This window comes from Lissotriton vulgaris, chromosome 12 (genome assembly GCF_964263255.1).
Source record: "Lissotriton vulgaris chromosome 12, aLisVul1.2, whole genome shotgun sequence".
Classification (NCBI taxonomy): domain Eukaryota; kingdom Metazoa; phylum Chordata; class Amphibia; order Caudata; family Salamandridae; genus Lissotriton; species Lissotriton vulgaris.
In genome coordinates, this window is record NC_141700.1 from 633,033,326 (window position 1) to 633,610,041 (window position 576,716).

The following is a 576,716-nucleotide window of genomic DNA, read 5'->3' on the forward strand; positions in this document are numbered from 1 at the left end:
AGGTAACTGCAATTGTGACTGCCTGTTTAGTAGTCAAATATAGCAATAATATGTGTTTAGAGGAGTTCTGGCAACTTTTCACCCCGGTGCAACTGCACCTGCTGCACCATTCAAATCAAGTCCCTTTTAACTGCAAGGTAACTGCACTTGTGAGTGCCTCTTTAAGAATAAAATGTGGCAAAGGTAGGTGTTCAGTGGAGTGCCTGGAGCTTTTGGTACTGGTGCCACTGTACCTGCTGCACCATTGACATTATGACTCCAGGGCTTGCTAAATGCATGCACTTGTGACTGCCTGCTTAGTGGTAAAATATAGCAATATTTGGTGTTTAGTGGAGTTATGACAACTTTTTTGCCCCAGCGCCAATACACCTGCTGCACCATTTATATCATGACCCGGTTGTGCACCTGTGACTTCCTGTTTAGTTTAGAATTTTAGCAATAATCTGAGGTTAGTGGGGCCCCTAGAGCTTTTGGCCCCGGTGCCACTTCACCTGCTGCAACATTCAAATCAAGTTCATTTTAACTGCGAGGTAACTGCCTGTTTAGTAGTCAAATATAGCAATATTATGTGTTTAGAGGAGTTCTCACAACTTTTGGCCCTGTGCCATTGCACCTGCTGAACCATTCAAATCAAGTCCCTTTTAACTTCAAGTTAGCTGCACTTGTGGCTGCCCGTTTAGTAGTAACATATAGCAAAGTTCTTGTATATTAACACTATTTTTAACCTGCAATGTTTATTGCAACATTTAGAATTTGATCATAATGACCAAATTGATTACATTGAAAAAATCAACCCGTTAATGGAATTTCCCGAAACGTTCTAAGGCCAAAGCAATTGCTATACACAACTAAGTAATAAAAAGCAAGCATTCCAGCATACTGTTGTGGGAAGAGATCTCATCTTGACATTGAATGGGGCTTAAACAGTATTAACAGCTTTAGTAGAAGTATCGTAAATGCGTGCATCCAGGGGAAGTTAGCAAAAAAAAAGTTCCACACAAAAGCTAATAGACAGTAATTCAGCAATGGGAACTGATAAGATCCCTCTTTTAAGATATATTAAATACAAGACATTTCACAAGCACAGCTCGAGCTCTGCTTTCCAGCTCACATTAGTTCTCACCAGGTGATATTGTCTGTTCGCTGTGTTCTCATGTCAAGTGCACAGGCGCCAGGTGAGTTGGAAGTGAAGCAGAGCCATGAAATGGCAGGGCGGGGATATGTAATAAATAGCTATCCTACCTGCATGGAAGAGAGATGTAGCGGCCTGTCAGGGTTTGTAGATGCAGCTTCCGGCCAGTGGCGTAATGAAACTTGAGGGGCACCCCCTACAAAGTACACAAGCCTCCCCCTCCTTATCTGACATACCCGGGGGCCTCCTGGAGCTCGCCCCACCACAGGGGTTTATGTTACACCACTGCTTCTGGCAGTGTTTTGAATAGAAATATAGAAAGGCTGGTGCCCACTACCCAAAGTACCCATTTTCTCCTGAGTAGTGCTGGTACTCTCCAGGGCACAAGTCCTAAAAAAAGAAGTGGGGGGACGCTGTCACCGGAAGTGACGTCACGACCGAAAGTGACGTCACAAAAGGTGGCTTGCACCATTGCCTCCTCTCGCTCACCCCTTTGATGCAATTGCATCTAAGAAGTCAGCGCGTGAGCAGCGTGCTGTGAGCTCCGATCTCGTCCCAGAGAGGCCAAAGAGTGAAGTCCAGCTGTTTGCAGGGGGGACGCCGTCCAACCGGTAAAATAAGTGGGGGGACGCCGTCCACCATCTCGAGCCCTGGTACTCTCCCATCAAATACTTTGCATCAGTGCTAAAATGTACAGGTGGTCCCTTCCATATTAAAGAAGCGCCGGTACTCAGTACCGGATAGCACCTGCCTATTTAAAGCTCTGGCTTCCGGGATACAAACAGTTTTAATCTGTAGAACCTCACCTGGCTGGAAATGAAAATTAAGGTGACTCATGAAATTTACATTTAATTACTGCTGGTGCGCTAGGTCTGCGACCTAATAATTGTAGGCTCAAGTTTCCCAGGTGCATGCACGATTTACCAATAAAGTCCAGGTATTTCCTTTAGATACTAGTAACTCGGGTGTCTAGTCTCGAATTGAATACAGGATAAACAGAACTACATGTCCCAGAATGCACAGCAAAAGCCTTGGCTGAATGAGCTATTCACCGGTGTACCTCGGAAACGCTCGCTTCGGGTTATAAACAAGCCTAGATAGGCGCAAGTACATCTGCTGTTGACTATGGGTCTGGCACGCAATAAGTTGGCAGCATCTTCTGGGACTGCAGCTGTCAGTTCGAGTCGTGGCAAAGCCAACAATTCCCACCGCGGTCGATGAATCGAGACCCCATAATCAGGGAAAACCGTTCAACTTAATCCAGTTTTGATTGTTTGGGTCATCTGAGTCATGCGGGTAAAATGGGGTTCGGGACATCCAACACTACAACGCCTGGAAAAAAAGGCGTGGTCGAGTTTAGTGTACTGTACACCATACGTGTAGGCGTAGCCAATAATAAGATCATCAGATGACTCCAGGTCACCGGGGAAACCACGCTCCAGGCCGGAGTTTCCTTTTTACAGATCATTGCTTGCTGGCGCGTTCGCTTCATTGGTTCTGGTGAATGGATCAAGACGACGGTTCTCTGCATGCTTTGGGCAGACAAACCAACAAAGCCCAGGACTGGAAACTGGCGTTCTCTGGTGATATGACGTCATCTGATCGACTTACCCGTTCCACAATATGGCAAAGCCCATCAGCGGCAATGCGTCTAGACATCACAGGTCTCGAAGAATAATTTGATCAGCTCTCCGCTTGTGGAATGGATAAGGGGACGAGAAAGAGCTACCGACAATGCAGTACGCTTAACATCCCCAGCTTGTCTAGAGGGCTGATAGCATGTCGGACATATAGACATTTGGTCAGTTGATGACATGTTCCCCAGCACTCCCAGCAGACACAAATGGATTTAAGCAAATGCATATTCTATTCTTTCATGGCAGGTGGGTACACGCCAGGATCAGGGATGAAAAAGGCCTTGAGGAAACTCGAGTAGTCCGAATCATGAGTCGAAGCCTGTCAGCTAATTATTTAGGAAGAAGAACAAACAATCCACCCACGAGGGGCGACCTCTGTGTATTAGAGGGCAGCAAATAGGCGTAAGTAGCTCTCTTCCAGTTGCACAGGGAAACCAACACTGTCAAAGCCAACAGGCCTGCCTTGCATTTTCTGTTTTTAAGCAAGACATATTTTGTTTATTAGCCAAGGGGCGCGCAGTACTTGTGTTTCAGCAGGGGAACTGCGGGGGGCCCTGCATCTTGTCATCAGTCCGGCAGGAGTGATAAAGGTGACTGCCCATTAGTTTGGGGGCAACCATCCACATCTGGATGCATCCTATGCCCTTGCAAGGGCTGATGGCCGAGAAAGGCATTAAGCCAAAGCTGCATCGGTATTATATTTTTCTTGCAAGGATTAAACATTACAGTAGAGAAAGGTCATTTGTCCAACGGGGATTCTAATGGACTTTGACAAAAGTTTATTCCATCAGTTGGCACAGACCCTCTTTGACATAAGTAGCCTCTCAAAGTCCTATGGGGGCAGGAAAGGCTGGAGGGCTATAATTCCCTAGCATACTGTCCATGAGACCACTAGCTCATCTTTTTGTCATTCCGGCTGATGTGGTACATTATAATGTGCAGGGGTCATGAGTCTCTTGGTGGTATTCAAGTTGATTGTGGCACATGTTCTAGAGCTAGTACGATGATAGGGATGCACAGCAAATTGTACACCTGTCAAATGGGTCTCCTACATGTTACACAGATATGTTACCCTGCTCTGAGGGCCTAATTGTATGCGTATTGGCTATCCCAACTTTTATTTTGGCCCTGGTGTCACGCTAATGGAGTATGTGTGTAGACGCCTAGATCGGTATACAACGTTTACAACGGAATTTTTACAACGCACTACCATTAGAACGCAGGCATTACCACGCATACCATTACAACGCATTGCGCTGGGGGGCGCTCTAGGATAGGGAATAAGTATAATTTTATATCCAACACCTTCCCTAGTGTCCACGGGGACTGGAGTTGGAATATAAAATTATACTTACCACTATCCAGCACCTCCTAGCGCTATGCGTTGTAACGGTATTCGTTGTAAATACCGCGTTGTAAAGGTATGCGTGGTAACAGTATGCGTTGTCACGTCATACATCCGCCTAGATCTGTCCATTACTATGAGAGGTCCTGGACCCAGGGCTTTAAGTGGGTCGGGTCTCACGGGGTCTGAGCACCGGCAGTTTTTAAAGGGGGCCTCGAAACGGGTCTCGATCGGGCTCTGTTTTGTGTCCTGGCCCAGGTGGACTGCAGTGACAGCAGGCACATTGATGTGCGCGTGCTCACACTGCTCACTTCTCACTAGTGGAGAAGTTACGGCATGACGTCATGCCAGGTGAGCGTTGTAGGGGGAGGGAAATCCTTAAAGAGAGTCATTTTCTCACTGGATTTCCCTTCTCTTTTTGCAACGCAAGAGCAGCAACATCGTCCTGGTGTCACCTGATACAGTTTAACGGAATCCTGGCACCTTCATTCCTCTCTCGCTTAACCTACCACAAAGCTGCCAGCTCCACAGAGCACACACCACTCACTTGCTCTTATATCCCATATGTTATTGTGTCAATGCAAGCCACACGCATGAATCCACACCTACAAAAGATTACCTTTGAACAGGAGAGTCCTGTTATTTGTCATGTTTATCACATCCAGCCAAAACATTTCACTGGAGCGCGTGGTGAGAGGTCCTCATCTTCCCTATGTGCTTTACAAGGCTGGTTTGGACAGGAAATGTGAAATGTTGCACCTAGCGACCTTGAGCGATTCAACTTTTATATTTGCGAATGAGTTTGTTCGAAATCCATTGCAGAGAAATACATTATATGAAAGTGGGGATAGAGAGCCATATGTATGAACACATTTCCCCATAGACACAGAATGGGTAAAACCCTTTGATACATCTGGCCCTAAGTGACGGAATCATGTGCGAATCGTAAATTGATTGCAGCACATTCTCTGGGGTCAGAAGTGAACAGCGTTTGCAGTTTTTGATGGTTTGTCATTCCCAGAGCTACGGCCATTCAGACCTCAGGCCTAGAACGAGGGGGTCATTGTTGGACCCGTGATTGTCCATTACCGATGGCTGCGTGGATGGTGAGCGGCTGTTCGTGAACAGTGGGGGGGTGTGTACTGTGGTTAAATTAATGTACAGCGATCCCTGTTCAATCGTGGTTTGGTGTTTTATACAATCATTAAATACACAAAGTGATTTCACCACACTAATAGTGATAAACTACGGAGGAAAGCAAGGATGGGTGTGCACATTGCGTTTCGTCCTTCTGGTTTTGTTGGGCGCTCCCAGTTTCAGTCGCAGTTCACAAATTGAATTATTTTAGTATGACTGAGTGCAGGCATTTTTTTTCAATGCACATTTGTAAAACGGAGTAAATACTGTTACACTCCGCATTCCTACCGTGTGCATTGTTTAATAATGTCAATGACCTATTTTAGCCTATTTGATTTGTCAATACTTTAGTTGGATGTAGTCGATGCAGAGATGAAAAAAAGTCCTTATGTTACCATGCTGTAGGCAATACAGTCTTGTGGAAGGGGACCTGTACCCTCTAGGACTAGCCAAACTGTGCGCCAATAATTGCACCAATATATTGATGCGGCACACAATGCTAGCTCTCATCATTTAGGCCACGCCCCTAATCGAATTAGCCACACCTCTTTAAGAGGTTTGCCACGCCCCTTTAAGAGCACCCCCAGTTTTCTTCCCCCCACTTAAAGCCCCACCTGGACCTGTGCTTTGACCTGGACAGTAGCACCAAGCATTCCCTCACGGTAGGCAGAGGACCTGTGCTCCTATCCTGGGTATAGCCCATAAAGTGGTAGAGGTAGGACACTGTACTTTGGAAGGATCAATAATGTGATCTGCCTGCATCACCTGTGTCACTGGGAGTGAGTCCTACCAGCTGCACTCATGTAAAGTTCCACTTTTATGTGTATGCCCAGACCCTTTCAATGGCATCCCTTGTGTATGTTGAGTTTGTGCGTAATGCGCGTGGCACATGCATAGTAATAAGGCTATGTCCGTGTTAATACACAAGCCAGTAACTCCATTTTGGATGCTCCTGGCCTGGCACAACAATATTGGAGGGTGAGGGCTGTCCTACCAGAGAGTAGAAGTGTACTGCCTGCATTCCTGTGGCTGGAGGGAGGAGATCCATTTACTGAAGTGAGGAGGATAGAGGCTGGGTTTTCATTAGAAATTCTACAAGGCACTTTGTTAGCAAGTGGCTGAAAAATGGTCTTCCTGACCACTGCCGATTGGTGAATGGTAGAGGTGAGGGGTGAGAATGCAGTATCAGTTCAATGAGGCAAGGAAGTTTTTACGTTGTAGGTATACAGTTTGGAGACATCCCCAGTGCTACCTGCTGTGAGAAGCATCTCTCTGCACAAAAGCAGTGTCAGGAGAGCAGCCTGTGGATGCTAGAAAAAAGAAGCATCCCAAACTGGTTCTGCAGTTTGAGACTGTGGCTCTACATCCCTTGCCTGGAAAAAGTGGATACAAGTGGGTTCCAAAACACCCCAGTCTGTTACAGTTCCAAGTCCATCATGACCGGGGAAGGGAGTGCTCTGCAGAGTACTCAAGAGACTGATGTTCAACCACAGCTAGTCTTTGCCAGACAGCCAGTCTCACTCAGGTCTGCCCTTTCTGGCAGAGGATCAGAGTTTCTGCCTGGAGTACCTACTAGCCTGCCCGCCTTTCTGTGGAGAAAGGGAAGCACAGGGGATTGAGGAACATCCAGAGAAACCAGGAGCAACCCGCACTGCAGAGGGTCATTCTGGTCTCTGACGACTGGTTCTTGGCAGGAACCAGTTTAATTAGAAACTTCCATTTGCCCGATTGCAGCTGCATCTCCTGTGATCATTGATTTGGCTCGGTTAGGGGTGCAACTGCCATGATCATCGCATCGGCTGGATCGGGGATGTAACAGCCATTGGGCTGGTCGAGGCTGTACCTTCCATGATCATCGTATTGACCTGATTGGGGCTGAAGCCCAGTTAGGGCTGCATTTGCTGGGATCCTCGCGACAGCTCGATCTGGGTTGCAACTAAATCGGTCTGCGTGGGTGCCGCAATGTACCCACTGATTACCCTTTGCTCAAGGAAAAAGCAGCCAATGGAACCACTCCTGCACCAGGGCTACTGCACTTCAGGACAAACCTTGGCAGGTGTTTAAAGCAAGACATATCCCTCATGTGGCCTAACGGGAGGCCTTAGGCCATCTTCGCTTATATCAACCCCCACCTACCTGAGAGTGGAAAAGGAACCGGATTCACCACTAGGTGGTAAGAACTTAGGAAACTGAACTGAATGCACATTTGCCACGGGGCAAACTTAAGACTGCACCCAAGCCTGATTCCTGATTTTATGTGACTACTAGAGGGAGGGGGGGACACACCTAGAACGGGTTCACCTGGGAAGTAAGAGAACTCGACAGGTATATTGCAAAGAGGGAGAAATGTACCTGAAGTTCACTTCCCTGTATACCAAAATTGATAGTGTAGTATTGCGTACTGTGTGATTAGAAGTACTTCCCTTTTCCTAAAAGATTAGCACTGGATATTGAAGTTATTGTGTCTGTTGGTTGATTAGTGAGTGCTGAGCTCGGCACCCCACACTGCCTTCATGAGAAGGCTGTGACTGCTCGTCCTTGCTTCCCTGAGAGTCGAGTGTGGAAGAGGTTGTACTTGCCCCAGTTTGCAGATCCATAAAAGAATGGACGGCAGTGACTCACAACCTCAACCCCGATGGTTGTGGCCCAGTAGCCCCTGTCTGCCCAGTGACACCCCCCCCAACAGGGTCCAACTAGTGGCTTCTGCTCCATGAGCAGGACATCACACCACTAATGGTAGGTGGCAGCTGATTACTGTAGTGTATTACAGGCCTTTTTGACTGCATCTTATGGTGGAGATTGACATTTGCCTCTCCGTGGTAGTCATGACCGGGCCTCCCAATTTCCCCTCTTTGTGTGTTGTATGCCTAAGAGTGCCTGGGTACGAGAGGTGTGGTATCCCTTAGACTGGGGTCTTTCCTAGTTGTACGCAGCTCAGAAGGTTGTAGGGTGGTCCATAGGATTAGTGGAAATCAGTGCTGCTGCCTCCATTTCCACCTGCATAGGCTCCTCCACTGATTCCATTCGGCAGAAATCTTTATAAAGCTCATTGCATCTGCCTGACTTTGAATTCACATGCTTTGAGTGGGTGAGGGAGAACTTCCCATGACCACTGGACTTGGATCAAGCCTGTACTAGCAGCCTATGCGTTGACAAGCGTGATGCTTAAACAATGAACAAGGCCACTGACAAAGAAGACAATTGATTTATAACTTTGCACTTTTAAATGTAAGTTTAACAGCAAAATCATGTCCAGAAAATAGTGTTACTAGTCTCAGGAGGAGCGGTATCCTTCTGAAAAACCTGCAGTGCCCCATTCCTCACGATTGCAGCGTGGGAAGCAATATGGTAGAAACTCGGGGCCTCATTTACGAGAAGTGGCGCATCACTGCAGCCCTCCTTGCGACACCAATGATGCGTCATATTTACAATATGACGCATCATGTCGCAAGGAAGGACAGATACGTCAGTATAACTGACGTATCTGTCAGCGCAAAAAGTGGCGCATTGCTGGAGTTGTGTCGGCAGCCTGACGCAACTCCAGCAATGTTCCTTTCACATCGGGCAAGCCCCATGTGAAAGGGCCTGTGTCACTCTTACGCCTGCCATGAGGCAGGCATAAGGTTTTGACGTATTGGCGTCCTACAAGTGACGCAGCGAAATCTCATAGATTTCGCTGCGCCACTCCTACGACCCTTTCTTGCGGGGTACGCCCACCCTGCATACTTCATACCCGGCGCAGGTATAATGTAGCGCAGGGATTTACGAAGTGACGCATCTACCTAGATGCGCCACTTCGTAAATATGGCGCAACATGGCACATTTTTTACGCCACTGGTGTGTCACAAAATGTGACGCACCTGTGGCGCAAAAGTGACGCAGGGGCTCATAAATAAGCCCCTCAGACTCTAAGGGAATAGACAAGCACTGTGGGCTGTATGTATCAAGATTAGTAGTTGTGATGTTCAAATTGCAATTTTTAGCAAATCACAATCTGTAAATTGCAATTCCTATTCTATGAAATGTAAATGTTAAAATAGCGATTCCTACTGGGTTGCAAATCCACCCACCTGATGAATATGAATGAAGTAGGTTACAATTTGTGACCCACCAGGAATCAGAGAATCACAAAAGTGATGGCCTTCTTCGGTTAGCAGACCACCATGTCTAATTGCTTTTAAATACAGCAGTCTTTTTTACTTTCTCAAATGCAGCCCATTTCTTTTTTTTCCTTTTTTCTACCGACTCCTCTTAGACAAACTTTTTTCTTTACTTTCACAAAGCGAAAGGGTTCCCGCGGGGACACCTTCCCATCTGAGAATGAGTTACCACTGCACGTTTGCAGTTGGTAAATTATTAGCTGCTGTCTGCCTCACTACTTCAATTGTAAAGAGTCCATATCTTTGCTGCACCTGGAGTAGAAGCGGCTGTACACGGCTGTGCAGGTAAAGCACTTGCCATGTTGAGTCAGATCCCAAGTTCAATGTGCCATGGCTTTGCTTTGAACTGGAATGAGCATTCGGAGGTTGGAAGCCTGTGTTCAGTGACAAGCCTAACCCTGTATTTTACATTGTGAGATTTATAATGACAGGATGTGATCCTGTGCATATCAGGGAAATTGCTTCCTTTGCTGAACCAGTAGTCAACATGAGGACCTATGTATGTGCACCCTCCCTCCCCACTGCCATGAGTAACCCTTACTCTAGCTACAGTGGTGTAATTGTGAGGCTTTTGTGTCACCCTCCTCCACTACTCTACCTTATGTGAAAATTCCTCAGCGATGGTAATGTCAGCTGCACTCCTTCATTGTCGTGTGTCACTGGATGTACCATGTTACAACGCATACCGTTACAACTACCTACTATTACAACGCGACCATTACAACGCATACCATTACAACGCATAGCGCTTTGAGGTGCTGGATAGTGGTAAGTATAATTTACTATTCTAACTCCAGTCCCCGTGGACCCTAGGGAAGGTGTTGGATAGTAAATTATACTTATTCCCTATCCTAGAGCGCCCCCCAGCGCAATGCGTTGTAATGGTATGCGTTGTAAAAGTCGCGTTGTAATGGTAGTGCGGAGTAACAAATGCGTTGTAACAGGTGTATACCGTGTCACTCCCGAGCAGCGTGGTCCACTGAATCAGTAAGAATGAATTACTGAAAATGGAGTCCTTTGCCTCCTAGTGATTCTAAACCGGTCACTGACCATTATACTACTGACCATCAGGTCCTCCATGCTAGCCTTCATTCCACTTAGGCATCCCCTGGCTTGGTTCGCTTCCTTCCTTGGGTAGGCATGATGGACAGACAAGCTCATTTACCCCAGTTACAAGTGACTTCCCTCAGAGATTCACACCTGCTCCTTGCTATTTAACCTTTCTATGTCCCTCTCACGGCTAAACAACCACAACAAGATAGCATATAATGCTTCCTAAACATGTTGTGGACTCAACACCACAAACTCCACTGCATGCCTCAACATCATTGAAAAGATCAGAAACTCAATTTGACTATTACGAAGACCAAGTTCATACTCATAAACAGCAAATACCCTCAATTTTCAGATAAAGGCGGGTCACCTGACTTACTGTTGGGACAAAAAAAAGTCCCTTTCAAAAAAGTCCCTTGCATGGTATTGCACGTTGGAGTATTAGTTGAAGGAGGGTGAGTACTCACCTCAAATAATATTCACAATCCTTGTCATGGTGAACCACAAAATTCACAAAGTAAATCATTACTTACGCCTTAGATACCTTGGCACAAAGCCGTTGGGCTTAACTTGGAGGTAATGTGTAAAGTATTTATGCAGTACTCAAACAGCAATCAAGTGAAAACATAACCCAAGAAAAATCCCAAACCAATGTAGAAAAATAGAATACATTTTAATGAAATAAAAAGACACTAAAACAATACAAATCCAATCATTAGATCCGGAGGTAGGACATTTTTAAGTTTAAGGTTCAAAATAGCACAAAAATGTGTTAAGTGCCAACCACCTTTGCTTGTGCATGACTGGGACAAAATCACTTAAGGCCAACTGCATTAATCGTGAGCTAGATACAAGGACCAGGTTTGCCATGGAGAAAAGTTTTACCTTTGGGCTTAGTCCCTGGAATGAAAGTCAAAAATCCTCTGTAGGCAAGCAGCAAGCTGTGGCCAAAGAAGCCTCTACATTGTCAGATAGCCACTGGCCGAGGTTTCGTGAAGCCATTGAATTTTGTTGAGAAAGTGTGAGCTGTGGAAATCTGAAATTCATGCACAGAGAAGGCCCTTTCCCAGCAGGATACATTTTGCATCTTCATCGGATGAAGATTTCAACCTTTTAACGTAGTCATGTTTTTGGAGCTCAGATTCTCCCAGTGGCGTAAAGCGTGCGGCTGTAGCTGAAGAGGATACCATGAGGCTGGACACCTTCTCCGCAAGGTCCCACTGGATCAGATTTGCGGCTGCAGAGAAGGATGTAGCAGAATCAACCTGAATTTTTGGCCCAACGCCGATGCACCCTTATTGGATCAGCTTAGCAGGTTGGTCCCTGTTTCCTGTTAATTTTTAAAGTAAAAAGCTGGCAAACTATTTTTAAGTCCTACATTTCAGGAAATTTCACAAGGAGAACACTTTGACACCAGCCGAGTCCAGGATCTTGGAGACTGCACTGTGGGGTAAATACCCACTTCAACAGGGGCCAGCAGCAGGGTCCTGTGCAGGACCTCTTGAAACTAGACAACTAGAGATGCAGGAAAAGGCCTCCTGGGACTTTTTGTGTCTTTGTAGCCCAAACAGGAGGTCAGCCCAATGACTCTTGGAGGCCAATACTTTGTTTGTCCTGGGTACAAGAGGGAGAGTAGGTCCAGTAGGTCCAGTCTTCAAGGCTCTTCTCAGATCACAGAGAGTAGTCCAGTCCTCTTTTGTTCTCACACAGGTTCAGAAGTGATCTGTTGAAGGTACTGGTGATGCCACATTTGTACCCAATGCCAGCCTTTGGGTGGTGAAACTCCTGCCCACTCCCTAACCAATAAGGTAAATGTTTCTAGGGGTCACCCTACCCACTTTGCGGCATGTCCGATGTGTTTTACTATTAACTATCCTGCAGCACCCACCCTCTACCTAAATCCAACATGACAGAACCCCTTTTCCCTTGGTCAACTTTTCCTGTGCCCACCCAGAGGGCAAACTCTTCCTTGTGGTCACTCCAAACGAGCTCTGGAGCATCTCCCCTCCTACGTTTCCTGGTTTGGAACCAAGCTGACTAGGAAGACAAAGGGAGGCAGGCCTAGGTGGGAGCTACATTTGACAGTGACAGGGTAGGCATAATTTGAAGCTCAGGAAGGGACTGGGCACAACCCCCAGGCCACCCTTCTCAAAGAGGAAAATCACCTCTCCATACACAAGCCATTTTTTCACTGTCTGGGAGCAATACACCTAATACCACAGAAGAATCATTAATAGTCAGTCGACACTGGAAGAAAGGCACTTTTGGTTTAGGCAGATACATTTCAACTTTCTAAAAGTGTAATTTCTAAAACAGTGATATAGAATCCAACTTATCCATTAAGTTAGATTTTAAATCACCATTAAAATGTGTTCTTGAATCATAGCTCCAGCTGCTCCCAAACTGAAGTTAAGCATTATAAATTGTTATAATGCAACCCAGTGTTTTCCTATGGGAATGCTAGACTTGCGACAGTGAAAAACAACTTTAGAGGGTTTTTACTGCTAGTACATGTAAAGCATTAGGTATACAAGTCCTATTTTTTAAATACCATGCACTCTGCCCTATAGGTATTAAGGGTCTAGCTTAAGAGTGACTTATATGTATTAAAAGGAAAGGAAAGGCCTGGGAAGAGCTCGTGGAGTTTCACTGCGGAATTCTGCTGAGTTACCGAAAAACTCCACCAAATTCCGTGGAATTCTGCGAGTGGGCCGAGTATTCCTCATGAGGTCTGCTGCTGCACCCCCTGTTGCAATCCCTTCCTCCGCACTTCCCGTTTCTCCCATGCCTTTCCATTCCTTTCCAGATCTACTCTTTCCTCCGAACCTTTGTTCTGTGTCTCTAATTTTCACTTCTCTGTTTTTCTTCCTTCGCTCTTTCTTCATAATGAAGCCACAAATGCTGGATTATAAAAATGTTGCCAACAAATTATTATGCAAGGGTGTTGGTGTCCTCGAATATCCTTGAAATACATTTCAGATCTGAAATAAAGTGGATTCTGACGAAAGGAATGTAATGCATGGGACAATGAGGTGCACTTGAGTCTCCAGCAGTGACAGACGAGGCAGGCTGTCTTCAAGGAGCTCTGAGGCGGACACCTGTCATACAGCCCCACCCCTGTCTCCCGGATTAAAAGTGCTGTGCAGTACCCAGATGGGGCTTCATCCTCCATCGGTCGACGCTTCACTGTCGCCAGAGGGCCAGAGAAGGTTAGAGAGGGCAGCTTTATTACAGATTGCCATGCGGAGGCTCAGCTACCATTACTTATCAGGGTGGGCAGCAGATAAGCAGGTTTACATCACCCTTAGTTATTAGACCATTCCAATCACATCATTTATTTCCCACCTATCTAGTGGTACCTTATCTTGCCCAAGGGTGAATATCGAACTTTCGTTCATTACAGATTTCACCTGCATCACACACAGGCCCCGAAAAACCACACCAGAGCTTGCAATACTTTGAAGGTAAGATTTGACACCTTACCTGACTTCTATGGTGCACTATCACACCAACAAGAACTGATTTTGTGTATTGTAATATACTTTCAGGGAATCAGCCGTTACAATGCATGCCATTACCCCGCATGCCATTGCAATGCGAAAGGTGTGTAGCAGGGGGTAGAAGGTGTTGGATTCAACTCCCAACACCTTCCCTAGTGTTGCACACACTGGAGTTGGAATAGTAAGTTAAACTATTCCACCTTCCAGCGCACCCCCGACAGCATGTTGGGTTAAAGATTTGCGTTGCAATGGCATGCGGGGTTATGGCATGCATTGTGATGTCATACAACCGTACTTTCACAACAAACTTACTTTTGCTCCTGACCTTTGGAATGTATGCATGTTACAGACCTTGCTTACACGCACTATAAGATTAGGCACATTACATATATGTCAGGGAAGCTACTAACCGCTGATACACTGTCAGATGGTGGCTACTATTCAAGCATGTACTTGAAACAACGTGCTGAGATGATTGGCTTACAATGGCGATCCCACTGCTTATAATATGTACCTGGTGCACTTTTCGTTTTTCATACTCTCAGATTACCTTGGTAAGATCTCATCTAACATATGGAACTCAAAGAAAATGCTTCTTTGAATTTATTGCTATATTTATTTGGCCAACTCTTGGCCATGTACACGAGGCTCGTATCAAAACCACTGTAGGTGCCTTTTGGGTCTCTGACCTTGGTGGCAGGACTATTACAAGCCAGAGCTTTCTCTCTATAATGGTTTTATACTTTGTTTTTGGCCCTGTTATACCTACAGCATATACACGAAACACGTGTTGGCTGGAGGAAGGTCCAATAGTGGGGATATCTCGTGCCATTCGCCTTCCACTCTTTGATCACCCCTCCCCCAGAGAGACACTTACAAGTGAATGATGTCCACTGCTTAGCTTTATTATTTGAGCAAAACACCATTTTTATTTGTTGGTAAAACCTTCAACATTGGCCATTTTATTAAATTCACACATAAATGATGCGCTACATACATATGCTCCACAGGTTACCATGTATTTACAATTCGGCATCTCTGGAGGTGTGTTGTACCAGCAAGACACAAAAACACCCCCTTTTCCAAGCACCGGCTACTAGGGTAGGGCCAGAGAGTCCAGGACCACCAGCAGGACGGCCCCCTCGCCCGCCAGCCCAGAGCCGCCATGACTGCCTCCCTGCTGCAGGGTCATCCATTTTCCGCTCAAAAAAGAGTCCCCCGGCCTTTTCTCTTATCCGGGACCCCGCCTCTCAACTATTGAACTTAGGGATGGGTGGGTGGGCAACTGTTGCTCCGGCTGAGCCTTTCCGGCAATCCCCAGAGGCGAGAGACAAAGAGGGTTACTCCCTCAGGAGCCGCATTTTTATCACCTTCGGGGAGGGATCGTAGACGCCCTCCCTGGCGTCTCACGTTACTTTGCGACCCTCTCCATGAATAAACCTGGGGAAACGAAACCATTCCTCCAGGCCCGGAATTCCCGCTAAAGGCCCCTCTCCCCTAGGCGCGGGGGGTGCCTCTCAGTACAACGGTGGAATTGAACATTGGAATAAAGAGCGATCTCAACGCCTACATCGTTTGTGTGCTCAGAGAATATTGTAATTCGGTTCGGATGTCCCCAGGTAGAGGAAGATTTGCTGGCTCTTCCTCCTCCAGAGCACCGAATGAGATATGGACTCTTGTTGTAAGGACTGAATGGGGCATTTACTTCTCATACTGATTAAGTTGTGTGCGCCCCCACTCCCAGCCACCATCCACACATTGTAACGGAAAAGCAGAGACTGTCAGCCAGACTGGTGGACTTCTACTACAGCAGAGCTCTGTGACCTAACCAAGTGCTGATAAAGCCCAATTACAGGGGCTACCGGCCGCAGGGGTCCAGTGCTGACTGCTGCCCCACTGAACCACCCTGCATGACTCTCCTCGCTGCAGCATCAAGCAATATAAAAACAATAAGAGAAAAAAATAATAAAATCCAGGACATCACTGTAGAAATACTGCACTACAGTGAGGAAATTCAACAATATGAGCCTAGAATACTGCCTCAAAGTAGTACGCTGTAACAGGAATATTACTGTAGAATGCTGCTGCGTGGTGTGCTGAAATCACTGCATTACCTCACAAGTGATGTAGGTGGCATGGTGTTCTGAAAACATAACATTACTGTAGCAATACTAAAGTGTGGCTTGCCATAACATTAGCAATCACCAAACAATACTACAATAACTATTTGCCGAATTTGCAGCATTACCATAGCAAAAATGCAACACCGTAAGCTAAACCGCATCATCAACAGAGCTAAACGGCAGCGCGTTGTGCTAAAAACACAGCAGTAGGATATAGTATTGCACCACAATGTGCTGAAACCACAGCATTCCCTCGACTCCACTTGGTAAAGCAGGATGCTTAGAGCGCTCTTACCTCTATTATGGCTGGTGCTTCCCTCGTGTGGCTGGCTTCCGCTTCACTAGAACTGACAACCACACGAGGGCTGCTGGGTACTATTTATACCTATGTTAATTGATTTATTGAACTACTGGCGGCACTAATTAAGCATTAAGTGTATCATTCATCGCCATTATTGTAGTTTTTTACTCATTGTCACGTCTCAGTGCCCAGGCGAAACTGACGATGCACCGGAGGAACTGGATATTCACGGTGCACGGCGGCCATGACTGTAGTTTGTTGTCAATGCGCAACAACTACGAAAAATAAAGTTACAGAAAACGAGGCCGATATCAGTAAAAGCCAAGTCTTTGTTAGATACACGGCGGCCATGACTGTAGTTTGTTGTCAAATGCGCAGCAACTACGAAAATAAAATTACAAAAAACGAGGCCGATATCCGTGAAAGCCAAGTCTTTGTTATTAAAAGCGGCCCGTTTAGATATTCCTTACATCTGTTGTGTATGTGCGTCCACGCGTTTTACAGTAGTATGCGCACTGCAATATGTGTGCTTTTCTGTATTCACGGATTGTATGGATAGTTAATAGCTCTCCGCGGTTTGTCTTCATTATATTTCGAAATTACCACCGTATATAGTACAGTCCCTGATTTACCGGGGTGTATTATGCACAGTGCCAGTATTTCTATGCGCTCCAACTTGAAATTATTTTTAATTATCTATACACAAAGGATTGATTTCCGCATCGGGTTACTCTCGGAGGTCATAAGGAAAAACTTTCCTGAGGTGTCACTGTCCTATTCACACAATTGCAGAAAATAAGACAGGGAAGTTGCTATACATTCTGGTGTTGACTTTCCTAGGAGTATAAGTGGACACTCTAGCATGTTCCTGATTTTAAAGGGTTAAAATGAATGCATATAATTTTTGAAGTATACTGTCAGGCCACAATGACCTGTGTTTATCCTTTAAGATTGAAGGTGATGATAAGACATTGCATAATCGTCCAAGCTAAATTAACATCTATGCCTCACCCTTGTTATGCCCCACAAATAGCTCTTAAAATCAAGAAAGGAGCGAGGTTGGTCTCAGGCAAACAAAGACTAGTGACAACCAATCAAAGAAACGTCAAGATTACCAATTCAATGAGCTAAAGCCTTGAAAATTGACACGATTCACATGATTGGTATGTATAAATTTGGCATGTTGGATTCCAATATCCCCTAAACAAGACTCAGCTCCTAAAATATATATTATATTTCTTCCATTTAAGAGCATTGTCACGTGACTACATAGAGGAGCATATACTTTATAAAAAACACGCCACTGGGAGATGACATCATCTACTCTGCATCATTGACTATATGCTACTAATAACCCATACAAGTAAGTGCAGCACAGCATACTGTAACTAACCCTAGACTTGAAAGTATAATTAATGGCAAAAAGTAATTAAAAAGGAAATTATGATTCTAGATCACTGACGGCCGTGAATTGATAACACATGTGCTACCAGACAAATTAAGAACAAAACGTCCCAGAAACCACTTGAAGGACGCCTTTTTCTTAAAATTAAAGTAAGAAAATCTTGATGTAATCTTGAAGTATAAAGCCCACTACTAGGATAAAACTCAAATTAGGAATTCCACACTAACTATATGCATTCTATTCATTTTTTCAGAAAGAAGAAGTATACCTGTTTTTAACTTATTCTGTCCTGATGAAGGTGCACCAAGTATAATAAACGCACCGAAACGCGTCGACTTTTTGGACTATTTTAAACTGTGAAAAAATGTTTTTTTATGAATTTACTGCATTGTTGTATTTTAAACATTGAACGCATACTATAAAGTGGTGACTTTGCGATAGAGAACCGTAACACGGAATTGTTAGCCATTAGATATATACTTGTACCAGAGAACCACAGTGTAAAATTATAATGTGTATTTAAAAAGAATTCCGAAATAGGAATTTTTATAAAATAAACTTTGAGCAAAAAGTATAATTACCTAGTGTGGAGATTAAATTTTGACTTCTTGAATTCGTCAATTGCAAATGTTAAATACAGCTAACTGCTATGGATAGGCCTCATGGTCACCTTGTGAAATAATTACCCAGAAAGGAATCTTTTCTTTGATACTACCTATTGACCCAGTCCTTTCTGGTCCTTGGGAAACTCTCTTTTTTTGAGAAATTGTTCAACAGCTCTTGTAGCTGGAGAGTGGGTGCTTAATCAAATGGATACTTTACGTACCTTCGGGTTCACAGAGGACCAATTTAAACAACTAATAGGGGATTCCTCAAAAACGATTAATTCCTTAACATTATCCAATAAGGATGATGAAAAATGGAACAAATTATGGAACCTGAAGAAAAAGATGATACGTACCAAACTTCATTCTGAGTTCATTATCCAATATTGTAGAAAGGGGATTATCCCCGTGGGACTTCAAATTAGGAACGAACCAGGCCTGTTCGTGAATAACGAGAAGTTCAAGGAAAGTTGGACCCTAATCGCGAATAGGTGCAGTCGCGACTGGATGTTGCTTATAATAGAGACCGCTCAGGCCATTATCATTATAGAAAGAGAGGAGATAGAAATCTTAGAGAAACAACTTAATGAGAGCACTGCATTGGAAGATGCGAAAAAAATATTAGACGAGATTAAGGAAGATATCAGTGGCTACCAAGAATATATGATTAACAAAAAAACTAATAAGTTACGCAAAGATGTAGCCAATTACAAAAATGAACTAGTATATCCATATACTCAAAAAGACTATTACGACCAACCAGCCCCCACTGAATATAATGGTAAACATTTCAACTATAATAGAAATAGGTACTTCAGGAAAAATGTCACTTTCTCAGACACCTCATATAATAGCTCGGAATCAGAGGGTGAGAGAAACTCTGACTCCAGAAATAGGACAGAGGATAGAGAAGGAGCACAGGGCTCCAACAGAGAGTACCAACCGTTTTTTTTAGGGCAGCAACAGAGACGCCAGCAGAGGGGTTTCAGAACACGGGGAAGGGGACGTCAAGGCAACCAACAGACAGGGGGGACCATGAGGAGACCCTACATGCGAACCCGCAGCCAAAAAGATTGGGATTAGATCCAGAATACCCAAAAAATGACAGAACTGAACCACTGACCCAAAAAGCCCCGATCATAAATCTCTCTAACAAAACACTCACTGTGCATGAAATTAAAGTTTTAGAGAAAGGCCTGGGATTTGCACCAAGCACCACAGGTAGCAGATTTAATATAGAGAGGGATGTCAGGGACCTTTTTAGGAAAATTCGTTTAAAAAAATTCTTCGAGGGGAAAGAAAATAGAGTGCACAACAACAAATCAGGCCTCAAACCACCATCCAATTGGACACCTAACACAAGTATGGTAGGTCCAGAGGTTGACACTTTTGAAAAAGTGGTAACCATGGGCTTAGAGAAATTATTGGATACAAAAGTGTGGACGCAGAATAATCTACCCAAATCAGAAAGGGAAGCATTAAAATCCCTGTCATCTTATGATGACATAACAATAAAATCCGGAGACAAGGGAGGGAGCATAGTCATCCTTGACACGGAAGACTATGAAACTAGAATGTATAAACTCCTTAACAACGAAATGCATTATAGACCCAGTAGCATTAGTGAATGGGAAAATTTGAAGAAAAAGGTCAAAACAGTGGTAGACTTTGCCAAAGAGGACAATATAATTTGTGAGGAGGAATATCGCTTCCTCATTAATGAAAATCCAAAAGTCCCAGCAATGTATGGACTTCCCAAAGTTCACAAAAACTTGGAAGACCCGCCCATGCGGCCAATAGTATCTGGTATCGAGTCTTTAACTGAGCCCCTTAGTAAATACGTGGACCACTTTATTCAGCCATTAGTGGCAGAATTACCATCCTACATAAAGGATACAACCCACATGATTTCCAGGGTAGAAGGACTAAGTTTTAACAAAGAGACCCAATGGTTAGTATGCATGGATATTGAAGCATTGTATACTAATATCCCCCAGGAGGACACAGTGAAAATGATGGAGGAGATATTGAAAAATGACTTGGGCGACTTGAATGCCCAAAACACTTTCATCCTAGAATGTATTGAGATTATCCTTAAGAACAACATTTTTCTGTTTAAGCGAGACTATTATTGTCAAATCAAGGGCACCAGCATGGGAGCCACCTGTGCTCCCAGTCTCGCCTGCCTTTATGTAGGGAGATTTGAGGCAAAGCACGTATATAATGAAATTTGTCCATATTTCGAAAATATCAAGATATGGTCTAGATTTATAGACGACATTTTCTTTATATGGGACGGTACCGAAGAGGACCTTGACCATTTTCTTGAATGGATAAACTGTGGTGATCCAAACCTAAAATTCACTTTTAACAAAAGTCAATCAACTGTGGATTTTTTGGACATCAAGATTTATGAGAAAGATCAAGTATTAAACATGGAATTATTTGTTAAGCCTACGGATAGAAATACCCTGCTGCACCACACCAGCTATCACCCAAAATGCCAAAAAGATGGCATACCTTTTAGTCAATTCTTACGAATTAGACGAAACTGCAGTGACAGAAATAGTTATGAGAAACATGCACAGATTTTAAAAGAAAAACTTACACTGCGAGGCTACCCCAAACGCTTGATTAAACAAGCCTACAAGCGTGCTAAGTATTATAATCGAGAAAGTCTATTTGAACCAACTGAGAAATCTAACCAACAGAAGGACAATATAATTATGGTATCCGATTATAATAGTTTTAGCAACAAAGTAAAGAACCTGATAAACAAGAACTGGGGAATATTAAACAAAACAGGAGTTACCCCGTTGGCAAAACCCACTTATGCCTTTCGAAGAAATAGAACTATTAGAAACCAGCTAGTGCATACGTACAAAGAACCTAAAAGGAATGGACAGAGAAACGTCCTCAATGATGCTCCTATTAGAGGAAATTTGCCATGTGGGTCTTGTACACACTGTAAAGGCATCATTAAAACTGACAAAGTGGAAGTGAATGGTATTACCCATTGGATGAACGAGCACGTAAATTGCCGGACCTCCAATGTGGTATACCTAATTCTCTGCCCCTGTAACAAATGTTACATAGGAGAAACAGGAAGAGAAATACGCTTGAGACTGACAGAACATCGATCTGCAATAAGGCTCAAGAGGCAAAATGCACCACTAGTCGAACATTGGACCACAGAGAACCACAAACTAGACGATCTAAAATGGTTCATTCTTGAAAAAATCAAGGTCTCTGTGAGAGGCGGAGATGCCAATAAAAAGCGCAAACTGAGAGAACAGTTCTATATGTCAAAATTTAAATCTTATTATCAAGGGCTCAACAACCGTGAAGAGTGGGATAAAATAATCAGATAATGTCCAGGATAAATAGATGCCGCTAGTGATTGTATAATAGTTATTAATACTGTATAGACATCTATTTTGACAGCAATGATGCATAGGATGCATGCCCCCCCTTTTTTTCAAACTGAGTCATGTATATATAGTGACCAATACTGTATTAACAATGATTATGCAAGGGATGGATGCTTTTTTTGTCAAACTGAGATCTATTGTACGGAAATAAATATAGGACTGCATCGGAATGCTTTGCATAAATAATGATGGAGTGTGATTATATTTGTCATAGCATGTGCAATGTCATGAAGGAAAGTCAACACCAGAATGTATAGCAACTTCCCTGTCTTATTTTCTGCAATTGTGTGAATAGGACAGTGACACCGCAGGAAAGTTTTTCCTTATGACCTCCAAGAGTAACCCGATGCGGAAATCAATCCTTTGTGTATAGATAATTAAAAATAATTTCAAGTTGGAGCGCATAGAAATACTGGCACTGTGCATAATACACCCCGGTAAATCAGGGACTGTACTATATACGGTGGTAATTTCGAAATATAATGAAGACAAACCGCGGAGAGCTATTAACTATCCCTACAATCCGTGAATACAGAAAAGCACACATATTGCAGTGCGCATACTACTGTAAAACGCGTGGACGCACATACACAACAGATGTAAGGAATATCTAAACGGGCCGCTTTTAATAACAAAGACTTGGCTTTCACGGATATCGGCCTCGTTTTTTGTAATTTTATTTTCGTAGTTGCTGCGCATTTGACAACAAACTACAGTCATGGCCGCCGTGTATCTAACAAAGACTTGGCTTTTACTGATATCGGCCTCGTTTTCTGTAACTTTATTTTTCGTAGTTGTTGCGCATTGACAACAAACTACAGTCATGGCCGCCGTGCACCGTGAATATCCAATTCCTCCGGTGCATCGTCAGTTTCGCCTGGGCACTGAGACGTGACAATGAGTAAAAAACTACAATAATGGCGATGAATGATACACTTAATGCTTAATTAGTGCCGCCAGTAGTTCAATAAATCAATTAACATAGGTATAAATAGTACCCAGCAGCCCTCGTGTGGTTGTCAGTTCCAGTGAAGCGGAAGCCAGCCACACGAGGGAAGCACCAGCCATAATAGAGGTAAGAGCGCTCTAAGCATCCTGCTTTACCAAGTGGAGTCGAGGGAGAGTAATGAAAGGATTCCCGACATGGAGAGGAGCGACCTCGCAGTTCCAATGGGGTATTAGGAACACAAGCGGACATTTCTCTATGTTATTTAGGGTAAATGGCAAAGGAGCGCCCTCATAGTTTAAATGGGGAACTAGGAGTATAAGTGGACACTCTTGCATGTTCCTGATTTTAAAGGGTTAAAATGAATGCATATAATTTTTGAAGTATACTGTCAGGCCACAATGACCTGTGTTTATCCTTTAAGATTGAAGGTGATGATAAGACATTGCATAATCGTCCAAGCTAAATTAACATCTATGCCTCACCCTTGTTATGCCCCACAAATAGCTCTTAAAATCAAGAAAGGAGCGAGGTTGGTCTCAGGCAAACAAAGACTAGTGACAACCAATCAAAGAAACGTCAAGATTACCAATTCAATGAGCTAAAGCCTTGAAAATTGACACGATTCACATGATTGGTATGTATAAATTTGGCATGTTGGATTCCAATATCCCCTAAACAAGACTCAGCTCCTAAAATATATATTATATTTCTTCCATTTAAGAGCATTGTCACGTGACTACATAGAGGAGCATATACTTTATAAAAAACACGCCACTGGGAGATGACATCATCTACTCTGCATCATTGACTATATGCTACTAATAACCCATACAAGTAAGTGCAGCACAGCATACTGTAACTAACCCTAGACTTGAAAGTATAAATAATGGCAAAAAGTAATTAAAAAGGAAATTATGATTCTAGATCACTGACGGCCGTGAATTGATAACACATGTGCTACCAGACAAATTAAGAACAAAACGTCCCAGAAAGCACTTGAAGGACGCCTTTTTCTTAAAATTAAAGTAAGAAAATCTTGATGTAATCTTGAAGTATAAAGCCCACTACTAGGATAAAACTCAAATTAGGAATTCCACACTAACTATATGCATTCTATTCATTTTTTCAGAAAGAAGAAGTATACCTGTTTTTAACTTATTCTGTCCTGATGAAGGTGCACCAAGTATAATAAACGCACCGAAACGCGTCAACTTTTTGGACTATTTTAAACTGTGAAAAAATGTTTTTTTATGAATTTACTGCATTGTTGTATTTTAAACATTGAACGCATACTATAAAGTGGTGACTTTGCGATAGAGAACCGTAACACGGAATTGTTAGCCATTAGATATATACTTGTACCAGAGAACCACAGTGTAAAATTATAATGTGTATTTAAAAAGAATTCCGAAATATGAATTTTTATAAAATAAACTTTGAGCAAAAAGTATAATTACCTAGTGTGGAGATTAAATTTTGACTTCTTGAATTCGTCAATTGCAAATGTTAAATAAACTTCCTATTGCCATCCGGCTGATCAAAGATGAACAACCTTTCCGGCGAGCACTCAAAACTCACCTGTTCTGCTGAGTTACTTCTGCCTCATTTTACCAGCAAAGGTCTGCATGTAGTTATACAGGAGCGCCGGGACACCCCGTTGGGGTAGCTGTGCGCGATACCAAAACACACTAAATAAATAAATAAATAAATTCCCATTATCTTGAATTATCTCGTACCACTTACGGGTTAGGAGCGATGGTACCCTGCACCTTCAAAAACGGCGTGTATCACTCATCTGAGCTGCGGCATAGTCATTTGACTAGCCGTCTGATGAAACCAACTGAACTTGGTGAGTGTAATCCCGTTCATGACGGAATTCTTTGATAGCTACACCTGGGTTCTCTCCTTTTCAGAACCCGGTCTGGGAATCCTGACGACGCCGCAAACCTCTTTGACCTGGTACAGGCATTTTATAAATATCAGGTATGTTCGTGACCACAATAACGGCAACCTTTTCTTTTGGAACACAATTCAGATGCAGTAAATTAAGGGTATGATGATCATTATTTTTCAGGTTAAATTCGTGGGTTTACACAGATCCAGTTGGCAATATTAAGTGTTTTCCAAACACTCGACAGTTTTAGAAGGTATGATCTTCATTTGTTGAGCGATGAAATACGGTGTTTACTAAGAATGGAGGTCAAAGAACACAAATATCAATCGTGTATAGGTTTTCTCAGTTTAATTCACATGTATCTATACAAAGGTACGGGTGATTCACCACACTCCTACTACGTGCCATGAAGCTTTTTTCACCATGACTTAAAGGGATATAAGGTTTTTTGCAAATTAATTCAGTCTTTGAACTAAACTATGTGTAGATATGGTACGAATATATGACAGTTGTGTTTATTTTCCTTGACAGTGAATCAATGCCCCTGACGAAGGACATAATGCCCGAAATGCAATGGGCCAAGTATAATGTTGATATCTGAACAATAGTGACATTGTGAAAACGAACAATGACAATCAATTAAATTTAATGCTTCAATAAAACTTTATTTGAAAGTACAAAGGAAATCTTTCTGTGTTTTGTGCATTTGAGGACGTCATTCCCGGCTGGAATAACGCTACTACGTTCATCAATTTTAACCTCCACGACTCAGAAGGAGGAACTCATCTAGCACCTTACCACCTTTTGGTATTGTTTTACAATTTCAAGTAACCAAGAGTGCGATGGTTCATTCTCAAATCTTCTGTTCAACAGCAATAGTGTGGCATGGTATGCTGAAAGCTCGAAAACTGCCTAAGTAATATAGCAATACAGTGTGCCGAAACCACAGCGTTGCCGTTCAAGGTGCGACACAATGTGTCAGTCTTTTACCCTAGTACCTTAGTAGCTGAATATGCTGAAACTGCAGAATCATCTATCCTGCAATGCACAGATCCACAAAGTTACCAAACTAAAGGCAAAGCCACTGAATTATGCAATTTTGTTTTTTTTAGCTGTGCCGTTTTCTGCACAACTATTAACTTACCTTTGTCACCGACTTCTTAGAGACCCAGCTGTACAATGGTTTTCACAGTGGCAACGATTATCACCAGAACCACTATCATTTTCAAGTCACACATTGCCCAGCAGTAACGTCAGTGGATGCAAAAAGTGCAACATTTGAAAAAAATGGTCTGAAACGAGGACAACCCACCCACAGTAGATGGAGATGGTTAACACAATGTGATGTTTAAGTCAATAGAATATGATAGCCTGGAACTGGTAAACTCCACTACGCAGCAGTTAGTGGAGTTTTTGCTGAACTCCATGCTCTAAGCAGAGTGCGGAGTGGCAAAACTTTGTGAAGTCCGCAAGCGGAGTTTATCGCCCAGCCAAAGCCTAGAGGCATGTTTTACTATGTAACTATAGTTAGTGGCACACTGCCCCAGGCCACTTGTAGCTCTCAATTGACAGGCATAGGGTCATGTAGTACCATTTACTAGGGACTTATAAGTAAAATAAGTGTGTCAAATAGTTATGTCCAAATGTTATCTATGTTTAGAAGGGAGAACAAAAGTACTGTGTCTCCGGTTGGCAGGGGGGAAGTGCACAGAATCCTGCAAAAATGGACACACCAAAAGGAGATAAAAATCTGGGAAATACAATGCAAAAGATGGTCATGTCCAACAGATGTGTATATTGAAAGGTTACTGCCTTCTTCGGGAGTTAAGGGCCTGTGAAGTGATGCAGCACATGAGTCAGTGCTTCTGGCATGTGAGTGTGTTGGAATGCATGTAGGCCTGTAAAGTGATACAGTACATGGGAGTCAGCACACATAGTTGCTGTGTGTTCCGGGTTGTGTGTGTGTGCTTGCGAAAGGCACAATACCTGGAGGATTCTGGTTTACACTTTGAGAGACCCAATGCTTGCTAGAGAACCATGTGGAGGTAGAGGAGCCTTCCACATAGATTTGTGGATTGTTTCAATACTGAGAACTGGGTCACAGTGGTATATACACAGGAAGAAAGAGTCAGGCTCTTCAGTACACTCCAAAAGGGGCTCTTTGATTCTTCAGAGAAGTCACTGATCAAAGGGGCCTGGGCACATCTCAGGAAGTTGGAATGAGAAGGGATTTGTAATGAGCAGGGCTGGGGCCCTTTGTAACCCCTTTATACACATATCACTGAGGCTGACATTCAGCTGTGATCCTCTCATCATTCCCAGGGGCACAATTTCCCTGGGGCACAATTTGGGGCTTCCGATTTGGCGACACTCCTGCGGGGTAGACTTCTCTCCGGAGAGAAAGCCTGAAAGAGAAATGTAATAGACAATCAAATAAAACAATAGCAACACGGGAAATCTTTATAGAAGAAGATTCTTTTATATATGCAAATATTAAAAAGTTCAAAGGGTACAGATCATATCACAGATTTAATCAAACATTTCAAATGCCTAAAGGAATAAACCGCTCAAACATTTGAATAAAAGTCCAATCAAGATGAATTAATAACAAATGACTCCTATTGTTCTAATAGTGAATATCAAATGCATGATTAGTAGCCAACGTAGAGATGGACTTTAGCAGTCGATGTTTCGGTCTTATGTTGTTAAATCGCAAGACCTTCTTCCGGACAACATATATTTTTAACGGTGACCCCTACAAAGACATAATGTAATACATTACCATCATATTCTTGTTTATCCCATCTTTTAAGAAATAAACAGAAAACATAAAAACACATATAACCTGTGTGCCACCTATATCTAGTTGTGCATTTAGAAAAACATCTCATTTAAAACTCTGGCATGTATCATTTTGTCAAATCCACCTGTTCAGCTTACTGTTGTCAAATTGACAGCAGTTTTATTTGATCTATGACTAAAACACATCTCAGTGAAACATCATATCATTTAATCAAAGGCACACTATTTACAATTGTAATTCATTGCAACCTTATTTACAATTCAAACTCAAAGTGACCATGACTGATTAATGCGACTCATTGCTTAGTGTGTTACCTATTGGCAATACTACAATGTGTCCGGTTCAACGAAATCAAAGGGGCTAGATTTATTCATCTGAATCATCATGTTTATACCTGGCAAGCTCGAGAAATTATGCTATGCCCTTCACTATATCAAAATTGTTCATAATGAAGTCACGTGTAACTTACTCCAAGGGAATAGTAATGGCTGAGATTCCCCAAAATGTGTGCGCACGGAAATTGATACCGCCACTGGTTTCTGACATGTAAATGTCATCGGATCAGGTATTGTATTTTACGTCTCTATAAGATCAAATTATTCTTTTACATAATGTGTAGGACTTACTTGCACAGGAAAAATAACTGTTGTGATTGAAATACCACAAGCCTTAGTCGAACAAAGTATGGGACCGTCGGAATTATTCTGAAACATAAAGTTTTGCGTGTCAGGATTATGACTTGTGTTCTAATGCAAGTTAAAGCTTACGTTTCCATCAGTGAATCTAAAATTTACCTTTGTTCTTTGGTCTCAACTCGTCTGATCTAAGGGCTTTACAATGCAGCTTCTATTGATTATCCGGTTAAGCAGTCATTGTTGTACATCTCTATGTAACAACCATTAAAAGGCTGCTTAGGGGGCTTCATTGTTAACAATGCACTTGTGTTGTATAACAAAACAGTGGCGAGTAGAAGCCTGACTTTGTGGTCAATAACATATGGCTGCAGATATTAATTAAAGCAATTCGACTTCCAATACTCATAAGGGAAAAAGAAGCAGAAAAAGGGTCTCCGTGTAACGGCTTACCTCAAGAGTGCTCATACATGGACGAGAGTCCAATCACGCCTAACCGATAAACGGCAAAGTCGGCGTGTGACGCGGTATATAAAGGCAATAGAAGAAGGCTCGTAAACAGCGGCCATCTTTGAATGGTGCTTTATACTATTATCGTATAGTTCAGAAACTGTCCAATAATCATTGTTTAAAAATTGTTTAGAAAAGCCACGTCGATGTGCATCAAAATAGAAACGTCTGTGCCTGGGAATTACCTACATTGGTGTTCACAGTACATTAATAATCAACCCGGCAGACAAAAGTCGGTGGCAGCCATATTGTGACGGGTCTTTATCCCTAGTTGGGGTGCCCAATACAAAAAATAGTATCTGGTGGCCATCTTTGGCTTGTTATTTCTACTGTCATATTAGGGTGTGTATGGCATTAATCATATGAAGCCAAATAGGGAAAACCATGAGCAATATTTCATATATTGCATCAACAGTCGATGTTAGCAGTATAAGCAAAGGTATTAGATATTGTGGGGAGCTTATACAGAGAAAATCGAAATTGCCCTGTTTGTTGTATAGTAGCAATAATTTAGTCATCACTAAATACCGCGTAGCCCTGCGCTCTTAGGGAGTTGTAGTCATATAAAGCAGTCGTATAAAGCAGACTGTATATCTGCTATTGGGTGGACGAAAAATCTCAACTCGGATTCCAGCAGTTTCAATAAATGTCATATCGTGAACTCATGTGTGTATAGTGTGTGGTTATTACTTAAGTCACATTGCATGCTTATGGATATTCAACGCTGAGACAGAGGTACCTATGTCATGGCTGTCACATAGAGAGTGCTCACTGTCTGTTTTGTTCTTAACATTAGGGTAACACTGTCAATATTTTAATAATTAGTCCTGTTCTCTAGGTACATATGCAATAAAGATGAATGTGTAAATCACATAATATTGGTAATAAAACAATGTTATTTGCAAAATTCTACATCTTTGGGTTTACTAAAGCACAATGTTAACAATTGAAAGAATGGGGATGGATGTTTCTTTATACCATACATGCTAGTGTTTTCCATTCAGTAACAGAGTTCAGACCCCTCTTGATGCTATCTACTGTATCGATCCAGCGATTTTCTTTTAGTGTCAACACTTTGTTGACAATATTCTGTCTGATGGTTGGTTTGACTATTTCTAGTACCCACCATTCCATCTCTTTATCTGTATGTTTCAGTTGGATGTAATGGTCTATAAGCGGTGCATTATCAACTTTGCACCAGATTCTCCATTGGTGTTGGAGAATTCTTTGTTTTATCATTTGGGTCGTTTTCCCTATATAAGGGAGACCGCAGGGGCACTTGATGCAATAAATCACATTAGCGGTTTTGCAATTGAAGAAGTGTTTGATTGTGGTGATTCTTCCATTTAGCTCGAAGCTTTTGATGTTACTCATTGAAGCACAAGCTATACAGCTATTGCATCTAAAATGGCTTTTTATAGGTGCCAGTTGTTTCATGTTGTCTACTGTATTAGTTACTGGTGCTTCATGGGCATGTACTAGTCGGTCGCGTAAATTTGGTCCGCGTTTAAACGCAAACAGTGGTTTTCTCTGAGTTCAGGTAATGTTGTTAGCAAGGACCAATGTTTGCTGACAATCTTCTTCACCTGATTGGTTACTGTGCCAAATGTTGTTAAACACACAAGAGGTTTGTGATCTGATTTCTGCTTGGTTTCTAACAGTGCATCCCTATTGTTGTACCAGGCCCTCTTGAGCGAATTTTTAAGAAGTTTGTTTGGATATCCTCTAGCTTTCAGCTTGTCCTTGAGGATTTTAGCTTCTCTAAAGTAATCCAGCCATCTGGTGCAGTTTCTTCGTAGATGAAGAAACTGCCCGAAGGGCAACCCATCCCTGAGAGCTTTAGGGTGATGGCTGTTTTATTTCAACAATGTGTTCTTGGCTGTTGGCTTAGTAAAAAGAGTGGTGTAGAGAGTGTTTTCATCTCCCACTTTAATTGTTATATCAAGAAAGTTCATTTCTTTGTTGTTACTTTCTATGGTGAACCTGAGGTTAGGGTTTCTACTATTTAGCCAACTATGAAATTCACCCAGGAGTTCCTTACTCCCCTTCCAGATTAGGAATACGTCATCAATATATCTCAGCCAACATGAAATAATGGCTGAGAAAGGATTGAGCAGATGGTAAACCTATTTGTGCTCAATATCTGGGACGTAGATGTTTGCTATGTCGGGGCATACATTGCCCCCATTGCAACTCCTTTGAGTTGCTGGTAGAAGGTTTTTTTTGTAGAGAAAGAAATTCTCACAAAGGGAGATTCTAATGCATTCAATGATGGACTCCGTTGGCACATTGTGAGGTCTCATCCGGGCATCTAGAAGTTCCTCAATTATGGTGATGGTAATGTATTACATAATGTCTTTTAGGGGGTCCCCGTTACAAATATATGTTGTCCTGAAGAAGGTCTTGCGATTTAACAACATGAGACCGAAACGTCGACTGCTAAAGTCCAATTCTACGTTGGCTACTAATCATGCATTTGATATTCACTATTAGAACAATAGGAGTCATTTGTTATTAATTCATCTTGATTGGACTTTTATTCAAATGTTTGAGAGGTCAATTAATTTATTCCTTTAGGCATTTGAAATGTTTGATTAAATCTGTGATATGATCTGTACCCTTTGAACTTTTTAATATTTACATATATAAAATAATCTTCTATAAAGATTTCCTGTGTTGCTATTGTTTTATTTGATTGTCTATTGCTAACAACATTACCTGAACTCAGAGAAGAACCACTGTTTGCGTTTAAACGCGGACCAAATTTACGCGACCGATTAGTACATGCCCATGAAGCACCAGTAACTAATACAGTAGACAACATGAAACAACTGGCACCTATAAAAGGCCATTTTAGATGCAGTACCTGTATAGCTTGTGCTTCAACGAGTAACATCAAAAGCTTCGAGCTAAATGGAAGAATCACCACAATCAAACACTTCTCCAATTGCAAAACCACTAATGTAGTTTATTGCATCAAGTGCCCCTGCGGTCTCCCTTATATAGTGAAAACGACCCAAATGATAAAACAAAGAATTCTCCAACACCAATCGAGAATCCAGTGCAAAGTTGATAATGCGCCGCTTATAGACCATTACATCCAACTGAAACAAACAGATAAAGAGATGGAATGGTGGGTACTAGAAATAGTCAAACCAACCATCAGACAGAATAATGCCAACAAAGTGTTGACACTAAAAGAAAATCGCTGGATCGATACAGTAGATAGCATCAAGAGGGGTCTGAACTCTGTTACTGAATGGCAAACACTAGCATGTATGGTATAAAGATACATCCATCCCCATTCTTTCAATTGTTAACACTGTCCTTTAGTAAACCCATAGATGTAGAATTTTGCAAATAACATTGTTTTATTACCAATATTATGTGATTTACACATTCATCTTTATTGCATATGTACCTAGAGAACAGGACTAATTAGTAAAATATTGACAGTGTTACCCTAATGTTAAGAACAAAACAGACTGTGAGCACTCTCTATGTGACAGCCATGACGTAGGTACCTCTGTCTTTGAATATCCATAAGCATGCAATGTGACTTAAGTAATAATCACACACTATACACACATTAGTTCACAATATAACATTTATTGAAACTGCTGGAATCCGAGTTGAGATTTTTCTTCCACCAAATAGCAGATATACAGTCTGCTTTATACGACTGCTTTATATGACTACAACTCCCTGAGAGCGCAGGGCTACGCGGTATTTAGCGATGACTAAATTATTGCTAATATACAACAAACAGGGCAATTTCGATTTTCTCTGTATAAGCTCACCACAATATCTAATACCTTTGCTTATACTGCTAACATCGACTGTTGATGAAATATATGAAATATTTCTCATGGTTTTCCTCATTTGGCTTCTTATGATTAATGCCATACACACCCTAATATGACAGTAGAAATAACAAGCCAAAGATGGCCGCCGGATACAATTTTTTGTATTGGGCACCCCAACTAGGGATAAAGACCCGTCACAATATGGCCGCCACCGACTTATGTCTGCCGGGTTGATTATTAATGTACTGGGAACACCAATGTAGGTAATTCCCGGGCACAGACGTTTCTATTTTGATGCACATCGACGTGGCTTTTCTAAACAATTTTTTAACAATGATTATTGGACAGTTTCTGAACTATACGATAATAGTATAAAGCCCCATTCAAAGATGGCTGCTGTTTACAAGCCTTCTTCTATTGCCTTTATATACCGCATCACAAGCTGACTTCGCCGTTTATCGGTTAAGCGTGACTGGATTCTCGTCCATGTATGAGCACTCTTTTGAGGTAAGCCGTTACACGGAGCCCCTTTTTCTTCTTCTTGTTTCCTAATGCTTGAGTATTGGAAGTCGAATTGCTTTAATTAATATCTGCAGCCATATGTTATTGACCACAAAGTCAGGCTTCTACTCGCCACCGTTTTGTTATACAACACAAGTGCATTGTTAACAATGAAGCCCCCTAAGCAGCCTTTTAATGGTTGTTACATAGAGATGTACAACAAGGACTGCTTAGCCAGATAATCTCATGGCATATGAACTTAATACAGCTTAACTGTACCTCAGTTAGTTAATTCCCCTGTTGTACTATGTCTCGAAATCTAACTTAATTTCTGAACGAGCATCAAATAGTTCTTTAAACTTTTGTTATAGTGCTATCTTTGCTCTAAATTTTACAGATTCCAACACTGAGATCAACCAATGCTACGAAATCAATAGAAGCTACATTGTATAGCCCTTAGATCAGACGAGTTGAGACCAAAGAACAAAGGTAAATTTTAGATTCACTGACGCAAACTTCGGCTTTAACTTGCATTAGAACACAAGGCATAATCCTGACACGCAAAACTTTATGTTTCAGAATAATTCCGACGGTCCCATACTTTTTTCGACTAAGGCTTGTGGTATTTCAATCACAACAGTTATTTTTCCTGTGCAAGTAAGTCCTACACATAATGTAAAAGAATAATTTGATCTTTTACAGATGTAAAATGCAATACCTGATCCGATGAGGTTTACGTTTCAGAAACCAGTGGCGGTATAAATTTCTGTGTGCACTAATTTTGGGGAATTTCAGCCATTACTATTCCCTTGGAGTAAGTTACACCTGACTTCATTATGCGCAATTTTGATATAGTGAAGGGCATAGCATAATTTCACGAGCTTGCCAGGTATAAACATGATGATTCAGAATAATAAATCTAGCCCCTTTGATTTCGTTGAACCTGACACATTGTAGGATTGCCAATAGGTAACACACTAAGCAATAAGTTGCATTATTCAGTCATGGTCACTATGAGTTTGAATTGTAAATAATGTCGCAATGAATTATAATTGTAAATAATGTGCCTTTGATAAAATGACACGATGTTGCATTGAGATGTGTTTCAGTCATTCTCACTTTGAGTTTGAATTGTAAATAAGGTTGCAATGAATTAGAATTGTAAATTGTGTGCCTTTGATTAAATGATATGATGTTTCGCTGAGATGTGTTTTAGTCTTAGATCAAATAAAACTGCTGTCAATATGACAACAGTAAGGCTGAACAAGTGGATTTGACAAAATGATATATGCCAGATATTTAAATGAGATGTTTTTCTAAATATACAACTAGATATAGGTTGCACATGGGTTATATGTGTTTTTATGTTTTCTGTTTATTTCTTAAAAGATGGGATAAACAAGATATGATGGTAATGTATTACATTATGTCTTTGTAGGGGGTCACCGCTAGAAATATATGTTGTCCTGAAGAAGGTCTTACGATTTTAACAGCATAAGACCGAAACGTCGACTGCTAAAGTCCATCTCTACGTTGGCTACTAATCACGCATTTGATATTCACTATTAGAACAATAGGAGTCATTTGTTATTAATTCATCTTGATTGGACTTTTATTCAAATGTTTGAGAGGTCAATTCATTTATTCCTTTAGGCATTTGAAATGTTTGATTAAATCTGTGATATGATCTGTACCCTTTGAACTTTTAAATATTTACATATATAAAAGAATCTTCTTCTATAAAGATTTCCCGTGTTGCTATTGTTTTATTTGATTTTTGTATGTGTACATGATACAGTCTGACTTCTGTAAATTATCTATTTGTTTGAAACAAATTCCCTTGCAGGTACTTTTTTACTTCACATTATTTGCCCAAGCCCGCAAGGGTATATTGGGTCACCCACCTCTTTTAAATTGAAAGAGAAAGGAGCACTTCAAAGTGGGCAACCCTCAGAACACAAACTTCAAAGACAGAAACACTAAGGGCCATATGTACAACCCTTTTTTGCGGCCGCAAATGGGAGAACCTCCCATTTGCGGCCCCAAAAAAGGGTAATAGCATTTGCGACTCTCGCTATTAGGAAAGGGTGTCCCTTCCTGACAGCGAGTCAACATGCTATGTACTAGTGTTTTGCGACTGCGTTTGCGGACGCAAAACTCTTGCAGTTTACCACCTACTTCGAGTAGGTGGTAAACCACTAGCGAAGGGGTCCCCAGGGGACCCCTTCCCCTTTGTTTGCATGTTGAAAAATATTTTTTAAGAGCAGGCAGTGGTCCCAGAGACCACTGCCTGCCCTTAAATAATGAACTAAAAGGTTTCATTTTTTTTTTAAATGCATCCCGTTTTCCTTTAAGGAAAACGGGCTGCATTAAAAAAAAGCTGCTTTATTATAAAGCAGTCCCAGACATGGTGGTCTGCTGAGCTCAGCAAGCCACCATCCCTAGGAGGGCTGTCATTCCCAATGGGCTCGCAAATTGCGAGAGGCTCATTAATATTGATGAGCCTCGCAATTTGCGACCCCATTGGGAATCGCAAACAGTGTGAAATACACTGTTTTACATTGGAAATTGCGCCTCGCAAATTGCGCCTCGCAAAAAGAGTCACAATTTGCCATGCACAATTTTCTTGGTAGTACAGCTGGCCCTCAATCACATTTGTGTCTGGAAATGGATTATAGAAATAGGAACTTGAACCTCCCAATTTGTCCAACTAAAGCTGCACATCAGTGTGGAGAAGCTCAGCACAGCATGAGTACTGCTGGGTATGACCAGGACTGGAAACTGAGAGCCTGCCAGTCTCCCATTCTGGGTGAGGGTACATCACCCAGGAGAATCAAGAACACTTGACTGGATCCTGGAGCACCAGCTTCTGCCTGACCGGAGACTAGACAACCTATTGACAAGAAGGAGATTGCCTGGAGGGAGCAAGGTCCAGTGGGGATCTTGCCAAGTGGATCCCAGGAGCTAATGTGAAATTCAGGTCCGTCTAGACTTACACACCCATATGGTCCATCTGCATGTGTGTGTTGTTAGTGACGCCCCACAATGCCAGATGGGGTCTGTGGTGAATCTTAAAAGACATCACCTTGGTGCATCGTTTTAGTGAAGATCACCCTGTGCAGTATTGTGACCTAGAGAAGGATGCCACCATAAGTGTGTGGCTCATGATAGCCGTATGCCTTTCACAGCCAGAAGTGAATCTTGAGGGCCCCTCGCCCTGGTGCAGTGCTGTGGTGAAGATAGGTCTGTCGCCCTGTGTAGTGTTGTGACCCTAATGGGACGTACCTTGAATGCACAGAGATACCCCCTGAATTCCTCGTGGGCACTGCAGAGGAAGCCGAGGGCCATTGCCCATGAGCAGTGTGCAACTGTGAACTCAGAGCTACTACTTTTTCATCAGAACTTAATTAGCACCCCATGTCTGCCATCTGAGGCCGACGGTTCCTATGGCAACAATGAAGCAGCATTGCGGTGGTGCATATCTCATGCTAGCCACAAGGAAACTTCTGCTTATCGCTGGCACAAGCTGAAGTACATTGTGAAACACGAACCTCTGAATGCTCCCAGGCCTTATGTATACCTGGAGTAGGTAAAACTGTACCTCAAGTCACAGGACCTTTTTGGGTGGAATCTGCTCTAAATGAAGCGCCAAAGGCAGTGAGACACTTGACTTTAAATAGCCACAGTGGGACTTCTAAGACTTGTATTCTCTAGTGGGGTCTAACCTGGATGTTCCTTCAAGTAAAGGGGGAAAACCTCAATCTATAGTTAGAAGAGCGGGTCACTGGTGCTTGCGCAGACAAATGCTAAAATACAGAAAGTTATGTAGAGTGCGTTAATATTTAGTGTGGATCACACTTCAAGGTTGAGGTTGCTGAATGTATGTTGAGTTGTGAGCATATTTTTGTTCTACACCTACCTCCTCCCCGAGATGCAGTGAATTGTTTGATTCCCTCTACCACTGAGAGTCAAGTGTGGAAGGGCTAAGTGGCCCAGTTACTCTGAGCCTATAGGCTGGGCCCTGGGACATCGGAACTATAAGGCCTCAACCACCATAGTTGGAGCCCAGTACCTCTACCTTGCCCCGTGGCCTTCTGAATGGGGTTCCGACACATGCACTTCAATGACTTTTCCTCCTGCATCACTTTTGGCACCAAATACCATCACCTTCACAGAGACTCCAGTCTGTCTTTCAAGGAGAATATGAAGGAAACCTAGAGTTAGTTGTTCCAACTTAGTCTCCAATGCTCAGTCAAACCATTCCTCCCAACAACTTCTTCTCTGACATCCAGGCATTCACATTGTTACACATTAACACCTTAACTAGAGGCACTAGGAAACAATAGGGTGCTTCGCAACATGTGTTGCATAGTTCCTTTTCTTTCAATTCAATTCAATTCAAATGATCTTTATTCAGATTTAATACATCCATAAAAGTACATACAGAGTGAAAGTACATTAGAAAAACATTAAAAACACGATTCTTACAAAATTAAAAGCAAAGATCCGATTAGGTTAAGCAGCAAGATGACTTAAAATGCATAATATAATGTACAAGGTGCATAGTACGTAATACTAAGGAATATTAATCCATCAATGTCCACAGTTACCCACTACAGAAGTATCTCTTACACACATTCAGTATAATTACTATTTAGTAGCTGGTACACAAATGCATAAACCAGCATAGTGCTATTATCCATTATCCAGATTCCATAGTTGCCCTCGATTTCACACAGGCCTTTATGAAACAGCTAACAGAATAGATAACATCATCCATATGCAGCATTTGCAGAAATTGCAGAGCAGGAATAGATTCACGTAGATTATATTTGCGTAAGATTGGTCTTAAATATTGACAGGTATACAATTTGTAGTGGCCACAAAAGAAGAAATAATGTAATAAGTTTTGTCGTCCACCTTGGGAACAGGGACAATCCAATTCTTCTAAGTTTTTATTGTAGCCAATAGGGAAGCTAAGCAAATAAACCAAGCTTCCCTCCCGGAACCTGAATAAAAGACTCCGATTCCATCTACCTATCGGCATTGTCAAATATCTAATAAAGTTATTAGGGTTAATAACATCTAGATCACAAATGCGTGAATATTTCATGACCACTGGTTTACTAGTTTCTGATCTCATCCTTTCCTCAGTATATAGCTCCATAAATGCCCGTTTAATGCTGTTTTTGTGAGCGGGTACAATTAAGTCAGGGGAACTAAATAGGGATCCTTGTCCCACCTGCTGCAGACTGTTTTTGACTGCTTTTAGCCAAGGTATGTGGTGAGATCTATCACTAGACAGACAGTCAGATATAATACTACGAGTCAATGTTGCTGCTGGATTTAACCAGATTTTAATCCAAAATAGGGCAGGCCTTGACTTTATGAAATCAACAATGTATGGCAGCCTCAATTCATTATGACAGATCAAAGTGGGAGCACAAGGGACTCCCCCTAACACCCTCCTACAGAATCTATTTTCCTCCACCTGGAGGGCCGAGCTGTTGCAATATCCCCATACTTCTGCACCGTAAGTCCCGGTTGGTCGACATTGGGTACGGTAGATGGTAAGAAGAGGGGTAACAACATCAGCCAATTTCGGTTGGCGAAGGGATAGGATCGAGTTAATTGACTTGCCAATTTTGTTGCTTGCAAAGGCAGCATGTTGCTGCCATGAGCCTGAGTTGGAAAATAACAACCCTAAATAGGGAAAAGTGCTGGTGCATTTTAGAATGTTATTACCCGATTTAATGGATGCAATGTTATACTTCTTTGGTCCGCAATTCATTATAAAAGATTTTTTAAAATTAGTGTTTAAACCAAGGTCGGACATGAAGGTAACAAAACCAGAGATTAAAGTGCGTAGTGCATTCGGTGTACGCCCCATCAATACAGCGTCATCCGCATAAAGTAGAGTAGTGATGGGGGAACCGTTAATTATGGGAACATCCTTAATAATCTCACTCAAAGTGTTGCTTAACCTGTTGATATATAAAATAAAAAGCAGTGGGGCGAGTACGCAGCCCTGTCTAACTCCTCTGCTGATAGGGATATCGTCAGACAAATCACCTTCATTATTAATTCGTACTCGTGCTTTTAAATCCCTATGTAAATAGGAAAGGAAATACACCAGTGAGTCGTCTAAACCATAATCGAGCAAAAGTGACCACAACCTAGAACGGTTAACAAAATCAAACGCAGAACTCAAGTCCATAAAACCTAAATAAAGAGGGGATTTTTTAACAATAATATATTTAGCCATAATCAGGTTTAGATTTAAGCATTGTTCTGTGATGCCCACCTTACTTCTAAAACCCAATTGACTACAATGAAGAATATTGTTATCTTCAGCCCAATCCCTTATCCGACTGAAGATTACTCTTCCCAGAATTTTTAACGTGTTGTCGATCAGTGAGATCGGGCGGTAGCAGGCGGGATCCGACCTATCGCCTTTCTTGAATATGGGCACAATAACACTGTTCGACCACGATTCGGGAATTGAGCTGTCATTTAGGTTATTAAATAGGTTGCATAAAAGAGGGGCCCAGAAGTTAATTTCTGATTTTATTTGGTCAATGGAAAGACCATCAGGTCCCGGGGCTTTATTGCTAGCACTGTCAATGATAGCATCCTCGACCTCAAGTAGTGAAAAGGTCAAGGGTTCATCGCTAAAGGATAGAGAGACAGTGTCTGAAGGGGTAGCTGATATGGCATAGATTTGTGAGAAATGCTCTACCCACGCCTCGCCAGTTATATTACTATTAATTTGGTTGATGTTGGAACCAAAAGATCTTAACGACTTGACTTCTTTCCAGAAGCCCATTGAGTCCTTCAGTTTGGCGGTGTGCGTAAGTGATTCCCAGTGATTGATTACTAGGGCTTCAGATCTAATTCGTAAAACCCTTTTATATTGTGATCTTAATGCTCTCACGAGTTGAGGGTCCCTCGGGCTGGTATTAAGTGCGGCCCTCAAATCCCTGTTGGCCCTAGAGCAAGAAGAATCAAACCAACGGGGTCCCTGGGAGATGTTCTGCCTGACAGGTTTAGAGGATTCAATTTTAATTGCCCTGCATAAATCACCAAAAGCGCCAACCACCTCATTGCTGGGACTTATATACGACAGGCAAGTCTCAACTGTCTCGGGGTATTTTTTGATTACTCTGGAAAGTATTCCTTTATTGTCAGCTCCCTTCCATGCTAGTCTCAGTCTATCGGTTGATAATGCTAGATTTTGAGGACCTACATCTGGTTTCACTGCAACCCTTGAGGTCTGGGGATTGTGTATGTTAATTCTAAGCGGGTAATGATCACTATACGCGGAACAGACGACTTCAGCTTTTAAGATTATTTCACTTAACTCAGGGCATGTGAAAATGTAATCAATCGTAGAAGCACAGCCCTGACCTATGAAAGTGGGGGTTGTTACATTATTTGTACTTGTACCTGCAAATTCCATAGCGTTTACTAGGTCATGGGAAGCTATAAAATCTTTCAATTCTACCCCATTCTTACATGTTGGGCTATGGCGATACATGTGTGCATTAAAATCCCCTCCGATGCAAATACCATCGAAAGATCCATGTTTTTGTCCCCCCATAATTTCATCTATAAAATTAAACAATAATGTAAAATTGCCATTTGGGCGGCTAACAAAATCATTATTATAAAAATTGATGATACATAATTTCAGTCTGTTAATGTACTTGATAGCCATAAAACAACAGATACCCGGTGTTGGGATCAACTTAGTATGCACCCCACGTTTTATTTTGGACCAAATGTGTTGCATAGTTCCTTTTCTTTCACGGTTTGCCCTATGTTAGGGTTTTTTGTACCTTAGTTGTTTTCCCCCCTCCTTCTCCCCTTTAGGATTTTATGGCTTTTATTATTGCAAGAGATACCCGCCTTTCCCATTTTGTTGTACACACTCCTAAATCCTCAGACTGTTTCCTGGTACAGTCATCAGCCCAGTATCTGTAGCATGGGGTAAGTTTGTTCACTGTATGATACAAACAATAAGTGAATTTTCAGTACCATATATTTTATTGTGCCTTGTCACTTCAAAGATCACATCTCTCTACTGTCAGCTGTTTATGGAACAAAACAGTTTATGAGGTAATTTGGAAGATGACTCGTTGGTTGCACACAGCTGTATGCCTACAACCACAGGGTACTGTCAGCTGTTTAAAATAATAGCCATTAATTTCAGAACTCCACCCTGAATCCAGTGGACAAGGTGTAGCAGCAGTGTTTTGTCCTCTCGCTCTCAAACCCATAACCCATATTTTCCCTGGATAGGGTCATGTTGGTGACCCTCTACATCAGTGTTTATTACCTGCCCTCCCAGAGAGTTTCCCAGTTAGCTGACACATAACATCATGATCCTGAAGGCTATGGACTAAAAATAAAAGCTCTATGTCACAGGGAGAATCCACTACTCTAAGCACTGCATGCATGTGCCTGGATTCCTGAGGCTGTGCTCTTACCAGCACTTGAATCTGGACAGGTGGTTATCATACTGGCAAAATGAACCAGTTTTAGGGGTTCCTATTGCCTCCCATGCTTTTTGCTTCCATCCTTCTGCTTCCCCTGGTACCTGTGGGTGGGGGGAGATTGTATACATTATCATACTCTCCTGATGATGGGGAGAGCAGTCTTTAGAGTAGCAATGTGGACCTCTTTATGAGCTCCTGAATCGATTAGCCAGTGCTTCCTGCTTTGTGGCAATTGGAGAAGCACTGAGGTGTGTCTCACTCCTGGCACAGCCTGAATGTCCCATGGAGTGAGAAATTACTGGTTGAAGAGGGTGTAACCCTACTCAGGCACACACAACAATTATTGTCAGGGTGTAACAAGTAAACTAAAAGCTAACCTGTGCTTAACCCTCACGTAGCCTGGCACAAAAGCAGTTATGGTCAACTTACAGGCAATGTGCAAAGTTTTTATTCAGTGCACAAACTGTAATAAGGTGAAAAGACAAGAAAAATCCCACGTCAATTTAGAAAAATAGAGTAACGTGCTATAAAATATTTGACACCAAAACAATAAAAATCCAATTAGTATGACTGGAGATATGCAATTTTAAAAGTTACAGGAAAAATAGCACTTAAAAGCACAAAGTGCCACCTATAGTTATTTGATTGAGCTGGATTGGGAAAAATTCACAAATTCTGACCGACTTAATGGATACAGGGACCAAGTTAGTCCAGCTGAGAAATGTATCTTAAATCCTAATTGCGGAGAGTTGCACCACACAGTGATAGTCCCGCAAAGTGATGAAAGGGCTGTATAGAAGATGTGCCACACAGTTGTGCTTCAAATGAACGGAAAGAGCTGTGACGTGGGCTTGCGTCAAGGATGCATCACAGACCACAGCAAAGGCCTTCCTTTCAATAGAACTCTACGTCTATTCCCACGGAAGTTACCTCCTACTGATGAAGGCTACCAGTTGGTCTAAGCCCTGCTGATTTAATGGTGCTAACACAGCACATTTGTATACTTCTGATGGGCAGAGACGACCCATCTGACCCTACTAGAATATGCAGGGGAGGCTGAGAGGATTATGTTTGACCTCACACTCTCACATCTTGCTTGAATGTCAAATCCTGCCTAACAGGTCTTGTATGACACTTGGGGTACAATTCAAAGAGACTTCCCCTATCACAGGCAAATGATAGCTGACACTTAGGCAGGGCCCGTGCTTTGTCTTGCCAGCCAGTCGGGCACCAATCACAGTGAGACTCTCTTTGACATTAAATCTTACAGCCTGTTTGGCCGGTCTGCTTGATTTCCATATAACATTTGGGGTGAACATTAAAGGAGGGAAACAGAATGCCAAAAGACTTTGGATGTATCCACTGTTTGGTTGTTGAATGATCATCTTTGTTTTTATCAAATGACTGTCTTTGAGTTTATCAATTACAGGAGGAAAAATAGAATGCCCAGCGATACTTCTCAGTTCCCTGTTTTCCTTACAGAGAATGCTGCATACATTTGGTCAAAAACTGAGAAAAACACAAATTCCAAATTGAATGTCCATATCAATTCTTCTTTATTGCAGGTCCTTCTTTTGGACACTTGAAATTTATAATTGCAGCTTTTTTTTTGTTTTGTTCAAAAACCTTTAAAAATTGCAGCTTTTTGTTGCTTAATGTGTGGTTCAACTTTGACCTTTTATCCTTGTTGGGTACCCCTTGTGTTGAGTTTATCGTTTTAGCTATATATATACATTTTTGAGTATTGTATTCAATATATGTATGCTATTACTGCTCTGATAATGGTATTGATTTGTTAACTTGCTACCCCAATATTTCTCCATAATGTATAGATTTTCTTAGTTAAATACAAAGTATTTGTAGTTAAATCTGCTTGTCTAATTGGTTTAATTGCCTCAATGGACTCTTTATAACTGTCATCGGCCACAGTATTGCTTATGCTTTCCACTGTCTTTTCTTTCCTACAATGGGATATCTTCAAATTTGCAGTCCCCTTTGGTTAAGATGATATCATAAGAAATGTTGCATTTTTTACTGGTGTCTATAACATAATTACACATGTAATTCCAATTACTAATGATGGTATCTGTGCTCAACAGCCCAGAAGAAGAGAAGTATTTTCGCGAAACACGTGTTGGCTGTTTCATATTATTACATGTATAGGAAGAAGATTACCGTAATGGTTTCAAGTCTCCGAAAGAAGGACATGCAATAAAGAATTTATATGGACATTCAATTTAGAATTTGTGTTTTTCTCAGTTCATGACCAACTGTCTCTGAGATTGTTGATTGTACAGGGACAGTCTAAAATTGTATTTTAGCATTAGATGTGGGACAAAACCAGGATAAAGGATACCCGATGAAAAAGGAATCCCCGGGGGACCGTTTAAGTGAGTGCACATGCCCTGTTCAGGGAGTCAACTATATATAAAGAAGCTAAGCCCGAGAGCCACAAGATTGATATGCCGTCTAATAAATTTCGAGTCAACCTACATCGAAGGTGTTCAAAGTTAAAAAAAAGCTTTATTCGAATTGTAAAAACAGTTCATAAAAGCATACAATAAAATACATCTATTTGAATTTCATCATGATTACAAACAAAGTCATAAAATACATAGTGAGTCATTAAAATACTTCGTATCTAAATTAAAATAGCGAAACCACCTATCAAACTACACAAAAATACATTAAAATTTTGGGATGGGAGGCCAGTTAATCTAATACAATAGAGCGTCGTAATCGTAGTACTACTTTCAAAAAAGCCGTGCCTGTGACAATTGTATGGTGATCGGCCAAACAACGCAATTTATTAGAAGCCTCACGGGACTTTCGCACTCCCCAAGTACGCAATAAGGGCCTTAGAATGTGTCTCCTTGGATGTGCGTAAAAGGTACAATAAAAGGTAAAATGAATGTTAGACTGGAAGGAAGACATGTCACATGGGCAGATTACTTTCTCCTTGGACCATTCCTTACATATTGGGAGCATAATTATCCTAAAAAATGTTTCCAACCTAAAATAAGTTAGTAGTCGACGGTCATAAAGAGGTTGAACTATTAAGAGATAGAGCTGGATAGTGTTATGGAGGATGACAGCATCATGATTTTTTACTGTTAATTTTTAACCTCTCATTACCCCATCTCTTAATTTCCAAGTGCTCCATCAGGAGCTTTTTTAAGGTTGACCTCGACACCAGGTCCAATGATGAGGGATTTTGGAAATATTCTGGGTGGCCGATGTCGTTTACAAAGCTCTTAATGTAGGAGAACCACTTTATGTTTTTTACTCCCTGACTTTGTAGACAGTCCTCTATTATCATTCTATTAAGGGAGGTGGCCGGATTGGTCTAGATGTTATGCCAGAGTAATATTGGTGCCACCCTTATGATGTCAGTGATATACATTACTGCCAGTTCCTCGTGAAGTACGTAAGTAGACGTGCTTGGCGGTAATGCTAAAAGGTAGCGTAAAAATTTGTTTTCTATACATTGAATTACTTCCGCCGATAACCATCCCCACAGGCCAGCACCGTATGTACCTATCGAGACACATTTTGCTCTATATACCTGAAGGAGCTCCCTAGGAGGTCTTGAGCCTATTTTTTTTGAAAAGTTTAAAAGAGCTCCAATGGCTTTATTAAACAAACAAAAGGGCATCGAAGGTGTACTCACTAGAGAGAGAATGGTCAGGAGAGAATCTCTACCTCACATCACTTAGATAGAGAAATCGCAATATAAAATGGTGGCACTTGCATTTTATGAGTAATCCAGAGACATATATATGAAGACTGCAATTAGCAGATACCTGAGAGATTCATGATCAGGAAACCAGGCTCTGCAGTGATAAAGTCATCAACAAGCTACTAGCATATGACCAGAGCATCCATGGATGTTTAGAAATCTTGCTTTGCAGCATTTACAGACCAGTTTTTCCCCCGCCTCGCACCCGTTATAACTTAGGAAATATAAGAGGTCCAGAAGAAGATGTATTACGAATTATAATATTCCATTGAAACGTACATCGACCAGCTAGAGTGACACACCCCAGCTACCAGCACAGCAATCGAGGGTTGAGTTCATCACCCTGATTTTTCCATCTGTGCATGCAGTGCTGTCCTGGGTTGTAGAGTGTGTGTGTATTGTGTGTAAGGGATGTGGTTGTAGATCACAGAGAGGTGTGTTTGTGTGTGGGGATGTGTAGAATGTAACTGTTTAGTCATTTGATATTTTACATGTTGAAATAAATTGTGAAATATGCATTGCATTTGAATAATGATAAACAATTACATTTTTGTTAAAATTGTGATATTTATTGCTAAGAATTATGTATTTTTTTCAATGCAAAATATTTGATAAATAACCCAAACGAAAGGAAAAATATGAAATAAAATTTATAACAATGATATATTGTTCTTTGTGTGGAGAAGAATATTTTCTGATGCCCTTTTCTGAGCTTCATTTAGCCATTAATCAAAGAAATTTAGGTCTAGAGGGACTTCTCTTTTGTAGTGCACAACACCAGGATCACCATAGTACACCTCTCCCCCCAGCCCTCAGAACCCAAGCTAAGGATTCCAGAACACCTTTACCATCTTTAAAATGCCCGAAGTGGGTAGGGTTAGCACTGGGAACCATTATCTTCTTGGTTAAGGCATCCCCAGGGGTCCTTCCTACCCACTAGCTTGTACCAGGCATAAATGTGGCACCTCCAGGCTCCCACTGCCGAAAACTACTGGAATTGTGGAAGTTCTGAAGAGGACTGAACTTGTTGTCTGCAACCTAGAAAGAGCCTTGGACAGCAGCGGTTTCTTAACCCCTTCCATGCTCATGACGAGCTGAGCTCGTCATGAGGCACAGTTGAGCTGTGCTGATGACGAGCTGAGCTCGTCATGAATAGAGAGATTCAAGGAATGTCAGCGCAGGAAGGGAAAACCACTAGAAGCCAAGGTGTTAATTAGGGCTTGGGGGCATTGCCCCCCTGCTCCTGGGCCCCATGTTAAGTAATTATTTTTTCTGATCCCCAGCTGATACCAACCAATTCTTTAACAGCTTCCGCTGCACGTCATGAGCAAAGGTTTCCGTTCTGCAGTTGTTAGGTCAGGCTGGCAGAGTCAGATAGTGGATGGAGGGTGGAGCTTGAATGGCTGAGTCACTGTGACACAGCTGGGCCTCCTTGGGGTGTGCATGTCGGTTGGACCGGTGCCTTTCTCTGCCCAGCCTGACATGCGCACTTGAACCCTCACCTATCCGCAATGCCCTGGGGGCTTCATGCACAGCCCGCAAGTCTCCAAAGGAGTGTTGGAAGCCTCTGACCCAGCCAATCCTTGCGCTGCTCTCGTGCAGGAGAGCAGAGTCTAGATTGGCTCAGGATTTGCGGGGAGGACGGGTGGGATTGGAGGGCCGAGCTGGAACAGTGAACCGAGGCAAAGTCATGAAAGTTCTGTTCTCTGTGGCCGAGACGGAAGGGACAGGTCCGAACAGTGAGTACCTTCTCATTTTTGTTTATAAAACTAAAAAATTGCCTTCCTGATTTAAGAGTACAGCCTGTTAATTTTTAACTGCCGGACTGTGATGTTAATTCCAGTTCACTGCCTGTCCAAACTTGTCACATGTCTTGTTTTTAGTTAAGTACACCAATGCCGCTTTGCTAACTTGAAAATGTAAATTGTTTTGTTTCTGTCAAGTTGCTGTTTTTTCAATTTAAATCTGGAGGTCTGGGTGCAGGGCTGGGGTTGATTGCCATGAATCAAGCCATAGTCCAAGATGACCACAGTAAGAAATGAAGTGGATGCCGGTGCCGGTCATGTTATCTGTTTTCTGTTTCCATGGTGCCCATTCTGACACTCAGCACAGTTTGGGTATTATTATTGTCACTGCAAGGAGAAGACAGGAGCCTCCCGGAGGAGAGGGGAGAACCTTAGTGGTTCTAGAGCCCCTTTATCACACTGCCACCATGGTAAGTCTTTCATGGGGAGACTCTAAGCTTTGACACAACTTGAGGATCTGTGACTTTAACCGGGGGCATCTGATGGCATATATAAGGGATATTAGACGATCTAAAGACATGTGGAGTGGCCGTCTATGGGGTGGGACAATTGCAGGGGAAAGGGTTTTTAGGATCAAGGGGGAAACAAAAGTGGGCCAAATAGAAGACATGGGGAGTCATCTAAGGGACACAGTATGGTAAGGAGAACATGGGGGCCAAATAGGAGAGCAATTGGTGAGAAAAAGTGCCTGCCATTTCCATCATTCACTGAGGCCCCCCAAAACCTTCCTAACCCATCAGGTTTACAGTGGCTGGCCCATGTTTTGGTCCATTGTGGGCTATTTGCGGTCCTACCAATGAACACACTGTCTTGGGAGTCTGATAGGACAGTGGAGCTGGGGCAATGTCGGTAAACTTACAGGCAGGCCTGGAAGTCTGAAGGGACAATGGAGCTGGGGCAGTGACAGTAGACTTACTGGCAGACCTGGGAGTGTGAAAGGGCGGACTACTAGTCTGAAAGAACAGTTGAGCTGGGGCTATGACAGTCGGGCTTACTCTCTACATTCGCTTGCCAGCGGGCACTCACCCCTAAATTTTGCTCCCCACCATCGGATGTACCATGTTACTCCGCATACTTTTACTCCGCATACCGTTACAACGCGACTTTTACAACGCATACCATTACAACGCATAGCGCTTTGGGGTGCTGGATAGTGGTAAGTATAATTTACTATTCTAACTCCAGTCCCCGTGGACCCTAGGGAAGGTGTTGGATAGTAAATTATACTTATTCCCTATCCTAGAGCGCCCCCCAGCGCAATGCGTTGTAATGGTATGCGGAGTAAAAGTCGCGTTGTAATGGTAGTGCGGAGTAAAAGATGCGTTGTAACGGGTGTATACCACAGTTGAGCTGGGGCTATGACAGTCGGGCTTGCTCGCTACATTCGCTTGCCAGCGGGCACTCACCCCTAAATTTTGCTCCCCACCATCTTCAAATGTCACCAGCTGCCACTGGCCTTGGAGGACTTGACCTGCTATCACGACAAAGAAGTGGACATCAAGCGTCATAAGACTAACCTGTTAAAGCTACTGGGGCATAACAGGCTATAAGAAGACCTTTCCTGCAACTGGCCAGCTGACATGTGGCAACTGGACCTGGGCTGGAACCTCCTATTGGCCTCTGCCTGCTGCCCTGTGAGTCTCTAATACCTCCTTTGAGGTCCTGTGGGGCTTTAGAACTGTACTTCTGTGGGAGATTGGGGCTTAAAGGACTAAAGTCAAGATAAAAAATCTTTGACCAGGATGAACATGGTTACTGTATGGGACCTGGGTTCCTGCTTAGTCAGCTTCAAATTTTGACTTAGTCCTGTTCTACCACAACCACTGAATATCATTGTCCCTTTGTGTTTCTGGTGCTATTTCTACTTGAAACATTTATATCTCCTGTTCCCCTATTGGACATTGGAGGATGCTTTTCTGTAATCCATAAAAAACTACAAATAACAGCAATTGGAACCTCCACCATGGACAGCTGTGAATCTTTGATGATAACATGGCACCAGACTCCCACTATAATTTATACTTCCCCTTAAATATATAGACCACCACACAGCAATACCAACTTTAAAGATGTCTTACTTGATACAGTAACCAACACCTATCTGGACCACCCAAACCTATACATTCTAGGAGACTGCAACATATGGTTTGACAAGAAGAATCCAATCACAACCACAGCTATAACAACCAACCTTGAAAGATGTCATATTTGCACCCTTAGACAAGCCACAGTTACAGACAACTCCCTTGTAAGTGAGAGTGACCACAACATAATTACTTTCTAGATTAACACACCCATCAATGACAACACTTCGTGAAAACCAAAAACCAATAAACGTTCAGTCAGACAATGAAAACAACTATACATCTACCAACTTAACTAACACCCAACTTGAAAGAACCCCAGGAAACATGCGGCAGAAATCCATATACATCTTCTACAACTGGATCTCTACTGCACTTGCCAAACAAATACCAACAAAAAACACTTCCATGGTTGACCACAAAAAGAACCCCACAAGGGTTAACCCTTTCCGCGTGCCGGACGTCCGGGAGCCGTCTGACGTCACAGGTGGTGTGTGCGTCGGATGCATCCGGCCGTCCTAGCACCCACCCACGGGGGAAGCCATGGCGCTCCCCCTGTGGGCCGCCGATCCAGGTGCCCCCACCGGGGCGAGGCAGGGGAAGCCCTTCCTCTGCCTCTCCCCACCCCCCCTCCACATCATCAATGATGTCAGCATCCGAGGCGTGCTGATGTCATTGGAGGATTCCCAACGTGGTGGAAGCCATTTGCTTCCAGCGCGTTGGGAAGAGAGGAGGTGAGTTTCTCCTCGGGAGAGGGGTGATTTAATCAAAAGAGGCATTGGGGGAATGGAAAGGGTTTTCCTTTCCCCGATGCCTCTTTTGTGCATTCCTGCTGCACGATCGTGCAGCAGGAATGCCCACTAGACACAGGGATTTTTCTTCTTTTTAAAGTGCCAGTGAGTTTTGCTGTTTGGGGGAGCGTCCCCTTAGGCAATGGTCGCTCCCCTTATGGGGGTAATAATTGTGGCTTTGTCTGCTACCCTGGGGGGGGGGGTGCAGATTTTGAAATTGTTTTAAAAAAAAACGGCCCTCTGGACCACCCTCTGGACCATCTGGACCACCAGGAAGTATTTTGTGGGGAGTGGCCCCTTGGGCAGGGGTCACTCCCCTTTTGGGGTTATGTTCTTCACTGTCTGCCCCCATGGAGGGCAGCTTTTTTTAAATCTAAGGCCCACTAGGCCACCAGGGATTTTTCTTTTTGGGAGAGTGACTCCTTGGGCCAGGGTCGCTCTTGATAGAGCGCAAACTGAACAAAAATGCATGAGTGCACTGTAAGCACATGTTAGTCGCACAATTATAATAGAAGTGCCATTAAGGATTGAAGATATATATGCACCTGTACTTAGACGTGTGTAGTTAACATAGAAAATACATACAGAAGTAGGACTGATGCAGAAATATGTGGTAAATGTATTCTTATTAGACGTGATTAATCATGATCCATGTTATGTAGCTACTAATGGAGAAATGTCATGCTGTGAGGCATTGAAGGGAGCAGGCCTCATGGCCAGGACAGAAGGGTTCAGAGAAGAACGCTCATAAATGGACGTATTGCAATAATGTTATAGTAATTTGTTTACTCGTTAGATTTATATTACATAGAAGTGTTTTCTTATTATTTAAGCATAAGATGCTAACATGTTATTTCAAGTTGAAAATGAAAACAGATTTCATCTTCCACACCTCACGCAGAGCCCAATGGAAAAAAGCGTTCCTAACCCTACTTACCGTCTCCTCCACCAGGAAAACAACTCATGGCCTAACTCTCTCTATCACACCTTCCCACCTCTTCCCTGGCAGGACTACCATTACTATCTATAACAACGGGATTGTCCTTATTCAATCCACGGACAAGAACCTGGAACTACTAGACAACCTATTCCCCAAGTTCAAAGAGCACCTCTCCAATCCGCGGACCCCCACCCTGATCTCCACCAGCACCATCACCCCTGACATCGCAGCCCCCACCTACAACACCTCTACCCCCAGCACCCCAGTAAATAGCCCACCCGCTGTTAACACCCCACATTCCCCAAGGACAGACTCCCCCAGCACCCCAGTAAATGGCCCCCCCACTCACATCCCCTCTATCCCTCTCCTCCCTGACATAACAACCCACACCCGCAACACGCCACCTGTACACACCACCGCTCGGAGTTTATCCACCCTCCCCTCCCATCCCCCCCACGACAGACGCCCCCCCCTCCCCAGCTCCCTCCCCACTCTCACCCGCGACACTCCCACACCTGACAAAATAACTCTCACCCACAGCACGCCACCATCTGATAACATCACCACTCGAAGCCTATCCACCCCCCCTCCCATACCCCCTACGGCGAACACCTTTCGCCCCCCCAGCCCCCTCCCTACTCCCACCCACGACACTCACACCCTCCCAACAACACACACAGAACATACCACCTCTCCTACCTTAGCATCCCCCTCTCTCCCACCGCCTACTCTCAGCCCTCACTACCCTCCGGTCTCCCCCACTGTCTTCGGCCTTCACTCACTCTTCCACTCACCGGCTCCCTCTCCCACTGGCAGCACTACCTATGCCTCCCACCCACCGCCATCACCGCCTGCTTCACTCACACCCCCCGCCAACAACGCCATTATATCCCCCCCTTCGATTCCCTGCCCGCTTTCTAGTTCACTACACACCACCTTCGCCATCCCCAATGCTCCCCCTGACCAGACTTTACCCACCCTCCAACAAGTCAAAGAGGATATTCTACAAATCAAAAAAGATGTCCGCGCAATCAAAGACCTGCTCTCATCACAGCCCAGTCCTCCTCCCATCATCCCTCTACCCTACAAAGGACGCACCCGCCCCACATACCCTCGCCTCCAACGACACCCGCGCTGGCCGACTATCCCAGTTCGCAACAACTCCCACCGCCCCCGCCGTGTCCCCAACCCACTGTCGGACCGCGACCTATGCTCACTACTACGCTCTTATGGCTCGGGTCCGGTAAAACACATACCCAGCACACACATCCCCATACCCACTATTCTTACAAACCCTCTGAGGCTCCCAACACTCAACAACAGAGGTTCCGTCCCTAACAACCTCAGAAAAGTTCCCCTCACTCTAGAAAGCTCGACCACCCCTCTCTCTCCCAAACTCAAATGCATCCTACTCAACTGCAGATCGGCCCAGAGACACTCCTCCGACATCGCAGATCTCGTCTCAGATAGGGATCTGGACCTAGCCATTCTAACAGAAACTTGGCTCACTGAAGCCTCTACTCCGATTATGGACATACTAGTCCCCCCCAACTATCACATCATTAGGTTAGACAGGTCTTCAGACAAGACGGGCGGGGGAATTGCATGCATTTTTAAAAGCAACCTCTCCGTTACTAAAGTCACCTCCCCCTCCCTCTCCTCCTGTGAACTCCTCTGCCTCGACATTACCAGCGAGGGCAAACAAGTTTGTGCTCTACATCTCATCTATCACCCGCCTGGTGACAATCTCATATTCACCCAACAACTCATGGACATGATCACTTCCAATGCCGGTCGGCAGACCACCCAAGTCTACCTGGGTGACTTCAATCTCCACTGGAACGACCAGAAAGACACAGTGGTAAACAGTCTCAAAACTTTCCTTAATGCACTTGACCTCACCCAAATATGCGATAGACCAACACACGACAAAGGCGCGATACTTGATCTCATCATTGCCAAAGAGAATTCTACACAACTGGAGACGATTCTACCCTGCGACTGGTCAGATCACCACATTATCACCTTCTTTATCAATGAAAAAGTTAAACCTAACCCGACTCAACCAATCAAATCCAAAACATGGAAAAGGGACATGAAGAATCTCAACGCCTCTACTCTGCCTCCCCACATCGGCAATCTGCTCCTTCCCCCTTCAGGTGCCACGGATGTTCAATCACTGACTGACCACTACCTTGAATCTATGAATACATTAGTCAATGAAGTCGCCCCACTGCAACTGAAGAGAGTCTCCACCAAAACTTCTAACCCCTGGTATGACGACAGACTCAATGACGACAGGCGTTCGATGCGAATGGCAGAGCGCAATTGGAGAGCGGACCCCTCAGCACTGCACCTCAAAAGGCTCAAAAACAAGAGAAATGCCTACTTCAGGAAAATAAAGCGCACAAAATTGGACTTCTTCAGCCGCCATTTGGACCAAGCAAAAAACAGGCCAAGAAAACTCTTCGAACTAATCAAAACCCAAACAAAGGCACAACCCCTACAATCAAGTAGCACAACAAGCGACACCCCACACTGTGAAGACTTCTCTGCTTTCTTTAAGCTAAAGACTGACAACATAAGAAATGACCTCATCATGGATGTAAGCCGATTCCCCAACCACACAAGAATGGCTAACACTCAACCTAAAAACATGGCTTCCTGGCAGTACTTCGATACCTACTCGGAAGAAGCAATACACAAACTGCTCTGCACCTTGAAGCCATCTAACCACCACACAGACCCTCTACCTGCTAATGCTGTAAAAGACTTCATCCCCTTGCTCCTCCCTCTCTGGACCAAAATCATCAACTGCTCCCTGCAACAAGGCCTCATTCCGGACTCCCTCAAGGTGGGGCAAGTCACACCTATACTCAAGAAACCTACAGCTGATCCGACTGACCTAAACAATTACCGACCCATCACCAATATCCCCACCCTGGCCAAACTGCTGGAGAAATGTGTCCAACTCCAACTAACAAGACACATTGACCAATTTGACCTCCTCAATTCTCATCAATCAGGATTCCGAGCGAAACATAGCACGGAAACAGCTATGACACACATAATTGATGACGCCCTCCAAATTCTTGATCGCAATGAGTCCTGTCTCCTCATCCTTCTTGACCTCTCGTCAGCATTTGACACGGTCAAACATGAGAACCTGCTGGAACTGCTAAGCACTAGAATGGGTCTATCGGGAACGGTTCTCAAATGGTTTTCGTCCTTCCTACACAACCGATCTCAGAAGTTCAAGATCGATAATGTGCTATCTTCACCTGTGCCTGCGGATCTAGGTGTTCCACAAGGATCCTCCCTCTCCCCCACTTTGTTCAACCTCGTCATGGAACCGCTCGCCACCTTGCTCCAAGCTTCTAATGTCCAATTCCATATGTACGCCGACGACACACAACTGTACCTAAAGCTTCAATCTCCGGAAGATATCAAACATCTGAACTCCACGCTTATTAACACTCAATCTTGGCTAGCCGATAATCACCTCAAACTAAATGCTCTGAAAACTGAGTTCCTTCTCATCTCACCCCCGGCGAAAATTTCCACCACCCAAACATGGCTCAACAACCTAACAGCACTCAATGTCCAACCCACCATCGTGGACTCAGCGAAATCCCTAGGCATCACACTGGACGCCAAGCTCAACATGCAGCAACACATCAGCAAAGCCACAAAAGCAGCTAATTTCCAAATAAACACACTGAGGAAAATCAAACCCTTCCTTCCGACTGAAGACTTCCGAACTGCTGTACAAGCGTTAGTCATCCCTCGAATCGACTACGGAATTGTGACCCTCAGCGGACTCCCGCTATCCACAACAGCACCCTTAAGAGCCTCTCTGAACGCTGCCGCAAGACTCATTACTGGCTCAAGAAAACATTCCCATATTTCCCCAGATTTAAGGTCCCTAAAATGGCTGCCGTTTGAAGCCAGAATACAACTAAAAATTGCAGTTATGACACACGCGGCCGTGCACCACAATGCACCCAACTACCTCGCTCAAAAATTGTCCATATCAGGAGGTTCGAGGTCCAATAGAAGCTCAAAAAATCTACTCCTGAAACCCCGTAGATTCAGGAAAGAGAAAACCTACAAGCGCTCCTTCTCAGCAATGGTACCCAGGATCTGGAATGCGCTCCCGCCTGAAACTAGGCGTATCTCCTCCGCTGCACTCTTCAAGAAAGAGGTGAAAACCATCCTTCTGGCCAAGATCTCCTGAACCTTATAGGTAGTGGATCAGAGACTCTACATTGCCTTGTATCAATGCTCACCTTGTCCTTTGGCATTATACCTCTACTTGATGGTGACACTTCTACGCCTCTTTCGTCCTACCGACCAATATATGAGACACATTGGGTCACTGATTCACCCTCCCGATGCCCTCACTCAGTGCGCTCTCTATACTAAAACACTGGTATAAGCCTGCCACACACCCAAGGTGTACCTGAACACCTATGTAATGGGATCCATGACTTGTGCCGTTTTATTATCTGTTCACCTGACTGTATATTGATATGTTTTATGTATTTTATTTTATTATTATCCTTTCATGTTAGTGACTACTACATTGCTCCCATTACCTCTGTTCTTTCCTACTGCCCCTACCCTACCATTGTGAAGCGCTCTGATATCTGTAAGGATCTTGATCGCGCTATATAAAACTTTGAATAAATAAATAAATAAATAAACCTCTGCGAAAAGGGTTGTAGGCCTGAAAAGAGAAATAGGGTTTCTTAAGTTGCACGTGTTGACACATGTCGAGTTGTATTGAGAAATACGTTGCAAACTTCTGTTAAAAGTCTATGAGAACAAGATTCAAGCCGCGGATGTCTGTCTGCAGGTGCGAGGGGGTTCCGATTAAAAGTATAATGAATAGAGCTCTGTTCGAATAGACTGGTACAGACATGGAGGAGGATTCAGGAATGTTTAGGGGGTATCAGCGGGCCGGAGAAGAGCCTGAGAAGCAAGGTCAACGCTGAACACAAGGCCCAGAGGAAGATCATCATGGAAAAAGCCAGAATCGACACCACTTGAGGGGCGTCTTGAGAGGGGCGTTTCAATTGTAAACTGTGTTTTTTTGTATTAGGGTCAGCATCCCTGGGTGGAGTTAGAGCAGATGCCTGAGGACCCTTCAGAGAGCGGATGGGTAGCCAGAGAGAAGTCATGACTGGAGATCATAGGTTTTCGCTTAGAGACTAAGAGTGGGTGATCTTCTCAGGAAGACATTCACGGCTGACACCTTTGATAGGTAGGGACTTTGTTAAGTAGGGATACCATCTAGTACAGGGTAGGGACAGCCTAACCTGATTCTTTCCTTCCTCCTGTAAATGACGGACAGATCGCAGTTCGTGTCTATGCTTGCAGCCCTGTTGATTCTGGAGCTAGTCCTAGTAGTGCTCTTTGCCCCCCTAAGAGCTTTCAGAGAACACATGTTTGTAATAGTGCCTTTGTATCTTTTGAATCTCATTCTGAGATGTCTGTATTTGCAGTTATCAATGACTCTGTAATAAACCTTTAAAACTTAGAAGCAGTCTGTGGTTTTTCAGAGTCGAGCCCATTATTGATTAAGTTAACCTGGTATTGGATGCACTTTCTTTCCTCAATGACAGGCAATAAAGGTTCAGATGACCAGAACGGGGTTTAGATCTGGAGCGATAAGATAGAGGTCTACAATCTCGCCCTTTCACTCTCCTTTGGGGGCTGTGTATTTCCATGTTTGGGCCCACTAGACCACCAGGGATTTATTTGTGGAAAGTGGCTCCTTGGGAAAGGGTCGCTCCCCCTACGGGGTCAATGTGTTTTGGCTTTGTCTACCCCCCTTGGGGGCAGATTTCGCCATTTTTTTAAAAAGTGGCCCACTTGACCACCAAGGAATACTTTGGGGGAGTGTCCCCTTGGGCAAGGGTCACTCTCCTTTGGGGGCTATGTTTTTGGCTGTCTGCCCCCAGGGGGGGGCACGGGGTGAGAAATTTCGCCTTTTTTAAAATCTAGGGTCCAGTAGGCCTCCAGGGATTTTTTGGGGGGAGAGTGCCCCCTTGGGCAAGGGTCGCTCCCCTTTGGGGAATATGAATTTGGCCATTTCTGCCCCCCTGAGGGATAGATTGGCAGATATTTTTTTGTATGGCCAGTATACCACCAGGGTTATTTTTTTTTACGTTGTGGAGCGGCCCCTTGGACAAGAGTTGCTCCCCTTTATGGGAGGATGATTGTGGCCATTTCTGTCCTCTTTAGGTTGCAGATTAGCAGTATGCTTTTTAGGCCCATCTGCCCCTAAGGGGGCTAGAAGCCACTGGACAACAGGGGTTTTTAATTTTTTGTGTTGGGGAGTGGCCTCAAGGGCAAGGGTTGCTCCCCGTTTACGGGGGTGAATATTTTATTTATACTCTTAGGCCCACCTACCCCTTAGCTTGGCTGGTGGATTGTGCGTGGACTGGGTCATTATTTGCATATGTCATTGTAATGTCTTCCTTTTTATTCTAGTGTAAAGCTTTTGATTCCTGTTGCGGTTTTGGCAAAGGTTGTTATGCAGTTTTGCGTATTTGCATTTTTTTTGTCCACCTTCTCATGCCTTTACTGTAAAGCGCTCTGCTACCTTCGGGTCTTGTTAGCGCTATAGAAAACTTCTAAATAAATAAATAATAAAATAAATAAAAATAAATGAGTATTATTGTCATGCATGAATTAATTTTTTTTGTTAGTGGTGTCATAAAGGCAGCATATTTAGTTAGTGAAATTTTAAATTTAAACTTTATTGTTTAGTTAATTAAAACCATAACAATTTTATGTATATTGCACAACCGTAATTAAAATGTATAAGATTGTCATTAAAAAAATCAACAAACAAAAAAAGATGGAGGAAATAAAAAAAAATATCTTGTAGGAACAAGAATTAAAACTCAATTGTTTTCCTACTGTTATTCAGTTCATGATAAAAATCAGAGTGGCAAAAAGTGAAATCATTAACAATTAAAATCTTCATGTTGTTTAAGTTGTTTTTCAAATGCCTGCAAAAACTTAACCAACTTGCAATGTATTCGAGGGGCAGTTACTTCCAATAATGGCAGATCTGCATGTTCGTAGTCTCTCAATTCGAAAAATAGACTTTAAAAAGTATGTCCGTTCCTTGGTCAACATCGTACAATGACAAATTATCTGTATTAGATCTTCTTTGGGGCTACCACACAGTCGGCATGTGACAGCTGCATGCTGTTTCCAAGCAGGTTCCTCAGCCAATGTCGGAAATTTGCCAAATCTCAGTGCCATCAGCTTTCTCTTAATAAAAATGGAATACGTTGTTTCCAAGTACAGTTAGTGATTTGAGCATGAAATTGTTTGCGATGTGTTTTGCATTGTCTTATGTGTAATTTTCTTTTCTTTTTAGTGGGATATTCTTGATCCTTACTGTGTCTGTGTAGAGTAGGTGGTGGTGAGTTTAGCTGCTTCTGGCAAGTGAGTGGTATAGTGTTGGAGTATATAGGTCTTTGTGATAAAGCTAAATTTTGTTCATTTCTTTTTTTACTAAGGGTTTGTTGTTGTTGACTTGTTTGACAAGTTACCTTTATTAGTAAGCATTATGGCTAGCCATAGAATGACTGCTCAGCAGATGGTTGGTATGCTTCTTGAATCTTCCTTTGAGCAGGATTATGAGACTGACAGTGCATCTGAGGGAGAAGAGGGAGGGGAAGATTCAGGCAGTGAGTTTTCTTTCCACATGTAATCATCAGATGATGAAGATACTCTCAGTGCAGATGAAGCTACTCTGAGTGTGGAAGAAGTGCCTGTTTTAGAGGAGGACCCTGCTGTGCCGATGGTGCAAGAGGCATCTGGATTGCAGCATGAGGATGCTAGCTTCCTACTGGAAGTGCTGGACTCTGAGTTGATCCAAACATGGTGCAGCCGGTGCTGCCTGCCTTTAGTGGTGATGCAGGGTGTAGAATGGATTGTGAATTTTTTTGCCTATACAGTTTTGTCAGTTGTTCATGGATGATGTATTTTTGGGTGAGATTGTTGAGCAGACTAATTTGTATGCTGAACAGGTTTTGAGGGACAACAGTGCCACACTTAGGCACCGCTCTAGAGCTACCCGGTGGACTCCCAAAAATCTGGATGAGATGAATACGTTTTTGGGTTTGACTTCTTTGATGGGCTTGATAAGGAAGCTGTCCCTGGCTTCATATTGGTTAACCAGTCCCTTGATGGCAACGGCCATATTTCCTGCAATTATGAGTCGTGATCTGTAATTACTTTTGCTTCGGATGCTGCATTTTGTTGATAATGCTTTGGCGTTGCCATGAGATCAACCTGACTGTGACCGTCTTTTTAAGATTCGGCCTGTTCTTGATCACTTTGTAGATCGATTTTCAGAGATCTATACTCCAGGCAAAGAAATATCTGTTGATGAGTCTTTGGTCCTGCTCAAGGACCGTTTGGTTTTTAGGCAGTACATTCTTAGCAAGAGGGCACATTATGGAATTAAGATGTATATGTTGTCTGAGAGTAGGATAGGATATGTCTTTATTTTCCGGGTGAACACTGGTTGGGATTCCACTATTGACCCCCCTGGTTGTGTGGGATCTTGCTAGAGGACTGTTTAACAGAGGCCACCATTTGTACCTTGATAACTTCTACACTGCTATACAATTGTTTTAGGAATTGTTCAAAGTAGACACTTTTGCTTGTGGCACAATCCGCTCTAACCGTAAAGGTTACTCAAAAAAGCTTGTTTGCAAAAAACTTCAGAGAGGACAGTGCAGTTCCTTGTGTAGTGTGGAACTGCTAGCTGTGAAATTTGTGGACAGGATGGATGTGTACATGCTGACTACCATTCATGATGAGAGTACTTCACCTGTGACTGTTTGGGGTCAGCTTGGTGAAGTGCACAAACTTGTGTGCATTTTAGACTACAATAAGCATATGGGTGGTGTCGATAGAGTAGATCAGAGGTTGGAACCTTACACTGCTATTCGTAAGGCTTACATTTGGTATAAGAAGGCGGCCATCCATCTCTTCAATTTAGCAACTTTCAATGCTTTTGTACAAGGAGAGTTCTCCTGCGTCAAAGATGACTTTTGTTCCGTTTCAGGAGTCTGTGATAGGCAGCCTTGTTGTTGTGGAACAGGCAAGTGTTCCTAGAGTAGGAGTGGTGTAGGATGTGGCTAGAATGAAAGATCGCCACTTTCCTGATTTAATTTCTCCCACACCCAAAATACCCAATCCCTGTAAGATATGTAGAGTCTGCTTGCGAAGAGGTGTGCGGAAGGAGAGTCGTATACATTCTAATCCTGGGCTGTGTGTGCCCGCATGTTTCAGATTGTATCACACTCAAAAGAGTTTTTGGGAGCAACCATGAGTCTAATAGTTTACTGCCTGGTCTGCATGGTTTTATATAGTTGTTCAGTTTAACGTTTGGCAATAGAATGATGCCTTTAGTTACTGCTGTTGTTTTTGTAGTTATCGTTTTGTACTTAGCTGCAATTGGTTTGTGTTTTCTTTCTTGATTAAAAAAAATGTATGATGTTGTGCGTGGACTGGAACTTGGCTGGTGGTGAGTGGACTGGCACTTGGCTGGCGGTGTGTGGACTGGTGCCTGTCTGGTGGTGTGCGTGGACGGGTGCTTGGCTGGCGGAGTGTGAGTAGTGATTTGCTGCTGGTCACTACACACACTGCTAGTTAAATGCCACTCCACGCGATTCGTGAGCTGGTGTGGTTGCTGTGTCAGGAATGTGGGCGTGTTAAAGTGATGGCCCCTTGAATGGCGCTGTCTGCTGGTGTGAGTGTTGTAATGTGCTGGGCCCGCGGTTGGCGGTGTGAATGGTTTTGTATGTGTCACATGTATGAAAGGTGTATGAATGGCATGCCTTGTTGTGGCTTTACAGCTCACGAGCTGTGAGTCAATGGTTCAGTTTCTTGTCCTTTTAATTATCAACAGTCCATTTCATTTTTGTGAAATTTCTGGTTAATATAACTGTATATACTGAACCATCACTCACCCTTATGCCAAATACAACCAGTATGTCTGTGTGCTTGAAGTATAGGTGCTTGTTCAGAAATATTTGTCTTTTCTGTCTTTCTCAAGCAGGGTGTACCTTGTCCCATTTTAGGTCTTGTCTGAGCCAGGGCATGCGCTGCTCTGGCGAGACTTTTAGTTAGTGGGCTTCCAAAAGCCGACCACAGGTTTTTGTTTTTGGCCTAGACCGTGCGGTTACGTGCACAGTTACGCGCGCGCCATCTGGCTTTCCTCGCATCGCATCTCGGGCACCTTTACAGCGCGCTGTAAGGCGCAATCTGGCTTTCCTCTTGCTTGCTCTCCCAAGCGCCTCGCTCCGCCCCTCCCCACCACAGAAGCGCGGCTCACGGCAGCGCATCTTGTTTTACTTTTAGCGCGCGTGCGCACTCCCCCCACCCCTCCCACTTGTTTACTTCATCAAGCCTCAAACATTCTTCTCTGAAAAGGTGTGTGTTTCCTGCAATTGAAGGCTGCAATGCCGTTTTTATGAGGATAATCTGGAGAGTTATTTCAAAGATTTAGAAAACAATGGAGCCTCTATTAGGCTTTCCTCTTTTTTTTTTTTTTAAATATATTTTTATTGCAGGAATCAGTAAAATTTTACAAAGCGGACCAGCATTACAAGTTCAATCAAAATTAATAGAATACATCCCATCGTCCCTCAGCAAGATGGTCCAGTACACAGCCATTCAGCCCACAACCCGAGGGTCGGGCGGCGATTACCAGTGGGGACTCAAAAGAAAGTCAAAGCCGGTCCGCATGATCCACTATCCGTCATCTGCTTTTCTAAATCGTCCTACAAAAAAGGCAAAAGAAAACCCTCCCTCAAAACACTATGAACTAAGCAGAACCCCCCCCCAACCCCGCCATCAGTGCACGGCAATAGCCGTAGGAGGATCTATGAGGGGACCCCCGGGGAAAGCTACAAACATGTAAAGTGCAATCGTCTATCGGGACTCGGGGCGAGCTGCATCCTCACTTTCGGAATCGCTGGGAGCGCAATAATCCCTGAGGGCCTGCACTAATGTCTCCCATTCTAGCGCTGCCTCCTGCGCCTTCTCGCTGTGTTGTCTCCTAGCTAACTGGTACCGCAGCGTGCTTTCCCCCGCCGCCCATTTCAGAAGTTCGCTGTGCCATCGAGCCCCCGTTGGACCAACCCGCGCCTTCCAGTTCCTGGTTACCTCCTGTTTAGCAAGGAGAAGCCCCAGGTCAATGAATTTACTAGTGATTTTATTTTTAGGGGTATGCGGAAACCAGTGCAGGAGCCCCACTGCCGCATCGACCGATAAGGACCTCCCCGTTACCTCCTTCAGGGTATCCCCCACCTCAAGCCAATAGGAGGACAGCCCCGGGCAAGACCACAACATGTGGAGGAGGTCTGCACCAGGCGCACGGCACCTAGGGCAGTCCGCAGAGTCCGTGGCAAAATATTGCTGGATCTTCGCCGGGGTCAAGTATGCCCTGTGGAGTACATAGTAGTGGACCAATTGAAAGCGGGCGTGGCGCGGGCCCTTCCAGGCCCGCCTCACGAGTTGCGACCAGGTCGTCTCCGGGATCTCCTTTCCTATGTCCTCTTCCCAACGGGTTCTTAAGGTAGTGAGGGGAGTCAACCCCTCATTGATCAGTCTGCCGTACAGGCAAGTAACCGACTTAACCGTTCCCGCGGACATCATAACATACTGGCACACCAGAGATGTAGGAGGTTCCCCCAGTCCGTGTTTCCAGTGCGCCTGAATCGCTCGGACCAGGGCAGTGTGCAAAAGAAAATCGCCGCGAGGAACCTCGAAGCGGTCAATGAGCTCCTGAAAGGGCAATAGCGCCCCGTCCTCGTAAAGGTCACCCACCAACTGTAGACCCGCGTCCTTCCAGTTCGCTAGTCGTGACCAATCCCCGCCGTGAGGCAGGGCCGTCAGCATACCCAGAGGCATTTCGGGTGCATATGGTGTCCGCAACTGGCCCCGGGCGTGGGCACGGTTCCAGCATAATCGAATAGTCCTTTCTTCGAGCGATAGGTCCTGCAAGGCCAAGCGTTGTCGCAGCGCTATGAAGGAAATAACATGCCTAGCCATCCCTGTGCCCCTCCTGTCCTCTGGGCCTCGGAACTCTCTGGCGACCTCCTGGGTGAAGGTCTGCAGCTGCGCTGCCAAGTAATACTTCTCAAAGTCCGGCACCGCAAGCCCACCCTCAGCTTTCGGCCTAGTCAGGGTCTTGAGGGCCACTCTCCGGCGGCCCGAACCCCAGAGGAATCCCACCACCATTGACCGTAACAGGCGAAAGGTGGCCGGCGGGATCCAAATCGGCAGTGCCCGGAAATAGTACAGCAACCGGGGGAGCGCCACCATTTTAAGCAGAGCGATCCGCCCCGCCACCGAGAGCGGTAGAGTAGCCCAGAAGTCCATGCTACCACGCAGCGCGCGGGTGCTGCGAGCTATGTTCCCATCCAGGAGGTCAGTCGGTTCGTGGTAGACGTACACCCCCAGGTACTTAAAGCAGTCAGGTTCCCACCTAATCTCCCTGCTGATATCAGGGCTGGGCGTACCCTTGCGAACCGGGAAGAGACAGGTCTTAGCCCAATTCACCCGAAGGCCCGAGACCTCCCCAAATGCCGTGAGCGCCGATGCAGCCCCATTCAAGGCAGCAACCGGATCCTCAAGAAAGAGCAGCAGGTCATCGGCGTACAACGAGATATAATGTGGGCCCGAAGGTGTCCACAAACCGTTAAAATGGGCCCCCGACCGGAGTAGCAGCGCCAGTGGCTCCACCGCTAGCGCAAAGAGAAGCGGGGATAATGAACAACCCTGCCTCGTGCCTCTCTCCACCGGGTATTGCGAGGAGATCAGCGGGCCCGCCCGTACCCCGGCCGACGCCGAGGCATACAGTACCGTGGTCCATCTAACGAAGCCCTCACCGAGGCCGAACCGTAGCAAAACAGTGCGTAGGTAGTCCCATTCCAGGCTGTCAAAAGCCTTCTCCAAGTCCACCGAAAGGACTACCGGGCATGGGGCGTCCACGAGCGGTTCTCCCAGCAAGCGGAACAGCCTACGGATGTTCATGGTCGTGTTTCGCTTGGGAATGAATCCGGCCTGGTCCTCGTGTACCAGAGAGCTCATGTGACCTAGCAACCTCGATGCCAATATGCTGCTCAGTATCTTATAATCGACCGTCAACATTGATAAAGGACGGTAGGACGCCGGATCGGACGAGTCCCTTCCCGGTTTGAGGAGGGGAACCACTAAGGCCTCGCACATCGAGCCGGGGAGCCGACCCAGCCGCTTCGCCTCTCTGTAAACTATCAACAGCCTCGGTGCCAGGAGATCGGCGTAGGCGGCATAAAATTCAATCGGAAGGCCGTCTAGTCCCGGGGTCTTATTCCTCGCCATCTTTTTAATGGCGCTGCGAATTTCCCCCAGTTCGATGTCGGAGCCCAAAGCCTTCGCTACGTCTGGCTCCACCAGTGGGAGCTCCAGGGGTCGCAGGTAGTCATCGATCAGGTCGGGGTCCCTGGCAGAGCGACTGCGGTACAGGCGTTCATAGTAGCGCAGGTAACAACTCAGGATCTCAGGCTGAGTGTGCACTTCGGCCCCTTCCGCCGTGTGCATGGACGTCGTTATAGAGGACTGGCGCGTGGGATTAGCTAGCCACGCCAGCAACGCGCCCGATCTGTCCCCCTCCGCGAGCGATCTAACAGTATAGGCCTTATAGTCGAAGCAGCGCAACCGCTCGACCTCTGCCGCTACCGCCTCCTTCGCCGCTGCCGTGCGCTCCTGAAGTTCGGGACGCCCGGGCGGCTGAGTTCCAACTCACGGAGTTTCTGATCGGCCACAGCCAAATCATCAAGGATGATTCGTCGCATGCCCACCTTTTTAGAAATGCAGTAGCCCCTGACCACCACCTTAAAGGCGTCCCATTCCAACGCCCTCGATCCCGCAGTGCCCCCATTGGACGCGAAGTATTCCGAGATTTTATCCCCTAGGTCCGCTTTGAAGACTATGTCCTCCAAGATATCCGGACGCATTTTCCAGGTGGGTACAGCCGGAACCCCGGGAAACCAACGAAGGTCCAGCAGGAGAGGGTTATGATCTGAGATAGTCCTGGTCAGATATTCAGACCGGACCGCTGCTGAGACTAATTCTGCCAAGCCCAGAAACCCGTCCAGTCGGACGTGCAACTCGTGCAGGCCCGAGAAGTAGGAGTAGTCCCTAGTGTCGGGGTGCTGTGCCCTCCAGATGTCCGTAAGTCCCAAGTGCATCTGCCAGTCCCTCCTACCTTTAGCCATACGGCGAACCGGAGAGTCAGGGAGGGGGGGGGGTGCGAGCGGTCAGCCTCTACATCCACTATTGAATTGAAATCCCCTCCGAGCAGGAGGGGCCCGGAGAAGAAGTGGGCCAACGAGCCCGATAACCTGGGAAGGAAGGCAAGCTGGTCCACATTAGGCGCATAAACACAGCAAACGTTTAGGTCCCTCCCCCCCAGTGTGCCTGAGATGGCCACGTAGCGACCCTCCGGCTCCACCACCGATTTCGTAACCTGAAAAGGAACCCCAGCTCTGATCCAGATCAGCGCCCCCCTGGCATACGCTGAGTACGAAGTGCAAAAGACCTGCCCTCTCCACCTACGCTGTAGCGCCGCCCCTTCCGCCTTGTTAAGATGGGTCTCCTGCAGCAGCGCCATTTGTACCCCTCTACGCACTAAATAAGCCTGGACTTTGTGACGTCTAGACATAGTGTGAAGCCCCCGTACATTCCAGGTGATGCATTTCACATTAGCAACATCAGCCATTGTCCCATATCGTCCGTGCCAAGTCTCTCCACCCGGGTCCCAACAAAGAAAGAGCAACAATCAACCCAGCACTGATGGCGGCCATTTTCCCCAACCAAAAAACAACAACCCCCGTCCGAACCAAACCCTTGCCCACCCTCCCCAGAACAGGACCCAAATAGTACCATCTAGTTCCCATCCAAACCATACCCCCAACAAACCCACAGTCCCCAACTAATCCTGCAGTCGCCACCGCAGGAAGGCCTTAAGGGCTAGGTGCGGGCTGGGTGCCGGCAATGGGCCCTCGATTCTCGGGCTACCGAGACTAAATTGAGCCCAAAACAAAAGACTATGTCATGAGCAGGGCACCCCACCCCCATTTCACCGGAGTCCATGAGCAATCGCCTACCCCCGCCACCCCCGCCGCGGGCCCCCACCCAAATGGAAGTAGCTCACCCCGTCATCCCTGTCCATCCAAAAGGTCCTCAACTGAGTTCGGAGTGATCACCGGCGTGTGGACACTATCGGTCACCGACTCCTCCGAGTCCGTTGGTGCTCCCTCGTCTCCAAGGTCCGCCTCCTCTACAATGGGACCCTCTCGCGAGCCAGACAGCGTAGACAACATCTCCAACACTCCCTTCCGCTCCGCCGACGTCTCCACAGTCGAAGGTCTGCCTGTCTTGCCACGGCGACTCCGAATTCTCTTGGACCGCCGCCGCTGCCCAGGTTCCACTGCCAATTGAGAGGATGAGCCAAAGCCATCCTTTCCAGCCCTATAGAGTTCGAGCCAACTACAGACGTCTTCCGGGGAATCAAAGAACTGAGTCTTGTCATCAACGATTATGCGGAGCCTTGCTGGAAACAGGAGCGAGTATTGGATGCCCTTGCTCCGGAGCTCGCGCTTGACCGCCAGGAAAGAGAACCGCCTGCGCTGGGTCTCATATGTGTAGTCCGGGAAAATATTCACTTGGCTATTCTCCACCTTGTAGGGGCCATTATGTCTGGCGGCATTAAGGATAAGGTCTCTGTCCCGAAAGTGCAGCAAACGTGCCACCACCGGTCGCGGGGCACGGCCCTGCTGCGGCGGCCTCGCTGGGACTCTGTGCGCTCGCTCCAGGGTGTAGAAGGAGGACAGGCCTTCCGGGGCCACCGTGTCCCGGAGCCAGGCTTCCAAGTAGGCCACCATGTCGCCATCTTCAATCTTCTCCGGCAGGCCCACCACTCGAATGTTATTCCGCCTATTGCGCCCCTCCGCATCCTCCGCTCGCCGCTCCAGGGCCTCAATCCGGGATAAGGCATCCTTCATCGTCGCGGCCAGGGCTCTCTGTGCTGGCTCCAAGGTCTTTACCGAGCCCTCCACTTCCTTGACTCTATCCGAAAGCTTGCCATGGTCCGCTCTAAGGAGGCCCAAACTCGTCGCAACCTGGGCAATGTCCTGCTGCAGGGCCAAGCGCGTGGTCGCGATCGCCTCCAGGACCCGGTCAAATTGTTGCTGCAATGGCGCGCCACCAGAGCTCTCCGGGTCCCCGTGATCATCTTTGTCCGGCGCCTCTGAGTCTGAGGCGGCCGGGGTGGTTCCCTTGGCTCCCCTCGGTTTACCCATGGCGCAGGAGTCCCACGGTGGAGAGTCAGTCAGAGGCGCCACTGAGTGCGAACGTCGACTATGTCCCTCTCGGTTGGTGGTCTTTGGGCCGAGGGCCGTCGATCTCCGTCTCCAGGGCCTGTTGGTCCTCCACAACCTCGGGCCACGCCACCACCGCGTCGTCGGAGGGCACTGAGGAGGAGGCGGGGACAATCGGCGCCAGGTCGGGCAGGCCCGTTTGGCCGATGAGGATCTGGAACGAGGGTCACCAACACCACCGGAAATTTTGTGGCGCCAAGGCGCCGTGCTGCCCATGGAGGTTAGTCACTCGGCGGGGTGCAGCCGGGTGCGGCACAGGGGGTCGGCACCACAGACAGGGCCGCCAGGCGTCCGTGAATCGGGGTCCACGATGGTGTGGACCTCCGATCATCCAGGAGCGGTCACCGTGTTCAAATTCCGATCAGAGCGACACCCAGATCATCACATCACAGAGAGATAGGAGGTGGAGGGTGCGCTGTGGGCAACAACGCTCCTCTCGATTAAGGGTCCAGGCCAAGGAGACAAAGAGGTCCGGGCGCCATATTGGGCCGCACTCCGCGGGTCTTCAAACTTCGATTTCCCGTCGCATCAACCCGTGTTCGAGTCGCACCGGGTGCCTCGGCAGGTCCCAATCGGTCCGATCATCGGTTTGCGGGGGCTAGGGTGCCCCGCGGACTCCGATCTGCAGGATAAACACGGGCTCAGTCCCGGAGCCGAGCTCTCAGGCGACCACCGCCATCGGCGTCCAAGCCACGCCCCCCCTATTAGGCTTTCCTCATACCCAGATCTGTGTATGAACTCGTAGATAAAGATATTCTGTTTCTATGTCAGAAAGCGATACAAAAAAGTGTCTCAGGGTCTGCAGGGAATTTCTTTCAAGTGTGACCCTCTGTCCTTCTGTGTTGTTCACTCTGCGTGCAACTGTTATTGTGCAAGTTATTGTCTGTGTGAATTTGTTTGTGTTTGCGTGTCCCTGTTCGCATTATCTATGCACTGGTCCTTTTGTATTTTCTTTACTCTGTGTGCATCTGTCCCTGGGTGTTACTGAGTGCATCCTCCTGTGCAACTGTTACTGTGTGTGTTCTTGTTTCTGTGTGCAGTTTTTTTCCTGTTTGCATGTCCACGCATGCGTTTCTATATGTATTGATCCTTATGTGTTTTCTTTATTCTGTGCATGAGCCTGTCCTTGTGTGTGCATGTGTGCATCCCTCTGTGTCGCTCTTATTGTGTGTGTTCTTGTCTCTGTGTGCATTCATTGCATGTCTCCCTCGATGTACCTGTCTGCGTCTGTAGGTTTGTGCCATGTCTGATTTCCTGTTTGCTAGTACCCTTCTTTGTCCGTGTCCATCCTGTGTGTGGCTGTTTCTTTTTTTATCCATCCCTATTTGCCTGCCGTGCGCTTGTGTATGTACTTATGTCTCTATTATTGTCTCATTCGTTTGTGCTTGCAAGTGTTTCTGCAGTGTTGTTTGCCCCTGTGTAAGTGTCCTTGCTTGTTTGTGTTTGTGCGCTTACATCTATGACTTTGTTTCTGATTGTGTGTGGATGTGTCCCTGTTTATGAATGTAAGTTTATTTTCCTGTGTTTGTTCCCCGTTTGTGTCTCCATGTGTTCTTGTGTCCGTTCCTGTGTGTCTGTCATTGTGTGTGCTTATTTATACGTTGCACTACACCCCTGCTTGATTCCTTGTTTCTGTGTGTGTGTGCATTCTAGTGCTTCTGTTTGTGTGACGACGTGAACTTTCTTTCGCTTTGCGTGTGTCCTATATGTGTTTTTGCATTTTTCACCAGAAACTTGGCAAAATTCACAGGGTCTGTTCCTTTAAACCTTTTCTACACATAAATCTGAGTCGCTCCTGGGAAAATTGCAAAATGTGCTCTCAGGATCCCTAGCCACAAAGTCAGAATCTGCAGAGGTTTCTGTACAGAGATGTACTCTGCGGCTGCACAATATTAACTACATGTTTGAAATGTTGCCAGTAGTGGCACTGAGTGCACAAGAAGTGCTGGTTCCCAGGGTACCAGCCCGTCAAAATATGAGAATCACACACAAGCTGCACTTTTGCTGGTATTCACCAATATGTGCTATGTCTTTCCAACTCTCTTGCGCAGTACTGAGTTCACTCCAATCACAAGGGGGACAGGAACAAAGCTCACACCTATTGCAAGTGGGTCTGAGAAAAATGAGTCTTACCGTGTAAATTGTGTTCTATTTAAGGAAAAAAGGGGATTTAACTTAAGGCTACACCATAGATTTTCCTTGATGATGGTTCACGGTAGCAGTGTTGTGGACTATGTGCATCTTACAGGCAGTCTGTGACAATCACACGTTTACTGGGCGTGTGCATGGGGATTCTGGATAGAGTGTAAGGAGGGGGACATCTGCATAAGTTGCAAACGCATGACTAGGTCTGCGGAGGCTTCAGACAGTGCTGCGATGCTCAAGCTATCACGACTGGTACCCCTCCTATATGACTCCTGGTGGCTCACACCCGCAGAAAGGAAACCATCAGACTAGAGACGAACAAGTGTAACAAAAAAACAAGCATTGGCATAGCCAATAGGTCTCGCCTTTGGGACCTTAAAAGTGTTTAGCCATGCAACAGTTGATGATGTTGCACCAAGGATATTGTGCTGCATAACTAAATACTTATAATGACCCAAAGGCGAGACCTATTGGCTATGCCAATGCTTGTTGTGAATGGTGTAATGTATTGATTTTGTGCCTGGTGGTGTGAATGGTCTTGTATGTATCATGTATGAAAGGTGTGTGAATGGCCAGTAAAGTGGTTGGTGCCTTGTCGTTGCTTTACAGCTCACAAGCTGCGAGTCAATGGTTCCGTTTTTTGTCCTTTCAATTATTGAGAGTGCATTTCATTTTTGTGAAATCTATTGTTAATAACATTTTATATACTGAACCATCACTCGCCCTTGTGCCAAATCCAACCAGTATGTGTGTGTGCTTGAGGAATAGATGGCAGTGCAGTAATCTTTGTCTTTTCTGTCTCTCTGCCAAGGTGTACATTTCATGTAAGAAAAACCTACCAACTTTAGATTTTGTCGTAAACTAAACACTTATGTAAATACATGGTAATGTTTCTCTTGTGGATCCCAACAAGTTATCGTACCCACAATGTCCTGCAAACCTCAAAATGTGACTGTCACATTTTCCTTGCACTATTGTGCTCAAATTTTCACGCTGCAGAACGTAACAACAATTTCCAACCCCGCAGCATTTCTGCAAGTATCCCAATAGAAATGGTACCTCACTTGTATGGGTGGGCCAAGTACCCATGGCAGGGAAGGGCCCAAAATCTATTGATGCAACATCAAAATTACCCATCACAAACCATCCTGGCTTTGGTAGGGGGGTCCCATTAGTTTTTGGCCCGTGGCTCGGCGGCCATCTAGGGAAACCTACCAAACCCACACATTTCTGGAAACTAGACACCTGGGGGAGTCCAGCGAGGTATAGCTTGCGTCGGTCCCCCAACATTCACCTACCCAGAATCCCCTGCAAACCTCAAATTTCGCTGAAAAAAAAATCACTTTTTTCTCAAATACCTGTGGGCAAAAGTTCTGGAATCTGCGTGGATCCACAAATTTCCTCCCACCCAGCGTTCCCCCGGTCTCCCGATAAAAATGGTACCTCACTTGTGTGGGTAGGCATAGTGGCTGCAACAGGAAATGGCCTAAATCGTACTGTGGAGACCTCAGAATTACCTATAACAAAACTACATGGTTTTGGGGGTGGCACCTGAGATTTTGGCCCCGGGCTCGCCAGCCATCTTAGGAGGGTACCAAACCCAACCATTTCTGAAAACTAGACTCCCGTGAGAGTCCAATGAGGTATGGCTTGTGTGGATCCTTCAAGGTTTTCCTACCCAGAATCCCATACAAACCTCAAATTTAGCTGAACAAACCACATTTTCGACATATTTTTGTGTGGAATCACCGAGCTGTACAAATGTCCTACCCCACAGCGTTCTCCTTAGTGTCCCGAGTAAAATGATACCTCACTTGTGTGGCTGTCCAATGCAGAAATGGCTAAAAATGTATTTTTAAACAAATGTATTGCTATACCCTTATTCCCTAAGTTTTGGGCTCTTCCCAGTCACAGGCCCTTTCCCCACCCACACAAGTGAGGTATCATTTTACTCAGGAGACTCAGGAGAATGCTGTTGGGTAGTCCATTTGTGCCAGCACGGTGATTCCACACAAGAATATGTGTTTTGTTCCTGCTAAATTTGAGGTTTGCATGGCATTCTGGGTAGGAAATCATTGGGGGATCCATGCAAGTTATACCTCACTGGACTCCCCTCGGTGCCTAGTTTTCAGAAATGTTTGGGTTTGGTACTTTCCCATGATGGCCACCGAGCCCGGGGCCAAAATCTCAGGTGCCCCCCCACCCAAAAAAAACCCAGGTAGTTTTGTTCTAGGTAATTTTGACATCTCCACAGTATGATTTGGGCCATTTACTGTTGCAGCCACTATGCCTACCCACACAAGTGAGGTACCATTTTTATGGGAGACCTGGGGGAATGCTGGGCGGGAGAAAATATGTGGATCCACGCAGATTTCAGAACTTTCCCACACGGAAATTTGAGAAAAAAATGATTTTTCCAGGAAAATTTGAGGTTTGCAGGGGATTCTGAGTAAGTGAATGTTGGAGGACCCATGCAAGTCATACCTCGCTGGACTGCCCCGGGTGTCTAGTTTCCAGAAATGTATGGGTTTGGTAGGTTTCCCTAGATAGCCGCCGAGTTCCGGGCCAAAAACTCATGGGACCCCCCCTTGCAAAACCAGGTTGGTTTGTGATGGGTAATTTTGATGTTGCCTCAATAGGTTTTGGGGCCTTGCCTGTCGCGGGTCGTTGACCCACCCACATGAGTGAGGTACAATTGTTATCGAAAGACCTGGGGGAACGCTGGGTGGGAGGAAATTTGTGGATCCACACAGATTCCAGAACTTTCCACCACAGAAATGTGAGGAAAATGTGTTTTTTTACAATGTTTTAGGTAACAGAACCTGGTGATAGGCAGTCAAGTCACCCCATCCTGGATTCCCCTGGTTGTCTAGATTTCAAAACTGTATAGGTTTGTTAGGTGTCCCCAGGTTCCGGCAGAGTTAGGGTTAAAAAACTACAGCTAAGCACTTTGCAAAAAAGGGTCATTTTTCAATGTGAAATTGTGGTGTGTCCACGCTGCGTTTTGCACCATTTCGTGTCGCGGGCACTAGGCCTACCCCCTCAAGTGATGAACCATTTTTCTTGGAAGACTTTGGGGAATGCGGGGTGGGTGGAAATTTGTGGATCCACGCAATTTCCAGAACTTTCTACCACAGTAATGTGAGGAAAATGAGGGGTTTTTTGATAATTTTTCAGGTTTGCAAGGGATTCTGGGTAATGGAACCTGGTGAGAGGCAGTCAAGTCACCGTATCCTGGATTCCCCTGGGGTCTAGTTTTCAAAAATGTATATGTTTGCTAGGTTTCCCTTGGTGCCAGCAGAGCTAGGGTTCAAAGACTGCAGCTAGGCACTTTGCCAAAAGAGGGTAATTTTTCACTGTGAAATCGTGGTGTGTCCATGTTACATTTTGCGCCGTTTCCTGTCCCAGGCACTAGGCCTAGCCATACAAGTGAGGTACAATTTTTAATGGAAGACTTTGTGGAACGTGGGGTGGGTGGAAATTTGTGGATCCACTCAGATTCCAGAAGTTTCCACCACAGAAATGTGGGAAAATGTGTTTTTTTGGAACAATTATTTAGGTTTACAAGGGATTCTGGGTAGCAGAACCTGATGAGAGACAGTCAAGTCACCCCATCCTGGATTCCCCTGGGTGTCTAGTTTTCAAAACTGCATAGGTTTGCTAGGTGCCCCTAGGTGCCCGGCAGAGCTAGGGTGCAAAAACTACAGCTAGGCACTTTGCCAAAAAAGGGTCATTTTTCACTGTGAAATTGTGGTGTGTCCATGTTGCATTTTGTGTCGTTTCCTGTCGCGGGCACAAGGCCTACCCCCACAAGTGAGGTACCATTTTTCTTGGAAGACTTTGGGTAATTCAGGGTGGGTGGAAATTGGTGGATCCACACAGATTCCAGAACTTTCCACCACAGAAATGTGAGGAAAATGTGGTTTTTGTGACAAATATTTATGTTTGCAAGGGATTCTGGGAACAGAACCTGGTGAGAGGCAGTCAAGTCCCCCCATCCTGGATTCCCCTGGGTGTCTAGTTTTCAAAAATATAGAGGTTTGCTAGATTTCCCTTGGTGCGGGCAGAGCTAGGGTTCAAAACCTACAGCTAGGCACTTTGCCAAAAAAGGTAATGGCCTACCCCCACAAGTGAGGTACCATTTTTCTCGGAAGACATTGGGGGTGGGTTGAAATGTGTGGATCCACGCAGATTCCAGTACTTTCCACCACAGAAATATGAGGGAAATGTATTTTTTGGACAATTCTTTAGGTTTGCAAGGGATTTTGGGTAACAGAACCTGGTGAGAGGCAGTCAAGTCACCCCATCCTGGATTTACCTGGGTGTCTAGTTTCCAAAAATGTATAGGTTTGCTAGTTTCCCTAGGTGCCAGCAGAGCTAGGGTTAAAAAACTACAGCTATGCACTTTGCAAAAAAAGGGTCCTTTTTCAATGTTAAAATGTGGTATGTTCACGTTGCGTTTCGAGCCATTTCCTGTTGTGGGCACTATGCCTACCCACAAAAGTGAGGTACTATTTGTATCGGGAGACTTAGGGTAATTCAGATTTGTAAAGCAACTGGTATTCCCTATTGACATTTGATGCATTTCTGCCTTCCAAATGAAAGACAATTTGTAACAAAGAAGTCATTTTGAAAAATGCCCGATAATTCTCATGCTAGTATGAGTATTCCCAATTTCGGAATGTGCAAATATCTACTGTTTCTAAACTCTATATTTTGTTCCCATTTCAGAAATACATAGGTGTCTTTCATTCCGATTTTTCCAGGTAAACATTTTCCCAGAATAATTGCTATATACCAGGTACATAATAAAAAACCTTTGCAAGTTGCTGCTCAGTTTTTGGATCTGGGTTCGTCGGGTTCTTGGTGAACCTACAAGTCCTATATATCCCCACACCCAGTACGGTCCATCGGATATAACGGTATATTGCTTTCAAAGACCTGTCATAATTAGAAGAAGTTACAGGTGAAAACGTTGACACAAATAGCTGTTATTTTCAACTAATTTTCAATTTTTCCTATATTTAACTGTCAGTTTCTATATAGAAACCTTGAAGGATCTACAAAAATTACCCCTTGCTTAAATTTAGAATTGTGTCTACTTTTCTAAAATGTATAGCTTTCCAGGATCTATTATTGCTTTCATACCCATTTCTACCATTAACTGGAAGGAGGTTGAAAGCACAAAAATAGCAAAAATAGGCTATGTCCCAGAAAAATTCCTAAACTGTGTACATTTTTTTTGTTTCCTGACAAAAGTCTGTCATTCCCTAAAAGCTGGGAAATGGTGATTTCAGCCCCACAAATCCTTTTTTGATGCCATTTACAGGGAAATAAACAGAAGCTTTAATTTGCAGCACTTTTTTCCCACAAGCCCGGGGTACCTTTAAAATTCCCATGATGTTGGAAGAAAAGGACGCAAATTTGGCATGGATACTTTATGTGGTCATAAAACTGACAGGGGCATAAGCACAAACTACCCCAAAAAGCCAAAAAAAAGGCTTAGCACGGGGGGTGGGGGTGGGTGAGGTCGAAGGCCTAGCAGCCAAGGGGTTAATGACATACAAAAAATGAAAACAAAACTCAACATACTACAACGCAAATGAAGAAAATCAGGAGAGGAAATAGACCAAAGCTCACAACCCCACTATAACAGAGCCTTCATAAGAAGGATCACAACCGCAAAAGACACCCCTACTCCATGCGCATAACTGAAGCAGGCTGCTCTTCTAAAGAACTACACACAATTCTAACAGAATTTTGCAATAAAGAGTGCCAAATTACAAGAATACCCTAATAACAAGATGTCTGTGACAAAATCTCCAATGAATTGATAAAAAAATTGTCAAGCCTAAAAATTACCTTTAGGAGAATGTAAACAACATCAAAACATCGTAAGATTGGATAGGCACCCAAATAAAAAAAAGGGGGTGGCATTGCCTGTATCCACTGCTCCAACCTCATTGTTACAGAACTGCCAGTGGACCCCACAGACTCCTGCGAATACCTCGCGCTCTCCATCTCCAACAACAAGTCTCAGCTGTGCAAACTTCACATCTTTTACCACCCCGAGGCAAGAATGACTCCTTTACGGACCTCCTCATGGAAATCATCACAGCCAAGGTTTCTCCAAACTCTAATGACATTTTCCTTGGCGACTTTAACCTACATTGGAACGATCCTAAGGACCCTCCGGTCAATGCCTTCAGAGACTTCTTGGCCGATCAAGCCCTTACCCAAGCCTGCTCCCTCCCTACTCATTCGAAAGGCGCCACTCTAGACTGGATCATTGCTAAGGAATCAGCGGTCAAACTTCTCTCTATTGACCCTGCGATTGGTCTGATCACTACGCCATCACCTTCCTCCTGCCCAGCACCCACAAAACATGGACACCTCAACCCGTGATTCCCAAAAGATGGGTTAGAGACACTAAGCACCTTGATCATGAGAAACTGGCAGCGCTCTGTGTGTCTGACCTCCTCCCGCCCCCTCAGTGCATCTCGGTTGACAACCTAGCGACTCATTACTCCTCAACCATATCTGACATTCTCGATGACCTGGCACCACTAAAACTAAAAAGAACCCAGGTCAAAGATCGAAACCCTTGGTTCAGCGGATCCCTCAAAAAGGAGAGGCAATCCCTTCGACAGATTGAACGAAAATGGAAAGAACACCCTTCAGCAGCACATCTAAAGCTTCTCCGCCAGGCCTGAAATGCCTAAAATAAGAAAATCCTCAACACTAAAAAGAATTCTTCAGATCTGAACTAGAGAATACCAAAAATCGACCTTGCAAGATGTTTGACTTGGTCAAACACCAATCCAACAAACTAGCGAAAACCACCAAAGAAACACCTAAACCCCTAATATCAAGTGAGGAATTCTCTTCCTTCTTCTGCGACAAAATCACTGCCCTTGGAAATGAACTTAAATCCGCTACTCACAACCAAAACCAAAATCCGCCTGCTCCACCTTCTCTCTCCGCGCTGTCCTCCCAAACCACACCCAAAAACCTAGCGTACTGGTCCAAATTTAAAACCTATGATGAGCACTCTATCTCGAAAACTCTTGCCTCCTTAAAACCGAACAATCACTTCAATGAGCCTCTCGCCTCTAACTGCCTAGCTGCCGCCTCTCAGGCCATCATCCCTTCCAGGACCACAATAATCAACGCCTCTCTCCTACAGGGCTCAATTCCCGACTCGCTCAAGCTTGCCAAGTTATCCCCATCCTAAAAAAAAACAACACTGGACCCTGCCTCTGCTGTGAACTATAGGCCCATATCCATAAATCTTTCTCCTTGACAAAGTTCTGGAAAAATGTGTGCAACAGCAGCTAAGCCTACACATCAACAGCTTTCACCTTCTTGATGACTTCCAATCAAGGTTCAGACCTGGTCATAGCACGGAAACCACCCTCCTCCACATAGTGGTTGACGCCCTCCAATCCCTCGACCTAGGCAAAACTTGTCTTCTAAGCCTCCTAGACCTGTCCTCTGCCTTTGATATGGTTAACCACTAAATTCTCTTAGAACGTCTCAAACTTAGGATAGGGTTGGATGGCACGGTCCTTGAATGATTTAGATCCTTCCTCCAGAACCGCTCACAGAGAGTCCTCATCAACGGTAATCTATCCGCCCCTCGCCGGTTACGGTTGGAGTTCCCCAAGGATCAACCCTCTTCCCTACCCTCTTCAACCTTTACCTTGAACCTCTCACTGAGGTGCTACGTGCCGCCAACATCTCGTACCTTATGTACGCTGACGATACTCAGATCTACATAAAAATCTCTTCCCCTGAGGACATTCTCAGAGTAGCCAGAAGAACTTGATCTGCCAAAGACCTGCTGCTGCAACCAGCACGCTTCCGTAAGAACAAAACCTACAATCGGGCCTTTTCTGAGGCCGCCCCAAGGATCTGGAACTCTCTCCTACCCACCATCAGAAGACTTCCGTCCTTGGCACACTTTAAGAAGGAAACCAAAACCTACTTAATGGGAAACTACCTTGCCTAACGAATACTTTACAATTACTGCATTAACTTACCCAACTCTCCACCTCGGCAATATCCATGGCTTAGATGGAGGATACCTTTTCTGCACGCCTGGACATCCCACCTAGAGCTGAGACTGCATGCCTTCTTATATATTGTATCTACTTGTATTGATTTTCATATCACATGTAGCCTGGACTTTAAACGTGCAGCGTGCTTTTCTTGTATAAGGCACCCCCTACCTTTCCCAATTAATCCCCCTGTCCCTACGCTTGTATACTACCCCTTAATCCTGTAAAGCGCTCTGATACCCTCACGAGTCTGGTTCGCGCTCTATAAAACTATAAAATAAATAAACAACAGCACATGACCTAACCACAGTAGAAAAAGACAATAATCATCTATCAATGCATACTTTCAATACCCTTTCACAAAAGATTTCCTCTATATTGTCATTACAGCCAGACCATCAGGAGCACATTCAGACCCAGCACTGCCAAAAATCTTTAAAGGTATCCTTCACTTAACCTGTGCAGGGGGGAAGACAAATGCCTACTCACCAAGTCACTGGAACTCGGTTCATTCCCACCTGAGCTGAAAACCTACTACATTAGGCTCCTCCTCAAAAAGAAAAACCTTGACCAAGCAAGGTATAGGTCCACAACAAATGGTCTATTGCTAGGAATTCATTTTTGAAAGCGCAGTGTTTACTAAATTCTTTAGCTTTGCAGAACATTATGGCTTAATCTCAGACCAACAGTCCAGTTACAGACCAGGCAGAGGCACAGAGTCTGCCATCATATCTATCTAGGATGATCTAAAACTCACAGTGGGCAAGAACGGAGGAGCTGTCTTGTTGCTTCTGGACGTATTAGCTGCATTTGTCACTGTCCACCACCACACGCTACTACAAAGACTTCACAATCTCCAAATCTGTGAAAATGCTCTAAAATTGATTGCTTTTATCTCACATATTGACAAAGTGTAGTCTACCTTTCACCTTTCACATATACTCCTCACACATAACACCTTGGCATTCCTCAGGGGTCCATCAAATATCTCTATAATTCAACATCTATCTAACCCCTTTACCAAATATGATGTAATCATACAACCTCATCTGTTACAACTATGCAGATAACAACCAAATCATTTTGAAAACATCCCGAAGAGTGCTACAATTCACAACTGATGGTTGCATCCTTGTCATAAATACATGGATGATGAATAACCATCTAAAGGTCAATACTGCAAAGACAGAGATTATGACCTGTGGACAATCATATGGCTAAAGGAACTTTAAATCCCCCCAATACCATCAATAGAAGTTAGAAACCTAGGATTAATCATGGATCGACCTATCCTTGATACTGCATGTTAACATTACAAAAAGGTACCTTCTACACAATGAAAACACTGTGCTATATCTTTCCATACCTGGCATACCATTATAAACTGTAAGCCATTCTCTAACTCGTAATCTAGAAGTCTGACTACCCCTACAGCTTATACTTTGGCACACCCGCATTCATCATACAATTCATACAAAATGCTACTATAGGGCTTCCTCTCCACATTCACCCAAGAGAACATATGACTCCAGTCCTGCAATTGCTCTACAGATTTCCTATAGCCAAAATAGCAATATTCAAGGCCATTAGCATTGTCCACAAAGCCTCCAAAAGAAAAGGACCATTATACCTACAAGTTAAATTCAAGCAATTCAAGGCCATTAGCATTGTCCACAAAGCCTCCAAAAGAAAAGGACCATTATACCTACAAGTTAAATTCAAACAATACAAACCAAATAGAACACTGCTCTCCAGGCTTACATAACTTATCATCATACCAATTTACCATAGGAAAACTGTAGGAGGCACTGTTTTCGTAGTACAATCCGCTAAGCTCCAGAACTCACTACCAGCCACACCCAGGAGCATATACACGTCTGAAAACAGTTGTAAACATGACTATTTCCTAGATATCTGCACCAGCCACACACCAGCAACAGAACACAGAAAACAACTACACCCTCAAGTACAATCCTTATCGTACAGCCCACAAATTGGAAATAACTCAACCAACAAACTGTTTTCGATATGCAGGTAAGATACGAAGAGCTGACCTATGGCTTGCTGTGGCAATATATTGTTATGCACTTGCATGTATACCAGTTATGGTTCATAATATTGCTGAAACCATAATACACAATGGTCAGCAACAAACTGTAACTTATACCTTTTGAAATTACTTAAGACATATCTGCTATGAGGGTTGTCCATCATCAGCACTATACAGCGAACATACCAAGCATCACCAATTGAACAGGCAAGGAATAACTAAAGACACCTGTAACACATTGCTGGACAGTTTAGAGGACTGTAATACAATCTGACCACTTCTTTAAAGCTCACAAAGAGACTCAGATACGGGATGATAATAAAAATGGCCATCATAAAAAGTTTCTTCATTTATCTTCTACTCCAACCATGCCAGTTCAGTGCCACAACTATGCACAAAATCTCAGATTGGACAACCCAGTGCAGTAACCAGCTAAGCAGACTATATAATAAGAAATACCATAAAAGGACGTGTGCAGCTGTTCAAAGCTATGAGCATACTGAAACCCGCCAATCTGCACATCTGTCTCTCACACTTCATCATCCCCCACAGTCCTACATGCACAGCATGGAAACACTTTCCACATACGGCCAAAACAAAGACAACAGTCTTGCAACCACACACCCTACACAGTGTAGCTAGCTTCCCATGTAGTTAGGCCCTTCAGCACCATAGATAGAGTAGTGAGCCCTATATAAATGCTGCAATACAGTACAATTCAAGTTCGTTATTAAGATCAAATAGAAAAAAGTTCACGTTGTGCCAAGTAAATAAAAGTTTTAAAAAAGCTTGCCGTCAATAGAGCTCCGAAGGGATAATGATGCAAAATGCAATCAAATAGGAGCAAATGCAAAATAATTAAAAATATCCTAGCAACAATATTTTCAAGTAGAAAAGTGCAGTGTTGGCCAGCAAGGATTGGAGAAAAAAGGGAGATCTTGCCAAAACCTCAAACCCTTTTATAATGATTTGAACAATAGAAGTGATACAGAAAATATTGTGACATTTTAAAATACACAACAATTATTAGCTAGAATATTACATCAAATTAAACACAGTTATCTTGCTTTCCGTCCAAGCACATATTTGTTGAATACATAAACATTTATTATTAATGCAATATTTTTATAAGAAGAATATCGACTTTAAAATATGTTGCATTGATTCATTTACTTCTTATTTCTTCCTGCATATAATGAGGAGAAGAAACTTCTCAATTGAAATTTTCAATCCTGCCAACTGGCTGCAGAGTTCAGACTTGAAAAGTTACATATTGTCACCTATGAAAAAGATACAGAGACCTTGAGACCCACATTTGTAAATTAATTCACACTATTGTTCTGTTTGACGGAGAAAGAAAAAATGATAATCATTTATTTGGTTTCCTCAATAGTGCCAAAATAGCAAGATTAATCAGGTGCTTGTTAGTTTTCCATTAGGTGAACGAAGACACAGGAAGCAGGAAAAAACTACAAAAGATTCAGTACGCTGCAGCCAGACCACTCCAAAATGTAAAGCCACAAGCCCACATCCCCCTGACTTGAGTGCTCTACATTAGTTACCGGTTCCCTCAAGATCCACATCCAAACTGCTTTGTATCACCCACAAAGCAATGCATGGAACAGGACTGCTTTTCATCAGGAATAAAATCACCAAAGGCATTCAACAAAGGAACCTCCGCTCCAGATTGGCACCTTGCCTCAAAAGCCCACCATACAAGGAAAAAACTTGAGGTGGTACATCTTTCTCGGTTCAAACAGCCAACTGTGGAATTCATTACCCCCAAACATAAGATCCACAGATAACTATCTTATCTTCAGAATACCACTCAAAAATTGGCTCTTTACTACATAACCACCATACTCATACACAAATGTACAGCATATCCCTGTGTATATAAACATTTCATTTGATTATATGTATCTAGATATGTGTATTTCTTGAAATAAATAAGTATAATAATATGTACTCATGTATTTATACTTTTATTAAGCATGGTAGGAGTTTGCTTAGCCGCGCTAAGCTGCAAAAAAACTCTGCTGCGCTACCTGGAGTTACAGCGAGGGGGCAGAGTTGCTTGTTCTGCCCGTTCACGTGACGTTGCTGTATGGCAACATAGATTCCGTGTTCAGGGGGAAATATTGAGGGAACTGCGCCAATGCGGTCTTGTTTTCTTCTGTCTGTTATGGTGCTGGGGCCTACTTCTGAATCCTGCCTTAATCTTTTCAATCCTTCTTTCTAAAAATCTTTTTTCTCACCTTTTTTATTTATCTTTCTCTGTGTCTTGTTCATTGTATATTTTATGGTATTTTCTACTTTTTGTGTTATTTTACTGAATTTTGTACTGTTTTTCTATATTACTGCTTTCTCATTTTTTTACTTCCTTTCTTCTTCCCCTCCCTTACTTTTTTACTTTCTACATTTTCTTTTCCGCCCCCGCAGCCCCCCCCTCATGGCAGAGAGAGCGACCCCGGGAAAAGAGGAGCCGCCTTCCCTACGGAAGGCAGCACCTGAAAGGAGTGAAGCCCGGGCCTTGTTTTTGGAGGTGGGGGTGGTGCTGCATGAAAAAAAGAGCTGGCAGGCCTGGGCCAGGGTACGGGGTCTAGGAGCGTTATAAGCAGTGGGTGAAGGTACGGCGGAAAATGTATTGCTGCTCTGGGGTCTGCGCACCCAAAACCAAGTGATGTACCGGTGGCCCGAAATCCTGGACCGTGAGCAGGACCTGGTAGGTGTTGAGGTCGCAGGGCTTGGTGAGTAGCTAATTGTTATTATTGTAAATGTATGTATGTATGTAAATGTATAGGCATTTATATAGCGCACTACTTATCCAGAGGGTCCCAAGGCGCTTCGACCGCTGCGAAACCCTTCCTGGCTTCCCTGAGAGATGGTCCCTTAATGGGTATCTCCAGGGTGAGACCAGGCATCCCCGGCGGTCTGGTGGGGCCATTAGTGAAGATGAGGCAAGCTAATGCCCAGAGTTGCCGAGTGTGATCGCTGTTCAGAGTGGGCACCGAGGCGAGAGAATTATCGAGTCCGCTGACCCTGGTCCAGAAACCTGCCGTGCCAGGAATCGAACCCTGGTCCCGGGCCGTCCTCTGCTCTCGGGTCTGCCGCCTCTAACCAGTGAGCCACACTACTTCAGTGTTCTATGTTGTTGTAAATGTTATTTGTTTCCCAACATTTAAAAATCTTATATTATGTGATCAGGTTCTTGGCTCTACTAATCGTACTTGGAGTTGTTTGCAACTTTGCTCTCACTTGGGCTGATTAAGTAAGAGAAGTTGGAGAACTTAAGTTAGGTAATGCAGACTAGAGAGACTCCTTTCCTTTGTCCTGTAACTAAGATTGTAATAGTTAATTACTTAGGATTAGTTAGTAATTTAGCGGCCTGCATGACGCGTACTTTCACGTGATGAAGTCACTTCACTCCTTTTGTAGAACCTTTTTTGTAGTTTGTATAGTTAGTAAATAGAAACCAACCAACCAATTTAGTGTATGTAATATGCTTGCGTCCATCTATGCATTTAAGAAGACTAAATGCAGACTTAGTGAATTGGCCCGTCAAAGTGGGTTGAGATGATTGCAAATGAGATCAAAGATTCAGAACTTAGAAGCAAATATCATTTTTTTGCAATTCATTCCAAAGTCTTTGGAATAGGCGGGCTTGGTGGGTTTAGGATTCAGGAATCAGAATGGAACTGTGGAATGATAAATATAGAATGGTTGGCGTCTGTGATACTAGTCGATCTAATTTAGGAAAGGTCAATGTTATTGCAATTGCTGTTTCAAGTAAAAAAATGTTTTTGGAGCGATTATTTAATATTCATTTAACACCAACACTTTTTTGTCTCTTTAATTATGTCTTACGTGATCATCAGCATCCCTGGGCGAGAATACTACGAGCAGGTCTTCCAAGGGGGGTGCGAGAGCTGGAGGGGTCTCCCTGGGGCAGGAATGCTCCTTAGAAGATGGCCCGAGTAAGTACTCTGTCCTGTTGTTAATATTAATATATACTATATATTTCCCTAACTGTTACCGCTCCTTATTTTGAACTATTATTTCCGTTTCCAATTTTTTTTCTCTCAAATCCTCTTTGATCTATCTGGTTTTAAATTCTTGTTATCCCTGATTTACCTAACCTACTAACTTTGTTATTTATATATTTTTAGTGTCTGGTTGTTTTTTGTGTTTACCTTACACTGCCTCTGACTCTGTATTAGTCTGTGTGTAGCTTGCTTTCTTCTGGTTTTTCAGTCAGCTTTCCCTTTATATATTTTGTGGACTGCCCAGTGGTGGTACTGTAAGACTCAGAGAACCCATTGGTCCTTGCTACTACTAGTACTCTGCTGTGCAGATTGCATGCCAGAGTAAGGTATTCTACGCATGTTTGTTGGGATGAGAAGGCTTTCGTCTACTTTCTCATGCTCAATCAGTAAATGATGGTGACGATGGACACCCCAAAGTTATGTCTTCTTCTCGTCTAGGCCTAGTATTATTAGCAGCAGTTGATGGTGAACTGATTACAGTGCAGTGATGTATGTGATGTATGTATTGTATTTTCAATCTTGCTAGTGAATATATAAATAGGGGGAGGCGAATATGGCATCTAAAAAAAAGTAATGTTTTTTCTTGGCATACCGACCACCAATGCTGAGCCAGCGGTTAAGGCGACCCCAGCCAGGAGGGAGCAGCAGATGCAGCAGCTGCAGGGGGTGAGCCAGCAGCAGTGGTGGGCGGTAGTAAGTCATATTCCTTGCTTATTGACAATCAAATTTATACACTCGCTTCGAGGTTGTACAGTCACTTTTCACTGTACTTTTGAGACTAAGTTGTGAACAGTTGCAGAAGACACCCTTTACTTAGCATTAGCGTAAGTTGATGGCCTCTTCTCTTCAATTCAGCAGAGAAAGTTTTATGAAGAAGACTAAGTGTCACACCTTGATTGGTTGATGGAAAAAGAAAAGAAGGATGGAAGGAGGAAGGACGGGCGACATGTAATATATGACTGGCAGAGAAGGATACGTGGATGAAGGGGGACCGGGATGCATATTAGGTGGCTGATAGGATGTATGGGTGATTGAAGGATGGGTGAAAGGTGAAAGAAAGGATGCCTGCCTGGGTAGGTGGGTGAAACTGTATGGGTGAAAGGAATCCTCCGGGGGTTTGATGGGTCAAACCTAAAGGCAAGCAAGGACGCATGGGTTGTTAAATTACAAATATATGTTGGTGCAAGGTTTGTTGAGTATAATAGCCATGTTTGGATGGATGGATGCCCGGATGGTAGTTAATCATAGGTGAAGACTGGATGAAGAGAATGTAAAAGAAAATTAAACTGTGCCTGAGTAGCAAAGCCAAAGGTGAAGAATAAAAATAATGCTAGAAGAACAATGCATACATAAATGGAAAAATTCCTAAGAAGAAGAATAAACAAGGACTATTTTTTCCATGGTTTTTGATTCAAATGTTTGAGGTTGTATATCAGACTACTCCCTTGACTCACAGTAGTTTGCAGCACAACATATATATTATGATGTATGTACCTACCCACCCATCATCAATTGCCTCCATTCGATTCCGAGGCCCACTCCCTCCCTACCAATGTCATTTTGACAGGGTCAGCCATGGGTGGACTATCGGCTGCATGATTGGTTACAATAGTAGTACCTCATGTCATGTGATGTTGTGTGGTATATCACCATTCATATAATCATATCATATGCCTTGTTGTACTAGTCAGGGTGAAAGTGAAATTGAGCATTTGCCATTGATTTAGGAGTGGCCATAACAGAAAATGAGATAATTGTGTAGTACATTTGCCCCACCTGCAGAGATTAGTAAAGTAACGTGAAAGCTGCCTACAACTACACGATTAATTTAGCTAAATAAGAGAGAAGAAGAATGCATGTTTACTCCAAAGTGCCTAAAGCCTGAAACTCTAATCTCATCCAAATATTAGGGGCCGTGGAATTGAGGATACCACAAATGTTATGTACTGCTAGTGCTACTGTGCCTCTATATAATAATGGTATGTGTTACTGTTTTGCTAAGAGTATTGGTTACAATTTAACTTTTTTCTTTCTTGATATAGCTACTCCTACCAAACAAACAACATCTGATAGGCGGGAAAGAGCAACCACGGCCTGACTAAGAAAGCTGGAGGCTATAAGGGCTGAGTATTGGTGGCTGGTGGTGCTGGAGGAGAGGAGGAAGAGGCATCAGCTGCAGCCTCCAATGCAAAGGGCTCCAGCCAGGCCCCAGTAGTGCCTCTGGTTTTACGGTGCAGTGGTCCACGAGCCACCTGCTGCAGGGCAACACAACCACTTCTTCCCACCCCTGCTCTTGTCAAAATTTGAGCGCCACATGCTTCTCAGGTTGGCACACCTAGAGGCCAAGATGGAAGAGTGCTTCGACAATCTTGAGTACGAGATTCGTCACCTAGCCTGCGGCTGGATGACCATAGACTTCAGTTTCTTGCCCCTTTTGTAATCCTTTTTTTGGCCTTTTTTACTGGACATTTGTTGGGGTTAGGGAGAGGGATTGGTCAGGTGTTGTGAGTTTCTTTCTTTCTAGTTTATTTGTTAGGGGAATACATTTATAGTTTTACAAATGATGTAAATCTTTTTTGGGGTGCTACTCTTTTACTTCGCCACTGTAGCCTGGAGCCGACATGGCGGAGTAGTCGCTGTTGCCGGAGCTCCGGCAGCCCGTACCGAATCTAACCAATAATTCTGCCTTTCCAAGTGCCATCAGAATAGGCGAAACAGCATCCTCAACAGCACAAACCCTGTAGAAGAGTAGGTAAGCTGTGGCGTTAAGGATCCGGTCGCCAAACGCTCAAACAGTGGGGACGTAGCGAGGCGTTGCAGCCCAAGATGGTGGGGAGCTGACCCCGGTCGGCCTGACGGACACTGGGGCCCAGGAGATATGGGTAGCACAACAGCACCTGGTGTGGTTGGGGCCCGGGTCTCGATACTGAAACTGAGGTAGTAGCAGCCGGAAAGAAGGAAAGGCGGCAGAGTGGAGACAGCCGGTCGGGCTCTGAAAGAGAGAGCACGGATACCAGCCAGGGCTGACGCGGTGTGCAGGAGTGGCCACGGAGATCCAGCTGTGTTTTTTACAGGCCTTTACTTCAATCGACCAATCTTTAATTAGAACAAAAAACATTTTTTAGAACCAAGGTATGAACATTATCTTACACTGTTTTCTTTTGTGTGTTCTTAAAATGGGGGATCATTGTGCTTCTACTACTTTTTCTTTAACACACATGTACGCGTTTATCTCTCTATAATTGTAATGCCGTTAATAACATGTGTTTCATTCGGGCTACCAGGTATGACTGTGAGTTTATTTTTCAATTGAAGGTTCTCAATGAAGTTACATGAAACTCAATAGTAATTTGAATAACTATTATTCATATATATATTTGTCATTATAGTTGTGTTTATTTTCCTTCCACAGAATAACTATTCCCCTGAAGAAGGGCAAAATTGCCCGGAATGCATTGGGCTATGTATTATAAACGATGAACAATTAACATTGATTGCGAATGAAATGAATGATTCAATGAATTGAAAATTTTGAATAAAACTTTATTTGAAAGTTCAAAACCTTGAAAGGAAATTGTTTCTCTGAGTGCTTTTGAGGACATCATTACTGCTGGAATAACGCTACAAACCACTTTTCATTTCTTCCAAGCCTCAGAAGGAAGATCTCAAATAGCACCTACATACATTAACTACCTTCTTTCACTTTACATTAACTAGGAGTGCAACGGTTCTGCAACAAAATTCTGTTCGTACATTTAATTTAGTCACACCCAAAAAATCACACAGCTCGGGGGAAGAGGGTTAGGGGTTCAATGAATGGTTAGGAATGGGGATTTGAGGGAAAGGTTTGACAAAGACAAACACTACAACACAAGGACAACGACACACATTCATCTTGGCAGCCGACCATCATAAATCTGTTATGGGAGGAAAAGAAAATGCATGCATTATGAAGAGCACTAGACTAGTACGGGTAAATACATTTACTGTCTGCCCCCAGAGAGACGCAAGTCACATTCATGTTCTTATAGTGGGCTTTGAAACACAGCAAAGAAATTTAAAATATCTATAGGAGTCAAGTAAACTAAACAAAAATAAACAGCACACACAGTTGTAATGGTTGAAGAGAAAAATGATACTGTATTTAGTGCCAAATTGGGGAGATGCATCTCTCCAGCACTGCATTCCCCTTGGACTGTCTGTTAATCTTGGGTGCCTGGCGGATGTGGTTCGGTAAGGTAGGTGTGAGTTGTTTTTCCAGCATGGTGCAGGTTAAGGTCTTGTAGATGGATTTAAAAAAATATGTTTAACAACTTAAGGGGTAAAGTTAAACTGCATAAAAGAGTGCAACAAGAAGACTTTGTTTCAGAGGCAGCATGGCTGAATGTCTGTTTCCGGCAGTTACCTCATACAACAGGCTCCTCCAGTGCTTAATTTGTAATGTATTAAGTGCCAGGCCTCTGACCAGGAGGCCACTGCAGCTTGCACCACCCATCGCCCATGTCATTGCTGTCAAAACAACTACTAATCATCTCTCTCGCATGTAAATGTGACAGTTCCAATTATTCCAGCTATCTAAAGCTAAAGGAATGACTGGGGAGGCAGGTATTAGTAATTTTGCTTATGTATATTGTTTTCCTAAACAACTGTCATACTGCTCATCTCTAAAGTACATGAGCAGCGCCACTTTGCGGCAGTCTGCCCTAAGTGTGGTGTTGACAATTAGGTGCGGGTGCCGAGCACCGGAAACCAATTAAGTACCAGTACTCAGCACCGGAAAGCTCCGGCTCAAATTAAACACTGCCCCCACCCAACCTCAACTTAGCTTTAAATGTATTTGATTCAGACATCACTGAGCACAGACACACACAGTAACATAGCATGCCAATTTCCTAATTAAGTAAAAAAATCAATGCAAAGCTATAGAATCAGTCAGACAGTCACACCACCACCACTACACAGACCTCTAGGCCTGGTGTTGTTGTTTACCTTTAGGCCACTTCAAAGTCATCATCATCCAAATTGGTTGGCTTCAGAGAATTTGAAAACGTCCATCTTCTTCTGATGGCAGTTCTCGATGTAGTCATGTTCATGCCCGCACCCTGAGTCATTCCATCATCTCTGAGCCTCCTGAGTCTGACTAACATGAAACAATAAAAAAGCACTGTGGACAGTGTGGAGTGGACCAGGTGAAGGAATCTCGCTGACCGATCTTTCAAAGGGGAAGGAAAAAAAGTAACATTCAGGGAAAAATTGTTGATCAGCCATCGGTAGGCCACCACAACATTGTGAATGTCAATTATATAATCGTCATTAAAACATTAAGCGGAACAAACCATCTTCTCAAGTCTCAAATCAAGTTGACAGACACATGAAACACCACAAAAAAACATTTTGTATTTTTAATCCAATGCCATCCATGGCCAAAATTATGTTTAAAATTCAACAGACACCACAGAAACAGTTGTTTCATGCACCCATGAGTAGCTCTGGACCTATTGGTCGGAAAACCCATTGGCAGGCTAGGACACATAGTGAATCAATTCAAATCACTACACATTTATTAAAAACTTGGAGAAAATGTAGTGAACTGTACTACATTTTTGCTGAATAACATAAGAGAAAATGGCATGCAAAACAACATTTAGCAAGAAGACATTCTCTCCACAAAGAAGGCATGCAGGCCTATGGCAGAAGGACGCTGCCAGCCACATGACAGGCCACAAAAACAAGCAATAAGCCTACAAAGGGAAGGCAATGCAGGCCAATGGCAAAAACACACTGGCTGCCTTCACAAACTGGCCGCCAGCCACATGGCCAGGCCGTAGCTTTTAATCCTTGCCTCTACCACGGTCCATTTTTCTGCTCATTGTGTACGCTTTGCACTGTATTTGAAATTTTTAAATCTTTAGTGTTGTTTTAATTTGTGCTGATCTGTTATCACTGCGTGGGAACACTATTTCAACTTTGCTGTTTGGGAATTTTAATTGGGGAATCTTGTTGGAGGAAGGGGGAATCGAACCCTGACTTTTAGACGCTTCCGACCGTCACCGCCATTTTCCTCTCGACGGTGCGGTCTAGTTGTTCAATGCTGGCCCTCTCAAAACGGGACGCTGCGGTAGCGCGCAGCGGACGCGCCTAAAGCAAGCCCGTCTGCGCCCATCAAGGTCCCGGAAGGGGCCGGGCATGCTGCCGGTTTTGACCTGGAGCCTCTTAAAATGATTAGTTATGGCAGGAACTTTCTGTTAGACATTAACAAACACTTGGTCTGCAAACCTTACCTGGCCGTAACGGGGAATAATCTTCCCCAGAGATGTAAAGACTGTAACTGGACTGTCTGCTCTTCTCTCGGTGAGCATATTCTTGTCAAGGATCCGAATTCCTCCTGCTTTAGTTCAGAGATCTCAGGGAGTTGCCTGAAGGCTTTTTTACTGAATGTTCATTCCTTAATGAAACATGAATTTGAAATTCATGATTTGATAGCTGATTCTATCTCAGACTTTGTGTTCCTTACAGAAACTTGGCTAACGGACAACTCTAATCCCACTATACCCAATGCAGTTCCCCAAGGTTACCAGATAATGAGTCAAGATAGCCCTGTGGGGAGAGGTGGTGGGTTAGCTGTAATATAGAAGAGTTCCATGTCCTGTATTCCTTTAGCTAACTCGGAAATAGAGGGGGCTGAGAGCCTGGGTTTCCTCCTAACGATCTCTGCACGTCAATCCATGGCAGGAATAGTTATTTATCGTCCCCCCGGACCAGCAAAGAGCTTTCTAGATTCCATCAGCCCTATTATTTCCCCTATACAGCTACTGCGTGGTTCTTGGGGACTTTAATATCCATATGGATAAGCCACTTGATCCTGATTCCACTAGACTATGCGAATAATTCAATATTCTGAATTTGAGACCCTATGTCCATCTCCCAACCCATTATAGAGAGCACCTTCTGGATCAGGTCATTTCTTCTAACCCGATTTATGTTGACGCCCCCGTGCCTTAATTTGGTTCGGTCATCATTTGATCATATTTAAAATCAGTTGCGTCAATGTTAGATCCCTGTTTAGATAAAGCTAGGACGAGCCACAGTTCTAGGCCATTCCATCTGATGACCCCTGAGGTGATTCAGTGTGCCTTGAGACACCATCCGATTCCTTTAAATGGCAACTTGGAACATGATGTTCAGGCCTTAGAAGGTTGGCTTAATTGCCAGACATCAGAACTGGCCCGCCCCTCCCTTAGGACTGCTAAGACCACCCGTTATTCTGCTCCTTGGTACATGGAAGCCCTAAGGGTCAGCAAGAAGACATGTAAACATCTTGAAAGAGAGTGGTGGAGGAACTACAGCTCCTCTGACAAATCACTCTATAAAATGGCTCTGAAAAAACACTATAAAAAAGTTTGCTAGGAAAGAAACTTTTTCTAGTAACAAAAATTGACTCTGCAGCCAACAAAAGTAAATCCCTTTTTAACATTGTAAAAAGTTTCTCCTCCTGCACGTCTACCTGTTGCCGTTTGTCCCTTTAAGCAATTGGACTGAGCGTATGGCCTGTTTCTTTTATAAAAAAATTAAAATCATCCAGGATACTTTCTCAGTCCCGCTGTCTAACCAGGAGGATGCCGGAGAATCTCTCATAGATGTGCATCCCCACCCTACCATTTCACTTACAGAGTTCCCTGTGATTTCCCACGAGCAATCCCTGCTGCTTCAGAAATCTTTGAAATCTGGCTCCCCCTCTGACCCTTGCCAAGCCAAAGTCCTGTCTGCTTTAGCGGAAGTGATTAATCACATAGTGAACCCAATTTTGAACACTGCCTTGCAGGAAGGGTCCATGCCACAAGTGTGGAAACATGCCAAAATCCTTCCGCTACTAAAGAAACCTACAGCTGACCCTGAGGTAGCCAGTAACTTCCGGCCAATCTCACTCCTACCTTTCTTTTCTAAGGTAGCAGAGAAATATGCTAATGGAGTTTTAACTAACTTTCTGGAAACCAATCGTTTGTTGCACCCTAGCCAGTCAGGTGTGAGAAGTTGGCCTGGTATATGATGTTCACTATTCTAGTGAGCACCTTGCACCAGTCCAAACACCCCTCATGGTGATGGTTGTAAAGCCAACCTTATAGACCAGCTATCCTAGAGGTAGCATGGACAGAGCAGTCTTAGGCTAAACTCAAGAGGGCATGTGAAGCCAGCAGTTTTACCATAGGTAACCCATTTTAATACCAATTAAAAGGACACCACACAGGATATATATAAAATATATATGCATTTATTTCTAGACATTCCCTCTGAACTCTTTATGAGGTCAGAGGCACACGCACAATACAAGATACTTAATTACAATACAATAAGTTGCACAAAATACAGTAGGGCCCTAGGGGCACGCTAAACCATATACTAAAATAGTGGTATAAGTACCACTGCTCGAAAAAGTAATAGGCCTAGGGCCTAGGGAATCGCTGGGGCTACGCTGTACTACCAAGAGTTAGGAAGCAGGAGACCCACGGGAGGCGTGTGCAAAGTCTTTACTCACACGCAAGTTACCATAGGGAATGAATGGGAACGTAAAAGATAGAAACTAGTTCTTTTAGTGCACTTCTGACTGGACTCGATGAAAGTTACTTGAAACCTAGACAGTTGGATAGTCAATACCCACAGGAGCACCGAAGTACTCGCGTTACCTCACCCACAGGAAGCGGGTGCATAGGTGTCAAAGTGTGTTGGGTTTCATCGCTGAATCCTATGGAGCCTTGAAGAAAGATGCTGCAGGCGACCAGGAGAGAAGTGTCAGGTTGGATCCAAGGGCAGATCGAAGTTGAAGAGGACCTGAAAGTAGACGGGACAGAGTCTGGGTCACTAGCCAGTGACCAGGAAGGAACCAGGAAGGAACCAGGTGATGTCGTGAAGAAATCAGGTGCTGTTGTGAAGCTTGTCTCTGCAGCCACATGGACCAGGAGGCATCGAAGATGACCAGGAGTCAGGCATGGACTGTCCCTCAAAGGCTCTCGCTGTCGGCGGTGTCGGCTTCCGGATTGGAGTCAACAAGCCTTGGCAAAGGCAACCCATGGAGGAATCGAAGTTGGCCTCTTAATCAGACCAGCAAGGTCTGATGGGCTGCTTCTTTTGAGAGAAGCAAGGGCCAGTCTGGAGCAACGAGACCAGCAGTGGAAATTCAAAGATTAGTCATCAAGATGGCCACTAGCCAACGGGCAAGTAACCGGACAGACGCGTCGAGCAGGAAAATGCAGACGGGCCCCACGCAGAACTCGTGGAGTGTGCAGGGCTGATCTTCAGTGCAGATGATGCTCGGGGCTGGGGCTTCTCAATCCCCAATGCATAGCTTCGAGGGTGCCTTGGGTGCTGCACAATTAGCAGGTCGCAGACTTTCCAAGATGGACGGTCCCACGTCTCTCGTCACCTCCACGGGTCTCAGCTCTGCTGGGACTCTGGATCGGGCTGTTGGATGTCTGGAAGTCCGGTTCTTGTTGGGCTCTGTGCTCGGGCTCCGGCGGGAGCATCGACAAAGCAAGCCGTTGATTGCTGGATGGTGCCTGCTTGTGCAGGGTGGTCACTCCTTGACCACAAGGGAGATTCTTCAGTCGTCTTCTTTCAAAGTAGATCATCGAAGGTCCAGAGTTTTGTTTCAGAGTTTCAGTCAGAATAAATCTAAAATCTTGGGACTCAGCTCCTACCTATATACCAAATCTAGGGCTGGATTAACTGCTAGGTCCCTCCTATGGGTGAGACCAGGGAAGGGGGTGGTTACACCCCTTTCCCTTTGTCCAGTTTCGCGCCAGAGCTGGGGCTGGAGTGCCCCAGCACCGGTTTGAACTGGACTATGCATGGGACACCTTGTGTGCCCCAGGCAGTGTCTCATTTCTTTCAGCTCTCCCTGCCCTAATACACAAGCTTGTCTGGGGTGGTGCTTGCACCTCCCAAGACAGGAAACCTATTGTCCAAGCCTCCCTCGCTGGAAGGACTCCCAGCAGCAGGAGGTCATACTTGTGTCTGTGGCAGCAGCATCCATTTTGTGATGCTGAGGCTCTGGTTAACTTTAACCGGGAATAGTAGGAACAAAATGTCTTCTCCCTCTAGAAGGGTGGAATGCTACCCCCGTCGCCAGAACTGGAGAGGGGTTAGTATTCCAAAATGTATGACACCTTACTCAACATGTTTTGATAAAGCCAAACCAGAGTTAGCATCTGACCGCGAGGTTCATAATGCACTTAAGAGTATATGGTATGGCAATATCCTAGAACAGCTATAAGGACATGGTTCCGAAAGCTGCAGATAGGCTCAGCTCATGCTAGAGCACCATCTCACATAAAACCAAGCGCTCTGCCTCCAGGATTGTTAAGGCCTGCCATAGGAGTGACTTATAGGTGTATATGTGTCTAGATATAAGGTTAGATATAGGTATACTATATCTAAACAAGGGGTGATTACACGTCCTTGCCCCAGCTGAGTGATCAGCCAGTTGAGTCAATGTGAGTGGCCAGCCAGGGGTGGCATAATACATACTGCAGCCCCTGGTAGGCCTTGGATGCACCTATGCCCTGGGTACCTATAGTACACTGTACAGGGGCTCATAAGGTGACCCAGTATCCAATTGGTAATGCACCTAAAGTACATTGTAGTGAATTTAGAGAGAGAGCAGCTGGGATGTGGGTCTGATTAGCAGGCCCACAACCACATTAAGTCGAAAACCCGTGAAGCAAAAAGCAAAAAGTGGGGTGACCATAGGAAAGCAGACCCTACTCTCCTACATCATGTTTCAGAGCTAAGTTTAGCACTGAAACAGCTTTGCTAGAGGTGGCTGAAACAATCAAAGCTACCCTGGACAGAGGTGGTAATGCAGTTTTAGTTTTATTGGATCTCTCTGCAGCTTTCGATACCGTTCCCCACAATAGATTACTGCAAAGACTCAGGGAGAGCGGTATTGGTGGCACGGTATTGAGATGGTTTAGATCCTTTATGTCCAACCGCTCCCAAAGCATCTGGTCTCCTGCTTTTGCTGCAGAGATCCCTCCTTTGAATGTGGGTGTCCCTCAGGGCTCCATATTGACCCCTACACTATTTAATTTGTACATGGCCCCACTTGCCTCTCTTGCAGAGGAATCCGGGGCTAAAATAGTGTCTTACGCTGATGACACCCAGTTGTTGATCACATGTGAGAAGGGCGCGAATGTCAATGGCACTCTCATTAATTCCTGTCTTTCTAAAGTTTTCTCCTGGTTTAGTCACAATCATTTAAAATGCAACTCCCAGAAATCGGAGATTATCTTTTTCGAGCCACGTCCCCCTGAAGCTTGGCATACATGGTGACCCCAAGACATATCCCCCCCATGTCATCTGTCTCCACAGTGAAAAATCTAGGAGTCAAGTTGGATGCAACCCTCTCTCTGAAAGCTTAAGTTCAGACTGTAGCTGGGGTCTGTTTTGGACTATTAAGAATGCTTTGGAATTTCCTTCCCTTGCTTTCCATCCCTTACAGGAAAACTGTTGTCCAGGCCTTGTTAGTCTACAGACTGGATTATGTGAATTCCTTGTATCTCAGCCTCCCGGACTATCTCCTGGGCCGACTTCAAGTGATTCAGAATACAGCGGCCAGAGCCATTTTCTTGTTTGGGTCCAGATCCCATACCTCTCAGCTTCTGTCCTCACTGCACTGGCTACCGGTGCGGAAAATAATACACTTCCAGGCCCTGATCCTGGTTTTTAAAGCTTTCCACAAGATTGGAAAACCCTACCTTAGGGACAGATGTCAACCCTATTTTCCCCAGCACACTCTGAGATCTTCTTCCCAACTGCTGATTACCGTCCCAAATGTTCAATTTTCTTGGGTAGGTCCAGATCTATTCATGCTGTGGCCTCTAGGTTGTGGAATAGCCTACCTTTCGCCATCAGACAGAGCCCGACCTCCTCATTTTCAGGAAAAGTCTGAAAACGTGGCTCCTCCAGCTCTGAAGTTCAGAGTTATCGTTGGGCAATGTTTTGATGTTATGTGGTCTATGGGTTTTGCTCTAGCGCCGGGACACTGCTGGAAGTAGCTGTGCGCTATACAAATATAGATTAACATAACATAACAACAACCAGAAATAAGCCTACAAAGGGAAGACAATGCAGGCCTATTGCAAAAGCACACTGGCTGCTTTCACAAAATGGCAGCCAGACAAATGGCCAGGCCACCACAACAACAAGCAATAAGCCAAGAGGAAAAAGGGAAGACATGCAGGCTATGGCAAAAGCACAGTAACTGCCTCCACAAAATGGCCGCCAGCCACATGGTTACAACAACAAGCAGGAGGCCTGGAAAACAATTAACTCAAGCAGGCCTATATGGACTCAGACTTTACAAAATGGTCCCTGGTCACATAGGGAGGCTCAGCCAAGGAAAGTGCTGGCCCACTATTACAATACACTCACACAATGGCCAGAGAAAGGAGACATGCTAAACAACAGATCTTTAATGCCACAATGCCAAAAACGTAAATCCAAAGGGCTAAAAAGGTTTGCACGCAACAGCCACACACACATGCATCAAAGGAATTTAATTTAATGGGAAAAAGGTGAAATACCACAAAAACACATTTTGTATTTTTAATCCAATACCATACATGGCCAAAATGATATTTAAATTTAACAGACACCACAGAAACAGTTGTTTCCTTTACCCATGATGAGTAGCCCTGGGACTACTGGCTGAGAAATGCCTATTTTTGGCAGACTACTGGGCTACATAGTGAACTAAATAAATATTGCAAATTGATTTCAAAACATGGAGAACTATGCAACATGTTTCCTTTATAAAAGAAGAATAATTACTTACACAGAAACAACTTCACCCCTCCTAAAACTATAGGCCACCCACCACAATACATAAAAAAAACCAATGAAAAGTACGAATAAATCTAGGTATATGGCCCAATCAAACAAACAACACCAATTTTCCAACTCACTTGTGAAATTTCAAATTCAAAGACCTCAAATCCAATGATAGATATCATGCAGCAGACACAAAGAGTGATTCTTCCAGCTCCAAATCCAAATAAAAAGTGACCAGGAGATGGATAAAAGAACTGGGAGGAGCCTGCTGGACAGGAACCGGAAGTCGGGCACTTCCTTCTTCTTGAAAGAAAGAAAAAAAGACTCCATGAGCAAAAAAGTATAGCCAAATGTCAATTTGAGGAGTTTTTTACTCCAAACCGTATTTTGAGAAGGTTTTTGCGCTGCTCGGGGAGAGGACCTTCTCCAGATTGTAGTCGCGGTTGATCCTGCGCATTCGGGATCACGATCTTCAAAGAAAAACCTGTGGCAACTATAGTGTGCGCTCGATTGTGCGATTGCAAACTCTCGTGGGACCATGCTGCCACCTTACCAAATCTCATGGTGCTCACGAACAGCTCGGGAAATGTCGTCGGCGATCACAGGAACCCGATAAGTCGCTCCTGCGCGTGCAAAAACGTGAACACAAAAAAACTCTGCTGCGTTGTGGAGTGTGGAGTTTTTCGGCAACTCCATTTTCTATGTGGAACGTGGACTTGCCAAAACTTCGCAAAACCTACTGAGCGGAGCGGAATTTTACACCCAGGGTTAATTTTTAATAATTTACTCCTACTGTAAAAAATAAAACAAAAAAAGCCTTTGACTTTCTCCAATGCACTACCCTATATTTCACCCCAATTCGGAGTGGACAAATACCTGAGGCCCACTGGAGGGCTGTGAAATAACATTGAATTTAATATTGGCAGTGAAACGAAGTTGCTAAACCAACCCTACTGGAAGGGAATAAACAAGGACTACCTCTCCCAGCATGCCGCTTACTGAAAAGCGAATGTTCAAAGTGGAAAATAAGCAGAAGTCCATTACAGGTTTACCAAGTTGCCCACCCTATGATTAAGGTGCAAGCGGCACCGAAACGCGTAAGGGAAAAGTTTTAATTGGGTTTGTTTATGCCGCTTCTGCAATAAAAGGTTCTGGCAGAACGTACCTTCGTGGAGTGCGTCTTTAAAGCTTGGAGGTTGTATTTGGGAATATATATATATAATATATTCACTGAAAAAAACATAGGTTTCACACCAGTTATAGTTAGGAATTAGCATTTAAAAAACCTATTAAATTCACTGAAAAAAACATAGGTTTCACACCAGTTATAGTTACCTGGAAATTTTACTTACATAAAACCATTGAAATTACACGTTATAGTTAGTTGGACTCACTATAACTTGCGCGTGCAATGCACTGCTGATGACGTCACATATTACATCACTCATGACATGGTCAGTGACATCACTCATGACATCACTGATGAGACCATCCAGTGAATGTGTGTATTTTTAAAAAATAAATATGTGTTATATATGTATATGTAAAAGTTGCTTGAAGAATACATGTTTTAATAATAGTTTACATAGATGTTTTAAAAAAAAAAATTGATTGGTTAACTGGCTTATTAAGTGTATCTTAGTGAATACATCTATTAACAAGTAATGTTTAAATATTTAAATATATGTATTCGTGTTTCACTTTGTGTATAAGTGGCTGCATGGGTTGGTGATTAGCTACATGTGTGTGTATATGGGTTATTAGATGTTTGTTTTAATATCATTATGAGTGTCTATATGGTTTGGTGGGGGTATTCCTTAGCACATAGATGCATGAGTGACTAACTCTCTGCTTGTATGTGTTTTGAAGACAGCATATGTGCAGGACTGTATGGGTGGATGAGTGTGTATATGTGTGTGTTAGTGAGTGAATGACTGTATCACTAGAGTCTTTATCAGTAACTACATATGACTTAATCTAATATATGTGAATATTGATGTATATAAGTGAGTATATGTGAGAGTAAGGGATTGCAAGAGTTCCTGTTTAAATAAGTATGTTTTTCTTTAATTGATTGTTTAAGAGAGTAAGTATGTGTAAGTTTCCTTAGAAGTAAGGTGGTAGTGTGTGTATAGCTGTATATGCAAATAAATGGATGTTCAATAGTTTATTTGCATGTGTGAGTATGTGTGAGAGTATCTTTTGGATGACTGTCGGTGTGTAACAGGATGTATAGGTGTATCACTACATATGATGAGTGAGTATATGTATGAGTGACTATATAGAACTGTTGGTCAACGAGTGGCTAGGTATATAGATGGTGGAATTATTGAATTGGTTGTTGTAACTGGTATGGGTATCTCCATTTTTAATTTTTTTTCTTCTATTTTTGAATATGTGTTTCCAGGGTTACATTACAGTGAAAGGAGGTCTGTCACTCTGTCACAAGGATGGTCTCATCAGTGATGTCATGAGTGATGTCACTGACCATGTCATGAGTGATGTAATATTTGACGTCATCAGCAGTGCATTGCACGCGCAAGTTATAGCGAGTCCAACTAACTATAACGTGTAATTTCAATGGTTTTATGTCAGTAAAATTTCCAGGTAACTATAACTGGTGTGAAACCTATGGTTTTTTCAGTGAATTTAATAGGTTTTTTAAATGCTAATTCCTAACTATAACTGGTGTGAAACCTATGGTTTTTTTCAGTGAATTTCAATGGTTTTGTAATAGCAAATTTTTATAGGTATAAAAAGTGTAAAATGTTAAAAAAATTTATATTGTATAAATATGTTAATTTTATTATTTTTTTTAATTTTTGACCCCGAGGCGCTCCCGGGGCGCATACCGGTGAACGCACCGGTAAGCGCAATGTTACGGCGCGCCCCGGGGAGCGTACCGGTGAGCGTCCGGATAGCGCTATTGCCGCAAACAAAAACCACATTGTGACGTATCGCGTAGCCGCCACGACACGCCTTGCGTCATAAGACACGTATCGCGTAGCCGCGAGATGCGTCTTGTGATGCGCCGCGTAAGCGCCCGAGCGTATACGATCACGCAACGTAAGCGCCCCGACGCGCTTACGCTACGCGCCCCGGGACGCGCCCAAGGGTGCGTAGCGTAAGCGCGTCAAGCCATGTGACTTTAAAATAACACTTTTCATTGGTTCAGAAGGGGTTTTTTTTCGAAATTTTGAGAAACCACCCATTTCTCTCACTATTGATTTGCACTTGGAGAGAGCAAGAGGTGTTCGGTGTATTTTCTTCTCATAATTTTCCTGATCTACAGCAATGGCTGCAAGGGAGTCATCCAGCAGTGATTCAGGTGGTTTTTTGCCTGAGGACCCTCCTCTCCAGAAAAAAAGAACCACTTCATCTGGAAATTTTATGACATCCCTGAAGGACAAAAAAAAGTTAATGCTGGTAAAGTAACCTGCAAAATATGTGGCAGTATTTTATCCAGAGGCAATCCTCAAAAAAAATATAGCTTTGGAAATGCCAATTTAATTAGGCATGTCAAAAGAAGACACCCAAATAATTATTCCAGGAAGAGTGTCAGGGAGCTGGCACGGAATTTACCAAGAGATGGCGGCAGCACCTCCACTGGTGGAGCAACACCTTCAGGAACAACACGTGAAAGAATGGTCCCTAACGTGCAGCCGGTCTTTGCAGGCATTAAATTTCTATGCGTGGACTGTGACGAACTGCTCTGTTATGGGGAGCAGAGCGTTGAACTCATTGCTATAAAGAGACAGGAACACCGCTGCTCTCCCAGTCCCTAAATTTTCACATTTTTTTGCTCCTGTTGAGCAGTTTTTGAATCCCTTTTTTTGTTTTTCCCCTGAAAAAAATCCCCAAAAAATATAAAATCGTTTTAAAAAGTATAAAAAAAATAAAACAACAAAAACAAAAAAAAAGTTATTTTCAGAACTACCTCCAATTTATAAAAAAAATGCTATCTTTAAAAAAAAAAGCGTCATTCTTTTTTCTCCATGGTACGCTCCCCGGTACGCGTACCGGGCGCTCCCCCCGCGAAAATTGAAAAATTTTATTTGTCCTACGGGACCCTTTTTTTGCCCCCACATCAAACCTAGGGGGTCAGGGGGGGTGTACCCTGCCCCCTTTTGCTGATTTCCCCCTTTGATTTTTGCCACCTCTTGTGTCTCAATCCTACCGAGACACAAGATGGCGGCCGTTCCGGACTGTTTCGAATGTTTACAGACACCCGTGAGCCAATCAGCTTTCTGTGCGCAAGTCGCGTGGCGCGCCCTGTGCGCATACCGGGGCGCGCCTATAGATATATATATTTTTTTGAACCTAAATTACTCAACATCCACTGGAGCACATATCTTGAGACATAGCAAAGGCACATCGGGCTACCAGTCCCTACAATTTTGCCAAATTTGGTGTAAATCCATTCAGCCGTTCGGGCTAAAAGTGAGGTCGACCGCCCTATGGAAATTAACATGGGGAAAACGCGTTTTGGGACCCCCCTTTTATCTCGGTCCCCACTTCACGCATCCCCCCCAAACTTTCAGGGAAGGACCGGAGCTCGACGAGGCCATTTTGAGGAAAATTTCAGGCAGATTCGTCAACCGGCGCCAAAGTTATTCCAAATAGAATTTTGAGATTTAACATTGAAAAAAATCCTAACTATAACTACCTACTGGCGACCATTTTTTTTTCCCCAGAAGTTTCCCAAAAGCATGAGGACGCACACAGCAGCAGCAGGAGCACCGCAAAAATAAACCGACAAACTTTGGCTTGAAGTGCTTGGAAGGCACATTGCGGCGCCCCCCCAACCTGGAGTGTCTTGAAGGTATTGGGGAGAGGGAGCAGGCATCCTGTCTGCTTAAAGGAATGCCCGGCAGAGAAATAATTCACCCTGGTGTTTCCCGCAACCAAAAAGAGCCAACAAAATAACAGAGGCATTACCATATGCGAGGATGGGTCACTGTACCGACATCTGACTGTGCTGTTTTGTTTGTTTTGGTTCTTAGTGCGGGATTCAGTGCACAGCACCTGAGGCCTCATGGTTGGCGAGTATAGCGACATGTACCATCGGAGGAACTTTCCCTGTCTGCTTTCTATGACAACGACTCCCACCCAATGAGGTCACTCAGATGTTTTAAACAGCAGCCCCGCGAAGAAAGCAACTTGACACTTGCAGCACTGACCTGGCACTGATGAGGCACACGCCGAAACCCGTCTGCCAGACACTGTAATTGTGGACATCGCGTTGAATGGCAATTGTGCACCGGAGGCATTCAATTTCTGTTGTGGCAACCCGAGCATGTGTCAGACCTGGTTTCATGCAATCAGGATTGGAGGAATATATATATATATATATATATATATATATATATATATATATATATATATATATATATATATATATATAATTTTTTTCCCCAGAAGTTTCCCAAAAGCATGAGGACGCACACAGCAGCAGCAGGTTACACCAACCTTTTATTTGAGGGGAACCGGCATAACTGTCCTGAATTATTGTGTGCCTGACCGGTTTCTGAGCCCCCTGCTCCTTAATCATAGGCATGGCGTGTCTGGTGTCAGCCGGTGGGTGTTTTCAAGCATTTTCCGAAGCCGCATGCTGATTGGTTTATGCCCTCTAGTAGGTTGCTCCCGTGCACATGTCCTTGCGAGGCATACTGGTAAGCTTGAAAAAACAAAAATTATAACCCTCCAGAGGGTCCTGCTTAAAACCAGTTCATTAATCCTTAATTGGTCCCCTCAGGTGGGTTTCAGGGCGGCAGATTTCCGGTTCTATTTAACATTTGCTGCTGTTCCATTCAGAGGCTTGCTAGATTTGAGCCCCGTGGTCCTTAACAACAGTGTGATCGGCGGTGCTGTCCTCCACGGCTTGAACTGCTGTGATAAATGTTCAGACCTTTCACCGGTGTCTATAGATATTCAATAACTTCAATAATTTCTACAAATCATCATTGTCCCACAATCAGAAATTATTTTGAAAAAATATATTTTTTTCATTTATTATATCTTTTTCATGTCATTAGTCAAACAATACAATATGTATATATTCAATACATTAACTTATATAAGCCCCAAAGAAAAACATGTTCTCACACACCAAAAATACATACATACCTCTCATCAAGTATACACACACCAATCCTCACACTCTAATACCAAAGAAAAACCACTCCACTTTCATACTCAATACATTTCAACAGATAGTAGTCTAAAAACAGATATACAATTGTATACAATATATACATCAAGAAGAACGAACCAGAAACAAAAGGCGCCAACGAGCGTTTCGGAAAAGGACCAAATGTCCGCAGATCCTTCGTCAGGGCGCAGACAGAATTAATTATAATATGGCAAAAAGTTCTTCATATGTCGAAGATATTTCTTATTTATCCTCTTCTCAATAAATATCCACAGGTACCAGAACTTGTACAGTGGGGCTTAAGACAAGTGGTAACATCCGAATTAAAAAATGTCATCTGTATGAGACAATGGAGCAACAAAATAATACAATTCAATAATGCATTTACAAACTGTTTATCTTCGAATAATGGCTGGTTGAATAATCCATCACCAAAAACCGAAATTAAGTGAAGTGAATAAAGAAAGAGGAAATGGAATAGGGCAAAAAATATATAAAGGAAGAGGTATATTTTCAGATAAATACTCTCATGAAAAGGTACACCGACTGAAAGATATATATAGAAAGTTCCCTTCCCAAGAGACAGAAATTTTGAGAAGTACAGCACAGAAATAGATGTATCTCCTGGGTGCCCCTAGAAATATCAGAGGTGCACACTCCATACTATATCCTAGAAGTGCAGCATGCTTAAGAATATACAGACCAAGGTAAGAGAAATATACCTATTAGTGGTACTTCAATCCCACAGATCACAAATTCATGTTTCTCAAGTCAGAACACTGTAGAGATGGGTCCAACTTAAATAGTAGTCTCTTCCGGGAAAAATCATATATAGATATAGAAAGGGAAGGATAAATACCAAGTCTAACTCGTGGTATATATTTCACATATATAGCCCTTTTGATACGGGAAGGTGTAACTATCCATGTTGAGATAATCAACAGTGGGTAATCGATAAAGGTCACTAACACAGCATGAACCTACTCCCATTCCTTTAGGTGAAGAGCCATAACGGGGACAAATACTGTGAAATTTCCACTTTGCCTGTATGTTGGCTCCAATTACTCCTGAGGTGAAAACAAGGAGGGGCCAAATGGATCATACATATCCCTTAAAGGTAAGGAAAAAACCTCTCTTGTTCATGACCGGAGTACATGTTGTTGTACATAAGCCAGAGGGTGTTTCGCGAGGCTTCCTGAATACGATAAGTGCAAAAGAGACTAAAAAGAACCCTAGGGCATATTATCAAGGGGGTTTATCTCCGCTTGTTTGGCTTTAAAAGCCAAGAAAGCGGAGATAAAATTATCTCCCTGTTACCTAGCTGTCGCTAACACCAATTAGCGACAGCTAGTAGGAGATAGCGACCATCTTGGGACCCGCTTTGCATGCCAGTGATATTTATCACTAATAACATGTAAAGTGGGCGTGCCAAGATGTTAGCGACTGGAAACAGTCGCTAACATCGCTATCTCCTATTACCAACTTTTGGAGATATTCGCGCTAAGCGTGAATATCTCCAAAAGCGAACACATGCCCTGAGCAGTTCTTAGCCATGTTATCCAATGGGAGGTGGATAACATGGCTAAGATTATTAGCTCGGTAATGCATGAATATCGCTAACTTTACAGCAATATTCATGTATTTCGGACAATTTTTATCGCTTAGGAGATAAACCTTGATAATAGCAATGCTCCTAAGCGATAAAAATCGCCGCAGCTCGGCGAAGAAATATTGCCACTAAACCAACATAACAATAATTATCGCTAGTTGTTGGTAATATGCCCCCTATCCTACTCAGAGTAGAAAGGGGAAGTGTCTACCACAGGTGTGGGGACACTCAGTGTTTTGTAAAATACCCCTCACACACCAACATGCCCATTGGTGTCATGCTTCATCATAGGGGTCTTCGCAACCCTCTAACGGGATGCGGCGTGCTGCGACCTATGACTACGTGGGAGCACTGAAAGTATGGACTATGTGTGGTGTGTGTGGTGGAAGTGGTTGGGGTATTTTAATGTGAGTGGGTGAACATAAATGCAACGTCCTCTGCAAGAAGTCCACAACAAAAATGGCGACTCATTACTTGGAAAAGCAACACTGTGTGAACGATTTAAAATGGACTGCAATCGAACACATGCCATCGGAAATAGGTCTTTTCTGAAGGAACAACATTGGGTGTTCCGCCTGGGCACACACACCCACTGTCTGAACGATGATGTCCCTTGGGGTCAGCTGTCCAGCTAACCAAAATGCCCCCTACAGTAATTTGGGTCAAGATCTTAGTACCCTCTACAGGCTGATTGCCACGTTTTACCTACATGACCCTAATGGCAGTTCACACATTGTGATTTTGTAAATAAAGATAAGGGTCTCTCAAATACATTTCTGCCACAATCCACCGATTTAGTACCGCAACTAGGGTACACTCGCGTTGCACTATGACTAGCGTCGCTATAATAATCCCATACGTATGCACATCAGAGTGAATAATCGCGCATGCGCTTTCAAGAGACCTACGAACAGGCACAGACGCTTCCCAATCGCGCATGCGTTTTTAAGAGATCAACACGCTGGAAAGGCCACTTCCCACACGCATGCGCACGTCACAGAACTTTCGCACATGCGCGCCTCTAGCCACCTCCACCGCACCCAGGCTGAATGTTTACGCTGGTTTGCTTAACCGGACATACCATATAAGGTGTGTCATCTAACCATCAAGTGGACGGATTATCCATGTATGGGCATCAGACGCATCCGACAATTAGCCTATGGCTGCCAAACCAATTATGGAATCTTAGCATAAAAACCACATGGCGTGCATCCACAGCCATTACCAGCGGAGCAGCGTGTGGGGCAGCATGGAGGCAAACTCGTCCCGAGTCTGTGAGTATTGGGTAAACATAAACACCATTTCCCATCCAAAAAGTAAGTACTAAATACTGAAACCGATCCTCTATCCTTCTAGATTGCAAAATTAGCAATCAACCCAGACGTTCTTGAATGCTCATGAAGCAAGACAACTTTTTACAATGAGTATGACCAAAATGTTTCAAATAACTTTATGTGTGTTCTATGTTGTGTGTCCTGTCTGCCATTTTCCTTTACAGGGCCAATGTGCCATTTGGTGTTCAAGGTGACTGCACCTGTATGAGCCACCCTAATTAGGGTAACCATATTCATTTTTCTTTTTTGCTCTTTTTAGGTCATGCAAATGCATGGTCAAAAACCGCTGTAGGCACATTATAGCCTTTATTTAGTATTAAGACACTGTAAATAGTCCTGCACTTTTGGTTATTTACACAAACTATAGAGATACATGAGTAAGGTGGGGAAGTTGTGCCCCCGTCCTGAAGAAGGAGCATATGCTCCGAAACATGTCGACGCACACCAGAGGTACTGTCCATAGTCACGACAGATAATTACCTCACACTGCACTTCTTTTAACAGTACCAGCCCGGGGTTGTGAATAAAGTTTTTTCCTATACACCCACGAGCCAGGTACTTTTTAAACCTTCACTATATCCCACCACTCACATTAAAATACCCCAACTACTTCCACCACACACACCACACATAGTCCATACTTTCAGTGCTCCCACGTAGCCGTGGGTCGCAGCACGCCGCATCCCGTTAGAGGGTTGCGAAGACCCCTATGATGAAGCATGACACCAAGGGGCCTGTTGGTGTGTGAGGGGTATTTTACAAAACACTGAGTGTCCCCACACCTGTGGTAGGCACTTCCCCTTTCTACTCTGAGTAGGATTCCTTTTGTTTATGTAACAGTGCCCGTGGAGTAAGAATCCTACCTCTGTACTCTACCTCCCTCCTGATGTTTTTTTAATATGCCCCCTATGTCTAGAATACCTACCTTGGAGGGTACTGGCTTGTCTCTAAATCAAACTCTGCAAATCTTTTAAGCATTCACGGATAAACTGGATTGCGACGCTCTCCATCAGCCGATATATACAGATGGCTACATGCCGGCGTCACATCCCTGACAGAATGAACTGAAATGAAGAGCATTCAAGAGTAAGCGTGGGTGTACGGGATCCTAGATGCACACTAGCCCACCAGCAAACTATGGACGAAAGTCGGACAACAAATCGATAGATCCACTCGACAGAAAATAATCCCCCTAACAACTCCAAACCCACTATTAACTTACTATGCATAACTCTCTCAGGAAACGGAATGGGCGTCCTCCATCGGTACCGGACGATAAAGGATTTTCCAATGGATGCTCGAGTCCTTATAATTGTTGGCGAGCAATACGTGAAGCAGAATCACCTGAATTTCGGAACGGAAGGAAGAGGCATGGAAAGCGGACTTACCCAAAATACATAGCCGCCATGTTGGAATGGTGAAATGGAACATGAAAGATTTATCCAGAAGTAGCACATTCAATATCCACGAATAAGGCGAAACATCTGATTTCATGAAACAAGTTTATATTGGGAAGCGTCAGCAGCGAACTAGATATGAATCATCTACAAGGGACTATGTACTCGTTTTCGACATATTGAAACGCAATGATTCTGTTGAAAAATAAAGGGTTTTCAAGCGGACGAGATCTGTTACAGAAATAGAGCATTCTGGGAGTAATAGTGCGGGTAACTGACTCTAATATATGAACGATGCCAGGTGCGAGTTACGTTGGGTTAATGGGAGGTATAGCTCAGGTACAGGGGAGGGGCTTGTGTGTTTTTTAAGTAGCACGTGGGGGTGTCGTGAACAAAGATTTCTCTGTCGAAAGGAAGGGAGAAGGCTGGAACTGGTTTAGCAGGTACGTGAGGGTTTTAGGGAGGATGCTAAACAAAGTGTGAACGGGTTTCTGGAACTCCATTGTATATGTTATTAGCAGCGGGGAAGAAAAAGCTTAACAAAGCGGGTGCGGAGTTTAAGAGAAACAAAGCATTTTCTCATACGAATCTGGTGCATGATATACTAATGTAACAGAAGGAAGCTTGTTTTTTGAGAGTGGGTACTGATAGTAGTTGGATAGAGGTTTTGATGTCGAAGTATAAGGAAGCAGCGGAACTGAGTTTGGGAGGAATGTGAGCACATGGAAAGGGTACACTGATGGGGGAAAGGTAGTGAGGTTAACGCGCAGGTATTGGGAAGAGACTCAAATCATAATTTGTTTTAAAAAGGAATTTTTTTTAAACGGATTTGAAACATGAAGATACCATCATTACGCTCTCAGTTAAATGAGGTTGAGGTCTATCATTGCGGTACCAATGTCAAAGATGAGAGGCAATTATTAAAGAGTATGTTAAGTTCATAGAGAAAGTGATACATTGTACATATATTAATTGTCGTTTCATTAATCTTTCTAGTTACCCCTGACGAAAGGCCCATGGATGCCTGAAATGCATTGGGTTGTTTAATAAAACTGCTTTTTATGAAAATTGCATCTATACGTATTCTTGATTGAAGAGGCACGGATGGCCCATTGAGAGTATGAGAAACACAGAAAATAAGCATTTCCTTACAAGTGGATGAAAAGTGCCAGAAAATGAAAAAATTAACGTTGGAGAACAAGTGACGAAAACAAGTGTACTCAGGATCAAAAATAGTTAAAGAAAAAAGTGGAACAATAGATTTCTGCAACAGCAGCAGTTACAGTGCCGTGGTTTGGGGCACTACCCAGTGCCCTAGTGTTTGGATGGAATGGTGAAATAGACATGCCTTGAAAAGCAGCAGGAATATGGTAAAAAACCAAATCCAATGGGCAAGTCGGAACTCAATCGTCAGTGATAGACAGTGAAAAAGTGTAAAACCTAAAGGGTTGGTACTATAATATCCCGATGTATTTGGAACAGCGCCTCAAAGTATTATAGGACCATAAAAAATACAGATAGGTAAAAAATACCAAATATCCCATGATGTAGAGATCCTGGAAGAGTAACAACGTCTCTCATCACTTACAAGAGATTTTCTGGACCTAAAACATAATGGGGCATATTATCAAGGGGGTTTATCTCCGCTTTTTTGGCTTTAAAAGCCAAGAAAGCAGAGATAAAATGATCTCCCTATTACCTAGCTGTCGCTAACACCAGTTAGCGACAGCTAGTAGGAGATAGCAACCATCTTGGGCCCTGCTTTGCATGTCAGTGATATTTATCACTAATGACATGCAAAGTGGGCGTGCCAAGATGTTAGCGACTGGAAACAGTCGCTAACATCGCTATCTCCTATTACCAACTTTTGGAGATATTCGCGCTAAGCGCGAATATCTCCAAAAGCTAACACTTGCCCTGAGCAGTTCTTAGCCATGTTATCCAATGGGAGGTGGATAACATGGCTAAGAGCATTAGCTCGGTAATGCATGAATATCGCTGACTTTTAAGCGATATTCATGCATTGTGGCCGATTTTTATCGCATTTGCGATAAACCTTGGTAATACCAAGGTTTATCTGCGATAAAAATCGCCGCAGGTCGGCGATACATTTTTGTCTCTAACCAAGCAATAGCGATAATTATCGCTATTGCTTGGTAATCTGCCCCAATATTGCTTATGAAGGGTACTGGGATTTTATCACACTTCCCTGCGATAGGAAACAGGACGCTTCCTGTCAATTCATTCACCGGCAAATGGCATGCTACAACTAGCACAAGATGCCCATTTTGTCCATCCCAGCCGGAAAGTATAGCACATATATTGTTTATTTGTCCAATGTACAAATATCCTAGGCATACCTGGTTAAAGCCTATCTGCCTGTTCCTGTTGAAGGGCATTACTACAGGTGTAGAGGCACTAAGGTTACTTAAAACAGATTGTTCAGAACCCACTGTTGTTGCTGTTGCAAATTTTTTACATTGGATGTGGGCAATTCGTGCGCGTAAGCTAAGCCAGAACTAAAAAGTGTTTGTAACATATTTATATATGCATATTCTTAAATTAATTCTGTGATGCTCATTGTACTCTGGTCCAGGATTTTTTTTATACCTTTTATAGTTTTAATTCTGTTTTTAGATAAATTATTGTGTAATTGGATGGATTAACTCGATGGCGAATTTTTTTCGCAGTGTTGTTTTGTCACCCATATGAGGATTGAATGCCCACGCTTTGTAAATTTCTTTTTTTAAATTTTTTTAACGTATAGTCTTTTATGATATATGTATCGAAATAAAGACCTTTAGAATTGAACTATTACATACAACTGCCTAGTTCATATCAAACTGCAATAAAAAGTTAAAGTTTTAGGAGGGGGAACAGCAACTAGCTGTAAAGTGCCTGGGCCCGTCACCCTGTTAGCGTCATTTGACTTAGAGTGCTTGTCCTGTTGTTGCATGCGAGTACCAGGGGCGGCCTTAGGCATGTGCAAGCTGTGCACCTGCACAGGACCACCAAACCTCAGGGACCACCACGCTAATATATATCCTTAATATAATAATCCTCTGAGGATGGATACATATTTGTGTGGGGGCCCTGGCAAAGATTTGGCGGCCTCATGCTCTGTTCCACTTCCAAACACCCTGCCCCCCCCCCCCCCCTCTTCACTGGCCTCCGCGCTCCGCCCCGCCCGGACCCCCTCTTCCGGGGCACCCTACCTACTCTCCCTGCCCAGGGCCGCCATGAGCCTAGAGCCGCCCCTGCGAGTACCTAGTAATGATCACGCAGCCTTAAAGGGTAAGTATGGGCAGGGAGCTGACAGTCAACAGTGTGTTGTAGCACTCATAATGTTCAGTAGCTAGCGAAATAAATAAAATGCTGAAAGCAATTGCAAATGCCTCAATAAAAAGGTGAAATTGAACTAAGTGCTATCAGTCCATTTGCGAATATGGTATGGGAGAGCTGCAATTGCTGTTGCAGATTGCATAATAAAGGACAAATATAAGCAAAGTGCAAACAGTGCCTCGACAATAAACTATTTGTCTTTGTAAACTACAAGATGATGAGCAGAAATAAAAAGATTAGATCCTGTCCCGAGCAAAGTGCAATCAGTGATTTGACTGTAAACAAATAGTTTATACAAATTACAATAATGAGCACAGAGCATTAGCAAAAGGAGTGGTTTCCTGTCATTGTGAGGCTCGCTTAGTCAGTTTTCTTTCAGCCACAGACATGAACCTCAGGAGTTTACCCACAGAGCGCCAAATATTCTCCTTGTAAACAGACTATTGCTGCTGAACGGCACATGCGGGTACCATTCCTCACAAAATGTTGTTTCAGTAGTCTCTCTCACTCGGTCTTCAGTGCTGGGCAGATACAAACAATATGGCGTATGCCTTCCTTTGCAAATTGGCACAGCCGGCATATGGTCGCTATGGTTTGTTTCAGCCAAGCAGGGAAGTTGCATAAGGTGTTAAAGCAGCCCATCCGGAAGCTCAACAGCTTTAGCTTTGCGGCAATCCGAACAATTCACCTGTTGGCTGGTTTGAGGATTTGATAAGGCCATTGGGGGCCACTTTTATTTTGGTGGTGGGGCCTATTTCCTGTCCCTATCTGACAATGCATGTTAGGGTAATACATGGCAGAAAATTAGTTCCTGTTTGTAGTTCACATGCTTCACTTGATCTTGCATTTCTTAATAATTCTAGGTATTTCCAGGGTGTGTGTTTCTGTATTTTGTTTCACAGCATATTACTCTTGTATGGCGCCTCCAGGTGTTTATAACAGGCTACAATTGAGAGCTTTGGAGTTGAGGCAGAAGGCAGTACAACATTCTCACTTTGCCTGCCTAGGGGTCAAAAAGGTGTTCAGAATACATGCTCATTCAATACATGGTCTCTCTGCAGAAAACACAGAGCAACAGTACTCTATTCCAGTTGCAGTTGTGATTCTGTGCAAATCTGTGTGAAGGAGGTACTCATTGGTCAAAACAGTGACAAGGTGAAAGTAGAAGAATTTATTGTTGTTGCTCATTAATCCTAAACAGCTAACAACCATTGACAAAATCAATACACCTGCCTGTTTTAGGTGAATGTCAGTTGTTATATTTCTGGATTGAATCACGGAAAGTTCAGAGAGGAAACAAAGTACCAGTCAGATTGAACTCTATGGGAATCACAGAAATTTAGATTACCTCTTTAAGCTACACCCTTAATTACATAGACCACACCCCTTTTAGAGGCCCACTCATTTTTTTCAGCCCTAGGCTGGCAGAAAGCGAGACAGGGAAGATGTGAATTGGATATAATGGGCAGAATCAATGCAAACAGGCTGGTAGAGAGATGAAGAGACAAGGTGAAGGGCATTACATTCAAAAGACAAAGATGCAAGAGGGGTAGAATCCTCGCAAAAGGGTAGGAGAAAGGGAAACTGGTGAACTTTGAAATGCAGAGGCTACTAATGAAACTTTCAATCATTTGTTGTGTGCCCGGCAAGCCTCATCCTTCCTAGAGGTTTTGGGATTTCACCCTCCTCAAGAATACTTTGAAAAATGGCATAAGATAGTATTTTTGGCCCATTTTCCCTAAAAAGTGATCTAGAGGTCCCAATTTAAAGTTTGAGAATAGGTTGAGATCGTTTCGGCCTCAAGACCTCTAATCATTCGCTTTACCAGATAAAACTGGGGGCTCACAAGAATGGGTCACATATGTGACCCATTCTTACCAGTTTGCACCACCTTCTTATGCCTCATTGTCATGTAAGAGCTGCACTCCTGTCTTTTCCCTTCTGTAATCCCCACTTTCCCATATGCTTTATTTTACCCTTTCAATCAACACACTTTCCTGGCTGCAACATTCGCCCCCTCTTTATTGTGTTCTGTTCTCTAGTGCGCAGCATTCTGCTCTCTAAGCTCCTTTTTTAGACACCAGTGTACTGTGTCTGTGTTGTCTCCTCTCTTCATAGTGGACAAAACAGGAGCATGCACCATTTGCATATGGGTCCTATTGTAAACATTACTGCTAAATCGGGGGAAAATTATTTTTGCAACTATTTCTGCCATAATTGCAATGGTCAGCAGGTCACTAGTTTGAATTGGCTATTAATAAAAATATTTTTAAAGCAGAAAATGTGGGAAATTAAGCGATTTATAATAAAAGTTATTGTTCCATTTACTTTTCTTTGCAATTGAAGCATATTCCACCTCTTGGGATGTGTTCCTACTCAAGTGTAGACATTGTCAGACATTGTCAGTCTAAAATAGTTCAATCAAATTCATATATCTATGCTTTATACCAAGTGCTCTCACTGTTTTGCAGAAAATGTACATTATGTTCTAACTCGGAAAACAGGAAATACTGCAACACAGGAGGTGCACTTCATTAAAAAGGTTCTCTCTTTGCACAGCCCTCCTTAAGTTAATTCCAGAATCCTATACCTGTGCCATCCGAAACTTTAGAGGTCCCTGATTAGAAGGAGATCCTTCTCCTTTCTAGATGTGCAAGACTGGAACTCTCTCCCTCTTGAACTATGGTGTAACTTCAATCTTGTGTGAAAACACTCACAACTGTCCTTTCTCCACATTTATAAAGTCTGCACCTCTCCTTTGGAGCTCTCTAAGTGCCAGGATTCCTGATTAGCATATCATTTTCATGTATCCCATTCAATAGAACAAAAACTAATTTTAAATCATGTAATGTATTTCTATTTAATAGAGATGTATATTATATGCCTGCATTTTATAAGTATTATTAATTATATTTTTAACCATTTTATTCCTATCCAAACTAAGTAAGTAGCTTCTTGCAACACAGCATCAACAATGCCATATGTTCTGTAATCTCTGAATAAACTGCAAATTTTACTAAAAGCTACAGCTCGTCTTTTAAGAAGAACTCCAAAGTTCAAATTTGTCTCACATGTATTGTTGGAGCTACACTAGCTTCTCATTAGAAAGGGAGTAGCCTTCAAGGCACTGTGTACTGAGCACAACATAGGTCTAGAATACAATTAAGGGAAAATTCATATGGTGCTCACCTAGGGGAGCTCTTCGATCAGCCCCCTTGAGAACAGTGAAAGCACCTAAAATAAACAAAGGGTCCTAGGGTGGCAGAAGCTTTATCTCCTTACTTGCAAACTTTGAAACAAATACCCTTTGCATTTCAAAACCCAGTCAAAATGTATCTGTTTGAGAAAACAACTTAAAACCTGGCTTTTTTCAACTATGTTGCCTAATTAGCTTTATTTACTGTTACAGCTGCAGACTCCAGGGCCAAGACACCATTGGCACGCTCTATAAACAATATCCATATCAATATATTTAATGTCCAATTGAAATTACTTCCTAAGATGTCACTTCCTGTGAAGTTAAATCTTATTCAAATGATAGTGGCCGGCATGTTCCCATTCTGCCCAGGGCCCCATGAATACTAGGACCAGCCCTGGTGAGGACTGCCCTGGGCACATGGACAGTGTAGGGAATGTTGGGCGTGTGGGCAGGCAGTGTGAGGAACAGGAAGCACATACACAACATGAGGAGATTCGAACACTTGGAACAAATTGTAGAGAGACAGAGTAAAGAGCTTGGGGCGGAAGGATAAACAGTGCGAGAAAGCCTGCACTGATTTTCACAACACTTCAGCGTCAGAGTCCAAGGAGCATCTAATTCTTCCCTGTCAGTGCCATGTGGTTCGAAAACTTTGACATCGTTGGATATCGACACTCAGGAGTTCTTCTGATTGCTCGAGCTCAAAAGACTCTCTTAATAGCATGATGACAAATTGCTTTATATCCGTACCCTCACTTCCCTCCGGTACATTCAAGATTCGTAAGTTACAGCGCCAGGCATTATTTTCCAAGGTCTCCATTCGGTCAGAAAGGACAGTCTCTTCCTTTCTAATTGCTACAATATCCACCTTGGCCTGATCCAAATACATTGAGAGTCCTGCCACTGTTTCTTCCAGGGCCGTAGTTCTAGAATTGAGACCATCAATTTTATTATCTAGTGACTCACCAAAACTCCTTAATTTGGACTGGTTAGCAGCAGAGACCTCGAAACCCCTTTTTATGCCCTATGTAAGAGATAAGAACATAGATTTCAGTGAAATTTCTGTTGGATCACCGATAGTCTCCTCCTGTACCCAATCCGATCCTAAGGCCGATCCTAAGGCCTGGTTCACCAGTAAAGACTGCTGAGTTCGACTGCTCTAAGACAGCGGGTGCCTCTACTGGCAACCACTGTTGTTGCTGTTGTTGCTCTGGGTTACTAACACCATTTGAAACTGTCATATGGATACTTCGTTACATATAGTGCGTTAAGTTAGCATGAGTGTATTACATGCCTAACAGCCATTTTTCCTTCGGCTTCAGTTTTGCACACGACACCTACTTGTTGTTGTCGCTTTCACCCTAGAAGCGGTGATGTGATTTATTTGAGAATAATATGTTATTACTATGCTATCAGTTTTGCTTGGTACACTTGGTACAACTGTCTGCACACTGAGAGCTGCACACTCTAAGAATAACCTAACACAAGGTTGCTGGGAGGCCTGATCCTCGCACCACATTAGACATAACACTAATAATGTTGATGCCAACATTGGGCTCTACGCGGGTTTAAGATAGAGTTACAGGGAATGAATCAACACACTTGGTGCTGCGCATGAAGAGAGCTGGTAGCTGTTGATGTGATCTACTCCTACTGACATTTAGAGGTATGGGTCCGCCCTGCTAAAACCCAAATGAGACCTTCTTAGATATAATATAATATGCTAAATAGGGTGCGCAAAATATAGGTGATATAGATTTCTATAGATTTTGCATTGTAACATGCTATCACCTTTTGCTTACTATGGATTAGTGACTATGCTGCTAACTCTGATTTTTATAATATGCATTTTGGTATTATACAAGATACTGCGTTTGAGAACCTTGCATTGAATAATAAATATTTCAAACTTGCACGTGTGTTCTTTGACTCTCAGTTTTGGTTTGAAATGATTATATAACGAAAGAGTGTTCATGTGTTCCACGATTCCTGAGGTATTCTAAAGATCATGTTCTGGTTTGTCTAAGACATTGATCATTTCATAATGATCCATGAGACACTGTAGCTAGCTAGGTAAGGGGATTTCTGATACTGAGATGAGTTTTGGATCATCCTAACTCACTGAGGTTCTAGATCTTTATGCACAGTTCTGTGGGAGAACGGAAACCCTGCTACATGGCGCCCGTACGTTGTTGGCCTTATATCATGACACTCGAGTAGTATATCATTCAAACCTTAACACCTTCATTCCCGTTTCCGGAAAACGGTGGTGTCGGAAAAACCTACCTATTTTTAAAATAGGTCTTTTCAAGCTTGAATTCTTCTAAAACGGTTTCTTTGACTTGCTACCCAGTTGTGCTACACAGTGTTCTTTGCCTTTTTTCTCTTCCTGTGCTAACATGGCCGTGGACATCCCACAGCATAGCCGCATTGCGGTTCGTGACCACTTGCGGGCATATCCTGTCCCTGTGGATGGCTTAGCTGTGGTTCTAGTGGTGAGTGCGGAACATGCGTACCCGTACGAATTGTTTTATTCATGGGTGACATTTCCGGCAGTGGACGCTAATTCTGGTGTGTTCCATTCATACACTGCCTCGGCTGTACCGGTGGCTTATGCTCCGTACAGGGCACTGGAGGTACCTATAGATGTTTGGCAGCACGGAGTTTGGTTTGGTGGCGCCCTACCCCATTCTTTAACCAATCCGAGGTTAGGTCCTTTGTCCATTCCGGGCACAAATTGGCCCGCTTTGGGTGGATTTACTCCTCACCCTAATCGCGCCACTTGTAATGTGGCTGACCTGCGGCGTCTTCATGAAGTCGCGGTTGGAGTGATTAGGGCGCTTGTTCATTACATTGGTCGTAATGTTCATGGCGCAGCCCCCGCAGGTGCGCAGCTTCGATCAGAACAGGCTGGTTTGAAAATCAGTCCTGTCATGGTGAATTCCGTTATGGGCAAGAAGCCCCAGGATAAGGATGATTTTCCTTTCTGGCTTGCCGAGAAATTCGACCAGCTGGAGGCTGTGTTTCCTAATACGACTCCTGGTGAGAAACACCGGATTCTTACGCTCAGTTTACCGAAAGATTTAGCCCCTGAACTTGTTGACTGTGAGACATGGGGTAAGACTTTTGCAGCGGTTTATTCGAGGTGCTATGGCACCCCGACTGTGTCCCACCTGTCTGCGGTCCTTAAACGTGTTCAAGATGATCACGGACCGGAGTCGGCGGTTGAATTGGGTATGCATCTGAGTGGCTCCGTTGATGTGGTTTGCGAACTCATTCTTGCGAATGTCAAGGGGGATGCAGTGAACTTTCAGGTGGCCAATGCTCTGGCGTTAGTTCCCGATGCCGATAAACCCCGTCAGTTAGCAAGGATTATTGTGGCGGCTTATAAAATGGTTGGCCGCACTTCTAAGGGTGTAAAGGCTTTTTCTGAAAAGGAGAAGAAACAGCCCCAGGGGCAGTCTTCGGAAACGGGTGGACAACCCAAGTCCAAAAAACAAAATTGGCCGAAAAAGGAGAATCAGGGTAAGCAGCAACAACAGCAGACACAGGTTTCTAGTCCTGCGCCTTCGCTGCCTGCGCAGTCAGATAGAGTTTATGATTTGCGCGATCGCGCGACGATTAAATCGCCTGAAAGATTTCAGGCTTCTGACCAACGCTCTCCTCGTTCCTTTCAGGACTCATCGGCTCCGTCAACCGGTGGTGGAGGGGGCGGCAGGGGCAGGGGTGGCCAGCAAGGACGTGGTCAGGCCCGCCCGCGAGGTGAAGGAGAACAGCGGGACGACTCTACGCCCAAGAGACCGCAGTTTGCCAAAAAGAAGGTCGCAGCCTTAACAGCGCATCGATATGCCCCAGATAGTGAGAACGCGGCTTCGGAATCTGACGTGGGCTCTGACCTTGCTGGACAGCGCGGCGGAGATTACCATAGTGAGAGAGGCCCTCCGTCCACTGTTGAAGGTGACAGCGACTGACACTTATGTTGTGATTGAAACGGCTGATACACATGTTGCTCCCCCTGAACGACTTTTTGAAATTGTCCTGTTAATAGAAGGTGACATGCAGCGAACTGTAAAAGGGGTATTTTGGGAAAATCTTTCGTCTACGTATGACATTTTACTTTCGGAGGCTGACTGGCCCCCACCTTTTGTTCTCGCAGCTCCGCGAGGGGAGGAGGTGATCCTCCCCAGTTTCGCGCACACTGTATCGAGAGTGGAAGCGCTGCATTTTGCAGAAGAGTGGGCTCTGGCGCTTGCGCCGGCTGTGTACCGAAATCAGTGTGGCTGGGATAAATTGTCTCCTAGCCATGAGATTCCTTTACGGTCACAGCCGCAGCCACAACCTCAGTATCCCATACGGCGTGAAGCTAAAGCTTCTGTCGCGGCTATCCTTGAACAATTGGAATATCAAGGTGTAATTGAAACGTGTGTGTCACCAATGAATAATCCCCTTTTTACTGTGAACAAGCCGGACGGCTCATATTGTCTGGTTTTGGATTACCGGCATTTGAACTCGCATTGCCGTAACTGTGCAGTACAGAATACTCACGGCTCTGCCCTAGTGAATAGTCTTGAGCGTAAACGGTTCAAAACCACGCTTGACATTTCCAATGGTTTTTATGCACACAGATTAGATGGTCTAAGCTCCCAATGGACCAGTTTTACGTGCGGCGGTGTACAAAAAATGTTTAAACGACTCCCAATGGGCTATAAGAATAGTCCTGGAGTGTTTTCCGCCTGCATAGTCTCTCTTTTGGAGAGCTTCGATCCAGTTGCTTGTTCTCATGTGGATGACATTTATCTCACAGCCGACGAACTTTGGGAGCATCTGTGTTGAGTAAACAGCATAATTTGTAACTTTGCAGACATGGGTTACAAGTTTAACTTTGCAAAATCACACATTGCGGAGTACACAGTGTTGTTTCTGGGTTATAAACTTAACCACAAAGGAAAGGGATTGGCTCCTCACTTCCTGGAGAAGTGCGCGCAGTTGCGCTCTCCGACAACGCTGAAAAAATTACAGTCTTTACTGGGTTTTTTAAATTTCGGGAGGACATACATTCCGGAATATGCCCAGCGTATCAAGCCTTTGTATGCTTTGATACAACCATCTTTTTCCAAATCATGCTGGCTGCCTGAGCATTCAGCCATTCTGCAGTCTTTGCAGGCTGATTTGCTCGCTTCTGACTACTTACAGACTCGTGATAACCAGACCAACCTGGTGATAAGAATTATCCCTGGGGCGGTGGGTTTCACGTACCTGACTTTTAATGAGGGGGATACAGTACCTATTGCTTATAAGTCACACTTGTACACTTCGGCTGAACTGCGTTTTTCCACTGTGGAGAAAGTTTTAACGGCTGTACAGATGGCAATTCTTAAGGAACGTGCCCTGTCACAGGGAAAGCGCATGTTGGTTGTTACCCCGTGTCCTGCCTTGGAGGCAGTCACGAAAGCCAGTTTACCAAATTCTAAAGCTTTGCACCCTCGGTGGATTCAGTGGGCTACATCCTTGACATCCCAGGATGTCACGTTTATTTTTGACGCCGCTTTACGGTCGCAGGAGTATTTACAGTATGAATTTGTTCATCCTGCTCCTTTAGCGATGCGGCCGTTGGAGGATTTCCATTGTATCATTTACACTGATGGTTCGGCGCAGGTTGCGCATGGCTCTAAACATGCCTACGTTTCCGCATGCGCCATTGTGGTCGGTGCCATGGTGAACGATGAGTTCAAGTCCAGTGTCGTGCACACGCAAACACTAGGGGACTGCACCGCACAATTAGCAGAGCTTCGTGCTCTGATGCTCGCATTGGAGTACGCTGATCCTAGTGTGACGACTTTAATCGTAAGTGATTCTTACTACTGTGTCCAGTCTTACAATGAGAACTTGTTCTTTTGGATTCAGAATGATTTTCGTGATTCCAAAGGTAGCACAATAAAACATAAAATGATCTGGGTCCGAGTGGCGGAACTTAAAGAGAAGCTGCCGCTCGTGTTTGTGATTCATACTCTCGGCCATCAGCGCGTGGGGGTCCACGCTGTTGGAAATTCGCTTGCTGATGAGGCAGCGAAGTCTGCGGTATCAAAATACTTAGTTGCATCAGTCACAAGGTCCAAAAGCAAAATAGATGATGACATCTTGGCGGCTGTTGTTGCCACGGAGAAGGGAGGTAAATATCCTGCGGGGTTCCCTTCGAAGTACACATAACACTTAAGTCCCGATAAGGTTCCTTATGTGAAAATTCCTGGTGTTGGCGAACGTCTAGTTCCCAACTCGGATCGCAGGGCTTCTCTGATTACAGCGGCTCATGAAGGTGTGGCGGCTGCGCATGCGGGCGTCTCAGCCACTGTAACTCAGCTACAACAAAGGTTCTGGTGGCGGGGACTGTACAAACAGACGCGCGATTATGTCCTTATGTGTGACATTTGCCAGCAGATTAAGCCTTCTACTGCTCCGCGTCCGCCTCAGACACAGTTGTACATCTCTAATAAACCGCTTGGTTGCGTTTATTTGGATCACTGCGGTCCTTTTTCTTCTGATACTGCGTATAAATACATCTTAGTAGCAGTTGACTCATGCACACGCTTTGTGTGGGTATGGCCACATCGAAGCGCTGATTCGCGGACTGTCATTAAGGATTTGCGTGTCTTTATGGGAATTTTTGCCTGTGGTACTTTCCATTCGGACCAGGGTCCGGCTTTCGCCTCTAAGGCGTACAAGGATGCTATGGTTTCGTTGGGAGTCCAAGTCAAGTTTTCAAGTCCCTACAGGCCCGAGGGCAATAGTGTAGTAGAACGAATGAACCGCGACTTAAAGCAATCTTTGACAGCCCGAGTTATAGGCACTGGTAGAAACTGGCTGGCCCACCTCAATGACGTGCAGCGTGCGCTTAATAATCTCCCTAGAAGGTCTCTGGGTGGGCGGACCCCATACGAAATGCTCTTTGGTATCAAGATGTACGTCCCTGACTTCGATGGTTTAGACTGCCAGGCCCAGGCCGCGGCCTTTGACGTAGATGAACATTGCAATGTTTTACAGGATCTACAAAAGACCAGAGACAGTCTTGCTAAGGAACACTTGCCCTCCACGTCGGATGATGCGTTGCAGATCCCGGTAGTTGGCTGGCTACCCCAAGTTGGAGAACTGGTTTGTGAGAAGATCGATAACAAGAAAGAGTTTGGTCCCTCATATCGAGCACCGGTTCGAGTTCTTGGAGTGAAGGGCACAAGAACAGTCATATTACCACCACTTCCAGGTCGTAAAGAAAACAGATTTATTTCTATTGACAATGTCAAGGCACACAGGGTGGCCGATTCTTCATAGCATGACACCGGCTGTATCCTGTCCTTCCATGGTGAGGCACTCTGTGCTGGCTATTACATCTGGTGCAGAACAGGAGGTGTCCCTCGAGATGCCTGCTATATCCAGTCCTTTATTAAATACTATTCCTGTTACTAACATTGATGAGCTGACCTATGCATATCCTGCTGATTTATCAATGCCTGATTTACAAGCTCGTTTGGCTAACCAGTCCAGATTCTCTTTTGACTCTGATTCGGAACTTTCAAAGAAACCATCGACTATTGCAAAATATACCACGTTATTTAAAAAACATTTTTTAATTCCACCTTGGACATATATTTGGCTGATACTATTTTCATTTTATCTTTTTATGTCAATTGGTTTTGTGTTTTATTTTTTCCGCCTGATCGATGGCCATTATGTAAAAGAAAGAACAGGAATTCGGTACCTTAATGGAACATTGGCCCCTCTTTCCTCCTCACATTCAGCACACAGGCTAAAACGAGACTTAAATACAGTAGAGATTACTGCTTGGCCTGTCCTTGATGGGATTGTGTGGGATGCGGTTAGGTTTCAGATTCATGGCCCCACAGAAGTTATTAATGTTCCTAATGTGCTTAGAGTAAACATGGGAGATGTGATTAAACATAATATTCGTTCTGATGATTGGGATCTTCATGCCGTAGAAGCATTGTTCTCTGATTTGAAATATTATGCGGCCTTTGATGCTGAGGATTTGTACTTAGATTCTGTTAATTATGGTGATTTGTTTTGCTTTCAACACTATGGAAATCATTTCTTACACAAAACAAGTTCCAGGAGGGTTCCTGTGAATTACACACAGTGGGAACATTGCCCTGCTCCTTTACAAGGGGGCTCTAGTACATTTCTGGAAAAATACACTTATTTTACAGACTTTAATCAATCGAATCCTGAGTCGTTTTATTTTAAAGTGACACAGAAATTCATGTCCAAAGTTAGACTTACCGATACAAAATTGCTGTATTCGAAGTCCTTTCTAGACAGGTTAGCTATAGATGGCTATGAGTTATGGAAGGAGGTTATTGACCTTAAATCGGTTTGGGGTACCAAAGATTGGCAGGTACAAGGCACTGAGGCTTTGCATCGTGCATGTCTCATCCCGAATCACATGTTGTTTTTAAATTCTACCATTTCCCAAACAACATGCTTTGGATTGGCTACATCTAAAAAATTGAATGCACCAACTATCCCTGATTTGGAAGAATTTTCAGGTTGGAATAATTTCAGTACATTGTCCATCAGTGAGATACAGGCCCTCTTAGACAATTCCTCCTTTAATATTACCAGTTTTGATCCGGAGGGGTGGCTTTTGGGGCAAAGAAGCTCTGATTCTTGCCAACGTCGTTTTTTGGGTTTGTCTGAAGGTTTTACACACATCAGGCCAGATCCCCGTTTTGAAACAGATCACACTGTTACTACTTATTCAGTGGGAAAATTGTGTCAGAACTGGTTACAACATTCCACTTTGGCTGCAGTTAAACTGCATCTGTCCCAGTTGAATGAGAATATAGAGCTGAATGATTTTATAAAAGGCCCGGCTAAGGGTAGGTCTAAGCGCTGGCTTTATGCTGTGTACAATGAAATTTGGAAATTTTCACAGATTGAGGCAGCTAAACGCCTAAGAGCTATTGATCAAGCAAATTTGGAAAAAGTGCTTGCGGTGGTCGATAACAGTATTAACATGCTTTCTTCCAGAATTTACACGTTGGATAATATTGTTTCTTCTGTTGTTGATATTGTGCATGATGAAGTGTCCACGTTATACCATGGTCAGAATCAATTACGCTCTGTAATGCAGTTTGCATGGACCCTACAGACACTTAAGTCTGGTCGAGTTCCCTGGAACTCATTGAACATTTCGTCCCTTTTCGCCCCTTTTAATCTGACTGAAAAGCAACGCATGCTTTCAATGCGTGATGCATCATTCTCTATGTTACATATTGAAAGGCTAGAATCCTTACCTTTCTCTGTTGCTGAAACCACTACTGCTACATGGCTTATTCATGGATTAATTACATTACCATTTCCCTTATACAAATTTACTAATTGTATGCGGTATATTGCTATAGGACAATATGAACCACTAGGCAATGCATTCCTCCATGAGGCATGGTCGTTACCATACACATACAGATGTCTGAAGGATGGAAAAGAAGTAAATCTTAATGGTGAGGAATGCACACAGTCACCTGACCATTCATTAATATGCAGACACATTCAGTTACACGGTTCTTGTAATCAGGACCGGCCAAATTTAGCATGTGTTTTAAAAGGCACGCCAGTTCCAGCAGTAGTTCCCACATTTACATTATTGACTAATGGTAGTTATTTGCTTTTAAACAACGAGGTATGTTGTGGGTTATTAATTGGTGTGGCTTATGTGGTAACTGTATCAGAGCGTGTGGTGTGTTGCAAAAACGTTTTATACCCACCCATGCATGGGTCTTCAGATGTCTCCATCTGGCCACGGATACCAACCTTGAAAGCGAAGTTCAATGGTTTAAGCAGAATAAGGGCCCTTTTGTCTCAAAAACAAGTGACCCTGAGTTCGGCCCGGGAAAATTATGTCCTTCACATAGCTAACACACGCACAGAGGTGCAGGCACTTTTAAATACTGACTTGCCGTTTCATTTCTGTGAGCTGGTGCACTAGATCTTTAATGCATCTTCCACGACTGGGCTCGCACATTTTTTTTAATTGGTTAGCAGTGGCCTCGTGACTACATTTGAGAAAATTTTTGGTATCATTCCCACGTTTTTCCATTCTATTTTTTCAAGTTTGCTTGGTGGACTACCTGTTTTACTGGCTGTGGCTGCGGGCATTTTGTTATTGTTTTTCTTTATAAAACATGGATGCCCATCCTGCGCAAGAAGCCGTTCAACGCCTCCTGACACTGTGCCGTAATCGGATGCTCAATTACTATGGAACATTGCCGCTTGCAGCATTAAGCACGGCTTATAGATTGTCATTTCGGTTCACTGACTTCACGTGTGTCCAACCTGTGTTTCACTGCCTGAGCTGCGAGTTCGATTGGGCCATTGATTTGTGTTTATGCTTGAAGACCGCTCATGACGTCGATTTTGATCAGCTAATGCGCTCCGTAGTGGCTCACGAGTTGATTTGTTCTGGCGAAAGAGTTATGGCCTTGGCAGCGATAAGTGGAGTACTGGGTCAATGGGAGATCTCTGCAGCGGCGCATGCCTTTCTGACACACAGCGTTCTGGTGAACCCACCGAGTTGTCCTCTGACGTTACAGGAGGATCCGATGCTGGAGGAGCACGTATGTTCTTTCCCATTGCTGAATTGGATTGCTGAACTATTTTCGGATGATGGCAGTGATTTCATACTGGAGGCTGTTGCAGCTTACTTTGCATATACTGTCCAATCGTGAGATGACTGGGAGGATTGCTTTGTTATGGAATATGACTTTCCCCTTGCTGAATTGGAGGGATGAACTGTGTTCGGATGATGGAGAATTCAATCATGAGATGTCGCAGATAATGACATTGATATGGCACATGACTTTGGATATCGGATAAGTGCCTTGTTTTTTCTTACAGACATTTGAATTGATGCGACCTGGTCCTACATTTCATATTTTGGAGACCTGGCGGATAACTTTTGATCTCGAAAGTTTTTATTTTTTTATTTTTGAGGCCACTGTAGGCATTCATACATATTCATTCATACATATTTTTTTTTAGCTTATTTTAGCTCAAAATTATTGAACTTGGCTTTCATTTTATGTATTTGATTTAGTATTGCCTTTCCCTTATATTTGACGGTGTTCGGATCATTGAGGGGGTGTCATATGGATACTTCGTTACATATATTGCGTTAAGTTAGCATGAGTGTATTACATGCCTAACAGCCATTTTTCCTTCGGCTTCAGTTTTGCACACGACACCTACTTGTTGTTGTCGCTTTCACCCTAGAAGCGGTGATGTGATTTATTTGAGAATAATATGTTATTACTATGCTATCAGTTTTGCTTGGTACACTTGGTACAACTGTCTGCACACTGAGAGCTGCACACTCTAAGAATAACCTAACACAAGGTTGCTGGGAGGCCTGATCCTCGCACCAAATTAGACATAACACTAATAATGTTGATGCCAACATTGGGCTCTACGCGGGTTTAAGATAGAGTTACAGGGAATGAATCAACACACTTGGTGCTGCGCATGAAGAGAGCTGGTAGCTGTTGATGTGATCTACTCCTACTGACATTTAGAGGTATGGGTCCGCCCTGCTAAAACCCGAATGAGACCTTCTTAGATATAATATAATATGCTAAATAGGGTGCGCAAAATATAGGTGATATAGATTTCTATAGATTTTGCATTGTAACATGCTATCACCTTTTGCTTACTATGGATTAGTGACTATGCTGCTAACTCTGATTTTTATAATATGCATTTTGGTATTATACAAGATACTGCGTTTGAGAACCTTGCATTGAATAATAAATATTTCAAACTTGCACGTGTGTTCTTTGACTCTCAGTTTTGGTTTGAAATGATTATATAACGAAAGAGTGTTCATGTGTTCCACGATTCCTGAGGTATTCTAAAGATCATGTTCTGGTTTGTCTAAGACATTGATCATTTCATAATGATCCATGAGACACTGTAGCTAGCTAGGTAAGGGGATTTCTGATACTGAGATGAGTTTTGGATCATCCTAACTCACTGAGGTTCTAGATCTTTATGCACAGTTCTGTGGGAGAACGGAAACCCTGCTACAAAACGAGGCTTTACGTGGAATGGTGTACTGCAGAATCTAATTCTAATTCTCCCTGCTCAGCCTGTTCAGCAGAACTACTCTCAGCCGACATTACATTGTCTCTCACCAGCTGAACCTCACTGCTAGCAGACATATTGCTCGTATCAGATGACCTTCCTTCTAAAGAACCCTCTGAGTCTATCATGAAAGGGGAGGCAAAAGCAGGCGGAGGAAGGAGGTAAGGAAAAGGTGAGGCAGGGGAGGGGATAACCTGTACCTCTTTAGCCAGATCTAAAATTTGTGGGACTACTTTAAAATACGAATGCAGAGAAGGTGTTATTTTTTAACCTAACTTTGAGCCAAGAATAACTGCCTTGAAAGCCATAGTAGCCTTGGTGGTTTTTGCTGACTTCCCCCCTTAGAACGCTTTGCTTTAACCTCAGCGCACAAAAAAGAGGACGTTTTATTAATGGTCCTACTGCCAGCGGGGCTCAAACCTTGTGTCCAGGTAACAATACTTGCATTAATGCCCTTAGGTGACTTTGGTGCAGGGAAACTCCCTTTTACACTTTTTACCTGGAGGTCGCCCTTGCTTACACTTTCTCCAAGATCTTTAATTCCTTGTGACCCAGTGGGTATTTTCACTGCGAGTTTACCTTCGGCCTCTCGCTGAGCCCTTCGTTTTTCCCTCTCCCCTGTGCCCACAAGCAGAGAGTCTGAAAGGGCTGAATCAAACTGTTCCTGCCCTTGGTCCTGCTCCGGCTTCTCCTGCTGCTGTTTTGGACCCACGCTCACCTTTAACCCCTTCCATGCTGGTGACGAACCCCAGCCGTCATGCACTACGGTGCTCGTGTGCTGATGACGGCTGGGGTTCGTCATGGCCCGCCCCTGTTCGTTTGTTTACCGCACGGGGGCGGAAACCGGCCAGCAGGGAAGGGGTTAATGTGGTGATCTCCACCTTTTGCCGCCTCCCGATAGCTGGATGGCTCACCTCACCTCTGTCTGCAGAGGAGCCGATAGTACTACCTCACGTGTCCTGGAGAAGGCTCCGTATCTTGCGCCCCCTACGGAGCTCCAGGGCGGCTGACTTCCAATGCAGCAATCCACGCTGCTCACCAGCAGCAACAGCGTAGGAACGATCTTGATCTCCGGCCAGCACATGGAAGACCAGACCAGGCAGCTGAGCGCCGAACGCCGGGGAAAAAAAAAAAAAAAGGCCTCACGGACGCCGGCAGAAACGCCAACGAGACCGGCAAAAACCAGAACCTGCAGACGGGGCTCCAAAAATGCAAAACCCCCCAAAAAAGATCCTCGGAGCAGCTAAAGAAAGGTAAGCCAACCCCTTTTCATTCTACTCGGGCACCAAAATAACGAAATAACACGCAGCAGACGCCTGGATTCCGGGAGCACTACGGCAGCTCCCTCACTGCCGCCATGTTTCCCTGAAAAATCGGAAGAACTCCTGAGTGTCGATATCCAAAGGATCCATAGAGACCCTTTTAGGAAAAGTCCTCAAAGAACTAAACCAAGGAAAATACTTGTCAATTTTCACACCTATAGCCTTAAAGAGCTGATGCTCACCCAAGCCTTGAAACAAAAGTCCTTAAAGTATAAGGGTTTCCAGGTTAGGTCAGATCTGTCCGGGACAACACTAGACAAGCAGTGGGAGTTGGGGAGGAGATTAGATGCCTTCAGGCAGCTAGGTGCTACTGCCCAACTTAAGTTTCCAGCTGCATTGAAGATTTATGCACAACAACAAAATGTACAATGTTAGATCTGTACAAGCAGCAGATGAATTACTGTTGGCCTTGGGTGGCAAGGGTGGGTCGTCGGGTTAATTAAGGTCCCGATACATTCATTCTAATACAACTGCACCCTTTCCCTACCTAATTGGATTTTCTTGGTGGGTTGCTAGTTTTGAACCTGGGTCCTTAGGCTTTAAATGAATTTTTCCTTTTGATTGCTTAATAGTAAAAAAATAATATTAAAGGGAAAATAGAGAATATGTCGATGATAACAATAAAAGAGAAGGAGTACAAAATGGGAAAAAAAAGATATGAAATGAAAGGAAAAAAAAAGGGAAAATATATATAAATAATATGGGAGGCTATACACTTTAATTATTAACCACAAGAAGACGGTAAAATCCCTTAATCACTTTAATTCTTGTGTATTATGGGTTACTCTTTACAAAATTTTAAACACGCTGTGGGCGTTTGGAGGGGGGGGGGTAACTATCTTCTGTACATGTTCCGCTTTGATAGGGCAAGGGTTTCCCAGGGTGGGTGGTGGGGTAGGCATGGGCACGGGTTAGTGGGTGGGTGTTGCTGGGGAAAAAAGTAAAAAAGTTCCTAATTTTTCTCCTGGTTGCTTCTGTTTTTTTTTTTAATCAGTTTTAAAGTGGTCTTTGGCAGGATTTTACTGTTTTCGGTTAGGGTCCCTTCAGAGTTAACAGGCTCATGGAATGTAGTAGGAGAATCACAACCCATTTATGAATAGTTGGCAAGTTCTCTCCTGGAATATCAAAGGCCTCCGCACCAGTCCCTGAAGGGATAAGATTTTACAATATCTGCGTGGTTGTGATGCGCGGGTCATTGTTCTCCAGGAGACACACTTGACTGAGTCAGAACTCCTTGCTCTGGTAAAAAAATCTTTGTGTTGACTTTTATATTTCTACAACACAATCCATACATAACAGGGGAGTTGCGATTTTGTTTAAAAAATCACTAAAAGCCCGCCTATTATCTAAGCTAACAGACCCAGGTGGCAGATGGGTTATCTCTACAGTTATTATTGCAGGGGCTCAAATTACTTTTGTAGGATACTACGGTCCCTCTGTCCTGGAATTTATTTTTCTTCACTTACTTTCTTTTCCAGAGCCCTTTTATTGTTGCAGGGGATTTTAATTTAGTTCTTGATCCCTTGCTAGATAAGTCATCAAGCAGTCGAGCCTTGATTCACTCGAAATCTAGAACTCTCCTACTGGCCAATATGAAACTATATGGCTATGTAGATATATGGAAAATAAGGTCGGGGAAACAATGGGAATTTCATTTCGTAATTATAAGTACCATCATCAATCTAGGATTGACTATGTTTTAATAAGCAGGTCACTGGAAAGTGTAGTGAAGAGCATTATTTATTTCCCCTCACATTTATCCGACCACTCTGCCGTTTTGATGACAATGGCAATTACAGGTTTACCTAGAGTAGCTCTCAGAAGTTGGTCTTTTGATCGTTCATTGCTTTCTATTCCTGAGGAGATTTATTTTTTGCTAAAAGAAAGCGAGAGCTTTATGAATGTTAATATTGGTTCTGCTAACTCAGTAACAATCTGGGATTCTTTTAAGGCCTTTCTTAGGGGTCAAATTACTAGCAGGGTTTCTTATAGGAGTAAGATGTACAAAGAGGTGGTATCCTCTAGCGAGGTCAAAATAGCTAGACTTCAAAGGGAAATAGATTTGTATTCTGCTGCCTCCCCTATCCTCTTACAAGAATTACAGAACAAATTGGTTCGTGTAAAGGGGGTGTTAGACTCTGTGTTGAACGCCCGTGTCCTACAAAGGCGGGAAGCTAGTAAAATTGCCCATTTTCAATATGGCAAAGGCACAGGGAGGCTCTTATCATGGAAATCTAAGACCGATCAGGTCCGGAACAACATTAGTTTAATTAAGCATGACAACGTGTCTTATTCTTCTGATGAGGACATCAGGACAATCTTTCGGTCATTTTTCGAAGATATCTATACTGAGGATAAGACTCTATTGAGGAATGGTTAAATGAGATATCTTTGCCATCATTGACCCTACAACAATCAATCTCTTTAGATCAAATGATCACACTGGAAGAAGTCAAAAAAGCTATTCAGAGTAGCAGGTCCGGGACGGCGGCAGGCCTGGATGGTCTTCCTGCTGAGATTTATAGGGCTCTAGAACAGGTAATTGTAATTGTAATTGTAACAGTATTTGTAAAGCGCGATTGCTGCCCGTGGGCGTCCAAGCGCTGAGCTGACCAGAATAGTGGCGGAGGGGGTGCTAGGGTGCAGAGGGTTTGTCAAACAGCCATGTTTTTAGGTGTTTGCGGAATGAGAGAAGATCTGAGTTGGACCGGAGTGAAAGGGGAAGGTCATTCCAGAGCCTGGCGGTATTCAGCGAGAACAGTCTTCCCCCAGCTCTGGCTTGCTTTACTTTGGGAATGACGGCAAGGAAAGCCTCCTTAGAGTGCAGGTTCCTGTTGGGATGATAGGGGGTGACAAGATTTCTATTGATCGCTGGGCTTGTGTTCCAAAAGGTGCGATGCGCCAGACATAGTGCTTTGAAGGCTACTCTCTGCCTCACTGGCAGCCAGTGGAGGCTTTTTAGAGCAGGTTTAGCAGACTGCGTGCGCGGGATTTCCAGCAGGGAGCGTGCTGCACAGTTTTGGACAACCTGTAGTTTTCGGAGTGTAAACTCAGGTGCCCCCATGTATAGGGCATTGTTCGAGTCAAGACGGGACTGGATTAGCCCTTGGACCGCAACCTTTTTAGCTTCTAGCGGCAGCAGGGGAAGAACCTTCCTCAGGGTTCTCAGTAGGCCAAAGCATGTGGCAGATAGTTTTGTGGCCTGGGTGGAGAAGGAAAGTTTGTTATCCAACCACACTCCCAGGCTCTTCACGCTTTCCTTAGGGGTAGGGGGGGGGCCAGTGCATTGGGCCACAGGGAGGTGAATGGGACTGGGGAGGGTGGGCCTAGGAGCATGAGCTCCGTCTTATCTCCATTTAATTTGAGGGAGGAGTTGGTCATCCAACCCTTTATGTCCTCTAGGCAGTGTAGCAGATCGGCTGAGGAGTGCTTGCTGTTCTCGGTGGCCAACGAGACCACCAGCTGGGTGTCGTCGGCGTATGACACGATTTTAATGCCATGCGGTTCGACGACACTTGCCAGCGGCCTCATGTAGACGTTAAACAGCACAGGGCTCAGGGAGGAGCCCTGTGGTACTCCGCAGCTCAGGGCTTTGCTGGTGGATACTGTTACACCGTCGAAGATCTGAAACGACCTCCCAGACAGAAAGGATTCAAACCACCTTAGTGCGTCACCTGAAACTCCGATGTTGTGGAGACGGTCCAGCAAGGTGGGATGGCTGACCGTATCGAAGGCGGCACTTAGATCAAGGAGGATCACTGCCACTGATCCTCCCTGGTCCAGGATCCTTCTGGTGTCTTCGGTGACTGCTAATAAGGCGGTTTCTGTCCCGTGCTGTGGTCTAAAGCCTGTCTGGGATGTGTGTAGCAGCGAGTGGACCTCCAGGAACTGCACCAGTTGTGCATTTATGTGCTTCTCTAGCACCTTGCTCGTCCAGGGAAGGAGCGAGATGGGACGGTAACTTGACAGGTCGTTTGGGTCTAGGCTAGGTTTTTTTAGCAACGCCCGTACCATGGCCTGCTTCCAGGCTGTAGGGACCGAGCATGCAGAAATGGACGTGTTCAGGAGATCCAAGATTACAGGCAGGGTGGTTTTACTAGCCTGCATCAGGATGTCTGGAGGGGCAGGGTCACGGGGAGATCCGGACTTGACTGAACGGGCCACTTTATTTAAAGTGTCGAGGTCGAGGGGGAGAAAGTGCTCGAGTGACGGCTGGTCTGGACAGGGAAGTGGTCTGAGGGAAGGTGGTTTGATCACTTCTGGGGGAGTGGCTGCAGGTGGGAAGGTGGAATACATTTTTAAAACTTTGTCATGGAAGAAATCTGCAAGCTCGTTGCATTGCTCCTGGGATTTGATGGGGGGGAGCCGTAGTGACACTAGAGCATTGTTTTATGATTTGGAAGATTTCCTTGGGTTTAGATTTCGCTCCCATTATCTTCTCAGAAAAGTAGGTGGCCTGGGCTGCTCTAATCCCTTCTTTATATACCTTGATGGCTTCTTTATAGGAGGTCTTCTTTTCTGGGAGGAAGTCTAGGCGCCAGGCTCTCTCGCGTTGTCTGCAGGTGCGTTTAAGCTGTTTTAGAGAGTCAGAAAACCAGGGGGCAGATTTATGTGGTCTTTTCGAGGAGGATTTACGCAGCGGTAGAGTTGAGTCTAATGAGCGAGTGATCCAATCTCTGTAGATGTCATTTCCCACATTAGGATCTGGGCAGAGTGCAGGGCGGGTGGAGTCCAGTTCGTGCAGCCAGGATTCCAAGGGGAGTTTTGACCAGTTCCTCCTGATGGTAACTTGGGGGGGTGCTTGGGGGGTTTTATGAGTGGCCCAAGAAAAGGGGACCAGAAAGTGGTCTGACCACGGAAGGGGAAAGGGTTGATCGACCGTTAGGTCCAGGCAGTTACTAAATATGGGATCTAGCAAGTTGCCTTTTTCATGGGTCGGAGCAGCCACCAGCTGGGGGAGTTGGAGGGCTTCCAAATCTTCTAGTAATTCCTGTGCGATGTGGTCTGCAGGGGAATTAAAGTGAAGATTGAGGTCCCCTAAAATCGTGTGGTTGGCTGACGTGAGGGTTCTTTCCGCAATGATTTCTGGCAGGGACCTGTGGAACAGTTTTACCGGTTCAGGGGGGCGATAAATCAGGGTACCTGAGAAGGAATTGTTTGCATTGAATTCTAAGCAGAATGCTGCGCTTTCGCAGTCAACAATAGTGTCAGCTGAGATACGGCATTGGTATTGATTTTTCACAATGATCGCCAGACCTCCACCTCTGCCGACCGGTCTATCTACTCTAAGAATGTGATAACCTGCGGGTAGTGCTCGAGCCACGTCTGGATCGGAGTGGGCAGTGAGCCATGTTTCTGTCAGGAAGATTGCGTCAGGCTTTTTCTCCTCGAGCAACATGGCAATCTCCGTATGGTGTTTTGGTAGGGAGCGGCAGTTTAGCGCAAACATATGGAACACTTGTGTCTTGGCCGACGGGGTTTTGCGGAAGAGGTGCTTGCATCCCTGACATAAGCCGGGTAGTTCGGTGGGGGCATATATGCGAGGGCATTGAAGAGTAGCAATCCTACCTATTTTGTGTAGGGCCGCCGAGCTGTATGTCCTGCTCTGGGCGAGGAGGGGGCCAGGGGTTGTGGCCCTGGGTCCCGGCTGGTCGCGGACGGGCGCAGACGGGCTTGCCTTAGGCGCGCCTTCGGCGCGCAAACGGCGCTCCCGCTGCGCTCGTCCGCTGCGCTTCCTGTAGATGCACATTTGTAGAGCGAAGGGGCGTGGCCTCTAGTGGGCGTGTCCGGCGAGCGCGCCTGCTCTAATGGCGGCCGCTTTGTTGTTGTCAAAAGCGCGACAGCGTATGCACCGCTGTGTGCTTAGGGGGTAGTTTGCAGTTATATTTTAAAAACACAGAATGATAAGTGACACCACACAATGTTTAAAACTTGGATTAGCCAAGTGTGCGTTCAGTACCTCCAGCTCCCGGCTTCCGCCTCAGGACTGGGTCAGCTGATCGTTCGTTGCGCTGAGGAGCAGCGTTTAAGTAGTAAGGGGGGGCATGGCCTCTAGTGGGCGTGTCCGGCGAGCGCGCCTGCTCTAATGGCGGCCGCTTTGTTGTTGTCAAAAGCGCGACAGCGTATGCACCGCTGTGTGCTTAGGGGGTAGTTTGCAGTTATATTTTAAAAACACAGAATGATAAGTGACACCACACAATGTTCAAAACTTGGATTAGCCAAGTGTGCGTTCAGTACCTCCAGCTCCCGGCTTCCGCCTCAGGACTGGGTCAGCTGATCGTTCGTTGCGCTGAGGAGCAGCGTTTAAGTAGTAAGGGGGGGCGTGGCCTCTAGTGGGCGTGTCCGGCGAGCGCGCCTGCTCTAATGGCGGCCGCTTTGTTGTTGTCAAAAGCGCGACAGCGTATGCACCGCTGTGTGCTTAGGGGGTAGTTTGCAGTTATATTTTAAAAACACAGAATGATAAGTGACACCACACAATGTTTAAAACTTGGATTAGCCAAGTGTGCGTTCAGTACCTCCAGCTCCCGGCTTCCGCCTCAGGACTGGGTCAGCTGATCGTTCGTTGCGCTGAGGAGCAGCGTTTAAGTAGTAAGGGGGGGCGTGGCCTCTAGTGGGCGTGTCCGGCGAGCGCGCCTGCTCTAATGGCGGCCGCTTTGTTGTTGTCAAAAGCGCGACAGCGTATGCACCGCTGTGTGCTTAGGGGGTAGTTTGCAGTTATATTTTAAAAACACAGAATGATAAGTGACACCACACAATGTTTAAAACTTGGATTAGCCAAGTGTGCGTTCAGTACCTCCAGCTCCCGGCTTCCGCCTCAGGACTGGGTCAGCTGATCGTTCGTTGCGCTGAGGAGCAGCGTTTAAGTAGTAAGGGGGGGCGTGGCCTCTAGTGGGCGTGTCCGGCGAGCGCGCCTGCTCTAATGGCGGCCGCTTTGTTGTTGTCAAAAGCGCGACAGCGTATGCACCGCTGTGTGCTTAGGGGGTAGTTTGCAGTTATATTTTAAAAACACAGAATGATAAGTGACACCACACAATGTTTAAAACTTGGATTAGCCAAGTGTGCGTTCAGTACCTCCAGCTCCCGGCTTCCGCCTCAGGACTGGGTCAGCTGATCGTTCGTTGCGCTGAGGAGCAGCGTTTAAGTAGTAAGGGGGGGCGTGGCCTCTAGTGGGCGTGTCCGGCGAGCGCGCCTGCTCTAATGGCGGCCGCTTTGTTGTTGTCAAAAGCGCGACAGCGTATGCACCGCTGTGTGCTTAGGGGGTAGTTTGCAGTTATATTTTAAAAACACAGAATGATAAGTGACACCACACAATGTTTAAAACTTGGATTAGCCAAGTGTGCGTTCAGTACCTCCAGCTCCCGGCTTCCGCCTCAGGACTGGGTCAGCTGATCGTTCGTTGCGCTGAGGAGCAGCGTTTAAGTAGTAAGGGGGGGCGTGGCCTCTAGTGGGCGTGTCCGGCGAGCGCGCCTGCTCTAATGGCGGCCGCTTTGTTGTTGTCAAAAGCGCGACAGCGTATGCACCGCTGTGTGCTTAGGGGGTAGTTTGCAGTTATATTTTAAAAACACAGAATGATAAGTGACACCACACAATGTTTAAAACTTGGATTAGCCAAGTGTGCGTTCAGTACCTCCAGCTCCCGGCTTCCGCCTCAGGACTGGGTCAGCTGATCGTTCGTTGCGCTGAGGAGCAGCGTTTAAGTAGTAAGGGGGGGCGTGGCCTCTAGTGGGCGTGTCCGGCGAGCGCGCCTGCTCTAATGGCGGCCGCTTTGTTGTTGTCAAAAGCGCGACAGCGTATGCACCGCTGTGTGCTTAGGGGGTAGTTTGCAGTTATATTTTAAAAACACAGAATGATAAGTGACACCACACAATGTTTAAAACTTGGATTAGCCAAGTGTGCGTTCAGTACCTCCAGCTCCCGGCTTCCGCCTCAGGACTGGGTCAGCTGATCGTTCGTTGCGCTGAGGAGCAGCGTTTAAGTAGTAAGGGGGGGCGTGGCCTCTAGTGGGCGTGTCCGGCGAGCGCGCCTGCTCTAATGGCGGCCGCTTTGTTGTTGTCAAAAGCGCGACAGCGTATGCACCGCTGTGTGCTTAGGGGGTAGTTTGCAGTTATATTTTAAAAACACAGAATGATAAGTGACACCACACAATGTTTAAAACTTGGATTAGCCAAGTGTGCGTTCAGTACCTCCAGCTCCCGGCTTCCGCCTCAGGACTGGGTCAGCTGATCGTTCGTTGCGCTGAGGAGCAGCGTTTAAGTAGTAAGGGGGGGCGTGGCCTCTAGTGGGCGTGTCCGGCGAGCGCGCCTGCTCTAATGGCGGCCGCTTTGTTGTTGTCAAAAGCGCGACAGCGTATGCACCGCTGTGTGCTTAGGGGGTAGTTTGCAGTTATATTTTAAAAACACAGAATGATAAGTGACACCACACAATGTTTAAAACTTGGATTAGCCAAGTGTGCGTTCAGTACCTCCAGCTCCCGGCTTCCGCCTCAGGACTGGGTCAGGTGGTAGCGCCTTTTCTAACTATATTATTCAATCAGATTTTTCAGCAAGGGATGTCACCACCAAAATCTTGGGATAACGCCTCAATAACCTTAATCTTAAAGCCAGACAAACCAGCATTGTCATGCGGGTCATATCGACCAATTTCGATTCTAAATGCTGACTATAAGCTATTTGCTTCCATCTTGGCGAATAGGTTGTGTTCAATTGCAGGGGGTATCTTACATCAAGATCAGAGAGGCTTTGTCAAGGGCCGACAACTCTTTGAGTTGACCTACGACCTCATAGGGGCTATTGATATCGCCTCTCATGCCTGTTTACCATTGGCTGTTCTCACACTCGACGCCACCAAGGCCTTCGAAAGGGTGAATTGGTCATACCTGTCGGGGGTCTTGGCTAAGTTCAACATCGGAGTGGGTTTCCGCCGAGCAGTGAGACTACTTTATCAGAACCCTTCAGCCTCTCTTCTGGTGAATGGATCATTGACTGACCCCTTTAACATCTCACGAGGAACACGGCAGGGCTGCCCTCTTTCCCCTCTTTTGTTCGATCTGTATATTGAGCCCTTCGCTCAGCGGTTGAGGGACGATATTAACATCAAACCCTTTAGTTACAGGGGTTGGGACAAGAGGGTGGCCCTGTACGCAGATGATATCCTGATCTTTTCTTCAGAACTTAGCTCTGCCCTGCCTGGCGTCATCAATTTGGCTCAGAATTTTGGCGAAATCTCCGTATATGAGGTCAATGCCTCTAAAACGGAGATTATGACCTGGAACCACAAGTATTTACCAGTCAGGGTTCAACTCAGTGTACGAATGCGATACTTGGGGTTAGAAATTGTCCAGGACATTATTAAAATGGTCAACATCAACTTTTCAAGCATCGCAAAGGAGTGCAGGCGACTAATGAGATCCTGGGCAACGTTGCCATTGTCTATCATGGGAAGGGTTAACCTCATAAAGATGACGGTCTTGCCAAAGATCACTTTTTTGTTTAATACCATCCCGCTTTATTTTGAACCTTCATTGTTTGTTAATTTACAGAGTGATACTAATTATTTTATTTGGGCCCAGCACTTATCGAGAATAAGTTGGGAAAAGTTAAGAAGTCGTAGAGAAAAGGGAGGGTTAGCAGCCCCAGACCTTCAATTATATGCATGGGCATTTCAACTTATCCACTCTCGTATGTTATTGAAAGTACCTACTGTCTTTGGGATTGGGGGTATGTTTAGTGCCATGCTCAGCGGGGAAGGTTTTGCCAGGAAGGGTTTCTTTTTAAGTTTGGAAATCCCAAATTAAAAAAAGAATTTAATTGAAGGATCTGCAGAGCATATCCACAACATGGGCCAAGGTCAATCCTATTACAAAGATTGGTTACTATTTAAACAAGGCGCCCATGTGAGATTCACCAGGGAGCCCGGGTTGGCTCATGGACAGTCTTGCTCTACCCTTGAGAGAGGCCGGCTTGGAAGTCTGGGGCAATTTGTTCCTTGATGGAGTATTAATCCCTTGGGAATCCTTGAGTGCTAGAGTCGGCCCTAATCTTTCCAGATTCAAATATATACAAATAGCTAGCTGGGCTCATACACAGGCCACCGACAGGTCCAAATTCCAATTGGTTGGGGGTACTTGGTTAGAATCTCAACTTTTTAACAAAACTCCAGCTAAAAAGGAGATATCACTTTGGTACCACTTAATCTTGGAGGAGATTGACGGCGATTTCCAACTGGCCGAAATTCTCTGGGCGACATCTTTTCCAGACCTAGAGGTGGGAAGCCTTTGGACTGCCTCTTTCAAATTATTATGGGAGATTGTTAAACCAGCATGGCTCCGAAGAAACCATCTTTTTGTATTACATAGGGCTTACTATTCGCCACAAAGACTCTCTACATTTTCTAAAGATCGTCTAGTTTCCTGTGCAAGGTGTGGGGCAATTGCAGCATCAGACTTACATATGTTTTACGAATGTCCACTTTTAACTCAATTTTGGAATGCTATAAGCACTTTACTTACAGCTAGTTTGGGTTGCCCGGTTACGATGAATCATGCTTTAATAATCTTTGGAGATATGGAGGGGGTAGTGGGTCTCTCAAAAAATCTGCTCTTTTATTACATCCTTCTGGCCAGGAGGGAGCTCTGTAAAAAATGGAAGGATCCAGCACCTCCCTCCTTTTTCGACTGGCAGGTCTTAATATTGCAGGTTTCGAGACTCGATTTACTAAGATCTGGCAATCCAAATAAAAGAGCTTTTTGGCACCTTTTAAAGTGGACATAGCTTATGACTAATCACGGGTTTGTTTGTTTTTTCCCCCGGATGGTCCAATGATTACGCTGCTTTTGGTTATCCCCCTCACCTCTGCTGGCATAACCCAGACCTGTTAGACTTTGCCTAGGTTGTGGGTATTCCCGTGCAGCAAAACATTACCCTTAAGGTCTCTGTGTGTGGGTCTAGGAGAGTTCAACTTCACTAATTTGTAGGCAGGTTCATATCATGCCTTCCAAACCAGACTTCTGAGGTAGTGTGTCACTCTCGATTGATTCTAACAACGTGACCAGGGTAGAAAATGAGGACCAAAAAGAAAAAAAAATATTCACGTCATGCTCAACAGGAATACCACTTAATTGTCCCATACTTTGGGACAATCTTATCCTTTTGAAGATTACAGGATGTTCTTTATAAAAACGCATGAAGATAAGTTAACATTGAAATCAAAGTTGTGTGGGCGGTGGATCTGCTGGTGCAGAAACCATCAGATTACCGGCAGGGGTGGTGCAGAGCCAGTCGCATTACTTGCACACAGATCTGAAGACATCAGGGGTGAGGTTTTCTGCCATGGAATAGGAAGGTGTGCCAGCAGGTGGGAGCGACTGTGGTCAACAGTAGAGCTCATCCACTATAAGAAAGGGCTGGAGGAGATTCTAAGGTTAAAAAATGGTGCATGGTTGCCATGGCTGAAGCATGTCCATGACTGTTTTCATAAATTAGGCCTTAGGTAATTTTGGGAGGATCCTGCTGGACTGTCTATGGCATCAAAGTACTTAAGATAGCTTTTTGGGCCTACATTTAAGACAGCTATCATCATAATTCAGCCATTGGTACTTTAACAGTACGATTCCTCTCGATGAAACCAACCTGGGGTTTCGAGCCCTTTTTGGACGAGGTGCAGCCCCAGGTAGCAACATCTTTATATTTGAAATTTCGATACGGTGTATTACAGATAAAGTCGAATACATCAAAATTGGTCCAGAAACAAGGGGATGAAGGTTTGGAGTCTTGTGTATTATGCAACACGGGTGCTAAAGAAAATGATGTGCATATATTGTTATTCTGCCCAGCTTATAAAAAATATAGAAATAAATGGATCAAACCCATCTGCCGATTGTTGGGCATAAGATCCTGCTATGATGCAGGAAGAATATTAAAAAACTGACACATCTCAAACTGTGGTGTTTAGTGTTAGTAGGTAACTGTTTGGAGTGAGTTTATTAAGAAGAAAAAAAGGCTTGAAATTTTAACTTACTATTCCAAAACCACATTGGTCTTCTGCACTTGCACTTTAGCTAGTACATGAATAATACTATTAGCATTATTATGTTTGCCATATGGTATTAAAAAGGAAAAACAGTTGGAACATCATATAGGGCATATATATTTTGTTTTGTACTAATAGTAATTTTAAGATTATGAAGTAAACTTGGATGCTAGTATCTTTTAATAACATTTTTGTAAATCCTCAATGCCTACAAATTTTATGATCTTTTTTAAAACTTTTAAAAAGAGTTTTTAGGATATTTATCTTTTTAGGATTAACAAAGGTCTTTGTTTAGAAACACGATTCTAAAATGTGTGCATTGGTCCAGCAGTACTTTTTTTGGAAGATTATGTTACGAAGTGTTTTTATTGTGATGTGTAATTTGTTAATGTGTATCTTTTATGGTTTGTCAAACCGAAATAAAGATTAAGTGAACTGAATTTAACACTTCAGCCTCAGAGTCCAAGGAGCATCTAATCCTTTCCTGTCAGTGCCATGTGGTTATAAAACTTTCACGTCATGCTGAACAGGAACACCACTTTATTGTACCATACTTTTGGACAATCTTATCCTTCTGAAGGTTACAGGATGTTCTTTATAAAAACGCATGAAGATAAGTTAACATTGAAATCAAAGTTGTGTGGGCGGTGCATGTGCAGGTGGGGAAACCATCAGATTGCCAGCAGGGATGGTGCAGAGCCAGTCGAATTACCTGCACAGATCTGAAGACATCAGGGGTGTGGTTTTCTTCCGTGGAATAGGTAGGTGTGCCAGGAGGTGGGGAGCCTGTCCAAGGCCAACAGAACTGTGGTGTGCGTTAGTGTCACGCGCAAATGAAAGTACTGACTTACTCTGCTGGCTTTTCAGAGGCAACGTGCTGTCGAAGTTCTTCCGAATTCCCTAAAGATTGCTAAGTACAGACCCACCCAACTTCCTAACTGAGTTGCTGTAAAGAGTCTGATATTGGCTCCGATTCATTCCGTTCTTGGCGTAATAATAGCCCAGGGGCGTGTACTTTACGGGAGGGGCTCAAGTTTCGTTACGCCAGTGATTCTGTTTACGTCCATGGTTGCTAACAGCCTTATTCATGAAGCCGAAATCGACTCGCAAAGGGCCAGATTCTGAGAATCTGGCCCTTTGCGAGTGCGATTTTTGCATTTGGGATTCATCATCCCAAATGCAAAAATCGCTAATTGCGAACTCGCAATTTTGCGAGGAATTACATTTAAGGAATCTCCATTTGAGATTCCTTAAATGCAATTCATCATCCAATTTTGTTTTGCGAATTCGCAATTTCTGGCCGCAATTTACCGCGAGGTCAAACCTCGTGGTAAATTGCGAAAACTCAGAAAAATGCTTTTAAATGCATTTTTCTGAGTTGCATGTTACACACACACATGTCCTTTGGACATGTGTGTGTGCAACACTTGTGTAAAATTTTATTTGAGGGGTGCTACAGGGTGTCCTTTGGACACCCCTGGCACCCTTCAAATCGCTATCTTATTTGCGAATAGCTAATTGCTAATCGCAAATAAGGAATACTCCCCATTCATTCCTATGGGCCTTTTGGCCCATAGGAATGAATGGCGAGTTATTCCTTATTTGCGATTAGCAATTTGCTAATCGCAAATAAGGATTATGTAGGAATCGCATTTCTTTATGCAATTTCTACATGAATCCCGTTTTGCGAGTCCTTAATAGCGATTCGCTATGAATCGCTATTAGGGGCTCGCAAAACAGGAGAATGATGAATCAGGCTGTAAGAGTTTAATGGGGTGTTTGGAATTGTTGACCAAGACGTTTCCTTGATTTATGATATGTTCATCGCTGTGTCCTTCAGGTCTGGGCCTAGTGGGTGTGGGGCTGACGCCAGACAAGACTGGGTGTTTCCTGTTTTCTACGATGATGTAGCAGCCGAGGCATGCTATCTGGCCTCTATTTGACCATAGAGCAACCTTTGCTGGCTGGTGGAACAACAGTCAGCCCTTTTTCGCAAGAAAAGAGTTGTGTTCAACTGAAAGGGCCTATAACAAAGATGCAGCTACCAAGATGGTGGCCAGTGCGACCATCAGCACCACATCCAAGAAAATTTCCCATGAAGCACAGGTTATTTTGCGGAGGGACAGAGCCTGCAGCGGGTGTCTCCAGTACTGGCGGCAAAGTACAGAATGCTTAACCCACTGTAGCATCACCATGGGCGTATGGGAAACAAGCATTGGCATAGCCAATAGGTCTTGCTTTTGGGACCGTATAAGTATTTAGTTATGCAGCACAATATCCTTGGTGCAACAATATCAACTGTGGCATGGCTAAAAACGTATAAGGTCCCAAAGGCGAGACCTATTGGCTATGCCAATGCTTGCTATATTTGTAACGGGCGAGCAGTTTCCCAGTAATAACAGTTTAAAACAACGACAAAACATGAACAGGCCCTGACAAAGCCAAAGGGCTGCCAGCCAACGACAGGCCTAGTATTGTCTATAAAAAATGCAGCCAGCAGTGAAAACGAAGCATAGCATTTACTTTGTTGGTTTTCTGCAGCGCGGTCCGATTCCCCAGCAGAGGTACACACTGTGAGCTCCTAAAGCGCTCTATCGAGTTGCCTGACTCGTGAATGAAACCAGCCCTTCATGGCTTTTAAGTCATTCGCACTAGGCATTGTGGGACTTGTGGTTTTATTTTTAACATTGTTATGTTATGGGCACTTACTATAGTGCAGAGACTCACGCTAGAAGGGGAATTTTGGCGCTATGCTACTCGGGGTCAGGCTGCGTCACAAAACTTTCTGAAAGGTGAGCAAGCCCTCTGGAAATATTAACAGTGGAGTGTCAAATTAATAAGGTAGGTTGACTAAATTACACGGGCGAACAATGCAACAGTTATGTCTGATGGCTGCAATCAACAACTGAGGGTGACCAGTTCTCTTTGGTGGTAAAGTGTTGCAGCACTGACACCTCACCCCATGCCGAGCAATTTTCTCACTTTTTATCCGCTGGAGATAGAAATAGGTTATGCAGAAGATGATACATTATGTGGTGAGTGTGGCAAACTCATAAATATATGGAATAACACTGGGGCAGCACGTTTTTCATTGGCCCTTGGTGTTGTGTAAGTCAATCTCCACTGAAAGTGATAACATATGCATGCACACACTGCACATAATTTACAAAAAAGATCCTGTTGAATATGTAAATAATGTACATAACCCTAGGCATCTTTAAACTTATTTCGCATTTCTCATTTGGAGAGTGTCAATGCTGCTTAAGAAAGCGCACTGCAAATTCATGCACGCCCACAATATAGTAACTACTTAGTAGTTGCAATTTGAGGGAAACGTTTTTACATGTATCTGAGCTCCCAGTGTACACCAAAATCGGCCCTGTGCAACATGTGCACCAATAAAAGTAGAATATTCCCACCCCATGATCCACCCCTTGTCAGTGGATTCCATATTGCTAGGAGAAGGGTGGGACTTAGCAGCTACAGTAGACGATATTGCTGTGCACGTGGACAGCCAGACAGGAAGTGGTGGTAAGCAACTACTTGTCAACAGACAGAGCCCCAAGAGACAGGACTAGGACAGAGTTCAAGATGGCGAAGGGTGCATGTGAGACAAGGCAGTGATTGCGGGACTGGCTGCGCGCGCCTGGGCCTCTCTGCTGTTGCATTCAGTTTCCATGGTGCCGCTAAGGCAGTGATCTGCACTATGCAGATGACAGTTAGGCAAGCAATGGGGGAGGGGTGCGGAGGAGGAGAAGGCAGGTCACCCGGACTATAATAGCAGATCAAGCCATAGTTAAGTAGGTAGTTTAAGTGTAAACCCTTTTTCGCAGAGACACAGCGTGAGAGCAGCAGCCAAAGCAGGACTTTGGAATAGGGGCAGACTTCTAAAAAAAAAACACTGGACGCCACAAGCAGCTACTCCTCGCGTTTCCCGCTTTGCGGGAAACGCTCACATTGGGACCAGCGAGTAGTCACTGCCTAATTGACTACATCTCCCATAAGGCAGTGGGGGACCTCGAACATCGCCGGCAACGCCCAGAGCCGACCAGGTGCTTCAAATTAGCACCGGAGGAAGAACTTTTGGGAAACCTTTTTCGCAGAGACACAGCGTGAGAGCAGCAGCCAAATCAAGACTTTGGAATAGGGGCAGACTTCTAAAAAACCCCACTGGACGCCACAAGCAGCTACTCCTCGTGTTTCCCGCTTCCGCTCGCATTGGGACCAGCGAGTAGTCACTGCCTAATTGACTACATCTCACATAAGGCAGTGGGGGACCTCGAACATCGCCGGCAACGCCCAGAGCCGACCAGGTGCTTCAGATTAGCACTGGAAACGCGCATTGCGGGACGAGCCGGGCAAAGCCCGGGCAAAGGGAGGGCCCTCTGAGGCCCTCAGAGGCTCGAGGAGGCCGGGCTGGGCCCATACCCTAACACGTTGCAAAGGATTATTTGGGTATACTCTTTGGTTGCTTAACCGTCATGGCCGCGACTCTTGATAAATCCACACCCGTAAACGTAGGGGGGATTAGTAAAGGTACATTAGACAACTACTTTACTAAGGTTGACTCAGATTTAGATAGGGAGAGTGCTTTGGACGAGCGTAGGGCTGAGCGACGTCGCTCTATTGATTGTATGAAAAGTAGACCTCCCTTGGACTTTTTGCATCAAACCATTTCATTTGATGCAGGTTCCCACACTGAAAAGGAGGACCCTTTATCCACAGATAGTGTCCCTATACTTTTGCGAGACACGCCCCCTCTACTTGATACTTCCAACACTTTGTACACGGATAATGTATCCCTCTCTAGCAATTCTATCATAGGAGTAGATGTGATAGTTGAGCCTCCTTTACCAGTAGTTGAGACCATTAAAAAAAAGAAGGTTAGGAAACCAGCCATGCCCAAAATTCATGGTCCGCCACCAAATAAAAGAAGAAAGAGGGGTGGCGAACCGCAAAGAAGCAAGATTAGCCACTCAGACTTTGGTAAAACCATAAAGGCCACTGTAACAACTGCACCTACCTCAAAAGCCACTGTAACAACTGTCCCAACAATAACGGCTCCCACGGAAACAACACTAATTCCAAAAGCCCCTGTTTTGACTGTACTAACTCCACCAGGTCTAGTTACTCCTCTACACTGTCCGCCTAAGGAAGCACTGTCTGCTGTCCCTCTTGAAAGTATTGAATACTTAATTAGGTCATTTATATTACCCATAATAGAGAGGTTGAAGAGGGTAGAGCAACGGCTGGGGAATCTAGAACTGGCTATAAGTAACAATGTTGGGTTACTTAAGGACCTTGTGAAGCCAGTGCCACCCCCGCAGTTATAGTGCCATCTCCTACCCCTGTTGCCCGTAAGGGTACAAACAAAATTAGCAAGCCTATGAACCCTAAACAACACAGGGCAATACCCCCTAAATCAGTCCAACAACCAGTACCGCATGTTGCTAGTGAAGCTCTGAAGGCAGGGAATAAATCTTCCACAGGAAACATGCGAGATGAGAGGGGAACTACCAGCCCAGTTAGGGCAGAGAAGCATAGGGGGCGCCAAGTTGAACTACCCCCAGAGGCAGTTCCTTTTGTGGTTGTGCTCACGGGAGTCCCGACATTAGAGGATGGCAGGAGGGAAGGGTTTCCTCAGCTAAAAAATAAAACCATGCACTGGCTTAGCCAAAACCGACCACTTCCTTTTAATATCAATGGAGAGATTATGCATGTTCGGTGACTCCCCTGGTTGGGAAGTAGAGTGAAAGACATAAAGGGGGACCTAATTGTTATCAATTTTAGAGATCCTGGAGCTGTTAGACATATCTAAACTGGATTCCAGGGAACGTTGGTAATTCCATCGTTACATGTGACTTGACTTATTTTTATCCGAGATCTCTAGTGACCCCAATAATCTACCCTGGGGCTCTAGCCTGCCCGCAGATCAAAGCGTCTATACCATCTAACAACCGGTATATGATGCATGCACCTAATCCTATGACTGCTGAAAATGTATTTGGGTGGGATACCGTACCTTTCAGGAGCTATAGAAACGGAAATAGGAGGATGGACCATTTGCTAGGAAATAGGAGGATGGACCATTTGTTACCATTTACCCCGCTGGAAGTCGCAAATAGATTTGATGACTTCTCAGGCTTTGATGACTGCGATTGACAAACGGGGCACCCTATCAACATGCCACCTGCTACTGAGACCCAAGATGCAAATGCTAAACCAAGCCCCCTAGCGCAAGTCCAGGCATCAGAACAAACTACTCATCCCGCAATTGCCACGTCTTCTGATGACCGACATCTACTGAATTGTGAGCCTAAGCTGGGGACTGATCTTAGCCCTTTTGTTATCAATGACCTCTCTGGTTCTTTGGATTGTGAACCAATTAAGCAAGACTTGTCGGTTGCCCATGTCAAAATCCTCTCTTGGAATGTGGCGGGTCTTAAGAGTAAATTGCCCATTCCAGAGTGGGGCTTCTTTATGGCTTTACATGATATTTGTATGTTGCAGGAAACCTGGGCGTTAAAAGAAAGTAGGGTTCAGGGTTTTGCAACATACGATGTCTTGGCAAGTATGGTTGAGAGGGGTAGGCCTTCGGGTGGGCTGTCCATATGGGTTGGTACGCACCTAGGAGTTAAAGCATCACAAATCCCAACTAATTCACTGGATGTCCAGTGTGTATTGCTGAGTATGTCAAATGGGCCAAACATTGCTTTGATCAATGTATACTCAAGGCCAGTTAGGCGGGGCCTTAAGTCAGAGGCTATTGAAACCTTGTTAACCTTCATTCAGTCGATTGACTCCTCCACCGTGTTAATCCTGGGTGGAGATTTTAACTGTCACTTTGAGCCACTCATGGATCCGAATCTGGGTGACCCTGATGAGGTTGATTTGCTGTGGGCCATCCCTGAGCCACTGACTACCCGGGTCAAGGCATGGACCCCTCTAGTTCTGCAATTGCAGTCATTTGCGTCAGCGACATCATTACGAGCATGCAACGGGAGGGTGGAGCCTGATAGACCAGGGAAAGACACGTTTAACTGATTAAAACTCAGTACCTCAGTAATAGATTATATCTTCATAGAGGCCAGGCACTGGGACAGGCTGTATGAGCTCAGGGTCATTGAAAGATCTGACAGTGACCATAATGCCCTGGTCCTGTCACTTAAGCCGGGGAGCTTTGGGTTGAAATGCCAAACTCCGGTTGAACATTGCGCCACTGTGCCTTTAATAATAACAAACTGTAGGTGTAGGGTTAAATGGCCAGACCTCCAGATGTCCACTAGTAAACTCGCCGAATTATATGAGACTGTCATTCCACTCATTGAAGATATGGGGAAATTTGGCCATCTGGGTAGGGCATCTGAAATACACATTCAATTGGTTGCCATACTAAAAGATATTTTGTATCCAGTGAGAAGGGCAAACCAGCCCCGAACCACGACTTCTCGATGGTTTAATACCTCTTATCGGAAGGCCAAAAATGCCCTTCTTACAGCAATAAAAACCAATAATAGGGAGGCAATCAGGGCCCATCGCATCATGTATAAAACGGCAATCTGTGATGCCAAGAAGGAACGGGAGGCCACCATGTGGGAGGAAATGGGATCTGCACTTAGATCCAAAGACTCCAAATTATTCTGGTTTATTGTCGCAACTGGACTTAGTGGGCATACCCCGCACTTGCCCCCAGCATTGCCCCTTCAATCTGGGAAAGCCACTTTTGTGCTCTTTATGGCACCTCTGAGTTTGATTGAATGCCTGTTAGTACTCTTGAACTCCAGCAACCTCAAAGTGTCAGCGGGGCTGAAGAGCGGGGATGGTTAATTGCAGTCCCCTCACGCCTTGCCCAAGTTGAACTTTTCACCTTGACTGAGGTAGAGACAGCTATAGGTAAATTGCTTCCTAATAAGGCTCCAGGTTTGGACAAATTGCCAGGGGATTTGTTTAGGACACAACCGAAAATCTGGGCCCCCTATTTGGTTGTTTTATTCAATGGCATTCTGCAGGGAGACGATCTGCCACCTACCTGGTTAGGAGCAGAAATCGTGCCTATTCTAAAAAAGGGCTGCCCATTAACCCCCTCTAACTATAGACCCATCAGCCTAATTGGTACATGTCAAAAGCTGATGGGGAGGGTTATCCTTGATAGGATTCTCGGGTGGATCAAGGAAAATGGGATATTGTCTATACTCCAGGCAGGTTTTAGGTCCGGCACCTCCACCCTAGATCAGATATTTCGCCTGCAGGTCTTGTACTGGAAAACAGCAAAGGTGGAGGGTGGCAGCCTCTACCTTGTGTTCGTGGACCTGCGGGCAGCATTTCATCCAGTCCCGCGTGATAAATTGTGGAGAGTACTAAGCCGACCTGGGCCTCCCGCCCTATTTGTTAGCCATTCTTTCTAGGCTACATGTAAACAACTTTGCCCAGGTCAGGTGCAGTAGGCATGGCGAACTCACAGATCAATTTCCTGTCCAAAAAGGAGTTTGCCAAGGGTGCGTGTTGGCACCAACGTTATTTAGCCTCTACATAAATGGCCTTGTGGAACATCTGAATGGTGTGGTAAACAATGATGCCCCTAAATTGGCTACAGGTAGAGTGCCCGCTCTGATGTTCGCAGACGACACTTTGTTGTTATCTAGAACATCATCGGGCATTCAAAAAACACTTGATGGCTTTGTGGAGTTTTGCGACCTTCGGGGATTGGAAATCAATTTAGAAAAAAACAAAGTTTATGATTTTTAACCCCCCTAAGCGCGTACGCCCAAACCCTGTTTTACATGCTACCCCCTTTGAAAGGGTTAAAACATTTGTTTATTTGGGTGTCACTCTGACCGAGAATTTTGATTGGAACATGCAGATTGCTAAATCTACACTCAAGCTATCCCAGTTAGCGGGGGGCATAAGTAAAGTTTTTAAGGAGTCTACTTTCAGGCCGGTGACCCCAGCCCTGGAGATATATTGTCACCAGGCTAGATTGGCAGCAACTTATGGGGCTGAACTCTGGGGGCACAATCAGATAACGAATCTTGAAAAGGTGGAGCAGTCTTTTGTTAGAAACCTAGTTGGGTTACCATCTAGCACGCCTTTGATCCCTCTTAGATTTGATCTTGGCATGCTGCCAATAGAGGAGATCACAAGTGCTAGACCAATTATGTACTGGAAGAGGTTGTGGTCAGTCCCTGAATTGGCTGCGTACAGAGCAGAATTTTCTGAGATTTGGTCTCTTCTTAAAAACAAAAAGATCCCTTGACTGCAGCACATTAGTGCTGTTAGCACCCGGCTAGGTTTTCTTGGATTGTGGGAAACCCCTGAGATCTTTTGCCCCGGGATATCTAAGAATGAACTCCTTTCTCAGATACGTATGTTAAATTACCAAACACTAATGAGCTCTGCATCACTGGGCAGGTTGACATCTGAGTTCCTCCTAGTTAAACCAGAACCTAAAGTTGAGGAATTCATGGACCTAATTGAACCCCCAGTCGCTCGAAAGCTATATCTACAGTTAAGGCATGGCACTCTTCCCATTAGGTCCTTTACATCTAAATGGTTAAAACCCAACAATGAAGTTTGCCCTGCATGTAGCTATAAAACTGAGAATGTAACCCATGTACTGTTCTTCTGCCCTGCCTATTCTGCAATTACAAAATGCTGGTTGACACCTATTTGTAAGAACTTGGGACTTTTGCATTTCACACAGGCCTGTAGGATATTGACTCATGATACTCATCCTCCCATTGTGTTTGCGGTTTCTCGTTATCTATTTAAGATGTGGCGTAGGAGACAAACCTTTTTAACTTAATTGCTGTATATACTGTTTTAATGTCTTATATTGCGATAACTTCTAGTTTAATTCTTTCTTAAACATTTTATGATTATTTATTGTTTTAATGTTTGTGATGATGTATTTTATATGCATTTTTTATGGCCTTTTGACCGAAATAAAGTTATCAAGCTAAGCTAAGTGTACAAATTGTTTCGCACGTGCTTGGAAGGAAGAATGGTGGAGTGTTGTCTTTTATATGTAAATGAGGGAGTCAGAGGAGACACATACTCAAAGTCAACATAAAACCAACAATTAGAAAATACACACGGTTTAATTAAAACCACTAGATGGTGGAAAAGCACATCTTGTGCATCTATAAAATATTCACGGTGCAAACGCAAGTCACATCAACAGAATGTTCGTACATGGCCATTCAATATCCAAACTGCATGTAAAAAATTGACACTCCCGTTTCCTCAACAAATACAAAATTTACCCCAATTAAACGCCATGGCCAAACCTACCCAATGTGCGCTTATTGATGCTCGGTCACTTACAAAACATAAAGAGGATATATATGAACTCATACTAAGCCAAGACCTAGATCTCCTCTTTATAACAGAAACATGGACAAATCAATCATCCGGTCCCGATCTCCGCACAGCTGTCCCGGATGGATATTATGTGGTCAGGCAGGATAGACCCCCAGGGAAAAGAGGAGGCGGTATCGCCATTGTATATAGAAACAATCTGGTCACAAGGATAGAACCAACTAACCTTGATTCAGCTGAAGCACTAAGTTTCTGCATTAGACTCTCCCCCATGCAATCCTTCAATGGCACTCTTATTTACCGCCCACCCTCCCTTCGAACCCCCTTTCTAGCATCCCTTAATACCCTATTAGAGCCCATAGCAGCTTATCCGGACTACACAATATTAGGTGACTTCAACTTTCATCTAGAAAATCTCAATGACAGAGATTCGTCAACTTTAGTCTCTGACCTTTCCTCAGCAGGTCTCAAATTATTGATTACCGCTCCTACCCATCAGGCTGGGCATACATTGGATGGCATTGTTTCCAATAATCCTCACATCACCTCACTTTCAGTAAAACCATTAACATGTACAGACCATGCTGCATTAATGTTCACCATTATAACCAGGAATGTCAAAAACACACACTTGACAAACCGTTCTACACAATTCAGAGACTGGAAGAATTTGGATGATCTAATTTTACAGTCCACCCTGCTCGCTACCCAACCAGGGGATAAAACGGATCCTCACATTGCCTCAGAAAATTACACGGCCTGGCTCAATAATGCCTTCAATGCGTTGGCCCCTGTAAAATCTATACGGCCAAATCGCAATACACCCTCCGCTCCTTGGTTTTCCGAAACCCTCAGACTGGAAAGGCAACGTTGTCGAAATTTAGAAAGACGTTGGCGTAAACTCTATGATAACAACAATAGAGATGCCTACAAAAAAGCTTTAGCCATTTACAGAACGCTGTTAACTACAGAAAAACAAAAATATTATATGGAGCAAATAGAGTTAGGCAAAAATTCCACTAAACAACTCTACCAAGTGGTCTCGAATCTGTCCACCCCACCTATGTGCACTACCATCGAACCATCTCAAAATCTGTGTAATGACCTGGCAGATTTTTTCAAACTTAAGGTTAATGACATCTTTCTAACTTTTCCACAAAATTAACTTCAGAACCCACCAGTCCCAATACAAATCACTCCCCTACTTCCACAGCTTTGTCTGAATTTACTCAAATCACCCCTACACAGATAAAGGAAATTATAACAACTATCAAATCAGGATCACCACTGGATCCATGTCCACCTATGATCATTAAGCCAGTGACCAACCTGATAGCTCCCATTCTGACAAACATTTGCAACGCTATGTTTCGTTCAGGTTCTTATCCTTCGGTTTGGAAGAAGGCAATCATCAAACCCTTATTGAAAAAACCAAGCCTGGACCCCTCAGAATCCAAAAGCTATTGACCTATCGCATCCCTCCCCTTTCCGTCAAAAATATTCGAAAAAATTATGAATCATCAGTTGGCCAATTACATCGACCAGAATAATCTTCTTGATGATACCCAATTCGGATTCAGGAAGGGTCATGGGACTGAAACTGCCCTGATAAAGGCGGCAGATGAGGTCAGAGTGATCATGGATCAAGGAGGCGCAGCAGTCCTGATATTATTGGACCTGCCTGCGGCCTTCGACACGGTCGATCATAACATCTTGATCGACCGTGTTGGAAAGATCGGCATTCAGAACAAAGCCAAATCACTGCTGACTTCTTTTCTCTCTGGCCGTGAGCAATCAGTTAAACTGGGTGATTTCTTCTCCCCTGTTTTCACCTTACCGTGTGGTGTTCCCCAGGGATCCTCGCTAAGTCCGAGGCTATTTAACATCTATGTGTCGGACTTGGCGAGGGTCATTAAATCATACGGTATTGGGTTAACATCCTATGCTGATGATACCCAGTTGGTGCTGGCTGTTCATAACAACGGAGGAGCAGTTGCGGCCAATTTTCAGGATGGTATTATGGCCATCAGTTCCTGGATGGACCACAATTGTTTAAAATTAAACTCAGACAAGACGGAGGTCATGATATTTGGTAGCTTGACTCCGTCTTGGTCTCCAGCATCGTGGCCTTCTGACCTAGGCCCTCCCCCGACACCGGGTAATAAAGTCAGGAATTTAGGGGTTCTATTTGACAACAAGCTGTCATTTGTAAGCCATGCCAATGCAGTAGTCTACGCATCTTTTTATACTTTGAGGATGATCAAGAAACTACTGCCGTTTTTGCCAGCCAGCGCGGGCAAAACCTTGATGTCAACTTTAGTTTTATCTAAGGTTGACTACTGTAATGGATTACTACTAAATGCCCAAGAACAAGTTCTGAATAAGCTACAACTTTTCCAAAATGCTCCTGCCAGAATCGTGACCCATACTCCAAAATTCTCGTCCATCTCTCCAATTATCCGACAACTGCACTGGCTCCCGGTTAGGAGCCGCACCAAATTCAAGGCGCTATGTATCACCTACAAGGCTAGGAATAGCATAGGGCCAGAATAAAAAAAAAAAAAGCCTTGTCTGTTGATACGCCCAAAAGAGCCTTGCGCTCTTCTACAGCTAATTTGCTTCCAATTCCTCGCACTAAAAAAGTGAATTGGGGGGACAGACGCTTCACAGTCGCTGCCTCCAGGCTGTGGAACACTCTCCCCCTCCATATAAAATCCTGCCCTTCCCTGATGACGTTCCGGAGACAATTAAAAACATGGCTTTTTAAAATCAGTAAGAACTTGATCTCTCTCTGCACTTGATCTGAACAGCGCCGAGACACCTTAGGGTATTTGTGCGCTATATAAATTGCATAAATAAATAAAATAAATAAATATGAAAAGTTAAAAATACTTCAAGTCTACAAATCAAAATCCAAGCTCAAACTCCAAGAGACATAGCAATGTGACCCGTACTACTGCTCACAAGCTTGAATAAAGGAAGGTTAAAGAGAGAGCAAAGGTGAAGAGCAAACGCGGCGTGGAGAAAAGGAGGAGCAAATACGGCAAGGAGAAAGGGAAGGAAACGCGAGACGCGCACTGTGGTGGTGGAGGGGCGGAGCAAGGTGCTTGGGAGGGTGCCGCAAGGAAAGCCAGATGGCGGCTGCACACGTGCCCTTACGCATAACCGCAAGCTTTAAGATACAAGCAAAAGCTTGTGATCAGATTTCTAAAGCCCACTTACTAAATGTCTCGCCAGAGTAGCGCATGCGCTGGCTCAGACGAGACCTAAAAATGACGCCTGTCCCTGGTAGTGTTGCTTCTGACGCCATCACGTGTGATACGTAGGAAGGGTAGAAAAGAATACCCCAAAGAGAAGAAAAAAGTTTCACCAGGAGGTCAAATAAGTGGAGCCTGTGCTTGAAAATGACATTTCTATTTTTTTTATTTTGACTTAACATTTCAAACATAAGAATTACTGTCTTTGATTTTCTACAATTTATTTACCAGACTGAATATAACAAAATAGCATCCACATTGTTAAATACTGGGGAGATGACAATACTAAATCCTATAGAGACGTTTCCCAGGTGTTTTTCAAAAAATAGATGCACTTTACAACTTTTTTCACAGTTCGCTAGCGTATCACTTTACTTGCTGTTACGTTTCATGCTTGAAAATAGCTTTCGTGATTGAAACATTCATATGTTCAGAAGTAAACGTTAATACTTTGTTGCATAAGCTTTTTGGAATTAAATTAAAGCTGCTTTAGGCTCTATGATGATTAGTGAGCCTGTTTGTAAACTTTTTATGTGCCAAACATGGGTCATATATTCCTCACTACAATTTTGGACCGTAACATTTCAGCTAACAGACACCTATAATCTTTAAAAAATTACATTCATTTTATTACATAGGCAGCGTCTCCTCTCTCTGTATTGGCGGACGAGAGTCGCCCCACTGGTGAGAGCTAGCATAAGAAAAATGACGATAGAACAATTTTATTATCATTTTATTTTTCACTGTGAGCCAAGTCCGCCAAGTCTGCTGAGGTTTGGGCGGTGCCATCCTCAATGGAGAGCAGAAGGAAGAAGAAGTGGTGGACACTGTAAGTGCGCATGTAGGTTTGTCCGGCAGTCGTAGGACGGGCAAACTGACATGTGCACTTAGATTTCTCCAACACAGCTGTGTTGGACAGCCAGGTGGAGAAAAGGCACAGACTCCATGTACCTGAGCGAGCGGCAGACCAACCCGCCTAGGGTAGGGAGTCTGTGCAGAAACCAAGAAGCTGTGAAGGAGCGCTGATGTGGCGTGTGGCAGGGGCAGGCAAGTGCTTTTTAAAAATTATAATCCCCCCCCATGCTGCCCACCACTCTTTATTGACAGCAGCTGCTGCTGGTAAGGATTTTAATCTAAAATATTTTAAACAGAAACTGTTAGGCTGGAAATCTCCACTGCATAGAAAACGGTGTGTGGCCTTGCCCCAAGTTACGTGTCTAAATATTAAACTGGTATCCTGACTTTCTGTTGCCTCAGCTGTCGTGTTAATCTAGAGTGTGCACTGAGGCCCAAGCCTGTCCATGGCAAATCTGAGGTCCAGAACCTGTTCTGTAACCTTGAGGGACACACCAAGCATGTACTCTTTTCTGACAAGCGGGTACTGTTCATGTCCTGGGTTATTGACATAAAGCGGTGTTGGCAGCATATCCATGTTTGTGGATTAATAGCCCTGAGCAGACCTTTTTCTATTCCATGGAATAATGAAATACATTAGTGATTGCCTGTAGTTAATATGGCACAAGATGGAGAACAGGCTACTCTGCCACAGACAGTGGACATGTATCGCCTGCATTCCTGAAGCTGGAGGATAGAAACCCTGATACTAACATGAGAGAGGCTGGAGACTGGGCTACTCTTAGAAATGAAATTCTAAGATCTTTTGTAGGGGTTGTCTGATTCGTCCTTCCTCAGCACTGTCCTTTGGTGGATGATCGTGAGAGGAGAGGGGTGAGCCAGTATATTCTGTTGTGGAGGGTGAGGAAGTTTCTATGCAAATCCTGCCATTGTGCCTTTCCCTGATTGCTAGGTCAGAAAGGTTGGTGATCACCATGTGTAGGGTCTTCACACTTCAGTTTTACTGTGTCTTGAGATACTACTGGTTTGATCCATCATCACCAATACCTGCTGTGTGGGACATCACTAAGCATGGGCGAATTTTGCGGATCTCGCGTTCGCGGATTTTGCGGATTTGCGAACTCGCAATCCGCAAAATCCGCGAATTCTCGCGAATTTGCGGTTTTTTTTTATGTTTGCACGGGTTTCTGCAAGTTCGCGAGGGTTTTGTACAATTTCGCAAATTGCGAAATTGTACAAAACGCGTGCAAACTTGCAGCAACCCGTGCGAACACAATAATATGAAGAGAAAGAAGCTCCTGGTCACAGGAACAGCACGGGGATTGCGCTCATGAAAGTCAAGGATGCAAAGGCCTCTACCCAGCATCACAGCTGATTTTCCACAGTAGATTTGGGAAGAGGCACACCTGTCCCGCCTCGAAGACGCTCATGATTGTTTTTGGGCTAATGAATGAGTCACTGATTTTGAGCATCAACTAGTTCTAGCGACCATGTGCGTGTTACTATGCAATCGCCCCGAAGGGCGCAGGGGTCCCTTGAGTGAGCTGTCCATCATAGTGGGTGAATGGCGGGAAGACGGTGCAAACCGCGAGTGTGTGGGCTGGGCCAAACGGGCAGGGCTACCATGTGAGTTCACACATGCTTTTAGTGTGTATAAAAGGTCAGAGAAAGATCAGTTCAGCAGATGAAGAGAAATAAGCTCCTGGTCACAGAAACAGCACAGGTATTGCGCTCGTGAAAGTCACGGATGCAAAAGCCTTTATCCAGCATCACAGCTGATTTTCCACGGTAGATTGTGAAGAAGTCACAGGAAGGGCATGGTAAATATTTTAGGATGGCGCCGGCAAGCTGCCAGCGCCATCCTAAAATAGTTACTAAATTAGCTTCAACAGGAAGCTCTAATAGATAAAATCGAGCACCTGCTTTATTTTATCTATTAGAGCTTCCTGTTGAAGCTAACTTAGTAACTATTTTTGGATGGCGCTGGCAGCTTGCCGGCGCCATCCTAAAATAGTTACAACAGGCAGGCTTCAACTTTTGCCCCCGGAAAAATCCGCCGCTTGCGGATTTGCGAATTCTCGGTAAATTCGCGGGAGTTCGCGGATCGCGAATTTACCGAAAATTCGCAAAATCCACGAGCGGAACGGATTTTCCGCTCATACTTAGACATCACCTTGCATAAAGGCTGTGTCAGCACTGCATCCAGGAAATTGAGTTCGCGGATCGCGAATTTACCGAAAATTCGCAAAATCCGCGAGCGGAACGGATTTTCCGCTCATACTTAGACATCACCTTGCATAAAGGCTGTGTCAGCACTGCATCCAGGAAATTACATTTGAATGACATTTGAAAAGCAGGGGCTTACCCTGCAGATAAAATCCTATGAGACAGGCATGACTATGCAGCTAAGATATGTAGACCGCCCTCATCGCCGCCACCGATGACATCCGAGCCCTGATGGACAATGGAGAAACAGCGGCCCTCATCCTCCTAGACCGCTCCGCGGCATTCGACACGGTCTGCCACCGCACCCTAGTACGGCGCCTCAGCAACATCGGAATCCAGGACAAGGCGCTGGAATGGATCATCTCCTTCCTCGACGGAAGAACACAGAGAGTCCGCCTACCACCGTACAAGTCAGAGGCCTCCGAAGTCATCTGCGGCGTCCCCCAAGGATCATCCCTGAGCCCCACCCTCTTCAACGTCTACATGAGCCCCCTCGCGGCCATCGTACGCAAACACTACCTCAGCATAATCTCCTACGCCGACGACACCCAGCTGATCCTCTCCCTGACCAACGACCCCGCCGCCGCCAGAGCCAACCTGCACGAAGGGATGAAAGAGGTAGCCGAGTGGATGACGACCAGCCGCCTGAAACTGAACTCGGACAAGACGGAGGTCCTCATCCTGGGCTCCTCACCCTCCGCCTGGGACGACTCCTGGTGGCCTCCCGCCCTGGGCACCGCACCCAAACCGACAGACCATGCACGAAACCTGGGCTTCATCCTGGACTCCTCCCTCTCCATGACCAGGCAAGTCAACAACGTCTCCTCGGCGTGCTTCAACATCCTACGCATGCTACGGAAGATCTTCTGGTGGATCCCCACAGAGACCAGGAAGACCGTCACCCAGGCCCTCGTCACCAGCCGACTGGACTACGGCAACGCCCTCTACGCCGGTACCACCGCCAAGCTCCAGAAGAGACTCCAGCGGATCCAAAACGCCTCAGCCAGACTCATCCTCGACATCCCACGATCCAGCCACATCTCCGGACATCTGAGAGACCTTCACTGGCTCCCCGTCAACAAGAGAATCACCTTCCGCCTCCTCACCCACGCACACAAAGCCCTACACGACCAAGGCCCGAGCTACCTCAACAGCCGAGTCAACTTCTACGCTCCCAAACGCCACCTCCGATCAGCCAACCACGCCCTCGCCGCCGTCCCCCGCATCCGAAGAGCGACTACAGGAGGAAGGTCCTTCTCCTACCTGGCCGCCAAGACCTGGAACTCCCTCCCGTCCGACCTGCGCCTGACCCAAGACCACCTCTCCTTCAGGAAGAAGCTGAAGACCTGGCTGTTCGAGCAGTAGCGGCACCCCCCCCCCCCCCCCCCAGCGCCTTGAGACCCTACGGGTATGTAGCGCGCTTTATAAGTGTCACTGATTGATTGATTGATTGATAGGTTTATAAACATCTAAGCGTGAAGCTCCTCTTCTAGGTGCACAGATTGAAATTGTATCATATGTGCAAACTCATGAAAGTCTTAGCATTACAGTGATGATATTCTTCTGTTGTTAGTTTTGAGATGACACGTACAACTAAGGCGAACCCTACAGTTGACCATCAATATAGGTGGACACATGATCTATAGAGTTCCTGCAGATGAGACTGCATTGATAAAATAGCGTTTTCTGTAAATGAACAGCTACATTGAGATTCTATTATTTAGAAGTGTGTTTTTATTTGTGTTCTCTAGAAAAAGGTGTCCACTATTGAGTAGAAGATTACATACATGGTACACTCACGGAGGGGCAGATAAAGCGAATTGAGGTATGTCTTGTGCTCCTCTCAATAGTGATTTCACTCTCCTTACAGGGCGGGGTCTCACATTCCTGAGTTGTTACTGGGTGAGGTGAGGTTCACACAAGACAGGTGAGTGCACCGGTTAAACAGTGATTAAGCAGTGTAATAAACAGAATTTATTGGAATAGATAAAGCCAGCAATGATCATCTGTTTATGATGAATAAGTTGTGGTGAGCATTTAAAACTGTTTTATTATTTCACAACACAGATTTGTGTGCTTATCTTTTACAGGTGTGAAGAACACTCCCCTTGTATTGAGGCATTATCAAGTAAAAGGTTGTATTTGATGACAACTATGAGCATGTTTCACTAATTTAAGAATGCAGTAGCAATCTATTGTCTAGGTCCTGAAGAAAGCCTGGGCAAGTGGCCCAGAAGGCTGAAACTAGTTGACCATATTGTGAAGTGGCCTATTTGTTGAAAGCTGCTTCTGCTCTATTTTAATAGGATTGGTAGAGATATTTTGTGTTAAAGGTAGTTTTTCTCTCCCGAATCCTTTTTAATCTCACTCACATGCACTGCACTGACAAATCCCTCAGCCAAGTAATCGATATCCAGTCTGAAATCTGGAAGCAGGTGACCTAAGTGGTCTCTCTCTTTTCAATCTTTTTTCTTCCCCCTCCTGTTGTGATTTCTGTAGCCTGGTTGAAATCCGAACCACATGACTTCCCTCTATGATCAAGAGGTGTTGTGGTAGGAAGGAAGGATATCCAAGTGATGATTTTGACCTCTCTTGGTAGTTGATGGAAATCCGATTATTTTGCGAAGGTCTTTTTCCCGCATATATGTACATATCTTGTTTCATTACACTTTGAATACTCGCTGGGTGTTTGTACTCTTGTGCATCAGGATAACTTGGTTTTTGCTCCCGTTTCAGAGACCACCAGATTCTGTTGTAGTTACTATTTGAAAAGCAGCCCCATGAAACCATTTCCAGGTCCTTAGACATCCTGTATCTGGAAAGTGAGTGCAAAAGTGGAATGCAAACTATCCCAGTTTGTTTCAGTTCCAAGTTCTTCTTCATCACGGAAGGAAGTTATTTGCAGAGAGCTGTGAAACTAGGACTGTTGTCCTGCATGAAAGAGGTGAGGGAACATCAGCTGAAGTCTGCACATCTTACTAGAGAAGCTGTGGGTCTTTCTAGAGCCTAGAAGCTTTCTTGCCTGTGTATTCACAGAGGGAAGGAGAGTGCCTGGCCCAGGTAGGAGGGGAGACTGTCTTGGAGGAGATGACCAGTTCCACTTCCGATATGAGGAACACCCAGAACAGATGACTGACATCCCAATGTAGTGAAGTTTCACTTGGTCCTCCTCTGCTGTTCTGTGGTAAACTGTGTGAATTGCCACGAGTCTGCTCAAAAGCATGCTGTCCTGCACCCCTGCTCGATGATTTCAAGAGACTTATTCTGCCACTTCCTCAATGTATGGCACAACACTGCCATCAACATCACCATCATAGCTGATAACCTACCAGTGAAGGCTGCAACTGCTAAAGATTGGCACATGCCAACCAGGCCTGCTGCGCTGTGTTCAAGTTCAAAAGACCTTTATTCGAATTTCATAAAATTCATAAAAGTACCACATAAAAACAATTCATTTACATTACACATTATTACAAAAATTCATGATTAAAAAATGTAATGTGCATTTCCAGTGGCATGAGCAAAGGGCAAAGCTACCATCCTAGATGACAACAGTGCAACTTAGTTAAGTGCAGCATCCCTCGCCAAATCAACCCATGTTGCTGCTGAAACAAAGGTGAGGATTGAGATGAAAAGATGAAGAAACTTGTCTTGATCACACAAAGATACTTAATGATTGCCAGTGTGAACTCTTTTGCTCAAGGACTAAATGAGCCTACTTATGTGTTACCAGAGATGGTTATTGCTGAGTGAATGCAGATGTGCCTAATAATTGCCTATAACCTAGTATCTCTGCAAAGTCACCAGAGATAAACGGGGCACCCTTAGAGTTTGAACAGGTCACTGTAAATGGTGTGGAGATTCACTAACAATTGTAGTCGTGACTGTAGAACCCTGTAGTAGAACCACCATTAATATGCGATGTACTTTGTTTTGCTGTGATATAAAAAAACTGTTTTTGTAGTAAGGCAAGCTCTGGGCTAGACAGTGAATTATTGCGTCTGTTATTTGACTGTTTAAGCTCTGAGTCTTTGCCCCCTGCACCTCCCTGAGAAGCCTTGGACTGTATGCTCCTGCTACCCTCAGTGTCAAGCATGGAAAGGGTGTACTTGGCCCAGTTTTCAGACATCCCAGATCTCCACGAGCAAATGTCCACAACCTCACACCTGTGGCACTGAAGCCTGTCTGCCTCGTTCTCCCCTTCCTACACACAGAGTCTAATGCAAACACATTTCAAGATATTTAAGACACAAACACATGCACACATAAACATATACACAAATATTCCAACGTATTACTTAAACATCATACTATTCACACACATAAGATGTTTTATGGTTGATCAGCAGTCTTCAAATCACACCCAAAATGCAAACATGTTAAAGAATTATTAGATTAGCACTATTCTCCCAGGTGTGAATGTTTTCGCTATTACAAAGAAAGGGCATATTTTCAATTAACATAATTACATACTGAGCTGAAAAAAACACCCAAAAATGTATCGATGCATTACACTTCTAAAAGTTTAAGTTAGAATTAATGGAAACTATATATGCTTTAGTGGTGGTGATTGCAAACAAAACAGGTGATGGACAGAATGTGGATCAATGCCACACATTCACCCCAGTCCAAAGATCTGGGCCCAAATCCATCGTTTTTTTGCACTCCACACCACCCTGGGTTAGACAATGGCGATATGCAAATCAGCTCTGACCCTGTGCCCCATGGGAACAGTCCAGTCCGAACTACAAAAGCCATGTCCTTCCCAGAACGGAATCAAGCATCCGAGGACCGGACCGGTTTCGAGGTAACACCTCTCATCAGCCCGGCTAGCTTGACTCCAGTGGCGTGGAGTGCCTGGGACCCACGTCTGAGCATCCCCAGCGCACTTATGGCGGCAATTGCAAACAAAACAGGTGATGGACAGAATGTGGATCAATGTCACACATTCACCCCAGTCCAAAGATCTGGGCCCAAATCCATCGTTTATTTGCACTCCACACCACCCTGGGTTAGACAATGGCGATATGCAAATCAGCTCTGACCCTCTGCCCCATGGGAACAGTCCAGTCCGAACTACAAAAGCCATGTCCTTCCCAGAACGGAATCAAGCATCCGAGGACCGGACCGGTTTCGAGGTAACACCTCTCATCAGCCCGGCTAGCTTGACTCCAGTGGTGTGAAGTGCCTGGGACCCACGTCTGAGCATCCCCAGCGTACTTATGGCGGCAATAGCAAACAAAACAGGTGATGGACAGAATGTGGATCAATGTCACACATTCACCCCAGTCCAAAGATCTGGGCCCAAATCCATCGTTTATTTGCACTCCACACCACCCTGGGTTAGACAATGGCGATATGCAAATCAGCTCTGACCCTGTGCCCCATGGGAACAGTCTAGTCCGAACTACAAAAGCCATGTCCTTCCCAGAACGGAATCAAGCATCCGAGGACCGGACCGGTTTCGAGGTAACACCTCTCATCAGCCCGGCTAGCTTGACTCCAGTGGTGTGGAGTCCCTAGGACCCACGTCTGAGCATCCCCAGCGTACTTATGGCGGCAATTGCAAACAAAACAGGTGATGGACAGAATGCGGATCAATGTCACACATTCACCCCAGTCCAAAGATCTGGGCCCAAATCCATCGTTTTTTTGCACTCCACACCACCCTGGGTTAGACAATGGCGATATGCAAATCAGCTCTGACCCTGTGCCCCATGGGAACAGTCCAGTCCGAACTACAAAAGCCATGTCCTTCCCAGAACGGAATCAAGCATCCGAGGACCGGACCGGTTTCGAGGTAACACCTCTCATCAGCCCCGCTAGCTTGACTCCAGTGGTGTGGAGTGCCTGGGACCCACGTCTGAGCATCCCCAGCGCACTTATGGCGGCAATTGCAAACAAAACAGGTGATGGACAGAATGTGGATCAATGTCACACATTCACCCCAGTCCAAAGATCTGGGCCCAAATCCATCATTTTTTTGCACTCCACACCACCCTGGGTTAGACAATGGCGATATGCAAATCAGCTCTGACCCTGTGCCCCATGGGAACAGTCCAGTCCGAACTACAAAAGCCATGTCCTTCCCAGAACGGAATCAAGCATCCGAGGACCGGACCGGTTTCGAGGTAACACCTCTCATCAGCCCGGCTAGCTTGACTCCAGTGGTGTGGAGTGCCTGGGACCCACGTCTGAGCATCCCCAGCGCACTTATGGCGGCAATTGCAAACAAAACAGGTGATGGACAGAATGTGGATCAATGTCACACATTCACCCCAGTCCAAAGATCTGGGCCCAAATCCATCGTTTTTTTGCACTCCACACCACCCTGGGTTAGACAATGGCGATATGCAAATCAGCTCTGACCCTGTGCCCCATGGGAACAGTCCAGTCCGAACTACAAAAGCCATGTCCTTCCCAGAACGGAATCAAGCATCCGAGGACCGGACCGGTTTCGAGGTAACACCTCTCATCAGCCCGGCTAGCTTGACTCCAGTGGTGTGGAGTGCCTGGGACCCACGTCCGAGCATCCCCGGCGCACTTATGGCGGCAATTGCAAACAAAACAGGTGATGGACAGAATGTGGATCAATGTCACACATTCACCCCAGTCCAAAGATCTGGGCCCAAATCCATCGTTTTTTTGCACTCCACACCACCCTGGGTTAGACAATGGCGATATGCAAATCAGCTCTGACCCTGTGCCCCATGGGAACAGTCCAGTCCGAACTACAAAAGCCATGTCCTTCCCAGAACGGAATCAAGCATCCGAGGACCGGACCGGTTTCGAGGTAACACCTCTCATCAGCCCGGCTAGCTTGACTCCAGTGGTGTGGAGTGCCTGGGACCCACGTCTGAGCATTCCCAGCGCACTTATGGCGGCAATTGCAAACAAAACAGGTGATGGACAGAATGTGGATCAATGTCACACATTCACCCCAGTCCAAAGATCTGGGCCCAAATCCATCGTTTTTTTGCACTCCACACCACCCTGGGTTAGACAATGGCGATATGCAAATCAGCTCTGACCCTGTGCCCCATGGGAACAGTCCAGTCCGAACTACAAAAGCCATGTCCTTCCCAGAACGGAATCAAGCATCCGAGGACCGGACCGGTTTCGAGGTAACACCTCTCATCAGCCCGGCTAGCTTGACTCCAGTGGTGTGGAGTGCCTGGGACCCACGTCTGAGCATCCCCAGCGCACTTATGGCGGCAATTGCAAACAAAACAGGTGATGGACAGAATGTGGATCAATGTCACACATTCACCCCAGTCCAAAGATCTGGGCCCAAATCCATCGTTTTTTTGCACTCCACACCACCCTGGGTTAGACAATGGCGATATGCAAATCAGCTCTGACCCTGTGCCCCATGGGAACAGTCCAGTCCGAACTACAAAAGCCATGTCCTTCCCAGAACGGAATCAAGCATCCGAGGACCGGACCGGTTTCGAGGTAACACCTCTCTTCAGCCCGGCTAGCTTGACTCCAGTGGTGTGGAGTGCCTGGGACCCACGTCCGAGCATCCCCGGCGCACTTATGGCGGCAATTGCAAACAAAACAGGTGATGGACAGAATGTGGATCAATGTCACACATTCACCCCAGTCCAAAGATCTGGGCCCAAATCCATCGTTTTTTTGAACTCCATACCACCCTGGGTTAGACAATGGCGATATGCAAATCAGCTCTGACCCTGTGCCCCATGGGAACAGTCCAGTCCGAACTACAAAAGCCATGTCCTTCCCAGAACGGAATCAAGCATCCGAGGACCGGACCGGTTTCGAGGTAACACCTCTCATCAGCCCGGCTAGCTTGACTCCAGTGGTGTGGAGTGCCTGGGACCCACGTCTGAGCATTCCCAGCGCACTTATGGCGGCAATTGCAAACAAAACAGGTGATGGACAGAATGTGGATCAATGTCACACATTCACCCCAGTCCAAAGATATGGGCCCAAATCCATCGTTTTTTTGCACTCCACACCACCCTGGGTTAGACAATGGTGATATGCAAATCAGCTCTGACCCTGTGCCCCATGGGAACCCTCCAGTCCGAACTACAAAAGCCATGTCCTTCCCAGAACGGAATCAAGCATCCGAGGACCGGACCGGTTTTGAGGTAACACCTCTCATCAGCCCGGCTAGCTTGACTCCAGTGGTGTGGAGTGCCTGGGACCCACGTCTGAGCATCCCCAGCGCACTTATGGCGGCAATTGCAAACAAAACAGGTGATGGACAGAATGTGGATCAATGTTACACATTCACCCCAGTCCAAAGATCTGGGCCCAAATCCATCGTTTTTTTGCACTCCACACCACCCTGGGTTAGACAATGGCGATATGCAAATCAGCTCTGACCCTGTGCCCCATGGGAACAGTCCAGTCCGAACTACAAAAGCCATGTCCTTCCCAGAACGGAATCAAGCATCCGAGGACCGGACCGGTTTCGAGGTAACACCTCTCATCAGCCCGGCTAGCTTAACTCCTGTGGTGTGGAGTGCCTGGGACCCACGCCTGAGCATCCCCAGCGCACTTATGGCGGCAATTGCAAACAAAACAGGTGATGGACAGAATGTGGATCAATGTCACACATTCACCCCAGTCCAAAGATCTGGGCCCAAATCCATCGTTTTTTTGCACTCCACACCACCCTGGGTTAGACAATGGCGATATGCAAATCAGCTCTGACCCTGTGCCCCATGGGAACAGTCCAGTTCGAACTACAAAAGCCATGTCCTTCCCAGAACGGAATCAAGCATCCGAGGACCGGACCGGTTTCGAGGTAACACCTCTCATCAGCCCGGCTAGCTTGACTCCAGTGGCGTGGAGTGCCTGGGACCCACGTCTGAGCATCCCCGGCGCACTTATGGCGGCAATTGCAAACAAAACAGGTGATGGACAGAATGTGGATCAATGTCACACATTCACCCCAGTCCAAAGATCTGGGCCCAAATCCATCGTTTTTTTGCACTCCACACCACCCTGGGTTAGACAATGGCGATATGCAAATCAGCTCTGACCCTGTGCCCCATGGGAACAGTCCAGTCCGAACTACAAAAGCCATGTCCTTCCCAGAACGGAATCAAGCATCCGAGGACCGGACCGGTTTCGAGGTAACACCTCTCATCAGCCCGGCTAGCTTGACTCCAGTGGTGTGGAGTGCCTGGGACCCACGCCTGAGCATCCCCAGCGCACTTATGGCGGCAATTGCAAACAAAACAGGTGATGGACAGAATGTGGATCAATGTCACACATTCACACCAGTCCAAAGATCTGGGCCCAAATCCATCGTTTTTTTGCACTCCACACCACCCTGGGTTAGACAATGGCGATATGCAAATCAGCTCTGACCCTGTGCCCCATGGGAACAGTCCAGTCCGAACTACAAAAGCCATGTCCTTCCCAGAACGAAATCAAGCATCCGAGGACCGGACCGGCTTCGAGGTAACACCTCATCAGCCCGGCTAGCTTGACTCCAGTGGTGTGGAGTGCCTGGGACCCACGTCTGAGCATCCCCAGCGCACTTATGGCGGCAATTGCAAACAAAACAGGTGATGGACAGAATGTGGATCAATGTCACACATTCACCCCAGTCCAAAGATCTGGGCCCAAATCCATCGTTTTTTTGCACGCCACACCACCCTGGGTTAGACAATGGCGATATGCAAATCAGCTCTGACCCTGTGCCCCATGGGAACAGTCCAGTCCGAACTACAAAAGCCATGTCCTTCCCAGAACGGAATCAAGCATCCGAGGACCGGACCGGTTTCGAGGTAACACCTCTCATCAGTCCGGCTAGCTTGACTCCAGTGGTGTGGAGTGCCTGGGACCCACGTCTGAGCATCCCCAGCGCACTTATGGCGGCAATTGCAAACAAAACAGGTGATGGACAGAATGTGGATCAATGTCACACATTCACCCCAGTCCAAAGATCTGTGGTGGTGAAGCATGTCACTACTTCCACCTCCGCTCTAGCTAGAAATAGCTTTAGATCAGTGCTTAATTTGAGCCAGTTGTTTCCAGTGTTCGTAGCCAGTAGTTATTTGTCATCACTGGCACTTATGCCAGCCAGCCACAAGGGGTGCTCTTTGTCCAATTTTACCTTGAACACAACAACAGTTCTTTAGTAATTCAATAATAATTAAAAATCACTAACACCTGCCACTCAAAGCTCTACGAATAGAATGGGCGTCAGGTATCAGTCATGCTTAATGTACGTTAAAAGTATGAGGTGTCACACTTGTAGGAGTGTGATGGTTAGTAGTTGTGTTGGTACTGTCATTGGTGGTGCTGGCAGAGGCAATGAGTGGAGCAAGCTGCAGTAGCCTCCTTACAAAGGCTTATGCACTTACGTTTATTTTTTTATTTTTTACACATTAAGCTCTGCTTTAGAGAGCTACCAGAGTTCAGGCAATCAAAAAGATGAATCAGTATGTAGAGAGATGCTTTGGCTCCGACCCTTTGTTAATCTTTTGGCTTTGGCTCCACTCTATGTTGATCTTCTTTATGGACATTTGATTGGGTAGCAATTGTGTTGATCTTGTAGAAAAAGGTAGAGCTATGACCTTTCTCAAGATTTGCCCGGCGCTAACCGCCTTTGTACCATTCAAATTTCCAAGCAATGAGGCAGGCGCCGGAGACCAGAAGGCAGGAAACAGAAGTTTTATTCCGACGGAGCAGAACACATCAGATCAGACAACAAGGTATCGTCTCGAGGTGCTCTAACAGCCTCTCTGAGGCCTGGCCTCTTATACACTGGTTTATGGCATGTGACCTTTCTTTATTACAATCATAACATTGTGAAGTAAGGAAAAAGACATCCCCATAATCCTCGTGTCAATCCCACCCCCATATACCTTCACAATAGAGGTCCTCAACCTGCTGATATGAGGAGGGGGTCATCACGCAGCTGAGTGTTTCGCCAAGTCTTAGGATGTGTGCGCCTGATCATATCCCAGGGGGTGGGGAGGCCCTGATCAACAGTGTGTCCTTTGAAGAGGGGCGATTCCATACAATGAGGGGCAGTAAATGGTATCTCCCGGCTTAGGCGATGGCCTCGGACCTGTGTGGACAGTCGGACACGGGGTAAGGGGTCATCAAAGGAGTGGTATTCATGCCGCGTGGACAATTGAGCGCGGAGGGAAGGTTTATCAACAGAGGGGCATTCATGGGAGGAGAGGAGGTGCTGGTCAGGCGCAGGCGTGACTCCCAAGGACAGGGTCATGCAGAAGGGTTAGGCTCATGAGAGGGAGGGAGGGGGAGCCAGGATGCGCGGAGGATGCTTGCTGGGTCAGAGGGGCGCGCTGGCGATAGATCGCGGACAGGGAGACCATGATACCAAAATGGCCGTTGTGCGCGCTGTACGTGGGTGACAAGCTGGCGCAGATGATGTTCAGCCCGTAAACTAAAATTCCACAGTCCTCCCTTTTAACATGTCTCGCCAACTTGTCAGTTCGGATTTATCCCCATAAGGCCACGTATTTCTACTTCATAGAGGGGACTCTGTCGGGATCTAGCCCGGCGCGCCTGCTTAGGACTACAATTCCCGGCGGTCCTGGGCGCGGAACTACCTTTCCCAGAGTTCCCGGCGGCTTCCGGATATCTGCCGGTCGCCCAGGAACGCCGGTGTCAGTGATTCTTCGGTGTTGTCGAGGACGCGGCTGCTCCTTGACTTCTACTCTTGTTCGTGGCTTGGGGTTTTCGTTGGACATCCTGTTTGGAGTTTCAGGTTAGGCGGATGCCGAATTCAGCGCGCTGGCTAGCGTGCGGCGCAATGCAAGTACTTTAAAGTTTCCTAAGTTGCACGGAAACAGAGTTGGTTAATGGTGGAAACTATTCTCGCGGCTGCGAGGGATAACGTTGCTGGGGTTAAGCACTACGCTCTCCTGGAACCAGCTTCTTGGAGGGAGAGTGGAGAATTATAGGGTTCATCCTTACTAGTGGCGGAGTGCAGGGGGGGATTGAAGGACCTCCGCACTGCCGTCACGAACCCAAGACATAGGGTTCAAGTGCCTAGTGGATTCTGTAAAAGGAAAATACCAAAGCGGAGTGTGGTAGTGATGGAACTACACACTGCCGTATTTGGGTAGTTACAACTAACCAGTCTTGCAAGTAGCGGAGTGTAGGGGGGTATTGCTGGACCTCCACACTGCCGTTACGAACTCAAAGCCTATGGTTCAGTGGCATGTAATAATTGTTTGACATGGCAAATACCAAAGCGGAGTGTAGTAGTGAGTGAACTACACACTGCCGTGTTTGGGTACTCTGTGGGGATTTGGCATTTGTTGAAAGAACGACTAGTTGCTGTGTAACCCGAATAACAGTATTTAGTTACAGCATTTATTCAAGCACAGGAAGTGACTTTTCATTTCACGTTTTTGGGTCCTTGTTTCAAGCTCATACGTTTCCACCTTGGGTATGTGTATGTCTGCTATATTTAGGTTTTATGCTTCCCAAATATAGGCTTGTCTGTAACTCTGTTCTTTTGTGTTGATCAGGGAGGAAGACGGGAGTTACAGCAAAAGGGAGGTTTAGTGTCAATCACATTCAGGTGAATTCATGTTGGTGTGGTGTTATTAAGAATTTATGAGAATAGGGTTTAGCAGTGTACTAACCTGTGTATTTTTGTCTTTCAGTTTCTTTATCCCTGCTGCCCCTTCCTTCTCCTCTTTATTCTTTTGGGTTTTTCCCCTTTTGGGGTTTTTTCCCTCGCCGTATCGTCTGAACACCCTGTGTTTGTACTTCAGGGTGTTCGGAGGGTCCGGAGGTGGAGCATTGTTGCTGCACGTGAATCCTGCGGAGTGCCAAGCCTTACAGAATCACTGACCCAAGAAATACACTCTGCCCGATTCATATGTAGCAACAATGGCGTCCATGGAGGATGTGTTACAAGCCTTGGTTTTGGTACAACAGGAGCTGGCCTCCTCCAAGGCTGAGACCGCAGCTTTGCGGGAGAAGGTGGAGCGTTTGAGTGGTAACCCGTTCAACGCTTCCGCATCTTCTTCTAACGTTCAGGTTACTGTACCCCCACCCATTCCATTGGCTACTCCTGAACGGTTTTCAGGGGATCCACGTAAGGTGCATGTGTTTATGACGCAGGTGCTCATGCATTTTTCCTGTAAACCATCCTCGTTCCCCACAAATCATTCAAGGGTGGCATTTTTAATTTCGTATTTAATTGGGGATGCAGCTGATTGGGTGGTACCATTGGTGAAACTTGATGATGCCCTTTTATCTAATTGGGCAGAGTTCAAAAAGGAATTTGAAAGGGTCTTTGACCGAAGAGCCACCACTTTCTGTGCTGATCGTGAGTTGTTGACATTAAGACAAGGTAGAGGAGAGTTGATAACATACCTAACGGCCTTCAATAGGCTGGTAGTAGAAGCATCATGGCCAGAGGAGAAAAAACTATCTTTGTTTTATCAGGGGTTACATGATGATTTAAAGGATGTAGTAGCGCAGGTGGAGCCTCAGCCCACTACTTTTGAGGACATGGTAAACCTGGTGTTAAGGTTAGACAGTAGATTAACAGACAGGGGTAGTAATAGGAGACGGTGGGAAAGAGGAGCGTACTTTGTTGAAAGAAATCCTAAGAAAGCATCCGGGGGTACGGACGCTACGTCTGAACCAATGGAAATAGGGGCTCTTAGAGCACCATTGTCTAGAGAAGAGAGAGAAGCCAGAAGGGTACAGGGCTTGTGCATGTACTGTGGTAAGAAGGGGCATTACGTCCGGGAATGTCGTTCTAAACCAAAAGCATCAGGGACTTTCAGTAGATTTAAGAAGGTTGCGGTGTCTAAGACTATATCAGATAACGAGCAGAAGGAAGACCGCATAGCGGGAGTAGAGGGAGAACAAGCCTGGAAACTTACCTCCCTGTCCTCTTCGGGTGATGAGGAAACTGAGCCTCACCTGGTGGTGGTGATGACGCTAGAATACGAGCTAGAGAGGTGTCCGGTAATGGTGATGGTGGACTCAGGAGCGACTGGTAATTTCGTAGATGAAGGTCTGGTAAGACGTCTAGAATTGCCGCGAGTTCCTAGGGAGACGCCGGAAGATGTGTTGGCAGTGGATGGGCAGCCTTTAACCTCAGGTCAGACAACGGAGAGAACTGGTGAATTGGGGCTGTCAATGGTGACGCATGGGTGTGTGCATTCTGAGGTGTTGACGTTAAATATCATTGATGCCCCTCAGTACGAGATCATTTTGGGCATGCCATGGCTGCATAAACATAACCCTGTGGTGAATTGGCAGGAAAAAACTGTTACGTTCGAACCAGAGACCTGTAGGGACCATTTAGCTCCTTGTATGTCTGCTAATGTCACCGTGTTGGCCACACCGTTTTTGGCTGCCACTGCTGCGGAAAAGGATGTCAAGCTACCATTAGTATATGCTTCTTACAGTGATGTGTTCAGTGAGGTGAAGGCAGAAACACTGCCCCCTCATCGAGAATACGATTGTCGAATTGATTTAGTAGAGGGGGCATCATTACCATCATGTAGGGTGTATGCTTTGTCTGTGCCAGAGACCTCCCATTTGAAGCAGTACATTGAGCATTATTCTCGATTGGGCTTTATTCGCCCCTCTCGCTCTCCCGCAGCTTCCCCTCTTTTCTTTATATCAAAAGCCAACGGGGACTTGAGAGCGTGTGTGGACTACAGAGCATTGAACAAGAACACCATTCGTAATCGATACCCTCTTCCGCTCATTTCAGTCTTGCTCGACCAGGTGAGAGAGGCCAGGATTTACACCCGTTTAGATCTACGTGGGGCCTATCACCTGGTTAGAGTAAGAGAAGGGGATGAGTGGAAGACGGCGTTCAAAACACGGTTTGGGTTATACGAATACCTAGTGATGCCTTTTGGGCTTTGTAACGCCCCTGCAGCTTTTCAGTTTTTTATAAACGATGTGCTAAAGGAATACGTGGATCAATTCGTGGTGATGTATATAGACGACATCTTGATCTACTCTCAGGATGTTTCATGCCACAACAACCATGTTTGCAAGGTTCTGGATAAATTGAGAGAACACCATCTATATGTAAAATTGAGTAAATGTGAGTTCGGGGTGCATGAAGTAGAATTTTTGGGTGTGAACCTAAGTCCCGAAGGATTACAGATGTCAGAGAGGAAAGTACAGGCGGTGAGGGATTGGCCAGCCCCCAAGAATGTAAAAGAGGTACAGAGCTTTTTGGGGTTTGCCAATTATTACCGCAGGTTTATCGTACATTTTTCCCAAACCGCTGTCCCTATCACTAGGCTATTACGGAAAGGGAGGTCTTTTGAGTGGACCGTGGAGGCTGAGCAAGCTTTCCAGACATTAAAAAAGGCTTTTACCGCCGCTCCTGTGTTGGCACATCCGGTTTTGGAACATCCATTCATTGTTGAAGCAGACGCCTCGGATGAGGCCATAGGGGCAATCCTGTCCCAGAGAGATGTACAAACAGGTCAGCTTCATCCTGTGGCCTACTTGTCGAAAAAACTGAGTCCTGCTGAGGTCAACTATTCAATCGCAGAAAAAGAGCTCTTGGCAATAAAAAAGGCTTTCCAGGAGTGGAGGCCGTATCTGTGGGGAGCAAAACAGGCAGTAACTGTGTACACAGATCACAGGAATCTCCAGTACATGTCCGCAGCTAGGCACCTTACACAACGGCAGATGCGGTGGATGCTTTTTTTTCCCGAGTACAACTTTGTTGTGACATTTCGTCCTGGCTCGGAGAATCGAAAAGCGGATGCTCTTTCAAGACAGGGAACCCCCAACAGACAATGTGCAGAGGAACAGTCCATACTCCCTTCCACGAAGGTGGTTTGTGTAGTGAGAGCCGAGAGGTTTCTGGAGGACATCAAAGACTCTAGGTCCATGGACTGTTGGGTTCGTTGGGCTTCCGCCAAACCAGACAGGAAGATTAGGCAGGGTTTACCCTTCCAGGGAGAGTGCTTGTTTTTGCCTAATATGGAGATTAGGAAGAAGGCATTCAGTTGGTGTCATGAAGCGCCTGCGGCTGGACATCCAGGAATCACAAAGACTGTGGATTTGCTTAGAAGGCATTTCTGGTGGGAATCTCTAGTGAAGGACACCACTCGATGGGTAGGCAGCTGCGAAGTCTGTGCTAGAAGCAAGGGGGAAACATCAAAAAAGAAAGGGTTGTTAATGCCAATGCCCACGCCTGATCGCCCATGGTCAAACATTAGTTTGGATTTCATCACGGGCCTCCCAAAAGATCAAGGGAACACCGCAGCACTGGTGGTTGTAGACAACTCGACAAAGATGGGCCATTTCGTACCTTGTGTGAACCTCCCTACAGCTAGTCAAACAGCACAGATAATGGCATCACAAATTTTTCGTTTACATGGCATTCCAAGAGTCATTGTGTCCGATAGGGGGCCACAATTCATTGCTCGTTTTTGGAGAGCATGGTGTAGTGCCTTGGGCATAGAAGCCGCACTATCTACTAGCTTCCACCCACAAACTGATGGACAGACAGAACGTCTGAATCAGACTCTAAAGAAGTACTTGCGGTGTTACTCAAAGGAGGCTCATGGGTCTTGGGTGGAGTTGTTATGGATGGCGGAGATGGCATACAACAACGCTTGGCATAGCTCCATAGGTATGTCCCCATTCAAAGCCAATTATGGGTATGATGTACGTACTTTGCCGATTGACATACCAGAAGAGGTGAACGATCAGCCCTCGGTGAAGGAGCGGGTGCTTCTGATGAGGAAAATACACTGCGCCGTGCAAAAACATCTGCTTAAGGCCAAAGACACATACAAAAGGTGGGAGGACAGACATAGGATACCTGGTCCTCAGTTCGAGGTAGGAGATAAGGTGTGGCTCTCAACAAAAAATATATGTTTCAAGCTCCGAAGCGTGTTTCATCCGCGCTTCATTGGACCATATCCTGTGGTGCGTCGCATCAATCCTGTGGCGTACAAACTGAAGTTGCCAAACACGTTACGAATTCACCCCGTGTTCCATGTCCAGTTGCTAAAAAAGGCTCTTACCTCACGCAGAACTGCACCTCCGGTGCTGGCCAAGGATGGGAATCTGGAATATGAGGTGAGATCTATCAAAGACTCCAAGTATCGCAGGGGTGTCTTGTGGTACCTGGTGTCCTGGAAAGGTTACGGGGCAGAGGAGGACTCTTGGGAACCCGTGCACAATGTCCATGCTCCCAGAGCTGTGAGAACATTCCATGTCAAAAACCCCGCCAAGCCTGGGCCTAGGAGGCGCTTGGGAGGAGGGCGTACTGTCGGGATCTAGCCCGGCGCGCCTGCTTAGGACTACAATTCCCGGCGGTCCTGGGCGCGGAACTACCTTTCCCAGAGTTCCCGGCGGCTTCCGGATATCTGCCGGTCGCCCAGGAACGCCGGTGTCAGTGATTCTTCGGTGTTGTCGAGGACGCGGCTGCTCCTTGACTTCTACTCTTGTTCGTGGCTTGGGGTTTTCGTTGGACATCCTGTTTGGAGTTTCAGGTTAGGCGGATGCCGAATTCAGCGCGCTGGCTAGCGTGCGGCGCAATGCAAGTACTTTAAAGTTTCCTAAGTTGCACGGAAACAGAGTTGGTTTATGGTGGAAACTATTCTCGCGGCTGCGAGGGATAACGTTGCTGGGGTTAAGCACTACGCTCTCCTGGAACCAGCTTCTTGGAGGGAGAGTGGAGAATTATAGGGTTCATCCTTACTAGTGGCGGAGCGCAGGGGGGGATTGAAGGACCTCCGCACTGCCGTCACGAACCCAAGACATAGGGTTCAAGTGCCTAGTGGATTCTGTAAAAGGAAAATACCAAAGCGGAGTGTGGTAGTGATGGAACTACACACTGCCGTATTTGGGTAGTTACAACTAACCAGTCTTGCAAGTAGCGGAGTGTAGGGGGGTATTGCTGGACCTCCACACTGCCGTTACGAACTCAAAGCCTATGGTTCAGTGGCATGTAATAATTGTTTGACATGGCAAATACCAAAGCGGAGTGTAGTAGTGAGTGAACTACACACTGCCGTGTTTGGGTACTCTGTGGGGATTTGGCATTTGTTGAAAGAACGACTAGTTGCTGTGTAACCCGAATAACAGTATTTAGTTACAGCATTTATTCAAGCACAGGAAGTGACTTTTCATTTCACGTTTTTGGGTCCTTGTTTCAAGCTCATACGTTTCCACCTTGGGTATGTGTATGTCTGCTATATTTAGGTTTTATGCTTCCCAAATATAGGCTTGTCTGTAACTCTGTTCTTTTGTGTTGATCAGGGAGGAAGACGGGAGTTACAGCAAAAGGGAGGTTTAGTGTCAATCACATTCAGGTGAATTCATGTTGGTGTGGTGTTATTAAGAATTTATGAGAATAGGGTTTAGCAGTGTACTAACCTGTGTATTTTTGTCTTTCAGTTTCTTTATCCCTGCTGCCCCTTCCTTCTCCTCTTTATTCTTTTGGGTTTTTCCCCTTTTGGGGTTTTTTCCCTCGCTGTATCGTCTGAACACCCTGTGTTTGTACTTCAGGGTGTTCGGAGGGTCCGGAGGTGGAGCATTGTTGCTGCACGTGAATCCTGCGGAGTGCCAAGCCTTACAGACTCATGTGCTCATTTCGGAAGTCCAAAGTCTTTGGGCACATACAGTTAGAAACAAGGCCGCACAAAGATGGCAGACATTGGATACCTAAGCAACACCCACATAATATCACAACGGGTATCAGTATGAAGGAAAACAACCTCCAACCCCAGTTCTTCAAAGTGTCCCAAAACCAGCTCCCAAGCGACCATCCTTCTTGTTCTTGGTGAACCTCCGAGGAAAGTCTGTGGAGGTGCTCAATTGCTTTGTAGACGGAAGGCGAGTTATCTGGCACGTAGGTGCAGCAGCTAGATCCGATGATGCGGCATGCTCCTCCTCGATCGGCTAGGACCACATCTAGAACAAGGCGGTTTTGAAGGGTCACGAGGCGGACCGCCTGAAGCTCCGCCGTGTTGTTAGCGAGGATGCCAGCCGTGATGTTGATCGTTGTTTCTACTGCCTGGGTCAGGTGTCGGATAGCGCGGCTGTTTGCCATTGGGCCCCACAGGGGAACGAGTCCCTTTGCTGCATCCAAGAACTGAGCTCCAGTGGAGTCGGCTTGTTCAATGTCATCTGCACGCCTCTGCCGGTGATGGTTAGCAGGGGCTACATACGTGGGGGGAAGAATGAAGGCAATGTAGCAGATACCCTTCCAACCTTTCGGGAGCCAGGTGTAAGCTTTGGTGCCACACACAAAGTACATATTTGGAGAAGCAACAAAGGAAGGGGGATCTACTGAGTCCAATGTTCTGGTGATTCGGCAGGAACTGTGACCCACCAGCTGTGTTCCCTGGCCTTCGAGACACACAAGTCCTGTGACATTGATAACAGACAGAGCCACAGTCAGAGTGGCGGTAGTTTGTTTTTGCAGATGAGAGAAGGTGGTTCTGGCTGGATTGTGGAGCACCTGTACTTCGACTCGTTCTTTGGCTGGAATGTCTTTAAGGAAGGTGGCGCCTGTGAGCGCAGGACACAGGGCAGCAGAGGTCTTTCCGGTTTTGTTCAGCCAGAACCCAGAGTAGAAGTGCGACACTGTCTGGCTGGAGGTGGCGTTATCCTTGTGGCTCTCTTGCATGAGGATCAACCAGGCGAGGCAGGAGCCGTGAACTGAGAAAGGAGAAGGGATGAAGGGGATGGAGTGTCCAGTGGCACGCGGGAGCAACCCGCAGGTCCAGCAGTTCGTCGCATTTGCAGCAAGGTTGTGTTGGTGCAACAGTTGCACGAAGGAATTGTTCCAGAATTCCCTGCGCCTTTCTCGGAGCTGAGGCGACAGGGAGATCAGGTGATGCTCTTTCATGGGGGTCGGTTGTGCAGTAGGTAGCAATGCCTCATGAGCCGGTGTGCTTTCCTCCAGAATCCAGAAGGAGGTCATGAGGAGGAGGCAGAAGAGGAAGACGATAAAGAGGGCGATTGTCTTTGATTTGTGCAAATTGTCAGTCCTTGGGTTTCTATAGTGGGTATTTCCTGTTGCTTCCATCATCTTCTTATCTGGCGCTTCCATCATCTTCTTATCTGGCGCTTCCATCATCTTCAAGGGGGCTCGGTAGCGGGCAGGACCACAGACTTCGTTTAGCTTCTCTCCCGGTAACCCTTGGTTGTGTTTAGGTCACCGTTCTGAGATTCAACTTAGTCCGTGGCCTACTTAGCCGAAGCTCCCTCCTTTCGACGCAGGAAATACCCTTCTCTGGTTGGCACAGTGGGGTCAGAGAATTTTGCAAGTTCAAGTGCCCCAGTATCGGGATAACAGTTCAATGTTGGTCGGTCTCTGATCAGGAGCTCTTCTTGGGTGTTGACGTTTTCGGTCGTGGCCAGGTTCGCAGAGACCTTCCGGCAGTGATGTGCGTGCAGCCAGTGCCTCTTCCCCTCCACTCGAAGCGCCGTCCGTGTGGTAATCAGCACTTGCCAGGGGCCCGTCCACCGGGGTTCTAGGCTCTTGGTCCGTTGAAAGTTGCGGACTAGAACGAAATCTCCCGGTTGGATGTCGTGGCCAGGGCCCCTGGAAGCATCGGGGATGGCCTGCTGCACCTGTTGATGGATGACAGACAACGTCTTAGTTAATTTGCACAAATAATCAGACAGTAGGACGTCCGGGATGTCATGAATGGAGGTTGGTTTGGGAGCAGTCCAGAGGTTCATCGGTCGCCCGAACACAACCTCGTAGGGGGTCAAATGGTGTTTGGTGGGAGTGGAGCGCATCGATAGCAGGGCCAAAGGGAGAGCGTCTGGCCATTTAAGTCCGGTGGTTGCCACTATTTTTGACAATTTCAACTTCAGTGTGGCATTATGGCGTTCCACCAGACCGGCGGATTGGGGGTGGAAGACCGCATGAAACCTTTGCTTCACCCCCAACCCCTTTAAGATTAATTGGATAACCTCAGCTATGAAGTGGGGGCCATTGTCGCTCCATAAAATTCGACAAAGGCCATAGCGAGGAAAGAATTCTTTCAGTAGTACTTTGGCAGTAGTCATGGCAGTGTTGTCACGGGTTGGATAGGCCTCTACCCATTTGCTGAAGGCACATACAATGACTAGTACATACTTCAAGCCCTGGCATCTCTCTATTTGGATGTAGTCCATCTGAAGGACCTCAAAGGGGTGATTGGGGGTCCCAAACCCTCCCCGGGGTACCACAGTTCCTTTCCCGGGGTTGTGTTGCAAACAGATAAGGCACTGCTGGACTAGGCGTCTAGCTGAGTCGGGGATTTTGTCGTTGTGCCAGACTTTGGAAATGAGTTCGATCATGGGTGCAGATCCTATGTGTGCGGGGGAATGTGCCATAGTCAGTATGGGGATCAGGTATGAGTCAGGCAGCAACCATTTGTTTGCATCTTTTGTTCGCCAGCAGCCCTCATCATCCTTCAAACCCACCCCTGCCCATTCGGTCAGTTCGTGAGGGGTGCTGGCCGACTGGATGTCTCTGATCATTTTCCTTGCGTCAGTCCATTTCTCTGCTTGTGACCTGGTCACATACATGCGTGTCACTGTCCTATTCTCAGCTGTGGTTCGTGCAGTGATGTCGGCCAGTGCATTCCCTTGTCCGACTAAGTCTGTCACCTTCTTGTGTGCCTGGCATTTGATCACCGCTAGTCGTGTGGGGAGGAGAACCGCTTCAATCAGGGCAGAAACCAGATCTCCATGAAGGATGGGGGTGCCGTGGGACGTCAGGAATCCCCTTTCCCTCCACAGGAGCCCAAAGTGGTGAACCACCCCGAAGGCATACTGGCTGTCCGTATACACGTTCGCGGTGGTCCCTGTGGCTATGATGCATGCTCGTGTGAGGGCTATCAGTTCCGCTGCCTGGGCAGATCGTTGTGCGATGCAGGCTGTCTCAACTACTGTTCGGGCTGTCGTTACTGCATAGGCAGCTGAAGTGGTGCCATCTGGGAGTTTGATGCAGGAGCCGTCTACCCATAGCTCTCCATCAGGGTCTGTAAAAGCAATGTCTCGGAGATCAACTCTACTCCTAGTCTGTTCGTCCGTGAGGGTCACACAGTCGTGTATGGGAGGCACGTCGGGGTCATTTTCAGGCAGGGGCAACAATGTGGCAGGATTCAAAGTCGTGCATCTCTTTAGTGTGATGTGGGGTGCAAGTAGAGTCAACTCGTACCCTGTCAGTCGTGCGCTAGTCAGGTGTTGGGTCTTTGTCTGGTTCAAAAGGGTGTCGACTGCATGGGGTACTAACACAGTGAGGGAGTTTGAAAGTACGATTCCTTCGCTCTGGCGGATAGAGACAGCAGCGGCAGCTACTGCTCGAAGGCAGGCAGGCAAAGCTCTGGCTACAGGATCAAGAGTGGCGGAGAAGTAGGCACAAGGGCGCTGCTTGGGACCAATTGATTGAGTTAGGACAGACAATGCACACCCCTCCCTTTCGTGGGTGAAGAGGGAGAAGGGTTTGGAGTAATCCGGGGTTCCTAGGACGGGTGCTGAACAGAGTGCATCCCGTAATTCCTTAAAGGATGCTTGACACTCAGTGGTCCAAGGAAGCGGTGAGGGGACATCTTTGGTCAACAGGGCAAGTAGTGGTTTCACGATGAGGCTGTAATTAGGTAACCACTGTCTGCAAAAAGAAGTTAGGCCAACCAAAGAGCGGACTTGCTTTTGTGTTTTTGGGAAGGGGGTGTCTAGGATGGTTTGGATTCGGTCGGGTGTGAGTTTCCTCCCTTCTTTGGACAGGAGATGGCCTAGGTATGTCACTTGTGGCTGGCAGAACTGCAATTTCTTTTTGGAAACTTTATGGCCATTTTCTGCAAGAAAGTGTAGGAGTTGGACAGAGGCTGTGGTTGCGAGGGGGGTGGTGTCGGCCGCCAAAAGGATATCATCGACATATTGGATCAACACCACTCCATCTGGTAGCCGGAAGGCATCCAGCTGTCTTTTGAGGGCCTGGCTGTAAATGCTCGGGCTTTCAGTGTACCCCTGGGGAGCTCTACAAAATCGGTACGAGCGGGATTTTAAAGTGAAGCCGAAGAGATAACGGCTGTCTGGATGGATGGGGATAGAGAAAAATGCATTCTTGAGGTCGATAACAGTGAAGGTGGTGGCAGTGGACGGGATGAGGGTCAGAATGGTGGTGATATCTGAGACTACGGGGTATTGGGGTACAACCACTTTGTTAATCTCTCGCAGGTCGATGATGAAGCGGTACGCTTTCTCATCTCCTTCACCTTGTTTCTTAACAATAGGTAGGATTGGGCTGTTGCAGACGTTGCTAACCACTTCTTCAACCACTCCTGCATCCACCAGAGATTGAATAATCGCTACCAGTGCCTTCTCGCCCTCGGGGGATATCCGATATTGTGGGAGTTTCGGGAGCATAGCATCCTGTCTTACAGTTATATGAATAGGGTCAATCATCATTCGTCCCACATCAGAGTCATTTTTGGCCCATAGATACGGAGGCAGGGTATCAAGCAAGGACAGGTCAGCATCAGTTATGGAGCACATGTGTCGTGCAGGGCAAGTTTTGGGTATGTCTGGGTTGTCGTACAGGATGACTCGGATTCCATCTGGGGAACACCTAATGGTGGCTCGAAAATGTTTCAGTAAGTCAATGCCCATAATGGCATCAGGGGAGTTGGAGGAGAGCAGAAATGTTGTGTCAGTAGTGTTGTTTTCTAGGTCAAAGGTGATAGGTACGGACAGAGGGTTAGTGGAGGGCGTCCCATCGAAACCTATCGATGTAATGTGTGAGCCAGACAAGGGTGCCCTTGGAATCAGTCGTTTTGATAACACACTACGTGTCGCCCCAGTGTCTACCAAAAATGGAGACTCTGTACCCAGGACCTTAGCGGTGACATAAGGACCTTGCTGGTCAACACAGAGCTCGACTGGATCCCTCCCTTGCCCCTGGCGGTCCTATGCAAAATCAGGGGCATTCTCACCATCGGACAGTTGATATTGGTTCTGTCGGGGCGGTCAAATGTGTTCAATCTCCCTGATCTGTCATTGTTGGTGTCGTTTGTGTGCCCTCGTCCTTGTACTCTATTTCTCGGTCCACCCGCTACGTCCTTGGGGTCCCTATCTCTGTTCATCTCTAGCAGAACCGGACACTGGGATTTCCAATGGCCGAATCCTTTGCAAAAGGCACACTGGTCATTGCTAATGTCTCTACGTCCAGTGTGGGGTGTTGGGGTGTGGTCTTTAGGAGGTGGATTTCTAGGGGTGGTCGATTGGTAGTTCCTCCTGTGGAGTTCCCGTCCGACCGCTATACCTTGTATCTGGGATATCATTACCCTTTCTTTCAAATCTTTCTTCTTTTTCTCGGACGCCCTATCATTCTAATTTTTCTGGTGCTCGTAATACTGAGCCATCTGAAGGATAGCTGCGGGTTTGGAGGCCCCCCAACTACTCTCACTCGTCTGCAGTTTTTGGGAGACCTCTTGTGATAGCCCCTTCACATAATTCTGTACAAACAGGTGTTGTCCGGTTGCGGTGGTCATGTCTTGGCCACTGTAGTCGGAGAACACTGTCTCGAATCGGGAGAAGTATTCTGACACATCTTCCTGGGGTTTCTGACGACAGGCCGTGACTATCGACCAATCTACCTTTTTCTCTGGGATCAGTGTCTTTAATTTCTGAACTAATTTGTCTGGGAGTTCTAATATGTCTTTTACTGGCTTCCTTCCGGGCTCTCGCTGTCTGTCTAGGTCACTGAGTTGCTTCCAGGTATGTCCGAACAGATCCGTGTGGTCAGCCTTCTGGATTTGCTTCCACACGTCAGCTGGCAGGCATAACCCGAAAAACAAGTCAATGTCCGCTAAAGTCATTATCGTCGAACCCAAGGCTGTGGCTATTTCGGTATAAAATGCTGTCGGGTTCTTTCTCAAATCAGGCAGAGTTTGTCTAAACGTTAAGATATCTTGTCGGTCCCATGGTTGGTAAACCCAATTGTACACAACCCTTCCTTTTGCATCTGCGTGATTAATATCATCGCTTGTTCCCTGACCACGTGGTGGGATCCAGTAAGGGGCCGCTTCTCTGATGGGCATCATAGTATTGGCTACTTCTACTGAGGTCGTTTCAGGGACTGTAACCTTGGCTTCTGGTTTTTGTTCCGTGAGGTGGCGGAAGACCTCAAGCGTCTGCATGAAGAGCTCCGTCGCCTCACGTTCAGTCCCATCTCCAACATCAATCTTCCTATATAGCATTGTCAGTTTAGCGGGGCCCTTACTCTGATACTTATCCTCATATGCGTTCAGGGTGTGGTAGCTGAATCGCAAAATGAAATGCCGTCTGTGGCTGTCGGCATGCGAGTTATACATGCTCATTGTGTATTCTTCGCTTTCCCTTCGTTCTACTAGTGTCTTTGCTATTTTGTCGATCCCATCCCGCTCATCTTTGCTCAATCTATTTGCTCTGGCTGGTGGTTGCTTGCTAGCCTCGGGGTCATCTAGCGATGTTGTTAACGTGGCTGGTGCGGAGGCCGTGAGGGCTGGTGCACTAGCGCTGAGGTCACTTTCGCTTGCACTCGGGGCTTGCAAGCTTTGTTGGCAGGGGGCATATGGAGGGGGCATATAGATGATTGGGGGACCTAGCAGTAGCTCATCGTTCGCCCGCTGTTTGGAGGGCAATTCAGGGTAGAGCGCAGAGGGAGTCCTAATAGGGCATTGACCCCGTTGACCCATATTCTTGGTTTTGTGCAGCTTCTTTTCTTTCTTTTATTTCTTCTTCTAGTTGCTTAGCGGCTAGGTGGGCTGCCTTTCGTAATTCTTTCCCTATTTTTGCTTCTTCTCTTTTCTTCCGCTGTTCCGTTTCTTTGCGCCACATGCCAAGACTATCGAGCATAGTGGGCGTAGTCTTATTTTTCTGGAGCGCCATTTCCAATGTTTTTATTTTATTTTCATCAAAGGAACCTATCAGTGGCCACTGACTTTTGAGGTCCGTTTTTGTGTATTTATGCCATAACCTAGTATAGGCAATAGCGACTAGTCCATGCTTGGTGAACATGTCCTTATTAGGGGTGCCTTCCAGTGGAGCTGGATGGTTCATCTCTAATAAGCGGTCCGGGCTGAACAGGCTACCAATCAGTGGGGAGAAGATAGGCATGACGGGTTACAACGGGGACAAAGGTCTGCACTACCTATCTTATCACGGCGGGCAAAGACTAGACAGAATATTTCTATTCTCCGTTGTTTGCCGGCGTTGAATACCTCAAAAGAACCAATACCGAACAATCAGTGTTCGGTCAATCAAACAATCAGTGGGGAGAATAAGTGGGTACGACGTGTTAAAGGTTTGCGTTACCCACTCTTTCTCTACCTGCAAAGAGAGACCTTGTTCTTCCCTGTTTGCAGACAGAGAATCTCCAGACAACAATCCACGAACGACGGTTCGGGAAAACAGTGGGGGAGGAAGATAGGCACGACGGATTACAATGGGGACAAAAGTCTGCGTTACCTATCCTTCACTGTTTGCAAAGAGAGAGCCTGTTGTTTTCTCCGTTTGCAGACGGTGAATCTCCAGAGGGATCAACAAAGCGTAATACTAGTATTATCCAAACCAAACAATCATTTCTTAATTTGTCGTGTTTACACGACCTTACCCGGACCGCATGGACGGTTTCCTGTCTTCCGAATCCAGCGCCCGATCGTCCTCTATTCTTCGAGATGTTCGCGGCACTCCTGATGGTTCCCAGTCAGGACCGTAGATCACTCGAGAGAGGTCTGTTCGGAACTAGTGAAGGTCGGATAATCGGCTGTCAGACGAGGGTCTATCGGACACGAGCTCTCCCGATCGTTGCAGTCGTTCACTCTGTCGTCGGGACCTCTCCCACTGGATCCACGTGTCGCTGATGGGCCCCACGCTTTGGGACGCCAATTGTAGAAAAAGGTAGAGCTATGACCTTTCTCAAGATTTGCCCGGCGCTAACCGCCTTTGTACCATTCAAATTACCAAGCAATGAGGCAGGCGCCGGAGACCAGAAGGCAGGAAACAGAAGTTTTATTCCGACGGAGCAGAACACATCAGATCAGACAACAAGGTATCGTCTCGAGGTGCTCTAACAGCCTCTCTGAGGCCTGGCCTCTTATACACTGGTTTATGGCATGTGACCTTTCTTTATTACAATCATAACATTGTGAAGTAAGGAAAAAGACATCCCCATAATCCTCGTGTCAATCCCACCCCCATATACCATCACAATAGAGGTCCTCAACCTGCTGATAAGAAGAGGGGGTCATCACGCAGCTGAGTGTTTCGCCAAGTCTTAGGATGTGTGGGCCTGATCATATCCCAGGGGGTGGGGAGGCCCTGATCAACAGTGTGTCCTTTGAAGAGGGGCGATTCCATACAATGAGGGGCAGTAAATGGTATCTCCCGGCTTAGGCGATGGCCTCGGACCTGTGTGGACAGTCGGACACGGGGTAAGGGGTCATCAAAGGAGTGGTATTCATGCCGCGTGGACAATTGAGCGCGGAGGGAAGGTTTATCAACAGAGGGGCATTCATGGGAGGAGAGGAGGTGCTGGTCAGGCGCAGGCGTGACTCCCAAGGACAGGCTCATGCAGAAGGGTTAGGCTCATGAGAGGGAGGGAGGGGGAGCCAGGATGCGCGGAGGATGCTTGCTGGGTCAGAGGGGCGCGCTGGCGATAGATCGCGGACAGGGAGACCATGATACCAAAATGGCCGTTGTGCGCGCTGTACGTGGGTGACAAGCTGGCGCAGATGATGTTCAGCCCGTAAACTAAAATTCCACAATCTATCTAGGAGTAGTTCCATTGCTCATCATGGATTGAGACATTGTTTATACAGATCCTGTGTTAAATATAATTGGAAGGAACTTTGCATGGTGCATCCTGTGAAGGCTACATTTGAGATACCTGCGAAGCCTATACAATAAATGCATCAAATGCTCGAAGGACACTTTTTCAGATCTCAACTAGAACAAGCAAAAAAACATCTAAAAAAACTATTTGAACTCATTAAGGCCCAAGCTAACAGCCATTCTAACCTCTTGTCACTGGATCAAGGGTCTTTGCCAAACTGTGAGGAATTTGCGGACTTCTTCACTGATAAGACTATTAAGATTGAGACTGAATTACTCTCTGCCCTTGACCACCTTTCGATCAGTTCACTGATCACCCTATGTCCCCCAGGTTTGGATTTCACTGACCCTGACCAGCCCTACCTTCCCAAAAACACGCATCTTTGAGCTTGTGCCAAACCTCAGATGAACGGTACAAAAGGGGGTGGTGATGGACGGAACATCTGAATCAATCAAACACTCACACCCAGTCAAAAGATCTGGGTTTAATCCAACACCGTTCTTTAGCCCACTCTGCCACCCCAGTTCAGACATGGCTATATGCAAATCAGTCTGACCCTGTGCCTCATGGGAACAGTCCAGCCCGAACTGCCAAGCCATGTCTTCCCTGGACCAGAAACAAGCTTCCGAGGACCGGTTTCTGGCATTCCAGCCGTCTTCAGCCCGGCTTGCTTGAATCCAGTGGCAAAGTGAGCAAGGGACTCACGTCTGAGCATACCCTGCCACACTTATGGCAGCCAAAAGCGGTACAAAGGGGGGTGGTGATGGACGGAGCATCTGAATCAATCAAACACTCACACCCATTCAAAAGATCTGGGTTTAATCCAACACCGTTCTTTAGCCCACTCTGCCGCCCCAGTTCAGACATGGCTATATGCAAATCAGTCTGACCCTGTGCCTCATGGGAATCAAGAATTGTGTGATAACCTTGCTCAGAATTTTAGAAATAAGGTTGATCAAATCTTTGATCTATTCGTTAAATCTAATGTCAACATGGATTTAAATGACCAGGAAGTAACCAATGACTTTTTACTTACAAAATGTACTCCAACATCTCCAAATCGAGAAGCCTCTCTTCATTTAGCTGCCAAATCTGATTCTCTTGATGATCCATGTCCACCTAAGATTTCAAAGCTTGCAAATCAGCAAATTGCTTCTCATCTTTCATCAGTGTTTAATCCAATGTTCTTGTAAGGGTATTTTCCTATACTTTGGAAACAAGCTAGTATTCTTCCTCTTATTAAAAAAACACAACTCTTGGTTCTAGTGATCCTGCCAAATTCCTTTGCCAGCTAAAGTTGTGGAAAAAATTATTAATGCATAGCTATCCAATTTTATTCTTGAGACTCAGCTTCTAGACTCCAGTCAGTTTTAGAGTGAATCACAGTATGGAGACTGCGCTGATAAAAACCACAGAACAGATCAGAATGGCAGTGGAAGGCGGAGGGTCAGCAGCTCTTATTTTATTGGACCTATCCCCACCATTCAGCACTGTGGACCATGGTTTATTGGTCCACTGTCTACACTCAATAGGAGTTAGAGGTAAAGCTCTTACGTTATTAATATCTTTCCTATCAGAGAGATCCCAAACTCTGAATCTTGGTCATTTTAAATCCTCACCCTTTACTTTGCCAAGTGGGGTTCCACAGGGCTCTTCATTGAGCTCAACACTTTTAATATCTAAGTCTCAGAACTTGCCCCTTTAATTAAAAGTTTCAATTTAAATCCAACATCTTATGCTGATGACACCCAATTGGTTGTATCAACTGTAGACAATGATATCAACTACTGTCTAAGATTACTACATGACTGCATGACTGCCCCGAGCAGCTGGATGAGAAGACATTGCCTAAAACTGAACTCGAGTAAAACAGAGGTTATTCTGTTTGGAAATCTCTGTCCAGCCTGGTCTCCTGCCTGATGGCCTGACTGCCTGGGCTCACCTCCCCTTCCGGTGACTAAAGCCAAAAACCTAGGCTTTATCATGGATAATAAGCTCAAATACGGGGCCCAGGTGTCTAAGGTAGTGTCCTCCCCTTTTTATATCATTAGAATCTTGATGAAATCTTTACTTTTATCCCCAGAAATACTAGGAATTCTCCTCACTAATCATGTCGAAGTTGGACTATTTTAAAGGCTTGTATATGAATCTTCAGGTAAAACTATTAGGGAAGCTCCAGGCGGTGCAGAACGCAGCAGCCATACTGACTCTGGATATCCCCAAATGCCAACTGATATCCACAGGCATTCGGGAACTTTATTGGCTCCCGGTGCAGCAGCGAATTAAATTTAAGGCGCTCTGTGTGGCCCATAAAGCCTTGCACAGAGAAGGACCGAAATTTCTTTGGAAAGTTTTTAACTGCCATACTCCAATCAGACATCTGCGATCTACTAACGCAAGATTGAATACCACCACAAGAATCAGGAAAGTGAACTGGGGAGAAAGGAGTTTCATTAACAGCACAGGTAGGCTGTGGAACTCTTTGCCATTGCATCTTAGGACCATACTTACTCTTCTTGCTTTCAGAAAGGAACTCAAGACTTGGCTGTTTAGCAATTAGTAATACCCCGGCTCAGTATGCTCATGTTTCTGCAAGCGCCAAGACACCTATGGGTAGACGCGTGCTATATAAGTCTCTATAACATATAACATACCTCATTTGAAGTTTTCCTCTTTTTGCTGATATATGTTGTAATCACTTTAAAATTACTTTGCAAGTATTTACATTTTTTGGTGTGTTAGAAAACAATTAACATCTTAGACTCTTTTTTTCATGCTTCCTGTAATGCAGCAAGATTATCACTTGGCTCACATTACAAAAGACATCATTTTGCAACCAAGGAAAGGAAAAATAAATACCAATCCCCAGGTTAAATAAGCAGTTTGCAAGAAGACATGGCATGACACATGTTCTCGGTTTTTGAGCTCACAGCAAATGAGACAAGAAAAAAACAAACCCTGTGGCCTCTTTCATCCCCTTCTGAATTCCTTCAAGGTTTTTTAAGGGTGCAGCAACACCTTCTGCACCACAAGTTCCTGCATTCATGCGAAAGGTATGGACTGTTTTTATTATTATTATTATTATTATATTCTTATATAGCGCCAGAATCGACCCACGAAGGGGTATCTCCGCGCTTGCCTTGGGAACCCATCCTGGTTTTTCCCTGTGAGATAGCCCCTACAAGGCATCCCCAAGGTGAAAGCCAGGCATCCCGCCGCAGGGGGGCCATTGTGGAGATTAAGCAAGCTTAATGCCCAGAGTTGCAGAGTGTGAACCCATGATTAGGTCAGGCACCGAAGCGAGAATTATCGAGTCCATGGACATTTGAGCTCAAGACCCTGCCGCGTCGGGAATTGAACCCTGGTCTGACCTCTGCTTCAGGGTCTGCCTGCTCTAACCAGTGAGCCACACTTCTCCCATGTCTCTGCCGAGTAAATACTTCAGCCCTCACCTGTAGCTCCCTGACAAAGATCTGCTTTCCTTGCTCCTAATATAATAGGCTTTAGGCATGGCATTAAGTGGAATGAATAAACTAGGGGGTCTCTACAAGGAGTGTGGCCGAAGTGATTAAAGGCGTGGATTAAAAATACGCAAGCTAAAAATCTATGCTTATCATAGTGTGCAATTTTGGCATATCTGTCATTGCACCCAGATATATAATACAACAAGTAACATTACAACTACAACAAGTCAGGGCTATTGACTTTGCCAATGGTTGTTAGTTGTGTAAGATAAATAAGCAACAACTGTGGCATCATTGTATAGAATATTGAAAATACTTCAGTTTTGAAATGATGAGGCTGTGAAAGAACTATAAGAAGTCTCTTTGAAGTTGCATTAAAGGCAGTGAAGGGTGATACTGCTGCAGAGTTAAGATTTTTTTTCCATCCTGACGGTGAGGGTAAAAATGAAGAGCCCGATTGAGACCATATCAACATCTGCTTTTCAGAACTGCCAGAGCTGAGCACCGGCAGGACCCAGCACATTTAAAGCTCCGCTTTAGACCATGGCAATATTCTGTACTTGACACTGCCTGCGGCACACACAGTGTGCCTCTCTAGAGGGTGTCCACTCTAGTGCCACATTAGGCACAGCAACTTATCTAGTGGTTGGAACCCTCCAGGAGTCCCGAAAGTCCGACGCAGGCCGCACATCACTTCCGGCGCATCAGAGGGTGGGTGCAAGGTACTTACACCTGCCCCCTCCTATCTGGCTTTCCTTTTGTGCCTTCTGGTCATGCCGTCTTGCCTTGACACGCTCTTCCCCTAAAAAGGCATGAATAAAGGGATAGACTGGTGGTCCACAGTATTCAAATGGAATAACCCCCAATAAATGGTAGCACCGATTAGGTTGGCCACGATGCAGTTGACTCATCATGCGGGCAGGGCCGCTTAGGTTAGTCACCTCTGCCTGCCCTTGGATAGCCCGTACGTTGACCCACCACATTGGAATATTTCTTGTATGATATAAACCTGCAGCAAAGGTTTTCCAACAAACATGTCTTGTGTGTTTATTTATTGATGTGCACACTATGTTCTTGATGTTAGGTGAGTTGCCTATATTGGCACTATGTGTCTTATCGTTGAGCCTGGCGTAAAACATAAGGGTATGCCATGCTTTGAAGACGGTCCGCTGGGGCTTCGTGAAACACCAAGCAGTCTTCTCTCCCCCACCATTGCTATAAAAAGTTGTTACACATCATGAAAAAGATTTTCCTACTTAAATCCAGTATTCAACTTTTTTCCATGCTAGTGGCGCCATTTTGTTACCTGATGACCGTCTCGCACAAACAAGTTCTACAGACTTTTGAATGACTTGCCAGAAAGAATATTTTGTTGCCTTGTGGTCAGATATTAATGATTGTCTTGAAACTTTGAACTTAAAAAATAAATTGCCAGTGAGGCACATGCGTCCAAAACATGCCAGGCTGTGAGAGGATAGGAAGACAGAATCAACAGCTTTATTCAGGCGGCAAGGGCCCTAAAGAGCACGAAAGGAGATTTTTTCCTTGATGGGTGGGGGAGGGTGGGGTGCCAAGAAGTGTATGACCTGTAATATTTATTTATCTGTGGTTTAGCGGTTACAGTCAAATATTTCTCAAAGGCCCTTTCTGGAAAGCAAAATGTTAATGCAACGCATCTATCTTGAGAAGCATGCCACTTACAAACGCCAGCAAAGAGACGGAACAAAAACTCTGTTGTGGGCATTTTAAAGCAAGCATACACATAAATACAGACCTGCGTTTGTAATCTGAATGGTATATGGTCGTATCTATCCAGGCCCACTCAGACGTACCCCCTAGCTAGTAACACGAGTACCCTTGAGGTAATAACATTAAGAAAACTGGATATCAGAGTGTTCTTACACAAGTGTAGCCACATTACTAATGGAAAATAATTTTATGATTCTGTAATGATATAGCGCTATCACAGCTTGTGGTTTCCCAGCGCTTGACAGCATGAAAGGGTACACCAGCAAGTGACATTTGAACGCAAGTACCATGAACAGTGTCAGAGTGGGAGATGGTGTACCAATGCTATGCTGGGACTTTAGAGCATAGAAGGGCCTGGAGCAATCCCACTCTCTGCTGGAGATAGTTGTGCAAGCAATCCCATCTCAAGTAGCAACTCTTGTAGGCACCCATGCATCCTTGGAAGAAGTGTGGACAGTCACATGGGAGTTGCTGCCAGTTTGTGGCTACTGGAGTCACCTGCTGGCTCCAGTTGCCTCCAACTTCTGAGTCGTTCTAGAAGCCTTATGGAAAGCCTGCTCTGCTCTACAGGGGATGTGCCTTTAGGGGTAGGTATGAGGAGTGGAATAACAGGGAGAGGGAAGCAAAATGTGGTGGGATAGAAAAGTGAAAAACAGCACACAAGGGAGAAACAACACAAAGTACATGGATGAGAGAGCCGGAAGGGAAAGGAGAAGCCCATTGGACCATAGACCACAACACGAATGGGTAGAGAAACACATATGCACTCTTGAGAGTGCTTAAGCAAAATGAAGAAAAAAAACAGTTCTGTAAAAGTGAAGAGTATAGGATATAAGTAAGTAGGCTATGCTCCAGGCAAGGGACAAACACAAGATAGACAAGGCAAACCATTGCATAAGACACAAACAAATGAAAGAGACAATAAAGCCAACAAATGGTAAGTGATTGGTGGGCTGCTGGCCCACTGTAAGATGTTGGTATACTGACAACAGGCTTTTTGCAACCAGACAGCTGATGATGTCTGACAGGCTCGATCTAAAAATGACTACTTAACTAAAATTCGCTCAAACACCAAACATTACCTGAACCCCACAAACTAAATCCAATAAATAACCAAAACCTTAAAGCAACCCAAATGCACCGAGATTGCCTATAACCCAAAACAAATCCCACTACCCAAAAAGCCCATACATAATATAATTTTTTTAAAAACCTATCCCACAAAGCCTACTACCCATCCATACCCTATATTAACCCAACGTCCTAAAATACAGGAACTCCAAAACAATCCCCAATAAAATCTCATGCACCAATAAAAAAGAATCCCCAAAAGCTGCCTGTATCCCCAAATCAAAATAAACAAAAATCACCATTTTATATTGCAAAATGCACAAAATTAATTGAATCTCAAAATACAAAATGTGAAAACAGCCCAAATGCCCCAAAATAACATAAAAATCAAAACTAACCCCAATACCCACCTTTTGCCCTACCATAACCCCACACGGCAAAAGTTCCTATGCCTCAATGCCTACCAATACTATTATAATTACCTCAAACTTTGTGTGCTTTCTGTTATGTACTGTGGTTAGTTTTAGTATTCAGGTTGTTTGTGGATATGTGATATTTAAGGACTATGTGTGGGTATTGTGTTAGTTTTAGGTGTTATGGATGGAAAACAGCAATATGGAGCAAGAGAAAGGGGAGAGAAGCACATAGGGGCGATGGCTGGAACACACAAGCTCTTGTGGCGTGCTTACGCAAATGAAAACAAGAGAGAGAAGTGTGGAGGAAAGAAAATCAGATGGACATGAGAGCAACACGGAATGCTAGACAGCATGAAAGGGTATGACACCAAGAGTCAGATTTTACATTTGAACGAAAGTCCAGTGAATAGAACCAGATTGGGAAACAGTGTTTGATACAAAAGGCCTGCTCAGGTGTGTGAGAATTAGCTATGCTGGGCAGCCTTATACTGCCCACCGACCATCATAGAATCAGCCAAATCTCTGGGAGTAACCCTGGACTGCAATCTAAACATGCGAGATAACATCAACTCGATGGCCAAATCAGCCAGGTTCCACCTGAGCTACCTTAGGAAACTGAAACCATTCCTTGATGCCCCTGACCTAAAAATGGCAGTCCAAGCACTTGTCATCTCTAGACTGGAATATGGCTGTTCCACTCTCTCTGGGTTACCCTTGACCTCCCTGGCACCTTTGAAAGCCTACCTCAACGTGGCCGCCAGACTACTTACCGACACAAGGAAGTTCGACCACATTACTCCACACCTGAAAGCTCTGAACTGACTTCCTCTTGAGGCCAGGATACAGCTGAAATTGGCATGCATCACGCACAAGGCGCTATACGCAAACCCCTCAGCATATCTTGCACAGAAACGTGTGATATCTGGAGGAAGCAGAATCTCCCGGTCCGCTAGCGACCTCCTCCTCCAACCTGCACGTTTTCGGAAAAAAAAACATACAATCGAGCCTTCTCTGGGGCAGCACCAAGAATATGGAACTCTCTCCCACCCGCTGTTAGAAGAATATCTTCTCTATTACACGTCAAGAAGGAAGCCAAACCCTACCTTATGGGTAAATTCCTTGTTTAAATTTTGCCACCAACCACCACAGAGACCCTGTCTAACGTCCGGCTTTGGCCTCCCTCCTGACAACCTAATTTTTCTCCCAAGATACCTGGAGCCCGTTTCTTGTGTAATTGTAAATATAATCTGTACATATTTGTCCTCTTTCCATCATATTTCCTGCACTGTGTGAATGTTATGTGATGCTTAACCTTTGTATAACTCTATGACCCTTGTAAAGTCCTCTGATACCCTAACGGGTCAAGTTTGCGCTCTATAAAAAACTAAATAAATAAATATTTGGCGAGGAGAAGGTCCAGGAAGCGATCCCAGGGGCGATAGCAGTGTAAGCAATCCTGTGATTAAAAGTCATGTTTCAAGGCATGCATCCTGGAAATAACTTTTGACACAAATGAGAGTTGGCTCCAGTCTGTGTCTTCTTTGAACACCTGTGGGCCCTAAAAACCTCTGACTTCTCAGGCCTGCTATAAGCCTTATGAGGAGCCTGCTGTGCTTTGGACGAGGGTTTGTCTTTTGTGGAGGGTGTGGGATGTGGAGGTACAGAAGCAGGCAGGGGTGGTGAGCAACATGGAGTAGGTGGTAAACAAACTGCAGAGTGTGGGAGGGAGGGGAAAGGCAGCACACGAGGTAGAGGGACAACCACAGATGCAAACAGACGAGAGAGAGCAACATGGATCATGGGATGGGGCAGAGAAGTACATAGATGAGAGAGCAGCAGGGAGGGAGAGAAGCATATGGACAAGAGAAAGCAACATGGAGCAGGAGAGAGAAACGAGAAAAACAGCTGGCATACACATGCACTCTCAGGGAATGCTTTATTTTATTTTTATTTTATGTTCTTATAGAGCGCCTGAATAGACCCCCGAAGGGGTATCTCCGCGCTTTTGCCAATGGAAGGAATACAGATTGTGCTGGTCCATGTTCAGAAGTGACTGATTAGATTGAAAGGGTGTTTTAACTATTTATGAAGAGATGGGTTTTGAGGGTTTTTCGAAAGGTTAGATGATTGGTGATTTGTTTTAATGTCTGGGGCAGAGAGTTCCAGAGAACAGGTCCAGTGTGAGCTAGGGCACGACCTCCCTGCCTGGATTTTTTGATTCTGGGTACCTGTAATAGCTGGAGGTTGCTGGAACATAGGGACCGCCCTGGGACATAGGGTAAGAAGGCTTTTGTGAGGTACTTAGGCCCCGTACCTGTCAGGCATTTGCGGATGGTAAATAGGATTTTAAACTTAATGCGTTGCCGCACTGGGAGCCAGTGTAGTTTAGCCAGTAGGGGGCGGGAGGGAGTCCTAGGTGGAGCGTTGAGGACTAGCCTAGCCGCAGTGTTTTGGACTATTTGCAGTTTATTAAGCTGTTCTTCATTAGTTGATAAAAGAAGACCATTGCAATTGTCCAATCTTCTAATGACTAATGCCTGGAGCAAGGTCTTCCTATGTCTGTCAGGTAGGTATGGAAACACCCTTCTCAGCAGTCCAATGGCCCTAAAACATGTACCGGCAACTTGGTTAACATGATCTTTAAATGTAAGGGCTTGATCTAGTAGCACTCCCAAGTTTTTCACGGTCTGTTTGGGATTGGGAACAGGTCCCAGTTCTAGGGGCCACCATTCGGGGGACCACAGTGTCACTGCCTCCCCGAACAACAGTACTTCCGTTTTACCTACGTTGCACTGTAGGCAGTTTTTGGCCATCCACTCTGACACTGCCCTCATTCCATCTGCAAAAGATTTTATTAGAGCAGGTGTGAAGGTTTTAAAAGGGAACAGAAGTTGGGTGTCATCGGCGTATGACACCGGGGTGAACCCAAAGGATCTCACTAGGTCAGCCAGGGGGGGCCACATACACATTAAATAATGTGGGGCTTAGGCATGAGCCCTGTGGCACTCCCCTGGTGAGCTCTCTAGAGATGGATTTATGGGAGCCCAACCTGACTTCTTGGAAGCGGCCTGAAAGAAAACTCTCCATCCAGGACAGAGCTACACCCCCTAATCCCACATCCCTCAGACGGCCGAGAAGCACTTCATGTGACACCATATCAAAGGCAGCGGATAAATCCAACAGCACCAGAATCATCGATCCCCCTCCATCCAGTGTCATCCTGATGTTGTTGGTCACTGCTAGGAGGGCTGATTCGGTGCTGTGGTTGGGCCTGAAACCAGATTGTGAGTGGTCCAGGCCCTCCGTTGCCTCGATATGATTTGATAGATGGGTGTTCACATGCTTCTCAGTCATCTTACTGATGTGTGGCAAGAGGGAGATGGGCCGAAGGTTTGAAAGATCTGTCCATGGGGATGTCGCTTTTTTCCTTATTGGGTTCACCACCACTATCTTCCACTCCATTGGGACTTGTCCTTCTGTCAATGAGATGTTCATCACCGACTGGATGGAGGGTCCTAAGAGGGTGATCAGAGGGGTGACCATTTTTGCAGGGAGGAAGTCATTGGGGGACCCAGATTTTATGTGGCTGATGAGAGGGGGGAGATCTAAGTCACTAATTTGTGGGAAGGTCAGTAATAAGTTTTTGTTTTGATTGGGTGAGTTATTTGGGAGGGAGATCATGGTTCCTGCGCCACTAGAGGCCATAATTTTATCATAGATAAGATTAATTTTATCCCCAAAGAACACCGAAATCTCATCACAGAGTGTTTGGGAGAATTCATCGGGCTCTCACAGGCTGTGGGTTTGACAAAGCTCTGCAGTATTTTAAACAGCTCCCTAGGACTGTTGCCCGCCTCTGCTAGTTGTAAGGTGAGGTTGTTTTTCCTAGCTTGCTTTATGTTTTTATAGTAGGTAGACTGGGCTTCTTGAAAAAATTTCCTTTCCTCCTCAGTTTTCGATTTCCTCCATGCTTTTTCCAGTCGCCTACATTTCTGCTTCTCTGTTCTAAGATCTTGTGTATACCAGTTTTCTTGCTTGGTAGAGGGATATTGCTTATGAAGCTTTAGTGGGGCCAGAGTGTCAATGGCTAACTTAAGTGAATCATTACATTTTACTAATGCAGTGTCTGCTGAGTCCTTATCTGTAAACGTTGGTTGTATCCAGCTTTCCCGCAACTTTTCCACCGATATTTTGTGCCACTGTTGGCGCCAAATTGGCGGGAGTGGCGTCTTGTGCAAGGATTTAATCTGGCCCATTAAAAGAAATTCTATCAGAAAATGATCTGACCATTGGATTTCTTTAGCAGGTGAGCATCTTATTTTAGTACAGTTAGAAAATAGTGAGTCTAAAGTATGACCACCTATGTGGGTGGCACCGCTATTTATGGCTTTTAACCCCAGGTTAGACAAATCTGCAGTTAATGAGATAGTTTCAGGATGAGTCGGATTGTCCATGTGTACATTAAAATCTCCAAGGAGGATAAAATCCTCCTTGGATTTAAAGTGTGGGGCTAATAACTCCAGAAGGGAGAGAGCAAAATCCGGATTGGATCCTGGTGGGCGGTAAGCTAAAGCACCTTTCCAGGAGATATGGCCAGCCAAATCGATCTTGAAGATCATTATTTCCAGTTGTGGACAGGATCTTTGTTCTAATATTGTTACTTTAAGTACGTCTCTGTATATAATGGCTAAGCCACCACCTGTTTTATTGATTCGGTCAAAGTGTAGGATCTTGTAGCCTGATGGAACCCCTAGTGTTATTGCTGTAACCTTGTGAGGTTTCATCCATGTTTCGGTTAGAAAACAAATATCAGGCTGCATGGTATAAACAAGATCCCATACCTGAAGCTGATGTTTTGGGAGAGACCGTACATTTAAAAGAAAACACTTTAGTCCCTCTGGGGGTGTTATCTTTGGAGTGTTTTCGTTCGTGCTCATCCTTATTACTGATGATTGGTAGCGACATTTTAAACATGAAAAACAGCCCTCAAGATTTTGCCAGGGTATTCGGGTGCAGCAATCTCCAGTAGGTTGTAAATCTAGGAGAAATTGGGCAGGGTATATAATTTTATTTGTACCTGTAGTATCGAAGTCCACAGGGGTAGAGTCCATTGCCCCTATGCCTCGTACTGTCGCGGACGGGCGCAGACGGGCAGCTCTTTGGCTGGTCTTCGGCGACGCTTCGGCGCCGCTGCGCGCGATCGCTGCACGCTTGTAGGGGGCGATGGCTAAATAGGCCAGCAAAAAGCATACACTAGAGCGCTAACCGCTCAGGAAGTGCCCCCACAGGAAGTGCCTGGCTCTCCCTGACCCGCACTCCGCGCAACGGTATTGGCTACCGCGTCGGACCGGGGCGGGCAGGAGTCAAAGACGAGCACAGGCTTCCTTTGCAAACAGTGAGTGTTTCCTCCCCCTTTTGATCAGGATAGGAAGGTGGTACAGATAGCACCAGCAGGTGTGGCGTTTTAACAGTGTGTGCTGATTAAGTGAAGGAAAAGGAAACAAATATTTCCCTAAAAATCAGTAGTGGAAAGATACAAGTAAAGGCGATATGGTCCAAGGGAGGGAGAAACACAAGATAGACAAGTCAAACCATCAAATAAGGTGCAAGCAAATAAGAGAGACAATAATTCCAACCAATGGTAAGCAATTGGTGGGCTCCTGGCCCACTGTTAGGTCTTGGTAAACTGACAACAGGTCTTTTGTAACCAGACAGCTTAAGCTGCTTGGTAGGTTTAACCTAAAAGTTATGATGTGATCCAAAAATTACCTGAACCTCAAAACTAACACCTGTCCCCTTTGTTACACCTGTAATAATGCAACATTGAAAAAATTACTAAACCCTAAAATTAACCCAAATTCCCAACCATAGCCCTAAAATAGCCAAACACTCCAAAAATAAATGTAATACCCACCCATAACCCTATGACAAAAGCCCAACAATTACTGTACCCCCAAACTAACCCCAAAAATCTTTAAAAGAACCAAAATTCATAAAAGTATTACCTCAAGACCATCCCTGATATCTGCCAAAAGCCATAGCATATCCAAAAAAACTAAAATTCCAAAAACCCACCCTCAAACAAACCACAATACCCACACACATTCCTCACGCAGCTCAAAACTGAAAAAATAAATCATAAACCCCAAAGCTAACGCCAAAACACCCATAAAAATACCTCTATAATAACCCCAAACCCAAACAGTTACAACATTACCCACCCATAGCCATAACATAAGCTAAAAACTTAAGAAACCTACCCCCAAAAAACCCACAGCAACAACAAACAACACTCAGCTAATTAAACTAAGTCTGTGAATATTACCCACATCAAACACAAAACATATACCAGTTATTTTAAAGCAAGCAATATTTTGCCACATGATATTATAATCTTATCTACCCCACAAAAATACAATGTACCTAGCAACAGTGTGATATTTTACCCTAAACAATATTCTGCCTATGATATGATGGAAAGCAATATAAAAACCTTGATATGCTGGGCTTGTAACTCAGCCAAGGAAAGCATCTGCTAGAAACTGCTGTGGGGCTGATAGGCCTGAGGCTGGAGGCACAGTCCTAGAGCACAGAATGAGTGCCTGCGAGTCCTTAGGGACCAAGGTGTGGTGGAACAAGCGCTCTTCACATGTGTAATTGGTATTAGTGATCTGAGATGGAACTGTTGATGGGTGAGGATGGCCTGCCAGCAGCCACTTGTCAAGGGTTTCTGAAAGTAGATAAATGGACAGCCTGGGCCCCAAATCTTTGATCAGCTTCATGAGGGAAAGCAGGTTCAAGACATGCAACCAGAGAAACAGACCTCTGCACATAGTTTCTGCAGAGTTGTTTCAAGGTAAAGACTCCTCCATTATTAAATAAGTGCACAGCATGGCCACAGTCATAGCATCAACCAAAAACGTGAGTGGAACTGTTAACACCCTTTTCAGCCCCCATTTGCAGGATCACCGGCAGTGCATAATTTGTAAAATAATAAGTTCCAGGGCCCAAAGTTTGGCCAGCACTATTGGATGTCAGCATGTCAAATACCACGACAGTATAGTCTTGATTCCACCTCTTGCCTCTTTATTTCACCACCAGACACTCCCTGTCACTTTATCTCCCTCTTTTAGGTTCCTGCTTTGTCATGTCTTAATCCGGGGTCATATCCACTTTGTTTTCCCCTAAGCATTTTTCGCTCTATTACTCTGATCCAAAGGCTGATGAGAAAAAATAAGCGCTAGTCACTAAATATTAGTGCATGTGGGCCCCACTGCAACTAATGGCTTATATTAGGCACTGGTCACAGGGCAAATGGGCTACTGGGCCCCAACTGCAATGTGTAAGTCCAGCTTTGGAAGTGCTTTAATTTTTCTCCCGGAAAATAATTGAGATGAAGCCGATAATGGTATTATAATCATAAATGTAATCCTAATAAATCCTAATACACCCACTGTGGAGTCCCATGCAGTGTCAATGACTGACTGGAGGGACACAGGGTTCTCAAAGCAGTGAACTGTTACTGTATTGTGATGTAGTGCTCTTTAAAGAGGTGTGTCTTTAGCTCGTTCCCGAGCAGGGTTTGTGAGGTCCTGATAGATGCAGGAATGTTGTTTTAGATGCTGGTACATTGATAGAGAAGGCCTGCATCTGCTGTCTATTTTTTCTGTTTTGCACATTATTGCCTCTTGTCTGATGGTACAAATTGGGCCTCAACACTAGGTAGCAGAGCACTGTAGAAAGACAATATAACATTTACAATACAAGTCCACAATTTCATGTTGCAAGCAAAATCCTTCCTCAGGCAGTCACATGTAAATCCCTAAACAAGGTGGGTTCACTCCAAAATAGTTTGGAAAATGCCACAGGAGAAACGTGTGTGAATTGGAGTCCCTCCCACAGTTGATTACCTACTTGGAGGGAGTGTAGGGGGACAGAGGTTGGGTCACCCCTGGGCTCTGCCTAACAGAGAGAGGTAAACTCCTAAGTTTCTCTTAGAGCCAACATGGAGCAGGCTGTGGATGTACAGCAATACACACTGGTAGCGAATTCCAGATGTGTAAATACATGATTGCAAGGCTCCATGTTATGGAAGTCCAGCAGTAATCAAGACAACAGAAGGTCTTGTTCTACACCAGGTGCTTTGCTGGCACGAGAACAAGGATGAAAGGTAAAGCCCAGGGTAAAGGAGGGGAGATCAGTAGCACTAATCTCTTCCTGTGAGAAAAAAAAATCCCTTACAGTCCAAAGTTACATACACATTCACATGTAGATGATGGACAGTAGGCCTTGTAACTCACCAATGAAAAAGGGCAGCTCTGACCAATAGTACAGGGGTCACATAAAACAAACCCTATTATGGATAGCGTATCAAGGTACTAGTAGGAGGGTAACCCAACCTAAAGGGATCAATTAGGACTGATCAAACTTTGCCCTTTCCACGTGTGAAAGGACAGGGCTTTTTTACTATTCTTGGATCACCCCAGAACAATTTCAGATCTGACAACATCCCCACAGACGTCCACCGGACTCTGAGGAAGCTACCCCTCCTCCAGCAGCAGGCAGGTCAATGTTTGCCTTCAAGGAGAAAAAATGGCAGCACAAGCCTCTGAGCACATTTCAAGATGGCTATCCGAGCCCTGCACCCTACTCCTACCCTCGCATTTCTCGCACATACAAAGCTGCAGCACTTGAAGCTCCCATCTCCCTCTTTGCTGAAATGCAAGTCAGAGCTGGAATCTCTGGTGCAGGCAGGAGGGACTAGTAACATTCACTTCTGCACTCTTTATAAATAATGTTCTGCTGCCACCCTGTGGCAAACTTTAGAAGTTTTATGATTTTAATGAAAAATTCACATCTCCGCGATTTTAACCGACAATTATCACTTGGCACAGGAGTGCCGCGGCGCACAGATTGGGAACCACTGGTCGGGACCACGCGCAAGCATGAAGAAATTGCCAGTATCCTCGGGCCAGACATGCCTCGCGCCAGTCCTCATCATCCAGCTCAACCTTATGACGGTGGGGTTCGAAAAGATACGGCGCATTGATCATTAGAAAGCAATAAAGCACAGAGATTGCACTCCCGGCCAGACGTTCGGTCATGAGTTTTGCCTCAAAGAGGCTGTATTCAGGGATCTGTTTGCCTGCCGGGCGGTGAGCCAGCAGAGCATGGCGCAGCTGGAGATAACGGACGAATTGTGTCTGAGATAGACTGTATTGGCCCCAGTGGCGTCACTAGGGTTGGTGTCACCCGGTGCGGGTAACTCATGGTGTCACCCCCTCACGACTTACCGCATGGACCTCCTCCGCTCCGAGTCTGCCAGTGGAACACAGATGGCAAATATATATATGTTCATACAGTTTCTCTTTACTGCGTCATGTGATGAAATCACAGAACCATATTTTCATCTTGTGATTGACTGTCTCTTTCACTTTAAAATCTGGTTCCTCTCTTCTCTTTGTGGGGACTTGAAAGGCGCAGCATGAATGCTCTAACTGGTAACCCCATAACGCCTCCAACAGGCCAGAAACCCAAAAGAGAAATGGCACAGCCAGTGTACCCAGAGAAGCAGGTCCCCAACCGAGGAAATGACCAAAATAACAAATCACAAGTCAGCAGAAACACAAATCCACAGCCAAAAGCACAGGGACATAAAACCTGCCACTGCCAAGATGGACAATAAGGCAGCAGGATGAAGACCGGCCAGCAAAGCAGGCATATTTCAGCCAAAGCAGTTCACTTCATAGTATACCTATGAGGTGAACTAACTGTGAAGTGAACCACCTGCAAGTGAAGTGACGAGTTCAAGGAAAGGCCTGGCCAGCTCCCTGCCTTGAGCAATGAATCAAGCAGCCGGCCGTGTGCAACTGCAAGCACAATGCACTGCCCGGGTCAGGACTAGCCTAGGAGGCTGGAAGGGCGGGGCCGGACAGGGTCTTCTATTTATGTATGCGTTTTTATATAGCGCAGACTTTACCCAAAGGCGTCAGAGCGCTTCACATAGGAACAGTAATGAAACATGAGTAGAAAATTACAAGTGAACAAATTACAAAAGCAAACGTTAAGTTACATGAATCAAAAGTGACAATAGTGAGCAACCAAAATACATGAGGTTGCAAACGGTGCATTACAGGAGGAAAAAGTGACATCTGTGTGCAGGTTACAAGAGAAAACAAAGTATAATTAGAGGTATAATACTGCAATATAGGTTTGACGCACAAGAACAAATGTTACGTAGGCAATGGTGGCACTTGTGCAAGTATCGAAAGCAAACAAAATGTACACCCCTGCAATACAGTCCGCTTCAATGAACAAAGCAACCTTTCCCGAGCCGAAAGCTTAATAGGCACGCAGCAGCTCATTAAAAACCCATCCCTGCCTTTGAAGGGTTAGAAACCCTCGAAACCGGCCGCACGCTTTCTGATTATATAATGCAATGTCGCAATGTTTGGCAAATTTGGCAATAAAGGCACTGGAAGCGCTGGAGGGTCGGCCAAAGATTGTGTGTGATTCACGAGCTGGCGTGTGATTCTTTTGAAAGCTAGATACATTAAAAAAAGCAAACAGTACTAACACTGTGTTAGCATCCTGCCTTTTGCCACTGATGACATCTGGGCTGTGATGACCTGCATTCAGAGAGCAGCGGCTTAAAGAAAACATTTCAAATGCAGGACGATGTCTTTTTCTAAAGGATCCCAACTCATTAGAAACCATTTTCCTGCCTTAGGTGATTACAGTGCGTGAACTTGAAAGGGTATGACATTTTAAATTGATAAACAATAATGAAATGATAATGTTTCACAAGCTGTGTTGATAGAACTTACTGATTTATTATGAATGAAAAACAAGTCCTTGGAAATGTGTGAGTCGTGCCCTTTTCCATTCTCATAGGTTTGAATCATTTAAATTATAAAAACTCCATTTAAATCCCTTTAAACTTTTATTTAGAGGTTTTACAAAGTGCCACTGTCAGTGCCACATTCTATGGAGCATTGTGATCTACAGAACTCATTAGTGAAATGAAGCCCGTGGTGCAGACTGCCGTGATGTGTTAGGTACAATCAGATAGGGAGGCGCTCTGTGTGTAATCTGCATACAGCTCATGCCATTGCCTGTAATATGCATGCATAACTGGGTTCGTCTTCGGTTTCGTCACACTCACGCACAGAACAATTGCAAACCCTCCGTTGTGTGACAATGACTGTGACCCATCCGTGCAGAATACAGATGGCGGATGATGGTCTCATGGTGCACGTGCGATCAGCTACGGGCCGGGTTGGTGACGGTGGTGCGCTTGACTTGCACTAAAGCAGGTAGGCGTAGTCAGTGAGTGTAGTAGATTGGTGTCACCCCCAGATGGGGTGACACCCGGTGCGGTCCGCACCCCCCGCACCCCCCTAGTGACGCCACTGATTGGCCCCGCAGTTCCTGTAAGGACACCAGGAAGCCCCGTTAGTGAATGTCACTCAGATAGTTAATACCTATGCAAACCCTCTGAAAAAAGCCCGCAGGTCCCGCCCGCCACCTGAACCAGCCAGGTACCACACCAAAGCTCTGTCATGTCCGTGAGGCGGCAAGTTCATTGAGTGAGGCGCAAGGCTGCTCTCCATCTCCAACAGGCCAGCTTCACTCAAGTACAGGAGGGTGCCATGGAGAGCAGGGGGCTACCATAAAGCAGATTGAGAAGCACAGCAAGACCCATGAAGTGTAGTTTGAGACGATAAGCGGGATCATCCCCCCTCCCCCCCCCCCATAGACCATCCATTCACAGGGACTAGCCCCCAGATGCATCAAGCATCCATTTTGCGATTCCTTATTAGCGAACAATAAGGAATCGCTAATAAGGAATAGCAAAATGCTATGCAAGAAGAAATCACTTTAAAAATAGCTATTTCTTAAAGGCCCACATGCATCAAAGTCCGATTTTGCGATTCCTAATTTGCGATTTTTACCGAATCGCAAATAAGGAATCGCAAAACGGGATGCATGATTGAAAGTGCATAATATTTGCGATTCGGTAAAAATCGCATTTTTTACCGAATCGCAAATATTATGCGAATTCCAATTTGCGATTTCGCAATTCCCATTGATTCCTATGGGCCAAAAGGCCCATAGGAATCAATGGGAATTGCGAATTCGCAAATTGGAATTCGCAAAATGTTAATGCATTCCATGGGTGCAGGGGGGGTCCAAAGGCCCCCCCCTGCACCCCTGAAATGTATTTTTAAATGGATGTTTCACACACACATGTCCTAAGGACATGTGTGTCTGTAACATGACAGTGTTTAAAATGCTAATTTGAGCATTTTAAACCTTTTTTTTGCAAATTACCACGAGGTTCACCCTCGTGGTAATTTGCCCCCCCTAAATGCGAATTCGCAATTTTAAAATTAATCATGCATTGCTTTTAAGGAGTCGCAAATGTGCGATTCCTTAAGAACAATCGCATTTTTGGAATTCGCTAAAAAGAGCGATTTTTCCAAAAATGCTTGATGAATACTAAAAAGGTATTTAGGAATCGCAAACGGCCGATTTTACCGAATCGCATCGTTTGCGATTCCTAAACAGCTTGATGCATGTGGCCCAAAATTCCTTAATTGCGAATCGCAAATTGCGAGTCGCAATTAAGGAATACCTCCCCATTCATTCCTATGGGCCTAGAGGCCCATAGGAAGGAATGGGAAGACATTCTCAATTTGCGAATCGCAATTATCGAATCGCATAATGAGAATGCGATTTCAAGGGGGGAGGGGTGTCAAAAGGACACCCTGTTGCACCCCTGAAATTAATCTGTGCACATATGTTGCACACACACATGCCCTTAGGGCATGTGTGTGCGCAACATGTAACTTTGAAAAAATTCACTTTAGTGCATTTTTCAAAGTTTTTGCAAATTACCATGAAAAAAAAAAGTTTGTACGTTGCTGATAGGATGCGAAATGGCCACCACAATCCAACTCAGGGAAACAAGGCTCCCAATAATAATGAATAATACTCCAAAGCTTTGTAATAATAAACATCAGAGTTCAAATTGTTCCAAAGTTGTCCTTTTAATTTTCTTCTCTTCCTCTAATGCATCCAGTTATACTTTCAGTTCTGCTGCCAATAATTTCAGTTCTGTAGCCAACACGTGTTTCATCATATAAGTACATCAATCGATGACTACCTTAGGGCTACAACAACAAATTAAAAGTTGTACGTCAGTATCAAAACCAACTCCCAAATGTACCCCATCACATCACAGTACCAACTGTGTCAGGTTGTTAGGATTATTGTGTTCAGAAACAAAGGCACTGAATCAGGCATGAGTCTGCACATGAAAAGGAAACTTAAATAACATATATGATTTCGTGTTCAGGCAGAAAAATAATCATATCCAGTAAGAAAAAGGAAAAGGACATAACTACCTAATATCCCCATAGTAAGCATGTGTGTTCATGCTAAGACAAAGACCATGAAATCCATGTGGATCGTGTGTGAATAAAGGTGATGACCCCACAATCGCCACTATTGCACAACCATCTTACCTAACTCAGATTCCAATATCGTGTATTAGAGAAGCTATCCATAATATGGTGGTATCCAGCATCTATACCCTAAAACGGTACAAATACCTCACAAACTACAGTAATGACTTATGTTAGGGTGCCATCATATCCAAATGTTTTGCCTCCTGTATCAGTTAGCCAGACTTCTTCACAATGTCAATGTCACTGGTATAAAGTTCATATCTAAAAGGCACAGTTATGACAGAGTAACCATCCTATAGACAAAGACAACAGTGGCCAACAGAGCCAATACGATCATTAGCTCCATATTTTCCAGCAAATTCAACCCAATTCATACACATCCCGGTGTTAATGGGTGTCACATATTTTTTTAAACCGCAGCCCAGGTAATTCAACGGCATACATATCATTTTATATGCTCACATCCTTCAATTTATATTGCAATTCTTATGTCTACCAAACCTCATGTTTACATCCTATCAAGTATCTCGTAATATTAAAAACAAAGTCCAGGTAAAGCTAGTGTTATATATCGCATACATTCCAGTCCTGTTATCCTTACAAGAGAAAACACACGATCGGTCCCCTAGCAACCAAAAATCAGTGATATTATAATTTACCAGATCCACAAGAGTACTTCAACTCGTGTCATTGTTCCTTTTGATTTATATCAGATTTGCTGGTGTTAACACACAAGCCGGATGCCTCTGCGTAGAGTCAGAGGACCTCAAGGCACTTAGGACCCAATGCCTGTGGCTCACTAAGGAAAAGAAGGACCTCGTCTGCGTACAGGGCTATTCAGTTTTCGATACACCCCCAAAATCAGTCCCAAACCTGCACATCGCACCTCATCAGGTGCGCCAGAGGTTCCATGGGGAAGAGCAGCAGGGACAAGGGGCAACCCTGACGTGTTCCCCTCAGATCAGGGAAGGCGGGGAGAGGATCCTTTTTACCCAAACCTGAACAGCGAGGGTACTGTACTGCAGCCCCACCAGTCTGCAAAAGGTAGGTCCAAAGCCCGCCCGTTGGGGTACGGCCTTAAGGAAGGTTAGGGGAGACTTTGTCAAAAGCCTTTTGAAAATCGACCAGAAGGAGAGCCAGATCGTCCTCCAGACGGCATGTTTGAGAGAGGGCCTGCTGCACCCTCATAATAGAGTGGCTGGTGCTAACACTCGGCATGAAGCTGCACTAGTCTAAGTCTATGAGACATGTGAGAGTTCAACTAAGCCTGGTCGCCATCGACCTTTGCAAAACTCTTGATGTCTGTGTTGATAAGGGAAATCGGGCAATATGAGGCGCAACAGTCTGCAGGTTGTCCCGCCTTAGGTATGATTACAATGGTGGCAATATCAAAATCTGGTGGAAAAGGGCCACGCTCCAGCACCTCAGTATAAAGGGCCAATAGAGTTGGAGTCAAGAGATCTTGGTAATGTTTAAAATATTTGATGGGGAGCGCATCAGGACCAGACTTCTTACCACCAGACTGATGATCAGTTTTCCTGCCCAACTTCCTCCACAGATAGAGCCAGGTCCAGCTCTCAGGCCAAGGAGGGCGAGATAGATAGCAGGTGCACATCTCTAAGAAAGGGGTGGTCAAGCTCACCCGGTGGAGTCGGGTGTGCTGTATACAGTCCCTGTTAAAAGGTCACATACGTTTAAGCAATTGTAGGCAGTTCCTTACAGAGGATGCCAGAGGAGTCTCTAATGACTGGGACCACTCTGTTAGAGACCTCTGAGTCGCTAGCAAATATAACAGTTTGCCCAATTTGTCTAACAAGCTGTATACTCTCTGGGTAGATGCCCTCCAGCAGGGCTGCATCTCATTTAGAGAGACCTGATGCAGTTTGGTCCTCACCTGTGCCTGCCGTTGCTTCTCTCTGTGCTCCACATAACCCCCCAGAGAATACCTCATATGGTGGGTTTACTCACCTTCCATAAGGTCCCTGCAGAAGGCACTAAGTGCAAATTATTTTTTAAAAAGGTGTGTATCTCTTCCTCCACAAAATCTGCGCTGTCTTGGTCAGTCAGGTGTAACGCATTGAATCTACACATTGGATGAAGGGAGCCAGCAGAAACACCCCACTCAAAAAAAAGATAGGAGCATGATCAGAAATGCCTCTTGGTAAGATTCAGACATACTGCACTTACAGTAAGTCACATGGCGGCAGCCAGAAAATATCAATTCTGGATTCTATTTTATGTGCTTAGGATAGATGTGTGAAAGAGTTCCAGGATCACCAGTCATCACAGAGACCAAGGAGTCTGCCCATGAAGTGAGGCTTGCAGAATGTGCCACCACAGGACAAGGAAAGGCCAATGGGGGAGGCCTCTTGGTCAGGGCTCGGTGTGCACGCTCCACCACAAAGCAGCAGGACAGCTTATCAGCTGGAACCCAGGACTGGCACAATTCCTCCAGAACATCATCCACCCTGGAGCCTTCAACCCCTTTGGGTATGCCAATTAGGTGCAGATTATTTCGCCTTTAGCGATTCTTAGTGTCTTCTGCCAGCTCACTGAGAACAGTCACTATGGCCAGCATTTGGGAGACCTGACACCTGAGAGATCCCAACATAATCTTTGGTTGTTGAAATCTGCACCTCAGCTTCGGTGACTCTCTTCGCCACCTTACGGAGGTCCTTTTGCAAACAAGGAGAGGTTGATGAGGATGCCATCTACTTTAGACTCAACCACCTCCCTGGAATCTTGGATACATTTAAGGATGGCTGAGAGATCTATAGAGGGTTTGGCCTGGGGTACAGGCAGGAACTCCCCTGCAGCACCCCTTTTGTCAGGTACTGATGTGGTGTACTGGTCCATTTTAGTTTGGGTTGCCTTTGATTGCGGGGGCTTATTGCGGCCCATCCTCAGTTACAAGGGGACAGGCTAGACAGATCAGAAGAACGTCAGAAAGTGGACCCACCTGCCCAGGGGCAGCACTAGCCGCCTGCTCTACCAATCTTGGGGGGCTGATCCCAGATAATGGGTGTGTCTCCCGTGCGTTCACATCAAAGGTGAGGCTCGACAGCAAAGTAGTTGTAGATACATGTGGTGATGACCCGCTTGTCCTGGGGGGCAGCACAAGCAGTCAGTGGCTAGTAGTCTAGGGGGACACTCTGGTCGGAGAAGGTCTCAATGTTATCCAGATAGAGAAGCTCAGGGGTTGAACTTCAGGCAGGGGCCCCTCCAGTCTCTCCCAGCAGCAATCGTGGGGAACAGAAGTCGTGCGAGCCAATACACTCCAGGACACAAATCCCCCAGATACTCCAAGGGAACCACACAATCCAATGAGTGTCAGTCCAGGGACACAATGGCTTTTACCGCACAGGGGTTTTTACCCTCCTGAGGGAAGTGAGTCCAGTAGGGTGGATGGTATCACTCAGGCAGCAGGGGACCAAAAGCATCTCAGGGGGTGCACCACCCTCAGCACCATCAGACACACTCCCACAATAGCTGATTCCTCACACTAGGTCCCATGGCCAGTCAGGGCACAGCCACGTACATCTCCCCTGCAGTCTAACTGGTCCTGCAATATCCAGTTGTCAGGGCCCCAGACCACTCCTTCAAATAGTGCCGCAGTCATTGATCAAGTGGGTCCCAAAAATTGACCTGCAGGTGGCCGCCGCACCGTTGGTGCCCTCTAGACAAGTCCACCAGTCATGGGGGTACATTCCTAGATGGGAGACAGTCTGGCAACATCGCACAGCCACCTACCTAAATGAAGAGCTGGGGGAGCGGGGTCCAGCAGACGTCACAATTTGAGTCTCCTACCTCCGCACGATGAAATTGCAGCACCAGGTGAACGAGTGTTAGGGAGTCCCACTCAATACACCTCATCCGCACCCCACAGTGGTCAAGCCACCCTAAATCTCCGCCTGGCCCCACTGGCTCTTCTTTGGCCCCTTTCCATTGCAAAGGGGGGGGCTTTATTCCTCACAGCACATACAGGCAGCCTGCAATTAACCCATGGGGTTCGTGTGGTGGGTCTGGGAGTTCCGAGAGCTCATTGACCAATCGCTGAATATTAACGCCTTGGCTGCCATTTTGAGTGCCCCTCTCAAAGCTCAGGCCATGCCACACAGTCATTGCCAGTCCGTCAGTCTCAAAAGAAGGCACATGGGTTACCCAATTTGTCTCAGCGGTGGGGGGTCAAAAGGAGGGGGTTCCAACTGGTGCATCAGGCAGGATGTCGGGTGACTGCAGTCGGGCATTGGGAGCTCTATTACGATCTGACCATCATCTTGATCTCCTTGGCCACGCCCCGGCTTAGCTTTTACCTAGTGGTTGCGGTTACAGTTCTAGCAGTGGCAGCAGCAGCTTCACTTCTGTTGGGTGTGCTGAGGTAACCTCACGTTGTAAAATGGACTGCTGCATGGAGTCAGTGCGACAGGCTTGTGTAAATGCATTAGTCTTCAGCAGTTGTGGCCTCTCTATCCAAGTGCAGACAGACGCTCAGGGAGAGCAGTTGTGGTTTACACATCGAATTGTTCCTGATTGTTTCTCTTCATCAGTTGCAACGGGTTGATGAGAGCTTCTGCTTTAGTGATATTGCAGCTCCTCCTTCCTATGCAGGGGGCACCGGTCTCTCAGGCTCACATAAGACTGATGGACAACACAATGACGCTTGCTCTCACAAAGTCAAGATGCAGTTCACAGTGGAAACAGTGCAGAATGACCAGCAGACAGGAGACTAATAGCATCAGTTGCTTCTGGCATTGCTCCCTGTTGTAGATGGCTTTCTCTGGGTTTTCTTTATACTGGGAACACAGTGGGCTTCTCTTTCTGGACTGTGTCTGCTCCTGTTGTGCAAGGCAGTCTCCGTCCCTCTTTCAGAAGGAAGGCTTGTTTCTACTAGACAGACACTCAGTTCCTCCAGCAGAATGTGCAGACTTCTGATGATGTTCCCATGCCTCTGGGACAATGGCTGTCAGACAGACACCATTTCTAATTTCCATGGAGCACTCCCTTCCTTGGTCAAGAAAAACTTAGAACAGGAACCAAGTGTGATGGTTTGGATCCCGCTTTTATACACATATCAAAAACAGGGACTGTGGATCCACTATCTAAGACTTCAAAACTGGTTTGGGTTTGTTCTCTTTCAAATTTCATTTTCTGGTTGCTCCTCAAATGCAACCTTTTGCGCAACGTGATGACTCTTTAAGCAGGTAGTAAAAGGAACGGCTCCAAGTAGGTATATCCAAAACAGGGTCTCCCCCTCGCTGTCATCAGCCTTCCTACAGCTACAGTCAGGGACAAATAAAAGGACAGGGACAGCTGAGAATCTTCCTCTCTTTGAGAAACAGAAGTTTCAGTCCTACCCTTCACCAGCAACCAAAATGCAGTGCTCAGGAAGAACTTATCAGCAGCCTTTTGCAAATAAGGTCTTCATTGACTTTCTAAGGGCAGTCTTATCTTGTTCCTTCCTTCCTCACTTCAGTGTATGGGTCTACACCATGCAGCCACAGGAATGCAGTAAATACGCTTCCACTGTCTGAGGAATAAGGTCTCATCCTCCATCTTGTGCCATGCTAAACTGGGAGCATCCAAAATAAATCCCCCTGGCCCTAGTACTCAGACTCATACCACACAGTCTTACTACCATATATGCTACACATTCACCCCATACATGTGCTCAACATGTAAAAAGGATATCAGCACAAGGTTCTGGGAGTTCAAATAACAGTAGCCCTTTACACGAGAATCGTCAGTAGACTGCTCTCTCCCTGACAAATATGAAAAGGCCTAGTCTGGTCACACTAAAGATTCACAAAACACAGCATGCTGCTACTACAAAGGTTTGTGAGTCACTTAAGGCAGGGACATCAGTCCAATGCACACTATGAGGGTCTGCCCTCTAGGTCACAGAACAGGTCCTGGACCTCTCTGCACATGCTAGATTAGACAGTTTAGTTGATGGCAGGGGCAACTAAATAGTCAGGGTACCTAATTCACATGCAGTCAGGCAATCAGGGAATGGGTACACGCCTGATAACAATGTAGGGTATGTTCCCATCCCAACAGACGACTCTCCCAGATAAGACTACCCGGAAACTTATTCCACTGTTGGAGAAGCAGGGGGGTCAGTTTTGCATAACCTGAAGGAAAGTTAATATCATTCCAATGATTCAGTCCAGCTTTGTGCTCTATCGTGACATTAGACCTTATAATGAGATAGGCCAGCTTGGCAAGTTGTAACACTTAGTGCAACCTTCCAGGTCACAGAATAGGTTCTTGACCTTTACCAATAGGGAGGTACTAGGACGAATTTCCCATCTTTTTAGTTGACTTCAGGGTTGACAACTGCCTGTGTGAGTTACATAGATACAGTGGATAGTTTGCCAGTAAAGAGTAAGGGATATATGGTTTCACAAATGTCAGACAGAGTTTAGGAATGTATCAAAGCAGCGGTTGCTATGACAGCCTTGGGGGTTATTGAGTATTCCCATTGTTCTTGGGTCAGTCTAGTAGTATTGGTGGCCAAACAAGGATCCACAAAATGTTTCTGTGGACTACTATGCACTAAATAAGGTCAACATGACAAATCACAGTTCTGATGAGCTAGTGGACAAGTTGGGTGCTGGTCGCTTCTTGAGTACCTTTGACGGACGTATGCTGTTACAACGCATGCTTTTTCCACGCATGCCTTTACAACGCAGGTTTTACAATGCAAGTCGTTACAACGACTTGCGTTGGGGGGCGCTGGATAGTGAATAGTTTAATTTACTATTCCAACTCCAGTCCCCGTGGATAGTAGGGAAGGTTTTGGATAGTAAATGAAACTATTCCCTATCTTACAGCGCCCTCCAGCGCAAGTCGTTGTAACAACTTGCGTTGTAAATCCTGCGTTGTAAAGGTACTGCGTGGAAAAAGTTTCGTTGTAAAGGATGTTTCCCACCTTTGACTTGACCAGTGCTTATTGCCAGTGAGCATTAGCGCCTAGTGCCAAGAATAGGCCTTGAATCTAATCAGAGGGATTTTCCAGTTTACGGTCATGACTTTTAAGATTAGGAACGCTTCTGCCATTTTTCATCTCCCTCTGTACCATGCTTTCTTAGGCCTTGAAACGGTCTGCATGGCCTACCTGGATGACACTGCCATTTTTATCAATTTCTGTGAAGACCATCTGAGGAACCTAGAAGAGGTGTTGGTTAGGGTATAGACAGCAAAAATGACCAACAAGACAACTAAGTACCAAGTGGGACAGTCCACTGTAGTCTACCTTGGACAGTAGATAGGCAATAGGATGATTCATCTGTTGACTGCTGAGGTGGAGTCTGTGTTAGAGTGGGAGGTTTTCACCACCCAGTCAAGTGACAGCCTTTCTAGGGCTCACTGGATATTATACAACCTTTGTGGCCAATTAAGGCACCATATTTGTGCCCTTGGCAGGCCTGACATCCAAGAATCAGCCTAAGAAAGTGATCTGGACTGTGGAGTACCAATGACCCTTTGAGGACCCTCAGGTAGTGCTATGAAATGTTCCTATGTTGAAGGCTGTGGACCATGGTCAGCCCTTCATTGTAAAGACTGATGCCTCGGATAAATGAGTTGGAGCAGCACCGCCTCAACTTGATGACAATGGCAGAGAGTGTCTAGCGGCATTTATCAGCCACAGACTGCTTCCTATGGACCAGAATTTGGCGGCAATTGAAAAACAATGCTTTGTGATAGTGTGGGTCCTGAGGAGGTTCCTGCTTTACTTGTTTGGTACCAGGTTTGTATGACAGACGCACTATAGGCCACTCAAGTGGTTGATGGAAAGCGTGAGAATTCCAAGCTGCTCTTTGCTGCTCTACCGTCAGTTTAGGGGCAAGTTGTACCCTGTCTACAGAACCATCCTTCTTACCACTATACAAAAGGTCAGGAAGTGGTTCACTATCTTCCCCAACCGTCTCTGTCATTGCCATGATGTTTTCAGAAAAATCTCTCTGGAGATATAGTTTATGTTGGTTCACACTGAATACCCTCTTTGATTCTTGTGTGGTACCTGTGTCTATCAAGTAGTTCACTTCAGAAACTTTCTGCACTACCTTTGTGCGACTCACACCACATATCCTCCATAAATAGGCTTCAGCACCACCACCTCCTGGTATCCAGTTAGCGACACTTTCTGGTCATACCACTTCTTCATTAGCTTTTGGCTTGCCTGAAGTTTAGCCTTCACCTGACTCATGTATTGTGCCGCAATCATTTGAGGCCAATAGCACAGTCTTCTACTTCCTTTTGAGGTGACTCTGAAGTTCATTCCCACCATTCCCTGAAATAAGATGAGTGAGCAACGCACTCAATGCCCAAGGAGAGGTTCGAAGGGACTTTACCCAGCTCCTTTCTGTGGAATTTCTCTCTAGGTGAACAAGAAACATGGTGTGAGAAAGTTCTCTAACAGCGTTCCCATCCTGCTCTTAAGGGTATTGTTAAACATTTCCACTGATTTGCTCATGACATAACATGGAGAAATAGAACATCATACTGACTTGTTCCCACATCACTCAAATGTAAGATGATATAAAGTGTGTTCCCTGGTCAGAAATCACTGCTTTAGGAAATCCATAGTTAGAAAGGATCTCTAGGAGTACCATAGTTACTACCATCTTAAACGTGTTCTTTAGAGGTACCAAAACCAAGATGTTCTTGATGCCTATTACGGAGCGGGAGTCAGGTGGGCCCATAATGTGAATGCCCATCCGCTTGAAAGGAACACCTACTACTTTCGGGGGCACTAATGGTGCCTTGGTCTTATCTTCTGATATACCACTCAATCGGTAAGTAGGACAGATTGTACTGAACCTCTCTGTTCTCTGGACATCTCTTGCCAGTAGGTAGAACAACGAGTTCAAATGATCCAGTACAGTGCAGTATTTCTCTCTAAGGACACCTTATCAGCCTGTGGGATCAGAAAATTCAATTTCACTATTGGTTTAACAGGCCATTTACTAGTTCCCGGCTCAGGATTTGTGGCCTCACTATATAGCAGTCCGTCTTCCCAGCTAAGATAATGCTGTTCAACCACTCTCTTGCTGACCTATTCCTGAGCTTACTTCTGAAGTCCCAGAAGGGAAGGCCACTCAACTTGTACCTGGTGGGTTTCCTCCTGGGTAAGTTCTCCAGCAACTAATCCTGTAGCTCTCACAGTAACAAGCTGTAACAACTGGTCGGCTTCTGGTGTATTCCCCACCCTCCTACCCCCAGTGCAGTGGTGATAGACGCCACAGGATATGTTTCCTTAGAGTCCTTCTATATATTCTCACTACCTTTCTGTGCTCCTTGAAAATCTGGGATAGTCCCAGTCTCTTCCTGAAACTAGTGTGCAGCCTCTACTCTGATCAACACTAAACCAGGGGCAATCAAATTGTTGCATAAGACACATCCAGCACCTTGATTCTTTTTCTTTCTCCTTTTATAATTTTTATTGAGAGAGCAAACAGCAGAAAAACTTACAGCAAGTAGAATATTAATCTTATGACATATTGAAAAATAAATATTTTATAACCCTGGATGACATAAAAATCAATATAGAAATCATAGGCACTTATCAATATTCAAATAAATCCTTAACCCCTTCCGTGCTCATTACGAGCTCAGCTCGTCATGATGCACGGTGCTCGTGTGCTCATGACGAGCTGAGCTCGTCATGACCACACCCATTAACATTATGGCCCAGCACAACAGAAGATGATCTCAAGCAGCCAAGGTGTTAAGCAGCAAACAATCAACATAAGCAGAGTAAACATCGATTGCTTAGTCTGACACTACATACTCTCTTAAATTCCCCCAGATACGATAATACTTCACCATATATCCTCTAACTTTCGCTATCTGGTCTTCCAACTCACATGCTTCCATTTCCTCTTTCCGCCACTCCTCACATTTGGATGGGAAAACAGATTTCCAGTTATTTGAAATATTTAACCTAGTCAGGGAAAGGACATAAAAGACCCAGTCAGTAGTGCCTATACCCAACAACATCGTCTTTGGAGTACTTATCCATCAACGAGTTTGTGCAAGAGATATTTGCCACTCAACCGAGGACCCGAATGATAAGAGTTTGGGGCAAGTAACAAACAAATAGATAGTATTGGCTGCTCCGGCTGAGCAATGTGGGCAGCTATACGATCTATTGTACCATTTGCTCAGTTGGGAGAGGCTGATGTAAAAACCAACAGTGAAAGATAGATCAGGCCTCTCAGTCTGGTAGGAGTAATGACCTTACACAATCGTCCTAAAATACAAATGCTTTCTTGCTCTGTGACCTCCTCGCCTAAGCTAAGAGTCCACTTATCGGCCCATACTCCCAAGTCCTTTGAAAGAGACTGAGTAAGACAGCTATATTTTTCCGAGATACTATTCAGATGTTTGCAAAAGATCATTTGTGTAATATCAGGTCGAACCAGCAGAATTATATTAGTGTCCCTACTGAGTAAAAATTGTCTGGTTCTGTAGATACTTAAAAAAGTCACCACTGGCAATGGCAGATTCTACCTGAAGATCTGAGAATGGCTTACCCCAAACTCATCCATCAAATCAGCTAACCACTTAATACCCAAGTTTCCCCAGGTGCCAAAATATGGAGAGGCAAAGCAGTGGGGTAGATCCGGGTTATCTAGCAGCGGTGTAAAGGCATGAAGGGATGCAATTTTAAGAATACTCCTCATATTGCTCCAGATCTTGTCAACAACAGACGTGGTCTTAAATCTCACTCTTTTGAAGAATTCTCTACTTTGAAATTTGGTAGGGCTAGTGTTAGACTCCTTCGCAAATGAAATGGCATGACGCCAGTTCTCCCGGTAGGGTTCACCCAGCATGCAAATACAATTAGTCATACTGGCCCAATAATAGAAACGCCAGTCAAGGAGTGTCTATCCACCTTCGGATATTTTATGTTTTAAACTTTTTAAAGACCTCCACTCTTTCTTTCTCTTCCAAATACATTTTGACACTGTAGAATCAAGCATTGTAAAATACCTATGAGGAATGAAAAGAGGCAATGAATGAAAAAGATACAGGATTTTGGGAAGGATATTCATTTTAACTAGGTTATTTAGTCCAATTAGGGAGATGGGTAAATACATTCATCTGCCAACAGTAGCCTAATCAGCCGTAGCTGAGCAGTATAGTTATACTCAAAGCATGCTTAATGGTAGGTGCCAAAATAATGCCTAGATACCTAGCTTGAGGTGTCACTCTCTGATTGCAACTGATTGTTCCCCCTGATAGAATAAGTTGGGCTTTATGGACATTTAGTCTATACCCAGAAACGCAAGTTCTGAACAGTGTGAAGAGTGAAGTGGGAAGCAAGCATCAGGAACAGATTGCTGGGGATGTTTCTACCTAAAAGCCTGATATATGGCTCCATATAAAGAGCATAGAGAGCAGGAGTGAGTGGGCAACCTTGTTAAGTGCTCCGCAAAATAGGAAGAGAAAAAGTTAGTTCCTGATTTATGCTGATCTGAGCTCTTGGCCACATTAATAAATTTGGTGCTGAAATTGAATTGGGCAAGTAGTTCCCAGAGAAATTTCCAGGAAACCCAGGCAAATGCTTTCTCAGCATCGAGTAGCAAATAATCAGGGGTTCCTGGAGAGTCTCTGCACATTCTATTAGCGCACTCATTAAGTTAGTATGAGAGGTCGTATCCATTCCTTCCCTGGATTGAAGCCATGTTGTTCAGGTGATACAATCTGACTGATAATCTTATTACCTGATTTTCATAAAGCCTGTTAAATATTTTTGAATTGGCGTTGAGAAGTGAGATCGGACAATATGAACTACACAGACAGGCTTCCGAAAATATTTTAGCATTCTTCTTTCCCCCTTTCAAAACATTAATATTCCATGATGTAATAAACCTTCTGTTCCTCCCGTCTACAATCTGAAAACTGAAACATGGGTGCTCTCTCTATTTTCTACCACCTACCCCCTACCCCTTTAGCCGCCACCACTCTCCTCCCATTCCTCTCCCTTTCCCTCCTAACCTTCGCCTTCCATCTTCTAACACCTTTCCTCCCTTCTTCTTCCCACCTTTCCCTGACCTTCCCATACCCCTCTGGGTTTTCAGAAAACCCCAAACCGGGCATGGCCTGGAAGTGGAAGCCCCTCCTGTTCTTGGGATGTTGCACTAGACATTCAGAAGTAATATCTCCCCATCTTCAACAAATCAATAGAAATCAAATTTCTAACCTTCACTCGCGAAGTTAGTTGAGATCCCCATTATCACATATCGGTGTCAGAATGGTCAAAATAACCAGGGTGCTTTACATTCAACATCTAAGAAAAGTCTAGCTTGCTCTAAAAACTAATCAAGAATATGTTTTCTTTAACATTAAAGTCTTTAAAATAGGCAATGATGATACAAAGCTTACTCCCTGCCTTGTAGGGCCCTCTTGGGACCCAATGTGCAATAGAGAGTAGATCTGTAGGGCGCTGTTCCCTTTCACAGTGATGGCCCAGAACATGTGTTGAAATATGTTTGGCTATCAGAGCTAATCATAGTTGCTGCTGAGTGATCAGTAGCACCTTCCATTTCTAGACGCTCTGGTACTCTTACGATGAGCAAAATTAATCTACGAGAATGATTCCCTAGGTCCTCACATTTTCATTTAAGGGCCTTAATTTGATCAGAAATATTTGCTTGTTTCCTTTCTACTTGAGTTGACAAGCCCTCAAAATGCTGAATCTTGTTTTCAATTGTTTTTTAAGTATCCACAAATTCCCTGAACTGTTGCTCAATAGACGATACTTTCAGCAAAGCATTTTCAAATTTATCAGCTTGTGCCGCCTGGTTACTTTTAACTGCCTGTATTTCTTTTAATATGGGTTTGAGCATAAATGTTTTTGGTGTCATAGTGTAGGTTAAGGAATGGGTTGAATTCTCCTCTGATTCTTCGATCTCGAATATTTAAGGAGTAAGGGTGGTGTTATGAGGCATAACAGCCTTGTCTGAATCAATAGGTGCTTCTTTACTCTCTTAGAAAGCACACAGGTAGGCTCAGATGGTGGCTGGCCACTTGTACCACTTGGTGCATGGAACGATGATTTTAATGCAAAGGAGGCATATCTTACAGAAAGATTTTAATTCAAGTGAGCCTCTTTTTGATTACACCTTTTTAATCTCTGCCTCCTGAGCTTTAGACAGAATATATAGCACCGTTTACGTCTTTGAATTACAGTTCTCTAGGTCTTACAAGCCACAGCTCACAATATTGGGCAGACTCTATTTAGTGAGAAGGGAATAAGTCCTCTCTTGCCCTTGGGCAGTTGAAGATCGGTGGTATCTGATCGTTCTAGACCCACCGCCTGCATCTGCTCATCACCCTGAGAGGGTTGGGATGGCAGCGTGCTCCCTAGGGCAGATACACTGATTACCAATCTGGGCAGAGGTTCACTATTGACTGAGGCAGCTAATTCAGGAGACCTGATAGCTATTGCTGCCAGCTTTCCATTCTTGGTGCTGTTCTGTTGGGTCATCATCGAGTGAGTTGCAGTCCTTTGGGGAGCTATTTGTATAGGAGCATAAGGTTTGGCTTCAGTTTCGACAGTACCAATAGGGCTGCTCCCTTGACTGGGCAACAAAGAAGATACTAACAGGGAACTGGAGTCTGCAGCTATGGGAGCTAAAAGAGTGTTGTGACCAGTGGGCGAAGAAGGATCCTCCAACAACCCCTCGATGCATGTTCCCCGCTTTATCTCCACTGCAGCAACCTGTGACCTGGAAAGGAGGGTCGTCTGACGCTGCCACTGAACTCCGAGAGGAGGAGGGTGACTGTTACTTTAACTGGGCGGAGTTCCAGTCCGAACCCGCCCCCTGGTCAGCCGGGGCTCCGGAAGTAAAAGACGGCTCTCCCGAAACAGAAGTGTGTACATCACCCGGAGGAGAGGAGGAGGTGCAGAGAGGAGACGGAGGCGTGCGGAAGGGAAGAACAGACGAGGAACGACGAGAGGCGGAAGCAGAAGCGGAGGACGAGACGAGGCCAACGACTGGGGAGCCAGGAGGCCAACGACAAGGCGCTTCGCCCAGCCGCGCTTCAAACGAAGTGTGGCTCAACCAGGTACAGGACCGTATCGTGGGCTGGGCGGGGAGAAGGGGTTTTAGACCTCCCTGAGAGCACTCGACGCCGTTATCCCTACACAGTACCCCATCCCCGTGAGAGCACACTCGGCACGACGTAGAGTCTTTGTTAGTTTTCTGCACGCGTGACTCCTCACTCCCTTTTCCCTATCAGACTGAGGGAAACAGAGCAAGTTTACTCAGAGCCTTTTTCTTTCCTTTTCATGCGAGCGGAGACCGGCTCCCAAGACAGACGAGACGGCGACTACAACTCCCAGAAGTCCACAGGAGGGAGGAAAACCAGGCGGGGACCAGAGGAAAGAGAGGAGTTCGTCAGCGCATCGGGACACCGATCCACCTCTACCATACTATCGCAATGTGACTAGGCGAAGGCGTTTGATAAAAGGAATAAAACCTGCGTTACCCTAAACTAAAGCCTACGAGTTTTCTTCGATCCCGCCACAAGCGTCTAAGAGCAGAAGAGAGTAATCAGGGGTCAAAATGTCTTTGTTGACAGAGGTATTGGTGTCTGCGAAGAAGTGAGGTGCCACAAGCACATTGTCCCGGGATACAAAGATTGTGTTGTTTTCTCCCCACTCATTAGCTAGCTCTTGGGTTTGCCTTATTTGGGAGGAATTCCCCCCGGCAGATTGGCACTATTTTCAACACCAGCAAGGTGTCTCTTGGGTTTCAGCAAGCTGGGGCCAGTGCAGGTAGTAAGGGAAGTCCAATGTCCAGTTGCCGGTATTAGCCTATCAGGGCTAACCCTATGCTTTTCACATCACCCTCTACTTTGGTCATACCTTTGTCTTAAACATTGCTGAGTTTCTTGGATTGTTAGCCCTGGATTTGAACCCAGCCATTGTACTCCCCAGTAAGAGTAAATAGCCCGCAGCCGAGGCCACCCTCCTTGCGCCCCAACCCCCACCCAATAAGCAGTGGCAGCCTAGAGAAGCAAAAAATAGTCATTAATGGGCCCTGGAGTACTCAACTTACAATGTTAAGGCTGGGAAAGGTATATGAAAGTTATGTAAACACTTGGAGAGTTCTTTCAATCCCAATCCCGTACAAAAGACACAAAGATGCAGCCACTTTGCTCCTGGTTTCCAGTTGCCAGCACAGAGAGAGAAAGCCCCTTCTCCCACTATAAAGCATATGAACAGCTTGGCAGAGAACACAAATGGTATTCAAACACCCAAAATATTGCCAACATGGATGGACATTGGAAACAATTGAAGGCAGCGGGCTTACTCAATAACTCATTCAGTTGGAGGAGGCGCTACTCTGGCAAACAAGATGGCTGCTTAGGCTCCCGGCTCCGCCAACCTCCGTATCCCGCCACAAGATCCTGTACATTATCCTGAATTTACGCCCAGCCCCTGTGTGAATGAACTGTTCCTCACTCCGATGGTGAAATCCAGAAACTTTTATCGACTGGTTTGACGAAGTTACATCGAGTTGAAGATTGTGGCCTACTCCAGCGGTGAAGCCGGGGCCTCGAGTATCTGCAAAGCCAGGCTGCAATACAACAACATCGGCTGAGAGACCCAGGCAGGGTCCGGTCAATCATAGTGGAGGCTTCTTTTACGCCCGAATTTGGCGGCGATTGTTTTCTTTGCTCTTCATTGATGGAGGAGTGACTTTGCTTGCTTCTGACTGTGGGTGGGGGTCCCCGTCCCACAGACCCGGTGTTGGCCCCTGCCGGGGTTTGGTGGGTCGGGGCCCCGGCCTGCGGCGTTAAGCCGTGTGAACGCGGCTGCAGATAACGACGGGTCACCCTCCACATTTGCCCTTTCGTGATCCTGTTTGTCCCCCTGGAGATGCCAGATTCCCCCGGGGAGGTGATTGTGATTGGTATCGGGCGTGAGACTATGGATCGAATGGTGACTGAGCCATCGCTGAGATCAATATTGGCAGAAATTTGGGCGTTTCACTCACAAGTGGATGTTTTATTGAACAATTTGGATGCAAGCCTATCTGGGATGCTGCCTATGGTACCGGACCCTGCCCCACTGTTGGAACAGCAATCTACAGCCATTCAAGCCGCGGCCATTTTGACTCCATGCGAGGACCCACTGGGGAAGCGAGTATTGAAACCATTGGATGGTGCCCTGGAAGACAGTGTTCCCGAGGTCGCGAGTGTACCACCGAACCTTCCATCACTATTGACTTTGGAGGTATCGAAAGGCGTTCCCCCCCCCGGAGACTTGTGTTGTAGACTTTTCTTTCATCTTGGGGTCGTCTTCTCCCTTCTTGGAGATTTTACGACTCCGGGGCAGGATACATCGGGACTGTCCATCTAGGAGTAGGAGACTTTCTGCGTCTAAAGTTCTCGTGGACTTACTATCTACGAGTGGTAACGGATTGACTCTCGATGATTTCCTTCTCCTCTATGACTCCTTTGTGTGCTTTTGGGTCTCGCGGGGGGGGGGTTCGTGTGCTGGTTGGGAAGGGTCAAGGTTAAGATCAATTAGATCGGGACGGTTTGGAGTGGCTATTATGGATGTTTGATCTGCAATTGTTTGATTTAAGAGGCTGGGCGGTGTATCACGGTGCCCCCCTAATTTCTTTTATAAGGGTTGTTCTACATAGGTCTTTTTGCGACAGGGGGTGTCTGTTTCTGGCACAGGGGGACTAAAGGGGCTGGGAGCACATACGGATATGCCCTCCTCCATTCTTTCTCCTACTTTTAGGATTTTAGTTACTTGGGGCGACAGGCACGCTGCTAGTGGGGTTAGGCTGTAGCCATCTGCAGGGGTGCAGGGTGGGGGGTTGGAGGTTTTTTTTATTTTGCCTTTATTATTTTCTATGGCCTTTTTCTTCCTTCCCTTTCTTTCCTTTAGGATCAGTATTGCTCGCGAATTATTCTGATTTTTATTGTGTTCTGGAGTTTAGTGCTCATGCTTCTTACGTCATCCGGATTTCCGGGTAGGCAGGCCCTGAGAACTGGCGCTTACAAAAACGTATATTGTATTGTTGTTTACTCTGATTCATATGCCTTGGCGCCAGAGTTCCAATTATAGCTGTTCCTAGGTGCATATCCTGTCTCTTGGCCTGTCCCCCGTATTCTTTTGTTTGATTGTATGGCACCTGATCCATTTACTTAGATAATATAAAATAAAACCTCTATCTCATCCTGTGATTTATTTATGCGTTCTAATACAAGTTCTATCCTGAATCGCTGCCGAACCTCAGGGTTGTCGGTTGATGAGCTGTGTTGTACCGTGATATAATGGGTTCTAATTATGTTTAGCGGCCGGTCCCTGCGGTTGTAGGTCCATGCTTGTATTTTTTGAACGCTGCAATAAAGGTTTTTAAAAATAAATAAATAAATAACTCATTGAGTTCTTGAAGGCTCTTATCGCTATCTCAGGTCACTGAAAAACCATGTTAACTGGCTGAAAGCTTTACTGAGCCCTCCATGTCCTCTGACCATCAAGTGGCTCACTACACCACTCTCGGACTGCTACAGATCGGCAGCCAGGCGCAGTTCTTATGGTATTCAGGGCACCCATTCCCGAGGGACGCACTGCACTCTGCACTAGGATGGAAGCTCGCCGGATCAGGCTCTGCAGCAAATCAGACAGGTAGCCCAATCGTAATGGAGGTCTCAAGGTGCTTGATGTGGGAGAGCAAGAGTAGACATAGATGGAGGTATTGCTCATGGGAGTTGCAGAGCTCCCGTAGCGGCATTCATACTGCCGGCCGCCATATTGCCTATTGCTTCCCGGTTTTTTGCACATTTAAAAAGGTCCGGTCACATTAAACATTCACAAAACTTGGAACGTTGCCACTGCCATTTTATGGGATTCGCCCAGGGCAGGAACAGTAGTCCAGTGTTCGCCATGAGGGCACACTTAATGCACCCCTCCAGGACAAACACAGGTTCCGGTCCTTACATTACTGGGAAAGGCCAAGGTCTCTGCACACATACTCAGTGGTGGCTGCTGTGAAATATAAGTGGGGGTTAGCGTGGGGGAGAAAAAGAAGAAAAAAATAAAACAGTACTTACTTGGCAGCGGATGCTTTGGTGCTCTTCTGTTCTTCTGCTCCTCTCGACTCCCGACACTCCAAGCACAGGTTCCCAGACCCCCTACACTAATCCAGACGCTGCTCTCATGCTGGTAATACTCCGCATGAGAGAAGTGCCGGAATTGGTCTGAGCGGTCTGGTGCTCAGTCAGGCCCTTGGAGCCTGGGTCTGATCTCCACCCAGCTGTGTAACACAGCTTGGTGGAGAGATCTTAGTGCGCATGTTGATTTGGCCATCCTAAGACAGCCAGCCAAACCAACATGCACACTTGCAGCAGTGCCAACCACTCCTCCTCCTTGCTGCTGCTACTGTCCAATAGGATGGTCCGGCCCGTCTGCTCTAGACTTGGCTCAGCGAGGAAAATAAAATGTTAATAAGCTGTTTTATTCTCATTTTATTTTCCATGTTTTTACTGCTGATAGAGCAGTGGGGCGACGTAGTGAGAGCACTAGGTCAAAGCGAGACTGTTGTTGCAGAAAATGTTACCAATTTGAGGAGGCTTGCTTCTACATGCAAATTTGGAGCAGTACTGGAAGAGAGAATAAGATCCTAATTTTTGTTAAAGTGTAGTAGTGATAAAATAAGTGAAGAATTGTGGCTCAAAGATGAACTGCCACTTGATGAAGTGATTATAGTGGAAAAAAGGGTGGAACACGGTAGAATTTGTAAAGGAATTGAGTGTTCAAAGAAAGTAGAACAAAAGGAGGAAAAAATTAGTTCTCACGCAAGTCTGATTGATAATGATAAGGTGGAAAACAAAGGGCCTGCAAGTAAGTTTTTGGGTACATGTTTCAGATGTGGCAGATCAGGTCATAAGGCAAATTCAAGCACCTGCCTAGCTTTGCATGTGATTTGTAATAAATGTAAAAAGAAAGGACATTTTAGCAGGTGTTTTAATAGTAAAGCTGTGAATAGAATGCTACCAAGGGTGGTAAAGGGAATAACACAAAAAGTTATTTTTATGGTTGAGGAGATGGACATAAACAGAAAAAGTAATGACCCAAGTGAATTGGTTCTAATCAATGAGACAGTGATTCTCATGCATTTTGATTCATGTTCCTAACTAAGCATTGCATCAAAATCTGTGTTTGAGGGAAACTTTGAGGGAAAAGTTAAGTTAAAAAAGACGGATTTTAACCCAGGTGGATATGGAGGGCTTCCGATAGAAATGTTGGAATATTTTCAGGTGGAGTTGAAAATCTAGGTATGCACACAACTGTTGAAAAGGTATATGTGTCAGTCAAAGGAGATGAATTAATAGGTTGGCCACACCAATGACAATTGGGTATTAAACTGGATCCTAATGCTGACCCACAGGTGCAGATACAGACAGTCTCTCAGGATAATGCTGTATATTAACCGGAGTACAGTAGTCTGTTTGAGGATTCTTGGGTTGTTTGGTGGGATACAAGCATCACATTAAACTAAAGAAAGGTACTGTACCTGTAGTGGCTATAGTAACATGTAAAAAAGTATGCTTGCGAAACAGAGTTAGAAAAGAAGGGAGTGATTGAAACTGTGGAAGCCAAGAGTGGTTGGCTCCTATAGTCGTTGCCAAAAAAACAAGTGGGGCCATTAGATTATGTGTGGATCTGAGAGCTTTAAATCGGGACGTTGTTGTAGAGAAGTTTCCTCTAACAGATATAGATTAAATGTTTATGACACTAAAAGGAGCAGAATATTTTACGACCCTAAATCTTGCATCAGCTTTTCATCAAACTGAGCTCAAAGAGGAGTCTCAAGATCTAACAGCTTTTAAAACACCATTTGGTGCCTTTAAGTTTTAAAGGATGCCTTTCGGACTCATATCTGCGGCCTCTGTATTTCAAACAATGATGGGAATAGTGTTGAGGGTGTAGAAGGCATACAGTGTTATCAGGATGATTTATTAATATTTGGAAAGGATAAAAAAGAACATGATGACAGAGTTAATTTAGTACAGGAGAGGTTGATACAAGTAGGATTGACATTAAGAAGAGAGAAGTGTAGGTTTGCGATCTCAGAAGTAAACTATCTTGGGCACAAAGTATCTAGTTCAGATGTGTAACCTCAAAAGGACTTACAGCCCGAATCATGAAGCTAAATTGTGCTCGCAAAGGACCAGATTCTGAGAATCTGGCCCTTTGCGAGTGCAATTTTTGCATTAGGGATTCATCATCCCAAATGCAAAAATCGCTATTTGCGAAATCGCATATTTGCGAGGAATTGGATTTAAGGAATCTCTATTAGAGATTCCTTAAATGCAATTCATTAACCAATTAGAAATTGCGAATTCGCAATAGTTGGTCGCTATTTACCACGAAGTCTGACTTAGTGGTAAATAGCGAAAAAATAGTAAAAAGCACTTTAGTGCATTTTTTTCTGTTGCATGTTACACACACACATGTCCTTTGGACATGTGTGTGCGCAGCACCTGTTTAAATTTGCATTTCAGGGGTGCTACAGAGTGTCCTTTGGACACCCCTGGCACCCTTGAAATTGCTATCTTATTTGCGATTAGCTAATTGTTAATCGCAAATAAGGAATACTCCCCATTATGAATGGGGAGTTATTCCTTATTTGCGATTAGCAATTTGCTAATCGCTAATAAGGAATGTGTAGGAATCGCAATTTATTTTGCGATTCCTACATGAATCCCGTTTTGCGAGTCTGTAATAGAGATTCCTTATGAATCACTATTAAAGACTCGCAAAACGGGTCTTGATGAATCTAGCAGTTAGTGGACACTGTTCTCAATTTGCAGCCACCAACATGCAAGAAGGAATTAGTTTCTTTTATAGGTATGGTGGAATATTATGGAAAATGTATAAAGGATTTTGCTCAGAAATCAGCCTCCTTGATGAAGCTTCTAGTCAAAAAAGCAGAATTTGTGTGGTCTGAGGTTTGTGCATTAGAATTTGAAACCTTATAGAGAGATTTAAAAAAGGCACCTAACCTGCAAACATTTATACCTGGGAAGGATACAAGTGTGATAACTGATGAAAGCTCCAAAGACTTAGGAGCTATTCAGGTACAGAGGAGAGAAGGAAAAGAACAGCTAATGACCCGTTTCTCCAGAGGTTTAAGAGGATAAGAGAATAATTATTCCGTCTTGAGCAATACATTAGGTGTTAAATAGATTCAGGAATTTAATTATGGATATGCCAGTTACTGTATGAACCAATCATAAACCCCTGAAAGAAGTGTTCTTAAAAAAGAGTTTAGATCAGATATCCCTCAAGTTTCAGGAGATGGATGGTTGCCTTCCAAGACTGATTTCTCTGTGGAGTATGTTCCAGGCATAATGAATCAACCTGCAGATTGTTTATCAAGGTTGGTTGAACCAGTTGAAGAGAAAATGGGAAACGGAAATGATTAGGACAAAGAAGTTGAAGAAGATGTGAGCAAATGTGAAGTGATTGATGGAGCGATTTCAGAGGACGAATAAAATTCAGCTCTTATGCAAGATGAGATGTTAAATGCAGTATTGTGTGAGCTGAGAAAGGTGAAAGGTGAATGGAGTAAACTAGGAAAGGTGTGGAGTTTCAGAAAAGAAGAACTGGCAGTAGATAATAACATTCTCTTAATAGGCACAAGATTGATTCCACCTAGTTCCATGAGAAACAGAGTAATGGCATTAGATCGCATAGGACATCTAGGGATTGTTAAAACGAAGGAGAGGTTGAGGTCTCATTTTGGTGGCCTGGAATGGATGTGGAATTGGAAAGGGTAGTCCATGAATGTATGGAGTGTAATGGCAGTTCTAAAATTCCTAAAACTGAAAATATACCAATGGTGTTGAGGGATCTACCTAAACATCCATGGGACGAATTATCAATTAACATTATAAGTCCTCTTAGTGGGGAACAATGTACACCATATTTGGTTATATTACTGGATTTATAGTCGAGGTGAGTGGAAGTGAAGTTTGTGTGTGTGACATAACCTCCACTAGTATTTTGACGTTTTTAAAAGAGAAAGTTTTCCCAATTTGTAATTGTCTGATAATTGTCCTCAGTTTTGTTCAAAAGAGTTTGAGAGTTAAAAAAAAAAGGGTGGTACACAAAAAGTGTTCAGGATATCATCCTGTGATAAAAGGTGCCATTGAAAGGTTGAATACAACTCTCAAGTAGAGTATACAATTGGCCAAAGCAAATGGTTTGGATTGGAAGCAAGCCTTACAGGATAGGATCACTGCATATAGAATAACTCCTCATTCATCGACAGGGAAAATTCCATTTGAATTATTTAAAGGGAGGTCAGCACACACTTTGTTGTGTCCAAGGTGGATGCTGTGGAACAAAGGTGAAAAGACCATGAGAGTGGGAGTTTGGAGAGAAAGAGAGAAACTAAATCAAGAAATGAGGAAAAACTGTATGATGAACAAAAGAGAGTAAAGGAGGTATTGGTTAGAGTGGGTGATTTGGTAAAAATAAAGGCACCAGTGGGTCGTGCACCATGGTCAAAATACACAAAAGTACATAAAGTCATAAATCTGTTTAAAAATACAGTGAAAATTGATGATGGTAGCATGTGGAATCTAAGTCGCATTGTGGTTGTAAAACCTATGTAAAATGAAGAAGTGACCAAGAGTATGAGTGAAAACATAGATTCTCCAAGTCAAAGTGGCCATGTAGGACAATATTCAAGCTTACACAAAGGAAGAGTATGAGAAAAAAGAAACGTCCAGAAAATCTTTAAGCCTGGGAGGAGTTCACAGAGTTGCGCAACGCAGAACTCCGTGAAGTGGCCAAAAAACTCCACTGCGATACGCGGAGATCCGCAAGCGGCGGAGTTCCATAGAAAAATGCTGTTCGCGGTCATTGCACAGTATGGATGCTTGTCTGCACTGTGCAATCATCGCGAACGGTACCTTGCTCAACGCAAACAAGCAATTTCTCATCACGAGCGATCGTGAGCATAAGTAACCACTCGCAATGTGAAACCTGACCACTCGCAATGAGAAACCTGACCACCCCGCATTGAGAAATCTCGCCGGGATGTTTATTTTCCACGCTCGCGTTTGACAATTTGATGTGGACGATCACGAATGAGGAAAAATCTCGCCGTGAGGATGATTTTCCTAGCTTGCAGTCGCCAACTTGACGATTGCGAGCGAGGAAAACAACTCTGCTCCGCTATGCGAAGCAGAGTTTTTTGGGAACTCCGCAAGCTCCGCGTGACGCGGATTGCGGGAAACTCCTCAAACTACGCAAGCAGAGTGTAGTTCACCTCCCAGGGTTAAATATCTTAAGGATTTTGTAGACATGTAACTTGTTGTACTTTCATCAAAAGGTTTCTTGAATTATTCAAACATGTATATAATAGGTTTATGTATGTGATCTAATCGAATATTGAAGTTTTATGCATAGATCACTATAGGCACTGGATATTGTGCACGGGAGGAGGTGTGTGGTATTCTTCCATGCATAACTCGTGATGTAACATATGTTTTGAGGCGAGCACAAGAAGGAGAATGTCAATTATATTTTATTTATTTATTTTAGTGTTTTATAGAGCGCGAACTTGACCCGTGAGGGTATCAGAGCGATTTACACGGTATACAGAGGTGAACAAACAAAACAAAAAGTCTAAAGTACAGAAATATACAAAAAAAAAAAGTTTGCGAGGGGTAGGGGTGCTGTGAACAGGGGAAACAAAAGCCCCACATATTCTCGGCGGGGTGAATGAGGAAGAGGCGATAGTCTTGGATTCGTCAGGCATATTGTGGTGGTTGAGGGTAGGCCTTAGACGAGGAATTTACCCATGAGGAAAGTTTTGGCCTCATTCTTGAAACGTGCAAGAGAAGGGATTCGTCTGATGGCTGGTGGGAAAGATTTCCAAATTCTTGGTGCTGCCCCGGTGTACGCCCTATTGTAGGTTCTTTTTGTCTGAAAAAAGGCAGGTTGGAGCAAGAGGTTCCTAGCGGACCGGGAGTACCTGCTTCCTCCAGATACCACTAGTTTTGGTGCCAGATAGGCAGGGGGGTTCGCGTATTGAGCCTTGTGTGTAATGCATGCCAGTTTCAACTGAATTCTGGCCTCTAGAGGGAGCCAGTTCAGTGCCTTCATATGTGGAGAGATGTGGGCAAATTTCCTGGTGCCGGTGAGTAGTCTGGAGGCCACGTTGAGGCAGGCTTTTAGAGGTGCCAAGGAGATTTGGGTAATCCTGTGAGGGTGAAACATCCATATTTTAGTCAGGAGAATCTATGAAAGGTTTCAGCTTCCATAGGTAGCTCAGGTGGAATCTGGATGATTTAGCCATTGAGTTAATGTGGTCTTGCATGTTCAGGTTACAGTCGAGGATTATGTCCAGGGATTTGGCAGAATCCACAATGGTCGGCGTGTGGTTTAAGGCTGTGATGGCCTTGATCCACATCTGAATCTCCAGGTTGGCTTTTGAAGGGGAGATTTGGGGAAATTCAGTTGTCTTTGTGTTGAGTTTGAGTTGGTTAGCAGCTAGCCATTGGACAGTCAGTTTCAGGGTCTCATTCAGGGAGATTATCTCCTCGAGCAATGAAATATTGATGTATATTTGGGTATCGTCCTTGTACATATGGTAGGAGATATTGCCGGTACAAAGAACTTCGGTGAGTGGCTCTAAGTAAAGATTAAAGAGGGTGGGGGACAGGGTTGAGCCTTGGGGGACTCCAACCGTGACCGGGGTCGGAGCTGATAGGTTGCCGTTAATGAGGAATCTCTGAGATCGTTGTGGAGGAAGGACCTGAACCATTCTAGGACCACACCATCCAGACTCATTCTGAGTTTGAGGCGTTTGAGTAGTTTTTGATGGTTGATGGTATCAAAGGCGAAGGATAGATCTAAGAGGATTAGATGGCAGGTTTTGCTTTGGTCTAGGGCTTGGAGGGCGTCGTCCACGATGTGGAGCATAGTAGTTTCAGTGCTGTGCCCCGGTCTGAATCCAGATTGGAAGTCATCAAGTAGGTGGAAGTTGTTGATGTGCTGACTTAGTTGCTGTTGTACACACTTCTCTAATACTTTGGCTAACAGAGGGATATTGGAGATAGGTCTGAAATTGTCGGGAGGCTGGATTCAAAGATGTTTTTTTTAAATAGGGAGGACTTGGCCAGCTTTCAAGGGGTCCAGAATCGATCCCTGCTGGAGAGAGGCGTTGATTATTGCAGTCCAGCAACAAACAATGGATTGGGAGGCAGCAGCGAGGCAGTTGGATGGTAACAGGCCATTAAAGTGGTTATTTGGGTTTAAGGTAGAGAGAATTTTGGAGATGGAGTCTTCATCATAGTATCGAAGTCAGACCAGCGGGCTTGGTTTTTAGGTGAAGCCAGAGGGGGTGGTGCAGAAAAGGGGGGCAGGTCCGGAAGGGGTTGAGAGTAAGTGGAGTTCAAATCCTAATGCCGTGATTTTATCAGCGAATAAAGAGGAGAATTCCTCCGACGATATTAGAGATTTGGGAGATTCATTTGGTGTTTTAGCCAGTTTATTTGATTGGCGTTTGACCAGTTCAAAGAGCTTGCAGGGTCTATTCTTGCCATTCCCCAATTCCAATCTGAAATGTCCTTTTTTAGGTCGAGTTTACTCGAACCTATTGTTGTCAACCCAAAAGCTGAATTTTTATGATCCGGATTCTCAACAGTTCACGTGAAATCACGTGACCACAAGCTCCTTCGTGCACGAGCTTGCATTTCCCCACAGGCTTTCCCCTGCCAGCAGCAATTGCCACATCAAAGGCTTCCCCCGCTGTCACGTATTCACGGCCGCAGGCCGTGACTTTAAAGGGTTCCGCTGCCCCGCCCCTGCTTCACGGCCATCTGTTCCCCAGCACCTCCCCTCTCTCTCCCCTAATTATTCACTGCTGGCCGGCCGGCACATCTAGTTTTCCATGGCTTTCGTTTTCCGCTTGATTGGTTGCTTTGCGAATGCTTGTTTTCTTTGCTGCTTGCATTTCCACATCTGGCAGCTTCCTTAACTTACCCGACCCGTTTATTTATTTACGTTTAATTTATTCATAATTAAATCACGCTTAAATGATGCAGCCCACGCCGAGGTTCGAACCCTGTTTTCCTACTCCAAAGTCAACAGCGGTATTTGTTGAGCCACCTCCTCGCACCGTTTGTTGTACTTGGTTTCAGATGTTACATTTGTTCATCTCAGCCGTGTTTTTTTTATTGTTCTTCTCAGCCGTGTTTTTTTTTATTGTATCTGTCTCCCCCTCAGTGTGTATTATTATATTTTATTTGTTTCTCCCCACCCCCACCCCGAGATTGCCGTTTACTTGTTTAATAATTAAATAACAGTGCCCACGCCGAGGCTCGAACCCTGGTCTCCAGCTCCAAAGTCAGCAGCTTCAGCAGAGCGCGCAGCCGGGCATCTGTTTTAGGTCAGGTTACAAATGGCAGCTTCGCTGCCGCGCTTGTTTTCCCCAGCGAGCGCACACCACTCGTTCACTTTCTTGTTGTCCTTAGCGGTCACAGAGATGCAGTAAACTGCCTCATCTGAAATAGCTGCAAACACATTTCCCGAATAAAGGCATTGTAGCCATCTCTGTAATGTTAATACGAAACTCCGATGAATGTACCTAATCCCGCGCTATCTCGCGCACTGCTCATTAGAGCCACCATCACCTCTTCATTAGAATGAAAGTAGTTGAATTCCATGAGCCAGTCACAACAGAGCCACCTTCCTGCCACGGTGTCATCCTGCAGATGACAACGTTGGCTATTATGAATGACACTCCAAAACCCGGGGCAGCGCGGGCCCAGTGCAGGCTCAACATTAACATCCGCAGAGCCGCAGCCTGGCCCCTGATGGAGCTCCAGACTGCGGCTTCTGCTAGGTTGGCGCTATATAGCTCCCTGGTGCACACATAGAACAGTGTGCAGCCATTCAGCTTTACCACCACAGTCTGCTTTAGTTTGATCCCGCCTAACTCCCTCCTCACTCTGGGTCCCTCGCGGCGGTACCTGGGCTGAGATACTGCAGTAAAATATTCCCTGGCTCTACCGTATCAAAAGATGAACATGCCCGGGCTCCCACTTTGGAGAACACTTGTTTATCTCTCTTGGATAAGTAACCGTTATTGGTCTTTAGCCATCTAATGTGCTTCAGTCAGTTTGAGTGGTGACAGTGTTCTTTCTGCTGTTTCGTGTGAGAATCCTTCGTTCCACAGTCTGTTGCAGTGCCGTATCTGTCAGGCACCTGCAGGGCTGTGCGCACTGAAGGCAGCACTGTGCAGCGACCCCACCCAGATGGCTTCAGCAGGGAGGGAATCCGTGCGTGTTCCCCCAGGGATGGGGAGTGTTCACACATGTATCAATACCCAGGGCATGCTTGCTATGCACAAATAAATGGCTATATAGCTGCACAAGTATGTGTTTGTGCTTAACAATAAGACTGTAAATTTAATGTTTAAGGTCCAAGATATAACAGTGCAATTCAATTAACCTTGTGCTTTGATTCACTGCTCTCATTCGCAGAACAACCTGTTTCCACATAAGGTGGTGCGGAGTGGCACCCCCTGTGTGTGCACGTTTACAATGTATTTAACTATCCTGCTGGCAGCTGGAGGTTTTCTGTTTATGTTATTTAAGTCTGCTGAAGAAGGGAGACACTGTTTTTTAGTGGCGTTGTCTGGCAATGTGCAGTACAGGCAATGGTAAAATGCGCCCTCTCCGTTCTGCACCATGCCCTCTACCGCATACAGCCGCGCGCCTGCTCTGTGTATTGGTCTAGATGTTTGCCACAGATGTTTTGCTCAGATAGGAAGCTGTGCTGTCTGCGTTGGTCTGTGGTGTCTGTGTGCCTTTGGGAGGACCAGTGTGTATGTATTTTGTGAGAATGTGTTTGTGCGCACCTCCAGTGAACGGGTGTGTGTATCTCTGTGTCTCTTTTCATATGTGTGTGTCGGTGTAACTTTCCGGGAGCGTTCAGTATCAATGCTTGCAGTGCTGTTTGAGTTGTCTTTGTGTGATGTAAAAAACAAGCACAAGTGTGTACATGTGTTATTCGTGTATACATTTGTAGGTGCAGGTGCTATGTGTGGATTGCAGGTACTGGAAAGGGATATTCCACGGCGCGGTTTAAAATTCTCTTGAACTCCTCATATGTACTCCTGTGCTCTGTGAGGGTTACCAGCCTGTGATGGCTGGAAGCCGGTCGCCCCTCCATCAGTGGACGTAGCAGAGGGCACTTGATCGCACACAAGACAGGCAAAGATTAAATAGGGCCCTGCACCAGCCTGATACCCGAATTTCCAGGAGACTAGCTTAATTTGTTAAATAGGAAGTGCCAGGTAAGTAAGTTCTCAGGGGGCCACTGTACCTTGAGGCCCCAATGCCCCCGCCAGTGCTGCCAGTGACAATACCAACACAGTTACTAACCATTGCACTCCTACAATTTAGCCTATTCTAGGCCACCTACAACTATAAGAGTGGCATGGCGTCCGATATTATTTATTTTCAATGTATTGTGAGTTGTTAAACACTTGTTTTACTCATCTCAAAATCAAACACACAGCGCCTCCATGGTCTGTGGCGTGGGAATGAGACATTGTATACTGTCTGTTGCCATGCGATGACTTTTAAATGAATGTTCGTTTGGGAATTTTCTATCGCCTTTGTGGTGCATGTAAATCCCAGAACATTATCTCAGAGGTATAGTGTTTCTGCCTGCTCATTACTAGAGTACAGTACAGGTGTGCACTCAGCATTAAAAAGGGTAGATAGCTATTCGAAAATGATTGCACTGCCTGAAAATACTGTCAGACTCGTCTTGCTTAGTACAACTTAACAATGCTCTAATACACTCAAAAACTATACTCCACTCTATTTACTGCAAACAACACTACACCCTTCAACTAAACACTATACTCCATATATATTACAAAACATAACATGCAAATCCATTACATACCATACCACTCATCTTAAATCAACGCCACTATACTACACACCACTCCATAATACTACACTCTACTCAAATTTACCACACTCAACATCCCTGTACAACAAATAGGTATACACTAAATACCACATAATTACTATCCACATAATTCCACTGCACACCATGCCACATAATTCCACTCCACACTGCACAAGTCAACGCCACACAATTCCACAGCTAACAATTCCAAGACAACCCACATAATTCCACTACACACCACATACATACACTCCATAACACATAGGCAAAAGACATTGCCATTTGCAGTGCCAATATCTCTGACTCAAACAAATGCGAGACCTATTGCATTTCCAATGCTTGTTTTAATTAAGGATGTGCTTGTTGTAGGAGTTTCTCGCCTGGCGGAGAAGTTTTAGATGCGCAACAGAGTGGTGCTGTCTCCATATTCTTTCAGATTGCCTTAGGGATCTCCTCTCCAAGTTGAGGGAACCAGTGAACCAGGGGTTTCTGCTTTGATTTGTGTTCTTTTTAGTTTTAGAGTGGCAAGGTTGTCCAGAATGTTTGATATAGACGACGAGTAATGTTCATTGAGGTCACTGACCGTGGTCATGTGCAAGGGGGGGTCAGATTTGCAGCGAGCCTCCAGTTTCATAAGATCAAGGTTCTTAGTTCTCTGATCCGGCGATTGGGAATCACCAGTTGTGGTGTCTTTGGCTTGTGGGTCCCAGGTAAAACGAAGGAGATTGTGTGGTGGCCAGATCAGTCACATGGGTCTATGGAGATAAGCTTGACTGAGGATTCCTTAGAAATGATCCAGTCAAGGGTGGCCCCTTTTGAGTGGGTTGGTAGAGAGCAGGCTTGAGTCAGGGCTTGATCGGTTAGGAGGTCTTTGATGGCGTTGACGTAGGGATCTTTAGGGTCATTCCAATGCAGGTTGAAATCACCCAGGAAAATCTTTTTGGCATTGGAGGAAATCTTAGTGATGGAATGTTGTGGTAGAATGCGGAAGACCGCTGTGACGGTTAGAGAAAGAGTTTGGTGAGTCACAGCCGGTTGGGGTGTTCAATAAACATACTCTCTCTTCTTAAACCTACTTCGTTTTGAGAACGGATTCTTGTAACATCACACCGCTGCTGCATATACTAGAGTAGTGTGATGCCAGTTCAAAACATAAAGTCAGGATTCTACTTTCATGTGCCGGTGTGCAACATTGAGTAACTAGTGTGCATGGAAAGAAATGGAAGCATTCAGGCACTTTATTTATAAGCCAAACCTATTGGGTTTGCCGAATGCTTATTACTTTTTAGCCTTTGAAAAATATAAAGTCTAATAGGCATCTTACGTAGCACTAGTTAAGTAACTTAGCAACGTTTTGCTGACATACAGATTGTTTCTTTTCTTTTCACAGTAAAGCACATTTACAGGTATACAAACCTAAAATAAAACAGTCCAAGATTAATATATATCACGTCAAAATAACACACTGCATTTTAACTGGTATCATAGTTGGTTATTTCACCATCAATTTTTCCTTTCAGTAAGTTAGGCTCCTATTTAGTATTGTATGCAAATCTCAAATACACCCTCCTAAACCATTGTATCTTAAACACAAATAATTAGATACACCATCAGTAATAATAAGCACTTACTCCGTAATATAAAAGAAGTCAGCTGCTGTTATAGAATGTACAACTTTACATATTAATAAGATAAGGAATAAGCAACACATTTTTATCTCAAGAATTATTTATGCTACATTTACATTCATACGCAGGACAATGGCAGCAGCAGAACTTAGGGGCACATGCATCAAAGGAAATTCGATTTGCAAATAGTGCGAATCGCAAAATTCGGCCGTTTGCGAATGCAATTCCCATTTTTAGGATGCATTAACATTTTTGTAATTTTCGCAATTTAAGAAATCGCAAAATTGCGATTTCTTAAATTGCGATTGCATTTAAGGAATCTCAAATTTAGATTCCTTAAATGCAATGCATCAAACTCTAAAAATTTACGAATTCGCAAATAAGGGGAGCAAATTACCATGAAGTTGACCTTCATGGTAATTTGCGAAAACTTTGAAAAATGCACTAAAGTGCATTTTTCAAAGTTCCATTTCACAAACACACATGATCTTGGGGCATGTGAGTGTGCAAAATGTACTTCTGAGCAGATTTCAGGGGTGCAACAGGGTGTCCTTTGGACACCCTTGAAATTGCATTCTTAATTTGCGAATTTCTAATGGTGAATTGCAAATTAAGAATGTCTTTCCATTCATTCCTATGGGCCTCTAGGCCCATAGGAATGGATGGGGAGGTATTCCTTAATTGTGATTCTCAGTTAGAGAATCGCAATTAAGGAATTTTAAGAAATCGCTATTTTTTATAGCGATTTCTTGATGCATTGCAGTTTGCAATTCCTTAATTGCGATTCCTTATATATCGCAATAAAGGAATCGCAAAATGCAATATTGATGCATGTGCCAGCTAATCTTTAACCTTTGAGACCTCAAACTTTATTCCACAAGTCATACTCATATTCAAAGTTATTACTAAATTAAACATTTTGCAACGTCTACTAGTACCGTCCTAATAACTGAACACATACTTATTGTAAGTAACACTGCTTGCTTTAAGTCTAATAAAGGGAAATGGAAACATGTATGGCTACAAAGATACAAACAACAAATATTGTAACCACATGTTTGAAGAAAGAAGACAAAGCCAAATCTAAAATTAAACATAACTGAGATTTCTGCGAGGGGTTTCAGTATTCAGAAATAATTGGCGCACATCAGGTAGCGGTGAAAGTAGAAAGGTACAAAAATAAGAATGGTGCTACTTGGTCAGGGGGAACCCAAAACCCCTGAGAAAGAGTGGATCAAGACCCACCCTATGAATTGTAAACACAGGGTCCAGAGCACACGTAGAGAGTCTTTTGTAATGTAATAACATAAGTAAAGTAAACAAGATCGACAATCAATAGTTAATGTTTTTGGTTTTATATGTGATTGTGGTATTCCTTCAAGAGGAGATCCAAAGAGAAAACCAGCCGACACGTGTTTCATCACACGGGTAGTTACCCGTGACTCTTCAGGGCTGAAAAAGTCTCAAAGGAACGGTATCGGGGAGCAGGTGATAATTCCAACCAGGTCCTGATCGGGGTATTAAGTTGCGAAAGGCCACTTAAAGCCAAAATCGTAACGAGTATACAAATGTGGTCAAAAAGTCACGTGGAGTTGTGAGTGCTGTAACTGTATCCGGTTCCAGCACTCACAACTCCACACTGCATTTCAACGTTGACCACTTGGGAATATCGACGGCAGAACTCGCCTGTCATTACGTGACTTTTTGACCACATTTGAATACTCGTTACGATTTTGGCTTTAAGTGGCCTTTCGCAACCTAATAACCCGATCAGGACCGGGTTGAAATTATCACCAGCTCCCCGATACCGCTCCTTTGAGACTTTTTCAGCCCTGAAGAGTCACGGGTAACTACCCGTCTGACGAAACATGTGTCGGCTGGTTTCCTCTTTGGATCTCCTCTTGAAGAAATACCACAATCACATATAAAACCAAAAACATTAACTATTGATTGTCAATCTTGTTTACTTTACTTGTGTTATTACATTACAAAAGACTCTCTACGTGTGCTCTGGGCCCTGTGTTTAAAATTAAACATAAGTAACGTAATCCACTACCTACATCTAGAAACATAAAAAGTGTAATAGCAAGAAACATTTCATAACTAACCCCAAAACAGCAGCAAAGGAAAGAAATATATTTAAAATAAAAATACAGGCCTCATGTACAGCAAACATCGGCAATCCCAAAAGATGTTTCTATTTGCTAAGTGAAATACATTTTTCATTGATTGCCATGTTTGTGTGCGTGTTTGACTGAATGAATAGCTGATTGTGAAAATGGAAAAACATTTTGATGGATGTGTGAGTGCATGGATGTGTGAATGCATAATTGACTATAGCTAGTTAATGGTTAAGTGCGTGCATAGATGACTAAATGGGCGTGTTCATGATTGAATAAGTCGGTGCATGGATAAATGTCTGTAGGAACGAATGAGTACATCAATCAATTCAGACAGGTTGCATCAATGTTATAGGCCGAAGCCATGATATAAGGGATAGTTATTAAAATGTTATGTTATGTTAAATGATTTTACATAGCACTACATATACCCGAGGGTGGCTTGGCACTAATTAATAGCTATACATGTGCAAGATAATTTACAGGTTAAAAAGCCAGGTTTTGAGAAGCCTTCTAAAAGCCAGCAGGGAGGATGAAGATCTAATATGGGTGAGGGGGGTAGAGTATTCCAACATCTGGTGGCTCCTGCATGGAAGCTACTGCCACCCCATCTGGTTTTCTTGAATCTAGATGGTGCAACTGTAAAGGTACACAGAGATTTACGGTTCCTGTTAGAAGTATACCATGAAATCGAGTTTCTCAGAAATTCTGGACCTGTGCAATGTAAGACCTTCAAAGTACGACAGAAAGTTTTGAATTTGATGCAATTACTGACTGTCAGCCAGAGTAGTCCTTTAATGGCCTAATTGACAAACTGATGTTTTGTAAGGTTGAGCAGCAGTCAGCAGCTGAGCTCTGCAAAACCTCCAATTTATTTAGATATTGTTTCTGCAGATTGGTGTGAAGGTCATGACAATAGTCAATTTTCGATAAAATGAGAGAGGAGATAACAGTTGTTCTTGTGCTAACTGGAATATAAGGAAGAATCTTTCTGATGATTCTTAATGTATTTTAGGGGGTGGATATGATGGAATTAACTTGTATACTGAAATTAAGTTTGTTGTACAGAATCACTCCTTGTCGTTTAACCTTGGTAGAAGGAGTAGGAAGTGGGCCTATCTCCGGTGGTCAGCAGTAAAGAGTCTAAAAGCAAGCGTCATTTCTGAAGAACATCACTTCAGTCTTCTCTGTATTCAGCTTGAGGGAATGCCTGTCCATCCAGGCGCAGATTTCGTTTCATACAGCTGTGAAGCTGAACGCTTGCATTATTGGATTTATTGGCCGCGGAGACCACGATTTGTGTGTCATCTGCGTAGCAGGTGAGTGAAAGACCAAAAGATTGAATCAGCGAGGCAAGCTCTTCCACATAAAGATTGAATAAAGAGGGGCTGAGCAAGGACCCCTGCAGCATTCCATACGGATGTGAGAAGGTTTTTGATCTGAACTTGTCTAGCATCACAGTGTTCTCCCTTTTAATTAGGAATGATCTAAATAGGGCTGCTCCTTTAATACCCATGGTCTCAAGATGAAGGCAAAGTATTGAGTGATCCACCGTATCAAAGGCCACAGATAGATCCAACAGGATCAGAGCTGCTTTTCCTCCATCATCAAGAGTATTTTTAAGTTTGTCTGTAGCTTTGATCAGTGCTGTCTCAGTGCTGTGTTCTGATCTAAACCCAATTGAGTTGGGACTAGCAAGTTGCTTAGCCGAGAATGGGAGTCTAGAATAGGTTGATACTTTGAGGGGGTGTCAGGGTCGAGGTTATACTTTTTTAGGAGTGTAGGAATTTACGCCTTGTTCCAAGCCGTGGGAAAGATGCCTGATAGGAACATGGAATTAAAGACTTTGACTAGGCACTTTTCTATTGGCTCATGAATTTGTTTGAGCACCGAGGGAGGACAGGGATCGCTCGTGGATCCTGTTTTAGTAGACAGGATAAAATGTTCTACTTGCATTGTAGAGACTGGACTGAAACTGAACATGCCAGAATGGGAGGCATTGTTTACTAAGGTTTGTTGTGACGTAGGGTAATGATTCCCTGATGCTCTGAATGTATTATAAATATGCTCTATATTATTCCTAAAATGATGGGCGACATCGTCACAAAAGGTTCGACTGCTGGTACATCCTTTGGCTACTGAGACTTTAGTGAGTTTATTGATCTCTTTAAAGAGTCCCCTGGGTGAATTTAGTGACAATTCTATTTTAGTTGTGAAATAACTTGTTTTTTCCTGGACCAATAGATTTTTATATTTGGCCAGGGAGCGTTTGTATAATTCTTTTTCCTGAGTTTCATAATTAGGCCTCCATCTTCTCTCCTGTTGTCTAAATTTTTTTTTCTAGTCGGAGTACCTCTGAGTACCAGGGGTCCGTGGGCTTAGTTCTCTTACTTTATTAGGTTTCCAAAGGGAACATTGGGAGAGGGCACAGTTAAGCCAAGTTGAAAAGTCCTGGGTAGCCTTTTCGGGATCAGATAAAGGCAAGGGTAGGTCCTCAGATAGTTGGGCTTGAAATAGACTAACGTTTATGCTCTTCCATGCTCCTTAGAGGGATGGACCATCTAGCTAGTTGGGATTACCTTGGTATCTTTAAGCTCAAAGATAATGGCATAGTGATCAGACCAAGGGAGAGGTAAAGCCTCTGGACTAACGACCAAATCAAATGCTAGGAATTACCAATAGTATGCCATCAGAAACAGTATACCAGGGCTAGGCACCACTATGCCTACAAAATATAAAGTATTACCACTGTTTTGCCAGTACAAACATTACTCCGAAGTGGACACCATTATTCCATGGTTGTCAATAGTATTCAAGAATTACCGCCATTATGCCACAGCAGCTTGTGCTCATGGTGGCCATGAATATAGTGGTGATGGCCATAGTCTGTCGCAAATCCCCCCCTCCATTGTGGTAAGAACTCACACTATAATGCCAGGAAAGTATTAAGTGAAGGGGTGGGCAGTAAACTCCACCCCGCCAGCGGAGTGCATGAAATTTTGCCAAGCAGAGCAGGAAGTTCAGAAAAAACTCGCCCAACCACTGCGTGGCTGAGTTTACTGGAGCCCCACTGAAGAGCTGTTGTTTTTTATACTCTAACTTTTCCCCCGCTCGGATATTCTTATAGTAAAATCCGTGCAGTCTTGTCTTTTCCGCTAAATGGAATAACCAATAGACTTCTGAAGGTTACTCATTGGACAGTGGGGGGCTGAGAATTGACTATTAGCCAATGAGCATGGGAACACCAAATATGAGCGCTTTCTCCCTGCACCTTTCAAACCAAAAGACAAGTGCTTTGTAGGAACGCAGTGTTTACAACGAGCTGATTATTCATCTGTCTGTCAGCTGCTTCTATCTACGTGGTTGCCTGTTCTATGGCTTGCTCCCTGTCACACTCCAGGACTCTGGAGCCGGACTCCGCATCTGCAACCTGTTGCCCTCTCCGCCATTGGGCCTGTGTAGAAAACGAAAACCACAAATACAGTGGGGTGAGGCTGAGTCCCAGCATAGGTAGGAGGAAGAAAGACTGTAGCTGTGCAATTTGTCCCTCTCCATGCTAGCAGTTTATTTCTGTTTGATAGTGCTCCTAAGGGACATAGGGCCATATGTATCAAGCACTAATGCATTCACAAACGCCAAAATTCGCAAAATGTCGGCGTTTGAGAACGCATTAGTGCTAAATAGTATGTATGAAAGAAAACTCTGTGCAAAATAAGGAATCGCAAAATTTGCGATTCCTTACTTTGCTATTGCATTTAAGGAATCGCAAATTTTGCAATTCCTTAATTGCAATGTAAGAAGCAAAAAAAAATGCAAATTGGCCTTAAGGAATCGCAAATTACCACCAACTTCAAGTTGGTGGCAATTTGCGAATTCCTTGAAAAATGCACTTTTTTGCATTTTTCAAAGTGCAACGTGAAGCACATACATGTATGTGCGCCACATGTGCACCCATGCTAATTTCAAGGGTGCAACAGGGTGTCCTTTGGACACCCCTGCACCCTTGAAATTATTCTCAATTTGCGATTCTCAAATTGCGAATCGCAAATTGAGAATAACTTCCCATTCATTCCTATGGGCCACCTGGCCAATAGAAATGAATGGGAAAGTATTCCTTAAATGCGATTCACAATTTGATAATCGCAATTAAGGAATACTAAGAAATCGCTCAAAAATTGCGATTTTGTACATACATCCCTATTTGCGATTCTCAAATAGCGATTTCTAAAAAATCCCTATTTGAGAATCGCAGATCAGGTTGTTGATACATATGGCCCTAAGTTTGTAAATAATGCCGTCATCAGTGCTGTAATATGCACTATGCTATAATATGAGGATCTGCACCACCCTTAAATGCATAGATCTGTGTTGTGCTACAAATGTCTTTGCGTTAATATTTGGGTATTATTGGCAGCTACTACTACACACGCTGATGGCCCCATTTCCTGTCACAGGAGCAACTCCCGCTGAGCTGGACTCATTAAATACTCAATTCCAGGCCCAGCCTCGAGCTGCTCATTAGCTCTGTTATGAGCAGAGAGGCTGGAGCGGTGAGCCCTGTCCTTAGTCCTCATCACCACGCACGCGCTACTGGGAGCCCTCAATGTGCTCTGGTTAAGTGCCTTCTCTATGATGACCAGCCTGTGCTTTTTTCTTTGCTTTAAGTACAGGTACATTACTGCCAACCTCTTAAATATGTACTCTCCTGTTCGTTGTGCACGACTTGTTCTTCTTCCCCACCCGAGGGCCAGCTATAGAAATATTTGTTGTACCATGCCCTCTGTACTTTTGCAAACAGCTCTGCATCTAATGGAGAGGTGCATTTCCAAGCTAATGTAGCCGTGCATCTGATCTGATTAGGAATGTGTTTCAAAGACCATAAAGGTGACTGCTGCGTGTCTTTTGTGCTTATATTTTTGTATTTGTAAACTTCCCTGCTGCGTTGTGCATTCCAAGCTCCTGCAAAGTGTTGTGCTAAGCTGTCAAAACCCACCTTAATACCTAGGCAGACATAATTAGATGTGCAGAATATTGGTGCCTGAGTTTTTCTATATTGGATTTGCTAGTTGTCGAAATTGCACATTTTTACATATTTGCATGACAAACGTATTATTATTTAGACACTAGTGGGACACAGAAGCTACTATATATGGTCACACAGTATGAACGTTCCTGTATACAAAACCCAGGAAACTAAAATAGTTAACTGATGGCAAATGAACAAGCTTGTTTCTAAATTATACTTTTGAATACGGTTGGGCGAAACTCCGTGGAATCTCGCTGAGTTTATATGTAACTCTGGGGAATTCCATAGAGTAAAGCTCCATGAGTTCCGCCCACCCCTAATAAAGTTCCATCATCTCATGACTGTCCGCAGTATGTAAAGAACTCGGAGTGCATTACACAATGAATGATAAAGGAGTGTGATCCAGTTGAGGACAATGGGGGCTAGGAACAAGTCATAATGTATCATCAAAAAGTTACCCCCAGAAACCATCAATCTGATGTTGCCTAACTTGAAAAAACCAACATGTTGTTTCTCCAAACGTCAGTGACTTGACTTATTATTACTTAAGACATTCTTCAATGTAGTACACTAAAATATATCGCACCAATAGAATTAATCTTAAACTAAATAAATGAGAGTAAACAAGGAGTCCTATTTTCTTTTTTTGAGCCACTTATAAATAGAACAAACATCAAACATGTAATGGTTTACACACCTTAAAAAGGATTACACTGATAACCACAAAGAATTGAAACAAAACATGTATGGACCAAAAACAATACATCACATTAGTCATTGGACATACAAAAAAGATTAATCATGAAACATAAACAAACAAAAAAACACATTTAAGTGTCTAGTGTCCTACACTGTCAAATTACTGGGCATTTCTCAATTTACACCCTCTTGTTTGCAGTCCAAAACGGTACTGCGTGGCCCTATCTAAAAAAGTGGTCAGATTATGGAATATTATACAAATTAGATCATAAATTCATCACTAGTAATACACAACTATGTGCGCAGATTATACATATCATGATAGCTCCTGGCCACATGCGTTTCAACCTTCACGGTTGGCCTGTGATGCATTTCAAAGGAGGTCTTCCTCAGGGCTGTGAACTTTGTGGACACGTAAAGGCAACTGGTTCCTGTTATTTTTCTAGGCGGTCTAAAAGTTTCTTGGTAGATAGGTCACTCCTCTATCTTATTTCAGCGTGTGGCACTTTTTATGATACCAGACTATAGTATTGGTGACTTTGGATGCCATTTATTCCTCTACGCTCACACAGGCTTGCTTTTAGGCTCTTCTAGTGCATAGTAGGTGCCATTCTTATCTCTTCCATCTGGGATCTAAGTTTAGCCAGTAGAAAGGTGCTTTGTAGGTTTCAAATGCTCTAGGCATCCGCATACCATGAGGTCTTCGCTGAAACCTTTGTTTCCTGGAATGCTGGCTTGGCTGTGCTCTTGGAGATGAGGGGGGTTAACCGAGTAGGGGCTCCCCCCTTGCAGCACTCGTGCCACCAAATAACTTTATCTAGAGTGGGCGATCGAAGCCAGAGCGACACCGTCTGCAGACTTACGAATACTGCTGGCGTCAGACCGGGACACACAGGAACTACCGCTACGAGCCTAAGATATTTGGTGGACGAGCATTGTTACGCCTTGAAGGGAAAGCGAGAATCTCATCTGTTATTTGCACTGTAATGAAACACTGGCTCCTAATGCCACTGTGAGTGTATGTCAAAGCCATATTTTGAAGATCAAAAAACTAAGTAAAGGCACATATAGGGTTATTTATGATCTACGAGCCATTAATGCTGTCTCATCATTGTTGTGTCATGGCCAATGATGACCTGACTTGGTACTTTCAGTATGTTGGTACCACCTGTGCTGAGGCACTTAAAGATGAAACAGACATAGGTGATGTACTGCGGAGTACAGCTTCAGGTGGTCTCTCCCTGACCATGCCTTGCCATACCCTCACTTATTTCCTTGACCACGTGGTCCCTGGGGTCAAACTATATTTGCACACTCAAAGAGGAAGATTACATATAACCCCCATTCCCCTTAACTCTTTAAGTAATTCTGCACTCTAGTTACGTCACTGGTGCAATGTTACAATCATTATGCAGATGGGAACTAACATTCCCACGTTGATGAGCCCACAGGAGGGTGAAGTAGTGCTACCTCTGTGGAAGATAGGCTGCTGAGGAGGAGCTGCAGAGGGGTGAAGTGTTGGCCCTATGCCAGATGATGACACTGTGGCACGTGAGCAAGGGACAAGTGAGTGTTATCGATGACACTAGTGGTAGGTGTGTCTCCCTCCTAAACATGAAGGAACAACAAAACTCCAGAAATACGCACCACCTACAGAACAGCCACCACAGAGCACCACCAACTCATCAAATCCACAAAGAAGCTATTCTTCCAAGACAGAATCTGCACCAAAGCCGATAACTCCAAAGAACTCTTCTCCATCATCAAGGAATTTGCCAAACCCTGCAGTGAAACAACAGATGTCCCACCATCCCAATACCTCTGCAACAGACTCAGCACATTCTTTCACCTCAAGATCAAGATGATCTACTTCAACAACCAAGACCACTGCACCGCTCCAGCTCCCACCCCAGCTACGCCACCCAACAGACCCTGCTCACATGGGATCCAGTCACTACAGAAGACACCATGAAGACCATGAGCAGTGTCCACTCCATAGTACCCTCAGACCCCTACCCACCCCACATCTTCCACAGAGCTGCCACGGCCATTGCACCTGAACTTAACCGGACGATCAACTGCTCCCTCGAAACTGCCACATTCCAAGATGACTGGAAACACGCTGAAGTCAACCCCCTCTTGAAGAAACCCTCCGCAGACCCGGACGACCTCAAGAAGCACAGTCCCATCTCCCTGCTTCCTTTTGCAGCCAAAGTTATGTAAAAGGCCGTCAACACCCAGCTAGCAAACTTCATTTAAGCCGACAACATCCTGGACATCTCCCAAACTGGATTCTGCAGCAACCACAGCACAGAGACTGCCCTACTCGCCGCCACCGACGACATCAGCTTCCTCCTCGACCAGGGCCAAACGGCAGCCCTCATCCCCGTGGAGCTCTCGTCTTCCTTTCTCACTGTCTCCCAACGCACACTAGCCACCAGACTCCACGACGTTGACAACCGCGGAAAGGCCCTTGACTGGATATGCTAATTTCTTACAGGCAGAACCCAGCAAGTCAGACTCCCGCTCTAACTCTTGGAACCAACGGAGACCAAATGTGGAGTGCCCCAGGGATCCTCCCTCAGCCCCATCCTCTTCAACATCTACATGGCCCCCCTCACAACCATCATCAGAAACCATGGGCTCAACATATTCTCCTACACTGACAACTCCCAGCTCATCCTCTCCCTCACCAAAGAACTCAACATCACCAAGCACAAGAAGGGATGAAAGTCTTTGCCACCTCAATGAAGAAAAGCTATCTGAAACTCAACCCAGAGAAAAAAGAAGTCCTTATCCTTTGCTCCAACCCACATATGGGATGACAGACCATGCACAAACCCTCAGCATAATACTAGACTCTTCGCTCACAATGAACCGCCAGATCTACGCCGTATCCTCGGCCTGCTTCAACACCCTGTGCATACTCCGAAAGACATTCAGATGGATCCCATCCGAATCCAGAAAAACAGTCACCCACGTCCTCACAGGAGTAACAGACTGGACTACGGCAAGGCTCTCTACGTCGGAATCAACCAGAAACTACTACGCAAACTCCAAACCATCCTGAACACCGCATTCAGACTGATCCTAGACATCCCCGCCGCAACCACATCACTCAACACCTCCGAGATCTCCTCTGGCTCCCCAGCGAAAGAAGAATAACCTTCAAGCTCCTCACCAAAGCATACAAGGCTCTCCACAACATCCGACCAGCATACCTAAACAACCGCCTCTCCTTCCACGCACTCAAGAGACACCTTCGATCTCCTGACCTTTCTCTGGCCACCATCCCATGCATCTACAAGACCAGAGAGATGGAGGAAAGTCCTTCTCCTACTTCGCAGCCAGGCATGGAAGGACCTTCCCCTCCACCTCTGGCAAATCCCTACAATGCTCCAGTCAGGAAGGACCTCAAGACCTGAATTTTTCGGATGATCCAGCACTCAATGAAGCCGTTCTCTCTCCCCCAGTGCCTTGCCACCTTTCCGAATGAGTTGTTGCCCTTTACCAACCCTGATAGATTGATTGATTGATTGATTGGAGCGAGGAGGGGCCTTTGTGCCCTCACAACATATGCGGACCTACACCTTTAGTATTATGAGTAGGAGTTAGCAGTTTGGTCCCCAGAAAAGGGTGGTCACAGGTCTCAAAGGTGCCACGGGGAGACTGTATCATAAATAAGGATACAGGTGAAGTATTCTCAATAAATCCAGGATAGATTATGGTTCATAAAATGAAGTTTAATCCAGGAATGAAAGATCCCATCCACATACAATGCCAGCAGACATCAACTGACACCAATTAGAACATTTCCATGTCACATAAGGTGACATAGCTAGTGATGTCCTTAAGATTCTATTAAAGCTGCAGTGTTAAATATCACACATCCTCTTCCCTCCAAAACAAACAAAGAAGAGAAGAAAAAAATAAGTTATGCAAAATACACAAAATTATCAAGATACACAGATTATACAAAATCAGTAAGATAACTAGGCCTTTTGGACACACGTGTAGAAGACCTAATATTTCCAGAAACAATTGCTTTACTATTTTCCAAATCCTTTTCCTTGGAATCAAAAGTCTGTCCTTCTTGCAATTTCCTTCTAACAATGACAACTCTATTTAAGTTCCAAATGCGATGATCTTGAGTTTGCACTGCATTGTTGAAAATTTTGATTACTTTGATAGGCTTCATGAACTTTGTTTCAGAACAGCCCACCATGCCAGGTTGTCTCACCATGACCATATCGCCAACACAGACAACAGTTTTTTTGACATTTTTTTTTAACATCAAAATATGCTTTTCTACGTTCAGCTTTATCCTTCTCATTTTCAACAATTTCATCTTTGTTGCACACACATTCTTTACCCTTTGACACTTCATACTTATTAACCCAAAAAGGTTCAACATGCGTGTTAGGAATTCTCCCACGAAACAACAAAAATGGAGTCTTCCCAGTTGTAGCATGAGGAGTATAACGGTATTCTTCTATTTTAGCCAAAACACATTTTTTCCAATCAGATGACACGTTTTTAGCTAAACTAATAGTGTCCTTGATTACTCTGTTAAATCTCTCGACCATACCATTGGCCTCAGGGTGGTAAAGAGAACAGGTCTTATGTGCAATACCCCTAGAAGATAAATAATGTTCCATTTCCTTGGAAATAAATTGAACACCATTATCTGATAAGATGGTTGCAGGAAGACCTTCTCTACAAAATAACTCACTCAAACATTGGATAATCTTACCCGAATCAATTCCTGACAAAAAAAGTTATAGTATTATAGTATTCACCATAATGTGGCTGTGTCTCGGTAAACTCGCTGTGTCAGGATTACATTCAATTAGAGGCACGAGTGCATTTTTTTAACAATCGGGTCACGAGCTAGAGCGCAAGGGAGAGCACGCGTTCCAAGAAGAAGATTGATTAATGAAATCAGCGCACAATGACAGCTTCTTCACGCGCGCACAATGACAGCTTCTTCACGCTTGGGTGCTCGCGCATTACAAGTATGTTTTTAATTGAATTGTTTCAGATTGGGCTGCTCGCGCTTGGCTTTAACTGAGCTCTTTCATGCTGGTATGCACGCGCTTGGCTGTCCGACCAATATAAACAAGCATTAAATTTAGAGTAAACTGAAGGCGCAATGCAATAACAAAGAGTCAGTTCAATTAGAGTCAGTTCAAAGAAGTTGCCAAGTTGAAATAAATTAACGATGTTCACTTTGCAGACAGCACACGAGAACAATTTATGAAGAAAATGCAGATAAACAAAACGGAGAAAAGTCAAAAGTCAAACAGATATTACTCACAAGTTGATTGGTGAGAATAGTAAGAGCCTTTAGTCTTGATTGATGTTACTAGGCAGTTAAGTGAGGGTTGACATTTTTAAGTCAAGAAAGAATAAAAATTGATTCTTCTCCTCACGAAGATTTATGTTGGGATCTTCTCCTGTTGATTCCAAAGAGTTATCCTGCCGACTACGCCAGTGAAGTATTCTCAATAAATCCAGGATAGATTATGGTTCATAAAATGAAGGTTAATCCAGGAATGAAAGATCTCATCCACATACAATGCCAGCAGCCATCAACTGACACCAATTAGAACATTTCCATGTCACATAAGGTGACATAGCTAGTGATGTCCTTAAGATTCTATTAAAGCTGCAGTGTTAAATATCACAACAGGTTTCCTGTTTTTACTGATAAATACAGAAAGAAAACAATGTATGTCCTATCTGCATTTATTTTAAAAATGGGAAAATGAGGCTTCTTTTGAGTGACTCTCCATGTAGTCGATGAATTCCAGATCAACAGCTGAGTAGATAGGTGGCATGGGGTGTTAATAAGGAGGATGAGATATCCTTATATAACCGCATGAACCAACATTTATTTAAAGTATAATGCTAATAATTATCCGTGGGTGTATTATTTTGTTATATTTGGCTGCTTCATTTGCTAAAACATGACAGGTATCAAAGCATGAGTGCACGTTTATCAGTTTAATAAATGTGGAAATAGATGATTTTACATATTATGTATTCACAAAATAAATATGGATGAGTACCGAAATAATGGCAAAAAATAAATATGGATAAACACATGCAGAAATGTTAAAGAAATAAATACCATAAAATCAGGAGCCCTAATCATAAACTAAAGACTGCCTATGCCCATATGCCAAGGGGCCACAGATCTCAGGCATGGGAGCTCAGGTGGCACAGCAGTCACTGACTCACAAACCGATCCACAAAGGTGGGTCCCCAAGAAACTAATGGCAGACACAATGCTTCTTCTGACTCAGTAGTCCAACAGTGGAGAACACAAAGTAGCAACACTTTCAGTTAGACAGACAATGGATGAGGAGCTGAAACAGCTCCTAGCAGAAGCGGTACATCTGGAGACATGGCTATGTAAGGTATAAGGGTACATGGCACATGTAAAAAGGTGGGAGGAACAGGCACATCTAGCAGAAAAAACACCAAGATAAGGTCAAGAGTACCCAGAGGGAGAGCAGACTTACAGGTGTGCCCCGCTATCACTGAATGGGATACAGTGTGGCAGCAAGGAGCAGCAGCTACATTTTGTTCAAAGCTGGTGGAGGATGCTGGAGCACCCCTCACTTACAGAAGTCTTATTGTAGATGGGTCATGCAGCTGGTATGGGACAGAGCCAAGTTTGGACAGTTTTTTTGACGAAATAGCCCTGAAAGGAACAACAGTGCTGGGGATCCACAGGGTGAGCCCTGTACCAGGGCAGGCGCTTTTCCAGTGCACATAGTCCATAGGACAGCTGAGGAGGTGTGTGGTAAAGAGGACTAGGGCAATAGGAGTAGAGGGTTGGTCATCATACAAGGAAGTGGACCAGTCTGAGAGAAAGAGGAGTTGCTGGAGGCAAGGGCCTCAGGTACATGGGTCAGGTGGTAAGTTTTGTCTGTGGTGTTTGGCCTCAGAGAAAGAGATGGGACTGCAAAGCAGAGGTGACAGATGGCCATGAGGGATGCAGGAAAACAAACTACAGTCTATGTTGGATGGTAGGGGGATTAGTTTGGGAGAAGTGCCAATTTTCAATTGCCAGCGAGGAGGGATGCTGGTGAGGAGTGGCCAAGACGGGCCGATAAAACATTCTCACAAGTGGTGGGGACTGAATATTAGTGTGTTGCCAAAGGGACTTGGAAGGAGAGGACAAGGTAGAAGATTGTAAGGCTTTTACAACTGCATTATTTTGGAAAAAATAATGGCAAATGTGGGATACATTTTGTGGGGAAGATGGACCAGGCAGTTATGGGCATGGGAAATAGAAGGGATGGTACTTAGGAGGACAGGGAAGGTGAGGCATCAGGGGCGATGGGGAGGAGCAGGGACAGGGAATCGACTGCCAGGAAGATGGTGACAGGGACCAGAATGTGCCTGGCATGATAGTGGTTGGGTTGGAGGTTGAGAAGGGCATAGCCACTGCAGGTATGGGTAGCATAGAGGAGAACTCTGAGAAGGAAGGTGAGTTACCCTAAAAGACCATTACGGTGTCATGAGAGCGGGGGCATTTGATGATCAGTGCATAGAGCAGGTGCTTATGGTGGTCATGCTTAAATACTATAGACAAAGTCATGTTGTAAGTAAGGGTCTATGGAGTTATGGGTAGAACTGGTGAAGCAGCGTAGAGTGCCCAACAACAGAGTTTTCTGGGTGCTGGCACTTACCGTAGTTGATGGTATTTGCTGTTAAACATCCTGAGAGTAGTGTAGCATTGTCTAATTGTCTAGCTGTTTTTCAACAGCGTAGGTGATTGGCAGATGGCTAGAGTGCCAGTGGGTAAGCTGATGTATAGAGCCAAGGCAGGCAAGTTCAGGAGAGAGATAGACAGCAAATTTTGGCAGCGACTGATGACCGGGACCCGTGGCACATGATGCAAGCGGGTTATTTCTATTCCCATGTGCCCTTCCAGAGTCGCCCACCTGGGATGACCAGGGAATAAGAGTAAGGGAGGAAGCAGTGCAGCAGATTATAATTTTGAGAGGAGAGAGGGCTTGAGATACCATGCAGTTAAGGCACCAGCAGTTAAAAGTGCAGGGCCAAAGACTCACTGGTGTGATACTTCAGTGGACAAGAAAGTGGTGGAGGCAGACATGGTAGAGGACATGAAATTGGGGCAGTAATGAAATAGCAATAGTTTGGTTAGGTTGGAGGCTATGGTTCTGTAGTTGGAATAATACCCAGACAGAGGTGCTGCAGAGAGGTTGAAGGCAGGATTTTGGAAAGACTGCCAAGATGCTTGTTTCCGATCCAGGGAGGACCCGGCTTGGCTATTCAGGCTGGACTGTTCCCATGAGGAGCAGGGTCAAGACTGATTTGCATATGGCTGTTGTTAAACCGGGGTGGCGTAGTGAGCTAAAAAACAATAGATTTAACCCAGATATCTTGACTGGGGTAAAGGCTTGATTTATTCAGCATTCTGTCCATCATTCGTTACCGCAGCAGGTTTCTTACTCCAGCATCGATGGGGCATTTGGAATGGGGTGAAAGATGTGGAAAGTTGGTAATTATGGGTGATGCAGACATGCAAGTAGAAGTCAATTTCCTGCCAGAACACCTGTAAGACTTTCCTCTGGTGGCCATGCTATTTAAAAGGATGTTTTTGGTTGCCAGGGTGATACCAATAGGTTGGTAGGTGGTATGTATTAACCCTGGGCGGAGTTCACGGAATTGCGCTATGCGAAAGTCCTCGAAGTGGTAAACTCCGCTGCACTACGTGGATCTCCGTGAGCAGCGGAGTTTGTTCGAAAAATGCTGTTTGGGGTGATTGCACAGTGCTGGGTGCTTGTTCGCACTGTGCTATCATTGCGAACGGCACCATGCACAGGCAGATAGCCAGCAAATTTTGGCAGCGACTGATGACTGGAACCCGTGGCACATGATGCAAGCTGGGTATTTCTATTCCCATGTGCCCTTCCAGAGTCACCCACCTAGGATGACCAGGGAATAAGAGTAAGGGAGGAAGCAGTGCAGCAGATTAGAATTTTGAGAGGGGAGAGGGCTTGAGATACCATGCAGTTAAGGCACCAGTAGTTAAAAGTGCAGGGCCAAAGACTCACTGGTATGATACTTCAGTGGACAAGGAAGTGGTGGAGGCAGACATGGTAGAGGACATGAAATTGGGGCAGTAATGAAATAGCAATAGTCTGGTTAGGTTGGCGGCTATGGTTCTGTAGTTGGAATAATACCCAGACAGAGGTGCTCCAGAGAGGTTGAAGGCAGGATTTTGGAAAGACTGCCAAGATGCTTGTTTCCGATCCAAGGAGGACCCGGCTTGGCTATTCAGGCTGGACTGTTCCCATGAGAAGCACGGTCAAGACTGATTTGCATGTGGCTGGGGTTAAACCGGGGTGGCGTTGTGAGCTAAAAAACAATAGATTTAACCCAGATCTCTTGACTGGGGTAAAGGCTTGATTTATTCAGCGTTCTGTCCATCATTCGTTGCCGCAGCGGGTTTCTTACTCCAGCATCGATGGGGCATTTGGAATGGGGTGAAAGATGTGGAAAGTTGGTAATTATGGGTGATGCAGACATGCAAGTAGAAGTCAATTTCCTGCTAGAACACCTGTAAGACTTTCCTCTGGTGGCCATGCTATTTAAGAGGATGTTTTTGGTTGCCAGGGTGATACCAATAGGTTGGTAGGTGGTATGTATTAACCCTGGGCGGAGTTCGCGGAATTGCGCTATGCGAAACTCTTTGAAGTGGTAAACTCCGCTGCACTAAGTGGATCTCCGTGAACAGCGGCGTTTGATTGAAAAATGCTGTTTGGGGTGATTGCACAGTGCTGGGTGCTTGTCCGCACTGTGCTATCATTGCGAACAGCACCATGCACAGCGCAGGTTTTTCTTTTCTGCCGCTCGAGTCGATTTTTACTCGAGCAGCAGCTTTCTCAATGCGAATGGGAAGTTTCTCAACACGAGCGGACGCGGACATACGCAACCACTTGCAATGAGAAACCTGACCCCTGTGTTGAGAAATCTCGCTGGGAGGTTTATTTTCAACGCTCGCGCTCGCCAACTTGATGTTGGCGATTGCGAACGAGGAAAAATCTCACAGGGAAGTTGATTTTCCTTGCGTGCGCTCACCAACTTGCCTTTGGTGAATGCGAGCGAGGAAAACAACTCCACTTCGCTGCGCGAAGCGGAGTTTTTGGGAACTCCGCGATCTCCGCCTAAAGCGGAGTGCGGAAAATTCTGCAAACTCCACGAGCGGAGCGGAGTTCACTGCCCAGGCCTAGGGCGGATGTGGAGAATGTACAAATCTAATGAGTGTGAGACAGCAAGGAAATTGGCATGGTGAAGTTGATGGGTCCTTTGCAGAAAAAGGACTATCAGTAGTAACCATGTTTGGGGAGGATGCCAAGAATGGCCTTCTTTGGTGAATATTTTGAGGATATTGGCCAAATAGGGAGGAATTGGAGAGATGCATGCTGGGCAGATAAAAATGAGAGAAATCAGATAAAGATACACAAAAGGCTTTTGGCGGTGAAGAGTTAAAGTAAGGGAAGCAGGTTTATTCATGGGGATAGGAGCATGGTGTTGGATACACATGTTTCGAGAGTATTGAAGAAATACTGCCAAAAGAAAGGGTGCATGACCCATTCTTTTAGGACTGAGCAAACATCAACAGTGTATGCTTTAGTATGGGGATTAAACATTCTAAAGAAAATTGGCGCTAGAGGTATAATAGGATGTAGGAACATGGTGGGGTTTGGGTGGATGGCTGCACGGTGGGCCTTTATGCTAATGGGATTGTGATTTTCTTCAAAGAAAGGGCTAGCAGGCAGCTGAAAGAAGTCTGGATATGTGCCAGTCCTGCAGTAGAAAGGGTGGGGGAGCACACAAAGAGGTGTTAATTCTGTAGTCAGATTGGGAGGTGGTAGAGAGTATAGAGATGATCGTGTGGCATGGATCTGGTGAAGTCAGTGGTGGAATATGCTTTGGGAGTTAAGTGGGGACATGCTTAGGCCTATCATAATGGTTTAACTGAGAGGAAAAGACATGGGACAGATGAAAAAGAGAGATGTTATAAATGATAAAAAGCATTGGCTTAGCTAATAGGTCTCACCTTTGGGACCTTATATTTGTTTAGCCATGCAACGGTTGATGTTGTTGCACCAAGGATATTGTTCTGCATAACTAAATACTACAATGTCCCAAAAGCAAGACCTATTGGCTACTCCTATCACACAAGCTGGTATCACACCACAAACGTTCTTTAATACTAGGCCTTCCGACTAAGGGGTGGAGGCCCTACTCAGTCCCAATTGCATACTGTCCAAATCCAAGTAGGTGTTATGCAAAACCATACATACATAAATAACATAGTAAATTAAAGGATGTAACAGACAGATAAAAGGGGGGGAAAGTATTGGAAGTGTGCTCACGAAAATAATGGCGGGGCTGGATGTAAGGTGGACAGTTAAGAGATCTCCAAAGCAGGAGCCAAACAGGAGAGAAACGAAGAGAGAGATGAAATTAAGAGATAAATGGGCCCTGAGGCCACTGTGGAGTGGTTAGTAGTGCTTTATAATAATCCAGCATAAAACAAATTAAACTCAAATAAAGAGAGGGGGATGAATGCTTGAATTGGTGCCCTCTGGAAAGCACTTCATCCATATCTTCTGGGGAAAAAACGAGATTAAAGTAAAGAAACCTCATTAAAATAGTAAGAGGTGCAGTCAGAGCGATAAAAAAAATATGTCGACAGTCAGGGAAACAAGTATACAGTTGTCAGAATGATTAACAGTAAAATGCAGTACATGATGCGTGTAGCCTTTAAATTGTGTATATTCTTTGTACAAAACGCTGGCGTTACCCGGGGCGGCTTAAAAGCGCAGCTTTGTCTACTCACAAATCACTGAAATCTGCAGTCTCTCACTCTGCTACTCCACTCAGTCTCAGACAGTCCCGATAAGGTGCCTCAGTTTAAGAGCTTCAGGGTGTACACGCTGTGATTGTGCGCAGCGCGTCAGAATTCAGTGGAGCAGCGTAGAAAAGTGACAGGTTCCTTCAGGAAAGCGGAGACCACGCTTGCAGTCCGGAGATAGTAAAAACTCTGTGAGCAGAGCTGTAGTGTAGTTCCTATTTTCCCAATAGGCTCTGCGCATTGGAATAACATAAACAGCAGTGTAGACGTAGGACTGAGGTCTTCTAGATCTCTACTGACTATGTTAGACTTAATTTAGGTTTGCGCCAGCTAGCTCAGAGGTCACTGGAAACTTTCTTGAATGAATAGGAAGGAATCAGCTTCCCTGGCTCAGACAAGAAGGGATTCAGCTTCCCACAACCATATAACATGACAACTTTGCTCCCTCAGAAAATCTCTAGAGTGGTGTGAAAACAATAGACAGCTATTTCACTCAGTCAGATGTGCATTCTTAGTTTCACCAGAGTGCAGAGAATAGAGAGACGGGCGTTTTCAATAAAAGGTATTATTTATTGAGCAGTCTTCCTTCTCATGCAAGAGAAATTAATTGCCACAATTGCAATACTTAATATAAAGTAAAGTACGTACAGTAAAAGGAGTATTATGAAATAATACTGTAAAAGCATTGATATGGTTTTTTAGCCATAAGACACTTTAAAATGAATAAAATGGATAAAATATATACATACATATATACATTGGCTAACGTGCTCAACTGGTGCTTCTAAAATACACCTACCCCGGTGTACCTGACCTAAGCCTAATACGTGGGAAGGAGTAAGTAAGTAGCAGTTTAAGTTAAGATGGTTTTGCCAAGAATCTGACTCAAGAATTCTCTCTAAGGGTTTAGTCAGCACTGTACCTTGGGAATAGAATGTAGGAGGTCTGGTATCTCTCTCTCAGGACTCGATATCCCAGTCACCCACAAGGGTAGGCTGGAAACGCCAGAGCTGGATTTTCTCGGCAGGAGAAAAGACAGCGTCTTTCTCAGCGCGTCAAAGAGGAGGGGCAGCGTCCGTGGGCTTTTCGCGTATGCCGGGCTTTCGGCAAGTAGATAGCTGTTCCGCTCCAAAACCACCACCGTGTGTTTGCTTAAGGCAACGTTGATATATTTATACCTGAAAGGTGCCGAGTTTGACGTAAGGTTTGGACATAAGACGTCAATAAAGATGTCACTAAGAACTGGCCATTCTTACAGTACTCGCAGGAGTTCTATTACAAATCAAAACAAAGCACATGGGGATTTCCCAGGTTGCTGGAGGTTTGGTGTGTTGAAAGAACTCGTTGTGCTTTCTAGGAATCTAAGGAAGTAGCTTTTGCCGTGCCTTGGACTGCAAGGGCGATTTACTGAAATATGGATCCGATTCTTATGCCATTATATGGATATTATTGATTATAGCCGTACAAGGGCATAAAATGGTAATATTGATTCTGGTTCCTAGATAAAACACAATACCCACTCCACGATCTAATGTCCATCATTACTAAAACTAAGCAATATTAAAAATGTAAAGGTGCATGTGTATTCCAACCCACCCCAAAATACATTTTTGCATTCGAAATGTTGCATGCAAAATACACGAAAGATTATAGGTACTGTACGTTTTTAAGCAGTGTAATCATTGATTAAAAAAAAGGATGCATATATATTTAGCTGAACGATTTGCGAAAATTACACAGGAAATGTCTCTTAATGCAGAAAAGAAGGTCGAGACTATTTCATCACATATAAATGCAATTACTTGTAAGTGTGCTAGAGGCTGAGGTAATATTTTGTCTCTAGAATTTCTAAAAATAGAAGCTCTGTTCTTTATGAATAGTTCTACTGTAAGCAGAGTACATGTGCCAAAAAAAGGGTAAATATTTTGGAATTTGGACAAAATAATTTCGTTTTCAGGGGAAAAAATAGTTCCAAATGTTTTCAGTAGCTTTTGTTTATAAAAGCTGAAGGCCGAATTCAGAGTTCAGGGGAACGCTGTGTACCGGTTTGCTTAAAAGTTAATCTTTCGGTTCAGGGGAGAACATTACTTCAGACAGATGTGCAAAAAAACAGTCTACAGCTTCAGGTGAAAGTTCGACCAAGGATAATAATGCTGTAACCGGGCAGTCATGAGAATGATTGCTATCATCGATGTTAGGATCAGCAATGCTCACAGAAGGTCGTACCTGGGTGATGTTGCTCTCATTTTTTACTTCACTCCCACCTAATCGTAGTGGTGAAGTTTCAACGAATGCCGTCATCAGGATTGGTAACCGCTGGGGACAACACGATGCATGAGCCGTTACAGGACTTAGCAAAGTATTGATATCCATTGGTACTGCTGATTGTAGTGTAAGATAGGTGTCCAACACGCATTCTTCTCCGCATAGCATACATCGAAGCACAGGTAAGATGCAGTTCTGCCATATAGGTCTGAATGAAAGAAACCAGGTCATATTCAGATCTCTTAGCCGGGCGAATCCAAGGACTTTTGTAATGCAGTCCCGATAGCGTATACCTAGGATCGTTTCTTCCATTGTTGCTGGAGTCTTGTCTGCGTTTTGGCTTGCCATGTCGGAGCAGAAGGGTAAAAAATAAAATTCCTGCTACGAGTCCCAAAAGTAGTGGTAGGCCGCCAAAGACCGAATGGACAAAATTGGGAAAGATGCCCAGGACTGCTTCGAAGGGTGTTAACAGTCCCGAAAAAATTGTCTTAAATACATGTGCGATACCACTGGCATCTGACATATTTAGGATTTGGCTTAGCATTTCTACGAAATGCACGGGGCAATTAGTTGATAAAAGTGTATGTATCTCTGCAGTTGTCCTTGCAACTTGAAGATCATACATTTCTTTTGATGACGTAATAGGCACTATTGTCTGTAAAAGCACAGACTTCATTCTGCCTAAAGTATCAATTTGTATAGAAGAGATATTCAAGGGAGGCCAAATCGTCGCCTCTGTATCAGTAGGGACGTTTGGATACAATGCTTGCATACAGCAAGTGACCATGGAACTAACGCTTACGAGATATGCTTTCCCTGGCACCATGCCACAACATCTGTGATCCGTTATTAGAATGTAACTCCCGTTAGAAAGTTGTCTAAAGAATGGCTCTATCTGTTTTGCAGGTGTGCCGTGCTGGTGGCATGAAAGGTTATTTGAAGTCCCCTCACTTGCCCCATGCAAATTAATACCTTGGCTCAGAAGTATACCGCTTAGTGATCGTTTACAATTATTACCACTAAGAAATACATTCTGGTTTTTGTCACTATAACATGTGTGTGTATAAGGTAATTTCCATGATGACTTAATGTACCCTTTACCCAACCTTTCATACTGGCCTGCTGGTATATACTCTTGAAAACAAAATGGGGCTGGCTCTAATCAGCAAGGCTGAGCCTATATCATAAACAACAAAAAGGGGATGCCAGTGCTGATAATAATAACTTAGAACTGTGATAAATCCTCCACAAACTGAAAATCAAATTCAGAAAAGGGAATGCTTCTTAGTCGCAATTTTATTATATGTTCAATAATATTTTATAAAATCCATTTTTACATTTGAGAAAGAAACATTGAAAGGAAAACAAGAATGCAAAACGGACACAGGAAAATGCAATCAATTTAGAACGAACCACCATTCAATACTGCAATCATATCACTTTCACCATACATTCAAAACATGCAAACTACTCTCACACATACCATATGTACATTATCTACAACAGGAAAACATAAAACTGGTACTGCCTTAGTATGAACACAGTGTTTGCAATTTGTATTGAAAAATAGAACACTACCAAAAGTTTTTACAATTTCAAGCAATCTTAGCAAATTAAACGAAAATAGATAGTGTGCAACAAATGGCAAGAGATCTATACAATGATGTAACTCATAGATCAGTTGGCAAACCAGTAGAGGGATGGGCCTACGCGTTTCGAATCTCCTTTAATTCTTTGGAGATTCTCATCAGGGCCTCGGGCAACTGAACAAAAGGAAAGAAAGAAAACAAAAGTGTTTCTTTTAAACAAAGGGAATTCCAAGGATAACAATTGCATAACAGGTAGACACATTTGTAAATATCATAAGCTAGTAACACATTTCAGAATCTCTAAAACTCAGTGGGTCCCCAGTCTCGATGGATCTCTTGAAAGGAACAGAATCGGTGGAAAACATAGGTTCAGAACACTCCAGACGGGACTCTGTGCTACTAACACAATGGACAGCTGCAGATTAACACTCAGAAGTCTACAGTGCAACCATACTCTATTTAGCTGCTAAGAAGGATGGTCAGTGTAGAGGTAGACTTACCACCTAAGTTGCTAGCGGTGGTCCAGGACAGAGAAATGCTAAGGGCGGTGACCAATCAATCTGTGGATGTATGGATAATAATTAGTCTCAACGGAGAAGTTAATATGGAGACATAAAATCATGAAGTATAAGCCTCATAGGACTCTCTTACCGCTCTAGGGAGAGCAAAGTGTCCTAGCGCTGGGAAACAAAATGGATAATGCCGAGGTAAGAGATGCCGAGGTGAAAGAATTCCACGGGGGCCGGGGGCTGTTGGGCGTCATGTCTTTATAGTAAGGAAGGCTCAAAGTCCTGTGTGACCAAAAGGCAGGAATTAATCAAAAAAAAAAAAACCTTTAAGTTTCACATCGCCGCTACATAGCATGCGGCATTGCAGTGTTGGGAGTTATTGGCCCGCCAAGGACCGCCCTTGAGCCAACCCCCGACTGTGGCGAGGTTCACTATAAAACATCCAGTCACTCGCGATAGGGTAACGCGCATGCGCGAGTGACTAGTGCACGCCGCGACGCCGACCGGTTGCAGTGATCCGATGCCTTCGTCTTCGTATTCGGTAAGAGTATGCTGCATGCCTCCCGGGCCTCTTAGCCCGTCGTTCTAGTTGTGTGGAGCCTATGGTACCTGTTTCCTACCCTAACTCCTGCCGCCATGTTTTTTGTTTACACAGCACACCCGACTTTTGCCTGCTTGTGCTGACGCTGCCACCGCCGCCGAGTATGCTTGATTGAGACAGGCATTTCACCTTCGTGATTCTAAGGTGATGTTTCACACCCCGTCCATGCCAATTTTGCAGTGCGATACTCTGATATGTGGCTTTTTTTTAATTAATTCCTGCCTTTTGGTCACACAGGACTTTGAGCCTTCCTTACTATAAAGACACGACGCCCAACAGCCCCCGGCCCCCGTGGAATTCTTTCACCTCGGCATCTCTTACCTCGGCATTATCCATTTTGTTTCCCAGCGCTAGGACACTTTGCTCTCCCTAGAGCGGTAAGAGAGTCCTATGAGGCTTATACTTCATGATTTTATGTCTCCATATTAACTTCTCCGTTGAGACTAATTATTATCCATACATCCACAGATTGATTGGTCACCGCCCTTAGCATTTCTCTGTCCTGGACCACCGCTAGCAACTTAGGTGGTAAGTCTACCTCTACACTGACCATCCTTCTTAGCAGCTAAATAGAGTATGGTTGCACTGTAGACTTCTGAGTGTTAATCTGCAGCTGTCCATTGTGTTAGTAGCACAGAGTCCCGTCTGGAGTGTTCTGAACCTATGTTTTCCACCGATTCTGTTCCTTTCAAGAGATCCATCGAGACTGGGGACCCACTGAGTTTTAGAGATTCTGAAATGTGTTACTAGCTTATGATATTTACAAATGTGTCTACCTGTTATGCAATTGTTATCCTTGGAATTCCCTTTGTTTAAAAGAAACACTTTTGTTTTCTTTCTTTCCTTTTGTTCAGTTGCCCGAGGCCCTGATGAGAATCTCCAAAGAATTAAAGGAGATTCGAAACGCGTAGGCCCATCCCTCTACTGGTCTGCCAACTGATCTATGAGTTACATCATTGTATAGATCTCTTGCCATTTGTTGCACACTATCTATTTTCGTTTAATTTGCTAAGATTGCTTGAAATTGTAAAAACTTTTGGTAGTGTTCTATTTTTCAATACAAATTGCAAACACTGTGTTCATACTAAGGCAGTACCAGTTTTATGTTTTCCTGTTGTAGATAATGTACATATGGTATGTGTGAGAGTAGTTTGCATGTTTTGAATGTATGGTGAAAGTGATATGATTACAGTATTGAATGGTGGTTCGTTCTAAATTGATTGCATTTTCCTGTGTCCGTTTTGCATTCTTGTTTTCCCTTCAATGTTTCTTTCTCAAATGTAAAAATGGATTTTATAAAATATTATTGAACATATAATAAAATTGCGATTAAGAAGCATTCCCTTTTCTGAATTTGATTTTCAGTTTGTGGAGGATTTATCACAGTTCAAAGTTATTATTATCAGCACCGGTATATACTCTTGGCAATTTTTAAATTGGAAAGTTGTTACCGGAATTGTGATTATTCCGTGTATTATCCATTCAATGACAGGTCTTTCTGACATTGTCAACGGTAATCTCTCAAGTTTTTCAATGCTCAGAATCGTATAGTCTGCTCCTTTTTGTGCCAAACTGATTTGTTTATCAGTAAGGTTAAAGATAGAGAACAATGACATTGTGTTGATTTAACGCCAAGGCACATAGCTTGAACGCAGATTTTGCAACGTCCAGCCTAGCTGTACAATAGAACGTAATTGGGACTGACCATGTTTTAACATTAGTAAGTCCTGATCTATTAGATCTATAGCAGATGATACAATACTGTCCAGGGAATATATTCTGGCGGACAGAGTCATTAACCCATTGTCCACAACATAAAGTGATTTTTCCAAATTAATACAATCAATTTCTCGTATTTTCTCTGCTGTCTCAATTTGAGTCACTTTCCAAGCTTTGTTGTAGGCAGCCTATATACTGGCCGCTATGAAACGTTTTTGACGCTGTTTGCGTGGTCCCATTATGAAATCACGCAAGTCAGCACCGTCTTTAAGTAAAGTCAAGTGTTGCTTAATTTCTGCCAGTGTGGATGTTTGTAGTCATTCAAGGCATAGTTTCCCTACACTGTATGTTGTTACTATCCCTGGATGTTGTCTCTGGGAGTATCTAGGGTCTGGTCTGGTCATTTTTAACCCCTGTATTTTGCTCAGGAATCTATCTTGACAGTTATTTGTGTCTGTTGGCCAGATTAACCACTTTTTCCAATCAGGATGTGTTCTGTTTTGATGTAAAATTTGGGATACGTCTATCTCAATATCTGTGGTTGTATTATCAGGTATTGGCTTTGGAATAGACGGTTTGTTTAAGTCTTTGATCTTGGCTAGGCCAAGACAGGTAGTCTGTTGAATGGTATCATTCAAGAACATTATTTGTTCTGGGATCATGCAGGCTCGAAATAATGCTTCTAAACCTTGGACTTGCCATTCTTTTGTACCCCAGATGGTTTTTGTTTCAATGTTGTTTTTCCAGAAATCAAAACCAAATGTAATAACTTTTTCATAAAATGTTTCCGAATAAATCAATTTAGTATTTGTCAGCATGGTTTTTGTCCCTGTTTTATATAACAGTTTGTAATAAAATGTTTCTGCATCACTTGTGTAAAACCCTGAGAAGTATGGGAATTTCTCATAGAATGTTTTCGAACTGCTTTTAGGTGGAGTTGCACAATGTTCCCATTGATTATATTTAAAAACATTTCTAGGTTGAGCAGATTTATGCAAGTAGTGATGTGCATAGTGGTTATAGCAATACATTTGTTCATAGTTCGATGAACCCTGTAAATAATCATGTTCTGTAAATTTTTCTGACATTACTAGATCTGACATCATATTATTTATGCTTTCAAAGTCCCAATCATCAGAGAATGTACTTGGTTTTACAAAGTCACTTAATGAAACCTTAAACTGGTGAGGATATTTCAAGAGTTCGACCGGTCCATAGATTTCGTGATCCGTTTTGTCCCAAACTATCACGCCGGGTATTGGAATGGCTGTGACATTCACTGATGATAGTTCATCTCGATTTTCTCGATGTGAGATGACTTGTGTGGCTTTAGGACCAAGTTGATGTTCTGACTTGCTGTGTCCATTGTACTGTAATAAATTTTCCTAAAATTAGAACTAAAATTAGGCAGAGTAGGAGTATGAGTACGCCTAAAACAATCCAAAATTCAATCAATGGTGCATTCAGATAGGTTTCTTTGAGTTAATGACAGAGTTTTGTTGCTTTGTCTTTAAAAGTTTTTGTTGCTGGCGTTAGTTCAGGGTCGCTTTGATCTTCAGAAAAGTTATCGAAATTGATGAAGTAGCCAGATGCAGTTCTGTCAATTGTTGGAATTGCTTTTTCAATTTTACTTTCATTAGCACAGTCTGAGGCTACATCGTTGTAGACTGGTGTTTCTTGACGAACTGTTTCCATTTGGGTTTCAAGAGGCACATGTTCCATGGCATTGTTGCATAGTCCTTTTGTATTCACTGCAGGTTTATCAAATGTGATTAGTCTCTCAGTTTGAACCTCTTGGATTGTAGCAAATTTTGGTATTCTGCTATTTCTTGGGAGTCCACTGGGCCTACTACTTATTATTGGCCACATGATTGTGGTTTTACCAGGTCGATGGATACAACTCGGTTCTCCTTTTTACCAGCAAGGGGCGGTAGTACAACTGATCTCGTTCCGTTGACAGCTAAGACAGGTACTGCTTTTCTGTAAGATGGCCCAAATTCCTTCTTCACCGCTATCTTCTCTCTGACCAGATCCCCAATCTTTGGAATCCAGACAGGTCTTGCTGGGACAGGTGGTGTATCTTCAGTGGTTGTTGGCTGTTGTTTTAACTTTATGTTGCTCAGGGCTTTTCTTGTTTCATTTAAGTCCTATAAAACAGCCAAACGATCTTTGATGTCAAAGCATTTTTCTTATCTTCTACCACTGAAGTTTGACTATCTAAATCCTGAATATACATTCTAGTTCCGCACAATAGTTCGTACGGGCTGAAACCTTTTAGAGAATTTCTTGGCAGATTGTTAAGACTACGTTGGACACTTATTAAATGCTGGACCCACCCATCACCCAAACCTAGTACCTTTGCCGTTATAGATTGCTTTATGTCTCGTTTTTTTCTTTCCACAATCCCGTTTCCCTCAGGATGGAAGGGACAAGAGTACCGCAACCCAATGCCCATGCTGGTCATGGCCTCCTTATAAGCTCGAGAGCTAAAAGCAGGACCCTGGTCAGAATGTAGCATGGCAATTGCGTATGTGCCGATAAAGACTCGCAAATCTTTTATAACAGTTCTGGCATCAGCCGAGCGCTGGGGCCACATTTTTAAGTGAATCTAATCTTAAAAGGAATTAAAGGGACGCTGGATATTACGTATAGGTAGCCTTATGCTAACTACAGAAATGGCCATGGCAATACTCCGGTTGGCTCGTTACTGCGATCTCTGTTGCAGTCTGGACAGCTTTTTGCAAATTTATAATGTTGCAGGCTCATCCCGGCCACCAGTATTCTGATTGTAATTCTGTCAGAGATTCCTTGATCTGTTTGTGACTCGGACCTTCACCCATGTGTGCGTCTGCTATTAATAAGACTCTCCTGTTCATGTTTGGAATTACTCTATCCCCCACTCCAGGGATTTGAGCAAAAAAAAAAACGGAGTTTGCGTCAATTACGTATGTATAATTGAGTGGATAGTTCACGGGTAGTGCTGCACAGTTGCCTTTTGAAGACGTTTTTACCACCAGCATGGTTTCCCTGTCTATGTATTTTTCGGAACGCTTTTTTGTGGCTACGGAAGCCGGTTTAGTTGCTTCCGCTGTGGCTGTATTAGCCAATGAATTCCCTGCAACGTGAACGCCATCACGTTGATGACTCAGAGTATGTATCACATGAGTCTTCTGTAGTTCTTTCTGTAAAAGAACTACCTGTTCCCAAAGCATTTTATGCTTGATTGTGGTACCTGTGTCATCTTTGTAATCGTTTTGAACCCAGTTCTGCAAGTCATTATTGTAAGATTTGACGCGGAAATACGAATCACACACTATTAGTGTCGGGAATTCATGATCGGAATTTTCAAGCGCCATCTTTAAAGATCTGATTTCAGCTCGCTGAGCCGAACAGTTTCTCAATGATTCAGTTTTTGTTATTTTTGGTCTGAATTCACCACAGAGCCAGCGACCTTTAACAATCGCGCATGCTGCATTGCAGGATTTATTATCCACATTGTAATGTTGTACAAATCTGTCCATATAGATTATACAAGAGTACTGTTGGAGAGGCAGAATTTCGATTGGCAGAGGATATTCTTCTTCATATTTCAAATCATTCAGTTTTTTCATGTTCGGGACAAAATAGTATGTCACGTCTTCTGCAGCAAGATAATTTTCCCACTGTATCCATTTTGGATCTAGTGCCATCGTTTTTAGATTAACTGGGCTGAATAATGCCTCAAAGGCTGATTCTGCTGTAAAAACAGTTATTCTTTTGCCTTGGGCTAGGGCTCTTTCTTTTGCTACAGCCGTTTGAACCGCCTTTACAGTATTTTCTGTAAGACTGAATGCTTTTTCTGCTTGTGTGTACAAATGTGATTTGTAAGCTATTGGTACCGTTTCTCCCTCATTAGAGGTCAGGTACGTGAATCCGCATCTTCCTGGGATGACTCGGATTTTAAGGTTGCGTGTTTCGTCGCGAGTTTCTAATTTTGTTTTAGCTAACATGTCTGTTTGCAGTGATCTCAAAATTTCTGTGTGTTTCTGAGTCCAATTTATTGGTTTGAAATCAGGTTTTATTAATTCGTAGAGAGGTTTAACCCTCTCTACATAATTTAGAATGTAAGTTCTTCCGAAATTCAGGAAGCCTAATATTGATTGTAAGTTCTTCAGCGTTTTTGATGCTTGGAGTACAGTGCACTTATCTAAGAAGTTGTCTGCTAAGCTTTTGCCTTCACTTGATAATTCATATCCTAAAAATAGGACAGTTAGATGGGCAATTTGAGACTTTTTAAAGTTGAATTTGTAACCCTCTGCTGTGAACCCAAGTATTATGGTGTTCACTCTTTTCAAGTGAGTATCCAGGTCGTCGTCTGTGAGATAGATGTCATCGACATAAGATAATGCCTCATCATCATACATTTGTAATAACTCTGTTACTCTTGCTGAGAATAATCCTGGGCTGTTCTTGAATCCCTGTGGGAGTCGACAGAAATTTTTCTGTGACCCCATTATTGAGAAAGCGGTTAAATACCTGCTTTCCGGCGCGATATTTTGACAAAAGAACCCATTAGAAATGTCTAATGTTGTTTTGTATTTTTTGCGAACTATGTTATTCATTAGTGCCGCACTGTGCGAATTTTTTACCGCAAATGTTTTGCAACATGAGTTAAGGTGTCTGTAGTCCAAGACTAGACGATATGAATCGTCTGGTTTGGAGACAGGAAACAAAGGATTGTTCATTTGAGAGTTGCATGTTTCAATCATCCCTGGGTATTCAAGTTGATCTAAGATCTCCCTGACCTGTTTTTTAGCTTCTTGCTTAATTGGGTACTGTCTTTGTGCAGTTGGTTGACTTTTTAACTGGATTTTGTGAGGAGGAGAGTCTTCATCCCATCCTACATGATTCTTATATAATGCAGGTGCTTGAGCTACTGCCCATTTTCTGGCATATATATATTTTCTATGTATTGGAATATGATTTGAGAAGGCAGGCATAATCATTTCTTCGCCATGAGGGCACTCCCTGACAAACTCTGGTGGCCAGTCTTTCTCAGCTAATAGGATGTCATAGCCTTTTGAGAGGTTATCCCAAAACAGACCCCTTACCTTCCTAGTCTTATCTCCCTCTATACGTAATGTTATTTTGTATATTTTATGAGGTTCGCTAACTCTGGTATCTGCAGTTTCCACCTGAATGTATTCATTCGTGTCCACTGTCTCTAGATGATTCATCAGGATCTTGCGAGCTATGGTGACTTCTGCTGCGCTGTCTAGCATTGTCTGTACCCACTCTCCGTTTTTCAGCTGTGTCCTTAGTATCCTCGGCATGTTCAATTATTTTAATACTGGCTACCTTCTTTCTTGGAAATTGTAATTTTTTACTTTGAGCAGGTTCCTTGTCTTTGGACTTGACGTGCTCTTCCCTGTGTTCTGACCGTCCTCTTCTTTCCGATTTCTGCGAAAAAGATCGAGAGGGACGTGTATCAATATCTTGATATCTATCAGGTTTTTTCAAATTATCCCTATTTCTAAGGTTGTATCTTTTCTCAGAGGGCTCCCTTTGGGGAGACTTGTGTTCTCGGTTTGGAGTTCTTTTCCTCCGCCGAGGAGACCTTCCTCTGGACTGGAATCTTTTTTCTTTGGGAGTGGATTGTTTATTTCCATCCCAGCTCTTTTTTGGAGTGTTTAGATTATTTTTAATAAATATCTTTTCAGGATTTTCAAGTAGTTGGGGTTTTACCGGTCTCCCACCCAAACTATCTGTACCTAGTTCTTCATAGGATTTTTCTATGATTCTGGCAAGTTCAATTGGTTGATCTGCTATATCTGTTTCTTTCAATTTTTGGCGGATCGCCACAGATGCTGCTTCTCCTTTTATGTTGGCTAATAATATAGCCGAGACCTGCTTGAAGTCTTTCAGTAATTTCATACCAAGAGTTAAAGCAGGTTCTGGACTGTATTCATTTTGAATCTGTCTTAGCACATCTGGTATTACCGCCAGAGACAGAACACCATGTGTTTTTGTGTAAATGGAAGCAAAGACTGTGCCCCGAGTGTCACAGTCCTCCACATGTGATGTGACCCCCATTGGAAGGCAGATAGTCAGAATTCTGTGTTTCTCACTAGGGGTAGTATTTGGGAATACTGCCTCTATTTGAGTTATTTTTTGTGCTAGCCAGAATGGAATTTGTTCCCGTTTTGCGGGTGTTTTACTAAGACATGATTGTATGTTTTGTGGTGTAATTTTATTTGTGTTCCCCTGATGAGGGGTCAGCTGTGGAATGTTAACAGCTGGTTGGACTTTTGCAGTCCGCATTACATATTGGACTAACTGTCTGTGAATTTTAATTAGTAATTTTAGCTGGGCTAAAAGTTCCTTGTCTGACATTTTTTAGATGTCTGGATGTGGTGTGTAGCTGGCTAGAACCGGCCACGTTGCTCCTGATCTACCTAGTGGACCGAGCCTGGTGATGTGATCATTATGTTTTAGGGCGCCTTTAAACCAGAGCAGGTGCTCTTGGTAATTTAGTGGAATTTCCACATCATCGAAAGGAGTGTATTCGTCCGGAGGTTCCTCTATTTTGTAATAGTGGAATTCGTGTGTTGTAGCGTTTGCCACTGGAAAGTTTATCCATGAATAGAATACCTCTGTCTGCCGATACTCATGTGCCTCTATCACGAAAATGACTGTACCACCTAGTGATGTCAGTCCGTTTTTCTATAAGTTTTAAAGTTATAGTTTTTCTTATGTTGACCGGAATGAGGATAGCATTCTGGTCATTCTGTAGGAGACTCGTGTCATCCTCCATTAGTTGGGCTGCTAATCTAGCTGCTTCCCTTTCGTCTTCACTATCTGGCATTTTTACTGGCAGAAAGGTTTTTTTGTTGCAGATCAAGTTTTAAGGAAACAAAGATTAGGTGCACAATATTTTGGAACACTGTATCCTTCAACGTTGACTAAACCAAAAACTCTACATAGGAATCTCTTCCTACTAAGTTCCGGCGGATTTTAACCTTTCACCCACTCCAGACGTCTATTGGAGTATTTACGGGAAAAAGGGTCTGCGTGAAAAAGCACGACTGAGTTACTCTAACGTCTTGCGTTAGTTTTATCGCCTTACCAAACGTTGGGCGCCATGTAGTGTAGTTCCTATTTTCCCAATAGGCTCTGCGCATTGGAATAACATAAACAGCAGTGTAGACGTAGGACTGAGGTCTTCTAGGTCTCTACTGACTATGTTAGACTTAATTTAGGTTTGCGCCAGCTAGCTCAGAGGTCACTGGAAACTTTCTTGAATGAATAGGAAGGGATCAGCTTCCCTGGCTCAGACAAGAAGGGATTCAGCTCCCGACAACCATATAACATGACAACTATGCTCCCTCAGAATAAGAGTAAATGAAAACAATAGACAGCTATTTCACTCAGTCAGATGTGCATTCTTAGTTTCACCAGAGTGCAGAGAATAGAGAGTCGGGCATTTTCAATTAAAGGTATTATTTATTGAGCAGTCTTCCTTCTCATGCAAGAGAAATGAATTGCCACAATTGCAATACTTAATATAAAGTAAAGTACATACAGTAAAAGGAGTATTATAAAATAATACTGTAAAAGCATTGATATGGTTTTTTAGCCATAAGACACTTTAAAATGAATAAAATGAATAAAATATATACATACATATATACATTGGCTAACGTGCTCAACTGGTGCTTCTAAAAAACACCTACCCCGGTGTACCTGACCTAAGCCTAATACGTGGGAAGGAGTAAGTAAGTAGCAGTTTAAGTTAAGATGGTTTTGCCAAAAATCTGACTCAAGAATTCTCTCTAAGGGTTTAGTCAGCACTGTACCTTGGGAATAGAATGTAGGAGGTCTGGTATCTCTCTCTCAGGACTCGATATCCCAGTCACCCGCAAGGGTAGGCTGGAAATGCCGGAGCTGGATTTTCTCAGCAGGAGAAAACACAACGTCTTTCTCAGCGCGTCAAAGAGGAGGGGCAGTGTCCGTGGGCTTTTTTCGCGTCTGCTGGGCTTTCGGCAAGTAGATAGCTGCTCGGCTCCAAAACCACCACTGTGTGTTTGCTTAAGGCAACGTTGGTATATTCATACCTGAAAGGTGCCGAGTTTGACGTAAGGTTTGGACATAAGATGTCAATAAAGATGTCACTAATAACTGGCCGTTCTTACAGTGCTTGCAGGAGTTCTATTACAAATCAAAACAAAGCACATGGGGATTTCCCAGGTTGCTGGAGGTTTGGTGTGTTGAAAGAACTCGTTGTGCTTTCTAGGAATCTAAGGAAGTAGCTTTTGCCGTGCCTTGGACTGCAAGGGCGATTTACTGAAATATGGATCCGATTCTTATGCCATTATATGGATATTATTGATTATGGCCGTACAAGGGCATAAATTGGTAATATTGATTCTGGTTCCTAGATAAAAACACAATAGAGCTAGGCCAACACAGCACAAGCCCCCGGACAAAGTGAGGATCAAAAGACACCATTAAACGCCCTGAGCTAGAACAAACATCACCCGGCAGGCAGAGACCCCTAGCACCAGCTCAGGTGGGACCGAGGCGGCTCGAGGAGCATTTGATGCTTACAACAACCTAAAAATGTAATCTTCTTTAATGATTAAAGCGGGCATTAAAGAAATGTTCGAACAGACATCCCTTCCGTTGGCTGACGCTTCACCCTTCGAGCACGGAGGTGCTTGAGGGATTATTGTTAATAAATAACAAGCAAAAGCGAAAACACAGCGCGTTGTAACCTGACCATTCAGGAATGCGATCCCCAACAACAAGGGAAGAATGCAGCTGCCAGCTTGCACGCCACTGCTCGCTCCCAAGACCTAAAGGCCATGGGAGTGAACGTTTAGAGAAAAGGCGGGACATGCACCCGCCTTTGGCCATTTCCGTGCTTTCATATTTGAAAGCCACATGCACTGGCCAATAAAATATGTGGGAGTTAACAAAATCACACTGAGAATTATGTGGGAAGTTTGGAGTGCTTACAAGAAGCCTCCCCATAGAGCAGTGCATGCACGCTGCGCTAGGCTCGACCTAAAAAGGATTTCAATTTCACACAGGATAGCACTAATAGAATGGACATATTTTGCGCTGATATGGTATATGTGGGTTACGCAAAGCCTGGGTCATAAACAGCAGCAGCCTGTGCAGGTAAGAGCAGTGGAGTGGTAGGGCTGGGTGGGGAGAGCGATTTCGACAGACGACGATGAGGAAAAATTAGTGATTTTGGGGCACATGCATCAACATTGTAAATTGCAAATACCTAATTGCTAATTCCTGAGAATCACAATTAGGTAATCACAATTTGCAATGCATTTCAGATTGCCATTCCTAGGGGGTTGCAAATCGCTCTACCTCATTAATATTAATGAGGTAGATCGTGCTTTGCGACCCCCTAGAAATCTCAAAAATCACAGGGAAGGTGGCCTGCTGAGGTCAGCAGACCACCATGTCCGTGACTGTTTGTAAATAAAGCACTATTTTTTGTGTCAAGCAGCCTGATTTCCTTAAATGAAATCGAGATACGTTACAAAAATTAAAAGATTTTTTTTTCATTTTGTAAGAGCAGGCAGTGGTCGGTGGGACCACTGCCTGCTCTGAAAAATGCTTTTGCAACCACTCACAAAGAGGAAGGGGTCCCTCGGGGACCCCTTTGCATTTGCGAATGGGTTACCACCTACTTGAAATAGGCGGTAATATGTGAATGTTTTGCGACCGCATTCGTGGTCACAAAACATTCATGCATACTGTTAGGATTCGGTATTTGTAAGGGACGCCCTTAACACGCCCCTTCCAAATACCAAATTGCAAAACCCAACTTGCGATTCAGTAACAGGTTACTGAATGGCAATTTGGGTTTGATGCATGTGAAAAGCCTTTTTTGTATTTGCAAATGGGCTGATTCTGCGAATGGCTCCTTTTGCGAATGCAAAAATGCTTCATGCATTTTTTACTTAATGGCCCACTTAATGGCTACAAAAGGGGGTGGTAATGGACGGAGCATCTGAACCAATCAAACACTCACACCCAGTCAAAAGATCTGGGTTTAATCCATCACCGTTATTTAGCCCACTCTGCCACCCCAGTTCAGACATGGCTATATGCAAATCAGTCTGACCCTGTGCCTCATGGGAACAGTCCAGCCCGAACTGCCAAGCCATGCCTTCCCTGGACCGGAAACAAGCTTCCGAGGACCGGTTTCTGGCATTCCAGCCGTCTTCAGCCCGGCTTTCTTTAATCCAGTGGCAAAGTGAGCAAGTGACTCACGTCTGAGCATACCCTGCCACACTTATGGCGGCCAAAAGCGGCACAAAAGGGGGTGGTAATGGACGGAGCATCTGAACCAATCAAACACTCACACCCAGTCAAAAGATCTGGGTTTAATTCATCACCGTTCTTTAGCCCACTCTGCCACCCCAGTTCAGACATGGCTATATGCAAATCAGTCTGACCCTGTGCCTCATGGGACCAGTCCAGCCCGAACTGCCAAGCCATGCCTTCCCTGGACCGGAAACAAGCTTCCGAGGACCGGTTTCTGGCATTCCAGCCGTCTTCAGCCCGGCTTGCTTGAATCCAGTGGCAAAGTGAGCAAGGGACTCACGTCTGAGCATACCCTGCAACACTTATGGCGGCCAAAAGCGGTACAAAAGGGGGTGGTAATGGACGGAGCATCTGAACCAATCAAACACTCACACCCAGTCAAAAGATCTGGGTTTAATCCATTACCGTTCTTTAGCCCACTCTGCCACCCCAGTTCAGACATGGCTATATGCAAATCAGTCTGACCCTGTGCCTCATGGGAATAGTCCAGCCCGAACTGCCAAGCCATGCCTTCCCTGGACCGGAAACAAGCTTCCGAGGACCGGTTTCTGGCATTCCAGCCATCTTTAGCCCGGCTTGCTTGAATCCAGTGGCAAAGTGAGCAAGGGACTCACGTCTGAGCATACCCTGCCACACTTATGGCGGCCAAAAGCGGTACAAAAGGGGGTGGTAATGACGGAGCATCTGAACCAATCAAACACTCACACCCAGTCAAAAGATCTGGGTTTAATTCATCACCGTTCTTTAGCCCACTCTGCCACCCCAGTTCAGACATGGCTATATGCAAATCAGTCTGACCCTGTGCCTCATGGGAACAGTCCAGCCCGAACTGCCAAGCCATGCCTTCCCTGGACCGGAAACAAGCTTACGAGGACCGGTTTCTGGCATTCCAGCCGTCTTCAGCCCGGCTTGCTTGAATCCAGTGGCAAAGTGAGCAAGGGACTCACGTCTGAGCATACCCTGCCACACTTATTGCGGCCAAAAGCGGTACCAAAGGGGGTGGTAATGGACGGAGCATCTTAACCAATCAAACACTCACACCCAGTCAAAAGATCTGGGTTTAATCCATCACCGTTCTTTAGCCCACTCTGCCACCCCAGTTCAGACATGGCATATGCAAATCAGTCTGACCTGTGCTTGATTTATTCGGATGCTCCGTCCATCACCATCCCCTTTTGTACCGCTTTTGGCCGCCATAAGTGTGGCAGGGTATGCTCAGACGTGAGTCCCTTGCTCACTTTGCCACTGGATTTAAGCAAGCCGGGCTGAAGATGGCTGGAATGCCAGAAACCGGTCCTTGGAAGCTTGTTTCCGGTCCAGGGAAGACATGGCTTGGCAGTTCGGGCTGGACTGTTCTCCTGAGGCACATGGTCAGACTGATTTGCATATAGCCATGTCTGAACTGGGGTGGCAGAGTGGGCTAAAGAACGGTGATGGATTAAACCCAGATCTTTTGACTGGGTGTGAGTGTTTGATTGATTCGGATGTTCTGTCCATCACCACCCCCTTTTGTACCACTTAATGGGTAGACATTCCTTTTTGATTGTGGTATATCGTGTTTCTCTGGGAAATAGCTTTCTACTGAGATAAACAATGGGCCGTAGATCACCGGAGTCATCATCAGGTTGTGAAAGGATGGCACCAAGTCCCCTCCCTGATGCATTTGTCTGCAGAATGATGGTCTTCTTAAAATTGGGGCATGTAAGGACAGGTGCAGTACACAAAGAGTCTTTTAACCTATGGAAACTCTGTTCCTGAGGTTCGGACCAATGAAATTGTTTACCTGAATACATTTTTGTGTGGAGGTCTGTGAGGGGGCTAGCTATGTCTGAGAAGTGTGGAATGAATCGCCTATAGTACCCCACTAGGCCCAGTAAGGATCGGACATCTTTTCTGGTGCCAGGGCGGGGAATATTTGAGTTGGCCTCTAATTTGTTCACTTGTGGTCTGATTTTACCTGCCTGGATGTCATAACCTAAATACTCAATATGATCAGCACCAAATGTTGTTTTCTTTGGGTTGATTGTGAGACCTGCTTGTTGTAGGGTGTGTAAGACTTTTTCTAGGTGTATGAGGTGTGTTTTCCAGTCCGGACTATATACAACTATGTCATCTAAATAAGCGACAGCATAGGACTGGTGTGAGGACAGGATAACGTCCAACAATCTCTGAAGCATGGCAGGGGCGCCATGGAGACCATAGGGGAGCACCTTAATGTGAAACAAAGCAGATGTGTAGAAAAAGCAGTTTTCTCTTGGGCTTCAAGAGATAGTAGGATTTGCCCATATCCTTTTGTGAGATCTATGGGGGATATAATCTTGGCATCCCCAAGACGTTCAATGAGTTTGTTGACTCGTGGCATGGGATAGGTATCGAACTTTGATATGGCGTTCAGTTGGCAAAAGTCGATACAAAATCTTATACTCTCGTTGGTTTTGGGAACAAGGATGACTGGGGAGGACCAGGCACTGTGGGATGATTCGCTGATGTTTGCTTCTAACATGGATTTTATCTCTTATTCAACAGCCTGTCTTCTTGTGGCTGGAATACGATAAGGTCTCAACTTAATTGGTCATGAGGTATTGGTGATGATATTGTGCTCAACCAGGGACATTCTGCCGGGTACTCCAGAGAGCACAGAGGAGAAAGAAGCACATAGGGTATGTAGCTGTTGGTTCTGTTCCTCTGTTATCTGTTTACTCACTTGGAGGTGTGAATTTTCCACCGGGAATGGGGGTCCAAGGATATTTCTAGAGTTTTATCTATGGCTACATGATGTATGTGAGTTGACTTACATAGGAAAACTGGTACAGGACCATCCCATGCTTTTAGTAAGTTGACGTGGTATATTTGATCTGTCTTATTATTTTGGGGTACGGCTATGCGATAGGTAACCGGAGTGATCTTATCTAATATCTGATAGGGTCCCTGCCAAGTGGTTAACAGTTTTTTTTATCAGTTGTGGGTAGTAGTATCAGTATCTGATCTCCCGCCACAAAATTCTCTTAGTTTAGTGTTCCGATCATATAATCTTTTTTGTTTTGCCTGTGCTTTTTCCATATTTACATGGACCTCCTCCCATAATATTGTTAAGGTATCCTTAAGGGAAGTGCTACATTGCAGCAGAGGTTTTCCCTTAACCTCTTCCTTTGTCCACTGCCATATCTAGGAGTGTACGAGGCTTCCTCCTGAACAATAGTTCAAATAGCGAGAAGCCCGTGGACTTTTGTTTGTGTGTCCTGATGGCAAATATTACTAGGGCTAAATGTCGAATCCAGTTCCTCCCGGCCTTGTCTATACTTTTCCTCAACATTGTTTTTATAGTTTTATTGTATTTCTCGACTAAACTATCTGTTTGAGGGTGGTAGACTGACATGCTTATTTGTTTTACCCCCAATAACTCACAAACCTGCTTCATCCATCGAGACATGAATGGTGTACAATTGGTCAGCTTGCAGTTCATGGGGAAAACCAATCCGAGAGAGGAAAGTGATCATGGTCTGTGCTACTGTGTTGCTGGTTGCAGTGGTTAAGGGAAACTCTTCCGGATACCGGGTGGCGTAGTCCACAAGCACGATGATATATTGATGAACCTGGGCAGAGGGAATAGGGTGTCCTACTATATCCATAACTACCATTTTAATAGGAATTTCTATAATCTGGAGTGATTGCAGTGGAGCACGTGGAAAAACAGGTACATTAACTAACTGGCTCCGGGTACAGGAAGCACAGTATCTAGCTACTTCCTTTTCCACGTCCCGAAAATAGAACGTATCCAACAAATACTAAAGTGTGTGTTCATTCCCATAATGTCCACCCCCTGTTTGACTATGGGCCAGGCATGGGGCCTTTCCCGAAAAGCCTTGGGGATCAGTAACTGTTCTTTGATATGAATGTTCACCCGAGATATCCTATATAAGAAGCCTTTCTTTACACAAAAGTAGGGGCCTACCTTCTCCGGACAGTCCTTTTGTGTTTTTCCCTGGCGTGCTGTAACGTTGTATTGTCTCTTTGCGCCATACTAAAGCACTGGGCTGGCGTCCGCGGCATATCTGAGGAAGCAAAGACATGAGTGGGCATACTCATAGTATGATATAGTCGGGTATATTCTTCTCACTCTTCTCTTTTTTCCCTACATGTTTTTATCCTTTTGTTGAGGGGTTCTTCTATGTTGTCCCTAGAGAATGGGGTGCTTTGTAACCAATTTACTATTGGAGATGGGGGATCAAGGGACTGTAAATACACATGGAACTTGGGAAGATCGGTTCCTAATAGAACGGTTTCAGGGCAAGAGGGTACTACCCCGACCTTTCTCAATTGGGGTTCTCCATCAATTTCTAGCAATACTTCCGCTAATGGATACAACTTCTTCTCGCCATAGACACATGTGACCTGTATATATTTTCCTACAATCTGGGACTTGGTTATGAGTTCTTTAGTGAGAATACTGTGGTGACATCCAGTATCTAATAGGGCAACCACGGTTTACAAATGTACATATCTTTTTCCTATATCACTCAGGGGGTTCTCCTGTCAACAATACCTGCCCATGGGTATACCCTACTTCCATGGGCTCTGGGGGAGGGTTGGGGGCAGGGCAGTGATGGCCTATGTGTCTCTACTTTGCACAGTACAAACACTGTGGGCCTTGTACAGGACCCTTAACAGGGTTTGGCTTAGGTGGGTATTTTAAGAAAAAGGAACCCTTATTCTCTACAGGGGGTGTGGGTAATCTGTTCGTGGTTTTGGGTGGAGCTACAGGAGTTCGTTGAGGTGGTGTTTTTGGATTCAGGGGATAGGTCATAGGCCATTGTGACAGTGAGATTGAGGTGTTGTTTGATCCATGACCTAGTATTAAAGGGGAGAGCTTCCAGGTATTATTCTAGGTAGATCTTTTCAGTTAGTTCATCTAGGGAAGACGAGGAGGGTTGTAGCCAACGGTTCCCCAGATCCCTAATGCAGTAGCATAAAGTGCGAAGGCTGTCCCCTATTGTCCATTTCTCTTTCCTAAAGTGATTGCATAAGTATTCCTGGTCACAGCCTAAGTGTTCTAGAATCGCTTTCTTTTTCTCCATATAGCTAGTTACTTCTGCGGGGTTGGCTGCCTGATAGGCGGCTTGTAATTCTCCCGATAACAAGGGGGCTTTATATTGTCCTCATCTTTCACGTAGCCAGGTAAGCGGTGGAGGCAACCCATTCAAAATAAAAAATAAAAAAGTCCAGATCATCTCCGCTCTGAAATTTCTGAAGTACCCACCCAGGTACATTGGGATGGACACGGGCACTCGAAATGGCATCTGTTAAGCGGAAAATAGCAGTGTCCTGTACTTGCTGATTCATAGTCAGGAGGGAGGCTTGATCTTTTATGGTGTAGTGAAGAGCCTCCCGTTCTTTTTGAGCTTGTTTGGTCTGTTGTTCTAGGACTAGTTGTAGGTGGCGCTGGCCCTCTGCTAGTTGAGTGATAATGGGAGTTCCATCGTGATGGGTTGGGTCATTATGTCTGGCCCAGGATCCCACTCCTGACACCACTGGCCTCGTGTGAGCCCGTCTGGGAGTCCCTGAACCCTCCTTTTAACACAAATAGCTATATGCCACTTGAAGGATGTTTATCATTTATTTTGGCGTTATTTATCACCAACGTAGGGAGACAGTTTCTTTTTCAACAGAGTAATAGTTTTTGATGTATTTAAGGCAGTCTCTGAACAAACATAGGTGGTTTATCCTCTCCTCTTGCTGCTTGTGCCTCCTTCGTGCGTTTTTCAGCAGGGATGATGAAAACTAGGGGAAAAAACACAAAGGAAACAAAATAAGTTCAGGCTATTGCCTTTTTTGGTCATAGAGATTTGGGGTTTTGTGCACCACCACCAGTGCCCTATCCGTGATGTGCCTAGGTGAGGGGTTTTGTGTATTTCTAGGTGAGGAATTTTGTGTTTTTAAGTTGGTGTGGCTCGTAAACCTGTCCACCAACCCTTTAAAGAAAATAACTGAGCAGCTGGCACTTGCCTGAGTCCACAACCTTCCTGTGCCGTGGTGAGCCTCCTTGTTGCCCTTTGGAGTACCGGTCTCGAGAGCAGTGCTCTGGGAGCGTCTTAGGTCTTCCGTGGTCTCTTCCTACTCTTGTGAACCCTCCAAGGGTTTGTCCTCTCCAATTCAGGCCTTCGCATTCTCGTCTGCTTCTCGGTCTCTCTCTAGAGACTCCTCGCCTTCTCCACTCTCCATCTTCTGTGATGCCTCGCCTTCTTCACTCACCATCCGCCAAAGAACAAGCGCTTCCCTCTCCGCTGCTCCCTCTTGTCTCTCGTTAATTGCAGTCACGTACTCATTACATGACTAGTGGCCTAGACCACCTCCTTCACTTCCTGGTTGGCACGTATCCTCTGCCATTTTGGCGTTCATCAGCAGGGAACTCCTCACAAGGATATAAGTAAACAGACACAGGTTGCAAGGGTTGGGAATTAAAGGGGCAGGGGGGTCTTCTAATGGGTTGGTAATGTTTAGGGGGTAGGGTGATGGCCTAGACTTTATTGTTAGAAGATTGTTTATGGTTTTTTTGAAGGTTTGACTACGCAAAGGATTATCAGTTATCGTGAGCGGTGCTTGCTTCCAATAAGGGCCTTTTGCACAAAAATAGAAGCTTCAGAGTAGGTCATTCTCAACAGCAAGTCGAGGAAGATTGGTGCAGATGATTTAGGGGCGAATGTGACCTCCCAATTTGTATAACATATCACCCCTCTGCTTGTTTTCCTAACTTGTTCTGCCTTTGGAACCAGTTCTTTGCAGTTAACAATGTGTCAGAAGCAGGCTCTGTTGTTAAAATATGCGTACTTTTAAAGCGCACTATCACATGCGAGGCAGGGGTGTGGGGGAATCCCCCTCTTACTTAAGAAGCTTAAGCGGGGGCTGCCACTGGGACCATAAAAAGTTAATTTATATTCAATAGAACCTCATTCAGCACCCTCATAGATAAGTAAACATAACCATCAAAGTCATGGACATATTGAAGACATGAATACAGTTATTCAAGATATCAATCTTAGTACAAAAATTCTGAAGTCATTGATCTCTCTTCTCTAGAACGAAGACAACACAAGAGTCCGATTGATACTTCAATTTATTTTCCACTGTTGGTTTATTCTTTATATCGGTACTTCCAGCATAGATCAGCCAACACGTGTTTAGTCTTTAAAGACTTTTTCAAGGCTGATATGTACATATAGTACATATTGTTTTTGTTCATACAGGATGGTGGTAAAAGTACAAATACTTGTTAGCTCATTTTCTTAACAAAACTAACAGCCACTTTTCTAAACATTAGGGGCCAGATGTACGACCCATTTTTGCAAGCGCAAACAGATTTGAGAACCCGTTTGCGCATGCAGAAACATATTGTACTATGTACATAGCCTATTTAGTGAGTCACAATTTTTTTGCGATTCGCTAAATACGTTTTGCGACTCGCTATTTGAGAGGGGTGTTCCCTTCCAAATAGCGATGTCAGGGTTTAGACACGGTGTGCGCCTACCTGAACTACAATTCCCATGTTTTATGGGTCTCGAACTACATTTCCCATGATCCCTTGCGGTACCACCGGATATAGCGAGGTGGAACCTGGAGATCGGGGCTCGTGATTTTGGAGTGTTTGCGGGAGCGCCTTGTTCCCGATTTCCTTGGATCCTGTCTGTGTGTTGGATATTAAGAACACGGAGTCTGTTCAGCCCAAGGAAGGACTCGCTTGGGGTAACATTTGTTCGCGCTTGCTATACGCGTTGCATCAGCCCAAGGTAGGACTCGCTTGGGTTAAAATTGTTCGCGCTTGCTATGCGCGTTGCTTTTATTATTAGTAACGGCTCGGTGCAAGTCTGCACGAGCCCGCCAGTACCTCCCGGCTGTGAGGACTGGAAAGGAGTTGAACAGAACACTCGTGGAGAGTGATCTAGTTGTTTGGTCATTCGGGGATGTTACTTTCTAATATTCAAGTGGCGGAATGCAGGGGGGGGGGTCCTCCGCATTGCCGTCATGAAGACATGACGATGTATTGTTTTATTTACTTTGTGGATTACAAATGCCAAAGCGGATGGCCGTAGTGTAGGAACTACATCATACCGTGTTTGGTTTGACATTGATACCGGTTGTGCGGAATTGGGCACTTTTGTACATGTCATAGCAGAGGAAAGAATCTGCTTACAGTGACTGAGGATATTCGTTTCTAAAGGTCTGTTTGTATTACGCTTCATTAATTTTCAATTTGGATTAAGCACTGGTTTTCATGCCAGTTGGATTTCGCTTCAGAGGTTTCGCTTTATACCTTTGGGGTAGGTATTTAGTAAGAGCTTTTGCTTTAGTAGAGTAGCGTTTTCATCATATATGTTAATAGAGCTCATTGTGTTGTTTAGGGCAGGAGGGAGCCAGAAGAAACAGCAGTATGAAGGTTAAGACACAGACTTACTACAGGTGTATCATACTGCCCGCCATTTAGTGAGAATGTAATGAGAGTAGGGTTAAGAATATTAACCAGTTGTGTGCTTTCTTTTTCAGCTTCCTTTTCCCTACTGTCCCTTCCCTTTCCCTTTTCCCGGGTTTTTTCCCCTTTTGTTTTTTTTCCCTCACTGTATCGCTTGAACACCCTGTGATACTCATTCAGGGTGTTCGGGAGGCCCGGAGGTGGAGCATTACTGCTGCATGCGGATCCTGCGGAGTGCAATCCTGACAAGCGAAGTCTCAAAACAATGTACTAATGTTTTGCGAAGGACAAAACAGATTCCCTTCTCCTATTTTAAGAGAAGGGAATCGGTTTTGTTTTTTGCCTATATACCCATACCTTTTCCCAGCATTAGGGTACCTCCTATACATTTTAATACTAATGTTTTGCAACCGCAATAGCGGTCGCAAAACACTCGCAATTACCACCTACTTCAAGTAGGTGGTAATGCATTTGCAAATGGGAAGGGGTACCCAGGGACCACTGCCTGCACTTAAAAAATTAAATGAAAAAGTTGAATTAAAATTTTTTTTTAGGTCTCGCCTATGCAGCGCACATGCGCTGCTTAGGAGGACCTTTAGCCGTTGTTCTGCTCTTTTTGGAAGCAAACACTCATGCTTGTGGTGGCATCCAGCTTGCTGGAGCGAGCAGGGGGCCCGCCACAAGCAGAGAGTGCAGTGCTTCAAAAAAGATCAGACTGTGTGTGCACACACGCACGCACCACTACCAGGTTTGTTAGGTCTGGCCTAGGCCAATCGCGGCACCCGCGCTTTACTTTGGTAAAGCTCGGGTGCGCGATTGCTGCAAAAGTAAAGAAATAGATTTTTTTTACATTTCTTTACTTTTGTAGCAATCGCGGGTGAATCGCGGCACCCCCGCTTTACTTTAACCATGTTAAAGGTAAAGCAGGGTTGCCGCGATTGCTACAAAAGTAAAGAAATAGTAAAAAACATCTATTTCTTTACTTTTGCAGCAATCCAAAGCTTATTTCTTTTATATCTGTTGTACAGACATTAGCCTAATATGCAAATATACATACATCAGAGGAACGGACGTACACACTCGAATACACAAAATGTTACCTTTATGTGTTGCAAAGGGGAATGCTTCATAAAAGCTTCCATTATAGTGATGCCCTACAAAATATATTGTTATTTTCTATAAAACAGAATTAGATGTTTTGCGGACCAAATAATCCATTATACGTCCTTACCTATACCTTATGCATTGTATTGTCAACAAGAGTTGTAATAGATGAACCAATTTGTGTATTACTATCTGGAAAAGTGATCTAGCACAAACCCTACATGGACACAAGAATGCATTCTTCCGTCACACTGCTAATCACTGACAAGTGAGAGTGGGAACGCACAACTCGGATCACTGAGCCCCTCTCCATGGACGACCTTGTCCTTAACTGTGTCAATTATTGACTTATTCTTTAATGTTATTCTGCAGATGCCAGAAGTTGTAAAGCCCGTTTTTCATACGCAGGTCTTCATCCCTGCAAATAGCGGTATTTCAACCAACGGGGACCCCCCAAAAAAGAACATTTTATTATTAATTTCTCATAAAAGTTATCTTAATTTTTATTGTTGTCCTATAGTGCAATCTCATAGTCCTAGGGACAATAAAGAGCCACCATGGTTCTGGCCTCTTGACTGACCGTGTATCTAATTTCCCATATGCAGTTATAGAACCATAATGGCTGAAATGTTCAATTCACGCCCTCGTTTTTCTGTGCCACTGTGTCTCTCTTTCGGAATCTGTCTCGCGCTATCGCTCTCTCGCTCCCACTCACTTTATCTATTCCCACCTTCTATATTTCTGACTACCATTTGCTCTAAAACAATGCATTTCCATTTCACAGTCCCTTTCTCTCCATCTTTTTCTCCCCCCCCACACACACACATTTTCCCCCTCTCGTTTCTTCTTCTTTTCCTCTCTCTCTCTCTCTTTTTTTCCGATGCCCTCCCTTAGACACGGTCTTCATTTCTGTCTCTCTCACTCTCTGTTTGAACCTCTCGCCATCCTCGCTCTGACTCGCACTCTGTCTCTTTGAAGGTCTCCACTGTCTCCCTTCTTCTCAGTTCTCTCTCTCTCACACGGACTCTCACTCTCCCCTCTTTTCTTCTCACTCTATGGTTTTTACTCTCTCTCTCTCTCTCTCTTTGTCATGGTCTCCGTACAAATGTACTCACATAAACACACGTAAACATTCATACACACACCTGTGTACATGCATGGATAGTCACCCCTATCTGAGAGTCCTGAGATCAATTTTATCCTCTAATATAGCCTATACATTTCCTGCTCTTTCTATATAATATTGACATCTTTAGTGTATGTAAATATGGACCTGTGCAGATAAAGGCAAGAAGCCTTCCTATAGGTTCAGTATACCACTTCCGCTGTCAACACACACATGCATATACACACACACACACACACACACGGATACACGCTTGCACTCACACAGCAATTGCGGGTGCCGCGATTGCTGCAAGAGTAAAGAAATAGATTTTTTTTTAAATTTCCTTACTTTTGTAGCAATCGCGGCACCCACGCTTTACCTTCAACATGGTTAAAGTAAAGCGCGGGTGTCGCAATTGTAGCAAAAGTAAACAAATAGAAACAAGCATTGGCATAGCCAATAGGTCTCGCCTTTAGCTAAACACTTATAAGATCACAAAGGCGAGACCTAGTGGCTATGCCAATGTTTGTTTTAAATGCATCCCGTTTACCTTTAAGGAAGGTGTTTTTAGATTTGAACTATCACCCAATTATATTTGTATATATGTTATAAATATATCATATATAGCTTAAGACCGATGAAGGCTTACAGCATTTTCCATGTTACACAGGACAATTTCTTTCGGCCATTACGCACTATGTTATCACTTTAAAATGGCGCTGCCTTTCATTTTGAGTTTCAGAGCTGGGCACTCTAGCATACTAACCTGAAGCATAATAGCCACATGACTAGGATGGCTTTAAAATAACAGAGGGAATTGGATGCTCAGCTTCATTGCGAGGTGCACAGGCTTGCGTTTTAATCACGCTTGCAGTGATTTTCGGGTAAGTGCGGTTCACTAGAGATTGAGTTAAAGATTGATATTGGAATAGTATATGGAAATGGCCTTTAACAAATAGAGGTTTATATCTAGTTTCTTTTGTTTAATTCTCATTTACAGCGAGGAAGCTGATCAGGGACTTCTCACTACGTTTGCAACACATTCCTTAATATCGTGATTTAAACAACAGCCTAAAATTGCCTCAGGATTGCATTTCTTTTATACGATAAATATGGTATCCTTTCTACTAATTTATGACTTTTAACCCAAACAACTTTATTGCTTGGTCCAATTCGGAACAATATGGGCCATTCACCAACGTTATTAATGTATATTATGAGCTCCATTCTAGGGAACTACTTGATTTATAAAAACAAGTTGCTTTTGCTCTCCATATCAGTAGTCTATTGGCATTGTTCATGACTACATGAATTCTTAATTAACGATCATATACTTAAATAAATGAAGATTAGGGGTCTTGATAGGATATCACTAAGAGATAATATTGACATTATTCTTTGCTTATAGACAACAGTATATTGTTACGGATACCATAATATGGATTGGACCATGGACTTTTAACTGGGATGTAAGACTGACCAATCAACTATTTTACAAGTATGTGAACCGCATAATTCTGGCATATTATAATAACCTTTTGTGCGATGCTATGGGCTTATGTTCAGTATTTGCCAGGTACATGGATTACTGAATTTAGCCATTACAGGTTTAGCTTAAGTTGTATTTTTCTATTGGCTATACTATGATCTATATATGTTGCAATCTCAATGGGTTTCATTTACAATAGTCCAGCATTTGATTTATTTTACTCTCATTGTTGCAGAGCTTTGGTCGAGTAATACTTGTCCGGGCGCGAATCATGGCGTAGTGTCGGTGGAATATTACAAATAAAAAAAATGTCCCAACCTGGACATCCAATGACCATAGCCCAACACTAGTTGCTTTTGTTAGGCACTACCTACAGCATAGTATATACCACACATTTGTTACACAAAAACCTTCAAACACATTAGTACGTCAGTACAACAGTTTTCTATACAATAAAAGACTGCAAGAACCAATAAAAAATTTAGGATTATAAACGATAGATGTGTCTTTTGTTAATATGTCCTTTTGATAGGTTACAATACGGAAGATTTTCCTGAACCTTCATATTGCTGAACCTTTCTGATATTTTTAAAGCTTGACAACTAGTCCTTAGTAGAAGGCTAGAGGTATGTAGTTTATATGTTTGCAGTAAAGCTTAAATCTGAGGTCTTTTTTCATCACAATTGTGTTTAATTTAGTTTTAGTTTAATGATTTAGTTTAATGAAAATATGAAAAATGAAAAATGACCTAGCCTATATGCAATGTGGGGGAGCTGTTTGTAGATTAAATACAATGTGATAATTATCATGAAATATAATAGGGGATTGATCAATGTATCAGTCATTTTAGATCCAGTGTAAAAAGAATGTTCCTTTTAATCTGTACGTCAGTATGACTTTGAGCCTGTAAAATAATTGGTCTGTTAATGTATAGAAAACTGTCCTGAAGAAGGTGACACATCAAAATTTCACCAAAACGCCCCGCCGACTTACTGTTTTCTTTTTTATGTATATGGGCTGTATATTGTTTTGAAACTGTGGAGGTTTATCCCTCTTTTTATTGTGATTAGAATAAAAATATCATGTTTTTTTTAATCAATTGTATTTTGTTTGGCTGCTTTAATGTGCTCTACTGACGTACTAATGTGTTTGAAGGTTTTTGTGTAACAAATGTATGGTATATACTATGTTATAGGTAGTGCCTAACAATAGCAATTAGTGTTGGGCTATGGTCATTGAATGTCCAGGTTGGGGCATTTTTTTATTTGTAATATATTACCCTGTCCCGGTTGGATTTAAGGGTATCTCCCTTTTCTTTGTGGTGGTAGTGTCGGTCGAAACATATTGGGAAGAACATCTAGATACGTAATTTAGAACTGGGGGGTTTATAATTATACTACCTTAGTACAACAACATGGTAGAATCACGCTTATATTCTTAGACACAACTTTTGGAGAAGGATTGATCTGCCAAGCCATGCCTTCCCTGGACCGGACTCCGTCAATCACCACCCCCTTTTGTACCGCTTTGTTCGCCATAATCTGCCTGGGTATGCTCAGATGTGAGTCCCTTGCTCAGTTTGCAACTGGATTCAAGCAAGCCTGGCTGAAGACGGCTGAAATGCCAGAAACCGGTCCTAGGAAGCTTGTTTCCGGTCCAAGGAAGGCATGGCTTGGCAGTTCGGGCTGGACTGTTCCCATGAGGCACAGGGTCAGACTGATTTGCATATGGCCATGTCTGAACTGGGGTGGCAGAGTGGGCTAAAGAACGGTGATGAATCAAACCCAGATCTGTTGACTGGGTAGGATTGTTTGATTGGTTCAGATGCTCCGTCTATCACCACCCCCTTTTGTACCGCCTAGTGAACAGCAGCACTCAGCTGCTGTTCACTTGACAGAGCAGGAACAAACAGTTATACTTTATTTACACATTAGATAAAGTAACCATAAGAAAGAAAATAATGTTTGTACCATACATACCCTGATATTGTAAGGGACTCTCATATGTGTTAATGAAAAAATAGGAGGCAAAGTGAATTGAACACATTGCCTAGGATCACACAATTTTGTCAAGTGGGGAAGCCAGGACTGATACCAGGTTTTCTGATTTTATATTTTACAATTCAGTCACCAGATGAGTATCTCTTTCCCCGTCATGTTTTGCATTTGAAGTTAATGCTTTGACTTTAATTCTTGGTACATGGGAATGGAGCGTAGATGGCAGACAGAAGTCACTGGAAGGCTCGGTTTGTTGTCCACACCAATGCATCTGCTTCGCGTCCCCCTACGCCCACCTTTCATCCCCGACCTCACATTGCTGGCATTGGTGCGGCCCTCAGGCATGCCACCGGCAGTACTTTGTGGCCCCTGGGGAAATGTTTGTGAGTACCCATGCTCTAGGGTATCCTTGGCTCTTGCAAGTCTAACTTTTATTAGGGTATACACGACCCAGGAAAATCTTACCTGTACTTGGTTTCTGTTTAATCCGCTGTCCAAGGTGAAGAAAACATTTTTTAAGAACAGTTGTGTCTCTCTCTCTGGTGCAGTAACTAAACCTAAAAGCCATTTTGTAACTGGTCTCCTGCAATTTCAGCAGGGGTGCAAATACAATGGGACAAGGCCGTAACCCTAATAATGTATACAGTAGCAGTCAGACACACCAAACGAGAGTCGAGACCAATGCTCACCCTGACGCACGAAGGATGGTGCATGTGTGATAAAGAAATGCAGGTCTTCAACTTACTTTCTTTTGGAAATCTCCAAAAAACACCTATTACGAAATGTAGGTTTTGTGGTGACCCTCTGCAAAAAAAAGTATGGTTGCGCAAAAATGTTGCCACCGTTTTTTGGAAAAACAAAACCCTGATATTATCATATTTGTAAACCTGCCATGATCTCAGACACACAGGTTTGTCGAAGAGACTGCTCAGAGAACATGGGCGGGGTTGGAGGTTTCCGTTGCGGGCTGAGCTGCAGCTCTCGAAAGTTTCAGACAGCATCTCGCGACCTTGTGTGAGCAGAGAGGAAGATGGCTCGGCTGGACGTCACAGAAAGCTTCGCCGGCGTCAACTTCCCCGGTGAACTCCACACGCTCGAGTCACTGGAGCGTGCCCGGAACTTCGACTTCCAGGTCAACGACATCGTCATCGTAACCTACCCCAAGTCAGGTAAGTGTCCGCGCGCACCGAGGTGAGACTGGGACGCTGCACGTGTGACAGAACGAAGACGCTTTGTACTGGGTTGCATTTCTATGAACACTTCACCTTTAGTCAGACATTCCTTTGTTTGTTTCCTGTAAAGCTCACATATGATCGCCGAGGGGTTTGGGGCGCTTTAGAGTAACATGGATTTTCAGAGTACAAGTAACAATTTAAGTCTTACATTTCTAGTGGTGGTAACAGTTGTAAAATTGTAGCCGTTTTACGGGTTACGCTGTAGATTGTAGTTAAGAGTATTTGGAGAAGAGCGGATGCAGTGAAAGTCTAGGGTACCACCCTGATTGGTGAGGTTACTTAGATGCAGCGGAAATAAGTGGTGTGCGGCCAACAACTGGGTAGAGGAGGAAAAGGGGTTACTAAACTGACAGTGCAACATCCAAAAAAACGTTGCAGCACAGCAGTCCTGGTCTCTTCCCCATTTCAGGGTGCCTTTCACCAGGAATGGTTCCAGGATTTTTGTGGCCCTGGGTAGATGGGGAATGTGCGAGGCACCTCTAATTTGCATAGGCTTGACCCATTCAAGGTTTGTCTGCATAAAAAAAAAATCTTAATAGATGCCCCTCCTCCTGAAGCTGCAGCCCCTCTCTCTCAGCTACCTACAGGGACATCTTACCAGCTCATGAAGGCCTGAAGGTCCGTCCAGGCAAATACACTACTCCAGACAAGATTTGATGGATTTACAGACCTATCCACCTCCTCTTAGCCGGATAGAGATCTGGCCAGACCCTGACGGCCCTTTTTCTTGTCGAGCATGCCGATTCCAGGCACACTATGGGGCACATTAGCAAGGGCAATATTGCCGCTTTAGCTGCACTTTTTGCCGCTAAAGTGCCAATATTTTTATCGCCCTATCAGCAAGCTATCGCTAACAGCAGTTAGCGACAGCTTTTAGGCGATAGTGACCGGTTTGTGGCCCGCTTTGCATGTCAGCGATATTTATCGCTAATGAAATGCAAAGTGGGCGTACCCAAAATGTCAGCGACTGAAAGCAGTTGCTAACACAGCTATCGCCTTTTAGCAACGCAGGCTTAGCGATAAATGTCGCCCTAAGCGCGATTTTCGCTAGAATCTAAAGCCTGCTAAAAGGATGACTTACCTGTGTATTCAATGGGAGGGGGATTGTCAGGGTAAGCCCCCAATGGCATTAATGTGTGAATATCGCTGGATTTCCAGCGATATTCACGCATTTTGCCGCTATCGCTGGATATTTTAGCACATTGGAGATAAACGTTGCTAATAGCATGTTTTCTCCGCTAACATATCCAGCGATAGGCAGCGGTACAAAAAACGCACTAAGCGCGTTTTGCGATAAATATCGCCATTCCTTGCTAATATGCCCCTTAATCTCTCCTGGTCGGCATACGGACACTCCCGTGGATAATTCATGGAAAGGATGGAAAAATCTGTTGCGCAATATTCGCTCCCTGCCTAAACACTCTATTGAGGTGTGGGACCTACTGTCCTCAGTTCAACCTGAACTGGGCTTTCTAACCGAAACCTGGCTCAAGCCCCATTCTGTGCCCTCTATAGCGTTGGGTATACCAGAGGGGTATAAAATGGTTAGATTGGATAGATCTATGAAGATGGGGGTGGAATCGCCATTGTGCATAAGAATAGAATTAAGGTCTCTATACTAGATCAATGTTATGATGCCGCTATGGAAATGCTGGTTTTCAGGATAGATATCTCTCCGCAAGCTAGTTTGAAGGGGGCGTTAGTCTACTGTCCCCCTGGACCTTTAGCCAATTTTTCTTTACAATTGGTCGAATTATTAGCCCCTCATATGAACGCATGCAATAACTTCCTACTTTTAGGAGATTTTAATATCCATAGCGAATGCCTCTCCAATCCAAATGCACAGACCTTCTTGGCAGACTTATCCCTTTTGGGCCTATCCAAGCTTAATGAAGGCCCGACATACAGCGGGTCATACTTTAGACATCATATTTTCCGATTCATCTAGGATCCAGTGTGATCCCCCCCCCAATAACTTACCTGGTCTGATCATTCAGTTATCAAATTTTTTATTCAGGACCCAACAGAACCTAAAAAACCTAAACAGTTACATTTCATATTCGCAGGCAGTGGCAGAAAGTCTCCTTGGAGAGTTTTCAGACCTCTTTTTTAAGGCCTCAAAATTCTGTATCGGACAATATAGAGGAAGCATTGGCTAAATATAACTTGGCTGTCTCAATGACCATTGATCACATTGCACCTCTAAAATCTCTCCTGAGTTATCCAAAACGCCCACAGGAAGTTTGGTTCTCAACTCAGTTGCGAGTCCTAAAACAACTTTGTAGGAAATATGAGAGAATCTGGCGTGCTTCCCATGATGAGAAGGCCAGAGATCGGTTTTATACTAATCTGTCCAGCTATCATAAGAACATAAAAATAGCACGGAAAACCCATATAGCATCGCAATTAGCCCAGTCCGGCAACTCTCCTAAAACTCTGCATCAAATTCTTCAGGCCCTCTTCAGCCCCAAGGCATGTGAACGCTTGGAGGCCCCTTCCCAATTACTTTGTAATGATAAGCTCTATTTTTTGTGAACAATAGAGAGCAATATCTATGAAAAAATCACCTCAGTAGGAAACCAGTTGCAGAACTCAATGGCTTTTAACCAATTGAATCCGAGAAATCCTCAACTGTTAGAGCATTTTCCCACACTTGTATTAGCAGAGGTCGAACTATTGATTCACAAGATAAAATCAGGATCCCCTTCTGATCTTATTCCAGCTAAAGGTATCCCTTCCCTGGCTAAACATCTGTCTCCTTCTATGCAATCCCTTATTAATCTCTCCCTAAAAGAAGGCCATGTTCTGTTGGAATGGAAAGTTGCACAGGTTAGACCAATCCGCAAGAACACTAAAGTTCAGTGAGCAGATCTTTCCAACCTTCGCCCTATCTTGCTCCTTCTGTTTCTGAGCAAATTAATGGAGAAAAATGTCAACACTCATCTCTCCAGCCATGTCAAATTTACTGGCTGTTTAGATCCCTCTCAGTCCGGCTTTAGGGCCAAATACAGCACCAAATCAGTACTACTAGTGGTCACAGACAACATCAGGATGACCCTAGATAAAGGCCACTCTATGATTTTGGTGCTGTTGGACATATCCGCGGCGTTCAACACAGTTTCACACAGAATTTTGCTCAGAAAACTAAAAGAGATCGGACTAAGAAAATCAGCCTTACAGTGAATGACAAGCTTGCTATTGCTCCCAGATTGTCAACAATTGTCCAAGTGAGTTCCTCAAGGCTCGTGTTTGAGCCCTACATTGTACGTGAAGCTGACATGCCGCCGCATATTTAGACGACTAGCTGACAAAGCCCAAGTGAAGCAGACAATTATCCTTGCACGTCTATGAAATTGACATAAAGTCAGGACGGTCGACTCACTCTAAAGACTAGCAGTACTACCAGATTGTATGACCAGCAATAGGACTGAGAAGCCAGTTAACCCCTGAAATTACCCAAGCTGTGAGACTAGAATCTTACTCTCTTGTCATAGATCTTTTATCGGTGCCTCTTGTTTAGAAGTTCCTTGATGTATTAGGATCAGTCATCCGTTGCAATTACCCCACGAAGCTTTCCAACGTAGGCGGTGTTTTGAATTTCGATTCAATCTCTAAGCTTCTATATCCAGCTATCAATGGTACAGAATATATACAGAATTCCTGAGGAAGGCCATGCCGAAACGCGTTGAAGGAATCCTTTCTGTATATAGCTATGAATAATGATACTGTATCAATTGAACACTGTATTTTGTAGATGTAAATAAGATGTGATATTTTGCACATAAGAATATAATATATAAAAAGCAGAAAAAAGGATACAAATATATTTAATAAAGTAAAATTCTATCAGAAATATAATTGTCATTTGAATTACATTAGTTTAAATCATGCGTCTTGAGGATGTCTGAAAATATGCACAAAACCCGGTGCTAACTGTGCTTTTCTTACAAAAACCGATTCCTTCCTTGCCAGGGTTTATCCTTTGAGGCAGGGGCCCCAAATTATTCCTAATACATGACCCTAGATAAGGGCCACTCTATGATTTTGGTGCTGTTGGACATATCCGCGACGTTCGACACAGTTTCACACAGAATTTTGCTCAGAAAACTAAAAGAGATCGGACTAAGAAAATCAGCCTTACAGTGAATGACAAGCTTTCTATCGACTCGCTCCCAGAATGTCAACAATTGTGCAAGTGAGTTCCTCAGGGCTCGTGTTTGAGCCCTACATTGTTTAACATCTGTATTGCTCCCTTGGCTAATCTTCTGAGAATGCATGGGTTTATCCCCATATCCTATGCCGACGACTCTCAGTTGCTCTTTCCACTCGACAAATTTACCTCTTCTGTGCTGCTGGCCTTCTCCAATGGTATGAAAGCTATATCCCACTGGATGAAGAGCAATTTCCTCCAGTGTAATTTGGGAAAAACAGAGATTATGCTCTTCGGAGAGGCCCCCTTCCTATGGACACCAGAATGGTGGCCGATCGATCTAGGCCCCCATCCTACTCCCAAGCTTACAGTTAAAAACCTGGGTATCCGTCTGGATCAAGCCCTCATCCTGAAGGAGCATGATGCCCAGACAGCAGGCTCCTGTTTTCATATAATAGGCCTGCTCCGTCGAGTCTTCCCTTTGCTCCCTGACTCTACCCAGAAAACTTTAGTCCAGGCACTTGTACTAAGCTGTCTAGACTGCTGTAACGGCCTGCTGATCCCTGCCAATGATGCCTCACTCAGCAGACTGCAGGTAGTCCAGACTACGGCGGCTCAGTTGGTCCTCGATGCTCCCTCCAGGACCCCTTCTCGCCCTCTTCTTATGAAGCTGCACTGGCTTCCTATCCGCCAAGGAGTCAGATTTAAAATCTGCTGCACTATTCATAAGTCATTGTTTAATCTGGGTCCCTTTTACCTCTCGGAGAAATTCACGTCATATGTACATTCTAGATCTCTCCGCTCGAGTGCCAAACATCTTCTAGTGGTGTCTCGAGTGAGAAAGGCTAGAGTAGGAGTAATAGCTCTTTCCCGTCTTGGCCCTCGATACTGGAATGAGATTCCTATGATTTTGAGACAATGCATGAATCTACATGGACCTACAATTTAGGAAGCTGCTCAAGACCACTTTTATGCGTTTGATTTTGCTGTAGCTGCAACACACCCTCACGGCCTGTTCTAAGCTCAGAGATACCCCTTTGGGGGTTGATTCAAGCTATATAAGAAATAAACGAATAAATAAAGGTGTGATGATTGCTTATCTCCAGAGAGGGTTGACTGCCAGAGAGCTAAACAGCAGGGTAATAGTCCTCCCTGTGTGCCTCTGCTTGGGTGAAGGGGGCCTCTTGAAACTGGGACTGCCCCCCACCCCCAGGGTTCGCCTTCCTACACCATAGCAAGGAGGCCAGGGAAGCGGGTCCCCTAGCGTGGCGCACTTGCAAGGTGACACCTTTCATGCAGTGCCCTGACTGTGTCGCATTGATTCGAGGCCCCACGTTGGAGGGCTGACTGCGAGGCCCTGGGCAGCGGCCCACACTGCCCACGTCCAGCTCCCGCCCTGCCTAGCACCATGCACACCATAGTGCAAAGTTGCATGTATGAAGCCTAGCATAGATTTTGTACTGGAAAGATACGTTTTAAGCACACATTACTACACTTATGCATACTTTGAAATATTTCCCACGTTGTGCGTATGCCATACAGTGCAGCACACTTGCAATGTGTGAAAAGTTAGGAGAATTAAAAACATTTATTTTCTGTCAGCATCTGCCAGAGCTTTAAATGGGATGAAAAAACTGGGGGATTCTCTCAAATGGGCGTGACCAATGTAATTAAGGGCGTTTCTTAAAAGCACCTAAGCTGAAAATCTGTGCTTAGCATAGTGTGCCACACAACTGGTATTTTGCTATTTCTGTCATTACATCCAAATGTATAATACAGCTGTAGCATTACACTTACAACAAGCCAGAACTATTGTAATGGTAATTGTAATTGTAAGCGGTACTTGTAAAGCGCTACTGTCACTCCGAAAGGGGCATCCTGGTGCTGAAAAAGTGTACAATACAATAGTAGGAGCTAAATGGCAGCCATTACGAGGGCATCTGGAAGATTAAAAATCCAGGTCTTTAAGTGTTTCCTGAAGACGTTCTCTTGCTCCAGGAGTCTAAGATCTTTGGGCATTGCATTCCAGGCCTTAGAGGCCAGGACCATCAAAGTCTTCCCCCCCTTGGTTTTATAGTGGAATCTAGGGATGTTAATCAGGTTTCCCCCAGATGACCTCAACTTTCTGGGGGGATTATAGGGGGTGCATCTCCTGGAGAGGTATTTTGGACCTGTATTGTTTCGAGCTCGAAAGGCCGTCACCAGGATTTTAAACAAAATCCTCTTATGCAACGGAAGCCAATGCAGGTTCTTAAGGGCAGCCGATGCAGATGATTTCCTCGGGAGTTTCAGTACCAGTCTGGCAGCGGCGTGTTGCACACTCTGGAGTTTCTTTAAAGTGACCTTTTTGGCCCCGACAATCAGACTGTTACAGTAGTCGAGACGGGAGAGAAATTAGGGCAACCGCCACCGCCTTTCTAGAATCAGTAGGGAGGAAGTCAACATTTTTTTAAAGGATTTAATAATGCTAAAACAGCTTCCAGCCACCATCCTCACGTGCTGGTCAAAAGAAAGTGCCGAGTCAAATAAGACTCTCAAGTTTCTGGTAGATTCTACTGTATGCGGCGGAGCGGCTGAATCGTCTGGCCACCACTTGCTGGGGCAGAAGTAGGCATTTTTCCCCACGGGCAAGGTCTTCGTCTTATTAGCATTGCATTTTAGAGGGTTGTTTTCCATCCACTGAAAAACATCCGTCAGACAGTTCTTTAGATTCTGTTCCGCATCAGTGGAGTTCCTATCAAGGGGTACAATTAATTGGGTGTCATCGGCATATGATGTTACAAATATGCCGTATGACTCAATTAAGATAATGAGAGGCACCATATAAATGTTAAATAATAAAGGACTCAAAATAGAGCCTTGCGGTACTCCAGATGGGACCTTTTTTTCCTTGGAAAGATAGGGGCCCAAGGAGATAATTTGAGATCTGTCTGACAAGAAAGAAATAATCCACGTGAGGGCCACATCTGTAATACCGATGTCTCTCAGCCTACTAATCAATATTGTATGGGAGATGGTGTTGAACGCCGCTGTGAGGTCCAACAAGATCAAAACGGCGTTCTTGCCTTTGTCCTGCAGAAATTTTATGGAGTCGGTAAGTTTGATAAGGGCCGTTTCCGTCGAGTGCCTTGGGCGGAAGCCCGATTGCTGAGAATGAAGGATGTTGTGTGTTTCCATTTTAGCTGTTGGTAGACCATTTGTTCTGTAACCTTGCCCAGAACAGGAAGGAGGGATATTGGACGTAAATTAGAGAGGCCTGTAGTGGATTTATTGAGTTTTTTCATGAGAGGTTTAACTATAACCTTTTTCCAATCAGAGAGTACCTTGCCTGTGCTAAGTGAAGCATTGATGATCACGTTAATTGTGGGATTAACTACATCAATTATCTGGTGGAGTATCCGTGGTGGGCAGGAATCGGACGGGGATCCCGATTTGCAGGCCAAAATAGTTTCGCGCGTTTGAAGCAGAAAGACTGATTTGAAGGCACTAAAAGTGTGAGCCTTAGTCTCCGGCTTACCCTGACAGTCATACATGGGGAGGACGGAGGGGGGCGAGAAATCCCTCTGAATCAGTTCGATTTTCTCCTCAAAGTAGTCCGCTATTTGGTTACAAAAGCCTAAGGACGACGGAATTTCGGGATGGAGAGCTTTGGGGTGTATGAAAGTTTTAACAATGGAGAAGACCATTTTTTGCTTTTGATGGGCTTCTTTGATGGCTTTTATGTAATAATCCTTCTTCGCCAATTTAATGCTAAAGAGATATAATTTCCTTTGTTGGATGTAAAAGGTTTTAGCTGAGTGATCATACATTTTTCGCCATTTACGTTCACTTTGTTTACACAGTAGATGTTTTTCAGCCAAATCTAGTGAAAACCAAGGGGCATTGATCTTTCCTCTTTTCTCCTTTCTAGAAGGGCACTTGGGAGAAACCCGTTCTTTAATCACTTGATGCATCCAAGTGTGAAATAATTTGGAATCATGGGCCACTTCACCAGACAAACAAGGAATCTGTGACTGATGGATTGGGCTGCGCTTAATGCTATCTTCCACTGCACTATTGGCTTTGTCATTGGGTGTTAGTTGCATAACATGAATAAGTAGTATCCATGGCTTGTAGAATAGCATATTGAACATTTTTCAGTTCTGAAATGGTGGAACTGCGAAAGTACTATAACCAGTTACTTTGAAGTTACATTAGAGGCAGCGAAGTGTGGTACTGCTGAAAAGTTAAGATTGATTTTTTTTCAGCCTAAGGGCAAAATTGGAGCGTGTGATAGGGACCCGTCTCAGCACATGCTGTTTAGAACTGCCGGTGCTGAGCACCAGCAAGACCTTGCCCACTTAAAGCCCTTGCATCTACCTTGCGGAAGTGTTATTTTTGGCAGAAAGGCCTGTATACAATTTTTGGCAGAACGGGCTTTTTATCCAAAGCCATTAGTGGTAGTGTGGGATCTACCACCCTCGGGATGACCCTTAATGCAAAGTAGCGTACTCCTTTCTAGTGCAAACAAGCATTGACATAGCCAATAGGTCTCCCCTTTGGGACCTTCTAAGTGCTTAGCCAGAGCTATTGGCTTTGCCTATGTGTTTAAGTTATGTTGTGGAGCATTGTGGGTGCTGTCAAGTATGCTGAAAGTAATAACAAAAAAGTGTTGCTACTGAGAATGAAGGAACTGCGTGGCATTCTGTCTCTTAAGAACTTTACCTTTGTAGTGACCTTACCAAGCATTGACCGCCATCCAATAACTGGTCTCACACCGTTGTTTCAAAGCCATTGGCAAGAGAACACAGATGTGATATTTAGAAATAGGATACAGATGCTCAGTTTAGAAACTGGTCACAGCAGCATGAACATCATCAGCGCATAAATTAGGGCTGATGAGTCAGTCTTCAGCAACCTACCTGTGAGCATACATCAAAGAAAACTAAAAGTGAAAAACTATCATCACCCTCCTTTTGCCTTTTTACCTTTGATTGAACAGTAGCTTCTATATATACAAAGAAGCGAGGGAAAAACCTTCAGAGCTTCCGACTTCTGACATTGGGAACCGGGTTTGAGTCTTCGCATCGCTAAAACTGTGCCTAATTATAAAGTATATTTCTATATAACATGCATTTTAATTTAGGAATGTGGTATAGTGTCGACCCTACTTAAAAGTACATTTTAGTGCTTACAAAGAGCATTTTTATTGGAGCAGGGACATCACAAGCATGCAGCGACAGCTCCTCCCCTGTGGTGGAGGAGCGTCACCCCCTTCTGCCGCAGCCTCAAAATTTCCAAAAATAAAATGATAAAAAACTGGGTTTATTATTTCATTTTTATTTTCCGGGCTGAGTCTTGGGGGCGGGGCCTAATCAGTGACTGGATGCAGGAGGAGTGGTGCATACTGCTGTTAGTGAGCATTTCGGTTTGGCTGTCTTTCTTAGGACGGCCAAAACTGACATGCGCACTGAGCAATCTCAAACCTGAGCTGCATTGCTGAGTTGTAGACAGGAGGCACAGCCTTGCAGTGTCTCTGATAGAGCAAATCCAGTGCACTCAGGCCAATCCTGACACTGCTCTCATACTGCCAGCCACATGAAAGCAGTGTCTGGATTGGCCGCAGGGAAGTCTGAGAGCCTGTGATGCAGCAAACTAGAGCCAGAGAGGAGCAGAAGAGTGGCGATGCAGCAGCCAGCAGATAAATGCAAATTCAATAAAAGAACTTTTGTCGTCATCCCTCCCCCCATCACTCTGCCCTGACACCTGCCGCTACTGCAAGCGTGGTGTGTTCCAGTTAGAAGCCTTTGCTATTAGTGTTAGGTTTTACATTGTATAACTGAATCTGAGATCTGATGTGGCTGGGGGAGGGATGTAGTAATTCGGGCCTCAGTGTACAAGCACCCATATTTACAGTTTTGTGCAGACAGACATCAGGTAGGACGCTCAGTATTTCGTGCTTTAATTAGTGAAATGTTGAAGTTGGGATTATAAATAATCTATGTAGACTATTAGGTACAATTGTCATGTGAAAGATATTTATGATCAGTACAGAATATACTGATATAAAACGGGCTACCCTCACCCTTCTGTCATATCTCAGTCACAAATGTCTAATATTATCACAATGTTAAACCGCTGAATAAGTGTTCTAAATCAGTTCATGTGCTGTGTGATCTAGGTGTAGTTAGAACTTTATAATTGCAGGTTTAAAGTGAGAATTCCATTAGAAAATCATTTAGAATGTATATGTTATTTTAGGAGACATGGAAATCCTACCTTGGCGTCAACAGGTATATAACTAAATTTATTTTTAGAGCAATCCATTAAAAATCCGAAATATTGGCAGGTCCTACCTCTGAGTCCCATACTGTACATCATGCAAAACGACCTTCACACATTACTTCTTTTTGTTGGAGCAAAAAACTGGGAGAAGTGTTATCTACAGACCAAAGGCCACTCTTCAGGCTCAGTAAATACTCTGAGTTGTAAATGTTTGTGTATAGCGCTTACCACCCCTGACGAGGCATTGAAGTGATAATCAGAGTTATCATCCAGAATCTATGATATTGAATTGTAGCATTTGCATACCAGATAATGCCTCACAACCCTGGAGGGCCAGTAGCACCCCGAAGGGACCATTTGGGAGGCTGCAAAGTCCTAAATATATGTGCGTGTATCTATCTATCTATCTATCTATCTATCTATCTATCTATCTATCTATCTATCTATCTATCTATCTATCTATCTATCTATCTATCTATCTATCTATCTATCTATCAATATCTATATATATATCTATACGCTACGCAAATCTTTTCGAGGGCTGGTGGGAGAAGCACAAGGCCTGGGCGGATACCAATGAAAAGTGGGTTGACAACGTGGTTTTGTGGACACGCTATATTGAGGACTTATTCATCATTTGGCGTGGCCCACAAAAAGAATATATTGAAGCATTAAATAACAACAACTGTAATCTTCACTTCACAGGCACCATAAGTAAAAAGGAAGTTGTATACTTGGATTTGAGAGTATATGTTGAGGGAGGTGGACTTCAGACTGCACTTTAGCCTAAACCTACAGCTGGAAATTCTATTCTATATGCGGGAAGTTATCACCCAAGGAGTGTAGTAAACAACATCCCCTTTGGGGAATTCTTAAGGATGAAGCGAAATTGTTCAACCGAAGCAGAATATGAAGCGGCTAAAAAACAAGCTTGATTGAGATTTGATAAACAAGGGTATAAAAAGGCAGTTTTGGACAGATCAGAAGTGAGAAGTGACAATCTAGAACGCAGTTCATTGTTAGTTGATAAATCTGAGACAGAAGAATTGAACAAAGAAGGAGTGCATGAACACACCCAAGTGACATTCATAACAGATTTTTTACAGATAAATCACCACAGATAACACAGATTTTGAGAAAGAATTGGAGATTACTGAAGGCGGACAATATTGTAGGAAATCTAATTCCAGACAATCCACTACTGCCCTATCGGAGAGGAACATAATCTAAAGATCACCTAGTCAGGAGCCATTATAGAGCCAAACCGAAAAGGAAAGATGCATTCAGGGTACTAAATACAAGGTATGTAAGAGAAGCAAAAAGGTGAAGGATTACATAGTACCAGGTGTAAAAGCTAAAGTGCAAATTGTCAGATTTCTGAATTGCAATTCAGAATACACCGTATACTGATTAGAATGTCCCTGTGGGAAACGATACGTAGGGAGCACCATTCATCCCACCAAAAAGAGAATCTTAGAGCACCTCCGGGCGATTAGAAATAAAGATCAAATGTACCCTGTCGCTTGTCATTTTGAAACACATCATGATAGTTATAGTGATCAGTTGAAATTCTTCTGCCTAGACCAAGTAGAGATAGGAGAAAGAGGTGGAGATCGAGTAAAACGCCTACGTACCCTTGAGTCTAGGTATATAATACAATTACAGAGTAAGGCTCCAGGAGGTTTGAACAACGAGGAAGAAATGTGGGTCCATATAGGTTAGTGTTATGATGTTCTGAAGTTAAGTAATGGTATATATGGTAATAAGATCCACCAAATTTTGAGTTTCTGCTACCCTACTGTAAATAATTGGATGAAGAATTTCTTTAACATATTCTCTTTTATTTTCTTGGTTTTTTCTTTTTCATTGAAGTCTTATGGGCATAAGCAGTTTATAACAGTATTATGACGAGGCAGCATATGGATGGATAATGCCCATTCAGGGCAGAATAAGTTTGCATAATGAAATGTTCAATTTAAAGATGTGATGTAAGCCCATCAGGGCATAATAAGTTGATCACGAGGAACCATGACACATTTATTGATATATATCTTACACTTTTATTGTTTTTTATCATGAGTTGCAGTGTATAAATACAACACTGTTGAGATGCCCCAATAGTATTAATATATGTAAAATGAATTACAATTATTATTTAGCATCTCTGTAAATATGTAAAAATTTAAATATGTTGTTGTTAAAAAGATAAACTTGATGAAAAGAGTAATCCAAGATGTCTGCCCGTTTGGAGTGAATTTGCGAACAACGCGAGGGTCTCTTTCTATGTCACTGACGCTTTGAATTTGATTTGAGAAATTTAACTTTATTTAAACACATGAAATGTAATGTGGAACTGACACTGAGGAAGGAGGAGACGCCGACACGCCTTTGGCAGTCTGACACCGGATTAAATTAAAAAATATAATTATCGGCTCCAGTGTGCACTTGTTTTAGGCAACTTTGATATTGTTTAGTTGCAGTGAAGATATATATACATACTTGCAGGCGCCATGAACTCGGGCGCGCAATACATCAACAGGTATGACTCAACTTACCTGGGGGAGGAGCGGCATGCTTTGCACCAAGATGGGGCGGGATATTTAAATCCGGAAGTGACGCCTGCATCTTGTTAGCACCCCAGGCGCTGAGGAAGGCAAGACGCCAAAATGCATTTGCCATTACCTGTGCCATCAATAAAGTCCTCCTGTGCCTCCCCACTTGGGCCTCTTCTCTTTCTTGTGGAGGAGTGTTGTCGGATTTCTAGCGCGGGTGCCAGTATCGCGCATAAGAGGCCCCCACAGTGTCAAGTTGGCCGTGGCATATTGGCTTCTACTTCGGTGGAGTTTTTTTGCATCCAGGTGACTGGAACGACCTTGGCCCACCTCCAGGCACCGGGACGAATCACAGCAGTGTTGTGGCTATTAGCTGCACGTCGGGCGGGGTACATTGCTGCATTGCCCCTGCTTATTGGACTCCTGGGACTCTGGGGGTTGTTGTGGTTTTGGGGACTCGGGAGGACGATATTTGAAGGACACAATGAAGGGATTGCCTACAGCATCACGCCAATCCACCCCTGCTACATGATGCATCAAGTTAAGTGCATTATGGGACTTGCAGGCGCCATGAAATTGGGCGCGCAATACATCAACAGGCATGACTCAACTTACCTGGGGGAGGAGCGGCATGCTTTGCACCAAGATGGGGCGGGATATTAAAATCCGAAAGTGACACCTGCATCTTGTTAGCACCCCAGGCTCTGAGGAAGGCAAGACGCCGAAATGCATTCGCCATTACCTGTGCTATCGGTAAAGTCCTCCTGTGCTTCCCCACTTGGGCCTCTTCTCTTTCTTGTGGAGGAGTGTTGTCAGATATATATATATATATATATATATATATATATATATATATATATATATATATATATATATATATATTCACTGAAAAAAACATAGGTTTCAGGCCTTATATAGTTAGGAATTAGCATTTAAAAAACCTTTGAAATTCACTCAAAAAACTATAAGTTTTAGGGGTGTTATAGTTAGCTGGACATTTCTCTCATACAAAACCATTGAAATTGCTCCTATATAGTTAGTTGTACTAACTATATTTCGCGCACCCGCAATCCACTGCTGATGATGTCACATATTAGATCATTCATGACATGGTCAGTGACATCACTGATGACATCTCAAATGACCACCGTCCTTTAGAGACCCCATGACAAAACCTAGGGGGATCAGGAATCTCTACCCTGCCCCCTTTTCAAGTACTAGCCCTCTGTTTACAGCTACCTTCTGCCACAAAAACAAAATGGTGGACAGCACTTCCTCATCTCGACTGACTGGAATGTTAACAGACATTCAAAAGCCAATCAGAATAATGCTCACGCACGCTAGGGTCAGCGCACAGTGCAAGGACCGTGCGCGGACGGTGTCCCTCCCATAGATATATAATTTGGGAACATTTCATTTTCTCAACAACTACTGGAGTGATTTCACCAAATATAAAAGGCACTACTGCATACCAGTCCCTACCATTTGCCAAGTTTGGTGTAATTTCATTCAGCCGTTCGGGCTGTAGCCTTGTCTAAAGGTCCTTTGGAAAATTACATTGGGCTACATTTCACATTCAATTTTTGCAAAAACTACTGGAGGGATTTTCACCAAACATAGCAAAGGCACATCTCCATACCAGTCCCTACCATTTTGCCAAGTTTGGTCTAATTCCATTCAGCCTTTCGGGCTGTAGCCGTGTCTAAAGTTTCCTATGGAAATTAACATGGGAAAAGCACGTTTTGTGACCCTCCTTTTTTCTCGGCCCCCGCTTGACGAATCCCCCTGAAACTTTCAGGGAAGGAGCGGAGCGAGGCAATTTTAAGGAAAATTGCACACAGATTCCTCAATCGGCGCCAAAGTTATTCCCAATAGAATGTTGGGGATTTCCTATGGTAACTAGGTCCTATCTATATATACCTACTGGCTATCGCCAGTAGGATGTGTATATATATATATATATATATATATATATATATATATATATATATATATATATATATATATATATATATATATATATATATATATATATATATATATATATATATATATATATATATATATAGCTACACACTCCTTCCTCCATCCTCGAGTTAAGGAAAAATTGGTCGGCACTCTGGTATTCCATTGCAAAATTTATTCAAATTAAAAAAATATATATATATATATATATATATAAATATATATATATATATACACAATTCCCCCTTTGCAGGGCGAAAAACGGGACGAACTTGCGTGTTAAGGTTATTTTGCTTTTTTTATTTGATTTTTAAGCCTTCAAATAGAATCTTTGCAGATAGGGACAAACACTGATCTACGCGTTTCGGGAGAGCTTCTCCCTTACTCACGATCACCTGATCACAGGAAGTGAGTTCTTTTAAAGCAACATAGTGTCCTTTCCTGTTCGATGTTCCCATTGTCTCTAAGCTTTCTGGAGGTTGTAGTTTTTAGGTCTCGCGCCTGCGATGCATATGGCGAAGCCATATGCCATCGCGCAGGCGCGATACTATTGTTGCTGGGTCTGCTTCCCAGGAGACAGGAGATGTCACGCGCACGCTCTGGAAAGCGATCGGTGCCGGCCGCGCGCGCGCGTTTCCCAATCTCCTGTCTCTCTGGGAAGCACACAAGCAAGCCCAGCAAGCCCCTTCCCTGCTTCAGAGCCTTCAGTTTCTTCCATACCTTGTTGTTAATGAATTCGCCTCTCCTGACTCCACCCTCGCTCCTCTGACACACCTTGACCGCAATTAAGTGGTTTCCAGGGTTATTTTGCTCCAATTCCAGCACTGCCGTTGAAAGAACATACGCTGTGTCCCATTTACGGCATGCTAACTGTCTGGAAATCCACATTCCGGAACTGTACACAGCACGGATCATTCGGGAATTCAAGCAGAGAATATCAACCAAGATAAATCTTTCAGTGGAAACACAGGAAGCAAAACATATCAAAATGCAGTTTGAAAGGGGCCTGGAGGGAGCTGCTTTACAACACCTCGCTAGAAGGCACGCGCCTCCTGTTAATTTGAAGGTCACGCATAGGTGTCTGAGCGCAGCTGGGCATTATGCAAGATGCATATCGTCTACCTGGAATGAAATCCCTGATGATGTGGGAATAAGCGCCTGTACCTCGAAAGGGTTTAGACATCTCGTCGCCTGAAACTCTCCGAATGCCGCGCCGTGCGGCCACTGCTCGAATTCTAATAAGACTCGACAAAAGAGGACAGCTTCATGCAGTATTTTTTATTTCTTGAACTTGTTTGTTTTGCTGTAGCCCGACTCAACGGTATATGAGCCTATACATGAGCACCAGTTGCATCACACCAGGACAAATTCATTTTTGTGGTACTCACGGGGAGATTAAATAATTTGCCCAGGATCATAGCATGTTGAGCCACGCTGAGATTCAATCCTAAATCCCCAATCCAAAATTGGCAGCCCGAGCATAAGGGCCACCTCCCTTCCCCCTTAGTCTCTGCTATTGTCTACTGTTTTCTTCTGTAACATTGTGCTCCTGAGCCCCATTACCTTGGCTGCTTCGCAACTCCTAAACTGAGCATCCGGCTGTCCGAGAAACTGCCCCTCATGAGCGGTATCCCTGCACCCCAGTCTTCCTGCGCCCCCACGTATGCATTATTTTACTATTATTCACCCCTCGCCCCCTAAATTGTACCCGGAGCTCCCTACGCCCCACGTGCTGTCCGAGCGCATTTAAACTTCACTGGACTCGTCCCTTCTACCTGCACCTCAAAGCTCTCGGGTCGTGGCATGTGTGTGGCCTGAACCTGCACACTTTCAAACGCCACTGGAGGGCACTTGAATCCCCGCGGTGCTATCTCTGGTATTTGGGAGCCCCGCCCCCTACATTGCACTGATACCACCAACCCTACCGCACGTTGAAGCAACCCGATCATGCTCCCCCCCCCCCCCCGCCCCCCCAACCACCCCTACTGATCCGGTGACTATTACATAAAGGTAATTACGAGAACTGCATGCTGTGTTTGTCCGCTTGGCTCCATTGGTTGCCCCTGAACCACACCTCCGGTGTATGAAATCGCATCGTTGTATCTTTTAGACTACTCAGCAGGCCCTCTCGAATATTCTGACGGAATTGCCCCCTAGAGTGCATCTTTTGCTTATGTTAAATGAGGATTACGATGAAGAATGTGATTTTGTGGATAGCATATACCTCCCTTGAAGAACTGTTTTTCCAGATCCGTGAGGAGTTCCTCTCCTCAGTCTAAAATATACAATCCTATATCTTTTATCTGGAGCCACCGTCCCATTCAGAGCCATATGTTAAAAAGAAACCACAATACGCTATGTAATATATCAGAACAAATGTTTTTTTGATATCGCGGATGTCAATGTATCTATATATCCATATGTATGTTTTGTATTTTCAGATATTCAGTCCCCTTCCCCGTGGTACATTGTCGCCCTGAGGAAGGTGTGGCCCTGTCGGGTCGATACACCGAAACGCGCGTCAGCGTGGTTCTTGTGGGCAACAGGATTGTTTATTCCATCTCCAATCCTCATTATCTTTGCTTTTGCCTAACACCCCTTTGTTTAATAAATTATATTCCATCTATATCAATTCATGCGATGGCGTTGATGTACTAGTGGGATTATTTTTGTTTGATGTGTGAAAGATTGGCTGTGTGTTTGTTTATGGAATATGTGGAAGTCTGAGTATGAGAGTTACACGGGTTGTGTGGTATTGCATATGTATGTTTTAACTTAATGTGGAATGATGAACCTGTATTTTTTTTTGTTGCAAAAATGATCCAGCACACAAATCAATATATTGAAAATCTGTACAATAGTAGTCACTGTTCATGAGTCGAAAGATGGAAAATAGTAGGCTACATGTGTGAAGAATCAAATAAAGATTGAACTTCTTAAAAACATCCAAAGATTCTGCTACTGAATGATTTTCCATCTTTCGACTCATGAACAGTGACTACTATTGTACAGATTTTCAATATATTGATTTGTGTGCTGGATCATTTTTGCAACAAAAAAAAGGTTCATCATTCCACATTAAATTGTATGTTAGAACAAACTTTTTGTTCTGGGAGGTCTAGGGAAAAGAATCTCCGATCCGTGGCACCATAAACAAGCATTGGCAAAGCCAATAGGTTTCTCCTATGTGAAATCTTTTGCCTTTAGCAATGTTTTTCTTTTTTACATACTGCGTAGCAGTTGAATTTTTGTGAAACATGACTTCATGTAAAAAAAAGTTCTATGATGCGCACACATTTGACTGAGTCATAGTGCTTTTGTTTCTACTATAAGCCATGTTGCACAGCAGCTCAAGTGCTGTGTAATATTTAAAACAATTGACAGAGGCAATAAATTATGTGAAGACGAAACCTGCTGGCTTTGCCATTGCTTGTTTAAAAAGCCTGTGCTACCCACTTTCCACCCGTAGCACGTAAGCTACTGCACACCTCCTCACAGTCATGATGGAGAAATCCCCCACTATAAATCCACTTGCATTGGGCAGAATCCCTTTTATGAATTCCTGGAAGGCATTTTCGACTGTAAACATATGTTTATGGTCAAAAATGCCTTTGTGTGTAACACTGTACTATTTCTTAGACTTGGAGTGTTTTTATTGCTAGAAAATAAACACAGGTAACAATCATCTCTAGCTGTGGCTTCTGAATATTTATTAACATATGTATTTGTTGCATGCACATTGCCTATACATGGCTCGAATTTTCTCAGAATCATTGAAACTAAAAAGTGAGTGCTTCCTTCTTTATGTTGTAGTGAAATTTCTCAAAGAATAACATCAACTGTTACATGTAAAGAAAATAAGTCAAGTTACTTTTTTAATAAACTCTACTCTTCAGCAAAAACTTCAATTGCCAGATGGAATTATGTTATGAATGGATAATTTTTCAACAAGTCCTCGAACAGATCAGAGACTAAACGTGTGACTCATTGGCATTTTAAAAAAGAAATACCCAGGGCAAAATTGTTTTTTCTCCTCAATAACCCACTGGGGCAAGGGAGTGGAATGCCAAAGTGACAGTGGTTTATTGCTTCTCTGAAATATTTATGGAACATGTGTCGCTCCTAATATAGGTGTGGCCTAGAGACTCCTGTACGCTGTTTCAATGGCTTCATGTAATCAAACAAAATCATAATAATATATGCATGCATAATTACATAAAGTCTTTTGGTGAGCACTCTTTACCCACTGGCCTGTTCAACAGTCATTTAAATGTTGTTTTCACCCAACACAGCAGGTAGTATTGGACCGTCGGTCAGAATACTTCAGCATATTGGTTATCTTGTCCTGGGCTTCTCAGCATTTTCCTGATCACGTGTGCATCACACTTCCACACACCCTCACCCTCACTCACCCTCTCACCCTCACACACCCTCTCACCCTCACACACCCTCTCACCCTCACACCCCCTCACCCTCACACCCCCACACCCTCACACCCCCTCACCCTCACACCCCCTCACACACCATACCCTCACACACCCTCACCCACCCTCACCCTCACACACCGTCACCCCCATCACCCTCACCTCGTCACCCTCAACCTCCCTCACCCTCACACCCTTCATCCTCACACCCTCTCACCCACACACTCTCACACCCCCTCAAACTCCCCCTCACAACCCCACACCCTCCCCCTCACACCCCCTCACCTCCCCTCACCCTCACACCCCCACACACACCCTCACACACCCCTCACCTTCACACCCCTCACCCTGTCTCCCCCTCATCCTCACATCCCCTCACCCTCACACCCCCTCACCCTCACACCCCCTCACACACCATACCCTCACACACCCTCACCCACCCTCACCCTCACACACCGTCACCCCCATCACCCTCACCTCGTCACCCTCAACCTCCCTCACCCTCACACCCCTCATCCTCACACCCTCTCACCCACACACTCTCACACCGTCACACCCCCTCAAACTCCCCCTCACAACCCCACACCCTCCCCCTCACACCCCCTCACCTCCCCTCACCCTCACACCCCCACACACACCCTCACACACCCCTCACCTTCACACCCCTCACCCTGTCTCCCCCTCATCCTCACATCCCCTCACCCTCACACCCCCTCACCCTCACACCCCTTCACCCTCATACCCCCTCACCATCACACAACCTCACACCCTCTCACCCTCACACCCCCACACCCTCACACACCCTCACTCTCAAACACCCTCACAACCCTCACTCACCCTCACACACGCTCACTAACCCTCACCCACCTTCGCCCTCTCACCTTCACACACCCTCACTCACCCTCACCCTCACACACTCTCATCCCCCTCACCCCCACACCCCTTTACACCCTCACTCACCTTCATCCTCCTACCCCCTCACACCCCCTCACCCTCACACCCTCACACCCCTCACCCTCACACACCCTCACTCACACACCCTCATCCTCACACCCCTATTGCCGTTATAAATTACAATAACTTTTATTTAACCCGTTAAGCACGCCGAAAATTCCGCCCCAGTGCGGACGTTCGATTGCGCTAACGGGAATGGAACGTTCAGCGGACGTGCGCAGCACTAGCGAGGTAGTGCACGCGACGACCGCTGAACGTTCCCCGCACTTAAGGGGTTAAGTATTAATTATTGAAAAAAAAAACATTGATATTTGTAATATATCAATACACGTAAGTACAACACATATTGCATTACAAATGCTATAGGTGTCACATTTGCGAAAGTTATAACTATTGGCATTGTAAATGACAAAGCTATTAATTTTGCTATTTTCAAAAACAAAACATAAATAAAAAATGTCATTTACAATACCAATAGCTCAAACTTTCCTAATGCGAGACCTATTGCATTGCAAATGCTTGTTATTAAAATGTCTTTCACTTTAATCAATCATGCTTATTTATTTTATGAACTTTTTGGTTATTTACAACATTGTTCCTGTTATTTATTTTTCTCTTATCAGTCCAACAATCCACAAATTCAACAATTATTTCTGTACAGTCTTGATTTTCTTCGTTTGTCAAAATTTATTTTTGCTTCCTCCACTTTTGTTTTAACTGTGTGTTCAGATTCAGCTATATATATTCGTCCGCCAGCCACAATCCTGCTCTGAATGAAGACGAGGCAAACCCAAGTAGATGGTGCTAATTTTATTGTTTCAAGCCCGACACAATGACGCGTTTCAGCCTGCGTAGGGCCTTGTTTTCCCTGCCGCGAGTGCGATGCAAATAAACCTGATGTTTTCTTCAAGAAGCCTCCTGTGTGTTCGCCTCACTCTTTTGGGGATTCTGGTAATCGACTGATGTTTTGCGGCCACCCATGGTCGCGAGGAGGACCCTCCGTTGAAACGGACCTGCAGCACCAACTGGCAGTCTGCTTGGGAGGAGAGCCGCTTGAGCACTTTACCAGCGAGGGCTCATGCGAACATGATTTGCATCAGTGAAACTGCGCGATATGGGAGACATAGGCGGTTGTCTCAGCCTGATGGAAAAGACTTGAACATTATTTTATAGAAACTGACTCACCCACTTGGGAGTTATCAAAGGACACTGCAACTCCCAGAAAGCCGTAGGTACGGTGAAGCTCCTCCCCAGGAGCAGGAGTTGACCATCTACATAAAAAGTCACGAGGAAGTTTCTTACTCGAAACCACGCCATTGAGAAAGGGAAGTGGGTGTTCCAGAAACGTGTTTGGCAAATATGAACTTGTGAGGCAGCTGCGCCTTGTTTTCCCTGCCGCGAGTGCGATGCAAATAAACCTGATGTTTTCTTCAAGAAGCCTCCTGTGTGTTCGCCTCACTCTTTTGGGGATTCTGGTAATCGACTGATAAATATATATATATATATATATATATATATATATCTGTGTATATGGCGAATAAATAGGAGTCAGGCGGCAGTAGACGAGTGCGTGTTTTAGGTTAAATAAGTAAAATGGACCATTGCGATGGTAGAGTCAGACAAAATATTCAATCACTCAACTTCCTGTGCAGTTTGACAACTCTTCCAATTGAAGCAATGAATGAAACACAAAAAAAAGGGCGTGTGCAGTTTTTGTTATGGATAATAAACACAGGAAGCTCAGGCACTCAAGTATTCCTCTGAATGTTCAAGTTGCAACATGTATCTAATAAATAGAATATGTGTGCAAAGAAAAAATAATAATACGCAGAAAATTGAAAAGAACAATACATCATACATCGAAAACTGCAAAACATGGATGAATAAGCGACAAAGCTTGACAATAGGGCACTGTGTTACCCAGCGCTGGAAGTGCTTGGTGTGATAAAGTGCAGCCCTTGTGAAACTGGCGCAACTCTGAGATTTAAAGTATGTTAAAAAATAATAAAAAATGAGGTGGATGAGCCGTGCAGAACAAAAGTAAGTTGCCATGCTAAAAGAAAAAGTGCAGCATGCTGTGCTGTAAGTTCTCGCTGGCAATGTAAAAAAAAAAAAATTACAAAGACAAGATATACAATAGCACAAGTGGAAGAGAACAAGTCCCGTGGGCGATCCATGGGAGTAAACAATTAGAAGAAAAGGTGGGACAAGCAGGAACCATATCCGATTAGAAGCAACCCTTTTAAAAGACACTGACAAAAGCCAATCAGATGCTGGAGGCGGGCTGCAAGCCCATAGACTGAATACAGCATGTCAACAGATAGCGCATGTGCTGCCTAGGCTCAACCTAAAAAGGTTTGTACTGTAAAGTAAATACTTTATCACCACTTTGCACCGGTTTACATCACGTGTATCTTTGCACTGGTGCAAAGTATTGATAAATCTACCCCTTGGTATTAGCACCGAGCACAAACCTCACATCCCACGAGTCTTTGTCTGATTTTTGCCCGATCTAGGTTAGCACAAGTATAGACAGAAGAAGGGTGCAAATACAGTTTCCGTATTGAGAATAATGTTATTTTTTTATGGTGGTTAGTGTATATAAGAGCTGTGCAACATTAGTGAGGAGGGAGTTTGGTGTAATAATCATCTCAAGGGAAAAAGGAATTACATTTTCTCAAGTTGTGTGCGGTTTCTCATTGGACTATGAATGGTTGCCCACTTTGCATCGGGTGGGTTGGCAAATTCACATCCAGAATTATCACTGCCCAGTGCTTAATTTGAGCCAGTGGTTACAGGTGGGATCTAGCAGTACTTATTTGTGGTGTTTTATATACTACAAATTCCACCACACAGGGTTTAGGAAGACGGTACAATACATATTTACACACAGCATTTAGCCATATATTAACTGCGCCAACATATAAATAAAACATTTTAGCATAAGTGGCAGATACATAACATTTTTCACAATTTTACAAAAATAAAGCTCAATTATGCAAAATTGACATTGGCAACATTTGTCTTCTACAACATGGCAAATTTACACCATACCCCAAATAAGAGACAGAGTGGAGAAAGGGGAACAAGGCTAAGAAATAAAAAATGCTGCAGCAGTGTAAATACTGTAGAAAGAGAATTTCGTTTGTGGTCACAGAATCGGAAGTTTGAGACAGACTTCCTACACATATTAGAAAACCATTATGAGTTATTGAGGTTGTATGTCAAAATATCATTGACAAAAATATTGGCAGAAGTAAATATAGTGTTCCAAGTATCGCTTACAAAAATAGTGTTCCGCTTGGTTTATATTTTATTTTGTTAACTCAGATGAGGCGATATTTTTTTGAAATGGCACTTAAGACGCTATTTTTGTCACACGATATTTCATCCAGCATAGTCTGGTATCACACCACTACAGTGGTGACAACCACAAAAGTTCATGTCTATAGGTATTTATAAACTGTTTTCTGACCTGGAAAAAGGCCAGCGATTTACTCGTCAAGTGTATGAGTAATTTGTTTTCCATGGTGGGAGGGGAAGTGAACATCCTCAACATCTGTGGGCGTACAGGGGTAGAATAAAAGAAGAAAAAGTATCGCATTTTGCACTTGCACTGTTGTTTTTTTATGTAAATAATATGCACATTTTGTATATTTTCACATGAAAGTGAATTTCCCAAAAGTAAAAAAATCTGCAGCCATGCAAAGTTGGAAACCTGCAGGTTCATATTTGAGAGCAATCTGCTGATAAGCAGCCTAGATGTAAACTTTTCTTGTGTTTTAATTTGATATACTGCTAGTATTATGTTTTTTTTGTATCTTTTCATTATAATAGTTCTAATTGAGTATATTCTCCTTTTTTACATTTTCCCTATTTTACTTTATGAAGATCCATACGACTCCCTCCAAGTGCTTCTTCTCGTCACAGTAGAACTTTTCAATTTCCACTGAGGCTGGATCCCTCACTCTAAAGTACTATCAGATGTAATGAGGCAGCCAGTGAACAAAGGTCATTAACTAACACTCTATGAGAACAAAGTTTTGAAAAAGAATAAATCACAAACAAGTACTTCAACACACTGTTATTTAATCACAATGTGCTTATTCATGATTAGGGCTCCCGGTTTTATGGTATTTATTTTTTTGCCATTTCCGTCTGTATTTATCCATATTTATTTTTTTGCCATTTTTTCTGTATTTATCCACATTTATTTTTGCCACAAGCAAAAGACGATGCTACAGCTAGTATTTTTCCACATTTATTTAAACTGAAAACACAGCGAAAATAAAATGTCTTTCTACACTTTAAGTTGAAGGTATTGAGTAAACTTAGTGCTGCACTACTTCGATAACATACAAGAAATGCATTGCATTTGTTAATATCACAGTATCAATTGATCCAACTTTCGAGTGCCATGCTACATACATTAGCAATGTATGTAATTACAATTCCCACAGTAAAAACGTCTGCATTTTTCATAGTAATTTGTTTTAATGTTTCCTTACTGGTGCTTTCATAGCCACAATTCATTCAGGGCCCTGTTCTCTTTTAAACTGCTTGTCATTGGATTACAAATAAAATCAAACAGCCTTGAGCACACCAAGCAAGTACTGAAAATCTACAGAGCTGGATGTGCCCGCAATGTTGAACCCCTACTGATTTTTAATTGCTGGACGCCGAGACTGGCTGACTGACTGGGGAAAGCTTCTCTGCTACACTCTACAGGTGCGAAGTGAGTCACTCGCCTCAGACACTCCCTTGTGGTGCACATGTCATGTTCAAGGCAGACGGCCCAATGTCATTCTAAATGTGATAATCACCTGATGTCAGAATGACAATGGGCTGTCCACAGCATGTGTGAGGGTGGGGAGGGGCTGATGCATCCCATGGATTTCCTAAGAGAGATGCGAAGTGCGAGCTGGCCCCAAGAACTTTTTAACTCCTGGGGCTTATCACAGGGGAACAGCAGTTTGCTGAAATTCTCAGAAGCCCTGAATTTAGAACAAAAGACAACCGTAAAAGGAATGATGGAAACCAGTCATTGGAGGTGCATTAGTATGCATTAACAAGCCTACCCCACCTACTCCCTTAAACAATTTAACTCAGACTGCGAGCAGGGACGGCGGCTTCTGCTCTGCAGATCCGCAGGTCAGAAGCCCTCCAAAGTCTGATATTTATTTCGGTTTTTGAAATGCTTTCAGGCCAACTCAGTGATGCGATACCCCTGCAGGAGGAGCTCTTTTTTTAGATCAGTTTTCAAATCGAGACTAAAATGTAATAAAGAAGGAAATATCCTTAACGTGCGCCGAGGTGTGCTTTTTCACTGATTAGCACATGCCAGAGGTGACCTCATCCATGCAGTTTTACTAGTATTTTACCGTTTTTACATATAAATACAGACAAATGAAAAATAGTTTTCTGTCTGTATTTATATGTAAAAATCCGTTTAAACGGAAAACCGGGAGCCCTATTCATGATACATAAAGCAGATTACTAGCACAATTCTCATAGTGCCCCAAGGAAGGGAAAGGTAAGGGACGGTGTTTGTGTAAGGGAGGGATGTGCAAGGTCGGTCATAGTGAAAACATTAGTAACAGTACATAATTCATAAAAAAACGATACAGCTGGCTTCAGAGCACTGAGCCAGTGGAATAAGGGAGCAACTAATGCTCAACAATTAAAAAGAAACCATGTTATTGATGCTAATATTTAATATTTATAATGGTGGTTGCATCGACTGGTGTGTAGTAGTAGCCGTCGATGTTTCGACCCCAACACTATAATGGTAGGTATACGTCACACCTTAAAGAGGGGTCTTCATCAGGACAAAAGAGACCCAGGGGAACACTGATTTCTCTGTGAAAATTGAAATAAAATGTGTATTACTATTTACAGTGGTGTAAAAGTGTTAAAAAACGCGCCAGAGAGCGCTACAACACAATCAGATGAAACTGAAATGTAATCACCATGGAAAGTTGGGCTGTTTAGCTCTCAACACAGGCAGGAGAACGAAGAAAAAGTATGTCCAATTAACAGAATGAAATTGCAAGGATCAATATATATTGGATCCGATAGATTCACTTGTGAATACCAAGTTCAGAGAAATGCCAGAGTGGTCATCAACTTTTCTGCAGAGGAAAACAAAGAACATGGGGGACATATAAATTGTACCCTTCAAACGCGAAATTCAGAGGCAGTTCAGACATTGTGGCTGACCAGAGACTCCAATGACATATTACTTACATATTTTCAAAGTTGGCTCGAATCTTAACATATTAGGAGGTAGTTATTCCATCCTAGGTATTCCATCACTATAAAGACATCCAGGAGACAACTGTAACTATAAATAGTCCAGGACCAACTCGTAGTGTCATATTACACATATCATCAAACTCACGACTTACATGCACGGGCCAAAAGGGGATGTATCCCTGCCCCATCAAAGTGAAATGTCCGCAGCCGCGGTATTCATATGCTAGAAGGTGTACAATTGCTTTGGGACTGGAATGCAGTGGCAAAACAATCACAGTTTACTGCCTACTTCAAGTACGTGGTAAGCCACTCGCATCCAGGAAGGGGTCCCTAAGGGACCCCTTCCCTGTTTGTGATTGGTAGCGAAAAATGTTTTTAAGAGCAAGCAGTGGTCCCACAGACCACTGCCTACTCTTAAAAATTTAAACTGAAACGTTTGATTTTTGTTTTTGAAATGCTTCCCATTTTCTTTTAAGGTAAATTGTTGCTTTATTTAAAAAGCAAGCACAGATATGGGGGTCTGCTGTCCCCAGCAGGGCACCATCCCTGTGCTATTACCTATTCCCAACGGGTCACAAATTGCAACCTGCCTCATGAATATTGATGAGAAGGTAATTTGCGACCCAACTTGGAATCTCTAAATGTTTGAGACACATTAGTACATTTCCTTGTTTGCAAATTGCGCGTCACAAAAGGAACTGGTAGTACATGTGTCCCTAAAATTCCTGCATAAACGACAAACGACGAGGTGCACTCCCTTCCCTCCTCTAATGCTTCAGCACCTGAGGTGCCTTGAGAGGAGAATGTTGGGATACAATACTTATGCAATACTGAGGGTTATGAACTGTGATAACCTGCTTGCTACTCTGTGTCAATTGTTTTTTTTCCAATATTGTTTACATATTGAAAACAATAAAATATGTCTTTAAAAAAAGGCAGCATACCAAAAATCTACTAATGGATGGCAACGGATAATGGAGCAGACATGTTTTCTCATAAATTTGATTTGGGGGGAACATGACGAAGTCCCGCTAGTAGTTCTTACACAGGCCTGCAGAAACAACTGACAGGCCTGGTCGAAACAGATGCTAAGAAAGCTCTCAGGCCAGTCAGTGTACCTGAAATGTATTAGGACATCTCTGGTTGTTTGGGGTAAGTTTCTCTTCTCTTTAGACTCCACCTGCATACTGAAGATGTGAGGCACTAGTACTTTCTAGCAGGTTTTGTAAAGCGTGCTTATTAGAAATTACTCTAAAAAACTCCCTACCTGTTCTGTGGGGTTCGAGTGTCCTGGCAGAGCTAACTCTTCATGACCCCTTGAAAAGACCGATTTCATGCCTACCTCCTTGACAAGCATTCCCTCAGTCTCACTAATACTGAATATGTTTCATGAAAATTATTTATTTTCTGGTAGCTAAGCAAGCCTGCGACCTGGTCCACCACAATCACCTGGCTGTGCACCGGCAATTCATAAAATGATTCCCCCATCTAGCACCCTAACTAAACATTGCTAGACTCACTTTAAGATATTTCAAGTACAGATTTGTTTCAAGTAGCCTCACATTTTGGTTCGAGCTTAAGACAGGCCTCTAAATTCTAGAGTGTCCCTGGTAAGAGCTTCAGTAGACTCTTCTCTTTGGTGAAGCAGAATCTTCTCTTGTAGGTCTGAAAGGGCTCCCACATATTGAGTTGACTCTTTATTATCGACACACTGGCCATATTGTCAAACATCAGTGACGTGAAATAGGTCATGAAGTTGCAACAGCGCCTAGTTTAGTGCTCTTTACCCAGATCTATAATGTTGCTTAAATCGCCTGCACATACCAGCAACATTTCTTAGAATTCGACACTTGTCTATGAATATCTCATAGTCCACACATATGTGTTAACAAGCATCCTTGAGTGACCTGTCAGATTGTCATGCACTAGGACAAATCTGGGTGCATCATCAGAAACATGAAAACAACTTTAACACGTTCGCTGCTTCTGTTGGCCAAACGGCCGTCGCAAGCACTACCTGGCTAGTGCTGCGCACGTCCGTTGGCTGAGGCGGCCCCGCCCACTCTTTAAAACCGCTGCACCGCGGCCAAATTTCCGCCGCGGTAAAGGGGTTAAGTCCGACTTAATGAGGCATTTTTGTGATCATTCCCTATAGTCTCTGTAGTGCAGGAGAAATAAGATCTATAGAAGCCCTCTTTGACCCCCAAAACTAGTATGGCCTCCATGAGATGGACTGTTCCTTCAATGCTCCAATTAATTACTTTAAGCTGTAGCTTAAAGTGAGTGGGCTACATTATTACTGTGTGCAGCACACAATACATAATTTATAATGCATATTAACTTCCCACTTTATCACCTGTCCTGCTATATTCCACAATTTCGGCTTCAACTGTGTATCATCGCCATGCCCCCTTAATACTTGATACCACCACACACTGAAACCTTCCCTCCAGCAGTGTGTATTCTCATCTTTAACTACTAAAACTCTAATTTTTAATGCCCTAATGCACACTATAGGAACCAACGGTTATAACAGATAGTTTATGGTAGGGTATGATTACACAAGGTATATAAGGCACAACGGACCACTGAAGCCAGACACAACATATCAAATGTAGGTGGGGTCATACCTTGTTCTTGCTTGGATGGTGCTCTACCCAGATCATGACCAGAAGCCACACTCACCCAGCAGGCACTGAAATATTACTGCACGCAAATATCCTATCATGCTCTAAAATTTCAAACTAAATATCAGTCATGGGTCAACATCCCTTACTAGGTTAGTGCTTTAGTTTAGACCATGTCAAGCCATGTTGAAGGATGAACACCTCTTTGCTAGGGTTCAAAGTGGCGATCCCTTTGTTTCTGTTCACTGTTTCCAATAGACCATCATTCCTGTAAAAGAAGTGTTTTCTATTTCAGCTCCCATAAGAACTTTAGCTCCCACTACAGCACAAAATGAGAAGAGGTTTATACTAAACTTAGCATCCAAGTAAACCTTTAGTCAAAAGTGTAGTTTTTGATGTCCAGTGTAAATCCATTTAGTGGTTTTTGACATATTTTCATTTAAAAATAGAAGTCAGTGTGCTTTGAAGGATTAATCGGCAGGCAATGAGCATGTTTAGTCTTCTGTTTACATGTCAAATATTGTGCAGATCAAGGAAAGGACCAAAAATGATAGGTGCTGTTTTGATTTGCTAATAACGCTAATAACCTTGGCACAGTTTAATGAATCTGCATGAAAATTGGTAGGTAAGACCAGTGATAGAATTACTGCTCTTATATTGATCCAAAGAGGGCATCATAGTTAATATGAGTGTGGGGGTGTTGGACATCATTGATTTGTTAATAACATTTGTGGAACTTCACAGATCTGTACAAAATGTGTAGGACACTCAGCATGTTTAGCTAAGGCTTGATAGGTTGACTTTCATGAATATCTGTAAGAGGGCAGAGTTAAAGGAGTTTAAAAAAGTGTTCACAAATTTGTAACTGTTAAATAAATCTACATGAAATTTGATAGCCTGGTAGCAAATTAAGCCCAGCGGGGTGTTTCAGAGAGCTCTAATCAGGTGAAGGCACAGTTGATGAGGAGGTAAAAAAACTTTTTTAAAATTTGTTCATAACATTGGAAGTGGTGCTCAGGAAGGGTTATTATTATTTATTTATTTATTTATTTTATTTTTTTGAAAAACTTTATTGTGCAAAAAATATCATTACGAGTATGGGCCTACAACCACAAGGGCCGGCCGCTAGAACATGTGAAGCAATTGTATAAACTTACACAGCAGCAACCGCTTTCCAGTGGTCCGACATAATACAGGATACCCTTTCCGGCAACACAGGATGTAGGCAGGATAGAGATGTTTTGAATTTTTTAGAAACAGAACAGAAAGGAAAACAAAGGAACAAAACTCAAGGCGAAAGGCGTTCTAAACAATGTCGAGCTCCGATGGGGGGGACCTACAGTACCAAATAACGAATCAGGACGGCATAAAAGATGATCAGGGGGGGAGTCAGTGGGGAAGTCAGACAATAGGAAAAAGGAGTAAATCGTTCCAGGAACTTCAGGATCAGGGGGAAAGTGGAATGTCCGGAGTGTCTTCGAAGGGGGGTGTGCAGATGTTCCCTCGGTAGGCGTTCCATTGACCCCAAATTTTACTCCACGCCCTAGGCTTGCCCCTAGCCAAATATACCGTCTTCTCTCTAAACATGCACCAGCCCATATTCTCCTTCCATACCGACACAGTGGGAGGCCGTGGGGAACCCCACAACTGCGCAATATCTCTTTTTGCGATCATGTTCCCCAGTGCCGCCCACCGGGCCTGAGCAACGTTGTAATCATTCGGCTCCCACACATTCAACAGACATCTACGAGCCTCAGGCAGCAGAGAGACCCCGGTTACACATTCCATGACCGCATGCACCCGCTGCCAATACGCCGCCACCTCCCGACACTCCAAGAGGATGTGGAGAAAGGTGGCACTCATTCCATATCCGCGCTTACACAACCCATCCAAGGAAAAACCCATCGTAACCAAACGAGGACCCGTAACATACACACGATGAAGAATCTTGAGCAGGACGAGACGGAGACGGGCAGGAATGGCGACCTCTTTCGGGGAGGATAAGGCGGACTGCCAGTCTTCGTCATCCAACTCCAACCCGTCTCCGGTCCAGACCTCTCTGAGACGCACAAGGAGATCTGCCCGATTGTTAATTAGTTTCTTCTAGATCAAGGAGATCGTACTATCGGGCAGATGACCGTCAAGTATACGGTCCTCGAGTGGGGAAGATTCAGGAACCAGAACACCAGCTGTGAAGACAGACAGCAAAGCGTGACGAACCTGCGCATATCTGAAGAACTCCTGATCCCCCAACTCGTACTCACTTTGAAGCATCGCAAAGGTCTTCACCGCGCCTTTCACCCAATGATCACCCACTCTGCTAATACCAATCATATCCCAGTTCTCAAAACCCTTCGTTGTCCAGAGCATTCCCAATTGTTCAGAAGCATACAAAGGGGTCGCTTGCGTCAAGCGATCATTCCATCCCATGGCCACATTGGCATCTTTCCACACATGCACCGCAATCTTAGTGGGTCCCATTAGGTTCCTCCCCACCGTCCGAGAGTAGAGCGCTCTATTGAAATTACCACCGGGCAACTGATATTTGTCCATCTCGAAAGCAGGAGTCGGACCGGGTGCATACGTAGCATGGTTGATGGCGGACAACTGGGAGGCCCAGTAATACCTCCTGATGTCCAGGAGCGCGATGCCCCCGTCATACCAGGGGAGAGTTAGCTTTGCAAGAGCGATGCGTGCACGACCGTCCCAAACGAGCCTCCTCTGCAAACCTTCCACTTCCCGAAAGTACGCCGCCGGAATAACGTCAAAAGAATTTTGAAGCGCGTAGAGAAATCGAGGCAGAGACATCATTTTAAAAAGTGCCGCTCGACCGAGTGGCGACAACGGCAATCTACGCCACCGAGCCACGTCCAACTTTAATCGTCGGAAAGGAGGAAGGAGATTATGCTCGTAGCGGGCAACTGGGTCCAATGATATATGAACTCCCAAGTACTTGAAGCCTGCTTGCGAGATTTGAATGGGAAACCTACTCGGTAAGGGGGGAAGGCTGCCCGAGATGACATATACACACGATTTGGACCAATTAATAATCAAGCCGGAGTTCTTACCGAAAGAAGTGAGAACGTCGAACAGGACGTTAAGGGATTTACGAGGGGAGGTGAGGTACAGGAGGATATCGTCGGCGTACAACGAAACACGATCTTCAAAATCGGGGGTCCACTGAATGCCCTTTATCGACGGCTCCCATCGGAGCCAGGCTGCGAGCGGTTCTAGAGCAAGAGCAAAAAGCAAGGGGGACAGCGGGCATCCCTGCCTAGTACCCCTCCCGAGAGCAAAGGACTGGGACATTCTGCCATTAACGACGACCTGAGTTAACGGATCCGAATATAAAAGTCTAACCCAACTGATAAATTCCGTACCGAAACCAAACTTCGCCAGAGTGGCCCGAAGATATGGCCATTCAATCGTGTCAAAGGCCATTGTGGCGTCCAAGGAAGCCAAGATGGCCGGCTCCGATAGAGACTCTGCCCTAGCGAGAACACCATGTAGGCGCCGCAAATTAAGAGCAGTGTTCCGGTGCGGAATGAAACCGGATTGATCCGGGTGGATCAGGACACAAATTACAGTGAGTAAACGATTAGCGAGAACCTTGGCAAGAATCTTCGGCTCGGCATTCAATAGGGAAATAGGCCTATACGACGCACAGCGATCACGAGGCTTGCCCTCCTTAGGAATTACAACTATAGTAGCCAAACGCTGGTCACAAGGGAGGGTGCCAAGCTCACGTGACTTCCTGAGCATTGCGCGAAGATAAGGCGCGACTTTGTCCGGGCGCAGTTTATACAGTTCGATAGGCAGGCCATTAGGGCCCATAGCCTTGCCAGAACGGAGGGAACGGATTGCGGTAGCAATCTCATCGACCGACAACGGGGCCTCCATGCGCTCTCGATCCTCCTCCTCAGACAGACAAGGCAGTGCGATGTCCCTCAGCAGCAAACGAGAGTCATCTTCGTCTCTGTCGGACACCGGGGAGTAGACCACACGAAAATAGTCGGCAAAACACTCCACAATCTCGCCAGGGTCAGTCACGCACACACCATCTGAAGTCTGAATCACAGGGACCACACGATTCACTCTTTCCTTTTTATCAAGCCAGGCGATCAATTTACCCGCCTTATCCCCAACATCGTACAATCTACCCTGCTGTTCCCTGTACATTGTCTTGGCAGCATCCGTAACATGGGATTTATAATCAAACTGCTTCAAACTAAGGGCGTGGAGTCTCTCCCGGGTAACGCATAATTCTAGATCAGCCTCCAACTCCAGTATTTCTGCCTCCAGACTCACAACCTCCACATTTCTGGCCTTCTTGGTCTCAGCTATTAAAGGTAGGGCCTGTCCACGAATAACAGTTTTGAAGGCTTCCCACAGGGACACAGAGGACAAAACGGACCCCTCATTTTCCAGGAAGTAGTGATCTAGGGACTTTATCAGGCTGCTACGGGTCTTGGGGTTGCGCAAGTACCATGGATTGATAGGGGCGATCCGCCTCGCAGCGTGTATCCCCGTATCAAAACTAAGCCACAAAGGAGAATGATCTGAAATGCCTCGGGCCAAGTATCTGATCTCCCTAACGTAGGAAGACTGGACAGCAGGCACAAGGATATAATCAAGCCTGAATAGACTCCCATGAGCCCCGGAGTAAAAGGTATATTGACATTGCGTCGGATGCATTAACCTCCAGCAGTCCACCAGACCAAAGGTGTCTATGAACCCACCGAGCCAAGACTGGGAAGTGGGAAGATTCCTGGGAGGGTGGCGATCCAAACCACCTGAAAGCACAGAATTAAAATCCCCACCCATGAGGAGAAGACTGTCAGGGAGGTCCAGCATCATCCGGCCAACATCCGAGAAAGTAGAGGTCTGGAGACCCGGGGAAACGTATACAGTAACCAATGAAAGAGTCTTACACTCCCACCTACCAGTGAGGGCGGCGTAGCGCCCTCTGTCATCAAGGATAACATTATCGATCTCTATAGGGAGAGAAGACCGGATCAAAATGCCAACCCCTCTGGAGCCAGTGGTGAACCCCGCGTGAGCAACCAATCGGTAACCCCACCTATTCATAGCATGACACATATTTCCCACCAAATGCGTCTCCTGCAAGAGTACCACATCAGGAGACAAACGACGCAAATATTGCAGTACAACACCCCATTTTATACGATCCCCCAATCCATTGACTTTCCATGATACCAACCTCAACCCACTACCCCCCATCCCCACAAGTGATGCATAAGTCACCCCACAAAGAGCCGGACACCTGAAGCAAAGAAAAAACTAATATGCCGCCTTGAGAGAAAAAAGCACACACACAAACACCCCATCCCACCCCCCAACCAACACCCGTTACAACTCCCCCCTCCCTGCACCCCTGCAGTAGACTAAGAAGCCACCCCAACATGCAGTGTGCCTGTCGCCCTAACAACCCCATTCTACAAAAAGACCCCGGAGGAGGAAAGAGGCCCGTCACCACCCGCCACCCAGATGTGGACAACAATGAAACATACTATAAAAAGAAATAGAACCCAGCTGAGAAATGTCCAATGTTCGGAGGTCAGGGACCGAAAAGTCACTTCTGTGTAGGCTCACCACCCTCGGCACCGCCAGGGTGCTCCGTCCGATCGCCTCGGCCAGGCAGGGAATCCAACCAGTCACTCACATTGTCCGGTCGATCGAAAAAGAAGGTCCGCTCCTCATACTCCACTCGAAGCCTAGTAGGAAAAAGCATCGCGTACTTTAGTACCAGGTCCCGAAGACGTCGTTTTACCCCTTGAAAACCCATCCTTTGTCTCTGGACAAGTTGAGTGAAGTCCGGGAAAAAATTGACAGAGGAGTTCTCAAATTTTACCGGGCCGTGCACTCTCGATGCCTGCAGGATCACATCCCGGTCTCTGAAGTGGAAAAGTTTTGCGATGATAGGCCGCGGAGGAGCGCCCGGCTTGGGCTTACCACCCGGAACACGATGTGCACGCTTCACTGCGAAAAACTTTCTGAGTCCAGAGGGGGAGAGATGGTTCAGGACGAGATCCTCGACCAGGAGATCCACCGAGTGAGGCTCGGGATTTTCTGGAACACCTATGACGCGAATGTTGTTGTGTCGCGCCCTGTTCTCAAAATCCTCCAGCCGGTGGGACATCAAGTCATTGGCCGATTTCAGATTGCCAAGTTCTGTTTGGAGTTCCGACACATCGGCCGTGAGGCTGGAAGTCTTCAGGTCCAATGACTTCACTTTCTCATTGGTCTTGGACAGGTCGGCCCTGATCAAGGTGACATCAATGGCGACTGTGTCGATTTTACGAGCCAGAGCCTCATATTGCTGGCCGATGGTCTCCTTCATATTGGAGATGGCGCCCATAATGTCCTGCAGGGACAGATCAACAGGAGCGGACGGGTCCTCTTTGGCATCCTCTGGGGTACGACTGGAGAGTCCGGGGGATCCTTTGGACTGAGTGTATCGGTCCATAACATTTGTCTGGACCGGTCCCCCACAAAGAGGTGTCTTCGTCTTCCGCTTCTCAGCATCACCCCTGCCAGCCATGTTGGTAGATGCGCCCCGGAGGGGCCCGCGAGACCTGGTGAAAATGGCCACCGGCAGGCTGGGCACCAACAGACCACAAAAGCTGGCTCGTACGGCCAAAACAAAGTCACAAAATGATCCAAAAGGCCGTGATGTTAAAGCAGTGCTTGCATTAAATGGAGGCTGGACTGGCCCGCAGCCGAGCAAAACGGTCTCTCAATCAAACCGTGCCGGGATCCAGAAACGAAACCGAAAGTTGTGATGGGGCTACCAAGGAAACCCCACTGCCGTTGTTGTTCAACTTCGTCCCGGATCTACAAGTCGCCCAGTCCCCGGCTCGCCTCCAGGTGGGCCCAAAAAGTCATCAGGATATCATCAGGATAGATTGCAAAGGGTGTCGAGGGTCCGGGGAACCCTGTGCTCACGCGACCATCTTGGATGCGCGCTAAGCTCCTCCCCCCGGGTTATTATTATAATATTGTTTTTATTATTATTAGCTTTTATAAAGCACGTAGCTACCTGGAGGCGTCCCATCGCTTACGACTAGGCAGGAGTTTACAACAGGCTATACAACGGGTTGTTGGAAAAGCCAGGTCTTAAGAAGTTTCCGGAAGGGAAGCAGATGGGATTCAGCTCGGAGGAAGGGGGGCATTGCGTTCCACAGTCTAGCCACATTGTAGACAAATGACCTGCCGCCACTTCTTGCCCTATTTATTTTCGGGGTGACTGCTAAATGGAGATGGGTAGAACGGAGGCATCTTCGAGGGCAATAGGGGGTAATCAGAGGTCTATTATTATCTGGGCCAGTGCCCCAGAATGTCCTATAGGTTATGCACAGGGCCTCAAATTTAACTCTATTGGAGCCAGGTGGCCAGTGTAGCGCTCTCAGGGCTGGCTTGGCTGAATAATTTTTCAGTACTCCCAGTAGTAGGCTGGCTGCACAGTTCTGGACCACTTGGAGTTTCCTTAACGTTGCAACAGGAGCTCCAAGGTATAAGGAGTTTCAATAGTCCAAGCGTGATAGGACCAGGGAAAGAATCGGGATTCACCTGGCAATTAATGGCAGGAGGGGAAGAATGTTGCTCAGAAGTCTCGTAGAACCAAAGCATGTTACTCTTACTGCTTGGTCTTCAAATTTAAAGGAACTGTCTAGCCAAACACCCAAGCTTTTTATTTTGGACTTTCGGACCGGGGGGCAGGTCCTAGGAAGTTTGCCTAGACCTGTTTAAGGTCCAGGCCGGAGGTGTTACCCAGAAGCAATAGTTCGGTCTTTCCACAGTTTAGTTTGAGGCAGAAGTGTTCCATCCATGAAGCCACTCCTTCCAGGCAGGTGTCCAAGTCTGAGGAATGATTACGTGAGCCATTAAGGGAGATTACCAGTTGGTTATCATCTGCATAGGTGACTTATTTTAATCCCGTATGGCAAGATGATATCTGCCAGTGGCTGCATTTACACGTTGAACAGTGTGGGGCTCAGAGAGGATCCCTGAGGGACCCTGCAGCTAGGTTTAATTTGTTAATATTAATTGTGCTATTTGCCAGACATGCATGAAAGCTGAGAGCCCTTAATTAGACTTAACATGCTAACTGCATATCCTGGGGTGGGGTGGGGAGGGGCGGGGTTGGCCACAAAGGAATGTGGCTGCTTGCTACAAACCTAAACCAAGGGGGATGATGGGCAAACCTCTGCTGCAGGTGCATGTTAAGGGGGGATAGGAGTTAGCCGCAAGGTGGGATTGGTGAAGTGCCACCACACAAAAGCCTCCTACGAGATGATTTTATTCTAATAATATGAAGAATTAAGTATATGCAACTCGAGTCCTAACTTAGATACAGAATTTGAGTCAGGGACCAAGTTTGATAGAGCAGATTGCACATCCTGCCTTATTGCACTGCTCCACTCAATCGTATTTCCCAACTGCTCACAGCTCGCAATGTCAGGCCAGCTCACTAAATTGACAGTAAAGTGACCTTTATTACTATAAAACACCTAAAATCAACAGATACATAAACATAGTCTGGAGTGTATGTTTTTTCAGCAGGGGTTTCAGCCTCTACACGAGTTTGGGGAATTTCATGCTCTGAAGCATACAAGATACAGGCCCCTGAAGCATGCAAGACACAGGCCCCTGAAGCATGCAAGACACAGGCCATTGAACAAAAGACCAGTTCTCTACATCCTGGTTTTCTGGATCACTGAAGCTCTCTTGATCAGCATTCGTCCATCGCAGCACCTGCTCCACCGGGACTGTCCTGGGGTGCCAAACAGTCTTGCACTAGGATTTACATGAAGGTTCTGAAAATGTGTTACAAAACTCTTCTGCCACTGGATGATCTGGGTTTGCGCCCTCAATGTCTGGCACCAATGTTTCTTTTTTTAATCTTTTAAATTTTTATATAGCGCAAACTCAACCCAAGAAGATATTGGAGTGCATTACATGAACATCAGTTACTTTACACAAGGTCACATGTATTTTTCGGCAAGAGGAGATTTAGTGATTTGCTGAGAATCACAGGCTTTTGAGCTGATGCTGAGACGCGGACCTGGTCCTCAGTTCTGAAGTCGGCAGCTATGGCCGTAACACCACATCCTAGTTCTTCTTTTCTCTGCATCCTGCAGACATGTGACAGTGATCACAATGACCAAAATAGGCCCTTTTATATCAAATAAACAGTAAATGGTAATAGAGTGCTTTCAGCCCTCTAAATTGTACGGTGCATTGTACTCGTGGTTTAAACGCACTCACATGTATTTTTATAATTTGCAGTGTTTTATGCTTATTAAGGTGCATTAATTCATGCTATATAAGTATTGAAATGTAGTGTGCACATTCAAGCAGGATTTTACATTTATTAGAGACACTTATAACTCCTGTCTGCATAATGTGCAGGATGACATTATATTCATATAATATAATTGTGTGTTGTTTAAGTTGCCTGCACTATAGGCCCAACATTGCAGGTTGTTGTTAGTTTGGTTCTCCTTGGTTGATCAAGAATTAATTAAATGAATCCTTTTTATATGCGAAGACAGTATGTTCTCATCCTACTGCAGGTACAGGAATTGAACCTCGTTAATCTTAGATTTAAGGAGATACACGGAATGTCTTTGAAAAAGACTAGAAGGCGAAAAGGGAGGACGCCTTTCGTGTCTGGCTGAGCTGGGAATCAAGGCCACTGGAGTAGGAGCTGAACTACACGGCTCCTGTGGAAAAGTACAGAAATGTTGCAATTAAATAGACTAACATGTGACGTATGATGGGCGGAATATTGTCTTTTTGTATGATGCGCAGGGACAGTGTAGGGAGACTTCTTGCATTTTCGGAGGAGAAGGAGCATCTTAGAGCAAGCTCCATAACCTTAAGTTATAAAACTCATTTGACGTGACTACTTCTTAGGAAGTCAACAAATGCTGACACCTTTGGGGTATGATATAAGGGAAATAGGCAGGACCCTCAGTGAGAGCAGTGTAGGGAAAGATAACATTTGTTTCCCTTCCTCATGAAAAAGGATTTTGACTCTGCTTCAATTCTGTGTTTTATTTTGATTTTGGAGTTCATCACTTTATGCCTTTTATGCCGAAAGAATTATATTCATAGACTCGGCTCTGTATTGATTTTCATGTATCTATATACTCTGATTTTAAGGTGCAATTATATTCAATTATTTTTGGCCTTATAATAAAATCCATAAACTGGAATTCGGAGTCTGTGGCCTTTTAAACATGACTACATTGTAAGTATAATTTTGGATTGTTTTCTCCCCTCAGCCACTTTCAGCAGGCAAATAAAAGACCATCTGTGCTGAATTTAGTAGGGAAGGCAAGGACTAAATTTAGCATAATCAAATGGTAGCAGAGGATTGTTTGCCTCTAAAGTGAGGGGAGAAAGAGCAATTAGAGTAGAAGTGGAAGAGAATTTGGGCTCTGAACTCGGAGTAGACGACGGCAAAAACGAAGATTGATGGAGGTCGGCGGATGCTGACGGTGCAGCGAAAACAGTGGTAGCATGAGTATGAAACTGTGTGGTGTGTTAGATTGCGGTGGTGAATTAATTGTGTGAGGTCTTGCGAAGTTGGGATGCCAGTTGAGTGATTGTGGGTTAATTGGTTTACTGGTCCGGACACGTGCGGATCAGGAAGTTTGGTGAGCGGACTCAAGAGAAGTCCAAAATCCCGGGATAGTTTTGTATATGTGATTGTCCGATTAAAATTGTGGGTGTCTGTTTTAGCTGTGGGTTTATTGCACCCTTTTTTCCCCCCCCCTTTTTCAGGATATTTTGTCTTCATGATTCCGAGACTTTGTTTAGCACACGCGAACTGACTGCATTACTTTTGCACACCGAACTATGGTCAGGAGTGTCAGCACCTGTATTACCTATCCTCTCTTTTTGATATCAGCCATTAGCCGTTTCCACAACACGGTTTTGTTTTTGTGTCTTTCTTTCCTATAAGTGCGCCGCCAGGCCTCCGGGATACTGGCATTACGGCTGTGTATATGACCTCTGCTCAGGGATCTGGGTGCTATCTATTGTTGCCGCCGGCCTCCGGGTTGTAGGCGATGAGTGCTGTGTGCAAACTTCGAAGGTGTAATAAAGTACAAATTTAACAACAAAAAAAATTGTGGGTGTCGCAAAGAGCTGTCGACGATTCACTTGTGATAGGGAACTTTGTGTGAATGTAAGAGTATGTTGCAGTAGAAAACCTCAGGTACCAGAGGTAGACTACGGCGATTGAGTGACCAACGCAGGTCGGGGGTCACAGTGGACGATGTTCTTGTAGGAGTGTTCTATCGATCTTTTAGCAGACGGACAACTACTTTTTTATATAACTGTAAGTTATTGTGGCTGTGCTAGGAAGCAGTTACTTAGTTTAATAGCTTTTGGATATACAGTTACTTGTAGTACGAATGTGTGAGCGGGTGTACGAAGTGAAATTGTAAAGGAGGGTGAGCCGCTGCAAAGAGGGAGGTGTGACGTCAGTGCGCGCTGCGCTGCGCTGGGATAGGTCGGTTGGTGTAATGCCACGCTGGGATTGGTGGAAGTTTGTCTGGCATTGAATATTGAAGTTTGGATGGCAAATAATTGATTTTTACAATGAGATGTTTTAAGGTGTTGCGTGATTTGTGTCAAGGTGACACAGGGGTGGTAACTATGTTGGAGAAGAAGCTCCATCAGAGGATACCCCGGCACATTACATGGCAACCAATGTAGGACTGCATACTATAGTGTGGCTGCAAAATTGGCATGAAATCACAGATAAAGAGGGAGAATTGGCTTTCCCTCATTATGGGTCTTTTCGAATGGAGGTGCTGTTCCAGCTGAGAGGAGTGATGACTTCTCTGAAACCTCCACCTAGACCAACACAATTTGAAGCATTAGATGCATAGATGAGAGCAGCAATGGCAAAGAGAAGAGAAGCTTCACAGGGAAGAATGAAGAAAGCAATGAAGGCATATCAGGATGCCAGGTGAGATGCACAGCTGAAGAGATGGAGAGTAGACACCATAGAGGAAGAACGAGTATATCCATTCAAGTTGCTAGAAGAAGGGTCTGGAGGGAAGAGTTAGAAAGAGGAGGATAGTGATACAGATGATAGCTTTCTAGAAAGACTGCTAGCAGAACGCACTCCACCTTATGACTCCAGGTCGAACCGGAGAAAACGCAGCAAATGGGGAAGCTTTCGGAGTGGGACGACTGGGTTCAGAGAAGCAGACTGCTAGAGTAGGATGGAGAATGTCAGTGGGAATAAGAATTGTGTGTATAAATTTCTAGGCAACAATATAACAATGAAAAAGGACAAGGTTGCAAAAAAATAACATGCATAAAAAAACTATCAGAAGGAGTTAATATTTATTACATATTTAAAATAACAGATCATATATTACATATTCATCATCAATGAATACAGTGTTAATTAAAAACAGACAGTAAATGATAACCAATCAATAGAAAAACATATGAATACAAAAGGGAAGACTATTAATATACTCGACGCGCGTTTCGGCGTTAAAAGAACGCCTTCTTCAGGAGCCACAAAGTATTCTGAAATATACAATAGAGATAAAAAGAAAAATAATCAATATACACCATTGGGATAAAATCTATATATACAGTATAAAAACATACAATTCATCTAATTTATATATACCGTGTAACATTTCAAAACACCTATTTGCAAAGAAAACCTTATCCTAATTTCATAAATAGAAAGCATAAATAGCTGTTATTTTAAATATGTAATAAATATTAACTCCTTCTGGTAGTTTTTTTTACATGTTATTTTTTTGCAACCTTGTCCTTTTTCATTGTTATATTGTTGTCTAGGAATTTATACAAAAAATTGTTTTCCCTGTCCTAGGAATATTGTTATTTCTCATTCAGGGGGTCCTTGTTTCTCACATAGTGGGAATAGGAATTCCAGGAGGATCTGGAGGGTCAGGATATGCAGACCTTGAGTAAGAAGGAAGTGCATGTACGATGCAGTTACCAGACTCCCTTACGGTACCAATTACCATTGGACCTGTGGTTCGATCTATAACCTTAAAGAGAGAGCAGATGAAAGTCAACAGCAAACAAGAGGAGGGGAAGAGACTAAATCTGGAGGGAGCCTTACAATGAGTGGGACAGGTATGGGCCAGATGCCAGTGGAAGCTAGTACTCCATTGCCAGCTACTGCTGATCCATCAAGAATGGACAGTGGGTCGGAGCGAATAAGAACAGAAGCCTTGGCAAATTCTAGGTCAGACATCAGAATGTGGGTTCCAACAGTGAGGGAGTCAATGATACAAAGAGAGAGGAACTGGAGATGAGACGAGAAGCACCTAGAGTACTGTTCGAACCACAGGGTTTGTGTGAAGGTAACCATTGGAGAACTCGAAGTTGTGAGAGAGAAAGTCGCCCAATGTTGAGAATGGAGGAGAGTGTAGGTCCAAGGAGAAGACAAAGTTGTGGCAGGGAAAAATCAGGAAGTGAGAGAGGTCAGAGAATCATACAAGTGGCAATGAAGGCGCCATTGATAGATGTGGTAAGACTAAAAGCAGAAATAGATGAGGTGATTGAAGGGAATTTGCCATTGGACAGGATTGAAACATATGACCCAAGCGAGTTGCTATTTGTAGCGAAGGATGTTAATAAAAAGGGAAAGTGAGCTTATGAAGCATTAGTACAGTTGGCACGAAGGTATGAGGTGGATTTGACCAAGACAAAACTGATGTAGGGAAGCTGTATATTGAATTACACTAAACAAGACTTGGAGGAAAAGTGAATGATAGGATTAAATGCACAAATTAGAGATTTGATAATATCATTGCAACCATGGAGAGAACTAGGTAAATGGGAAGAAAGATGGTCTAAAAAGAAAAGTGCCAAGAAAGTGATAGGTAATACTCCGCCTCCAGGTGAAGGGATGGGAACACGCTGAGAGAAGTACAAAATGGGGGGTATGTACATGTGCCATGGAGCAGGGGTGATTTGGCAGCTTTCACTAATAATTTTCCTCATCTGAGGGAGAAACCTGCCGACTGGTATAAAAAATTGATTGGTTTGTCAAGATTTCTAAGGTGTTATGGATTGATTTGAATACCTTGTTTGAGATAGTGGTTCCAGGTGATTTATGGACAGCATGTAAGGTTGCAGGTGATTGGCCCACTGCAGAACCAGCTAGAGATGATGTGAATCATGGTTCTTTACCCGATGTAATGAAGAAATATGACCAAGTGATTATGTGGTTGCAATCTAAAGTACCTCCTCAGATTGTTGATTGGCTTAAAATCGATCGTACAACTCAAGATCCTAAAGAATCGGTACATGACTATTATGAAAGACTTTTGGTGGCCTTTAAACAATGGATTGGATACCGTCGAGCCAAAAATATGGGACAGTTTGTTTCGAAGTTTGTGTTAGGATTGAGATCTGATATCAGTTTGATGATACAGCACCAATTGATATGTTGGCAGAACAAATCTGTAGACGACATCTTGCGTTATGCAAAATATTGCAGTGAACAGGTAGAGGCAGCACAAAAGAAAACAAAAGAGAAATTAATGTTGGTACAGTTGAGGAATGCGTAAAGGCCTGATTGGATGCAAGGGGTTGGAGGAGCAATGGGTCAAGGAAGAGGAAGTGGTAGAGGAGTAAATCAACAGTTGGTATCTCAACCTGGACAGGGAAGAGGAAGGGGTATGGATGCCGATAGGGGAGGTGTTTGGGTGGCAAATCAAAAGAGGGTCACAGTGTGTCAATATTGCCACAAAATCGGGCATTGGAAGCATGAGTGTCAATTGAATCCAGCAAATCTAATGTAATATGAGGGAGAGGGACAGATGACAGTAGGTTTGAACACTGTAACAAGACCAAGGTCCATGTATGGGGGAGGTTGTGAGTCACATATGCAGATTCCACAACCTCTGAGACTACCCACAAGTAATCATGTGTGCAAACAAATAACTTATTTTGAAATACAAGACAGATTAGATCAAATTCAAGGTCCTCGTGAGTATCAGAGGGGAAGGGGGTGCAGGGAGAGTGCACTTTGGGTGGTGCCCTAAAAGTGGTCAAAGTGGACCATTTGTAGAGGCAGAGGTGAATGGACATCCTGTTATCTTTTTGCTAGATACTGGAGCTGCACACTCCACAGTTAGGACAGAAGAGGTCCCAGATTTATCCCTTTCTGGAAAATTGATTCAAGTGGTGAGAGTTACCAATCTGAGAATGACTAACCCATTGTCAAATGAGTTACCTGTGAGAATAGGACCGTTCCAAGACAAACATCAATTTGTGGTGTGAGATTCAAGCCTAGTCTGTCTATTGGGACGGGATCTTCTGTGTAAGCTAAATTGTATTACATCTTGCACTCCGAAGGGTGTGGAGTTGCAAACCTATGATGACGATGGTGATTTTAAGATGGCCAATATAAGCTTTGTGGTTCTTACAATAGAGGACCTACCACATGACTTGAGAGATTTGGTCTCTCCGAAAATGTGGGATTTCACAGATGAGGTGATAGGATTGATTTGAGGGGTTGTTAAGGTTAAGATACAGTGCAAACCAAATGCTGAATTCCGATGAATTCGGCAGTATAAATTGTCTCCAGAAAATGTGGCTGGAATAAGACCTATAATCGAGTCTATGATTGCACAAGGCATTCTGAAAGAGATAAGAGGAAGTCCTTGTAACTCAGCTATTATGGGGCTGCAGAAGCCTAGTGGCAAGTACAGAATAGTGCAGGATTTGAACAGGGTCAATGAAATTGTGATCCCATGTTGTCCTGTGGTACTGAATCCAGCTGTTATATTATTTCAGATACCATGTGAGGCAGAATGGTTTACAGTCATAGATCTCTGCCAGGCACTTTTCTCCATACCATTGTACGAAGATAGCCAATATATTTTTGCATTTAGGATGGACGACCGTGTGTTTTTTCATAGAAAAGGGGACCCCCTCTAATTATACTTTAAGGTCAGGGAAAGAGAGGAACATAACAATAACACAGAGAAAGATTCCCTCATGACCTAGATTATTTATTTTGTACTAGACACTTCTCATATTTTCATCAAAAAGCTTTTAACACAAGGTGACAACATTACATTTTATCATATTTTTGAGTTTTATTTCTTTTTTTAAAGAGATTATATTTTTCACAGTATTTCTTAATTTCATAACAATTATTTTATCAAAAGGACATATAAATCATCAGTAAGTAAAAAGATACAGATACCATACAGAGAAAAAAAATCCAAATACACTCTCACAAGTCTCTCATACATACACTCTCATACACTAAACATTAATTCTTAAATCTGTGGCTGAGGGGTCACAAGTTGTTATGTGATCTATTACGCAAGGTCGACGCGTTTCGGTGGGATGGGACCACCTTCCTCAGGACCTTTAGCAGAACAGACGCTCTTTCCAATAAGTTATAAATTCTGTATGAGTATCTGTAATAATAAATAGCATATCATATATCTGAGATATTATCAGGATTGCCTGTCCGAAATTAGACTGATAATCGAAAATAGGAATCTGTGAACACATTCTATCAGGGTAAGAACACATTTGACTCGATTCTACTCTGAGATTGATATAGAATGTCCCTGCACTTTCTCTGAAATAACAAACATCAGCAGGAATAAACGACTATATGAGGTTAATTCATGTGAGACCTTTATTGGTTCTTCTTTTTACCAGTTTTCATCCTTACAGTCATACGATCTAATAGACTTATTAGCCGTTATTTTCTCTCTTTTTCTGTCTTTCTCCATATTCTTTGACTTTAACTGCCAAATGTTAGTTTCATTCTCCTGGGAAATGACAGAGGCCTTAGTGCTGACTTGCATCTGAAATGGAGTAACCACAAAAGACATGAAATGTTAATTTAAAATTGTAATGAACTATGTTCTGTGAGTCTTATACAAGGAGTTTAAAGACAACAACAAAAGTTTATGAATTTTGTAATACTTGATAATTCATGTTTAGATAATATCTCAGATACATGAAGTTTGGAAAAATGCTTCAAAGGGTGCTAACAGTCTTGAAAAACTCGTCTTAAATACATGTACAATACCACTGGTATCAGACATGTTTAAGATACGACCTAACATTTCTGCGAAATGTATGGGCAGTTTGTTGATAATAAGGCATGTATCTCCGCAGAGGACCTTGCAACTTGCATATCATACGTCTCTGGACGAGGTCAGTGGCACAGTTTTTTGTAAAAGAATGGCTTTCATTCTGCTTAAAGTATCAATTCGTATAGAAGAGATGTTCAGTGAAGGCCATAGCGGCGACTCCCTGTCTGTCTTAGTTTTAGGAAACAATACTTGCATACAACAAGTAACCCTGGCTGACACACTAACGAGATAGGCTATTCCTGGCATCATTCCACAACAGCTGTGATCATTCAACGTTATGTAGCTCCCATTGGAAAGCTGCCTAAAAATTGGATCTATCACTGCTGCCGGAGAACCTTGCAGGTGGGATGATAAGTTGTTTGAAGAACCATCGCAGGCTCCATGCAAATTAATACCTTGACAAAAAAGTATACCGCTCAGTGTGGTTTTGCAATTTTTACCACTAAGAAATACCTCCTTTTTCCCACTCCAACATTTGTGTGTGTATGGTAAATCCCAGGTCGAATTTATGTACTCTTTACCCAACCTTTTCATACAGGCCTGCTGGTGTGTGTTTCAAGCAATACTGAAACTGGAAAATCGTTACTGGTATCGTGATGGTGCCATGTATTATCCATTGAACGGCTGGTTTCTCAGAAACGGTTAATGGTAATCTTTCCAGTTTTTCTATTGTGGAAATAAAATTGACAATTGTGCCCCATCATTTCCCTGTTTCTGCCTGACAGCCATTTTTTCATTCAGACAAGCACCCATTTTGTGTGACATCCATTTTGTCTTCAGACCCACAAGCAAGACACCCTGCCTCTGGCACCCCCGTTCATTGACCACACATTTCTGTGGTTCTGCCAATTCTGGGAACCAGCAGCAGATAGTTCCTGTTTTCTTAACTGTAAGACACCCTGCACGTGGCATCTTAGTTCATTGACCACCCCTTCCTGTGCTTCAGCCAATTCCCAGAACCAGCAGACAGTTCCTGTCTTAAGAAATAGTTCCTGTCCTTGACTACAAGCCAGAGAGCAGATGGTCTCTGTTTTACACAAGATAGTTCCTCTTTTTGACTCTTGTGGTTCAGCCAATTCCCAGAACCAGCAAGATAGTTCCTGTTTTACACAAGATGGTTCCTGTTCTTGACTCTAAGCCAGAGATAAACCCCCGAATGAGTAAGGGCCTTCAACTGAAAGAGAACACATTTCCACACATCACATGCCCTCTCACGAGACACAAGACACGCCCCTACCTTGACACATCTGTTGAAAATTACTGCTTGTCACTTCCCTTTTTCTTGTCACTTCTCTTTTCTTCTTTTGCCTATTGACTGAAAACTGTATAAATATTCTGTTGTGTGAATAAAGCTGCAGACCACTCCTGTACCCGCTTGGTGCTGGAGCTCTCCCCTTAACTCGAGTTACTGGACCCTTTTTTTTACTCAAGCACCACAGACTCCTCTCATTGCTTTGACTGGAATTATGATTATTAAGTATAGAAATTCTGAGGTGAGGTAATATTGAATTAATTTACCACATTAATTGGCGCCTAAACAGGGACGTTCCCTTTTCCCCACGCGCCGGCGATACTGGACCCGGTACTGTCCCCTCCTGACCTTTGACGGACTTCAAAGTGCACAACGCGGGGAATTCCCGCTAAATCCCTCGAGGCAAAGAGGGGGACCAACTGCGGCCCGGCATCCACACGAGGCGGTGAGGAAAATTGCGGAACGTCGTGAACCAGAGCCCAACCTGTGAAGAGACGAGTCCGAGGTTCTGCGAGTCCCACCTTAGAAGCTGCGCGCCTTCCAGTTATTTTTTCGGTGAGTACTGCTGAAAAGTATAAAGACGAACCCACAACTTTTGTGGTTTGGTAAAGATACATGTTTTTGTTGGTTTCTCACCTATCTTTGGTGAGGACTGCTAAACTAGTATGAAAGACGGACTCACCACTTTGTGGGTGCTGTAAAGATACAGGTTTTTGTTGGTTTCTCACTTATTTTGTGAGGATTGCTAAACTAGTATAAAAGACGGACTCACCACTTTCTTGGGTACGGTAAAGATATATGTTCTGTTTGTTTTTCTTTTTCTCTCAATTTTAATCTTTGAAAAGTCTTGCCATCATGCCTATTTTCTCGAAAATATGTAAGATAGCAACCAAAAGGAGTATTCTTGAGAAGGATATTCCCCTTCCTCCTCGGGATACTCCAGGACACTTCATGTATGCAAAACATGGTGTTGGTGCAATTATTTATTGTGATTTATGGATGGATTATACTAAAGACCTAGAAGACAGATATAGATGGCCTGAAAATGGTACTTTTGACATGGAATGTATTATAAAATTAGAGGAACAGTTGTGGAAGAAAAAGGGAGTCCGCCAGTCACAAAGTGACTCAGTGGAATTATGGAGAAAAGAAGCCCATAGGAGGAAACAGAAGGAATTGCATGAAGTTGAAAAGGGTAAGAGAATGTCAGAGCAGGCCAAGAAAGAACAGTTACAAGAAATAGGGAAAGAAGTAGTTAGTGAAAGGAATAAAAGGGAACAATCAGCCATTTCTACTGGTTTTTATCCTGTATTGCCATCTGCACCTGAAAACCTTAAAATTGCACCACCTAAGACACAACCTACCGCCCCATCACCAGAGGATACTTTCACCAATTTCCTCTTAGATACTCTACCTCCATATGAGGTTCCAGTAATTCAACACCCTCTGCCTCCGCCACCCCTTTTACAACATAACACACCACCTCTCACTCCAGAAGGGGGTGCCGTAGGTCCAGACCCAGGTAAAACAATTCCCGACTGCCCCTATGACCCGACTCCGAGCAACACAGTGGAGGCGGGCCGAATAAGTAAAATACTTCATGACTCCTTGGAAGAAATAAGACATCTACCAGCAATTGACACGTTTCTTCAAGCGGCCTCTGAGTTTCTTCGTACTGGAGAGAACTCACGAGCCATTAACGCTATGACTACAAGAAGATCACACCCTGTAAAAATGCACATGTATAGGTTCCTCCTTTGCTGTTTCATAAAACACATACAAACAGAGGAAAGAAATGTACCAGTTTCACTTTTTGACTTATTAGATTCCGCATCCGACCACACTAGTCTAGAACTTATAAATGATGCACTAGACAGGTTCACCCGTAAGGTGACCCGTATTCTGCAAAACTTGCAAACAAATGAAGAGAATAGGAAACTTGAGGAGGAAATTACTGAACCTACTGAAAAAGTCCTACCCGTTCGTTCTTCCGCCCCTAATTCACGAACACCCCCGCCTACATTCCTCCAAGGTCACTCTGAACGGTCATCTCCAGATGAGTTATTTGAAAAAAACATCCAATGCATTAGTCTACTGGTTAGACCAGGAACCTCCGCTTACACCGGAGGAGGAGGAAATAGCCAGAACTGCGACCCTATGCGTCTCTCAATATAAGATATATGACAATGATCTCATAGCCCAACTTTTTCTAGCATTACCACGCTCACATCAAAGATTAACAAGTCTCTACATGGTACAACATCTCATTACACTCAATGACACTCATTTTAAGCATGATCCAAGACTCGAAGATTTTCTGTCTGACTGCGCTGATAACATGTTCCTCCACAATAGTTCAGTTTTTCTCAACACATTTATAGATTTTAGACAGAAATACCAGAAAACGACTGAATATAAATCTTTCAATAATACTTGTGGACCAATTAATAGACTTCCTCAAACACGCCAGTTCCCCATGAGAGAGGCCCACCCCAGAGCTGACACGAATGGCGCGCTACAACGCGTTTTTATTTATGTACCCTTTATAAAACTTGAGTTACTAAGGATAAAAGAGATGGTTCCCTCCCACTCAAAGGATCCTGCTGGATTCTTTAAAGAATTAGGAGATGTATTAATGATGGGAACATATACTCTTTCTGATATCACAGCAATTCTGAAATTATTGTTGCCATCGGGTATATATGACAAACTAAGAGAAAAAGATTGGGAAGTAGCAGGTGAACACATTAGATGGACCGAACTTCAGAATGACGAAAATACTAGAGTAGCAGGTCAAGGTATAGGAAACAGACTAAAAGCACTTCCTGGCACTATTTTAAAGGTGCTTCCACAGTTACTGACAGTGAAAAAGGAGGACTGGGATACCATTTCCTCCTGCAAACAGAAACATGGTGAAGACATAGGAGATTATTACACCAGATTTGAAAAATGTTTTGCAGTAAATAGCGGCTTTACGCCGACAAGCAAAGCTTACCCGCATCTGTTTGTTTCCAAATTAGTAGACAATGCCTTGCCAGCTATTAAGGAAAGAGTACTAAAAGTAGAAAGTACCTGGCAAGCACATACACCACCACAGGTGTTACAAATGCTACAATATCACCAAAATCGCATTAGGGATGAAGAAGAAAATGATAAGAAACGCATGAAAGATGAAAGCATTAGTAGCCCAAACTGCACCCCAGCGCCAACAGACACCAGGTAGCCAGACAAACGTGAAGAGCACTTGTAATTATTGCAAAAAGACGGGACACTTCGTTAAAGACTGCCCTGTGTTAAAGCACAATTTGGCTACTGGTAAGACACAGCCTCGTCCATATCAGCCAAAACAGAAGGTTTCCCAAGGCAGTTCAACACCTTCAGTTCCACCGACAACACAAATGGCCCAAATGAACATTATAGACAGCGACTACACTGAATACTACCCAGATTTTTCATGATGTTGCCCAGGGAGAGAAGATGACAAACTGCCCCTAATCCCCATCTCAGTAGATCAGAAAGGCCCATTTATAGAGGTCCGACTTCTTGGGGAGGATAGAAAGTTTCTACTAGACACTGGGGCCAGTAAAACAACAATAAGCCATCAAGAGGTCCCAGAGGCTCCTCTCTCGGGTTCAAAAAGTATTTCTCGAGGGGCGTGGCCAAGATGGCGGGCTGAGAGGTCGCACTCGCCGAGAGCTCCCGGACCCCTGACTCCCTGCACCGCTTGTAACCGCTGATTCCCCCCCGGATCACGCGGCGACTGAGCCTGGTGCCCGTGGTGGAGGTGTGGAGCGACTACTGAGCCCGGTTTGCGCCGTCGGGGGTGAGATCCTGACCGGTGAAGCCCGGGTCGGGGCCCGCTGCATGGCCCGTGTGTGAGCCGGAAGCCGCGAGTCTCCCGACCCTCGGAGCGTGACGGAGCGCCCAGCCGCCTGTGTGTGAAGCCCGCAGCGGCGCATGAACTGTCGGAGTGGGAGTCAGCAGCGGCTTCGCGAACGGCTCGGAGTTGTCCGACGGCGGTTGTGCGGAGCGGAGCAGAGCGGAGGTGAAGAGCGGAGGCGGAGTCGACATCGCCTCACTACGCCAGCCCGTGGATTGAAGAGGCCCGCTGGGAGAGGCCGCTCCGGCCGGTTGTCTGAGCGGAACAGAGGAACGGGGCTCCCGGGGCAGATCTCCCCCTGAGGCTACGGGCCCCGGTGACCATCGCACCGTGACTTTGCCCACTGGCCGGATTTTTGGGTCCCGGATCAGAGACAGAGAGGGGTTCTCCATCTTGGGCGTTGGCCCCTCGACATCACAGAGCGGCCATTTTGTGGTCTCCGGCCGGACAGCTCGGCCTTCCTGGTGCTCTTTGTGTGGCGCTGCCCCCGGCTGGCATATAGCTGCTTTCTTTGCCCTCAACGTCCTCTACACAGCTGCGATGTCGAACGCTAGAGGACAGCGACGGGGCGACCGAACCTTGCCGGACATGCTGGGTCGCGGCGCCCTATGCAGCGGTGGAACCCAACCCACCACGACCTCCCCGGCCCCGACCAGGGGAGCAGATGGCGGAGAACCCCCGGTGACGAGATCATTTCTCGAATCGCTCTTTAGCTCCCTTCGGGAGGACTTTCAAACGCTCAAGCGTGAGGTGGCCGGGGAGGTCCGCGAAGTAAGGAGGGAGATGGACTCCCTGGGGGAACGTGTGAACACAGTGGAGGAAGCGGGTCACTCCAGGGATGAAGAGATCACCCATCTGCAGCAGGAGGTCTTGCGACTGCGGGAGCAGCAGATTGAGCTACAGGCCCACGCCGAGGACCTTGAAAATCGGTCCAGGCGGAACAACATACGGGTCCGCGGTGTGCCGTCCGGTGAGGAGGGTGAGGACGTGACTGCATATCTGGTGGCCCTCTTTCGTGCGATCCTGGGAGAGTCGGAGGACTTTCGGATCCGCATAGACCGAGCACATCGGGTGGGCCGCCCCTGCAGAGCTACGGCGCCCGCCCCGGACATTCTGGCCTTCCTCCCGAACTTTCCCTTGAAGGAGCGGATCCTCCGAGAAGCACGAGGGCAGCAATCTTTCCGATTCCGGGACCACCCTGTGACCCTGTTTCAGGACTTATCTACAGTCACGCTGCAGAAGAGGAAGTCATTCAAGATCGCCACTGACTTCCTCCGGGAGCAAGGGACACAGTACTCTTGGGGGCACCCCTTCCGTCTGATATTTCGATGGAACGGTGTTTTACATCAGCTTCGGTCCCTCCAGGATGTCTGCGCGGTGTTGGGCCTCACAGCATCGGATACAGATACCCCGGCTCCGCGGCGGAGGCGAAGCACTCGTGACGGATGGCAGCAAGCTGGAGGGGGGACCTCTCCTCCGTCGGAGCGTCCGGGCTCACCCATGATCGGGGCGGACATGGCGGCCGCCATCCAGGAGGCCTCCAGAGTGGCGGCGAACGGCGAAGTGGCCCTGACGGCCTGAACTCACTCCGGGGGGAGTCTACTCTAGCTTATTCCTCTTGCAGGTGCGGGGATCCGGGGGGTGGGCTGGGAGGAATGGCGAGTGCTGGAGGAGGTGGCTGGACGTCCACTAGACTGCTTTACCACGGCCCTGCCCGTTACGGGCCGGACTGGGACAATGTCTTTTTTGGAAAGTTTGAGTTGCAGGGAATGGGGATGGGACAGGCGGGCAGATGTTTTGATTCTGGGGCCTAGAGGGGGGGCCAGTTGCGGGGGATGGTGTAGATTTGGTTGTGTGGGGACATGGGTTTTTTTTCTGGTTGTGGGGTGTTGGGGTTCGGGGACTGTACTGTGCCAGTGGACGGTTCAAAGTTGCTCTGTTTTGAGGCCTCGAGTTGTGCCTTCTGTGTTTGCCTGCGGGGCTTTGCCTCTTGACATGTGCTCCATGGATCCCCCTCCTTGATGGCTCTTAAGGTGCTTACTCTCAATGTGAAAGGGCTGAATAATCCGGTTAAGAGGCGGGCAGTGTTATCCTTGTTAGAAAACTCACAGGCGGATATCTGTCTGTTGCAGGAGACCCATTTGCTGGCTAAGGACTGCTCGAGGCTGCGTACCCCTAAGTTCCCCACGCAGCTGTTCTCCTCTAGCGCCTCCAAGACGGCAGGGGTGGCGATCTTGTTTTCTAGGGGGTTCAGGGGAGAGGTCGTGTGCAAGGTAGCAGAACAGAAAGGGAGGCTTCTAGTGTACAGGATTAAGATGGGGGGTTTAGCACTGACTGTTGGCACCATCTACTGCCCCAATGATCACCAGGACCAATTCTTACACAGGGCTTTGGAGGACGTAGCATCCACCTCTGATAGGCACATAGTGTTGGGGGGTGATTTGAACCTGGTTTTCGACGCGGCGATGGACAGGTCTGTGCAGCGGCGCCACCAGTTGGGTGAGCTTTCGGGCTCGATTCGAACTCGACTTGAGGAGCTGGATCTGCATGACGTGTGGCGCCACCTCCACCCCGCCACCCGCGCATACTCTTACTTTTCACATGCCCATAGATCTTATGCGCGATTAGACCATCTCCTTGTATCGGGCCCAATGCTCCCTTTGGCTTCGAGTGTGGACATGGGGGTCCTCTCTCTTTCTGACCACGCCCCGGTGGAGGGCGCTTTCACTCTGCCCCCGGTGGTTCGGCCGAGAGGGGTCTGGCGGCTCCGGGACACGCTTTTGCACAGGCGGTCGGTGGTGGATCAGATCCGGGCGGCCATTTTGGATTTTCAGACCATAAACGATACTGGGGATACTTCTCGTGCGACACAGTGGGCAGCCCTGAAGGCGGTGCTCCGAGGCGAATTTATAGCGATTTCCTCGGCCGAGAATAGGGACCGACAGCTCAAGAGAGATGAGCTCACCCAGCAGGTGAGGGAGCTGGAGCAGGTTCATCACAGGACAGGGGCCCCCAGGGTGTGGCGGCAGCTGAAGGCGGCACGGAAGCTCCTGGCGGCCCTTGACACGGACCGGGCGGAGTATGCGATGCTTCGCCTGAAACACAAATATTATACAGGGGGCGATCGGTGTGGGCGGCTCCTGGCTAATAAACTTAGGGTGCAACACCAGCAGCACCGAGTGAAGGAATTGGTGGACCCGACCAGTGGTAGGGTCACGACTGATGAGCAAATAGCAGACATCTTTTGCAGCTTTTATGCTGACCTCTACACCGGGGAGGCCCCTTCGGCCCGGGCTGAGATGGCCTATCTGGACTCTGTCCCGCTCCCGTCGTTGTCTCAGGAGCAGGCCCAGTATCTGGAGCGTGACATCCGTATCGAGGAGGTGGTCACGGCGATATCCCGGCTTAAAATTGGGCAAGGCCCCGGGTCCGGATGGGTTTATCCCGCTGTTCTATAAAACTTTCTGTCAGGAACTGGCGCCTCTACTGACCCGCCTTTTTAACTCCTTCGCAGAGCCGGGAGCTATCCCCTCCGAATTTCTCCAGGCCACGGTTTCCGTGATTCCGAAGCCGGGTAAGGACAGGACCGCCTGTGGGTCTTACCGTCCCATTTCGCTACTGAACACAGATTTGAAAGTGTTCACCAGTATATTAGCTGCACGCCTGGCGTTGCACCTCCCAGGCCTGGTTGACTCGGACCAAGCGGGCTTCGTGCCCGGTAGGCAAACAGTAGATAACACAAAGAGGGTGACGCACATCCTCGAGAAGGCTTCCAGGATCCCTGGGGAGAGGATGCTCCTGTCCATAGACGCGGAGAAGGCTTTCGACAGGGTGCACTGGCCCTACCTAGAGAAGGTCCTGAGTAAATTCGGGATTGGGGAGAAGTTCCGTCATCTGATCTTCAACTGTTACCGGTTCCCCTCTGCGGTAGTCCGGGTGAACGGCGGCAGCTCTCGACCCTTCCCCATTGAGCGGGGTACGAGACAGGGGTGCCCTCTCTCCCCTCTGCTCTTTGCCCTGTACATGGAGCCTTTTGCTCAGAGGGTTAGGCAGAACCCCGACATTGTCGGTGTCAAGATGGGTGAATTCCATCATGCGATCAGCCTGTACGCGGATGATGTCATTCTGACGCTGGATGATCCGCGGAGATCGCTGCCGGCCTGTGTAGAGGAACTGAACTTATTCGCCGACGTGGCGGGCTTCAAGGTGAACCTGGGGAAGTCGGCCGCCCTTGACATTTCGCTTACTAACGCCACTAGAGCGGAACTACAGAGGCTTTACCCTCTGAGCTGGTCCAGGGACCGGATCCCGTACTTGGGGATCCTATTGGCGCCCTCCCTCCCGGAGATGGTCACGGCCAACTACGCGGCTCTGGGCGCGAAAATCAGGGAGGAATTGGGCCGGTGGAATAAGGGCACGCTGTCGTTACTGGGTAGGGTGGCCGCGGTGAAGATGACCCTCCTGCCTCAGGTGCTTTACCTCTTCAGAGCGTTGCCGCTCCAGCCCCCCGTGGGGTGGCTTGCGGAGACACAGACTGCCATTGCGCGGTTCGTGTGGCAGGGTCGCAGGCCGAGGATCAAGAGAAGCATCGCTATGCTGTCACCGGAAGCCGGGGGACTGGGGATACCGGACTTGCGGAAATATTTCCAGGCCGCTCAGCTCCGCTATCTAGTGGAATGGAGCCGGTGGGAGTCTGATAAGCACTGGCTGTTCCAGGACCAGGCGGTGGCGGGTAGGACGCTGCAGGAAGTACCATTCTTGAAGCGAGCCCATCGACCCCCCAATCTCTATGCGTCCCTGGTAACGCGGGTCCCGCTCCGGACGTGGGACTCGGTGGCTGCCAGGTGCGAGCTTACCACCTTCCCCTCTCCCTTTACGCCGCTCATCGGCAACCCGGACTTCGGCCCCGGGATGGAGCAGGGCGCTTAGGAGCGCTGGCGGGTGGCCCGCTGCTGCACTCTGTATCACTTGTACTGCCCTGAGGGAATTGTCCCCTTCCCGGACCTGAGGAGGGATTATGGCCTCCCGGAAACGGAGCGCATGCGATACATGCAGGCGCGCCACTGGGCATTACAACCCCAAGTGCGCGACGCGGCACACCGGGAAATCACGGCGTATGAGCGTTGGTTAATTACTCGCACGTCGGACGCTAAACTGATCTCAGACCTGTATAAAATGCTGCAGCCCCCCTCCTTTCATATTCACAACCCCGGTCGGGAACGTTGGGAGCGTGAGCTCGGGCGCGTGTTGAGCCATAAAGAATGGGAACACATCTCCTTCCGCGCACGTCATTCGGCCTACCACACGGGTCTTACGGAGACCTTCACTAAAATCTCGACCTACTGGTACCGTACTCCGGAGAAACTGCACAAGATGGACAGGGCAATACCAGGGACGTGCTGGCGCAACTGTGGCAATACTGGTACCCTAACACACATACTATGGGAATGTCCCCTGCTGGCTCCTTACTGGGAAGAGGTTTTGGGCGAGGTAGACAAATGCTTTGGGATAGAACTGCCTAGATTCCCGGCCTATGTTCTGCTAGGGTTGCCGAATGGGCTGATGTATCCCCTTAGATCTAAGAGAGGTAGACAGATCGCAATTGCGCTGGGGTCAGCGGTGCAGAATGTTCTCATACACTGGCGCACTACCACACTTCCCTCTGTAGTTGGTTGGCTGCACAGATTATGGCATGTCCTTGGAATGGAGAAGATGTCCTTAGTAGCCTTGGGGGATACTGATACCTTTGAGGAACTGTGGGAACCCTTTCACAGCCTGTTATGTTCCGAGTTTCGGGAGATCACCTGCCCTAGATACCTTAGGTTGTTAAGACTGACACCGCCACCGGACCCGCCTGCTTGATTGGATGGGGTCGGTACTGTATAGCGGGGATTTTCGGAGAGTTGCATGTAGTGGAGACTGTAGATATTGGCACAGTACAGGGGGTGGGTTAGGGTTAGGTAGTTGGGGGTTCTGTTTGGTTAGGTAGGTTCTTGGAGCGGGGTTGCTTCTCCTCCCTTCACCCCTCCCTTTTTTCCCCTCCCCTCTTCCCCCCCCTTTTTTCTTTTCTTTTTTTCTTCCGTTCTTTCTCGGTCCCCCCCCCCCCCCTGATTTTCTTTCCTCCCCCCCATCCCGTCCCCCCCTCCTTTTCTCCCCCCCCCCCTTGTTGTTTGTATGTGACCACAGGTGCGAAAGCTATGCTCCCGAGTCGGATGGGGCCTCTTGCAAACTTGTAACTGCATTACTGTACTTGCTGTCTGATGCACATTGCTGTGCGGTTCCTGTGGTTTATTTGTTCCTTGCCCCCTTGTGTCCTACCCCACCCTGCTTCAATAAAATACTTTAAACCTAAAAAGTATTTCTCTGGGTTTCTCCGGACAACCTGTGACAAACGCCACGTCAAAACCACCGCCCTTGCAGGTTGGTCCCCACACGACAACTACAGATCTTATATTGACAAAATCATGTCCAGAAAATTTGCTTGGTATAAAAACATTGAAAGAATTAGGAGCCGTTATTGTTTGCTCACCTAAAGATGTCAGATTATTTCTACAAGATTTTAAGGGCCACTACACAAGTAGAGAATTAGACGAGCGTTTGAAAGATTTGCCACACACCCTTTGGGCCACTGATTTCACCACAGTAGGATGTATGGAAATAACACCTCACAAGGTTACACTGAAAGAGGGAGCCCAACTACCACGTATAAGACAATACAAAATTCCACCTCAAGCTGAACAAGCATTAATGTTAATTATTCAGGACCTAATACAGTCAGGTGTGATTAAAGAAACAACTTCGAACATTTGCAATTCCCCTGTTTTACCAGTTCATAAAAAAGTGGAACCAGGAACACCACCTGTCTACAGACTAGTGGTGGATTTGAGAGAGCTCAATAAATGTGTCATTCCACAACACCCTATGGTCCCAGACATCTCCACTTTACTCACAGCCATAGATGCAGAAGCAACGCATTTTTCTGTCATTGACTTAAAAAAAGGATTCTTCAGTATACCCATTCACCCAGACAGTCAATACCTTTTCGGCTTCTCCTTACAAGGACGAAGTTTCCAATTCACAAGAACTCCTCAAGGTTTCACCGAAAGTCCAAGTGTATATAGCCAAGTGCTAAAAAGACAATTGGATACTATTCAAATGCCCATGGATACAGCCATACTACAATATGTTGATGATATCCTCATTACGGCCAGATCTGACGCAGCATGTGCTGAAGCATCACTACTAGTACTAGAATTCCTAGCTGCAAATGGCCATAAAGTTTCCCCTGGTAAGCTCCAATTTTGTTTACAGCAATTGGCATACTTAGGGCACTTGCTGTCAAAGGAGGGTAGGCAGCTTACACAGGAACGCATCCAGCTCATACAACAAATACCACAACCAACAACACAGAAACAAGTTCGAGCTTTTGTTGGTCTCACCTCATATTGTAGACAGTGGATCCCGCAATTTGCACTAATTTCTAAACCATTAGTGCAGCTGACAACACTCGAAGCTGGCGCTACTCCACAATTACCCTGGACAGATGAACACATGCAAGCTTTTCAGTCTCTTAAAAAGGCTATGTGTCAAGCCCCAGTGTTAGCAACACCTGATTACACCAAAGATTTTACCTTGTTTGTAACAGAAAACTCAGGTACAGCACTATCAGTCCTGACCCAACTTCAAGTAGACAGACATAGACCATGTGGTTATTTTTCAAGTACATTAGATCCAGTAGCACACGCATTACCTACATGTCTAAAATCAGAAGCAGCTACTGCACAAGCTATTAGACAAAGCGATGCTATTGTATTGGGATATCATCTGATAGTCCAGGTCCCACACGCTGTAGAACTTCTGCTAAACAGAACGCAAACACAGCATCAGAAGTAGTGTGGCTCACTGGTTAGAGGCGGCAGACCCGAGAGCAAAGGACGGCCCGGGACCAGGGTTCGATTCCCGGCGTGGCAGGTTTCTGGACCAGGGTCAGCGGACTCGATAATTCTCTCGCCTCGGTGCCCACTCTGATCAGCGATCACTCTCGGCAACTCTGGGCATTAGCTTGCCTCATCTTCACTAACGGCCCCACCAGACCGCCGGGGATGCCTGGTCTCACCCTGGAGATACCCATTAAGGGACCATCTCTCAGGGAAGCCAGGAAGGGTTTCGCAGCGGTCGAAGCGCCTTGGGACCCTACGGGTAAGTAGTGCGCTATATAAATGCCTATACATTTACATCTGACAATAGCCAGACTCACCGATATGAGAGGATGCTTTTTCAGCCATATATTGAGATTAGACGATGCAACCTTTTAAACCCAGCAACACTGTTGCCACTGACCTCTCCTACTGAACAACCTCATGATTGTATTGACATATTGATTTAGTGACCAAACCCAGACCAGATTTACAAGATACTCCCCTTTCTAAGGCAGAAATGACACTTTTTGTTGATGGTTCTTGCATGAGACTCCCCACTGGAGAACTAGCAGCAGCCTATGCCGTCACAAATGGTACAAACACCTTGGAAGCACACAAGATAGAGATACTGTCGGCACAAGCAGCCAAACTCATAGCACTAACACAAGCATGTCACTTAGCAAAAGGAAAATCAGTTAACATTTACACTGATTCACAGTACGCTTTCGGGGTTGTAAACAACTTTGGCACATTGTGGAAAGAGAGAGGATTCACCACATCACATGGGTCTAAAATACAGCATGCTACACTCATCACTGCCCTCCTAGAAGCCAGTCAGTTACCAGCGAAAGTTGCAGTATTAAAGTGTAAAGCACACACAAAAGGAACCGATGAAATAGCAAAAGGAAATGATTCCGCAGACAGTGCAGCCAAATTAGCAGCAAACACAGAATTGAATATACTACACCGCCAATACGCAATACGAGACCCCTTTTCTGACATCCAGGATGTCCAAAGTCACACCACACCACAGGAACTGCTAGAATGGAAGGAAAAAAGAGGGGTCCTTACAGATCAGGGTTGGATGACACCTGACAGAGCAGTATGGTTTCTGCCGGATGCTATGGTACAGGTTATAATAAGCACCATACATGGACCAGTGCATCTGGGAGAAAAAGCAATGTTAGAGCATACAGAACATATGGCACAACAAACATTTGAGAGCTGCAGCCAAACAAAAAGTCAAAACGTGAATGATTTGTAATCAGTTCAACCCAGGTAAAGGCACAAAGGTGGAGCAGGGTAGATTCCAACCCCCTGACCATCCATTTGAAGTTCTCCAAATGGACTACATCCAGATGGAGAGATGTAGAGGTCACAAGTATGTGCTAGTTGTAGTATGTGCTCTGACCAGATGGACAGAAGCCTATCCCGTCCCAGATTACACTGCAACGACAACTGCTAAGCAACTAGTAAGAGAATATTTCCCGAGATATGGGTTGCCCCGCGTCATCTACTCAGACAACGGCCAGCCCTTCTCCTCTGAACTCATGAAGCAAGTGTGTCTTCTGTTAGGGTACACTTGGAAATTTCACTGTGTAAGACATCCTCAAGCAGTAGGTCTAGTAGAGAGACACAACCAGACTTTGAAGACAAAATTGGCCAAGATATGTACAGACAAAGGCGTGGACTGGATGGTAGCCTTACCAGTTGCCCTTTTCTACATGCATATGGTAGCACATTTCAGAACTGGTCTATCTCCGTATGAGGTGGTCTCTGGCAGTCCACCAAATGTGTGGGGTACGCCAATGCCTAAAAGAATTACTGATGTAGATAGTACAATATTGACTGATTACCTGGCTTCCTTGATGTCTGTACTCCAATCTTGTCGTTCACAGGTCGCTGCAGCCTTCCCTGACAAAACCGCCCCTGGAGAACACACCATCTGACCCGGCGACTGGGTGATGATAAGAAACTTCGACAGGACCAGTCCTCTTCAGCCCAGGTGGAAGACTCCAAAACTCGCGCTCCTAACCACGCGGACGGCGGTGAAGGTCGAAGGCAGGAAGGGCTGGCTACACGCGAGCCACTGCCGGAAATATTTTGGACAAAGAGGCACTGTTGCCGGGGACGCTGCCAACCCTAGTGACATTGTACCGGAACAATCTGTTGTGCCCTTGGAACTGACCCCACAACAAGAATATAAATCAAAGTTGAGGTCTGCCATCCGGACTCTGGCTAATTAAGTCCACTGGGCGCAGGTCCAGTGGTGAAGCGGTTGTAGCATGGGGATGGATTTAAACACCTTGACTATGTGGAAAAAAGATAGAATGAAACGCAGAAACAAGAACTTTAAGAACTTGCGTAGTGGTTCTATCATATGTTTAATTATATTGTTTTTCTTCATAACCATTATGACGTGTCTTGGTTGGATCCTCTACACTGTTTTTCCTCCAACACCATACACCTCTCATACACCCAACAGCACTCAGGAACACACATATCATGACCTACCCCCTCATGAACAAGCCCATAGACTAGCCTTGCAAAACAATACCTTTATACAGATGTTACACTACACTCATCAGGCCAGCAATAGCACAAATTGCTGGATATGTGGCCGCCTCCCACCTCATCAGAAAAAGGGAGGGATGCCTCTTTTCCCCTTTCCATTTTCCTATATTGGGACTTGTGAAGCCTGGTTCGCCCTAATAACAGCTGACGATACTACCCCCACCTCCTGCCCTGACGGAAATAATTCATGCAAGAATGGGTGGCCTTGGGGGGACTTAAACAAGGTACTTAATGCTGCCTGTTACCCAAATAAGGATGGAAATCCTCAGGCGACAGGTACAGTCCTAGAAAGTGAAGAATACAAGCAAGGGAACATGACCATGTCCTACAAGATGTTAAATACCAAACCTAAAAAGAATGCTGGTCCCCCTTCCATCTCGCTCTCACCAGTAAAAGGACACCTGTGCATCCAGAAAAATGGCTCTGTTCCATTAGGGCACAGTGACTGTCATACCACTATAAGTTTTGAAGACAGAGGAAAGTCCTCATTTCTAGCATCTCGCCATACTTATTTCGTCTGTGGCCAAATGGCCTATGTGCAGCTGCCCTTGAACTGGGGGGGAACTTGCTATATAGCATTCCTGTTACCCCCTGTCTTTGTGGCCCCATCCACTTACCACTGAGACCTCCTGGTGCCCCATGTCAGACTTAAAAGAACGATCAATACCTCCTTGGTTGACCAAACAGAAACCTCATGGGAACAGTATACAGATTTTAACAAAGGGTTCTTCTTCTTTGTTGGCCCTGTACAGAACAGCAAGCTTATACGCAGGTTGACAAGGACCTTAGAGGCTGTTGTAAACCAGACGGCGTCTGCCCTGGGGAGCTTAACCCAGGAGCAGTCCGCCATACGATTGGTTACTCTCCAAAATCGCCTTGTCCTTGACATCATCCTGGCTGACAGAGGCGGAGCCTGTAAAATTATAGGCTCTAGCTGCTGTATATTTATTCCTGATAATTCCCCATCTGTATACACGGCCATAACAAAATTACACAAGATAGCCGTAAGTTTACATGAAGGACCTGGCACTTGGACGTGGTCTGATTGGTTCTGGAAGATAATATCGTCCTGGGGATGGCAACTGCTGTCAGCAGCAGGTATAATATTCCTGATAATAACTGGATGCTGCCTTTGCATCCAATGTGGTCCTGCCCTGTGCGGTCTATGCGTTGCAAACTGCATTCCTAAACCACTTGTCCAGCAGAGAGAAAGGGAAAGAATTATGCTACAAGAATGTATAGATGATCTCATGCAAATTGAGATCTAATGTAGGTACACTCTGGGGCAAGGAGGGAATGTGGAAATAAAATTGACAATTGTGCCCCATCATTTCCCTGTTTCTGCCTGACAGCCATTTTTTCATTCAGACAAGCACCCATTTTGTGTGACATCCATTTTGTCTTCAGACCCACAAGCAAGACACCCTGCCTCTGGCACCCCCGTTCATTGACCACACATTTCTGTGGTTCTGCCAATTCTGGGAACCAGCAGCAGATAGTTCCTGTTTTCTTAACTGTAAGACACCCGGCACCTGGCATCTTAGTTCATTGACCACCCCTTCCTGTGCTTCAGCCAATTCCCAGAACCAGCAGACAGTTCCTGTCTTAAGAAATAGTTCCTGTCCTTGACTACAAGCCAGAGAGCAGATGGTTTCTGTTTTACACAATATAGTTCCTCTTGTTGACTCTTGTGGTTCAGCCAATTCCCAGAACCAGCAAGATAGTTCCTGTTTTACACAAGATGGTTCCTGTTCTTGACTCTAAGCCAGAGATAAACCTCAGAATGAGTAAGGGCCTTCAACTGAAAGAGAGCACATTTCCACACATCATATGCCCTCTCACGAGACACAAGACACGCCCCTACCTTGACACATCTGTTGAAAATTATTGCTTGTCACTTCCCTTTTTCTTGTCACTTCTCTTTTCTTCTTTTGCCTATTGACTGAAAACTGTATAAATATTCTGATGTGTGAATAAAGCTGCCAACCACTCCTGTACCCGCTTGGTGCTGGAGCCCTCCCCTTAACTCGAGTTACTTGACCCTTTTTTTACTCGAGCACCACGGACTCCTCTCCTTGCTTTGACTGAAATTATGATTATTAAGTATAAAAATTCTGAGATGAGGTAATATTGAATTAATTTACCACACTATGCACTATGCTCAGCACCGTATAGTCTGCTCCCCTCTGTGCCAAAGAGATTTGTTTATCTGTAAGGTTAAATCCAGTAAACAATGACGTGGTGTTGATTAGACGCCAAGGCACAGAGCCTGAACAAAGGTTTTGTAACGTCCAGCCTAGCAACATTATAGAACATCATTGAGACTGGCCATGTTGTAACATGAGCAGGTCCTGTCCCATTATGTCTATGGCAGAGGATACAATGCTGTCCAAAGAATAAATCCTAGATGACAGAGTTGTTAAACCAATGTCAAATACAGAGAGATCTTTCTCTAAATTAATACAATCAATTTCTTGTATTCGTTCTGCAGTTTCCATTAGCGTGATTTTCCATTCTTCATTATAAGCAGTGTATATACCGGCGTATATGAACCGTTTATGACGTGGTTTATGAGGCTCTAGTAAGAAGTCTTTCAAATCAAAGCCATCTTTAAGTCAAGTTAAGTGTTGTTTTATATCTGGAAGTGTGGATTTCTGTAGCCACTCAAGGCATAGTTTTCCTACACTGTAAGTTGTTATTATCCCTGGATGTTGTCTCTGGACATATCTGGGATCTGGAATTGTTATTGTAAACCCTTGTGTCTTGTTCAGGAATCTATCTTAACAGTTATTAGTGTCTGTGGACCAGATTACCCATTTTTTCCAATCAGGATTAGTTCTGTTCTGTTGTAAAATATAGTTTCCGTCTACCTCCTCATCTGTCGTTCCATTACTATCAGGTGTGAGCTTAGGTATGGACGGTTTGTTTAAGTATTTTATCTTAGCCAGTCCAAGACAAGATGTCTGTTGAACAGTGTCATTTAAAAACATCATTTGTTCTGGGATGATGCAGGCTCTGAATAAGACTTCTAAACCTTGCACCTGCCAGTCTTTTGTGCCCCAGACAGTTTTTGTCTCAATGTTGTCTTTCCAATTGTCCTAACCTAATGTGGACGATTGAGCATAAAAGGCTGCAGAATAAATTTGCTTAGTATTAGTCAACATACTTTTCATTCCTGCTTAATTTACATTTTTAATGTAAAATTTTCTGAATCTGTGACATTAAAAACTGAGAAGTATGAACATTTTTCATAAAATGTTTTAGAGCTACCCTTTGGTGGCGTCGGACAATGTTTCCATTGTTCATAAGTAAAAACATTTCTAGGGTTTGCAGATTTGTGCAAAAAATGATGACCAAAATTATTAAAACAATACATTTCTTCATAATCTGATGAACCTTCTAAGTATTCATGTGTTTTAAATTTTGCTGACATTTCTAAGTCTGCCATCATGTTATTAACAGTCTCAAAGTCCCAATCATCAGAAAATTTGCCGGGTGAAACAAAGTCACTTAAGGAAACCTTAAATTGATGTGGAATCTTCAACAGCTCAACCGGACCATAAATGTCATAATCAGTTCTGTCCCATGCTATACAACCAGGTAGAGGATTGGCTGTGATGTTCACCGATGACAGGTCTCTTTGTTCACGATGAGATGATTTGTGTGGCTTCAGGAGCAAGTTGATGTTCTTACTTGCTGTGTCCATTTTACGATATTTTCCATCTATCAGCTTTCCCAAACTTAAAACAAGAATGAGCCAAAGTAGGAGAAAAAGTACACCTAACACAATCCAAAATTCAACCCATGGTGAAACCAGATATGTATTTGCAAGCTGGTGAAAAAGTTCTGTTACTTGTTCCTTGAAAGTTTTATTTGATGGCGTTGTTTTGGGCTCACTGGGGTCCTCAGAAAACGTATCAAAGTTGATAAAATAGCCAGAGACAGTTCTGTCAATTGTTGGTATTGCATCTGGATTACTTGAAATCGCTGGAGCTGCTTGGTCCCTTGACATATTAGTTTAGTCAGATGCTACATCATTGTAGACGGGATTTTCTTGATGAACCGGTATTTGGTTTCAAGAGGCACAAGTTCCATGGCTTTGTTGCATAGTCCTTCTTTTCTCACTGCAGATTCTTCAAAGGTGATGAGTCTTTCAGTTTGAATCTCTTAGATAGTAGCAAGATTTGGTCATCTGCTACATCTTTGGAGTTCACTGGGCCTACTACTTATTATCAGCCACATGATGTGGTTTGACCAGGTCGATTGATACGAACTGGTTCTCCTTTCGTCCAGCAAGGGGCGACAGTAACACTGTTCTTGATCCGTGGATTGCTAACATAGGTACTGGTGTTCTGTAAGAAGGCCCACATTTCCTCTTATCTGCTATTTTTTCTCTGACTAGATCCCCAATCTTTGGAATCCAGACCGGTCTTGCTGGAACAGGTGTTTTTTCTTCAGTGGCCGTTAGCTTCTGTATTGTGTTGCTTAGAATTCTTCGTGTTTCATTTAAGTCCTGCAAAACAGCCAAACGGTCTTTGATATCAAAGGATTTTTGTTCTACCACTGAAGTGTGATGATCAAGATCCTGGACAAGCATTCTAGTACCAAAAAGTAATTCATATGGAGTGATTCCACCCAGAGAATGTTTTGGCAGATTGTTAAGACTACGTTGAACACTTATTAGATGTTTGACCCACCCGTCACCCGAGCCTAATACCCTGGCTGTTATAGATTGCTTTATGTCACGTTTTTTTCTTTCCACTACAGAATTTCCCTCAGGATGGAATGGACTCGAAAACCGAAATGCAACGCCCAGACTGGCCATTGCCTCCTTGTAAGCTCGAGAGCTAAACACAGGACCCTGGTCAGAGTGTAGCGTGACGATTGCGTATGTGCCGATAAAGACTCGCAAATCTTTTATAACAGTTTGGGCATCAGCAAAGCGCTGAGGTCACAACCAAATGAATCTTGAGCATGAATACACTGAGACCATGATATATTTATAGTTTCCATCCCTCTGTAAGGGACCGCAGTGGTCCGGATAAACGCACGTTAGTGGTTTATCTGAAATAAGAAGGGGCGTCTGTGCAGGACGTTTCACTGTTGAAACCTTCATTTTTTTGCAGATTTCACATTCCATAACATAGTTTCTGGTCTGCTTCCTCATGCGCGGCCACCAGTATCTTTGTTTTAATAACGACACTGTGGCGGAAAACCTGCGTGTGCAGAGGCGAGTCCTTCATGTGCTGCTAAGATTAGTCCTAATCTATGTTCCATGTTTGGAATTACTCTATCCCCCACTCCAGGGATTCGAGCAATAGGAACATTATTTGCATCAGGTATATATGAGTACTTGAGTGGAAAACCTTTTGAAAGTGTTTTACCACGGTCTTTTACTCAGGCAGTGACAGCTTGCATTATTTCGCTGTCTATTTTTGTTTTTGAACGAGTGATTGCAGTTAGGGAGGCCGTTTGCACAGCTGCCTTCGGGGCTTCATCAGCCAATGAATTCCCTGCAACATGAACGCCATCACGCTGATGACTCAGTGTATGGATCACGTGAGTCTTTTGTAGTTCTTTCTGTAATAGAACTACTTGTTCCCAAAGCAACTTATGCTTGATTGTGCCACCTTTTACATCTTTGAAACCGTTTTGAACCCAGTTCTGCAAGTATTCATTGTAAGACTGGATGCATTAATATGAATCGCACACTATGAGTGTGGGGAATTCGCGATTGGTATTTTCCAGCTCCATCTTGAAAGCCTGTAGTTCAGTTCGCTGAGCTGTACAGTCTCCTAGTGATTGAGTTTTTGTGACCATAGGTCTGAATTTACCATTGCGCCAGCAACCTTTAACAATTGCGCACGCAGCACTATAGGCTTGTTTACCCCCATTTGCGGGCTGTGCTGATCCGTCTGTATATATTATACATCCGTAATGCTCTAGAGGCAGAATCTCAGTGGGCAGAGGACATTCTTGTTCGTATTGTAGAAATTCTTGTGTTTTCAAGTACGGGTCAAAAACGTATTCAACGTCTGTTGCAGCAAGAGAGTTAACCCATTGTATTCATCTCAGATGTAAAGCTTTTGCATTTGGAATGCTCGCTTTTGTCACTGCCTCTAAGGCAGGTACAGGCGTAACGACCTTTATGTGTTTTCCCTGCGCGAGGGCTCCCTCTTTTGCTTTTGCAGTTTGAACCGCTGTCAGAATTTTCTCTGTAGAAGTGAATTCTATTTCAGCTTGTGTGTACAAGTGTGATTTGTATGCTATTGGTACCTTTTCACCTTCATTAAAGGTTAGGTATGTGAATCCGCATCTTCCTGAAATGATTCGGGTTACAAGGTTGCGTCCATTACGAGTGTCTGTAAATGTGTTGTTGCTAACAGGTCTGTTTGCACTGAATGCAAAATTTCTGTGTGTTTTTTAGTCCAATTAGTTGTTTTAAAATCAGGTTTGATTAATTCATAGAGAGGTTTAACCCTTTCTGTGTAATTTATAATGTAAGTTCTTCTGAAATTCAGGAAACCTAGAATTGACTAAGTTTTCCAGCGTTTTTGGAGGTTGGAGCAGCGCACACTTTTCTAAAAAGTTGGCTGCCAGGCTTTTGCCTTCACTTGATAAGTTGTATATCAAGAATAGGACGTTGAGGTGGGCAATTCGTGATTTCTTAAAATTGAATTGATACCCTTCAAATGTGAAGCCAAGTATTATGGTGTTCACTCTATTCAAGTGCCTGCCCATATCATCGTCTGTAAGATAGATGCAATCGACATAAGATAATGTCTCATCATTATACGTTTGTAGTAACTCTCTTACTCTGGCTGAAACTAACTCTGGACTATTCTTGAATCCCTGGGGGAGACGACAGAACTGAATTGAGAGAGCGGTCAAATACCTGCTTTCAGGTGGAATATTTTGACAGAAGAAACCTTTTGAAATATCTAATGTGGTTTTATATTTTTTGCGCACAATGTTATTCATCAGTGCTGCACTGTGTGCATTTTGTACTGCAAAGGTTTAGCAACAAGAGTTTAAATGTCTGTAATCCAAAACTAGACGATATGTATTGTCTGGTTTGGAGACAGGAAACAAAGGATTGTTCATTGACAAGGTGCATGTTTCAATCATCCCTTGGTATTCAAGTTGATCCAAGATCTCTCTGACCTGTTTTTTAGCTTCTTGCTTAACGGGATACTGCCTCTGAGCAGGTGGTTGATTTTTTTAACTGGATTTTATGGTGAGGAGAGTCCTCATCCCATCCCACATGATTTTTATATAATGCTGGAGCCTGGGCGACAGCCCATTTTCTGGCATAGGTGTATTTTTTATGAATAGGAATATGATTGGAGAAGGCTGGCATAATGATCTCTTCGCCATGTGGGCACTCCCTGACAAATTCAGGTGTCCAGTCTTTTTCAGCCAGAAGGATGTCATAACCCTTTGATAGCTTTTCCCAAAAGAGTGCTTTTATTTTTCTAGTTATGTCCCCCTCTACCCGGAGTGTTACTTCATATAACTTATGGGGTACGCTAACCCTGCTATCGGCAGTTTCCACCTGAATGCATTCATTCAGGTCCACTGTCTCCAGATGATCCTTCAGGATCCTGCGAGCTATGGTAACTTCTGCTGCGCTGTCCAGCATTGTCTGGGCCCCCTCCCCGTTCTTGAGTTGCGTCCTAAAGATCCTTGGCATGTCTGATTTTAAGACTTGCTACCTTCTTTTTGGTGAATTGAGTTTTCTTGTTTTTTTTTTAACGTGTTGATCGTCTTTGGACTTCACGCGTTCTTCCTTGTGTTCTGATCATCCTCTTCTTTCGGATTTCTGCGAGGAAGTCTGAAAGGTACGAGCGGAACGTGTACCAGTATCTTGATATCTATCAGGTTTTCTCAAATTATCCATATTTCTGAGGTTATATCTCTTTTCAGAGTGCTCCTTTTGAGGAAACCTACCTCTGGATTGAGAACGCTTCTCTTTAGGGAGTGTCTGACTAGTATTTTCCCACTTCTTTTTAGGAGTAGTGAGTGTGTTTTTGATAAAAACTTTTTCAGGATTTTCTGTCAGTTCAGGTTTCACTGGTTTCCCTCCCAAACTATCTCTACCTAGTTTTTCATAAGAATTTTCTATTATTCTGGCCAGTTCATATGGTTGCTCAGTTACATCAAGTTCTTTTAGTTTTTGACAGATTGCCACTGATGCTGCTTCACCTTTAATATTAGCTAATATTATAGCTGAGACCGGTTTGAAATCCTTCAGTAACTTGATACCGAGATTTAAAGCAGGCCCTGCCCCGTATTCATTTTGAATCTGTTTCAGGACTTCTGGTATTACCGCCATGGACGGTACACCATGTGTTTTTTGTATAGATTGTATAGATTTGACGTAGGACTAAGGTCAACTAGGTCTCTATCGAATATATTAGACTTAATTGTGAGTGCCAGCTAGCTCAGAGGTCACTAGAAACTTTCTTGGATAAACAAGAAGAGATTAGTTTCTGACAACCGCCTAAACATGACAACTTTGTTTCCCCAAGATCAAACTGATCTTCAGAGTCGTGGAAACAATAGATAGATATTTTACTCAGTCAATCGTGCATGCTTCGTTTCATCAGAGGTGCAGGGAAATAGAGAGACGGGCGTTTTCAATAAAAAGTATTTATTGAACAGTCTTCTTTCTCTTGTAAGTAAAGTGAACTTCTGGAATTGTAATACTGGTTGCAAATTATAATGCGTACAGCAAGAAGAGTATTATAAAATAATCCTGTAAAAGCATGGTATGGTTTTTAAGCCATAAAATACATACATTAATAAATAAAGACTAAAAGTACTAAAGTTGGATATAATAACGTCATCAAAGAGTCTCAGTTCTTTGAAAACTCCATGAGTTCTTGGACAAATCAATATTCAAGCAAGGGGAAGTCCCTAACTGCTGAAGCCGAGTTTTCCAAGAAATCGTTGTGGATTTTCGGAACTAGTGGAAGTAGCCATGCCGTGTTTGGACCGCATGAGCTATGTCTAAATATGGTTATGATTTCTGTGCCTGTATAAGGATAAGATGATTTATACCTATATAAGGGCATGAATCTGGAAAATTACACTAGGGTCCTAAAATGCTATACAACACTATGGCATCACATGTAGTGTGTTGTTGAGCATGTTCTATAGTAAGGCTCATTTTGAGTACTACTTCTCAAATTACGAAGTGGTACTCTCAGAAGTCCCAGTTCTTAAGTACATGAATAAATATGATTACTATAAGGAAGTAGAGAGGATGTCTAAGTATTTTGTACCCACTATTACATTGAATACATCGTATGCTCATAGCCACAATGTGACTTCCATGTTATCTGATATCGAAAAGAAGTTCATAGATCAAATAGAAGATCAACATAGGCAGCCTTTATTTAGGCCAGACCAAAAACATAAGGTTATCCCATTGACACAGGAAGAATCAGATCATAAGGCAAAGGGAAGTTCTGGTCCAATAGCTTTGGACTTTCAGCAAAAAGGAAAACTGTGCATTAGACACCCATCACCGTATTATGACAAAATAATTGTGGGTAAGAGTGATTGCGAACACATTTTCTTGATTGAGGAGTCAATAAGAAAGGTGCTATTGGATAAATTAACCATAGTACCTAATGTGTATTTTGTGTGTGGAAAGTGTGCTTATGTGAAATTGCCCAAAAATTGTTATGGTACATGTTATTTGGCTGTGGTATTTCCTAAAATATTCCATGTGGATAATTTATGGCCTTTGGAAGGAAAAGGGCCTCATAGAGTGAAACGTGGTGCAAGTGCTGGAGAAATTATTGGAGATGTATTTGGAGCCATGATACCCAGTGTGGGAGTGATTATGAATGATGTGAAAATCAGAAAATTGGGAACAAAAGTGGATAAGCGCTCCGTGAATGCAGCTCAAATCTTGTTACTTGTTGATGGGGAGATGGTTTCGATAAGGGCTATGGTACTTCAAAATCATCTTGCTTTAGACGTCTTATTAGCAAAAGCTGGAGGAGTCTGTAAATTATCAAAAGTTCAACAGTGCTGCACGTATATTCCTGACAATAGATATATTAGTAACATTTCAAAGATACATCAAGATTTACGTGATTTGGCTGCAGATGGGATTTGGGAACAAATTGGCAAGGGATTTAGGAAGATTGGAAGCTGGTTTGGAAGTCTGGGACAAGGAATAATGGGATACATCTTGAAACCTATCATAATAGCGGCCATTTGTATAATTGTACTATTGGGAGCCAGCAAAGCTTATCAATGGCAAAAGGCACGTCATAATGAAAACTCCTTGAAGAAACGAGAGCAGCAGTTAGACCGACTGCAGGACAGTCATTATCTGCACCTGAAAGGGTTAGAGAGATTTAGACAGGGACGGCAAGCTATAACGTCTGTTTAGGTCGGTCTTTTCTACAAGGAGAAACTTATGAGAAAGTAATTTGTTGGTGTTATAACACTAGTCATAAGAGGGGGGGACTGATAGAGCACTCCAAATTGTACGGGTGCATTATACTCATGGTTTAAACGCACTCATATATTTTTATCGTTTGCAGTGTTTTATGCTTATTATGGTGCATTAATTCACGCTATATAAGCATTGAAATGTAATGTGCACATTCAAGCAGGATTTTACATGTATTAGAGACCCATAATTCCTGTATGCATAATGTGCAGGATGACATTATATTCATACTAGCAGCCCGCCCCAGCGTTGCCCGGGGCAGAAGGGGGCTGGGGGCAGCGTTTCAGGCTTACGTGCACTCCCGCCCCGGCCCCCGCCCGCCATGACATTGTCTGTGTCCCGTACAATGTCGTGGCTGCCGGGGCCCGGGGCGGGAGTGCACGCAAGCCTGAAATGCTTCCCCAGACCCTGAGCCTTACCGCAGTTGTTCCGGGCCAACCTCCCGCACCGGCTCCCTCCCGTCCCGTGTCCCACAGCCTTACCTGAGCCGCCGCTCCTCCCCGAGCTCCTCACTTCACCGCCGCTCCTCCTCGTCATCACGTATGTTGCGGCCAGCGCTACGTCGTGGCAGTCAGCGTCGCGGCCGGCGCTACTTTCAGGGCACTACTTTTTTTTTTAAGTTATATTTTTAAATTTACGTTTTTTAAAATTTTCTATAGCCTATGTCCATCTGCACACCCTGAGGATTACAACAATGTACTGGGTGTGTGGATTGGCGCTGTGGTACCCGAGTTTACCTTGTGTTCTCTCTTTATAATAGTAGTATAGATAATGTAATTGTGTGTCGTTTAAGCTGCCTGCACCATAGGCCCAACATTGCAGGTTGTTGTTAGTTTCGTTTTCCTTGGTTGCTCAAGAATTAATTAAATGAATCCTTTTTGTATGCGAAGACAATATGTTCTCATCCTACTGCAGGTGCAGGAATTTAACCATGTTATTCTTAGATTTAAAGAGATACCTGGAATGTCTTTGTAGAAGACTAGAAGGCGAAAAGGGAGGACGCCTTTCGTGTCTGGCCGAGCTGGGAATCAGGGCCACTGGAGAAGGGGATGAACAACACGGCTCCTATGGAAAAGTACAGAAATGTTGCAATTAAATAGACTAACATGCGACGTATGATTGGCGGAATATTGTCTTTGTGTATGATGCGCAGGGAGAGCATAGGGAGACTTCTTGCATTTTCGGAGGAGAAGGAGCATTTTAGAGTGAGCTCCATAACCTTAAGCTATCAGACCCATTTGAAGTGAGTACTTCTTTGGAAGTCAACACGTGCTGACTCCTTTGGGGTATGATATAAGGGAAATAGGCAGGGCCCTCAGTGAGAGCCGTGTAGGGAAAGATAACTTTTCTTTTCCTTCCTCATGAAAAAGGATTTGGACTCAACTTCAATTCTGTGTTGTATTTTGATTTTGGAGTTCATCCCTTTGTGCCCTTTATGCCCAATGAATTATATTTGTAGACTCAGCTCTGTATTGATTTTCATGTATCTATATATTCTGATTTTAAGGTGCGTTTATATTCAATTATTTTTGGCCTGATAAGAAAATCCATAAACTGGAATTTGGAGTCTGTGGTCTGTTAATCATGACTACGTTGTAAGTATAATTTTGGATTGTTTAATAAACTTAACCACTTTCAGCAGGCAAATAAAAGACTATCTGTGCTGAATTTAGTAGGGAATGCAAGGACTAAATTTAGCGTAATGAAAGGCATATGGACATTTTTAGGAATTGTAGGTTTTGGTCTGCTTTGGTGATGCTTTCCGTTTTGAGGGTCTGATCAGGTTTGACCTGTATTTCATGTAGAAAATGACCATTGGAGGGTTTTGAAACTCATGGAATGTCATTGATTCAATACACATGAAATTCGGTGGGTTTGGGTGCATGGAGAAGTCACAATATCCTCATGGAGGGCATCTTCCTGGATTATAGAAGGAAACAGCCCTTTTGCAGCTGATCTAAAGAAGCATCTATGTTTTTAATCATGGTGTGTCCTTCTGGATATCATCTATAAAGCTGTGACTGGGCAACTCAAAAATGTTTCCTAAGAATTACCTATTCATTTACATTTCTAGAATGGATAATTAATGTGTCCATTTCTCGCTCATGAGTCTTTTTGGGTGCTCTCCACATCATTGGCTCATGCTATGTCCTTTCCAACAGGTTCAAGTTTGATTTTAACCTTCATGTTACTATGGAGACAGCTGGATGGATTAGAGAAGCACAGCCGCCCACTAAGAGCAATAGTAACTCTTAGTGCCTTGCTACAAGTGTATGCGCCCAATTCAGGATTCAGAGTAGTGTTCAATTAGCGAACTCCTGCCCCTTTTCTCAAACATATTCCATCAGAAAAAACTGACACAAATGCCTGAAGAACAAGCATCGGCAAAGCCTTTAGGTTTCACCAGTGGTGTAGCTTGGCCTTTTGCCACCCGTGACGGTCCCAGCCTTTGACGCCCTCGCGTAAGAGCAGGGGGCGTGCTGGCGCTCGATTCCTTCTATTGCTGCCCATGCGGCTGCAGGTCAGATGTGAGGTAGAGGCCGCTGGCCCCAAAACTTGCGCCACTCTGGGCAGACCGCCCCAACCCTCCGTTGCTATGCCACTGGTTTCACCTATGCAAGATACATTGGCTTTGTCCAATTTTTTTTTTTTAAAGTTGCACCACATCTAGAGCTGCTGTGCAGCATGGCTTAAAGTAAATTAAAAAAACACTATCATGCAACCAGCAATGGCTGTGTCATAGCGCTTTCTTCCCTTTAATCCATGTTTCAAAGCAGCCAGAGATGCTCTGCAATATGTCTAAAAACAGAGCAGGTGGGTTGAACAACCCGAGGGAGGAGGGTGGGAATCAGCGGAGAGCAGAAGAGGTGTGTGAAACAGGGGAGTGCTGCACAATAATGTAATTGCAGGCCTTTCGCATAATGCATTTCGTTTTTTGAAGTTTTATATAGTGCAAACGCATTACAAAGGTATTGGAGTGGTTTACATGAGCACCAGTTACATTACACAAGGACACATTCATTTTCTTTTGATAGGCATAGGGAGATTAAGTGAGTTGCCCAGAATCAAAGGATGTGTAGCCGAAGCCGAGACTCGAACCTGGTTCCCCAGCTCCAAAGTCAGCAGTTCTAGCTGTCATGTCACATTCAATCCTCTTACTCTTCGCGCTATTGTCCGTTCAGGAACAACTTATGGAGCTTTTGCAGATATAGTGATTTCACAAAGTACAAAACATAATGGACCAAGCAAAAATAAAAAAAATACTTTGTAAAATGTTACTTTGCCAGTTTTCGCAAAATGGCACCAGTCGAATTCGGTGTCTAGATCTGGAGAAGGTGAAGAGGGGAATGAAGGGGAGGGCTTTGTTATCTATCGCTTTGCTTGAGATAATGGACTTTCCACCCTCCACTGAAAGACAAATTCACTTGCCGCTTCAAGCATGGAAATAGACATGCAGGGAGAGTCATCTGACAACATCTTGTCATGGTGCTGTGCACTTCCAGGTACATCAGAGTGGTCTTTAAAGTTTTCTGGCACTCTAGAGTGCATTAACGCATGGATGCCACTAACAGCGGGTGATTAAACAAATAGAATTTTCTAAAAGAAATAAAAAGACGCTGCTGGATGAGATTTTAGGAAGACATTTATTCAGTCGGAAAAACATTGGAGACCACAAGTAAGTATTTGCTAAATAGACAGAAATGGTCAGGAATGACAACACAACCCAGAGCGGGAGGAGGGCGTGGGTTAAGGAGAGCAACTGCAAAGACATGCACTCTAGGAGTGCATACCGAAAAGTAAGTTAAAAAAAAGAGTACCTGGATGAGCCTTTGGAAGAACACAGGCCACAGGAAGCAGTACTGCTGGAAAGGGACCCAAGACGTAGCCCAAGGAGGAAGCATGAGAGGAGTTGGCACTGACCAATAGGAATCAAGTAAACAAGAGTGATGTCGGACCGAACCAATGATAAGTAATAGGTTGGCTCTAAGTCCGTTTTAAGCTTTGTTTCATTTACGAGAGACTTTGCAAGCACAGCTCGAGCGCTGTGCAGGTGAATTCTGAAAATGGTCACAGTAAGATAATACATGCGTTTATCTGGTGTGCATGTTATGCCTCAATCTGACCTCACCATCTCTGAATAATGTGCAAATCATGTTTCTGCTAAATAACTCACGCTGCAGTATCATTATTTGATGGGTATGCTATTTGAGTACATAATAATGGGTATTTCATAATAAATGAAAAATGGTTGCACATGCACTCCTTATAAAGTACAGAAGGGTAGATTCAAGAAGGTAACATAACTTTGTGCGTGGTACCAGGGTATCGCTTGCTGATCCAACAGCGTAATTAGAAAGTAGAAGAGAGCGTTTCCCTGATTGCACAGTCGAGATTCCAAAGGAAGAATTAATCAAATGTTAATTCAAGAGTAGAAGCAAAAGCAAAACTCGAGTCACATTTTGATATTATTTATCACTGTGATTGTTCAAAGTTCAAATTTTATGGCGTTTGCAAAATCAGCAACTTGGGTGAATCATGCTTACGCAAACCCAATGCATTTCGAGCAAGCCCTTCATCTGGAGAAATTATATCGCCATGGTAAACAAAGAGAATGTTCAAGGAGCATGGAAAGTTCCCAAAATGCATTGGGTTTGCGTAAGCATGATTCGCCCAAGTTGCTGATGGGGTGACGCTCTCTTCTACTTTGAATTCATAACAAAGCCCTTGGTTGTTCTTTTTCCAGGCAATACTTCCAAAGTCCACCCTTTTTCTGTATATAGGTTTTTGGACTTTGGGACAGATATAGCTATATGTCTCATATTGTGAGGTATCCAGAGTGAAACGGGGTCCCCACCCTCGATACAGACTCCATCATTCCAGTATTGGACATTAGAATTTATAATACAGGAAACTTGTTCCCCCTGTTTGTTTGCCTGTGTGATACTGTGCTTGATTTGGACAAGGTCTTGAAGAAGGTGGTTCACGTCTTGTGTTAACCCACCGAAACACGCGTCAACCTTGTGTTTCCAGACCTTATTGTTTTTTCATCTTGGTGGAAATGATTTACATCTTATGTTTCCCTCTTAATCCAGATGTGCATAAGTGTCTTGTATGAGTATGTTCGATTGTGAGGAATGTATGAGTTGTAAGAAGGTTTGTTATTTTCGGGATCAACAAAATTGTATTTAATTTTGCATGATTGTCTACATGTATATACATTTTTACAAAAAAACGGAAAAGGTTTTGTATCTATTTAAAAAATGACATTCAATGCATTGGTAAAAAAAGGAAAAATGAAGTTAACGAAAATAATAAATATGACCTCATAAAATCAATCATGTTGTTGTAATGTTATAAATATTTGATGTTTGGCATATATTTATACCCATACTAGATTTAATCTCTTGTAGAAGAAATATAGGTAGTAGCAAAGCGTCTCAGTTTCTGTTTCTCTATAGCTTCTTTTTCCAAGGAAGCATGAACTTCCTTCCGTAAAATGTACAAGTGCCCTCAAGAAGATAATGTGCATGTCGTGTGTGTGTAGGGGGGTGTATAGGAAAGCTAGAGTATATTCATCCTGGAGTACTTGAAGCACCTATCTATCTGATGTGATGCTTTGCCACCCAGGAAAAAATAAAAGGTACTGTCTGAGCCATATCCCTCACTACTGCTGCACTCCCTCTTATCATTAACTCCCACAACCACCATCACATGTGAAAGGTGAAAATGAGATTTCAATGCCAGATGAGGAAGTATGTTGATAACAGTGCAAAACATTCTGTGACTGCATGGCGAAGAAGCAGAAGTGAGACTTAACAGAAATGTTGATTGAGCAAGTGTTTGTTTTTGGGGGCATTTTCTTTTTTTTTGTATGAAAGCATCTTCCATTGAGGACCGTCATGAGGTCTTATGGTACATCATAACATACTACTTCTGTGTTAGAGCATGATAGCCCTTTTTATTTATTGTACTGGGATGTTAGAATTTTTTATTCCATCCACTAGTCATCATTATGGATGTAATTCATGACATGGAGAATTACATAATGTTGTAGTTTATGTATACAAATGTTTGACATTGGTAAAAGTTTGTGGATGGCATGGAAGTTAAGGTTACGTTGGTACAACCGTGGTGGGTGAAAAGATGGTTCTTTCGATGAATTCAATAGCTTTTTAGGTTTTGCATTGTAGAAGTTATCAAAACTCAATCAACCTTAACTTCCCTTTAACTTTAGTTTTGGCATAGAATTTATTTGGTCAACGTATCTTAACAGTGCAGAATATATACCATTTTAAACTACTTGGGTTTATAATATGAGAAGTCTTGACAATTAGAAGTTTTTTACCTGTATTTCAACTTCTCTCTCTAAATGTCAAAGGTCAGTACACCAACCCTGTGCTTAGCAGTCGGTCTTTAACACACTTTGTAGGTATGGGAACATTATCCATTACCCCACTGTATCACTATAACATCTTGTATGTATTTACTGCTTGACCCAATAAGCGCAACATAACAGTACCACACTGCTGTAAAGCACCCAACCCTTTAATATGCAATATTTTATAGCTGCTACACAGTGGCAACTCCACAGCCTTGTGATAGAAAATGCTAAGTCTCTCTGTGTCCATTTGCTTATTGTGTTATATAAACTCATTACAACTGCTTTCTTGTCACGTAGGCACAACATGGATGCAGGAAGTCCTAACACTCATATACAGTAAGGGAGATGCAGATTTGGCCACGACCATCCCAAACTGGGTGCGGGCTCCCTGGCTGGAACACACTTACTTCCCCGGTGTGCTGACGGTTGGTGGAGGTCCCCGTTTCCTCACAAGTCACCTCCAGTACGAGATCTTGGGGCCTGCGCTGAAGCGGTCAAAGGCAAAGGTGGGGACAGTGTTAACCTTGAAGGTTGAATTTATACTGTGTCAATTATGTAATATCTTTGCTGCCCTTGATAGGAATGAGTGATGCCCTACCCACATCTACTGCTATTGAGCACACTCATTTCTAGACCTCGGACAAGCGAAGCGTATGACATCACTTGTCCTAGAACAGTAAGACCCCTAGGAATGCCTCATTGACCCAGATTACTTTCAAAATGAAGTTCCATTCCTTTAAATATATATTTCTTGTATCATTTCCAACAGAAAGTATCTGCAACTGTTGTTCGAACACTAGCCCTATCTTGGTTAAATTGCTTAAGCTATAGAAGTGCCATATATCTATGTATGTATGTATATATTTGTTAACTAACACAAACCTTGTTGGGAAAAATGGAGAAGTGAACACAGGCAATGTACCCCTGCACAAGAGAAAAGTTCTAAATATGCAGAGATAATTCTAGTCCTGAAGAAAGTGTCTTCAGTGCCTATGGATTTGAGCATTTACCAGCCCTTCTCAAAAACCCTTTTCCCAAGTGAGATCGCAGATGGTGAGCTAGCATGCCCGTTCCAAGAGCACGCACAACCAACAATCTATCTTCTGGTGTCTAATGGTCACCAAATAGAAGTAGCCTATATTAGGGGAGATCTAATATCTGTGCTCTGCACAGAGCAATTAGAAAATGCATTCGAATATTTCCTCCTCTTTTGTTAGTCAGTGATCAATAAGACAGTAAGTGACAACAGCTGCAGGTCATGATACCACTTGGTTGGGGTCCTATGTCTACTGATATTGGTATAATCCTTGATACATACAAATTGTAATACCATATCCAGCCGCAGCCAAGTGAATTACACTCTGATTATTGAGGAGCTCTGTGCATATGGGCTAGCAGTCATGTGCACCATTTTAAAGCGATATAGACACATCTGCTGAGGTCTATATTTCCCTACATGTGCTGTCCCGAATGGTCGGTTTTCTGCACACACATTGATGTACAGATCAGTGCCCACATTTGTGGATGCAGGGTGTGACACAAGATCTTGTTTTTTACAGAGCTGGGCCCCCTTCCCTGAGCTCTCGCCAGGTAGAGGTGTGGCCGCTTATTCTAAATATATTGGTAAGTGTATTTTCTCTAACAAACGTATGAGAACCTGCTAATGCGGTTAAGGCTGGTCCTCATAGCACTACATGCACCACAGAAACCCATATGATGAATCATGCAACCTATGGTGGGTGAGGGTTTTCGTCCTAAAAGGGATTGTCCCCCTGCTTATATGGGAGATTTTGGGCCAGATGTAGGTGTCCAAATACTGGTCGGAAACGGCCGAAAATACCGATTTTCGGCCGTTTCCGACCGCTATTTGGACATTGGTATGTAGGGGTTTGAAAAACTTACAGATTCGGTAATTTTACCGAATCGGTACAATTACAGAATCGGTAAATTTACTGAATCTGTAAATTTTACCGCTTCGGTAAAATTACCAATCGGTAAACATACCGAATCTGTAATTTGCTATGTAGGTAGCACTGTTAACAGTGCTACAGGACATTCAGGATTCGGTATTTACCATGTAATACTATTAAATGGTAAATAACGAATTCCTGTGTACATGCACATCTGTGCATGTACACCTGTGCCATGTGGCACACAGACATGCCCTAAGGGCATGTATGTGTGTCACATGGCACACAAGCCTGAAACAGGGGTGCAACAGGGTGTCAAAGTGACACCCTGTTCCCCATGTCAATTCAGTAAATTTACTGATTCGGTAATTACCGAATCGGTATTTGATATTGATTCCTATGGGCTTCAAGGCCCATAGGAATCAATGGCAAATACCGATTCGGTAATTACCGATTCGGTAAATACCGAATCTTTCAGAATCGGTATTTTTTAACGATTTTTTACCTACATATGTTTTACCGATTCTTAAATACCGAATCAGTAAAATTCGGTATTTAAGAATCGGTTCAAACCTATTTACCTACATCTAGCCCTTTGTCTCCAATCCTTCTATCTACTGATGCATATTTGTTGATGCATATTTGTGTGCTAACATTGTCCTAAGGATTTCTTGTGTTACACTTGTATTTTATTAGGGGATACTCTCCTCGTCGGTCTTTAAATTAGTTCCCTTGGACCCTTCCCCCTCCCTTTGTGTGTTGGCCATTGATTGACTGGCAGAAGCACGGTGACACACTTTAAATTGGGAAAATGGCTAAGAAATGTAGTTTAATAAGGCATTTGTAATGCATACAACACAGTATATTTCAGTACTAGTTTAATTTTTAAAGTTGCATTTCCCTTACCCAAACAATCTTGCTTTATCACTATTCTTCCAAACACACAGGGTGTCTTTTCCTTCCTTATTGTTTTTTGTGCACAGTGTATATGAAGAATAGTTGATGGACGGCAGCGCTTTTAATTTGTCAGGATCACTTTTAGAACTAATACTAAATCACGAAAGTGGTTCTCAAGTGGAATGAACTGCTAAATGTACCAAATAGTGCTTTAAAATACTTATCTTTTGAAGGTTTGTAGGAAATAGGGATAAAAGTCACCATAGTGGGTTTGTACCAATGCTGGTCCGGTAATTTCCAAAAGAATATGTGATTAAAAAAATCACACCTACTGTGCAATAGAAGAAGAAATACATTATGTTAGACAGTGGAATATTACTTTTGATAATGTGAATTCAGTTTAAAGAGGGAGTAATTATGACTGATCAGTAGTATTTATTACATAAAGGATCATCAATGTTATATCACCCTAACCTCATACTCGCCCTGAAGGGTTATGGTAAAAATTTCAGATTTCAGTCTCCAACATTGATCCGGGAATGTTTGCCTGCTAGAAGCGTACCAGCAGTGATGGGGATTAAATGTTAAAGTTAAAGACATTTACATGCCCAAAATAGGCACACGCCAACAGGAAATAGCCTCTGAAAACACAGGTCTTAAGGTTCCTCAAAAATGTATCAACGTTACTTTCCTATTCCCCAGCAGGCTCTCTGACCACAAAAGAGGACATTTCGAAAGGTGTCTGAAGCAGAATATGGTGGCCAGCAGATGCTAATGTTTTAGTCAGTAGATAAGGCAGCATTTGTATTTATAAATAAGCATGATCCATTGTGTGTCTGCTCTTGAAGATAGTACAGTGGCATTTAAATAGTTTCCTTAGTTGAACAGGCAAATAAAGAGGTACAGTAGTCTTTGTAATATGAAATGTAAGTGGGAGTCCAAAACCAATGTGAGTCATTGATAAGGCAAGGATTTGCATGACTGATGCAATTGAAGGCTTTTAATGTTACATGATATGCATCAGATTGTGGTGAACCGATGCTTCCCTGGGTATCAAAAACATGGGCATCACCTTAAATCACAAAGATGATTCTTAAAGCCAGTCAGTTACACTGATGGTCATTGCTGCAACCTACAGAGAATGCCACCTTGCTTTCAGAGCTACTTATGCTATGCTGAAAAATGGGGAACCCTAGAGCCATCTCTAATGAAGGGGAGCAGGGCTTATTTTATGACTTTATCATACTCAGGTTAGAAAGACTGAGTAGGAGTCACACAGCATTCCCAGACTGTGTACCAGTTCCCATGAAGTAGAGCTCAGTGAAAGCGACGTAAATTATTGATATCAGATTTTTCGGATTGGCTGGAACTGGCCTCGCCCCTTGAGGCGGACTATTTCAGGATGGCCGCGGCACAGACGTGCCAGATCTAACCTCCGGTAGGAGCAGTTTCTTAAACGTGCATTCCACTCCCATCTGAGTGTCTTATCACTCAGACTGGAGTGTTCTAACTATTTAGTTACTTGTAGCACTTAATGCGGGGAGGTGCATGGCTCCCTTCTATTATATTTTTAATTTTACTTTCCTTGTAGCACCTCGGTGCAGGAGTTGCCTGGCTCCGCTTTTCTGACCCCTTTTAACTTAACTGCTGGTATTTTGCACACTACTTCGCTGCGATTGATCTTACCTGCTGAGCCACCGACTGCAGGTCACGGTGAGTGTACTCACTCCCTGCCCTACTGCCTCTGGATTAGCTGGAACTGGCCACACCCCTGTAGGCAGACTATGTCAGGATGGCCGCAGCACGCACGCATGCAGCGGGCGCTCTGCTGGTGCACCAAAGGCAAACCTGCTTGCACCCGTATGCATATGGCTAGGGCCAGGGTCCTTGCCATTTTTACTGTCTGTCAACTCCTAAAATACTTCGTTAACTAACTTAGAGACCTAGCACCTCCTAAAACCCCTGAAGCATGATGGCACAATCTAATCTTAGATGTCGACTTACTTAACTGCCCTCACTGTAACTACAACCCGGAACATATAAAGCTGATGCCCACTAGTAAGTACAAAGTGCAGTCTCTGACTAAACACAAAAATGAAATCCTGGCGTACTAAGACAAGACTGCCCTATTAAAAGAGGAGGAGGATAGCATTAATCAACAAACTGTCCTAAAATGCACCATTAAGGCCGCTAACATTGAAAACGGTGAGGCCATCTTTTTCACCCTGACCGCAGTAGAAGACTACGCTTTAGCGGGCTTTTTGATCTATCGGCCACCAGGACAAGCGGCACAGTTCATATCCAGTCTCGCTGAGAGTATTGTCCAGCCAGCACTTATCCATAACAGCCTGATAATCCTAGGTGACCTTAACTTGCAGTTTGGCAATAACTCCAATTTAGAAGCCCAATCTCTATGTAAGCAACTTATAACTATGAATCTAACTCAAAAAGTGAACACCCACCAATTAGGACATTTCCTAGACCTGATATTTACCAACTTTCCTTAGATTGATGTGGACACCCCAGTAATAGTTCCCTGGTCAGACCACCACTTGGTGGCCTTTGGCATGCTTCTTGACAGACCACCCCTTTCCTTTATGCCTAGTCAGATGATCACCCAAAGGAAGCGAACTAAGTTTAACACTGAAACCTTCACTCCGAATCTCTCGAGTACCAACCTCCAACTTGGGGATGACTTCAATAAAGCAAACTCAGATTTCGAAAAATGGATATTAGGTGCTATAACCAAACTAGCACTGTAGACCTCTCAGAACACGGCGGAATCCTGCCCCTGATTCAACAAAACTCTGATTACAGCAAAAAAAAATTGTAAAAACCTCGAGCATAAGTGGAGGACGGATTGTTGCCCCACTAGTAAAACCATCTATAAAAATGAGCTTAAACAGTACCATGCACTCATTAAGAAAACACACTGCTGTGCTTTCTATACTGATAAAATTGAGCAAGCCAACAATTCATCTAAAGAACTTTTCTCTAGTCTCAAATCACTGTCATCGCTAGAAAGCGCATTGGCCCCTCCACTGATATCTTTGAAAATTGTAATAAAATTGCTGACTTCTTTGCGTCTAAAGCAGTGAAGATCTGACACATTCCCGTCAGAAGCATGTAGCTGTATCAATTTTGACACCTCTCATGAAGCAGCATTTGGAGGGATTGGCCTCTCTAAATTCAAAACCCCCACGCTGGATGACCTGAAGGGTCTGGCCATGAGCATCAAATCTGGCTCCCCTCTTGATCCAGCTCCGCCTAAACTCCTGATGCAAGTAATGGATTTTTTTCTACCCTATGTCCAACAGCTTATAGATATATCCTTTCGCTCAGGTGAGGTTCCACTAAAAATGGAAGCAAGCAATAGTTCTCCCTCTGCATAAAAAAACCTTCCGCCGACCCTATGCTGCTAGATAACCTACGGCCAATTTCTATCCTACCATTCTTTGCCAAAATTACAGCGACAGTAGTGAATAATCAACTTGTAAATAACTTCAAACTTAATAATCTATTTCACTCTTCACAATCTGACTTTAGAGTCTCCTACTCTATGGAGTCAGCCCTACTTCTCGCTATGGAAACCTTGAGGAAATGTGCAGATGCAGGACATATTGCAGCACTGGTCCTGTTGGACCCAAGTGCAGCATTCAACACCATATCGCATAACCTACTTCTCCAAAGGCTAGGGCTTTGTGGGGTTAGGGGCTCAGCTCTTCGCTTGATGACCTCCTTTCTCACAGCTTCCAAGTCGCTCAGCACCCACATACATCTAAGAGCATTCTTCTCAGCCAGGGGGCCCCTCAGGGATCAATACTGAGCCCCACTCTATTCAATCTTTATATTGGCCCCCTTGCAGAAATTGTAGATAATACAAATTCACTATTGTGTCATATGCGGATGACACGCAACTTATTGTCACTCTATTTCAGGACACGGAGACAGTGGCTAATCAGGTCTCCTCTTGTCTAGGGAAGCTCACTTCATGGATGAACAATTGCCTTAAACTTAACGGCAATAAAACCAAAGTAACGCCAGTCGGGAAAACACCTTCAATCTGATCATCGGCATGGTGGCCCCAGGCTCTGGAGCAAACTTCTGCCCCTAAAGAGGAAACTAAAAATCTGGGGGTCTGGTTTGATCCCAAACTCTCGTTTGAGAATCAAATCAGTAAGACAACCGGAAACTGCTTTGGGACTCTTAAAGACCTAAGGAAACTCCTATATCTACTACCTATCAAGGCTAGAAAAACCCTTGTGCACACTCTAGTCACACCCCAATAGACTATGGTAACATTCTCTATCTAGGAGTCTCCAAAAAAGCCTCAGCAACCTGCAACGTATTCAAAATGCTGCCACACGATTGGTCCTGAATCTTCCTAGAAGAACATCCATTTCTAAAGCTCTGTCTACTTTTTACTGGCTGCCAGTGGAAAAGAGGATCACCTGCAAAGCCATGTTCTCTTGTCACAGAATTCTGTGGAATAGAGGTCCAAGTTACCTCCACTAGATGATAACATCTTACACTCCTGCAATCTTAGATCTGCGGGAGCCCATCTGGTCATAGTGCCCAAAATCCAAAGAGCCAGGATGAGAGCTTGATCTTTTGGCTATCTCGCAGCCAAAAAGTGGAACACTTTACCATTGACTCTGAGAGCCGAACCCATTGAAAGCATCTTTCACAAAGGAATAAAAACGTAACAATTTCTCCCCTAATTTAGGATTTTCTGTATGTCTTTCTCAGAATCCCATTTCCTCCTAGTCTAGATACAGTCTTTCCTTTTTATTTTCCTCTGGGAGTCTTTATCCTAGCGGGGGGACACACCGTTGGATGTAACCAGGTGCTTTACAAATGGAATAATTATTATTATGGTAGTAAGTTTCTTGGAAGCAGATTTCTGCATATTCTATTTCTACTAGGTAATGTCTTCCACAGCCTTTTAGCGTTCAATATCTGAGACCCTGGTCCCGGATCACATAAGCCATTTCGAAATTGTGAATGGTGAACAAAAGGGACAGAGAGGTAGGCTTTTTAGGACCACTTGTAACCAAAACTTCCATGACATAAATATATGACCTGTTCACTGTTGCGAAATAGGAGGGAGTAGTTTCAGGCTGTTCGCAAAGTGCCCTAGTGGTCCTGTAAGACAGTAGTTCTTTTTTAAAAAAAAACTTTTTATTGAGGTCCTAGTTTTAATAACAAGAGCTAAGTCTCGCACAAACCATGCAAAAAAAAAAAAACAAGCAAATCTTAGCTGTCACAACACAAGTATACTCCGAGCATTGTGCATTGACACTGGTAACACTATGAGCAGTGGCACACTCAAACACAGTGCCCGTAAAGCCAAGAACCACCCCCCCTCCCTGCGAACTCAACATTATACGACCTTGAAGGAGCATATCTCATTGTCAATGGATCAGGTCCTAGACTGACAGGGTTTAACATGTATCCTCTGGTGGTCAACGCAGCCCTTCCATATCTTAAAGTGTTTATGAGGGTACCCCCAAACCTGATATATCGGGTGCACCAGGTCCATACAGAAATCCATGCCCTTTTCTCACCCGTCCCAAGAGGGGGCCTCTGCGTCCATCTATGCTTTTGCAATATCTTGTTTAACTATGAGCAGCCCCAGCCAGAGCAGTACTCTCTGGCATCTATTGCCCTCCAGATCATCCTCAATATGCAGCAAGATCATCCTCCAACCCAGCATCATCCCCAGAGCCCCCATCACCCTCTCCCAGAAATGTAGAAGCACTGGGCATCCCCAAAAGGTGTGTAGTAAATCCCCAGTGGCATCACCACAGCACAGGTAACCCCTGGAGTCAATCAACCCCATTCTGAACAGCAGTGTGCTTGCAGTGCAGTATTTTAAGTTGGATAAGTCAGAATTGAGCGGCCACCAAAGCTTCTATTGGGTCGGCCACCACCTCCCTCTAATCCTCTTTCTGGAGCTGGCCATGGTCCTGTGACCATGCCTCCTTCATTAATGGGTCTGGTTGTTGACATAGCAGTGTTTGATAAAGTACTGACAGTATATGTGTTTTAAAATCAGTCAGTAAGAGTTTCGCCTCCAGGGGTGAGTAGGCCGAAACTTCGGTGCTTAATGGCAAGTATGTGGTGAGTGCATGTCGGAGCTGGAGATTTGAAAACACTGGGTACGATGCAATGGTATTCCTCCTGCAGCTCTGGAAAGGACTTAAGAAACCAGTCTGTGAGCACATCTCCAAGTGTCACATTGCCTAATGCACCACATGAAAAGCAGCAGAATGCAGCCACTTGCAGGAGTCTAGTCCCTTTCCACAACAGTGTCTCCAATGCTCATCCCATGGCTTTCATTGCCTCTCTCCATGCGGTCAGCATCACCCCTGTGGAGGTGAGAGTAAGACAATAGTTCTTAGCCTGTGGGCCGGGGCCCTTGTGGATCCATAAAGCTTATCGAAAGGGTCTGTGACTGCTTAGAAAATGACATAATAATTAACAAATCAATAAAGTGTATGTAGATCGAGAAGAAAAATATAAACTTGAAAACTTTAAAACGTCAAGTGAATGTGAAAGAGATTTCAACTGAAGGCTAAAAATTAGGTTGGTGTCCTGAGAGTGATTTGTGCATCATACAGAAGAAAGTATGGATGGTGGGTGGCCTCAGGTGAATATAGAAAGCCATAACTTCCCCATTAAATTGTAAAATTTCTATTCTCCACATTTGTTTGTGAATTACAAACAATATTCCATTATTTGTGTATTTGCTTGATGAATGCTTGATTCTATGATTGTGTGTATTATTTTGAGGTTCAAATCACAGAAATAGATTTAGCTGGGCTTCCTGGCATCCAGTGACGCCTCAGTGAGGGTTCTTAGATTACAATAATGATTCATTGGGGATCCCCGGATTCCAGTAATGATTAAGTGGGGGTCCGCAGAAGTCAGAAGTTTAGGAACAAGTGCTGTAAGAGATTGATTAGCACTAAGAATGCAAACCTATTAAATCTCACAGCAAAATTGTACAAGCTACTACAGCTAGGTACTCACTCTCCTTTCCACATGAATGATTGTGGCTCCTGAGCAAATACTTGAGTGGCTTTGGTACCTTATGTATGTTGGAAATCCCATTGACAATGTGCCACAGAACTGTCAAACTCTAAAAAGCATCACACATTTACCCTGGTAGTGTTGCAGTCAGTTCCTCCTCCAGCATAAACCTTACACTGTGTGAAGGTATACAATCATTAAAAGAAATACAAGACCTTATTAAAACTCAAATGTACTTTGCAAGAAAAGAGTTAGCATTCGAGTAATAATTGTTAATGTCAAAAAGAGCAGGTCTGATGACCCTACAGCTTGTTTGTGTGGTAGTTTAAATACCGCTGCCTTGGGGAATGGTAGTTGGGGGTTCTAGATAACGGTATCACATCCACAAGAATAGTATGGACAAGGGCCTTGAGATGGGGAAGCAGATGGAGTTGTACAGAAGGATTCAAGTGGTTCTAGGGGTGGTGTAAAACCCAGAGAAAAAGACAAAATAACAGCTGTTCTGATATACACTTACATAAAATAAATCAATAGATAACCACTCGTAACCTGGAAACTGAGGGGAATGGGCAATAGCATTATGTGCTTTCAAGTGCATACCTTTTTAAAATGTAGGACACACAAATATCGTTTCTTCATGAGACCTACTTTACGAATCACAAAATACACAAACTCTAACATAGATAGAGAGGCCAAAATATAATAATTCTGCAATTATTCCATGGAAAGGGTGTGTTCATATAGGTTATATATTGCACTATATGACATCTGTATAGATCAGGAAGGGCGGAGAACTAGCTTTGTCTGTCTAGATGGGATAGCTATAACATTGGGTCATATATATGCACCAAAATTCAGATCAGGCCACCACCTTCCTCACGGAGCTATCGGAGCTATCACCCTGCGGGGGGGATTTAACACAACCTTTAACAATAATTTAGATAAATTTCACCCTCAACTCCAAGATATATTGGTGGAGAGAACTGGATGAACCTTAGCACACTGTGCATCACAATGTAACGTAGACGACAGCTGGTGTCGATTGAGCCTGAACACAAGAAAGTTTGCATTCTATTCACCAGTTTATAACTTACATGTATGACTGCACATAAGGCATTCAACAACGCATCAGAAGTGTTGAGTACTTAGGAAGGACCATTTTGGAACATAGGGCCAGATGTACGAAATCCTTATTTTGCATTTCCTAAATAGCGATTCCTTAGGAATCACTATTTAGGAAATGCAAAATGGTATGTACAAAATTTGCGATTTCCTAATAGTGATTCCTACAAATTAGGAATCACTATTAGGAAATCACAAATAGGAAATGTGAATGCATTCCTACCTATGGGCCAAATAGGAAATTATTTGCTTTCCTGAATTGCGATTTCCTAATAGTAAATCGCAGTTTAGGAAACCCAAACCCAAGGGTGCCTGGAGGCACCCCGAAATTCGTAGTGCACATGTTAGTGCACATATGCCCCATGGGCATTGTGCGCTTCATGTCACATAAATAAACCATTTTTAAAAGTGGTTTTTAATTTTGCACATGGTTACCTTCGACTTTGAGTTGATGGTAACAGCATTTCCTAAATACCCAATTCTCATTTAGGAAATGCTTTGTACATGTGCTTTAGGAATCGCAAATAGGCAATCCCTATTTGAGTTTCCTATATGGCTGTTGCAATTTGCGATTTCTACCGAGTAGAAATCACAACTTGTGACCAGTTTTTTGGCCTTTCTTCATATGAAAAGGCTGTTTGGCATTTCTTAATGGGACGAAATTGCGATTTGGCCCATTAAGAAATGCAAAAGGCTTTCATACATCTTGCCCATAATCCCTTACTACAAACACTGGGCTTGAGTAGGTAATGCTCTGCCATACCTGTCTGGAGAAACCAAGGAAGCATGCTTGAAAATAGAGCTGTAAGGGAAATGCTCAGAGACACAATCAAATACTACTTCATGGAAATGGAACACAGCATCTGGTGCACTAATAGCATGGGAAGGATTTAAAGTTATAATTAGAGGTCATTGCATTAATCAAAAGTAGGGTCAAGAAAAGCACGTGAAAAGACCTTAATATACTAGAAGCATATATTAAAATACTTGAAAGGGAATCCATAACTAATACACTTAAAATGGAACAAATAATAGCATACAAAGAAAAATATGCAATGCTTCTTGAGTGTCTGTGATGTCTAAACTATAGAGGATATCTAGAAAAAACAAACACAGATCGGGGACAAAAAGGCTGCCTAATGACCTAGATGTCTACATCAGAACGGGGAGGCTCCCCTTTAGCAGGAATGAAAAAGGAATTGAACCATCCCATATGTACTCAAAAATAAAGAAATAGGTCATTTGCTACCTACTATTTTCGATGGTATAAAAAAATTCTGAAACAACAACACAATCAGACATAATTGGAACCCTTATACACATTGAATCATCCCTTAACTGAGGGTGAAATAGAAGCGGACATACGAGATATGAAACCCAGCAAGATGCCAGGTGTGGAAGGCCTTCCCATGGAATTTTGTCAGACAAGTAGTAACTTACTTGCCCTGAAACTACTGGACATGTACATGGTAGTATTAGAAGAAAGATATCTCCTCAAATTGACCTAAGGGTCCTAACATTTCCCTTTCCCAATCCCAGACTTGACCATATGGACAAAATTCCATACCGGCTGCTATCTTTGTTAAACTTAGATTATAAAATAATCAGTAAATTATTAGCTATGGGACTGTATGAACTGTTACCATCTCTGGTCCATGTGAACCAGACTGAGTTTATCCCTGGTCTTCATACTGCCCTCAACACAAAAAGCCTATATAGAGTCATTAGTGACCTGGCTGACCTTATAATCATATCTATAGACCTAGAAAAGGCTTTTGATACTTTACATTGGAACTATCTTCTAACAGTCCAAGGACTGGGAACGGAAGAGCATATGATAGTGCTGGTCCAGCTTCTATAAACTGCTCGAACAGCAAGGGCATGCACAGAGTAACTAATGACAGAATAATTTAAGGTATATAGATGCACCAAAAAAGGCTATTAACTGTCTCCTATAATATTTGGTGTCACTGTGGAGCCATTGGCAGAACAAAGTAGACAGACTAAAAGCATTGAGACCCTAACGGGTGAGTAGCGCACTTTACAAATTCCTGATTGATTGATTGATTGAAAGCATAAAAGGCATCCTACACAAACATAAAATTCACAAAATCTTGCTTTACACAGATAATCTGTTATTTTTCATACAGGACAGCACTTAGAAGTAGGTACTACAGCTCAGGCATTAGAAGATTTTAGACACATATCTGACTTACAGGAAAATTTGCTTAAGTTGTTCATATTCCTACTCAGAACAACAGACTTGACAGCTCCTCCCACAATAGAATCTGAGGAAAGGAGCTTGTTAATATATAGGAGTGCAAATTTTCCACACAGATGTACATAGAAATGGGCAACCTGAACAAGGCACTCACTTTGATTAGGGGTTGCATTAAGTTTTGCAAGACGCTCCCTTTTCCGGTGATGAGTCAAATAGCCCACATTTCCATGCTCCCACGCTTTTTATACTACTTTAGTGTACTTCCCATCTGGATTCCCAGATAGAACATCTTGGATTTAGACGTAATATTGACTCATTAGATCTGGAATTTTAACAATTATAGACTAGCACTTTTAACATTTAAATTACTCAGGGAGGAAGGAGGCCTAGTACCCTGGATTTTGAGATCTATTATTCTGTTAAACAAATTCAGTGGGTGGCTAGCTGGTTAGAGGGTAGACACAGAGAGGCCATCTCAAACATCCCTTTCCCAAGTGAGATCATAAAAGGTGAGATGCATGCTTGTTCCCACGTGCATGGAGTTGAATAATATCCTGCACTATCAACAATTTGGCTTTCTTTGTCTTAGGGGCACCAAACAGAAGTGGCCGATATTAGGGGAGATCTACTCACGTTGCTCGACACAGGCCAACTGGAAATTCTAATTCTGTTATTGCAAGTTACAAAAGTGCAAAATAGAGCATAATCTAGAAATGTAAATAAATCACATACCTCTCAAGACCTATACAGATAGCAATAAGACAATTTATTTAATGACTTGCTGCTCTTGTCATCCTCCGCGATACTTAAGACAGTAAGTGACAACAGAGACATTTGTAGGGTACCAACTTCTAGGTCACTTTGCCACCCAACTACACACTGCAACAAAGACCTGAAACAGTATTTATTATGTTTTCAGTAAAAAATATTTGAAACTTATTTTAATAAACTTATTTTGCATTTAGTCTATTTACCTATTGTTATCAGGCAGCAAGCTGAAACGACTTAACACACAAGAAGGTGAATGGTCTAGATATCTTCTTTTAATAGGGCATTTGTATTGCATACTCTCAAATACATCCCAGTATAGTACAGTGCAAGGTTAATTTTTAACCCACGCAGGCATACTTTATAACTATTCTTCAGAGAACTGGGTGTTATTCAATTCCTTATTAACTTACAAAATGAAGAATAGTTAATAGGTGGCTCCACTTTTCCTTAGTCAGGATAAATGCAACACACAATTGACAGACAGCCCAGGAAAACTGGATTTCACATGAAGAAATGGAGGCCTTTTTTAGAGTTTATTTCTGTGAATTAGACCCGACCACAAATAAGGGGACTATGGATGAGAGAAAAATCATTAAACTAATGAAGATCCTTAAATTTACTGGGTGGAAGACACTTGCTGCTTTATAGCTCCTCATTAGCGTTTACTCACGATAGTGGTTGGACAAAGGAACAGAACGGCTAACCTTACCCTCTGGTACTCTAAAATATCTCCTTTTTGAAGGCTTTGTAGGAAAAAAGATCAAAGTTACTATAGAGGTTCTGTATCAATGCTGGCCTATGACGTTCAAAAGTATATGCTATTAAGAATATTCATATTGTCTATGCAATAGCCAAAGAAATACATTATGCTTGGTAGTGAGAAATAATTTTTAATTGGGCTTCAGTTAAAAAATTGAGTAATTCTAACTGATTATTATCTCTGAACATGTACACACAAAAACAGCGCTATAACGGCAACCGCATACTACCCATGACAGGCTAAAATCTAATCTTCTGATGCTACCCTCCAATGTTTTTCCAGGAATCTTTGCCTACTAGAAGGCTGACAGAAGCACTGCTTAATAATGAGTGTATTCACAAAGGTAAAATAAACTTATGAGTAATTTACCTGTGTAATTTACTCTTACACTTTTGAGTAACTTTTACTGCTTTTGGCTATTCACAAACTCTGAGTGTAAATCTAGTGAAAGCTGTAGGTGCAGTTGCTCAAAGGTATAGTATTGCATGCCTCCACCCCCTCAAAAAGGGGGAGGAGCCAAATGTATGAGTGTAAGTTACTACTGGCAAAAAGAATAGTAAGTCGAGCAACACACATCACCAACAATTGTTACTACAATGCCCTCCCATTGAATATAATGGAGACAGGGAATTAAATTAAAAACCCTGATAAAGTACATCAATTGCATATATTTATTTCAAATGTAGAACAAAATAAAAAAATACTGCTCACTATTAAATCAGTTTCAAATTAAAGGTTTAATTTAAATATATCAAAGCAAAGTAACATTATTTGCCTGAAGTTTAAATAAAAAAAACAAATATTCGCCTAAGAATAAAATTGATGTATAGAAATAATTAAAAGTAACGTAATTATGTTTTAATAAAAACAAATGCTTCATTAATTTAAATGTTATAAACATTCTGTTTACATATTTATTAATTAAATAAATGTTTTATTTTTAGATTTTTTTAAAACATTAATTTATATTGATTTATATTTTTAGCTATTTAAAATAATGTGATTTAACATTATTTCATATGAGGCTTAGTTTTAACTCCCTATGTCCATTATTGACTATGGAAGAGTGTTGCAGTAGAAGAAATTGTGCATGCATGGTGCTAGAATTACTCCAGGCTCTGAGCTGGAGTAATTCAATTCGGTTTTGTGTCCCTTTTTGACTGTAGTAACTTTAGAAGTGCAGTTTAGCAATGGACTTATGTCTTTGTGGGTGGGTGCATGTCTTTCCCTGAATCCCTACCAGTTAGTAGTATGCATGCCCCTTTTTCCAGCCACTTCCCATGGTCCCACCTACATTTACTACTAAATAGTAAACTTACATGTGTGAGGATCTCCTCATAGAAAAGATAGGAGTGGGGGAGATTTACACTTCGGTTTGTTAACAGCATTTTGGAGTACCTTTGTAGTACTACTAAACATACTACAAAATATAGTTTATGAATAGTCCACTAAATGTTGGTTATACATGTACAGTTAAAGACAAAGTTAAAGATATTTACACAGGCCAGACTAGGTGCCCGCCATCAGGAAGGCACCTCCGAAAAGATAGGTTTTGAGGTTCCTCTTAAATGTGTCAGTATTTATTTCCTATTCCCAAGGAGCAGACTCTATGACCACAAAAGATTACATTTAAGAGGTGTCTAAAGTGGAAGATAGTGATCATCGGATAATAATGATTTATGGCCTGATTGCGAGCTGAACCTGTGGTGGCAGTCCCTGGACTGCCAGACTGGTGGTCCACCTGCCGTATTACGAATACGGCGGTGGGATCGCTACAAGGCCACCACTACCCCCGGGGATTACAGATCCAGCAGCGGTGGCACAGCGGTGAGAGGCTCTAATGTGCATGTAGTGCTGTAGCGGCACCGCCAAGCATATTAGGAGTTTCCTCACTGCCAGAGTTTTCATGGTGGTGAGGCTGCCACGAAAACTGTGGTAGTGAGGAAAACAAAGGGGGTCCTACAGGGCCCCTGTTGCCTCAGGGCCATGGTGTGCCTGCAAGGGGGTACATGTTGTGCCCCCCGTGTTCAGTCACCCCCTTTCTTGCACGACATGGACTTTAAAGTCCATGCCATGCACGAACAGGTTTTGGCGTTCCCATTGTGGTGCCTTTTTAATAGGCACCACTGTGGGAACATCAAAGGACAGCCGGCCAGACCACGAGATTAGTCATAATCTGGCGGGGCAGCGGTTGAGTTTGGCAGTCCTGGGTCGGGACGCTGGCGTGGCAGCCTTGCTCCAGGACTGCCAAATTTAATCAGACCCATAGTCAGTGGATAAGGCTGAATTTGTATTTGCAATGAATGAGCCATTGCCTGCCTGCTCTTATAGAAAATACAGAAGCATTTGAATTGTATCCTAAACTGGCATACAATAACAAGGTATAGTAGTCTTTGTAATATGAAATTTACACGAGAGTTCAAAAACCAAGAGAGCCAGGTGAGTCATCAATAAGGCAAAGGCTGTCATGACTAATACAATTCAAGGATTTGAATGCTATATGGAGTGCATCAGATTTGATTAGCCAAGGTTTTTCTGGGTGTCAGAAACATGATCATCAGCTTAAACAGCAAAGTCAATTCTTAAGGACAACGTTACACTGATAGCCATTGCTGCAGATTACCACAAATGTCGCCTTACTCATCAGCTATTTATGCCATGTTGGAAAATGGGGTTTCCCATGGACATCTAATGAAGGGAAGCAAGGATGCTTTTATGACTTCATGAAACTCAGGTTTGAAAGCTTAGGTCTGAGATAAACAACAGCACTCTCAGACTGTGTACCGGTTCCAATGCAGTTGAGTTGAGTGTAAGAGATGTAAATTACTGTTACCAGATTCATACATCAGTAAGTTTGTTAGAGGCTGTTTTTTTTGTTATTACTTTTTACTCAGGGTAATGGGTAATGTCTTCCACATCACATGCATCACCACCTTTAGGCTTCTGATATCTAAGACCCTAGTTCCCGTCTTCTCATGCAACGCATGGAAGTTCTGGGTATTGCCTGTGTGCATCTGAAAATGAAGACTAGAGAATGGGATCATCTGGGCTGGATCACAATTTTGTTTGGTGGAACAAAAGCGGCGAAGAGTTAAGCTTTAAGGAATACCTTTAGCCCTTACTCTATGATGTAAAAATGTGACCTGTTCACTCCTGCTAAGCAGGGGAGAGCAGATTCAGGTTAAATCTGTTCCTCAGAGTCCCTTGTGATCCTGTAAATGATAGATTAGCACTGAGTATGCTGACCTATTAAATACCAAGTGAAATTGTGCAAGTTAGTGCAGGTTCTCACTTTCGTTTCCACATGAATGATAGCCGCACACAAGTACATACACGAGTGGCTTTGGTACCTCCTGTATGTCTGAAATCCAACTGGCAGTGTGCCAAAGAATGGTCTAACTCTAAAATGTGTTGTAAGTTTGCATAAGCAATGTTGTGGTTAGCTTGTCTTCTTGCATAACTCCTACAAACATTGTAAGTGACAATTACAACACATATGTACTTTTACATCAAATCATTTAAGATCCCAATAACAACTGTTATATCTAATGGATGTTTATTTTGCAAAGTTATAGTGGTGTGTTCTTCCAATGAAATAGTCATACAATACTGAGACAAAACTGCAAAATGGAGTATGTAACTGTGAAACAAGGTTTCCAATGTTTGCTTAGAGTGCACCAGAACTTGCACAATCCGTTAAAGGCTGTGGGGCTTTGCTACATCTTGTGTTATGTTATGTTAATGTTATGTTAAGAACAATTTCTTAAGCGCACGTACACCCTTGGGGTTCTTGGCGCTATTGGTTCAAGATACTAGGCACAATTCTAAGCATAAGCCTGTTGGAAGAGCCACGTTTTTAAAGACTTTCGAAATGCCAGTAAATCATTGCTTTGTCTAATCTAATAGGAAGTGGAAGAGCGTTCCAAAGAGAGGCAGCCAGGTGGTGAAAACAGCTGCCACCCTGGCGTTTCTTCTTAAATAAAGAGACATTTGCAAGGCTTAGATGTGTAGAGCGTGATTTGCGCTGAGGTGTATAGTTAGTAATGCACTTCCTAATGAATATAGGGCCATTATCATGGAGCGCCCTGAAGGGGATGCACTCTGCCTTGAAAGCAATTCACTGGGCCACAGGCAACCAGTGGAGTTTTTCCAACCCAGCTCTGATTGCAGTTGTGTGCAGTTCCTGTAGCTACCAAATCAGCGGTGGACTGTCTTTGTCCACATTCAGAAACAGATTTACAGACGCAGTTGTTTTTCCCTTAAGGGTGTGCACAACAGCACTGTTGGCTTACTGCTTTTTTTTAATCCACTGAACTTATATTGGATCCAGTCATCAAAACCGCATACAGGATCTGCTAGGTTTCATGGTTCTTTAGGATCTGCAATTTTGCGTTTGAAACCGTGGATCCCACAGTAGATTTGGTTTTAATTTTTAAGGAGAAACTTTTCATTTTCTTCATCTCACAAAATCTCTTGCACTGAGAAATGCTCATTAGCCCCTTCCCAACCCCATCCACATTAATTGTTCTGCCTTATTGGATCCACAAATGTATCTGCAAACGCACAATTTTAGAAAATGGCACCTGAAAAATGTGAAACCTTTTTTGCCATTTTTGAGGGTATTATTCGTCACTATGGCACCTCCACATGTTCACTGTGGTCAGGAGATGGTCCACCTAACATCCACCAATTATTTTGTCGGTGACATGGAATCGACAAAAGTGTCTGGATCTATTGCATCATCTAATGGGAGCTGTTACAAAAATACTGGGTCATGGTCAGTCAATCAGATCACCTGGGTCTGTGGATCCATGTAGGATCCACAGACTCTCCATTGGTCAAAGGGAAATAAACCCCCTTCTTCAATCAGATTTGTTTATTTTTTAAGTATTTCACTCTTGAATCCAGATCTACAAATAATTCACCAGTTAACAGTCTAGATATCCGTTAAAAGAATCCCCCTGAGTACAAATGACACATTGTTAGCTAAATATTTCCAAAACTACTAAAATAAGGCCAATCCAGAGGACAGTTTTATTTTCATGGCAACTTTGATGTAATTCCATTTACAGATGTTTCTATATTGGAGAGCATAATGTTGATGTAAAAATTAAAATACCCATTTAAGTTCTATTTGATGGAGCTACATGAAATTTGACTCGATAAAGCTAAGAAGAATTTGCTAATTGTCTAAGTATGTGCAACTTTGTCAAATGGTGTACAAGTCAATAATACATCAAAACTTTTTTGACCCACACATTTAGCTTTGCCCTTCTCTGACAGATCTCAATGCAAAACTTGTTATAAGAAAATAAAATAAAGCTGAACACGCTCATTGTATGCCAAATTATGTTAGTCAAGCTGGGTCAACGCAATTACACTAACTTTTTTCAATAAAACCTGCAGCTTAATTCTATAAATTGCACGGTTAAAAAATCAACATTGTATTGCAACTTTGGAGCCTGACAATTGCTACTATCATGCTTTGAAACAAAATCCTCCATTCTTTTGGAAACTAACTCCCACAAAGTTAAATACTTCTCATAAAAACACTAGAAGGATATGATATGAACAGCAGTTGGGTGACTATTTCTCTGGGTTCACTATGGTATTCCTTATTGTCGGGATAGTGTACCACAGAATCTAGACTTTGGACTGGTGCTTCAAGGGAAAGAGGAATCACCCTACCTCTTTAAATATAGACCACAAGGATCATCTGAACATCTAATCAATACCCTAAGCACACAACAAATGTTAACACAATTCATGAAATTATACAAAAGCACATACGTTTCTTCCTTGTTCTTTTATTCCTTAATCTTCATAAGCCCTGACAACACGTGTTTCATCATAATGGGGAGTTCCCCACAAGTTCATCAGGGCTGTCTATAAAATATAACAAACAGGTGGTTGTAGTTTGCATACTACATGTAAACTACATCACACCTGTGCATCTGGTGCTTAATATTCTTAGTGTATCTTGAATCACGTAACGGGTGACTTAAGTGGAACCCTCACACAAACGTGTCCCTCAAGTGCAGCAAAATGCAAGGCACATTCCTGCCTTCCTATCTTGCCTCACCGATGAAATTCATCTAAATAGTAATTGGCCCAGTCAGTCAGAACCTAATCATGCTATCAAATGAATTTTATATCTTTCATAATGCCCATCTATATAAATCCTACTTGGTGTCCGGCTCTAATTCCGTTCTGGTATATGATTTCTGTATTCACTTAAAGATATCCATCTGTGTGCCAAAATGTATACACAAGTCCCTTTCTTTCATTACAAAAACCACCCATATGTCTAATCATCGTCAAACTCATCCCTACTCACCTGTATTAATCCAAATGATTAATTCACAATGTTACGATATCCATTATATCGGGTTCATTACCCTTCTCACAGTTGAGATTTCAAGTAATTTCCTCCTGAAACAATTACATTGCTGTCAGTTATCAGCATTAATGCCCATTTCCTGTGTTAAAATCCTCTGTATGTTGCACCCACCTATTTTGCGAGCACACTCTTGTGTCTAATTTTTCCGCCCAGTCGGTTTCATTTCCTGTGCGAGCACCAGCAGGAAGCAGTTCCTTTAACCTTTTCCGACTACCGGTTTGTATTCAACTGACGTGTTTTCCCTTAGTGATGTGATAACAACCCCTAACGATTGCCATATTTGATCAGTCCTGCATAGAAAGAATAAGCTGCGATTTTTATGCACATAAAACAAAGCAATGTAACCAGCATTGTGAACATGGTGCAAAGAATAAACAGTCCAACCATGGAAGTCTGATTATTATTTATCTGTACCCATTACTACCCCTACTCTGAGAGCATAGTGGATGTGCCCCCTTCTGCCTGATCTCTTAGGTTAGCCTGATCCCCCATACCTGGATAACTAGGCCAGGAAATTGGCCTGAAGTGGAATTGGCATTCCTTCTATACAGGATTGAAGATGAGCGCCAGCAGAGCTGCATGTCGAACACTGGAGTTGTTCCAGGATAGTCATGGCCATAACGCTCCTCTGATCCATAAAGGGCAGTGCACCATTTATATAATAAGAACCCCACTGTGTTAGAGGCAAAGCTCTGATGCAATGATATGTCTAGATTTTAGAAGCTGTCCCTGAACGGGCAATGCAAGCACTAGAATATCTAGTTCAATGCTCCTATTCTTGAATGAAGTGTACAGATGTCAATCGTGTGGTCAGAAGAGCAAGTGGGGAGGAGGATTCCAACTCTATTCCCTGGTGCCCAAGGGTGGAGAACACTGAAAATGCTCTTCTAATTTTGCACCCGAATACCTGAAGTCAGGCAAAAGGAGCCAGCATTGATAGCCTGTTAACGCTTCCTAAGTATGGAAGCATATGGGGAGAAAATAACCAAAACATTTTGAGGATTCCTTTAAAATCTCTGGGCTAGAGAATCATGTGATCGCAACCCGATCCAAAGAAAGAAAGCCAGCTGACATACGTTGCTTTGTCATACCAAAAAAGGAAGGAGGTGAAGCAAGCGAGTAGACGCCAAAGCGGGAAGAAGATGCCAGCCTGAGTAGGATTACTACCATTCCGTAGAGCTCCAGACCATAGGAAGAAGATAAAAGAAAGCTGGGAGACCATTCCTCTCATGGGCCGCCCATCACATTCCTGGAGGAACGTGGCTAGCTAAGGTACATGCTGATTGGCAGAAGAAGCAGGAGGTTAGTGAGTAAGCGAATGCCAGGGTTGTAGACACAGAGAGCTCTCCAGTGTAAAAGGGCAGAGACCAGTTAGAAGTCCACAATTGAATGTAGTATAGACAAACAACCTTGGAGTAATTCCCCAATTGTATACCAATTATTTTATTTTATTACCTTTTCTCTTGGCATACATAACATTTACTTACTACCCTTCTGTCCTAGTGCTGCTAAACAGGAAAAAAATTGAATTTTTAAAGATTCACTGGCACACCTGGTGGTAGACTAATTGGGTTCCATCCCACACAACCCTTTCCCAATAGATAATTTTCAGTTAAAATGTAGGCACTTACCTGTGGCTTTTCTTCTTCATTTGAGGGGCATATTTCCAAGATGGCCTTGGCTTCCTAGTTCCTGAAATAAGCAGATCAGAAGATGTTGTCCACACCTAGTTTGCTCAGACTAAAACAAGAAAAATAAACCTATCTCAAAATATAAAGAATAATGTCTCAAACCTGTTGTATCCCGAAAAAAAAATACAACAGACTACATAGCGAGAAATCCTGTCTTAAAAAAAGCAACATGTACATTTTCTCCGAATAATATTGTGCTAGCATATACTTGTAAAACAATATTGCTACAACAATGCCAGCCTAAAACATGCAAAATGTAAAACTAAAATGGAGAACCAAAGTGAGCCAAGAAGGCCTCCAGACACCTTCAGCCATTTTTTCTGTAGCTTAGTCAAATAATTCCTATGGCAGTTAAACTGAGAAATGTCAATTTTTTGTGTCCTCTTCCGCTGACCATTTGACTGGTCTGCACGAAAGTTGCCATGCTAAACTCAACTCGAACTTTGAGCAAGTTTTTAAAGCACGTTAGAGTTACTCAGTTCAGTATTTGCACCATACAAACACCCCATTTATACATGGTTTAATAAGCAATAATAAAGCTTCAAATATAACAACATCAACCATATAGAGTTCATATAACTGAAGTCATAATCTTCTGCAAGACCAATACTCTCACCATGAACCTTGGGATCATCATTGACTGCAACGTGATATAACAGCCCAAATCAACATCATCACTACCTCATGTCTCCACACTTTGCAGAAACCGAGGAAGATTTTTAAACGGCTCTTAATCAACAACGGGAAAGCCGTCACCCACACCCTAGTCACAAGGAAAAGGTACTATGGGATGACCCTCTCAGTCAAGATCAACATCAGGGGACATGATCACTCTCAGCCTCCTGGGGCCCACATACATCTGAACCTCACTACAAGGAGCTACACTGGCTACCCATACACAAATGAATACTTTTCAAATCTCTCACCCACACCTTCAAGTCGCTACATAAATCTGTCTCCTCATACCTCAACAATCACATCCTCTTTCACAAACTTTCCAGACACTTTCACTCAGCTGGGCTGGAGTCCTACTTGGACACATCCCATAAATAAAAATAAAAAACAGATCTGACAGTTGAGCCCCCTTCTACATCACTTCCAATGCATGGAATGACCTTCCGCTACACATTAGAGTCTCCTCGTTTGTTCTTGAATTCCGCAAGAAGCTTAAGACCTTGATTTTCGAATAGTCACTAGTAGCATTAGGCTTGCTAAACTCACACCTGCTCAGTGCCAGGTTACCCTACCGGCTGATAGTGCACTTTACAAATTACCATAACATGACATAGCTATTTCTCAGTTCACTTATGGCTGTGCCGTCAGGGTTTAGAGGCTTTCTTGAATGGACAAGGAACGAGTCCTTTCAATAAATCTTCCTAAACCTGGAACACTAATGTTACAAAAAAAGTACTGATTAAAAACATTTCTTTTTAGTTTTATCATATTGTTTACATGATGTTTGTTGCATGATTCATAAGTATAATATTTTTATGGCTCAGCTTGTGCACTGGTTGTAAAAGCCAGGCCAGACCCCTGACTCGGCCTACACATTTGCTGGCTTGCCCACCTCTAAATGAGAGAACGGGTTATCATATGTCAACTTAAGCTCTTTAAAGGACTTGAAGAAAATGAAAATAAGTAGGCAAATCTGAATCAAGCTGCATCTCCATTGACTTCATTCAATTGTTTTCTTCTTTGTTTTTACAGGTCATTTATGTGACCAGGAACCCAAAAGACGTGGCAGTTTCTTTTTACCATTTCCATAAAATGGCGAAATTCCTTCCAGACCCCGGGTCATTTGAGGAGTTTCTGAATAAATTCCTGGAGGGCACAGGTCAGTATCTCAGGTTCCTATGGGCCTTCCCAGGGAGAGTTATGATTGTGGTCCATTGTGTCCAATGAAATAGCCTGTGCATTATGGGTCATAGAGCATGGAAGCAAGAAAAGGTCCTATACTCACTGTGACACTGGATTCAAGTTATCCTGCCTGATGAGGGGTGATACCCTGAAACCGGCCCTAGGATGCTGGTTTCCAGTCCAGGGAAAACCAGGTCTGGTAGATCGGGATAGACTGTTCCCACGAAGAACTGGGTCAAGACTGACTTGCATATGGCTGGGTCCAAACTGGGGTGGCGTGGTGAGCAAAAAACAATGGATTAAACCCAGATCTGTGACTGGGGGTGAATGTTTGCATTATTCAGCATTCCGTCTATCATCTGTTCTTTTTGCTTTTGCCGCCCTAAATGGGAAGGGTATGCCGAGATGTCGGTCCCGTGCTCACTGTGCCACTGGATTGAAGCTAACCTGGCTGATGATGTGTGATGCCCTAAAACTGGTCTCAGGATGCTTGTTTCTGGTCCAGGGAGAACCTGGCTTGGCAGCTATGGATGGACTGTCCCCATGAGGAACAGGGGCAAGACTAATTTGCATATGTCTGGGTCCATTCTGGGGTGGCATGTTGAGCAAAAATATAATGGATCAAACCCGGATCCGTGACTTGGGGGGAATATTTGTATTGTTCAACATTCCATTCATCAACTGTTCTTTTTGCTTTTGCCGCCCTAAGTCGGAAGGGTATGTCCAGACGTATGTCCTGTGCTCACTGTGTCACTGGATTCAAGCTAGCCTGGCTGATATGGGGTGATACCCCGGAACAGGTCACAGGATGCTTTTTTCCAGTCCAGGGAGGATCTGGCCTGGCAGTTCGGCTGGACTGTTCCCATGAGGAGTAGGGTCAAGACTGATTTGCTTATGGTTGGGTCAAACTGGGGTAGTATGGTGAGCAAACAAACAATGGATTAAACCCAGATATGTGTTGGGGGTGAATGTTTGCATTGTTCAGCTTTCTGTCCATCATCTGTTATTTTTGCTTTTGTTGCCCTAAGTGGGGAGGGCATGCCCGACATGGATCCTGGGCTTACTGTGCCACTGAATTCAAATTAGCCTGGCTCATATGGGGTGATACCCTTACATCAGTCTTGCTTGTTTCTGGTCCAGGGAGAACCTGGCCTGGCAGTTCGGACTGGACTGTTCCCATGATCAGGGTCAAGACTGATTTGCATATGGCTTGGTCCAAACTGGGGTGGTGTGGTGAATAAAAAAACAATTGGTTAAACCCAGACCTGTTACTGGGGTGAATGTTTGCTTTGTTCAACATTTTGTCCATCATCTTTCTTTTTGCTTTTGTCGCCCTAAGTGGGAAGGGTATTCCCAGGCGTGGGTCCCATACTCACTGTGCCACTGGATTGAAGCTAGCCAGGCTGATGAGGGGTGATGCCCTAAAACCGGTTGCAGGATACTTGTTTCTGGTCCAGGGAGAACCTGGCCTGGCAGTTCTGGCTGGACTGTTCCCATGAGGAACAGGGTCAAAACTGAGTTGAATATGGCTGGGTCCAATCTGGGGTGGCGTGGTGAACAAAAAGACAATGGATCAAACCCAGATCTGTGACTGGGGGGTGAATATTGGTATTGTTCAGCATGTCATCCATCATCTGTTCTTTTTGCTTTTGTCGCCCTAAGTGGGAAGGGTATGCCCAGAAATGGGTCCCGTGCTCATGGTGCCACTGGACTCAAGCTATCCTCACTAATGAGTGGTGATGCCCCAAAACCAGTCCCAGGATGCTTGTTTCTAGTCCAGGAAGGACCTGTCCTGGCTGTTCGGGATGAATGTTCCCATGAGCAGGAGAATCAAGAATGATTTGTATATGACTGGGTCCAAACTGGGGTGACGTGGTGAGCAAAAAAACAATGAATTAAACCCAGATCTGTGAATGGGAGTGAATGTTTGCATTATTCAGCATTCCGTCCATCATCTTTTCTTTTTATAAAGTACGGAAGTGCCAATTAGCACAAAGAATATATAAACAATGGGGTTATCTGCAGTCAGGATTATTGAGATTAATGCTCATGCGCCTTATATTGAAGACCCAGAATTCCATATAGAAGCAGTAAATACATTTCCTTAGTTCATAGGTACAAACACAGCATGAGAGGGGATGATGTTCGCATCACTACCAGAATTAGCTAGACTAAGATGTAAAACTCATGACTGAATGAATGGTTATGATATCAACGTAGGTATATTGACCTTAGCAGTCAATATAACTTGGTTGCTAGGCAATACATATATATATATATATATATATATATATATATATATATATATATATATATATATATATATATATATATATATATATATATATATATATATATATATATATATATATATATATATATATATATAACTCTCCTACTGGTGGTCGCCAGTGGGTAGTTATAGTTAGGACCTATTTTCCATAGGAAATTCGCAACATTCTATTCCTAATAACTTTGGCGCCGATTGACGATTCTTCGTGAAATTTTCAAAACTTATGGTCAGCTCCTGTCTGCTCCTATCTTAAAGGTTTCGGGGTGATTCGTCAAGCGGGGGCTGAGAAAAAAGGGTGTCCCAAAACGTGTTTTCCCCTTGCAATTTCCCATAGGAAACTTTAGACACGGCTACAGCCCGAACTGCTAAACGGAATTACACTAAATTTAGCAAAAAGGTAGATCTTGGTTCAGAAAGAACATTATTTGTTAAATGGTGTAAATCCGTTCAGTAGTTCCTGAGAAATTCGGAATGAAAAAAGTTTCGATATCTATGGCCGTGCAGAAACCGTGCACCCTCCCAATCACGAGCTTTATGCTAATTGGCTGTCAACACTCCAAACCAGGAAGTGTTGGCAGCCATCTTGTGCTGAGGCACAAGAAATCAGTGAAACAAGTGCGCAAAAAGGGGTAGGGTAGAAACACCCGACCCCCTAGGCCTGCTTAGGTGGGTACCCAAAATTGAATTTAAAAAAAAAGAAAATCTGCAAAATCCGTGCAGGGTGCACAGATCCAGCAGAGAAAAAAAACAATATTGAGCCCCCTGATTGGCCAAATCCAGGGGGCTGGAGGCCCCCCAAGCCCCGGGGACCGCCACCCCCTGGGGCTTGTGTTTTTTAAAATAAAAAGTAAAAATAACCTGTGTGAGGGGCTTGAGCCCCCCACACGCCCCGGGGACCGCCACCTACCCGGGGCTCTAAATATTATAATTGGGGGTCTGGCCCCGGGGACCACCACCTCCCCGGGGCTTTCGTAATATTGGGAGGGAGCAGCGCAGCCCCCCTCCTGAAGCCCTGTCATGGCCCTGGGGACTGCCAGCCCCAGGGCTGGCTCCAGCAGTGTCCCGGGGTACCCACCCTCGCGACACTGTAGTTTGCTATGGCAGGGTGGGAGCCTCGCAGCTCCCACCCTGCCGTAGCAATCTCTGCTTTGGTATTGGGAAGAGAGAGCAGAAAACCTGCTCTCTCTTCCAAATACCAAAGCAGATTGCTTTTCCACAGGGGGAGCTGCATCTTAGCAGCTCCCAGTGTGGAAAAGCAATGCCAGCTCCTGCAGGATGCAGGGAGCCAGCGGGACCTGGGGGGATTGGGGACCACCCCACGGTACCCAACGGAGAGGGGCAGCCCCGGGGGATGGGGTCCCCGGGGCTATTAGTGGCCCGGGAGGGGGGCAAGGCAGCCCCCTCCAAAAACAAACACAAAAAAATGCCATGCCCCGAGAGATGGGTTCCCTGGGGCCGATTATGGCCCCAGAAGGGGGGCCACGCGGCCCCCTTCCTGAATTTTTGGTTATAAAAAAGAACATTAGGGGCAGGCCCTTGGGGATGGGGTCCCCAGGGCGAATAATTTTAGGAAAAGAAGGGGGACACAGAGCCCCCCTACAAAAAAAAAGGCCGGCATCGGGCCGGAGACCATGCCCCCTCCTTGCAGCACTCTGCAAACGCGCCCCCTGGCGCGTTTGCAGTTGGGGAACTAATTCCCCTTAAATACTGGGGGGCCCTGGGGGCAAACTAGCCCACCAGGAACCTCCAGTATGCGCCAGGAAGCTGCCTTGCAGAGAGGTGTTCTGAGGTAACGCCCCTTTTTACACCTCTCCGCAACGCAGCTCTGTGGCACTTAATGGAGGTGCATGGTGGGCTAGTTGCACCCCAGGGACCCTCAGGATTCAAGGGGAGTTAATCCCCCAACTTAAAATGTGCCACAGGGTGCGTTTGCACAGTGGTGAAGGGAGGGGGCGGGGCCTGAGTTGACATGTGTGCAAACACACCCTGTGTCGCATTTTAAGTTGGGAAATTAATTCATCTTCAATCCTGAGGGTCCCTGGGGGCCAACTAGCCCACCAGGTACCTCCAGTAAGCGCAACGGAGCTGCGTTGCAGAGTGTTGTAAAAAGGGGCGTGGCTTCTGAACACCTCTTTGCAACGCAGCTCTATGGCGCATACTAGAGGTACCTGGTGGGCTTGTTGGCCCCCAGGGACCCTCAGGATTGAAGAGGAATTAATTCTCCAACTTAAAACTCGCCATAGGGTGTATTTGCAGATATGTCACCTAAGGCCCGCCCCCTTCCTTCACCATTGTGCAAACACGCACCCTGTCGAGTTGTAAATTGGGGAATTAATTCCCCTTCAATAGTGAGGGTCCCTGAGGGACACATAGTCCTCCAGGTTCCTCCAGTTTGCACCGGGGAGCTGCGTTGCAGAGATGTGTTCCGAGGCCACGCCCCTTTTTACACCTCTCGGCAACGCAGCTCTGTGGCGCTTACTGAGGAGGTTCCTAGTGCGCTAGTTTGACCCTAGGGACCGTCAGAATTCAAGGGGACTTAATCTCCCAAATTAAAACGGCCACAGGGCGCGTTTACACAGTGGTGAAGGGAGGGGACTGGGCCTGAGGTGATGTGTGCAAACACGCACTGTGGCGTGTTTTAAATTGGGGAAATAATTCCCTTTCAATCCTGAGAGCTCCTGGGGGCCAACCATCCCACAAGGTGCTTGCAGTAAGCGCCATTGTGCTGCGTTGCAGAGAAGTGGGTCAGGCTGTGTCCCTTTTTACACCTGTCTGCAACGGTGCTTATTGGTGGTACCTATTGGGCTACTTTGACCCTAGGGACCCTCAGGATTCAAGGGGACTTAATCTCCCAACTTAAATTGGCCACAGGGCGTTTTTACACAGTGGTGAAGGGAGGGGACAGAGCCTGATGTGACATGTGCAAACACGCACTGTGGTGCGTTTTAAGTTGGGGAAATCATTCCCTGTGAATCCTGAGGGCCCCTGGGGGCTAACTAGCCCACCAGATGCTTCCAGTAAGCGCCACTGCTCTGCGTTGCAGAGAGGTTGTCCAGGCCATGCCCCTTTATACACCTCTCTGCAACGCAGCTCTGTGAAGCTTACTGAAGGTACCTAGTGGGCTAGTTGGAGCCTAGGGACCCTTAGGATTCAAGGGGACTTAATCTCCCAACTCAAAACTGCCTCTGGGCGCGTTTACCCAGTGGTGAAGGGAGGGGGCGGGGCCTGAGGTGACATGTGTAAACACACCCTGTGGCGCGTTTTAAGTTGGGGAAATAGTTCACCTTCAATCCTGATGGCGGGAAGGAGACGGTGGCAGCATCTCCGACCCGCTTGCCGGTCAGTTACGCTCCTAAAGGGTCTGCATACAATGTGACTGTGATTGTGACATTTTAAATCCTGAATTCGCGCTGATACTTTTAATTTGTGTATTTTTTTAAAATTGGAATCCACATTGCCCGCACTCACCCAGCATCAACAGCTGCTTTCAGCCACACTCGTGTGCCTCTACAGTCGCGTACTAGCGCTGGTTGCCGCCTCCCACCTCCCATTGTTGCTAGGGGGTGGTAGGCTTTTGCGGCACTTCCTGTCCCACTAGGAGCGGTTAGCGCTCTAGTGGTTGTACACAGGGCTATTTAGGCGGAGCACCAGAGGAGCTCGCGGCGGGAAGGAGACAGTGGCAGCATCTCCGACCCGCTTGCCGGTCAGTTACGCTCCTAAAGGGTCTGCATACAATGTGACTGTGATTGTGACATTTTAAATCCTGAATTCGCGCTGATACTTTTAATTTGTGTATTTTTTTAAAATTGGAATCCACATTGCCCGCACTCACCCAGCATCAACAGCTGCTTTCAGCCACACTCGTGTGCCTCTACAGTCGCGTACTAGCGCTGGTTGCCGCCTCCCACCTCCCATTGTTGCTAGGGGGTGGTAGGCTTTTGCGGCACTTCCTGTCCCACTAGGAGCGGTTAGCGCTCTAGTGGTTGTACACAGGGCTATTTAGCCCTCGCACCTCCCAGAGCGCGCAGCGATCGCGCGCAGCCCCGCCTAAGACCCGCCAAAGAGCTGCCCGTCTGCGCCCATCCGCGACAGGACGGGGCCAGGGGCCCTTTACTCTGCCGCTTCGCTTTCTGGTATGATGGTTGTGCCTTCAACCGCCCCTTATGTAAGGTATTCTGGACATGATCTACGTGCCCTACAACCCCTGGGCAAACATAATTGTACCAATAGATTGTCAGTATGTCCTGAAGGGCCTTTTTCATGCATTTCATGTGGCTTTCAAGCCACTCATTCCCATATTATAGTTGGGCGCCCCTGTGATAATCCTGATATTCCTAAAGGTTGGAAAAGTTTTCTACTAAATGCAAGGTCCCTCCCTAAACATTATGTACAACTCTGGGACACCATACACAGCATTAAACCAGAGATTTGTTTCATTACTGAAACCTGGCTTAAACCCCACACTATCCCTACCATCACCTTAGGTATACCTATGGGATACAAAATTCTTCGCCAGGATCGGCTCGAGAAAGTAGGAGGCGGGATCGCCATTATATACAAAGACACTCTGCATATTAGGGTTCTAGAACAAATTATGCTACCTACTATGGAAGTAATAATCTTCCACTTAAAAGCCAGCACTAAGGTACACTGGAAAGGGGCACTAGTATACCGCCCACCCGGACCTAATGCTGGGTTCTCCCTAGCCCTGACTGAACTTTTAGCTCCTTACATTAAAACTAATGAAAATGTTATTTTACTTGGAGACTTCAATTTTCACATTGACACTGCAGACCACCCTGATACAATAGCACTTTTGACAGATCTCGCTCTACTGGGCCTTCATCTTCGTAACAACGGTCCCACCCACACAGGTGGCCACACCTTGGACTTAATTTTTACTTCCCTTCCTAAAGTTTACTGTCATCCCCCTAAGTACATCTACTGGTCTGATCATAAAATGCTAGACTTTTCTTTCCTGCATCTTCCTGAACCCATTAACCACCCTACTACACAGCCCGTTAAACGCAGACCATGGCATAAAGTCACTCCTGCCAGATTTGCACAAGTCTGGAAGCAGCCAGTACTTTTAAACTCGGATGACGTTGAGACATCCCTCTCCAAACTTAACTCCACTTTGGTGACAGCCATTAACACACTGGCTCCTCAGAAAACTGTTAAACAGCCAATCATGGCTAAGAGGGAAATATGGTACACTGAGGCCCTCAAAGTAGAAAAGCAGGGATGTAGGAAATTAGAGAAGCATTGGAGACGGACACGTAAGGGGGAAGACAAGGAACGATACCTGGTAGCTATGACTACTTACTACAAAAACATCAAAAAAGCGAGGAAACTCAGTCTTACCTCCCAAATAACAGAGGCAGGCAATTCTACTCGAGAGCTATTTAAGGTTATACAGGCCTTCACCAACCCAGTAATGTGTGAGAGCCCGGATATTTTACCCAAGATCTCTGTAATAAAATCTCCCAGTTTTTCGGAGAGAAAATTGAGGGGATATATAAGAAAATCATTAAAGTCTCAGGTCCTTTAGAGACTGTGGCCTCTGGAATCTCCCCAACGGTGACCCTTGGGAACACCCTCCATGTAATCCCTGAAATTACCCTACAACAACTTACCACACTTATTAACAAAATAAAGACTGGCTCCCCCAATGACTTGATTCCTGCTAAAATGATTTCCTCCCTGTCGGAATCTCTAGGCCCCACTATTCTAGAACTAATGAATCTCTCCTTTGCCGAAGGACAACTCCCACAACCCTGGAAAGAAGCAGTTGTGAACCCCATACGTAAAAATACAACCCTACCTTGGTCAGAGCTCTCCAACCTCCGCCCTATTTCCCTCCTCCCTTTTATTAGCAAATTGGCTGAGAAACACGTTAATACCATCATTTCCAACTTTATCGAGGCGACAGGGGGCCTGGACCAATCACAATCTGGGTTCAGGCCCAACCACAGCACTGAATCGGCCCTCCTCTCGGTGACTGACAAGATCAAAATGTCACAGGATAGAGGGGGTTCCATGATTCTAGTGCTGTTGGACCTGTCAGCGGCCTTTGATACCGTGTCCCATAACATCCTTCTCAGCCGATTGCAGGGAGTGGGGATCGGAGGCTCAGCATTGTCCAGGCTGGAGAGCTTCCTTTCCGGGAGTTCGCAATCTATTAGCCTGGGCCCCTACCGCTCCACCTCGAGGGCGCTCACGAAGGGGGTGCCACAGGGCTCATGCCTTAGCCCTACATTGTTTAATGTATATGTGGCCCCCCTTGCTGAGATTGTGCGGAAGTACGGGTTCACACCAGTCTCCTACGCTGATGACACCCAGCTCCTCTACCCTTTCAGCTCCCTTGGCCCTAAAGTCAAGGAAAATTTTGCTGAGGTATGAGGGCAGTGTCACATTGGATGGCCGCAAACTGCCTCCAATGTAACGTTGCAAAAACAGAGGTTATGCTCTTCGGCAAAGCAAATCTTCTGTGGTCTCCAGATTGGTGGCCGCTGGATCTGGGTCCAGTTCCAACATCAAAGCCACACGTTAAAAATCTAGGGGTAAAAATTGATCAAAAACTGACCCTTAAGGAACATACCAACCACATCGCAGGACTGTGCTTCCACACCATTGGCCTCCTAAGACGAGTCTTCCCGTATCTTCCGGACACCTACAGGAAGACACTCGTACAGGCCCTGGTCACTAGCCGCCTGGACTACTGCAACGGCCTGCTGACACTAGCAAACGCAGATGCAGTAGGCCGTTTGCAGGTAGTCCAGAACACTGCGGCAAGACTGGTCATGAGTGCACCGGCTAGGACTCCCTCGAAGCCCTTGCTGGATGAGCTGCATTGGCTCCCTATACGGCAGCGCATCAGTTTTAAGATATGCTGTACGGTCCACAAGTGCCTATATGGGGATAGTCCTAAATACCTCTCTCAGTCACTGGAGCTGTCTCAAACTAGCCGGTCACTCCGCTCAAGCAACCAAGCTCTTCTGAAACCCCCTGCAACAAAAAAATCCAGACAGGGAGACCGAGCATTCTCATCAGTCGGCCCTGCTCTATGGAATAAGCTCCCAACAGATTTGAGAATGACCACTAACCATCTGTCCTTTAGAAAGACATTAAAAACTCTACTTTTCCGGGAAGCATTCCAGTTCCACTAACTACTCTCACTGACCCTATCAATTAATGTCCTGGCTGGCAAAGCGCGGAGATACCCTTACGGGATTGATTCCTGCGCGATATAAGAAATTAAATAAAATAAATAAATAAATAAATGGCCCCTGGGGGCCAATTAGTCCACCAGGTGCTTCCAGTAAGCGTCACTACGCTGCAGAGAGGTGGTCCAGGCCGTGCCCATTTTACACCTCTCTGCAACGCAGCTCTGTGTCGCTAACTGGAGATACCTGGTGGGCTAGTTGTACCCAAGGGACACTCAGGATTCAAGGGGACTTTATCCACCAAATTAACACGGCCACAGGGCATGTTTGCACACATCAGCTCAGCTCCCTCCTCCCTTCACGAGTGTGCAAACGCACCCTGTGGCGCGTTTTAGGAAGTTGTTTTAATCCACCTGCCCTGTTATGTACTAGGTACTAGGGTATTACAGAGGAGGCCATGGTAATCACAGGGGGACCCCAACGCATGGTGTTCCCTAGTGTATGTAGGTGTTTTAACTGTATTCTAAGTGTCTTATAGCATAGCACTGGCTCTAGGACTGGTTAGTCAGAGTCAGTTACCACCAGTACCCATCTGAAAAAGTTAAGGGTACAGGATGATTTTGCAACAAGGCCTCTTTCTGCTCCTCTGTTTGTTCTTTCTGCACATCTTTCTTTTTCCTGCACTTTTCTTCGTCTTCGTCTTCTTTCTGCATTTCTTTTTCTTCTTTCTGTGTGTTTTTCTTCTTTCTTCACATGTCCTACCTCTGTAGGCATAGTTAGAAACTAGCATTTAAAAAACCTCAAAAATTAACTGAAAAAACCATAGGTTTCAGGCACATTATAGTTACAAATTAGCATTTAAAAACCTTTGAAATTCACTGAGAAAACCATAGGTTTTCAGGCACATTATAGTTAGGAATTAGCATTTAAAAAACCTTAGAAATTCACTGAAAAAAACATAGGTTTCAGGGGCGTTATAGTTAGCTGGACGTTTCACTCATACAAAACCCTAGAAATTCCCCCGTTATAGTTAGTTCAGCTAACTATAACTTGCGCCCCCGCAATGCACTGCTGATGATGTCACATATTACATCACTCATGACATGGTCAGTGACATCACTTATGCCATCACTGATGATATCATCCTTGTGATAGAGTGGCAGACCTCCTCCCTCCCTAATGTAACCATTGATACACACATTCAAAAATAGAAACTACAATTTTCAAAACAATGGACATACTAATACCAGTTACAACAACCTGTTCAGTAATTTCAAGATCTCCATCCACATCCACTCATTCACCAACAGTCCTATACACTCACTCATACATATACTCACTCATCATATGTACTCATACACCTATACATCCTGTTACACAACCCCACTCGTCCAAAGAGTTACTCACACACATAGTCACACATGCAAATAAAGTATCAAACATCCATTCACTTGCATATAGAGTTATACACACACCACCACACTTACTTCTACAGAAACGTACACATTATTATTATTATTATTATTATTAAATTAGTTTTGAACACGCGCAGCTACCCAAAAAGGGTTTCCCGGCGCCTACCACACAAACTGCTAGGAAAGGAGCAGTCAAGAACCATTTGCTACTAAAAGAGCCAAGTTTTAAGATTTCTTCGAAAGCTGAGATAGGACGGGTCATTCTTCAAGGACACCGGAAGAGAATTCCAGATTTTGGGGCCAAGACAAGCAAAGGAACGGCCTCCCATTCTTGCAAGTTTAAATCTGGGAATCACAAAGTCTCCGTGGGCTGTAGAGCGGAGGAGACGAGAAGGAATGTAAGGATGGATGAGCTCTTGCAGATACGCTGGTGCCACACCTTGTTTGATTTTAAAGATGTAACACAGGGTTTTAAATGTAACTCTTTGATCAATTCGATGCCAGTGAAGGTCGCGTAAATACGGTGAGATGGAAGCCTTTCTAGGAACTTGACAAAGAAGGCGTACTGCAGAGTTCTGAACTAACTGTAGCTTTTTCAGTACCATTTGGCAGCTACCGAGCTAGAGAACATTGCCGTAAACGAGGGAGAGGTGATGAGTGCCTGGACTAACGTGCATTGGGTTGAGGCAGGAAGCATCCAAATGATCTTACGAAGCCACCTCAAGTTTGTAAAACAGATGGCAGCGACACTCGCCACCTGTTGTCTCATAGAGAGACTACCATCAATAATGATGCCCAGATTACGGACATGGGTGACAGGTAGGGGAAAGGAACCCATTTCCTGAGGCCAATGGTGAGGGCCCCATAGGTCCTTGTGCTTGCCCAGGATAAGGACCTCAGTCTTATCCCCATTTAGCTTCAAAAAGTTAAGGCGCATCCACTTTGTCACTTGCCTTGGGCCGCACTGAAGGGCAGAGTTCGTAGCGTGTTTAGTGGTGGAAAGCGAGAAGACAATCTGCGTATCATCCACATACGAATATAGGGAAAAAACCGCCTCTTCCACAATCTCTGCCAGAGGTTTGACATAGATGTTGAAGAGCAAGGGGCTTAAAATGGATCTCTGTGGGACTCCATGTGCTGATACGCAGATCTTAGATGATGCCTTAGCAGAAAAGACTAGAAAAGTGCAACCCTCAAGGAATGAAGCAAACCAGGATAGGGAAGTGCCGTCCAGCCCAAGAGACCTAAGGGCGTTAAGCAAGATGTTATGCGACACAGTGTCGAAAGCGGCACTCAAATCTAATAGAATGAGTGCCGCAGTTTCCCCTTGATCTAAATGCTGGCGCAGTTTCTCAGTAACCCCAAGCAGAGTGGTTTCAGTTGAAAAGTTGGCTCTGAACCCGGATTGTGAATAATGAAGAAAGCCAAGCTATGTGTTGTGTCAGTTGAGTATTGATATGTTTCTCCAAAATTTTGGAGAAAACCGGAAGCAGAAATATAGGTCTAAAGTTAGATAGTACAGAAGGATCTGCTCCGGCCTTTTTTTCAACAAAGGGGTGACCATGGCTCGCTTCCACTCGAGGGGTACCAAGGCCTCCCGCATAGAGGCGTTAAGAAGATCGATAAGGACGCCTTTAGATGTGGCAAAGAGCTGACAAAGGATGTTAATAGGCAAAGGATCAAGAGGAGACCCAGATTAATACTGTTTAAACAATTTTGGAAAGACACCACTTCAAAAGGGTGCCAGGAAGAAATCTCGGCTATCCACAATTACTGTGATATGTAGGGTCAAATGCAGAAGCCATACTACACAAGGAAGGGTAAGGAGCAGAGAGTGACTTGTAAATAAGTTCAACCTTCTGAATAAAGAAGTCAGCAATGTTGTTACATTGATTTTCATCAAGGACAGAAGGAGGAGGGATGGTATCAGAGCCAGCTAACTTCTTCACATATATTTACTCTCTTAAACAATCACTTATAGAAACACATACATATTTATACAGAAACTCTTCCAATCTCACTCTCACATATACTCACTTATATACACTAATACTCACATATACTACTTTAAAACATATGTAGTTACTCATAAAGACACTATTGAGACAGTCATTCACTCACTAACACACCCATACACACACTCATCCACCCATACAGTCCTGCACACATGCTGGCTGTATTCAACACATACAAACAGTGAGTCACTCATTCATGTTTCTATGCGCTAAGTAATACCCCCACCTAACCATACAGACACTCAGACACTCATACTGATACTAAAAAAACAACTAATTACCCATATAGACACTCATGTAGCTACTCACCAACCCATGCAGCCACTTCTACACAAAGTGAGAGACTGATACAGATATGTACATATTTAAACATTACTTGCTAACCCATCCATTTAGACACTTATGTACCAATTTATTTTTCCATTGACCTTGAGATATACATATATAAAACATATTTAATTTTCAGAAAAACACACATTCACTGGATGATGCCATCAGTGATGTCATTTGAGATGTATCAGTGATGTCACTGACCATGTCATGAGTGATGTAATATGGGACATCATCATCAGTGCATTGCAGGCTCGCGAGTTATAGTTAGCTGAACTAACTATATAACGGGGGAATTTCTAGGGTTTTGTACAAGTGAAATGTCCAGCTAACTATAACGCCCCTGAAACCTATGGTTTTTTCGGTGAATTTCTAAGGTTTTTTAAATGCTAATTCCTAACTATAACATGCCTGAAACCTATGGTTTTTTCAGTGAATATATATATATATATATATTCTCCACACTTTCCTGGTGAAAAGCTACGGATCGCACCACAGCAAGCTTCTTGATAAATCTCAGATTTTTAATATTATATTCCGAACAAACAAACAACAACGCGTTTCGTTCTAACCTAGAACTTGATCACGTTCTAGGTTAGAACGGAACGCGTTGGTGTTTGTTTGTTCGGAATATAATAATAAAAATCTGAGATTTACCAAGAAGCTTGCTGTGGTGTGATCCGTTGCTTTTCACCAGGAAAGTGTGGAGAATATGGAGCAGGTTGCTCACCCGCGGGACACCGCACGGCCATAAGTAGCGCCAAGCCGCGAAATTGAGCAAAACGTGGAAAAAAAAGATATATATATATTACCTACTGGCGATAGCCAGTAGGTATATATAGTTAGGACCTAGTTTCCATAGGAAATTCCAAACATTCTATTGGGAATAACTTTGGCACCAATTGAGGGATCTGCCTGTAATTTTCCTTACATTTGCCTCGCTGCGCTCTGCTCCTTCCCTGAAGGTTTCGGGGGGATTCGTCAAGCGGGGGCTGAGAAAAAAGGGGGTTCCCAAAACGTGTTTTCCCCATGTTAATTTCCATAGGGACATTCTGACAAGGCTACAGCTCAAACGGCTGAACGGAATTACACCAGATTTGGTAAAATGGTAGGGACTGGTATGCAGCAGTGCCTTTTGTATGTTTGGTGAAAATCCCTCCAGTAGTTCTTGAGAAAATTGAATTTGAAATTTTTCAAATGGCATTTTCTATGGGACCTTCAGACACGGCTACAGCCCGAACGGCTGAATGGAATTACACCAAACTTGGCAAAATGGTAGGGACAGGTATGCAGTAGTGCCTTTTCTATATTTGGTGAAAATCCCTACAGTAGTTGTTGAGAAAATTGAATTTGAGCAAATTATATATCTATATGCGCTCACCATACGCGTACGTGCGCGTGCCCTTACGTGATTGAGCGAGTTTCTGATTGGCTGGCAGTCGACTGTCAACATTCCAAACTGTCCAAACCAGGAAGTGTTGGCCACCATCTTGTTTTTTCAGGAGAACTGAGGCACAAGAGAGCCCAAAACAAGAGTGGAAAACACGAAAAAGGGGCAGGGTAGAGACCCCCAACCCTCTAGCCCTTCTCAGGGGGTCCCAAAAGGACCCCCAAGGGCAAAAAACCCCCAAAAAATGCAGGGTACGCACTTGCACCTTGTGGTCCTTCTGGGACCCTCTGAGAAGGGCTAGGGGGTCAGGGGGTCTCAACCCTGCCCCCTTTTCGCGTTTCCCACTCTTGTTTTGTGCTCTCTTGTGCCTCACTTCTCCTGAGAAACAAAATGGCTGCTCAGGTGGTCCCAGAAGGATAATAACATTTATAAACGTTATCCGCTAATAGAATTAGCATTTACAAAACCTTTGAAATGTATTGAAATAAAATATAGGTTTCAAGTCTTATATAGTTAGGAATTAGCATTTAAAAAACCTTGCAAATTCACTCAAAAAACCATAGATTTCAGGCCTTATATAGTTAGGAATTAGCATTTAAAAAACCATTGAAATTGCTCCTATATAGTTAGTTGTACTAACTATATTTCGCGCACCCGCAATCCACTGCTGATGATGTCACAAATTACATCATTCATGACATGGTCAGTGACATCACTGATGACATCACTGATAACATCACTGACGACATCTCATTTGACATCACTGATCACATCACTGATGATATCATTCATGTGATAATACGATGCACCTCCTCACACTCTAATATAACCTTTGATACACCCACTGTTAAATACAGACTACCATTCATGAAACCATTGACACACCAATACCAGTTACTACATACGCACTCACTGATTCCTAGTCTACACACACATTCACTCATTCACCCATAGAATCACTCATACATACAGTCACTCATCAATACAACACTATCATATGCACTCATACACCTATACAGACACTCACACACTGCCACTCATCCATGGAGTTACTCACACACCTAGTCAGTCATGCAAAGAATCTATCACACTTCCATTTCCTCAACTATACAGTTATACACACAACACCTTACTTATTCAAACATATACTAACACATACTTACTCAATTATACAATCCCTGATACAAGTACACAATGATCCATATAGCCACTCACACATTCACTGGCTCTCATGTATAGTCATTTATATATGCCAACTCTCACATGCACTTTGTTTCACATATGTACTTACTTGGACATGTAGCACTGAGATCCATTCACTCACCAACACACCCATGCACACAGTCAACCACCAATATAGCTGTTTCAACATGCACTCTTGAACTCATACACCTAGTAAATCAACTGCTCACACATCTATGCACAAAGTCACACACCTCCCAGCCACCCACACACACACTCAGTCTCCAATTCAAATACTTGGGCAACCAATCAATAATCCATATAGCCACTCATATAGCTACTGATCAACACATGCAGCAGCTTACACAACAACAGACATACTGATGCACACATTCAGACAGTTTAGTCACTAACCCATGCATTTAGTAAGACACATTTAATCACTCACTCATACAGTCAGACAGGCACCTACTAAATCCTTCATCCTGACACTTATACATCCACTCATTCTTCAATATGTAAAACATATTTAAACTTTACAGAAACACACAGTCACTGGATGATGTCATCAGTGATGTCAAATGAGATGTCATCAGTGATGTCATCAGTGAAGTCATTTGAGATGTCATCAGTGATGTCATCAGTGATGTCACTGACCATGTCATGAATGATGTAATATGTGACATCATCAGCAGTGGATTGCGGTGCGCGAAATATAGTTAGTATAACTAACTATATAGGAGCAATTTCAATGGTTTTTTAAATGCTAATTCCTAACTATATAAGGCCTGAAACCTATGTTTTTGTAAGTGAATATATATATTGATATAGATATTACCTAATGGCGGTCTCCAGTGGGTAGTTATAGTTAGGACCTAGTTTCCATAGGAAAAGCGTTTTTTCTTTTCCCAATAACTTTGGCTCTGGTTGATGAATCTTTGCAAAATTCTCAATAAAAGTGGCCTGCTCTGATCAGCTTCTGTCTTGAAAGTTTCGGGGTGATTCGTCAAGCAGTGGCTGAGAGAAAAGGGGGGTTCCCAAAATGCATTTTCCCCATGTTAATTTCCGTAGGAAACTTTAGACAAAGCTACAGCCCGAACTGCTGAACGGAATTACACCAAACTTGGCAAAAAAGGTAAGTCTTGGTTCAGAAATAGCCCTTTTTTTAAATGGTGTAAATCCGTTCAGTAGTTCCCGAGAAATATGAAAAAGAAAAGGTTCGATATCTGTCCTCCATAGGAAACTTTAGACAAAGCTACAGCCCAAACTGCTGAACGGAATTACAGCAAATTTGGTAAAAAGGTAGCCTTGGATCAGAAAGAGCCCTTTTTTAGGTCTCGCCTGAGCCAGCGCATACGTTGCTCTGGCGAGACATTTAGTAACTGGGTTTTCAAAGTGCTACCCAAGGCTTTTGCCGGCCTCCAGTGTGCGGTTACGCACGTGTGGACGTGCACAGCTTCCACCTGGCTTTCTGTAATGGCTCATTAAGCCTTACAGCACATGAATTCCCTCCCCCACCCCCTCCCTTCTCCCACTCCCTCCTCGTCAGCTTCATTTTCCTTTCAGTGGCCAGCTTTCAGTGCTCTCTCAATGCTCCTCCGCTGTGTCTGTGTTAATTTGAAACATATGTGCTTTCACTTTCGCTGCAGCGGGCGCTCGCGCCTGCACCACTTTCAAAGCCGGGCTTGTTTACAAATTATCTCGATTCATTCACTTTAGAGGCCTGCCTCTATGTTTTTCACCTTCTTTGCTAAATACAAAGGTGTCTTGGTGTGGCCTAATGGCTTGAATTGTTAAGTTTGGAAATGGGAACTTGGGTTTGAATCCTGTCCCGACTCGCCATCTTGTGAGTCAAGACAAGCCGCTTAATTCTCCAGTCATTAAAAAACAGCAATCTTTGTCAGGCAGCCAAGTTTTGAACCCAGCATTCCTTCCCTGACCTCAAGTGTGCATCCGGGGTGCAGCTGTGGCTGGGTAGCCCCTCATGTCTCACAGCTATAGTCCTGTGGTGGCAGCTTACATGTGGGGCGGTGCCATGGTGGCGGTTGATAGGCGTTCCTTTCCATGACTTCACATACATGCAGACTCCAGACCAAGCCCTGCTGCCTCCTCTTATGCGCCCATGTTCAGTGCAATTCTCGAGCTGCTAATAATGGGGCATCACCCCCCTCCTAGTCAGGGCCTATCACAGCCCCCTCATTTTTTAAACCTTTATTTATAGATTTCCCAACATAAATCAGAAGTTTAGATTCTATTACACATACCATATTTCTCCAATAGCATAACTCCTAACAACAAAGGTTCCATGTGCACATTCTACTCAGTTGTCTGGGATAACCTTTGGCCTTTTCCTAAACGCCAGAGTATACTTTAAACACGCACCTCTGTTAATCTGATAAACATCTTTATAGGTAGTCCACGGTACGGCGTCTGTGTCCGTAAAATCCAAACTAGTCCATTAAGTTTGTTTTCAGGCACACTCTGTTGTGATGCAGTCTGCGCCTCACACAAAGTACTCTGCAATAAAATACCACATTGTGACATTTAGCACACAATCATTGACCCATCTCAGAAATAATGTGCTTAGGTTGGACTCCTTATTCCCATTTTAGTGACAGAACCAAAGGGAATGCTACCAATTGCGCCTTGATAATCGAGTGTGAGCAGCAGGGCTGGTACTTGATGTACTCCCTGCAGGCGTTTCTAGGCGCTTTAGGCGGGATATGCCTGGCACTCAATTTCCTAATTCTATCTGCCTCTCTCTACAACCCCCTCCACCCAGACTCCTCCACCCGCCTCATGGTCCTCTCTGCTATTCTTCACTCTTTCTTCCTCTTTCTTTACTTCTGTTTCTTGCTCTCTATCGCCCACTCTTTTCCAGTTTTCTGATTGTTTCTTCATGTCTCTTCTTCTACTCTTTGTTTCTGGGTCTTTCCTGCCGCTCTGTGTGTGTGTGTGTGTGTGTGTCCGTCTCTCCCCCACACTTGTTCCTCACTCCTCTTATGCCCATCTCTCATCTCTTCGCTTCTCTCCTCTACCCTTGCCCCTCTCCTGTCCCATTGCCCCCTCTCCCTTCTCTGAATCCACTTTCCCTCGCTCCCTCTCCCATCTTTCCTATTCTCATCTTTACTCCTAATGTAAATCAATAAAAAGCGCATTATTGATCTAATTTGAGGTTCCTCGTCCCACTGGTTTCTACTTCTGAACACATTTCTCCTTCCTGCCCTGGTGGGTGCACTTTGAGGGGTCAGGGGTCTCACCCTGCTGACCTCAACCATGCCAGGAGGAGCATAAGGCAGTCAGTGGGGCAGGGGCATCTGTTGGGGGGTCCTGCCTCCCTCTACTCCAGTCCTGCTGAGGATGGAGACAGTTTCTACCAGACATACCCTCTCATTACTGACATCCTAGTTGTTTGTGTGGTCTATTTAAACATTTTGAGGAATCCTATCTTCCAAACTCCAAGGGCTGGTGAACAATAGACCACTGTGCACACCGTACAATGTTAACCATTTACTCCCACACAGGAGAGGACATCCTGACAGTAACATGACCACGCTTGGCCGTCAGTGCACACAAGTACTGCCTGTGCGTGTGCGTAGGGGATCAGGCGGGCTCGGTTGTGCTGGCAGGCCCTAGAGGAGGCCTTGTGTCCGTCAGCCTGGCCACCTCCGGGTGCTGGCAGAACAGGAGACAGGCAGGGAATCTGCGGATCACAAGCTCACAGCATTACTCGTCAGGCAGCTCCTGCTGATACAAGTTTGTGCGTTTTGCAGAACACTGCAGGGCACATCTGGATGCTGTTTTTCGGCCACCTAGACATCCGGTAGTGAGGTTGTTGAGCGCATTTGGCTTATTCTGCACTGATTTGTTAAGAAAATGTTTCCCTATGGACTATGCTATTATCAATCTAAATCATGCACACCACACTCATAAATTTGGAACCACACAAAAGGCAATATACTGTCCGTCTTATCAAATTTATTCAATACCATACAATTGTTAAAAAAGATATATATAATATCTAAAGAAAAACCACTTGATATCACATTACAAAAAAATTTCATTACACAAGACATCTTATCAGTACATGTTAAAATTCCTATGAAGATAGGCAAAAAGACATAAAAATAATATCAAAACAATTAAAACAACATAAGGAGGGAAAACAAAAACAAGGCCATCAGTTTCGGCCCTTGCAGTGTTAATCTGTGTGACGCTATAAACACATCCAAAGACCGAAGTTAAGTTATTCTACTCTGTGTCCTGCTTCAGATTTAACATCAATTTAAGCGTTGAGGCGTTTCGGTGGGGTTCATCTAGCAAAGAACCTAGTACAATCAATATATTGTTGTGCAAATCTTGTGGTTAAAACATAAAAACACTACATTTACTCTATCCATAATCGCTACCCCTATACTAAACATGTGTAAGCCAAATCATGTGTCAATACAATGTTGTTCAAAATATCATGAGCAGTTAAAACATTAGTCACCTTTGTGGTTTCTAATTTACATTAAAAGAGGTTCCAAAGTCACTCAGTACTTCTCATCACTCATACTCACTCTCATTATTAAATGATTGGGCTTAATCGTTAGTTTCAGATTCGTTTATATAATCAGATGTAGGATCCTGATTGAATTCCTGGTGTTCTATTGGAACAGCTGTGGAACGTAGATCTACTACTGATTATAAATAACATACGCAGTCTCAGTTCTCTGTCCCTAGATTTAGGATCCTCATTCAATGTCTGGTGTCATATTGCACCCTATCTCCATAAATTTGATAAGACGGACATTATATTGGCTTTTGAGTGGTTCCAAATTTATGAGTGTGGTGTGCATGATTTAGATTGATAATAGCATAGTCCATAGGGAAAACATTTCTTAACAAAACTGTTACTGGTGCTCTGTCCCTATTGGACCATACGAGCCCCTCTCCTTGGTTTCAAGGTTATTCTGCACTGACACAATAGTCACAAGCATTGGCATAGCCAATAGGTCTCGTATTTGGGACCTTATACGTGTTTAGCCATGCAACAGTTGATGTTTTTGCACCAAGGATATTGTGCTGCATAACTAAATACTTATAAGGTCCCAAAAGCGAGGCTATTGGCTATGCCAATGCTTGTTTTAAATGGTGTAAATCCTTTCAGTAGTTCTTGAGAAATTAGAAAAAGAAAGTTTTGATATATGAGCACCGAGGAGGGTTTGGGTACCCTCCTGGGCACAAGCTACACTCTGATTGGCTGCCAACACTCCAAACCAGGAAGTGTTGGCAGCCATCTTGTGACTCAGTAGAACCGAGTCACAAGTAAAAGGGTAAACAAAAGTTAAAAAACAAGAAAAGATGGCATGGTAGAAACATCTTGACCCCCTAGGCCTGCTTAGGGGGTTCCAAAGGGACCAAATAAAGCATTTCTTTTAAAAAAATCAGCAGAATTTGCACTGGGTGTACGAATCCTGCTGAAAATAAAAACATGAAGAGGAGGGCTCCCGCGCTTCATTGTATTTAAGCCCTCGTGGGCCAGGTTCCAGGGGCATTGACAAAAAATAAAAGGGCCCCAGCAGCCCCAGGGACCCCCACCACGTCGGGGCTCTTGTTTTAAACAAAATAGATGTGTGGGGGGCCAGAGCCCCCCCACACATCCCGAGGACTACCACCTCCCCGGGGCACATACTTATTTAAATTCGGGGGTCCGTAGCTGACCCCCAGCCCTGGGGACCAATACCTCCCTTGGGGTATTTTGACAAAGGGTGGAGGGCCATGCAGCACCCTCCTGGAGACCTTGACGGCACTGGGGACCGCCACCCCCCAGGACTGTCTCCTGCAATGTCCCGGGGAGCCCACCCTGGTACATTGTTGTTTGCTATGACAGGGTGGAAGCACGCCTCCCGTCCTGTTACAGCAAACCCTGGTTTGCTTAGTTGAAGCAAGCTCCCCTTGTCAAAAATCAATGCCGGCTCCCGCAGGAGATGGCGAGCCAGCAGGGGCCGCAGGGGCATTGGGGCTCCCCCCACTGTCCCCAACGAAGAGGCCAGGCCCTGGGGAAAGGGGGTCCCTGATTCCAAAATTGGACAAGGGAAGGGGGACCACGCAGCCCCCTTCCTAATGATTAATAAAAACATTCAAGAATTGCGCCTGCCCAAGGGGATGGGGTCTTCAGGGTGCATAATAAATTAATGGAAGTGGACCGTTTATTTTAGAAAAGTTTGGAGTGGCAATCCTAGCGTGGCACTCAGCACGGCCCCCTAGTCTGAACGTACTGGGTGCGCGGCTCTCAGCATGACCCCCCTAATGTGAACGCACTGGGTGCGTAGCTAACAGCGCGGCCCCCTAGTGTGAACTCGCTGGGTGGGCGGCTCTCATCCCGGTACTTCACAGGTCTTTAAAAGACCATTTACCTGTTATTGATGCTTTGTTGTGTTTTCAGCCCTTCTTAGAGCCCCTGCATCTCCACTCTGCCTATGACTGGAAGAATTATCCACACCTGAAATTTTTATCAGCCTCCCCCGAAATGTGGCTCTGGTTGCGCTCCTGACTGGCGGGCGTACGCCGGCTCTGCCGACTCCGCTTATGCTTGCAGAATTCCATAGATTCTCTCCGCCGTATGTCAATGATCCAGCTGTGGGCAGGGAGTATCTTGCAGACAGGATTCTGGGCCTTTTATTACTGGTGCTCAACGGACCCAGCAGTTCGCTTTAGGGTGTCCAGTGGTAAAGGACTCCGAGGATCCAACAGTCAGAATTCCTTGATCCAGAGATCAACGACCTGTGAGGGTATCCACTGAATGAGAAGGCAGTATACCAGAATGAGAATTCCAAGCTCTTGGACTCGTGTTTTCCAGGCATCAGTGCGGTATTCCCGCTAGCCAGTGGCCCAGATTTTAGAGGGCGGGAACCCAGGGTACTAGAGCAAAGGCTGTGGGGATCCCGTAGCAAAGAACCGGCGCAGTGCCTACTCATGCTCCTTGCGTAGCGTCAGCTCTCCAGAGGCTTGGTTTGCAATCTTTTTTTTTTTAATATCTTTATTTGATTTTACAACAAAAATACAATACAACAGATAATACACCCCCCTCCCCTCCCCCCGGTCGAGCAATTCAGAAAGGGAAAAGTATGGAAAAAAGCGTAAAAAAAAAGAGATTAGTAATAGTGAAAATAATAAGGAAAAGAAAAATATCAAAAGAAAACTGATGAGTCATTCAGAGATAGATGAACATAAGAATACAAAGATACAGGTGGCAGTTAAAACATTACAACCAAATTGCTACTGCATATCACTGAGATTGAGACCATTCTATTAATGGTGACCACATTTTTAGTCCTTTTATCCGACGCTTCCTGCTTTTAGTTTTATATATTGCCATTTCTAAGTTGAAAATTGCTAACAGTCTTGAAAACCACTGTTGATATGATGGGGCCATGGGATCTAGCCAGGCTGAAGCTATACAAATTCTTAATACGGCCATCGCGATAAAAATCAATTCATGACCGACCTTTGGGTTGGTAAGATTTGTTACACCCAAGACAACTGTTTCGTCAGGTAGGGTAATCACTATTTTGAGAATCAGTGAGAGGAAGCGTTCAATTCTTGACTTAAGAGGAGTTAGACAGGGACAGGAAGAAACAATGTGTACACAGTCCGCATTTTGTAAATGACATCGGAAGCAGCGGGTACCTCTCCCACTACCCCATTTGGAGATTCTGTCCGGAGTATAATACATAAAGAAGCATATTTTATAAAATTGGGTTTGGAGTTTGGTTGACATAAGGGCTGATTGAGATAGCCCATATGCGTATTGAAATTCTTCTGTGGAAATAGTAATTTTACTTTGCCATTTCTGAGTGGTTTTCTGTATATCGTCCGTTAAATACATCATTAATAGAGAATATAACCCCCCAATCCTGAAAGAGTGACTTAGAATGTCGGCTATGGCATTTTTATTCAAGATGCCCTCTCCTCTTGTACGTCATGATAGAAAATCTCTAATTTGGAGATACTTGAAGAAGTCTCTCCATTCCAAATGATACTTATCTTTCAAAGCTTCAAAAGAATATAACCCCTCTGAGGAGAAAAAACATCCTATATGAGTGATTCCGGCTGTATTCCACCTATTGATGTAGGTATCTTTAAATATTTCTGGTAGGGAGGGATTATTTTGAATAGGTGTGTAAAAAGATAAGCGTCCCAGACCTATCATTTTCCTCACAGATTTCCAAACCTTGAATGCTCCTATGAGTGTTTTTAATCTCACTTTTTTGTGATAGCTATCGAAGAGATATCTCCAAAAATAGCCAGTATTATTTGGTGGATTGAAGGGGCATCATTATCCACCGCTGACCATGTCCCATCAAGATGAAAGAGCTCATGATTATGTAGCAAAACTGTTGCCCAATAATATGTCTTAAGATTTGGAAGGGCTAGTCCTCCTCTTTCTTTGGGGAGCTTCAGCAGTTTGTAGGCGCGGCGGGGCTGTGTGTACAACCAGATAAAGTTTGTGAAGATACGCTCCATTATTTTAATCCACTGGTCTGAAATTTCCAAATTAATGGCTCTAAATATGTACAGAAGTTTGGGAAAATAGACCATTTTTAATGCGTTCACCCGTCCAATCAGAGAAAGATGTAAATCATTGATACGGCGGAGATCTTTTTGCATTTTTTTTATTGAGGGTTTCAAATTCAAGTCAACAAGGTTTTCTAAATGTGATGTGATAGTGACCCCTAGATAAGTAGCTGATTCTGTTATGCGTGGATCTGTCATATCACATGTGTTATTAATAATTATTTGAGTTTTCCCTTGGTTCAGCGCATACCCTGCAGCTTTCCCAAATATCTCGGCCTCTGACTCAATGATAGGCATAGCAACGCTTGGCTTCGCAGTGACAATGGCAATATCATCGGCGTATGCAAGGGCCTTTGTTAGATATCCTTGTGTCGATATAGGGATTATGTTCCTATTGCATTCCAATCTACGAATAAATGGGTCGATGTAGATAGCGAACAGCAACGGGGAGCACGGACATCCCTGCCTAGTTCCTCTCGAGATTATTAGTTCTTTAGAGAGGCAACCATTAACCATCACCATAGCCCGAGGATTGATGTAGAGTTTCTGAATTGCCTGTATAAAATCCTGCTTGAATCCCACCCGGGACATAGCCTGCCAGAGGAATGGCCAGGATTCCCTGTCGAAGGCCTTCTCGGCGTTGAGTAGTATTAACGCCATCGGGTCTCCTGTCACCTGGGTACTGTTTGCAATCTTGATGCTCCGCCGGGGTTGCCACTGGTTGGTAGTCAATTAGAACCAAGCTCGTGCTCGGAGGTTAGGCTCCGCCAACGTATGTACTTATTCAATCACTCCACCAACCACCAAGCACTTATAAATTCACTCTCCTTGCAGTACTCTAATCACCCAGTCTCTACCCATGTATTCATAGAATGACCCAGACAAAGTTACATAACCGAGGTCTTCCCTACTGCTAGAGTTAACATGGTTGCGTGCGCAGTCAACAGCACAATGTAATGTGGTAGGGCCCAGGGCCATCAGGCATACATAATGAACACACGGACACATTTAGATAGATAGAGAAACTGGCTACGGGCATGTGCGCTCGGCCCCTTTTTACTAACATTGTCACATGTCCAGTGATGCCTGTGCTGGATACGTGTGCGGTGAGTGTAAGCCAGCCCACAGGGAATGGTTGGTGCTGGCAACAACTACAACAGTGATCATCGGATCAACACACAGAGGTTCAATCATAAAGGGTCCATGACTTGTGGTGTACTAAGGTAGGGGCACCAGATCTTAAATCACACACAAAAGATTGTATTGTAAAGGGTCCTTGACTTGTGGTGCACTGAGGTAGGGGCACCAGAGATGAGCGTGCTCATGTGAAGAAATTGTTAATGTCCCTTTGGGATATTCCTGTTGCCTGAGGTGACATTGTTGCGCCCGGTGTCTACAGCATGAAAGTAAATCATAAAGGGTCCATGAGTTGTGATGCACAGAGTTAGTGGCAGCTGAAGAGCTCAGCGTGTGCGCAGCCAGTAAGGATGTGTCGTCCGGGTGGGCGGCACTGGATGCAATGTCTGTTGCCTACTGGACTCTGCAATTAATAAATGAAGACTCCATTTTAATTGTGAGCCTTGCTGACCGCAGTTTAGGCTGGAGGCAGTGGTCAGCAAGGGTACACAGCCACATGGCGTTGACTTGAGCTGCACAGTTAGTGGCACCTGAAACACTCAACTTGTGCGCAGGCAGCAACTCTGCAATTAATGAATTAAGTCTGAATTTGAATTGTGAGCCCTGTTGACCGCAGCATAGGCGTATGGAACAAAAGATGAAATAAATATGGAATGCATTGTCGAAATATTCGATCTTCTGAGTACAATCCTGTTGTACGATATTCTGAAGCTGGAATCTGTACTGGTCGTTTGTCATATCGTCCACCTTTTCCAGGGAAGATCTGTGGAAAACAACGAGCTTTCAAACTTCTTTCCCAAACACTCATGGGAGTTCCCTTTGTTTTCTTCTTTTTGAACACTTCAATAGTATTTCCAATCATTTCCTGTGAATGTAAAGAATGTACACTATAATGTTCATAAATTTCTTCACTTTTGGAGATGTCCACTTTTTCAATTTGTCCACTTGAAATTTCCCTATCATCAACTCAATCGATTTCTTCTTCCTCCACATACACTTTTTTGTAGTAAACATTGTTTTTTGTGAGCTAAAACGTAGCCTTTTGCACTTTGGTGACATTTGCGAACTCTTGCCATATTCTTCGACTCATTGTAGGAACACCATTAACTAGAATAACTACAGGTTCAGTTTCCTCTTTCTCTACAGCAATAGTTTCAAGATTTTTTTTAAATCTAAAGGTAAATAGCAACTCTTCCTTTTAAGCTTCATTGTAAATCTGATGGAGGCAGCCTACCTGTTTTAGGCTCCATACAAACAATAGCCTGAAACGGGTGTACTTTTGCCTAATGAATTCTACCTCAATAAGGCCACATGGAGGTGACTTGTGGTGCACTGAGTTAGTGGCACCTGAAGCGTTCAGTGTGTGTGTAGCCAGCGATGATGCCTGATCTGAGCGGGCCGCACTGGGAGCAATGCCTTTTGCCTACTGCACTGCGTCATCTGCAATCGCGACTAGATCTGAATTGTGAGCCCTGCTGACAGTAGTGTAGGCCGGAGGCAGAGGTCAGCAATGGCCCACAGCCACATGGCATTGAGTTGAGCTGCACAGTTAGTGGCACCAAAAGCATTCAGCGTGTGCGCAGCCTCAGATGATGCGTGCTCCGGGCAGGCCACACTGGGAGCAATGTCTCTTGCCTACTGGACTGCGTCATCTGCAATCACTCCTCGATCTGAATTGTGAGCCCTGCTGTCCGCTGTGTACATCAAAGGCAGTAGTCTGTACAGACACATCTCTGCGGTGCTCTGCCGCTGGTGGTCACGGTGGCGGCCTCGTGGCATGGTGAGGGCCGCCGCTCTGGCAGAAACATTGGCCTTCCCAGAAGTGAACCACGCCCAGAGCCCCGGCCTATTTATCCACACTCCTACGCTGGAGTGGCGTACTTTGGACCAACCTACTCTGCCTCCGCTTAGAGGGGGGGCAACACAGCCACATGACTGAGATCTTCCCCACTGCCTGAGGTAGCATGGTTGCGTCCACTATCCACAACACTACAAGCACCAGCAGTATATTTACCCATGGAGAGGCCTGTGCTCTGCATAGTGAGGTCAGTCCAGCACTGGGTGACTTGCCTCCTTCACACATACTTGGTTGCCACTTCTCCCAAAATTCAGATATTGTGTGGCTGAGGGGCCATGCTGTTTTGGGTAGGTCCACGGTCCTGTTCTACGCTGCTTCAGTGGTTGTAGGGGGGTGGTCCGGGGGGGGAGGTCCTTGGAGTGGTGGCGGTAGGTGTTGTGGCCTTCCTGGGTGTCGGAGCTGCATGGATTAGTAGCTCTGACATGTGTTGGTCTTCAGATGTGGCTCTGGGCTGGGTTCCCTTTTATACTGTAGGTAGTTGTCCTGCTTTACACCAGTAAAAGGCAAATGTTAAATTCTTACTTCTAACACAGCTCATCGCCTATTTTTGGATTGCATCGCAGATTTGGCTGGTCTTTGAAAATATTGGGCAGTGGTGTTTTCGTGTTTTTTTTTGCATGAGAACGCCTGCTCTGCATACCATTAGTGTTAGTTGTCGATCTCATTCGTAGCAATGTTTTTTGTGCGGAAGCTATCACTGGAAAACTGGCTATATCGGCAGTTTTCACCTGGTTGGGAATGGGATGATAATTTAGTCGCTGCGCTAAAGTGCTAATAACTCAGCGATAAGTCCTTGAGAATACACCCCATTATTTTTTTTGTTTTTTTTGTCCAGATTTGTGCACCCAGCCGCTTTTTAAAAAACATCGTACTTTTGTGCCCCTGGGGCTCTTTGTGCGATTCCCTGAGCAGGCCTAGGGGGTCAGGGTGTTTGTACCCTGCCCACTTTTCTTGTTTTTTCATCTTTTTTCTTGTGATTCGCATGTAGCTACAACAAAGTCCTAATAATCACTAAGAATCATTTTAGAGTCACCCTATAACCTAACAGTGGGGACTTATCGCCGAGTTATTGGCACTACAGCGCAGCAAAATTGGCGAAAGAATAATTGCCTCATTTTCAAGTTGGTGCACACTGCCACATTGCCCACAGGCTGACGGTACCAATACAGCGGACAATCAACATCCTTAAACAGACAAAGCTGCTGGCTGTGCTGCACCTGTTGGCCTCTGGTACCTTCCAACTAACAACTGCAAGAGTCAGAGGAGTCTCACAGCCAGCCCTATTAAACTTCCTTACACGTCTTGGATGCATGTCTACAAAAGCAGCTTAGGGTCCCTGTATCTGCACCACCTGCTCGTCCCAATTCGTAGTATTCCTGCACAACCAACCCCAGCCATTGCTTGATGCCTCTGTGCTTCAGATCCAAGATTGTAGTCACTGAAATGGGGGTTTGCCAGGTCATGAAGTTAAGTAGTCAACAGTAGTGGAAAAACAGTACTTTATTTGAAAAACTTGAATTAACAACACAAAAACATCAAACGAGTGGCATTGCCAACGGGGAACATCAACTTGTGGATCAAAATATCTGTAGATCATCCTGGAAATCCCAAAAGCCTGTATTCAGAAACCTGTTGGATAAATTAAGACAATGGTCAAGCGTTAGTATGGTCACAAATGTAGTATGGTACGATATAGTGCACTTTGACAAACCAGAATGCTTACAGGTATGATCAATCCTGCACAAAATGACTGTAACAGACGTTCGTGTGGTCATAACCTTCGTAGGAAACAAAAGGAACGTTACAACCACACAAACCTCTGTTACGGTCTAATTATGCCAGATTTATCACACCTGTAAGCATCACGTTCATTTCAGCTTGATACACCTGCATGTTCACTTCAGCCACACTGCGTAGGAACAGCTGGAGACCAAGCAAGGGAACCACGCCATAGCAAGCTTCCTGCACGTGTTCGGGGCAACTGACTGCACACATGTACTACTTGTGCTCCCTGCCGACTCTGCACACAATCACCGCAACAGAAACCACCCGCATTCCAACAATGTGCAGGCAAAACTGGACGACCGGAGCCTGTACACTAATGTTGTCGCAAACTTCTCAGTCAGTGTGCATGATTCCTAAAACTTTTGCAAACATCCGAGCCCTGGTCCCCAGACCAGTCTTCCGCCCAGCGATGACTGCTCGACCCTGTGCACCCAGACCTCAATGCTAACCTGCCGTCACCGGCGTGTCTCCAAAAGGGCCCACCATGTGCTGGAGATACTTCCTCAGCCATCGCTGGATTCCGCGGCACAGACCCCCAGCGCATCCTGCTGCACCGCGCCGAGAAGTCATGTCTGTACAGCCAGCTGCCTTTGGCGTACATGCGGTGCAGCCAAGCTCACAATTCAAATCGGGTCTTGATTGGCAGGATGATGCAACGAGACCTACGCATCATCACAGGCTGCACACCCGCTCAGCTCTGGTGGCATAAACTCAGTGCCGCTCAAGCCATCGCCACGTGGCAGGAGGCCATTGTCCGGCAAAGTGCTTTGGCTGCCACCAACTCTGTGCACCTCAAGTCATCGCCACATTGCGGGAGGCCTGTGTCGGCCAAAGTGCCTTTGCTGCCATCAACATAATAAGCACACGGATACACCAGATAGAGAGTGGACATGGCATTGAGCATGTGCCCCTGACCCTTTTTATTGGCAGAGTCACATGTCCTTTTTATTGGCAGGGTCACATGTCCTGTGATGCTTGTGCTCCATGGGTGTGGTGCGTGTATAAACCAGCCGTGAGGGAGTGGCTGTGGCATGCTGACAACTAGACCTGTGATCAGCAGATCACTACAGGGAAGACCTGGGACATGTAGCCTTGTGGTTCCCTCCCTGTAAGTGTAAGCGGAGTGGGCTGGCTGAAACGCGCATCCTTCACGACTTTACCACTATGGCGGTTTGAATCCGCACACCCACCTCAATAGGTACACGATGGGTGAGCGACTCCACTTTTTTCTCAAAAATGTTTTTTTTATTAATATTTAAGAAAACAGAAGACATTATAGTATTTTAATAACAAACAAAAAAAATTACAAAAGCTATTTTTAGGATAGTAAAGTTACAAAATATCACAAAACAATTTCAAAATTACCAAAAGTTGCTTATATGGTGTAAATCTTTCAGTAGGTCCTGAGAAAATTACAATTAAAAGTACATATATATCTATGACCCATCTATGAATGCGCAGATTAAAAGCGCACCATCCCGATCACGCGCAGAATGCTGATTGGCTGTAAAGTGGTTGTCAACATCCGAAACGAGGAAGTGTTGGCAGGGGGCAGGTAAGAAATATTTTGACCCTCTAGACCTGCTTAGGGGGGTCCCTCAAGGACCCCTAGGGACCAAAAAAATATTTTTTATTTTTATTTTTTATAACGGAGAAATGTGCGGTGGGTGTATGGATCCGCCGTACAAAAATAAAAACAAAGTGCGGGCTCCTGTGCTTGTTTAAAAATTAGCTACGTGGGAAGGAGAAATCCCGGGTCTAAAATATTGCATTTGAAGCAGGGGCCGAGAAAAAAGGGGGTCCCAAAACGTGTTTTCCCCATGCAATTTTCCATAGGAATCGTTCATCACGGCTCCAGCCCGAACGGTTGAACAGAATTACACCAAATTTGGCAAAGAGGTAGTTCTCGGTTCAGACTTGTGCCTTTTGCTTAAATGGTGTAAATATGTTAGGTAGTTTCTGAGAAGATTACAAGTAAAAGTACATATATATCTATGGCCACGGTGGATGCGCGTATCCTGCGTGCACACTAAGCGCACTGTCCCGATCACTCACTGAATGCTAATTGACTGTCAAGTGGTTGTCAACTGTCAAAACCAGGAATTGTTGGTAGCCATTTTGTGAATCGGTAGAAGCGAGGATCTAAAAAATTGTGTTTAAAAGGTATATTTAGACCTGTTTATGGGATCCCACTAAAAACACATTTTGGGGGGGGGGGCGGGGGGGGGGCATTGAGAAATGTGCGTTGGGTGCATGGATCCGCTGTAATAAAAATAAATAGGAAGCGGAGCTCCTGTACTTGTTTAAGCATTATCTACCAGGGAGGGCCAAATCCCTGGTCTAAAATATTACATTTCATGGGGGTCCAGAGGGGCCCTGTAGCCCGGGGACCACCATTCCTCAGTGCTACAAAATAAATGGGTGATGGAGCTCAAAGGTCCGTCTAAGCCCAGGGGATTACCACCGTCCGGGGTTTTTTATATTTTGGGAGGTGGGCCGCGTGGTCTGCATTCTGGAGCAGTCGAAAGCCTTGGGGAACACCACCCCCCAGGAGCGGCTCCTGCTGTGTCTCGGGGTGTCTACCTCCAGGACACTGCTGTTTGCCATGGCAGGGCGGGAGTCGAGGTTCTCGCTCTGACGTAGGAAAATTGTGGGCATATTAACAAGTGCCATTTAGCCGCAATTTTTTAAAAAAAGCCAAAAATGCAGTGACAATTATATCGCCCTATTTTCTAGGCGACGCTAAGATGCATTCATGCATCTTAACAGCCGGTTTGCTAAGGGCTCGTCTCGTATCTCCAATGAGTTGCAATGTAGGTGTTGTCAGTGGAAAGGTAGGTATTTCTATATGAATATAAAAAGGAAGAGGGAGGTATGACAATAGCATTGTATTTACAAGGGGGCCCTGGATTTGAGGACTGATTGGAAAACTCTTGCTAATTGCTGTTTATTGCGGATCCTAACATCTGTTCTGAAGTAGACTTGAGTATGTTTAATATGCGATGTGGAAGATTTACAAGCTCCTTGCGTCACTATTGCATCACTTTTAATATGGGAAAAGTGATATGAAAGTGGTGCAAGGGGCTTGTAAATCTGCTACATAGTGTTCTGTCTTAGTTTGCTTTTCTTTCTGTCATGTAGAGGATCCTGGGTAAATATAACTGTTTCTGTACAGCCAGTACCTTTCAACCCTACCCCCAAACTGCTTACTGCCAGTTACCATAACAACAGTTCATGGAATACTTAAGTGAGCACACAGGTTACAAGTTCACCACACAATGGGGCTAATCCAGTAAGCACACAGGTTACAAGTTCACCACACAATGTTGCTAATCCAAAAAGTTACTGTGCTGGAGTTTTTACATTTTTCCATAGGAACTGTTAATCCCAGGTGCAGACTTTGGTAAAGAGCTGGTAAAGAGTTAGCCTCAGTATTATACTTCTGGTTATAAACATCATTTCTATTTTAATTGTTAAATGTTTTGTAAGCATATGATTATCACACTAAATAATAGTGAAATGTTGTCAGAAAAAGAAGACTCATATACTTTTTTAAATTAACTTTTATTAAAACAACAATAACTAGAAACGTAACTTTAAACAAACAATATAATAAAGAACTAGAAACATAACTTTAACATAACAATATAATAAACAAAATGTTCGATGGACTCCAATGCAAGGAGGGTAGATAATCTGCAAAACGAAAATGAAAATAAGTGTTTAAAATTAGATAGATGTGACTGAATGAGGTCAACGATCACAAATTAAGGTAACAATTGGCAATATTTGTTAATTTGCACGTCTGTAGTGTGCCTGATACATTCCACCTCTCTTATAGCCCGCGTTGAAGAGGTGTCTGTGCGGAAGTGCCTACTGCGTTAGATTTACAGTATGGACCAACAGGTCTTTAAAATGATTCAGAGATGAGACAGAATTAAGTGAGAGATCACGTCATTATACAGGACAATATTATTTATTTGGAATTTAAATCTGAGGCATTGTGTATCTAGGCCGCTCTGCTTACCTTATGTAAACACTGTGGCGAACAGTTCACAACTTCAACTCAGCTTTGGTTCTACACTGCAGTCTGTATTAAATTCATCCTTGATTTTTTTTATCGGCAGAGTGGACAGCAGCATCCATAACTTTAAAAGAAAAAGAGAAACAATGTGTGAGAGAGAGAAAAAGAGAAAAAACAACATTAAAAGTGTGAGAGAGAGAAAGTAATAGATGGAGCAGTTAAAATCTTTGTAGCTCACCGTTTGCCTTCGTTATGTGTTCAAGCACGTGCCGGTTCATAGTGCACCCTCCTGTCTAGTGATCTGAAAGATAGTATAGAGTAAGTAATAACATAGTACACACAACTGCACAAGTATATTTTGCTTTATGTCTCTGTACACTCAGAATATTGTATTTCATCAAATTCCACTGCAATGAGGTGTTTGTGCGATGTTTTTCTTCCAAAGTACTATACCCCATGCACTCCCACTGCATAGCAGTGAGTTCTCATTACTGCGTACCCAGACTGTTGCATCCCATTGATTCCCAGAGTACGGAGGTGAGTGCTTCTTCTTGTGCACTCAGGGGCAGATTTATAAGCTCCTTGCGCCACTTTTGCGTCACTTTTCCCATGTTAAAAGTAATGCAAAAGTGGCGCAAGGGGCTTGTAAATCTGCCCTGCAGACTGTTGCAACCTATCCACTCCCAGTGGCCGGAGGTAATTGTACATTCGTACGCAGTCAAACTGCTGCACACTACCCACTCTCTCCGCACACAGGTGACTTCTCGTTGCTTCAGAAACAAGCTTCTTTGCTCACCTGTGCCATTGGCGTGATTCAAAGTGGGTGTGCCACCTGTTGAAGTACCCTTCTCAGACGTTGTTACGAAGGCTATGCATCATCGCAGAATCTTCGAACGTTGAGCTTTGCAGGTGTTGGGGGGGACGCCTATTTGTGAAACACAACCTGTAAGATAAAAAGGAAGTTAAGATTGTGTGTCATTTCTTTATCAAACAAGAGAGGAAGTGAAAGAGGGACTGAAAAAAATATCCGCGGCTCACCTTTCTGTCACCGGTGTGTCTTTCACCACGTGCCGGGACATAATGCACCCTGAAGCTTTACATCTAAAAGATAGTAAAAGAAAGATGTTATGATTGGTAATTGTTACTATCTTAATGTGGAGTCGAATTACATCGCCCTTTCACACACCTTCCCTCCCGTATTTAAAAAACAACTATTTGTACAGATCCAACTTGTTTAATAGGCTTTGATTTTTATAAAATTACTATAGTAATGTTTTTTATCCGGTTGTGAAAGCAAGTGGTGCGCAGTGATACACGTGCTTTCGATCATCACAAGCGACGTACATTTGACCGATCATAAAAGCTTTTCTGCTATTGTAAAAAATACAAATGCAATAAGATACGGTATATACGACTGCGTATGCCTAAATCGCTGCGTCGCCTTTTTGTATCCAGTCTGCTGCACCCCATCTACTCCCTCCGCTGCGCACTCAGGCTTGACTGCTCACCTTTTTGTGGACAGGGCACCTTCTACATCATGCAGTCCCGCTCTGCAACCAAGAAATGTAACATATAGTGTTGAGTCTTGATATCGCTATGGCTAACAACAAACTCGTGCTCCCATCATCATTTCAGGTTACTCACCCGCTCAGTCCTTGCGGTACCACTAACTCAGTGACCAAAGAGGCCACGGACATAGTGGTGGGCCCCCCTGCTCTGTGGTTCGCCCCTGCATGAGACGTCGGAACCACTAGGACGGGCCATCACAGCGCTTGCGATGGGAGCAACTCTAAAATGGCGTAGACCTGGAAGTAAGAAATCACTACAATGGAAATATGGGCCATGTAGCGTTGTTGTGTGGGCTGGACTGATGTATGCCAGTGCTGCGCAAGGCTGTGAACGATGACTCCGGAGCTATGGGTGTGGTTCCATCGTGAGCTATAAGAAAAATCTACTGATTTGGGTGTCCGTGTTGTAGTGCTGCCGTGACCCAGGTCTTACACGCAAATGTGTCATTATGTCTGTAAAGTTCTACAATATGGCTAACATGGAAGGTACAGGGTATCACTGAACCTATATTCATCCATGCACACATGAAAGATGGTGGACATGACACATTTCTGCGAATATGATTGTTTGTTGTACATTTAGTGGAGTGTTGTAGCTGTAGTAATACAGGGTTGTGAGAAGTTTAGGTTGCAGTTTTTAGCACATGAAGGACAGATAATATATGTACATAAGTGGTCATTCAGGGATACTGTCCAACTTGGTGCTGCAAATCACTGTTCGAGGCTCGGAGTCGCGTCCACATTCTGTTATTGTAGAGTAATGACGTAATCAACGCATGCCTGAAAATGTACTCTAAATACGGTGCTCATGTAAATTGTTGATATCGTTTTAGGTCGACTTCGCGCTATATAAATATGCTAAAAAAAAGTGAAATAGCACACCTTTATAAATTGACTATACAGTTTCTTTGCAGTATTGTAATGATCCACTTTGTACATTTGTATTTGTAGAATGAGCGAGAGAAAGTTATATAATCTACGTTTTTGTTATTGGCAGAGGTAAGATGGTTGCATACGCTATTTACAGCACAATATAATGTGTTAGGGCGCAGGAGCAGCATATTACAAATATAATAAGTATACAGACACAGATAGATAGTTGAAGTGGGTACAGGCATGTGTGCTCAACTCCATTTCATTACGTTGCTGTTGGTAACGAGTAGAATAATAATCATGATATCATACACAGATATTCAATCATAAACGGTTTATGACTTCTGCTGTACAAAGGTAGGAGAACTGAATGTGAAATTATACACAGAAGATTCTATCGTAAAGGGTTCATGAGTTGTGGTACACTGAGGTAGGAGCGGTTTATGAAGAGCCTTCGATGATGCGTGGTTCAAGCAGAATGCACTGGTAAGAATGTCTTTTGGCAACTGAATGTTGCCTTAATAAGGCAACGTGGTGATTATTTATGGTGCACTGAGTAAGTGGTATGTCTGATGCTCAGTGTGTGCTCACCCTGCGATGATGCGTGGTTCTAGCGGTCTGTACTTAAAGCATTGACTGTTGTATACTAGACTGCATGAACTTTGAGGGCGAAAAAAAACCTACTATCAATGGTTATCAATTGCTCTGCAAACTAGGTCTAGTGATTTCTCCCCATAACAAATTAAATGATTGCATTTCATGCAGTGCATTCTAACTTTCTCAAAATGGGGACGTATGTCTGGTGGCGATGTTGAAGGTGATGCCCTAGAGGTACTTGGTATTGCCGGTGGTGGAGGTACATTTAGGCGCAGCCTTCTGCATTCTTTGTGAGCCTGGTTCACAGGATGCAGGGTTTAAAGGTGCTTGTGCATACTAGCAGTGCCATAAGAGTATTTTGTGTTTGCGTCTTAAATAAATCAAGGCTAAATTCCCTACTGTCTGTAGTGCAGATAGAAAGCTGAATTCAAGTTGTTAATCCTACTGTCCGCAGTGTACATCGAAGCCACTAGTCAGCACAGTTATAGAAGAATGCTTTTTTCACTTATTTAAACAAAATCTGAATACATACAGTAGAATTGTCGCTGCATTAAGTAAATCGAGGCTGAATTCTCTACTGTCTATAGTGTAGATCCAAAGCTGAATTCAAGTTGTAGACCCTCCTGTCCGCAATGTAGATGTTAGGGTGGACTGCATCATCTGCAATCTTGATTGAAATGAAAGATCGAACATGTATAGAATACATTATTAAAATATGTATGTTTCAGGGACATTTAAAAGTGACAGTATGTCTCACCGTGACATAAAACTGTTCACTCTTCATTGCGATGATTTATGGTGCACGGAGTTAGTACTATCTTTGCTGTTGAGCATGTACGTATCCTGCGATAATGCGTAGTGCAGGACTTGCGGTGCAGTGAGGTAGTGGTACCGAAAGAACTCAGTGTGTACGCACTCTGTGATGATTTGTGGTTCGAAGGGGGTTGCAGTGGTATAATGTCTCTTGTCTACTGAAATGCGTCATGTACAATCGCCATTCTACCTGAATCGTGAGCCCTCACAATGAAGATCGAAGGCAGTAGTGATCACTGACATCAAGAAATTCTGTTTGTCGTACCTTTTAACAAAATCTGAGGACATAAAGTACAATTATCTCTACCTCAAAAAAATCAAGGCTACATTTCATGCTGTTCGTAGTATAGATTAAAAGCTAAATTAAAGATGTGACCACACTGTAGATCGAATGCAGTATTCAGCAGAGATATCAACAAATGATTTTTTTCACTTATTTTAACAAAATGAACACATACAGTAAAATGTTCTCTGTATTAAATAAATCAAGCTTGAATTCCCTACTGTCCGTAGTGTACATGCAAAGTTGACTTCAAGTTGTGAACCCTACTGCCCGCAGTGTAGATTGAAGGCAGTAGTTAACACAGACATCGAGGAATGCTTTTTTTTGTCACATACTTTAACAAAATCTGAGGACACAGTACAATTGTCTCTGCCTCAAATAAATCGACACTGAATTCAAAGTTGTCTGTAGTGCTGATGCACCACAGGTATCAAGTGGTAAACTCTGTTGACCGCAGTGTACATTTGAAGGTAGTAGTTAGTATAGCTATTGAGCAATGTTTTTTGTGGCATCCTTTAATAAAATTATCTCTGCCTTACATAAATCAAGGATAATTTGAATGCTGTCCGGAGTGTAGATGGAAAGCTGAATTTAAGTTGTGAACCCTGCTGTTCGCACTGTAGATCTTAGGTTGCACTGCATTATCTGTAATGTACTCCATACATTGACTGTTGCATACGGAACCAATGAACTGGTATCAAGTGGTGAACTCTGTTGATCGCAGTGTACATTTGAAGGCAGTACTCAGTACAGACATTGAGGAATGTTTTTTGTCGCATCATTTAACAAAATTGTCTCTGCCTTAAGTAAATGAAAGCTAACTTGAATGCTGTCCGTAGTGTAGATGGAAAGCTGAATTGAAGTTGTGAACCCTGCTGTCCACAGTGTAGATCAAAGACAGAAATTGACACAGACATGGAGGAATGCTTTTAGTCACTTATTTAAACAAAATCTGAAGACATATAGTAGAATTGTATCTGCATTAAATAAAAGAAGGCTGAATTTCCTACTGTTCATACTTTAACAAAATCTGAGGACATGTACAATTGTCTCAGCTTTAAATAAATCGAGACTGAATTCAATGTTCTCTGTAGTGCTGATGCGCCACAAGTATCAAGTTGTAAACTCTACTGACCGCACTGTAGATCGAAGGCAGTTGTCAGCACAGATACCAACGAAGAATTTTTCTCACTTATTTTAACAAAGTCTGAGGACATAGAGTAGAATTGTCTCTGCCTTACATAAATGAAGGATAACTTCAATGCTGTGCGTAGTGTAGATCCAAAGCTGAATTGAAGTTGTGAACCCTACTGTCCCCAGTGTAGTTCGAAGGCAGTAGTAGATACAGACATATGTCTGCAGTGAGTGGTGCTGAGTTTGCAATTGGCCTGTATCAAGGAGGCACGTTGTCATGGCGGCAGCCACGCGGCAGGGTGAGGACCTTCGCTGTGGCAGAGTCTTTTCTCTTTGCAGAAGTGAACCACGCCCAAGGCGTAGGCTAGTTATTTATAGTCTTATGCTGGAGTTGCGTACGTTGGATCAGCCCACTCCACTTCTGCTTCAAGGGGGGGAGACAACACAGCAACATGACCGAGATATTCCCCAGAGTCTGAGATAATAAGGTTGCGCTCACTGTTCAGTTCACACGTATCAATGGTATATCTACACACAGAAAAGTTTTTGGTTTCTATAGTGAGTTGTGTATAGCATTCCACCGGTAGTCTTGGCAATGTGTAAATTATTGTTGATGTGCGAGTTCCTTTCCTTATACATAGTTGGTTGCCACATCTCTGAACATTCAGCTAGTGTGCTGTTGAGGGGATTTTGGGAAGGTCTGTTATCCTGTTTTGCACTGCCTCTGAGGTACTAGAGGGGGAGGGGTCAGGAGGGGTGGTTGTAGTGGTGGTGGCGCTGGGTATTGTGATTTTGTTGGGTGTCAGAAGTGTATAATTAGTACCTCTAAAACATATTGCTCTTTACATATGGATGTGAGTTGGATGTAATTCACACAGTACATAGTCAATGTCCTTACACTAGTTAAATGTTGATGTTAATTTGTTAGTGTTAAGTGGAAATATTGCCTGTTTTTTAGGTAGCATTGCAGATTTGGTTTCTTGTTGAAGATATGGGGAAGTGGTCAATATTATAATTAGTAATTGTCATTTAAAAAACCTTTGGAATTCACTGAAAAAAACATAGGTTTCAAGAAGGGTATAGTTAGGAAGTTTAATTTAAAAAACCTCAGATATTCACTGAAAAAAACATAGGTTTCAAGGGTGTTATAGTTAGCTGGACATTTCACTCATACAAAACCATTGAAGTTCCTCCGTTATAGTTAGTTGTACTAACTGTAACTCTCGGGCCCGCAATCCACTGGTGATGATGTCACATATTACATCATTCATGACATGGTCAGTGACATCACTGATAACATCACTGATGACATCATCCAGTGAATGTGGTTTGGTTCTTTATTTAAATATGTATTATACATACACCAAACTGCATTGAAGAATCAGTGGATATATAAATATCTGGATGGAGGATTTAGTAGCAGTGTGATTGAATGTTTACTTGACTAATTTATAGTGTCTCACTAAATATATTAGATAGTGACTAAACTGTATGAATATCTATATTACTTGGTAAGTTGTTGTGTAAACTGCTGCACCAGTTGGGTACTAGCTACGTGAAAGACTATATCAGTTATTGATTAGTTAACTAACTATTTGTATGGGAGAGTGAATGTGTGTGTGAATCGGTGGGGGATCTGTGACTGCCCAACGATATGTGAATAGTTAATTCAGTAGGTGCTTCACAGATATCTAAACGCCAGACGCGTTTCGGGGTAGAACATCCCTTCTTCAATGGCGTGATGTCTTTGAAAGAATGAACAGCGCTGCTGCTTGGCGCACCTTTAATCTACAACACCTGTCCATGTGGGCGTGACCGAACCTACGGCCTCCTGGGTGTTGTAGTGCATTGCATGTCTTTCCCAAAGTGGGTGCGCTGATCACCTTAAAATAAAACAGGTACAGTCCCAAGTGGGTGGAGGCGGGCATCCGCTGTCATTTGCCCCGCTTTGCTGCTGGCATTGTGAATGGGTTGGCACTTCCCTGCAAAGATACCAACCGATCTCTCTTCCATGTACACAAGCGCCGAATGCGCACTTGCAGGACCCGCCTGGACCAGCGGTGAGCCTCCTTCCACGGCCGGAAAAAGCCGTTATTCAATTAAACACACTGACAGGAATCCTTCGGAAATTGAGGCCACAGAGAGAGCAAGTTAAAATTCAGCTTTTAATGTCAGCATGCCGGCAAATGGCAGCACGGGGCCCGTGCTTCACAGATATCTAAACGCCAGACGCGTTTCGGGGTAGAACATCCCTTCTTCAATGGCGTGATGTCTTTGAAAGAATGAACAGCGCTGCTGCTTGGCGCACCTTTAATCTACAACACCTGTCCATGTGGGCGTGACCGAACCTACGGCCTCCTGGGTGTTGTAGTGCATTGCATGTCTTTCCCAAAGTGGGTGCGCTGATCACCTTAAAATAAAACAGGTACAGTCCCAAGTGGGTGGAGGCGGGCATCCGCTGTCATTTGCCCCGCTTTGCTGCTGGCATTGTGAATGGGTTGGCACTTCCCTGCAAAGATACCAACCGATCTCTCTTCCATGTACACAAGCGCCGAATGCGCACTTGCAGGACCCGCCTGGACCAGCGGTGAGCCTCCTTCCACGGCCGGAAAAAGCCGTTATTCAATTAAACACACTGACAGGAATCCTTCGGAAATTGAGGCCACAGAGAGAGCAAGTTAAAATTCAGCTTTTAATGTCAGCATGCCGGCAAATGGCAGCACGGGGCCCGTGCTTCACAGATATCTAAACGCCAGACGCGTTTCGGGGTAGAACATCCCTTCTTCAATGGCGTGATGTCTTTGAAAGAATGAACAGCGCTATACATCTATTTTACACAGGTGCTCTGGACACAATGTGAAATAGCCACTACAGTTCCTTGTGTGTGCAAATCCTACCATGTGCAGTTTGAATGCACAAATTAAGGAGATCAAGGGAATGAACACGTTTTACAATCATGTAAAACGTGTTCATTCCCTTGATCTCCTTAATTTGTGCATTCAAACTGCACATGGTAGGATTTGCACACACAAGGTACTGTAGTGGCTATTTCACATTGTATCCAGAGCACCCGTGTAAAATAGAACTCTGAAATCTATGAAATCTATGAAACAAATGTGGCCATGGATTGAAAGAGCTTGGTTATTTGGGAAGTCTTTAACATTTATGTAAGTAAGCTATGTTTATTGCAGAAGTCTGGTATCTTTGAATACACAGCACATATTTGGGCAACAAGCATTAGCTAAGCCAATAGCATTTGCGACCCACTGGCTTTGCCAATGCTTCATTGCCACATTGCATAGCATCTGTGATGGCTAAAGCTGAAAAAAGATTGGAAAAAACAAAGCCTTTGACAAAGCTGGCCGCATCATTTTCTTGGAGCGTGCACCATGCATGCCAGCAAAATGAGCAGGCACTTTTTTAATTTAGTTATTAATCTGAGTTAGATCAGTAACTAAACATAACATAAAATAAAATGTGTAATACCATTATTTTTAAAGCGGGGATATGTGGAGACTGAAAGCAATATGAGAATGGTGAAGCAACACAGGCAAGTGTGGCAGGGCGAAAGGTGAAGCAACAAAAGGGAAGGTGGGGGGGAGAATGGCAAGGCAACACTAGAGGGGACGCAAAAGCAACCAGTGGGAGAGGTCTGGATAGGGCATAAAATCAACTTGGGAGGGTGGAAGAAAAAGCAACAGAGGTTGAGGGGAAGCGCACTGGCGAGAGGGAGGGGTGGAGCAAGCAGTCAAGCAATACAGAGTGCAGGGGAAGTAAAAACATTCACTCTCTAATGGATTGCTGCACACAAAAAAAGTAGTGCTTGAAAAGCAAGCAGCGTAAGCAGCAATGCAGCCAATTATGTTCCATGGGAGGAACAAACACATCATGGACAAGCTGGGACACAAATAAGAAACAGGTGAATGAGAGTGACAAATAAAAGCAAAGAATAGTCAGTCTCCAAGCCTTTCTATGTTCTTGGTAAGCTATAGTATGCCTTGCATCAGACAGTGCATGCACTTAATAATAGGCTCAACCTAAAAAAGCAACCATGTGTGAAGAAGCTGAAAAGTGAATGCACTGCTCAGCAGCAGTAAAATGCATGCTCAGATAAGGGAAAGGCTTAATGATTATCAGAAAACAGACGAAAGGGAGACCACATCTTGGGAACACAAAATTACAGCTAGACAATACGTGTCAATGAGAATAATAATATTGGGCTATTTGATATGGATTGTAGGGGAGAAAATGATATTCAAACATTGATTATCATAGTTGGCAAAAATACACTGGAAGAGCTAAATTTGTATATAGACCAAATAGATCCGGTCTGAATAGAAGGGGCACACAAATCTACCCCAGATAGGAAGATTAAATGGTTGTACGACGGAACAACGCAGGGTAATAGGTCACAAGCCTTAACCACACATCTGTTAACACACATTTGTTTACAACGTGGATGTTTTTACAATGGATGCCAATACTACACATTGTTTAACCCGTTCCGTGCTCGTGACGGAACCACTCCGTCACGAGCCATGGGTGCGCTGTGCTAATGACAGGGTGGTTCCATCACGCCCCGGCCGCTCCGCCCACGATGCATCAATTCCGCGGCTGAATCAATGAGCGGGCGGGCCGTGAAGGAACCACTCCGTCATGAGCACCGCGCCCGTGGCTCGTGATGGAGTGGTTCCGTCACAAGCATGGCGGCGCCGAGCGACCCCCCTCCCATCCCCAGCGCCGCAGCGGAATTACCTCCGCGGCAAAGGGGTTAATCATTTAAAAGCAATATATTTGGCGGGGAGACCCCGAATCCCCCAACTGACCCTCAATGCGTGGTAAAGGCATCCCTTGTAGAAACATGCACGTTGTAAAACATGCATGCTTAAAAATGTGTGGTAAAGTCACAACATGGTTAAAATCTCGTTGTAAAAGTTGTTTCCCTATTAGATTGTCAATTACCTGGTTTGCTTTCAGCAACATCACACTGCAGATGGCCTCTACTGAATGCTACAAAGCAGTGTGATAAGTGCTTTTTCTACTATATGTAAAAAAGGCTTCAGGGTACGAGTGCTGCACCATCATTTTGAAAAGCTTTAAGTACAGACTGATTAAATCTGAGCAGCCCAGCTACATGTGCTTCATGTGTGTCGCTAATCAAACTCAACAACACAATTTTGACCTAAGATCATAAGCTATAGATGGTTTCCTCTCATTTCATTGTTGTGACTGGAACATTTTGGTTTTATCCCTTGTAGCTCCCTGCGCCTTTATTTTCATCCACTGCACCAGCTGAGGCTGACTAATAGCTGTGCATTTCATGCGAGATGCAGAGAAAGCCTTCCATTTCTCCAAATAGCCCTTTTGTGTGAGGATCTCTAGTAATGGACCGAGCAAGTACTTTTGCCTTGTGTTACAATACCGAGATCACCACAATTTTGCTGCCTGTTTAAAGAAATTTATGGGCCTTTGCCTCTCACTTTTTCTCTATCCTCTGGCCCTCATGAATACAGGCTGCTGACTCAGTCACCATTGGAGAATCTACCAGCCACTGGTTCCAAGAGGGCTAAATACCGGTTGTCCGAATTGGGTCTTGTGTAAGCCAACACTCTGGGCCTACCGGAGTCTCCTACATCAGTTCACTGCTAACCATGCTGAACCTCGGAGGGAAGAGTCCCTCATTGACTGCTCTTTCGGCATGACCAAAAGGCATCTGTTCTCCTTAGAGATCATCTCTCAAATGATGCTGGAACTTTACACCCACAACACGAATCCTGACATAGACAAGCAACTAGTGAAGACCACAGTATCTTGTATCCTGGAATCAGTTACATAACCACTGCTTTCATTATTTTTTAATCCAGAATTAAATGTTGTGTCAGTTGTCTCTACAGCCTCTAAGCATGTGGCCTACCTTTTGCTCTTTCAGGGCAATGCTAGTGAGTAAATTGGCTAGGTGCCAAAGTCATGAAGAATAGACCCGCCATCTTCAGTGTCAGTTCTGGCAGTACTGATGTATGAGCTGCCAGCCACCATGACCGGGGGCTTAACACAGGCCCCTGCCGTGTGGGGGGGCCCTACCCTTTAAGGGCCTCCTCAGTCCATCAGAGAGCCCCCATTCAGCTCAAAGCCAATGATTATCTGTGAGATATGAGAGACTCTGGAGCTCACCATTTTGTGTTGCACCACTAACTATGACAGGAGGACAGAATAAGAAAGTGAATGTATAAGTGGCTACACCTGCAGGAGCAGCTACAGAGTACAAATGGACATGATGGTTATATAACCCCAAGAAAAGACAATCTGAGGCAAAAAGGAGGCCAGGATGAGTCCAGAGGGGCACATGCAGCGGCTACATAGCAAAGAGTGCCATAGAAGCATGTAAAATGTCCTCCATAACCTCAGGCTGTGTTGTACAAGAAAGTCATTATTGGGTTGGAGTGGGACTACAACACCTTTGTCCTTGGAGCCATTGCTTCTCTTGCACTAATGGTCACTGTGCACCTAACATGGAGGGGGTATCAAAGAAGGGCGAGCACGGCCAATGAAGTACTGATGTAGTCTGTTCAGGGATAAAGTAGATCCATGAAATCTGGTATGGCAGTTTTGTCCAGGGCACAGCATCATGGAAGGAGAGGTGATAAAGTGTACAGGGCATATGGCAGAAAATTCCCACAAGCAGACTACACGACTTGGTACTGAAGAGCAGGAAAATGGGATTCGGGCATGGAGGGTTGGGAAGTGTGCAATGCTAGTCAAGGAGTGCAGAGGTTGGAAGAAGGAAAGATGGCTTGAGCGCCCACTTTCCAGACAAGGAATTATGAAGTTGATAAGCCAACAGTGACTGCTCGATGCAGTATGTTGAAGGGAGATTTGGGATGCTCCCTTTGCCTAAGGTAAAGCAGACAGGCAGGCTATGGTAGCTCCATGCAAGGAATATAAATGGATTAAAAATAGCTGAAAGAACAATGGCCTTGAAAGACAATGCGTCACAGGTGTGTGTAAGGGTACGAATATTGGAGCGAGGTGTGCAGTGAGGGTGCCCATCATGAAATTCTAAAATCATTTGCTCTAAGTTGCAAAGACAAACTGGGTGCATAAGACCACCAGGGAGGCCTGTGAGCATGATAGACATTGTAACTCTGCAACTCCCTCGCCTCCTACTTCCACAACAAGATCACGGACATACACAACAGCTTCAGCACTCAACCGACGCACGCCACGACTGAACCACCGCCCCCCACCACCACACCCTCCGCGCCTGGACCCCGATCAGCACCGAAGACACCATCCGCACGATGAACTCCATCCACTCCGGATCCCCGACTGACCCCTGCCCTCACCACGTCTTCAACAAGGCCGACGCTGTCATCGCACTCCACCTGCGGGACATCATCAACACCTCCTTCGACACCGCTACCTTCCCGGAGAGCTGGAAACACGCCGAACTCAGCACTCTACTAAAGAAGCCATCAGCCGACCCCACCGACCTCAAGAACTACCGCCCCATCTCGCTGCTCCCGTTTCCTGCAAAAGTCATCGAGAAGACCGTCAACAAGCAGCTGGCCGCCTTCCTCGAGACGAACGGATCCCTTGACCTCTCGCAGTCTGGCTTCCGGGACAACCACAGCACCGAGACCGCCCTGATCGCAGCCACCGATGACATCCGAGCCCTGCTCGACAACAGAGAAACAGCGGTCCTCATCCTCCTAGACCTCTCCGCGGCCTTCGACACTGTCTGCCACCGTACCCTAGTGCGGCGCCTCAGCAACGTCGGAATCCAGGAGAAGGCACTGGAATGGATGATCTCGTTCCTCACCGGAAGGACACAGAGAGTCCGCCTCCCCCCGTTCAGATCAGAAGCCACCGAAGTCATCTGCGGCGTTCCTCAAGGCTCCTCGCTCAGCCCAACCCTCTTCAACGTCTACATGAGTCCCCTCGCAGCCATCGCACGCCAACACAACCTCAACATCATCTCCTACGCCGACGACACCCAGCTGATCCTCTCCCTCACCAACGACCCCACCACCGCAAGAGCCAACCTACACGAAGGGATGACAGACGTAGCCAAGTGGATGACGAACAGCCGCCTGAAACTGAACTCTGACAAGACGGAAGTCCTCATCCTGGGATCTTCACCCTCCGCCTGGGACGACTCCTGGTGGCCCCCCGCCCTGGGCAGCACACCCAAACCAACAGACCACGCACGCAACCTGGGCTTCATCCTGGACTCCTCCCTCTCCATGACCAAACAAGTCAACGCCGTCTCCTGGTCGTGCTTCAACATCCTGCGCATGCTACGTAAGATCTTCCGGTGGATCCCCACCGAGACCAGGAAGACGGTCACCCAGGCCCTCGTCACCAGCTGTCTGGACTACGGCAACTCCCTCTACGCCGGAACCACCGCCAAACTCCAGAAGAGACTCCAGCGGATTCAGAACGCCTCAGCACGACTCATCCTGGACATCCCCCGTCGCAGCCACATCTCCGGACAGCTGAGAGATCTGCACTGGCTCCCGGTCAACAAGAGAATCACCTTCCGTCTCCTCACCCACGTGCACAAAGCCCTACACAACCAAGGCCCAGGATACCTCAACAGCCGCCTCAACTTCTACGCTCCCACACGCCAGATTCGATCGACCGGCCACACCCTCGCAGCCGTCCCCCGCATCCGAAGAGCCACCACAGGAGGAAGGCCCTTCTCCTACCTGGCTGCCAAGACTTGGAACTCCCTCCCGACCCACCTCCGCCTGACCCAGGACCACCTTGCCTTCAGGAAGCAGCTCAAGACCTGGCTGTTCGAGCAGTAGCGGACCCCCCCTCCCCTAGCGCCTTGAGACCCTCCGGGTGAGTAGTGCGTTATATAAATGCTTTGATTGATTGATTGATAAGACAAGTTTGCAGAAGGATAATAGCTGGAGTAAAGAGTCAAGCAAGAGAGGGTAGCCTTCACAGTCTTGAGGGAATGTTTCAATAGAGGTGAGACCCCAGAGAACCATGGTAATCGCAAAGACATTGTAACACAGGTCTGTTCAAAGGTTAGACCAGGATCAAGGTGAGGGCTTAGAGCAGGTACCTTTGAAAACGTCCTGAGTGAAGCTGCTCAAGGTGCTAAAAAATAGTGGGGATTCAGATTTAGGAGCTTTAAAACTGAGAAGAGGCTGGTGTGGAAATTAACCTTTTTAGGGGTCCACCGGTGCAGGGGTTCACCCTTCTCTGTCCACTGGTTCTTAAACCACCAAAGACGAGATTGGCACGCAAGCTGTAATATCAAAGAAATAGATTTATTAACCTCTAATGAGTGGGACTTCATCTATACTAAGTATGGGTGCAAAATCCCTCCGCTCGCGGATTTTGCAGATTTTGCGGATTTTCTGTATTTTCCCGATCCGCGAATCTCGTGAAATTGCCCAAAAATTCGCAAATCCGCTCACAGGTGGATTATTTTTAGAAGCCCCGCAAGTTTGGCAGTTGAGTAGAGGTATCGCACGAACCGGTGGCATCTTCTTGGATAAATATGAAGGGCAGGGTTCATTCTGGCATGATGCTCCTGTCACAAAAATTAAACCTCTACAGGAAGCACTTACAGATATAAATAAAGCAGGGGCCCGAGTTGAAGCTCAAATTCAGTAACAAATTCATCAGCCCAAAAACAATCGTAAACTTTGTCGAGGCTGGGCAGGTGTGCTTTCTCCCAGTATCTGCCGTCAATGCAGTATCTGCTGTGATGCTTGATGGAGGCCTCTGCATCCTTCACTTTCACGAGTGCAATCCTCGTGCAGTTCCTGTGACAGGAGCTTCTTTCTCCTCGTCTGCTGCTCTGATCAGTCTCTGACCTTTTATACACACAAGAGGCATGTGAACTCGCATAGAAGCCCCGACCTTTGGCCCCGCCGCACACACTAGCGGTGTGCACTATTTTCCCACCCTGACCCACTATGATGGACAGCTCACTCAAGGGACCCCAGTGCTGGGCAGGTGTGCTTTCTCCCAGTATCTGCTGTTGATGCAGTATCTGCTGTGATGCTTGATGGAGGCCTCTGCATCCTTCACTTTCACAAGTGCAATCCCCGTGCAGTTCCTGTGACTAGGAGCTTCTTTCTCCTCATCTGCTGCTCTGATCGGTCTCTGACCTTTTATACACACTAGAGGCATGTGAACTTGCATAGAAGCCCTGCCCTTTGGCCCCCCACACACACTAGCAGTGTGCACCATCTTCCCACCATTTACCCACTATGATGGGCAGCTCACTCAAGGGACCCCTGCGCCCTTCGGCGCGATGGCATAGTAACACACACATGGCCACTGGAGACAACTCTTCTGGCCCTTTACGCAGCTGCAGTGTAGAAAAAGCACTATACATTTACCCAAGGAGCTAGCACTTAATGATTAGCCAGTAGAAAGTACTCCAGTATATATTTCTGCAAATCCGCGAGTTCACAGATTTTTACGCGAACTTGTGGATTTTTTTGCAATTTTGCAAGAATTTGCGGACCGCAGATCTGAGGTTCCGTGACGATTTGAACCCGTGTTTTCAACATTGTCGTAAATACATAATTTTGGTATCAGTGAACCGCAAATGATCCATTTAGCATATCCTGGTGTTTTCGCTATGCTACGAGCAAGAGCACTCCTGTTATGAACACATTTCTGATCTACCCATGGCATCCATCTTAGATCACGGAAGCCATTTTGTGTTTCTTGCCCTCACGTAGACAATGGACACGCAGTGACCCCTTTCACCTAAGGACACGTAAGCTTTAGCCGGAGATTCACCTTGCTAGTAACACGTGCACCTTAGAACAGAACACGCCAAGGCTGCATGACTCGGCAGAAGCTGCATCCCCAGCCTGAGGCCAGTCCGGCTATACTGGTTCTCGTATTCGTTGGCCTGATCATGATTAGGCGGCCGAAGCTGGTAGCCTTGCCCATTTACGACCCACAAACATCTCTTATCCTGCTTTTCTATCTTCTGCACCTGGCTCTGCTCCTTTCCTTCTGGGCTTTTATTAGGGGGAGGTAACGAAATTTATGATGAGGCGGTCCGGGTCTTGAATGAAAAGTTGACATGAGATTATGATGGAACAGTGGGAACCCCTCGTTCGTAATGTTTTGACATCAGATATTGTTGACGATTCCTGTGCAACGCCAAATATTTATTGTTTAGGACACAAAGGTTTGGGAATGTACTAACATGTAAAGAATTTGCCTCAAGCCCAATATTTCGTATATAAGGAGCAACCCTCTCTGTACAATTCGAACAGACTCCTAGATTCTGCCCGTATGTAGTTTCTGTGACTTCTGTGTCCCTGCAGTAATAAACCTTTGGTCTTTGACGCCACCATCGAGAAGCCCGTGTTTCTGTTTATTTGTGCACCGAGACAGGTAGAACTCCGGGGTCTTCGGGTGTTATCCCTGACACCTCTGGACGGAACCAAAAAAGTCCAGAACTCCAATTAGCGCCCAACGTGGGGCGACGTCATTCGGTACCGGTCCAAAAGCCTGAAGAGTTCGAGAAGCTTCGTGTGAAGATTCCTGAGGGAGGCGCCCCACTTCATCGATCCCGGCATATCGCAAAAGTGGCCCGACGTTCTCTTCCACGAGGGTTCCCGTTCAGGACGGCTGCAGTGGTCCGTTGCCTTGACCGTCGCCCTGTCTTGGACCCGAGGTGCAGTCCTTAGTACGGCGAGACGTGACGGGTTTCTCCTTGGTGACGTCTTCAGTGCCTCAGTTAAGTATTAAGTGGTTGCTAGTTGGTTACTTCGTAAGGGTTGTTCTTGTTTGGATAATCCTTTTTCAGTTCTTGGTTTGGTTTGGTTTCGTAAGATTATCACTGTTTGTACTAGTCACGATAATTATTTGGTTTAGTTTTGGGTATCGATACATTTGTTCGCTTTGGTAGGCCTAAATTCTTGGTTCGAGTGCGCACCTTTGTTCGTGTTTTTGTCTGTTCTGTGTTCCGGGTTATAAAATGGTAAGTCGGAAAAATTGTATGTTGTCGTGTTTTGGTTGCAACAGTGATTCCCGGTTGGAGGACTCATGTCTGGTTCCTCCGATCGGAACTCCTCTTTATGATCTATATTGTAAGTTTGGAGTGGGTCCTATATCTTATAATGAGGTATGGGTCCGATATACAGAGAAAGACGGTGTCCTTAGTTGGCCACTGCATGGTAGTTTTGAACCCCAAGTTATTGATAATTTAGAAACTAAATTGTTCAAGAAGAAAGCCCGGCCGGCAATGTTTGATTCTCTTCGTTATTGGCGAAAAGAATCTAAACAGAGAGAAATTAAAAAGTTGAAGAAAGAACAGAAAGAACAAGAGTTGACTTTAAAGCAGCTGCAACTCAACGAATCCGAGAAAGCAATGGAGGTGGCCAACAGAGAGCGTAATTTAGCGATAGACAAGTGCTATCCTGTCTTACCATCGAGCACAGCTAAGATTGAAGAGGACCCCGAAAATGATCCTCTGTTGTCTTACTTGTTACGGTCACCCCCACCGTATGCACAAGGTGCTACGGTTCCACCTTCACCGGTTGCTGGACAGCCTGGTATTCCTGCTCCTGCTCCCCAGAATCTAGTTCCTGTACCTCCTGTGGTCAATGTTAATGTTCCTTCGGCACCCCCTCTTCCAGGGTTGCCGGCTTCTTTACCTTTACATGTATCGCTTACACCTGTTGTTTCACAGGCTACTCTGCCTGCTACTCCAACTGTTCCTGTTCTATCTGTCCCAACTGCTACTTTATTCTCTGCTTCTGCTAGTATTATGACTCCACTTTCTGTTCGTCGGAGAATCACTGATTCTGTCTCTTATATTCTATCTCCCTTCTATAAAACTCTAATTAAGACTCCCACTTCTGACTCTGTGCAGAGACGTAGTCAGCTTCCCAGTACTGAAGAACGGGGAATATTAGATTCCACAGCTCTTAGATGGATTTCGAAGAGTAGGAGATATAGTACTAGAGATGTATTAGATACATTTATGCAGTGGAAGGAACCGACACAAAGATATGTGTTCGACGAAATGTGCTCCCTTCTACGTGAGGAATTAGAAGAAGATGACTCTGAATCAAATTTAGAAGAATTAATTAGTGTTCAGAAAGAGTTTGCTGCTGGTACGATAGTTGGTCAGAATATAGAAGAAGCGATGGAACTAATTTTAAGTTATAGGAATGATCCATCACTTCGTTCACCGAGGGAGTTAGAGAAACATAGTACGAAACAGAATCGCCAATATCCAATGAGGGAGGTTCCTCCAATTTGGCGCGAAGCTGTGCAAGCAGATGCGGTTAATGGTATTGCAGCCGCTCCGGCCCAGTTCCAGAGAGTGTGGATACACATTCCGTGGAAGCGAGCTGAAGTATTAGCAGTAAAGCAGGCCTTGCCAGATCCGCGTAAAAATCCAGCCGGATATTATAAGGAGTTAGCACAGACAGTTGAGGCTTGTGTGATGAATCTAGCGGACATTGACATGTTATTTGGGAATGTAGTTCCGCAACCAATTTGGGCTAAAATTCGTAAAGAAAATCATCCAGTTGCTCTAGGTGGTGATTGGGCAGCTATAATTGCGGCAGATGGTCAGCAAATAGGTGGTTCCAAACCTGAACCTCTAATTGCTAATTTGCCTGGTAGAATAATTGACTTAATGAAGACTCTGATGCCGGCATTGCGCGTTAACTGGGACAAGTTGTCCGCATGCAGGCAAAAGAAAGACGAAAGTGTCTCCGACTTTTTCACAAGGTTCGAAGAGACCTTCGTAGATCACAGTGGTCAGGATATGAGCACAGAAGGAGGACAGAGACTATTCGTTGATAAATTCGTACATAATTTGTTGCCAGACCTTAGTAATAAATTAAAAGATTCCGAGAGTGCGTGGGCTCTCTACGACTGCGCAAATTCTTGCGACTGCTCAGTACTATGAAAATAGGGAAATAGGGATAAAGAGGAGAAGGAAAAGTCAGAGAAGAAGACGAAAGATTTAAAAACTAAAGTTCTTTTACAGCAAGCATATCCGCCTCGCACGAATCAGACTAATATGCAGCAAGGGTCATATCAAAGGACAGATTATGGTTCTCAGAGACCGCAATACCAATGGAATCAATGTGCGTATTGTAAGAAAGAAGGTCATTATAAAAATGAGTGTCCTGTCTTAGCGCAGAATAACGCTGCGGCAGTTCAGAGAGGTCGTGGTGGTTTTGCGCAAAATTCTAGGGGTCGAGGACGAGTTGCTATGCCTCCACAAATGAATGATCGCCCTTCTAATCACTTTGATCAGCGAAATGGACAGTCTGCTCAACAAAATAGATCTCAGCAGTATCATGTTGAAGACTATTGTGAAACGGGTGAAGGATTTCAACAAAGTGAGTACTAGGACAGCCAAAGACAAAGAGAGGGAGTAGTATCAGTTCCAGTAGATCAGAGTGGGCCTTATGTCGCAGTAGCAACATCAGGTGTAGTCGAACCGTTTCTGTTGGATACTGGTGCAGCAAAAAGTTCTATTATACATGAGAAACTCCCTGGCGCACCTTTGTCTGGCTTAACAAATGTTTCTGTAGGTTTTTCAGGCGCCCCTGTTTACAACCCCGTATCTGGTCCTTTGTCTATTTCTGTTGGACCTCGTCAATTGAGAGCACCTTTGATTTTGACGACAGGTTGTAATGAAAATCTGCTTGGTTTAGACTTGTTAAAACGACTATATGCGACATTGTACTGTTCTCCGGAAGGAGTACAGCTTACGTTGGGTAAAAGAATCATCTCTCCAATGTACTTGTCGATGGATGCGCTCCCACCAGAGCTGCGTTCTCTCCCTGATACTCTTTGGGCGACTGGTCCTAACGATGTAGGTCTTTTAGAAATTCCACCGTATGTAGTTACTTTGAAAGCGAATGTCAAATTTCCACGAATCCCACAATACAAAATCTCTAGTGAAGGTGAACGTGCACTTTTATTGATTGTGCAAGATTTAATCGAGAAAGGTGTAGTAGAAGAAACTAGAGGAAATGTCTGTAACAGTCCTGTATTGCCAATTCTGAAACGTACTGATCCTTCAAAGCCTCCAGTCTATAGGTTTGTAATAGATCTTAGGGAGGTTAACAAGATTGTGATTCCACAGTTTCCTGTGGTTCCAGACATAACTGCATTGTTAACATTAATTCCTGCTACAGCCACATGGTTTTCAGTTATCGACTTGAAGAATGCCTTTTTCAGCATTCCGATAGCCGAGGAAAGCAGAGATATTTTCGGCTTCACTTTAGGAGGACGAAGCTTCAGGTTTAAACGTGCTCCACAAGGGTATTGTGAAAGTCCGTCCATTTACAGTCAGGCACTAAAAGGTCAGTTAGACTCCTTTGTACTTCCTCCTGGTTCTGCTTTAGTGCAGTATGTAGATGATCTTCTAGTGGCAGCCGATGACAAGGAAACTTGCAAAGCAGCTACAATTTCGTTATTGCATCATTTGTCTAATTTGAATCATAAGGTGTCACCTTCAAAAATGCAATACTGTTGCCAAGAAGTGACCTACCTAGGTCATCTCTTGTCAAAGGAGGGAAGGAAGTTGACCCCAGAGAGAATAAAAGCCATTACGCAGATGAATGTCCCCCGCACACAGAGAGAAGTACGTGCCTTTTTAGGTATTACCTCTTACTGTAGGCAGTGGATCCCAAATTTTTCTCTTTTGGCAAAACCGTTGGTAGTTTTGACTGGGAAAAATGTTCTGAGTCCGGTGCCATGGTCTGCTGAATGTCAGGAGAGTTTTTCTGAGCTACGAAATGCACTATGTTCAGCTCCTGTATTGGGTACACCCGATTACAGTAAACCATTCACGCTCTATGTCCACGAGAGAGAAGGTTGCGCGTTGAGTGTTCTGACACAGAGATTTGGTGATAAACAACGCCCTTGTGCGTATTTTTCATCAACATTAGATCCGGTAGCTAGAGCGTTGCCTAGTTGTTTGAGAGCTACAGCGGCAGCTGCGGCTTCCATTCGACAATCTGCTGGTTTGGTGATGAACAACATGCTAGTGGTCATGGTTCCTCATGCTGTAGACACACTCATGAATCGAACCAAGACACAACACCTTACCAGTGCCAGATTATCTGGCTACGAGCTGACACTGCTAGCGAGTCATATTCAGATCAAAAGATGCAATGTATTGAATCCAGCAACATTGTTGCCGACTAATCAGGAGTCGAGTGATTCTGAACCTCATGATTGTTGTTTCAGAACCAAGGAAGAGACAAAAGGACGAATTGATTTAAAAGACACTCCGTTGTCAGATCTAGATGGCACGTTGTATGTTGATGGGTCTTGTTTTAAATTGGAGAATGGTGATGTGACTGCTGCCTATGCAGTAACGACTTTGAGTACGATTGTGGAGACTGCAAGAGTGAGTCAGAATTCTGCCCAAGCTGCGGAATTAATTGCCCTAACGAGAGCGTGTGTTTTAGCTAAGGGAAAGAGAGTGAATGTGTTCACAGATAGTCAGTACGCGTTCGGCGTGGCCCATAGTTTTGGCCGTTTGTGGAAAGAGAGAGGTTTCATTACGTCCCATGGGACTAAGATTCAACATGGTCAGCTAGTTAATGACTTGTTGGAATCTCTAACCTTGCCGACTGAAGTTGCGATTGTGAAGTGCAGCGCTCATAAAGCAATCACGGATGATGTTGGTCGTGGGAATGCTTTTGCTGATGAGACTGCTAAACAGACAGCTAGAAATATGATGAGTAGAATGTATGTTGCTACGTCTGCAAGATGGATTTCTGAGTCTGGAATGTGTGAGGACACAGTGGAAAGCGTGAAAGAAATTCAGAAGGAGGCGACTGAGGAGGAAAAGCTTGCGTGGAAAGAGAGTACGGGTAAATTGGACTCGAGTGGGTGTTGGATTGATTTGTCGGAACAACAGCGTTGGATGTTGCCTGATGCGTATGTGCTTGCAGTAGTAACGATGGCACATGGAGCAGCGCATATTAGTTCTAAAGGAATTTGTAAGATGTTGGCTCCAGTTTGGAAGAATGATGGGATTAGTAAATGTGCAGAGAGAGTGGTGAGAAATTGCATGGTATGCCTGATGCATAATCCTGGCAAGGGAATCCCCACACCTGCAGGTCACTTCGCTCCTCCTTCTTGCTCCTTTGAAGTGATCCAGTTAGACTTCATTCACATGGATCGTTGCAACAATCTAAAATACGTCCTAGTGGTAGTTTGTGCTTTCTCCAGATGGATCGAAGCATATCCACTGAAGGACAATACTGCCTTGTCCACTGCCAAAATTCTTCTCAAAGAATACTTCCCTAGGTATGGAATGCCACTGATTGTATGGTCAGATAACGGAAGTGAGTTCGTAGGGAAAGTTATGCAGAGTGTATGTGCCGGTCTAGGGATCAAACAAAAGTTCCACAGTGCTAACCATCCCCAGTCCGCTGGTTTAGTTGAGGGTTACAATGGCACCCTCAAACTAAAACTTGCTAAAATACAGGCATCCACGGGTTTGTCCTGGCCAGATGCACTGCCTTTGGCTTTGTTATCAACGAGAGCAACTGTACATTCTAGAGTAGGGCTCAGTCCCTATGAAATAGTCTTTGGTCGTTCCGCCAATGTTTGGGGGGTGCCTAGGCCAAAAGAGTTTAGACAGCTGGAATATCCAATGTTAATTGATTACCTTTTCGACTTGACTGCTAAATTGAGTCTTATTCATCAACAGGTTTTCGATGCATTGCCAAAGCCACCGGAGAGTCCAGGTCATCAGCTGAAACCTGGGGATCAAGTCGTCATCAGAAATTTTGCAAGAACGAAAAATCTTCAGCCCAGATTCGTTGGCCCCTTCCAGGTGTTATTGGCGACGAGAACTGCTATTCGTGTGGCCGGACGGAAGAATTGGATACATACAACACACGTCAAACTTGTGCCTCTGCCACTTCCTTACGATAACTGGGTGAAGAAGGGAATCGGTGCCTCTGAAGCAGAACAGATACCCAGGTTTCTTCCTTTCAGCGATGCAGAACTAATCACTGACACGTCAAACTTTGACTCTCCTCCTGAAACTGCTCTTTCGAACTCTGAACATTTGCCATCTATAACAAAAGAACATTTGCCACCTGCGAACCTGAACATTGCAACACCTGCTGAAAATACACTGTTTCCAGATCAAACAGCTCCTGCAAAACTGAGATACAATTTACGATCTCGCAATATGGACAAATAAAGCAGGAAACTGCCTTTTTTTTCACATTTTGAATTTGAATACCGTACATTGCCTCCAGCCAGGAAGTTTGCTATTGTTTTATTGTTTTAAAATTGCCTTGCCGTCTGGGTAGCCGTAGGGTCGTGGCTGTGTGCCTAGTTGAATCTGCGGGGGTCAGACACAAGGTCGATCTTTCTGTTAGTTCTGGGAACTCCCAGGGCTGATAGAGGCATTTTCATCTACGTACACATCATCAGTGGTCGCGAGCGGATTGTAGAAGATGGAGCTTCCTGAGCTGCAACGGGAGAATGTAATTTATGTTCGCAGAAATAGACTGTACAAAATTCTTCACAGCAAATGCTTTCTAATGCAATGTGCAGTTACGTTTTTAATTGTTTTGATAACATTGGTGGGTGGAATCGTTTTTGGTGTGCATTTGATTTTTATGCCGGTAACTACAGTACCTCCCCTTGATCCTGCTACTTCTACTATTTCTTCTATGCATTCTTTTCACTCGTTTCCTGAACACGAGCAAGCTCGACGCTCAGAATTTATTAATAACACTTTTGTACAGCTCTTGCATCAACACCAACTGGTAGTTAACACTACAGACTGCTGGGTGTGTGGCTTGATACCCCACACTATGGATAAAGGCATTCCCTATCTAGTCTTGCCTTTTAGCTATAATGGATCATTTCAGGCCCTTCAGACCATTTTTGCCTATGCCCTTGAGACCTATCCTCCGCGTCCACCACGTTCCACGAAATACAACTCTGCCAACAAAGCTTTAGTCCAGGGAATTATTGACATGATTAAAGACGTCAATAATACTCCATCTTACCCTAGAGATGAATTACGGGTATATTTGAGTTGGAATTCTACAGAGTATCGCCTTAGTTTGGGAGAAAGCAAACGTAAAAGCTCCACTCCAGTCTGGGTCGTGCCTCACCAAGGTCAGGTCTGTTTGCAAGGAAATGGGAGAAATCCGAGAGCTCAGCTAGGGAGGAGTGAGTGCGTTGAGACTTACGTGTTTCCGTCTAACTCTTCCCCTGCCTTCCTTACCGCTAGGGGTACCTACTTCATCTGTCAAGACAGAGCATATACATGGCTGCCTGCTGACTTTTCAGGTTCATGTTATATTGCTCGACTGTTACCTCCAACGTACACTGCTTCTTCAGACTATCACAAGACCAGAGTAGCGAGAGGTGTTTTCAGCAAGGAAGATACCGCTGGTCAGGAAGCTGGAGACTTCTTCAAAGGTTTCCTTCCGTTCTGGGGGCCTATGGCCAATAGTAGAAATCTACGTCAGCTAACACGGGTAGTTCAATCTACTATTACAGAAACTGCTGGTGCCCTTAGTAACCTAACAGCTGAGCTTCAGGCGGATCGACTCATGACGTTGCAGAACCGTATGGTTCTAGACGTAATACTTGCAGATCGAGGTGGGGTATGCAGAAGGATCCAATCAAGCTGCTGTGTTTTTATTCCCAATAACGCTCCAACTGTCTATGAGGCGATCTCTAAACTGCACAAGATTTCCGACTCTATACACGTAGACAAGGGAAACTGGTCCTTTATGGAGTGGTTTTGGACTCTGATATCAGCGTGGGGATGGAAGGTTCTGATGGTCATTGGTGTCATCTTAGTATTTCTATTCTCATGCTGCCTGATTATCCAGTGTGGTCCCGCTTTGTGTAGTCTCTGTGCTGCAACATGTTTCAGAAAACCACCTGCGTTTGGAGAAAAGGCGCGAGATAGAATGGTGATGCAGCAACATGTCACTGACCTGATGAGCATAGAGATAGACTCAGACATAGAGTAATTGCCTACGTTAGGGCAAAAGGAGGGTCTGAGGTTCCGTGACGATTTGAACCCGTGTTTTCAACATTGTCGTAAATACATAATTTTGGTATCAGTGAACCGCAAATGATCCATTTAGCATTTCCTGGTGTTTTCGCTATGCTACGAGCAAGAGCACTCCTGTTATGAACACATTTCTGATCTACCCATGGCATCCATCTTAGATCACGGAAGCCATTTTGTGTTTCTTGCCCTCACGTAGACAATGGACGCGCAGTGACCCCTTTCACCTAAGGACACGGAAGCTTTAGCCGGAGATTCACCTTGCTAGTAACACGTGCACCTTAGAACAGAACACGCCAAGGCTGCATGACTCGGCAGAAGCTGCCTCCCCAGCCTGAGGCCAGTCCTGCTATACTGGTTCTCGTATTCGTTGGCCTGATCATGATTAGGCGGCCGAAGCTGGTAGCCTTGCCCATTTACGACCCACAAACATCTCTTATCCTGCTTTTCTATCTTCTGCACCTGGCTCTGCTCCTTTCCTTCTGGGCTTTTATTAGGGGGAGGTAACGAAATTTATGATGAGGCGGTCCGGGTCTTGAATGAAAAGTTGACATGAGATTATGATGGAACAGTGGGAACCCCTCGTTCGTAATGTTTTGACATCAGATATTGTTGACGATTCCTGTGCAACGCCAAATATTTATTGTTTAGGACACAAAGGTTTGGGAATGTACTAACATGTAAAGAATTTGCCTCAAGCCCAATATTTCGTATATAAGGAGCAACCCTCTTTGTACAATTCGAACAGACTCCTAGATTCTGCCCGTGTGTAGTTTCTGTGACTTCTGTGTCCCTGCAGTAATAAACCTTTGGTCTTTGACGCCACCATCGAGAAGCCCGTGTTTCTGTTTATTTGTGCACCGAGACAGGTAGAACTCCGGGGTCTTCGGGTGTTATCCCTGACACCTCTGGACGGAACCAAAAAAGTCCAGAACTCCAGATCCGCAAAATTCGCCCATACTTAATCTATACAACACCCTCGAGCACTGTATGAGGTAGTCCATAGAATACAGAGGACATGGGCCTTCTATATCCAGTTTACAGCTGAGTAAGCATGGAGACTCAAAGAGGAGGTACAGCCATATACAGGAATAGTTATTGACTAACATGGGCATACAAATATTTCTTGGTCAGCAAAGTGGGAGGGGAAACATTACTGCTTACTTCAGTCTAAACAGCCTGACAGTTAGTCTAAGAAAGGTGCATTCTAGCAGCTACAGGCCCTTCTGAGCATGCACAGTGCTCTGGCTCAGTACTGAAAGAGTTAACTATAGTTGATGACTCAAGCAGAATAGTAAAGCAGGCAACAGTGAAGACGGAAGAAGCACATGGCTAACACATGGCGAACTAAAATGGATGCCACAAACAAAATAGCTTCAGCTTATGCTATTGGTAACTTCTGCGATTTCCACACTGGGAGAAAGAGCAGTTAAATATAGAGCTGTATGTTCTTGCCAAGGAGAAGTCAGGGTTAGATAAGATGCTCAAGAGTGTTTTAAAACTGAGGTATGTCAGAATGCAGAGGGGACTGGCCCCTGCAAATAAATAATATTGGTGAGGCGGGATGAAGAATGCCAAAGGGGGGGACCAGGGAAGGATTGCTAGGAGAGAAATAAAGGGATTGCCTGTGATATTTCAGGGAGAAAGGAGAACCACAAGAGGGAGGAGCTACATAGCTAGGGCCGAAAAATAGATAAACATCAGACAGAGTAGTGCCAGATAAGTAGTGGATCTAGGGGATAATCAAAAAGAAAGGTTGAGTCAAATGGGGATAAAATAAGAGTAAACAGGGTAATTGGAACCTCTTAAGTTTTTATATGAAATGGACTCAAATGTGGGTGCTGTTGGCTCAAGGAGAGGAGCCGGAAGGAGGATCGACCAATAGGTGCAGCATCAGTTATTTCACATGGGGATGAAAAGGCAAGAAATGTAAGCATTTGAGAGTTCCACATTTCACCTACCATGATAAAATTGCACAGTGACAAACTTGAATGTGAAATGTTTGATTTGATCCAGTAAGTGTTAATACAGGAAGGTGGGACTCAGTTTGAAAAAGACCCTTACCAGAACGTTATTCCGGACATCGCCATCACAACAAGAAGCAGAGCGGGTAAGCGCCATCTAGCCCTGCAGCCTCCCTGTGTCCCAGGAGGGATTGACCGCCAGCTCGCCAATTCACAACTTGCAGCACCCGCTTCGCGGGTGCCGCTGCGCGGCGACTGGTGTGGGGTTGAGGCTGCAGGCACACCAGAGAACAACACCCGGGAGGAAGAGAGACCAGCGGGAGGCGACTGTGAGCGCGTGGGGCAGGGACTCCAAAGACCAGGAGTCCCCGCGTTGCACAGGTGTGCACGGCCGCGCCCACAGCAAGACACGCCCCCAGCCGGCCAATCTGTGGTAAAAGCAAGCACGTCCAGAGGGCAGTGGGACTCAGTTTGAAAAAGACCCTTACCAGAACGTTATTCCGGACATCGCCATCACAACAAGAAGCAGAGCGGGTAAGCGCCATCTAGCCCTGCAGCCTCCCTGTGTCCCAGGAGGGATTGACCGCCAGCGCTCCAATTCACAACTTGCAGCACCCGCTTCGCGGGTGCCGCTGCGCGGCGACTGGCGTGGGGTTGAGGCTGCAGGCACACCAGAGAACAACACCCGGGAGGAAGAGAGACCAGCGGGAGGCGACTGTGAGCGCGTGGGGCAGGGACTCCAAAGACCAGGAGTCCCCGCGTTGCACAGGTGTGCACGGCCGCGCCCACAGCAAGACACGCCCCCAGCCGGCCAATCTGTGGTAAAAGCAAGCACGTCCAGAGGGCAGTGGGACTCAGTTTGAAAAAGACCCTTACCAGAACGTTATTCCGGACATCGCCATCACAACAAGAAGCAGAGCGGGTAAGCGCCATCTAGCCCTGCAGCCTCCCTGTGTCCCAGGAGGGATTGACCGCCAGCTCGCCAATTCACAACTTGCAGCACCCGCTTCGCGGGTGCCGCTGCGCGGCGACTGGCGTGGGGTTGAGGCTGCATGCACACCAGAGAACAACACCCGGGAGGAAGAGAGACCAGCGGGAGGCGACTGTGAGCGCGTGGGGCAGGGACTCCAAAGACCAGGAGTCCCCGCGTTGCACAGGTGTGCACGGCCGCGCCCACAGCAAGACACGCCCCCAGCCGGCCAATCTGTGGTAAAAGCAAGCACGTCCAGAGGGCAGTGGGACTCAGTTTGAAAAAGACCCTTACCAGAACGTTATTCCGGACATCGCCATCACAACAAGAAGCAGAGCGGGTAAGCGCCATCTAGCCCTGCAGCCTCCCTGTGTCCCAGGAGGGATTGACCGCCAGCTCGCCAATTCACAACTTGCAGCACCCGCTTCGCGGGTGCCGCTGCGCGGCGACTGGCGTGGGGTTGAGGCTGCAGGCACACCAGAGAACAACACCCGGGAGGAAGAGAGACCAGCGGGAGGCGACTGTGAGCGCGTGGGGCAGGGACTCCAAAGACCAGGAGTCCCCGCGTTGCACAGGTGTGCACGGCCGCGCCCACAGCAAGACACGCCCCCAGCCGCAACGCCCCATTTAAGAATAGCAAAACACCGCTTAGCGGGACGCGAGCGGGACGCCCGGAGCGAAGCCCGGGCAAAGGGCGGGCCCTCTGTGGCCCTCAGGGGCCAGAAGAGGCCGGGCTGGGCCAGTCCCCTAAAAATTGCCCCCCCAAATACCTCACAACCGGCTACTACCATCTAATACAGCACCCCCTGCAATGAGGAAAACTGCGAAGAAGACCAGGATGCCCACTCTAAGATCGAGCACAAAAGCTAAATCGGATCAACCACCATCCCTACCGACCCTAACTGCCATTGATAAAATGCTTAAACAGACCATAGGGGCGGTTTCCGATGCCATAGCTAATACTGAGAGAAGATTGTCTTTACCACCTGTAACCATCATCCAAGACACTCAGGAATCACTCTTCAACTTGTCAGAAGCAACTGAGAACTCGGTAGAGGAGACTTACACCAGCCGGCCCATAACTCCACCATCTTTCGCTGACCTTCCCTGTGCCCAGGCGGTCGCTGAAACCAGCAGGGTCAGTCCAGGTGCACAATTAAGCAGTCAAACAACTATAAAGGACTTAGATGCACATACGGAGGAGAAAATGTCGCATAGGGATGGCCGCAAGCAAGGGAGGAAAAAAGGTCATGTAAAGTCCAGCAACCATAATCTGGTCACACCCATCACCCCGCCTACACCGGGAATACCATGCTGGATAACCAACATGGTGGCGGATTTGAAATCTGACCTAGAGCACTCCATCACGGTACTGTTAAAGCCCCTTATAGCAAAAATAGACAGATTAACATCATTGGTCAATAACAAGGGGATAAACCCGAAATCTCATCCCGTGCAGGAACGAGATGTGACAAATCCCAAGGCTCCCGCTACAACAAATCTACTGAAAGATAAGGCCCCTTTAGTGCAAAATGGTGCCCCCAAACCCAATAATGCTAATAACATCAGTGTCATGCAGAAAGGAGCCAAGGAAATACAGAAGGCCGCCTCCACCCCACAAGCAGGTAAAAATAAAAATAAAAATCAATCTTTAATCGGTAACAATAAACCTTTACCTAGCTCTTCTCTAACACTTGAAGAAAATAAGGCCCAAACCCCGAAGGCAGACCCCAAGACCCTCCCCACTCCCACCGTGGCAACTAACAACGACAAGAAAACAGCCACACGCTTCCGGACAATTAATCTCCCCCCTGAGGCATTGCCATTTGTGGTTGTCCTTACAGGAGTGCCCCCATTAAAGGAGGGCCAAAGGGAATCACAAATTGAACTAAAAAACAAATGTGCTCAGTGGCTGCAAATACATAGGCCCTTACCCCCAAACATCTATGGGGAAATCCTCTCAGTGAGAAGGGGCGAGTGGATTGGCAAAGGCACCAAGACCATCGCAGGAGACATCATTACGGTGAATTTCAGAGACATGACAGCAGTCAACTTCATCTGCAACGCCCCCCCGAGTTATACCCGCTCACAAATCCACCCGGTCCACCTATCTTATTTTTATCCCCTGGCACTTCAAAGGCCCAGGCAGAACTTCATTCAGAACAGAACACCACACCCGGGTTTCCAATATTGCCCCCCCCAATGGCAAAGGCCAAACCCTGTATTCCCAGTATTTCCTACTTATGATTCCTCATTGATGCAGTACAACCATTGGAACAGGTTCAGTACACTCGAAGGGGTGGACTGACAGAGAAGGACTTGCTTCCCACCATCAAACCAAAGCAGGAACGAGCCAAGCCTTACATCATTAGGGGATAAAGAGGGAGCAACCCACGGACAACTTGACTCTATGGACCCTGTGTACACCACAGAAGGTAGGAGTATACCACCATCCAGTACCCAGGGCACAGGGGAGGGGACATACTACGAGAACAAAATCGTTAACCCCCCCGGGCTGCAACCTAGCAGGGCTGTCGCACCCGCTAAGGACAAACAACTAAGTCCACCAAAAGGCGAAGGTAGAGGGACACTCAAGGCAACAACTTATGATAACCTACTCATAGCTACCTGGAACATCGCAGGGTTAGCGACAAAGTTCACATCTCAGGACTGGCTCAGCTACATAAGGAAATTCCACATCCTATGCCTCCAAGAGACCTGGGCTACTGAACCGCATGAATATAGCATGGAGGGCTATAAAAGCTTTTTCGTACCTGCAAAAAAAGCTACCTCAGGAAGAGCGAGCGGGGGGCTCGCGATTTATGTCCATTTAGACATTGATGGCACCTGGTCCAACACCAAATGGGTCACACGTAACCTTCAGGTTCTAAGGTTCACTTCGTCAAGCCTAACCTTCTTGTTAATGAATTGGTATAACACACCGGCCATAACGGAGAAGGGAGTAGCTATAAAAGAACTTGAGACTTGCCTGAACTTTTTAGCTAAGACACCAGAGCCCATGAATTTAATTTTAATGGGAGATTTTAATTGTCATCTCTGTGAAAATCTGTTACCTGCCAATAATGACTGGTCAAATTGCACAATCATGAAAGGCCCACACTTCACCCACTCACCAGAGGGCTGGGACCTAGAGAGACTAATGAAAAGGAACAATCTCGCCCATACTATGGATCTTGCCACTTTAAATGAGAGAGGAGAACTGACCCCGACATTCAAAGGCAGGGGCTGCTATTCTTATATTGACTTTGCACTAGTCTCTGCTCATCTAAAAAGACTTATCAGCACAAACCTCATAGAGGCCAGCAGCTTCAGCGATCACAACCCGGTGATCATCAAAATGGAAGGATTTGTCTTTGCAGCGGTAAAGGGAAAGGTCACATTGGAAAGAGTGGTAGACCAGGGTAGAAGAATCAAATGGGCCAAAATTGATGGGAACTGCTTCTATAAAAAACTGTTATGTGAAGCCTCAGCAGCGCTCGACAAATGTCTCGACCCCTGCGTAACTGGAGGTGCGGTGGTGAAAGCATTTGAAGAAATCGCACAGGTAGTAAATAACTCCCTTCGAACCAAGGGAGTGAATAATAACATCTCTTCAAATCCCCGCTGGTTCGACTCCAAATGCACAAAGGCGCTGAAAAACCTGAAGGACAGCCTACATGCCCAACCAAGGGACAAAATAAAGGTGATAAGGAACAGAGCCGAATACAAAAAAGCCGTGAAGGCACGAAAAAAGAGTATACAAAACCAGGCCTGGGTAGATCTAAGGGACGCCGCAGAAAGAAAGGACCCTACTGCCTTCTGGAAAGTGATCAATGCCCCATGTTTTCAGGACCAAGGAGCCCCAAAAATCTTGAATACCATCTTGCCGGAGCAATGGCAGAAACACTTCCACAGTCTGTATAACCATTCAAATCATACACCCCAAGAGGAGTTTCAGAAGGTCCACCAGCCCACTAAACCAAATTTCACCTTAAAGGAGGTCGAATTGGGAATAACCGGACTAAGCAAAAACAAGGCGCCGGGTCCGGACGGAATACCACCAGACTTATTCCTAAGCAAACCAGAGCTATGGGCTCCGTTACTCACGAGGGTGCTAAATGAGGCAGCGGAGGTAGGCCTCCCCCAGTCCTGGTCAACGGCGACCATAGTCCCTATCTACAAAAAAGGCAATCGGGACGACCCCCAATGTTATCGACCCATCTCACTCATTGATGTGACAGCTAAGGTCCTGGGTCGAGTCATCCTATCAAGATTGCAAGATTGGGCAGAGGAGCACCAAATCCTATCTGAAACCCAATATGGCTTCAGGAAAGGCAGATCTACCACCGACCAATGCCTAAATTTATATCTCCTGATCGCAAAATATACCATCGCCGGGAGGGGGTCAATACATATGGGGTTCATGGACCTCTCTGCGGCTTTCGACCGCGTAAACAGGAAAAAACTCTGGGCTATGCTAATGGATCTAGGTGTGGATCACTCCCTAGTTGACACTCTACAAAACCTACATCGTAACACCTCAGCATGTGTGAGATACAGTCAGGAAGGAAAAAAGACCGACCCCTTTAGTTGCAATAGTGGAGTAAGACAGGGGTGTATCCTCGCCCCATTCCTTTTCTCCATTTATATCAACGCATTGGAACAGGACCTTCTCAAACTTAAAGTTGACTCACCCCAAATCGGTCATCGAGCTGTACCTGTACTACTTTACGCCGATGACGCGGTTTTGCTCTCGAGAACACCCCTGGGTCTACAAAGATTAATCGATGGGTTCGTCAAATTTATGGACAAATTGGACTTGGCAACAAACCTGGAAAAGTCCTTTATTATGACATCAGGGAAACCTACAAAAGGATCTTTTTCTTATAACATCGGGTCACACAAAATAGACCAGGTCAAGTCCTTTACATATCTGGGGGTATTATTCGACCACGACCTATCGTTCAAACCCCTGATTGAAAAACACTCGACCAAACTGGCGGCCGCAGTAGGAGCAATCATGGGGTTCGGGCAGAGACTAGGGAAATGGTCCCCGGAACAAATCTTGACCTTATATAGATCCATTTGCTGTGCAAAAGTAAGTTATGGAGCGGAAGTGTGGGGCTTTTTGGGAAAAAAAACCCAGCCACTCCAGACGGAAGAAAATAAATTTTTACGAAGAATACTAAAAGTCCCACAGAGTGTATCGGCCCACATCATACACGAAGAGCTGGGAGAACCCTTCCTGGAGGATAAAATTAAAATTAAACCCCTTCTGGCTTGGGTGAAGGTATGGACCAACCCCGAGGCGGCCCTAACTAGACAAATTATCGAGGATTGCCTCAAAAGAGACAAGGGCCATGCAATCCCCTGGCTGAAATTTGTTAAAGATTCGCTAACAGAGATTGGTTGCTCTGAATATTTTTCAGCCCCCGACTCTTTAACCCCGGAGTGTAAAACCTCGGTTAAAAAACTTTTGCTCGCACAGCTGAAATTGACAAGGGCAGAAAAAGAGAGGCTCAAATCTACCAATCTCTCTTACAACAATCTCACCCCGAAGCAAGGTATGGAACCTTATCTACGGGTCATGTACAATGCGCAGGATCGCTACCTCATAACCCGATTCAGAATTAATATGTTACATCACATCCTTGCAGTACCATCTGGATTTACCCGCACAGTGGAGGAGAAGGGTACCTGCGGCTGCGATCATAGATCTCCGCAGGATACCCTTCATTTTGTCCTCCTGTGCCCATTCTACGCGATACCAAGACGCAAGTTCCTGGTGGGTATCCTGAAGGAGCAAAGATTTAAGCAAGCGAAATTGGCGTTGAGATTCCTAATGGAAGCAGAGGACGCTCACACTTTATTCTGCACGATAAATTTCATTCGGGTCGCAACAAGACTGAGGACTACCAGAGACATTGTCCCTTAAAAAAATTGCATTGGACATTTAAATTTACCAAAACTATCCTGGCCCTCCCATTAAGTACATAAAATCTTAAACATTTATATTTTTTAGACTAAATATTTTTAACATTGCTTTTTAACCTGTGTATGTTGTATCTGTGCTTTTATGGTGTCTTTTTAAGAACCGAATAAAGTTTATAAATTGTAAATTGTAAATTGAGATATAGTTTGCATATAATTAAGAAGGTAGATCCTGCAGAGGGAGAACTAGGGTGTGTTTGGGAAAGGGACAAAAACAGAAGGTCTTAAAGGCCACTTCTTTGGAGTGGAATTGGAGAGCAAAAGGTGACCATGACCACTTACCCCTGAACTTTGTTGCCTATCCTGGTGTTGTAATACCCAAGCAACAATATCCAGTGTGCCAGGAGCAGATCAGGTCCTAGGTGAAGAAGAGAGCATAAGGCAGGCAGGTTAGCACAAAACACATTTTTGCAGGAGTGGGGCGGTCATTCATTACAGAGTACAGTTTACCGATAGCAGGGCCTCCTTTACAGAGAGTGGGATACATTAGTGGAGGGGAAGAAAAATGTGGATGGTTAAAGTAAAGATTCACAGACTCTGGGATCAGGAGAGAGGAGGTAAAGCTGCACATTACCCAAACGAATGGGCATAAAGGGTTTGGGAGAGATTCATGGTCAGTGATGGCACGCCTTATTATGGAATACAGTTGGTTGTTGAAAGAATGGGTTAAAAGAAAGAGACAAGTGGGGTTGTTTGTTTGTTGCAGTGTGTGGTGTTGGAGGCCTCAACAAGTTCTACTTTGGGCTTCGAATCCCTTGAGGCACCCAGGCGGCATGCAGGGGTAATTTTCCACCTCTATGGTGATGAGGGCGTTGCCAGGGAAAATAATATTTGGGCCATGGCAACAGCTCCGTTGTTTTGCAACATAGACTGAAGACGGGGTCAATGTGATAGAGGTTACTGAGACGACCTACTGGATATTAAGTTGCTTTCTGTTCTATTTGTTTCCTCCCCGCGCACCCGAAGGTATCTTATCTAATGGAACATTAGGACAAGGTTTTATGGTCTTCAAGGGAATGTTCCATGATGGGTTAGGTTGACGGCTACCAGGTTGGATTTTTCTGTCCTGGTTGCAATGGAGGGTTTTAAAGGTGGGGATTCAGGAAAAAACGACTGGAAGAGGCACTCTGCAATACAGATTCAGGGAGTTATCATGGGTGTGGGGACAAACATATGGGGAGGACTTTTACAAGTTAGTTTAGATTGCCAAGAGAAGGAAAGTTAGATTATATTTTTTTAATGTTTTGAGGTTTTTTTAAGGGTTGCATGAGTACAGGGTTATCCGATAGGGCAGCCCTGTGACTATGAAGGATAAGGCATGCCTAGCAAGGATGCACCCTGTTGAGGAAAGAGATGGTAAGTGACAGGCAAACACCAATCCAATGGGTGGGCAGGCATGCAGAGGAGCAGAAGGTCCATCTGAGGAAGGATTGATAGGGTGGTAAATGATAATGGTTTGATGGCTGAAGAGGCCTGCTGGAGTACCGAAGTTAGAAACAACCAGTGCGAAATTAGGCAGCCTTGGTCCAAGGAGTTAGCCAGCATCATGGAGAATCTGATCCTTCAGTTTTTTTTTTTTGTATGTTCTTATATAGCGCTCGACTACCCGGAGGCATCTCGGCGCTTGCCTTGGGAACCCATCCTGGCTTTTCCCTGTGAGATAGCCCCTAACGGGCATCCCCAAGGTGAAAGCCAGGCATCCCGCCGCGGGGGGGCCGTTGTGGAGATTAAGCAAGCTTAATGCCCAGAGTTGCAGAGTGTGAACCCATGATTAGGTCAGGCACCGAAGCGAGAATTATTGAGTCCGTGGACATTTGAGCTCAAGACCCTGCCGCGTCGGGAATTGAACACTGGTCCCGGGTCTGACCTCTGCTGCAGGGTCTGCCTGCTCTAACCAGTGAGCCACACTTCTCCACTTACAGTTAGTAAAGATCAGTAGGTCAGTGGGGATCCAGTGAGCAGGTAGGCTTGGAAGCAAAGCAGTTGGACAAAGAGAGGGAAAGATTGGTAGTTTAGTAGAAAGTAATGGGTCAGCAATCCTGGCAGGGGACCGATTGGTCTAGACAAGGAAGAAAGTCTGGCAGGTTGTAGATGCTAATCAGAAGAAGGTAGTTAGAAACAAGGAGTGGGTTGATATGTTTACTGGTGGGCAAGTTGATATAGACAAAGGGCCAGATGTATGGCCATTCAGTGTAGTGAGTCACAAATTGCGCAGAATTGCGACTCAGAATTTGCGACTCGCTAAACTCAATGTACAACTGTGTCTCAGACACTGTTTGCGATTTCCAATGGGTTCACAAATTGCATGCCTCATCAATATTCATGGGGCAAGCACAATTTGCGACCCCATTTGGAATGGCTAGTACTCACAGGGATGGTGGCCTGCTGGGGTCAACAGACCACCATGTCTGTGACTGCTTTATTATTAAAGCAGTTCTTTTTTTTTTTTTAAGGAAAACGGGATGCATCTAAAAAAGTAAAATTAAACTTTTCAGTTTCTTTTTTTAAGGGCATGCAGTAGACCCTGGGACCACTGCCTGCTCTTAAAAAATACTTTCGTACCCATTGACAAAAGGGTCCCCTGGGGACCCCTTCCCGTTTGCGAGTGGTTTACCACCTACTTGAAGAAGGTGGTAAACTGCGATTGTTTTGGCACCGCAAATGTGGATGTGATGTTGGGACGCCACATTAAGGGGACATTTTATCAATAGTAAAGTGAGTCCATGGCTTATTCTCAGTATCCTCCAAGGCAGAAATTACGACAAATACTTGTCCTAAACTTCTCACTTTAGAAGGACATAGTTTGTGAGAAAATGCAAGAACCAAAGAATAAAACATGAAGAAAATATCTGCTTAGCGAAGGCTAAAAAATGCCAGTGCGTGCCACGAATACCGCAGCGCAAAGACAACACCACCCACTTACAAAATTCAGGAACACCAATATCCAAGAATGCAGTTTTGGTAATTTTACGTTTTCGCTTTCTTTAGTTTGGCAGATTTGCTCAAACTTGCCATGAACGGTACAATACTTTGTGATATAGTGACTGGTTGAATGTATAATTTACATCCTTTCCTGTTTCAGTGCATTTTGGCTCCTGGTTCGAGCATGTGAAGGGCTGGTGGAGCCACAGGGAGGAAATAAAGCTTTTGCACATGAGCTACGAGGATATGAAAAAGGTAGGGAAATCTCGTACTTGCAGAGGAAAAATAAAATAAAAGTATTGAAACAGCACAAGTATTTATGGGATGGTGTCTGATTTCCCATGCACAAATTCACAAATCATCATTCTAATGCCTCTATTTGGACTTTTGCAGTTAAGTAACAAAAAAGTAATTGGTGGGATGTTTGAATTAACCTGAGCCACTAATGATTATTTACTCTAGCAGCATCCCCTTCCATAATTACTTTGTCCATCACAACAACTGAGATTACAACCAGCCATATGCAAATCAGCCTCGATCCTGCTCCAATAGGAACAGCCCAACCAGTACTGCCAAGCCAGCTCCTCTATGAACCAGAACACAAACAACCCAACACCATTTCTCCAACGCTTGGGCTTTTCGGTTGGGTGCAGCTTGCCTCCAGTTCAGAGAGGATCTGCCTTTCAATTTGTGCTCAACTGTTTCCATTGGAGCAGGGTCAAGACTGCGTAAGGCTGGGTCCATGGTGTGCAAAATAAAGATGGATGGGATGTGGCCAGACATGGGTCTCATGCTCACTCTACCACTGGAACCAAGTGATACATGATTGAAGAGCCCCAATTAAGGTGAAAACAGTGTTGAGTTGCTTGAGTTTTGGTTCAGGGAGGACATGGCCTAGTCTGGCCTGGCCTGAGTAATTACCAGTGGCCGAGATTAATTCAAGCATTACATCCATGACTTTTTTAATACTTCATACCCATTTCTTCCAAAGAGGACAGTAATAGCCAGTGAGTGGCAGACACCTTCATTAATGGCTTCCATCAGAGGGCACAGCTGACACCACAGTGAGGAGCAAGTGCAAGCATTCAAACCAAAAAAAGAAGAAAAAAGAAAACTAGCATCTTCTACAAGTAGAAGCCATATTATTGTAATAAAAACCCGAAGAAGAAAAAATAGCCATCTGTTAAAATTGGGGGTCTCTAATTGGCAGAGGTAGGTACCTTTGTCCAAGTAGGGGCCCTTGCTTCTAGTCAGGATAAGGGGGATACACACTTTAGATAACCCCTGCTCACCCCCTTGATAGCTTTGCATGAACAGACAGGCTTATCCCAAAGGCAATGTGTAAAGTATTTGTACTTAAAACACACAGTAATACAGTGATAACACCACAAATGGACACCATAGCAGTTTAGAAAAATAAAGTATCTTTATCTAAACTCAACAAGATCGAAACGACAAGAATCCAACATACAGGTAGTAAAATAGCACTTAAAAACGGTTACTTCTAAAATAAAGCATGTAGAATACAAATAGTTTTACCTGGGGCTATTATGATGTTGTGACAGCAATAAGTCCAAAGTACAGCGCCAAAGGCGAGGTGTGCAGCATCAGGCACGGAGTCACAAGGACCCCTAAACAAGCAGTACCTTTGGATAATGAAGTCTATGACAATGCACAGCGTCGTGGAGGTGAGGTGTTGGTGGCAAGGTCACAGCCAGCTCCCTGGCTGCCACTGGGGAGGCGATGCGTCGTGTCCGCAAGGGTGCAATGCAGCAAATCCATGACCGGGAAAAGTGGGTTGCATCGGCGGTGAGGCGTCAGTTCCGGTGACTTTGCGAAGTCGGCAAGTCCCTGGAGTCACCCATGGCGATTATCGGTGCTGTGATAAGAGGATGCAGGCATTGGCGGTGATGGAGTCAGTGCGAGCACTTGCTTCTGGAAGGCTGATAACTGCAGACGTTGGCAGGTGTCGGAGATGTGGTGCAGGCGGGCAGTGTGTTGTGCAGGTCACTGCATCATGGCGGCGGCGCTGACGGCATCAGAGATTGCCTTTCTTGCTTCTCTTGGGTTTCTTCCAGCTCCCAACAGCAGGAATAACCTCCAGAGGCACAAAACTGGAATTAGCACCTCCTGCCAGGTCAGAACTCTCAGCAATAGAGTTCAGGGGAACTAGGGGTGAAGTCTTTGTGTCCCTGAGACTCGGAACAAGAGAGCAGCACACACAGACCCTTGAAGATTCTTTTTCAATCAGGTTCACAGCAGAGCTCCAGTATTTGTCCTTTCATTGGCAGAAGCAGCAACTGCAGGCCAACCCCACACAGCACACAGCACACAGCAAAGGGGGAGTACTGCGCCTCACAGCTCTCCCGCTCTTCTCCGTGGAAAATATTCCTTTTGAGTTCAGAAGTGATTTAAAGTTCTGGAGTTTAAGGTCCACTACTTATTGCTCATTTTGTATTTGTTCTTCTTTGTGCAAGGGTTTCTGAACCCAGTCCATACTAGATCTGTCCTCACAAGTGCAGTATGGCCACAGGGGAAGAAGACAGCATTGTGTAAGGGAGGCTGACCCTATTCAGGTGCAAGGAAAGCTCTTCCAACTACTCGAAATGCAACCAAGCTCCATTCAGCTCAGGTCTAGGTAATCAAGGAAGGGCCAGGCACACCCTAGCCCCCCTTTGGCTGTCTCCAGTGAATGCACATCCCTAGCCCCTGTCACTCCAAAACCAGACAGTCAATCCACAAACAGGCTGAGGTACACAGAATGGTTAAACAAGAAAATGCCTACTTTCTCAAAGTGGCATTTTCAAATACAACATTTTAAAACCATCTTTACTAAAAGATGTGTCATTAAATTCTGAGTTCAGAGAGCCAAAACTTTATTTCTCTATCTTGTTCCAATGGGAATTTATTCTTGCAGGATGTTACAGCCTACCTTCCATGTTATCATCTTGGGACAGATAGCCTTTCAACTGTAAAAACGAAATACACTGTATTTCACCATCAGGACATGTCACACACACCAGTACATGTCCTACCTTTTACATACACTGCACCCTGCCCATGGGGGTACCTTGGGCCTACCATAGGGGAGCATTACATGTAAGAAAATGGAAGGCTAGAGCCTGGCAAATCGACATGGCAGTTTCAAACTGCGCACAGACACTGCAGTGGCAGGTCTGAGATACCTTTTCAGGGCTTCTCAATCAGTGCTGCAGGCCCACTCGCTGCATTTGATTTACTGTACCTGGCACACTCAGTACACTTTACTAGGGAAGTACCAGTACATTTTAAATATGCCAATCAGGGACAGCCAATTGTAATAACAATTTACACAGGGAGCACTTGCACTTTGACACTGATCAGATGTGGCAAAGTGCCCAGAGCATCTAAGCCAAGAATGAAAAAGTCCAGTACATCATCAAAAATACAGGACGTAGAGGCAAAAAGTGAGCGGAAACCATGCCAAAGATGCCAAGTCTAACACTATCGCTTATAATTATAACACAACCGAACTGGTACTTCCTAGTAAACAGGAGTACTCAGAAAATACACAGAAACCTTTTAATACACAGGACAGCAGTGCTTAATTTGAGCTGGTGATTTCCAGTGCTGGGCACCGGCACTTAATTGTCAACACCGGAGCTTGTGATAGTCTGCCGCAAGGTGGCACTGCCTGTCTAATTTAGAGAAGACCTCAACAAGGGTTAATTATTAATTCAATATACATTGAAAATGACTATTACCTGCCACGCAAGCTATTCTTATATCTTTGGTGGCCTGAAATACTCCAAATTGTCACACTTGTTGAAGTGCGATCGTTAGTAGTTGTGTTTTTACTATCATTGGAAGCGTAGCAGGGGCAATTTGTGGTGCAAGCTGCAGTGGCCTCCTGACTAAAGCCCAGAATTCTTTTTGTTTATTTATTTTTTTACAAATAAAGCACTACATGACAGGATAATCTTATTGGGACAAATGAAAGGTACACCAGAATAGGTAAAAAATGAATGAAGGATAATGAAAGAAAAGAAACATTTACAAAATAAAGCACACCAGCGCTGGCACTGAAACGCTCTTTTGCATATGTAATCAGGCGAAATATCGTCACTCATAGTGCAAATCAGCCAAAGGCTGAAGTGAGATGAACTATTGCCCCATTCTGTATGCAAATTTATTTTTTTATTTAGGATTTTTGATTACACGAGGCTGGCAAAACATCTAAGGCTGTCTCTACTAAACCAGTCCTAAAAGCAATACACGGTGCTAAATATCCTTACCCATGAAGAGGATAGAGGGGCTAGGGACTACCCATTATCTCCTTCTGTTTGTTCTCATTCTGGGTCACCCAGGCTATCATATTTCATATTCTCTTTTCATTTTATTAATTTCATTCTACTATACATAATCAATCAAATGCATGTTGTTCAAAATATATGAACTATTTAAATATAACACCAAGACAGTTAATAAAGATTACTTTTTTATTGTTTTAAAGTACCCAAATCTATCAGTAAAAAATACTAATTTCCTCAAAATATCCCTGTTGCACTTGCCCCCCAACCACATAACCCACCACAAGGCATACGCCTTGAGTCTTCCCTGCCAGACCCTCCTCTGTGCCAAGGGGGGGTGCCAAGATTCTTAAACCGAAATATGTCTATGCCTACAGTTGGCTTATTACCTACTCCTGGGGTCAAGCATTCACTGGGGACCCAGTACCCAGACCACACCCTCAGGGCTGGTGGCTCTATAGTTGTGACCCAGCATGTTTGCGCTACCTCAAGAGTCCCAAGCGCCAAGTGGCTAATGTGAAAGACCACTTCTTCGTCACAATAGTGGGAAACAAGGTATCCACATGAGATCATCTCAGAGCGACTTAGGGCTGGGCGTAGTATGCGAAGTAGCGCTTCCCGAAGCTACGCAAAATGCACTTTGCACTACGCAAGCAACTGCGTAGTAGCCTGTTCGCACTGTGCAAGATGCTGTTTTCAATGATTGCACAGTGCGGACAAGCATCCGGCACTGTGCAATCATTGAAAACGGCATCTTGCACAGTGCGAGCTGTAGTTTTCTGCCGCCCGAGTAGATTTTTACTCGAGCGGCAGCTTTCTCAACGCGGATTCGCAGTTTCTCATTGCGAGCAGTCGCAAGCATAAGCGATCACTTGCAATGAGAAACCTGACCTCCCCGTGTTGAGAATCTCGCCGGGAGGTTTATTTTCCACGCTCGCGATCAGTAACTTGATGTTGCTGATCGTGAACGAGGAAAAAGTCTCGCCGGGATGTCATTTTATTTGCTCGCGGTCACCAACTTGACGTTCAGGAGCACGAGCAAGCAAAAAATTACTGCTGAACTACGCTACACTATTTGTGTTTGCACCGTGCTACGTGCAGTTCGCGTAGTGCGAAGTAGCGCAAACTTCGCAAACTACGCGAGCATAGCGTAGTGCTTTTCCCAGGCCTACTCAGGATGGACCTATTGCTCATACCCACCAGTGGTATTTTTGGGCTTCTCGCTGGGTCTTGCCCCAGAAATTAAAGGGCACCATCTAAGCTGCCTCCTCCCCCACCCAAGCGGTGCACACCCCTGCAGGTGCTAACAACCACTTCCCTTATCAGATTTCTCCTCTGGAGGCACTTCACCGTGACAGATTCATTCTCCTGGAACATTCTAGATCAGAGGTTCTTAACCCGTGGTCCAAGGACCCCTGGGAGTCCATGAGGCCTACTCAGGGGGGTGCGTGACTGTGTTACAAAATTACATTTTAAAATTCATACACTAAAGCTAATAAATTATATATAAATACAGAAGCAAAATCAATAATGTGATGCTTTGTCTAGATTTGATTGTGAAGTAAATAGAATATTTCAATATTTGAGTATTTGTTTGATGTATACTTGTTTTTGTAGTTGTGAATATTGTTTTGAGGTCCAAGTCATAGAAATTGCTTAGGCTGGGGGTCCCCGGCTTCCAATAATGACTAAGTGGAGGTCCCTGGAATCCAGTCGTGATTCAGTGGGGGTCCACAGAAATCAAAAGGTTAAGAACCACTGTTCTAGACCAAGTAGATTTCAATTATACTGATCCCTCCACCTAGCTTCTCTTAATAGGAGAAAGCTTTCTCTCCCCGCAATATGCAGCACTCCTGTCTATGGAAGGCATTAGGAGCACCCACACAGCTCTTACTTCGTGCAAATAATGTCATTCACTGCAGTGACTCAGCCAACTACACTCACTCTGTATACAGGCACAACCATATCCCTATTTATTATAATGTAAAACAATTTCCACAATTTACGGATTTGTGGGTAGGCTTGTCAGTGAGTAGTTTGCAGCAGAATTTAAACCTTATCCACCACAGTAAGCCATCAGAGTCTTCCGAACAGAAATAGACATTGCTGCTCATTTAAAGTAGGGTGCTAAATCCAGGGCTCATACACCGGTTTGATGGTAGAATCACTGTATTTTTCATGTGTAGTATTCAACACAGGGACTTGGGAGCATACATTGCATTTTTTGAGAATTGCTGTGTTTGTGGGTTTTTCAAAGAATCATATATATCGCTGACCATATTACCTTTCGAAATCAGTGCCTCAGCTTAAACTATCTGCTACATCAATTAATGCCCATACCTACTCTAACTACCTTACTATTAATGAGGGACTTCATCTGATCATGTACTCCCCCATAAAACCATTATTACTTGTTCCAAGCTCATATAGGTTTTGAAGCAGATTTTGGGATTCGTAGCAGATTGGATGGGATTTTGATTTTGTTGAAATATTAGGCCTGCGTGGAGTTTATACAGAGTGAGCAAAAAAACTCTGCCGTGCTATGTGCAGTTCCGCAAGCAGTGGAGTGCGCTTGTTAATGACTGTTCATGTTGACTTTCAGCGCAGGGTGTTTGTCCTGCGCTGGAAAATCAACACAAACAGCATCATGCATAGCACAAGAGGGTGCTGCTTCTTTTCTGTCGCTCAAGTAGATTTTCTACCCGAGCTGCAACTTTCTCAATGCAAACAGAATGTTTCTCAACGCTAGCGGTTGCGACAACCTGCATTAAGAAATACGATCACCTGCTTTGAGAAATCTCGCCGGGGTGGATTTTGCTCATGATCACCAACTTGACGTTGGGGAGTGTGAGCGAAGAAAAAAACTCAGCTTTGCGGAACTGAGTTTGTTCCGTGGAGTGTGGAAAACTCTGCAAACTCCACGAGCAGAGCGGAGTTCACTGCCCAAGCTTAGAAAATACCTCTTGTTGAATTGAAATGTCATGCCACCTATGCTCAGCTGTGCATCATTGCCACCACTGGTAGTTTTAACTTGAAACAAGATTTTGATGAATGGTTTATCACTGCCCTCCAGCACCCTATCTCAAACCAAGCGAGTAAGATATACATTTGCCCTCTCTCTGCTTTCAGGATCTCAGGCACTCCATCGAGAGGGTATGCAAGTTTCTGGGCTGCCCGATGTATCAGGAGGAGTTAGAGGGCATTGAGAAGCATTGCACCTTCACCACCATGAGTCAGAACAGTATGGTGAACTACACTCTGATAGCCCCTGAGATCTTGGACCACAACCAAGGAAAATTCATGAGGAAAGGTAAGCAACAGACTAAGCAGAAATCCCCTATGGGGATCAGGGGAGGACCGGTAATCTCTAGAGCTCTGTGTGATGCCTCAAGCAACCAGCGGGATGCAGTACACAAGGCTTCCTGCACTAAGAAGCAGTTGTAAAAACACATTCTTATCTTTAGTGAAGCCAATAAGGAGTGTGGACACACATAATGAAGCAACCATAAATGAGCAGGGCATTGACAGAAAAGCCTTTTATACAGATTGTGGGCCCAGCAGTAGCCAGACAGAGTGGAGGTCAGTTCAGCCTTACCAGATATGCAACTACTTATTGGTATTGAAAGAGAATCCTAGCATGATCAGTTAAAATGACAAGTAACCTGTTGCTCCCCTTTTGGCATCAAAATGCTTTCAGAATGTAAATTGTTCAGGGGGGAGTAATAATAAGTCTTAATCATCTTGCATGCATTAAAGTATCTGTGAGATTCCAAGTGAAAAGTGCTGCTTCACAGGTACCATACTTTATTTTACATGGGTCCCTTGCTTTTTATCCAAATAGTGTGCAGGTGTTAAAGAAATGGAATCATACTGTTGTGATTCAGCAATCGACATACATAGCTTTGGGTCAATATCATTGACATCAGACAAGATGACCATGGGTAGCAACTGCTGCCGGCCCCGGCTTCCTCTTTGGAACCCATGAAACCACTCTCATTAGCCCTAGTTTTAGGGACATGAAAGCAGTGACCAGGTCAGAAACAGGCTTTAAAACCACGATTTACTTTCTGTAATTTCCACTTCTTGCATTAGCAAATAAAAGGCATTTAAGGACAAGGGTCAACCATGTGATATCATTATGGATCATTGAGGGTGTGCTGTTACCTCCTCTTTTCAGTGAACCGACATCCATGGACAATATCCCCATCCCTTTTCTTTTAGTTATTTGTTGAGCACAAGATTAGTTTTGGAAAACAGGGTATTTTGACATGTTCTGGGCAGCGTGAGGGCCAGACAACAAGATATTTGATGAGGGAATGAGGGCAAGCTGGGGTTGCGGGGAACAAAGGAAACACATGCTCCTTGTGCAGATCTTTAAAGGTAAGAGAGCAGAGGCAAAGGCTCCAGGAGAGCAGTGACAGAGGTGCTCCTTGAAGAGGTATCCTATGAGTTATTTTCTGAAATGTTGGAGGGAGTCTGAGACGGACTACTTCCCAAGAGTAGTGGCATAGATGGACAATATTTGCCTTCACAAAAGAAAATGTACCGCTACGGTCCATAAGTGGTCTTGAGTTTTTCTAAAGCACAACACAGAGGGCCCACTAAAGGATTTTGTAGGCTGAGCAATGTGTTTGTATTTGGATACCATTACATTTATATTTATGGACAAACTTGTCCAGACACAAACAATTTCAGATAATCCTAGTATGGGCTGGACCATGATACACACTTGTGATGAGATCCACAGGTATTGAGATACCAGTTAAGGCTTTGGGCTCCAAGTAGGAAGTTGCCCACAGATTTCTATTTAAATTGTAAGGTGGTAGAGGTCTGTGTTGACATGTAGCTTATTTGTCCAATAGTGCAGGCCACAATAAATCATTTGCCAGGGAGATTCCAGTCATTGGGAAATCTGCTTAGGCAAGAAACTGAAATGCAGCCATCCCACTTCAAATAAGGTAGAGCTGCTCATGTGGTAATTAACCTTTTCCCTAAAGCTTAAATTAAGGCATGGTTATGTGTACTAGTGAATCTTTCCAAGCATATCTGCATAAAGCTGTGGGTCACAAATGTCATTACTGTACCTCAGAAGTAAAGTAAATTAACAAATAAATTGTACTTATTTTATCGACCCTGTGAATGAACTCCACTGGGCTGAATGGACTTCACTGGCATGTCAATCTGTGACCATGTGGAAAAACAGATCCTACAGTGGATATATTATGCCACCAAGGCACCAAATCCAGACAGAATTATGTCTATTGAAGCCCAGCAGACACATAATGTATCAATTCGTATCAAACCTGGCTAAAGAGGGTGACTTAAGGAGATGTATGTATGAACGGGTACCTTTTGTAAAGTATTAATAGTTTAGTAGAGTGATGTGGCACTGACATATTGGGATAGGTAACAGTTAGCTACAAAATAGCAACAAAGACAGAGGCAACACCATAACAGAGTGTCCTCCGTTAGCTCTTTGCCGCACTGTCAAAATTGGAACAAGAACGAACGAGGCAAATCTCAGACACAGGAAGGCACACAAAGAACGATGATGCACATGCATCAAAATAGGCAGTTGCGATTTTTAAGGAATCACAATTATAGAATAACAATTGCCTATGCATGTAGGAATCGCAAAATAAATGTGCAATTCCTACACATTCCTTAATTGCGACTCGCAAATTGTAAGTCGCAAATAAAAGAATGCGAGTACCCAATAGGTACTCGCAAATTGCGCATGCAATTTCAAGGGTGCCAACACTGTTACACCCCTAACATTTCCATTTTACCACATGTTTCGCACACACATGCGTAACATGGGACTTCGAAAAATGCACTTTAGTGCATTTTTCAAAGAATTCGCAAATTACCATCAACTTGAGTATGACGGTAATTTGCAAATCCTATTCGCGAAATCGCAATTTTTTTTAGGTTAATACATTGCATTTAAGGAATCACAATTTGGGATTACTTAAATTGTGATTTTTGCAATTAGGATGATGAATCCCAAATGCAAATCTGCGAATCTGCACGTTTGCTACCGGTTTTTAGGTTAATGCATGTGGCCGTAGTGTCTTGGGTGAACTCTAGGGCTTTCCTAACAATAGATCTATGCATCATAGAGACCACGTACAAGTTGCCCTGCAATAAACTGGTTGCCAAAGTTGAGTCCTCAAAAAGAGGAACCAGAATAAAACCTTCAGGCTCCTTTCAGTAATCAGACAACCGGGCTCAAGCACTAAAGAAGGCACATCAGTAGATACTGGACCTAATAGTATCCTAATTTTCAGGCAATGCAGTTGTTACTGCATAAATCCTACTCTGTATTGTCAACATGGAAGGATCTTTCTCAGAAGCAACAGGTAGTAGAAAAAAAGGAGATAATGACAGGAAACTGGGCCTTTTAAGTTACATTGCAATCAATTTTTGCAGAATATCACTGATGGGGTCAGTGTGCAGCGTACTAAATGTTATTGCTACCTCCCACTATCATCACACCACCCTTCAGATTTGCATTTTATGCAATGCGGCTCATCCATTCCTGTTCCTCTGTTATCCTCCTGTGCAAAGGAGAGCCCCAAAAGATGGATGAGGCAACCCCAGAAGCTCAACGTAAAGGATAATGAGGCAGAAACACAAATCAGTGTCCTCAGGAATCTCACAAGTCAATATGTGCATGTCAAAAAAAAAGAGGTAGTGCCACCACCAGGGAGTGGTCTGTTAATTTGGATCAAAAGCACTGTTGGACCGAGGCCCCACAACAACGAGCTAGAGATGGTTATGCAAGATGACATGATCAAAGGTAACAAATGTCACTGTGGATCATTGATTCATTGATTCAAAGCAGTGACCCAGCCTCCATCAGCTGGAGGTCCTCCAGCACAAACAGTAGGAATGAATAATTATATGAATGAATAATTATATCAGAATGGTCTAAAGTCCACCTCACCATCCACATGACTGTCACCAAAGAAGTTCACACCATCTAACCATCTCTAGGATCTTAGAAACTGCAAAAATGAGAGCCTGGAAGAAGGTTTTATGGTTCCACTGACTCAGTGATGACTTCTTTGACATGATGGAATCCACCATCTGCTTCAGGAGAAAGTGGATCCTTACAAGAAACTGACTGCACAGATTGCGATGTGCCTCGTGTTTGTAACACTCAACCAGACAAGAGTGTAAGAAGGAACTCAATATCAAACTCATGATTAGATTACTAAGTGGAGTCAAGGGCAAAGCAAACCCAAAAACGTTTGGACTTGGCAAGATCACATACCAAAATCCTGAAGGTTTGCCTTCTGAAGAAACTGCTTTGCTAACCTTTAAGACTTATGACTCAAATGAAGTGGAGAGTAAGTGGACCAACAGAGTTTGGGTAAAAGTGAGACTAGAAGTCTTTACTATAGATTTAGAAAGTTCTTCAACAATTCTGAAAGTTTCAGCTAAGTGGTGGACATGCTAATACGGTTATAAAAATAATTTCGAGGCAGGAACAATTCGGATTTATACAGTCTGAGTAGTACAATATTGGGCTCCAAATTAAAATCCTAAATTTTTTGGCAGAGGCATTTAACCAATCTTATCAACGACTAGGCAACCAGGTAGCAGGCAGAGGGTGAAGCTGCCATATTGCACTTCATAATGTGCTTCAGCAAGGACTGCATATTTTGCCACTTTTACAGCCGTAGCCAAACTGGTAATGCAAGATTTTAGTTTACAAACCAGATGAAACAATACTTTCAACTTCTATAAACAAGTGAGGAAAATGTAGACAGACAAGGGAACTTCAAAGATTAAAAACAACCTTTACCACCCAAGTTTAGTTAAAGTTTAAATCAAAAAGATAGTGTGTGGACTTGGCATACTCAATGATGGATGTAAACACAATAATTTTCTCTGATATTGAATAATTTCAAGGCATAAGCACTGCATTTTCCTTGTTTTGTTGTAACTGATCATACGTGCTCATTTTAAAATCTATTCTTCTCACGTACACATACCAGACTATCCTATGTACTGCTTATTCAAATAATCGCATAGAGCCATTAACACCCTGCATTTCACATCCTTGGAGTTCCATCAAGTAATGGTTTTACTTGCAATTTATAAACTTATTTGCGGAACAGGACATCTCTTCTTCATAGATTTCTAATTTGGTATATAAATCTGCTCAACATATAGCAGTGTCCCCTGATTCCAACAGGGCATCACATAGAAACGTGTAGCTATCTTTCTAAAAAACAATTAAAGTGGACATTCCTTTCAATAACCTGAGCAATTCCACAGAGGGAAATGGAGATTCATTCAATTTGCACTTTCTAAATGCCATGCCACTATTTTCAGTGCCCAGTATCTACAAATTAATAATATAGTCGTAGCTGCTAACCGCATGATGACAGTAGATCTACATTTTTAATTAATTAATTAACTCTCCTGCACAAGGCTGTGCCAAGCATAGTTCACAAAGAAGGATCTACCCACTTTATTGTACCTCCATGTTGTACCTAGGACTAATTTTGCATTATCTTCATGTTCTTTTTTTTCCGTACTGAATACTTTGTGTGTGTTGGCAAAGGGGTTCTACACACTTTATCTTGTCAATTAGGTGACAAGATAAATGGCCCGATGTAGGTAAATTCTACCACTTCTTAAATACCGAATCATACCGATTCGGTATTTAAGAAGTGATAAAATGGAGGGGTGGGGATGTAGGTATTTCAGATTTGGTAAATACCGAATCGTTAAGAATCGGTATTTACCGATTCTGTAAATACCGAATCGGTAAAGCCCATTGATTCCTATGGGCATTGAAGCCCATAGGAATCAATGGTCATTACCGAATCGGTATTTACCGATTCGGTAAATACCGATTTCTGCAAGGGTGCAGGGGGTGTCACTTTGACACCCTCTAGCACCCCGAATTCAGGCATGTGTGACATGTGGCACACAGACATGCCCTAAGGGCATGTCTGTCTGTCACAGGGCACATGTGTGCATGCACACATGTGCATTCACACCTGGATTCGGTATTTTACCACCCAATTGGATTGGGTGGTAAAATACAGATTCTGTAGGGCCTGTGGGACTCAGAAGAGTCCCACCTACATCTCCAATTTACGGAATCGGTAAAAATACCGATTCGGTATTTTACCGATTCGGTAAGTTTACCGAATCGGTAAAATAGGGCACCTACATCAGGAATGACCATTTACCGGTCGGTAACGGCCGAAATCGGCCGTTACCGGTCGGTAACTGGACACCTACATCGGGCCCTTTAGTGTGTAGAACCCCTTTGCCAACACACACAAAGTTTTCAGTACGGAAAAAAAGAACATGAAGATAATGCAAAATTATGGACAATTAGAAATGTTCCTAGATGTTCCATAGGAGTGGTACTTCTTTAAGGTGTGGCAGTATAATTAAAGAAAATGTTATTTGAGTACCATGTCATTATAACTAACAGGTGTAAATCTGGCTCTGACATAACTGTCTTCCCTGTGCTTTTGAGTCAAAGCTGAAAGCATGATTAAAAAACAAATCTAACTTGGCACTGATTCAAAATCTAAGCATGTGGATTCTAAGGGTGTGGTTATGAACTGGGTTTCCCTGATGCTCCCTCACTTCCCTTGATTTCAATGAGATAATGAGGTATTAGTATTTCATAAGATCCCTATCTGTTAGGGGAACTATATTACACTGTTCATCAATGGTGATTCATGAAGGTTTTATCGGTGACCTAGAATGAATCCTTCCTCTTACAGTGCTACTGGTCTAACATGACTATGCATAGGCTCTTTGCATTCTAAAACAACAAGTTATATTATATATAAAATGACAGCAAATCTCGATTTGCCTCTGTTTTCACCAGGAACACTGAGCAGGTACAACCTCCACTGTTATTGATGTTTTGTTATCATGAATGTTATGTTCTTCATCGGATCAACTTTCTTTTTCCTCATGAACCAGAGATATGACCTGTAAGAATACACAAACGTACAAAAAAGCATGATAGGCACACAAAACAGTTCACCACTTGTGATCTCACACTTGTGGAAAATGTCTGATTCGTCTCAGTGACAAATCAGCAACCCCCCACTAAACAGACATCTTGTGGATTAATAATATCCAAGAGAGGAGGTAATATTTGGAAGTGGGCTGAAAATGAATGCTGATTGACAACTATGTACGAGGCTGGACTGCTCACTACAGATATTGCTCCACATTAAAAGCAACATTTCAACCTACTAAAAGCAGCATGGGCACATTGGTAGAGTTTGGTAGCACCTTAAGACAGAGAGGGTTCTGATGGAGGAGTACAGGGCATAAGAGGAGTGTTAGGGAGAGCTCTACAGGAAGTAGGTTGGTTGGTCATTTATTTTTGGATATGCTTTAAAGGTTACAATTTAAGCCTTAAATATCTCCCGGCAGGACAGCTATACGCTCACCTGTCTTGGCTAGCAGTACAAATAGTGAGATTTCTATACCAAGGAGATATTGCAATTTTGGGCAGAAATAAAATAGAAGAAAATATTCTTATATGGTCTAAAAATCGCCATCCTATGAAGTGACCTCTCACAAGTAATGTTTTGTGTGTTCTTTTCTAGGTAATGTTGGAGACTGGAAGGAATACTTCACCTTAGAGCAGAATGCACATTTCGACGAGGTATATAAAGAAAAGATGCAGGACCTGGACATCAGCTTTCAGTGGGAGCTGGACTAACGTTTTGACTGGGCCATGAATGTCACTGCAGACCACAGCAAGTCCAGAGGGAAGACGTACACAGCTGAATGAATTGGAAACTTTTTTTATTATTATCTTTTGTCCCAGGCACAAAACCTCACAGAAAGATGGTGCAATAATTAAAAATCAGTAACAGGAGTTGCCTCGCATTTTCTACAAGTTACACAATACCCATCAACAGCACAAACTCATGGGCAGGCTGGTTGGTATATTTCAATATTGTGCAACATTAAGTACTAGCTTCTTTGTAAGGCATGTAACCTTTAGTTCTTCCAGTACTGTTATTCGTACTAAGGGAGGGGAGAGAAGAAGGAGGTGCCATTGTGATTTTTTTTTTTAAATCATAAATGCATTGCCTACTGTTTAAGATGTGATTCAATAGGGCCTATTGCTATCCTTTTTTGTTAAATATAACAGGCATGTCTCATTCCCACCTCCCCATACATGCCAGTCGCTGCGCGGTCACGCCGCTGGCGTACGGCAAACCCCTTTGCGCCCGTCCACGCCTGAACCGCGCCCATCACCAGAACCCTGGCCCCCGCACCAGCCACGACGACTGCCGCCACTACGACACCAGCACTCTGCACGCTCTCAACCCCGGACTGACCCACAACTGCTTCAAGGCCGCCCCTAAACACACACACAGTCCTTTCACAGCTACATCAGCCACAGAGCCGACGAACCACCCGCAAAGAAAGACCTCAACCACCTCCGATGCATACTACTGAACACCCGCTCTGCACGCAAACACGCCATCGAGCTCTGGGACCTGCTCAACACAACCTCTCGGGCGTCGCCTTTCTGACAGAGACCTGGTTGAACATCTCCTCCGCACCCGACATCGCCATAGCCATCCCAGATGGCTACAAGATCACCCGCAGAGACCGCACCAACGGAGTCGGAATCACCATCGTCCACAAGAACAGCATCAGGGTCTCGACTAGCACTGACGACGCGCTCTGCACCACCGAACACATGCATTTCCAGATCCGCACAGACCCTGACTCCACCCTCAGAGGTACCCTCGTCTACCGACCCCCCGGACCCCGCCCACAGTTCAGCGACTCTATCACCGACTTCATCAGCACGCACGCCCTGACCTCCACCGGCTACATCCTCCTCGGAGACCTGAACTTTCACCTTGAGAACAACAATGACAGCAACTCCACCACCCTGATCGACAACCTCGCCAACCTCGGACTGAGGCAACTCGTCACAACGTTCACCCACTCTGCCGGCCACACGCTCGACCCCGTCTTCTCCTCAAGCCCTCACATCTCCGTCAGCCACACCACCAAACTCCTCTGGACCGACCACCGCTGCATCCACTTCACCTTCCAAAAACCCTCCACGTACCACCGCACCCAACAGATCCCCCGCCGCCGCTGGAGCAAAATCACCGAAGACCAACTACATGCAAACCTCGCTCTCAGCCCACCCACCGAACCCTCCAAACCCGACGTCACTGCCCACAACCTCAGACGCTGGATCGAGGACTGCGCCAACTCCCTCGCCCCGCTGAAGAAACCCCCCCACAGAAACACCAGCAAGAGGGCCAGCTCGTTCACCCCATAACTCATAGATTCCAAGCAAGCCTGCCAGAAACTAGAGAAGAAATGGCACAGTGAACAAACTCCGGACAGCCACGCAGCACAGAAGGACGCCGTCCGCAACCAACACCACTTCATCAGGGCTGCCAAGAAGACCTCCTTCAAAGACCGCCTCGACAATAACGCACACGACAGCAAGGAGCTATTCAACATCGTGAAGGAACTCTCCAACCCAAGCTCCAACACCAACGACATCCCGCCGTCGCAAGTCCTGTGCCACTCCCTCGCCACCTTCTTCCACCCCACGACAGATTCAACAGCCAGACAGTCCCAACAGACAGCATCACAACAGACCCTCCACACACCATCGACCACATCCCCTTACTAGCCTGGACCAGCGTGAGCGTCAATGACACCATCAAGACCATGAGCACAATCCAATCCGGCTCTCCATCAGACCCATTCCTGTACCACGTCTTCAACAAAGCAAGTAGCTCCATCGCACCCCACCTACGCAACGTCATCAATCTCTCCCTTGAGAGCTGCAAACACGCCGAGATCAACACCCTACTCAAAAAACCCAAGGCACACCCAAGAGACCTCAAGAACTTCCGACCCATCTCTCTGCTCCCCTTCCTGGCCAAGGTCATCGAGAAAATGGTTAACAGACAGCTAACCCCACCTCGAAGAGAACATAATCTTGGACCCATCCTAGTCAGGGTTCCATAGCAACCACAGCACCGAGACCACCCTCATCGCCGCCACCGACGTCAGGACTCTGCTGGACAACGGCGAGACCGCAGCACTGATCCTTATAGACCTCTCTGCCGCCTTCAACACCGTCTGCCACCGCACACTACGTGCACACCTCCATGCTGCAGGGATCCGAGACAAGGCTCTGGATTGGACCACCACCTTCCTCTCTGTCAGAACCCAGAGCGTCTGCCTCCCCATTCCGTTCCAAAGCCTCCGAGATCATCTGCGGCGTACCCCAGGGATCCTCCCTCAGCCCAACGCTGTTCAACATTTACATGACCCCGCTCGCACACGTCGCCCGACAGCATGACCTCAACATAATCTCCTACGTCGATGACACTCAACTGATCCTCTCCCTCACCAAGGACCCCATCACCACCAAAGCCAACCTCCATGAAGGAATGAAGGACGTCTCCGACTGTATGAAGATCAGCCATCTGAAGCTGAACTCGGATAAGATGGAGGTCCTCATCCTCGGCGCCAAGCCGTCAGCCTGGGACGACTCCTGGTGGCCATCGGCACTGGGGTCAGCCCCAACCCCCACCGACCACTCATGCAACCTGGGAATCATCCTCGACTCAACGCTCTCAATGACCATGCAAGTCAACGATGTCTTCTCCTCCTGCTTCAACACCCTCCGCATGCTCCGCAAGATCTACAGATGGGTCCCGACTGATTCAAGAAAGACAGTCACCCAGGCCCTCGTCAGCAGCAGACTCGACTACGGAAACACCCTCTACGCGGGAGCCCCGACCAAGCTCATTAATCGACTACAACGCATCCAAAACGCCTCGACAGGACTGATCCTCGATGTACCACGACACTGCCACATCACCCCCCACCTGAGAAACCTGCACTGGTTCCCCGTCAAAGAGAGGATATCCTTCAAGCTCCTCATCCATGCACACAAGGCACTCCACAAGAGCGGCCCAGCCTACCTCGACAGATGGCTCTCCTTCTACACCCCCAACAGCCAGCTCCGCTCCGCTGACCTCTCACTTGTAACCGTCCCACGCATCTGAAGAACAACCACCAGCGGCAGATCCTTCTCCCACCTCGCCGCCAAGACATGGAACACCCTCCCACCGAGCCTACAACAGACCCAAGACCTGCTGACCTTCAGGAAGATACTAAAGACCTGGCTGTTTGATCAATAGCGCCCCCCACCTCCCGCCCCCAGCGCCTCGAGACCCTTGTGGGTATGTAGTGCACTTAACAAATGATTGATTGATTCCGTAACCTGTGTTTGCCCGCATTCCATTGCTTGTTGCTGACCTAATACTGTTCCTTCAGCTTTCACCGATTTGGAAAGTTGCCTTTTTCATTGCCATATCTGGTGTGCAATATTCCCCGAGAAGGCAAATAGATTTTTAGCCAGGATCAGGGCAAGTGCAACAATCGCAGGTCATTCTTTCCATTTGGTTCTCTTTGCTAGATCGAGGAAGAATGCTTTGAGGTCTGCCAGCTGTTCTGTGAAGCTCAGAGAGTGAGGTCCGTAGAAGGTCAGCGTTGGCAGCTTTGCACCTTAGACATGTGTCTGGTTCTGAGGAGTAAATTTATGAAGACGACTTTGTGAGAGAAAAGGAAGATGTGCTTTATATTATACTGGATCTTTTTTGTTTTAATACCCAATTTTATTACATTTTTACAAGGGGAAAATGCACTTAAGAAACGCAAGAAGGTACGCATCAGTTATAACATAAAACAAAAGTACACAACACAGTTTTTTATATATTGGATCTTTATTAGATCAGATTAAACCTAGTATTCTTGGGATAAGCCTTAGGCAACCGACCACAGTTTGACGTTCCCCCTTAGTCAGCTTCCCTCAGTTAAATCCCCGGCCCATGCCAATAACCTCGGTCCTGCACAGTGCGAAAAGTCCAGCTAGACAGGTGGAACCTTAAGAAATTGTTGTCGTTTGAATGGACAAAGGAGTGATTACAATTGACCCCTAGTCTGTGGAAGACCATGTAGGAAAGTTTTGGCCTGCTACTGCAGCAATGCAACGAGAACTTTGAACGTAGCAAGTGGATGGATTATCTTGGTAAAGGAGATTGACCAATAAACAACCTCAACAGTACAGGGATTGTAGGGACTAACTGATAACTTTGTATGGGCATCGAAGAACGCACGACTACCGAAGACCCTCATGCAGAAGCAACCAAAGAAGGTCTGGGCCTACTGGAGGTTAAGCTAGAACAGGTATTTTATTGTGGGGTATCAACATCCGGTGCGTCGGCTGACCTACATACTGGAATAGGGACAAGCCTATAGCAGGAACAGTGAACGTTTCAGAGCTACTACGGAAACACAGGCCATGGGAGCTGTATTCCCCCTGATCACTAGAGCAACTCTGGCAGGTTGGGACAGAATAGCAGGGGACATTTCACTCTCTCTTAAAGTCTGTTAAGAAATCAAGACTTTAGCTTAGCTGCAGATGTTGGGAAGTTTGAATAATGGAAAAACAGGGTTGTAGAGCGCTACATCTGAGCATATCTCAGGCTCTGATTAAGCTGCAGCTCGGTTACTGATGCATGTTCCCAAGCCCCATTCGATCTCAGCCCATTTATCTGATCTGCATTGGCTCCCAACTGCTAAACGGGTCAAATTCAAAGACCTTTGCTTTGCCTACTTTGCTTTTGTTAAGACTGGCCCGTCTACTTGCAACATCTTATTAAGCTCTATATTCCTTCCAGTGCACTTAGGTGTTCTGACCATTAGGCTAGCCCAGGTTCCCAGAATAAGAAAAGCCAGATAGGGCAGGTGGTCTTCCAGCTATCTAGCCCCAAAATTGCAGAACATTTTCCCACTCCATCTAAGCATGTGCCCTAATTAGGTGAACTTTAGGAAACAACTTAGACATGACACTTTTAGGATGACCATTGGCTAATATGTCTGCCGGTGATGCTGCTTTGGTTCTTTAGCTCTGGGGTACCTTATTTTGGGCAGCTATGCACCTTTTAAACTCAAACCTGTAGAAGAACAGGAGAACTATTCTATAAAGAGTGCATGCCAACTTTTGACAACTTGAAGAACGAAAAGACTATGGTCTCCCTGAAACCGAACAATTTCACTGCAAGCAAGCGCAGTACTGGCCAATGCACCTCACAATAAAGCTGATGACTTCCAGAAAGATAACAGCTTTGAAGGGATGTTTAAATACAAAAGAGACAGAAGAAATGGTGGTCCCAGATCAATACAGACACCTGTTATACCTTGAGCTGACACACACAACACCAGTGCAGAGAAAGTGGAGAGAGATCAGTTGACGATGAATGGGGATAGGTTCACATTTGTACCACACCACTGCCCGAACATCTGTGGCACAATGAGCTCAGCTGACACAGCTGTTTGGGTCACAGAAATAGGTAAACCAGTGGGAAAGTGTATGCAAATGAGAATGGGAGAGACAAGCTATCCTTACCTTTTGACATGGAATAGAAACTCTGAACTAGTGAAGGGTTGGGGGCAGAGTAATAGAGTTTCTACAGGTTAGGGTGTTGATATTTCTTGTGGCTCAGTGGGTGTAGCTAAGTATATGTTTAAAGTTGGGATAAAAAACACTTGAACCATAAAGGTTAGAATTTAGAGCCAGGCGTTGTTCAGAATAGCCAGGGCTGCTCCTAATCCCTCTTCCAGTTTGCTACAATATCTCTGTCACTTCCCATCTACTACTCACATCTTTCTCTTTACAGAAATTCGTTACGGTTAGACATGTGCTCTCTGTCATGTCTTGAGATCAATGAGGACAGACAATTATATTATTTTATAAGGAGCTTTATTCTATGCTTCCTCTGGTGTCCCGGTCCCTACTCTAACTGCCCTTTCCTTTCGCGGCCCCTCCTCTTCCTCCAACGCCATTACTCCTCCCATCCCAACTACTAGACTGCTCACATTATCACATCTCCCCCTTTGTTACAAAAGAAACACAACTGACTTGATTATAGTTCTTCAATCAGTCTCTTGGGCTTGTGGATGTCTCTTCGAGGTCGGAGATTCATTTCAAACTCTGCAGACACAACTTCTGCTTGTCGATCAGGTCTCTGGGTTGGACTTGAGTGACTAGGTCCTTCTGCCTCTCGTTGAACCGGATCTCCGTCCAGTATCTCCTTCATGGCCAGGGTGCATTTCTGAAAGTGAGACACATTTCGAGTGATCCGTCTGTTCGCAGACTCAGCAGTGATCATGGTACCCTTCTGATGAGTGATAGTCAATGGTTCTTCCTTGAACCTACAGTCCGTTTTCTTCGACTGCTCTTGTTTGACCACCACACAATCCCCTGTATGAAGAGATGAAACCTTGGCTCTCCGTTTCGTGTCTGCATACGCTTTCATTTTGTCCTTGCCAGCTTGATCAGCTACAGAGAGTTCTCGATGGATACGTGTCGGATACACCGGTCTCAGAGCTCCTTCCCAGGTTGGGATCCTCATTCGGATGGGTCGCCCCAACATGAGAGTGGCAGGACACTTTCCGGTAGTAGCATGTGGTGTTGTCCGATAGGCTCTTAAGACCTCATTGAGAGCCACTTGTAAGTCTTTTTTCTCTAGGGTGGCTTGTTGGAAAGTCTTTTTTAAGGTGGCCATAAATCGTTCAATGGTACCATTGGCTTGTGGCCACAGGGGCGTGACCTTCCGATGTCGAAAGTTGAGATGCTTTGCGAACTCACTGAACTCATGTCCGTTAAAGGAGGACCATTGTCTGTCTTGAGTTCCTTGGGAACACCCCAGGCGGCAAACACCTCGTCTAGCACGGCAATTGTGCTGGAGGTGTTGGTAGATGACACAAACTGGGCTATCGGGAATCTCGAGTACTCATCCATGATAGCCACAACATACCTGCCTGACTGGAGCGGTCCATAAAAGTCCATGGCAAGCAATGCCATACCCCACTAGGTAACTTAGTCATTTGAAGGGGAGCTGGAGAATCTCCAGACTTCATTAGTTGACACTGAGGGCAATCCTTTAATGTGAGCTCCACCATTTGATCAAGTTGGGGGAACCAGACTCGCTCCCATAGGGCTCTCTTGGTGGCCACAACTCCCCGATGACCCTTATGGGCAAGATTAACGACACCTTGACGCAACTGCCTCGGAATGACGATCCGATGGTCTCTCAATAGGAGTCCCTCCGAGGTAGCGGAGAACTCTTCACTGACGTGTCGGAAAGCTTGCATCTCTTGCTGGAGTTGCGGATCACTCTGTTCCTCCTCGCTGTCATGTCTCCAGCGATGTGTGCGCAGGCGTCGCACTACCTTCAGAAGAGTGATGTCCTGTGCAGTAGCTTCCAGTATCGCTTCCAATGGGACTGCCGGTGGTCGGGCCACACCTACCACGAAGTGGATGTACTCCTCAGCTATCGACGGAAGTGAGGCCTGAGATGCTTGAGAGTGTCTGGACATATAGTCCGCCGGATTCTCTTCTTTTCCGGGTTTATGAATGATTGTGTAAGTATATTCCAGCAAGCGTAATCCCCACCTTTCGATGTGAGGCGGCATCTTGGCCTTGGGATTACCGAAGATGGTGACAAGTGCTTGGTGATCCGTAATCATGGTGAAATGTTTACCGTAGATGAATACGTGGAAATGCTCGCAAGCCCACACGACCGCTGGGCTCTCTTTCTCGGGCTGAGAATAAGCCTTCTCAGTGTCTGACAGGCTGCGACTGGCGTAAGCCACAATGTGTCGCCGATCAGTGTCATTGTCATATTGAGCCAGAATAGCACCCAACCCAACTGGACTGGCATCCGCTGTTATCTCTGTCTTCCTTTTGGGATTAAAATAGGCTAGATTATCCGCCGATTCCACTGCCTGCTTGATCACTTGAAATGCCCGCTCAGACTGAGGGCTCCACACAAACGGTTGTCCTTGCTTGGTGAGGGCACGGAGTGGGTGACTGATAGTGGCGTAGTCCTTGATATATGTAGAGCAATAGCTCGCCATGCACAGAAACGATCTGACGTCGCTAACATCTTGAGGGCTCTTGGTGGTGTTGAGCTCTGTCACTTTCTCAGGGTCAGGCTTCATCCCAGCCCCTAAGAACACATGTCCGAAAAACTTGAGGGTGGACTGATGGAACTCACACTTGGCTTGTTGAGGGTCAGATTCGCTTCTAAGAGAGCATGGCATACTCGATCCAGAGCTTGATCATGTTCCTGTGTGTTTGACCCATACACCAGAATATCATCACTATAGTTCAGTGAATTAGGTATGTGTTTGATTGTCTGACGGATGACCTCCTGGAATAGTTCTGCTGCAGAGGAGATACCGAAACTCAGTCGCTTATATCTAAACAAACCCAGATGGGTGGCAAAAGTTGTTATGTACCTTGATTTTTCGTGTAATTCCAGCTGATGGTATCCCTTGTTTAGGTCAAGTTTAGAGAATACCCTGGCACCATTTAATGCCGAAATCATATCACTCAGGTGAGGTCCAGGGTGCCGCTCTCTTTCTATGGCTGTATTGGGGAGCCTCATGTCCACACACAACCGTACATTTTCAGGGGTGCCCTTCTTCGGAACTATGACCACTGGTGACACCCATGGTGTGGGACCATCCGTTTTCTCAATGATGTCAGCCTGTAAAAGTTCCTGAATTTCCTTCTCTACAGCCTGTTGCAGGTGAAAAGGCACCCGCCTTGGATGTTGAGCAACGGGGCGCACTTGATCATTGATGTGCAAGCGAATCAGGCATTTGTTCATTTTCCCGAGCCCGGTAAACAACTTGGGGAACTTACGGGCAATGTCTGGATCATCACTGACCCGGTATAAGATTTCAACCAGTCTAAGGCGTTCCGCTGTAGGCAGACTGAGGAGACAATCAGCCTCTGGACCTTCTATGACGTGGATGAATGCCGACACTGAGGTAGACTCATGCTTGAGTGTTGTTGCAAACTTCCCCAGGCATGGAAGTGGTTTCTTTGCCATCCACGTAAACACCCTGACATGTGCTGGACTCAGGACAGGTGGTGGCCTCATCTTGTTATACTCTGTCACTGGCATGTAGTTCAAGGATGCACCACTGTCTAACACAAATTTTGTCGCATGTGTCCCCACTTTGATGTCTAGTGGCGGATATTTCTTTAGCTGATCCGGGTACCATGCAGATGTATTCGTCCGTATATGCAGACTCTTGAGAGGTCGACCTTGATTCCCTCAATGGTGATCTCCTCGGCGACCTTCTTGTCCATTGGGATCTGCGAGACTCCCTGCTGGAATGCGACGAGCCCGAAGATGATATAGCTCTGTCCTGTACAGCTTTCACATGCTGTCGCTTGTCCTCTGTGCGAAACAACTTTGTTGTCTCTCTCCTTCTCTCCTTGCTATATACTCCGCACATCACCTCAAAATGATTCTTTTGTCCACACTTGACCCATCGCAGGACAGGCATCTGTATGCGGGCAGTCATACCCACAGCGATAACATTTTCGTGAGCGCTCTGGCTTCCTAGCATAACTTGATTTAACATCTCTATTTCCTGCCTCATAGCGCCGACGACCTCTGTGTTGGTGATGGGACGCGGGACGAGACCTTCTCTGTCGCTCGTTTGACCTTCTCTGAGCGCTGTTGCTTTGCGTCCAATACGCATGTTCTCTCTTCTCACTACGCCCCGTCTCCATGTTCTTGGCATGTTCTTCCGCTTGGTCATATACTCTCGTCATTTCCTCTATTTCGTCGAGATCATGACTCTTTCTCAGCATCCGCCTTCGGAGTGTCTCTGAGTGGCAGCCCTCAATGACTCTGAGGCGGATGGCATCCTCCGTCGAGAACGCGTCAAAATTGCAATACTGAGCCAATCGGCGTAGTCTGGATATGAATGTGCTCATCATTTCTTCCTTGTCTTGACGAGCCTGATGGAATACATATCTCTCGTAGTCCACATTTCTCTTGTGCACAAATTTTCTGTTTAAAGCGTCTCGCACCTTGTCATAGGTTCCTTTGTCATCCGTCGGCAATTCTTTGATTACCTTGCAAACCTCTTTGCCGACCAGATTTTGGAGTGCAATTAGTTTGTCTCTGTCTCCTGTGACTTTGGGCCCTTCCAGATAGTCCTCTAAATCCTCCAGCCACTCCTGCCATCTAGGGCCCATACTTCCGCCAGCCACCAGGGTCAGTGGTTCCGGGGGGCGTAGATGCGAGACGATAGGCGCGACAGGGGCGGCCACCGCTGCACCGACTCCGTTCCGGTTCGGTGAGTTCGACATGGCTGGACTGATGTGGTAGTGTCACGTCTATGCACTGGCTAACGCTTGCTCTTGCAGTGACCAATGCTTGTTTTGTGATTATCAACGCTTGTTTTGCAGTCGTCAAGGCTTGTTTTGCAGTTATCAATGGTTGTTCTTGCGCTTACCAATGCTTGTTTTGCAATTGTCAATGCTTGTTTTTTCTTTCTTTACAGTTATCAATGCTTGTTTTGCAGCTCGCACACAGCTCGTTGTGCGCCGGGGATGCACTCCTGGCTTTTTTTTGGCGCGAAACTAGCGCTCAGTTTAAATGTCATGCAGCGCTCGGCCACACTGATTCAGCGGAGCTCCACGCGATCGATGAATCGCGGAGCGGGTAATTACCGCTAGCCTTGAGCTGCAGGCGGCGGCTTCGTTGGGGCACACGTGTCTCACGGACAACTCTCTCCTCGTGATGCCCAGGGACCGGACGCTTCTTCTGGGGTTCTATGGGCGGTTGGCTACACCATCCCACCCTCGTCGCCAGTTGTCATGTCTTGAGATCGATGAGGACAGACAATTATATTATTTTATAAGGAGCTTTATTCTATGCTTCCTCTGGTGTCCCGGTCCCTACTCTAACTGCCCTTTCCTTTCGCGGCCCCTCCTCTTCCTCCAACCCCATAAATCCTCCCATCCCGACTACTAGACTGCTCACATTATCACACTGTCTGACTGCTAAACAGCTGTCTTTGCCTAGCTTTTATACTATGGCCACTTCTGCGACTGGTTCTCTTTCATGTTCTCCCTCAGCTATGCTGTTCATTTTTTAAAGTTAATACAAGGTGCATCCTATGCAGCATTTATCATTTTTTTAAAACATATTTAGAGTGTGAATTTGTTTATAATGAGAATGTATTGCTTGTAGACAGAGCGCTTTCTTTTCAAGATGGCTTCTGCATACAGAAACCAGTCCCTGCCACATGCTGAAAACACATCTCATGCACTAGAATCAAAACAATTTCTGGGATTTGGAATGATATACTAAACAACCGAAAGCATGAGTTGAGACCTATTTGCTACGTTAAAGCCCTCTTTATGTATTTTTTATTTGGTAGCAAAGTGACAAAAGTTCTGACGTTTAGTGAGATGGAAACATTTTATTTCACAGTATTTAGAGAACTATTGTCCACATTTAAAAATGATACAGATAAAGTCCTGCTATTCTCTGTGTGGACTTCTTCCAGTTTTAGAAAACGTATTCCTGTTTAAATTACGAAGCCTCTGAGTTTACCCCTGTGCTAAATTGGCTGACAAATAAACAATAGTCACCCAAACAGCACACCAGCAGCAGAAGCAGCACAAATCCATTTGCCTTTAATGACTATGCAGAATATATTATGCAGAATACAAGACATGCCAAAACATTCCCCAGGTAGGTTGTTGAAAATTAAAGCTCTCTGACTTTTTATGGACGCTATCCATAGGCTTGAAAAACTCAAGTAGTTGGAAACAATAAAACTTTGATGAAACTTACAAAATGTAGATAGACAATGCATTTTATTATTAAAATGCAACAGAAATGCCTTTAATCAATCTACCAAATAATTACAATCACTTTCTCCATTTGATTTTGTCATTAAAGGAATCACCAAGAATGAGTGGAAAAAATAAAACAAGTACCTTGTTTTACAAGCTATGGGCATCATTTGTAGTTTTTTTTTCTATTAACACTAGGCCAGAAAGGGGTGGCCTTCGAGAGGGTGTGCAGTGTGGTTATCTTGTAAACTGAAAGGCAAGATAGAGCAATTGGGCCAGAGGGTAGCTCATTTGTCATCTACTGTACAAAATGTGAGGGTCTGGTTCACGGGCCCTGAAGGTGGTGTGGTCGATATTTTTAAAGTATAGATTTCACCTGGGTGGTCCCCACAGTTTCAGGCGGAATTTTGTTTCCTATATTTTAAGCATTTTGGGAGGATGTAGCCGACTGTAAGTTAGTCAGTCAGTCAGAATAACTTTATTTCGCCAACACAATGTATACATAAAAAGTATACTACAATAAAAAGACACGTTTGCAGTGTTTCACAACATTACAGTATGGTTAACATATATACAAATAGTAATATAAAACTATAAATTCATAATTATTTACACAATACAATAAAATCAGTTAATTGTTCGGTATATCATTTTAGCAAATTGTTTGTCTCTTTTTTAATGGAGATAGCAAAAAGGACGCCAGAGAACAACAAACAAAAGGGTCAGGTAGTGATTGGAGGTAATAAAGGGCTACATGACACTGTCTGAACTTCATTTTACGCATAATGGGGATAATGAATCGCTTTCTTTCATCACAATAAAATTTACAGAAAAACTAAAAGTGTATTTCATTCTGAGCAGATTGCTGATCACATGGACACAATGGGAGGTAAGAAGCAACATAAACATTACAGGGAAAAACCCAGCATTAAAGGTATATAATTCCGACAAAATCTCACCAGAATGTACCTATGCAGTAGATTAGTGACGAAGGTTAAATATATGGTATTTGTATCCTTTTGCATTATGTTAGGAGAAGTCAAGTATGCCTTTACTGTCGACAGATGAATATTTTTAGCCTCCCTTTTTATCTACCGATTAGAAAGCAATTGCATTTTTAGGTCTTTTTTTTTAAATTGAACAACAAGTAGTAGGGACCAAAAAAAGGTGATGTAGCCCAACCGCTTTCTATGTGGATTCAACATAAGTTAACCAAGTGATATTACCCACCCCATCTAATCTCAAAACATCCTTTACAATGTCTCTTGTTAAGGCAAGGGTCTATTTTCACCATACTGAATGCCACATAAGAATCGGCGCCACTGCAATGTGTCAGTGATGTAAGGTGCTCTCAGTTCCATGTGGCACTTATTAGTTGGCACATGAGCTTGGTAAAGATAGAACCCTTTTTAAGAAATGATCTTCAATTATCTGCAGTTTTGTACAATCCCTTGTTCCCGAAAGAGCTGCCCCATAAGTGGCAGCAGACACAGTCTTTGTTTGATACACTGTTTTTATCATATCTATAGGTTTTAGGCCAGTTTTTTAAATGAATTTTGTTAGTGCCCCAATGTTCTTCTCCATCTGGCACCCTCTGTTAGCAATCGTCTTCTGCCAATTAGTTTGGGTATCAAACATAATCCCTAAATATTTAAAGAGTCAACAACTCCCAGTTTGCCCCATTCAGTATTGATTTGTGAATACCTTCTCTGTTTAGTACCTGCCACTAAAATAAAAGATTTTGAATAATTAACCTTCATATATAGGTTATTCATGAATTGGGTATACTCCAGAACTAGGCGGTGCAGTGCGTTGCCCGTACAAGCTAAAAGCACTGCGTCATCCGCATACAATAAAATTGGCACCTGTGCTGACTTTGGAACCTGACAGAGCAGATTGTACGCCGTTGGTATAAAGAGCAAATAAGAAGGGGGGCACTCCTGCCTGACGCCTCTTGCAATTTCGAAGGATCTAGTACACTCGCCGTCCCGTCCATAGCGAACACATGCTGTGGCACCTGAATACAGGTCACGAATAATACTAATGATATTCAGGTCGATTCCCATGGCCTGCATCATCTGCCACAGCCTAGGCTGTGCCACGCAGTCAAAGGCTGCAGACAGATCAATGAAGGCCAGGTGAAGATTACCTTTTTTTGCAGCAGTGTATTTCGCTATAATAAGGCTCAATTTCAGACACTGTTCCACAGTGCTTTTCCCTTTTCTAAAGCCAAACTGGCAGAGAATAATAATATTTGTTTCCAGGGCCCAATCTTCTAATCTATTTAAAATCAAATGGCCCATTAACTTTGCAGTAGAATCGATCAGAGAGATTGGTCTATAGTTTTTCGCAATTGACCTGTCCCCCTTTTTATATATTGGGACAGTTACAGTTGTCTTCCACGATGGTGGGGCACATGTTTGGGCAATTTTATTAAAAACATTTGTAAGGAGTGGGGCCCACAGGTCTTGATTATCTAGAAACCGGTCAATAGGGACTCCATCTGGTCCTGGTGCTTTTCACTCATTTACATTGGTTTAGGGCGTGCTTAGTTTCAGCAAGTGTAAAACTAGCAGGAGTTTCATTACTTTCTATAGATTGGGAATCAGATTGTAAAGTTGGCATATCACCCACTCCGAAAAGCCCTTCAAAGTGGGTCACCCATTCTTCCTGATCTACGTTGGTATCTGTGGTCATAGCCTGTTCGTCTTTTAAGAACGGAGCATTGATCAAAGACCAAAATGCTTGCAAGCTTTTTATTTTTGCTGCCTTCTGCAGGTTTTCCCACCATTCTTCTTTTAAGGTTTTAAGCCTGGTAATTCTTGCTTTTTTATAGGCTGTACGTAGATGTTTAACTAATATTGTATCTCGGGATTTGGACTTCAAAGCTGCATGTAAACTTTTCAGTGTTTTATCACAATCGTCATCAAGCCAACTATATTTTTTACGTCGGCCATTACGAATAATGCGAGTTAAATTATTTTTAACACCAGATACAATTAGCTCAAAATCCAAAATAATTCTCGCATGTAAAACTGAATCCAAGCAAAGCATTATCTCGGCAAGGCGTTTGGACACTAGGTTGGCCAAAAAACTCAGTGTCTATTTTTTCCCATTTTAGGACAATCCCGTTTTCTCTTGCAATTACGGGGTTTATAAGGAGTTTAAAAGCTCAATCGTCTTTCTTTACGGATTGCGTGAAAAAGGTTATTGCAGCGTGATCACTAAATGGGTAGAACACAATCTCAAAACGAGAAAAAAGGCCTTTTATAGAGTCAGAGACCAACACAAAGTCAAGGGTAGAAGTAGAAAAATGATTTAGAAAGGTAAATTCTAACTGACCAGTTACATTTCCAGACTTATTTAAAAATACAAGATTATTTATTATTAATAATCTATTCAAGGTATTACCATACTCCGTGTGACAAAAGTGAAAAACGCTCTCCCCATCATCATCCTGTATTCCACAAGCTAACACATTTATCTTATCACATGGGTGAGTGTGGAATTCGCCAAGCCAAATTATATTGCAAGGATTAGTACATTTATCTTGTAGCTCATTAATATCTTTTTCCAAAGGGAGCAGCACATCCGCTTGATTACTTCCAAATATATGATGGTTATCAAAGATTGCTATGATACAGTCTCCTGTGATACTTTTAGGAGCACTTCCTACCCAGGAGACCCTCCTAGCTATATGATGTTATGGAAGGCATTAACATTATCCCCTAGGGAATTAGATAACCAATGCTTGGATTCATTTATTAGCTGCTCTGTATTTTCTATCACATTTGATTTCAGTTCTGGGATATTAGCTAGCACTATAACATATGGACAAGCTGCTGGAGGGAGATCTAATCTTTTTTTTGTTGTTGTTGTTGTAAGACTTTATTAGCAGTTGTCAATTACACAATACATCATTCGCGTGTTCAGATATCGGTTGCCACGCCATAGTCATTTTGGTGTTTGTAATACACAGCTATTTAGCCGACAGCCTTCCGGTCCGGCAGCATGTAAGTATATTGTGTTTGAGACATTCCATCAATAGATAAAGAAATCGATTGTCTTACTTTTTTCATTTTTTGTTTGAACCAAAACACAGACTCATTAGGAATAGTAAACGATATAACAAGATATCTTTATACAGTCAATCGTTCATATCAGTGGGTTTTCCCTATGTACTATTCTATTCCTTCCTAGTGAGCTTTTTAAAATCCCCCCCTTTCAAGCCCGTATCCCTCCCAGTATTCCGTCAACGGGTATTTATCAATCCCCCAACTCATTTTCCTCATCGGAGCTGTCCTCTTCCTCTTCCGGTAAAGGCTCACACAGATCACCCCTATACTTATTCCAAGGTAACCATATCCTGTTCCATTTGCGAGGGTTGGCTCTTATTTTATAAACCGCTCGGTCACCATCAACCTATCCATGTGCTTGCACCATTGTGTCGACGTCGGTGCGTCCGCTGCTTCCCATTTCTGCGCTATATCACGCTTGGCCGCCATCGCTCCTATTGTCACCCACAGCTGTCCCTGACGTGTTAGATCAGTCTTCCCCCATACATTCAGCAAACAGACTCTCGGGTCCGGTGTGAGCGACACTTCTAGTGTTTGAGAAATGGTCCTCATAATACGTTTCCAGTATTCACTAATGATCGGGCATCCCCAGAGTGTGTGTAGCAGTGTCCCTTCCTCTCCGCAGCCTCTCAGACAATTTGGATGATCAGTCCTATGTATTCTGTATAAGGTAGTTCTGGTGTAATACACTCTGTGCAGTATTTTAAATTGTATCAATCGAAAGCGGGCCGACACTCCTGCCTCCCGCGGGGATGCCAGTGCGGCATTCCAGTCTGTTTTGTCCATTTCCCCTAATTCCTCCTCCCATTTATCTCGTAGTTTAGTTAATGGATCAGGTAGGTTGTTTAGCAGCTTTCGATAAGTGAGTGATGTAGCCCCCATTTGCATAAAATCAGTGAGTAGGCGGTCTTCCAACGGTGACGATTTGGGGACCTTTGTCCCCGGCTCGATGGCCGCCATTAATGCATGTCTTATCTGTATATACCTATAGGTCTCAGTAGGTCCTAGGTCATATTGTTGTTGTAAGAGTGAGAATGGGATCATGCCAGTACTAGTCCATAAGTCTCCCACTGTGGAAATTCCTATATTGTCCCATTGGGTGAATCCCTTGCTGTATCTCAGACACCCCAGTGATTTAGTGTCCCACAAAGGTGTAAGTTTAGTTATTACACCCCCCCACTTCAGTCTAGTCTGTGCCTTGTGCCAAAGTACTACCGTATTTTTGTCGGGCCCATCAGTTTTGCCAGTAGACTTTTATTATATAATGGTGCCAGTAGACTGTGCGTGCCTAGATGTGTTCTGTCCGCCAAATAAGCTGGGTCTTCTTGTGATGCGCGGATTTATTGGTTTATCACCTTGAGTTGGGATGCCCAGTAATACAACTGTATATTCGGCAGTGCTATCCCACCGTCATACCACCCACGGTTGAGTTTTATATGTGCCACCCGAGCCGGGCGTTCTCCCCATAACAAACCTGAAAGTACCGCTGTCACCTTTTTAAAATATAAGGGTGGAACTAGGGTTGGCGTATTTTCCAGTACATACAAAAAACATGGAAGTGCCTTCATTTTAAACAGGGCCGCTCTACCTAAAAGTGTCAATGGTAAATTTGTCCAGTATCGTGCATCTGCCTTTAAGCGAGTGAGTGGAGGTAACAGGTTTTGAGTAAAATGGATCAAGGCATCTCGGGCGACGTAGATTCCGAAGTATTTAAACGAGGAGTCTGCAATTGTCAACGGGCATTCGTTGGGTAGATGTGGCAGAGGACCTTTTAGTTCATAAATGACCGATTTCGACCAATTTATGGTGTAGCCAGAATGGATACCATGTGTATTGCATAAATCTAGTAATATAGGGATGCCAGTGGCTGGGTCGGAAAGGTATATTAACATGTCATCAGCGTAGAGGGAAACTCTGTCTTCCCAGTGCTCCCCCCAACTCACCCCTTTCAGCAATAGAGTGTCTCTAATGACCGTTGCCAGTGGCTCTAGGACTAACGCAAACAGCAAGGGGGAGAGTGGGCAGCCCTGCCTCGTTCCTCTGGCCAATGTTATTTCTCGTGAAATGTGTCCATTGGCCGCCACATGCGCAACAGGTTCTGTGTATAGGAGTTTTATCCAAGCAATACATTTAGGGCCGAAGCCCATGTGTGCCAAGACTGCGAAGAGGTACGGCTACTCCACTAAGTCGAACGCCATCCTGGCGTCTAGTGATAGAATGACTGCTGGTTCCATCAATAGGGGGGCCCGCGCCAGTGCGCCATGGACTCGTCAGAGGTTCAGTGACGTGCTCCTATGGGGCATAAAACCGGATTGATCTGGATGGATCAGTCAGGATAGGTGAGGCATCAATCTGGTCGCCAATGTTTTCGCCAATACCTTGGCTTCCGCATTGAGCAACGAGATTGGGCGGTACGATGTACACTCAGCGGGAGGCTTTCCAGGTTTCGGGATGGCAACTATAGTTGCCATCCGTTGATCCAGAGGCATTATCCCTCGCTCCAAGCTATCCTTATACATGGCCAATAACGGCCCACTAAATGTATCCACCATCGTTTGGTACCATTCAACCGGGATACCATTGGGGCCTACCGCTTTCCCTGTGTGTAGTGCGTTGATTGCTGCCTGTACCTCTTGTATCGTCAGGTCCGCCTCCAGTTCATCTACTGCATCTTGGGGTAAAGTCGGGGTGTGCACCGTTTGGAGGGCCAGTGTCGTATCACTCGTCGTGACTTCCCTTTCCGGAGTATATACTCCATGAAAGTGGTCCGCGAGGATATCAATTATTTCTGATGGGTGCGAATGCAGCTGCCCACTCGGGTCTGCCAATTGTAGTATGGTCCTGCTACCCTCTTTTTTTTTTATCCAGCCACGCCAGTAATTTACTGGCCTTATCACCTATGTCGTATACTCTAGTTGCCTTCGCTGTTATATTCTCAATCGTTTGCTGCCGCACATGATCATTATGCGCTTGTTGGCATAGATTAAGTGTGTGTAGTGCGTCCTCTGTTGGGTGTTCCATGTGTGCCGCGTTTGCTGCTTCAAGTTCCAGTTCCAGCTCCCGCAATTCCCTTTGCCGCGTGCGCTTATGCCCTGTTATAGTTGTAATGGCATGACCTCTCAGAACCGTTTTGTACGCTTCCCATAGGGTAGTGGGGGATGATACCGAGTCAGTGTTCTCTACTAAGTAATTCTGGGTCGCTTTTTTCAACTCTTTCTGGACATGTGGTATCTTAATATAACCCGGATAGATTGGGTATAGCCTTTTGCGAACCCTTCCTGAACTCGAGAGGTTTAGTGTGAGGGGGGAGTGGTCCGAGATACCCCTGGGCCTAATCTGTACATCACTAATTGTAAGGTGGCCGTCCCCTAGTGTGAGAAAGGAATCTATGCGGGACAGACTATTATGAGTTGCAGAGTAGGAAGTGTACTGGCGGCCCTCAGGGCTGAGGTGCCGCCAAACATCCAACAGCCCTTGCGCCTCGATGAAGTCGTGAAAACGGGACGGGCCAAGCGTGTGTGCTCGGGTCTGGTACCTATCTTGTGTGTTGTGCGCCACTGCATTGAAATCCCCTCCCACTACTAGATCACCTTTCGGAAGATCTAACGGTAATTTCCCTAACTCGGGTAGAGTAGTCGCATGCAATGCTGGAGGAATATACACAGAAACAATGTTGAGTGGTTTGCCTTCCCATTGCCCAATTGCCACTGCAAAACGGCCATACTCATCGGCTCTCGTGGAATGCAGTGTAAAGCGAGACGCCTTTTTCATTAGAATGCCCGTTCCACGAGACCCGGAGGTAAAGTTCGAGTGCACCACCATACTATACCCACGTCTGTCCAGTGCTTTGCTCACCGTCCCTACCAAGTGTGGCTCCTGAAGAAGGATTAGATCCGGATTCAGTCTTTTAATACCCTGTAGGACCAACCCCCTCTTTATCTTGTCTCCTAGGCCCCTCACATTCCAGGACATCAATTGTAATGGAGTAACCGGACCTGCGCACGTGTTCCCATTTATAGTAGCTGATTGTATGTTGTGTGTCATTGCATATCCACTAGGTCTAACTTGTTTACTTTAGGATCTATTTGCCATAGTGTTCGGTATATACCCATCTGAGTGTTCAATTCGTCGTGTTGCACATTATTTCCTTGAGTCAAACAGAACAAATAACAAAAAACCCCTCCTATACCCCAAACAACCCCCCTCCCTGCCCCCCTGCTATTCGGACATAAAACCGCCCGCCCCCCCAACTTAGCAGAGTGCCTGTCCCATCCCCCACACCAAATTCTTGCTCGCGGGGGTGAAGATTCTCCGGAGCCGGCAGCCCCTCATACACTCCTCGGAAGCCCTCAGCCCAGTGTCCTGTAGCCAACCTTCAGACAGATCGCAAAGTATAAGGTCAAGTCTTTGATTGTCCTCCAGGAGATTAGTGTTCTTTGCTGGCGCCATCGTCCATTATATCCCAGTCTTGTGAGAGTTCTTCCTCCGTTCTGTGAGACGTTTGTGAGCTCTCCGGAAGTCCCGCGCTTTTGTCCTTTTTCGATCTGTTCGATCTGCGGGGCTGTGTTGCCGGTCTCCATCCATCGAGCCAGTCTCTCGCTAGTTCAGGAGTGTCAAAAAACCTTGTTGTCTGATACCACTCTCAGTTTAGCCGAGAAAAGCATGGAGTATGGGATCTCTCTCGCTCTTAGTTCCTTCTTGACCTCCAAAAACGTCCTCCTGCGGCACGCAACTTCTGCCGTATAGTCTGTTGAAAAGGCCAGTGTGGAGTTGAGGATCTTCACCGGAGGGGACACACTAGCTGCCTGCAAAATGGCGTCTCTGTCACAGAAGTTGAAGAGACGGGCCAAGATGGGTCTTGGGTTCGCGCCCTGCTTAGGTTTACCCCCCGGTACTCGATGCGCTCTTTCCACAGAGAAAAAGGCAGATAGTCCCTTTGGTTGGAGGTCTTTTTTAATCAGGTCCTCCACATACAGGTCTGTTGCTGTATTGCCTTCAGATTCCGGTACACCAAGAATTCTTATGTTATTCCTTCTCGAGCGACCTTCCTGATCGTCCAGTTTCTCGCGCAGTGATTTGTTTTCCACCGCCATTTGTTGCATTGCCGTTTGAAGCTCGGAGACGTCTTCCACTAGGGACTTCGTGACCACCCCCATCGATTTCACTTTTTCGGACATTTTTTGAAAGTCGGCACGGATCAATGTTATTTCAGTGGATATTGAGCCCACCGTGGCCTGTACTTGAGTTAGCGCTCTCATGATATCTTCCAAAGTTGTCTTCTGCGTGTTCGTCCCTTCTGCCATCTTGCCGGCTGGGGCCGACGGGGAGGATGATGCTCCACCACTGGCAAATCTATCAATACGGGTCTGCGTTGTGCCTCCCCTTGCATTTTTTCCAGCCATCCTTGCCCCTTCGTACCCCAAGAGTCTTGCAGGTTATGTCTCCCAGTCTTCCGGGGTTCCGTGGATTCTGGCGTGCAACTGGTCTACACCTTTCTCTTCGCATGGACAGTAGGCCCATACCACCCGTTACGCTCAGGTTCTCGCAGAGTGTAGTTCTACAAGTTCCTGAGCTAGTTGGGAGCAGGTACTATAAAGGCCAGAGGTCCCACTTTCAAAAGGTCGGTCTCAGTACTGTGGCGATGATGTTCAAAGGCGGCTAATGCACTGAACACTATGTGCTAAGATGGCGGACCGACCCTTTGTTCTTCTTTGGTTTCGGTTTCACCTGTTCGTCGTCTGAAAGAATTCTTTTCTGACCGTATTTATTTTGTCCTTTTAGATGTGGCAGAGTCTAATCATAACTGCTCGAGCAATCCTCGCTGTTATCGAGCCCTTGACCAACTTTTCGGACCGTGGTCGTGCGTTTCCGGTGGGGTCGAACCGAGTTGCCCTCGCTCCTTCTCGGTCGATCATTCAGGAGATGTCCCGGCTTGTTGTGGTTTTCCAGGCCTCAGGGCCGCCACGACATAAGTTTCGTCTCCGGTGTCGGACAGTTGTCAAAGTTGCTGTCCTCGGTTCCGCCCGGTCCTAGGCTTCGGGACCCTCCGTTAGAGCATCTTTCCTGCACGGATAAGTGGTCGGATATTAGGAGAGGCCGTCCGATCTACGGAGCTCTTCTTTTAGGCTGCCGCCATGCTCGGCTGCTAGCCACGCCCCTCCCGGGAGATCTAATCTCGACTCGGTGTCGCCACTATCATCTTGGTGCTGAGACACTCTAACTTCTGAGCATGATGGATTTGACTTTTCCTCCAGACAAATTAAAGGAAGAGATGGGATTATACGTGGGCGAGGAGCTGTCAGACTAATGGATGTCTGTGATTCACCTTGTGGCCTTAAACAACCAATGTTTTCGAGGCTACCTTGTGCCACTTTCTGTGTCTGTGACCTACCATTTTTTATGTGTACATTGGGGCTCAACATTCTGGGAGTGTCATGTGTAGAGCCTGGAAGAGCTATAGGAGCCCCCATTGTTTGGCGTCGGATATGACTACCCACACTATTAGTAATTACATTTGTTCTGTTAGATGAAGAACAAATGGCGGGAGGGGATTTAGGGATTGCAGGGTTACACAAAACGTTTGTTAAAATTCCAGGTGGGTGATTAATTGTTCCCAAAGTATCCTCAATAGTGCTAAAATTAGATACAACAAACATTTAAAAGTTGGTTAGTCTTTCCTCTATCAATATCAGTCTATCGAGGATTGTGGATAAGGATGACGAGATAAGAGCCCCCACTTTAACCAACAAAACCTCATAGGCATCGGACGGGGGAGCACCCAATAAATCTGCATTTGAGGCAAAAAAGGTAGAGGTTACGGGCGGAGGCACTGATGTCAGTGGGGATACAATCCCACCATTCCTGTTAGTCTTTTGCATTTTTCTGCCTTTGAGGGCCCCCTCCCCTCTTCCTCATTGTAGCCGGCTCCGGAGTTAGGTCCACAGTTGGAATTAAGGGTTTGGGTGCCGACCTTGTGGCAATGCGTGGAGGTATACCACAAGGAGCGCCCTCTTTGGCCATCTCCACAGGTGGCGGGCTGATCGGAGCCTCCATTATTGTTAAACTTTCCAGAGGCACCTGCGGATCCTGACTAGTGCCTCTTGCTAGATCAAGGGAGTCAATGTCTGTGGCCAAGGGGCATTCAGGAGTGCGTGCAGACACTAAGCCACCCAATGATGAACGCTTAGATTGCAAGGGATCTAGGGAAAGTCAACGCTCGGTCAATGCAATCTCGTGGGCTAGGACCGAGCTGGCTCTGATTAAAAATGATGCTTCCCCCAGTCAGAGCAGATCTACTCTTTCCCTCATGGGTGTTCATTTTAGCGGGGCACGATAAATGCAATGCTCCCAGGAAGTTTATATCCTCAATATATCAATAATAAGTGGGCAACGAGTAACCTGGGCTGTCGCAGAAGTTGGAGGGGGGCCCGGCTCGGCCTCTTCCGGTCTCTAGCGAGCTAAAACGGGCCCGCCCTTGGCCTAGGCTTCGCCCGGCATGTCCTGCGGTGCTTTGAACCCCTCCGACGCGGGAAACTGGCGTCGGCACCTCCCGGCGCAGCAGGGTCTCTTGGGGCTTGTAGTCCCCCTGGCAGGTTAACAACTGTAGGCAAGCGGCTCCCTCGGATGCGGTTGCCGCAAGTGCTTGAACCCCTCGGGCGCGGGAAACTGGTGTCAGCAACTCCCGGTGCAGCAGGGTCTCTTGGGGCTTGTAGTCCCCCTGGCAGGTCAACAACTGTAGGCAAGCAGCTCCTGCAGATGCGGGTGCCGCGAGTGCTTGAACCCCTCCAGCGCGGGAAACTGGCATCGGCGCCTCCCGGCACAGCAGGGTCTCTTGGGGCTTGTAGTCCCCCTGGCAGGTCAACAACTGTATGCTTGTTTAAGTTTGATTTCAAATCCAGGCGTAAGACTCGCACATGTCAAGGTAGGAGATGTGAACCTGTTTTTCCCTTCTTTTTTTTTTTGAGATGTGAAGGCGAGGTGAAGGCGATGTGAAGGCGAGGGTCTGAGTGGGATTAATGAGTTTAAAGCAGCTGCTGATACCAACACTAATAAAGTCTCAGACCTGTTAAACATAGGCAGTACATGTAAAATAAAAGTGCTACTTTGAGGCCTTGGAATTTGTATGTAGCGTGCTTGTCCTCACCACTTGCAAAGACGCGCGCCTACTGAATCGGAGCAGGAGTTTGGACATGGTGCTGAAAGCTACGAGATGACTCACTCAACTCACGGTTGGCAGCGGTGAGGCGGAGCAGGAGTTTGGACGTGGCCCTTCGCCGGGGACCTCAGCCCCATACTGCATGCGGTGTGGAGAGGCGGTGTCCTTGACCCCGCTGCTGTTACTGGGGGTCGGGCCAGGGCCAAGTGGGGCGTGTTGCAGCGGTTGCTCGTCTCCGTTCGCGGAGGCTGGGGCCGCAGTCTGCCAGAGTTTGAGCCGTGCATTGCTCCAGCTCCCGCTCACAACGCCAACCAATGTGTCACTCAGGCTTTAGGGCTTGACCCACATTTTGGGAGGATGTAGCCGACTGTAAGTTGATTAAGGAGTGCAAAGGGGTGAAGTATTTGCTATTGGTTTGTGGAGATTTTCATACACAATCATTTGATGCTATCATCAACAGTGAGGTCCTAACAGAAGAGGGTTGCCTAGGTATCCCTGCGTCAACGATGAGCTATTTTAAATCAACCAAGAAAGGTGGTGCATTTTCTGATAAATTAGCAGCTGCGTTTTATTAATGACCATACTGCGTCAGATAGCACTGCTTTAGTGACTTTTGACAACGGCAGAAGATTATCATTAATTAACGACATTATAGTCAATATGGAGAGTTGGGAATGTGTGCGTGATAAGACCGTTATCAGAAGAGAGGAGAGTGACCATGATCCTGTGGTACTCTGCTTGAAGTTGTGTCCCAAGTGGTGTGCTAGCACGAACGACCTGGGTGAGGGGAGTAATGGGCATGTGATCGTTCCAACCAACAGTAGGAGGAGAATAAGATGGAGTAGTGAGAAGTACCTACTTGAACTCCCACTGCTCGAGCGGATAGTGGCCAAGTATGGATCCATAATAATGAACACCTTGACAGATGATAGTGCAAAAAGCTTAGCAGCCTATGATGAAATTGTAAATAAGCTGAAGGTTTTGTGGTCCAAGCATATTGGGCCTAAAACCATTGGTCCTACTGGAGGGAGATGGATCGCTGGGGATAGTTGGTATGAGAATGTTTTAGAATAAAGAGAGTTGACTCACATGCCCTAACACAGTGACACTGCAGCCCCCAGAGTGAAGCATTATTCTGAAAATGTAGAGTACAAACGCCGTCTAAAAGCTAAGAAATTGCTTCTCAAAATGGCACTATGGGCAGAACTGAGCAAGGCCTTGTATGACAAAAACACCAGAAAATTCAGTGAACTTGCAGTGCGGGTGGAGAAGGAGTAGTTATTCACGTATCTATAAGCAAGAGGAGCCAGGCATCAACAGGACGCACTATGCTAGGCTCTCCCTATGTAACAATATGGGATAAGTATCTCCCTCTGCATGTTTGTGGTTGACCGGTTAAATTTCCCTATTAAGGTGTCGACCTGCTATCTCTCTGAAGGCCTCCAGGATTGTCAGAAGCAACAGTACTGAGACTGCTTTCGCTGCAGGTAACACAGCACATCATCCTCATATAGGGACATCAGGTGTGTGGTATCCCTGATCTCAATAACAAAGTCCCCCATGTTGTTTTGAACCTTTGACACAAATCTCTTCATTGCCAGGGCAAAGAGGAGCAGTGAAAGTGGGCAGCCCTGTCATGTGCCCTACTGCACACTCCATCTATCTGCCCCCCACTCTTTGTACCCTAGCGGTAGGCGCCATGTAAAGTATTTTCACCCATTTACAAAAGACTGGACCTTATCCCATCTTCTGGAGTGCAAGCTGCAAATAGGGCAACTCCACTACTGTGTCAAACACCTTAGTAACGTCTGAGACCAGGACCAGTTCCCTGTCACTTCCCTACATGCAATGTATTCAATGTGCGAGTCTCTACAAATTTAAAGCTGTGCTTCGTTTGGGCATAAATCTGAACTGGTCTTCATGCACCAGTGTTCCCATTACACAATTCAACCATCCTGCCAGGACCTCACACAATACCTTAGTGGCTACATTGAGCATGGTGAGAGGTCTGTAGGAAGACTAGTTTGTAACGTCGCTTCCAGGTTTGGGGACCATAAACAGCACTCACTCCCTAAGGGTCAGGGGCAGCGTTCCACTCTCCCACCCCTCGCGATATACCTCAAGGAATGGCTCCACCAATTGCACTGCATATGCCTAGTAAAACTCCAATAGGAGGCTGTAAACCCCCTTGGCAATTTCCACCTATTCATTTTGCTCGCTCTTAGCTTCCCAAATCTCTTCCAGAGAGATATCCATCTTCAGTTCTTCTTGTGGCATAGGCAGCAGCATCGGCAGGAACACCCCCGATACTCAGCCACAGGCACATTGTCAGCCGCCTCCGCCTCACCCCCATTAGAGAGCAGATAAGTGGTTCCCAAAGGTATCATAGATAGTCCATTGTGAGGTGGCCATTGTCCCATCCCGGTGGGGTTCCTTCTGTCTCTCATTTAATTAGCCAGGCCAGCAATTTACTAGGCTTGTCCCCCTCCTGGTGCAGCCATTGTCTGTATTCCTGATGCGTGAACTTGTCCAGCCTGTCCCAAGTATCCCCTATGCGCCACTCCACTCCAACAGTAGGGGGGGATTGGTCAGATAAAAACCTGCCTAGATCGGTGCTCCTTCTTTGTCGGATGTCGTTCCCACCACATGTCTTCACACCCCAAGTTGTGCATGACTTCGGTCAATCTATTATTCACCATTCCTGGTTTGGCCAGCCTACCGGGGTGGTCGTCTGTCCATGTTTGGGTATAAGATACAATTAGTCTCCCACCCATAGCAGCCGTTCAACCATATTGTCCATCACAAGTCATTACATTTGTGGAGAAAAATCCATATAATCGATATTGGGGCATAAACATTCAGAATAGCTATACCCACTCCATCCAGCACCCCCTGCACCAGTATGTACGAGCCCTGCATGTCTGCCTCTGTGTAGATCATGCAAACGGGGACCCCAGTTGCCATACAGACCACAACCCTGCGAGCTTAGGAGGAGAAAGTAGACATCCTGTTGCCCCCTCCATCTTTTCTTCATTTTGTCTGCATCGCTCTCTGTGAGCTGCATTTCCTGTAGATACGCAATACTCACTTTGATGCGTCTTACATATGAGTGCACCCTATATCATTTTACATAGCTACCCAGGCCCCTGACATTCCATGTGACAAACTTTTAGGTCTGTACCATTTAGGCAAATAGTACCCTACCCCCACCCACTTCTCATATACGCACTTTCCCATGTGCGAAACCTCAGTCTCTGCCCAATCTGCATCTTTGTATGTGTTATGAATGCTCCACCTCATTCCGATGGACTCTCGAAAAACGGTTGTCCATGCTTTGGTCTCAGCTAAATTCGACTATGCTAACTGTCTTTCTTTGGGAATTCCAGCCTTTTTTCTGCAATGGCTTTAATTCATCCAGAATTCAGCCGCTAGCCTCATTTTGAAAATTTCCACCCATTTTTTCATTTCTCCTCATTTACAACATCTTCACTGGCTTACCTTGAGCAAGAGAAATCAATTTAAAGCTCTTACTTTAGTCTTTAGAGCCTACAACCACAAGGGCCCTCTATATTTGAGACCTTATTTCCCGTTCAGAGGCTTGAGCTTAAAACTTCTCCATATTCCTCACATTTATAAAGGTAGACGAGGTGATTGTTCCTTTACCTACTTGGCTTCTGAATTGTGGAAGGCCTGATGCATCCCTTCGAAATCAGCTTTAAGAAGCAAGCTCAAACCTTTCTTGTTTGATACTGATCGCTAAGTAATTTGTTCACTTCCTCTTTTCCATTTGGACTGGTCGCTAGTGCTGGGACACCTCTACGGAGGTAGCTGTGTGCTTTACAAATAACCTGAATTGAACTGAATTATTCAAACCTTCCATAGTATAACATGTACCTTAACATGAACAAATCCCTCTCCCCTTACCACCACTGACAATCTTACGACAAGATTAAACAAACCGGTCATGATCGCCCACCTTTCTGTGCCAGATTGGCCCACATATCCCCTACTCCCTCCCCACTGTGATCAAACTGGCTGGTATGCTATCTCAGCGACCAGTCCCCAGCCTTTGCACAGTCAACTTATCAATACCCCCTGTAATGTAGGGCAAGTGAAGACAGTGTTTTACCCACACCAGAAGGGGCGAGGTTCCACACCAGGTCTCGCTATGGCTACCCTAACAGGATTCCCTTACAGCAGTCAGAACTCAGGAGCAATACAGTTCAGACTCACACATAATAAATTGTTCAGATGAAACACACCATTGTCAGCCATGCCGCAGTCTTATGTGGCTGTCTCACAATGTGCTCTTCCCCCCTTCAATGTGCTTACACATCAGGACCAAGACCGGGCAGCCACACCAAGATCTGGACAACATTATCACTTGGTTTGGGGTTCGGTAGTCCCATTTGGGGCCGGCCATCCTCCCCACTGCTCTGTGTGAATATCAGGCTGGCACCGCACATCTGTGACTGTGTCATCCACCTGCACTATAATTCTTGATTCTGTAGCATCTCCAGCCAAAGACTGTCTCTGGGATATATTTCAGTGTGCTGCTCTTTGCTGCTTTGTACATCTACCCTGTCCAGTCCTTAGAGAACCACGTGGTTCCTTGTCTCATTGTTCAAGCAAGGCCCAGGCCTCTTCAGGTTGCTCAAATAAATTAGTTTTACCCTGCATGACTAAACAGCAGCATGTATGACAAATCCATGGATCTTTGTTTCTGCTTGACATCCATGAATTACTTTCTTGGAGATTGTACTTTCCTAGTTTAGTCTGGAAAAATAGTGATGCTGTGGTTGTCATATTTCAGCATCACTGCCTCCCGGGCCATTTTTGAGGATGCAGGCTCTGTCGCAATAGTTAAATATCCATGCAATGAGGGTCTTCTTGGAGGTCCCCCGGCTGGGATCACATTGCCAGTGCCTTGTGAGCTTGCTCTTCTACGAACATAGGAGCTAAGCCCTCTGGTTTGAGAGTAGTAAAGTTTCAGTTATCCTGGAAGAATTCTGCCTAGGTACCCTCTGCCCTCTCTGGAGACCCCACCAGATGCAGGTTGTTACGGCAGTCCCAGCCTAAGCAACCTCAACCTCGTTTAGGCTTCCCAGGGTGCAGTCTTCTAGTTTTCCCCGGTTCAGGCCACGTCTATCTGAAGTCGTTCGCTGAAGTGCACAACCCAAGCCTGTGTGTTCCGTTAGACTGCTTCCCACAGTGCACCACACACCCATGGTTCAGCCGGGTCCTGCTTTTACAATCCCATTGGGCTCTCCCTGCCCCACTCTACGGGGTTCCCCAGACCACCGCCGCTCAGTGCTCACCGACCTTAAGGTCTGATTCTCCACCCGAGGCACCCTCACCTGCTCTCATTAATGTCTCCACCGAGTGCTCCTGCATCACCCACCAGTCCCCGGCAGTATCTCCAGTTGGCTGCAGCCACCCCTGCATTCCCTTTGCCTTTTAGGCCTGCAGCGGGCCTGGACGCTGCCAGTCCACATTCTCAGAGGAAGGCTGGTCATCAAGGTGCTCATCTCCAAACAGGGCTGGGGAGTCCAATCATCTCCCTGTGTCAGTTTCATCAGCAATATATTTCATGCTGTTGGGGTGACCCGCAGCCGCCTCCTAGTCCCCCATGTGGGGTTTAGGGCCTCAACTGCAGCACATTTTGTGTGTCTCTTTCAATTTGTTATACATGGGAGCTCTGCCTCAGAAGCTGCCTTCGGTTACTGCCGCTTCCAATGGGTAGTGTGTGATTTTTGTTTTTCGGTCTCTGCCCTGCCCAAATACTCCTGGCCACTGATGCTGATTCATGAATACTTTGCCTCCCCCTCTAGGGGTTCGCCACCTGGTCCTGGCTGTATTGCCACTACTGTGGGGGCCCCGCACGCAGAGGGCATTACCTCTCTCACATGTACTCGTGTCCCTGCCTGCCAGGGCCCTCTTTACCAAACAAAGTGCTCCAACAAGGTCTCAGCTTGCAGCGGTTGCTTTCCTCAACTCGTTTCAGGGCTTCGGGAGGAGTCTTTAGGTGCCAGTTGCTTCTCGTTCCAAGTCATGAAGTGGGACCCACCACCCCCGGGGCACTGCTTCAACCCTGGGCCTCTCTGCTTCTTCGTTCACGGGCACCCGGATTCGACCAGCTCTGAGCTCCCTTGGGCTCCCACACTGCCAGATTTCACTGCCGGGTGCCTCCATGGGATCTCAGATGTCCCGGCGGTTCACCTCGTAGGCCGTCTGCTGCAGCACCTATCATCTCACACCACTCTATTAGGTAAGGGGCGCCGTCTTTCCACGCGGCCTCCCCTGTAGGATGGCGGCTTAGTCTTTGACAGAGCTATTTGTTCCTCCAGACAACCAAATCCCCAGTCAGGGGTGTGAGCATGATGGGCTCCTCTTCAGGAGTGTGTGTGTGTCTGCATATTGAGGTTTTAGCACTTCTACGGGGAGAATGCTGCAGGATTGATGACTTGCACGACAAAGCCCAGGCTTAGAGCATATGATCGGCCATCTTGGCTCCGTCAGTACATCCCTCCAAACTCACAGTTTCTTAGTCCTGGCTACTTGGATGTTTCAGCAGCACGGAGACCCCAAGCGTAGTCCTTGAGTCTCTGACTGGGGGTCGGGTTTGGTCTGAGAAGATATCTTTGGCTGCGTTGCCCTCCGGCCATTTCTTCTTCCATTGGCACTTCGGCACTGCTTGCGGGACTTTCCTGGGTGACGCTTGGATCTGTTGCTTGCGTGGGCGGCGACAGTTCCCGGTCTTGTTGGCTCGCCGGCGTCCCGGGGAGAATTGGGTCTTCATCACCGCACTCCATCTCTTCCGGCGTCAGTCCCCTCGGGGTCCCTTCTGCGTAGACACGCTTAAAGCACAACACATTCCTTGTCACGGCTCTGGTGCCATGGGAGGCTGACACCATTGTGCCGTGAATGTTCACGATCTCCCACACTTCGGGTTCGAACGTCGTCTGGTACTTCCAGTTGCGGTGTCAGGTCTTCAGCACCACAAGGTCTCCAACCGCCAGTGGTCTAACACGGGCTCCTTGCGCCCGGCTCGCTCTTTCGTTAGTGTGTCGCCTCCTGTCTTGGGTTGCCTCATGGTTCAGCTCTGGGGACTGCCACGCCGGGCTCATTGGAATACAGTCTTGTGGTGTTCTCCGAAACATGACATGCGCCGGAGCACATTTGGTGGTGCAATGTGGTGTTTACCTGTAGGTGCTTAGAAACTGCGCCACACACTCTTCTGGCGCTTCCCCTTGCTCCACGCCGATCTGCTACGCCCGGTTCATTGTCCGCATGAACCTTTCGACCTCGCCGTTGGCTTGAGGCCACTGTGGTGTGATTTTCCAATGGTTTATTCCTCGCCTATTTAGATATGCCCTGAAGTCGCTGCCCTGAAAGGGTGGCCCGTTGTCGGACCTTATTTCATCAGGAAAACCTAGCATGGCGAATATCCTGTCTAACGCTGGCTTCACGTGGCTGAATGAGGTGGAAGGTATCACCTCCACCACTGGGAATCTGGAGCACGAGTCGATCAGCACCAGGGCTTGTCGTCCATCGGGAAATGAGCCAAAATCGATGCTTATCTTTGACCATGGAATGTCACAAAGGTCTTCCGTGATGACGGGTGTGGCGCCGGCTCCTGGCTTGTGATGACACACGAATGGCAGTTGCGGATCTCTTCCTCCACAGCACCGTCGATGCCCGGGTACAACACCCTGCCGCGCAATCGAGCCTTCGTCTTGGCCACTCCCTGATGACCTTGATGGGCGAGGCGAACTACTTCCCGCTGGAGGCTCGAAGGGATAACAATGGTAGCACCACGCAGGACCACCCCGTGGGGTCCCGTGCAGAGTTTGCTTTGGGCCCTCCACATCTGTTGTCGAAATGTCTGTTCCTCCTGCGTTAACGTGCTGGCTCCATCCAGGAAGCGCTTCCAGTTGCGATTCTCGAGCGTGGCCTTCACCCGGCGGAGACATTCATCCCGGTCCGTGGCTGCCCCAATCTCTTCCAGCGTGAGGGCCTTGGGGCATGCATCTTGCGACAGCACCCTGACGAACTCCTCCACGTCTTCCAGATCATCCAGCTCTGATGCGAGGGAGAGGTGCCCCGGATGGCGCGACAGGAAGTCCGCCGGGTTGTCTGCTCCTGGGCGGAAAATGACTTTGAACCTGTATGTTTGAAGTTGGACGGTATGTTTGAAGTTGGACGGCCCACCTTTCGATCCGGGGCGGCGCCAGCCTGGCCGACCCCCCGAATAGCGGCACCAGTGGCTTATGGTCCGTGACCACCTTGAACTCGTGACCGAACATGTACAAATGAAAATGTTGACATGCTTATTTTATGGCGAGCGCCTCCCTTTCTATCTGCGCGTAGCGCATCTCTGTCGCTGTCAGCGCTCGGCAGGAATAGGCCGTGGGTACCCATTCTTGGTCTTCTGTCTTCTGCATCAGGACTACCCCTAGTCCTACCGGACTAGCGTCCATAACGACCTCCGTCTGTCTGTGTGGCCTGAAGTACGCCATGACCTTGTCGTCTATGAGGGCGTCCTTTACAGCCCGGAATGCCTCGTCCTCTTTCACGGACCACGTCCATGGGTGGCCCGACTTGGTGAGTTCCGATAGGGACGCCAGGTTGGGGATGAAGCGGCCACAGTACGTGGCCACCCCCAAGAAGCTGCGGACTTCGGTTGCGGACGTCGACTTCGGTGCTGCACGGATGGCGTCAGCCTTCTTCGGGTCTACTCTCAGACCGCCACGGGAGAATATGTACCCAAAGAACTCCGACTCATTGTAAAATGAGCATTTCTCGCGGTGTAGCGTGAGTCTGTGGTCAGCCAGCCTTCGAAGTGTAGCTCGAAGGTGTCCATGATGCTCTTCATGCGTCTTGGAGAAGGCCAGAATATCGTCACTTAAGTTGATCACCCCTGGGAGCCCCGATAGTGTCTCTTTGATTGCATTTTGGAACACTTCGGCAGCCGAAGAGACGCCAAAACTCAGGCGCTTGTACTTGCGGAGGCCAACGTGGGTCAAAAACGTTGTGATATTCTGGCTATCTGGGTGTAGCTCAAGCTGGTGGTAGCCTGCGTTTAGGTCCAGTTTGGAGAACCACCGGGCCCTGTTTAGATCTGCCACTATATTGTCCATAGTTGGCGTGAGGTGTCGCTCCCTCTTGACTGCCTTGTTGGGGAGGCGCATGTCCACACAGAGTCTTATGGCGCCTGGTTGTTTGGGCTTGGGGGCTGCCACGAGGGGCAACACCCAGGGTGTAGGGCCAGACACTTTTTCGATTACCCCAAGTTCCTCAAACTTTTTCAGTTCCTCTTCCACCTGCGGCCGCAAGTGGGAGGGCACTCTCCTGTGGCGCAATGCTGTCGGCTTCACAGTGTGGTCGATGTGAAGCTTGAACATCTTCCCTTTTAGGTGGCCTAGTCCTTGGAAGAGCGCCGGGAACTCACTCAGCATGGCATCCGCGTGCCGTTTGTGAATCTGGTTGGCGAAAAATACTAATCGAAGGTCCTCTGCGGTGTGGCAGCTGAGGAGCGTGCCTCGCTTGCCTCCGGTCACGTGAAATTTCGTGTTCACCTCTTGGCCGTTGCAGGTTACCTTCACGTCGATTACTCCTCGTAGAGGCAAAGGATCGTCACTGTCATACGTGTATATCCTGGCTTTTGATGGCGACAGCGGTGGGCGGGGGGACAGTTGTTCATACTGTGAGTTGTCCATCACGTTCACTGACGCCCCCGTGTCAATCAACGCTTGTACCGGGGAGCTCTCGATCTGGACTTCGCACATTGGTGGGGGTCATCTCCTTGATCCGTCACGGCCCACGAAAGAGACGAAGAATACGTCATCGTCCTCATCCATGCGAAATGCTGCTTGTGCGGTGTCGCCGCAGGGTCCGGGGTCTTCGAGTGAGATCTGACGCACTCCTTGACTGACACCCCTTCCACTCGGGCCAGCACGTCGGTTGCCACTGCTGCGGCATACTTTCGCGAAATGATTCATCTTTCCACAGTTGGAGCATGTTTTCCCTCGTACGAAGCACCGGCCATTCCGCAGTTCCCGCATGTGGAGCGCGAGGCTCCCGGTTGTTGTTGGCCTTTCTGGGCGGACGGAAAAGATCTTCTGCGGATGACGTCGACGTGCTCCTCCTTAACGGACACGTGTTTGGCTGGCATCGCAGGCCTGTCCAGTGCGGCCTGCATCGCTTCTGCTCAGGCATTTGAGAGTTCGTGCGACCTGGCCAACACCAGAATCTCATCCAGGCTTATTCGGGGCTGTCGTGGGATGAGGCGTCTCAACTGAACTGACCGACAGCCTTGGATGAGCTGCGCTCTGATTTCCAGTGTTCTGTCCGGCAACTCACAGGAGGTTGCCAACCTGCGAAGCCACGCGTAGTAGACGTCGATCGATTCGCCTTCCGCTTGGCGGGCCTGGTGCAACTTGAACCACTCATAGTCTGGGTTAGCGCAGGGGTCAAAATGGCGATTGAGCGCCGTGATTGCGGCCATGTAATGGTTGTTGTCCCTTCTGTCTGGTAGGGCCTCGAATAGTTCGTATAGCTCGTCGCCCCCGTAGCACATGAGTAGCGAGCGCTTGACTTTTGCGTCTGTTTCTCTGACCCCAACAAAATAATGTTCCAGCCGGCCTAACCAAAGGCGCCACCGTGTGGCGGCTGTGGGCGGGTCTGACAGCTCGCTGAATGGCGGGAGCGGAGCCACCCTGGCGTGTCCCGGCAGGGCTGGCGTGGCGTTGACAACTGGGGCAGGAGACTGCACGTTTTGAGGTACTACCGGCTGTTGAGCCGGGGCTTGCAGGGTCGGGTCGGCTGCTGCATTGCCTGCATCTGCCTGTCGATTCATTCTTGGCGCGTGGTGGCGCGTGAGCTACGCGCTGACGTAGGCCCCGCGGTGACGGCACTTGCCTAGTTGCTGTGACGGCTGTATGGGGCGCTGACCGTGCTTCAGGCGCGTGTTGTCTCCCTACTGGGTTCCCTGGCCTCTGTGTCGGCGTGTCCGAAATGCCGGAGCTGTACTACCCTTCTCAACAAGGGAAATCCGGGCCTCTGCGAGATGCGTGTGGAATGGCAGGGCGAGGTACCCGCGTCCGCGTGATGCATGCGCGGAGGCGGGGTGAGTGTCGAGGGCCGAAATAGTCCCCCCGGCTGACGCCTGGTGTATTGCCGCGTGCTCCCTTCCCCAGGCAAAGTAGATCGGGCGGCCGGGCCGTCAAGGAGACAGGGCTGGGCTCGAGTGTAGGCGCCACCCGCGCGGAGTGTCCTGCACTGCAAGCGGCGGACGCAGTCCCCCCCAGGGGGGGGGCTCACCTGAGTGCCAAATGCAGGGGCGGCAGGCGACCAGGTAGGGCCGGACAGGCCAATTCGGCGGGACTGCACCCGCGAGGATTACGGGCTGCAGCCGCGGGCTCGAGCGCAGGCAGCGCGAGCGCGGCACCCAGAGCGCCGCGGGACGCGGCAAGCGCATCCGCGGCGGCGAGGCGTGGGCAAGGTACCCGCCTCGTCGCCAGTGTAGTGTTCGCTAGGGGCAGGGAACGCCTATGCCTCAGAGTGGGGCCTACGATGCATTTTATAAATGAAGACACTGGAGCCTGGCTACTTGCTAGGGGCCAAAGACCACGAGACGGTCTCGCGCCCGTTTATTTATACCTGAGGGCTTGACCCACCCCCAGGCTGTGTGCGTGTGTGTGTGCATGTGTGGACTGGCCGGGTGGCTCCATCAGTACAACACCCTACGACTTCATCAGCGCTGGAATGTTAAATAGGATTGTTTTAAAATACATCCAATATTTATAGTTGTCTAAAAAGGCATCTCCCAAGTGCTTTTGGATGTTCTCACCACACTGTGAAACACCTGAGAAAAAAGAAAACAAGCTTGCAGATTCATGTCAAGATACATATCTGATTCTGTTAATGGAGTGTGCTTGCAACAATTACTATCTCGCGTTGTAAGTACCACAGGGGTGCACTTGAATTCAAATTATGAGCATGGTTTTCTCCGATGTACTTGACATGAATCGGCATGCATGTTTTCTTTTCTCTCCGGTGTTTCACAGTGTGGGGGATAACACCCTAAAGCACTTGGGAGATACCTTTGTGGACAACTGTAAATATTAGCTGTATTTTAAGACAATCCTTTTTAACATTCCAGCCCTGAGGAAGTCGTAGGATGACTTTACCCAAAGACGAAATGCGTGTTGGCTGGTGCAAGAAGTGCAGATTGTTAAAAGAAAAGATTGCAGAAAATGACGACTGTCGGATGAATTTGTTTGGACTGAAATTTGCATTGTGCTTGGAGCTTTTGTTTCATTTGTTGTCTAAATTAGAGATGGGGTTGACATCCCTCCTCTTTTGAGCACTCATTGATTATCTGCAATTGAACACATTGGGTACTGTATTTTTGGTGCGCCCAACTTCCCTTATTCACCCACTTTAACTTAATAGAATACAGAAGGAGCCTAAATTAAGATTGCTGTGTTCAATTTTTATTGTTTTGTCATTACAGTGCTTTAAAGTGGAGTGTTCTTTAAAGTGCTGCAGAGGGGTGAATAAAGGAAGTTATGTATAATGTTAGCTACCGTGCTTAATACAATCAAATTCTCTCATTACACTAGCTTAGAGAATCTCAATTTTCCATACCATCAGAATATGGGCCATTTTTCAGCAGCTGGTCTGTGATAAAGCTATCATTATCCAGCAAGAATTCCATTATCAAGCAAAATATGGGTCACCTGCTACAGAAGCATGATTTGATTCTTCCTTTTATTAATATTGAACCCCTGGTAAAACTCGAAATTACTTCAAATATTTAAGCACCTGCACTAAACTCATCAAAATGCAATTTCTGGCATTGACGTTTTTCATGGTAAAAAAATCAAAAACATTTGTGCATGGAGCAATGGACTTGAGCTTATTGCGACTGACTGGTAAACTTTAAACTCCAACTTGCTCCTGCTTTCCTGTTTCCCTGCCCATCCCAGTACCGTTTGACATTTTTTCTACCCACCTGTCTTGTTTCCCTGCCCCTGTGCTTTTATTATTTCCTTCAAAAATTCACAGTGAGGGTAGGATGTACACCATCTTTATAATTCATCCAAATTTGTCCATTTTCTTATCAGAGTGGTGCAAATTGGTTGTGTGCCATGCCCAATTGGCACCAGGGTAAATAATAAGACATGAACTGGGGCGTCATTTACGGCCCTACCAATTGCACAGCTAAGGTGCCTTTTTGGCTATATTTTATTCCAAATTAGTCCCAGTACTCCAAGTAATCCAGTTTCCTGGACTTATATGAAATATCTATCTATATATATATCTATCTATCTATCTATATATATATTTTCACTGAAAAAACCTTAGGTTTCAAGCAGGTTATAGTTAGGAATTAGCATTTAAAAAACCTTAGAAATTCACTGAAAAACCATAGGTTTTAGTGGTGTTCTAGTTAGCTGGACATTTCACTCACACAAAACCATTGAAATTCCTCCGTTATAGTTAGTTGTACTAACTAACTCTCGTGCCCGCAATCCACTAGTGATGATGTCACATATTACATCATTCATGACATGGTCAGTGCATTACTGATGACATCATCCAGTGAATGTGGTTTGGTTCCATATATCAATTTATATTATTTATATAGCAATCTGCATTGAAGAATGAGTGGATGTGTAAGTGTCTGGATGGAGGATTTAGTAGCAGTGTGATTGACTATTTACTTGACTAATTTATAGTGTCTCACTAAATATATTGGATAGTGACTAAACTGTGTGAATATCTGTATTATTTTCTAAGTTGTTGTGTAAACTGCTGCACCATTTGGTTACTAGCTACGTGAAAGTGTATATTAGTTATTGATTAGTTAACTGATTATTTGTATGGGAGAGTGAATGTGTGTGTGGTTCGGTGGGGGGTGTGTGACTGCCCAAAGATGTGTCAATAGTTGATTCAGTAGGTATATGGCGTTAAGAGTACATATTATAATAGTTGTTTGGGTGAATTAATATGTATATGGATGTGCTGACGAGCAAATATAGCTCTCAATGGTACATGTCCAACAAACTAGAATAATAAAAGGCAGTGTATGTTACATTTGGTGTTTATAAATAAGTATACATAAGACTCATTGATTGCATGAGTAACTGTATGGATAACTGTATACTTGTAATAGTGATTTTATAACACACTAAGTATGAGTTACTATCTATAAGAATAAATGAAGTGGTGTTTGTATAAGTGTGTATATGAGTAAATGTAAGTATGATCCATTGTTTGCATAAGTGAGTAGGATGATTGTATAAGTAAATAGGATGTGTGCTGGTGTGTAATGTCAATATAGTATATTTGATAGTGTGCTATTGATCATTGACATCATGTATGAGTGAATCTATAGGTAATTGATTACATGTTGGTGTAGATCTTGCAATGACTGAGTGGGTTTTTAGATACTTGTATTGGTGTGTCAATGGATTTAAATATGGTACTCTGTATTTTACAGTGAGTGATGAAAGATTATAGTAGTGTATGATGAAGTGTATCTGATTGTCACATGGATGATGTCATCAGTGATGTCATTTGAGATGTCATCAGTGATGTCACTGACCATGTCATGAATGATGTAATATGTGACATCATCACTAGTGGATTGCGGGCGCGAGAGTTATAGTTAGTACAACTAACTATAACAGAGGAATTTCAATGGTTTTGCATGAGTGACATGTCCAAGCTAACTATAACACCCCTAAAACCTATGTTTTTTTTCAGTGAATTACTAAGGTTTTTTAAATGATAATTACTAATTATAACCTGCTTAAAACCTATGTTTTTTTCAGTGAATTTCGAAAGTTTTTTAGATGATAATTCCAAAGTATAACCTGCCTGAAACCCAAGGTTTTTTTCAGTGATTTTGAAAGATTTATTCAATAACAATTTTTAAATCTATGAATTGTTATATTTATTTATTTGATACTGATTTACAAATTTATTTTAAATATATTCATTTTTAGATATCTTATTTTTAAGATTACATTACACATTTTTAATATATATTTTTAAGAAAAATTTAATATATATATTTTTTATATTTGAAAAATATTTTTAACATTTTTTGAGCAGTCCTGCACCCAAAGCGCTCCTCTCTTGATTGCTGCGCAGAACGTAGCCGCCATTTTACAATTGTTCTGTAGGATGCGCGTAGGGTGTGCGAAGGGTACATATTATAAGCGCGATTGCTATGCGACCCGAATGTGACTTGAAGCGCATACACAACATATACATAGCACGCCACACCGCGCATGCATTTCTGCATGACGTCATGTATGTGTTCAACGCTGTGCGCGTGCGACTTACGCAAAATTTTTCGATATAGAAAAAGATATCAATACAAATATAATAAAGAGAGAGCCCAAACCTTTTAGGCGGGTAATCTCAGAACCACAGCACCAATCACAACACCCAATACAGTGTTGGAAAGGGCAGTTGCAGCAGAAGGACATAGGCTATGCAGACGCCCACCATATACATTTAAAAGGTAAAAGAATCGTGCCAGCAAAGTAGTCCCTTGTGGGCGTGTCTGCGTTGTGCTGTGGGCGTGTGCTGGGGGCGTCACAAACGCTGGAACCCTTAAAATACCCCTGTACCCCAAAACCCAAACTGACCCCTGAACCCTAAAAATACCCCTGAACCCTAAAAATACCCCTGTACCCCAAAACACAAACCTAGCCCTGAAGCCTAAAAATAACCCTGTACCCCAAAACCCAAACCTACCCCTGAACCCTAAAATAACCCCAAACCTAGCCCTGAACCATAAAAATACCCCTGTACCCCAAAACCCAAACCTATCCCTGAACCCTTAAAATACCCCTGTACCCCAAAACCCAAACCTAGCCATGAACCCTTAAAATACCCCTGTACCCCAAAACCCAAACCTACCCCTGAACCCTAAAAATACCCCTATACCCCAAAACCCAAACCTACCCCTGAACCCTAAAAATACCCCTGTACCCCAAACCCCATATCTATCCCTAAACCCTAAAACTACCTCTGTACCCCATAACCCAAAACTATATCTGAACCCTTAAAATACCCAAACACCCCAAAACATATACCTCAGTACCCCAAAACATATACCCCTATTCCCATACTTACCTTATCCAAACATTAAGAAAAAAACATGCTTTTACCATTCATGCATTTACAACGAATTTCGTTGTAAATGTATGCGTGGTAAAAGCATATAAAATGTAATGCAAGGCATTATAATGGCATTGCAGAGTCATGGTACTTTCGTAATGAAAGTATGCGGAGTGATGGTATGCGGAAAGAAAGTTGCGGAATAATGGGTGTTTACCCTCCCTCGGTAAGTACATTGGTGGCACGGCGGCCCACATCTCCAGCAACATACTCATATTTTGTCACCACCCATTTGAAAAATGCACAGGTCTCTCTCATTGGTGGCCAGCACAGACATACACTTTTGGACACACCTCCCGCCACAAGTTCTAGAATTGCGAACTTTAGAGCTGGGGAGCTACGTTCGAATCTCGGCATCAGCTCAACATCCTGTGATTCCAGGCAAATCGCTTTGTCTCCCTGTGCCTACCACAAATTAATGTGTTCTTCTGTAATGTAAATTGTGCTCATCATGCCATGTTGTCGAGTTCACGCTATATAATATTGCAAGGAAAAATAAAGTAGGGAAACTCGAGTTCACACACTACTGAAGCGCACTCTTAAGTGCATCAGCAGTGCACTGTGAATCGGAGCGTTTCACAGGCCTGTCACAGATAAGAAATGCTAACAAAACGCAATCCTACAACACAATATACTACTGGCCGGCAGCAATTCATACCCGGACAAAGTCGGGACGGGAGATATATATATATATATATATATATATATATATATATATATATTACCTACTGGCGGTCGCCAGTAGTATATATAGTTAGGATTTTTTCTCTATGGGATTTTTGAAAATTCTATGTCTAATAACTTTGGCGTTTGTGGACGGAATTGGCTGAAATTTTCAGGAAAATGGAACATTTTGTTTCTGAGCAGCCCCTGACAATTTGGGGGGGTTTCATCAAGGGGGGGCCGAGAATAAAGGGGGGTCCCAAAACGCGTTTTTCCCATGTTAATTTTCATAGGGCGGTTGGCCTCACTTTTAGCTCGAACGGCTGAATGGATTTGCACGAAACTTGGCAAAATTGTAGGGACTGTTAGCCCGATGTGCCTTTGCTAGGTCTCAATATATGTGCTCCAGTGGATTTTGAGTAATTTAGGTTCAAAAAAAGATATATATCTGGGCGGAGCCTAACCACACATCTGATCTGATTGGCTGTCAGCACTTCATCCAAGAAGTGTTGGCAGCCATCTTGGGACCAATATACATGATAGCACCTCATTAAAAAGCATTGTAGTTAATAGAGGGTTTTAGGACTTTAGTTACATTATAAATCATTTGTTGATGGTACCATACTCGTTTTAGGAATTGTGGTGGGTTCTAAGGTGATTTTACCATGTGAAAAAACCTTCTGCTGTGATATCATGAATATTGTTTGAAAGAAAACTAATATCTCATGATTTTCCCACAGTGGTTTGGAAGGGGATCTATAAGCTAAACTGAAAGCATATTTTCTGTAAATTCACATTATCTTTCTCAGTCATGTGAAAATGAAGTCTGACATTCTCAGTAAAACATGTACATCCAACAAGGACAGAGACTGTCAGTTGATTCCTTTGTGTTCTACTGCAGCCTCCTAGAGTGTTCTAAAGAACAACTAGAGCGCTAACAGTCCTACTTATTACAAAGGTATGGCACACCTGAAGCCATCTTGATTGGAATAAAGTGGTAACTCTTAAAACATTTAATTTAAAAAGAAACAACATGAGGGGGTATATTTTGCCATAGAAAGTATGATTAGTGCTGCAGAATGAAAAATTAGGGCACATTTTGAGTGACTTCTCAAATCCTTTTCTATTTCATTAAAACATTCTGACATGCAGTCTCCCAAAATGGCCACCAGAGACAAAAGAGCCCAAATGTAGCCCAAATATCACCCAGATGTAGCCCAAGTATAGCCCAATGACAGAATGTCCCAGAGTGTTCTAAAGAACAACTAGAGCGCTAACAGTCCTACTTATTACAAAGGTATGGCACACCTGAAGCCATCTTGATTGGAATAAAGTGGTAACTCTTAAAACATTTAATTTAAAAAGAAACAACATGAGGGGGTATATTTTGCCATAGAAAGTATGATTAGTGCTGCAGAATGAAAAATTAGGGCACATTTTGAGTGACTTCTCAAATCCTTTTCTATTTCATTAAAACATTCTGACATGCAGTCTCCCAAAATGGCCACCAGAGACAAAAGAGCCCAAATGTAGGCCAAATATCACCCAGATGTAGCCCAAGTATAGCCCAATGACAGAATGTCCCAGAGTGCTCTAAAGAACAACTAGAGCGCTAACAGTCCTACTTATTACAAAGGTATAGCACACCTGGAGCCATCGTGATGGGAATAAAGTGGTAACTCTTAAAACATTTAATTTAAAAAGGAACAAAATGAGGGGGTATATTATGCAATAGAAGGTATTATTAGTGCTGCAGAAAGAAAAATTAGGGCACATTTTGAGTGACTTTTCAAATCCTATTCTATTTCATTAAAAAATTCTGACATGCAGTCTCCCAAAATGGCCACCAGAGACAAAAGAGCCCAAATGTAGCCCAAATATCACCCAGATGTAGCCCAAGTATAGCCCAATGACAGAATGTCCCAGAGTGTTCTAAAGAACAACTAGAGCGCTAACAGTCCTACTTATTACAAAGGTATGGCACACCTGAAGCCATCTTGATTGGAATAAAGTGGTAACTCTTAAAACATTTAATTTAAAAAGGAACAAAATGAGGGGGTATATTTTGCCATATGAATTATGATTAGTGCTGCAGAAAGAAAAATTAGGGCACATTTTGAGTGACTTCTCAAACCCTCTTCAATTTCATTAAAAAATTCTGACATACAGTCTCCCAAGATGGCCACCAGAGACAAAAGAGCCTAAATGTAGCCCAAATATCACCCAGATGTACCCCAAGTATAGCCCAATGACAGAATGTCCCAGAGTGTTCTAAAGAACAACTAGAGCGCTAACAGTCTTACTTATGACAAAAGTATGGCACACCAGAAGCCATCTTGATTGGAATGAAGTGGTAAGTCTGAAAACACTCAATTTAAAAAGGAACAACATGAGGGGGTTAATTTTGCCATAGAAAGTATGATTAGTGCTTCAGAAAGAAAAATTAAGGATCATTTTGAGTGACTTCTCAAATCCTCTTCTATTTCATTAAAAAAATTCTGACATGCAGACTGAAACATGCACTTTGAATACCAGCAGCAGACGTCCCTGGTGAGCAGTAGCTTTACTACAGTGATCTAATGTGCAACTAGAGTGCTAACATTCAGAATTTATGGCAAATGTGTGACACATCTGAATGCCTTCTTGATGGAACCAAAGTAAACAAGCATTGAAAATGCAATAGATCTCGCCCTCGTTTAAGTTAAAGCCATTCTGTTTGTAATGAGGTGGCTTTTTAGCTTTGCTTTTATTAGTGTTTTTTTCAACTTTCATGTAAATAACATGCATCTGTATGCATATAAGTATATGTATGCATGCATTTATGTTTGTATTTATATAGATATACAGATGATATATGTTTATATATGTATGTATATATATATATATATTCACTGAAAAAAACCATAGGTTATAGACCATATATAGTTAGGAATTAGCATTTACAAAACCTTGAAAATTCACTGAAAAAACCATAGGTTATAGACCATATATAGTTAGGAATTAGCATTTACAAAACCTTGAAAATTCACTGAAAAAAACCATAGGTTATAGACCATATATAGTTAGGAATTCGCATTTACAAAACCTTATTTTACTCACACAAAACCATTGAAATTCCATATATAGTTAGTTGCACTAACTATATATCGCGCACCCGCAATCCACTGCTGATGATGTCACATATTACATCATTCATGACATGGTCAGTGACATCACTGATGACATCACTGATGACATCTCAAATGACATCACTGATGACATCACTGATGACAACATCCAGTGACTGTATGTTTCTGTAAAGTTAAAATATGTCTTACATATTGAAGAATGAGTGGATGTATAAGTGTCTGGATGAAGGATTTAGTAGGTGCATGACTGACTGTATGAGTGAGTGATTAAATGTGTCTCACTGAGTGCATGGGTTAGTGACTAAACTGTCTTAATTTGTGCATCATTATGTCTGTTGTTCTGTAAACTGTTGCATGTGTTGATAAGTAGCTATATGAGTAACTATATGGGTTATTGATTGGTTGCCCAAGTATTTGTATGGGAGACTGAGTGTGTGTGTGGGTGGCTGGGAGGTGTATGACTCTGTGCATAGATGTGTGAGCAGTTGATTCACTAGATGTATGGTTTCAAAAGTGCATGTGGAAACAGCTGTATGGGCGGTTGACTGTGTGCATGAGTGTATTGGTGAGTGAATGGATATCTCAGTGCTACATGTCAAAGTAAGTACATATGTAAAACACAGTACATGTGAGAGTTGACATATATAAATAACTGTGCATAAGAGCCAGTGAATGTGTGAGTGGCTGTATGGATCATTGTGAACTTGTATCAGGGATTGTATAAGAGAGTAAATATGTGTTAGTATATGTTTGAATAAGTAAAGTTTGTATAACTGTATAGTTGAGGAAATGGAGGTGTGATTGATTCTTTGCATGACTGACTAGGTGTGTGAGTAACTCCATGGATGAGTGACAGTCTGTGAGTGTCTGTTTACACTGATTGTATCTAAGGTTATATTAGAGTCTGAAGAGGTTCATCGTATTATCACATGAATGATATCATCAGTGATGTGATCAGTAATGTCAAATGAGATGTCATCAGTGATGTCATCAGTGATGTCATTTGAGATGTCATCAGTGATGTCATTTGAGATGTCATCAGTGATGTCATCAGTGATGTCACTGACCATGTCATGAATGATGTAATATGTGACATCATCAGCAGTGGATTGCGGGTGCGCGATATATAGTTAGTGCAACTAACTATATATGGAATTTCAATGGTTTTGTGTGAGTAAAATAAGGTTTTGTAAATGCGAATTCCTAACTATATATGGTCTATAACCTATGGTTTTTTCAGTGAATATATATATATATATATATATATATATATTTTAAGGGGATAAAAAATAATATTCTTTTACTTTTAATAAACTTTTATTACTTTTAAATGCACTTTGGAGAAGTCGCGCCATTTGCGTGCTGCGTGTACGCACCCAACGCAGATCCCATGTGACCAAAAAAAAGAGATTTCATAGATTTATAACACTTACTGTTCTAACTATTGAAGAACCCCACCCATTTGAATTACTCTTCTTAGACCTTCCTTACAAGAAGACCTATCCTGAAAAGAACGTAACTTTTTGTTCATTGGAAACCTGAGCTTCTTTTTTGGATTAAAAATATGGCTGCACAACTGCCATAATCATCTGATTCTGATGATTTTGTTATTGAACAATTTCTACCAGAACCCCACCCTCCTAAAAGATACACATCCACCGTATGGAAATTTTTTACTTTTCCAGAGAGGCAAAATAAATGTAATGCCACCAAAGTAACATGCAAGATTTGCCAGGCAGTACTATCCAGAGGAGATCCAAACAAGAAATACTCCTGTGGCACTGCTAGTATTCGCAAGCACCTCCAATCCATGCATCCTGTGAACTATGCTCACGAAGAATGTAGAAGACTGCGCCAAAATATACCTCCAGCACCGGCAATACCAAGTACCTCTACAGCATTACCTTCAACATTACAATCAGACTTACGTCCCCAATTTGTGAATGAACTGCGTGAACTGCAATCGTTTAATTTGTTATAGGGAGCAATCAGTAGACCTAGTTTGCAGAGCAATTGATAACCATCAATGCTAGTTTTTTTTTATTCCCTCAAAGTTCATGGTTTTGTTCGTCCAGTTGACTTTTGTTTTCTTTCTGAAAAAAATTTAAAAAACAAAAAATCGTTCTCAAAATAAAAATATAAAAGTTCAAAAAACAAAACAAAAAAGTTCTTTTCAGAACTAACTACTCTGGTTAAAGAAAGAGCTAAATGCATATGCTAGTGTGTGAAAGTTTACATAAATGTATGTGTACTGCATAATTTAGTAAAGAATACATTTGTCATATATGGTGAATGTATAACTGCAGAACTATAAGGAAGTGCTGTAGCATGACACTGTAAGCTCTTTAGCTACAGCGTGCTGAGCTACTTCCGAAGGACAGAGATGCTACATTTGTACATAAATATGTTGGAAGTCTGTCCTTCTCTCTGCACTGCTGTTTAAACTGCAGGCATGTTTTGATACATGCATCCTTGTACCATAGTGCAACGATATCGGTGTCGTGTGGAGTTTGCTTTTGTGCAGGAAGACACACCTTCCTGCACAAAAACAATCAGTGAAGACATTTTTCTCCTACAATATATGCTGTGCATTGTAGCGTATATTGTAAGAAAAAATGAGGAGAAATGAAAACAATTGTACAGCAGATTTACAAGCTCTGTGCGCCACCAGTACGCCACTTTTTGTGCAGGTGGCTCCTCCATATTTACAAGGAGACAAAAAGTTACCCTGCATAACTTTTCCTTTCCTTCTAAAAACGGCCCCTTCATACGCAACTCTTTACGTATATATATTACACCATTCATGACATGGTTAATGGCATCACTGATAACATCACTGAAGACATCACTTATGACATCACTGATGACAGCATCCAGTGAATGTGGTTTGGTTTGTTATTTAAATATGTATTATATATATAGCAATCTGCATTGAAGAATGACTGGATATAAAAAAAATGCGGATAAAGGATTTAGTAGCAGTGTGATTGATTGTTTACTTGAATAATTTATAGTGTCTCATTAAATATATTGGATAGTGACTAAATAGTGTGATGTTCTGTATTACTTTGTCAATTGTTCAGTAAACTGCTGCACCAGTTGGTTACTACTTATGTGAAAATCTACATTACTTACTGATTAGTTAACTGAGTATTTGTATGGGAGAGTGAATGTGTGTGTGGGTCGCTGGGGGGTGTCTGACTGCCCAAAGGAGTGTGAATAGTTGATTCAGTAGGTTTAGGACGTTAAGACTACATGTTATAACAATTGTTTGGGTCAGTTCATATCTTTAAGGGTGTGGTAATGAGCAAATATATCTCTCAACGCTACATGTACAGTAAAGTACAAAAATAAAAGCCACTGTGTGTGACATTTGTTGTATATAGAGAAGTATACATATAACTAAGTGATTGCATCAGTAACTGAATGGATAACTGTATACTTGTAATAGGGATTTTATAACACTAACTATGAGTTACTACCTAAGTGCTGTTTGTATAAGGGTTAGGGGTAGTGTTTTAGGGTTTAGGGTAGTGTAGTGGTGTTTGTGTACTGAACGGGTTGTGCTGGGGATAGATTTAGTGTTTAAGGTAGTGCATTGGTCTTTGTGTAGAGTAGGGGGTTGTGTTGGTGGTAGATGTAGCATTTAGGGTAGTACACTGGTGTTTGTATAGTGTAGGGGGCCATGCTGAGGGTAGTGTTTTAAGGTTTAGAATAGTGCAGTGGTGTTCCTCTACTGTAGGGGATAGTGTTTTAGGGTATAAAGAAGTGCAGTGGTGTTTATGTACTATAGAAGTTCATGCTGGGAGTAGTGTTTTAAGGTTTAGGGTAGTGTAGTAGTGTTTGTGAAGTGTAGGGGGTTGTGCTGGGGGTATGTATTAACATTACACTATGACCACCCAAAGCACAATTGTCACTACTAACCACCCAAAAATTCCAGGTGAAGTTATCAGCAGAATGCTAGGAAAATGTTTATCAATATTAAATACTTCTAATTAAGTACATTTCAAATCCTTACATGCAGTGTCCCACAAATGATATTACCACAACAGTAAGTCCCCCCAACTTACAATTGAAGTGGTTAAACATGTTTCATGTGACAGACCCACAGGCCAACGCTGCTGCTTTCACATGCTTCAACACCTTCCACATACTCAGCAAGGCCTTCAAATAGACCCACCCCGAATCAAGGAAGATCATCACCCAAGCACTCATCACCAGCAGGCTGGACTACGGGAACGCCCTCTCTACCGCAATCAACACATTTCTACTCCAAAAACTTCAGACTGGCCAGAACACCGCAGCCTGACTCATCCTCAGCATCCCACAACAAGACCACATTACCCAGCATAAACGAGCATTCTACTTGCTACCCGTCGAAAAATGAGTGACCTTCAAGTTGCTCACACACACCTATAAAGCCCTCCACAACACCGAACTCCAATACCTCAATCTACTTCTACACCCCCAAAAGAAATCTCCACTCCGCTGACCAGGCCTTGGCCTAAATTCTCTGTATCTACAGAACCAGACAGGAGGCACACCCTTTTCCTACATCATGGCCAAGACCTGAAATGAACTCCCCCTCCACATGAGATGAACCCCCACACTGAAAGCATTCAGGAAGACCCATAAGACCTGGCTTTTCAAATCACCAAAGCTGCATAAATCCCCCTTACATACTCCCCCAGCGCCTGTAAACTCACAGGTGAGTACTGTGCTCTATACATCCCTAATTGATTAATTGATACGCCACCACAGTGTGTTTGTGTGTGTGTTATCAACAGGCCCTGCCATTCGATTGGCTGTCTGTAACTCTTAAGGGTAGTGAAATAAGCAGCACTACCTTCTTTAATATACACAGAATCTCTGAGATTGGCTTGGTTTGGCTTCACCTCTGAGAGCTACTTTCAGAGTACTGGTTAGCTACATGTAGCTCCCGAGCTACTAGTTGGAGACCCCATGTATGTATAGAGAGTGGAGAATTGTAGTCCTGAAGCACAAATGTGAAGGTTATTACACAACTACATGCATAATACATAGCACTTTGAATCACTCAATTCCCTAAATCCTGGCTCACTGCATGAGTACATGCTTACTGACTGAATGATTACATTAATATAAGTAAAGACACTGGGTGAATTCTTAATTGGTTGATTTTTACTTTAGTGAATGAATTACTACATGGTACTGAAAAACGAATTCTGAAATTGCAACAGCAGTCACACTGTGTTTGCTGGAGTACATAGATAGTGACTGGGGAATTGTAGGCCTAAAGCACAAGTGTGAAGCTGTTTACACCACTACATGCATAATGCATAGTAGTTTGAAGCAGCGCATACCCTAAAGCCTGGCTTACTGCAAGAGTGTACGTACTTATGTAACTGCAAACATATCAACAAACCAAATCATGATCTCTCAATTTTGCCAAATGGACACTAATTCATATTGTGATTCTAGACAAATAACAGTAACCCTTGCAGTGTATAAAAAAAAGATTAACAATATTAGATAAATAAATGTATTAAAACTCGCAGTAATGGAAATAAATAAATTAATAGTTGGATATAAATTAGAATACTCAAAGTTTAATAGAGAGTATCTCTGGCATGGGATACAAGGAAAATAGGGGTTTAAGGTAATGAAGAATAATAACAAAAGTTTTACAAAAAAAGGGAAGTTACTGCAATGATAATTTGAAAAAAAAGGGGAATAAATGTTAATACTCGTATTAAAAACAGTAACCAATAGAAATGCTTTAATAAGAAAAACAAATTTAAATAAAGCATTTTAGAAATTATAGGAAAGTTAAAAAGTATGGGAAGAGGCACGTCTACATAAACACATGACCCACTAAAACAGAGTAAATGAGAACACCTGTGAACTGAAAAACGTGACTTAAAAGTGGGAGGAGCAATACATTGATCCCATAGAGTGTTAAGTAACCAAAAAGTATATAAACCACACCCGTGGGAAAATTAGTTTTGTTTTAGAGAATTAATATGGGCAAAGAAACTACGAGCAAGGTAATGATTCGGGCTGTGGAAGCATCTTGAGAATCTTTCTTTTCTTCGGAGGGAACATATTGTTAATGTATATTTGAAAATACATTAAACATTATCTTCCTTCTAGAGGAGTTGGATGAATTTCGACAGAGGAAGGAAAGAATACCGAAGAGAGGTAAATTATCTGAATGGGTATATGATTGATATTTTTAAAAAAGAAAGCAAAAAAATTTAAATGATTATAGAATGTGGAATGATTAAGTTTAAATGTAATATAATAACAAGTTGACAAAGCAACCGTTACAAGAAATATAAGTTCATTACCGAATTACTACTTGCAAAGTAATAATTTGGAGCGAAACCATCATCTTGAATTTATCTTTCATTTCCAAAGAGGGATCATATTGTTAATGTATATTTTAATTTATGTATAACTTTGTGATCCTTCAACTGGATTTGAATGACTTTCAACAGAGGATTTCAAAACATAATAAATAATATTTTTTTTAGTATGCAAGTATTTCTTAATGATTGGAAAATGTAGTATAAATAAATTATCGACGAAAAAACGAAATACTTTGGAATAAAAGAGAATCTTCTAGAGTGAAAATGGGCTAAAAGTATTTTTATTGAGTAGGGCTTTCTCCTATTTTCACTTGTGAAGAACAGGAGGAATATCTTCGCAAGCACTTTTTTTGAAAAAAATAATATAATTGTGGCTTCAAATGTTAATAATTCTTTACATTTTTAAAAATGATTCTTAAATGTAATATTGAAATAAATGTGCATAAAAAAGAAAGATGAAGTAGTGAGGGAGTGTTTGTCGTAGCACTTCTATTCTACTTTATCTGTAAGTAAAAAAAGCCCAAACATTTAAATAAAAATGATGGGGCAATACTTATATAATGTAAACTTAAGGAATGAGTGCTTATGATAAAATAAAAATAATGTGGTCCAACACGTGATACCAATAATTGAAAAAAAGATTTTGCATTTCACCCATGTGATGAATATAAAAGACTCAATAAAAATCTTTTGAAAACTTGTGCATTTTTCTTTCAAGGATGGTTTGAAGAATTATACATTTAATGAAAGGTCAATGTACTCCACGCTAAGGGAGAAAAGTCAGCACAATTATGATAGAATAGAAAATAGAATAATATTTTTAAATACCTTCACAGTCAACAAACTCGTAAGCACATTAGACAGTTTAAATTAAAAACACTCTACCACAACTGGGGGCATATTATCAAGGAGGGTTTGAAATGCATTGTAAAATAAAGTGCGTCACAAAATGGGCTACATACATGCTGAGGGTATCGTAACGTCACATAGAAAAAACAAGCCAATCAACATTAAGATCAGGAAGGTAGAGTTAAACACACAACAGACAATCAAATGTTTTTCAAAATCTGCACAAGGAAACGGATTGGTCTGTAATACGTCTTCTTCACAACCAATGAAAAAGAGGTGTAGAAAGTTTCTGTTTTTAACATACGTGCAAATCAGATGACCTTGCAAGCACACGCAGCGAGAGGCAATTATTACCCCTACACTAACATGCACTTACCCTACAGATGCACCCCCCTGGACTTAGAATAGTAATTGTTACCCCTACCCTAACCTGCACTTACCCTAAAAATACACCCTGCTCTCTCTTTCAAAATCCAAACCAGATTTACAACACCCCTGCACCACTTTCGCATCACTTTTCCCATCTTAAAAATAACGTGAGGAGCCGGCGAGACCATGGAGACATTGTGGCTCCCCCCACGATCCCCAACATTTTTTATAAGGCACGGGGGATACGGTCCCCGGGAATATTAGAAATTACTGATAAGGGCTATTTTTACGGAAAAATAAAAGTTGTGCACCCAGCGCAACGCTCAGTGCGGTTCCCTGGTGTGCACGCGCTGGATGCACGACTCATAATCTGTAGGGTGCACAACTCCAACGCATTTGCTGCACAACTTCTACCACAATCCCCAACATTTCTTATAAGACACAGGGGATACGGTCCCCGGGAATATTAGAAATGACTGATAAGGGCTATTTTTACGGAAAAATAAAAGCCGCGCACCAAGTGCAGCACTCAGTGCGCCCCCGGGCATGCACGCGCTGGATGCATGACTCATAATCTTTAGGGTGCACGACTCCAGCGCATTTGCTGCAGAACTTCTATACATTTATGACTCTCTCTCTCTCTACATATATATATATATATATATATATATATATATATACATACACACACACACATACACATTTGTTTATATACACACAATATTTAAATTACACCTAAACACAGTGCCCCTTTCCATGGTGCTAAACTCTATGTAAATTCTGAATAATTTTGAATATATATATATATACAAACATTTCCTAATCTTTTTATGGGTACGTAAATTAGTTTATTTACATTAATATATACTTGTACAGCTATATATTATTTCAAGTATTTTTTATGTTTTAATTTTAGGGCTTTATGCCCCCTTTTGTGGGTATACTCTGCAAAATAACAGCATTGCAAATACTTATTACACATATTCCTACATAAGATACGTCCATTATTTATAAAGCAACATTTTTAAACACATAAACAATGTTATGTACACAAAAAGATCATTATTTTAATTTTACACTTAACTACAAAGAAATTAAGAAAGTGTTTCTTTAGGCTGTGTCAGTGAGGAGATGAGTCTGCTTCAGGTCCACAAAGACTAAAGGGTCACATGTGCTTATGGTACGATGACAGTCCCCGCACACTCCGCGGATCTACCCCGCCCATAGATATATAAATGACTTTAACAGTAATTTACTCAGGAACTACTGAACAGATTGACACCATATAAGCAAAAGGCACAAGTCAGAACTGAGGACTACATCTTTGCCAAATTTGGCGTAATTCCGTTCAGCCGTTCGAGCTGTAGCTGTGGCTAAAGGTCCTATGGGAAATTGCATGGGGAAAACTCAGCCCCCACTTGACCAATCACCCCGAAACATTCAGGGTTGGAGCGGACCAGAGCTGCCCAAAAGTTTGGAAACTTTCGCAAAGATTCATCAATCGGAGCCAAAGTTATTGGGAATAGAATGTGGCGGATTTCCTTTTGGATAATAGGTCCTAACTAGAACTACCTACTGGTGACCACCAGTAGGTAATATACACATATATATATATATATGTCTAGGTGTAATTTAAATATTTTGTGTGTGTATATATATATATATATATATATATATATATATATATATACACAAAATATTTAAATTACACCTAGACACAGTGCCTTTTTCCATGGTGCTAAACCCTATGACAATTCTAAATAATTTCTAATATATATACAAACATTTCTTAATCTTTTTATGGGTACATACATTAGTTTATATACATTAATATATACTTGTACAACTATATAATATTAAGATATGTCCATTATTTATAAAGCAACATTTTTAAACACATAAACAATGTTATGTACACAAAAAGATCATTATATTAATTTCACACTTAACTATAAAGAAATTAATAAAGGGTTTCTTTAGGCTGTATCAGTGAGGAGATGAGTGTGCTTCAGGTCCACAAAGACTAAAGGGTCACATCAGGAACGCTGTCTGGAGTGGACATTAGGTCATGTCTGGAACTGGGAAGTAAAAACAATCCTCTAAACAGTGAGTGGAGGCTCACTTAGGTGGGCAGCAGGCAGCATGGCAGCCTGGTATGCTTTCCTCCTTTCAGGACAACCAATGAAGACCATGGCCTAAGCCCTCGCCTAAATTTAAACTTACCTGTCGCACCCTAACCAAAGAACAAAAATCGTTGTACCAATAATGAATTAGTGTGGAGCGAGTTGGTTAGTCAGGTAGGGAAACAGCAGGGCCACAGGAAATATTAATGTATGCCAATGTCTAAAAAGCAAGCGGCCAAGTTAGCTCAATTATGTTGCAAGAAAAAGTCAAATAAATTGTGTTACATACATTTAAATGTGCCACATTTTCTGTTGCAATCGAACTTTAAAGTTTACTCATTTTTTAAACTTACTTCAAGTGTCTGGTGAAAATGTCACCTAATTAATACAGTTAACTTTTTCCATACATTTGAGCAAAAAACTTTCTTTTTACTGAAGAAGGTGGTGAATTAAATAATAGGAAATACCACCCTAGAAATGTTGCCTAAAAGTTCCAACGACACAGAACCACATAATTCCAGTGGCCCTAAAGAACCATCAGCATTCTTTGATTCACTATACAAATGTACTTGCGGTTAATATATTTTTCTTATTTCCTTATACCATCCTGCTGGTTTTACTGGAGGCCATGCGGAGGAGCAAGATACTCGTACAAAGGCAAGTGGGATCTAGCTTCTTGGCCATGCCTGGAGTAGATCTAGGCCAATGTGGCAACTTTCCGCTAACTGGGAAACTTGAGGAGGAGGCAGCAGAAGCAGCTCCCTCGACATCAGCAGCAACAGCAGATAATTGAGCCATACCATCCCTGCCCACACTCATGGAAATCCTCCTCCAGAATATCCTGGAGGGCATGCAGACACTGGCAAAGGACCAAAAGGATAGGCTGGAGAGTCTAGACTATTTCTTTCTTTAGGGAGGGGGCTGGGTCTGTTTGTTACAAGATAAGTGATTTGAGATAGGAATTGTATAGTTTGTATTGAGAGGTGGAACTGTTGCAGATTTGGGGAAGAGGTAGTTTGGGAAATTGCATTTTAGGGGATAAGGAGGTGGTTAGGTTTGTTGCAGGTGAAGCTGGTAGGATGTGCTAGGGAAAGGGCAGTTTAGGCAGTTTGAGGTGGTAGATCTGGAGCTGGCAAAGTGGGTGGCTTTTTTCATCTTACAATAAATATTTTTGTGTGACACAGAACAGGCTCTTTCTTTAGTACTTTAGGGGTTTGTGTCACTGTAATTCCATGACAACCCAGGTTAATCATGGAGGGTTTGCCTACATACTGATAAAGGTCCGGCCCCAAACCTGACCCATCAAAAACGTTCCATTGTCCACTATCTAACACACTATATGAGCCACCTTGCCAAGCCACCCTTCACACACCCTTCACTTTCCTGTGGTCAGACTAAGATGAACCCATGCCCCCCAGCCCTTAATGAGGGTCACTTGAGCAAATTCCATTGGTACTTTGCCGCCCTCCCCTCTGCCGTCAAAGTAGCTTTAGAAACGATATCGCATTACGCTACCGCCACCAACCCAATCAACTCCCCTCATCCTCTCCTGAGCAGGAATATCTGCCACCTCCCCAAAAGTTCTATGTGGCAGTTGCTGTGTTGGGTTTGTCAAAGGGTCTAACTGCTGGTGGTCCAAGCAGGCCTAAAAGAAAGAGGCATCACAGGAAACAGGAAAACAGCAAAAAGATTCTGCAGCATAATTCTAAAAGAGTGAGTGAAAAAGCGAAGACTCAGGCAAGCATAAATCAACAGTCATTTTACTAAATAAAGCATTATGGATTTTAAACCTGCCCACAAGTCAGGAGGAGATTACTTTGGCAGTAAGATTCTCTATGGGAATGTAGATTTTGAAACAAGTAGAGGTTACCTAGCATTAGCCTAGCACTGAGTATTATTTTCTCCACCAATATGTCCCATGGCCAAGGCAAAAGGGTTGGTGAGGATGACTTTGCAATTTTTTACGCTCCTCCAGTAACAGTTTAGCATCCCTTACACCACATATGTCTCGCCAAGTGTGAGTTCTGATGATGGAGGAAACAGAGTACCGCACAACAGATCTCACAATTTGGGTTGGGGGGAGGGTTAGGCTATCAATGGATGGATGACTGGATGAGTAAAGAGAATTAGGGAAAGAAAGACAGCATTCAGCCGCCACTCCATAAGCACTGAACATGTCAAGGAAGGAGGATGACAGGTAAGTGAACCTATTGAAATTGTGTTTAGCAATGCACAGAACCCCAAGTTGAATATCTGGACTGAAATGCGAATTAGGAAGTACATACACAGTTCAAGCATATTTATAATATGTAAAAAAAGAATGATACTGTAAAATGGTGTAGATCCATTCTGATGACTTCCTTCTTGGGAAAAGGTTTGAACTGCAGAAGAGCAGCATCATGGAGGTTTCTTGTACAAAAGAAGGCATATTGAATGAGAAAAGAAAAAGATAATATTTGATTGTTGAAGTAAACATTGTGCACCAGAAGTCAAGCGTGAGGAGCATCAGCTGGCCCACCATTAACTAAAGGGCAATCTAGGAGCTGGCCCACCATTAACTAAAGGGCAATCTAGGATCAATCCCAAACAACCAGCTGAATTAGGCCTGAATTCTTGATCACCCAAACAAAAAAAATCAAGTTTAGCTGTGAGCATCACAACATTAATCTCTTTGGATTTGCCACTCCAGGTACAAGTCAACAAGATTGTAAATACAGCTTCCATTTCCGGTCCATAGATTAAGATCTCTTTGAGTCTTTTTCCACAGAGGTAGAGATCTATACTTCTACTGGATGTTGTTGACAGGACATGCAGATTTTATTTTTTCCAAAAAGAGGCAAACCTTTAAACAAGAATTGGAAACTAAATTGAGACTTGGAGTCGGGCAAACTGATAGGTTTGAGAAGAGCTAGGGGATACTGGTAAGCAATTTATGAAAAGCAAGTACAGTAACACTCCCACAGATGTGTATGAGATGGCACCTAGAATGTTCATCAAAGCATTAAAAATACACATTATACCTAAGCCCCTTTAATCCATCACATTAATCATCATTTGGCATTATCAATGCAATATTATCTGCTCCTGGTTTACTATCAATACATCTATGCATTCATTGTTTCACAAAAGCAACACCCAGAAGCAGTCCTTTGAATCTTTACCAACAGCTGAGCATGGAAATAAAAGTTTGGCATGGGAAGCATCTTGTTCTTTAAGGAAAAGGAAGGAGGTATCCATGTCAGACTTATAGGATATTACTCAAGAAGTTTGTGCCTTGACCATTTAAGTTTATTTATCTTTCTTGACACACCAAATAAAATAATTAAAATACATTTTCATATTTATTATTTTTCTTTTTAACTGGAGCCATTCCTGTCCTGTTTCTAGCCCATTACATTTTGTCTAGAGTGTACTACTACTAATTTTGCAGAAAATCACCACGGACAATTAAGATATCCGAGAAATCATACTCACTCACAGTTATGTCTTCTGGATTTTGATCATTTCTAGGGATCAAATATGTATCCATTTTTATCATCGTGAGTCTCACCATGTTTTGATGATAGAGAGTGGTGCTTCTTACTGTGATGACTGCACCATCTGTACTGAAAATCCACTCATAGGATACACTGGCTTCAGGACATTCTTAGATATTTTATTGCCAGCTGTCTGAGTTCTGGCCATTCTTCATTTTTTCCCAGCCAATAGACCAATGGCTCTTGATCTATGTCGAATTCTGTTTGATCATCCAAGTAGTCTTAAAACATCTTCTCTAATGTCATAGTGGACATTTGCTTTTTTTTTTGTCTTCTGTGTCTGTATGCTTGATTTAGGTCCTTGAACTGCCAATTCCCAACCCAGCATAGAGGTTGGTTGTAGTGAGGCTGTTAGTGTTGTTCATGTAGAAGCAGGTGTGTCTTGAAATAGTGATTTTATGGCAAGACCGAAAGCTAACAATATGCAATCTTATTTATTGCCACTTCTCAGAGCAGCCTCTTTAGGTAACTATGTAATACTCAATAAAGGGCCAGAACCCCCAGCCATCTTCTTTCTGTTTTGCTGCTGCTCCATGCAGATAAGTATAATTTTTGTGCTGTACATATTCTGAGAATGTGGCTTATGGAGAAGTGATACAAATAAGGTTTACAATGTTGGCAATGATATATTAACTGTAGTTTGTTAGATATTATCTTTACTTGTTGGTATGTAAAGTTGAAGGATGATTAATAAGTTTAAACTTGTTTGAGTGAGATTTGGAAAGTATGGAGAGAATTGTATTTTACAAAATGTATATAAATGATAATTAGACTTGGTTTTATGCAGAGCGCTACCTGTTGTTGCCGTTGTTTCCTCAAGATTAGGTCTCAAGAGCAGTGGCCACTGGCTCCTCGCAACAAGTTTGAACACAGTGATCCCCTCGTGTGGTGCCTTCTTGTGCGAGGCGCTTCAGAACTATAATTGAGCCTTGCAGGGAAAATCGTCTTCTGTGACGCATGCGCTCATTGCGTTGGCTCATAGATAAGCTTGGGGTCAGCAAATAAATAGAAGTGGAACTAAAATTTGCTTTTTGACGCACATGTGCACTGCACGTCACGTCACACAGGTCGGCCATTTTAGGTAGTTGGGAAAACTAGAGAGGGACAGGAAGTAAGCAATTTGATTGTTGGACAGTTACATACAAAAAGGATATATCGACATAGATCAGCTGTTAGAGCGACAGAGGTGAAAATGTATAGTTTTTTAGTACATGAACTTTCAAAACAATTACATTTTGTATTAAGTATACTTTTCACTTAAAAATGTCTAAGGAAAGAATTCAGAGCGAGCGGGAGGTTTTGACAAAATATTACCTCAGAGGTTGGCAATAGAATGGAAACGAGATTGGTTTTGATGTCACAGGCAAGAGGCTTTGGGTCAGAAGAGGAGCATTTTTGGTTAACAGGTGAGAAATTCTCAGAGAGAGAAAAAGGTTAAGGTTTCGAGAAAGAGAAAGAACAGTCACAAATTAAAAAAGAAGTCTGCTGAGGCAGATCAAGATTCCTGTGAGCATCCAGGGTATGGAAGTGTTGAGGACACACATGGTGGGCAATCAAAAGTCTCAGGATAAGAGAGGAAGGATTTTAAGAAAGCATGTAAACATACATTTGTGCATTGTGATGAATCCTCTGGCAGTGTGGAGGTGGAGTTAAACAGTCCTGAGGTTTTAACAGATCCTTTGGGAGAATCTATGATCATCCGATGTTAATAAAGCATACTCTTTCCCCTAAATTGACTTGGGCAGCTCATTTAGCAGAGTACTGGGAATCCTGGTTCAGGAAGCAAATACCTAAAGAGTTAAGAATGAGGTTAAGGTTGGAGGGTTCTAGACCTGCCTTAGCAAACAGGGTGATCATTACACCATGGCTGGATGCTAAGATTTTGGCATTTATTGAGAAAGGAGGACGTGATGTTTGTAAAGGCTTGGATAAGGGCTTGAGAATGTGTCAAGAGAGGTCACTTGACATAATTGGTCCATTAATGAAAATATGTGCTATGGCTGAAGAGGCACAAGTTAATAAGGAATATTTTAATGTGGAGGATTTGAGGCAATGGGTACAACATGCAGGAGATTGGCTGACTCATTTGGATCTGAAGGAGGCTTAGTTGACAATTCTAATATGAGAACTGCATCAGAGATTCCTGCCGTTTTAGATGGGGCAGAAAAAAGCGCTGCGAGGCCCCAGGGCGGTTATGCGCTATACAAATGCAATTTTTCATTTAATTTCATTTCATTTCATGCAGAATCTTGTCTATTGTTGGGTCTGTTGTCAGCCCTGTGGTATTTTACAAAAGTCCTACTTTTCGCGTAGCATTTCTCAGAGAACAAGGTGTACGTTGGATCATATATCTGGATTTTTTTTATTGCAGATCTGAAAAGATCAAGAGTAGAAGGTTACATGGACATGGCATTAAGATTGTCGGCAAATTGTGAAATTGTAGTGACAAGGAAGAAGTCAAGCTTGGTGCCAAACCAGAAGACTCCGGTTTTGGGGTTCTTGGTAGATGCAGGGGAAGGACAATTGAGAGTTTCAAAGAACAAAGTGAAAAGAACAAGGAGGGAGATTTGGAGGGTTATGGACTTAGATCAGATTTCTCATAGAATGTTGGCTCAAGTAGTAGGTCTTCTGTCTTCAATGATACAAGCTATTTTTCCTGGACCTTTGAACTACCAGGCACTTCAGAGATTGAAAACAAAGCATGTGAGAAGTGGCTTGAGATGAGATATTCAGAGAAAATAGTTATTTCCAAGGAAGCAAAGGAGGAACTTCAGTGGTAGGTAAGGAATATGGAGGCTTGGAATAGGAAAGCAATTTTTGGGGAGAAATAGGAATTGGTAACAGAGTCAGATGTGAGTTTAGATGGCTGTGATGTACATTGGGGAGCTGTGTCAAAAGGCGGTCTTTGGATAGAGGAGGAAAGCAAAATACACATAAATTGCCTAAAGCTGCATGCGGGATCTTTTGCAATACGATGTTTAACGAAAAACAAGGTGAAGTGTTCGGTTCTGTTAAGGATGAGCAATGATTCAGTGGTAAGATATGTAAACGAGCTGGAGTTCAAGGTCTTGCTAGTGGACTAGCAAGAGTTCAGGGGAGTATTGTCTGGTGAGGAATGTATTGGTGCAAGTGAAGCACAATGTGGTGGCAGATTGGTTTTTGAGGAATTTCATAGACTCCAGGGACTAAAAGCTCAACAGAACCATTTTCCTTCAAATAGAGAAAGTTTAGGGTCCTTTCAGGAGGACTTGATTGCGAACAATCTGCCTGCTCAGGTGGGAAGGTTTTTCAGTAGGTGTCCAGATCCGGAGACTGCAGGGATAGATGCATTCTGTCAGGACATGCGAGGTCTTCAACCTTATGCATTTCCACCCTTTTCTAAGGTTGATCGAGTGGCTCTAATGGTTTGCAAATGTAAGGAGACTGTTGTGGTGATATAACTCCTTTTGGAGGGCAGAGGTTTGGTTTCCAATACTGCTGTACTTGTTGGTGTATTTTCCAATTTTGTTACCAATATTTCAAGACATTCTGGTGGGTCCAGAGGAAAGGTACACAATTTGGTGAGTGCAGGTCAGCTGAACCTAGTGGCGTGGAAAGTTTTAGGAGAATTTGGATGGTGCCAGGAATCTTGGGCGGCATGTACAAGGAAGTTGTGCAGACTGGCTTGGCAGGAATGGGTTTGCTATTGTGTGAAGTGGAGTTTTGATCACGTTTCAGAGGATGAAGTTGAGGTGGTTAATTATCAGAAATGTTTGAGAGAGGACTAGCTTACAGGACTATTAATATTGCTGTGGGACATGTCCTGGTAAATGTTTTATCTGTGGGTCAAGACATTTATTAAGGAGACTAATGCAGAGCATAAGAACTGAAAAACCACCAGTTTCAAGAAATAATTCTGTCTGGGATGTCACAAAAGTGTTATCTTGTATAAAGAGTTGGGGATTAAATAGTGAGTTGTTGGTCAGAGATCTGCCACTAAAGTTGACAATGTTGTATTTGGTATTGTTCAGGAGAGTGCCCAAGGTAAGGGCATTTGATGTGGCAAATAGGATTTTTACACCAGATGGAATATATTTTTAACTGACTAGGAGGACAACAACAAATTCTAGATCTACTTTTTTCCATTTTTGAATGAAAATGAAAATGTGTGTGTGGCATCTTGTACATAGGAGTACAAGGGGAAAACCTCAAGTATCAGGCCATGGGGGTGACACAGTTCCAAGTTTCGTTCAGAAGGCCTTTTAAAACTTTTTCTTTTTCCACACTTGCAAGATAGGTTAAGGAGGTGATGAGGAGAGCATGTGCGGATGTGAGTGTGTATGGAGCACATTTTGTAAGAGGAGTGGCTGTCTCGAAAGCCTGTATGATGGGCGGTACTTTACAGGACATTTAGAGGTATTCAGATTTGTTGAAGTATGCAATTCTTAGGATGTTTTATTTTCAACCTGTAGAGAATGTGGCTTGTTGCTGATGGAAAAGGTTTAAACTTGCATAATGTTAGCCTCTGGGTCTTGCCATAAAAGGTAGATTTTCCACAGCACAGTGGGCAGAAAATCTCTATTCATTTAAAGACATGGAGGCTAATACTATCCCTTTCTTTATTCCCTCCCTTGGTTCATCATTATTTTGCTCAGTTTAGTTGACGACGAAGGATCAGAAGATATTAAAGATGTCTTACCAAGAATTGTGCAGACTATTCTTAATTTAAAGTTAATTTTGTTGGCATGTTTCAGTAAGTAAAAAAAAGAAGGAAGATTGCTGTTGGGGATCCGGCCTTTAATTGAGTTATAGAATCTTTACAGTTTACTAAGCCCTTTAGAGAGGCTGCTATGAGTGGCGGCAATTAAGGAGACTGGATAATAGTAGCCTCCGTGTCTAATAACATCCAGAATTTCTGCCCACCAGGCTGTGGAAAATCTGAATTGCTTTTGCTGGTGGAGAGAACTGTTGCAGTTTTGACATGCTTTTGGACTCTAACCCACCACTGTGCTCTCCAGAGGTTGGTGAAGAGAGCCCTTAAGGACTTCTTAGTCCTTAAAGTTGCAGACTTTCATCTTCTAGTTGAACTGCCCTCTTGATTTTTCAGTTCTTAAAAACGAAGATGCCCAGAGCTGAAACAGGAATTATTGTAGATAGCTTATGTTTGTACCTTGGATCCAGTATGGTGGCTCAGATATACTGGTTATGCTGACTTCCCTGGGAAGATTTGTATTTGCTGGTGCGATTAGATTTTGGCACTCGCTTGTCTCAGCCATGAAGCAGTCACTTCAGCACTGAGACATCTGCTTTGGTTTTGGCAGTGGTTGTACTGCTGTTAATAACGAGATGATCCACCCAACAGCTTCTTCCCCAAAAGAGGGTGCAGAAGACACACCGTTTTAAAAACCTTGGAGGAAAAAGGATAAGTAGTTAATTGTCAACGGGGGTAACAGACTGACTTATTTCTTGGCAGGAGCCTTTTTTGGGAGCCATGTTCACTTCGTGTTGGTCAAACCATGATCAGTAGCATTTAGCAGAAAGGTCTCTGGACTCTGGTGTCAGGAAATACACAAACTGCTCTCCATCTTAGTATCATGCACCCACAGACAAGAAAAAAATAAGAAGGAATACAGTCAGATTTGGCCAATACAGTCAATGCAATACACGTCATCTTAACAATGATAATATACTGATGTATAAAATAATTGTTTTGTTATTTCAGGCACTTATTAGAGGACTTTTTTGAACAGCTACATAAATAATAATACTTGGTGTCATTCCAGGACCCCAAAGGGAGCCAGGGGAGGCTAGTAAAATGAATTAAATCTAAAATAATAACCATCGCAAGGTAGCAGAACATACGGGAAAAACTGGAAATAAATACATGGGTACCTACCGGGCCTGTGGGGCTCCCTCTGGGAGGGCAAATATCAATTAAATACAAAGTAACCTTCATGTATTTATGACTACTATAACATTGCATTACCACAATATATAACAGGGAATATACATGAAAAAATTAGATTGAGTAAAAATATCTGTGAGCCATAACATGCAATGCCCCCAGCAAAAGTCTTTTGAAAATTGCTTAAAATGACTAACAATCAATATGGGCCGGGATGCCCTCCACCCCTCCCAACACCAATTCCCCATGGGAGGAGACAGACACAGATTTGAACTTTTGGAAGGCGGGGGGGCCTCACGACCCCCCCGGCCATATTGATTAAAATATGAAACAAAATTTAAAACTTTAAATTAAAACGTTTCATGAATCATGTACAAAATCAACTTCAATTACATTTTGATGAAGACAGGTTTTCCAGGCTAACCTTAACAAATCTCCAATACAAAGGTTTCCTAGCCGAGTCTAGCATCCTGATAAATGCATTATATTTTTGAATTTGTACAACCTAACATTAAGTGCCAACGGCAAGGTCTTAACCGGTGTCAGATCCCTATCACCAATTTCCCGCCCTCACGGTGTGAGTGGCGCATGCGCAGAGGACTTTACCCTCGCAGCCAACTGTAACTCCCCTTGTCATGGGGGCCCCCTTTCACTCGACGCCATCTTAAGGTCGTCTGAGTTCGTGTGCGAGGTATCCGTAAGAAGGACAGCGTGGACTCCCCCCTTCCCCACACTCTCTTCCGCCGGAGCGGATATCCGGCCCCCGGGAAATTCGTGGGTGGGGCATATAGCCGTCTCCCCCTGGGAGGGGCCTATGGCCGTCTCCCCCTGGGCGACCCATCCGTAGTGGGTGCCGCCCCCCCGTGGGAGGGGCCAATGGCCGCCTCCCCCCGGGCGCTCCCATCCATAATGGGTGGCGCCCCCCCTAGGGACCTTGAAATCACTGCTCACCGATCATGACCTTACCGCCCGACCAAAAATAAATACGACACTTGTTTTACCTACTAAGGAAAGAAAAAACTATGCCTAAATCTGCCACAGTTTGATAATTCACCGACTTCAACATTGCTACAAAGGGAAAAAAGTCCTAAAGCAAAACACAATCTTTATTGAATCCATTCCTTTACGTCTCTACAAAGGAAAAATTGGCCTACAAACAAGTATTCAATTTATGCATACCTTGTCATACATTCATGATGCAAAAATTGACTGTCATACATTTTTATTACATCAAATAATCACCGAGAATATTTCTTTATTTCACAAAAACTGCAACAAGGGGCTGGTGGGTGGGTCAAAAAGTGCAGCTTGTTCCCTTGAGGGCTCACGAGTGACGAGTGGTGTAGCCTTCAGAGCACAGGAACAAGAGGAAGCTTCGTTGGATTCCCGCACTATTTATCCAGCTGCGGGAGGACGGGGGCCCGCCTCAAGCACGCCCATCAGTGCACGGACTTCCGGGCGGGTATTTAGGACAACCTCTTTTGGGCGGGAGGGGCGTTGTTCCGGCTACGCCGCTTTGGGCATACCAGCCGGGACACGCCCCCCGCCCACAATGGTTTCCCGGGGGATCGGGGCATCCATCCATATGTTCGGGGGGACCGAGTGGTCTCCCCTTTCCATAATCATGAGTACACAGACACGGGTTTTGCAAAATAGTGGATTAGCAGATAGCTTGCAAGTGAGAAGACTCTGAGAACAAAGACAAAATGGCACCCTGTGAGGTACACACTAGTTTCACAAAATAGCAGATAAGCACATGGAGTGGAAAGGCAGAAAACATGTATTAAGGCCAAATGGCAGCCAATGAGGCACATACTAGTTTCATTACGTGGTGGACAAGCACATGGCCTGGAAAGCAAGAAGGCATTAGGGACAAAAAGAAAACAGCCTAATGCCCTGGCTGAAGCCCCTATCTCCCCCCTCCACAAACAAATACTTGCAGAAAAATAGATAGGAAATGTGCCTGGGCTGATCTACAGGCTTATACACCACAAGCACAGCAGCACTAAGAACATAAAAATAATAGCAAAACAACTTGGAAAAGTACAAGAAAATTGTTAACAATTATCTTTAAAAATTACCAAACACAAACAGCCCTAGGCAACAATTACCCCAGCCAATCACTTAAACAAATGACATACAATCCTCCTTTATACACACATACACACCCACAACCACCCCACCCCACCCCACCAAATTGACATTAAGCACTTCGGGGAAAGGGTGTCAGAGAACATCGGAAAATGCCCAACTACATGAGTCTGGACTCCTACAGCTAACCCCACCCAGCTGCATGCAGATAATAACCTAAATGTGACATGAATTCATGGGCATCCATAGGTGCCTAACTTAGCTCTAGCACAGCTGCAGAGAAAATTTTGAAGTCAATTAAAAACAACATTAATGGCCTATGGAACACTAGGCCTCAAACAGGGAAAAAATAAATGTTAACAACAAACCTGGACAAAAAAACATGGATAATGATAAACAATAACCCAAGCCTCCACTATTACAAAATATCCACTGGCCTTACATTTTTATGCCTTAGCACCTGATTTAAACATTTGACGGAAAGGAACTCTGTCGCAACGATGACAGAGTACTCTTCCCACCAACCCAAAGATCCGTCCGCCTCATTCAGAGTCAAGCGGACCCTCAGTGCATAGACAGCAGAGGCTACGTGATCTCCGATGCCTACACACACCTCCAACAGCATGCCAGAGTAAGGGCTGGGGGGGTTTGCCCATGTGTTTATATTGGGAAGAAACATGACCAGTTTTCACTGCTTACCACCATGAAAAATGAAAAACATGTGAGTAAGGGGCAGTGAAAACTTTCAAATACCTCCCACGGTGAGGGGGGGAAAATCATGTTTTAATTATTTTATTTATAAAAAGAAAAATACCAAAGAGGGATTCTTTTTTTGAAGTAAAAACAAGTTTGATGTACAGATCCATCATGTTGACAGAGCAGTCGTCAAACTTACAATGCATTTATAGGAACCACTGTGACGGTGGTTCCTGGATATTGTGGAGATATCCACAGGGACAGCGGACATCTGTAATTATGGTTGGCGGAGTCCCTCAAAAAGGAAGGAATAACGTACTCCGCCACGGCGACAGTAATTATTCCGACTGCAACTTCTAAATCAGCCCTTAATCTACACATGATTCTGCAGCCCTGCAACCCCTGTCTAACCTCAGTGCTATCAAGCAACAAACATAGAAGAGATCAGAGGAAAAATAAATAAATGGTGGTGCCTTCTCTCCCTTAAGCATCAAACTTGTTTTAAACCCACATAATTTTACTGAAAAAATGTAAAAATTCATCAATGAAAGTTCCAGTAGAGACAGAAGACCTGGCTTGAGTAATGCTTTCTCTTCAGAATCTAAATTCAAAATGACCAATGGCTGAATAGAGAACAGGGAGGAATCTTCAAAACAGAAAGTAAAAGTTGATATGGTTTGTACAGTAGCCCCACTATAGGTCACTTCCCCCGTACAAAACGAATAAATAAATTAAAAAGATCAATTTCATACTAAACACTTGTCTTTTGCATGAGGCAAAAAAACTGGAACTACACTAAACTTGACAGCAGTTGCTCTTTGGTGGAAAAGTGAATCTGAACTTCAAAACTGCCTTTGATCAGGTCCCCAGAGCCAAACTCTGATCTAAGCTGTAACTCTGGGACCTCCCTCCAACCCACCTGTGAGTGATTGAACTACTGTACACAAACTCGTGTAAATATTAATATATTATATGTATATTTTACTTTTTATGACCGAAATAAAGTTTGTTGAATGGAATGGTAAATATTAAGTTGTGTGACGATCCAACCTCTCCAGAACAATTTACACTCCAAATGACCTGAAACAGGGCTGTGTGCTAGTGCCCACCATATTCAACCAGGTTATAACAGATTTCTCAGACGAAGTAGATTATATTAATGCGCACCCTCCTAAATTAGGCAGTGAACAAATAACTAACTACTCTATGCCAATGATCAGGTGTTACTTAACAAAACGAAGGTTGGTATGCAAAAGTAATCAATAAACTTCATGAGTACACTGAGCAAAACCAACTGGAGATCAATGTAAGCAACACAAAAATAGTAACTTTTGGCAACAAAACAAAATTCTGAACAAAAATAAATCAACAAGTCTTGAGCCGGGTGCACCAGCGGCAGTTCAAAATAACAAGGCTATAATAGTACAATAGATTCTAGAGGTACCTACCACCTTTAAAAGAAGGAAGTAAAGACCAAAGCCCTAACCTCTTTTCTGCATCTTTTAGTTCAATAAAACAGCTATGGGACCCCCTATCTGTATTAACTACTCAAAGTAATGAAAGCAAAATTAATACCAATCATGGCATATAGAAGCTAAATATTATTGGGTAAAATATTTTATTCTGTTTGCAGGGGTGTATTCAAAGCCTATGATGTGCTTGGAACCTTTTCTTTGGAATGATTCACAGTCCTTCGTGGAAAGCTTTAAGAAGTGATAAGTCTGTTCTTCATGGCTTTGGTGTTGGCTTTCAGGATTAAATATTTTGGGGTCAGGTGAATGGCTACCGGCCATGATGGAGGTCGCAACAATCTGAGCACTTCTGCAAGCCCCAATGCAATCCACTATTATCCTGCACTCAGTGACAAGAGACTGGGTTGGAGATGCGGATGACAGTCCGCTGTCTAACCCTGTGACCAGGCTGGTCCCCCTCCCTTTTGCCCCTCTACGGTAATGAGTCCTGGCTATCGTGCAGGCCTGAGTTAAGGAGGCCACAAGGGGTGAAATTCATCACAGCAGGCTAGATATCTCTGGCCTGCTTGGAAGGGTTTGGGGGGCCTAGTGTCAAGCCCCTTGCCAACACAGCAGAATAGGTGCCCCCAGGTGGTGGAGGAGCTGGATGATCTGCTAGACGCCCTCCTGTCAGGGGGACTTGAGTGAAGCATTGCAGCTGAGCATGGTGGCTACTGCACAGACCTGAGATGAGGAGGCCATGAGAGGGGAGTGGGAGCATCTATTTGTCAACCTGCAGTCCTCCTGGGGGAAAGCGTGGACCTGGAGACATGTTTCCTTGCCGGCAGAGGAGTGCTGCATCCTCCAAGTGGAGGAGGGCATTGGGCAGTGAGTGCGGTGGACATTGGGCTGCATAGCACTTAGCTGTTCTGTCTTAGAGGGGCATGGCAAACAGGTGCATGGGCATATAGTGCGTCCAGAGACAGTTTAAAGAGGTGAGAGGAATCCTCCCCTCTTCCCCCTTGCCTTTTGCAGAGTGCAGTGCAGAAGCCTGGACACTGGCACCAGCTGTGGCGCTGCCCTGTGAACTGCATGAGAACCAATGAGTCCGAGTGGTCGGATGCCTATTTAGTTGGTCGTTTTGAGAGGGGGTGTGAGACCAGTTGAGAGACGCTCACAGGGACATAAAAGTTCACTGGACATTCAGGCCTGGGGGCCTGCTGGATGCCATGTGCAAGGAGAAGGTGGCAGTTTCAACCCAGGGGAAGATATTTGCGTTCAACAAGCCCACAGTGGCTAAATGGAAGAACCGCAAATGGGGGTCTCTGCTTGCATGCACTCTCCTGTATTCTACCACTTCCATTCCCCAGGACACCCAGAACTCTAGAATGTCCCTGGAGGGCAAAATAGGAGAACTAAGTCTTGAACTGTCCCTGCTCTGCCAGGATCTCCGCAACACAGCCAAAAGGGTGACTGAGGTAGAGGGGAGGCTCTGGAAGAAAAAAAGGGCAACCACAGCCTTGCAAAAAATGCTGGTGGCCCTCCAGAGTGGGGCAAATAGAGGCCAGGATGGAGGAAGCAGAGGGCAGGTTCAGAAGGGACAACATTTGAATTGCAGGAGTCCCCAAGGGTGCTGAGGGGCACTGGCCCATCAGCTTCATAACAAACTGTCTCCGATCGTAGCTCCTGGAGGGCGTGCTATCAGCGTTCTTTGTTCTGGTGCGCACCCACATGTCCATGGCTACCAGGCCACCCACCAGAGCCTCCTCCCCCTACCACCCAACTACAAGATCAAAGGAGGGTTGTCCTCACCTACGCTAAGAGGCACCATCCAGCAGTGCTTCTGCTCCAAGAGACACACTAACTGGGAACAGAATGTTGCTTTCTGGGATGACAGGGCTACTTGAGGATATGTCATTCAGGATACTCTAGAGGTTTCAGAAGGACGGCAATATTGCTCAAGAGGACCTTCCTTTTGGCAGTGCACACAGTCCATAGAGACCTATTAAGGCAGTGTGTAATGATATTTATAACTCAATATTTGTAAGGTATGGTCACTCTGCAGTGTATACACACCTCTCATCTATTCACAATAGAAGCAGCATCACAACTGCCAACTTCCACCACACCTGGCTTTACATTAATAGGGGGAGACTTTAATGCTGTAAATGACCCTCTACAAGACCCGAACGCTGCCACACAGGATCCCAGGTCCAACACCTTCAGACAAGGGCTGATGCACTAGGGCTGGAGGATGTCTGGCGTTTATATCACTGGGCAGAAAGGCAATACACATATTACTCCCCTCCTCACGGTCCCCTTCTCAGACTTCTGACGTATTACACAGACACATATCCCCCCAAGGGGCCTCTTAGACAACTCCCCGGTGCTGGCAATGGAGGAGGGGGGTGGGGGGTGGACCAGGGCAGCTGAACACCTGGTAGTTCCTAGATGGCAAATTTACAGAAACACTCCGCACTACAATCACTAATTGAGTTGAGCTCAATAACAGAACAGGCTCCACACCAATCATGCTCTAAGAGCCTTTCAAAACAGTCCTTAGAGGGAGGGCTTTTCCGTATGTACGTAAGACTAAGTGTAGGGAGAGTGGGTTGCACCATTCCACAAACTAGATCAATTTGTACAGTTGATGCAGGCCTCCCCTGCACCAGAAACGCAGTGACTTGACCAGACCTGTTTTACTCTCAGACAGAACCACCTAGATAGAGCCCATCGTGGTGGGCTCCACTCACAGTGAAGGATGTGGCTTGGTGCCCGAGCTACAGATCCTGAATGGGATGGCAGTTTAAAGTATGGTCCTCTTTGTGAGGGAGTTTGCCTCACACTTTAAAACATTGTTTGCTCAAAGGGAACCATCTTCCACCGAACGAGACAACCCCATAATCAAGGACCTGCATTTTACAACATCACCCATATCCTACTTTTTTCTCTGGGTCAGGATAATACCCAGTTTCTCCTTTGAAAATGCAGTTTCTCTTCTTATGAGCCATGGTTGGTTTGGGCGGATGTGAGATTATATTATTGGGCCTGTCAACTTGTTAATATCAATGATTGGTTCTGGGCGGACAGGTGTGATCCCGCTCAGACTGGAAATAGACTTGCTTCACCCACATGCTGTACTCACACTGCTGTACAGCAAAACTTCCCCTCGCTTCCTACTCCCGGTCATCTGTGTCCCCATCGCCTGTTGGTATGATTGCCACCACATGAAATGGTGCGGCACCAGGACGACCAACCTATGGCAGGGGATTTGGTTGTCAGAGACAGTGGGATTATTAGGGGTCTACTGTTGGGACCCTATAGGTATCAACTGGATAATATCTGGAGGAAGGGCCACATGAAATTCTTCCAGCAAATAGGGACTGATTTCCACCTCCAATCATCACAGTTTTACAGATATCTACAACTTCGGAATGCCCTGGAAGGCATTAGGAAGAACCTGAGAGTGTTACCCGAGCACATTCCATTAGAATTCAAACTAATAACTGACAATTTGAGAAAGGTAGGCATCTCACAACTATACAAGTCCCTAGTAACCTATACTCTTGACCAGCCAGAGTAGGAGGTGGGCACCCTCGACAGTGATGAGTGGGCCGAGGTTAAGATGGCGCCCAGACAGCTCACAAGCTTCATAGACTTTCGCCTCATAACATTTGCTTATCTACACTGAACTTATTAGTCTTCCACTCAGCTGTAGGGTATGTGGCAGATCTGGGGTCGGAGTGCCTTTGGTACGGCCTTGGCCCAGGTTCTTTTTTCCATGTGATCTGGGAGTGCCCAGAGGCACAAACATACTGGGGAGAGTTCAACAGAATTGTTGGGAAGGCAACAGGGAGACATTTGTCCTTAGATCCTAAACTAACTCTGCTAGGGATTATGGATACTCGGAGGTGCGGGGTGGGGGTCTCAAGCCTCTCTCTCATTTATTGCTATGGCCTTCCTGGTGGCCAAAAGAGACTTGGCCTACACCAACCAGAACAGCTTCATGTCCAACAGGAATACTAGACATTGTCTGTGCTGCCTGCACCGAGACCTCTTTGTGCGGACAAACTGTCAGAGGAAGCCACAGTTCTCTTACTTGACATAGAATCGGCATTTGACACAGTGTGTGTCCCTATCTGCTTGTAATTCTATACAAAATGAGCTTTGGACCCCACTTTATGCAGTGGGTGTCTCTTTTATACATAGAACTCTGAGTCAAGGTTTGTGTTAATGGAGTCCTGTTGGGAAGGTGACAAAGAGACATTTGACCTTGGATCCTAAACTAACACTGCTAGGTATTATGGATACTCTGAGTGCGGGTGGGGGTCTCAAGCCTCTTGCTCGTTCATTGCTCGTTCACCTTCTAGATGCTAACCCACGCTCACAAGGCCCTCCATCACCTTCAAGATGCTAACCTACACTCACAAGGCCCTCCACGACACCGGACCAGCATACCTGAACAGCCGACTCCAATTCCACGCACCCCAAAGGATCCTACGATCAGCCCAGCTCTCCTACGATATGGCCCCCGCACCAGAAAGACCAGATCGGGAGACCGCTCCTTCTCCTTCCACGTGGCCAGTGCCTGGAATGACCTTCCGCTCCACCTCAGACAGATAACATCGCTCCCCATCTTCGCAAGAAACCTCAAAACCTGGTTCTTCGACAGACCCCCTTCTTGATGGACTGAAACCTGTGACGGCCCCACCCCCAGCACCTTGATACCCTTACGGGTGAGTAGTCGCTCTTAAACATCTGATTTGAATTTGATTTGATTTGATTGCTATGTCCTTGCTGGTGGCCAAAATAGACTTGGCCATGCACTGGATAGGGGAGCAGGCCCCTCCTGTGCATGAGTAGATCAGGGGTATAGACCAGTGCACACATAATGGAAATATTGGTCTACAAGGCCCGAGGAGTACCCAAACATATAAAAAGATATGGGCTCCATGGACCCACTTCGCAGGGAACCTGCGCGGACTGTGACTATGCTGCAAGAAGAAGAATGAATATTGTTGTATTTGGGACACTGAACTTTTCAGGTGATAAACAACTGTATGCTGCTGTCATTGTCACAGACTGTGTTCAAATATGGTTTATATTTGTACTACAGACCAATAAAATGGATTACCAAAAATATTTTGTTGCCATTAGATATCAGGGTGGAAGCTTTAATCTTTGGTTCTCCCCCTCTGAAAATTGTTCTATTACCCTTTTGCCCTCAGCTACCTTTGCAGCTGCAGGAGTAATTTTGTGTAAGGTTTTTCATCGTCATGTTTTTAGACTTACTAGAGGCACATAGCTTACATAACTAAAGGTTTTAAGGGTGCGTTATTTCACTCTCAGATCAATGATTCCTTTCATCACATGAATTTTCCCATTAAGTAGATCTCTTTCTCATTCACCGTTGCATTCCCTGTTAGCAATATCTTTCAAAGTAAGGAGGATCTCATTAAACTCCGAGCCTCTTTCAAGAACATCTTAGATTCTCTCCATACATTTCCCATTCTGCCACAAACACCCCAACTGGTCGTGGGGTGGGACTGCTTTTGGGCATAAAGTCAGTGTAGAATAATTTTTTTTCTCCTAGTTTGTGTTTCAGGCTTGGTCAATCAGTACCTAACTATGAAATGTAGTGACTGCAGCTTTTCATTGTTTACCTTATCTTTTTATTTTTTGTAAACACATCATCATTTTTTTCTTTTTGTCAAATAGCCTGTGGTAAAGAGGATGCATCTCTAAGGTATTCAGAAGTGCAGAGAGTGATTTTGCTAAACTTACCACAGGTTATTGGTTATGAATTTCTAGTTTCTTGGATTTGGCCTAACTGAATCAGACTTTTTACTCTCCCTTCTTCTTAGATCTGTGAGCCTGATGAACACAACACAGTTTGCCAGATCTAAGCCTGAAAATGTTCAATAGCAGCAGTGTGATCGCTTACTTGCTGTTAAGTATCTGTTCCAGTACTCTGTTATGTTTCTGTTCATATTCTTTTGCCTACTCACAGAACTCTCAACATTGGAATCTACAAAGTTTTAGCGGAGTCAATAATACTGTGTTATCAGTTCTGACTACCTGGCTGGTTGAGTGACAAGATGTGAGCTGAAGAAACATCTTGACTCAGAGAGACTACGTTTAAAGGGGCCACAGACATAATCTTCAGGTTCTCTAAGAAACTTGGGCGTAAACCCATAAATTAATAAATCCCTCTGAGAGTAAATGCCTGGCAGTGTGGATCAATGATGCTGGTTCATGGGGTTATACTCCCCCTGTGAAGAACTGGGATGTCAAATACCCAGCGGCGCCAGGGACACACCCAAAGTCCTCTGGGTTCCCTTGCCTTGGTACACAGAGACACGGAATACTTCTAGGTGGCGTCAGAGATCAAATTTATTAGCTGCAGCTAGTAGCAGAAATCCCAGAAATACAACACGGTGTACAACTCAAGAAACTGCTCAATTTTCATAGAGCAAGACATCACCTTTTATACACAATATTCTCATTATAAATGTACACCCGCTGCACCAAATTCTGACCAATAGGACACATTTTCTAACTGAGTATCACATTAACAAAAACCCAATTTACAGTAACCCAACCCAAAAGTTAATTATTAGGACTGTCCCAAATTCAATTTCCATAAGCCGGACAAACCCATAATTGAAAGCACAGCAGCTTGCAGAACATCATCATCCTCACGTTCTGACCGTGTCCATGTCAAATGAGCATCACTAAATGGAACAAATTTGGGGACTCTCTCGCAATCTGTGTCAGCTATACCATCCCTCACCCACTGATCATACGGTAAAGGCAAGGGAACTTTTTTCGTATGGGTGGCATGCACCCAGTTCTTTTTACCAGCTACTCTAACAGCAGTTCTAGTGACCAGCAATACCAAATAGGGACCAGTCCATCTCGGTTCCAAATTCTTGGATCGCTGAAAATTCTTCGTCAAGATAAAATCAGCAGGTTGGATCGTGTGCCCTGGATCTGTAGTAGCTGTCGGCAAACTGTCATAGACCTGTTGGTGGAGAACACGTAATTTAGCAGTCAAGTCATGTAAGTAATCCACCAACATAGAGTACTCAATACTGCTGTATTCTTTAGGACGAGGCACACCCCAAACATTCGCAGGACGACCAAACACAATTTCATACGGACTAAGTCCCACTCGAGAATACACAGTCGTCCTTGTTGACAAAAGAGCCAACGGCAAGGCATCCGGCCATGTAAGACCAGTACTCGCTTGTACCTTAGCTAATTTCAGCTTCAATGTACCATTGTAACATTCAACAAGTCCAGCAGACTGGGGGTGATTCAATGCATGGAACTTCTGATTTATTCCCAAACCAGCACATACTTTCTTCATGATTTGACCCACAAATTCACTCCCATTGTCCGACCATACAATTCTCGGCAAACCATACCTAGGGAAGTACTCTCTCAGCAAAACCTTGGCTGTAGACAAGGCAGTATTATCCTTTGGGGGGTAGGCCTCTATCCACCTGGAAAAGACACAAACAACCACATGGACATACTTCAAATTATTGCATCTCTCCATATGTATATAATCTAGCTGTATCACCTCAAACTGATTCGTCGGAGGAGCAAAATTACCAGCTGGAGTTGGAGTTCCCTTACCAGGATTATACTTCAGACAAATCATACAATGTTTCACCACGTTCTCTGCACATTTCGGAATTCCAGCATTCCAGCATTCTGCCAAACTGGAGCCAAAACTTGCATATTCCCTTCGAACTTATGTGAGCCATTCCATGAGCCATTGTAACCACTGGGGGGAGCACATACGCATCTGGCAACAGCCATCGATGGTGTTCTGACAACTCAACCCAACAACCTGTCGAATCCAACATACCCGTAGTCTCTCTCCAAACACTCACTTCTTTCTCAGTCGCTTCTGCCTGAATCATTTTCACACTTTCTATTGTGTCTTCACACATTCCACCAGCCATTACCCAATTAGCTGGGCCTGCAACATACATACGGCTCATCATGTCTTTCGCCGTTTCCTTCGCAACTTCATCTGCAAACGCATTCCCTCGACCAACATCGTCCACAACTTTCTTATGCGCACTACACTTCATAATTGCAATCTGCTTTGGGAGAGTGAGAGATTCCAAAAGTTCATTCACCAACTGCCCATGCTGTATTTTTGTCCCATGCGAAGTAAGGAACCCACACTCTCTCCATAAACGCCCCAAACTATGGGCAACACCAAACGCAAACTGGCTTTCGGTGTAAGCATTAACTCGCTTTCCTTCTGACAACACACACGCTCTAGTCAGTGCAATCAACTCTGCTGCTTGTGCAGAATTCTGTGGTATGGGTGCTGTCTCAACAACTGTATGTAAAGTTGTAATAGCATACGCTGCAGTCGTTGCACCATTCGGAAGCTTAAAACACGAACCATCTACCCATAGGGTACCATCAACATCCGTAAGGGGAGTATCCCTCAGGTCAACTCTAGCCTTCGTTTCTTCCTCTGTACGAAGAAAACAATCATGCTGTTCCTAAGGACCCGTCTCTGTAGAGATCGGTAATAACGTACCTGGATTCAACACATTACATCTTTTAATGTGCACATGACTAGCCAACAATGTCAACTCATAACCTGACAGACGTGCACTAGTAAGGTGCTGTGTCTTAGTCCTGTTTAATAAGGTATCCACTGCATGTGCGACCATCACAATCAACGTATTATCCAATACCAAACCTGCAGACCGTCGGATAGAAACAGCCGCTGCAGCTGTAGCTCTCAGACAACTCGGCAACGCCTTAGCAACTGGGTCTAACGTTGCTGAAAAATACGCACATGGACGCTGCTTGTCCCCAAATGGTTGTGTCCACACTGACAACGCACAACCTTCTCTCTCGTGCACGTACAACATGAAAGGCTTACTTTAGTCTGGATTACCCAACACAGGAGGCGAACACAATTCATCGCGTAGTTCAGAAAAACTTTTCTGACGTTCGTCAGACCAAGGAAGAGGATGCGGAGTATCTTTCAGAGTCAATGCTAACAGAGGTTTCGCCAACAGTGAAAAATTGGGGATCCACTGTCTACAATACGAAGTAATACCTAAAAAGGCAAGCACTTCTCTCTGTATGGATGGTACATTCATTTGCGCAATTGCTTGAATTCGTTCTGGGGTCAATCTCCTTCCCTCCTTCGACAAGAGATGACCTAAGTAGGTCACTTCTTGGCGACAATATTGCACCTTTGAAGGTGACACTTTATGATGAAGGTCAGACAAATACGGCAACAAAGAAAGAGTAGCCTCTTTACAAATCTTTTCATCATCAGTAGTAATCAACAAATCATCGACGTACTGAATAAGAGTAGCACCAACAGGTAACACAAAACCGTCAAGCTGAGTTTTCAACGCCTGACTATAGATGGAGGGACTTTCACAATAACCTTGGGGAGCTCTCTTAAACTGGAAGCTTCGGCCTCCTAATGAGAAGCCAAAAATATCCCTGCTCTCCTCAGCAATAGGAATACTGAAGAAAGCATTCTTCAAATTGATGACAGAAAACCAAGCTGCCGAAGCAGGAATCAAAGTCAACAAAGCAGTAATATTAGGTACCACAGGAAACTGTGGCACGACAATCTTGTTTACCTCTCGAAGGTCGATCACAAACCGGTACACAGGTGGCTGAGAAGCATCAGTACGTTTAAGGACAGGCAAAACAGGACTGTTACAAACATTACCTCTTGTTTCCTCAACTACGCCCTTCTCAACCAGATCATAGACAATCGTAATAGAGCTCTCTCACCATCACTAGAGATCTTGTATTGGGGAATACGAGGTAGCCTAGCATTTGACTTAAGGGTGACAACATAAGGTGGAACCTGCAAAAGACCAACATCATTTGGACCTGTAGCCCAAAGTGTATCAGGAAGCGAACGCAATTCCAGCGGCAAACAATCCTTAGACAAATACATTGGGGAAATCACTTTCTTACCGAGGGTAAGTTGTACTCCTGAAGGAGAACAAAGTAATGTTGCATACAATCTTTTCAGCAGGTCCAAACCCAACAGATTCTCACCACAACCAGTCGTTAGAATAAGTGGAGCTTCCAATTCACAAGGGCCAATGGAAAGGGACAAAGGACTAGAAACCGGATTACGAACTGGGGCGCCTGAAAATCCTACTGAAACATTGGTCAAGCCAGACAAAGGTGCGCCAGGAAGTTTAGAGTGCATAATAGAACTCTTTGTCGCACCAGTATCCAAAAGAAAAGGTTCTGCCACACCCGATGTAATCACTTCAACATAAGGTCCACTCTGATCTACTGGAACTGACACTACTCCCTCACTTTGTCCTTGGCTGTCCTAGTTATAATTATAACCAGAACTCTCACCTTCAACATAGTACTGGGCAGACTGACCACTCGGAACATTCTGTCTGTCAAAATAATTCGCAGAATTCTGTAGGGAAGAGGAACGCTCATTCTGAGGGATCACACCACGTCCCCTACCCCTAGGAGCTTGCTGAAAAATACCACGACCTCTCTGACCAGATACACCATTCGCACGCTGTAACAAAGCCGGGCAACTATTCTTGTAATGACCTTCCTCTCTGCAATAAGCACACTGATTAGGGCCAGGAAAGAATCGGTGAACATAAGGCTCAGGCTTCTGTAACAATCTCTGAAATTGTGGAGGTTGCTGAAACTGAGGCTTATTCTGACGAGGCGGATAAGCTTGCTGCAAAAGAACTTTCGTCTTTAACTCTTTAGTTTTCTTCTCCACTTTATCCTTCTCATCTTTATCCCTATTCTCGTAATATTGTGCAGTAGCCAATATCTGGGCCGACGAAGAGACAGCCCATGAACTCTCAGAGTCCTTTAACTTATTAGAAAGTTCGGGAAGCAAATTAGAAACAAATTTATCCACAAGCAACCTTTGACCACCCTCCGTACTCATATCCGGACCACTATGATCGATAAACATTTCTTCAAACCTCGTGAAGAAATCAGACACACTCTCGTCTTTCTTTTGCTTACATGCTGCTAACTTATCCCAATTCACTCGTAAAGCGGGCATCATTGTTTTCATCAGATTAATAATTCTACCAGGTAATTCTGAAACTAAAGGTTCAGGTTTAGCATCTCCCTCCTGTCTACCATCTGCAGCAACAATATTCGCCCAGGTATCACCTAATTCAGCAGCATGATTCTCATGACGAATCTTCGCCCACAAGGGTTGAGGGACTACATTACCCATCAACATATCGATGTCAGCTAAATTCATAATACACGCTTCAACTGTCTGGGACAACTCCTTGTAATAACCAGCAGGATTCTTACGAGGGTCAGGTAAGGTCTGCTTAAGAGCCAAGACCTCTACTCTCTTTCAAGGGACATCTACCCATACTCGCTGAAAATGAGCCGGAGCGGCCTGAATACCCAAATTTACATTAGCCTGAACTGCTTCTTTCCATACAGGAGGAACCTCTCTCATAGGGTACTGTTTCACTTTCCTCCTAACAGAGGAATCAGGTTCATACAATGTCTGAGGCGAAAGTCTAGATCTGAAAGCAAGTATTGCCTCTACGGCATCTGTAACATCAGATTCCACTATCATCCCTTTAGCAAAATCTGACTGAACATCGAGCACATCCTGCGGAATTGGACCCAACTCGTTATCTTCCCATTCCTGATGCAGAAAAGTACACATTACATCAAAAACATACCTTTGCTTAGGCGGTTCCCACTGAAAGAAAACATCCATAACTGCTGGCAAATCATACCTCGGAGCATTTAAAATCCACCTACGAGCCAACAAATCCAACACTGTCCTTTCTTCAGAACTAGGAAGCTGACTACGACTCTGTTTACGTTCCGAAACAGGGGTCATATTCAGCGACCCAAACAATGCTGACAACAGATTAACAACAGTCTCGGTCATTCGTTTTCGAGCAGAAGGGGAAGAAGTAGACATAAGAACTGGAGAATAAGTATTCTGAGGCAAGGAAGGTGTAGGGACAAGAACAGTAGAAGTCGAAGATGCAGAAGCAGAAGGCAAAGGAGTTTGAGGCAAAGCTGGTAGCAAGGCTGGCGACCCTAGAATGGGTTGCGCAGGAGGAGGCAAAACCATCTGTGGAGCACCGGGTAGCTGAAAAACAGCAGGAGGTTGAACAACAAAGGGTGGAACAACCGGGGGTAATAGAGGCGCAGTAGCACCCTGCACATAGGGAGGAGGCAATCTCAGTAAATGAGAGATCAAAGGATCTTTTTCAAGGTCTTCCATCACTTTCGGAGAAGATGGCAAGGCCGGATAACCTTTATCTATGGCCATGCAACGCTGTCTATCTAAGACTTCACTCGCACGCTCTTCTCCATCTTCCTTAAACTGTCTAGCAGCTTGTAGTACTGACATATTCTTATCTTTCTTATCTCTCTTTGCTTGCTTAATTTCTCGCTGTTTGGCTTCCTTACGCCAAAGGCGGAAAGAGTCAAACATTGCCGGGCGGGCTTTCTTCTTAAATAGCCTAACTTCTAGATTGTCTAAAATCTCTGTTTCAAAACTACCATGTGGGGGCCATTGCAAAACACCATCTTTTTTCGTGTAGCGGACCCATACTTCATTATAAGTAATGGGACCCACTCCGTGTTTAGAATAGAGCTCATAAGTCGGAGTTCCAACCGGAGGTATTGGACATGAATCCTCCAATCGGGAATCCCTGTTACTACCACAAACAAACCAATTATCAAATTTACCAAGACCAGGCATCTTGCTCACTAGTCTGGTTTCAAACTTCAAAGGGAATCAAAAAATGATACACTCGTAAATATACAAGCCCTTCGGCTTTGGGTACTGCAGCAACCAAATCAAAACCAAGGACCCAAACAAAGTCGTGGGAGCGACCCATTTATACTTAACCAAATATCTGTCACGCCACCAGAAGACCGTCTATCGTCTCGCTTTACAAACATCAATCGGAGGGTCCAAGACAAGGCAACAGTCAGGGCAGCAGTCCTTCGTAGCCGTTGGAAAGCGGGAAGCCTCGCAGAAAAGACCTTTGGTCCACGTCGACATGCAGGGGTCGATGAAGTGGGGGCCCTCCTCCAGAATTTCCTCACGTGGCTCCTCGCAATCTTCGGGCTTGGACCGGATCCACTGAAGTCGTCCCACGTTGGCCGCGCCAACTGAAGAACTGGGATGTCAAATACCCAGCGGCGCCAGGGACACGCCCAAAGTCCTCTGGGTTCCCTTGCCTTGGTACACAGAGACACGGAATACTTCTAGGTGGCATCAGAGATCAAATTTATTAGCTGCAGCTAGTAGCAGAAATCCCAGCAATACAACACGGTGTACAGCTCAAGAAACTGCTCAATTTTCATAGAGCAAGACATCACCTTTTATAAACAATATTCTCAAAATGTACACCCACTGCACCAAATTCTGACCAAAAGGACACATTTTCTAACTGAGTATCACATTAATAAAAACCCAATTTACAGTAACCCAACCCAAAAGTTAATTATTAGGACTGTCCCAAATTCAATTTCCACAAGCCGGACAAACCCATAATTGAAAGCACTACCCATGTAATGAAAAGTCGTAAGGAAAGAAACAATTTAGACATTGATTAGGATAAGATATGTGCAAGGAAACTAAAGGTTAACGAGGTCCTGAACAGTGATTGAAAAACTCAGACAACGATCAGCTAGTGAAACTGGTTTTGCAAAAGGTCAGTTTCAGGTGAAAAGGGTCACTCTCTGCAGTTCATTCAGAGTCAGAAAAACCCAAGTTAATGCACGAACTCTGAAGGCCAGGCCACTTGTTCGTTGGGCCTACTTCACAGGCCTAGGTGAGGGCAAGACTAAAATGGAGTCAGGTTTGAGAATTACAGAACCACACCTGGCTGTCTTCAAATGACGGAATATAAACTTTTGTGTTATTTGTTAGCTACATCTAGGGGCACGGCCTCCTAGGTGTCCATCTGGAAGCTGGTCTACCCTTTTTCAAGGACACAGTTTAGGTTGCCCGATTGTTACTTTGGCTCAAGATTTGGTCCTCACCTCTAACACATTCACATGAACGATAACTGAAGACTGTTTAAGTCAAGACCAGTGGCCTGTATTCCAGGGCTAGCTTATGTCAAAAAAGGTCCTTTTCTGATCTCGTCGGGCAAACTTTTTTTTATTCTCTAAGCAAAATCTCTAGCAGTTCAAAAGATATGGTAAAGTCCTTTTTTCTTCACCACAGAAAGCAAGGTAGATTTTGAAAAATGCCGAGCCATAACCACTGGGTCTTAAAATTTAGACCTAAAGGAAGTAGTGGGAATGGAACCATTTCTTATGTGGGTTTCGAAAGCAGATTTTATCTGATGGGTTTCAGATTAAGCACCTTGGACTTTTTGCTAGCTCATCCACAGCAGGGTTCCTGGTTTCCTTCTCTACCTCCCTGTCCTTGTGACAGCACTTCAAATGAGACAGTGGCACACTTTGCTTTTTTGTGGGTTTTAGATCCACCTGAGGTCACAATTTTTATGACTTTTGTTATGATCCTTTGGCTCTAGATCTTTTAAAGGATGCCTGCTTCACCTTCAACTTTTAGATTCGGAATTATGCTGCTCAGCTGTTGTACGATATTTTCAACTAGCCCTCTTTAGTTTTCGCTTGCATTGTGCTTGTGAAATCTCTTGTATTTAATATATTTTAAAAGGGGCTCTTATCAGTTCCCATGGTCAAATTACTGAGTTAATTCGCTTTTGTGTGGAGTTTTTTTTGTGTACTTACCCTGGCTGCACACATTTACAAAACTTCTACTAAAACTGTGGACACTGTCTACATTACCTATCAAGATAAGAGTTATTCCCACAGAAAAAGGCAGACAGCTTCTAACTGTATGCTGGAATACTTGCTTTTTATTACTTAGTTGTGTAAAGCAGATGCTTTAGCCTTAGAACGTGTGTGGCATTTCCTATTCATGCCTCTGTATCTTTCTTTGCACTTTGCAGGCATTATGGGATTGATTTTTTCAACTTAATCTATTTGACTATTATGATCAAATTCGAAATGTTGTAATAAACATTGCACATTCAAAATAAAGTTAACTTAGAAGAGCTATGAACCAATTGAAGAAACAGTCAGTTTTTTTGGCCTTCTCAGGAGTCTTAAAAAAGCAATTGGGGACTTCCTGTCTCACACCCCATAAACCATCGTCCAGGCTCTCATTTCATCTCTCCTCAACAACAGGAATGTGCTTTATGTAGGATTGACCCAGACAATGCGGAGAAGATTGCAGACTATCCAAAATGTGGCAGTGCATGTGTTATTGTGGATCCGTAGACAATCTATCACCACTCATCTTGTCCATTATTATTGACTCTCTGTTAACAAAAGAAGGGCATTAAGGCCCTTTACTATTTTTGGGCTCTTGCCAATTCAGGTCCAATCTTCATAAGAAAGATGGTCCATCTTATGCTCCTTCCAAGGTTTTACGACCAGCCAATTTGAAGCTAGCATGTGTTCCGAGGTCACAAATAGAACAAGCAGGGGGTTGCTTGTTTCAAGTCCTGGCTGCTAAACTTGAAACTGGCTTCTTCAGCTGCTCACAAGCACCGGTGAGGCCACATTTAAGAAGCATCTAAAAACCTGGCACTTTTGATTGCTTTGCATGCAGTGTCATCCTGCTTGTTCATTTACTGCAGGGAAGCCTAGTAGGGCACTATAAATTATTTAGCATAACATTATATACAAAATAATTTAATATCATTTAATTTCTGATTGTAAAGGATAATGCTGCATTCGAACCATTCATGGACGAGATAGGACCACCATTAGCAAAAACGTTATACTTGCAATTTAGATATGGGGTGCTCCAGACGAATGCAAATACCTGTAGGTGGGGGGGTAAAAATGATAGTGGCCTTTGCATCCCCTGCTCTCTAAATTGCAAAAAAATGTTTTTTTGACCGGTCTATAAGTCACCTAGGGACCGTTGGATTAGACCCCTCTGTAAAAATATGGGCGATCGGTCCTACAAAGAGGCAGAGCGTATAATTAAGTCTAATATCTCACAACTGGTAGTGCTTTGCACAAGTAGGTTTTTATTTAACGTGTACCTCATTAAAAAACAGCTTGGCCACAAGCTGTAATGTAATAATGGGGTCCGTAGTCTTCTCCACCCTGCATAGGTTACCATAGAATGCACAGATATTATCTTTTAAAAGTGGTTTTTAAAGGTTTTAAATTCTGGCTTTTAAATCATGAAAAATAATTCTTTTATTTAAATTATAAAGTGAGATCTTGATTTTAATGCGGTACTTGTAAAATCATTGATATGGATCAATTGTTTGTTTGCCCCACTCTATTTATTGTAACCTGATCATGTGACTATTTGTTGGTATAGGGTACTGTATATACTGGTCTGTAAATGTTTTTTTTTTGTACTTCCTGCTTTTATGGCTATATTAGCCGAAATAAAGTTGAAACAAACAATATCATTTAACTTGCGTAGAATTTCAAGTAGGAAAAATACACATACAACACATCTTATTTGAAAAGGACGACATCTTCATTGAATTGGTTATCTACAAACACTAGCATGAACACTGCCCAGTGCACATTACCACACGTAACAAATGACCAGAAGGGCAGGCTGCCATAAAAGCTGCTCTGCGTGCAGCGAAGAAGGAAACAGATCCACAGGTGCCCCCCTGCTGCAGTCCTCAAATGGCTGATGAGTGCTTGAGAGAGCAAGCTGCAGACCGCGTGAAAAGATGAGGCTGCGGGTGAAGACTTCCTCTGCAAAGTTAGCAGGAAACTTTCCGAAAGGCCATGTAAAAGTTAGCTGTGAATGTGCAGCAACTGACATTTAAAGGGCTTTGCTTCCCGCTAGTGGCAGGTGCGTGACGTCACTGAGGATCTCTGTAAACACTCTAGGGCCGCTAGAGCATGAGAAGTGAAGCTGCAATCGAGCATGTTCCAGCGGCCCTTTTTTGCATTAACCGTCTCTCTTCCCTGTTTACCAAGAGTCTGGGCTCCAAGGAGAGGTCTGCTGGGAGGCCCGAGGGCTGTACTTTGAGTACCACAGGTATAAAGCTTAGAAGTACTACCTGCTCATTGTTTTGAAACCTGCTTCAACTGAGCTTTATGGACTGTGAGATTACGACTTCATTGGTGCTATATGATTTTTATTTTACATTGTATTTTATTCTGTATTTTAAACTCTGCACCGGTTTGGTTTTCTTCTAATAATGTTTTAATGATCTCCATTTTTTTGGCATATCGCCGAATAAAAGTACTTGACTGACCGGATTAAAATCTTAGTGTACAGTTTGATTTTCATTAAATCACAAAAAATGTGATTTCAATTTCTACATTACAGAGTGCAGGTTGGCCTGGTACAATATGACCTCCTCATTGTACTAGAGCATAGATCACAGAACTGATTTAATTTAGTAAATCAATCTGTTTCTCTTTGATTTGTTCTTTCTGGGGTGCAATATTTATGTTTTAACTTGAACAGTTGCACCTGCCTCAGCCAGATTGGATAGGTCTCAGATAACATATCAAATTCCTGCATTTGTTGATTGATTTTTCTATTTTAATATCACCAAAGGAGAGTACATTTCCTGTGTCAGTTATCAAATATATTTTATTGTCCTACTCAGAACCCTGCCCTGGTGCAACCTAGAGTCTGGTTGTCTGCCATAGTGGTGCAGTACTTTCCCAGCTTCCTGACTCAGCTACTTTTCTAGTGCACAACCTGTTTTGTTGCCCAAAATTCCAACTCAAATCCGTTGACCAACTATCATTCTGCACATGCTTTGCAAGGAGGCTGCAATAGTTCACAAATAGATCCCAGGCGAGCCCTCAGGATGTGTCAAGAAAATCTTGATTAGGTAAAGGAATTAATATTGTATTTTGATTACAAACACTCATGTTTATAAATCCCCATATCTCATCCTGGAGGACTCCACAAGATATGTGGGATAGAGTAAATCAGTATCAGCAGGGTTATCAATGATCTATCAGACACAATCACAATATATATGGAGCTAAAATCAAATTAAACTTTATGAATTAGATCATATTCAGATCAGTTCACTCTGAGGGATCGTCCACCACCTTAGGTCCCTGTCTAGAGGCTGTCGACAGGTGGATGCGCTTTTCCTGTCTAAAACTCAACGGGGAGAAGACAGATATCATACTATTGGGCAATTCTTCCCCCTCTGCCCTTGCATCCATCTGGCCACCATGTTTGGGCCCGCCCCCGTCCCCAAGTCCCAGATAAAAAGCCTCGGGATCTGGCTTGACAAAGCACTCGATTTCTCGGTCCAAGCCACCAAGACTGCTTCCACTTGTTTCGGGCTAATGAGGATGTTGGGCAAGGTGCTCCCTTTGCTCCCATTCCAGGTGAGGAGGGTCATGGTCCAGGCCCTGATACTCTCCCGCCTGGATTATGGGAATGCTCTATATATGGGAGCCCCAGCTTCTGTCATACAGAAACTCCAAGTCACACAAAATAGCGCGGCCCGCCTACTCTACAATCTACCCCGCTGGCAGTCAGCGAAGAATGCCCTAAAGGAGCTTCACTGGCTCCCAGTGGCGGCAAGAATACATTTCAAGGCCATGTGCATCCTGCACAAATCCTTCCATCGAACAGGCCCCGCAATTTTACATCCTATGGTCACGCCTTATGTCCCGTCCCGCTCCCTTCGCTCTTGTACCCTTCAGCTGGTAACCTCCATCAAAGTCAACAAAGCCCGTTGGGGAGGCCGCTCTTTTTCCCACACTGCGTCCAGACTTTGGAATTCCCTCCCTCTCTCTCTTCGAGATAACAGCAACCATATGTCTTTTAGGAAAGCTCTGAAAACGCACTTGTTTGCTAAATCCTGCTGAACTACCCTGAGCTCGCGTTAAGTAATCAGTCACAAGCGCTGCGAGGCCTCCGGGTAGTTACGCGCTATACAAGTGCAATTTTTCATTTCATTTCATTTCAATGAGAGACCGAAAAATAAGTTTGTAGATTTTCTATATCATGTTTCTCAAATACTTAAAATAACCTAAATTAGTTAATTGTCTCAAATTATTTAGGGCCTCACCTCACCGCCAAAACATGAAACTCCCTACATCTCCACCTACGCACTGCACCGCCACTTCAGGAAAGAACTCAAGACCTGGCTCTTTGACTGAAACCTGCATCACAGAGCCTGGATACCCCCCCTGGGGCGGTAAGCAGCGCTTTACAAATACTACTTGATTGATTGATTGTTTGAAGATTAGATGCAAATTGGGCCATTTGCAACTGTAAAAAGGCCCATCTAATTTATCAAACCGAACTGGCGATTTAGTGACATATTCCTGAATAGCTCTTAAGATTTGTGTCCTAATAACGATTCAGTATTTGGAAGGGGCGTGTTTAGGCCATCCCTTCCAAATACCAAATAGAGGTGGTGTATACACATTTTTTATGACCGAAATGAGGTTGCAAAACATTTGTACTTTACCACCAGCTCAAAGTTGGTGCTAACCCATTCGCAAATAGGAAGGGGACTCTTAAAAAAATACTTTTTAATAGCAGGCAGTGGTCCTATAGACCACTGCCTGCTCCTCAAAAATTAAAATAGATGCATTTCCTTTTTTTTTTTTATGCTTCCCATTTTCCTTTTAGGAAAACAGGCTGAATTAAAAAAAAAATATTGCTTTATTTAAAATCATACAGGTAAAAAGAGAAAGACTATTCGCTCGCCTTCCTTTGACTATATGTAACAAACAACAAGAGTGAGTGCTTGTTTACCTAATATATGACCCTATGGAGAATTTCACTTACATAATTATAGGGGGGAACCGTCAGGGTTTTTAAAAGAACCCTCATTCACAAACCTAGTTGGTGACATGCTTCATCACTGGGTTCCCACCCTTGAAACCACATGCCTCCAAGATGTGCTTTGATCCCTGATTACAGCGGAGCTGGTTGTTTTTTCTTGAAGTGAAAAGTGATTTAAAATAGATTCAAGGTCATCTAACCAAAGGGTATTTTAATCTTGGTACGTTTAAAAGCAGGGTTTAGGTACCTTTGAGATATCAATGGTTTCCTGTACCCCTTGATATGGCCAACATGTTCCAGCCATTTCTCCCCAGTTTCCAAAAGGGTCAATATAGCTTTTGTCAGGACCACATCATGCAACACATGCACACCAGGACATGTGTAAGTGAGCTTTAATTCAAACTCACTGTTTCTTCAAGTTGCCTTTTGCATAGATTTTCTGTAAAACAATATTAGTAAGAGAGACAACATGGTTAGGTAAACACTTGATATGGAGAAGTGTGGCTCAATGGTTAGAGCGGCAGATCCTGATGCAGAGTTCTGGCCCGGGACCAGGGTTCAATTCCCGCCTCGGCGCCGCGGGTCTTGGACTCAATTTCCTCAGACCTGATAATTCTCACCTCGGTGCCTATTCTAATCATGGGTCCCACTGTAGCAGGGTTTCCGTTCTCCCACAGAACTGTGCAGAGATCTAGAACCTGGGTGAGTTAGGGTGACCCAAAACTCACCTTAGTATCAGAAATCCCCTTACCAAGCTAGCTACAGTGTCTCATTGGTACTAACAACTTCCCAATGACTTATACAATCCAGAACATGAACTTAGGGTACCTCAGGTATCGTGGAACACATGAACACTCTTTCGTTATATAATCATTGCAAACCAAAACTGGGAGTCAAAGAACACACGTGCAAGTTTGAAATGTTTATTTTTCAATGCAAGGTTCTCAAACGCAGTATCTTATAGAATATCAACATACATATTATAAAAATCAGAGTTAGCAGCATAGTCACTAGTCCATAGTAAGCGAACGGTGATAGCATATTATAATGCAAAATCTATATAAAGTTTGTATCACCTATTATTTTGCGCACCCTATTTAGCATACTATATTATATCTAAGAAGGTCTCATTTGGGTTTTTAGCAGGGCGGGCCCATACCTCTAATGGTCAGTAGGAGCAGATCACATCAACAGCTACCAGCTCTCTGCATGCGAAGCATCAAGTGTGTTGATTCATTCCCTGTAACTCTATCTTAAACCCGCGTAGAGCCCAATGTTGGCAGCAACATTATTTGTGTTATGTCTAATGTGGTGCGAGGATCAGGCCTTCAGCAACCTTGTGTTAGGTTATTCTTAGAGGGTGCAGTTCTCAGTGTGCAGACAGTTGTACCAAGTGTACCAAGCACAACTGATATCAGAGCAATAACATAATATTCTCAAATAAATCACATCTTTTGTCTAGGTTGAAAGCTACAATAACAATTAGGTGTCGTGTGCAAACTGAAGCCGAAGGAAAATATGGTGTTTAAACATTTAATAAACTCATGCTAACTTAACACAATATATAGAAACGCAGTAACCATATGACACCCCCCCAATGATCTGAGGACGGCCAAAAAAGGAAAAAAAAAACAAGCCAATACTATAAGAAAGGCAAAACATGAAAGCAGAGTTCAACAATATTGAGCCAAGCTAAATGTATGTAAATGTATATAAAAATCAATAATACAAAAAATTGTATGAATGCCTATAGTGGCCACACAAAAATATAAAAAAACTTGAACTTGAGGCCATTTATAGAATCATAGGCCCAGAACATATAAAAGTCCAATGTTCGTAACAGAAAAGGCACCATTCAGAATTACTAAAAAGTCACGTGCCATAATAGTGAAAGTCTCCAAAGCCACTCATGGGTGGATAGAATATGCAAAATAGGTAGCCACAGCTTCCAACATGAAATTACTGTCATCATCCGAAAACAGTTCAGCCATCCAATTAAGCAATGGGAAAGAACATACGTGCTCCTCCAGCACCAAATCCTCTAGCAGCATCAGAGGACAACTCAGTGGGTTCTTGAGAACGCTATGTGCCAGAAAGTCATGCGCCGCTGCGGATATATCCCACTGACCCATTAGTCCATGCATCGCTGCCACGGCCATAACCCTTTCGCCAGAACAAACCAACTTGTGAGCAACTACGGGGCTCATCAGCTGATCAAAATCGACGTCAGGAGAAGTCGTCAAGCAGAGACACAAATCAATGGCCCAGTCGAAATCACAGCTCAGGCAATGAAACACAGGCTGGACACATGTGAAATAGGAAAATCGAAATGATAATCCAAAAGCCGTGCTTAAAGTCGCAAGCGGAAAGGTGCCATAGTGATCAAGCATCCGGTTGCGAAACAGTGTTAGAAGGGGCTGAGCGGCTCCTTGTGCAGGATGGGCATCCATGTTTTATCCCCTTCGATGCTGGTGACGGAACCATTCCATCATCAGTCACGGTTGAGCTGTGCTGATGACGGAATGGTTCCGTCACAACCACACCCATTATCATTGGGGCCCAGCACAGAGGGAAAATATCAGCCGCAGCAATGAGGTTAAAAAGCAAAATATCACCAAAACGCCTGCAGCCAAAGCCAGCAAAACAGGGAATCCGCCAAACAAACTTGCGAATATAGAATGAAAGAACGCAGGGATAATACCAAATACTTTTTCAAACGTAGTCACGAGACCACTGCTAACCAACTTAAAAAAATGTGCGATTCCAGACGTGGAGGAGGCATTAAAGATCTGATGAACCAGCTCGCAGAAATGAAACGGCAAGTCAGTATTTAAAAGTGCCTGCACCTCTGTGCGTGTGTTAGCTATGTGAAGGACATAAGTTTCACGGGCCGAGCTCAGGGCCACTTCCTTCTGAGACAAAAGGGCTTTTATTCGGCTCAAACCGTTGAACTCCGCTCTCAAGGTTGGGATTCGCGGCCAAATGGAAACATCTGAATTCCCATGCGTGGGTGGATATAACACGTTCTTGCAACACACCACACGTTCTGATACAGTAACCACATAGGCGATACCGACCATTAACCCACAACACATCTCGTTATTCAAAAGTAAATAACTACCGTTAGACAATAAAGTGAATGTGGGAACTATTGCAGGAACCGGTGTGCCTTTTAAAACACAGGCTAAATTTGGCCTGTCCTGATTACAAGAACCATGCAATTGGATGTGCCTGCATATCAGTGAACGGTCAGGCGACTGTGTGCATTCTTCACCATTCAGATTCACTTCCTTCCCCTCCTTCAGACGTCTGTATGTGTATGGTAAAGACAATGTCTCATGGAGGAAAGCACTGCCTAGTGGTTCATATCGCCCTATAGCAATATATCGCATACAATTTGTAAATTTATACAGAGCAAATGGTAAAGTAATAATACCATGGATAAGCCATGTAGCAGCAGCTGCCTCAGCCACAGAAAAGGGCAAAGATTCTAACTTTTCAATGTGTAACATAGAAAATGATGCATCTCGCATGGAAAGCATGCGCTGCTTGTCAGTCAAATTAAATGGGGCAAATAGTGATGAGACGTTCATATAACTCCAAGGCACTCAACCAGCCTTCAGAGTCTGTAGTGTCCAAGCAAACTGCATGACAGAACGCAATTGATTTTGACCATGATATAATACGGACACTTCATCATGCACAATGTCAACAACAGAAGAAACAATATTGTTCAATGTGTAAATTCGGGAAGAAAGCGTGTTAATACTGTTATCGACCACTGCAAGTACTTTTTCCAAATTTGCTTGGTCAATTGCCCTTAGGCGCTTAGCAGCCTCAATTTGAGACACTTTCCAAATTTCATTGTAAACAGCATAAATCCACCGTTTAGATCTACCCTTAGCCGGGCCTTTTATAAAATCATTTAAATCCACATTTTCAGTTAACTGAGACAGATGTAGCTTAACTGCAGCTAACGTGGAATGTTGTAACCAATTCTGGCACAGTTTCCCCACAGAGTAAGTGGTGACAGTATAATCAGTTTCAAAACGGGGATCTGGTCGTACTTGTGTGAACCCTTCAGCCAACCCCAGAAATCGACGTTGGCAAGAATCAGAACTCTTTTGCCACAACAGCCAACCCTTTGGATCCAAACTGGATACATTAAAGGACGAATTGTGTATTAGAAACTGTATCTCACGAATAGACAATTCAGAAAAATTACCCCAACCTGAATATTCTTCTAATTCGGGGATAATTGGTGTATTTGATTTTTTAGAAGTAGCCAATCCAAAGCATGTTGTTTGGGAAATAGTGGAATTTAGAAACAACATGTGATTCGGGATGAGACATGCACGGTGCAAAGCCTCAGTGCCTTGTACCTGCCAATCTTTGGTACCCCAAACCGATTTAAGGTCAATTATTCCCTTCCAGAACTCGTAGCCATCTAAAGCCAATTTGTCTAGAAAGGACTTCGAATACAGCAACTTTGTATCGGTAAGTCTAACTTTGGACATGGACTTTTCTGTCATTCTGAAATAAAATGACTCAGGATTTGATTGATTGAAATCTGTAAAATAACTGTATTTTTTCAGAAATGTACTGGAGCTTCCAATTAAAGGAGCTGGGCAGTGTTCCCACTGTGTGTAATTAACAGCAACCCTCCTGGAGTTTGTCTTATGTAAAAAATGATTACCATAATGTTGAAAACAAAACAAATCACCATAATTAATAGAATCTAAATACAGATCCTCAGCATCAAAGGCAGCATAGTATTTCAAATCAGAGAACAATGCTTCTACGGCCTGAATATCCCAATCATCAGAACGTATATTTTGTTTAATCACATCTCCCATGTTTACTCTAAGCACATTCGGAACATTAATCACTTCAGTGGGCCCATGTATTTGAAAACGAACCGCATCCCACACAATCCCATCAAGGACAGGCCATGCAGTAATGTTGACTGTATTCAAGTTTCGTTTCAGTCTGTGTGCTGAATGTGAAGAGGAAAGAGGGGCCAATGTTCCATTAAGGTACCGAATTCCTGTTCTTTCTTTAACGTAGTGACCATCGATCAGGCGGAAAAAATAAAACACAAAACCAATTGACATAAAAAGATAAAATGAAAATAGAATCAACCAAACGTATGTCCAAGGGGGAATTAAAAAATGTTTTTTAAATAAAGTGGCATATTTCGCAACAGTTGATGGTTTCTTTGAAAGTTCCGAAACAGAGTCAAAAGAGAATCTGGACTGGTCGGCCAAACAAGTCTGCAAATCAGGCATTGATAAATCAGCAGGATAGGTGTAGTTCAGCTCATCAATGTTAGTAACAGGAATAGTATTTAATAAAGGACTGGAAATAGCAGGCATCTCGAGGGACACCTCCTGTTTTGTACCAGAAGTAATAGCCAGCACAGAGTGCCTCACAATGGAAGGACAGGAAACAGCCGGTGTCATGCTATGAAGAATCGGCCACCCTGTGTGTCTTGACATTGTCAATAGAAATAAATCTGTTTTCCTTACGACCTGGAAGTGGTGGTAAAATGACTGTTCTTGTGCCCTTCACTCCAAGAACTCGAACCGGTACACAATATGAGGGACCAAACTCTTTCTTGTTATCGATCTTCTCTCTAACCAGTTCTCCAACTTGGGGTAGCCAGCCAACTACCGGGATCTGCAACGCATCATCCGATGTGGAGGGCAAATGTTCCTTTGCTAGACTGTCTCTGGTCTTTTGTAGATCCTGTAAAACAGTGCAATGTTCATCTACGTCAAAGGCCGAGGCCTGGGCCTTGCAGTCTAGACCGTCGAGGTCAGGGACGTACATCTTGATACCAAAGAGCATTTCGTACGGGGTCCGCCCACCCAGAGACCTTCTAGGGAGATTATTAAGCGCACGCTGCACGCCATTGAGGTGGGCTAGCCAGTTTCTGCCAGTGCCAATAACTCGAGCTGTCAAAGATTTAAGTCACGGTTCATTCGTTCCACTACACTATTACCCTCGGATCTGTACGGACTCGAAAACTTGACTTGGACCCCCAACGAAACCATAGCATCCTTATACGCCTTAGAGGCGAAAGCCGGACCCTGATCCGAATGGAAGGTACCACAGGCAAAAATCCCTATAAAGACTCGCAAATCCTTGATGACAGTCCGTGAATCAGCGCTCCGATGTGGCCATACCCACACAAAGCGTGTGCACGAATCAATTGCTACTAAGATGTACTTGTATGCAGTATCAGAAGAAAATGGACCGCAGTGATCCAAATAAACGCATCCAAGCGGTTTATTAGAGATGTACAATTGTGTCTGAGGCGGACGCGCAGCAGTTGAAGGTTTAATCTGCTGGCAAATGTCACATTGAAGGACATAATCGCGCGTCTGTTTGTACAGTCCCCGCCACCAGAACCTTTGTTGTAGCTGAGTTATAGTGGCTGAGACGCCCGCATGCGCAGACGCCACACCTTCATGAGCCGCTGTAATCAAAGCAGCCCTGCGATCCGAGTTGGGAACTAGACGTTCGCCAACATCAGGAATTTTCACATAAGGAACCTTATCGGGACTTAAGTGGTATGTGTATTTAGAAGGGAACCCCGCAGGATATTTGCCTCCCTTCTCCGTCGCAGCAACAGCTGCCAAGATGTCATCATCTATTTTGCTTTTGGACCTCGTGACTGCTGCAACTAAGTATTTCGATACCGCTGACTTCGCTGCTTTATCAGCATGCGAATTACCAACAGCGTGGACCCCCACGCGCTGATGGCCGAGAGTATGAATCACAAACACGAGTGGCAACTTCTCTTTAAGTTCCGCCACTCGGACCCAGATCATTTTATGTTTTATTGTGCTACCTTTGGAATCACGAAAATCGTTCTGAATCCAAAAGAACAAGTTCTCATTGTAAGACTGGACACAGTAGTAAGAGTCACTTACGATCAAAGTCGTCACACTAGGATCAGCGTACTCCAACGCAAGCATCAGAGCACGAAGCTCTGCTAATTGTGCAGTGCAGTCCCCAAGCGTCTGCGTGTGCACGACACTGGACTTGAACTCATCGTTCACCATGGCACCTACCACAATGGCACAAGCGGAAACGTAGGCATGTTTAGAGCCATGCGCAACCTGCGCCGAACCATCAGTGTAAATGATGCAATGGAAATCCTCCAACGGCCGCATTGCTAAAGGAGCAGGATGAACAAATTCATACTGTAAATACTCCTGCGAACGTAAAGTGGCGTCAAAAATAAACGTGACATCCTGGGATGTCAAGGATGTAGCCCACTGAATCCACCTAGGGTGCAAAGCTTTGGAATTTGGTACACTGGCTTTCGTAACTGCCTCCAAGGCAGGACACGGGTAACAACCAACATGCGTTTTCCTTGTGACAGGGCACGTTCCTTAAGAATTGCCATCTGTACAGCCGTTAAAACTTTCTCCACAGTGGAAAAACGCAGTTCAGCCGAAGTGTACAAGTGTGACTTGTAAGCAATAGGTACTGTATCCCCTTCATTAAAAGTCAGGTACGTGAAACCCACCGCCCCAGGGATAATTCTTATCACCAGGTTGGTATGGTTATCACGAGTCTGTAAGTATTCAGAAGCGAGCAAATCAGCCTGCAAAGACTGCAGAATGGCTGAACGCTCAGGCAGCCAGCATGATTTGGAAAAAGATGGTTGTATCAAAGCATACAAAGGCTTGATACGCTGGGTATATTCCGGAATGTAAGTCCTCCCGAAATTAAAAAAACCCAGCAAAGATTGTAATTTTTTCAGTGTTGTTGGAGAGCGCAACTGTGCGCATTTCTCCAGGAAGTGAGGTGCCAACCCCTTTCCCTCGTTGTTAAGCTCGTAGCCGAGAAACAACACTGTGTACTCTGCAATGTGCGACTTTGCAAAGTTTAACTTGTAACCTATGTCTGCAAAGTTACAAATTATGCTATTTACTCGACACAGATGCTCCCAAAGATCATCGTCTGTGAGATAAATGTCATCCACATACGAACAAGCAACTGGGTCGAATCCCTCCAAAAGAGAGACTATGCGGGCGGAGAATACTCCAGGACTATTCTTATAGCCCATCGGGAGACGCCGAAACATTTTTTGCACACCGCCGCATGTAAAGCTGGTCCATTGGGAACTTAGACAATCTAATCTATGGGCATACAAACCATTGGAAATGTCAAGCGTGGTTTTGAACCGTTTACGCTCAAGACTATTCACTAAAGCAGAGCCATGAGTATTCTGTACTGCGCAGTTACGGCAATGCGAGTTTAAATGCCTATAATCCAAAACCAAACGATATGAGCCGTCCGGCTTGTTTACAGTAAAAAGGGGGTTATTCATCGGTGACACACACATTTCAATTACACCTTGATATTCCAATTGTTCAAGGATAGCCGCGACTGAAGCTTTGGCTTCACGCCGTATGGGATATTGAGGTTGAGGCTGCGGCTGAGACCGTAACGGAATCTCATGGCTTGGAGACAATTTATCCCAGCCACACTGATTGCGGTACACAGCCGGCGCAAGCGCCAGAGCCCACTCTTCTGCAAAATGCAGCGCTTCCACTCTCGATACAGTGTGCGCGAAACTGGGGAGGATCACCTTCTCCCCTCGCGGAGCTGCGAGAACAAAAGGTGGGGGCCAGTCAGCCTCCGAAAGCAAAATGTCATACGTAGACGAAAGATTTTCCCAAAATACCCCTTTTACAGTTCGCTGCATGTCACCTTCGATTAACAGGACAATTTCAAAAAGTCGTTCAGGGGGAGCAACATGCGTATCAGCAGTTTCAATTACAACATAAGTGTCAGTCGCTGTCACCTTCAACAGTGGACGGAGGGCCTCTCTCACTATGGTAATCTCTGCCACGCTGTCCAGCAAGGTCAGAGCCCACGTCAGATTCCGAAGCCGCGTTCTCACTATCTGGGGCATATCGATGCGCTGTCAGGGCGGCGACTTTCTTCGTGGCAAACTGTGGTCTCTTGGGCGTAGCGCCTTCCTGCTGCTCTCCACCGTTACGCAGGCGGGGCTGACCACGTCCTTGCTGGCCACCCCGGCCCCTGCCGCCCCCTCCACCACCGGTAGACGGAGCCGATGAGTCCTGAAAGGAACGAGGAGAGCGTTGGTCAGAAGCCTGAAACCTTTCAGGTGATTTAATCATCGCGCGATCGCGCTTATCATAAACTCGATCCGACTGCGCAGGCAACGGAGACGCAGGAGCAGAAACCTGTGTTTGTTGTTGTTGTTGCTTTCCCTGATTCTGCTTTTTAGGCCAATTCTGTTTCTTGGACTTAGGTTGACCACTAGTTTCCGAAGACTGACCCTGGGGCTGCTTTTTCTCTTTATCAGGAAAAGCCTTAAGACCCTTTGCATTGCGGCCAACCGTTTTATAAGCAGCCACAATTATCCTTGCCAACTGACGGGGTTTCTCGGCCTCGGGAATTAACGCTAAAGCGTTAGCAACCTGAAAGTTCACTGCATCCCCCTTGACATTTGCAAGGATCAGATCGCAAACTACATCAAAGGTGCCACACAGGCGCATACCCAATTCAACCGCCGACTCCGGTCCGTGGTCGTCTTGAACACGTTTAAGGACCGCACCCAGATTGGTCACAGACGGGGTGCCATAGCACCTCGAATAGACCGCTGCAAAAGTCTTACCCCAGGTCTCACAGTCAACAAGTTCAGGGGCCAAATCTTTCGGTAAACTTAGCGTAAGAATCCGGTGTTTGTCACCAGGATTCGTATTAGGAAACACAGCTTCCAGCTGGCTGAATCTCTCCGCAAGCCAGAAAGGAAAATCATCCTTATCCTGGGGCTTCTTGCCCATCACGGAATTCACCATGACAGGATTGATTTTCAAACCAGCCTGTTCTGCTCGAAGCTGCGCACCCCTAGGGGCCGCGTCCTGAACATTACGGCTTGTGTAATGAACAAGCGTTCTGATCACTGCCACCGCGACTTCATGAAGCCGCCGCAGATCAGCCACGTTACAAGTGGCGCGATTAGGGTGAGGAGTGAATCCAGCCAAAGCGGGCCAATTAGTGCCCGGGATGGACAAAGGACCTAACCTCGGAGCGGTTAAAGCGTGTGGTAGGGCGCCACCAAACCAAACTCCATGCTGCCAAGCATCAATAGGAACCTCCAGTGCCCTGTACGGAGCATACGCCGCCAGTACAGCTGAGGCAGTGTATGAGTGGAACACCCCAGAATTAGCGTCCACCGCCGGAAATGTCACCCACGAATAAAACAGTTCGTACGGGTAAGCATGTTCCGCACTCACCACCAGAACGACAGCCAAGCCTTCCACAGGAACATTAAAAGCCCGCAAGTGGTCACGCACCGCAATGAGACTATGCTGCGGGATGTCCACGGCTTGTGCCATGTCAGCACAGGAAAGTGAAAAAACAAAGATTACTTTGTAGCACAACTGGGTAGTAATTCAAGGAAACCATTTTTAGATAGATTCAAGCTTGAACAGACCTATTTCAAAAATAGGTAGGTTTTTCCGACACCGCCGTTTACCGGAAACGGGAATGAAGGGGTTAAGGTTTGAATGATATACTACTCGAGTGTCATGATATAAGGCCAACAACGTATGGGCGCCATGTAGCAGGGTTTCCGTTCTCCCACAGAACTGTGCACAGAGATCTAGAACCTGGGTGAGTTAGGGTGACCCAAAACTCACCTTAGTATCAGAAATCCCCTTACCAAGCTAGCTACAGTGTCTCATTGGTACTAACAACTTCCCAATGACTTAGACAATCCAGAACATGAACTTAGGGTACCTCAGGTATCGTGGAACACATGAACACTCTTTCGTTATATAATCATTGCAAACCAAAACTGGGAGTCAAAGAACACACGTGCAAGTTTGAAATGTTTATTTTTCAATGCAAGGTTCTCAAACGCAGTATCTTATATAATATCAACATACATATTATAAAAATCAGAGTTAGCAGCATAGTCACTAGTCCATAGTAAGCGAACGGTGATAGCATATTATAATGCAAAATCTATATAAAGTTTGTATCACCTATTATTTCGCGCACCCTATTTAGCATACTATATTATATCTAAGAAGGTCTCATTTGGGTTTTTAGCAGGGCGGGCCCATACCTCAAATGGTCAGTAGGAGCAGATCACATCAACAGCTACCAGCTCTCTGCATGCGAAGCATCAAGTGTGTTGATTCATTCCCTGTAACTCTATCTTAAACCCGCGTAGAGCCCAATGTTGGCAGCAACATTATTTGTGTTATGTCTAATGTGGTGCGAGGATCAGGCCTTCAGCAACCTTGTGTTAGGTTATTCTTAGAGGGTGCAGTTCTCAGTGTGCAGACAGTTGTACCAAGTGTACCAAGCACAACTGATATCAGAGCAATAACATATTATTCTCAAATAAATCACATCTTTCGTCTAGGTTGAAAGCTACAATAACAAGTAGGTGTCGTGTGCAAACTGAAGCCGAAGGAAAATATGGTGTTTAAACATTTAATAAACTCATGCTAACTTAACACAATATATAGAAACGCAGTAACCATATGACACCACTCTGCAACTCTGGGCAATAGCTTGCTTAATCTCCACAACGGCCCCAACAATGCTGGGATGCCTGGCTTCACCTTGGGGGTGCCCAAGAGTGGGCATTTCACAGGGAAAAGCCAGGAAGGGTTCCACAGCGGTATGCGCACAGCGCCAAGACGCCTCAGGGTATAAGTGCGCTATACAAGTATGAATTCATTTCATATGGAGCACAGGCATTACCATATCGGGGTGCCAAATAAGTCATGCAGTATGTTCCAAACATGCTGAAACCTCCAGCTGCAATTAGTCTTTTTCCACTGCATTCGAATCATGCCATTGGTGCATCTTCGGTATCTTCACAGGGTGTGTGATGGCAATGTGACAAATTTAAAACAAGGCATAGAGCCTAAAGTAAAACCTACTTGTTGTGTAGCACTTCTCCACAAAATGGATCGCTTCGAGGGAGTGGACCCTGTAGACCTACTCTAAAAATACATATGCATACAATGTTGGATAATGATCTGATCTGGTCCTAGAATTAGGTAATGAATCATGTGGGAGTCCCTCCTCCCCCTCACACTAACTTTGTCAAGGTGTCTCATCCTCTGATACACCTAGAGTTCCTCCTCGTGAGGTCCGCATGGTAATCTGGACCTGGGAGTCTGGGTGCTTAAATACCAAATAATCACAACATGTGCTGTATCTGAGTATGCACCAGCCATGTTTCTGATAGGATAATTGCTTCTCTAGCTACTAGGTGCCTCTATTTTGGTTGGGTGTTAAGGGGAGGTTTCACTTGTGATGGCTCGTATCACAGATGTAATAAATTAGGCACAATTCCTCTACAAAGTGCACCATCTGACAGGGCAAGGTGGGACTGTTATCTTTTCCAGCCCCTTTCACTGGTGGCCTCCACATGGGGTTGGTGTAAGCATGAGCGAATTTTGCGGATCTCGCGTTCGCGAATTTTGCGGATTTGCGGATTCGCAATCCGCAAAATCCGCGAATTCCCGCGAATTTGCGGATTTTTTTTTTTTTGTGTTCGCCCGTGTTTCTGCCAGTTCGCGAGGGTTTTGTACACTTTCGCAAATTGCGAACTTACCTGTCGGGTCGCAAGTTTCGCGAACTTGTTGTTTCTACGTGTCCAGCCTGTTTGGGACACTCTTCTTCATCACTGCCACTCTCTGTCACCACTGCCACTCTCTGACTACTCATGCCACCCTCTGGCCCACCCATGCCACCCTCTGTTTCATCACCACACCCTCTGGTTGTCCAGTGTACATTATTTTCGGCAAAGCAAAGCACACCTTCCCTGCCTCAAGTGACCTGAATTAATTTGGGGCTGATTCATGTGTCACAGAATATTTTTTTAGCTGGCACCTGCTTCCTTAGTGCGCCCTGATTAGTGATCTTTTGCACTTGCTAAGTGCTTTCATTGTTGCAAAATTAGTTACAACACCTGCCCTGCCCCAACTGACAATAATGAATTAGGGGCTGATTAATGGATTTTAACTTCCAGCCTGGCTCCTGCTTGTCTCCCTTAGCTGTAATTCAGGACCTTTGTGGCATATGTGTAACTATTCTGAGGTTCAGAGCAGGGTCACATACTAGTTTCAACTGGCAACTGAACTCTGGAGGGGCCCCTCAGGAAGCACTCCAGGAAATGGCTACTAATGATGAGCCTGAACTTTTGAACCTGGTAAGTAGTTACTTTCAGTTTTGCTAAAATCGTATTTCTGCAATTTTGCACTTATTCGCGGGGCGCGAACTCACGCGAACAGTGCGAGCAGTGCGAGCAAAATCCGCTGCTCGCGGATTTGCGGATTTTGCGGGAAATTCGCAAATCTCGCGGATTGCGGATTTCCCGAAAATCCGCAAAATCCGCGAGCGGAACGGATTTTCCGCCCACGCCTAGGTTGGTGCTGTTTGATTGGGCGCTAATGAGATTAACCTTAGGCTAGTCTGCCATGGCTCTCTAGAGTGCGTTGCACAAATCATCCAGACCGCGCATCGGGAGCCTGGAGGAGGTCCTACCCTTCAGCTCCTCCCACAAAGGAGGAGTCCCGCCAGCCTTTGTATCTTAATTGTGCATGAGAGACATAATGTAGTGGCTATTCGTGTGTGTTATTGATGTGGCCAGAAAAGTACTGCCATTGTTATGACCCTAAGTGGTGGGGTTCTGGCTCGTATTACACAAGTTTGTGTGTCTTAATCATTTATGGCTTACATCTTAGAATTAGTCTACAATAAATGTGTGGCCGACATGAGTGGTCATGAACCTTAGTGGCGAGGTCCCTTGTACAGATGTATAGGGAAATGGGAGTATGCTCTTCCTAGCGATCCCTAAATTGTAAGAGGTGCTAGTAGACCCATTTCATGATATTTGCTCACTACTGATTCTGCTACAGTTTATTAGGGGTCAAGCATAAGATATTTAAAATGCCCACTCTCTTCTACCTGGTCACTCTACCTATTGGTGAGGGTACTTTATCTATGTGTCTTAGTTTAGTCATTATCTTGCTTTCTAGAGACAAAGATTCTCTTTGGTTATGGTACTAGTACAAGTACTGGCAATGGGGTGCTAATTCCTATGGTGCAGAGTATTCCTGTCTGTTGGTTTTTGCCAAGTCCTGGTGCTCAGTTTTTCATCAT

General features: G+C 44.5%; 1 protein-coding gene and 1 pseudogene across 2 annotated transcripts; both read left to right on the forward strand.

Moving 5' to 3' along the window:
* Positions 1 to 46,680: 46,680 nt before the first annotated feature.
* Positions 46,681 to 475,283, forward strand: LOC147677901 (sulfotransferase 2B1-like). 2 transcript variants are annotated; one of them, XM_086946529.1, is made up of 6 exons: positions 46,681 to 46,900; positions 365,436 to 365,644; positions 389,653 to 389,779; positions 460,273 to 460,367; positions 467,531 to 467,711; positions 475,009 to 475,283. In XM_086946529.1, the coding sequence occupies exons 1-6, from the start codon at positions 46,852 to 46,854 to the stop codon at positions 475,122 to 475,124; spliced, it is 777 nt and encodes a 258-aa protein (XP_086802655.1). In that variant the 5' UTR covers positions 46,681 to 46,851; the 3' UTR covers positions 475,125 to 475,283. The 2 variants fall into 2 exon arrangements, with proteins under 2 accessions (XP_086802655.1, XP_086802654.1); XM_086946528.1 differs by lacking the exon at positions 46,681 to 46,900 and adding an exon at positions 285,964 to 286,232.
* LOC147677902 (uncharacterized) lies at positions 347,994 to 358,693 on the forward strand (annotated as a pseudogene).
* Positions 475,284 to 576,716: the final 101,433 nt, after the last annotated feature.

Bases quoted from the DNA above. Each gene is read 5' to 3' on its own strand.
- LOC147677901 (XM_086946528.1), top strand. From the start codon at position 286,094: ATGGCTCGGCTGGACGTCACAGAAAGCTTCGCCGGCGTCAACTTCCCC. The intron at 460,368-467,530 runs GTAGGGAAATCT...CTCTGCTTTCAG, and splicing joins GCTACGAGGATATGAAAAAG to GATCTCAGGCACTCCATCGA. The intron at 467,712-475,008 runs GTAAGCAACAGA...GTTCTTTTCTAG, and splicing joins AGGAAAATTCATGAGGAAAG to GTAATGTTGGAGACTGGAAG.